Source organism: Alligator mississippiensis, chromosome 1 (assembly GCF_030867095.1).
Source record: "Alligator mississippiensis isolate rAllMis1 chromosome 1, rAllMis1, whole genome shotgun sequence".
Lineage (NCBI taxonomy): Eukaryota > Metazoa > Chordata > Crocodylia > Alligatoridae > Alligator > Alligator mississippiensis.
The window spans coordinates 152,758,296-153,313,646 of record NC_081824.1 but is presented as its reverse complement, the minus strand read 5'-3'; the positions used below and the strand labels follow the sequence as shown (position 1 = coordinate 153,313,646).

At 43.7% G+C, this 555,351-nt stretch overlaps 7 protein-coding genes and 4 long non-coding RNA genes across 29 annotated transcripts; 6 read left to right on the top strand and 5 right to left on the bottom strand.

Annotated features, from left to right (window-relative positions):
* The first annotated feature begins 7,647 nt into the window (after nucleotides 1-7,647).
* Nucleotides 7,648-28,136, top strand: GNG4 (G protein subunit gamma 4). The gene is made up of 3 exons (XM_006258178.4): nucleotides 7,648-7,908; nucleotides 19,150-19,255; nucleotides 27,349-28,136. Exons 2-3 carry the CDS (start codon nucleotides 19,160-19,162, stop codon nucleotides 27,475-27,477), a joined length of 225 nt encoding a protein of 74 aa, XP_006258240.1. The 5' UTR covers nucleotides 7,648-7,908; nucleotides 19,150-19,159; the 3' UTR covers nucleotides 27,478-28,136.
* Nucleotides 28,137-74,551: 46,415 nt separating this feature from the next.
* Nucleotides 74,552-129,242, top strand: B3GALNT2 (beta-1,3-N-acetylgalactosaminyltransferase 2). Of its 5 annotated transcripts, none has more exons than XM_059715611.1 (12): nucleotides 74,553-74,709; nucleotides 91,631-91,778; nucleotides 96,138-96,238; nucleotides 96,951-97,144; nucleotides 99,859-99,954; nucleotides 106,516-106,626; nucleotides 107,369-107,447; nucleotides 109,429-109,612; nucleotides 111,435-111,560; nucleotides 125,005-125,173; nucleotides 125,608-125,664; nucleotides 128,986-129,242. In XM_059715611.1, the coding sequence occupies exons 1-12, from the start codon at nucleotides 74,616-74,618 to the stop codon at nucleotides 129,034-129,036; spliced, it is 1,410 nt and encodes a 469-aa protein (XP_059571594.1). In that variant the 5' UTR covers nucleotides 74,553-74,615; the 3' UTR covers nucleotides 129,037-129,242. The 5 variants fall into 5 exon arrangements, with proteins under 5 accessions (XP_019335314.1, XP_059571594.1, XP_059571589.1 ...); XM_059715606.1 differs by lacking the exon at nucleotides 128,986-129,242 and adding an exon at nucleotides 127,398-128,275; XM_019479768.2 differs by having other exon boundaries at nucleotides 74,554-74,709; nucleotides 125,005-125,164.
* On the bottom strand, nucleotides 128,686-178,858 carry TBCE (tubulin folding cofactor E). 4 transcript variants are annotated; one of them, XM_059715599.1, is made up of 17 exons: nucleotides 178,760-178,858; nucleotides 177,136-177,273; nucleotides 175,861-175,945; nucleotides 161,492-161,684; nucleotides 158,889-158,973; nucleotides 158,166-158,265; nucleotides 149,083-149,185; nucleotides 142,514-142,590; nucleotides 142,147-142,242; nucleotides 141,393-141,457; nucleotides 141,235-141,299; nucleotides 136,374-136,523; nucleotides 135,000-135,153; nucleotides 132,150-132,218; nucleotides 131,195-131,254; nucleotides 129,249-129,340; nucleotides 128,686-128,981 (listed from the first exon to the last, which is right to left on the bottom strand). In XM_059715599.1, the coding sequence occupies exons 2-17, from the start codon at nucleotides 177,233-177,235 to the stop codon at nucleotides 128,889-128,891; spliced, it is 1,587 nt and encodes a 528-aa protein (XP_059571582.1). In that variant the 5' UTR covers nucleotides 177,236-177,273; nucleotides 178,760-178,858; the 3' UTR covers nucleotides 128,686-128,888. The 4 variants fall into 4 exon arrangements, 2 of the variants coding, with proteins under 2 accessions (XP_059571582.1, XP_059571587.1); XM_059715604.1 differs by lacking the exon at nucleotides 178,760-178,858 and adding an exon at nucleotides 178,394-178,472; XR_009455922.1 differs by lacking the exons at nucleotides 128,686-128,981; nucleotides 129,249-129,340 and having other exon boundaries at nucleotides 131,225-131,254; nucleotides 132,150-133,204.
* A 24,635-nt stretch (nucleotides 178,859-203,493) lies between these two features.
* GGPS1 (geranylgeranyl diphosphate synthase 1) lies at nucleotides 203,494-224,669 on the bottom strand. Of its 6 annotated transcripts, none has more exons than XM_059715582.1 (4): nucleotides 224,516-224,669; nucleotides 222,116-222,218; nucleotides 211,174-211,244; nucleotides 203,494-204,688 (listed from the first exon to the last, which is right to left on the bottom strand). In XM_059715582.1, exons 1-4 carry the CDS (start codon nucleotides 224,639-224,641, stop codon nucleotides 203,927-203,929), a joined length of 1,062 nt encoding a protein of 353 aa, XP_059571565.1. In that variant the 5' UTR covers nucleotides 224,642-224,669; the 3' UTR covers nucleotides 203,494-203,926. The 6 variants fall into 6 exon arrangements, with proteins under 6 accessions (XP_059571565.1, XP_006278961.1, XP_059571575.1 ...); XM_006278899.4 differs by having other exon boundaries at nucleotides 224,460-224,608; XM_059715592.1 differs by lacking the exons at nucleotides 222,116-222,218; nucleotides 224,516-224,669 and adding exons at nucleotides 209,111-209,401; nucleotides 212,428-212,524.
* Nucleotides 224,670-224,991: 322 nt separating this feature from the next.
* ARID4B (AT-rich interaction domain 4B) lies at nucleotides 224,992-378,144 on the top strand. 2 transcript variants are annotated; one of them, XM_014596785.3, is made up of 24 exons: nucleotides 224,992-225,166; nucleotides 225,493-225,546; nucleotides 281,618-281,728; nucleotides 288,766-288,831; nucleotides 290,850-290,940; nucleotides 296,406-296,485; nucleotides 299,554-299,645; nucleotides 302,411-302,549; nucleotides 307,412-307,491; nucleotides 309,912-309,985; nucleotides 311,268-311,413; nucleotides 322,330-322,402; nucleotides 324,114-324,208; nucleotides 326,517-326,614; nucleotides 331,952-332,219; nucleotides 334,069-334,241; nucleotides 346,951-347,208; nucleotides 357,675-357,759; nucleotides 358,613-358,805; nucleotides 363,325-364,539; nucleotides 368,837-368,950; nucleotides 371,360-371,575; nucleotides 373,886-374,032; nucleotides 376,378-378,144. In XM_014596785.3, exons 2-24 carry the CDS (start codon nucleotides 225,541-225,543, stop codon nucleotides 376,506-376,508), a joined length of 3,951 nt encoding a protein of 1,316 aa, XP_014452271.1. In that variant the 5' UTR covers nucleotides 224,992-225,166; nucleotides 225,493-225,540; the 3' UTR covers nucleotides 376,509-378,144. The 2 variants fall into 2 exon arrangements, with proteins under 2 accessions (XP_014452271.1, XP_014452272.1); XM_014596786.3 differs by lacking the exon at nucleotides 346,951-347,208.
* On the bottom strand, nucleotides 369,187-384,949 carry LOC132244475 (uncharacterized). Of its 2 annotated transcripts, none has more exons than XR_009455918.1 (2): nucleotides 378,750-384,949; nucleotides 369,187-369,848 (listed from the first exon to the last, which is right to left on the bottom strand). It is a non-coding gene; the product is annotated as an uncharacterized LOC132244475 (long non-coding RNA). The 2 variants fall into 2 exon arrangements; XR_009455919.1 differs by lacking the exon at nucleotides 378,750-384,949 and adding an exon at nucleotides 370,074-371,360.
* A 51-nt stretch (nucleotides 384,950-385,000) lies between these two features.
* Nucleotides 385,001-399,818, top strand: RBM34 (RNA binding motif protein 34). Of its 2 annotated transcripts, XM_014596837.3 has the most exons (11): nucleotides 385,001-385,122; nucleotides 385,656-385,821; nucleotides 389,268-389,407; nucleotides 392,410-392,632; nucleotides 393,442-393,501; nucleotides 394,082-394,125; nucleotides 395,481-395,564; nucleotides 395,823-395,886; nucleotides 395,981-396,023; nucleotides 397,710-397,828; nucleotides 399,438-399,818. In XM_014596837.3, exons 1-11 carry the CDS (start codon nucleotides 385,082-385,084, stop codon nucleotides 399,717-399,719), a joined length of 1,266 nt encoding a protein of 421 aa, XP_014452323.2. In that variant the 5' UTR covers nucleotides 385,001-385,081; the 3' UTR covers nucleotides 399,720-399,818. The 2 variants fall into 2 exon arrangements, with proteins under 2 accessions (XP_014452323.2, XP_014452324.2); XM_014596838.3 differs by lacking the exon at nucleotides 393,442-393,501.
* Nucleotides 399,819-401,943: 2,125 nt separating this feature from the next.
* TOMM20 (translocase of outer mitochondrial membrane 20) lies at nucleotides 401,944-418,574 on the top strand. The gene is made up of 5 exons (XM_006274771.4): nucleotides 401,944-402,143; nucleotides 411,790-411,836; nucleotides 414,731-414,812; nucleotides 416,797-416,939; nucleotides 418,135-418,574. Exons 1-5 carry the CDS (start codon nucleotides 402,020-402,022, stop codon nucleotides 418,177-418,179), a joined length of 441 nt encoding a protein of 146 aa, XP_006274833.1. The 5' UTR covers nucleotides 401,944-402,019; the 3' UTR covers nucleotides 418,180-418,574.
* A 7,017-nt stretch (nucleotides 418,575-425,591) lies between these two features.
* On the top strand, nucleotides 425,592-473,135 carry LOC106737818 (uncharacterized). Its single transcript, XR_001371964.3, has 3 exons — nucleotides 425,592-425,954; nucleotides 430,938-431,037; nucleotides 472,887-473,135. It is a non-coding gene; the product is annotated as an uncharacterized LOC106737818 (long non-coding RNA).
* Nucleotides 449,634-458,104, bottom strand: LOC109281241 (uncharacterized). 4 transcript variants are annotated; one of them, XR_002087833.2, is made up of 4 exons: nucleotides 457,786-458,104; nucleotides 457,578-457,700; nucleotides 450,989-451,175; nucleotides 449,634-450,341 (listed from the first exon to the last, which is right to left on the bottom strand). It is a non-coding gene; the product is annotated as an uncharacterized LOC109281241 (long non-coding RNA). The 4 variants fall into 4 exon arrangements; XR_002087834.2 differs by having other exon boundaries at nucleotides 457,637-457,700; XR_002087835.2 differs by having other exon boundaries at nucleotides 457,930-458,104.
* Nucleotides 473,136-495,223: 22,088 nt separating the features above from the next.
* On the bottom strand, nucleotides 495,224-508,578 carry LOC132244471 (uncharacterized). Its single transcript, XR_009455900.1, has 2 exons — nucleotides 508,242-508,578; nucleotides 495,224-500,081 (listed from the first exon to the last, which is right to left on the bottom strand). It is a non-coding gene; the product is annotated as an uncharacterized LOC132244471 (long non-coding RNA).
* Nucleotides 508,579-555,351: the final 46,773 nt, after the last annotated feature.

The window sequence follows — 555,351 nt, the reverse complement described above, 5'->3', positions numbered from 1 at the left end:
GGACTGGAAGGAGGAACCTGCATGCTGCTGCCACTGTCCTCAGCCAAACCTGGCTTCCCATATAGCCTCCCCACAGTCACTGGCTGGGGCAGGCCAAGAGTGGCTCTGACTCCCTACCAGGTCAGCTGGGGACAGTGGCAATGGTGTCAATTGGTGTCCCACACAGGGGCTCTATCCACACTTTGCATTTGAGGCATGGTTTACCATATTTCCCCAGAATAAATCCTGGATCTGCCCAGGGGCAGGAGAAAATTCTTTTTTCCAGCACCATATTTCATGGTGTACAGGTTGATGTGGTATATAAGTTAACTCCATTTTTCTGATCCAAAAAGTTAAGTGTTGTGTAGATCCAATGTATAGGTTGACCCAACTATTTGGATCAGAAATCTGGGGTCAACTGCTGGGCACCCAGGGGTGAACACATGCTGCAGTGCAGCTTACAGGGGATTGGGCAGGGGTCAGCTGGCATGGCCCCATCCCGTGCAAGCAGCACTGCCTGGGCTGCACCAGCCAAACACCAAGCTAAATGCAGCTTACGGGGGACAGGGCCTAGCTTGGCACTTGGCTGGCATGGCTCAGGCAGTGCTGCCCACAGGGCACAGGACTGGGCTCAGTGCCTGACCAAACTGTGTGTCCATGGTGAGGGCAGGACCTGCAGGCTGTGCTCAGGCTGGGCCCGGGCCCTGGCCCCATGGTCTCCAGTGACAGGGACGCTGTCAGTAGGTGAAGAAAGTTGGGTCAGGCCAGGGCAGTGCTGGGGTGGGGGTCAAAATTATTGACACGGTGTATAAGTTGAGGTAGAAATGTAAAGGTAAATATTTTGCCTCCAAACCTCAACTTCTATGCACCATGATATACAGTACATTCCAAAAATGTCCACCACATTTCCAAGTAAGCTTTTTTTCTTCTTTCTCGTCTGTAGAATAAAGAGTTGATAGGGTAATAGTGCTTGTTTAGCTCAATTGGTTAGAGCAAGGTGCTAATGACACTAAGGTTGTAGGTTAGATACCCCTGTTGGGCTAGATGATTTCTCAAGGTCTCTTACTTCTCTGTGAAATTTTTCCATTACTAAAACTTCCCAAAGTTTGTTAAACAAGTCAGTGATTTTAGGCGCATCACTTCTTTACCAGGCTTTTGCAATTGTAATTTTTACAAGTACTAGATGATGCGTGATCAATTCCTTATGACTCTTAAATGTTTCAAATTCCTCAGGAAGGTTCAATCAGAACATTAACAGGCTATCTGATAAGCTAGCATCCTTTTTTTTTTTTTCCCCCTCACCATGTCTCCACCCCTCTCCCAGAACAGTTTAATTCTGGGGGACATCCACTATATGTAGTAGAATCCTCCCAACTGTCTGCACTCCCTCCAACCTTTGCCTGTTCGTAGATTCATAGATTCATACATGTTAGGGCCAGAAGGAACCTCAAAAATCATCGAGTCCAACCCCCTGCATAGGCAGGAAAGAGTGCTGGGTTCAGATGACCTCAGTCAGATGCCCATCTAACCTCCTCTTGAAGACCCCCAGGCTAGGGGAGAGCATCACCTCCCTTGGGAGCCCATTCCAGATTTTGGCCACTCTAACTGTGAAGAAGTTCTTCCTGATGTCCAGTCTAAATCTGCTCTCTGCTAGCTTATGGCCATTATTTCTTGTGACCCCTAGGGATGCCTTGGTCAGTAGAGACAATTCTCTTCTGCACCCCCATGATGAATTTATAGGCAGCCACAAGGTCGCCTCTCAACCTTCTCTTGCAGAGGCTGAAGAGGTCCAGGTGCCCCAGTCTCTCCTTGTAGGGCTTGGCCTGAAAGCCCTTAACCATAAGAGTGGCCCTTCTCTGGACCCTCTCCAGGTTATCCACATCCCTCTTGAAGTGCGGCACCCAAAACTGGACACAGTATTCCAACTGTGGTCTGACCAGTGCCCGATAGAGGGGAAGTATCACCGCCTTGGTTCTGTTCGTCATGCATCTGCTGATGCACGATAAAGTGCAGTTAGCTTTGCTGATGACTTTGTCACACTGACAACTCATGTTCATCTTGGAGTCCACTAGGACTCCAAGATCCCTTTCCACTTCTGTGCTGCCAAGCACGTTATTTCCTAGGCAGTAGGTGTGCTGGACGTTTTTCCTCCCTAGGTGCAGCACTTTGCATTTCTCCTTGTTGAACTGCATTCTATTGTTTTCTGCCCATTTGTCCAACCTGTCCAGGTCTGCTTGTAGTTGTTCCCTGCCCTCCGGTGTGTCCACTTCTCCCCACAGTTTTGTATCATCCGCAAACTTGGACAGAGTACGCTTCAGTCCCTCGTCCAAGTCACTGATGAAGACACTGAAGAGTATTGGGCCAAGGACCGAGCCCTGCAGGACCCCACTGCCCACGCCCTTCCAGGTCGATACAAATCCATCCACCACCACTCTCTAGGTATGACCCTCTAGCCAACTTGCCACCCACCAAACTGTGTAATCATCCATGTCACAGCTTCTTAACTTGTTCAACAGTATGGGGCAGGATACCGTATCGAAGGCCTTCCTGAAGTCTAAGTAAACAATGTCTACCCCTACTCCTGCATCCAGGTGTTTTGTAACCTGGTCATAAAAAGAGACTAGTCAGGCATGATCTACCTGTTACGAATCCGTGCTGGTTTCCCCTCAGCGTAATTTTTCCTGCTGGGCTCTCACATATATGAGCCTTGGTAATCTTTTCAAAGACTTTGCCAAGGATGGAGGTGAGACTGACTGGCCTATAGTTGTCTGGATCCTCCTTCCTCCCCTTCTTGAAAATAGGGACCACATTGGCCCTTTTCCAGTCCTCCGGGACCTGGCCCGTGCACCATGAGTGCTCAAATATTCTTGCCAGTGGCTGTGCAGTGACATCAGCCAGTGCCTTCAGTACCCTCAGATGGAGCTCATCTGGGCCTGCCAACTTAAATGCATCCAGTCCTTCCAAGTGCCTCTGCATCATCTCAGGGTCAGTGCTTGGTAGTCTGGTGCCCTGCTGCTGCCTCTCTACAATCCCATTGTGAGACTTGTCTTGCCCCTTGTTTAGGAACACTGAGGCAAAGAACTCATTGAGGACCTCAGCCTTGTCCCCCCTGTCTGGCACCAATTGCTTTCGCCCATCCACTAGTGGTCCTATACCTATGCTGTTCCTGTCCCATAAATGTAATGGTAAGGTACCATTGGATTTTGAAAATAATTTCTATATGACTGTGCAGATTTGTGTGTGAGGACTGTTGTTCCAGATGGGTGTCCCATTCTTTAGCACTAATTTCTGATCCAATTTCATTAGCCCATTTTGTCATAAACAATGTTTTTGTGGGGGGGGGGGGTTCTATTTGGCTATTTAAAATTGTTGTGTTTATATAACACAGATAATAGGTGTGTTTCATAACTGTGACCAACACTTTCTCAAATTCTGCCAAAGTTCTACTGAGATTTACCTTCCTTTGGGAACATGTTGAAAAGTCTAAATTGCAGCTATTGGAAAAATGGGATTTTCCTGTTGCCTGCGGTACATTGTATGTCTCTAAAAGATCTAAATATATTTTCCTTGAAGAATTGTCCAAAAAGTATGATATCAATATGTTTCCAGATACTAAAGCTTCCTAATAAATTGTCAGAATTAAATTCATTATTAAAATGTAGAAGTGTTAAGGGTGATGGGCATGAGCTTAATTCTTATGTGTTATCCCAGGTTTTTATTGTAGTTCTCATAAACGGTTATTGGCCTGAAAGATTTCTTTAGCCATGTTAACATATTAAGTTTGACTGTTGGACAGTATGTTTTCTCTCTCTTTACCCAGTGCTTTACTGTGCATTGGTGTTATCCAGAACACCAGCTTTCTAAGATGGCTGGCATGATAGTAATATTTAATGTTTGGAAGCATCAGTCCCTGTCCCCCACTTTTTTTTTACTGAAGCCTTTGAAGGATTGAATTTTCTTAAGCTAGGCTTCTTATTTCCCCAAATGCATTGATTTATTATAATCTGCTAGGCATCTAAGAGATTTGCTAGCACTATAAGAGGCAGTTTGGAATAGAAAGTTAATTCTAGATAAAATATTCACTTAATTCCTGCAATTCTACCTAACAAAGACATTTCATATTTTAACCAATTTTCTAAGTCTCTTGATTCTTTCAGTCACATGAACATAATTAGAACTGTACAAGTCCTGCCATTTTTAGAACTGTTTATCCCTACACACTTTAATGAATCAGTTACCCATTTATATTTATAGCTATCCTTTAACTCTTCTGTGTATCTGGTCCTACACCAGTGTCTAGGAGTTCTGGCTTTTAATAGTTAATATAAAGTCCTGAAACTTTGCCATATTCTATTATTTCTTTTTGTAGCTCAGGCTGTGTTAATTGGTTTTTCTAATGAATAACTTACTATTGTCAGCATATAATGCTAATTTATGCTCCTCTTGTCCTATGTTTGTTCCCCGTATATTCGGATTACTTCCGACTTGACTGAGCCAAATGGTTCTATTACCAGAGCAAAAAGGAGGGATGACAATGGTCGTCCTTGATATAACTCCTAAAAAGATCACTTCTTCTTTGACATGTCCAGTTACTCTTACAGCTGCATATATAGAGTATATAGCAGATATCCAGTTTGGAAATGTTGGCTGTAGTCCAAAAGCATCTAAAGGGTTTTTTGTTTGTTTTTTTGTTTTGTTTTGTTTAAAGCTGCCAATTAACTCAGTCAAAGCTTTTTCAGCATCTGATGATAAAAATAGGTGGAGTTCATTAGGCAATTCTGCATGAAAAATCAGATTTAATACTCTGTGGATATTATTACTCAACTGCCTATTCATTATGGATGTTTTTGGTCTATATTAATATAGTTAGGAAGTATTTTTAAATCTGTTTGTTAAAACTGATGCAAAAATCTGTGTCTTGGTTTAATAAAGATATAGGTCTATATGAGGTACAAATAGCTAGATCTTCACTTCATTTTGGGATTACTATAATATATACTTCTCTCCAGGTATTAGGAGTCTGTTTGTCCTTCAATATATCATTAAAACTTCTGCTAATGGGTGCAGTGATTCTGCTCTTATAAAACATTTTAAAGAGAAGATGGTTTGTAGATAGCTGGGAAAATGGTGAACATTATTACATAGAGGTCATATGGGCTAGCTGCCAGGGGAAAGGAAATGTTCTCTGTTTTACTTTCCCTCACTCTCTTCTTTCATTACTTATTAAACTGAACTGAAATGGCAGAAAAATAGCCCTTTTCCAGTCTGGCTGCTGATTCTCCATTGAGATTGTGCCACCTAATTTTCTTAAGTGTATTTTCCAAGTATGATCCAGGGATGAATCTGGCCCTACAGCTGGAAAATACTTGCTTGCCTTACTGCTGGCATGGACTCCATCTTGCTCTCTTGCAGCAAACTAATGTAACTAAGGGCCATGTTGCATATTACATTTACTATGTTAAATGTACATAAACCATGAGCATTCATGCATTCAAGCAGTAAAAAACATGCTAAATCCATTTGTATCATAGCAGTTAATAACTTTATGCACAAGGAATGTCTCTAAATTGCATAAACCAGCACTCAACCACTGGCCCATGCACTAGGTACAGCTCCCAATGATGTCATCTAGTGCATGGAGCCCTGCGGGCCATGGCCCTGAATGATAGATTTGTTTGCTCTGCCTGCTCACGGGGCCCTATTCCAGCGCATAGGGCCTCAGATCCCACTTTTGACACACAGTGCCCGACCCAACTCAGGGCTCTCTCATCTGGCCTGTGGAGCCAAAACATTGAGAATCCCTGTATTAAGCTACTCTCTTTGGCTACTGTGAGACTTCCATGCAGGCAATATGAGTGGTTTGTGCTCCTACACTCAGCTGTGACATCAGGCAGGGATCCCTCTGCTGTATCAAGCCCACAGGTAGGACAAGGAAAGCAACACGGGTGAGAAGGAAGGATCCTGGATCTTTCATTTGTCAGGTTCCTCCAGGATCAAGCTGAAAGCCAGGAACCTGCAGCCCGAGAGCATCCTGAGGCAGGGCCCGACAATCATCTGATTGTTGGTCTCAGCCCTGGCACCTCACCACTACTGGGTCAAGATTCCAGTGTGGTACTGGGGCTGTGCCTGGAGATCTCAGTAAATGTTACTAGGTGACTACTCAGGTTTCATGTTAATACAGCCCAGAGTGAACACGTGCTATTATGTCTTAGGTGCCAGTTTGTGCCTTAGTTCAGCAGCAGGGAGGAAGCCAGGATCCACCAGAAAGAGGGGAAACACCTTTTCTCTCTTGCAGCTGAGAGGAAGGTGTGCACCGATGGGTTGATGTTGGATATCTGGAAAACCCTCTTCAAAAGCAGCAAGGCAGTGGAATAGACTGCCTAGGGAAGCTGTGGACTCGCCGTCACTGAAAGTGTTCAAGAAGAGGTTGGACAGCCGCTGGTTGTGGATGACAGGGGCATAGTTATGACTGTTCTGCCATGGATATTTCCTATGCTTCTGGGTTTTGCTGGCTGCTCCCTGGGGCTAGGAGGGGCAGCTACCTTCCTCCCCACCCTTCTGCTACGTGTCAGAGGTTACTACTACTACTCATCAGGGGTTTTCTTAAGCCTTCCCAGAGACACTGGGTGCTGGCTGCAGATGTGATAGGGGGCTGCCAATGCTCCTGCTGGGACTGAAACCCAGAGGTTCTTGAATAGGTCTTGTCCCTCTGCCTTATGGTTAGGCTGTACCTGGGTCAGGCAGGAATGTAACCTCATGGTCAGGTGGGTACAAACTAGGTGGATTGCCTTTCTTTGTGGAAGGGGACATGGCCCTCTAGCCTGACCTCTTGAGGGCATACTGATAACTTCTCATGGAGGCAGGACACTGGCTGCTGTGGTTCCTCTGCTTGACCTGTGGCGGAAGAAGGTACAGGTACTCCTCACTTAATGTCGTCCTGGTTAACGTTGTTTCGTTATTACGTCGCTGGTCTATTAGAGAACATACTTGTTTAAAGTCGCGCTATGTTTGGTTATAATGTTGTTTGGCTGTTACCTGCTAGTAGGTAACTACTGTGACGTAACTGGATTCGCTTAACGTCATTTCGCTTAAAGTCACATTTTTCAGGAAGGTAACTACCTTAAGCAAGAAGCAGCTGTACCAGGGCTGTAGTGTGACACAGTTAGTTCCCCCCCACTTCAGCTTAAATACCAAATGATCATACTGGAAGCGCAAAATGATTGTATGTGGTAAAAAACAAGGGCATGCTGAAAACCTGTGCATATCTGTCTTTTTTCTTATGCACTTAATATTGTTCAGTAGAGCTCCAGTTATGGCTCAGCGTTACTCCAGCAAGCGAGTGAGAAATGGGTCATCCAAGAGGACGCATCTCTTCCTTTCGAGGCCAGGGGTGACAGCAGCCCCCCAAAGTCGGTTAACACTCCTCGAGAGGGGGGGGGGAGGGGAGTTGTTGTTGTTTGTGCGTCTTGACCACTTTTCCTGTCAAACATGGGGCTTGAAATGATCGGACGAAGACGATCGTTATCACACGTCCGGCACCACTGTCCTTCCGGCACCACTGTCCCTCCCCGCCTTCCTCCCCCTCATGACATGGTAGGTCCGGACCCGCGGGAGCAAGGTGCGTGGGCGGTACTCGCCCCCCTAATTGAAGGACTCCGCCGGGCCTTTACGCACGCTCGCTGCCGCCCCACCCCGCCAGCGGCTGGAGGGCGGCGGTTGCCTCGGAGCCCCCAGCCCGTTGCAGGGAGGGGGGAGAGCCCCGCCCCGCTCCGCTCCGCTCCGCTCCGCTCACCCCGGGGGCGGGAGGCCGCGCGGCGCCGAGCCATGTGCCGCCGCCGCCGCCTCAGCCCGGCTGCTCGCGCTGGCTCCTGAGCCCGGGGCGCCCGCGCTGCCGCCGCCTGCCCGCAGCCCCTCCCCCCGCCTCGCCAGGTGAGGAACGGTCGCAGGGGGGGAGGGGCGTGCGTGGAACGCGGCTGCCGTTGAGGCCAACGGTTGCTCTGAGAGGGCGGGGCGGGCACCTTGCTGAGGGGAGACGGGGCCCGGGGTGGTTGGGGAGCGGGGCCGCCCCTGGGTGGTGGGGAGGATGCCCGTCCCTGTGCTGCCGGCTCAGCAGAGCCCTCGGCGGCTCATCTTGGGCACCTTGGAGTTTGGCAGCGTCCAGCTGGGCAGTTGCGGGTTGAGGGCAGGGGAAGGGCGGCTGTTTCTGCGCCACCCCGCGGGGCGCCTGGGGGGCTCGCAGGATGGATCCCGCCGCGGGAGACGAGGGCTGTGCGTTTGTCACCCTGTGGTATAATAGGTCAGCGAAGGACGGCCGGCCGGCCGGCCTTTCTCTTCTATGACCCCCCTCGTGGGTGCCTGCAATTTCAGTGCTTGAAATGAACCTTGCCTGCCTGTGTCCTTCGACCAGAAGGACTGCAACCTCCACCCTTGCTTTTAAATGAACGCAGGGCTGCCTGCTCCTGCTCCTTGGGAAGGAGCCGGGATTGAAAGAAAGGAATGATCCTGGTCCTTGGGAGTAATCCTAACCAGGGTTTGAATTGCATGTTGATTCTTGGTGGGGTTCAACACTAAATTAAATGGGTCGCTGATGAGCAAGCCCACCTGAGTGACTCCCCCAGGTTATGGTTTTCAAATCTTATGGGGGGGCTCAACACCCCCGAGCCCCCCTGTAATTCAGACCCTGATCCTAATGCATGTTGCTACGATGACTAGGGGAGGTTGCCTTCCCCTGCACGGGGGCATAGTCCTACGCATACTGTGTGGCCTGATGAACTGGCAGGAAGGGAAATACATTCTTTAAATTGCTAAAGGACAAAAAAGCATATTGAACTCTGTCAGTAAAGACGCTATAAACAGAGGCTGGGAAATACTGAAGAGGAAAGTAGTTAAGTGGCAGGTCAGAAGAAGGCCCTTGATTCCTGGGCTCTCCAGACTATCCCAAAGGATGGTTAGTAACTCTGTTGTAACCAATCTTAATTGCCGCAACAGGTGACTCAGATCTAATTGTATAGGTTACTTTCTTGCTGTCAAGCTTAAGATTGTTTTTGGAAGTAGAAGAAAATATTGCACTCTACTTCTCTTTTTAAGGTTAACTGAAAGCAAATGAAACTACAATGTGGAAGGCAAAGCCCCTGGAGGGGGTAAAGGGCTAAAGAATGTTTCCTTATCTATTCAGTCTTATCATGTACTCTCTCCGTTTTATTGAACAGGTATTTATAGAGCTCTGTAAATATACGTGGTGTCCCAAAAACTGCAGAGATAATTTTTATCCCCAAAACTGCAGAGATATCTAAGGAACTCCCCCTGACATCAGGGCAGAATTTGACATCTTGAAGCTCTTTTGATGCACTCTGACTCATCTAAAACCAAAATAAAAGAATACATTTGCTCCTCAGAAGCTTTTTTATGAGCCCCAGAGATTAGTAATTTTTGACAAGGATGAATTAGCAGCGTTTGGAAAATGGGAATGAATTCCTTGTGAGGCAGAAAAATAATCCCATGACTCCCTTCATTTAGATGGCAGAATGTTATGATGGAGCTCCCAGGAGCCCCCTCCAGCATTTCAAGAGGAATGCATTGGGGAACAGCTGCTCAGCATGGCACACTAGCCAACAAAATATTATTTTGACTGTAAAAGGCCATGTGTTTAATGCTTCTTATATCAAAAATGCATGTTGATTACATTAACGGAGCCATAGAGACCGAGATTAATGGGATCCACATACAGGAGATAGCGTAAACGTGGTGTGTTGGATAAGGGGCTGCTGCATAATGTAAGAACGCTGATATGCCGCTGACCTGATTAGAGAGGCAGTAAACATAAGATGGATGGTAACAATTTTTAGTATGGGTGTATTGCTCTAACTTAATAGTGGGCTGTTGGATAAACAAACAAGGAAGCAGCACAGTGAATCTCGGTGAGGAGACGCCAAAGTTTTGGAAAGCAATTACAAGAAAGTGAATAATTTTATTTACTTCTGGGGATACTATATCTTTCCTTAATCCTTACTTTGCCAGGCTGGAAGCGCAATGATCAAAAGAATATTGATTAAAGTGTTTCATAAAGGAAAGATAAGGATTACTTGTCAGGTCCTGAACTGAGATGGAACAGAAAGATGGGTACGAAAGAAGAATGTGAAAGCATTTATCTCCCCAGCTTCCAGAGAATGATGAGTCTCAGAGAGATACAGGCAGAAGTATAGAATGGTATATTTTTTCCTCTCTTGGGCTTTGCTTCTAAACAAAGCTGTGTAGTTTGTTTACTGCATGCTGCTCTCATAATGCCCAGTAGGAACAAAACTTAAGGGTTTGAGCCTAAGATAGACCAGTTTGAAATAAATCACAGTAGCAGGGGATTACAAACCCAAGGCCTGATCTGAGAATATGACAGATGATAGCTACAGGCCTGAAGGGTTGAGGAAGGATGTACTTGAGACCAGAGCAAGTAAGAAGTGCAGTTAGCTCAGTATCTGTGACATATGGAACTGTAGAAAACCTGCCAGTAAAGATCCTTGGTTAGAACAGCATTTATTCTTGGAGTTCAAAAAGCAATCAGATGCTTAATTGGATAACAAGGACATCCAGGAATGCAATAATAAATATTTTAAAAGGGAGAGTCTGGAAAAAATAAAATCTTAGAGGTCAGTTTTTATATGTTTATAATACTAACTGATAAGTATTAGGAAGAATTTTCCTAATGGGCAAACTACCTATTTAATTTTTTTTGCATCTTTTTGTGAAGGCTCTGGTTATAACTGCTATCAAATGTGCCAAAGTATACTTAACTAGACAGATCAGGAGAGCTGCTGTTCCACTGTACCATTTTCTTGCATTTAAAAAATGTTGCTTTAAAGAACAAAGAAGGATGTAGTATATGATATCAATGAGAGATTAGCTTTTAAATTAAAATGGGGTGGGGAAGCTTACAGGTGCAGAACAACATACAGTTTTAATTGACATGCCTTATGGGGAAGAAACCATAAAAAATGGGGATAAGAAATAGGGTAAAGACAAACACAAGCAAATACCTTTAGTAAGTAAAAGGTCACACAAAAGTAGTCTACCAGGCAACAATAAAAAGTACATCTGCTTTTATACTAATGCTAAAAGTCTAAGATCAAAGCTGGGGGAACTTGAATGCATAGCAGTAAATAATGATATTGACATAATAGGTATCTTGAAACATGGTGGAATGAGGAAAATGAATGGGATGCTGTAATACAAGAATACAAATTATATAGAAATGACGAGAGTAAGGTTGTGCTGGTGGAAGAATTAGGGGTGCACCAATAGAGATTTCTTGGGCTGATACAGATGGCTCATTTTTAACGAGCCATATTGGCCGATACCAATCTGATTGCTAATATGCAGCTCAGCAGCTTGGAGACCAGCGTCTGGCTGGTAAGTCTGTTGTGGAAAAAGGGGTGGAAGGAGGAAAGGGGTGTAGAGGGGGGTGCAGATTGAGGCCCCTGAGGTGAGAGAGGGAGTGGGGCTGGGGCTGAGATGGGGCAGGGTGTGGGACGGAGCCACGGTTCATCTTTGGGGGGTGCAGAGAAGAGGGGCGGCTCTCACCTCTGCATGCCTGCTGGGAGGGCATGGGGGGCATGTGCCGCCCCCCCCCCCCGGATTTGTCCGTGGGACAAGGGTGGGCTGCCACTGCAGCTTGGGGCCAGGGACGGGCTCTTCTTGATGGGGGTGGGGGTGGCCAGGCTGTGCTTGGGGTGGGTGGCAGTGGTGTTGGGGGGCAGGGTTATGGGGGGGCTGCAGCCACCCAAAAATTTGCCGTAGGCCCCACTCCCAGCACTGCCACCACCCGACCCAAGCCACCAGGAAGAGCTTAGCACAGCCCCTGCCCCAGCCTGCAGTGGCAGCCTGCCCTCGCCCTGTGCACAGATCCAGGGGGTACATGCCCTCTATACCCTCCTGGGGTGTGTACAGCAGCAGGAGTCAACCCCTCCCCGGCCCCCTGGATGAGCCATGGCTCCATCCTCTGCCACTCCCTGACTTGGCAGCCCCAGCCCCACTCCCTCTCTCACAGTGGGGGCCTTGATCTGCACCCCCCACACCCCTTCCCTCCGCCCACCCCTTCCCCCACAACAGGCTTACTAGCCGGACGCTGCTCTCCATGCTGCCAGGTTGTGTTCCTGACCCCATGTGTATTGCACTATGGCTACGCGCATGCGCGAGGCATTATCGGCCACATCAGCCAAAAAAAAACAATTGCTGGTACTGTTAATTTTCCTTATATAGGTGCCTATCTGATATGGGACCGATATATTGATGCACCTCCAGGAAGACTGGCACTCTGCATCAAAGTAGGATAGATTTTTCAACTGATAAGTGAGGTACCATAGAATCTTTGTGGATAGAAGTCCCAGGTTTCAATAGAAAAAAGTACGTCTAGAAATAAACTATTAATTCCCAGACCAGGACAGCAGCAGTGAGCTAGAAATGCTAAGGGAGTTAAGAGAGGCTGCTACAGCAGAAAACACGGTAATAGTGGGGACTTCAACTCTCCACAAAGACTGAGTCAATCTAACATCAGGCCGGGATACAGAGACCAAATTTTTGGATGTCATAGAAGACTGCTTCCTGGAGCAGTTAGTCTTGGAACCTACAAGAGGAAAGCCCGTTTTTGACCTAAATAACGCACAGGATTTGGTGCAAAAGGTAAGTGTTATGAGCCTCTCAGCCATAGTGACCACAATGCAGTTGGGTTTGATATCCATGTTGGAGGGAAGAGGAGAAAATCTACCACAGCAGCCTTTAACTTTAAAAAGGGAGACTATGTGAAAATGAAGAAGCTACTTAGAAGTTAAAGAGGCCCCTGAGGAGGTGAGGAACTTTAAAGTAGCATGGGAACTTATTAAGGACACTGTAGTGGAGGCACAGAGCAAATGCCTACTGCAAATCAAAAAAAAAGTGGAAAGTGGACCAAAAGAAAGCCAGTGTGGTCTAATGGCAGAGTTACAGCGGCAATAAGCAGAAAAAAGCCTTTCAAAAAATGGAATTCAAATTCTAATGAGGAAAACAAAGAAGAGCATAAACGTTCACAAACCAAATGTAGAGCTGTAATAAGACAAGCCAAGAGAGAATTTGAGGACAAACTTACTAAAGATACAAAAAGTAACAAATTTTTTTTAAGAACGTTAGAAGCCAAAGACCTGCCAGGGAATCATTTGGGCCTTTGGATGATCAGGATTTAAAAGGGACACTAAAGGATGACAAGACCATTGCTGAGAAACTAAATGCATTCTTTGCATCTGTCTTCACTGAGGAAGTTGTTAGGCAAATTCTATCACCAGGTCGTCTCCTCTCCAGGGACAAGTCAGTGGAGCTGACCCAGTTGAGGCTTCAGTAGATGAGATGATAGAGAGAATTGATAAACTAAACAGTAGCGAATCACCAGGATCTAATTGCATTCACCTTAGGGTCCTGAAGGAGCTCAGATTGCAAATTGCCAAACTCCTAATTGTAGTATGCAATCTATCTCTAAACACAGCCATGGTACCAGAGGACTTGAGGGTTGCCAAGGTGACTCCCATATTGAAAGAAGGGCTCCAGAGGGGACACAGAACTACAGGCTAGTGAGACTAACTTATGTTCCTGGAAAACTGGTAGAAACAATAATAAAAAAAGAATTGTTCAGCACACAGATGGGCAAAGTGGCTGATCTGGCCAGCAGCTGGACTCCATTTCCTAGCAGCCCGTGCCTGCATGGCTGGGGCCAATCTCCATGGAGACCCCAGCCACAGCTGAGTAGGAAAGCTCAAGGCTGGGGTTGCCATGGAGACCGGCTGCAGCCTCACTGGCAGTGTGTGCAGCAGAGCAGGGCAGGGTGCTGCTTTGGAGCTGCTGGGAACTTTTGCACGCTCTTGCTCAGAGCATGCAGGCTGTAGATCGTGGCTCTTCCCTGGCTCCGTAGCAAGCTGCTCCCATCGCAAGTTCGCAGCAGCTCTGGAGCAGCCCCTTGTCCTGCACCACTGCAGGCACTGCCAGCATGGTTGTGTCTGGTCTCCATGGCAACCCCATAGGAATACATGGACTGTCCATTCGTGGATTAGAAATTGGCTCCAGGATAGAAAGCAAAGAGTGGGTATAATTGGTCAGTTTTCAGGATGCAAAGAAGTAAACAGTGGGGTCCCCTAGGGATCTTTGTTGGGACCAGTGCTGTTAACATTCATAAATGATCTGGACAAGGGGGTTGAGTAGCAAGGTGTCCAGATTTGCCAATGACATAAAATTATTCAAAGTAGTAAAGACCATGGCAGACAGTGAGGAACTACAGAAGGTTCTGGCATGATTGAGTGAATGGGCAACTATATGGCAGATGAAATTTAGTGTAGATAAGTGCAAAATGATGCACCTGGGCAAAAATAGCCCAGACTATAACTGCGCTACATTAGGCTCTACATTAGCTGTTACCACACAAGAAAGAGATCTCGGAGTCATTTTGGACAGTTCACTAAAAATATTGGCTTGGTGCTCAGCAGCTGTCAAAAAGGCAAACAAGATGTTAGGGATTAAGAAGGGAATTGTAAACAAAACAGAAAGTATCGCTGTGCCCCTTTATAAACCCATGGTATGTCCACACAACTAGAATACTATGTCCAGTTCTGTTCCCTACGCCAGAAAAGGATATACAGGAAACCCTTGCTATTCACGAACTCCGGGTTTGCAGATTCAAATATTTGCAGGGTAGAGTAGACCAGGGAGGCGGGCAGAGAGCAAGCGCCAGGGATGTGGAGGGAGATGGCGGTGGCATCTTCTACCCCAGAAGCAGCTGCAATGTTGCTTGGGGGGAAGGGGTCGGTCCCCAGGTGCTGTGGGGGAACCCAGGGGAGGGAGGTGGCGGTGGTGGCATCTTCACCGCCGCCGCCATGGCGGCACTCAGAGCAGCTGTGGTGGCACTCGGGGGGGCAAGGAAGGGGTTGGTCTCCAGGCCCTTCAGGGGAGCAGGGGGCGGCTATGGGGCCTGATGGAGGGCCCCATCAGTATTCGCAGATTTCACCGTTTGTGGGGATCTCTGGAACGTATCCCCCGCGAGTGGCGATGTTCTCCTGTAGAAGAACTAGAGAACGTACAGAAAAGGGCTACAAGGATGATTAATGGTATGGTGGGGCTTCCATTCGAAGAGAATCTGAAGAGGCTAGGCCTATTCAGTTTAGAAAAGAGATGCTTGAACAGGATAAGATTTTACAAAATACTAGAAGATGGCAATGAGAAAGTAAATAGGGATTTATTATTTACTCTCACAATACAAGATCTAGGGATCACAAAATGAAATGAGTAGGTAATAAGTTTAAAACTAACAGAAGGAAGTTCTTTTTCACACAGCGTGTAATTAAAGTGTGAAAATCATTGCCACTAGATGTCATTGCCACTAGATGGAAACTGACTGTTTAGCCAGATTCAAATAGGGATTGAACAAATTCTTGGAAAAAAGGGGTATCGGTAGCTATTGAGCAAGGGAGGTAGGGATACAGCCTTTCAATTAGAACTTCCTAGACCTTAAACACTGGAGGCTGCAAGAGAGAGAGGAAAAATGGGGGAAAAAAACCCTGGTCATACCCAGTTCACTCTCTCAGCATCCACTCTCTGCTACTGTGACACCAGATGCTGCGCAAGATCAATGTATGGTCTGATCCAGTAAATGGCAATTCTTATATTCTCATGTTCTTATAATTTAGGGCCAGATATTTTTAAAGCAGTGTATTTTCTCACATACTTCATGTACTTTTCCACCAAGAATTCAGCTGCTGGAAACTGGGGTGCACATTATAATTGAAAAAGTGCAGTAACAACAGCTTCTGCTGCTTAAGCATCTGCCAAAGGAGAGCAAAAGTAAAGCTGCATGTGCTGCACTCAGGGCTTCCAAGCTGCTGACTGTGGACAGTTCGCCCACTTCCCCTTTCAAGCAAAGGCTCTCAGGGAAAGATTTTTTTTTTTCATGCTGCCTTTCAAAAACAAGATGCCTATTTTATTTGGGGGCTTGTTGTATGAGAGAGAATATGGTATTTACATGCCCAGAGGAGTTATCAAAAGTGCCTGTCTACTAACTTAGATTCATAAATACTTTTAAAATTCTGACCCTATAGGCTAGAAATGGTGACATGCTTTCAATTTATGGTCATGAGTGGGAGATCTGATGGTATGATGCAATGCTTATAACTGTCCTACTGTTGTGCTACATAGGTGAGTAGATTCGTGAAAAACTAGTCATAACCACTGTTTTCTTCTGGTGTGTCCCTACCTTTTAATTGTACTGTGTTTAAATGAATCCCATGCAATAAAGCTGGCTTTCTAATTTGCCTCTGGATTTAAGTGATATGGTCCCTTCAGTTTGCTTTGATCCTTTGGCTCTGTGTTGGATGATTTGCTACTAATGGAGAAAAGAACTGACTGTTGGCAACACAGTAAAACAAGGGCATGAATGACAATTTGCAGTACTTGTATAATAACACTTTACATTCTTATTTCTCAAAGACCTTTATCAGGGTACTCATACTTCTCTTCATTTTTGTAGATGGTGCACTTGAGACATAGACGTTAAGGGAATTGGCCAAGGAGCACGTCCAAAGAAAAGGGACTCCTAAATTGTGATCTAGCACGCTTCTTCAGTGCTGTACTGTCTTATAAATGGATAATTAAATCTGAAAGTGGTTAAGGAACCATATTAACAAAACTTTAGCTGATCAGAATATGCTCAGCAGGGGAAGCCTAGTCCTTACCTCAACTAGCCAACATGTTTTAAATACCTGTCTAGACTGTAGTGCACATGCATGTATGTGTGTGTGTTTAAGATCTTGTCTTCTCATGATGCAGTTTAAGACACTGCTTAGATACTGGTCTTTACTGTAAATGCAAGGTTACTCTTGACCATAAAGGTGAGCGTAGTGCACCTATATGCATTCTGTCATTATAGTTTGCATCACAGATCCCTTATCCTGCAGAGGAGAGGTAGTATGGTTCGTGCTATTTTTTTGTTCCTTTGCAATTAATGAGATAGAAGTAGTTAAAAGCCAGGTCACTCGCACTTTATGAAATCTGAATTTCCACATTCAGTTGACTTTATCTTTCTAATTACAACTGACTTTTGCTGAATTCCACAGGTATTGTATAAAGTGACAGATGTACATCTCATTTTGCTGGACTTGGGAGTTTGAGGTACAAAGTGAGCCAGTAGAAATCGCTTTTGGCTGTAGAGTTTTCTGTGTTGATGGCAGCCAGCATCGTATTATATTAGTTACTTTGATAGGCAGTTGCTGAAGTAGGAAAGCTCAATCAAGGCTTGCATAATTCAGATTTTTTTTTTTTTTACTGGAATGGTTATTTCCTGCCTTATACTTAATTTCTGATGTGTAACTTGTATTCAGCGTGGCAATGAATTAATTTGCTGTTTTGAATTTCAGAAGTTCATTCTTTAGTTATTTTAGTTCTCAGTCACATGACAGAGCCTTAAGTATACTTTTCAACGGTTTTATTGTGCTTTCAAGGTACTTGGCTCAGAATTTGGATCCAAAACCCTTTGGCTGCAACAATAGAAGCTTAAATGTGTGTGTTATACTGCAGCTCATCCTTTTTTTACCAGTGGCTGTCTTGCTGTATATTTTATTTCTAAGCTCCATGGGACAGGGATCTGGTTTGACTTACACCTGTGAAGTGTGCAGCTTTTGTCTTATGCAGGCATTTTTTCTGATTGAGACATCATCGCCATATTGGTGAATCTCACCACGTAGCACTTGTAGTGCATCTGTGTAGTCTTTCTATTAACATTGGTGGAAATTTGGTAGGGTCCCTAAAGTATGACTCATTATGCTGGATTGCTTGATGACGTGTTTAAATGGGGGATTTGAATAAGGGTATCCAATACACTTACGCTTAAGACCTTCAATCAACAGGTGATGTGGTAATGGATTGTTTCATTGCGGAACATGTATACTGGTGCTCCATGTACACTGAAATTTTAGCTGGGTGTCCCTGTGCCTATGCATTGCCACTACTGTTGCAGTGCTCCAGAACACCAGATGTCTATATGTACTGAAGCCTTGTTAACCAAGGGCTTCTCCTTCCCACAGTGCTGCTCTCTTAGCCTGGGAGGAGGAGCAGCAGCTTCAGGAGATCCCTTCAACTGCAGATTTTTTAGCATGAACACACTCTCTCTTATTCTTGACAGCCCTGAACTCTGCCACATCATATTCAACCCCTGGCTTCTCCAACAGTTACTTATAATACCCCTGGTGAATTATGTAGCAGTTCCTTATGGAGGCAGGGATAGACAAAAGGATTGTGCAGGAATATGTATTAAATCTATGCCAACCAGTTTATCTGGGGGGCTGTTGATAGTAAGAAGATTTGGGGGAAATGATATTCCCCTCTTAATAAAATTCCTGTTCAAGATCCACTTTTCTTTTGCTTCAGAAACAGTGCACCTTTTTTGTGTAGTAGTTTTACCTTATTAAAAAAAGTATGCTGCTGAGTTGCACAGAAGTAATAAGTTTCTGTAACATATACTCTAAGAATAAACAGGTTCTATTTGATTCTTGCTTTTTGAATACTTGAGGTCCACTCAAATTGCACGTTCCCAGCTTTTCTTTGCAACTATGTAAAGCTGATAAAATCAGGTTAATAAGGGGCTTTGCAAGCTGGGTCTTTAAGAAAAATAGTAAATATTTTGAAGATTAGAATAAAATGAGTGAAAACACAAGTTGCTAGTAAGTACACAATGGAGGAACAGGTTGTGGAGTAGAATTATGGTGGTCCAGATTGTGGGTAGAAATTTGGCATAGCAGGTAATATGAGCGAGGAATGCAGCTCTTGTGGAGAATGCAAGGTTGGTTAGGGAACTGTATGGGGAACACCACATCAGTAGCTACAGCTGACTGCATAGACATGGAAGTGATGCGCAAGTTTGGTTTTGTTTTGTTTTGTTTTTTAATGGGTCATTCCTATATCAAACAGGGTTTTGTGTTACTTTTTTGATAGCATATTCTACTGCTGCAAACCTTAAGCACAAGGTGGGATCCGAGCAAACATGGTTGTTAACTTTAAGAGTTTCTTTTGTATTAGAGTAAACTTATCTAATTCAATTAATCTGGGAGAGAATCATTAACTATAACTGCATATAACTGTTTAGAAAATTACTTTTCAAATGTGTTAACTCTGTTCTAGGAAACACAGAATGAAGGAGGTAGTATCTAACAGTACAACCAATATATCTCAAGCAAGAAAAGCTGTGGAGCAATTAAAAATGGAAGCATACATGGACAGGATAAAGGTAATGCTGACTAACTGTTGTTAGTTTGAAATAGCTCTTTACTTTGTGACTGCTGCAGGGGAAAAAACTCATAGTAAACTCATAGTATCTCTTGGGAGACCAGCAACTCTCCAGGACAATGTCTTCAAGATTATTTCATATCATATTGCAAAATAATGTTCAAGGAATGTTCACATGAAAAGAATCAAGTATTTATAAAATTACTTGCTTCGGACTTCTAGTAGGGAATTTTCAGGTATACTAGCTGCTCTTTTATGAGCACACCTAGCATCTGCAAAATAATCATTTCAGGTAAAATAGAAATACTTGTGGTATCTGTGGTACCTAACTTGCACATGTAATCCAGGTGAATTGAAATATTTAGTCAGATTTTCGCCTGCAATTAGATGTAAGTAGTTAAACTTGTGCACTGGAGCAGGTTACCTAGCCAGATTGTGGAATCTGTATCCTTGGAGGTTTTTAAGACCCAGCTAGACAAAGCCTTGGCTGAGATGATATAGTTGGTACTGGTCCTGCTTTGAGCAGTGGGGTGGACTCAGTGACACCCCTGAGGTCTCTTCCAGCCCTCCTTTTTTATGATTCTCTGGTTCTATGATTTAGGAAACTTGCACCTTGCAGATTTGCACAGCTTAAAATCAATGTAGTGGTGGTCCACAGTGCTACTGAAAATGAGACACAAAAGATGCAATAATCACTAGCTTTAATTTTTATTTTGTGTAATATGAACTTAAATGCATCTTTATTGAAAATAATCCACTAAGTAAATAGTTGTAAAGAGAACAGGTTATACTTATGTTCTGATTATGCTACACAATCTTGAGATGATCAATATATTATTTCCTCAAAATGGAATGCTCATTTTCCCTGCATTTTCAATGTAACATACACAAATATTTTTTAAGACACTAACATAAATACTTGATGCCCGGGTCCTACTTATAAAGTATTTTATTATATAAAGTTAATACCAAATAAAAAGATAGCACATCACCAGTAAAAATCTTGGCAAGAAACATGCCCTACACCACTTCACAGTGTTTGCTTTAGTCATAGAGACCCATACACCTTAACTCAAAGTGGGAATGAGGGTATTTCAGATACCGCTCCTTCCTCTTACCATCCACTCTGTACACTGTTAGGTACAGAGTATTGAGCTCAAGGCCCTGTGGTCTGACCCAGTATGGTATCTCTTATGTTCTCATGACACCCACTGTACTTCATCAAGCCTTACAAGGAGGTCCCTAAATGGGAACACTACAGCTGGTTTCTTGTTTTTCTGTGATGGAGGAATTTTTTTCCTGGATAGTTTTGGGAGTTTTAGGCCTCACAACAATGCTGCAGCCCTCTGGAGTGGATGTGAGGCTCTCGTTCTTGATGTGCAGTGAATTTAATGGAAAGCAATATGAGCAACTTAACTATTAGATGTAAGAAGTAATGCACTGTAATTACGTAAAGCAAGGACATAAGCTTTTCTGTAGTCAATTTAATCAAAAAACAGTTGAATATTTGTAGCTGAGGCAGGCCTAAGAACCAGATAGCTTAGAAACCAGTCATTTCTTAGGATCATAGAAAATTAGAGTTGGAAGGGACTTCAGGGGGGTTATCTAGTCCCACCCACTGCTCAAAGCAAAACCGTCCCCAACTATAGCATGCCAGCCACAGCTTTGTTTACCCAGGTCTTAAAAACCTCTAAAGATGGAGATTCCACAACTTCTCTGGGTAACCTGTTCCATTGCTTTTCTCCTGTCCTTGTGAGACAGTTTCTCCAAATATCTAAGCTAAACTTCCCTTGATGCATCTTGAGCCAGTTGCTCCTTGTTCTGTTACCTTCCACCACTGAGAACAGTCTAGCTCCATCTTCTCTGGAACCACCCTTCAGGTAGTTGGGGGATTTAATAGCAGCCTTCCTCAGTCTTATCTTCTCCAGACTAAATCAGCCTCTCCTCATCAGTCATATTCCCCAGGCCTCTAACTATTTTGTTGCCCTCCACTGGACTCTCTCCAATTTGTCCACATCCTTTCTGTAGTGGGGAGGCCCAAAACTGGACACAGTACTCTAGATGTGGCCTCATCCATGCCAAATAGAGGGGAAAAAATCACTTCTCTTGATCTGTTGGCAACTCCTATTAAAGCAACCCAGTGTGCTGTTAGCCTTCTTCACAACAAGGGCACGCTCCTCTCAAGATCATTTGGTACCCAGTGTAACATCAAGTAAAATGGGAATTTTTATCATATAAGGTACCAAAAGGCTAGTGATTCCAATATTTGATGACCGCTCTTCTGAGTTCGTAGAACAAAGATTACCTTCAAAGGGGAAAGTAAGATTTGGGCATGTTTTGCTCTTGGCTCAAAGACAGCCTCAAAAAGAGTGAATGGGTGTGGGTCATCCTATTGTCCTTCTTCCACAGATTTGTCAGCTCTTTTTTTTTTTGCCTTGAAAATTAATAGATACAGAAAACTGAGTCTTTCCTACCTTTACTGAAAGACTTCTGGAAGTCTGAAGATGCAGATTTTGAGAGCGTTCAGATTTTAACTGAAAAGCTTGTGTCCTTTCTCCCAAGTATTCCTGAGCTGTTCATAATGCACATTATTAAGGAAAAAGTCTGTAAAAATAATTTGACTAAACTGTTTGGGTAATTGATGTCAAACAATTACTAGTTATATAGACAAAGCCTGAATTTTTATAATGGAGGGGTGGAGGGGGAGAACTCCTCAAGCTGCCTTCATAAATCCTAAAAAACTCCCCAAAATATAAGCACCAGCTTCCATTGCAAGTCACCTTGTCTACTGCTGTCTCTCATATATGTTATAATCAGCAGTAAGTTTAGGCTGCTCTTTTTAGAGTTTCATGATATACAAGTAATGTTTGGAGCTGCCATTCCAGCAACTCTCTTTCCATCCTGGATTGCTGAATAAAATGGAATAAAAATACAAGTATATGAGTCTGCAGTGGGTGCAGCAAAGCATCCAACTGTTAAGATGTGGGAGAAACAATACCACTAGAAAATAAGGTTAGAGATGTCTGCTATTGCTAAATAGTGGTAAGTGGCTGGAGGACTATACCTGTTGATGGCTAATCTCAAGTAAGGTCAATAAATAAGAGGGAAAAATCTTAAACTGAATTGGATATGCTGTCTGATTACAGAGAATGCAAATCCCATAGCAGGAAATTGGGATGTATACATAAGTAATGGTTTCTGCACATGAGAAGCCAGTTCCAACCTAGAACAGGTACCAAACAAGAACCACTGCTAGACTTTCTCAAATAAGCTGCTTTCTTCCTAACCAGAAAGGTTATCAAAGTTGGGTGTATAAGAAAATGTTGATGCTGCATCTGGGTGCATCATAATAGTTCCCTGGATGGTGGTTAGAATAATAGAATCATAGAAAATGTGGGTTGGAAGGGACCTCAGGAGCTCATCTAGTCCAACCCCCTGCTCAAAGCAGGACCATTCCCAACTAGATCATCACAGCCAGGGCTTTGTCAAGCCAGAGCTTAAAAACCTCCCAGGATGGAGTTTTCACTACCTCTGTAGGTAACACGTTCCAGTGTTTCACCACCCTCCTAGTGAAAAAGTTTTTCCTAATATCCCATTTAAACCTCCGTTGCGGTTACTGAGCTCTAGTAATCTCACCTTCACTAGTAGAAAAATTCAGCAAAAAAAAAATAAAGCTCAATACTTGAGTAAAGTACTGTATCAGCTACTGTGCTGCCCTTTTTTCCAAAGGGCCCTAGAAAATATTCTTATCTGGCTTTGAATAATGTTGTGAGATAAGCTGTGGAGTTGCTGACAAATGTATGTGGATCTCTTCATTTTGGATGCAAAGGATAAGCAAAGTGGGTGTCATAGCAAGGATAGTAATTAGTCTAGTCATGACAAGACAGATGACATAGTAATTGCAGCATTTTTCCCTGTCATTGAAGCTTGTAATTATTAGTGCAGCTAACAGGATTATGTTCTAACTTAGGCTGTTTTAATCACCTCTGTTACTCTTAAAAAGTAATGGTAAAATTCCACAGTTCTCCTGAAGCTGCTAATTCTTTTCAGCCTCACAGCTATTTCATAACTTTGACAAATATTATTCTCATACTAAGGAGTAGGAGAGCAACATGTATTAAATGAGGGATTGGGCAAATATTTAAAAATTAAGCAACAGAGAGGTGGTATATTAAGTAAGCACACATTTTTTTGCTAGAATTTTTCAGTCAAACCCGTCTAATTATTTTAGCCACTTTTGCAGCTGATATAAATGAGCTCATGAGTCTACAGCCATGATTTTATTAGAAAGATGAAAGGCTGAGCATTTGGTAGATGTATTTGAGTATGTAATTATGCATAAATAAAAACGAAGAGATTTGCACAATTTGAAATTGCCCAGCAACAATCGGTTCTAAATTCTTTAAAGGTAAACAAGCAACTCTTAAAGTAGCTTAAGCTCTGTCTGTTACAAAGTTCTGCCAACATAACTATGTTTTCTAGGATGTGAAAAGGTATACCATGTAGACAAGGAAGCTCTGCCAGCCAAACTGCTGGTCTGGACTCACTTCTGCCAGTAGAGTTTCTTTGTTTCAAGAGTGTAGCACTAGCAACAGAAGAACTTGCTTATATATGATAACTTACACCAGGGGGCTCTGTGGCCTCATAGTGTTGATGGAACCTTAGTGTCCTTTGTCTAATTTCTCCTATTTTCCAAATGTGGTAACAATCAAAATGTGACTTCATATAGAAATAAGCCACAGCAGGATATGTATTAATAGGTTGCTGTAGCGCACCTCCTGCATGCCGATAGAAATGCATCATTAACCTAAAGAAGCTCTCTGTGGCATGACTGTAATGCTATTACAACCAGCTAATTTCTCTCTCTTAATAGTCAACTTCTGTTCTTTGCAACAGCTAGTTGGCATCAGCCAGTCTCAAGGCTTCAGAAAAAGCCATAATTCAGTATTACTGCCCCTGTAAACTTGGGGTAAAAGGATTTCCCTCACCTCCTATAGCAGGGATAGGCAATGTTTTGGGGCAAATGTGCCCAAAACACTCACAATCTTGACTTGTAAGAAGTAACTTGTCAGGTGTTGGCCCAATCCTTGTTGTGACAGCACAGCCCCAGCTCCTTCTCTGAGACACGCATGCCAAGCAAAATGCCTTTGCATACCACACTGGCATGCATGCTGGGGATTGCCTACCCCATCCTATAGGATAACAGATGGAGTGCCTGATTTACAACACTTAGCAAAAGGAAATAGTGGACTTATTCTTTGTTATTTATAAGGTAGAGTATGGACAGACAAACATATTATACTGAGTTAAAAGGTGGGAAGGGGAAAGGTACTATTCTACAATAAATGGCAGTTTACTCTGAATGAAAAAAATAAGGCAATTACTAAAATTTAGCTTCCCCTTACCATGGGATTTAGTGGACATGCAAAGTAGTCATCCATGGGTCAGTAAGTCCTTCTCACTTTACTTTGAATTATATCACTAACTAGTTGTTTCAATGCTTTAAATAAATTATATACTGTGGTGCTGAAGGGGGGTGGGGACAGCTCTGCTTCTGGAAGTGTTCCATTTGCATAGCAGTACACTGGGGAATAGGTTAGGTGTGGGGAATTGTATGATGCTTTGGCTTATTGAGGGACTCAAAATAATTTTTCATCTCTGACTGTTGTGACCCTTTGTATAGCTCTGCTTAGAGGGTATGGGCATGTGTACATTTGGAGCCATTTCAAAAGGGGAGCTGCTGATAAAAAGCCCGCAGCAGCTGTTACTTCTAACAGTTGCATATGGACAAGCTGGGAATGATACAAACAGAGCAAAACTGCTCCAACTTTACTCCTGGATGGAGTGGTGTTAAAGTTGGAACTGTTTTGCTACATATATATTTTTCTCCTTGACCATGCATGGATATTAGGATGTTAGCTGCTGTACAGCTCAGAGCAAGAGTCAGCCCCCCCGCATGCACACCTTTTGAAACGCCTCCAAATGTCTGATTGTCTGTACTCTGACATGCCTGTATAAAGAACTTAAACCAGCACTCTAGAAGATGGAGCTTCTCCCATTGTTCTGGGTGGTCTTGTTGATTCACGTAAGTATACATTGGTAGGAAAGTAGAACTACATTATTGTAACTTCTGTTTATCTTTCTCAAGGCATCATAGTAGAAAACATCTTTCTTTCATCCAATGTACATTTTATATTGTTCAGTTACATTAATTGTGTAATTTGATTATAGTAGGCAGGTTAACTCACTAAAGCCAGTAGTTGAGCAAAACTGAAAAAATAACTGGGAAATATACTTTTAGCATCTCTGGTTTTCTTTCTTTAAAGCTGGGTGTTTTGGGAACTTTGTCCTCTGAAGCACTGGTACTTGTCTTTAGGTCTCTCTTTTCCTCCAAATTTGCTCAACTTTAGTGTTGGCCTTGCTTCCTCTTTATTGTTTCAAATGTGTAACACTTGTGCCCAGTGACCTTTCACATGGGCAGTTGCTACAGAATAATTATCTGTGATACTAATACTAACTCCCACAGTGAGGGACTGCAGTCTAACTGGATTCCAACCAACTGCAAATGTCTTTGGAGGGAGAACAAGCCTTTTAGCAGACCATGTTTTAATTCAAGTCTGTTCATCTTCAAAACATCTGGGTGCTGTAGACCGCCAGGCGAGCTGCATGCATGTGTAGGCAACTCCACACCACTGCACTGTGCATACATGGGCACTTGTGCATCCTGCTGTACTGTGCAGACTGGTGTTCCCCGGCATGGTGTGATGTCCCTCCTTACCTTCTGCTCCCTGCAGGCTCTTCTGTGGCACTGTGCCATACAGGCACTCCAGGGTGATGGCTCTCCTGGCACCACAGGCCATGCCACACTGCCCTGCCCTGCCCCCTGGGGTAGGGGCATTCATCAGAAGCTGGGGGAGTGAGGGGGAGTCCCAAGACTCCAGCTGCTGCTGCTGCTGCTGCAGCTGAAGCAATGGGGGATAGTGGCAGCTAACTGGAGTCTGGGGACCACGTGTTAACCCCTCGCAGGCTGCTGGACATGCCTGCTTTAATTGGTACAGAATTGCAGAGAGTAACTTTTCTTTTTTGAAATGGATTGGAAAAGTCATATGGGGACTAATCCAAAGCCCGATGGATATATAAACGTATGCTAATGGAAGCTTTGCAGTGGGTTAAAGTTAAAGAAGATGCAACTTTATCTAAAAAAAAGTCAGAAATTAGACTCAGCTTCTCCTGTTCAATATAGTTGTGGAAACCCACTTAGCTCAGTGTGTAATTGAGGGGAATAGGGCATGTGGAATCCAAGCAAAAAATACTAGTTCCTCTCATTAAAAATGCTTTTTCCATGTTCTGTAAACTGTCCTATTATTAAAACAGTTTAAAAGAAAATACCTCCACCTGCATAACAAACATTCAGCAGGCTAACTAAACAAATATTCCAGGTGGTTTGGCACAAAATTGTTCCCTACTTCAAGTACCTGAAAAAAGAGGTAGGTCTCTTAAGGCAACTTGCCTTAAGATTCAGATTAATGTGATAATGCTTACAGCTTTTAATTATAATTATTGACTTCACAGAAGATTAAAAAAAACAAAACCCTGACATTGAGTGTTTTGAAGCTTGTAGTTTTCTTGTTGGACATGTGCCTAGAAGAAATGTTTTGCATCCAAGCATATAATGGCTGTTGTGGAAGCTCAAGATAATATGATTCTGGAGCAGTGTAACTATGGAGGCTGATGATAAGAGCTGAGGCACAAGGGCTCAAGGGATCTACATATTTGGAAGCCAAATCTCCTTCTAAGTAGGGCAGAACAGTTGCCTATGTTAATATGCATGCACTCCACTTTGCCCCTGAGGACAATTAATCAAGAATGATTCTTAAGCTCCTGTATTGGAATAAACGTAAAAAAAAAAAAAGATGAGGTGGCCTTTGAGAGCAGATTCAGATTCTTTGGTCTTCAGCACCTTAAAATGGATACACAGATTTGCTGCCACTTCAAGGGGGCTTCTGATATTTTATGCTGTATTGAAATATTTAAACAGTGCTGACCATTTCTGAATCACAAGTGTTACAATGGTTCTTTCTTCTCTCCTACTAGGTATCCAAGGCTGCAGCTGATTTATTGGCATACTGTGATGCTCATATTGGAGAAGATCCCCTTATTATGCCAGTGCCTGCATCTGAAAATCCCTTTAGGGAGAAGAAACTCTTTTGTACCATCCTTTGAATTTGTTTGCAATTAAAAATGCCCCTCGTGAAAATATAGTACTGATGGTGCATGCTTTTAGCATTAGGCTTCTCCTGAGTTCCCAATAATCAAACTGATGGTTGTGGTATTCTTAGAAGTAGAGTATGTTTTCATGATAAATGAGTCGATTACTTGCAAATTTTAGAGTAGTCTTTATTGTAGTGTCCAATGCACAAGCTTAACAATTTCAGATCTTAACAAAAATTCTTTTGGTTTCAATGAGAACCAAATACACTCATCAAATTGTAGATACCCTTTCTGCCAGCCATCTTTTTCTAAGACCAAAATGAGTCATAGAGACTCTTGAACTGTTTTTTTAAAGCAGTTGTTGAATTCTCATTTTCTTAAAAGTTTAACTTAATTCTTTTTTCATTTACCTTTACACATTTATATCTAAAGAAGACCTTTAAAATGATAAAACTGTTTAAAAATTTGCTAATTATTGATATAGGGCTTAGAATGATCAGTCTGATAAAGTAAATAGTGTTGATATATGTGAGTATTTAGTGAATACTGTAGTAAATATGATTAGAAAACAAACTTGGTGGAATAAAGCAACTCTGAATTCTTTTACTGAACAAAATAAAGAAGCACAAACCTAGTGCTTAACTATACTAATAAAACTTGTACAAAAACAATTGTTTTTTGTATTCTCTTTTAACTTGATTTAAACTCTCTTGAAATAAGAGTAAATATTACACTTGTTCATTTAGTCCATAGGTTCTGTAGGTAAGGAGCAAGACCATACCCTTATTAGCAAGGATCCAGGTTTTCCGTTTCCTGCAGAAAAACATGGAAAAATGCAGATTTTCCCTTGTAAAGGAGAAAAACGCAGATTCCCCCCTTTGATACAGGATACCACAGGCAAAGTTACAGCCTGCAAGAGCTGCTTGCAAAAGGGAGAGAAGCTCTAAGCCCTGCCTGGAGGGGTGGGAGTAGGGCCTGAGAATCTGAGTCAGCCAGGGCTGGCTCAAACTCACTTTCCATCCTGTGGCCTTTGCTGTAAGTACAGCTTTTGGGGGCAGAGGAAAGCTGTGGGCCCCCACTGGCAGGGCTGGGGAGAGGGGCCTGCAGCGAGAGCCAACAGGACAGAAAGGGAGCAGGACAGGTGTGTGTGGTGGCGCTTTCAAGACAGTGCGAGGGAACCCAAGCAGCATCCCCATGCTGGGATGCAGCCCTGCTGTGTGTAGGAATGGGCAGGCAGGGTCTCTTACTTAGCCTCTGGGTGCCCTTGGGACAGGGCTGGGGGCGCTGCTCAGCTGGAGCCAAGGCGCAAGGGTGAGCATCGCCTATGCTCTGCATTAGCAGCCTTTCCCAACTGTTCACCGTGCCAGATCCCACTGGCCTGTGGCTACGGCAGTTGCTGGCGGCTGTGCTGAAGCTAGCACTGGAGGTGATGGCTGGGGGCGTGCAGGGAGAGGAGGAGTGGTGCATCTGGCTCACATGCCACCCCACCCAGCCTGGGGCCCTGCCAGCCTCACTGGCCCTGGGAAAGCACAGCTCTTGCATCACCAGACAAGACATGACCTGCCGGTGGGAACCACAGCCACATGGGCAGTACTGCACTACACCCGGGCTTTGCACCGATGCCGGAACATGCAACCCCAACCTGGGAGGGGCTCCTGATCCTGGGAGCCACTTGGGGGTGGTGGGTGACAGAGTAGAGGTGGCAGCAGGTGGGGGTTGATAAGAGGTGGGGGTTGAGATGGCAGCAGGGTCTCTGTGTGTATGTAACAGGCTGGGGGTGGCAGGAAGGGTGTGTGTGAGACAGAGAGCGATTGCGGGGGAGAGGGGGCACTCCAGATAGAGCCAGAGTTGGGCCTGGAGCCCCCTTGCTCCCCGTAGAGCAATCTGTGCAGGGGGAGGCTGGCCTGGAGGAAAAGGGGCTTGACCAGCCCAGTCCCTGAGCCCCAGTTGGGTTTTCAGGAAGGGCATGGTCACCGCTAGAGCCTGGGCACAAGTGCAGGAGCAGAACAACAGGGTCTGGCACTGTTCAGAGCCACAAAGCAGGATGGGGATGGGGACAACAGCTGCAGCTGGACCTGTGTCCTGGTGCTGGAAGGGAGCAAGTGGGAGGTGGGCAGGGGCTGCAGTTCAGGAGTGAGGGGTGTCAGAACCCATTAACTGAATGCCTATGGCACAGTGGAGAATCCCCGAGCCCTCGTGATTGGCACAGTAAAAATTCCGCCACAGTAAAAAAGCCCGCCAAGTCCAATGGCCGCATCATTCAAACGAGCGCCACCCATTGGCCGGTTACAAATTATTCCTACTTGGCAACTAGCAATTGGCTTGCTGGCCGTATAAAAGTAAAAGCAGTTTCTGCCCAAGTTGGAGAACTCCGCATACATCCTGGAGTAAACTTGGCAGACTGATCACCCACCAATGACTCCCTGTCACTGACCTTCCCGACGTACCCCCTCCCCTGCATGCTCAATAAGCCGTCTATAAAACGTCTCGTCTCGTTCCAAGGGGCCCTCATTATGTTTGTAACTGCAACTTAAGCCAGTCTTCTGCCTACGCTGTGTACATCAGTAGTGTAAGTAAACAGCCTAATTGCAACCAATACGCGCCTGTGCCTAATTCCTCTCCACCCGTTGAAGTACCCACCTGACGTTCTGGGCTCCCGGGCACAGCCCAGCAGCAGCAGCACTTGGCCGCCACAAGGGGCACTGGCAGGGCTTGGGGGGCTGTGGCTTGGGAGTTAGGGCGTGACCGGCATGTCAGAGCTGCTCAGCACCCCAAAGCAATGGGGGGGAGGGGGACAGCCACAGTTGTACCTGTGTCCTGGTGCGGGGGGGGGGGGAGTGGGGAGTAGGCAGGAGCTATGGGTCAGGAGTGGGGGGCACCAACAGGGCTGGGGGGTCTGCGGCTTGGAGCTGAGGGGCACTGGCATATTGGGGCTGCTCAGTGCCACAAAGCGGGGGGGGCAGGCAGCTGATTTCCTATGATAAAAACCCCCCAAATCAAACACCAACATATATAGGTATTTAGAATTTATTTTATTATAATGATTGAGGCACAGGTAGGTTTCCAAATTGCTTTAAAACTGTAAATATATCAATAAAACTGTTCAACTAATACTATACATATAGTGGCATTTCATTTTAATAATGGGAAAACATGGATTTGGGGGGTTTTGATCAGATAATTTGGGGTTTTTTGGGGGGGGATTTGGGATTTTTAAACAGAGAAAACCAGGATCCCTGCTTATCAGTGTAGTAAATAATACAGACTGTAAAGTACTATCTAAAAATGTCTGTTCATACCCCTGACTTAGGGCAGCAGTTCCCAAACTGTGGGTCGTGACCCCAAATAAAATTGCAACAACAGTGGACGAGAGGGCTGTGGGTTGGGAGTGAGGGGCCACTCTGAGGAAATGGGGTCATGCTGAGGAAATGGGGCCATAAATGGGGTCATATTGAGGGAAAGTTTGGGAAGCACTGGCTTAGGGGTTATGTTGATGACTGTACCCTGCTTGCAAATTATCTGGCTATCATTGTGTACCAGCTGGTCACAGATCATAGAAAAGTACAGCTGGAAGGCACCTAGAGGCCATCTAGTCCAGCTTCCTGCTCAAGGTAGGATCATCCCTGACTAAACCATCGCAGCCAACTGTCCGTTTAACCTGCTCTTCACATCTCCAGGGATGGAGATTCCAGAATTTTTCCAGGTATCCTATTCCAATGCTTGATCACCGTTCTAGAAAGAAAAGTCTTCCTAATCGCCAACCTAAATTTCCTTTGCAGGAGTTTGATGCCATTGCTTAGTCCTGTCCCCTATAGCCACAAAGAAAAAGTATATCTCCATCCTCTTTGTAATCTCTCTTCAGGTAATTGGAAACTGTTATCAAATCTCTCCCTTCATCTTCTCTTCCCCAGACTAAACAGTCCTAGTTCTTTTAGCCTTTAGCCTGAGGTGTATCTCACACATAGCTCTCCCCACATCCACAGAACCTATCACCTTATCATTGAAGGAAATCAAGTTGTCTATGCTGGCTGTTCCTGATCACTTTGCCTCTAGGTGCTTCACAGTGGATTCCTGCTCCATGGTCTTTCCAGATATTGAGGTCAGGCTAACTGCCCTGTAGTTCCCTGCACCCTCCTTTATCTCTTTCTTTAAAATGTGCATATGTCTCCTTTTCTAGTCACCCAGGACATCCCTGGACCTCCAGGAGTTCTCAAAGAGTATTGCCAGCAGCTCTGAAATTACCTCAGCCAACTCCTTCAGTACTCTAGTCTAACGTGTATCCCATCTGGCCCTGCAGACTTGAAAGCATCTAACTTTTAATAAACCTAACTGATCTTTTCTTACTAAGAAGTGAGCATCACAAATCGTATCCTGCCAGCACACACACACATCATCCAAACTGAGGGAGCCTGGCATGATGAGTAACACCCAACCGCCCTAACAACACTGATTAAGTCCTCTCTGACAATGCTGGTGACTCCCCAGAGTCCCACAAATACAAATAAAATATTTTATCATGTTTTATCCACAGACAGTGCTTCTACACAGAAACAAATATTGTCATGTTCCTTGGTTTTGAACACCTGGTCTACATAACCTCTATCCCACACTCCACTCCACAAAGTATGCTGAAAATGGTAGAAGCAGATGTTTCTCTGAGTGCATTGAGGAATATGGCAGAAGACATACAGGTTTAGTTCTGAAATGGTCAGGCACTATCATGTTTTTAAAGGTGGAAGGCTTAATCCTGCTCTCATTAAGCTCAGTGGAAGCCTAATGTCCCTTTTGGCTAGTGTCTGAGAACTGTTGTGCATTTCAATGTGGCTAGGGACAGACATTTAAAAAGCCTGATCCTGAATTGATTCAATCTTTGAAGGGTTAGTCTAATCTGCCTAGGCTGAATCAGTTTGTACTGGACTGAGAAAATGCAGGCACATGCCTGCAGTGGCTCAGGCTAGAAGCTGGGGAGTGCTAGAGCAGCCCTCCCTTCCCTTCTACAGTACTAAGCTGGAGGGAGGGGGCGTGACCAGGCGCCAGCAGGACACTCTGATTTTGGAGAGGTTCCCCCCTCACCACACCCAGCTGGTCAGTGAGGGAGCCAACAGGTTTACACAACATTTATCACCCCATCAGCAAAACACAAGGATCTCTCATTAGTTCAAGCTCTTCTTAAACAACTTGTTCCAAGGAAGGAGGGACATTACCAATTACCTGTTGATTAGCTCCAAAGAGCCCTAAGCCACAGTCCTGTCTCCCTTTGTCCAGTCTCCCACAGCACGGACTGTAGCCAGCATGTGGTATGCTACCTAATGCTGAGAGGTGTTCCTGCTTAGCATGGAGTGGTGAGGGGAGGGTGGGGAACAGGAGGAAGCCAGGCAGATGCCTGCAGTCTTTGCTGGAGCTGCAGCCAGGGAGCAAAGGGGAGGGGCCAGCTCTGCTGCGGAGCAGAGAGCCCCACCCAGCCCAGAGAGCATGCTAGGATGCTGGGAGAGTCTGATTTAACTTACACCAGGAAGGAGTTTAGGACACACATTGCATAATCTGGTTTGACTCAAATCAGTTAAGTCTGATACTACATTCAACCAGGTTTATCTCAAACCAGTTTCAGCCATTTTCAAACTGGTTTATGTGCACTGAACACCTGTTCTGTTACAGATTTAAACCAGTTTCTGATCACTTAAATTGGTTTATGTGTAATGTCTGTCCCTAGCCTGTGTGTCTTCATGAGGTAGCCACCCTGAACAAACTAACTTTCAGTAAGAGTTGTACTTTGTACAGTGATCTCTTTAGGTCCCTGCCATCAGCTTAATCTGTATGATTCCATTATACTACATGCAGTCAGGCCCATGGGTAGGGGAGTATCTACTTAGAGAATTCTGGCAGGGCTTAGACATAACTCAGGGCTTCCAGCTGTTTAGCTCTCAGGAGCAAGTCCATCTGCAGAAATTTGGATGCCATGGGGATTTAGGCAGCAATATGGTTAGCAATAGTTGGAGAAGACTTGAAAAGTGTCCTAGTGTCTACATGTTGGAGTTAAGTGCCTACTGTGGCACTTGCTTGGGAGCAAGCAGCAGCTCTTTTGTTCTACCAACTACATGTGGACAAGGAAGGAACAATACAAATATAGCCAAACTGCTCCGACTGTAACCCTGAATGAAGCAATGTTTCATGCTTTTTCATGTTTCGGTGTTGAACAGTTTATCTTTAAGGAAACAGTGTGAGATGGATGAGACATTGGTAAGGTAATGTTCTGTGTTTGGCAGGGAGAGCTTTCCTGTTTTACGTGCTTGAATTCAGACTTCCCAGAGCACCAAGCTGTGTCCAGATATGAACGTCTTATTAATCTGTCATGCTGCCAGATTCTGAAAGCTGTACAGGCCAGTCTGTTCAATAAAGAAATTACACGATGTTTAAGTCACAGACCAAAGATGCACAGACATTTGCCTTCTATATTGACCGTGTAAATAAGCAGTAGTTTTTGTAACCCATGCAGAAGACCTCTGTAACATTTTAAAGTTTCTTTGTATCAGAAGCTGCTGTAGAGGTCTTTAATAAACTATTACTAAAACATTATGTGGTCAGACAAGTTATGTTTCATCTAAGAACTGCTGTAGTAGTCGGGTAGTATTTTAGACTACTGCATACTTTTATTCCAGTTAACTTCTTCTGCATTACGCTATGAACTAGCTCCTATTTAATGTTTATGTTAAAGGTTTCTAATACCAAATCTTTGCTACGAGAGCATCTATCACAGGAGCTGGCAACCCCCAGCACAGGAGTCAGAACATGGCATTTGGAGACATTTTGCTTGGCACACCAGCCCTCAGGGTGGATGGTGGGGGAGCTGCCAGGGGCCAATGCTTCTTGTGGCAGTGCAGCCCCAGCCCCTTCCCCGCTGCCTGCCTTGAGGCACGTGTGCATCTGCTGCCAACAACGAGCTGTGCTGGGGCTCCGTGGACCCCAGTGCAGCTGCTTGCAGCCTCCCTGCAACTTGCTGCAAGCAGCCCGGGCTCCGTGGTAGGCAGCAGGGGCCTGGCTAGAGCCCGGGCCACCCAGGTCTAGCAGGCAGCTAGGAGGGGGAGCCCTGGCTCAGCTCATTGCTGTTGGCAGGTACATGTGCACCTTGGAGCAGACAGCAGGGAAGGGGCCAGGGTTGTGCTGCTACAAGAAGGATTGGGCCCCTTCTGGCTCCCCTGCCATCTATCCCTTGTACTCCAACATCTTACAAGTAGACATTGTGGTTTTCTTGGCATTCTGCCCAAAAATGTTGTTGACCCCTGATCTATCACAATATGGAGTATTCAATACTCAGCCTTACTTCTGGGATGAAATGTAGGTTGTGGCTGATAAGGCAGATATATTTAGTGAAAGTGAAGCAAAAATAGCTTTCTGTGAATGTTAGAAAAATCACGCAGCAACAAAATGCTTAACAAGGTCCTTAAGGGAATCCTTCCTACATTTTAAATGATGTGATAACTTTAATAAGACTGGTCAGATCACCATAGCAACATTTTCATTTATCTGTCTATGTTTGTAGTTTTAACTGGAACAGGGAGAAAGAGGAATGTAAGCCATACAGCTGTACTCTCAAAGCTTTTGTGAGAGCTTGCATTTGTGGTTTATTATTAACGTTATCATCTGGAATTATAAAAGGATGTCAGTTTATTGCAATATTGCACACACCTTGCTTCAGTTTCAACGTATCCTTAACATCTAATGTTAAACTACATAGTACTATATAGTACCTTTGAACTTCCCTTGTTATAAAAGACGCGTTTATAATAATCAGATCTGTTCACTGATAAAATTATGTTAAGAGGAAAACATTGTTTTGTGCATGTTTGTCTTGTCCTTTGAAACCATCATGAAATTGGGTCTGATCTTTTTTGATTTTGTGATAATCTACCAGAATATTTGTAGCAATTCTTCTTCCTGAATAAGGATCAGTCCAAAACTCAGCCAGGTTAATTTTACATCTGCTGAGACTTTTTTTATAGTTACGGTAAGAAGGAGTAAGTACTTTATATGTTGTATTGCAGGATGTATTACACCTGGAGTGACTATATATAGTCTGTATCTGATTTTGTTTGAAAATGATATAACTATCTCCCATTCTCAACTATGTTTAGTATTTCACTTAAACTTCTTTGACTGTATGTATAGTCCAGACAAAGCACCTAATTCAGAAAGACCTGATCCAGTAGCAGCAGGGAAAAATAATAATAAATGTTTTTGGCAAATTATGACCATAGGGACAAAATATTAGCTTAATTCCCAATGTGTATATTTCTGACGATGCATTGGTTTGGTTTTGCTTTTTTAAAAAGTAAGTTAAAAAGTTACTTGCAGCTGTTGAAGGAAATGATGGCTTCTCACTGAAGGAAATTTTATCTGTTAAGCTACAAGCAGATCACTATCTCACATCTCAGTCTCAAGTAAGATCATACATATCTTTACTGAGCAACAGAAAGGCCCCGGCCTTAATTTTCTACCCCCCAGATAGCTTTAAGAAATTCTTGGACTGGTGGTGTCCAGTTTTAGAAAAAAAAATACACACACACAGATACACACAATTATTTTAGAAGCCATTTTTCCAAAGTATTGGAAAGAACATATAATAGTTCTATTTTTAAAAAATGGTGATAAGAGATCCTGCATCATATCGTCTTATTAGTCTTATGTAAGTTCCAGCCAAAACCTTTGGGAAACATGCATTTTTTTTTCATCTTCAGATGTGGATTTTTGAAATAATGTTTTGTAAGAGGAGAAGGCTATCCTTGCATAGTCCGATGCTTAATGCTGCATTATTTAGCATCTAAATAAGCAAAAAGACAAAATAATGTATATGTAGCCTTCGTAGAACTAAAGGAAGCTTTTGACTCTGTAGACAGGTTAAAATTATGGAAGAAATTGACAATAACATCAGTAGATAAAGCTCTCTTACAGTTAATCACTTGTATTAAAATTCAGCATCTTCAGTGTGTTATGGTATTGGCTTCCTGTAATTTCTCAATGAAGACAGAGGTATGACAAAGATGTTTGCTTGCTCCACTACTTTTTAATCTATTTTTTAATAGTTTAAAACATGTACTGGCATGGAATCAAGTCCATGCACTCATGAGATTGAATGATTCTATCCCTGACTTGCTTCATGCAGATGACACACTATTAATGTCACAATTCCAAATAGGCCTCCAAAGTTTATTAGATGCTTTTTAGCAATATTGCACCTCAAATAGCTTGGAAACCAACACTGCTAAATCCAAGGTACTGGTTTTTGGTAATGAAAGGAGAGAATGAGTTTGGTTTTTAAAGGAAAAAAAATTAGAGGTGGTGTTTTCACTTAAATCCCTTGGGATCTATTTTAATAAAAATCTGAGCTGAAATAAGCACATTGAAAATGTAGGGAGTAGAGCAAAATAAGCCTTGGGTAGAATTTTATTCTTTTACAATAAGAAGGATTGTCGTGGCAGCACTAAAGATCTATAGATCTAAGATAGCATCTGTTTTATTGCATGGAGCAGAACTATGGGGTGCTGACCCCATCGATCAATCAAAAATAGAAAAAATCTCTAATTGGGGCAGCTTTTATCTGTACCTAATTCTATAACTGGGGGGCTTATGCTCTCTGAAACAGGACTGATTTATGTGAGTACTTAAACTCTATTAAGAATTCAAAATTATTGTATGAAAATCAGATTATTTACACCTATCAGATACCCTAAGTAGTGCATTTTAGTAGACTCTTTTTTTCAAAATAAATCCTTGTTTGGATGGTTAAATAATATCTGTATTCTTCTCCAGACAAGTAGCCAGGGAAATATACTGAGAGTCACTGACCCAATATTTCCCCAATATTTAAAACAAGATATAAATTTAAGAATTAAAGAAGTCAGAGTACAATCAGATATACAGGCCATTGACTTTCTCAAAATTCCTTTTTATAAAGAACTCTTTTGGCCTAGAAACCTACCTATCAGCGGGTACATGACTACCAACAACAAGAGGTCATTACTAGACTGTGATTCACTCTAGTAAGATCTGTCATGGGCAGGTGGTGTCGGAACCCATGTTCAGGCAGAATATGTTCTTGCAGGAAGAATGAGAGAGATGACTCAAATCATTATTTGTGGTCTTGTTCATTCTTTGAAGAAGTATAAGGCAAATGGATCTCTCCAGTAGTGGAAATTTTTTAATACCATACTAATGAAGAAAAAACAATGTGGCTTCTCTCTAACAACTCGCAGCCTGTCCCTAGATATATACTCCTTGGGTAAAAGGAGCCAAAAATCATACAGAATTCTCTGTTTCATTTTATTGTCCACTGCTTCCCTTTATCTCAGTTTTGTATCATCATATACAAATGCAGTATTTTAATTTTGTTTAAACTGGTAGAATGTGCTAGCTTATCGTTAACTTTAGCAACAATTATAAATTATATGTGTGTGTGTGTGATTTGTATTATTCATGTATTTTTTTTAGCAAAAATTGTAAATAAACTGCTGCTTCTACTACTACTACTACTCAGGACCTGGTCAATTAATAATTCAAAATGATTATGATAAATTTGGATCCTCTGAGAACTATTATTCAAGGGTTAATAATAAAAAAATATTCTTGATCTCTCCAGAATGGAGTTAACTTTCCCTTTTATGCTATTCTGTGTGCCACAGAAGACCACAAACAGTCTCAGGAACAGTCCTTTTCTACATAAAATGTGTCAGTGTTACTACTGAACATTTTATTATTTTACCAAGTGTGAGATGATTTGGTTAAGCTGATTCTGAGATGTGGAATTTAGTTTCCTGTTTGGAAACTTTTCCCAACATGTGTTGTCATGTTTTGACCATATCTTGTCTCAAAAATGCCTTGCTTTGGAAGCTTCACAAGAAAACTTGTTTGCAGGTTCTTATGCTTTTATGTCTTCAAAAGGGAGCTTCCATATGTACTGGTATCTGTGCTACAAAAATTGCTCATTTCTCGTGTGTGTGAGGGATTTTCTGTATTGAAGCAGTGAATCTGTTTTCATTGCCTTGGCCATGATCCTGTTTCTTTTGATTTCAGTGGGTGCATCTACAAATGCCCCTGACTCTGCAATCCTGGCAGCCAGCGAGTCATTTTCAACCCTACTGTGCAGTAGCAGTTGTATCACAGTTAATGCCCACTGACGCTACATTGCCATAGCGATAAGATACGTCGCCATATTTCTTGCTACGATGACATAGCATCCTGTGTAGACGTGCCCAGTGAGAACGGGAGTTGGCTTCTTACTTGTGGTATTTCGTATGTGTTTTTTATCCATGCTGCTGTCAGTACTATCACTCTTACAGTTATTTCCCCTGCAGTCAGACCATAAAGGTGATGCATTCACCCACGGTTAATTGAGCAGACTTCTCCACGGTGAATTAAGGTTAAGGTACAAGCAAGCAGTAGCATTTGTGATGCTAGCTGTTTTTTGTCCCCTAGGCTCAGCTGCCTGCCTGACACTTGGTTTAAAGTGTCATCATTCCAGCACTGAGAACAATTTCACTTTGTGCTGCCATATGCCAGGATTCTCTTTCTTCTCTCCCTGAACCACGTACTAAATTGGCAGCAGACTGCTCTGTTAGTGCTAATAGGCAAGATTTTCAATTTAATCTTTATCACTTATTCATTATATACATAGGGGTACAGGAAGTTCTCTATTTAAATTGAGCTATTGTATAGATTAATGTTTTAGATTATAGGTTAAACACTGCTCCCTGTCATATCTGATTAATCTTAGATTCTTTATTGGTTCCATGAAAGTACCTGAGGAACTGATATGCTGATGTAACAGCAGAATTTGGAGGATTAATGGAAATGTGTCCATTTGCCTATGGGATTTACATAAAGAAATCAACCTAATATCTCTGATCCTCGACAGAGGCTAACAGCACTTTAGAAACAGTGATTTATGGAGGCACATGTTTAAAATACAGCAATTTAAAATAGCAATTGTTGATATTTTAAATTAATCTAATATCAAATTATAAGAACAAAAGATGTAATTTGATATGAAGCACTGTATAGCAGTATCATAGCATGTGAGGTTGAACCAAGGTGCAATCATTGCTAGCTAAAGACTTTTCCTATCCATTTAATTTCTCTTTTACAACTATATACCGTTAAAAATTCATATACATTCTCATACATGAAATACAAAGAGTATGATGCTCCTTTAGGGCTATTACAGAGGCTGTTTTGTTGTGCTGTGAGACTCCTGAAAAATTACATTTCTTTTGCAAGAAATATAGGCATTTTGTATTGAGAGTAATTAAGCATATACCAGTATAGTGGTTACAATGGCATACTAAAAATGGTAACACCAACACTATCAGAGTAAGTGCTGTGTAAAGTCATAAAAAACAGGTCTAAAGCTGACCTCAAGATACTAGCTATCGAATCCCCAACTTATGCCCATCTAAACCATTCCAGCTAGTCTATTTTGCATTTAAAATTTGCCAGTGCTGAAGGTTCCGCATTGGCAAATAAGTATATTTGCATAGCAAGTATAATTTTATCATTTAAATCTCTTTTGAAGAGAAGAACAGCTTTACACTAATATAGGGTATATCCCTTCCCAAATTCTCATCTACAAGAGGTATTAGGCTTTCAGGGTGGTCTATTACTGCCACCCACTGGATGATGCAATAAAATAGCAGATTTCCTAAAGAAAAAATAAATAATTACATAGGTAGTGCTAAAGTGATGTTGTAGCTATGCTGGTCCAGGAATTATGTGAGAGGTAAGGATTTTTTGGAGTGATATCTTTTATTAGACCAATGGCTGCATGTGCACTGGGAGCAGCCCTGCCAATAAGCTGTGCACACTGTGGCCAGTGGGCACGGGCAGGAGTGCAGCGCTGGCTGCCCCAGGTGGGGCTTGGCCCCATGTGGAGTGCTGTAGGGGCAGCCATGGACCACACTGCCTGGGTGAGCTCTCCTGCACGCATCCCCTGCCCCCTCCTGCCTCTCCTCACCCCTGGCCAGCTGCTGAGACCTAGCACCCAAGCAGCCCCTCACATGCCTGCCCCCCACATGGGGTAGGGGCATGTAGGAAGTGGATCCTGGCTTTGGCCAGGCCCTGGCCCTACATGTCTGCCTGCATAACCAGGGCTCTGCCCTGGCCGCAACCCCGACCCTGTGCTGTCCCCACCCCGTGATATTGGGGTTTCCATGGAAAATGGCAGGGAGCCATGCAGGCAGGGTGCACAGCTGGGCAGGTGGGGAGCTGCCTCTGGGGTCGGGCCAGGATTCTGGGATGGTGACAGCATAGGATCAAAGCCCAGGGCAGAGCTGCGATCCACTCCCTACATACCCCTGCAGAGGAATACAAACAGCAGATCTTGGTTCTGTCACAGCCCTACAACCCCACCCCATGATCCTGGCCCTGCCCTCCAATCCCACTCCTGAATACCACTCCCTGCCCACCTACAGCCCCATCCCACACAGGGATTTTTGGTGAGATTTTGCACATGAAAGGGAGATGCTGACCCAACCTGCAACAACTCATTAAAACTTCCTATGAGGCCCCCAGGCCTGAAATAATTGCCCACCCTTGGCGCTTGTACACATGACGAAAATTGCCCTTTTTTGTGATTTAACCACATCACAGTTTACACGTATGGGTTTTTTGTGTTTTAAATGACCTTTTTGTGATTCAAAATAAACCACATCTGGATGTATTTGCGTTTGCATGAACACAAATTAATATGATGCATCCATGGATCTGTCATGTGTACATGGTAATTCACTGAATGACAAGTAATGAGCCCCTTTGTCCACCAGAAGTCGCTTTTATTTGCAGATAGGAGAGAAAGAGAATACCTGCAATATTTAGGTAGTTGTGTGTAATGTGTATTTTCAGACACCAGGTGTAGCAGCCCAGCCAGCCCGACATGAATCACTGCTCTGCTCATCCGCATGGACACCCATGCTCCCCATCCCTACAATGCCCTGGCCGGGGTGACAACAGGCATCATCACCCCATAATCTGCTCCTGGTTCCATCCAGGAATGAAGAACCACTTGGCCACCTAAAGGGGGGAGCACTTTCATTTGCTTTCAGAGCAAATGGCACACTCACAGGACTGCAACCCATAGCCTCCATGCTTCATAATTTTTTTTCCCCTTGTGCTGCCATGTCAGTCACAATAGCATGGGCTTACCCCTTAGTCAGACACATGGGTGTTCCTGCAATGGCAGCAGGCAGCCCTTACTGACAACAGCACCATCACCCCATAATCTGCCCCTTGTTCCATCCAGGAATGAAAAACCACTTAACTGCCTAAAGCGGGCGCCCTGGAGTGCTTACATTTGCCCTCTCACAGGATTCCCCAGGTTAAACAGGCTCAGTCCAAAAGACTCCCTAGGTCCAAAGTGAGAGGCCCCCTGCCTCTCACTGACATTATCTCTGTCATACCCACAGCTGCCACAGCCCCAACAGTGCCCCTCACTGGTGACCTGCCACCACCGGGTGGTCCTGGACAGGGATTTACCAGGTTTTCCAGTTTTATAAGTCCTACAACCTTCTCTACTGATACCTCTGTCAACAGCTGTTGATTGGGCAGTGATGAGAACAAAGCCAGGGAGCCTGGTTTCATTACCTGCTAATGGCCCACATTAAAAGAAAAGAAAATAGAAAAAATTATTTACATAATTAATTGTAACTGATATATTAAGCATAATTTACATAAATTACCTAACCTCACAGCATTTACAAAGTAACGGTAATCAACAAGCAATACTCTTCAACACTTAAGCAATAATCAATAACTTTTATAACAACAACTTTTATTAAACAACTTTTATAATAACAAGCAATAACAATAGGCATTGAGGGCGTGCCCAGATGAGCGAGCACATGCCTGTTGCAGCATCTCATAGCAGTTTGAGACACCGCAAGAGGCACACTGGGGACAAAAAAATGTTCCCCATGCTGCATATTTGCAGTGCAGATTCTAATTTTGATATCTGGAATTCCTAGTATAAAATAAAAAAAGCAACTGGTATCTGGGCCCTCCGAAGAGATGCTCTGGCACCTGCCTCAGTGTGCTGGAGCAAATAGGAACATGGCAAGGCTGCAGCAGTGACCTGGACCCAGGCTCTTGTCCCCAGTAAGTAGGGATGGGGGGGCTGTGGGAGTGGGGAAGATTATGTGGTGGGTGTGTGGACTGTCCAGGTCACATGGTCCAGTCAGCTGGACTGCCCTTCTCTCCTGTGAAGGCCTCCTGCCACCTTGCCCAGACGACACTTGACCACAGACATGAGGTACCTGTCTTAGAATTTCGCACAACCACACCGCACAGGCACTGATGGTGCTGATGATCTTATCTATTCAGGCATCATTAACAGGCTTCCTATCTGATCTGCGTTTTTTCGGTGGCAGCATAACAAACGGAGCTGAAAATCAAAAAATGCAAGGAATTGAGCCTTTTTTGAGAGCTCAGTGTTCAGCGAATCATGTGAGCGGATAAGTGGTCAGGCAAAAATCACTGAAAAGGGCTTGCCAGGTGTGTTGCAGGCCCTGAGTGGCTGCAGACAATTGCTCAGCAGAGGTTCTCTGCTGTGCGTTGCCTTGCACCTCCCAGCACTGCCTAATTTGCTGAATCTTTAAAGCATTATCCAACACCAACCCAATCCCCCTCTTCACCTCACAGCTCAGCCTAATCGCAGGTGCCAGTTCAGTTGACAGTTGACTTAACAGTTCCCCAGGGCTTCTCATACCAGGTGTGGAGGACAATGTCCCCGGTCTCTCCTCTTTGGAGGAATCTTCAAGTGCCAGTACTAGTACCCCGCCACTGTCTTCCTCCCTTGAGGCAGCACAAGGTGGGCCTGGTGAGGTCTCAGGAGTAGAAGACAGCCCAGAGACCCCTGATCATCTCATTTCATGGCATTTGAGTACCTCCATTAGTGGATGGAGGTACTGATGATAATGCAACGCATTATGTATGGGGCTGCCCTGCTGCTGAGCTCTTGCAACTTCACGTCAGAAAGCAGTCCTCAGAATCTTGGCCTTCACCCTGCGCTGGGCCACTGTCTTGTGCCATGCTCGGCAAGTCTCCTGGCATAGGCAATATGTGTGTGGAGGGGCGGGGGGTCACATGCCCCCTGGAAATTGGCCACTGTTGATGCTGCTGCCAGCATCTGCGGGCAGCCACTGCTTGTCACCCTCCCCCTCACTGCCCTTGCTCAGCCTGCCCTCACTGCTGCTGTCACCGTGGCTGCCTGTGGGCGGTCCCCACTTGCTCTCAGCATGCCCCCAACTGAACACACCATCACCGCCACCTGCGGGTGGTTGCCGTGCCCCCCCAGCCTCAGAAGGCATGAGTTGTTCGTGTCTTCTGGACACATTAAGGTATATATGCAAGTTTGCACGTGGGCTGTTGCCAAACTGGGTTTAACAGATCAGGGTCCCCCATGACCTGCACCAGGCTCTTAGTTTCTGCATAGGACCAAGTTGTCTTAACCCTACATGCCCTGGTTTCTCTCTTCTCTTCTTGGTCTGCTTTCTTTTCTCTTCAGCATCAGACATCTTGGATCAATAAGGGGTACCTGTACACAGGCACCCGTGCCCTCAATTTATAGGTCTTCATGTGACCTGGTCAAGTAAAATTCACCCCCTCCCCTTTCAACTTTTGGTGCACAAAGTTTGAACAACAGACATGCTGAAGCCATGCTAGCAACTTTGTTTCTTATGGGCATACTTGCTTAGGATGGTTTTTTGCAACTTTTGGCACCCAAAATATTTGCAAGGTGTAGCAAATCAATGAGCCATGGGTAAGCCAACAAGAGTTGCCCACAGGGTCCTTTTCAGGCCATGACACAACAGAGGTCTTCCCACCAGTCACCCATGTGTCAGGACACTGGTCCCTGCTCTCAGTTTCTTACATACCTGGTGAGGAAATGAATGAATGAATGAATGAATGAATGAATGAATGAATGAATGAATGCTGACAGAAATCACCTACTGTTCATAAAGCAGGCCCGCTTAACACTCAAGCAGGCTCACAGAAAGCCACTTGTATATTTTACATAAAACTGCTGTGTAAATAAAGGACGCTGTGCTCTGTACAATGCAGATGTGCTCTGTGTAATGGCTCAAGTAGGGAACTGGCTATTTGACTAGTATTACATTCCCAAATCCTTTTTGGGCCGCACAACACCATGCCTCTGTGGCACCAGGGGACTCTCCTGTACATCCCCTGACCAGAGTCTTGCCTGTCACAGAGCATGGTTTGAGGGGAGAGGAGGGGAGGGGAAGGGAGGAGGTGCACATAGTCTGCCATGGATGAGAGCAGCCAGCATGCCCGCCAGGTCCATGCTGCTTCTTTGTCAACTCCAGGTGGATCATAATTAGCAAGGGAACCCTGAGTCCCGGCCCCCGTGTGCTCATGTGTTAATCTGACACTGGCATGGAATTAATAACTTCTCCAGTTTGAGTGGGCTCCCAAGTGTGGTTTAATTTGCCATTTATACTAGCATGGGGTTGTCTGATTCAGGCAGCCAGTGTCAAATCAGCCCCTCTCCCCCCCCCCCCCCCCCAAACTCTGTTTCACCACACCCCGATTTACTGAGGTACCCTCATTCCTGTGCAAACCCCCCCCCCCCCCCACATCCACTTGTGGAGAAGTACTCTCTGCTCTGTGTCATTGTCACTATGTGTCAGAAGCAGGCCAGGGAATGTTTGCTTATATCACCCAACACCCAAAACCAGTCCTTATCAACCCTTCCCATTAAAGCACATCGACATAGATGAAAAGTAATTTTTATTAGACCAGAGCACATGAACAACTGGTGCCTCCCAAGACTGGGGCAGCACCATTTATAGGTGGCAGCATTGGCAGCGAGTGGTGAGCAGGGACCACCCACAGATGCTGGTGGTGGTGTTGGCGGCAGGGGGCAGGGAGGGGGGAAGGGTAGCGAGTGGAAAGTGGGGACCGCCTGCAGATGCTGGTAGCGGTGTCAGTGGCGGCAAGTGGGGACCACCCACAGATGCCAGCAGCGGTGTCAGTGGCAAGGGGGAGAGAAGTGGCGAGCGGGGACTGCCTGCAGATGCTGACGGTGGTGTCTGCGGCGGGGGGGTGGGGTGGCAAGTGGTGAGCAGGGACCACCCACAGAAGCCAGTGGTGGCCAATCTCAGGGGGGCACATACCCTCCCCCCCATGTTCTCCCTACGCATTGCCTATGCCAGAGCAGCTAATTTCTTGGCAATGAAATAACACTGAATGCCCACTCCCTGATTTCCTCTATAAACAGCTGCATTACCAACTAAGAACCCCTCTTCTGTCATAGGCTTTTCTTTCCCAGCTGTGTACCCTCTGTCTGACCTGTCCCTTGTTCCCTGAAGCGTAGTGATGCTCTTTTGGCCCTGCTGGAATTGGTGTACCCTTTGCTCACAGACAATGTGGGTCTCTTTAAGTTGTCGCTGCATGGAGTAGCAGAACAGGCTCAGCAGTCTCACTCCTGGTAACCTCCTGGATAGAGGCAAGTTTAATGAATCTCTCATGCTTGCTCTCAGGGGGGAACTACTTATGAATCAGGGGCTTGCTCATGAGCTTAAGAATCTCTTCCCTAATCATTGCATGGGTCTTCTTGAGACCTGTATGGCACTATGAGGCCAGCTCAAGGAATTGTTTTGTGCTACCTATGGTATCCTTTCAGAATTCCCTAGTGCTGGCCGTGCTTTCTCTCTCCCTCTGTTTAGCCTCTCTAAGCACCTCCCAGACTATCCTGCCAGTCATCCATAGTGGTCACTCGTGATTGCGTGGCCTCCACCAAAGACTCCATCATGTTCTCTCTGGAGTATTGCTGCCTGCAGCAGAATTCACACATTCACTCTGCTCCAGTGTGAGATGGCATCTGCGGTTTGGGTGCACGTCCCCAGCTTCCATCGGGTGCAATAATTAGTAACAGGAATTGGAAAACAAAGTGTTCACGATCAAAGTTCTTGTCCCCAACTGCTAAACAAAAGGTTAATCCCTGCCTAAGCTACTTGTAGAAAACTCACAGCATGTCCACCCCAATGGAAGTGAAACATTGCATGCTACCATAATACCACAAATGGATATAATACCCATTCCCCAATACTTACAAGTCCCCAGCCACAGATTGTTTTGCATCTCCGGAACAAAAACAGATCTTTGGGTCTCAGGAACTTCTGCCATGTAACATGAGTCTGTGGGGGAATGCACAGTTCCATCCAATGCATTGTCCTCCTCCTCTGTGCTCAGCAATCAAGGTATCGGGGAGACTGGTTGCACGGTCAGGATAACTTCTTCTTGGCTGTTCCCATCCACCGGCTCCTATGAGCAGTCACCCCACACCTCTGACATGTTTCCTGTTGGAGCGTCAGGACAGTCTGTGATCTCTTGGCTAGGTGTGCCCTCCTGAACACCTGTTGTCCTGGATGAATGGAGACAAGCCTCACCTGCATTTTTGGCGAGAATGATAGATAGCTGGTCATAGAATGATGCATTTGTGCATGCTACCCCAGAACAAGAGTTCTCATCCTTGGCCCAATGAAAAGCACATTTCAGGGCCTTGATCTTGCTGTAGCACTGTGTCCAGTCCCGGTTGTGCTTGTGCATCTTCATTTCCTTGGCAATTGCTGTATAAACTGGATTATTTTGTCTACTTTGAGCTGCTCAGTAATTTTTTCCTCTGACCAAATATTGATCAAGTTTTTAGGTTCTTCACAGGTCCAGTTGGGGCCATGATTTATAGATGTATCTGGCTCCTGCTCCATAGCCTACATACTTGACTTTGTTGGCACTGAATTTAGGACTCAGATTCCTTGTTCTAGAGGGACCCAAAGCTCTCAGACCAGCCACAACCTTTTCATTCAATAATAGGCAAATTTATTGATACACAGTGATAACAGAAAAGAATAATACAAAAAATTCTATATATCTATCAATCCTAGGGCTGTCATCAGAGTTAAGATACATCTGGCCAGGATGCGAGCTTCATTCTGAAGTTCTCTCACAAATGTCAGATGTCAGCAGCCTGGAGGTTGGAGGCTGAGACCCACTCCCCCCACAGAGGGGTAGATGAGATGGGTTGGTGGTATGTCCTCTGTCCATGTGCCTTGGATTCCCATGTGCCTTGGGGGGTCACCTCTTGGGGACGGGGACCCTTTGTTGCTCTAAAGTCTCTGCTTTTGTATTCTTTTCCCTTTCTGATGACTTTTCATCTGTGGCTATCACTGATTGGTCTCTCTGTGGTCATCATACTGTCCATGTTCTGTCCTGTCAGCATATTCCTTTGTTTCATAGGCCCATCACATGCACACATCCTAATTTGGGTTTTCCCAATCTTTTTGTAATTTGGTCTGTTCCCCCAAAACCGGAACCTCAGGCCCCCACTTTCTTGGGCCTTGTGAGCTGTTGCCACCTTATCTCATGTTGTGGAACCCTGTGGCATTTGCCAACAATTTCCCAGGCTATGTGTCTATCCATTGGCCTTGTTGTGTTAGACACCCTGTCTGCCTTAAACATTGTGAGAACTGTGTGACTGTGTGACCAGGCCTTTAGAAATCAATTAACCCTTGCTGCCACCCTGGACTATTGTTCTAATGCATATACATAGTGCCTATAAGCCTATTCCTAAAAGTAAACCTCTAAATACCATTTCCTAGGCATCAGACTTGTTTTTCAGCGTTCACATCAACAATTTTTTTTGTGGCCAAAAGGAGTTGAGAGAGGGCTAGCTATCCAGAGTTGTGAGATGCTTTCAGGCAAAGTTTTAGAGCAGTTATATAGACATGTGTTTAAAGAACTTTTTCTGAAATTCCACGTATGCATACCTATGAAGGTGTGAACTGTGTCTTAATACCAGCTGTCAGCGGAATCTACTCAAGTGACCTTTCTGAATAAAACACTAGTGATATGCATCGCCTGGCCCAAATCGTCCCCCATTGTGCAGACGGATAGATCATAATGGCTCGCTGCCAATCACATCCAAGAGTCTTTGGCTGGCAGCTCTTCCTTCAGGCATACATTCCCTTCTCCCACTGTGCCACCTATAAGTTGCACAACTGTTCTGGGGTTCTATTTGGTATGAAGGGAAGGAAAAGCCAGGGTTCATCCATTCAGTGTTTGGCTAAGCGTCCCACTCTTTACTGATGAGCAATTGACAAATTTCAAGAGGAAGGGGGGGAGGGGTATCATCCAAACCCCAAAACCCCAAGTTTTGGGAAGAGTCTGGGTTACAGAAACCTGGTGTGTTCATCAATAGAAATGTAGCAGGAGTGTTAATGATGTCCTATTCCAAAATCAGGTGTGGGTCGATTTCGGACCATAGTGACTGCAAAATGACTTGATGGTTCTGATGCCTTGATGCCTGGCATAAGTATTGGTGTACTAATGAGAGCTATTGAAACGTAATGGTGGCCCCACACACCCACATTTCAACCTTGGCTTATTCTGGGGTGGGGTACATTGATGGAATGATACTTCTTGGTATGCCTAGAAGTATCACCTGGTAAACAGTCCAGTAAACACCAGTATCTGCACCCCTGGGCATATGACAGTTTTCTGGGGTCATCTTAAACCCTACAAGTTCTTGGCAGATAGGCAGGACATGGCCTGTCCGTGTCTCCCCGCTCCCCTCCACTCACTGCAGGCCAAAAACTCTGCTGAGCCTATGCCCAACCCATGGCTTCCTGAGCTGTGTAAGAATTGAATTGTAAATAGTAGGGCAGTTATAATGCTAATAGATTCTATTCAATATGACTAGCTATTCAGCCGACCCCCTTAGTGAACCATGGTGGTGCTGTGTGCTAAACAGCTACCCTGCTGTATGCTGCAAAACAACATGGCTTCAATGAACCCTGACAGAGTGAGCAAGGAGGACCAAATGCTGTTGGATACCATGGTGATGGCCTTGGATGCAATCAGTATTGTAGAGATGCGGCTACTGACCACAACGCAGGGTATGTTGAACCTTGTATGAAGTTGCAAAGACATGGCAGAACCTAATCACGGATCACTATACCAGGTAATATCCTGTGCGGTGGACTGGGCAAACTGAAAGGCAGCCACAGAACTGGCAGATGACAAGGCTGTATTGATCAACCTAAGGAGCAACGATTGCAGGGTCTGGGCCCACCCAAGCAGCTCTGACTGGTGGGAGCAAATCGTACTGTCAATTTGGGATGATCAACAATGGCTGGAGATATTCCAAATGACCAGGGAGACATTTGATCACATAGTCTCGATGCTGGGGGTGCAAATTGTGAGGCAGGAAACTGTCATACATCAGCCTATCATGCCAGACAAGAGGGTGGCTATTGTCATCCATGAAACTGGGCACCCCCACCAGCCTCCACTACATGGGAAACCAGTTTAGCGTGGCTTCCTGCACAGCTGGGCTGGAGATTCACAAGGTATGCCAGCTGCTGCAAGACATTGCGGTAAACAACTTTATATGCCTCAGTAACCCCATGGAATGAAAGTTATTGAAGGCTTCAGGGCCATGGGGTTCCCTAAGTGCATGGGTGCATTGGACAGCACCCACATCCCTGTGTTATCCCCATCGCAAGCAAGCTGGTTATTCACAAACAGGAAGAGATTTGCTTCAGTGATCCTGCAGGCTGTAGTGGATGACCAGGGCCATTTCATTAACATTTACACAGACTGGGCATGCAGTGTACGTGATGTGGTGTGTTTAGAAACTCGCTGCTGTCTGGTTTGATGGAGAAAGGACAATATGTGCCCAGAGTCCCTGATAGAGCGATTCATGGTGTTGCTGTCCCTCTGCTTATCATAGTGGATGCAGCTTACCCCTCTGGCCTTGGCTAATGAAGCCATATGGAAGACATGATACTGACCTGCAAAAGATGGCTTTCAGCTATCATCTGAGCAAATGCAGGATGGCTGTTGAATGTGCCTTTGGCTGCCTCAAAGCATAGCGGAGGTCACTGAACTACAGGCTCAATTTGGAGCCAGAAAACATAACAGCTTTCATAGTAGCAGCCTGCATGCTCCACAATATTTACAAAACCAGGGAAGAGGTTTTTAGCGAGTCTTGGACTGAGGAATCATGGGAGGCAGCAAGCAGATGGATACCTGGGCAGGCAGCACATGGCACCCCACACTATCTGCATGGAGACACTGGTTGGGTGGCCATTGTGTGGAATTGCCTGACCTCACATATTATGGCCACTGCCAATGGAGTCAGTTCTCTCTAGGCCAATGGTTATGTTCTCAATACCGACCGCTAAGTATTTGTTTGAATAAAAGTAAAATTTTCATTGCGACACAACACTTCTCTCTGTCTGTTAAGTACATTGTCTGTAGTGGTGGAGAGGAGGCTGTGGTGATGGTGGGGGAAGGGGTGGAGGGGTGGGCATGGCTGTCCCTGTGGGCAGCTGTGGCTACCTGTGGTTACTTGAACTATGAATAGCTGTCTGCCACTAGGACTGCACCAGGGAATGGAGGGAAAGGAGGGAGATGCTGCCCCAGCAGGGAAGGGGGTGGCATTGTCAGGCTGCCAGGTATGGCACTGGAACCCAAGCCCAGGGTGGGGGAGGGCCGCCTGCAAAACTTGGTGCTCAACACCTGGCCTGGCACAACACCCCTAGCCTAGTCTCCCTGGACCTAGGTGGGCCATGTGCTGTGCAAGGTTAATGAAAGCACTCTAGTGCAATTAGTTAGCTAGCAAAGCGTTTATTAATTCCATGCAGGAACCAGGGTCAGATTATGGGGTGGTGGTGCAGTTGTCAATAAGGGCAACCCTGGGGAGCCAGGGAGGGACCGCACAGCTCAGGGGGGCACCCATGCCAGGGCCATGTGGAGGGGGGTGCCTATGACCGTGAAGGAGTCCATGGCTTGGTGGGACTGCGTGCTAAAAGTCCAGAAACACCCGTAGCTCTGACTGTACTGTGAGCTAGTACATAATAAGTGCCCACCATGGCAAGAGTGGTTAATAGGTCCCAAAATTTCCCTTGCTGTTGAAAAATATGTCCTTAGCAAAAACTGAGGAGGTAAACTCTGTCCCTGTTGAGCGTGTTCTGCTCTAAGACTTTAACATACCACTGTATTGGGCTTCAATGGGTTCTCAATGTTTCATTGCTATCTGTAAAGCTGTCAGGCTTTTGCAACAACTGAGGACTCCATGCAATGTTGTACTCCACGCAATTAACATGCCAATGGTAGTTTAACCGCCCGCCCCTCACATAGGCACGGGCCAACTGTGCCCAGGGCCAGGGGCCCCTAGCTTGGCACAGATGAAACTGGCAGCCAGGCCAGTCTGGGCATGCATGATGTAGCGGGCCATGGCTGCCAGGTAGCGGGTGGGGGGACACAACTGTGCCAGAGCCCTGGGAACAGTCAGAGCCACTGGCGGTGGCAGGGAGCAGATCTGAGGATGGTGCGTGGCTAGGACTTGCCAGCGGCAGGACAGCCCCAGCAAAGCCAGGTCCCAGCCTGGCCCAGCAGTGATTCTGTGCATTCACCGGGCACCTCTATGGGGGGGGACTACAGGTAATTTTGGGGTGGCTATAGACCCCCCAAGGTCTCCCCCAGGCCTGCCCCTCCTGGCAGGGCATGCGGCAGGGCGCGGAGTTGTTCCACAGCTGGGCTGGGATCTTGTGGCAGTGACAGCATGGCCCAGGGCATGCAGGCTGCAGATCGCAGCTCTGCCCCAGCTCCAGACCATGCTGTCAGCATTGCAAGAAGCCAGGGCAGAGCCGCAATTCACTGCTCCATGCCCCTACCTGGGGTATGCAGGCTGCAGATTGTGGCTCTGCCCCAGCTCCGGACCATGCTGTCACTGCCGCAAGATCCCAACTCGGCTGCAGAGCAGCTCCACGTCCTGCCATGCGACCTGCCAGCGCATCTGGGGCCAGTCTCCGCAGAAACCCTGGCCCCATGCTATCAGGGTATGGCTGCTGCTGGGGTGCCCATGGAAACCAGCCCCAGCCATGCAGGCAGGGGCTGCTGGGAAGTGGAGTTTGGCTGCCAGCCCGATCCACCACTTTGCCCATCCCTGAACTATAACATTTTTTGTACAAGTCATCTACTACAAAATAGCCCAAAATAAGCGCCCTCCAAATAAAACAAGGCCCAAAACAACCAACCTGTAACTCTCAAAAAATTAAAATGTTTGCAGACGCTACAAGAAAGAACTGAGTGTCTGTGAGTTCAGGCAGAGCCTCCCCCTGCCTCAACCCAGCAATGACCCACAATGACCCAAGTGAACTGCAGTGTCTGGCTACAAAACCTGCAACAATTCAGGAGCTTATCTGTCTGCTGTGCCAACTTTTGCAAGCAATTACAGGGTTGGTTGGGGGGTGGAGGGAACTTCCCTTGGCCAGGCCATCCCAAGAATCTTTTTGGCCAGCTGTGGCTTGAATGCTCCCCCCAGAACCCCATTAAATCTCTGGCCACTTTTTTGCAATAGTGACTAGCAGGGTTCTGAGACCCCCATCATGAAACTACAGGGCTGCCACTTTATGAATAGTGGTTACACATTACCCGGCCCTGCCTGACACCCCTGGCTCCCCCCAGTGCTGCTCACAGGGCGAGGCAGCTGGCCAAAGGAGCCTGCTGAGGGCAGAGTATGGGCAATTAGCAACAAATCAACACAGTGGCTGGCGGGGGGGGGGGGGGCGGAATCTGGTAGAACCAGTAAATCTGCTAAAAAACTACAGATCAGATTTGGAAGCGGGGTGGGGGAGATGCCTGCACACTAACTGAAAAAAATAATAATTTAATATGACGCCTTTCACTTTGAACCAGAGGAGTCTTTGGGACCTAGCCTGCTTGGACCTGGGGAGTCCTGTGAGTGGGCGGTGGCATTTGCTCTGAAGGGCAAATGAAAGTGCTCTGGGGCCTCACATTAGGTGCCCAAGTAGTTAATTCCCTGATGGAGGCAGGGATGGTGCCGCTGTCAGTAACTGCATCCTGTGGGGAGCCATGGGCAGCAAGGCACAGGGGGGGCAGCCATGCAGGTTGTGGGGGGATGACAATGCAGGTGATGGTAGCTTGGTGCGGGGCTCCCTGTGGACAGCTATGGCTTCAGGGGGATGCATTTTGGGAGCGAGGGGATTACCCACTACTGTAATTGAATACCAAGAGATCAGCGGGGTGGATTGTTATGTGGCTCCCCATGCTGTAATTTACTGTGAATTGTACACTGAGCTTTATTCAATTTAAAAGCTGTCACTTGTATACAGTGATGTAACAAATTAAAAAACACCATGTCAATTTTAATAAACTTGTTTACTGTAGTGACAATTAAACCCCCACCATGTATAGTAGCGCCCCCTGTCTTCAGTGTTTGTCTGCTACCCCTAGGCATTTCCCTTCCCCTCCAATTTCATAACTCTCCTCTCCTCTCCTAACATTTGCTGTGCTTGTCTTTCTCCTCAGAGTTGTCTAACCTTATTTCAACCATGCGGTTGGTCCAATAAAAGATATCACTCCCCCAAAAAACCCCTTTGTCTCTTGCATAATGAAATAGATAGTTCCAGCTCAGAGAAACCTCCAGAATGAGTTTTAAACTAATCTACAGACCCTTCAGTTGAAACCCAGAGGGAGAGCACTTTAACTTACATGACTTAAGCTCTGTAAATCATGGAGTTGTGTCTGAAAGACAGTTCAGTTCCAACCTGCTAACCTTGGGAGAAAGGGAGTCAAATGTAGGAATGCATTAGGAGTCCAGACCTGAGACTTCAGTGCGTTCAGACATCTTGTGATGCAGAGTCTTAGTTTTGGTTGGTCTCTAGCACTGCGTCCTCCTTAGTCTGTATTAGCTTCACATCACATCTGTTGCAATTCAGACTTCCTTACCTGCAAAGCATATACCAGCTTGGCTGTCCTTTCCGTATCTGGCCACATTTCTGTCTTCCAGCTCCAACTGTTTCCTTTGCTGCTGCTTTTATTTGCTGCTTGAGTTCTAGGTCAGATATGTTCTTAAGTGATGCATAATAAGAACCTAGAGAAAACAGATCTCGAGCCACTTCTTTTGCCTAGAATGGTTTCACTAAAAGTACACCTAGTACAGACTCTTCTCTCCTTGAGAATATCTTGAAAAAGATCACCTGTTCCATAAACCCTACTATTTTTAATACGAAGGCCATGCATTTTCTTTTTACAGGATTAGACACCCTGCTGTATCTTTTAACTTTAGGCTTCTTAGGACAGAGATCTTGTCTTTGTATTGCATACTCTAAAGGCATATGCCACAAAAACTTTATTCAATGAAAGGATCATATTATTTTCTGTTAACTTTACAATTATATCAGTGACCCATAGTGGCATTTAGAAAGCTTTTAGAATGGCTTTGACTTTAAAAGGCTTTTAAATGTAAAATCTTCTTTATGACAAATATGGCTTATATGGCTTTTGGCTAAAACACCTTTCATAACCTTATTGGTCATTCATTTGTTCCTATGCTGATTTTTGACTAAGAGATTCTTTCTGTGGCCTATCAGCTGCTTTCTTATTTATCAGAAGACTGTGGGCCAAAGTCTCATCACTACTGAATTTATATATCTATCACAATATCTGTTTATATAAATATATATAAATATAAATGGAAATTATACCTACATTAAAGATTGAATAAAAATGCTCCAGAAGCTGTTTCCCTTGAAAAAGTTTTTACCTAGCTTTACAAAAGAGGTGGTAAGAAATGTACTGATGTTAACCTCTTTCGGGGGTTTCCTAACCCTTACAATACTCAGATTTTATAAATGATAGCTATTATGAGTTTTACCATTCACAGAGAACAAAACCTGTATTTTTGATTTGAGAAAAAACCACAAAAATATAAAGTATCCCTTTTTATACCCATGTACCACAGAATTAAGGTTGTTTCTTCTAATTTTAATTTAGTCCCCTCAGCTCTTCATTGAATTTGTCCCTTCCACTGGCCCTTAGTGTTAGTGTCCACGTCCAGCTAGTTCTAGCTTCTCCCTGATCATCACCCCCCTGATTCTCTTCCACTTTCCTTCCCCAGCCCTGCTCCATCCTTCTGCTACTTTAGCTATCATACTCTTTCCTCTGACAGTCCCAGTCAGTCCTTAACCCTAGCTCATTCTCAATCTCTCACTTTTTTTAGATCCCATTTCCACAACCATTCTGTCCCAATATATACTTTTCCCTCCACCCCCAACCCATCCAATTTTTGTCCTTTCTGCATTCAAAGCAGACAGCTTCCTTCTCTATACAGCCAGGGAACCAAAAACAGATGATTTTAGAGAGCCCAAGACAGGCTCTGTGCTCTCAATTTGAGTGCCTAGGCCCTGGCCTATAATAGCCAGGAACTGCAGTTACAAGGAAGCTCTATTATAACCTAGGGTTGGAGCATACTCAGTAGCTTTGTGGGATGGTGCAGACTTATAACCATGCCACCAGCTATCCTGCACAGCCGTAGTCAGTGATATCCCCTGTTGGTCCACAGCTCTTTATTGTTGAGTATTGACAGATGTCCAGACTAGCTACAGGATGTTCCCTTATGCACCACTCAGGGATCTGCCTGAAAGGAGCTGGTTGCTCAAAATGAGCTTCAGTGGTGAATCAATTTCTATTTGAAGTTGTCATGGATGTGAAAAGTGGGAATACACAAAGGGAACTGCCTGAGACTATGCTATTTGCTGATGACTTAATGACATGTTTGAAGACTACAGTGTCTTTAGCAAGCTGAACAAGGAGTGAATGTCAGTAAGACTAAAGCTGTGATAACCAAGAGAACTGGGCCACTATAAAGTATATTGCTGGAAGGGGGCTTTTAATAGAGATTGCTGATAATGGAATCTGCCTCACTGATTCCTAGCATCAATGCTTGGTGCAAATGATGGGAGATGACACCAGTTCTCCTTGATAAAACAAATGTGTATAAAATTGAAAAGTAAAGCATACAGACATATTATTTGCTTCATCCTCGTCTAAGAAATGGAGACTTCACCAGCAAGAAAAAAAATGAGTATAGTTGCTACCTGAAATGAGGATGTGAAATGAGAAAGCTGGTATGGTCAATGTTTGGACATTCTGTAATAGGAAAGAAAATGAGGAAATGCGTCTAATACGAGTCCAATTCACTCAGTCATATCTTCTACACCGGGCATTGGGAACACAACAAACTTAGCTACTGCATTGACCTTTCTAAAATCTATACACAGGTGTAGGGACCCGTCCTTTTTAGGGACGATTGCACGGGGACTTTGCCACTGGCTTCTTGATTCTCTAATAATCCCCTTATCTAGCATTTTTTGTAGTTCCTGCTTTATAGACCCGTGTAAATGTGGGGGGATCTGCTTCCAGGTCTCTCCAACCACGCAACCTGGGAGTATGGTGATCCTACATACTACCCCGTTTGCATGTCCAGGTCCCATGCAAAATACATTGTGGTATTCTTGTATTAAATCTTGTAATTGCCACTGTTGTGTAGTGTTGAGCTGCTTACCCGGCGTGGGTCCTCCTGCAAGGTCGGGCTCCTGGTCATACTAGGTCTTTTGTCTAGTCCGGGATTTTTAGAGGTTTTTCTTCACTATTTGTCAGGTGCTGCTTAACCTTTGTTGGAGGTCCATGACATGTCTAGGGATGTCTAGGGACCTGGGCCACTAGGGCTGGTTGCTGTTCCCAACCCTCTTTTACAATGTCCAGAAGGCCTCTGGGCTGATACCCATACACTAGTTCAAAAGGTGAACATCCAGTGGAGGCCTGAGAAGCCTCTCATGTAGTGAACATTAATGGTGTCAGCATTTGGTCCCACTGTCTTGGATCTCACTGAATGCACTTTTGAAGCATGACCTTCATAGTCCAATTGAACTACATGACCAGGCCATTGGTTTGGGGATGATATATGAAGGCTCAGGGATTTTATCAGTAAGGTATTACATACTCTGCACATCAACCCAGCTGTAAAATTGGTCCCCTGATCAGTAATAATCTCCTTAGGGATGCCCACCCTGGCTACCTACTTCAGCAGTTCATTGGCTATCCTAGGTACTGTTGCAGGGATAACTGGGATGACTTCAGGGAATCCAGCTGCATAATCCATGATTACCAATATATGTTGATAGCTCCTGCTGCTTTGGGGCATGTTGGTATATAAGCTGGTAACTTCCATGGTGGCTAAGAGGGCATCGCTAGGAAGGTGGTCTGTGTTTTTAAGTTTTCATGGAAAGTCTGTTGTGTCTTAGACAAAACTTGATTTTTGGGTGATAAGAGGTTTTAGGATGGATTCGATAAAACCTGATATTTTCTCAGTTAGGGTACCATGGTTGGTTATTATATTATATTATATTATATTATATTATATTATATTATATTATATTATATTATATTATATTATTGGGGTATTCTCCAGAGACTGCCTCCACCCAGTTCATGGCCCTTTTTCCTTTCCACAGCAATGTAAAAGGGCACAGAATACATCCATTAAGACACAGGACTGGGACTGAAGGATGCTCATTAAATTCCTGGCTCTGTCATATAGTTCTCAAGTAGCCCTGGGCAAATCCCTTAACCTCTCTGTTCCTTCATGTGTGGAAAAGGGAGAACAAATTTTCACCTATCTTTCAACAGTGTTATAAAGTATTAACAGCAGTAGAGGGAGCTACTAGCATGAAATAACCCTGTGTGTAGATCATTCCACATTGTAATTGGAAAGATGATGGTGTAGGGTGCTGTAAAAATTTTACTTAACCCAAGTTTGGGCTGACGAGGTAGTCTATAATGGATTCAAAGAACATCTGATTGGAGGAAATCTGTATTTCTTTCTCAGCTTGAATCCTGGATCTTTTAAAATAAAACAGACTTTTTGAAGAATAGCAGACCAAGGGTTTTTATCTAGAATGAAATGAATATTCATACTTCCACCTGTTTGACAGATGGGTTATGAAAAACAAATTAGAAGAAGTATAACTGGTTGAGACTACAGCACCAATTAGGTTTTCCTTAATACTGGATGTTGAAGTGGGAGGCTACATGCATTATTATTCTCCTTGTTACTGAATTTCTTCTCCCTGAATTATTTTAGAGGTATGCTATTGCACTGGTATTTTACTCCCTCAAAGGCAGTTATCCACGTTGCAACCCCTCTCCTGAGCATATTTAACACTAATTATCACCTTTAAAAGCATTCTCCAAAGACAGACCAAGAACTGAGTTGTTGCCTTACCACTAGGTATGTATTATGTGGCTGCTGTTGATTTTTAAATATTATTTGAAAGGACATCCTCCTTTACCCCCTGACATCAAAACTCTTATTGAATACAAAGCATAAGATCAGATAAGAAGTTTCAGATAGTAATCAGGGAAAAGGTAATTCATGGTCAGCACTAGAAATGGATAATTAGGTACCGTGAATTAAACCCAGAGGGTAACATCCCTGCATGCTTTGTATTGTTAGTGACCATTTTTTTTAAGTAAATTTTCTTTGAAACAGCCACTCAACTTAAGGTGCTTTGGCTATATAAGTGTGGAATCAGAAAAAATATATGCCTTAAACTTTGATTATTTTAGTTATAAGATGACATAACCGCTTTGTGTAGAATTGCTGGCTCGGTACAGTAGAACAGATAAGGGCAAGTGTTTGTTCTTTGTAACTCTTCTGCAAATGCTTCGCTCACCGCGGCCTTGAAGGTAGAAAAAAAAAAAAAAAAAAGTATGTACAAAGTAGATTTCCAGGTGCAAGAAGGAGGTTTGTGAACTAACCCTATCTCCCCCATAATTCCCATCCTGATAACAGCAAAGAAATAATGAAGTAATATTATAGCCGCTTTTCATGCTAATTTCACTATATGATCACGTGAGTTGTAAGCGACTGTTAAAAAGTATATAAGCCTCCTGATTTTGCTCTTGGGGGGGGACCCCTTCCAAGTGCTTGGGAAATCCATGTCACTTTGGAACTCCCCCTACAGCTGTAGTTTCTTTTGAATAAAAGCTTCTGCTGACCTGACCCAAAAGTACTCTGTGTGTGTTTCCACGACAATTCCTGGTGCCGTGACTCGGATCCAGAACACAGGCTGAGGAAGGAGGACCGCAGGCTACCCCCCCCCGAACCCTGAGGCGCCAAACTTGAGAGATAAGAGACCTAATTCAAAATCTCTATTGGGGTTTCGGAGGAGGACTGCCTGTAGGCTCCCAACTTGGCCGTGGTAACTGGATCTGAACCTTGTTAAAACAGGTCAGTCTGAACCTTACTGCCGGCTAAAATTTTCTGTCTGGTAAAGGATCCCATTTTGTGTCTGGTAACGTACGTTTTAAGGAGAAACTGTTTGAGGCACCTTCATCCAACAGCACATCGGGCTTGTAGTTAATTAACTAAGGCGGTGTGGGGTAGGAGGTCTGGCTGACTGAATAAATGTGCATGTGTGTGTGTATTTAGAAATATGAGCCACTGACCAGGACTGAGACTACGGTTGGGCTCAGCCGCCCCAATTCTGCCTGACAGGGCAGTTTTGAAAGCAAGGGGGCCCAACTGGAACCTCGTGACCCAGTGGACAGGGCTTATTGAATGAATGTGTGTGTGTATTTAGAAATATGAGCCACTGACCAGGACTGAGACTACGGTTGGGTTCAGCCGCCCCAATTCTGCCTGACAGGGCAGTTTTGAAAGCAAGGGGACCCAACTGGAACCTCGTGACCCAGTGGACAGGGCGTCTGAGTGATTTTGTCTTTTCCAAACCCCTCGTCCCAGTAGCTTCTGCCGAAAGCAGGAGTGAAAGGATCCCTCTAGTGTTTCCCTCCCCATTTCCATTTTATGAGCCGGTGTCGGGTCAGAAGCCTTTTGTCTGGGCAGTGAAAAACTGCGGGGCAAGGCACTGAGCGGCCCGGACATCCTAAATAAGCCTCTCCTACGTCTCCCTGTGTGACTGAAAATGGGAACAAGTCAGTCTAAACAGGTTCCTGTCCCCCCTAAGGGGACTCCGGCGTACTTTATGTACACACACTATTCTCCCGAGACTTGCAAGTACCTGGATAAGTGGAACTGGTATACTAGGGATGATCCTGTGAAACATTTTCCACAGGAAGGAACATTTGATCAGGATAAAATAGTGCACTTGAGAGGGGCGTTAGAGTCCCGTGGATCCAAAACACCACAAAACCAGTGGGACGCGTTCTTTTATTGGTATGATGAAATGTCCAAAAGGCGGACAGAATCTCAAACTAGGAGCCTAAAAGACTCTCAAGAAAAATTAAAACAGCAGTTAAAAGCTGTTCGGGAGAAATTGGCTGCTCCCCCAAATTACACGCTGGCCACCGCTCCAATGTATCCAGCATTGCCTGGGGCGCCCCCACCACCGGAGCCAGCAGAGGATATCCTTGACCTTTGTTCGAACCCCGCTCTCCTGGGACTCCCACATCAGCAACAACCGGTTCAACATCAGGCTGCAGCCCAGGCTAGTGACCCATTAGCTGAAGCTCCTTCAGTAAATCCATCCACGGAGCTTAATAGTCCGGACTCATCCACCATATCTGCCACTCAATCATCACCAGTGTGGCAATTTACTCCTGGGTCACAACCCACCACAGGTGTATTTAGAAGAATGGGAATAGGCATGGAAAGATCTCCCATCAATCTGAGATCCCGAACTGCACAAGTTTACCCCCTAAGACAAATGCCAGGCATTGGCAACGATGGACAAAATATAGTAACTGTGCATGCACCCTGGACTCCAGGTGATCTCTACAATTTAACTCAAAAGTTCCCAAAAATCAGGGAAGACCCAGAAAAATTTCAGGAAGAATTGCAGACTGTTATAAATTGTTATAATCCAACATGGGCTGACATTAATCAGCTCATGCGATCCATTTTGCCCAAGGAGACTATGCTACGTCTGTACGCTGCCTGTACTTGGCCAGATCAAAACCCAGGGATTGGCCAAGACTTTATTGACAAGAGAAATGCTTTGGTTCAGGCAGTTCTCACAATTTGCCCAAAAAAGGCAGACTGGACCAAAATAAATACCTGTAAACAAAACAAAAATGAACACCCCAGTGACTATTTAGAACGCCTCAAACAGGCATTTGAACGATACTCAGGAATGGATAACCCAGTCGGAAATGCTAAACAAGCAATAGTGGCAGCATTCGTCCAGGGACTTAACCCTAAAATTGCTGAGAAAATTCAAACAGTAATTATTGGCTGGGAAACTAAAGATTTGACCGAAGTCCTTGCTGCGGCTAACCATTTTCATAACAAATTGGAACGGTCTAAAGACAGTGCCGAGTTTAAGTTAATGGCCTTACAGATTTCTCAGTTGCAGGGTCCAGGTAGAGGAAGGGGACGAGGACGGGGAAGGGGAGGCCCGGGTAGATTCAGGGGAAGAGATAGATCCTTGAGCCCACAAAACCCAGGCTATGGGAACCAATGTCATTATTGCAAGCAAGAAGGACATTGGAAATCAGAATGCCCCAACCGCCCCGGCCAAGGACCCAGACCCCAGCCCCCACCTCCACTTCCTGTCAATTTTCCCAGTGTTGAATAGGACAGCCTGAGGGACAGTGACATCATTGCTCCTTTGCTTGCTACTGACCAATCTGGTCCGTTTGTTGAATGCCTTATTTCTGGTAAACCTGTCTCCTGTCTTGTCGACACCGGAGCGTCCCGCTCCACGCTAAAGGCTGCTGAGTTTCCTTTTCTACCTTATTCTCCTGAAACTGTAAATGCTGTCGGTATAGGCAGACAACCTATCCCACATCCCGTCTCTGAACCTGTCTCCATCTCTATTGGCCCTTTGTCTGAAAATCATGCCTTTCTTCTTAGCCCCTGTGCACCTGTCAACCTTCTTGGTAAGGACTTGCTGTGTAAACTGGGATGCGTGATTTATTGTAGCCCAGATGGTGTTTACCTTGAGGTACCGGAACATAGGGAAACCGAGCTTGTGGCTTTGCTAACCCAGGAGTACTCTGATTCTGACACTTCCTTCTTGCAAGAGGAACTGTTGGCACGAGTACCTCCACAGCTGTGGTCCACCCATGCGAATGAAGTGGGGCACATGCTGAGTGCTGAACCAGTGCATATCATCCTGAACCCTGCCAAGCCACTTCCTCGTGTCCCGCAGTACCCCATCTCAAAGGAAGCTGAGGAAGGGATCAAGCCTGTCGTTTCCTCACTCCTTGAGCAAGGGATTATTGTCCCAATACGCTCCCCTTGCAACACACCTATCCTACCTGTCAAAAAACCTGGTAAAGATACGTATCGCTTTGTGCAAGATCTTCGAGCTGTAAATGCCGCTGTGTTACCCGCTTTCCCCGTGGTCCCTAACCCTGCCACTATTCTTTCCTGTATCCCTTCAGATGCTACATATTTCACAGTAGTGGATCTTTGTTCTGCTTTTTTCTCTATCCCTGTTCATAAGGATAGCCAGTATCTGTTTGCATTTACTTATCAGGGATTTCAATATACCTGGACAAGACTCCCTCAGGGATATACAGAGTCCCCAACCCTGTTTTCCCAGATCCTAAAAAAAGATTTGGATCCTATCACGTTCAAAGGGGGGTCCACCCTTGTTCAGTACGTTGATGATCTATTGTTAGCCTCGCCCACTTTAGAGGCCTGTGAGCAAGATACTTTGACACTCCTCACAGCTTTAGCTCAGAAAGGCCACAAGGCCTCAAAATCTAAATTGCAGCTCTGCAAGTCTAAGGTACATTATTTAGGGCATGATATCTCAGCAGGAGAACGACACCTTTCCCCTAGTAGAGTTGAAGCTATCCTCAACATTCCCAAACCTATGACTAGAAAACAGATGAGGGGATTCTTAGGTGCAACGGGTTATTGTAGACAGTGGATCCTGGGTTATGCTGCTTTCGCAAAACTCTTGCAAGCATTCACTCATGATACCACCCCGGAACCCCTCCCTTGGACTCCTGAAGCCGAACAAGCATTTGTGGTCCTTAAGCAAGCCCTCACTCTTGCTCCTGCTCTTGGACTTCCTAATTATAAGAAACCCTTTACCTTGTTTTGTCATGAACGGGAAGGAATCGCTTTAGGAGTACTCACTCAGCTGCATGGTGAAAAGCATCGCCCAATTGCATATTACAGCTCTGCCCTTGATCCCGTAGCTGCGGGACTTCCTCCTTGCCTCCGTTCAGTTGCAGCTGCTGCCTTGTTGGTTGAAAAGGCAGATTCTCTAGTTTTGGGACACTCTTTAACCGTTGCAGTTCCACATGCTGTGATGGCCCTTCTGCTCAAGGGCAAAACTCAGCACATTTCCAATTCCCGTCTTACTAAATATGAGAAACTTCTACTGTCAGCTGCAAATGTAACCTTAAATCGCTGTTCAATTCTGAATCCTGCGTCACTTCTGCCTATTGCCTCTGATGGTGAGCCTCATGATTGCCTGTCTATCACAACTCAATTGTTAACCCCTCGAACTGACCTCAAGGACATTCCTATCCCGAACTCTGACCTTGTTTTGTTTGTTGATGGTTCCTGTCTTAGAAATGATGCAGGCAAATTAGTTGTGGGATATGCAGTATGCACTCAGTATGCTGTTTTGGAAGCCTATTCTTTACCCCAAGCTCGTTCTGCTCAAGTTGCTGAACGCATTGCTTTAACACGTGCTTGCATTCTTGCAAAAAATCAAACCACAACCATTTATACTGACTCTAAGTATGCTTTTGGTGTTGTTCATGATTTTGGACAAATCTGGAAACAAAGAGGGTTCCTCACTTCATCAGGGACCCAAATCAGTCATGGTTGTTAGGTAAAAGCGCTCTTAGAAGCTGTTCAATTGCCTCTTGCTATTGCTATTGTCAAATGTAAAGCTCATGAGAAACCCTTTGATGATGTCACACGAGGAAATGATCTGGCAGACCGTTCTGCCAGAAATGCGGCCCTTTCTGGCCCACAGGCTCCTAACTCTGTTTTTGTTTGTTTTTCAGCAGACCAGTCTCCTTTGGCTAGCCTTTCAAGTCTGGCCCTTCTTCAAAATCAGGCCCCAAAAAAGGAAATAAATGACTGGCTGCGTGCAGGATGTTCACTGCACCCCGACTCTCTCTGGCGCTCCCCGGACGGCCGCCTGGTGGCGCCTAGAGAGCTTTTGCCACATCTTGCTCGTTTAACCCACTCTGTGGCCCATACGAGCAAAGGAGGAATGATTGCTACAGTACAAAGAAATTGGTTTGCCCCAAATTTTCCTTCCATGGCACAACAGTACTGTAGCTCCTGTCCCATCTGCTTAGCTCACAACATTGGGCAACGGGTAAAAACGACACCCACAGCCCATCCCCCTCCATGGGGACCGTTTGTAAATCTGCAAATTGATTTTGTGCAGCTACCTAAGTGCTGTTCTTATGAATACATTCTTGTTATTATTGATGTGTTCTCTGGATGGGTGGAAGCCTACCCATGCGTACGTGCTGATTCCATCACTGTAGCAAAGAAATTGCTCAAAGAATTCATCCCTAGATTTGGATTGCCTCTCACAATAGATAGTGACCGTGGCACCCATTTCACAGGACAGATAGTAAAAAACATCTGCCAAGCACTCAACATACAGCAACACCTACACTGTAGTTATCATCCACAGTCAAGTGGTGCCGTAGAACGTAAAAACTCTGATTTAAAAACGCGCATTTCGAAGATTTGTGCTGAAACAGGCCTCAAATGGCCTGATGCACTGCCCATTGCTCTTATGCACATTAGAAACACTGTTAACAGAAAACATGGCCTAACCCCTTATGAAATACTCATGGCACGACCCATGAGGATGCCAGCTACACCACCTGTTGCCCCTCACCAAACAGACCTACAATTAACTGATGAAACTGTACTAAATTATTGCAAGGCATTAATGAAGTATGCCAGGTCTGTTCATTCACAGGTCCAAGAAGCCTTACCTCAACCACCGGATGTTCCCTGTCACAACCTCGAACCAGGGGATTGGATCTACGTAAAGGTCTATCAACGGAAAAACGCACTTCAACCCAGATGGAAAGGACCTTTCCAGGTACTTCTAACCACTAATTCTGCTGTTCGTTGCCAAGGTCACCAAACGTGGACTCACGCCTCGCACTGCAAGAAGGTATCACCTCCATTGGACCCCGAAGCAGCTGTATTCCAACCAAGGTTGGGATCTTTCCCTGAGGCCAAGGACAAAGACCCTCAGGACCTCACTCAGGCAAGTGAGGAGCATCAGGGTGCAAGTGCTAGTAACCTCTCCCCTGCACCCAACACCTCAGCCCAGCCGGATTCATCAGTTGAAGAACGAAGATATCATCTTCGGCCTCGAAGAAAGTGAATGCTCCCATTCGGAAGATCACCACCTCGATCAAGACCAAGAGCCGACATTATCAGTCCTTTAGGTAACTTGAGCCCAGAGGACGAAGAAAGATTTTGGCTGCCATCCTGGGTTTGGCTGGTAGTGTTCTTTTTCTTACTGGTGCTGGTTATGTTTGTTGTTAAGATTCTTTGTCCCTCCTGTATCTACAAATGGCACTGATATCCTTATATATCACACTTGGGTATCTCAGTATCACCCAAGGGGGGTGGGAGAAAAATTTGTATTTGCAGATCTCCCATGCGGTGGCTCAAGCTGGAAATAAAAGTGACTGCTGGATATGCTCTCACAGCCCAGCACACCTACACCAAGGAATCCCAATGATCGGAGTACCAATATCCCTCCAGCAATGGGGAACAATAAACGGCGGCTTCGTTAGACACTACTCGTTAGCTGCCCATCGGTCCGCTCCTAAAGAATGGAGGGCCGCCCCTGCTAACTGGATAATCTCCCCAAGAGTAGAGGCGCCTTTCTGTTACAGATCCAACAACACCGGAGCTTATAATAAAGCCACACCTGTAGGACACTACCCTCATTGCCTAACTACTCTAGATTATAGCCCTAGTAGCACCAGTGGAATCCTGTTGGGTAACGTACCCTCTCTCAATTGTACAGGATTCATGGTCTACAACTTTTCTAAGGAACCTCATGTTGCTCTCATTGCAAACAGATCAGAATTTTACATTCACTCCAATTTTACTTCTTGTAATATATCTCGGTCCAGCAGAATAACAGCTGAACGTGGACCGTCCTATACGATGCATATCAATCGAAAGTGCCGGATAGGGCACAACAACTGCCGAGATTTGAGTACCCTTTCTGCCCCAGGCCTTTACTGGCTCTGCGGAAACAGGGCTCATAAAATCTTGCCCTGGAATTGGGTGGGGGCATGCACTCTTGGACGTGTTATCCCTGGTTTCGAAATGCATAGTGCAATATATCTGGAACAAGTAAAAAATTTCAACCATCACATGAAAAGGGCGGTTAACCCCTTAGCTACCAGAAACACAGGGTTCCATCGATTTGTGAGAACCTTCATACCGTGGCTTGGAGTAAGAGAATTGGAACTAGCCATAATTAACATTTCAGCCACAATGGAAGCTATGGGAAATGCCACTGCGGATGCAATTCAGGCTCTGCAAAAAGAGATCTCCCAGATCTCACAAGTAACTATACAACACCGCATAGCCCTAGATTACCTATTGGTATCCCAGGGAGGAGTATGTGCCTTAGTAAACTCCACCTGTTGTGTCTATGTCAATCAGGACATGCGAATCGAAACTGACATTCGCAAAATCCGAAATCAGTTGAGGGTCCTACATCAAGTGGCCTCAGAAAATACTGACTGGGGTCTAGAAGAAATGTGGTCTTGGCTAACCTCCTGGCTCCCAGATTTCGGGGCCCTTGGCAAGAAAATCCTGTATGGAATATTGTTTGTCTTGATAGTTCTGATAATGTTCTATGTCTTAATGCAACTGATCCTCTGCTGCGTGAAAGCCAGCAGGGGAAGCTTTAGCAAGGCAAGAAAACCCACAGCAGAGTCTAGAATAATGGTGTTACAAAAGTGTGAGCAGATTGAAAGAAAACATGAAAGGCTGCATGATGAAATAGAGGGGCTCATGAGAATGGAAATTTAAGGCTAAAGTGAGACTAAATAGTCTCAAAGGGGGGGGCTGTGGAATCAGAAAAAATATATGCCTTAAACTTTGATTATTTTAGTTATAAGATGACATAACCGCTTTGTGTAGAATTGCTGGCTCGGTACAGTAAAACAGATAAGGGCAAGTGTTTGTTCTTTGTAACTCTTCTGCAAATGCTTCGCTCACCGCGGCCTTGAAGGTAGAAAAAAAAAAAAAAAAAAGTATGTACAAAGTAGATTTCCAGGTGCAAGAAGGAGGTTTGTGAACTAACCCTATCTCCCCCATAATTCCCATCCTGATAACAGCAAAGAAATAATGAAGTAATATTATAGCCGCTTTTCATGCTAATTTCACTATATGATCACGTGAGTTGTAAGCGACTGTTAAAAAGTATATAAGCCTCCTGATTTTGCTCTTGGGGGGGGACCCCTTCCAAGTGCTTGGGAAATCCATGTCACTTTGGAACTCCCCCTACAGCTGTAGTTTCTTTTGAATAAAAGCTTCTGCTGACCTGACCCAAAAGTACTCTGTGTGTGTTTCCACGACATAAGGGAAAAGAGAAGTAGAGTTATGTGTGTAAACAGGATTTCCAGAGGGTAGTTCATTCCCTAAGAAACTGCCTTGGCACAAACCACATCTCTCTTAGGATTTTGCACCTGTAACTAAAAAGCTAGTGCAGACCAGTGCTGTAGCTAGATATGGGGATTATGGGGAATCCTTGTTGGTGGTGGCAATCTCTTGATTTGAGGCTTATCTCTACCACCACAGCTTACTGTTGGGTCTTGAGGTGACTTGTGGTGGATAGACCATGGCCAAAGGTCATGAAAGATCCCTCAAGGCAGCAAGTGGGACTAGCTCTGGTGTGGCTTAGAGAACTGGCGGGTTATCAGCACTCTCCAAAAATGGGACACCGACAAACAGACACATCCTGGAATCTCTTGAGGCTGTCTTGACAACCTTTCATAGAAGCAGGAAGTTGGCTGTGGCAGTTCCCCTGCAGCAGGTTAGAGTGTCTTGTGTTGTGTCAGGGTTAATCTTATGCAGAGTTAGATCAGGAGTGGGTAATTATTTCATAGAATCATAGAAAATAAGCGTTGGAAGAGACCTCAGGAGGTCATCTAGTTCAACCCCCTGCTCAAAGCAGGGCCATCCCCAGGTAAATCATCCCAGCCAAAGCTTTGTCCAGCCGGGTCTTAAAAACCTCCAGGGATGGAGATTCCACAGCCTCTCTGGGTAACCTGTTCCAGTGTTTTACTACCCTCCGAGTGAGAAAATTTTGGCTAATATCTACCCTAACCTTCCCTTGCTACAACTTGAAACCATTGCTCCTTGTTTTGTCATCTGCCACCACTGAGAACAGTCTACCTCCATACTCTTTTGAACCACCCTCCAGGTAGTTGAAGGCTGCTATTAAATCCCCCCTCAATCTTCTCTTCTCTACACTAAATAAGCCCAGTTCCCTCAGCCTCTCCTCAGAAGTCATGTGCTCCAGCCCCCACACCATTTTTGTTGCCCTCTGCTGGACTCTCTCTAATTTGTCCACATTCTTTCTGTACTGGGGGGCCCAAAACTGGACCCATTACTCCAGATGTGGTCACACCAGTGCTGAATAGAGGGGAATAATCACTTCCCTTGTTCTACTGGCAACACTCCTACCAATGCAGTCCAGTATGCCATTAGCCTTCTTGGCAACAAGGGCACACTGTTGGCTCATATTCAGCTTATTGTCGACTGTAACCCCCAGGTCCTTTTCTGGAGAGCTGCTGCCCAGCCAGTCAGCCCCCAACCTGTGCTGGTGCATGGGATTGTTCTGTCCTAAGTGCAGGACTTTGCACTTGTCCTTGTTGAACCTCATGAGATTTCTTTTGGTCCAATCCTCCAATTTGTCCAGGTCACTTTGAATCCTAGCCCTACCCTTCAGTGTATCTACTACTCCCCGCACCTTGGTGTCACCTGCAAACTTGCTGAGGGTGCACTGTATGCCATCTATGTGACCCATGGACCACATAAGGACTTTTGCTAAGGTGTCATGGGCTGGGTAAGCCTCCTATGCCCCCCGCTGCCCACTATCACCCAGCAACTCACTAAAACTCCCTATGTGGGATGGGACTGTGGGCGGGTGGGGAGCAGTGTTAGGGAGCAGGACAGGCGGGCGAGGCTGGAATCACGGGGTGGGGTTGCGGGGCGCTAACAGTGCAGGGCTGGGGCCTGGAGCAGAGCTGAGATCTGCTGCCTGCACACCCCTGGGACAGGTGTGGGTTCTGCAGGCAGGGATGTGCAGAGAGCAGATCATGGCTGTGCCCTAATCCTGCACTGTCACAGTCCTGCAATCCCAGTATGTCCATGGAGGCTTGCTGGGAACTGTGTGGGCAGGGCATGAGGGTGGGCAGGGAACTGCATCTGGGCCTGGGGCAGGGATCTTGGAGTGGTGACAGTACAGGGCCAGGGTCAGGGATGGGGCAAAGCTATGATCCACTGCCCATGTGCCCCTGTCCACAGAAGTTGCACCTGTCACAGGGGTGTGTGGGCAGTGGCATGGACAACTGCTGAGCCGGGGGGCACTTGCTGCCCCTGACTGGACAGTCAGTGACCGGGGGGGATCCCCTGTGGCCGATCCCGCAGGCTGGGGGGGGTCCCTCCACTGCCAGCCCCAGCCCCTCTGCCCAGGTACCCCAGCCTGTTTGCCCTGCACCCACTGCCGGGGGGAGGGTCCATGTGGGCAGGATGCACAGCCGGGCAGCTGCAATGGGGTCGTGGGCCAGCAGGGAGTGGTGTCCAGGAGCAAAATGGGCAGGTGGGGCCAGGGGGGCCCTGGGATCTTGGGGCGGTGACAAGCGCAGACCTGGGGCACCAGGCAGAGCTACAATCCACTGCCCAGTGGCGACACGTAGGGGGTGCACGTACACCTCCTGAGAGTGCTGATGCACCCCCTGTCAGCCAGCGTTCCCAGGCAGGGGGGGCAGGCAAGAGCACTGGTGCCCCCCATGAGAGCGCCGGCCGGGAAGTGCGCCGGGAGAAGTGGGCCCCCCCACAGCCAATCCTGCTGATCCGGAAGTGCCAGCAGTGATCCGCACGCCCAGAAGTTCCAGCAGTGCACTGCAGCCAGTTGTGGGTCAGCTGGATCAGCCCCAGCAGCCAGAAGGAGCTGCCACCGCTAGGCTGCCAGGAAATTAAATCCAGTGCTGCCCCACTGCTGCCTGCTGTGTGCCAGGGGGTGGTCAGACTGGCCACATGCACCATGCCCAGCACTGCTCGCCACGCCTGGGCTGGGCAGGACTGGAGTGGGCTGGATTTGGCCTGTGGGCTGGATTTTGCCCACCTTTGGTTTAGATGATGGATTGTATAGGATAGTTTAGATAAGGATGATCCTGCCTCAGAAAGGGGATTGAACAAGGTACACTCTGGAGGTCCCTTCCAGCCCCACCTCTCTATGATTCTATGACCTGAATTTCTGTTTCCTCCATTCTTGTCTTTTTTTATTATTGAGTGACATGATGGGTTAAGGAAATATGCTGTCATCAGGCAGTTCAAAATTAAAACCAGCTTTTGGCCAGGGGAAGATCACCAGGGGACCTGGTAGCTGCCTACAAGCTCATCAAGGGGGATCAACAGCAAATAGGCAGAGCTCTTTTCTCCCCAGCACCACCTGGGGTGACAAGGAACAATGGTAATAAGCTGATGGAGAATAGGTTTAGGTTGGAGATCAGAAGGCAATATTTTACAGTTAGGGTGGCCAGAATCTGGAACCAACTTACCAGGGAGTCGGTCCTTGCCCCTACCTTGGGCATATTCAAGAGGAGGTTGGATGATCACCTGTCTGGGGTCTGGTGAACCCAGCATTCATTCCTGCCTATAGCAGGGGGTCAGGCTAGATGATCTGTTCAGGTCCCTCCTGACCCTAGCTACTATGATACTATGATGATATGATCTTCATCTTCTTTTTTCAGAATGAACAAGTGTGGCAGATGTGCTCTTATCTCCAAGGATCTTCTATCCTTGGAGGTTTTTAAGGCCTGGCTTAACAAAGCCCTGGCAGGAGTTATCTAGTTGGGGATAGTCCTACTTGAGCAGGGGGTTAGACTAGATCACCATTTCTCAACCCGTGGATCTGGACCCAAAAATGGGCAGCAAGAATATACGAAAGGGTCATGAACAAACTTAAAATGGATCAACAAACTTTAAAAATAGATTCTCCTTTAAAGGAGAAAAACATGGGAAACCAGGGCTTTTCCCTTGCAGGCTGGCAGTTTCAGCCTGCAAGGAGCTGCTTGGGGTCCCCCATGGTTCTCCACCCCCAGCCCTTACGCACTGGGGACTGGGGCCTGGGAACAAGAGGGCAGTGGGTTGGGAGTGAGGGGCACTGGTTCGGGACTAGCCATGGATGTTTACAAATGGGTACTGGAACAAAAAAGTTGAAAACCACTGAACTAGACCTCCTGAGGTCCCTTCCAACCCTCATTTTCTATGATTCTAAGATGCCTGAGTCAACAGATTTCAGCTTCAAATTCTTCCACCTGGGACCTCTTGAGCATAGTGACATTTCAGAGAGGGGGGACATTGGCTGCCCAGGTTCCCCTGCTTCACCTGTGGCAGGTTAGGGTGTACGGTCTGTGTTGTGTCAGGGTTGAAAGTAGTAGATGATGGGTGCCATGATTTAGATTACGGGTGTCATGTCAGGGTGGAGGTAGTCTTATGTAGAATTTAGATCAGGGTTGGCAATGTTTGTTGGCAGAGTGCCAAAAACACCTTTAACTTCAGCTTGAAAGAGGTTGGCATGCCGGGGCAGACAGTGGAGGAGCCATGAGGGCCCAATCCTTGTTGTGGTAGTGCAGCCCCAACCCTTCCCCACCATCTACCCTGAGGCATAAGCCAAGCAAAATGCCTTTGCCTGCCACACACTGGCATTGGGTCAGGGGTTGCCTATCCCTGGTTTAGATGATGGCATGTAGGCAGGATTTGAATTATGGGGAAGCTCCGGGGGGGGGGGGCTGAGCCATCCCATAAGAGACAAGCCCTCCTATAAGATTTGAAAATCATAACCTGAGGGGTCTCCGATTTTATTGGGGGCATCGTAATGGGTAGCCCAATCTTTTTTGTAGATCCCCACAAGGGTTAAAATGCAATTCAAACCCTGATTGTAGGGAATGGCTTGGAGAGGGCTAATCATTCTCAGGCAGGGGGTCGGACTAGATGCCCCTGGAGGTCCCTTCGAGCCCCACTCCTGTGTGACCGTATTGTGCTATGAATGTACAGGGTGGTTTGGCTCAGGCTGGTCCTATCTCAGGCAGGAGGTACCACCAGTCTGCAGTATGCTGGTACTGGGTTTTTGGTTGTAGCCATGTTGATCTAAGGATGTATGCAGGCAAGCTTCTTTGGGCAGATGTGATAGACCAACTGAGTAGTTGGAAGAAAGTTCTTGGCAAGCTTGTGGGTGCAATTGCCCTTCTTCTGACACAGGGAGACTCTGCTGTTCTGAGACTCCAAGGAATAGATTCATAGGTTGTAAGGGCCTGGAAGGGACCTCACAAGAACATCGGGCCCAGCCCCCTGCACCAGGCAGAAAAGACAGCTGGGGTCAGGTGACCCCAGCAAGGTGACTGTCCAGTCTCCTCCTGAAGATTTCCAGGGTAGGTGATTGCACCACCTCTGGAGGGAGCTTATTCCACAGCCTGGACTCCCTGACTGTGAAGAAGTTTTTCCTAATGTTAAGCCTAAACTACTCTTCCAGGAGTCTGTGGCCATTACTCCTGGTTTTTCCCAAGGGTGCCCTGGTGAACAGTTGGTCACTGAGCCCTTGATTTACTCCCTGATGTCGCGGTGAGAGAAGCTAAATGAGAAAAGCCAGAAGTGCAGTAGGATGTCAGTAAGAACATAAATAGGTAAAATTAGAAAGACAAAAGGTAGAGCAGGGAAGGGAGGATGGGGAAAAAAGCTGCAGGAGAGAAGCCAAAGGTGAGTACGGGAGATTCTACAGTAGTTGTATTTCAAGGTAGAAAAGAGGCTATCTGTGAAGAAGGAAATAGCTGGAAATGAGGAAGACAAAGGGCAAAAAGGTAGGGCATAGTATCATGGGCCACTGGTGCCTCCTGAGTTGGGGGGTGCACTTACCCCCCTCCCCCCCGGGCAAGTCAGCAACCGGGAAGGGGGCTCCCCTGTGGCTGATCATGCCAACTGACCCGGAAGTGCCAGCAGTGTGTCCAGAAGGGCCAGGGGCTTGCCTGTAAGTGCCAGCAGTGCTTCTCCTGGTGCCGCAACTCCCTAGCCAGCCCTCTTGGGGGGGCACCATTGCTCCCGCCTGCCCCCGTGCTCCCCCTACCTGTCGCCACTGCATAATCATATGCTGGTACTAACACTTACACGTAGGGGCAGGGCAAGAGAAACGCATCTTATCTGTAGGGATACTTGATCTACACAAGAGAGCAAGCTCGCAAAGAGACTCTCATTGGGCCCAGAGGGATTGTTTTCCAGCTTCTGCTTCCCCTGTGCGAAAATGAAGTTTATTTCCTACCGATGAGGACTTTTCCCCTCTCCAACTTTCCCTGAGCCTGATGAAGGGCGCATAAGCCTGGAAGCTTGCAGAAAAAGATATATATATATAATTGCAAATATATATAGATATATATATAGCTAAATAATTGCAAATATCTCTAGATAGATAGATAGATAGATAGATAGATAGATAGATCATTGCAAATATCTATCTATATATATCTAAATACTTGCAATTATATATGGATATAGGTATAGATATCTTTTTCTGCAAGCTCATGCGCCCTTCATCAGGCTCAGGGAAAGTTATTATATCTATATATAGAGAGAGAGATAAATATATATATATATATATATATATATATTTGCAATTTCTCCATTGCTCTAATCAAAGGTATCATTTAAGAACCAAGAGTCCTAGATTTGTGCATTTCTGTCGGGATACTAGGCATTTTTTTTTTTAAATAACTGAGTAGCAGAAATGATCGGAGGTTTCTTGTTTGGTCTTTGTCTAAATTCTGTCTTCTCTCTCTCTCTCTCTCTCTCTCTCTCTCTCGGTGCCTCAGCCGGCCGTGGAAGCCCCGCCGCAGTGCCCGAGGGGGCGTGGCCGCGGGGCATTGTGGGGCTTGTAGTGCGGGCGGCGGCGGCGCTGTCCCCGCCCGGGCGCGGGGCGGCACTGCAGCTCCCGGCCGGCGGCCGCCGCGAGCCCGGCCGGCGCCGCGGGGAGCGGAGTAGAGCGGAGCGGCGGCGGCGGCGGCCAATGCGCAATTGGCTGGTGCTGCTGTGCCCCTGCGCGCTGGGGGTCGCGCTGCACCTCTGGCTGCTGCTCGGCGGCCCCGCCAGGCGCCCCGCAGGTAGGGGCACGGGACGGACGGACCCGCGAGGCTCCCCGCAGCCGCGCCGCACAGTGGGCTGGGGGCGCCCTGGGGCGGGGGCCGTGCCGGCAGCCCGCGGGAGGGGGTGGGGTGCTCCCTGGGGGCGCTGCAGGGGGAGAGGCTGAGCAGCTGCCACCTTTGATTTCCTCCCCCCCCCCGCCCCTCTCTGCTTGCAGGAGGGCCAGCTGAGCCCTGCCTGAGATTGAGTCCAGCTTGCCCCCGTGTCCTGGCAGCCCAGCAGGAGCGGGGCTTCCTCTGCCTCTGGGTAGGGTGCTGACAACTTGTCTTACCTTGGCTGCGAAATGGGTTTGCTTGGAAAACCTGGTGTGAATGCGCTGCTATGGCACCGCCTTGTTCAGAGCTGCCGTTCCTGGCGCCCTGGTCCACACTGGGCTGGGTAGTGCTGCTGGGGGGGGGCGGGGTTGGGAAGGCATCAGTTGGGTTTTGGTTTTGTTTTTTACACACACAACTCAATACTGAACGTAGGTCTTAGATGGTTCCAAAGTTGCTGACTTCCTGAGGACGTAGTCCAGCAAGAAAAAGAGATTGCTTTTTGCATCCTGTACCTTGTATTTCTTGTGCTGACAGCCAAGTCCCAATGTCCTGGCAGCCGAGCAGGCGCAGGGCTTCCTTTTTCTATTAGTCCAGGTGCTGATGGCTTGTCTTACCCTGGCTGCGAAATGGGTTTGCGCGCTTGGAAAGCCTGGTGCGATTTGCTCCTCTCCTGGCACCACCTTGTTCCGAGCTGGCGTTCCCAGCACTCAGTGAGGTTGGGGCATCGCAGCCTGGTTGTGGTTCCAACAGCGGTCGTGAAGAGCCGCCCAGCAGGCTTGTTATCAGTCATCTATGCTGGGAAGAGGGTGCTGTTTTTACTGGACAGATCTGCCTGGAGCTTCCTGTTGAGCTGATAGCTTATTTAGTTATGACCGACCCTTTAAGAGGGAGTGAGTTGGAGCCTCTTCCCTCTTGAGTGTTGGCTGCAGGATTGTTCAGTGAATCCTACAGCCAGTTCCTGGCACCTCTGGGATGGTCGCAGTGCCAGTGGGGCTGCAGGGGCTGGGTTGCACAGGTGTCACATCCTGGGTGGCCAGGAGAGGTAAAAATGAAGCTTTATTTAGAAACATAGCACATTTGATCTGGGACCAGCAATAAACACAGACCCACCTTTATTACCAAGAGGATCAATTTTCTGCATTCCTCTGCTGACCACCATTGTCTGGAGAAAAAACGAGAATTTTTCCTGTACGTGGAAGGAAATGCTTTCCTGGGAGGATGAAGAATAGCTTAAGTGTGTAAAGATCATCTCTTTATACCTCTCTTATTTTATTGCTTGGTCTTTTATACTATAACTGAGTTGGGGCAGCACTGGGGCTAGCACCAATGCACCCCATCCCAGACAAGGAAGAGCAGGGCTGGATGAGGTGTCACTCTGGAGTCTGAGGGGCTTGGGAAGGCACAGGCTGTGTGTGTAAAATAAATAAATAAAAACAAAATAAACTCAATACTAAGCACAGGTATTAGATGATTCCGAAGTTGCTGAGTTCATGAGGAAGTAGTCCAGCAAGAAAAAGAGGTTGCATCCTGTACTTTGTATTTCTTGAGCTGGCAGGTGCATTCCTCAGAAAAGAAGTCAACACTTCTCTGTGAAGGGCAACCTTTCGGTTTGAGAAATGCCAGGTTAGGGGAAATGATACAGTCTTCATATCTGAAGATTCTTTTCCCTCATTCTAAAGATTTCTATTTCTACCCACCAGTTATTCCTCTTTCAAGGACAAATCCTGGTCCTTTTCAATGCAGTAGCAAAGCACTCATTTCAGCAGAGCCAGTATTTAGTCTGTAGTACTATAATGATAATAATTTTGGTGTTAAAATACATTGCCAGTTTGGAGTTCAATTCTGCAAGCACTTATTACTGGACTTTGTGATGCTCAGTGTGAGACTAGCTCCTTGTACTGTGCGTGGTAGTGTTAGGGTGATCAGGCCCTTCTTAATTAAACAGATGCCAAACAGTTTTTCCAGATTTTCTTTCTCTCACTCACACACCCCGCCCAACCCCTGTGACCTTGCAGTTTGATACATGTAGATCTTATTTAATTGTAACAAAAATAAATCTCCTGTATTAATGTTAAAAAACCCAAAACAGATCTTGCACAAGGTGGGATAATTTCCTAGAGATGAAAGCTGCCACCTTTGTGTCTTGATTCTTCAAAGGGGTAAGCACCCTTACTCAATGTCTTAAAAGGATCATACACCTTATTAGCCCTCAGAAAGTGCTGAGAAGCGTATGATATGAAGCGTATGCAGAAACATTCCTGCACTGGCAGAGAGAAGAAAGATGAGTTAAGAGGCCTCTCTTATCTCTGCCTATTGTACTATGATTTGCATTCTTCAAAGTTCTTTGTGATCATTAATAAATTAATATGCCACAGAGTAGGAAATGCACTTATTTTTAAAACACGTCTCAAAACTTGAATTATTAAGGTAGTCTGACAACACTATCTAATAAAGCCAGCTTCAATGCCGTTTATTGTTGAGTAATTCTTTTTTGTTTTATTTTATTTGCTGTGCCTGCCACTCTGTTATTTACCACCTGGGTTCTTTGGCAAGAACAAAAAGTAAATTGATCTCAAAATAGTTCTTTACAATAGCTGTGGCATAAAAATGTATTGTTGGTGCATATTTTGGCATTTCCTTAAGCTTTATGGCATCACGTAGTTGTACAATTATCCACCAGTGTGGATCAAAGGTGATATGAATAGCAGTCAGTCACAAGGTACAGAGCCAAGCTTACCCTTATATTAATCTGTGAAGGCAAATGGAATTATACACTTGACTTTTTCATTTGGATGGAGGTCTCTAGATTAATTGCCTTTTTTGGTCTGGATAGTTCTGAAAGAAAGCAGGAATAGCACAAATCTGAGAGCTGTGTTTGCTTAAAACAGGTTAATCTGAACTATCATTCGCATTGTATTTTATAATGGAATCATAACAGAAAGGTATTGATGCATTAATAAGCATTTTGGTTTTTGGAGGGGAGGGCTGTGGTGTGCATACAGTGAAAAGGGAATTAAGGTGAACAGAAACTTCTGTAAGAAGAAAATAGCTCAACCTTAAATTTGGCATGCTTACATTAAGATAGTAAAATGAGAATCAGAGAAACAGAAAACTAGAAAGGACCTTCTGCAAAATCAAATCTAGTATCCTTCTGCTGCCAGCTACCTTATCAGGGATCCTGGTTTTCGCTGGTAAAAAATTGTAAATTCTCTGATTAAAGCCCCCAAATCTGTGACTAAAATGAAAGGCCACTCATATATATATATCAGTTGAACACAATGTTTTCTTGATATATTTACAATTTAAAGCAATTTGGAGTGTCATAATCACTATAATAAAATAAATTCTAAATGCATATAAATCTTGGTATTTGATTTTGGAGTTTTTTATCATGGAAAATCAGAGCTCCCCATGGCCCCTTAGCTAACAGAACGCAGGTCCAGGCTCCTCATTCCCAGGGTCACAGCCCCCCGGCCCTGCTCATGCCCCTCACTTCCCACCCACAGCCCCCTGGCCCTACCGGTGCCCCTCATTCCCCACAGCTCCCAAGGCCCTGCTGCTGCCCCTCACTCCTGCCCCCCCAGCCCTATCAGAGGGGGCCCCCAGCTGCCAGGGCTATGGGGCCAGGGACGCAGGTCCACAGTCTCTTGCCCCCTGCAGCAGCACCCAAGCCCCAGCTGCTGTCATGGAGAGGAGCTTGACTCCCCTCCCTGCCCCCCCATTGCCTGCTGCCAGCCTGTGGTGGGTTCAGGCGGGGGTGGCTCCCTATTGCTGCACATACTCCTGGGGCGGTGCAGGGGACCTGTGCCCCCCACGTCTGTGCATAGGATGGATGTGGGCTGTGGGCTCAGGCTCCCTGCCCTGCTGGCCTCCCTGGAGCCTCTGCAGGCCAGTGGGTGCAATTTGGTGCAGCAGGGCAGAACAGGGCTGTGTGGAGAAGTACCTTACCGCTGGGAGGTTTGGGCTGCCCTGGAGAGGTGTCCCCTGCCCATGCAACAGCAGCGAGCTACACAGCCCTGCACCACTGTAGCTGTGCAGGCAGGGGATACTTTGCCGGTGCAGCGAGGAGCTTGCAGCAGCAAGGAGCTTCCCCACCCAGTCCCACTCTGCCCTGCCACACCAGGTTGCACCCACCAGGCTGAGGAGGCCCTGGGGGAGGACAGCAGGGCAGGGAGCCTGAGCCTGCAGCTGGCAGCCCCTGCCCCACACACAGATGGAGGCACATGCCCTCACATTCCTCTGGTGGGAGTGTATGCAGCTGTGGGGAGCTGGCCCCACCTCCCTGCCTCCTGGATGAGCTGCCAGGAACCTGCAGCCAAGCTGCAAGCCCCATGCACCGCCCAGCCGGGCAGCAGCCCCGGCCCTTCCCAACTCCCTTCCGTTCTCCCTATGGGGGCCTCAATCCCACCCCCTTCCCTGATTTGCTTGTAGGAGCTGCTCTCCAAGCTGCCTGGCAGCCATGTACATATTCATGCACATGGCGCCCCCTGCCAGACTGCCCTCCTTCTGCTCCCTCCCAGCCCCTTGCAGGCTGTAATTCTGCCAGCCCGCAGGGAGCTCTTTGCAAAACTGCAACACCCATAGGTTTCTCTGTTAAAGTGAGAATGTGTTTTCCTCAGGTAAAGGGGGAAATCCATATTTTACTCCATTTTTTAGTGGGAAATGGAAAACACAGATCCCTGCTTATCATGTAATCCTGTTCATCAGTTGATCAAACACTACCTTAAAGATGGTCTGATTTTGGCCCCAGCTCCTCTGACTGGAACATCATTGAACCCTACTGCTCTGATGGTTCAAAAACCTGCTAATTTCCAGGATAAATTTTATTCATGGTCAGCTTAAGATACTCACTTCTTGTGCCAGCATTGTCCTTTAGATCATCTCATTTGGTGGTTATCTTAGAGAGAAATCTTACAGACCAGGGGTTTTCAACCTTTTTTAACAAGTGTACCCCTTCTGTCTCAAAATTTTAGCTCATGTACCCTTTTATACTTTTTTCTTGTTTTTAAGGGGGGAGGGCAAATCAAGGCCCCATGATAAGGGATGGAGTTAGTCAGGGGCAGGTGCTGCTCAGCTAGGGCAGGGCGAGGTATGGGATGGAGCTGTGAACAGCTCATACAGGGGGGTGCAGCGGGGGTGGGGGGTGGGGGTCCTGCTGCTGCACCCATCCCAGGAGGTCATGGGGTGGGGGTGCCCCGGATCTGCGCACAGGACGAGGGCAGACTGCTGCCGCGGGGGAGGAGATGCAGATTGAGGCCCAGCAGTTGGGGAAGGAGTGGGGCAGGGGCAGGGGCTGCCCAGCTGGGGCAGAGAGCAGGACAGAGCCATGAATGGCTTGTCCAGGGGGCACAGGGGGTGGCAGTCCCTGCCACTGCATGCACCCCGGGGGGGCACGAGGGGCATGCACCCCCGGATCTACATGTTGGACAAGGTTGAGCTGGGGCCAGGGCTGCACCAGGCTGCTCTTGGGGCAGGTGGCAGCAGCACTAGGAGGGGGCTATGGGAGAGGCTGCAGCTACCCCAAAATTCACCATAGTCCTCCCCAGTGCAGCCTGGCCCAACACCCCTTCTGGGAACAGCTCAGTGCTTCCCTGGTCCCATCCCGCCATACCCTGCGTGCAGATCTGGGGGGCACACGCCCCCTGTGCCCTCCCAGGGTGCATGCAGTGGCAGGAGCTGCCACCCCCACACACCCCCTGAAAGAGCCACTCGTGGTTCTGCGCCCCAGCTGGGAAGCTTTTGCCACTGCTCCAGTCCCAGCTCCAGCCCCACTCCCTCCCTCATCACTGGGGCCTATGGGAGTGGGGCTATCGGGGGGGGGGGGGGGGGGCTGCAGCCACCCCAACATTTGCCATAGCCTTCCCAACCCCCCTCCCTGCACCACCTCTGCCTGCCCTGAGCACAGCACGGCCCAACCTCCCCCTGCCAGGAAGAGCCCAGCACCACCTCTCAGCCCGCAGGGACAGCCCACCCTCCCCACCACGCAGATCCTGGGCACATGGCGCCATGCTCAGAGCAGGCAGCAGCAGCTCTGGGAGGGTGGTTGGGGGTGCTACAGTGAATTTTTTTTCTGGTGCCTGCAGCCCACCCCCTGCCATATTCCCACTCCCAGTACTGCTGCTGCCCACCCCCCTGCTGAGAAAAGCCCAGCATGGTGTGGCCATGACCCCAGCCCAGCCCACCCCATGCGCAGATCCAGGGGCACACGTCCCACATGCCTTCCCAGGGTACGCATAGCCTCCCCCCGCCACATGGCTAAATCCCGCACCCCACCCTGGCAGGGCAGCCTCTTCCCCAGCCCCACTCCCTCCCCCCACAACAAACTTACCAGCCGCGCCTGGCTGCTCTCCATATGGCCAGGCTGTGTGCATGCACCTGGAGTTCTGCGTACCCCCTACAACTCTTTTAAGTATCCCTAGGGGTACGTGTACCCCCAGCTAACAACCACTGTTATAGACAAAAACCTTGATTAGCCTTCTCCCTCAAGGTTAGTTCTCTGTTCCCCTGAACATCCTAGTAGCACCTCTTTGCACTTGTTTCAGCTTCAACCTATCTTTCTGGAATAAAGAGCGACTCTGAGGTCGTCCCAGTGCCTATTACAAGGTCATTAACACTTCTCTATCTGTACTGAAAATACCCCAGTTGATAGATTTTTTTTAGGATTGCTTTTGCCTTTTTTATGACTGCATCATGTTGGCAGCTCATAGGCATCTTGTGGTCAACTAGTACACTCAGGTCTTTTTCTTTGTCAGTTATTGCCAACTGATGAGCTCCCAGCTTATATCAGAAATTGTTAGTTTCCAAATCCATGACATTGCACTTTGTACTATTGAATTGAATCTCATTTCTGCTACTCCATTCCTTATAATCATCCAGTTCTTCTCTGTATGGACGATGTTTCCCAACTTTGTATCATCAGCAAATTTCATCACACTCCCTTTCTTTTGTGCCAAAGTCATTATTAAATATTGTTATTAAGATCAGTTCTCAGACCAAGAACACTTTAGCATGTAGTGTTTTAACCATTTACCTTTTCTCCCAGAGTTCTGAACTTTGTGACTTCTCACTTTGCTCAAGTTTCATTAGTTCAGAGTATGCTGGTACTAATGCTTACACCTAGGGGCAAGGCAAGAGGAAGGTGTTTTATATGTAGGAATAATTTCTGCTAGTGAATGGTTAAAAATGACTATTATCTGAGGCTTCTTATTTGTTCTTTAAGTTTTATATAATCTTTTTTATTGAGTATATTGGACATTTTCTTCTTTAAAAAAAAGTTTATGAAAAATAAAATACAAACAACCTCCCCCCGCCCCCCCAAGCTCTTGCTTTAATCTGGCACTGTCTACCTGGTGATCCATGGACTGCATGTGGTCTGCAAAGGATTAATTTACAGCCCCCGAGTCCCCATCCAGCAGCCTCTCTCCCCATTGCTCCAGCTGCAGAAGCAGCTTGGGGTCTGCAGGTTCCCCCTCCAGTTTTCATTTCCTGCCTTCACCCCAGGGGATAGTTTGGTGCAATGCAGCGCAGCCCATGGGGCCCAGAAGGCTAAGGCTTGGGGATAGGGTGCCTGTGCTGTTGCAGCCCCCAGCTGCTTAGAAGTTGGACAGGCTTGCTTTAATCCTTATAGGGGGACTCCATGCTTTGTTTCTAATCATGAGTTTAATTGATGGTACCAGTCCAGGGGCAATACCTAGTAAAGTGGGAAGTTAGTTGTCTGTTGCAGGACTGTAGTTCGTGTTCTTGCTCAACAAGGAAATACACGCACATTACATTTTATATGGTACCTCTCTAAGGTGCCATGGTTACACTTTATTTTGGATATCAAATGTTCAAATAAATATTTGGGCCTTTATATATTTTAGAAATGTAGTGTTTTACTGCTGCATTATTATTTCAAACAGAATATAACACCCAATCAAACCCCCACATAAAGAAGAGTGCACGTGGCCTAGAATACTTGGGCACATGCTAACTTTAAGCATTGTCTTCAAGCTGATGGACCAGTCCCTATGCTTCAGGCTCATGTTAAACACTGCCATGATGGGCTGGCGCCATAGTGTGTATGGACTACTTTGCCTATGGCAGCAGAGAGTGAGCGCGAGTGCCACCTGTGCTGAATGGAAAGAATGGGCGTAGAAAAAGAAGTCGGCAATCAACCAATTGCTGAGGGTTTTAACAAGGCCACATTTGTCAGGCAAAATTTACCACCTTCATAAAACATGGTGTCTTTTTATTTTTTTACAAGGGTAATTTAAAACCGGAAATGTTATATTTCTTGGTCACAAAAAGGTTCCAACACTTGATGAATCTTTAAAATGTTCCCTGCTCCCCCAGGATTCCTTGTGTGCTTGCGAGACTGCAATCTTCATTTCACAAAACAGATCTATACAGGCAGCTACGGCACAAGGGTCCCTGCGCTGGCTGGGTAGTATACTTTTGAAGCCCTTTTTTTTTAGTCTTCTGCCTCAATCCAATAAGAGTATCAAATGGGGCAGAGTGTGTGTGTGTGAGTCTCTTGGCCACCTGTTCACTGGGAGTTGTGCTGATATTACCAGCTTTTTTTGGAACACGCTGGAAATGGTTACTCTTCAGAATTTAAGTTTTCATTTCCTAAATCACATCAGCTATTAGTAGATATTGTGTAAGTGACAAGAGGTCAAGATAGCCTACTGTTAAGGATGGGTTGAACTGCCAAGAGTAAGGATAAGCCAAAAATATCCTTGTCTGTGGACTTCACAAACAGGGTTTACTTTATTTTTTTGCATTTGAATTCCCTACCCCATGCACATTGCTGCTGGTACCTGTTGGTGCATATCAGGGCACAAAGGTCTCTGTAGGCTTGTATCATCAACAACACGGTTACCACTCGTTATAATATAATAAAAGCCTTACCACTTCCGTCTGTCTGTCCATAACGCTCTGGGCCAACTGCGCATGCGCGGCCCGGAGCCTTAGGACAGACAGGTGGGGGCCAAGGTGGGTAGGCCCAGGCTTTGCTCCCCACAGCGAAGTGTGGGGACTGGCTGTGCAGAGGCATGGCTTGCCGCTGCAGGGCCGTGGCTTGTGACAGTGGCGGGGGACGTGGCACATGGCTGTGTGATGTGGGAAGTGGCACGCTGCCACAGGGTGCCACAAGGGGAGCAGGCAAGGGGGCATGGGCAGCGCCTGCCAAATGCAGCATATGGCCACAAGGAGGGGTACGTCCCCCTGCCCACTCCCTCCTGTGGCCACATCCCTGTCCCCCCCTGCACGAGGAGCGCCTGCCCGGGCGCACAGCCACAGGGTGCTGCGTGGCAAGCTGGCACGAGAGCACACCCTGCATGGGGTAGGGGGGCCATGGCATGTGACCGCAGGGTGCTGCAAGGGCAGCGGGCAGGGAGCATGGGCACTGTCCGCTGAATGCAGCACGCAGCCGTGGGGCAGGGCGCATCTCCTGTGCACGCTCCCCACACAGCACCCTGCAGCCACGCACCATGCCCCTCCCCATGCCAGGAGCACCTGCCAGCTGCGGTGGGTGGGGTGCGCAGGTAGGTGGGGGGTGTGGCCGGGTGGATGTGTGGCTGGGTGGGGTGGGTGGCTGAGTGTAGTGTGTGTCTGAGGTGTGGTGAAGGTGTGCAGGGCAGACACAGAGCAGGGTGGAGGGGGGAGTTGCATGTGGCTGGATGTGGAGCGCGGGACAGTGGGTGGTGGTGCTCTGTCCCCACCGTCCGCCCATCATTCTTGACAGGCACTTTGCTAGTTATAGGATAGCTGTCTCTTCAGTGCTCTTTTTTCCCCTTTGCAGCTATAGGTGGTTGCTACTATTCCAAATATTCATAAATCACCCTTCTTTCTAAAAGGTTTTTCTTAGTAAAGCTGTAAAATACACCTAAAGTTTTATCTACGTCATGGATTCTTACCCAGCTGTGCAAGGGCCACTCTCAAGTCTAGATGCGGATGATCCAATGTAAAATGGGACTTAATTTGGTGCAACCTATCCTAGCTTCCAGCTGAGGAGAATTCCTCCAAAGTAATATACGTATTCTAGGAGTTTACCACGCTATAGTTACACCCATGCATAAATCCCTAATGCAGGCAAGTACTTTGCAAAATTACAGTAAATGAAAGCGATCAGAGAGAAAAGAGCTTTCTCTGCTTTTTCAGTTTTTCTTTTGCATGCTTGTCACTGCTTTGAGAATAATGAGCTTTTTTGTATAGTCCATTAGTTCCCCCCTATTGTTTGTTTGAGCGTTTCACACAGGTAACATGGGAGAGGAAAGCATTTGAAAAGTAGGGTTATGGGACTGCCAAGTCTCATAAATTGGCAGTTACTGTACCTGAAGCTACTTTTACACTTTTTTTGTTTTGAAGTTTACCTGAAGCTTCTTTTTAACTTTTTTTTTTTAAGTCAATTATTTTCAAGTTGATGGTGCTCCCAGCAACCTCTGTCTTGCTTACTCAGGTCTCAGGGGAATAAAAAATGTTTGATTTCATCTACTTATTTAAAAACAAGAATCAATGAGGCTCAGACTCTTGTTACTGGAATCTTTCATCCTCTTCCTCGTAATGATGTCAAGAAATCTGTAATTGGCTGCCCAAGTTTGACATTTTGGTTAGAATGGCGCATAGTCTCACAGTGAGACGTATTTTACTACTTCCATGTCTTAGCCTTTGTTGTTTCTTCATGCTGAACAATACAAGTAATATTAAGATCTGCCTGTGGTGAAGGTGGTTGTAATGTGGCTAAGGCGAACATGCTGCCTTCCAGCATGGGACCCCCTCTACTATGGCCTGGCACAGCTCAGCAGTGCATGGTTTTACGTGCAACTCTGAATGGCAACTTCGTAACAGACAGTGCTGCTACTTGCTTCCACCATAGTTGTTGCTATGAGTTAACGAGGTCAGGCAAAGTGGAAGTGTTTTGTGCCAAAAAGGTGCGGGATTGGAGTTACAGTACTAAGATATGAAGGGTTTTGTTGAGCCGGCTAAGGCTGCACAATGTCAAGAGTTCAGTCTTGGTGTCTAATGGCAATGTAGCCTGTGTTGGAAACATTCCCTTCTCCCCGAGTCCCATCCACTGTCAACATTCACTGTAATACCTTAGGATTTATTACAGAGCTTTACATCCTTTTTTAAAGCATTACATTAGTGGCATGAATATTCAGTGATTGGGAAGTGCAAGTATTTTCTCCATTTTGTGAATGGAAAAACAGAGAGAGCGAGAGAGAGGGCATGGCTCCGGGTGACTCAAATGGCACAGCTAAGATTAGAACCAGGAGGTCTGTTTGAGTCCTGCTGTTGAGCCAGGGTTACTTGCTCTTTGTGTTCACAATTTCCAGTTACTGAAAATATTAAAACAGGCAGCAGTGTGAGCAAGCCAAGGTTGGACGAACAGGTTACATATGAAAGTGATGATCAGACTGCAAACAATAACAGATACAACTTTAAATGCTATTTTGCATAGGTAGGGAATGAATGATCTGGCCTCTGAGTGCATGGAAATAGTCGTAAGTTGCTTCAGTAAAGTTTAATTCCATTGGTTAAAAATAAATAAATAAATAATGCATATTGTAAATACTTCAGAGGTCAATGTTAATTTGCTCTGATTTGCTGCCGCTGTAGAAATTCAGAACATAGTAGGCAAATCTCATGACTGGTTCATGATAGGTAAATACGTTTTCTCTCTAATTTTATCTCCTTTTCATAATATCGGTTTGAAGAAAAATGGTGGATCTCTTTTTCCTTGGAGCATAACAAATGCTTTCCTCTGACTTGCCAGTGGGAGGAAAAAGTTTTGCCTGGCACATAGTGAGCCTGCTTATCAGCTTGTGCAAAGTTGAACCTTTCCTTAAGAAAAAAAAAAAGTCACACACTCTTAGGACTAAGAAATAAGTCTTCTGAATATAAAGGCTGAATATATAATGCTGCTGTATTAAACCTGCCATCAGTCTGAAACCAAAGAGAAGAGAATTACTGCCCGAGTGCAGAGGGTCTGGACCCGATGATCTGTAAGGTCCCTTCCAGCCCCTAACATCCATGAAACTATGAAACTGCTAATCTCAGAGAAGCTTTCAAATGAACACTCCTTTGGTACGTTACCTCTCTGCTTAAGGCAGAGCTGTCCCACTTCTAAGCCTCCAGGGCCACAAGAGTGAGGGCCACGCTGGTCAAGTCACAGGCCACCAGGCTCTGTGGGCAACCCCCATAACACCCTATGCAAACATCCTTTCTCCCCCTCCCTGCAATGTATAGGCACGTGAACGTGTCCCCCCCAAACCCCGCTGCAATGCGCACCCATGCAGATATCCCCCTCCACAGCTAATTCCCCCCCCTCCCTCCCAATGCACCATGCAAGTGCAATCCCTGGTGCATGGCCTTCACCTCTTCCCTCCCCTGCCCCACGGCCCTGTACTCACTCTCAGCTCCCCAAGTTGCACCACACCACCCCTCCCCCTGGGGCATGGGCTAGAGGAGGGAAGGGAAGCCAGGCTCCTGTTCCAGGCCTAGCAATGGGAGAAGCAACAGCTGAGTAAGAGTTGTGGGGCATAACTCAACCTCTCACGGGCTATTAGTTGGACAGCTCTGGCTTAAGGGATTCTGCCCCCATGAGAAGGCTTCATGATTTTAATTTGGGTCAGTTTTAAAATTAATTTTTGGTAAACTAGTGCAAACGTTTACAAGTGTTTCTATTTTGGTTTTTGAGTGGCTTATTTTGCTTTAGCTCAAGTCAGTAAAGACTTGATCTATGCTAAGATGGTATTAGCCACTCTAAATACGTGGCTTTAATTCTTAAGCAACACATGGTTTTATACTGGTTTAAAATGGTGCAAGTCTGGGTAAGTAAGGCCTCGGGTTCTGTTCGGAGTATCAGTGTCAGTTCTCCTGTGGGATGATGACAGTGCTGCTTATTGGATAGCCTGGGTTTAGACTACAGAAGCTCTCTAAAGCATACTCAAATGGAGGAAAGCCATGTAAAAGAGAGAATGTGAAGGAGAAGAATTGTAGAAGCACAGGAACTACTTGTTTTCTAGTCCATCAAGTATGGGCCTGTTTCACAGATATCCTTTATTATGGAAAACAGATTGGTTCCAGTTATATAAGGGTCTCTGTGGATCTTTGGTAATCCGCATGAAGGAAATGCGGGTTATTTTCTGGATATAAAATAGTCTGACTTGAGCTGCAGTTTTTGTCCTGTAAAACTCTTACCTACAGCAAAGTATTTATACACAGTTAAATGCAAGAAACAAATCACATTCCTGAAGCTTCCCAGAATGTCAGTGCGTATTTCTTAAAAGAAGCAAAACAGCGTGAGTGGGAAACTTAGAGCTTTTTGAGGAAGAAGTGACATTTTAGTCAATGTAAAAATAAAATAGCCTCAGGGGTCTCATATCACCTCCAAAGTTCCTGGATTATGTAAACTTCTCTTAATTTAACTGTATGTACTAAGCTTCTGTTTATAGTATGCTACAATTGAAACTGTGCTGCCAAAAGTCAAGTTTAAACAGTTTGCAAATGTAAATTTGCTTCAGACATGTGTATCTCGTGCACCCTGACTCTAGAATGTCCTTTTCAAAGACACAATTGGCAACAACTTGGACTTTCTGAAAATTTGTTTTCCTTCTTTTCAACTTTGACCTCGTACTGACTCGTGGGCGACTGGTGCTTCCTGAATCTGGCGGGGCACCAGTGGAGCACAACCAAGGCGGGGGCTCCAGCGGCCAGCCAGTGACTGGGGGGTCCTCCAGCAGCTGGTCGTTGAGTGCACCAGTGGCACGGCAGCTGCGGGGAAGTGCCAGCACTTCCACATGTGGCATGGCGCCAGCGGAAGTGCTGGGACTTCCACTGCCGGCAGTTCCTCCAACAACATCCCACCTCCGGAGCCCATTTCAGGGGGGACACAAGCACTCTCCATGCCCCGCTACCAGCCAGAGTACTCACTCTCGGTGGGGCATATACCCCCGCCCCAAGACCCCTGTACGCATCGCCTGTGTACTGACTGTGTATGCAGTTATGGTGATGCTCATGCTTCCCTCTGAGTTTTTAAGGAGGACCCTGATACAGTGGACAGAAATTCAGAGTTTCTAGATCAAACCATTTTAAATGGAGCAGACAGTATAAACTTACAGATATTTTTTTGACTCCCCAAAACTAGATCCCAGTATGACTTTGTATTGTTTGCAGTGGTTGTGTTGGAGAGCTCTGGCATTTGTAGATATGTCATTTTAAACTTTTGGATTAGGGGTTGAACTAAGAAAGGTTGGAGGGAAGTGATCCCTACCATTCTAATTCTAACATAATAAAGGGCTTCGTCTGTCTGTCTGTAACACTCTTGGAGCACTCTGATTGGTTACTGAAACAACCAGAGTGCTCCAAGAGCATTCCGGTCAGGAGACGTGGTGGAGTGCCACCATGACAGCAGGCCAGCCCTGCTCCCTGGAGGTGGTGGCAGCGCAGGGTGCTGGCCAAGGAGGATGGAGGGGCAAGCTTCTCCCCTCCATGAGGCGGCGGCGGTGATACTCAGTCCCAGTGGAAACGCATAAGTGGTGAATGGGGGTGCATGTGCACCCCCTGAGAGCACTAATGCACCCCCTGACGGGCCTCAATCCCTGCTTAAGTGACGGGCCGGGGGGGGCCCTGCAAGCACTGGCCAGGGTGTGGTGGCCACTTCCTGAAGCCACCACCTGGTCGCTGACTGGTTGCTGGGGGGGGGGGGCACATGCCCCCCCGAGTAAGGTGGTACCAGTCGCTCATGCTCCATTCCACCCCAGCTGCCCCCCACATTATTCCTGGAGGGCAGTTGGCTACTTGTTAAATATAAACCCAACTCTTGGCTTTAGTATAACTGACAAACTAAACGGTGCAGGTCCATTAGATTGTTTGATTGTGGGATCCAAGTTGTGCATCTCAGGGTGCAAAAAGACATCCTAACCCCTTATCTCACTCCAATTGTCCAAAAATTGTTCTGCTACCCTTGCTAGTCACAGTTTATCACATCATGTCAGAGGACATCTGTTAATGTATTGCACGCCCTGGGAATTCCCCTGCAGAGGAATCCTTGGGCTGTGTATCTGCAAGTGAGGAGCAAGGAACCTCATAACCTCAAAGTGCTCAAATATTTTTCTTTACAAAAAAAAAAAGCTGATGAAGTTTTGTGTTTTTTGTTTTGTTTTTAAAAAGGAGAGGGGAGGGAAGGAAAGAAAAAAGCCCAACTCGGTCTGTGCAGGGGAGACCAGGCCGAGCACTGAGTGAGAGCCAATAGCCACTGGAGTCTGTGCCAGGCTGGGGTCGGTGAGTGCTACCCAGCAAGTGCACTTGGACTGAAAAAAAGGCAGGCTCAAATGTCACTGCACCAGAGTAGGATGAAGCAGGGCTGTCTGTCAATTGGCACTCCTTCTCCATCTCCAGATACTACAGTCTGGGAGGTGAGGGAAAGTGAGACTCTGCCATAAAGGAGCAAGGAGCTGGTGGCAGGAAGACACAGCCTGTGGCTCACCTATTCCTGCCCACCTTGGAGCCTGCCCAGGCTGGAGGGGACATAGGACACGCCACTGTAGGGCTGCTAATTTATTCTTTAACTCTGATGGAGGTGCTGAACAAGCATGTGGCTGCCTTCAACTGCTGTGGGCAGGGCAAAGACTGGGGATCTGCTGCCCTTCTGAATACATTCAGGCAACCATTACTAGAGGCTTTGCAGCCCCCACCTGGGTCAGCTGCAGCCTGGGGCATTGGATTCTTTCTCCTTAGTGGCTTGGCACACAAAGATGGACTCTACTTCTAAAAGCTTAGACAGGGCCATTGTTCTGCAGGATCAGGCCCCTGAAACAGTAAGAGAGGCAGGGTCCTGACCCTAGGAGACAACAGCAACATCTATAAATACTAGTGAAGCAGTTTAGCTGTGCTGATCCCACAACAAAGATGATGTCTGTTTATACCCTCAGCTTTCTCTTGAGTCAAAGTCTTGCTTTAAAGAGAAGTGTGATTTTTAACAACCTATACATTTAAGAAGCATTGTTAGCAAGTACTGAATTATGTATGCGCACTTATGGTGGAGCCTATTGCCAAAGATCTCTGTGCGTGCACACACACATGCACACCCCCCCCCCCAGTCAAAGTAAAAAAAAATGTATATATAGGGGAGCTAATGCTTGACAACCTTATTTCTCTGCTTTAACAACTTTGAAAGGGCAGAGACTAGGAAGAACTCAGGCAGGAAACAAAATGCTGAGGCAAATGAAGCCAGCAATAATGAAAAAGCCTGGACAGAGGTGCGGAGGCATCTGCTGTGTGATTGTAACCAGGCTCCGCTGGAGTGTCTTGGTTGAGCATTCTGGCTGTGAATGCATGATAGCAAGAGTGACCTAGCTCTGGTCACACAGGGAGATGATCACTGCATGAGATAGGTGTAGCCGGAGTCATTTCAGATTTTGCAGATTGGGCAAAACGGAAGGTACCATTTACACAGTGTTCAGCTTGAATTTCTGGTAGCTCATCCAAAATGTGGAGCACGACTGCATCATGCTGTCCTGGAGCAGCTTGTTCAGAAGGTAGGTAGCCACATAAATAATCAGTCAAAGGAGAGTTTCATTCTTGTGTTTGCTTTATGGGCCTCTGATCCTCAGTTAGGTTGCCAGCTGGCTATTTCCTTAGCTCTCTAGTAATAATTTCATAGCTCTGTAAGGCTGGTTGTGGCAAGCTGAAAATACCTTCCAGGTGTTAGGCATAGAACATGACACTAATTTCCTTCAAGTTTTTTAATGCCCAAGGCATTCAGTACACTTACCTTTGATGTGCTTTTGAATTACTGCTTGCAGCTCCAACTTCTGGGATTATGTTTGTACGGTAAATCATTGTTATTTTAAATTCCTAGGTCCGCTCCCTTTCTTTCCTCAGTGGAAGCTGAAACATTATGATGTTATCGTGGGTGTATTATCTGCTCGCCACAATCACGAGCTACGGAATGTTATAAGGAACACTTGGTTCAAGCACTTGAAGCTACGTCCAGCACTGAACCAGCGGTAATCTCTGCTATTTTACATTACTTCGGCTGTGTGAGAATCTAGCAGCCAAACAAATAAACATCATTTTCTTAACCTCTGCTATGAAAAAACAAGCCTTGCCTTAAGCTGATGAGCATCCTCTCTAATGGATGACAGGCTGTTTTCATTCCTGATACCTCTTTAAAACTAGAAAAATGTTATGCGAATGTGGGGCTGAAATGGATTTTTGATGGGAATTAACATTTTTAGTTATTTGTGTGCAAGAGTATTTTCTGATATTAAGAAATACTGACACCTGCTTGATGGAAGGATTCAAAGCTGATCTTATTTCACAGCATAGCAGTTATCATGCCTACAACTCTAGGTCATGTGCTTCCTTTTTGGTAGCAAGCTAACAGTATGCCTACATCAATGATTCTGAGCCAGGGTACCTTGATCAAGGGTGATTTAGGGTGCCACACAATGTTAGCACTGTTAGGTGTGCAGACATGGCTCACCACACATTTACAGGCTCGGCAGTGCTATGCTTGCTAGCACCACATCTGAACAAGACTTGGGTGTCATGATAGACAACAAAATGAACATGAGCCACCAATGCAATGCTGTAGCTGGCAGAGCTAATCAACCACTGGCATGCATCTGCCAAGGCATCTTGAGCAAGGCTAAGGATGTCATCCTCCCGCTCTGCTCAGCCTTGGTGAGATTGCAGCTGGAGTACTGCATCCAGTTCTGGGCACTGCACTTCAGGAAGGATGTGGAGAAGCTCAAGAGAGTCCAAAGGAGGGCAACGTGCATGGTTAGAGGCCTGGAGACCAGGTCATATGAAGAGAGGCTGATGGACTTGGGACTGTTCAGCCTGGGGAAGAGAAGACTCTGAGCGGACTGGGTGGCAGCCTACAAGTACATCAAGGGCATACATCAGGGCCTGGGGGAGCATCTGTTCACCAAGGCCCCCCAGGGGAGGACAAGAAATAATGGGCACGAGCTGATTGAGGATCGCTTCAGGCTAGACCTAAGGAAAAACTTTACAAGTCGAGTACTGAGGGTTTCGAACAGGCTCACCACAGAGGTGGTACTGTCACCTACCCTGGCAATCTTCAAAAAGTGTCTTGACACCCATCTTGCTGAGGTCATCTGGTCCCAGCAGTCTTTCCTGCCCAAGTGCAGAGGGGCTGAACCTGATGATCTGTAAGGTCCCTTCCAGCCCCTAACAACTATGAAAAAAGATAAACCCAGAGATTTCAAATAGGAATTCAGTGTATTAAAAACATTTTGACCTGTTGTGGCCTTGTGAGTTCTTTGCAACAGAAGAATTGCTCTACTGTTTTTCTATAGTAAAAAAGCAAGTGAAAACTAAGAGCTGGTATTTTTCAAGGGATGTCTTGAATATAAAAAGGTTGAGAACTGCTGACCTATATAAATCTTATATGAAGCATGGGCTTCAAGTTTAGTTTTTTTTCTTCTGTGTAAAAATGAAACTGGTGGTTCATCAGTAGGACTGTGTTTGAAGGTGTGCACAGCTAAAGAACCACACTGGTTCATACGGATGTGTGTGACCATTCTCATACACGACTTGGAGGGGTGAACATTAGATCATAAGTCTTGTAGTTATGTTGCAGCTATGAAGAGGTGATTACCCTTGGTACTCTGCCTTGTTAATGGACTGAGGCACTGTTAAATAATAGTGTGTGTTATTGAGTCGGGGAAGGAAGTTAGCAAAACTCAGTATCTAAAACCTGAACCTTGGCGATTGTATTAATTGTCCAGAAGTCAGGAAATAGAGGCTAAGTACAGACAGTGAAAAAGCCTGAGGCTGAATTGATTCAGTCTTTGCAGGTTAATCTAAGATGCAGAGATTAAGCTGAAACAGAAGTGAACAGACATTTACCTTTGCTTTAGAAAATGCAGCCACATGCCTGCAGTGGCTCAGGCCAGAAGCCCAGTGGGTGCTAGAGCACAGCTCTCTGGCATGTAGCCAGCATGGGCTGTGTGTTCGCTTCCTCTTCCTGCTGCCTCCAAAGTCTCTGGGATTTGCAGTCCAAAATTAGAGCAGCAGGACTCTGCAGGGTTGCTCATCACTTCCTCTTCCTGCTTCCATGTGTCTCTGGGATTTGTAGTCCACATTTGCAGCCAGCAGGAAATTTTAGCGAGAAAAGGGGTGTTTAACCCTCCTGTCTGACCCCAGCCAGGGTTGGCCTGGGGTGAGGAGGCAGCCCCCCCCCACCCCTTCTTTCCCTCTGCAGACTGAGCTGCATCCCCAGCTGGGCTTGCTCCCCACCCTTTGTCAGCCAGCCCTCACTGCTCCAGCTAGGAAGCAAAGGGGCAGGGCCAGCCTTGCTCTCTGTAGCAGTTAGCACAGCCCAGCCCAGGGCTGCAAAGCATGCAAGTTGCTGGGGGAGTGTGATTTAACTTGAACCAGGAAGGGGTCTGGGACAGAAGTTTCATAAACTGGTTTGACCCAAATCAGTTCAGTCTGATACTATATTCAACCAGGTTTATCTTAAACCAGTTTCAGCCATTTTGAAACGGTTTCATGTGCACTGAGCTTCTATTCTGTTACAGGTTTAAATCACTTACATCAGTCTATATGTAATTTCTGTCCCTAGCCAGAGAGTCATGGTTTGAGTTCATTGTAGGTATGCATAAATTCAATTACTTTCCTAACACAATGTTTCATTCTGTTTAGCACATAATACTTGAAGGCAATCTGGGTCACCTGAATTTCCCTTCTCTTTTGCTGCTGAACTCTCAATCTTAAAATCTCATTAAATTGGATTTCTTTTTTCCGTGTTAAATTGCTTGTTTATGAAAATTGGAATGTCTGAGTTGGAATGGATGGCCTGCTCGTTGCAGAACTTGTAGTTATGTCCTATGATTAAATAAAATGAGGAACAAAACAGCCACTTGCAGGAAATCCCTTTGTTCTATGTGATACAATAATTTTAAGCTTTATTTTAAAACTATCTGTAAAACCACATACAGTTCTGTTAAAGGAACAGCTCTTGGCTGTGCTTAACAATGTTGCTTTGCATTTCAGATTTGTAAATCTAACTCCCTAGAATAGAAAGAAATAAACTGATGGAACAGAATAGGGTGGTGTCTAAGAGCTTGAACATGCAACACATTTGTAGACAAGAAATGAATAACTAATTCAAGCACTATGCTGGTATAGTTACATATGCCTTGAATTCAGGGTAAAATTACCCCACAAGAAATCTGTCCTCTTCCAGGTGGGGTAGCCATTTGCTGTAGGCCAAGGGTGTTTCACCCATGACTCATGGACCTGGTCTGGCCTGCAGAGCCATGCCATGTAGCCTGCAAGGCTTCCCTTAGGTCCAAAAACTTGGTAGAGTAGTGGCATCATTAATTGCTGGTCCCCTGCTCCCAAATTTTCAGACCCAAGGGAACCTCTGCAGGCCAGATACCATGAGACCTGGGGGGTAGATCAGGTGTGCAGGGTTGAGGTAGCTCAGTGCTGGCCTGATCCAGGTGTATGGGGCTAGCACAGCATAGGGCCCTGATCCGGGGTCAGGTCAAGACAGTGTGGGGCTTGATCTGGTCATGCAGGGCCCAATCCCATGCAGTGACCCTGTGTGGGTTTTTACTTGGGGACCATCCCTGCCCCACTCACCTGGCCTGTGGGGCCAAAAGATTGAGCACAATTATTCTAGGAAAATAGGCTGTTATATGCTCCCCCACCACTTATGGTCAAGGTGCTGTAATAGGACCTACTAGAAGCAACCTATTCCTAGAGCACAGGTTCTCAACCTTATTAGACTCAAGGTAGCATCTTAAGTCTTAACAAGGACTCTTAGAAAATGCTAGCTTTTAGCTTTCATTTTTTGACTAAAGAAAAATAATAGAGCAATTCATTGGTTACAAAGAACTCAGAAAGACCACACCAAGTCAGGGTGCGTTTGATACTATGGGTTCCTGTTTGAAATGTCTGGGTTTATCTTATGAATCATATTTGCACATCGAAGAGTGCTAACATTGTGTGGTGCCCTTGAAAGGATTTCAAGGTACCCCAGGGTGCCATGGTACCCTGGTTGAGAACCACTGTCCTAGACAGCTGCTAGTCTGTCTGCTTGGGATCCTGGTGAAAATTACATGTGTATACAACTGATGGAAGTTGAACTGATATATACGTGTCATATGCCCAGGCCCTCGATGAATTATGTTTTTTTGGATTCAATAAGTTCAGTTATAAGTAACACTTATTCTTCTGTCAAATGCCAAATTGACAAATTTCCATTAAAGGGTTTATTTTAAAGGACTCGGAAACCCTAAAGTGTGGAAGGACAAGTCTCTGTATTGAAATTGTCTTACTGAAGATAAAAATAAATAACTGGTGCTAATGGAAGCCAATTGTTTTAGTGTCCTTGTGAAGTTTATAATAGGTGCACATGGCTGTGATGTGCCTGTAGAAGACCGAGAAGATCCTTATTCCTGCAAACTTCTGAATATTAGCAACCCAGGTATGGAGGTTCTTCTTTTAAAATATTATATCAAATAGACTCCTCTTTATTGGGACACCCTGACAGCTTAGTGGTGGTCACAGTAATGGGCCAAAATCTTGCAACCGCTCTCTATTAGTTATGGAGTTTACTGTCTAGATATATCATATGTAGATATCAATGGGGGAGACTTACAAAGGAAAGACTGTTGACTTTTAGAGTATGTATGCGTGGCACAATGTTGTGCCATGCAAAAACACCTGAATTAGCTCTGATACCAGAAGCTGTGTAGTCACTTCAGTTTCTCAGCAAGGCATATAAGCCTTGGCAGAACATTGGGCTAACGCAGCTATGCTGCTTCTGGTATTTGAGCTAGCTCATTTGGAGCAACCTGGCACTATATTGTGCCATTCAGACACAATCTTAGTCTTCCAAGGGTAGAGATTCCCAAAGAAAAAGCATTCCCAGTACAGTGAAGCGCAGTGTTAATACCTAATGTGTTTCTTCTCCTCTGTCCAAGCAATGACTTACAGTCACTGGTAACTAGCTGACTATTAAGCAACTTACAAACTTCTCTTTGTGGCAGTCAGTCATCTTTCCTTTGGAGTTTGATTATGTTTGTGCATATGCCAGCCGGGCCAGTTAATCAGCTATTCCATGCCTTGTCTATAATAAGTTAAAAAATGATAAAATCTGTTCACACTGATTGTGTCCTTTTTTTTTGTAAATATAGTTTTGAATCAAGAAATTGAAGCATTCACTCTACCTGAGGATACTACCTCTTTGCTGTCTGAAGACAGAACTGTTAGCGTCAGTTTCAGAGTCCTTTACCCAATTGTAATTACCAGTCTGGGGGTATTCTATGAAGCTGATGGTGTAGGATTCCAGAGGAATATCACTGTCAAACTGTACCAGGCAGAACAGGAGGTACAGTATTATAAATATCTTACTAAAATATATCAAAGCATACTTTCTGTTATGGATGGAGTACCTGCAGAATATTACATATATGGTAATGACCTAATAAATTCATGATTTCACATCTTGTATGCTAATAAAAGCATTTCCTTTTTGATTGCACTCTTGCAACTGTCAGCTGAGTAATTGAACATTTTTCATGTTTCCCATTTTTTATCTGGTGCATGTGAAAACCTGTGGAATTTACATACTAGTCCAGCGATTCCCAAACTCTGACAGATTGCGTGCCACCAGTTTAAAATGATACCACCAGCAAATTTTTCAGTTCAACATTGAGTACCACCAGCAAATTTTTCCTCATATAAAGTAATTATAATAAATCTGTTAACGCAGCACTGACAGGTTGTCTGTGTACCACTGGCAGTACGTGTACCACAGATTAGAAACTGCTGGTCCACTATCAAATTTTCTCTATAACAGACATTTTTAGGTATGTGATGTGTGAGTTAATAGAAATACTTATTGATTACATATTTTCTCTAATTCCAAAATAAACCATTTTTTTTATCTTTAACTTAAGAAGATTGAAAAATATTATATGTATTTAAACAAGCATACAAAGAACACTCCTTTACTATCTAAGGCTGCTTGCAGATGTTAAAAGCAAAAAAACCCAAATCTTCGCTTTACCAGAAAAAGCAGTGTCTGTATAGATCAGATACTTCAGTGGGACTTTTTGGCACTTTTAGCTAAAGCTGAGTCAGCCAGCTATTAGATAAAGGTGCCAAAAAAGCCCCACAAAAGCATGTGAGCCAGGTCTAACTAATACAATACCTCTTCTGGCCATGTGCTGGGCTCAGCATGGGAGTGTGCCGAATTTAAAGTAAAGCGCCATTTTGGTTTTGGTTTTTTAATGTCTACAAGCAGCATAAGAGTATGGAACCACAGTAAAACTATTGATTCATGTTTCATATATCTTTCCAGCCTCCGTCAGGGCATCTGAAAGTTATTATTGTTCATTTTATTAGTTAGTATGCAGTCAACAAAATAAACTTTATTCAGTTTTCCAGATGTGTTACAGACTCAAACTTTAAGCTGGTAATATAAAGATTTGCTAAACTCTGTTTACTTTATCATGTAACTTTTAAGATTAATTGATCAGATTACCCAGGTTTTTGTGTAAACAGCACAATTCATCTATCTTAAATTTTTTAGGTCCTGGACAAAATTTTGGTTTTGTTTTGTTGGGGTTTGTTTGGAGAAAAATTAGAAAACTGAAAACCACTGGGGGGGGGGGGGGAGGGAGAGAGAGAGGGGGTTGGGGTTGTTTGTTTTTCACATCCATCAACTTATCCAGTTGGCTCCAAATATTCATCATGAAAATGTTCATCTAACAAAGGACTTCACAATGCATTTCCAGTGAATGGGTTTATTTTAATCAAATTTAGTGATGGTTGTGTGTTAACATTAGGCATGCAATAGTACATGACTAAACTTTATGTAGCCTTTCTATTACAATGTGCCTTTCCTATGAGGAGCATGTACGAACTCTTGTTATACCTTATGCTATAAAAAGGAGTATGCAATGATGCTGGAAATGAAAGCCCTTTTCTGACAGCATATTGGTTAGATGTTTAAGTTTTACCATGCTACACTTGAGTTATGCTGATATCAGGAGTGGCCTTGTGTTGATGCATTTGTGTGCAGTTTCATAGTTTGATGTGTCCAGTTCTTCAGGCAGTGAGAAGCTGGTCATGCAATAATGGTATGGTACAGATCTCTGAGAACAGGGAACACACTGTGTTTTTCATGGCAACCTAGTCTCATAAATAATTCCATAAACCTGGTTCTATTATGTTCCTGGACAAGGTTGCTCCAGCTAAAATTCAAATGGCTAGTTTGCATGTGTTTGAGATGAGGAATAGGGAGCTGGGAGCAAAAAGGGGTAAGAAAGACGATAAGGAATACCTTCATAACATCACCTCATCCTGTGGGGACTGAAAAGAAGTTGGTGAATGGAGAGAGGGAGGCAATAAAATTACATATCCTGAGGGACAGTCTAGAAAGATAAGGTTCTTTGGGTAAATGTGGTATCTTTTCTTAGATGGGAAAAATTGTTCTTTGCAAGCTTTTGGGCACATGCCCTTCAGGCATAGGAAGAGTCCAACTCAAGATAAACTAGCTTTCTAGCTAAAGTAAAATGGAAGATAATGAAATACTACAGGAGAGAATGCCTTGTTTAGTGGGGTGGGCATGAACAATGGTGTCTTGATTTCAAAGTCTCCAGTTATTATTTGAAAGCTGTTCATTGGTTCAGATCCTAGTAACTAACTGTCCTTCATTACCAACTGGTAAGAATTAGTAGTCTGAGAAGGTGCATCATGTAGATCAAGAATGAGAAGCTGGAAGTATGGAACAGGGTAGCTGATACTGCTGTTGTTTCTTCTTTCTGGGTTATTGCCTCTCATGACCATTCACTAGGGGAGAAGTACTAGTGAATTCACTAGGGGAAAAGTACTTTGCAGTCGTATGGGCTATTTGTAAGCAAAAAACATCCAATACAGTTGTTTAAAACAGTACTAAAAGTTGCTTTAAGAGGCTTTTTGTTTCCACTGTCAACTGGTTAGGATAATGCAAGTTTTCATAGTTTTTGCAGCTGTTGAATATAAGATTTTAAGCTTCTTATATATTTGTTCTTTCTTTCTTTTTCTTTTTGCTTACAGGAGGCTCTCTTCAGTGCTCGCTTTAGTCCTCCTAGCTGTGGAGTGCAAGTGAACAGAGTGTGGTACAAACCAGTAGAGCAGTTCATTTTGCCAGAGGTATGTGCAGTATTTAGGCCACTCAGAGTAGTTATAAGTCAGCATGGGAAGTTGATTTGTAAGACTGGTATTTCCATTTTTATTCTATTTATATTTCTCAACAATTAGTATGTAGTGATTAGTGATACCAACATGCCAACGTTAGCAGTTCTAGGTGCTAACATTTGGCACCTCTTTGCAGCTGGTGCTCTAACAATGTTCATTTGCTCTTTTCTGCCTTATGCGGTCCTCTAAAATAATTTTTCACTAGTATGTTAGTAGCATTTCAGTGAGAATTGTCTCTTAACCTTGGGCTATTGATGTCCCTCAGGCTTTTAAGAAAGTGTTTCCCATAAAATGGGACATGCCCCTTTTTTTTTTTTAGAGATGAGTGCGGAAGACTTCTAGAGGCACAGACAGATCTCTCAGTTCTCCAGTCTCCTGCTTTCATGGTGGGGGTGGGGAAGAGTCACGTTTTAGTTATAACTGCAAAATGTGTAGTGGGTGTAAGTGATGCAGAAGCATCTGTCTGAGCTTGCAGAGAGCTGGAATCAGTAGCTCTGAAATGTAGACCTATTGTTTCAACAGATATGAACCCAAATACTGATGATACTTTAAATTTTGGTGTCAGCTATTTCACTGCTCGTTGGAACATGTGGGAAAATAGAGGCATCGTATTAAAGTGTGTGTGTGCGTGCATATGTACACATGAAAACCTAGGTAGGGGTGCATAAAGATTGTGTATGCCTTTCGCAACACATCTGCCAAGGTCAGGAGGAATAATGATCTGTGTAATTTTCCTGAAGCGGGAGCACAGCTTTCAGAAATTTGGGAAATCCAGCTGGCAGGGGAGGCATGGGGTTTTTAAAGTTGTTGCTGATCCTGAGTATTTTTGTTTAAGCTGTAAAGCTTGGGTCCAAAGTTTTGTTATCCCATTAATGATGTCTTGTAGGCATTGAGTTTAGGTTGTTTTGTAAGGATATGTTTGTAGTGGAAGGAAGTTGTTAAATAAAGCAAAAGAAAGGATAGGCAGACAAAGACAATAGAATGGGCATTACTACAGTGAGGCTACCATCTTACAGTCACTGCTCACGTTACACACCGACTTTAAACAGGAGTGCTGGCTCAGGAAAGCTGCCAGCTGTCGGGAGTATTCACTGTGTTCTAATCTTATAAATATTTTAGATGTTAAGTGGGTTTTCATTCATTTATATGCTGCCTCCTACTATTGTCAGACCAGTGTTGTGATACATACACTACATCAGTGCTTCCCTAACTTTTCCTCATCATGACCCCATTGATGGCCCCATTTCCTCAGCATAGCCTCTCACTCCCAACCCCACTCCTGTGACCCCCATCTCCTGATGTTACAACCCCATTTGGGGTCACGACCCACAATTTGGGAACCGCTGCACTACATCATATAGAAACCATATTTCTCACTCTGGATCAGGATGATTTTAGGTCATGGGAGAAATAGTTAAATGGTTTCTATGAAAGGGAAGAAAACTGAGACAAGTATGAATTTGGGGCCAGTTTAAACCCTGACATTATTCCAATGGCTTCACAAGATTGAATACACTGGGAGCCAGTTACCTGTAAGAGGAGGAAGCACTTGATCGGTTGTTTTATCTCCTTAAAAAATTTTGTTTAATATTCCACCAGAGTAGCATGTTGGCAGCATAGCTTGTCAAGTAAGCAAATATCTTGCAGCATTTTCTATGTGATTTACTGGTGCTTAAATTTCTTAAGGGAAGGAAATGTAAATTATTGTGATGTGCAGAATATACTGTATTTTTATTTTAGAATGCTGTTTGGCCAACAGTTTAGTGATAGGGGATTGGTTTCTGCAGGGCTCAGATGTTATTAATGTAAATCTTTGAAGACTTTTTCAAGATACCAAAATCCAAGACTGTTATAATATATTTCCTCTTAGCATCTCTAAACACTAATGCATCTCCACGCTTGGATATAAATTATTGCATTCTTATTAAAAAGAAAGATCTGAAAAATTTCTCTTTTCTAACTCCTTTTTGCTATGGGGGCCTGCTCTGTTGTTCCTCCTGTGCCACATGTGTTGTAAATCTACACAGTGATGTGATGTTAGGGGCCTAAAGTTGGGATTCAGACAGTGCTGAGAAGGAAGATGCTTAAATCAGCCAGTAGGAGCTAAGGGTATGTCTCTATCTTGGATTTAGGCACCTATGAGAAATTGGGATTTACAGCCCCAAACTCCTGCCAGCCCAGAGGTGCCTGAGTGACTCACTCTTTTCTTTAACCATAGGAGGGGGAGGAGGTGATGGTGGTAGTGTCCATCTTACATACAATACCCAGGGGGCACTTATTTAGTAAATGGGAGACCAAGGTTTTAGGCTCTCCTTAGCCTGAGGTAATAGAAAGCTTATCTCCCATCTCCTGTGAATGCCCTAACCACCAGGCAGCAGGTTAGTCAGAGTGGGGTACTGTGTCCACGGTCTGAATTATGGGGAAGCTCAAGGGGGTTGAGCCCCCCCATAAAAGACAAGAGCCCTCCTGTAAGGTTTGAAAACCATAACCTGGGGGGTCTCTGATTTTATTAGGGTATTGTGATGAGCAGCCCAATTTTTTTTGCAGAGCTCCCCAAGAGGCAAAATGTAATTCGAACCCTGACTGTGTCCATCTCTCCTGTTGAAGCTGGGACAAAGAAATGCAGGATTGACAGAGGAGAGAGAGAACAGCCTCGGGACGAGGGAGGGAGCCCTGGCTTCCAGTCTGTTCTCAGGACTGCTCGTGCATATTATCCAGCAGCCCTTTAATGTACCATGCAAGAGAAGGGCCCAGTATCCAGGGCTCCCCTTTCCCGGGGGAATCCCTTCATCGCAGAGCTCCAGGGAGATCGTCCTCCATGCTGGGATCTCGCATTCCTTTCTACAGCTTCACAGGATGGAGAATGTCCCTGCTCCAGGCTTTCTACCAGCCTCCCAGACAGGGCACCTGTCTGAGAGGTGAGAGATGTGGTTTGTGCCCCTTCAGGCTAAGGAAGGCATTGAGCTCAGGTCTGACTTCCTGGCAGCTGCTCTAACTTGTGTTGTGTAAAAGAGGGGCTCCTCCTCGGCTAAGTGTGTTGTTTTTTAATGAAAGCGACTGGATGCTGTACTTCATACTGCACTCGGTGCTCTCTGCCTGTTAAGCACACTCTGAGTCTAGGAAGATGAAGACCCACAGGGAACTTAGGCACAGGGACCCACAGTTTGCAAACAGACGTTGGTAGGACTTAGGCACCTGGGCACTCAGCTTGACTGGTCTGGCACCAGTTGTGGGTTCTCTCAGCAGCACAGCTTTAGGCACCTAAGTAAGCTTTCTGGTGAAAACTTTAGTGCCTCTGGCCTCTCAGTTGCTTAAGAGATGAGGGTGGCTTTTGGGGGATGGACGAAGGTGCCTGATTTTTTTTTCTTGGATGCAAGTGTAGGTGTGTACGTTCCATTTTGGATTTGGCTCATTGTCCTCTGTGGCATTTAGGATATTGGAGCAGGCAGCCTCATCTGGAAGAGATTCATAGCACACATTTCAATATGCAGTCATGTTGAGGTGGATAGATTTTTGTAGTGAAGTGTTTAATTGCTATTAGCTGGTTACAAGGCTTCATATATTTCCTACGCTTCGTTCTTTAGAGATTGAAAGTACTAAAGAACCTCCATCTTTCAGCTAAGGTGCTACTTTTCCCCCCATCATCCTAAGAGGGATGGAGGGAAATAAAACATAAGAGCAAGCATCTGGCAGGCCAGGTTGTCCAAGGCCGAGTCAATCACGCAGTTTCAGATGTTAGTCAAAGTACCAGGAGAGCACAGCCAGCAAACACCGGGGCTAAGGGGCTCTTATGGACAAGTTTTAAAGAAGCATTTGTTTTGACACAGAGCTCCAAACCACTCATGTAGAAGTAGGACTCTGTGCCATATGTACACTTTGTTACTAATGAGAAGTAAAACAACAAAAGACACAGCACTGTTTTACATTAGGAAAGGAGTTTGACAAGGCTGCATTCTGTCAATACACCTGTTCAGTCTTCATTGTGAATGCCAGGGCTCTCCAGTTGCAAGAAGGGTGGAATTTAAATAAGGAGAAAATAGATTATGTGGTCTCAGGTGTGCTGCTAATGATCTTCTTTCAGCATTTCTAGGCCTGAAGTTTCCATTAGGAGCTTAGAAACAGAGTAGCTAAAGGCTAAAGCCATTAGTAAATTTGCTTACAAATCTCTCACCTTATAAAGCAATAATATTTTGCACTACCAAAACACCTTGCTTTCAACGATCTTGAATACTAATTGATTTAGCCTTTCAACATGTTTTTGAAGTAGACCTGGAAAGTGTTATCTTATTCCCTTTTATGCAGGCGGAAAAGGAGTCTCAAACCTGCAAAAAATGTGAAAATAGGAAAAAGCAGCTACTAAAATACCTTGTAAATACATCACCAAGGGAAGAAGAGATGCTATCTGATTTTTCACAGTGGAGGATGTTGGGAAGTCATGCCATTAATTATTTACAAAAAGGCTTAGCAATGAGCCATTTGTCTTTTCAGTTAAGAAATAAAGGCAAGCAGAGTGAAGGTATTAAGCATAAAAGTTGACTTTGTCAGAGGACTAACTGGGTCTGTTCCTGAGTGAATCTAGGATTTTGAAAAGGTAGGTGTAGGTGGTGTGTGATACATAATCATCACATATAAGACAACACAGTTTTCTCCAGTTAAAAATGAAGTAGCGAATTTACTACTATGCTATTTCATTTAAGATCAAAGCAAAAACTAATGCAGTTTTGTTGGAATGTGCATTAATTTGCTATATCATATTTTGTGAATAAAAAACAAAAGTTAGTGTTTTAGCTAGAGATAAAAACAGCTTGCAGAGCTGTGAAATAGGAGCTAGGTTACCAGGAGCAGCTAACAGACATCAGTCAGTATTGCAGAAGAAAGGCTAGCTTGATTAGTGAAATATCAAGACCATTAAAAAGGAGAGGGGGTCATTAACACGTGTGGAATGAAGAGTTTAGAAGGAATCAGGTAGATTGTAATGATCTATTAACTCAATTGACTCCCTCCCTGTTGCCTGAATAGAAATGCTGCTGCCACTGCCAGAAAGTTGATTTTAAATTTTGGGTGGTGCAGGAATCAAAAGCAGTGGGGGGCAACCCCACCACTGCACCCCCTCCCCCTAGATCTGGCCCTGTATTCATTACTAAATTGGAATTAAAAACCAAGAGATGAGGGACTTTTGCAGTGTGTATCCATGATTGCATATTGAGCATGCCACAGTGATGAAAAATGACCAGTTGGTGGATGATATTGAGAAGTCTGATGAAGCTACGGGAAGCTGAACTGTTTTGGAACTCAGTCAATGAAGAGTATCTATGGAGAAAAGGACAGTGCAAAGCAGGAACTGAAGAGTGGCATACAGGCAGGCTGGCAAACCATTCTGATCACTGATGAGTTGTCAGCAATCATGGATAATTGTAAATAACGAGAAAGTTTTGCTTGCATGCACACAACAGCCACCTGCTGTTGTGGTCACTGTACCAACATTTTCAGTTTCAGGTTGGGAGGCATCGATCTAAACCTCGACCATATCTTGCTGAAAAGAAAATTATTTAATGTTTGTGAAACTTTTGATGGATCTATTGTATGTTTTTTTTCTGGTGGGGACAGGCTTATTTTAAAAATGAGACAACTTAAAATTAAATTATAATTTAATAATTATAATTAAAATTATCCTTCATCCCTTTTTGCCTCTTTCTCACCATCTGAGAGGTTTCACCAGGAAATTATTGTAGCATTTACATATCTATAGGTGTCCATATATGCAGCATTCAGTGGATCAGCGAAGAAGCTAACTGAAATGGGTTTTTTTTAAATAATTTTTTAAAACCCCTCTTAAGATCATACATGCCCAAGAGATGACTTTAAAGTGATAATTAAAAGCCTGAGGGTGGGTTGGGGGAAAGGAAGGGAGTGAAGAAAATCCTTATATCTTTTACTTGCCTGCCAGGATAGGCCTGGGTCCTGTGATGGTCCTGCAACAGCTGGTGACAACTGTGCCAGGGCAGCAAAGGCGGTTCCATTTCTTCCTCTGAGTTCAGCAGAGAACTCAGATAAGGGCTTTTGCAGATGATGAAAAGCATCACTGATTTTCAGATTTCTTTTAATGTATTCTGTAATGTAAGTTTTTACAGTTAATTAAAAAAAAAATCAGTTTACTTCTTTTTTAAATACAGTTCAGTTTTTTAAACATCTGGAAAACAAACTTTCTTTGTAGGTTTCTATTAAATTTTAATATGTCTCCTAATGTGGAGAAATATGATGTTTGGCTAAAAAGCTTAACTGTTTCGTATGCTTCATCCTTTTATTTCTGATTTGTTTTGTTGCCATCAAGGCTAAGAAAGATACCTTTGTTGTGTTACAAAACCAACATTTATATCAAGCTGGATCTCTCAAAATTAGAAATATTGTTTTGCCCTTAAATCTTTGTGCATGACTATGAGATGATACTACCCTGCATGTACATGTAAGCATATGTTTGTCTTGGTAATGGTGAACTGCAGTATGCTTTTTTCACAGAGTTTTGAAGGCACTATTGTATGGGAAAGCCAAGACTTGCAGGGCCTTGTTTCTAGAAACCTTCACAAAGTGATGGTGAATGACGGAGGGGGTGTGCTCAGAGTCACTGCGGTGCGTTAGTCTCACTTTCCTATCCTTCCTGCATTTTTCTATAAACTTCAGTATATGAGATGATTTACGTTTGACTTCCTTAATTGGTTTAAATTTAAACTTGTACTACCAGGGGATCACATGGGTCCTTTGGTGTACAAAAATAATGGTGCCACTAAAGGTCTTTTTTCATTCTTGATGGGAATTAAGTTGGCTTGTTCCCTCTGGGTGCATTTAAACTAATGGGTCAAAATTCACTGTTTGTGAAGCTCTGTTGAAGTCAGTGAAGTCAGGTTTTTACTGTGGTATATTCTGGCTTAGTTACTGAAATCCTGGCATAATCATTTCTTTCTGTGTCAGCATTTTAGATCACAAGCATGGAGAGCTTTTATGCTTTAGTCAGGGTTGTTTTACCTTTTCTTTTTTATTTCAAAGCTAGCTTTCCAGTCTCATCTGGAGTAATGGAACAAAAAGAATTAGCAACTCTGAAAACTGCAGCATCAATTTTTTGACATCCAGGTGCTTTTAATTTTTATGGAAACTGAGCATCTCAAATTGTTTAGGCATTTATGAAAATTTCGACCTAAAATTAGAATGATAAGATCATACTATTTCATATGTGCACATGCTGAAAAATGAGATACTGAAAATAGTTTTATTTTTATTCTTAGTTATCACAAAGGTATATACTTTTAAACAAATCACTAAGAAACGCACATCAGGAGTGAACATTGAACTTTTTTTTTAAATCACTCTCCATCAGGCAGGGGAAGGTTCATTGCCACATGAATTTACAGAAGGTGTGGAGGGAATATCAGGAGGCTTTATCTACACTATTCAAGGTAAGTAGAAAGATGCAGTAGGACAGCCTCTATTGTTATACAATAGGACATTTAAATGACTGCCTTGAAACTGTCCAATATTACTTTGATGGGCTAAAAAGTTCTACTTTTAGGATAATCAGTCTATTCCTCTAGAGAATAAAATGTGGTGATGTTCTCACAGCCTTTCTGCTTGCTTCTTATTCCCTGGCCCAGCTGATGTTGTCATTTCACTGTCTTTTCATCACTACAAGCAACCTTTTTATTTTTGATCCAGGCTCATTTCCCTGACTTTGTCCTTGATCCTTGTTATCAGGCCCATGTTTTAAAAAAGAAAAAAGTTCATAATGGTTGTCTTAAGCCCCCTGTACACATTACAGGTATTGCTTGAGACTAGCACCTTCTGTCATGCACGTGTGCCGTGGCAGGAGGCATGATTGTGTGAATTGCACATTAGATCCCCTCGTGTCTTTACCTGATGTGGAGAGGGGGCCTTAAAAAAGTCAGCTTTTTGCCAGTAATTAATGTGGTATATCTGGCACCACAGTGGTACCTATTGATGAGTGCTGACTTCTTAATGGTGATAAACCTGACTGACCTAAAACGCTCTTACCTGTCCCAGCAGCACAGTTACCCTTTCTTCCCATTTGAGAAGATTGAATATAGAGCCTCTGGGAGCCCTTTCAAACTCTGTGTGGTCTTTGGGCCATTAGTACTGAAGTTGACAGATACAGTGGCCCATGGATAGTGCTACAATGCAAAAAAGTTCACGTTTTTCAAAAGATCAGGACAGGTTTCTGCTTCAGAATGAAAAGAAGTGGAAGTTATTTAACCTGTTTTCAAAATGATACCTGAGGGTGAGTCCACCAGCTTATTTGTAGAACTTCTCAGGCACCTAGAAGAAACATAGGGCAAGCACAAGGCTTTGCTCATACTAATAAGTATCTGTCTACACTGCAGATCTTTGCTATGCATAACAAAGTTGTAAACACAGCAACAGCTGTGTTACAGCATAATTCCTATGCTGTGGTGAGGTAGGACTAGGAGATAAGATTGAGCAGTCCCATCTCCCAGACATCTGTGCAGGAGCAGGTTCAAAAATGCATTGAATATACCCAGGGAATGTCTGTCCAGTTTCCTTAATGCAGAGCTGGCTGACATGGGAGTATCTGGGGGCTGCAAAGTCTGCAGGCTGCACCAGCGTGGACCAGGTCTTCCCTGAGACCACGTCCGCCCCGTGTGAATGCTTCCTTCCCCATGCTGCACCAAACCACATTGTACACAGGTGCTCCCACTGCACAGTGCTGCACACACAGGCCCCTGGCTCCCCAAGGTGCAGGATGTACTGCTATGCCCTGCACTGCCCTGAGGGCAGAGTCAAGAAACAGGGCGGGGGAGCCTGAAGCCCTCCACTGCCCAGGGGCCACATATTAACCCCTCATGCATCCTGTGCCCCATGGGTCACACATTGGACAACGCTGCCTTAATGCATTTACGCGGCAATGTCAGGTCAGTGTGATTGTGCTGTGACAATATGCTGAGCTTCAGTAGAGTGGTTTAAGACAACATAGCTACGTTTAGTACAGCTGTCAGTCTTGGTTTGTATTAGACGTTCATGCAGTTTGGATTAACTGAAGTTCACTAGAGCAGCCTTCCCATTTTTTGAGGATAAAAGGAAGAGAATAAAATATCAGACAACTACTTCTGTTAAACAAGAGTTAGTATTTTGGAAGTGTTTCCATGAAGCAAAGTAGTGTTCTGCAAGACGAACACGTACAGTCTTCAAATAATCCTGTAATAATTCTAATTTTAATCATTTAATTGTTAAAACTTGTGCCTGTTTTTTAACTACTTGCAGAATTTCCTAATTTATCTTGATGTTTACTGGCAAATTGAATCTATAAATATGAGGATGGTGGTATAAGAAAAATTACACAATTGCATGGGGAAAGTAGTAATAGGGACATAATTTTGTCTGCATAATTTCTCCTCCCTCCTTCAGAAGGTGATGCTCTCTTAAAAAACCTTCATACTCGCCCTGAAAGGTTTGAAAGCCACTTGAAAAACCTGGAAGAAGAGGATGCCTTGTTGAAAGAAGAAAGCAGAATCTATGATGATATTGTATTTGTAGACGTGGTTGACACATACAGAAATGTTCCAGCCAAACTGCTGAACTTCTACAGGTGGTAGGTTGGAAACAAACATAACTAAAGCACTCCCTAAGGATATATTTCTGGTGCAGGGTAGTCCATGCTGTTACAGAGTATGTAGCCTGCAGTGATTTCTTTTTTTTAAGTTTTAATTATTTTTCTCACTGCAAAGGAAAGAAAACTGTTTGGTGATGAAAATCGACAATGCTGCCACAAAGGCCATAGTCTCTGCCTTAATAAAAACAAACGTACAGAACAGACTGCTCTACAAATCAGTCCGCTCTACTATCTCAAACCTGTGTTAAATCATATTCTGTTTTGATTGTTGTTAGTTTTCTTCATAAGATTGGCCTCAGCCCTACCTGAAGTCATTGCTCATTTAAATTGCTAGTCTTCAGATAAGTCTAACGATGGCATTATACCACAGATTTATCTGAAGACTAGCAATTTAAATGTCAGTGTTAGATGCTGGTTGACAACAGGAGGCCTGGCCCAAAGCCCATTGAAGTCAAAAGAAAAGTGGGAGTTGAGTTTTTGAATAGGTCCAAAAGGTCCAACATTGGCAGGGCTTATGAGCTCTCTATTTTAACTGCAATGCAGATTTCATCTGAAAGAAAGTGCTCAGTGTCTCACAGGCTCCATCTCCGCTCTAGAGGGTTTCAGAAGGCCTTCCACATTGTTCAGAGCACTAGTTATAACCATAGCACCCACTTGCTACCACAGCCTGTGGGTCACCTGTTGGGGTGTACAGAAAATGTCAGAACTGTGCCTACAACACCTGGAGTGTCAAGAATATGGGCTCATATTAGCTGTAAAGACTTTGGGCCTGCTTCCTTATTCTTATTTCTGTAGGTGTGGAGAAACTATTGGAGCTAATTCAATGATATGTTTTGAGCCTGTGTGCATTCTTCCTTTGTTTTAAATTATAACTTTAAAGACTACCAGTATCATTCCAACACCTCATAGAAGTTGTTTGAGGGGGACAGGAAGTGCATGAATGATTAACTGAAGTAGTCAGCCAGTGTTCAAAAGGGTTACAAAAAAGTTTTCAAAATAAGTTAAAGTACAGATTTTCCTAGTGTCTGTATTGTCTGGTTGCACATTAGCAGAAATGTATCTCCTTTTCAGTTTCTGGAATAATGGTTAAAAGGAAAATATTTTTCTCTTTAGGGAATGTGACTATATAGAATGTTCTTAAAAATATGAACAAAAGCGTGAACAAGTCCTTTAGGGATAACTCGGGGAATAATCTCATTCTAGTTCTTAGAGTTTCTCCTTTCCTGCCAGTTTTTCCATCTATAAAATAATAGCAGTACCTCCCAGAGGTGTTGGGGATTACTCATTTTAATGTGTGGAAACTGCCTTACAGAGAATAAGCACCAAATTATTGCTACAGATCATTCCTTGGACACTTTCCCAGTTGTATCACACTTGAACCAACTATAGTGTGCAGAAAACTAGTTAGGCCACTCACCCTTTACATAGCCTGTGGCCTGAACAGCTGTGGTGCAGTCATCAGCAGGAGCTTGCATCTTTCTGAGGTCAGTACTATTTCAGACAGATTCATTGTAAATCAATCCTGCCATCTGTCCTGGATTGCAAAATTCCTTCCTCAGGTTTCTTGCAGAAATAAACCCATGCCATGAGACGATGTCATAGTGGTTATGCGTTCCTCCTTTAGAACCAGCAGTCAGTCCTCACTATGAGCCTATAGCATAACCATTTAAAAAGACAGGGAAGAATGGCTTACCTCTCTAGAGGGTCCCTACCATTTAGATTGCATATAGGTTTTGCTACAGAATTTTAATGTAGTTTTGAATTGCTTTCCACTAAATCACTATTTTTGTCTTGGCAACAGGACAGTAGAATCAACAAGTTTTGATTTGTTGTTGAAGACAGATGATGACTGCTACATTGATTTGGAAGCTGTGTTTAACAGGATAATGCACAAAAAATTGGACAGGCCAAATATTTGGTGGGGAAAGTAAGTCTCAAACTCCTCCTTTTGATGGTTTATATGGGTAATTTTTCAGTGTATGTTGCTTTTAAAATTCAGTTCAGAACACTTTCATGGAGTCTACCTTATGTCCACGGAAGCCAATTAAAAAAACTATATAACATCAATAAGAACAGGATTCTGCTCATTTGGGTTGCAGAATCTACTCCTTTTTATAACTGTTTTATAATGTGCTCTTATGATAGCTAGAACTTTTTCAGATGCTGATACATGGCTTCAAATGTGGTGGATGGCTTGATGTAGCACACTTCTCTGTGCCACATAGGAGTCAATAGACATATATCTGGGTGAAAATATGGTGCAGCTAAAACTGCAAGTGTGTGTCAGTATTTGAATATTAGCTTTTTAAGGCCTATATGACTTTTCTGGGTGATATTTTTTTAGAAGTGAAATGTGTAGGAGGGAACGAAATCGACCTTATGATCTGTTTTGTGTGTTCTGAAGATTCTGAATGACAGTGGTTAATACTGTTGTTTGCTTTGCTACAGGTTTGTATTAGCAGCAGAAACCCCCAACTGTCCTCTGCCCACGGGCTACAGCCTCCAGCTTCCCACAACTGAGAGTTTACAATGCAGCTCTGAATACTGTCAGTGCAAAAATATAGTGAATGTTGAAAATAGGGTTAGCTGTCAGACACCTACCTTAGCAGTGAAGATAGTTAACCATTAACACAGTTTGCCAACACAGGTGGTGGATTCTCGGTCACTTGACTTTTTAAGTCAAGATTGGACGTCTTCTCAAAAGTGTGCTTTAGCTCATCCAAAAGTAAGAGCCTTGATTCAATAATTACTATGGCTCAGAACAGACATTGCATTTGTCCCTAGACAAGTTGTGCCTGTGCTTGTTCTGAATCAGAAATATCTCAGGACTGGTTTGTGTACACCTTTCTAATCAGCAGGGATCCAGGTTTTGCGTTCACCATGGAAAAACACAGTAAAACCCAGATTTTCTCATTTTAAGGAAAAAACCTGGGAAACAGCAGGTTTCCCATTGCAGGCTGGCAGAGTTCCAGCCTGCAAAAGACGGGGGAGAGTGGGAAAAGGGCTATCAGCGGAGGGCACCATGTGCACATGTACACATGGCTGGGGGTTGGGGCTCCACAAGTAAGGGAGGGAGAGAGTTGAGCAGGGCTGGGGCTGCTGTCCAGCCCGGACAGCACATGGGGCTTGGGGCCCAGGGCTGGAACGTACGACTGCAGGACCCAGGTGGGGAGCATGACAGAGGTGTGGGCGGCTTGTCTAGGGGGTGGGAGGGCTGGCTTCCCATTGCTGTGTGCGCTCCTGGGGAGGGCATTTGTCCCCAGATTTGTGTGTGGAACAGAGTGGATGCCCACTGTGGGCTTGGGGCTCCCTGCCCTGCTGCTCTGCCCACAGGGCGTCCGTGGCCCAGCAGGTGGGACCCAGCATGGCAGGGCAGAGTGGGGCAGGAAAGCTTGGGGCCACCACTGGAAGCCCTATGCTGTCAAAGCGAGGCACCTCCTGCACATCCGGCAGCAACACCAAGTTGTAACGCTCGTGGCTGCCAGGCAGACAGGCAGGCAGGGGTGCCTTGCCATGGTGGTGCATGGCTTGCAGTGGTGGCATCAAGTTTCTCTGCCCTGCCACACTGGATCTCACTTGCTGGGCTGCAGAGGCCCCAGGGGAGGGCAGCAGGGCAGGGAGCCCTGAGCCCGTGGTGGGCAACCCACATTCCCCCTCCACATCACCACCACCACCCCCGATGGGCTCTGGTCTGCCTGTGCCACCTGTGAGGGAAGGAGAGCTGGGCTCCACTCCACCTTAGCAGCCATTACCTCCTGTGGGGAGCAGCCGGGGCTTGGGCGTTGCTGCAAGGGGCAGGGGGCTATGAACCCGAGTCCCTGGCCCCATAGCCCTGGCAGTTGGGAGACACCTCTGACAGGGCTGGGGTCGGGGGCTGTGGGTAGGGTGTGAGGGGCATCAGCAGGGGTGGGGGGCTGTGGCTTGTGAATTGAGGGGCAATGGCATGGGCAGGGCACCAGCATATTAGGGCTGCTCAGTGCTACAAAGCAGTGGGGGTGGGGTGATGGCAGCTGCTGGACCCGCATCCTGGTGAGCAAAGGGGCAGGGGAGATCTCATTTTCCGTGATAAAACCAAAGTTAAACACCAAAATATATAGGTACTTAGAATTTATTTTAGTATAGTGATTGAGGCACCGGTACACTTCAAAATTGCTTTAAATTGTAAATGTATCAATAAAATATTGTGTTCAACTGATACCGATATAGATAGATATAGTGGCATTTAATTTTAATCATGGAAAAAGATGGATTTTTGGGGGGGAGGGGTTTAAATCAGAGAATTTGCTATTTTGTATCTGAGAAAACCAGCATTCCTGCTAATCAGGATTTAGTGAGTGGCTGAATGCACTCCTACTTTTCTACCATTGATTCAGTCAAGCAAACCCAGTACAACCATTCAGATGCACTTTGCAAAGTCACTGGATAAAACGTTAGGACTTCTTACCCTGTGAACCTTTTTGGGGTTTATCCTAGAACAATGAACATGGAGCATCTGAACGATTGTACTTTGTCCTGAGATAAAATGGTTTATTCTGGGACAAATGCCACGTCTGGTTGTAGCTTTTGTGAAATTCTGTGGAGGTGTTACACAGAAGGTCGGATGAGATAACTGGGACAGTTCCTTCTGACTTTAAAATCTATGGCTGCAGCGCTAGATTGTATTGTATGCAGCTTAATATTTTAATTCCATTTTTGAAAAGTGTTCTTAAAAAACAAAAAAACCCCCTGAAACCAAAAATAACCCAAAACTTTAAACTACTTCAGAGTGCCTCCACCCCTGTCAGGGAAACCACTGGTCCCAATTCAGAATTTAGATCCACCTTGCAGGAGCTTTGCTTATAAATCTGTCCTGTTAAAAACTGCAAATTCACAGCTGCATTCAGGTGGTTTCTCCAGACCCCAGGGATGCATTTGGTCATATGACTTTAACGGGTGGCTGCCCTTTGGGATTGATTTTGATCCCACATAAATGAAAAACAACTCACTGAAGTCCAGGGAGTTATTGGGAACTGGTGAGAGGTCAGAACCGAGCTCTTTATTCTGATCGAAGATTAAAAACAAACAGGAAGCTTGGGAAATGTGTGCTTGTAGTGCCCAGCTCTGCCCAGGGGAGGTCTGCTTTACAAACTGAAGGAGGTTTTCCTTACTCTTCCTTTTCAAGTAACTGGCAGGTTTTAGGCCTTTCCCAGGCTTTTAGCAATACTCAACTTGGCATTCTCATTACTGTTTACAGCAGACTGTTTAAAGTGACCTTGGCCTTGAGTTGGGCAGGACAGAGGTTTAAAAGAGTTGCATGGCGGAGTTGCTAAGTCTTTTGTAGCCTGGGAAAACAAGAATTCCACAAGTCCAGTCCTAATGATTGTCTCTCTTGATGTCAGCTAAGGCCAGAGACAACCCCTGTTCCCTTATTTTAGTCACCTGGGCTTCTTGCCATGTCTAAATGCGATCAAAAACAAGACAGTGCTCACAGTTACGAACAGCATTTATTTTATTGCTAAAGAAGAAGGAAAAGGGGGGTTAAATGGGGAACGTGCAATGGAGATCAGAACCTTGAGTACACGTCCTCCTCTGGTAGGATCGCTTGTACCTAGGTGAGGCGAGACCAACATTCATGTATCATAGGTGAGCAAAGTAATTTTGATTCAGGGTCAGCAAATCCCATTTAATCCTGAATAGGCTATAATGGTTTGTAAATGGATAAAGCTGAGCGATCTCAATAAAATCTGATGCAACAGAAAGGAAGAAAGAAGTATTTAAATTGGTTGCATGCAAATCTTCAAGAAGAAAACCGGAGAAGGGAAAATAATGGATATGAGGAATTTTAAATTCAGATTAAACTGTGCTGTCTCACTGTTCATCCTGGTTAACAGATCTGCCCTATCCCACAATAAGTTGTCCAAAGAAATGGCATTTAACCAAAGAAGCTATTTTTGCCTTGCAAAGGCATTTCCATATCCTATTAAAGTCACTTCAGAAACTATTTAAATCTCACCCTTTGGCAATGCTTTTGTAACCTCCCATCTGTTGAGACTGTTGATGTATGGGAGCAACTGTGTTACAGAAATGGGGCTGTATTGAAAAGGGACTGCTTTTTGTTTCCATGTTGTGAGTCCTTTGTTCTTTGCCTTGCTGGTGTCATTTGCTTGCCTGTTGACATGCTAGCATGAAAGCCTGATGAGGTGAAAATGAGCAGATTGAGATGAGTTATATAAGAGTGAGTGAAAGAGCATGTAAAAGTATAAGCAAAAAAGTATGCATCTTAGTTTGGAGGAATTTATGCTCTTCTTTTGCCATAGTCTCACTGAAAGTAAAAAGTGCATCCCTTTCCAGGGCTGAATTCAGATACCAGTCGCTGTCACTGGCTCAACACCTTGAGGTGATGGTCTTGGTAGCAGCCTCAGTCATAAATCCCATCTGCTAATGGATATGCCAAGCTTATGTTTGGATCTTCAACTTAAGTTGATTCCACAAGAGAGTCTTTAGACATCCTGGGAGAGATGGTTCTTACACTCAAGTTTAGTAAGGAGTTGCTTAAGCATTTCCAGATACCTAATGAGTTTTCCAATTAATATACTCTTTTGTATTTAAATAGCTTCATACATTAATAACCAACTAAAACAAATGACCTTGCTATAGATTGCATAAAACATCTTACTACTCCTATAAAATGGCATATGGCAGCAGATACAAAACTTTGTAGATAATACACACTTCTTTTGAGAGAATAAGTATTTGAGGACAAGAAAAGTTATGCACATTGATAATGTAAGTTAGAATTAACAAGTATGTCCTGTGAAACGTTTCCAAGCCATGAATGTTTTCCTTGAAGAATGAAAACTTCATAGTGTTTATAAAAGAAACTGGTTTCAGTAAGGTTTTAGATCCAAAGGGTTTTTCCATTTGTAATGGGGAAGGGGTAACAAGGTCAGCTTCTGTTACTTAGTTTATAACTCTGAAAACACATCCTGGCAGAGATGAATCTGGTAGGGTTTGCACCCTGGGCAGCTGCAGGCTGCAGCCAGTGTCCAGGACTCGGGGAATGGAGCCATGGGGGCTCTAGGGTCCTGACAGCTACGGGGGAAGGTGTCTCCCAGCCAAAGAGTTAAGCTTTTCATTTGCCTTCTTATCCACAGGCACTGCTGAATGCCATGTTGAACAAAAATGTCAAACATTTAATTCAGTGACTGGGGGCATGTATGGGGACAACACCTTCTTGCCTTCACTTCCTGACTCTTTTCTGTGCACCAGGCCTGTTGCTGCTGGAGTAGCAGTGTATAGCTGTGTCTGTTCTGGTGCCCCCTGCCTGCTCCCCTAATCAGTGCCCAGGATTCGTGCCCCCCTTGCCCACCTCTAATTATGCTGCTATCCTGAGCACAACTGCTCTTTAGAATACCCTTTTCTAGGTTGTTTTGTACAACTGGCTGTTTCTAAAACACAAATAGCCTAAGACATTGTTTTCCCCTCTAGGGATAAAAGTCATGTCTGTACCAAAATGGTGTTGGGCACAAGGCTGAGGTGTCCCGTTGTTTAAGAAGGTACTTTTGATTGGTTCCTCTTGTTTGGATGGTTTTCAACCACTGTTTCCTGTGTGTTTATAATTGGCAGTTGAAACCTACTGTCAAATATTCGATACAAGGTGCAGTAACAACACTTACAGCATCCTTCAAAACACAGTGTAAAGGAAAATACAGAACGTCAAAACAAAACAGAACTTACAAGCTGTGTAAGTGTTGGTAAACTTGAACATGCGTGGCGGCTACAAATGCGGTTTCTGGCTGAAACAGTATCATTCCCTGTCATAGGCCTGATGCTTGTCAATTGACAGAAAGTTAAAAAATTCCATAACGGGTTCAAACATTTAATGTTATTATACAGGTAGCTGAAACTATAGCTGTGGGGTCTCCTTTTTCAGGCAGGGCGAGTATGAAAACACTTTACCGTATGATTCATTATAGGTGATGGCCCAATTGTAATCATCTACAATTATATTTGTGTTGATTTATTTTTTCCATCAGTATGTTGAGGTCTCTTCTCCAAGGGTTGGTACCTCCAAGGGTTGGTACATTCAGATTTTCACTGAGAACATTCATTGCCAGTGGTAGAGATACTAGAGATCCAGCAAGAATTACATTGCTGTCCTGACTTCATGTTGCCTTCTGCCTTTAATTATTTGCAGTGGTGTAACTGCAGACCCAGGTTTTGCTTAGCAAAGTATGTGTGTGTGTGTGTGGATGTAAATGTATGCACTGCGACTCAAACTAACTAGCCTAAAGTGGAAAAGACTTATTTGCTTGCAGCTGAGCATCTTTTGGGTGAACGTCAGTGCTTGTTAGACAGAGTAATACTGATGGTTAGCATCAGCCATTATGTGGGTATGCCCTGTGATAGTTTTATGCTTGCCTCTACCAAGCCATCAGCTCTACCCTACTAGGATCTGCTGCATCCAAACTGATCTGCAAGTATTTAATGGCTCTAAAATAACTGTTGGGCTATTAGGAAGTTTACTGAGGCTGTTGAACTTACTTCATGATGGACTTAAATTGTGTGCCTTCTTGTGAAAGGGGGAAAAACTGCTTTGTTGGCACACACATGCCACCACACGGGTGTCTGTCAAAGAAAGCAGAAGAGCACAGAACAAAGTAATCCCTGAACTAACCAGACAGCCTGCCTCATCTTCCAGACAGAAGTCGGAGGAAGAGCTGTGCCTGGTATCATGCAAGGGAATCATAAAGCACAGAATCCTTTTGCACAAAACGCTCAGCCTCCTGCCTCAGATGAGCATGTCTGTTCAAAGAAATACTTAGCTATTCCCTAGCCCTCTTCTGCCGCAGCTTGCAAAATATTCTCTGGAGCAGAGCAAATACCACAAATCGCATGTACAGGGAATTGTATACATCACTTTTTAAAACTAAGAAAGGAAAACACTAGAGCTGTGCTACCCTGTTCCAGAGGCCGTGTTTTAAATGGCAGACCTTTGGGCTGAAGGTGGCAGACTCTGAGGGAGGGATCCTGGGGAGCAGCACATAGCATGGGAGAAAACCCTGAATGCCGCCTGTCTAGGAGCCCTGTAATGGGGGCTGATCAGGGCTCCCAACTCTGCCGGGCTTCCCCTGGAACAGTAACCTTAGGACACGGCAGGTAGCAGGCTTCCACAATAAAATATCCTGGGAAGTGGGGCAGGGGAGAGAGTGCAGGGAGCTTTGGGTCTCTGTAGACTTGGAGACCTGTGTTTATTTTTAATGTAACATCAGTGCTGGGAGCGGGACTAGAAACTCGGTTGGGATCCAAGGCCTGAGGACAGGACTGGTTAGTGTCTTTGAGTTGAAGACTTCACTGGTTTGGTTTAAGGCTTTGCCACCAGATTGAGGAAGAAAGTCTGGGGCCCTGGAGAAAGAAGACTCTGGGGGAGGGAGGGAGAGGCTCTGCTTGTCTTGCTACACATACCTGCTGCCTATCAATTCCTGAATTTCTCTCTGGTCACCCCATAGGCAGTAAGTCTGTGGCAGGTTTGCGGGTTTGAAACCAGATGATTTCTGACCTGGTGCTCTGAGAGCTTGAGACTTGCTGCTGTGGCAATTCAAAGGCAAGATGGCCATCTCCAGAATGACCAGGACCCTCAACTTAGTTTAATTTCTGAATGGTCATTAGCAGGGATCCAGGTTTTCCAGTTCCCATGAGGAAAACAGAGAAAACCGTGGATTTTACCTTTTACCAGAGGCAAACGCGGATTTCTCATTTTACTGGAAAAATCTGTGGATTTTGCGCTTTTGCAAAGAGCTCACTGGGGGCTGGCAGAGTTCCAGCCTGCGAGGGGCTGGGAGGGAGCGGGAGGAGAGAGTCAGGCAGGAGGCACCATATGCACATGGCTGCCAGGCGGCCTGGAGAGCAGCTCCCGCAGGTAAGTCTGGGTGGGGGGATTGAGGTCCCCATAGGGAGGGAGGGAGGGAGTTGGGCAGGGGAGGGGCTGGGGTTGCTGCCCAGCCGGGCAGTACCTGGGGCTTGGGGCATGGCCACAACATACGGTCACAGGGCCCTGGTGGGGAGTGGAACAGGACCGCGGGTGGCTCATCCAGGGGGCAGGGGGTGGGGACAGCTCCCTGCAGCTACACACACTCCTGGAGGCCAGGGGGGACCCGCACCTCCTAGAGCTATGCGTGGAGCAGGGCAGGCTGCCTGCTGTGGGCTTGGTTGTGGGGGGGGCTGCTCCCTGCAACTGCGTGCGTTCCTGGGGGGCAGGGGTACCTGCGCTTCCCAGATCTCTGCATGGGTCTAGGGCTGCCCACTTCAGGCTCAGGCTTCCACCCTGCTGCCCTCTCCCAGGACCTCCACAGCCTGGCAGGGTAACACATGCCTGCCAGCATGTGGACTGTACTGGACTGCAACAGATCCAGCCATTTCCTGATGCCCTCCTTCAGCTGCCTCACCAGTGCCTGCACATCTGGTGACAGCAGCCTGCCCCAGCCAGGAACATTGATGCCCTGGAACTTCTTCATTTGGTTCTCCAGTTCCCTCACTATGGGGATCACCTGGCTGAGGAGGGCATTGCCAGCGCTGAGGTCTCAGTGACCTCAAGGAAGGGCTTGAGGACCACCAAGATCTGGGAGATGGTATCCCACTGAGCTCTGTTAAGGGGGCTGCTGATCCCATTCTCCCCAAGCAAGGCCATCTCATGGATGGCCTTCTGTTGTTCAACCAGCCTCTCTAGCATCAGGTTTGTGGAGTTCCGAGTCTCCACATCCTGCATGGTTTTGTGCTGCAGGATGCTCAGCTCTGCCTGTTTCTCCTGCAGCATCTTGCCTGTCTTGATGCTGCAGTGGAAGTAGCCTGCCACCTTCCTGCATTTTGAAATCAACTGGGTGGTAGTGATGGTGACATCACTGGCAGCCCTATTCCCCTCCAAGGCATCCCTGACTATGAGGTGGAACTTGTGTGCTACACGGCAGATGCCAACAAAGTTGGCATCCCAGACCGCCTTGACCATATTGGCCCCATTGTCAGTGACCATGAACCCGTAGGTGAGCTTGGCTTGCCCAGTGAGCCACCCCTACACCATGCGGTTCATGGCCACCATGATCTCCCTTGCTGTGTGGGACTCATCTATCACCTCCGCTTGAAGAAGAGTCCACCGATGGCCTGACTGATTGCACCAGTGCTCTGTGAGAAAGAGGTAGGTGTGATCTCAACCCCGGCTGCTCCAGACGTCCAAGGTGAAGTGCAAGGCTACCTGCAGCCCTGCCTTGCGCAGCTCCTCCTTCAAGTACTCCATGCATGCCTCATGCAGGGAGGGCACCACCATGCTGCTACAGGTGGTGCATGTGGGCACTTAGTAGGATAGGGCTATGAGCTGACTGAACCCTGGCCACTCAGCAAAGGAGAAGGGCTGGCCATGCACAGCAAGCATCTCCCCAATGCTCTGGGTAACCTCACTCTCCCTTGCAACACATGTCCCTCTGCAGCTTTCCCCCACCACTCCAGGGTGGCCTGCCTCTTCTTTGTGTGGACATGGGCTTGGGAGCAAGAGGGGGACTCTCCTTTGGGCACACACCCACTGGTGCCAGGCTGAGGAGGAAGAAGGCCAAGGAGGTGCTGCCTCCTGAGATGCAGCAGCATCACTGTGGTGCTGAAGTGTTTCACCTTCTTGCCCTGGCTGATCTGCCTTCAGCAGTGCTGGCAGATAACATACTTGGGATCATCTGCCACCTCAGAATGATCCCACACTACACTATCTCCCTGCCTCTTGGTTGAGGGTGGGGATCCTGCCTTACTCCCCTCAACAGGCTGAGGCACAACAAGAGGAGGAGCTGACACAGTTGAGTCACTTGCCTCCACCTCAACCCCCTCTGAGGTGCTGTTTTCCAGAGAAGGAAACCTGGGTCAAGAGGAATTTTGAGGGGCATGGAGCACAAACTCTGATTCCTCCTCAGTCCCTAGAATTTCTTTTGCTACAGCGCTCAGGTCCTCTGCTTCCATATCCAGCTCCTCCTCTGGCACTGGGAGGCTCATGCTGGGAGATGAAATTGGGGTGGAGGAGACTGTCATTCTGCTGGTGGTGGCTATTTCTGGTGTTAGGGGAGGAGGTGCAGGAATAGGCGCTGCTCCCACCTCCTTGGTCCCACTGGCAGCAGAAGACTCATGGCTGCCAGGAAAGAGGGTGCGCCTATGTTTGGGAGGGGAACTTGCAGTTCTAGCTCTCCCCCTACCCCTTTTAGCCCCTCTCCCTCCCAGCATGCTTCATATTAATCCTTTCTGTGCTGGAAAACGTGTCTGTGTACATGTGCTGCTGTAATATCTCTTCTTCTCTGATTACTGTATGGATTCATAGATTGTTAGGGGCTGGAAGGGACCTTCTAGATCATCGAGTCCAGTCCCCCTGCACTAGGCAGGAAAAGACAACTAGGGTCAAGTGACCTCAGCAAAGTGACTGTCCACTCTTCTCTTGAAAACCACCAGGGTAGATGACTGCACCACCACTGCAGGGAGTTTATTCCACAGTCTGGACTCCCTGACTGAAGGAGTTTTTCCTGGAATTGAACCTGAAGTGGCCTTCCGGGAGTTTGTATCCATTGCTTCTGGTCTTCCCCAGGGGTGCCTGGTGAACAGCTGTTCACTGAGTTCTTGATGTACTCCCCTAGTGTAGCGGTAAGCCGCTACCAAGTCCCCGCTCAGCCTTCTCTTCTGTAGGCTGAAGTGGCCCAAGTCCATCAGCCTCTCCTCGTATGGCTTGTCTTGCAAGTCCCTGATCATATGGCCCTTCTCTGGACCCTCTCAAGTTGTTCCATGGCCTTGCTGAAGTGCAGTGGCCAGAACTGGACACAGTACTCCAGCTGTGGTCTCACCAGTGCAGAGTACAATGGGAGTATCACTTCCTTAGTTTTACACGAGATGCAATGGTTAGTGTATGCCAGTGTGTTGTTTGCCCTGCTAACTACAGCACCACACTGCCGGCTCATGTTCATGCGATGGTCGATCACTACCCCTACATCCCTTTCGGCTGTGGTGCAAGTGAAATTGTTGCCATTGAGCCTGTAGGTATGTTGGGGATTGTTTGCCCCCAGATGGAGCACCTTACACTTCTGAGTGTTGAACTTTATCTGGTTCTGGTCCACCCCACTCTTGAACCTGTCCAGGTCTGCCTGTATCTCCAGCCTATCTTCTGGCATGGCCACGCTCCCCCATAACTTGGGGTAATCTGCAAACTTGGCCAGCGAGCTTTTCACCCCCACATCCAAATCATTGATAAAGATGTTGAAAAGCACCAGTCCTGAGGGACACCACTGACCACTTCTCACCAGCATGACACATGAGAACTCTCTGGGTCCTCCCATGCAGCCAGTTTTCCACCCACTGAACTGTTGAGCAGTTAAGCCCACAATCTTCCAATTTTTCCACAAGGATATGGTGGGATACTAAATCAAAAGCCTTTTGGAAGTCTAGGTATATAATGTCGACCTTCTCTCCCATGGTGAGAGACCTGTTCATAGAAGGAGATGAGATTGGTAAGACAGGACCTACCCGCGATGAAGCCATGCTGGCTGTCATTCAGAATTTTACCCTCAATGAGTGTATTGCACATAGATTCTTTAATGAGTTTTTCCAGGATTTTCCCTGAGATGGAGGCTAGGCTGACTGGCCTATAGTTGCCCGGGTCCTTCCTCTTCCCCTTCTTGAAGATGGGCACAATGTTGGCCCTCTTCCAGTCCTCAGGGATCTCCCCTGTGTGCCACAATTTTTGAAAGAGTTTTGCCGGGGGTTTCACAATGACCTCAGCCAGCTCCATCAGCACTCTCCAGTGAAGTCCATCTGGTCCTGCTGACTTATAAATGTCTAGCTTTTCTCGTTGGTTTTGCACCAAGTCAGCATCCACATTGGGAAGGCTATCATTCCCACCATGCCCTTTGTGATCCTTATCTCACTTGTCTTTCCCCTTGGTCCGGTGAAATACCATAAGACTGTGTCTGACTTCTTCCGTGTTGTGTTTAGTTTACTGTATGTGTGTGTAATTAATAATAGTAATATCTCCTCTTTGTGTATGTGTGTGTGTGCGTGCACGCGTGCTTTCCTGCACAGTGATGGATCACACTGCCAGGGAAAACACAGCTTTCTTTTTAAAAAGTGTGAGGGATAAAAAAACCAAGAACAAATAAGAGGTTTTGTGGGGAAGGAATAAGTTGAAAAAAAATGGATTGGATAGGGATAAGTAGAGAGATTCTAGTTAGTAAGCTGTATCCAATCCTTTCCAAAAACAAACTAGCAGGAGACTAACTAGGAAGCCAAGCCAGTCTAATACCTTTCAGACACTGTTGCTCAGGCAAAAACAGCTCACAAAAGGGACAGAAAGGCTGCAGACAGAGGCTTATATGCTGTTTTTGTGTCCTTCCCCCAGAGCAGTGATTAGAAGGGGACTCAGGGAAAGATCACGGTCACTGGTCAGCTACAGATGTTAGTCTTTCCCCACCTTGCTCCCCCTCCCTCTTCTCAGTTTGTTCCCCTGAAAGACTGCCTTCCGAATCTTTTTCCGAATCGATTTGGGGCGGGGTCCTCCCGATTCAATTTGGATTCGGTGATTCAGCCTCTGAATCGAATTGGCGACCAAAGCTTCGCATACCCCTACCCACCAGGCTGCGGGGGGGGGGGGGGGGGGCATGAGCAGGGCTGGGGGGTGGGCTGTGGAAGGGAAATGAGGGGCAACATAGGGCTAGGGGGCCTGTGAGGGGGCCTTTAATTTTAATCACAGATTTTGGGTTTATCGGAGAATTTGAGATTTTTTATCAGAGAAAACCAGGATCCTGGGTCATTAGTTCCCTCTTTTCTAGGGATAACGGAATAAATAGCATCCCTTGCTTGCTTGCTACATTTTAAGAGAGTATCAGTTGATACTGGTGAAGCTGATACCAGCACAGCACATTTAACATCCCACTACCTGCCTGTTTGCTGGAAGTACCTGTCATCTATTTACAACATATAGGAGAGGCAGGGATCTGAGCAGGGAAGGCAGCAGGGTGTGTTGTCGTGCAGACTGTACGTATGTACATTTGTGGTTTTATAAACCAAAGCTAGCAGCAGTGCAGATGGTCTGTAAATTAGCTGGCTGGTAAAGTTTTTGGGTTTTGTGCTGAAAAATGTCTGCATCTGGAGGAAACAGGATGTAATTTCCAATTTCAAGACAGAGTCAAAGTGCTCAGTGGTTTGTGCTTGGCCTCAACAGACCTCAAGTCTTTGTGTAATAGGACTATTTGAATTATAAAACAGATTTTCCAGGCTTTTAAATCAATGCTTATTATTTAGCAGTGCAGAAGTACAGCAAGCCAAGTTGCATGGATGCTGAAGTGACATTACTTAAAAGAAGTTCACATCATTATTTTGATCTTAAGTTTCAGGCTGAATTGGGCAGTTGACCGAACTGGGAAGTGGCAAGAATTGGAGTATCCAAGTCCAGCTTATCCAGCCTTTGCTTGTGGGTCTGGTTATGTTATCTCCAAAGACATTGTTCAGTGGCTGGCAAGTAACTCTGAAAGGCTAAAGACCTACCAGGTACTAGAGGTGTGTTTTTGGAGGGGTTATTGGGCAGCTGTTGGGTTGCTCGAGTGCTCTAAGCTGCTGCTTGGAGTCTTTGCTCCAGGGGTTAGATTCTTCCCCTCCAGGTACTAGGATGGTTGTGGGTAATGCATGGCTTATTAGAGGAGAGATGCATGATTTGGGACTGAGAGCTCCTATTCTAATCATGGCCCTTGGAATATGGTCTCAGAAATCACTAAACCTGTCTGCCTCAGTTCCCAATTAGTAAAATGCCATATGCTTATTAACTACCTCAGAAGTGCTTGGATGATTAATTTTACCATTGCCAAAAGCAGGATTTCATGTTATATTGCATGCGCATGGCAGATATCATTTAGTTCCGAATTTCGTAGTGCATGCATTTTCTGAAGCTAATTTTTGCTGTTTATTGTTTGCATTCTGCAAATGGGTCATTTTAGGGTGAAGATGTGAGCATGGGCATTTGGATGGCAGCAATAGGGCCTAAGCGATATCAGGTGAGTAAGTCTATGGGCATTCTCTACTGGTTTCCATGGTGCTACTTGGATAGGGCAGGAAGGCTGAGCATTACAGCACTGGGATTGTTTTCTTGTGATGCAAGCTGCACGTTTGCTCAGCATCAAGAGGGCTGGACAGTGAGCGCATACACTACAGCAGGGGTCGGCAACTTACGGCTCGCAGGCCAGATCCAGTGTCCGGAGCCCTTGAATCTGGCCTGGAACAAGGGAGGGTATGGCAACATTTGGTGTCAGAGGAGTTTCTCTCCGAGCTGGTTCATTCTGGCCTGCCTCTGGAAAACTGTTGCCAACTGCTAGACTAGGCTACAGCCTGGAGGGTATGGCTGTCTTCTGGGCAATGCAGTGCTTCGCACTATTCTAAGGCACTGGCCCCCAATGTGTACGTGAAGGGCATTTGGAGAATTGGGCCCCTCAAAGGAGATGAGCAAAGGGATCTAATTTTAGATCCTGATCAGGCTTAGGGAGGAGGGTTCTGGGCCTGTGAAGAAACAGACCTCCCTCAAGGAACTGAGAGAACCTGAAAAGCAAACAAGTGCATCTGGGGAGCCTGGGCAGCAACCGATTCTAATTGCATCGCAGTGTTGTATTAAGGCACTTCATTTCCACTGAATGTCGCCTTCGGCCCCTAAAGCTGCCTCTGCCTCTAGGCCTTTGTCTCTACAGCAAACCATTTCCTAACCCCCAGGAACAAACAAACCTGCACATGGTCTTTGGCAAATGCTCTGAGGCAATTATCCTCACGAATGCATGCTGGGCTTTTCACTTTCAACCACAGCTGGCTCCTCTGCAAGTATTCATTAGTAGTTTTCCACATCTGACCTGTGCTACAAAGGGGCTGCCTGCATTCCAGCATGGCATGGAGATAAATGAGCAGGCTGAGATATGGGAGCAGTGTATCCACGGTGACATGCTGCCAGTACCACAGCATCTCATTTGAAGCTGGCTTCTGTGACATTCATGGAGACGTTCTCCCCATGCAGAGAACATTAAGCTTTTACCCATAAGCTACAGTCAGGTTCAGAAGCTTTCTATGGAGGTTAGGGTGAAAAATTCAAGGGCAGCTTGTTTTCATGGGGAAATTCACTAAAAACTGGTGGGAGGGGGAGCAACAGAATCCACCTAGATACGCAGAGCTAGCTGCATACTGGGCTTGGAACTATGGGCTGAGCTAGCCCGAGGGGAGGAATTAATAACCTGTCTAGCCCTACTTCATCCAGGAGCTAGGACTTTGTGCCAGCTCCAGTGGCTCTTCAGGCTGTAACCACAGAGTAGAGCTTGCTTGGCCTTCACAAACCCATTTTGCTCCCTCTGCTTCATTTCTGCTCACGGATGCTTCAAAGGGATTTGGAACAAAGCATGGTCTTACACCGCTGCTAAAAGCTTGCCTTTTGGCAGAACTTCTGCTGTAGCATTGTTAGAGCCTCTGGCCAGTAGGAATCTAGGCAAATATATGTTGAAGCCAAGTTAGAGGCCCACCAGCATGAGCAGACCTTTTTTTTTTGGTATGAATATTCCTCACCTCAAACATAGCAAAGGTCTAATGGGTAACGTGCACATACCCTCTGCTATACTGTTGGCCACCATCACCGACTCATGATCCTAGTAACAAGTGTGCAGTACACCATAAATACCTGATTCACTGTAGCAAGAGTGTTAATGTAGAAGGTGAAATCTTTTTTAAAATCTCTGATTGAACTCACTGTCTCTGACAGGACAGTCTCTGGTTGTGTGAGAAGACGTGCGAGTCTGGCATGCTGTCTTCCCCTCAGTATTCTCCACAAGAACTAACAGAGCTCTGGAGGGTGAAGGAACTGTGCGGAGATCCTTGTAGATGCGAGGAAAGATGACAGAGCGGAGGCCAGGCAGTGGCCATTTTTTAGGAGTTACCTAATCAGGAATATTTAAGGTGGTGAATGGTGGGAATTCCACCTGCAATGTATTTGCACATCCCTTTTGATAACTAATTGACTGATACCGTCCACATTAACATTTTCTAGGGTGGGTGTTGGTCTGAGAAAAACCAAAATGTTTAAGATAAGCAATTTCTTTTTTATTAAGTCAAAGAACTTCTTGCAATGAATAAATGATAAATGCACACAGCAGAATGCCAACTAGCTTATTTTTTAAATTAAAGCACTACTGACTTAACTCTGGGCTGGGATACTGTCTGAAGCCTGGATCTAAGTAAGGTCTGAGCCTATGTGTGCAGTCTTGCACTTGCTCAGTCTCCCTGAAGTCCAGGTTCTAGGCCAGTATATTTGTTTGCAGAATTAATGTAATTTGTTAATCAAGACAGCAGCGATGTGAGCTTGGAATAGCTGGGTTCAGGGTTTCTCTGGTGTGTTTTTATACTTAGTTTAATCATCTGGATGAGATGATGCCAGGTATCAAAGTTTGCTTATACCAAATCTTGAACTACTGCAAATATAGCCAGTTTCAAAAGGGAATTCTGATGGCTCTGTGAATAATTAAAGGGTACACACTTGAAAGTACAGCAGGTTCAAGCAGTTTACCAGTATAGACACTACCTTTTAACTTGTAAAGCCCTACAACATGCTAACAAGATATTTTTAATAAATTCTCAAATTCAGCAGTCTGGTCTAACGGCACTATCCATTTTTCTTACTGATTAAGTAGAATACAGGCTTATGTCTGTCAGCCTTTAATCTTAAATATTCTACAAAGCATTGGAGATGCTGTGTTTATGTCCTCTGCTTTTAAGGTCTTTAGAAGTGAAGGAGACAAAGTGATGTAAGTGGCCTTTTCCAGTACAACATTAGTTCTGTTAGCAGCTTGATGCTTGCACCTATTGTAAGTGAAAATACGATTCTGGATTCCATATTATTTTCTGTAATAAATGTACTGTTCTCTCCGCACCACTGCAACACGAACTTAGGGGAAAACTCCTATTCCACAACCATTTAGGCTGCCAATTTAAGGAACCAGCAAAATTCTGCTCCTCTGATATGCTAAACAATTCACTGAAAAACCAAACCACAGTGAGTTGCTAATCTCATTTATTGAGATACTAGTAGCACAGAGGCCAGGAGTTTCTTTCAAAACGGTTCCATCCCTCTGCACAAAATCCATGTTTTTCCACACAAATACGTGCAGGCACAAGTTGTAGAGTGATTCTGTTCAGGTAATCCCTGGCTTCTCTTCTGAAGTTGCACAGTCCTTTTTTAGTCCATTACAAATTTATATTACCACCGTACTAACATGCAGTCTCCATTTTCTATCGAGTAAAATTGCAAGGACTTCAGGTCATTGTCTAGCTCAATTTCTTTACCTTCCATCTAGGATTTAAAAAAAAATGCAGACGTTCATCAGGCTCATTTGAAACGCACATAAGTGGGAGTTGGATCAGATGGCTGCAGTTAACAGGGATCTATGGTTTTATGGCAGTTGAACAGAGCCTTAAATTACAGTGAGAAGAATGCTGTGCTTTAAGTGAAATGAGTTTCTTCCTGTGGCCTTCTAGAATGCAGTGGTGACCTTTCACGAGTTGTATTATTCAGAAATAAGTTTGAATTCATGCACTGATTTACTGAATGTCAACTTACTTTCGAACTTTCATAGGATAGTTTCAGTTCTGAACCAGGAATTTTAAGCAGACGATACAGCAATCCTTTGACCTTCTGAACAGTCATAGAATCTGTTGAGGGGGGAAAAAAAGAAAGCCAAGTATTTAACCAGAACAACTGGCTGATGCTTTTATGCCCCTGCAACTTTACATTTTCCATTTATGCCAGCAGAGTAGTTAGTCCATAAAATGGTTCTGATTCAGTTCTAAAAGCAAAATCATGCATTTTGTGGTCTGGGGAGAACTGCTAGCACCAAGCTGCGGTCTATTTTATTTTTAGTAGATTAGATTGATAAGTAACATGTTGGAATGCTACTACCTAACCTCTCCTCACCTTAGATACCAAATTACAGATTTTTAGCCTCATTCTTTCCTGTTCATGTTTAGGATGGATGATTGACCTAAGTGACCTTCAGCACATATCACACACCTTCCCTACTAGCACCCCTCCTGGTTTGACATGGTATGGTATACCATCCTGGTATGTTTGGCCCCAGGGCTCAGCTTTCCCAGAACAAACAGACAAGTGTCTTTCTGGAACCATTTCTGTACGCAGTTTGCAGAATTCAGTTACTTTCATTAGTTCTAAACGTATTGCGAGTGGTTATGCACTTACATGATGAACCGATGCAGAGAGCGATGGGAGTGGATATTTTTATAATGGAACTTGAATGAGTAAATTTAGTTTGTAAAAGGGGTTCACTGTGTTTGGAATAGAGATACTGGATATTTTGGTTATTTTTTCATTTTTTTTGAAGCTTTACCTGAAGGCACAGCAATAGTGAGTTATTCCTGTAATGCCACATTGTACTTAGACAAATATTTTTCTATCAAACATTTTGTAAAAGCTGTATCTGATTTTATGCAACTTGTGATAATAAATGTGACATTTATTTTAGAATAAATGTTGAACATGTCTTTCCTCAGAGAGTGTCTCTCTCTGCACATTTCACCATCCAGACATGCTTCTTTTCCTGCTTGGGAAGCCCAGAGCTTCAAACGGTCAAAGCTCTGAGAGGAGTCAGTGACAGCTATGAAACCAAGAGGTTCTCCCAGCCACACCATACACTCGGGTAACTGCAGGCACAGAGTTCCCATCCTTTTGTATTTAATTTCTGCCTTAAGCTTTCATTCTGATTTCGGTACCAAGAAGCCCAATTCTGATAACCAAGTCATGATTTTTCCAAACTGAAGCTGGAATTTTGCTGATTGTGACCTATACTGAAGGCAAATTCTTTGCACTTACTGATCTGAGTCCTAACCCAGCAGGTGGGCTACTGCTGTTTCAGTACACAAACACTGCATCAACTATAACTTGGGAGTTAACAGCATGACTAGTCTTTGGGATTCCCTGGCCTGGACACCACCTTGCGGACCCCCCCACTGTACCAAGACTAAAAGGCAGTGTTTAGAATATGTGCAAACTTCATTTAAAACTTGTACTTTTAAAAATTTTCAACAGGAGAGAGGCTGCAACTACCTGCCCTTTTCTGTACTGCCCCCTCCAGTTTGCTCATAGCCTGCTCTGCAGAGGGCAGGCCTAGGAGTGAAGGAATTGAGTGACTGTTTGCCTATTCAGAAAGATGCCCACTAAGAGTTGGAATTAAGGCAGCACCATACTTTTTCACAGATCAATGAATAGCCACCACATGGTAACAGGGCTCAATACTGGCTTGAGGTGAAAAGCTCCAGACACCAGGCTCATATCCTACTTCCAAATTCCTCAACCAACATTCAGGTTGTTTAGAATAAAGGCACTGGTTCTGTCTTTTAAGGTGGGCAGTGTCTTCAGCTGGTCACCTGTGCTGGCCTCCCCGGAAGCAGCTGCCTCCAGCTATCCTCAGACCATTTACAGACTGCAGAAAAGAAAAGCAAGCACCACACCAGCAGCTGCTGAAACAAACTTGCTAACATCCCGGTTCTTACCTGGTAGTTTCTTCTCCACTGGTTTCTGATCAGGTTTATCAGGACACTTAATTGTCACAGCTTAAAAAAAAAAAAAAAGGAAGAGAAAAGGGTCCTGTTGACAAATTTGGCTGGATTTCAAACCTAAGTCTACCACAGCCCACTTCTGGCAATAGCTCTACAGCTCTAGACAGAAGCCCTGAATTGTGGCTGTGTCCAGACAGGTCAGCAGAATAGAGGGTTGGGTTTGGGTTTGGTTTTCCCCTCTCAATTTGGCTAAATCAACAGAATCTGAGCCCTAACTGGAATGTGGAGCTCCTTGTTTTAAGCAGTCTTGCTCTGAATGCATATGTTACAGAAAAGCAAAGAATCATCAGCCAAAACTACACCTTTCATCCTGCTCCTCTGGATTTTGTCTCCCCAGCCCATGGTAATGTGTCACAGCCAGCTCTCAAACGCTTTTGACCCTTTAAGCCCCCTCATGCCACCTCTTCCAGAAATGCTGTCATTGAAATAACCCAATCTACTACACTGTGGCTGTAAGGGCATACTACCTCATCTGCTCTTCCTTTTGTGGATCAATTGTGAGAATGTAGGACACCTTTCTCTGCTGCCTCCTGACAGGTTCCAGGAATTATCCGAAGTTTATCTGCATAATATCTCCAGATTATTCACCAAACTGTATAACTGGGACTTTACACATAAGGTTGAGGGATGACTGTGGACCTTATCCCACAAGACTTCCTGCCCTTCAGGTGTTACAGACACAAAAGTACCAATCTAATAACACTGTAAATATAGAAGGAAATTCTTATTTACTGGAATTGGGTCTGGGAACATTATTAGACTGAACAAACAGGAAGCCAGTACCATGCATAAACTGGCTTTAAAACTTTAGTACTCTAGAAACAATCTTTTTGTAGCAGCTGGATTTTAAATGCAAAAATGTATAATATATTAATTTCAAAACTCTTACTTAGCAACTGATTTTTCAAAGTGAAAGGCTGTTGTCTTTTCAGTTCCCCTTCTTCAGGAGCACCATACTCTGAAAAACAACACGCATGCACACACACCTCTTAGTCAAATGAGATAAAGCAGGAAAAGCAAAGAAAAAGTTCTGCAGATAAATGTTTCAGCTAAACTCTCTCTCCAGTGTCAGTGCAGAGAGAAATCACCCACTAATCTTTTATGGGATAACCTGGTCCCTGGGATCATCCCACTAGTACAGAACTCTACTGCCCCTCGCTGTTACGCTTCCCTTAGGGGCAAGGACTCCACTCATCAAAAGGTTCTGCGACACAGACTGTGCAAAACCCAACAATGCAACCTCCCACCTTGTCACTTGCTGGAGTCTGCAGCCCTAAGCGAGGGTCCCCTATGCAATGCAGCAATGGAATGAGGGGAAGATCGCTCCACCCCAGAATGCACGGTAGCCAGAAGTTGAAAATACTCCCCTGGCACATGGGACACGCAGGGTCCACTCCTTGTTTGACCAATTCAGAGCAGGAATTTGAAGCCAGCTCTCAGACGAGTGCCCTAAACCCACCAGAACACCAGATATACAGAGCAGGTCTCAGATTTGCTGATGTTTTAGTTTGTATAAATACAGATTTATTGGAGCGGGGACTCGATCCTGTCTCCCACACACCAGAGACTGCCCTATCCACCCACTTAGACACCCAGTGAACAAGGTCTGCAATTGGGACATGAATCTTGGTCTCCCATACCTCAGAAGCACGTGAAGCCACAAGCTCATCTTGAGCGGAAAGCACCAGCATATTCTAAACACGTCTACAGGACCAGGTCCCTTCTAGAGAATCCTGTTTCAGGGCTGCCAGGGCCCTGACCTGTGCAGTGATGGTACTGGACAGACAGCTCTGCACATGCCACATCTGGGCAAGGAGTTCATGGGTTCGGCAGCAGCGGAGCAGCAGTTTGAACATGTTAACAGTGGTCAAGTCCCTTTGAGGATCTAGACTTCCTGTTTCCTACAGTCCAGGAGCCCAGCTGCTGCTCCAGCAGAGCTAAGGGCTAAAAGATGAAGCAAGACAACACTGCAAACACTTTTCTTTCTCAATTCACAAAACCACATTCAAATATGTAAGCTTAATAAGATTTTTCATCACTGACTCTGGAAGCACACTCTTAAAACCCTGGGCATAGCCACTGCATCTTGGTTAGGCGCCAACATGGTACAGCAACCAGATACCAGAGCTGGATCCAGACGTGCAGGCCCATGTGGGCTCTGACAATGTGAACCTCTTTGCAGTGCCACAAACCATATGGGTCACATATTAACAAGTGTGCTATGCAGCTAATTTGCAGTATGGGGCCAAAATTTGCTACTGGGATTTCCCGATAGCAAAAAAAAAAATCCTGGAAAAAAACCCCCCAAAAAGCAGCACAACCCACAATGAAGTGGCAAGCACCGGGACAAATGCAGAGACAAAGGAGCAGGCAGCCCAAGGCCTGCTCTTCCATCTCTGTCTACTGCGGAGCCCCTGTGCTGAGGTATCTCATGCCCCAGCCAGCTGCAGCATGGCTGGCTAGGGCGCAGGGTGCCTCAAGACAAGGGAGCAGGCTGCCTCAGGCTGGTTGCTCCCCTGTCTCCATGTGCCACAGTGAGGGGGCTTCGCTACAGAACCCCCGCACTGAGGCACATTCTGCCCCAGCCAACCACGATAGTTAGCATGGCAGGGGGAGGGACATCCAAGCCCTTTTGTCAACTGAGAAACCTGGGTAAGAAGGCAGACATCTTCCACACCGGTGCCTGACTGTGCAGAGGCATGTTCAGAGCAGGCACTGTATCAACAAGGAACTGGAACAGGCAGGAAATGGGGCAACAATTTGGCTGAACAGCCCAGGGATACCAAGACCACCCACCCACACCCGTGAGGATGTGACCTCCACTTCATTTTACATGGCATTCAACTGCATTTACCCACCAGTGATTGGGGCCCAGGCTCCCACCTCCAGCCTTCTTTTGGCCAGAGCTTCTGGGAACAGTTACTAAACAGTCATGTAGACCAGGGCAACAATCTATGGCCCAGGGGTCAGATCTGGGCCATGGAACACTTGATCTAGCCCACAGCCATGCGGCTTCAGCAGCATTCAGCCATGGGAGGCTTTGGCTGCAGGTGCTTCTCTGTGCTGCTGCAGACACGAGCACCGGCTGTGGACGCTCTCCCTGTGCTGCTGCAAAGAGAAGTGCTGGCTGTGACTGGGTTCTAGCACCTGCCTTGGACCCAGAGTGGATCGTTCTGGCCCACAGCCAGACATGGTTGCCTATCCCTGATTTAGAAGATGCCTGGGAAACTCCCAAAAAAAAATATACCAGCAGGTTCTGTTAGGCAGCTGGCCTGAAACCTGTTCCTCAGTGGAAGAGATGCCTGAATGCTCAGACAGTATGTGACTCTTGTGGAAAGTGAGACCTTAAATGGGACAACGAAGGACAACTCCAAGACGCAGCTCTCTGGGAAAACACCCTATCAATTTCAAAAAGCAGGAGCAGAACAATGGGGGCAGAGGGCAGTTTTAGAACTGCACAGAGGCAATTGCCCCAGTGATACTGAAGGTAGGAATCACACATATGGGCCCATTTACTGTTCTGCAACGCTGTATTGCTGCTTTTTCTTCATGAGCTCTTATATTTTTTGACTTTGGGTTTTCTCTTCCTTTTGTCTTCAAAAATCCTAAGTTTAACAAAATAGAGGTGGCAACAAAATAGGCAACAAAGCAGGTCAGGGCCATTCCCTGCACACTGAGAAGAACATGGAGGCACAACACCACAATAGGAAAATCTCCATTTTGCCTCCACTGCACTTACTAAGGCAAAGTAACTGGTATCTGGGATGAGCAGCAAGGAACTCCTCATGGGGCCTGTTTTTGTCAGGGTCCTGATGCCCGCCAGCTGCAAGCCATTCATTTCCAAACATTTTGCGATAGTCAAGCTCTGCTCCCTTTCTTTCCTGAGGAAGGATCTGTAGCGACACAAGGATGAACACATAAAAAGTGTCACTAAATGTCATTAGCTATTCGCATGTTCAGCACTTTTTTGAAGCTTTCAAGAATGATGAACTTCCAAAACCAACGAATTCATACTCAGATGTCAATCGTTGATGTTGCCATCATTACAGCATGTAATAAGAACAAAAGATTAAGGCGTGAAAGCTCTCAGAGCACAACAATTTTTATTAACTATGAAACATTTCAGATCCTTTCATGTTACTAACATCCTCTTAACACAGAAAATGTTTGAGGAAGCACATCAAGGTTGCCAACTGCACGTGCACTGTGACAACTTGTGACCAGCAAAGGGCTAAACAAACAAAACTCACTCCTGACTTTTGAGGCATATAGAAACAAGCTTTCACGAGGTGAGTCCACACGTGCAATTAATAAGAAGCAATAAACTCTGGAATCTATTGCTATTTGCACATGCACCCAAGATCATAGCACATTGAGCCGCTTAGAGCAGCCCCAGCTGTCCAGGCACACTGGGGGTCAGCCTGCCAGGCCAGGGCTGCTCCCCCTGGGCATAATGTGCACCAGAGGGGCTAGTTGAGGCACGAGGTGCTTCATTGTGGAACTAGCCAGAAGGCAGGCCCTGCACTGAAGCACCCTCATGCCCCAACTAGCCAGGACAGCATCTACACATGCACTGCTGCAGGTTTTTTACTCCACAGCAGGATAGTACTTGTATTTACAAGTACTATCCTGCTGCACAATAAATTAGTTTACTCCAGCCGAATAGGGGCACATGTATAAATGCCAAGACATTTACTGTACAGTTAATTAGTCTATTGCCCAGGATGTCTTGGGTTGTTACTAAAAGGAAAATGTGGGTCATCTGCCCTGTTAGAGCAATGATCCCTGCTTAACAGAGGGGGGAAGTAATTCCCATTCAAATTGCTTCATACCAGTTTTGTTTAACCTGTCAATTAAAAACTCTGTGATCTGGGACCAAAAATCCCTTTGTAAAGTCAATGTAATTTAGACACCAAAAATTCATGCTCCATGACTTGCCCACCCAATGTCACAGAAAGCCAGTGGCAATGACACAAAGAGAGCCCAGGATGCCCAACTCCGTGTGGTGGCACCATCTGCATTTCCCCATCTGTGCTCATAGATGTACTGAGAAAGAAATCCAACGCGCCGTCAGCTCTTTTTCCTTCATATAAGTTGCTGAAGTATCACATACCTCAGATTTGTTTAAGAACTTCAGCTGACCTATTTTGGCAATAATTAGTTGTCTCAGTGTCTCAGGGCTCTTCTCTGGGCCCAAAGGGTTATTCCAACAGTGCAGTGACTCCAGACTTTGCAGTTTATCCAGTTCATTGACAAATGACCACTGGAACAGAAGTTGGAAAGAACTGTATTATTGATTTTTTTAAAAGAGCAATCTCTGAATCAACATGAAATTTCTATTTTGTTTCAGAACAACACATAATACTAGCTTCTGCCACCAGAACCACTAGAGAAATGACTACTTGGTTCTGCTACACAAAGAATATTATTTATGTAGGTATTTATTCATTTATTTTACTTGCAACACAGCCTACTAAATACCACTTTCACTGGGCTTGTTCAGTTAAGACAACATTTTTGAAGAAACTGAAAAAAATGAACCTGTGGAAAAGCAAAGAGATCAGGACGTCTTCAACAGGAAACAAGGAAGTGGGCATAGATTATGGAATAACGAGAAAGAGAGAGGTCCAGTGAAAAAAAAATGGGTAGGTCCAGGGACCATGCATCATTATGTACAACGTACTCCTCCCTGCCCAGCCTAGGGACTGAAAACTTATCCATTTAACTCACATAATCAAACATCAGGCCATGTTTGATTATGTGAGTTAAATAGATAAATTGGACAGAAGGCAGGGAAGGGTGGCACCTTAGAGACTAACTGGATGGGGTCTCAAATCACAAGAGGGACTGAATGGAGAAGTGTGGCTGGGACTAAAGCAAATGATGACTCCAGTTCTGGTACTTGGCACCTGTATTCACATTTAATTTCTCAGACAGGGATTCAATCCATTCTCTGAGAATGAACATACACCCGCTTGGCAATGATTCACTACATTCTACCAAATACCGGTAAGCCAACACACCCGCGCAGTCAACTCAGACTTGCTCAGTGAGTCACAATGGGACCCAAAGAGCAGTAGCGCATCTTTCTGTGCTCGGAGGCATTTCACCAATCCAACTTGCTGCTGATAGAACTGCATGCCGGGTTTGATCTCATGATGCTACTGCCATAAGGTTAGTCTACCCAGTCACTTCTGACACAATACAAGAAGAGCTATTCCTTTGAAAAGGAAGCAATTTAAACCAAAAAAACCCTGCGCCATATGACATAACTTTCTAACAGCCTCCTTTGGGCACCCTGTAAACATCAGTAGTACAGGTTCCATGGATGCATTTCCCAATGCAGAAAAGAGTATAGGATCAAAAACATAGTAGAGGATTCACAAATATAAAGAATACAGTATCATGGTTTACAGGGCTATTTTAAATGCTTGAAAATCCACCTTCCCTGGATCGCCTTGGAAGGGGGAGTGACATAGAGCAGTTAGTGTTTAAAACTAGGGAATGTTTGCAAACGGAGTTTTCCAGAGAGAGAGAGAGCCTTCCCACAAACACCTTAATGTTGACAGATTCTACCAAGATCTTTTGCACAGACCTTGGGTTCTGCTCCTAGTCAGTCTCCCTTGGGTGACTTCTTCCCTCAGCTCACGCATGGCATCCACTACCCAGGGAGGAAGCAGCATGGAAAGAGTTTGACTCTCAGGATACATCTGAACTTGATGTGTTCGGACCAAACAAGACTATACTATGCATGCAAACCAGCAGGCTTTCAAGTCTGGCAGGTTTCACATGAACAGTGTGGCTCAAGATTACCTGTGATGTGCAGAATTACAAAGCCTAATCTACAGCCAGTGTTAACTTGAGTCTAACCTTTGGCAGAAAGCTTGGCAGGGGGGCAGAGAGGTAAGTAGCAAGATGCCTACATTTCCAATATGTCTCTGACAACAGGGTGATTTCAGAGGAGAGCAGAAAATGCAGAACGTGCTCAGATTACTTCCAAAATAAATTACACATGCTGGAAGGGGAGGTGGGAGTAGGGAGGCAAGGGAATGGTGTTAAGTAGCAGCAGAGGGAAAAGGGGCTAGGATGACATATCAGGAGTGGTAGCAGGGCAAATGGTAGAGGAGAGGGGCAAAGGGCCTGTCAGACTCCCCCTGCATTAATGTGCTGAGATCTGGGGAGCCCCTGCCCTTCTGGGATCATACCTCACATGAGCAGGAAGCTTGGGGGGCGGGGGGTGTTGGCAGCCTGGTACAGAGACCAGTTGGTGGGCAGAGCTTGAATCAGCATACAGACCGGGCCAAGTAAACAGAGCAGCGTGCCATACTAAGGGAGCTGCTGCCTGAGAGCATGCTAGATGGCAAGTAGTAACTGTTTACACGTCAAAGGTTTCCAAAGTGCTAATGGCTCTGGGGAACCAGGCAAGAGGGAGGGGCCATCTATGGTGTGCGTATCCCCCCATTCCCACAAAAGTCTCCTCTCACTGAAAGTTGGAGCTGTGCTGAACAGGAACTGCCTTCAAATGACCTGAGCTGTATGCCAGGCCTGCCCCACAGGAAGCATTGCACCTGCTGAATTTTACCACCTCTTCACCCTTTTTCCAGCACCTCCCCTCCTTAGGCGCATGACATTGTACTGTCACTTACCCACAACCCACACTTAATCTCCCACCAAACAGCTGCCAATCCTCGTGGCAGGAAGCCCATGCCCCACTCTTGATGCAACCTACACATAGCAATGCTGGAAAGTGGCCTGCTGAATCTCACCAAGCACACAGCTTCACTGCACTTTGATGACAAATATGGAAATCAGGTGGAGGAGGATCATACCAGCCCCAGAAGAGCACACAGCACAGTACCGAGGTGCTCTCATCACAGTCACAGCTCTACGCAGCTACTCTTAGCCTGACTATCATTCAGTATGGCTCCACCTGACAGTGAATGTCCCTGTAATGCATAAAGACTATTCCCACTGACTACTGTCATCCCTAGAGATGCACAGGTATGATGATTACAGGGACATGTATTTTTACTCTTTATTCCTGGTTTCCCAAAGTTTGACTTTTGCTGGAAAGATCCTAGAGATCCTACCAGCTAGCTAACCTTATCTCCCCATTCACTAAGTTTGTTGTCACTGAATCAATAATGTAAAACCATTCTAAAACCCAGAATCATTTTTCACCACAATTCACTGAGGCAGAAAAACAGAGGATATCTACTAACTTCTCAGTTTGATTCCTGGCATTGAAATAGCAGAATCCTTGGGAGGATGTACTAGATTGGAAAAGCTAATCACCATAAACACATTGCAAGACGATTTATTTAAAAAATTCAAGAAAGCAATTCTGTTAAAGGTCCATTTTAAAATGTTCATAACATCAAAAAAGTGTCTAGATTATTTAAAAAATGACAGAACTGTCTCTTGCTTTCAATCCTTCACTTGTCAAATACCAGTTACAAACTGAGACATCAAAAGAAAGATCAATGGAAAAAAAAAAAAACTTATTTTTTAACACTTCACCAATTACAGGTACAGCGGTAAAAAGAAATGTTAACAGGCTTACCAAATCCACAACTGTCCCTTAATCTTAATTCTAATTTGAATGAGAATATTAATTCCCCATCTGGCAATATTTGCTCTGGTGACAAGATCTGGATAAATTAAACAGTCCTACAACTGGAAAATGAAAGCAATTAAGGTGCCTCAAATTATAAAATCCCCAAAATAGCTTTTATGTCCTTAACTGTTGCTATGATTAAAGGAAATTCAGGGAAAGAAATATTCTACTTCTAAACAAATTAACACCAATCAAGAAAATAATCCATGATTTAAAATCAAGCCTAGAGCTCATAATAATATATAAAATGCAATTAGGAAAATTGATGAGCAAATCTCAAAAAACAGGTCTAATAAAAACAAAGTTCTGAATGGTAAGAATTTTATTACAATTGATGAATTGACAGAGTCTCTGACCAACAAAAAACTTCTTCTAGTTCTGTTAAACACAACTCCATTAGAGATAAAAACAAAAGGTTGAGAGCAAAATATTTAATTATTTAATCCACAGAGAATCTGATGATTTTTAGCCAAAAGATTTAACGTTTCTCTTTTGGATACTAGAAACCAGTGTTACTTATGTATCCATGCTGCAGTCCTTAAGAAAATAAACTAGATTAACTCCTAAACCCAACTCATGGGGCACATCCAGGAGAGCATGGTCATGCAGTATGTGGCACTGCAAACATGTTTGAAGTGACACATACCGCACGTCCGGTGTTCTCTGTGCTGCAAGGGCACACTACTCAAGCGTGCGCTGCACTGGTTTTTGTTCTTGCGGGTTTTATTGACCCCTGGATATCCAGGGGTCAAAAAAACCCATGAGGGAGGGAGAGGGGGAACAGCGAGCAGCGCTCTTGGGCACCAAGCACCGCTGAAAAGAGGAGCCGGGTGACTCGGAGCCACACTCTGCTGCCAGCCAGGCTCCATGCAGCAGAATCGCCGTGGCTGCAGTCCTGGAAGGCCCCTAGAGCCCCAGGTAAGGCTGCTGGGGCCAGCACAATGCTGGCCCCAGTTACGCCTACCGCCTCTGGGGTAACTTGCCATGTGCCAAAGTGTTCATGGCATGGGCATTCCCTGGGGACAAGGTGCACGGGTACAAGGTGCACCACTGATAGTTGTCCCCGGAGAACCAAACATCCATGCACGTCTGGATGCACCAATGGGAGAGTTATGTTGGGTACCTGGTAATAATCTGGGCAGCAATTTGTCCACTTAGGGTAGAAATTAAAGAAGATACTCTACCTCTCCGAAGTAAAAAATACAATAGATAGTTGAGGACATTAACTCTTACCAACAATTGTCTAGTCATGTATATATTTAACCAAGTAAAACCAAAAAGTATATTTGCCATTCCTTATTAAACAACAACAAAAAAGAGAAAAAAAGAAAAAGAAAGGCATTATAATCTTACTTACCTGTGATATTTTGTTGTTATCTACTACAAGATGTTTCAACGAAGGAAACATTTTTGTCTTGCACCCTAGGAAAAAGGGAATAAATTTACAAGATAATGACAACAATTTAAAGTCTTCTAAAATATGGAAATGTAACACACAATGTTTACTTTACATACCAAATTCAGCATCAGGAAAGCGTACAGAAGAAATTCCAGTGTCTGAAAGTATTAGTTTTTCTAATCTGAAATGTAGATGTTAAAGTATGTTTGTTAAACATTTTAGTAAAAATACTGTCTTTTTTATATGCAATGATTTCTTGTCAACCCTTTTACTGCATACGCTGTGATTTTGGAAGAGTACCAGTACCAGCAGGTAGGTTGGTTATCAGTTTAGTTACCAGTTTACTAATTATCAGTATTATTAATCTGGCTCCATATTTTTAATGGATGCAAAGCTAAATGCTGCTTAAAAGAAAGCAATTTTTTTTCCTCAATCGAATGCTCAAAGGCAGAGTAGCATTTCATGCCATCTCAAAGTTGTAACCACTACACATTCAGCTGAACCACCTCTTATAGAAAGTGATGTCTCCAAGATATATCTCTGTCCTTGGAAGGGTCTGAACAATTCTGAATTATGATGGGTGGGATGGGAGAACAAAAATAAAATAAATTACAAAAATCAAATGAAATTGGCAGTAGAAACATGCCTTCATTTTGTTTGAATATTAAACGTTATAAAAGCGTGGAAATAAGGGTGTTTTTTTTCTTTTGTGGTGCACAACTGAAATATTTAACATAATCCGGAGGGTGGGGGTCCAACCTTGTTTTTTATTAAGTCAATATTATCATACTTCAGTCCACGAAGTATACATGAACTAATACATTTATGGAACATAAAAAAGAATTTGCAGTGAAGTTCTCTAACAGATACCTGGGGAGATGTGCTATTAGATGCAGCTGATTTCCATCAATTAACTGGTTGCTTGAAAGGTCTAGCAATTTCAGGGTCTGTAGAACATTAGTGGGCCTGCAGAATTAAAAACCATAACTACATTTTAGAGTTGTTTTAAAATACTTGCACTCATTTACACTTATATAACTGAAATAACTATTTGCACAGGTAAGTGTCTCCACTCAAATAACATATCAAAGGTGTATTATACAAGATTACCATGGCAATGGTAATTCAAGCACTGCTGGAATTGAGTTTAGTATTTTTTCCAGACACATCATATCCTTATGTACATAGTATAACAGTCATAAAAAGCTGACTTTAGCATTTAAGCTGAACCTCATACCTTTCTAAAACTGTAATATCATTAGATGCAAGGTACAATTCTTCAAGTGCTGGCCACCCTGGAGCACACAGAAGAACCTAATAGGAAAACTTCATTTAGTATAAAATAAAGGTAATAGCATTTGTATTCGAATGTGTGCTTCAAATAAGCATAAGACACATTCAAAACAAACTAGCTCTTACAAATAAGCAATCTGCAAGACTTCCTAATTCAATGGCTCTCCCATCTTAACAGTGATGACAGTATGATTTTGGATCTGTTGACTGTGGATGGAAGAAGTCAGCAGCACTTTGCACAGCCAGAAAACCCAACATTACTGAACTATACTGGGTCTGTACTTTAAAACTGAGTGTTCCTATTCTAATTTTAAAATAATGTAGTAATGCTACCCCTCTCTTGCTTTGAGAGTCACCGCTTTTTACCTGAAATTTCACGTCCGATTCAAAGAATGCACAAGTTGGTAAAGACCACTAAGATTAACTTGCTTCTAAGGGTGTAAACAGAAGCTACATATTTCCACAAGAGGAAGCCTTTTGTTTCAAGATCCTACAGAGAACCAATCCTTTGTCCCACTTTATATACAAGGGAAGTATGCAAGATAAAATGTGCTAACACTCCTACCATAATGCTGTATAATTTAAAAGTGGTTTAATTGCCAGTCATTTGAGGGACAAACCTATCAGGCTGTGTTCTCCCTGGCATTGAACAGCAATGCAGCTGGGAAGGGCTGTGTGCGTAAAGGGCTTTGCAGCTCCTCTTTTGTCCCAGGTTTTGAGTTGGATCAATCCAAATTGCCTCATATGAGACATCTGTTTACAGACCAATACATTGGATTTTAAAGGTGTTGCATATAGCCACGTTGGTCTAAGGACACGGGCAGCCAGGTTCTTTGGGTAAATATGATTTCTTTTATTAAACTAACTAATAGTTAAATTGTTGGAAAAATTGTTCTTTGCAAGCTTTTGGGTGCACACTCTTCTTCAGATATAGGGAGAGTCTGCTGGTGGTGTGCGCGCTCTCCTGGGTGGACTAGAGGCCAATGAAAGCTTTCTGCAGTTTTGTATATAACCCTCTTAAACTGATAGCCCCCAAGCCACTGGTTTTCAAACTTCCTAAAGTCAAAAAACACTTTCAAATCACTTCTGCTGTGGAACCCCTATCCTTGGCTCCACAAGCCATGTGAGCTAACAAAGCCAGGGGACTTAGCCTGGCAATAGTGGTGCACCGCCTCCTGGCCCCCTCTACCATAACCCCCAACTTCTTTGTGGAACCCCTGATGCTCTACCACGGACCCTTGAGGCTCTGCAGAACAGTCTGAAAACCAGTGCCATTGACATTTAACATGCATTTTACCCCATAGTGCTAGACAGGCTCCCATGCAGGACTATTCAGGTTATTCAGGCCCCAAATATAACTCACGACTGTACTATAAATACACATCTGCACTCTGCACATCACACCATCTACCAGCTCAAAGAGCAGCTTTCCCTCAGGTGCCCAAACTACAGGAAGAAATGCCACTATATCTCACCTATTTTTGCCTCCAGGGTACAACACTGTCTCGTTCCCTTTGAGAAACTAAACTGTCTCAGTTACCTTTCAGACTACATATCACTGATGATGAGTCACATACTTGTAACCCTATTCCGATTCTCATCCAACCATAACAGATGAAATAAGACAAAAATATGGAGTGAGCATTAGGGTTGTTTGTAGAATCATAACTGTGAATCACCTGACTTTCAAATGCACCAGTGATGCTTGCATTTCACTGGCTATAAACTATTTTACATTTTTTCTGGCTGGAGATTATATGTTGTACTTTAATCAAATGTCCGTAGGAAACTAAGGCAGTGCTTGGACACAATTTGGTTTCAGTGATCTGTTAATACAAATCTCATATGTATTTAGACCCCCGAGTGGTGTATTTAATGGGCCAATAAAACACAACCTTCGGTGCACTGAAACTGCCATAATATGGATATTTCAAGGTTCCTTTATTTAGAAAAGCTGTTTTATAAAAAGTGTATCCTTCTACTATGAAAAACAGTTCAAAATGTAGGTATGAGAAAAACAGAAAAAATTACAAACAATTCTATTCCTTGTGTTCTTATGGTGTATAGATGGTTACGCTGTATGTTATTTTGAATAACTTTTCACCTTTCAAGTACTTTTCACATTAAATAAAAATATTTCCAGCATTTTCATATCCCTCTTCACATTCTCCAGGAGCCCAGTTGCAAACTAAGATTTTTTGGCTACCTGGGTCATAGGCTTTTTTTTTTTTTTTTTTGCTTTCTATTCCAAAATAGGTTGCATTTTCACAATTATTCCTAATGCAGCTTTTGCAGTAACATCTTCAAGGTGCTTCATCACAAAGCACTGCTGAAATGGCAGCCAGGTCCACTTTCAATTCGTCTTTCTCCCCTTGTCAGACTACCCAGCTCATCCAACCCCCACAGGTAGAAAAGCCATTTTCAAGTGCAAGCTTGTATTGAACTGTTGTTTACAACGGGAGTGCCTTATTTTACTAACCTGACTGTATAAAGAAGCATTCAGACCTTAAAATACCTTTTCCACCCAAGGAGAGCTGGTGAGCTAGAGCTGAGCCTCACAGGAAAAGCAAAACAATTCTAAACTGCTCTTGCTAACCTGGGGGTTCTCTTTAAAAGTCAGTCACCCAGAAATAACTTTTGTCTGTATGAGAAAATCTTTGCTAAAAGTCCCCATCACTGCTACCACTAGCAGAGAGGAAAGCTGCTGATAGCTGCCAGTGTTTTAAGCACCATGAGGTATAGACTTGCTCCGAGAAGGTTTATAAGTATGTAGTTAAAACCACCTAGGGTCTTTATCTATTCTAGTACTAATCCTACTGGTAGTGAGAGAGATGCATCTGCATCCAGCTGATTGCTTATTGGCTAGTGTAGAAATAAACACTGAACAAAACCACAAAAACCACACTCACTCTTCCATTCTTGCTGCTGTACACAATACACTGCAGATATCACTTAACAAAAGGGCAATTACAATTGGTTAAGTTGAAAGGAATGGATCAGATTGGAGCACGCCTGGTGACATTCCTCAGAACTGATCTTGGGATCATCCTGTTTAACATTTTCATGAGTGACCCTGGTACAGAAACTAAATATGCATTTATGAAATTTGCAAATGCTAGTCAGTGAGGCGCTGACAATAGAGAGGAGGGTCTGATTATCAGGCAGGGCAAATTAGATTGCCTTCTGGAAGGAAGTGACAGAAATGGCGAGAAGTTTAATAGTATAAAGTGCAAACTCAAATATTTAGGAAGTAATGACAAGGCCGTCTGCTATATTACACGGGCTCACAGACTGGAGTCAATGGAGGAAGAGGGAACTGGCTCTCCTGGTCTATTGTTGTATAGACATGAGCCATAAGTACATGCAGCCAACAGACAGACTACTGAAATCCTCAAACATATTAGTTTGGGTATTTTTAATAAAGATTGGAAAATACTAGTGCTACTATAAGAAGAAATTGGTAACACTCAATCTGGAATATTATGTGCAGTCCTCACCTATATTTGAAAAAGATTAATTCAGATCTGAGCAGGTCCAGAGAAGGGCCACTAGGGTAATTAGGGAAACACAACTTATGAAAAAAAAGCAAGAGAGCTTATCTTGTTAAGCAAAAGCAAAATGAAGGCTGAGAGGAAATGTAACTGCTCCTTATATAAATATCTGTGGGGTGAATAGCATGAAAGCAAGTTAAACAACAATACCAGGATAGGACTGAATGGATATAAACTGGTCACAAACAAATCTAGATGGATAATAGAAGCAGACTTTGAAGCATTAAAGATATCAGGTCCTAAAATAACCCTCCAAAAATAAGGGTAAGGAAGCTGATTTGCTTCAAGATGAAGCTCAACAAGGTTTACAGAAGAGACAGTAGAGTAGGAAAAATATGTTCTTGGAACAATAATTTGGGCATATTATACAAGGATTTCCATATCTGGTACTGCCCATGAAGGGACCAAAAAAGAAACTTAATCTCTATGTGGGATGATTTTAATCTGAAAATCTAGAATTTCTGATAGTCCTTTGTAGGGGCTAGGGGTTTGCTCTCTTCTAAAGCACTGGACATTGGCCACAACGAGATGTAGGAATTTGACTGTGATGCACTGGTGTTCCGAAGGTACTAACACATTCTCAGGTACTTATATGCTAAGGCTGGTTCTTACCAAATATTCATTACCAAGTTTGGAGTCATGAAATAATTTTTCTCTGAGTCAGACTAGCAAGGATGGTGGAGGTTTTATTTGCCTTCATCTGCAGTGCAGGGGAGGGTCTTTTTTTTTAGGAACCTCCTAACATTTGAACTTAATTTCCTGCTGTTGCTGTGGCAAGGTGCTGCAGGTGTCCTTGTTCTCCTGGTTCTTTATCTGTGCTGTGGTGTAGGGTTTTTTATTTAGCACTTTGTGGATGTGGTACATGAGAGAGATGGCAGTAGTGTTCTTATGCACATTTCTGGATATGGGTCATCTATAAAGGGGACAGGACTTAATGGCCTAGAAGGCTCCTTTCAGTCCTACTTCTTAAATGAAGTGGAAGTGAAACTTTAAAGGTTTGTGCAAACAGCATGAAGTGTAGATGACAAAAGGCGGGTAAGGTGCTGAACAATCCAAATAAGGGGTGGACAGTGGGGGACTTTCAGGTTTGTAAGTCCCCCACTAAGTAACACTGGACAGAAAATGGGAGACTTTTATGCCATGTATATATGAGGAAAATGTAAGCAAGGTGTGAAGGAAGACTTATTAGTGAGGGAGAACACTCAGATGTTCAAGTCACTTTGCTATGTCAGAGTTTCAAACAAGCAGGAGTCACCACAGAAGTGACTGGACATTTACCAGCTCCTTTATAAACAAAGATATATTAAATGCCTACTGTGAAAGTGAACTATACTTCATAGGGAATGAAATGATCAAAGCATCTCAAGCAGTCACATAAAAGTGGCTTTGAACAATCAATGTACAAACAGCATTTTTTATTTTGCTTTTAAAGCTCATCTTTATTAAAAAGATGCACCAGTGCAAATAAAACTTTAAAAAGAATCAATGCACTTTGCCACAAACTGCTAATGGAGGCACCATTAAATACAGGTTAAACCTGACTACAATTGAAAAAGTTATCCCTTGAAAAAATAACCTTTGAAAAAATTATCAAGGATCACATTTGTAGGAGTCCAGCAGGTAAAATAAATGTTAAAGGGCAACCAGCACGGGTTCATAGCAGGTAAATCCAGCCAGACTAACTTTGTTTCTTTCTATGACCAGGTTACTAAATGCTTAGATGCAAGAGTCAAGGTAGATGTCATCTACTTGTACTTTAAGAAGGCCTTTGACACAGTATCCCATCCTATTCTTATAAGCAAATTGAATGGCTGTGCCATAGATGATTACACAGTCATGTGGGTGGCAAATTGACTTAAGGGGCGTACCCAGACAGTGGTGGTGGACAGGTCGGTATCGACCTCAAAAGATGTGGGCAGGCCGCAGCTGTTGTATTAATTCCAATTCTGTGCACCATAATTCAAGAAGGATGTGGACAACCTTGACAGGGTCCAGAGGAGGGCTACTAGTATGGTTAGAGGCCTGCAGAGAAGGCCCTATGAGGAAAGGCTGAGGGACCTGGACCTTTTCAGCCTCTGCAAGAAAAGGCTGAAGGGGGATCTTGTGGCAGTATACAAAATCACCAGGGCGGGTAGCAGGGAATAGGAGATGCTCTGTTTACCAGAGCACCCCTTGGAATAACCAGGAACAACAAGCTGATGGGGAGATTTAGGTTGGACATCAGGAAGAAATTCTTCATGGCTAGTATGACTCCAGAATACGGAATGGGCTTCCAAGGGAAGTGGTGCTCTCCCCTACTTTAGGGGTCTTCAAGAGGAAACTGGACAAGTACCTGGCTGAGGTCACATAACCCCAGCACTTTTTCCTGCCACTGGCAGGGGGTTGGACTTGATGCTCCACTGAGGTACCTTCCAACGCTAGCATCTATGAATCTATGAATTGGCTTCAGTTAATTTGGCAAGTTGCCTGTGTAAGTGAAGATTAACTGTGTTTATGTCAGGGGTTTGAGCTACAGTTAAAGTGGCACAACTTTTATAACAGACCAGACTTTGTTTTGGAAGACTGTGTGGTCTAACACAGCGTTTCTCAACCTGTGGGTCCCTACCCAAAAGTGGGTCACAAGAATATATGAAAGGGTTGTGAACAAACTTAAAAAATGCATCAACAAACTTTAAAAATGGATTCTCCTTTAAAGTAAAAAAACATGGGAAACTGACTGTGGATTTTCCCTTTCAGCCATGCCCCATACACTCCCTCCCTGCCCCCCACCCTACACACTGGGGGCTGGGAGTAAGGGACACTGGGTCTGGACTGGCCACTGATGTGTACAAATGGGTCCTGGTACAAAAAGGATGAGAACAACTTGTCTAGTGTACTAATCTTCACTATGCTAATTTACTGAAGAAACCAAATGACTTAGGAAGTAATTTCTGTTTATTTGTAGAAGTCAAATATTTATTACCTCCACCCATGTTACTCCAGTTCGATTAAGTGCCAGAACTCTCAGCTTGTCAAACATACCAGATCCAGGGGTTTCAGCAGATGGAAATTTCATTTTGTTTTCACTGTACCAAAAGACCAAACAGATTCTTAGCATAAAACAAATCAAACTAAAATATTCGGTCAATTCACCAATTGAGAATAACATACTTGGGGGGGGGGGGGGGGGGGACGGACACTTGGAATTAAATGAAATTAAAATTAAGTCAAGACTATAGTTATTTAAAACAGTCCATATTGTTTATAAAAAATGTTGGTAGTTTGAGTTCAGACTATGTCCTTGACCATTTTATTTTCCTCCTCCGCACATTTGTTGTTCCTTCAAGTTCATGACAAGGTGAGTGGCATTTTTTAAAATTCTGGAGAGAAGAATTGTTGGTTTTGCTAAAAGAAATAAATGTGACGCGTAAGATTTCACACCCATTATCAACCCTGTCTGTAGTTAAAAACAAGTTATCTACATAAATGATCAAATCACCAATAAAATATTAGGATTTCAAAGGATTCCATATCATCATAACAAAGAGGTAACATTAGAAAGCAAAACCTTATACAATTAAACAGCTTAATCCTTACACTAATTCTAGGTTCCATTTCCCCAACATCTTTTGCATTCCCTCCTTTAAGGCTTGTCTGTATAAGGACATTTTCTGCATAGCTATTCCAGTAAACTTCCTAATGCAGACACAATCTCTTGGAGATCTGATGGCAGGCTGCCTCAGTTGCTTTCTCCTCCCTATGCTTCTATCCCATCCGTCCCCACCCCCTTCCCAAATTGTTTATACTGAAATGTTACAATCATTTAGAAAAAGCTGTAAATTAGAAAACGAACAAATTTATGACAAAAAGGGCCAACCAAATGGAAAAAGCCATTCATGCTATCCCTGTTTAAAGTTATTAAGGCTTACGTTTGTCACGGGATATATGTGAGTTTCAACAAATGGTAACATGCCAGGCATTAAAGAAATTTGTCTCAGGGTAAAAATGAGGGGTCTTCCAATGAAAATGATAGATCTGTGACAAAGAGGTTACTCTTTAAAGAGGAACTTCTTTGTCCTGCCAAAAAAATATTAACATCTAGCCAGGTAGAAAGACTCCCACAATCCCACTGCGCTCCGTTCTTCTTCTCCCCCTCCAAGGGGAGGTAGGGAAAACAGATGGCTCCATGCCAGCTTGCTAAGAAGCAAGTCATCAGGGAGGTAGGCAAGCTGCCCTGTCTGTCACTAGCAGTTGTGCCCAGGCAGGAAAACCAGTGTCACTGTCCTGTCAGGTTGCTCTCTCAGCACACCCACCAGCCCAGGGGTGGAGTGCCATTCAGCAGTGTCCTGGCTCCCAGGGTTAATGTGTGCCCTTTGAAGATCCCAGCATTCCTGGGCTGTGGGTGCACGCTTTGAAGGTCCCTGTATGCCTGCTACCCAAGAACAGGACCGCTGATTACCAGAAGTCATTTACATGTCAACTAATGCCACTTCCAACCCAACCCATGCTGCAGCAGACAACAGGCAGTGGCAGTCCAGGATCCTGAGCTGTGGGAGTACTGGGGTTGTGTGCATGCTGTTTTAAGGTCCTAGGACTGTCCATGACCACCACCCAAGTTCTGATGAGCCCTCTGAAGGTCTGAGAGCTCCTAGGGGTAGGCACACACAGCCTGGATACCAAGAGCTGCAGACATGCTCTTTGAAGGTCCTGGCACCATGGGCTGCCAACATACTCTCTGAAGGTCCCAGGTGGGCAGAGAGTAGGGAAAGGTAATAACAGCTGCACTGGCACGAGCCTCATTAGTAGCTGCCTGTATTAAGAGCTAAGCTCTGTTAAAGCAGCCTCTCATTGAAAAATGTTGCTGATCCCTGCGATAGATGCATAGGTAACTAGCTGCCTGTCCTAGGGGTAGGAAATCTTTTTCAGCTACACACTAGAAAGACCCATCCCAGGTCAGAAGTGAGTGCGCTAGGACCTGTCCATCAGCTTGTCCCTACAATGGCAAGAGGAAACACCTGTACTGAAGCCCTCAGCTACCAAATGCTGCTAAAGGCCCATCTCTGCAGACTAGATTGAACAGTTCTGCAGGCTGGATCTGGCCCACAGGCTAACAGTTGCCAACCCCTGGCCTAATCCATTACCTTGCTTCTGCATCCACCAATGCTAGCTAAGACCATTAGCTGAATATTTAAATGAGTACAATCAGTTTTACTGTTGACATTTACACTCATCTTCACCCTTCAGAGTGAATGCTCCACTCAAGTAAACAGAGAAGCTCACATCTCTGAGTTATTGTTTCAGGTTGTGGGAAGCACAAGGACAATGCTGTATCAGTTTGCTTCTAGTAGGTTTTCTTGGCAAGCATATGCTAAACTTTTTTTCTTAGCAAAAGAAAGCTAAGATGTCATAGCGTAAAGTCTATAGCAAATATATTGGCCATGTAGCTGTAAAAAAAACAAGCCCTGCCAAGAACTGTTCTCTTGACAACTGTACTAAAGTGGGAGTATCTACACATGCTATTAATTCAAAGTAGGCTTACTAAGTCGTTTGACCCCAGTACTCTTTCCTGCCATGGCAGGGGGTCAGACTTGATGATCTACTCAGGTCCCTTCTGACCCTACAAACTATGAAACAGTAAAAATACTGTGCAGTAAGCCTACCCAGGAACATATCTACATGTGCTCCCTCTTGGGAAGGGACTTGCTCCTGCCCTGCTTTGCCCCCCTGCATCAGACAGGGGGAGCTCCAGGCTCCCCCTGGGTGCTAGCCTGGGGGCTAGCAGGGAGCACAGGGCTGGTCCCCATGCGCACGGGGCCAGGAGACCTCTGTCAGCTCCAGTGGCAGCTGTCCCCTGGTCCCATACACATCATGGGGACAAGCCCTGGGCCCAGCAGAGCTTCCCTGCGCAGCCTGGAGCTGGCCAGAAACTGTCCCATTCTGGGGCAGGTCCCAGCCAGCTTCATGGTGGGCAGCCCAGAGCTGGCTGGGACCTGCCCCAAAATGGAACAGTTCCCAGCCAGCTCCAGGTTGTGCAGGGAAGCAGGGAGTTCCTGTAGGGAGCCGGCAGCTGAGCAGTGCCAGAACAGGGTGGAGGTGGGGGACATGGGAGTCTACTACAGACCTCCCAACCAAGGGGAAGAGCCTGACTGAGTATTCTGGGGTCAGCTTGCAGAGGCACTTAAGGCAAGGGATATAGTTGTCATGGGTGATCTAAATTACCCAGACATCTGCTGGGAGGAGCAGACAGCCAGGTCAGACCGCTCATGGAGGTTCCTGGCTGAGATACAGGACCTCCACTTAACCCAGGAGGTACAGAGTCCTACCAGGGGGAATGCCCTGCTGGACCTGGTCCTGGCCACAGGCAACAACCTGGTAAGAGGGCACCAGGTCCTCGACCACCTGGGCAATAGCAATCATCGATTAGCTGGATGGTGAATTCCAGCAAGGGTGCCAAGGGCCTGCGCCAAGGCAGCAGCCCTAGACTTTAAGAGGGCCAACTTCAACGAGTTGAGATTAGTGGGAGAGGCGCTGGGGTTCTCAAGAGTAGGGGAACTCAGTGCCCAAGATGAGTGGTCGTTCCTTAAGGAGACGATACTCAGAGCCCAAGGGGTGACAATCCCAACAAGAAGCAAGGGGGACAAGAGTGCCTAAAAGCCCCCCTGGCTCACCAAGGGCATTTATGAATGCCTGATTGCCAAAAAGGAGGCGTAAACCCGGTGGAAGGGAGAGGTTATCACCAAAGAGGAGTATACCTCCACTGCTCGGGTCTGTAGGGGGGCTGTTAGAAAAACTAAGGCAGATACGGAGCTAGGGCTAGTGTCAAGGATCAAAGATAATAAAAAGTCCTTTTTTAAATATATAGAGAGAATGAAGAAGGCACCGGGTAATGTAGGGCCCCTGCAGGATAAGCTTGGCAATCTGGTGGTTGCATCAGAGGAGGAAGCAGACCTCTTTAACAAATTCTTCGCCTCCATTTTCCTATGCAGGGACCAGGACTCCCTGACCAGGATTCCAGATGGACTTGGGAGAAACATCGTCAGACCTAAGGTCAGGGAGGACCGGGTTAGAGAGTTTCTGGAGGGGCTGGATGTGTTCAAATCAGCAGATCCAGATGCTCTCCACCCCAGTGTGTTGAGGGAATTGGCAGGGGTTATTGCGGGGCCCCTGGCACGGCTTTACGAGCACTCGTGGTGCTCTGGCCAGGTGCCAGATGACTGGAAGAAAGCCAACGTGGTCCCCAACTTCAAAAAAAGGGAAGAGGGAGGACCCAGGCAACTATAGGCCCATTAGTCTTACTTCAATCCTGGGGAAACTCTTTGAAAAGATCATCAAGGAACACATCTGTGATGGGCCAGCAGCAGAGATAATGCTCAAGGGCAACCAGCACAGTTTCATTAGGGGCAGGTCCTGGCAGACCAACCTGATTGCCTTCTACGATCAGGTCACAAAGGCACGGGACGCAGGTGTCGCGGTGGATGTAGTCTTTCTGGACTTCAGCAAGGCCTTTGACACCGTCTTCCACCCCATTCTCATCAAAAAACTAGATGACTGTGGCACTGATGCCTACACAGTCAGATGGATTGCAAATTGGCTGAAGGGTCATACTCAGAGGGTAGTGGTGGACGGGTCTTTTTTGACCTGGAGGGAAGTGGGCAGTGGAGTCCCCCAGGGCTCGGTCCTTTGGCCCGCACTGTTCAATTTCTTTATTAGTGACTTGGACAACGGGGTAAAAAGCAGCCTGTTTAAATTTGATGATGATACCAAGATTTGAGGTGAGGTGGGCACGCTAGTAGGGAAGGACAGATTACAGCAGGACTTGGACAGGTTACAGGGGTGGGCTAACGAAAATAGAATGGGTTTCAATACTGATAAATGCAGGGTGCTGCACTTGGGCAGTGGGAACCAGCAGCACACTTATAAGCTGGGAAACTCCCTTCTCGAGAGCACGGTGGCAGAAAGAGATCTTGGAGTCATTATTGACTCCAAGATGAACATGGGCCGACAATGTGAGGTCACGGTCAGTAGGGCTAACCGTATTTTGTCGTGCATCCACAGATGCATCTCTAGCAGGGCAAAGGAGGTGATCCTCCCCCTCTATGCAACACTGGTCAGGCCGCAGCTGGAGTAGTGTGTTCAGTTCTGGGCGCCACACTTCAGGAGGGATGTGGACAGCATTGAGAGGGTCCAGAGGAGGGCCACCCGCATGATCTGGGGACAGCAGGGCAGACCCTATGAAGAGAGGCTACAGGACCTGAACCTGTTCAGCCTTCGCAAAAGGCGGCAGAGGAGGGACCTGGTGGCCGTCTATAAACTCACCAAGGGGGACCAGCAGGGTTTGGGAGAGACCCTGTTCCCCCTAGCGCCCCCCGAGGTAACAAGGAATAACAGCCACAAATTGTTAGAGAGTAGGTTTAGACTAGACATCCAAAGGTACTACTTCACAGTTAGGGCGGCTAGGATCTGGAACCAACTTCCAAGGGAAGTGGTGATGGCTCCTACCCTGGGGATGTTTAAGGGGAGGCTTGATGTCTACCTGACTGGGGTCATTTGAGCCCAGTTTTCTCTCCTGCCCAGGGCAGGGGGTCCGACTTGATGATCTACAATTTTCCTTCCGACACTACTTCTATGAATCTATGGAGGAGGGTTCAGAGAGCTACGCCATCCTGGTGCTGCTTGGCTCCCACGTCCTGGGGGAGCTGGGAGCTAAGTAGTGCCAGGACAGGGGGAATTCCGAGTCCCCTGTGGTCTCCTAGTATAAGGGTTGACTGGGAGCAAATTTCCTCCCGCCCAGTGTCTACATATGCAATGGTATCTACCGCACAGACAGTTTACTACCTGTATTCATGGGCAGTAACTAACTACCCAATAGATTAATTTACTGTGCAGTAAATGTGCATATGTGTAGTCAGTGACACTTTACTGTACAGTAGATAAGTCTATTAAGTCTAGACATAAGAAAAAACTTATTCTCTGCCAGGGTTGCCAGAATCTGAAACACACTCCCCAACAGAGGTGGTGCAGTCACCATCCTTGGACGTGTTCAACATGAGGCTGGACAGGCACCTTTTTGAGCTTGTCTGAGCCCAATAACTTCCTGCCCACAGCAGGGGACTGGACTTAATGATCTTACAGGTCCTTTCCAGTTCTATGATTCTACTGCACAGTAAAGTGTCTCATGTAGACACATCCAGTGATAAGTGCAGTCTCAGGCCTCCTCCCTCAGTACATTTGCAACTGCCTAAAAATTACTACTGATTTATAAAAAGTGTACTTTTCCAAGGTTCCAGCTGCCTCTGACAGTCATGAAAACAAAATTAGACTATCCCCAAAGCAACAAAGTCACCTTTGTCCCACATATCTCTGATTGCTCTCAAATCTCTCAAACCTATTAGATAGGCCTAATGACAAAAGCAAAGGACAGATCTCAATTACAAGGGAGGCAAAATAATCATAAATACAGATCACCTTAGTATCATAGGAATATAGGTCTGGAAGGGACCTCATGAGATAATCTAGTCGAGGGGTGTTTTAACCTCTGGCCCACAAGCCAAATGAGGCCTGGGAAGGCATTGCATCTGACCTGTGGGGCTCCCATGGATTGGGAAATCTGGCAGTGGGACAGCAGTGGCCACCCTTCCTTGCTGCCAAATTCCCATATCCCCGCCACCACCACAGCCAAATCTGGGGTAGGCCATGCCCCCTTCTCTCTGTGCCACTGGGCTAAGGTCAAAGCTGGGCCATGCTCCCTTTCTGGACCATGTCCCCTCCCCTGAGGCAGGGCTGTATTGAGCCAGGCTGCCCCCTGCCCTCTCTGTGTGCCTGGATGGGGCCCTGCCACACCTGCCCTAGATGCCAGATAAGGGCCACTGGACACATCTGGCCTTTGGATGGACCGGCACTGCCCATCTGGCTTGCCAAAAAAAATGGTTGAGCATCACTGATCTAGCCCAATTCCTGCTCAAGGCAGGATGATCCCTGACTAAACCATCCCAGTCAAATGTATCTAACCTGCTCTTGCAAATTTCCAGGCATGGAGACTCCACATCTTCTCTATGTAGCCTGTTTCAGTGCTTGACTAGCTCATAGTCAAAAAGTTCCTCCTCATTTTCAACCTAAATTTCCTTTGCTGCAGGTTAAGGTCACTGCTTCTAGTCCTGTCCCCTATAACCAGAGACCCATCTCTACCCTCTCTGTAATTGCCCTTTGAGTATGCAAGAACTTTTATCAAATTCCCCTTCAGTCTTCTTCTTCAGACTAAGTAATCCTAGTTCTTTCAGCCTGTCCTCAAAAATCATATTTTCCAGGCCTCAAATCTGTAAAGAACAATTATAGATTATTAATTTTTCTGCCTAAATATTTCTGATTAGGCTCCCATCTTTCCCCTTGCAAAATTACATCCAAAGACAGCTAGTTATGAGAAAACTTCAGGATCACACTCTGGCCATGTCTACATGAAAGGTTATGATGCCTGACAGTAACACCCTAAAGGGCGCAACACAGTTTTGAGCTGGCAACCAGATAATTCCAGAAGCAGTCAATATAGGGAGACATGGGCAGATTAATTAGTTTAGGGACAGATTATTTCACCTCATTATTCACCAGTGTTAAATACCCCACCTCAAATGCCACATGGACACAGAAACCCTACTTCCAGTTTAGGAGGCACAAAGCAGCACAGCTTGCTTGAGGGCACCACTGTTGGGCACTGCAAGTCTACAATATAGAATGACCCTGGATGAATTTGCCCCCATTATATCTTCTTCTAAATCCATTGGGGTGGGGGAACCCTCCACACATTTGGGAACATCTGTGCTAATCTGTGAATTTCTTCCCCATCTCCTGGCAATACTGCTCCATTTAAAGCCACCTTTTTCCCTTGGGGGGCAGGGGGGAGAGAAGGGGCAGGGGCATTATTTGTAGAGCAGGAACTCACTGACACAAATATTATCAGAGAGACTTTTCCTGTTACTCACTGTGGTCCAACATTCTAGCCAGAATTGTTTCAGGGCAGGTGGGCTGGGCCTCAAAGTATATTTCAGTTTGGTACTAAACAGACATTCTTAATAAAACGTATTTTTCTAGATAAAAATCAGATGCCTGAAAAAAGCTGATTTTGGGATAGACATGAAAAACCAACAAACAAACAAACAAAAAACCCCCGGGAGATTAAATCCCAAAGTAAAAAGCAATCAGCATAAGCACAAAAAAAAAAATCCCAGAAAACCAAACTTAGACTAAAGCTTTCCTACAAGAGAATCTTTAAAACTTATCTGAACGAAAACGCAAGAAAAAACAGGTTTGAAAAACACCAGATAATTAATAGTTAGCTCAAGTTCACAACAACCAAGTGAGCCCTCAGTACTTGAACAAGGCATGAAGGTGTCACCCTGGAAGCAGCAAAGCAGTTTAACATTCTTTGTTATAAAATTCTACAGAGCACATCTTACTATCGCAACTTGAATTTTTAAAACTCTGGTTCCTAACCCAACACACTTTAAACAGTATGTCCTCCTTTTTTATTTAAACTGTTTTATTTTTATAAACTTTCTTTAAAAGGATTCAATTTCCCTGTTGACATTTACAAGAACTTTTTAGACAGTCTACTTCCTCCAATCTGCTTGGAAACTCTGGAACTAGCTAGGTGCAAAGTACTGTCAAATATGTGAAGTAGACTAAAACAATAAAGGCATATTTGTACTTTTCAACTGTAGCAGTCTTGTGAAATAATAATCACTTTTCTAATAGAATCATGATTTGTCAAGTTGTACAGTATTTTCTTCAAGCTTTGAAACAAACTGGAATTTAGGACTACCCCCATATTTCTGGTTTTGGCAAAACGATGCACAAAACCTCCTTGGGGATCTAGTCCTTCCTCAGTATTCAATACTTCTGGAAGATATGGCAAGAACAGAAAAAAATAAGAGCCAATTTATAAGAAGTAGCCAGGCACTTAACTCCCATTATTTTTAAAATGAAATTTAGATCCTTAAATCAAGCTTTCATTTAAGTATCAAGTCATATATCCCTAACAAAAGAAGCAGAAATAAAAAATACATATCGTCATACCTGAGATGCAGTATTTCCAGATTCTGTACCTGACTAGCGATATCTATCACTGTTTCCCATGATGACAACAGATTTTTTGATAAGTCTATACTCTTGATATCTGAGAATTCACATTAAGAAAATATATCAGAAATATATCAGAGACCGGAGCTATACCTTTAGATAAAGATAAAGCAAGCTATATCTTTAGCTATAAACTTACTTTTGTACGAGTATACAATTTAGATGTCCTAAAACAGTATAATTTCTACTATGTATTTTAGTAACATATAACTACAATACACAGGAGCTTGAATACCTTATTCATTACACACTCACAGCTTCTTGTGCCTACAAAGCTCTTCTCCAGCAATTACATTAAAGATTATATGGCTTTGTCCTATGCCAGATTATTTTTAAAAATTCCCATAATTTCTACCACAACTGCACCTTCTGAAGTCTTGAGTCAATGACAATAGTTAATTAAATTAGCATAGTTCCCTACCCCCTCTTTTCTACCCAGTAACCCTATTCCAAATATATTCTAGGATTTTAAACAGTAAAAAGAATGAAGATTGAATTACACCCCTATATACAATGCAAAGTAATTAAACTAATCTGAAAATAACCGTTTGATAATAGAATATAATTGCTTAATTTCTATAAAGTAAGTATGGAATGCTAAAAACATGTTTTATTTTAGTAAGTGGTAGTACATAATACAGCACCTTTAGAAAAGGATACTAGGACATGTTCTGTTAATTTCCTCCTTCTGACCTACATGGCTCACTGCACATTCTCTCACTGAGATGTTTTCCAATTTGTTCAGCTGACTATATGAAAAAGTGTCAAATTATAAACAAAGAGAAAAATGGCAGATGAATTAGAAGCACATTGATATTAAGCCTAAACATGATACATTTTTTTAAATCTTTTTTGGGGTTGCTATTATGAAAACTATTTATAGCCAGATAGTTGTATCATCTTCAACTGATCACAGAAACACTCTTTTGACCAGGGTAAAAGGCAGAAACACTGGAAAAACAATGCTGGACAAGTAGCAAAGAAAATGACTCCATCCATCTGGAATCAAATTCAAGTATGAAAAATGCAGTTACCCAGTTTGGAAACTGGTCAGCGCACCAGCATTAACATTACAAGTTTTGCAAAAGATCAGTTACAAGAATGTTAATCAATTGTTTTATGCCTCTGACAAAAATGGCATTTTCAACTGATCAGCAGCCTCTGAGGCACACAGAGCAGTAAAAATTGGTTGAACGTCAACTCAGAGAGGAAGAGTGCCATCTACTGAATTGTCACTACCAAGATGCTGCAGGTGCCCCACAGGGATCACAGTGTACAGGCAGTTTGTTCCTTATCATCAAAAACTAGTTCACCTTCTCCTCCTCCTCCGCCCCATACACAGCAAGGAGTGACGGAAGCTACTTAGAACAGGTGAAGACAGCCCCTTGCCATTTGGTACTCTGGCTTTCTGCCTCTCCCTTTTTTATTTAGAGAGTATAGCATGGAGTACTAACATTTAAAAAAAATATACCCTGTACAACATTAATAAAATATTAATATCGATTTATGTATGATAATTGTTAATTTATTCTAATTCTCGCTCTTCTCTTATCCAAGCCCTCAAATGCCTGTCATCACCTCCTGTTGTGTGAAGTCAAATTTAAGTTTGGAGCAACTAGACACTGGGATCATGTCTTGCATATCTGTATGCCAACAGTAGTGCTATATTAGCATCTCCCAACCAAGCACAGTACTGCTGATTTTCTGAAATCCTAGAAAATTAAATCTCAAGGTAACATGCTAATATGAGCCAGAAACCTCAACAACTAATGGACATCCTTCATCTGATGGAAGATAGCTGACTTATGTTAATAAGTATTACATATACATGTGAAAGGATCACTAAAAACAGGAAGAGTTGCAAATTTATATATCAAAAGTTCATAAAGGAACCTTATGGCCCCATTTTTTTTCAAAAATAAACCACTGTAGTACTAAATATAACATTTAGTCTTGTCAGCCTGCATAAATTACTGGTAAGGAATGCAAAATATATGCATGTGATAAAGATGCTACCAGCCAAAGAGCTTCATTGTCCTTTACAGGTCAAGTGCCTTTCCTTTGCCCTTCGGATGAATGTTAAATGTTAAGAACATAAAATATATGACACTCGTAGACCCAGAGGGACAGCCTTCCATCTTCACATTCTCATTTCATGGTCTTGCTTAATGTGGGCTCAACCCTACAGGCAAAAGATTAACCCCACCCCTAAAAAAAGTTTAATTGAAAACAAAAAGTAAAGATAATTTACATTCATATAATTTTGTAAAAATAAGGTGACCCAAAAATCTTGATATCAGGCCCACGTTATCCAATCCTTTGAATATTTAAAACAGAATTCAAAACTATTTTATCAAATATAGTGCTAAGAATATATATCAGTAATTTAGGGTAACATTACAAAGATGTCATATTTATCCTCAAAGAAATTATTATAAGCCCAGGTAAGTTATACATTAAGCATAACCTAAAAGAAACTCAAACACATTAAGATATGGAAATGCACAAAGCAACCTTATTTGTTCTGGCAGATTAACTTCCCATACATTAAATACTCACTGGAATCTTGCGCGTGAGCAATATATTTGAATTATATTTAGGATTAATAGCCTTTCCTTCCTTATTGTCCTTATTTCTCTTTTAGCAGAAACCTTAATTTTGTCCTGTAGTGATCATTCATATCATTGTAGGCCCAGACTGGATTAAATTTTCTTAAATACATTTTTCCTTTCATTCAGTCAATAGCATTACTAGATCAAAGTTAAAGTGATTTGTCCATATAAAAACACTAGGAAATGGCAACCATTTGGAAAGAGGACAATTTTTTGTGGAGTTCTCCGTAACAGAGCATTGTATCCTTTAGTTTCTGCTTAAAAATAAAGTTACCATTTAAGAATGATAGAAAAATGGCCATTAATCCTAAAAATGATTCAAATGTAGTCAATGCAAAATGTTTTAGTTAGTTCTAACTATATAAGAAAGTTGAATTATTGTAATCTGTTACTGGGATCTATAGGAACTAAGAAGGCCTCACACTAGATGCTACAATTTAAGGACCCATTTTTAAGTTTACTTTCTAAAAAAGGCTGCGTATAAACTCTCAGAATAAAACAACCCCCACAATATTTCCTTAAGTACTGTATTCTGGGAAAGATGAATTGTTCTCATCTATAAGAGGTTGACTCCCCAATTAAAGACAAAACTCAACTCAGCATTAATGCCTTTCTCCCAACAAACTTCAGAGTTACAAGTATATATTACACTTGCCTTTGTTCCTCTAAAACTGAGTCAAAGCCAACAAGTTCCACAGTCTTCTTTCCAAGGACTAACTCATTGTCTTTCCCACATGCCACATCTTGTTCATCATTCAATCCATAGCGGTTCTTCACTGCAGTAAGAAAACCCACACCAAAATTTACCTTGTCTGGACGGATAAAGGACCCCCCTGTAGGATGCCTGGAAGAGAAAGGGCGGAAACATAAAAACAATTGTCAGTCTATGATTATACTGGTAGTTTCCTGTCCTGAAAGTTGAGCAATTTGTATTTTTATTTTAAATAAGAAAAAACATGGGATTATTCCTGATGTGGCAGAATACAGTTATTCAGTTTCACCACAGACATGTAAACAAAGCATACATAATCTCTGGAGTGCTTCAGTACAGCACGGTATTACTGACAACACTTGAACTGCTACAATGAAATAGAGACCATGCAAGAATGAAGGCCTAGAATCCCAAAGATACTTCAGGCAAGTCCATACCACTACCTTACCATGTCAGGTGGTTGCTGTACAGAAACCTTCTGCACTGGCTCTTGAACCAGAAGTATTACAGTGCCTTAGCATGGAATAGCAAGATGACAAACAATGCCTTTCCATAAAGCTAATTAGCCCCAGAACAGTACTAAATGAACATGGCTACACTATTTCTGGTTTGGGAAGCAGCATGTACAAAACAGTGTGGCATTTTTCAACATGACAAAGAGATACAGACATGCCTGTAAGCACCCAAATCCACCATTTCAACACCACTATCCAGCTGCTATGTAATCCTGTAAACCCCCGAGGCAGCTAATGTATTCTTGCACACAACTGTGGTTTTTAAAAGGCAGAATGAAGAAAAAAGGTTTTTTTTCAAAAGTTATGACTGCAGAGAGCACAAACAGAGCCTAATCTGACTCACTTGCTTAACTAAAAGCCTAGCTGAGACTGAATACTGGAGTCCCTGGTTGGACCTATACATTTTGAAAAGAGCTAAAGAGCTGTGAAACAGAAAAAATAATCCAGAACCTAGCAGACAGCAAAACTGCGCTAAGAAAGGTTATAGGCAGACAAGGTTTTTTGGGTGAATCTGATATCCTTTATTAGACCAACTTAAAATGAAAGTTGAAACTAAGAAAGGTTAGTTTGATTAGCAAAATATCAAGACCATTAAAAAGGAAAGACAGTTGTTAACACCTCTGAAGTGAATCAACCGACTTCCTCAGCTTCCTGAACAGTAATACCAGAAGGCGCATTTTACTGTAGAGTTGACTGATTAGCTCCCCAGTAAAGCATCACCATCTACATGTGCACCAGTATTAGGTCACAGTAAATCAATTAACTCTGCTATAAGATAGTACTGGCGGGGACAGTACTATCTTACAACAGACTACTTAACACCACTGAAATGCATGTGACAGGGGCTGGCTGGGGCACAAGGGTGCCAAAATGTGGGAAATGCCTGCCACCTAGCCCCACACTTCAGCACCCTTGTGTCCCAGCCAGCCCCTTGGCTGCCTGATTCTGCTATCAGAGCCTGGGGCTGACCCCTGTGCCGCCCTTGCCAGCACCCAGAGGTGCTACACTGTGGAACACAGATCAAAACAGGGTGTTTCTATTCTGAGCAGAAAATCAGTTTCCTCATTTAATAAATGGACCCCAATTTTGGAGGGGCTGACTTTGAGAGGAAAGAGTGTGTACTGTATGTGGAAAAATACAGCAAGTTCCTAGCAGTGGGAGCACTGACAACACCCAAGAAGCTGTGGGGAGCCATAGCCAAAGTCCTGGGGGCCCTTAAATTAAATTTTCAGGGGATAAGTCGTGTGTCCCACTCCCCATCTCACCTGCATTGCCCAATTCTCACTTCAAAACAACACAGCACTGTCTTTGTCTATACCAGTTGTTCTCAAACCCTGGATAGACTTGAGGCTCCTCTTGGAAAGTGTCAGCTCTTAATTTTCACTTATTTTTTACTGCAGGAAAATAATAAAGCAATTCTTGTTAAAAAAAAATCAAAAAAAAAAATCAGAAAACACACAGCCAGTCAGAACAGTTTTAACGCTATGGATTCCTATTTGAAATCACTGGATTTATCACATGAATCATGTTTGCACACCTAACAGTGCTAACACTGCATGTCAGTCTGCGGCACACTTAAACAGATTTCACAGCACCCTGGTTGAGAATCACTGGTCTATACAAAAAGCCTGAGTGTCAAGACATGAACTATACCCCGCCCCCGGCCCAACTCCAAAACAACGTGCGTCATTAAATGTCAGCGTTCGTAATATTTTCACTATCGATAATTTCAGTGGAAACATCCAGCTCATGTACTTATCCCCCAATCTGCTTACCCTACACCCTCCTGTGTGCCAAAATCCCAACTAGCCTCTCTCTACCACTTCACATAACCTCCAGATTCTCTATGAAAATCTCTATAATATGAATATATTTTAATCCAAAAATCTGCAGGATGCTTAAATTTCAGAGTGGGGACAACATACAATAAATTCAATATCAGAACAGTCACAGGGACAGCTACACAGATTATTAAATTCCATCTTGAATACATCAAAATCTGCAACAAAACCTCTAGGTTTTTTTTATTTACCTGACACTACAGCAGAACATGCAGCCTGCAGCCACCAAAATTAGGGGTCTTACTAAAGAATTTAAACCCAACTGGTCAGACCTTGACACAGGATTGCCCCTCCACCCCTGTCCAGGCAAACCGCCACTGGGATCTGGGGCCAGGAAGGGGGGTTAAACACCCCTTCCCTGCTTAAATTTACTACTGGCTATGACGATGGATTACAAATCCCAGAGGCACCCGGAAGCAGGAAGAGGAAGTGATGAGCAAACCTGCAGAGTCCGGCTGCTGTAATTCTGAACTGCAAATCCCAGAGACCTCAGGGGCAGCAGGAAGAGGAAGCAAACTCACAGCCATTGCTGGCTATGTGCCAGAGAGCCGTGTTCTAGTTCTCCCTCCCCTCGGCTTCTGGCCTAAGATTCGGATTTCCAGAATCAAAAATAAATGTGTATCCAGTTGTTTTTCAGTTTAATCTCTGCAATTTAGACTGACCTGTAAAGACTGAATCGATTCAGCTTTGGGCACAAAACAAAGGACCTAAATCCCTTTAAACTTTTCTGGAGTATTATCTCCTACAACACCTATACATTTGTTCAGCAAACATGATCCAACAGGAAGGATGGAAAGACAAATGGTGTGGGTGGAGGAAAACCACCACAGATAGAGTATGAGGAAGATAATGAAGGGGCAGAAAAGCCAGGAACACTGCATAAGTTGAAAACATAACGCAACTGCATTATAATGAACCCTCATGGGACTGGGATAAAAGTTCATTTAAAGATGGTATTTGCTATAATGGGGTTAAATCAATTTGCTGCATCATTATAATGAAAAAAGTGGTTCCTAGCGTTGGGATTGTTAAAAGCAGAGTTTTGTTATAAACAGGAACATTACAATTGTTTTAAGTGTGGTACTGTCAATCCAAGGAATGTAAATTGGCCACAAGAGTCCGGAGAAACAGTAATAAGTAGGTGTGGAGGCAGGCAGGACAGGGAGCAAAAGTAAGCAACAACAGCAAGGGAAATACAGCACCGCGTTAGGTAAGAGGAAACAGAAGAGGGCAAATGGCAGGTGCATTATCATTGAAGGGATGGGAGGGAAGGAAGATAGCTCACAGACAGGTGGAGAACACAGTGGGAACTAAATGAGCAGTTAGGAGACCAACTGAAGGCAGTCAGAGAATGGAAATTTTGTTTGGTGGGAAGGTACCTGGAAGAAAGTTATAAGGCCTTGTTTTCATAATAGAATGTGAAGGTGAATGGGGTTAATTAGCCAATCAGAAAACAGCAAAAAAACCCTATAAGAATTGCAGACAGTATCTCTCAGTGAAACTGTACCAGGTGTGCTAGCGATTACACTGTGCATTCTGACATAAAGATCTTGAGAAACTGTGGACCTACTGTTAGCAGAAGTAATAGTTTAGGCACTAGGTGTCCACATTTTAAGGTGCAAATTATTAATCTGTCCTACAGTCAATTTAGTGCTGGCAGCTGTTTTGGGTCAGTTTTATTCACAAATGTTCTAAGTAATTATCCAAGCACTGATACACACTGTGAGATACCTACGTAAGAACACTGTATTCTTGGGGGGTTTTAAACTACTTGCAATAGGTTAAGAAATACAAATGAATTGCAGTGCATAATGGTTACAGTAGATGCAGCTAGGCACTCTAAAATAACACATACAGTCCACTTTTTACATAGCCATTTTAAATGTTAAATTTAATCTTTCAACAGTACTGTATATACAACCCCCCAAATATTTAAAACCACTTCACTATCTAAAACTGCTTTTCTACATCATACTTTCTTACTTGAGGCTCTGACAGTGTGCAAACATCCCATGATGTTTTAAACCAGAGGTGTCAAAGATACAGCCTATGGATCAGTTTCAACCCACAGTCCCCCAGTGCTGCCCCTGATTCTGAAGTGACCCATGCAGTGCATGCCAGACTGGCCTTATGTGCAGGACCTACAATGCATTCCACACGGAGCTCGTGCTTCAGGATTCACACTACACACAACACCTGCCCCCACCAGTCCAGGACTGTGCCACACACAGCACCTGGTCTGGAATATGCACCGCACACAGTGCTCCCCCCACCAGTCCAGGATGTACACATGGTGCTCACTCCAGCTAGTCCAGGCCCCTGACCAGCTGGAGCATGCGCCACATGCAGCATTGGGTCATGGACCAGCTGAAGTATACACCATGTGTAGTATGGGTGCCAGAACAGCAAGGGGAATGAGGGGAAGTGGGGGGAACTGCATGTGGTTGGATCCCAGAGGGTCAGATGAGAGTGACAGCCCTGTTTTAGACTTTCCCATAAGAAAGAAGGAAGCCACCCTTGGCTATGCTACTACTGTCTCATCTCCCTTTCCTAACTGAGCTCATTGAGCAATGTTTGCAATTGGTGCATCTCCAATTCTCTCTTACATGATCTCCACTATAGCATACTTCCTGCTCACGTAAATCTGTAATAGTGGTCGATCACATTCTTTAACCCTTGTCCTCCCCAGCTTCTGTAACTCCTTCCACATTGTTATCTAACTCTCTGTCACCTTATGATACAGGATACGGAGCTGGCTGGACCTGTGGTCTGACCCAAGATAGCATCTCTTTAATTGCTCTTTCACTGTGTCCTCCTCATCCCCGCTCCCCACCCCCTGCACTCTCCAGCCTTCCATCCCTTATCTTTGGGTGATCCAATCTGCAAACACAAATTCAACTTTCATCTATGCAGATTGTTCAGATCTACCTCAACTCCAGCCCTGTCTTTTTCACCAAAACTAAAGCCTTGGCCTCGCTAACATCTCAGGAATGTCTAGCCATCAACTCAAGCTTGCGCAATACAATTAAGCTGTAGCTCTCAACCTCCACCCTCTCCCAGACATTCCTCCTTATCGCTTTCTTCCTTATTGGAAATAATACCCCATTCTTACTACTCAGGTCTTTAACCTGTTCTTCATCTTCAACTCATCACTCTAGGTCTCATATCCAGGATACGGTTAAATCTTGCTGATTCTTTCAGCATAACCAAAAAAACAACTTCTCATAACCAACCACATAGCTAAAATTCTTACTCAGGCCCCCATCATCTCACATCCTCGTTATTATAGTAGCCTCTTCTCTGGCCTTCAGCAATGCAGCTTTGCCCCAGCCAACCAATTCAGAATGCGGGTACATTTTTGGTAGCCTGAACCCCACCCCTGTGGTGTATCTGAGTCTGGGGCACCGGAATGGAGGCAGGAGGACTTGAGGCTCCAGCCACGTGGAACAGAGCAGAGGCAGGACCACTGTAGAACCGTTATTACACTCAAGGCTAACTCTTTCCTGGCCTCTGAGCTGCTACAAAAATGGTGAGTGAGACTCTCTCACTCCCTCAGTGACAGCTGCAGGGCCAGGGAAGTGTTAACCTGGCTCTTGGCAATGACGCCTGTTACAACCTCTGCAGATGGCATCCTGTCCTGCCTGCTCCATTCACAGGGTCCAAAGCTCAAGCCCCCTGCCTACAGTCTAGGGCCTCCCTTCATTAAGTGCCCAGGACTCCCATGCCAGACACAGCATCAGCCTGTGCCACCTGTGATATGCCTACCATTGTCTCCCCATTTTGCCCCTTGCACAGGGGAGATGTGCCATATAAACAACCAGAAACATAATGTGTCATTCTTAAAAGTTCCATCAAAACTCTGCCATGGCGGGGGGAGGGGTGTGTGTGTGTGTAAAAAGACACAAGGGTCATACCACTGATGTACTAAGGTTGCGCCTTTCATGCAGACTAATGCTGTCATGCTATTTCCCTGTCCTCCCACATCTCTTTGTATAGTCTTGTGCTCAGACTGCCCCCTTCAAGACATTTGAGCAAGGGCTCATCTTTTGTTGCATTTGTATATTTCTTAGTATACATATGGTCTTGCTCTGTAATCCGAGCTCTAAAATGTTACGGTAATATAAGTAATTTTAAAACAAATTACTGCTATACTTTTTCAAAGCTGATTTATCTGAGAAACTCTTTGAAGCAACTGCAATGATTAACAGAAATGCAAAGCAAAAGATCAGAGCACAGCAGAACCCAACTGACCCAAGATCAATTATACTTCCCCTCAGCTTTCCACTTTGAACTATGTTGCTTAATGCATCTTGCATTAAGCCTTAGGCCCAGCCAGGTACATGATGGGGGTGCAGATACTCTCCCCAGGGCTTAGGAAGCCAAACTGTCATAGAAGCTGGAGCCATGGAGCTGAGGATGGCAACCCAAGTAAAGGACAACAAGAAATTGTTTTTTAGATATATAGGGAGTAAAAGGAAGGCCCAGGGAGGAATAGGACCCCTGCTAAATGGGCAGAAGCAATTGGTGACAGATAGTGGGGGACAAGGCTGAACTCCTCAACAAGTTCTTTGCCTCAGTGTTCCTAAGCGAGAGGCACGACAAGTCTCTCACTGGGGTTGTAGAGAGACAGCAGCAAGGCGCCAGACTTCCATGCGTAGATCCTGAGGTGGTGCAGAATCACTTGGAAGAACTGGATGCCTTTAAGTCGGCAGGCCCGGATGGGCTCCATCCGAGGGTGCTGAAGGCACTGGCCGACGTCATTGCAGAGCCACTGGCGGGAATATTCGAATGCTCGTGGCGCACGGGCCAAGTCCCGGAGGACTGGAAAAGGGCTAACGTGGTCCCCATTTTCAAAAAGGGGAGGAAGGAGGACCCGGGCAACTATAGGCCGGTCAGTCTCACCTCCATCCTTGGTAAAGTATTTGAAAAAATTATCAAGGCTCACATTTGTGAGAGCCCGGCAGGACAAATTATGCTGAGGGGAAACCAGCATTGGTTTGTGGCGGGCAGATCGTGCCTGACCAACCTAGTCTCTTTCTATGACCAGGTTACGAAACGCCTGGACACAGGAGGAGGGGTGGATGTCGTATACTTGGACTTCAGGAAGGCCTTCGATACGGTATCCCACCCCATACTGGTGAACAAATTAAGAGGCTGTGATGTGGATGACTGCACAGTCCGGTGGGTGGCGAATTGGCTAGAGGGTCGCACCCAAAGAGTCGTGGTAGATGGGTCGGTCTCGACCTGGAAGGGTGTGGGCAGTGGGGTCCCGCAGGGTTCGGTCCTTGGACCGATACTCTTTAATGTCTTCATCAGCGACTTGGACGTGGGAGTGAAATGTACTCTGTCCAAGTTTGCAGATGACACAAAGCTATGGGGAGAAGTGGACACGCCGGAGGGCAGGGAACAGCTGCAGGCAGACCTGGATAGGCTGGACAAGTGGGCAGAAAACAACAGGATGCAGTTCAACAAGGAGAAATGCAAAGTGCTGCACCTAGGGAGGAAAAATGTCCAGCACACCTACAGCCTAGGGAATGACCTGCTGGGTGGCACAGAGGTGGAAAGGGATCTTGGAGTCCTAGTGGACTCCAAGTTGAACATGAGCCGGCAGTGTGACGAAGCCATCAGAAAAGCCAATGGCACTTTATCGTGCATCAGCAGATGCATGACAAATAGGTCCAGGGAGGTGATACTTCCCCTCTATAGGGCGCTGGTCAGACCGCAGTTGGAGTACTGCGTGCAATTCTGGGCGCCACACTTCAAGAAGGATGCGGATAACCTGGAGAGGGTACAGCGAAGGGCAACTCGTATGGTCAAGGGCCTGCAGACCAAGCCCTACGAGGAGAGACTAGAGAAACTGGACCTTTTCAGCCTCCGCAAGAGAAGGTTGAGAGGCGGCCTTGTAGCTGCCTATAAGTTCATCACGGGGGCACAGAAGGGAATTGGTGAGGATTTATTCACCAAGGCGCCCCCGGGGGTTACAAGAAACAATGGCCACAAGCTAGCAGAGAGCAGATTTAGACTGGACATTAGGAAGAACTTCTTCACAGTTCGAGTGGCCAAGGTCTGGAACGGGCTCCCAAGGGAGGTGGTGCTCTCCCCTACCCTGGGGGTCTTCAAGAGGAGGTTAGACGAGTATCTAGCTGGGGTCATCTAGACCCAGCACTCTTTCCTGCTTATGCAGGGGGTCGGACTTGATGATCTATTGAGGTCCCTTCCGACCCTAACATCTATAAGAAGAAAAATAGACAAAGACTGTATGACTGATTCCTAACATCAGAACAAATTATTTAGATGATCAGACAATTGCAGTAATTTTACTCCTTTCTTTTTAAAGGTATTCTTATTAGATTATATTTAATAAAAGGAGCTTGGACAAACTCTATAAAAAAAGAAAAAACTTTATTTGATATAAGCAACAATGGGTAGACAGCTTTAAAAGGGAAATGTTTCATTGTTTAATTCATCCTAAATTTAATTTTGCTCACGGTTGGTATGTTATTGTAGCCATAATGGTCCAGGAAATATGCAAGAGGCAACATTTTTTTAGTAGCATCTTTTATTAGAACTACTAAGTAGTTGGGGGACGTGTTAGACAAGCTTTTGGGAACAACATGGAAAGACCTTTCTTCCCAGAGGAAAGGTGTTTTGTGCCCAAAAGCTTGTCTAACATCTTTCCCAACTATACAGCTGGTCTAATAAAATGTTATTACCAAAAAACCCCCAAAACAAAGAACCCCAAGCAAACCCTTTCTTCTCACAATTCCACCCAAGAAAGGAGAAAGAGAGTTAATCAAACGGCCACTAGAGCATCTATTGTTCTCTCTGCTTAATCTGGCTTTGCTGAACATACACAGTGTCAGTACACTTTGAAATGTACGTGATATTCTCAGGGATACAGCTTGTTGCCATGTTGGGGTAAAAAGCAGAGGCAGACAAAAGTCTTGGGCTAGAGGAGATATCTTTTGGAAGATATCATAATTAGCCATTTGGAAATGTAAACTTCATTGCTAAACAGGAAATAAGCAAAATTCAACTCGCTGCCTGACATCCGACACCTTCAGGGAAGAAACCTGTTGGAGCTTTGCCTCTGCCGAATCTGCATATTCAAAGAGCAACTTTTTCACAAAAGGATTTGAAACCCAGGGGAACCCTACCATCCTTTACCTCCCCTGTGCAAAATTAAGTTTCTTTTCTACCTGGGAGAACTTTTACAATCTTTGAACTCTCCTCTGCCTAAAGAAGGGTGTTTGGACCTGAAAGCTTGCAAAGAAAGACTGTTTTTTTGCTGTGAGAGTCTCTGACCCCCTCTTCCCTACTTTTCATTTTAATTGTTTTTTTTTTTAATCTTTTTCGAAAAGTCAGCATAATACATGATCCAGGTTATAATACAAGCAGGTTAGGAGGATGGCTGCCTAAAAGGGGAGAGTGCAGAATGGAGCAGGGAACACCTAACTCAGCCATCCCTTGCTCCCCCTTCAGCTCCAACCCTGGCAGCAAGTAGGAAGCACACTGTCAGTCAGTGAAGGGCATGGTGGGGAATGTAGTTTGGTCACACAGCAGAAGCAGTAGAACTCAGGGCTTCTAGTAGAGATGTTGCCCTATATTTTTGGTGCCAGAAAAGGGGCGGGTAGAGGAGGCTTGCCCACTCAACATGAGTGCCTGCAGCAAAAAAAGGTGACATCTTCCATCAGTAGGCCCAAATTCCACTGCTGCTCCTGCATACTACCTGTTGCCAAAGCTACCAGAGCCCTACAAAAAGGTACAGAGGGAAGAAAGACAGGGGGACTGTCCTGGGTACAGTCCTGGCCAGTTACAACTCAGATCCAGACAAACCACTGTGGCTGAGACATGCAACTTTAGGATCTGCTTGTACATTTGCATTACTAGGCAGAGTAATCTTACAGATGAGTAGAATCCCAGTAAACTACTAGAGTATGGATAATTCACACCAGAAGGTTTGCTAGACTGGACAAAGTAAACGCATTAAAATACCTTGCCCTTTGGCCATAGTTTGGAACAGCTTTTTAAAATAAAACCTTCTCACAAGTTTTCTTCAACAGAAGCATGCAGAAACCACTCCCACCTTTTGACTACCTTTATCTATGGCAAAGATCTACCTTTATTTATAAAGGGCTTCAGTATTTTATGCACAACCTTTATCTACCTTTATCTTTGCTAAGTAGTGTACTCCCTTTAAGTACATAGACCAGGACTGATAAAAGGCTAAGACTATTTGTTAACCTCAACTCCCTGTAATGCTCATTAAACTACAACAACAACCCAAGCTTTTCATACCTCATTAAAGCTCTGCAACTTTTTTCAGAGGATCTTCTGCCTTTTGTGGCAGCCTGAAAACTGACAGGCTAATCAGTTCAAGGCTAAGTTAGGAATCTTGAAATTGCTGGCTCATAGTCATTTTCAGCAGCTATGCAGTTACAAGACATAACATTAGGTTACAAAGTAGATAGTAGGGCCCAAAGATGCTGTGCACTTCAGTGTTTTATGCACTACAAATATGCAGATAACTAACATTTTGTTATAATACTTAATAAACTGGAACTGACATTGTGTTATGGAGCTGCCCAATATGCCAATAAAATGAGTACACACCCACCTTCTTTGCTCACTCACACACACTTTAATCCTCTCTCCTCAGTGGCAGTATAAGCTCAGACTTGGGCACTGAGGATCTCTACATCTTTTTGCTTCAACTGAATTTAAAGCCTTTGACAAACCCTTACTTCTAAGAAATTTAGGAGGGACTGCAATCCTGGGATTCTGAATGGAATTTTTTGGCTAACTGGAGTCATTATATTTAATTTTCCTTTTCTGCTGAGAATATCTTCATCTTCCTTAAACCTAATTTTATTATTACTATTATTAGATGTAGGACATAAAACTATCCATCCCTCAAAGCCATCTCTCATTCCTTCTCCATTCCCCTCTTAAAGAATAGGCTTAGCTTTATCATCTAATTTTCTGATAATTAAGCCTCTAGGGCTTCCCCCCTGTATGAGTCCAGAGTGCTAGCGCATGCAGACAGAATTCTGATTTACATTGTCAAACAGAATCCACCCTCATTCACTTCAACCCCTTTTGCTAAGTAGGGGGTTATTTTGAAATCCTTCTAGGGGCTGTAACTTGTTTAATCATTCACATAAAAAAAAAGAAAATAATGGGTAAACTCTTCAATAGCAATCATCTGAGGCTGAATTGTTGTTCCTCATTAGTAAGTAAGGATTTTTTGTGATAGCTTTTACTGAACTGAGTGTAGTTGGAAGAACTGTTGGATAAGTTTTCAGGCACGAAGTGCCCCTTCCTGGGTCTAAACTGGGTGTTTCCTCATCAAGAATTCTGAGCAGGCATGGGGGGGATACTAGCTGGCAGCAGGGGGTGGGGGGCGCCCCAGAGGGGCAGGTCACAGGTGGTGCAGCCAGGGGGACAGGTGCCGGATGGGCAGGCCCTGCAAAGCAGAGGACAGGGGTAGGCATTGGGCAGGACAGGGGGCAAGTGGCTGAGGGGACATGAAGCTGAGGGCAAAGTGTGTCAAGTGTCAGGCTGCTCAACTACCCCACTGCCTGCTCCCCCCACTTCTTCCCTCACCACCTGTCCTCCTGCCACTGCTTTCCCTGCTGCAGCAGAGGGGGTACAAATTTAAGACAACCCTCCAATAATAGATTCTATACTTGGAAACTTATAAGTTATAAATTGTTCATTTATATTGGGGAATCATCTTAAATTCAGAGTCTTCTCAGATTTGCATAAATACAGTAATTGTAAAGAAAGATAGGTAGTTTCTAGCCATAGGTAGTATTTAGATCATCCTTCAGAAGACTTTTCTATTTAATTTCTATTTTTATCACTTGCCTGAAGTAGTAATTCCAAATGACAGACAAAAGCAAGAAAAATTCTGAGAAAATGAACACAGAAAATAGAGAAAAAAAAAAAACACTCCTTCCACTAGTTCTAAATATTTGGTGCAAGCTATGTACCCATGTAGTTTTAAAAAAAACTTTTGGTACTGACTACTTTTAAAGCACTAAATTGCTGTAAAAAAATTAATACTGACAATAAGTTAACTGCCCTGTAGTAGTTGTTGGAGACTGTAAGACACAAACACATACAAAAGGATGTAGAAACAAGATCGCTTGGTCCCCTCTCATCATTCTGTTATCTGAATTTCTCTGAAATACTTCAGTCTGCTGGGAATGGGTAAATCCTGGATTTCATGGTGAAGGAAAATTTTATGTCAAAATCTACTGTTTTTACTATCATCACAGAAATAAGACTAGCCACACATAAGTACAATGCAATATGATATGGGTAACACTGTGATTTTAAAATTTTTTACAAACTACTTTATCCCTAAAAAGATCCTCTGAAATAATTTTCCTTTTTAAAACAAAGACTTTCAAAATCAAAACACACAAAAGTTAAAGTCTGCATAAAATCCTTATCTTGTCTTACTACATATCATTTATTTCTAGTTAAGTTTTTATTCCCTATATCTTGTGACCCAAATACTCCACATAAAACGCGAGTAAGCTAACATTATTAGGACAGCCCTGGCTTTTATGATTCTTGTCTGGGGAGTGTTTAAAATTTACTTTAATATCTACATTGATGTAACAATAAAGTACAGAATTTCAAACATACAATAAACCTCAGAAAAACATTACACTAACTATCACCAAGCTTCAATACCTTACAAAAGACTTAAATATATCCCATGATCATCCATTAAATGTACCAAAGAGACCAAACATCTTCCCTCAAAACAAGAGAACCCCACAAAACTCAACGGTACTTGCCTTAAGGGGTGTTTGAATAATTGTTGCTTGAATTCAAGAGATACATACACAGAACTGGTAACTAACAACCAGCTTCACACAATTCTGCAGCATTACAAAGTGGGCAGGACATGTTAGCTTCTCCACTAAACTCAATTTCCCAAACACCCTTCTCTCTATCTAGAACAGTGTTTCTTAACCTGTGGGTCACAACCCAAAAGTGGGTCGCAAGAATATATGAAAGGGTTGCGAACAAATATTAACAATGTATCAACAAACTTAAAAAATGGATTCTCCTTCAAAAGGAAAAAAAAATGTGGGAAACTGTGGCTTTTCCTTTGCAAGCTAGCAGTTCCTGCCTGCAAGGGGTTGCTTGGGGCCCCCCTCCCCCACTGGGAAGCTTGAGATCTGGGGATGGGGGGACAGCAGGTCAGGAGTGAGGGGCACTGGGTCAGGGCTGGCCATTGATGTTTACAAATGGGTCCTGGTACAAGAAAGGTTGAGAACCACTGATCTACAACACAGAGCCATCAATGGCATCCAGCAGTCAAACCTCACAGATGCAATACAACTTCCAAACAGGCTCTTTAAAATTAGATATTTGGGTTTAGCTCCTACAACTGGATCAACCTGGAAACCTGCTTCTCAGTACAGCCAGTGGTAAAAGCTAGAGTTTAGGGCAGTGATTCTCAACCAAGTGCCATGGCATCCTTGGGTAGTGAAATCCTTTTAAGGGTGTTATGGGGTGCCACGCAATTATTAGCAGTTATGTGTGCAAACACTTTCACATAATTCACAGGCTACACCCAGGGTTTTCAAATAGAAATCCGTAATGACAAAAACATTTCTTAGCTGTTGTGGTCTGAGTTCTTTGCAGAAAAAATAATTACTCTATTATTTTTCCCTAGTCAGAAAATGAGTGAAATCCAAGAGCTCACACTTCACATGGAGTGTTTCAAGTCTGAGGCTGAGAACCACTGGTTTAGGGTCTGACCAAATATGCACTGGCTTACATGACCATTGGAATAGTTCCTAAATACTCAAGGGCAGACTTCAACGAACACAGTATGAACTGGCAATAGCTACGGTATGTATTGGTTCTCTCCCCACCCATTTTTATAGCCTTGGTCACGTACAACTTGCACAAGAATCAACTTACCTGCATTTAAAATACCGTATTCCTTCATGATTACCATCATGCTTTCCTCTTTGGGGATTATCCCACTCTACTCCAATCCAAAGCCCTTTAAATAATAATAATAATATAATGATTCACAAATATATTAAACATTTTTATCTATTAGATTTGTTAACTATGGGGAGGATGAGGTGTCTTTAAAGCTGATTTCTAATGCAAATCCTTACTTAAAAAGCTACTGACAACTCTAACATTTGCAAAATGATTTGGCCTACAGCTGACATAGTTCCTGACAGCAATAAAAAACATTTCTATAAAGTGTTTTTCCCCCATTTTTTCAGTTTTGTTTAAATAAAAGCTACAGCTTGCACGAGACTGTTTATGTGAAAGTGCTATACAAAAACATTAGACAGGTTCTGAAGAGGGAAAACAGAAGGGAACCTAAGCTGTCCAAAAATCCTACAAAAGACTTCAGGCTGCAGTCTCTCCCTAAAAAGGTAACTGCAAATGGGAAACTGTGCCAATGCACAGAGAATTCTCAAACCTCCCAGATGCTATAAATGTTACACACCTAATATCTTCTACCAGGCTTGAGAGAGAAAGTCTCTGTCCCAAGAGTATGTTTAGCTTAGGGTGTTATTACTTCATAATTAGAAAACATCCTCAAAATCATTGTCAAAATAGGATTATTTTTTAGATCATGAGCCCTGATTTGATTTGAGGCTGTAAGGGCTCTGGTGACATCATTTTGTTGTCTGTGTAGGTCACAAGAACTCCAAGATGAATGAAGTTTTAATTCGTATAGTAGGAATGTATTATTCACTCTGGTTCACTTCTTGTCCTTTCCCCTAGTCCTTCCCATCCCGTGAGATGGTCACAAGTACCTTCCAAAAGAATAATGAGTTTGTCTCAAGGCTTTCCTGTGCTAGGACAGCCTGAGGTGCTGTGCAACCCGTGATGTGTCTCCATTCTGAAACGTGTATTGAAGCCAAGGGAAAGCCTCTTCGACATTCAATTTCAGATCAGACTATCTTCAGGATTTAAAGTCCTTTGGACAATTTTGTAACCAGGTGCTATACTTGCAACTATTGGCATTTAAAAAAAAAATCTCAATGCAGGTTCAGGTCACTGGGACAACTTACATTGTTAACTAATAAACAAAAGTTGTATAGGCAGCAAAACAGTACTCTGATCAAGAGCCAAAAATATGACATAAGAAAGCCTAGTGTAAGAAAGCCAAAGTCAAACTTTTTGTTTACAAACCCTTTACCATTAACAATCTTTTTCTTTCTCTACCTTTGGTAGGTGGCACACTGCCCACATACTGCACAGTTGCATATTCCGTATCACACACAATTCTTCGGCCGAGAGCATCTGAAGGCAAAATGCTGGACATCGCAAGGAAGATGGAGTCAAAGGCACTTTTCTAAAGGACTGGGGAACAAGGAAACTACATTCTTAACTGATATTCACAGGGTTTTGTTACATTTATAGCTCTGGCTTTACCTTATTGTTGCCCAAAGTTTTCTTTTACAAGCAGGAATATTTCTTGTCAGCGTTATACTCTTCGCTTTGACATACACTCATTCATCCCTAACATAAGAACATAAAAAATGCTATACTGGGCCAATTCAGTAATCTACCTGACCCAGTATCCTGTCTCTAACAGTTCGTGCCTGTCTCCAGGCAGAGTTTCACAGGGCTGTGTACACCAGTTTCTTGAACTTGTTCAAGGGCCAGCAGGCATTGGCCTGTGTCCTCTGCTCAGTGTCCCTATGTGGAGCACTCATTATGAACCCCTGATGCCCATTCCCATCCTTGTTTTCACTTTACTTGCCCCAAGTATTCAGTTGTTATACCCTTAATAGCCCCTTCTTGAAGGGGCTAGCAGTTTCAGTGTGGACCAAGGTTCACAATCCCCTATATGTAACAAACAGGCCTTTTTCTGAGTCGGCACATATCTCTATGCAGTTTCACTGGTCAGTGTCCACAAGCTCTGGATTCATTCACAGGCCAGTGGATGCTTGCTGGCATGCTCTACATCTCCCATTAGAATATCACCCTTTGAACTGCACTCCCATACTCATTTTCTTTTTTGTTGTAGTCCAGAATCTCATTAGGCCCCCCTAAGTGGGGCTTCTCTTGGTGGCCTAGGCCAGTGGTTCTCAAACTTCCAGAGGCAAAAGGAATAATCATAGTATTCCTTTACTCATAGTAAAGGTGATCTCTTTTATTATTATGATTTAATAGATCTAGTTGGTCTAGTAAAAGAGATCACCTCTACCACAAGTTCAAAAAAATGTACGGTCATTTTTGAGATAACTGATGCAGGAGCACACACAAAACACAAGCCACCCTCAGGGAGTCTTAACAAACGTTTAGGTTGGCTGTCAGTGCTCTCTTAAGACTGCTTGCCTCAAAATAAAGAAATGCGTCAACGTTGATGCCGCAATGCTCACTCGCTCGCTAGGGCCTTACAGTGAGCGATACCAAGTAAAGAAGACTTAGTTGCATACTTATTTGAACACTATTTTTCCATATTTTTCCCACGTACCAGTTTTGCAGCAAATACCATCATTTTGAGTTTCCCACATGATCATCTCATATTCGAGACATGGCAGCACAGGGAGGGGGACTGGGGAAACTGGGGGGGGGGGGGCGGCCCTATTCACCACCACCACCGCTCCCCTGCTGACAAACCCCCCCCCCCACCCTGCGGGCTCCATATCTGCGGCTGGAGGCTGAGCGCCCCCGAGGGGAGCTAGGTCCTGTCCGTGTCCCTGCCCCACCCGGCACCCGTACCCCACCCCGCACGCGCCGCCTGGGAGCAACCGCTGCAGCAAGGCCGTTAACGGCCGTCAGGGCTGGAGAGGGGAGGGGACAGACCACCACACCACACCATACCCCGCCCCGCTACTACCTGCCCCGCCGGCAAGTGCTGCGGCCCGATCCCTTCCGCCACAGAGCCCTAGGCTCCGCCCTCCCGCCTCCGGCGCGTTCTCATTGGCCCACCGAGCGCAAGACCCGGCCCCACGCTCCCTGCCATTGGCTACCGCAGCGGAATGCCTGAGGCCTGGTCTTTGAGACGCGCGCTACGCAAACCGCCCCGGGGCCGCGGTGGCTCCTGGGTAAACCCGGGGGGGCGGGATATGAGGGAGGGCTTGGCCGCGTCCCCTGTGCGCAAGCGCGAAGGGGAGGGAGACTTGTTTCTCTGGGCGGAACTACACTTCCCAGAACGCCCCGCGGGTGGTGGTGGGAGCCTGGCCCGCTCTGCTGGCTGTGGTCGTAGCGTGGGGAGGGAAGGGGCGGGACCAGGGAGCTGTGTTGGAAGCAGGGTAGAGGGCGGAGCTGGGCAGCCCGGACGCAGGCTGGGGGGAGGGCTCTGGGAGTCCTGGCACGGTCCTGTATGCAGCAGGGGCTGCGCTGAGCCGGCAAGGGGTCGCGGGACTGTGAGGCCTTTGGCTTGTGGTGCCACGTGGGGATCCAGACTCCGTGCCGTGCCGTGCCAGCCTGACGCAGGGTGGGGAGAAGCAGCCAGCCCTGTTCATAGGCTCGTAGGAGCATAGGGCTTGGTGAAGACCAGGTATCCTGGTTTTCTCTGATTTAAAAAAAATCCCCAATTTTCGGATTAAAAAAAATAACCGAAAATCCATATTTTTCCATAATTAAAATGAAATGCCACATATATATATGGTGGTGTTTCATTTTAATCATGGAAAAATATGGATTTTCAATTACTTTTTTAAATCTGAAAATTGGGGGTTAGGGTATTAACCAGGGGTGGCCAGCAGGCTCCATTTCACAGCAGTCCCTGCATGTGTCACTGTGGCCGGTTTACATGGAGACCCCAGCCACAGCGCTGTGACAGCACAGGGCCAGGGTTTCCGTGGAGCCCAGCCCCAGCAGTGTTGGCAGGGCACGCAGCTGGGCCAGGATCTTGTGGCAGTGACAGCATGGGCAGAGCTGCCACCTGCTGCCCACAGGCCTCAGGTACGGGTGTGCAGGCAGCGGATTACAGCTCTGTCACGGCTCCAGACCATGGTGTCACCACTACAAGACGATGCCCTGCCAGTGCTGCTGGGGCCGGTCTCCATGAAAACCCCGCATCCAGCTGTCAGGGTGCTGCTGCTACTGGGGTCTCCATGGAAACCAGCCATGGGGCAGGGGCTGCTGCAAAATGGTCCTGCTGCCAGCCAGATCTGCCATTTTGCCCACCACTGGTATAAACTGACCAATAAGGTCAAGTGGCAGCAGTGTGTTTCAGACAGCTGTGGTCCATCTGTGTCAGAAAAGTCACATTGCTAAGCTGATAAGTAGTGTGTGTAGCTGCCATGGTTAATATTTCAGCCCCCGCCAGGGTTAGAAACATTGTATGAACCAAGATCAAGCCTAACATTTCTGTTGTGGTGGCCATATTGGGCTGCAGGATGGCTACCACAATTTTACAGTTTTGTTCATTATTAGATACCCAAAAGGTTTGCAAAATTGCTACATCAACTCTGTTCTGCTTCAGATTACCTCGACATGGAAACTCCCTATGGAGACTGTCGACAACAGATTCAACCTTATAGACCTTAAGCAAACATCGCTGAGTACAACCTGGAATTTACAAGATGCATCGTATGTCTTAAAGTAGGTTCATGGTGTACCATTAGCCAACATACACCTGCTGGAATTACACAAGTAAAGGAGGCACTCATTCAACGTAGAACAATTGCTGAATTTGACACTTTTGTGGCAGTATTCTTGATAGGCTAAACCATCCCAGTCAAGTGTCTGTCCAACGTGCCCTTAAAAATTTCCAAGTGTAGCAAGAAACCTTGCCTGCCCTCCCCACTCCCAAATGTGAAGCTCCTCCATATGTCAAAAGCCCCTTTTGCAGTATTTGCCCCTTTTTGGGGATGCTTTCTCTTTTCTACCTTTTCTTCCTTCCTCTCTTTCTTTTGTTATATTATTTTTATATAATGTGTACTTATAGTAAAAATAGAACTTGTAGATGCTTTTACAAATGTACTTTAAGTTTAAAAGTAAGTTGTACCATGTAACAATGCTAGCAAGGGCAGGATGGAGGGGGTCCCTAAATGAATCATGGTTGATTGTGTAACACAGTAGCTAGTCTGGATAAACAAGTTAATGAGCAGCAATTGACACCTACAAAACTACAGACCAAAAAGAGGAAATAATCAATACAGAGCCAGGAACTCCCTGAAACTTCACTGTTAAAGGTGGGAAGACCGGCTTTGAACTAATCAATGCTGGAAACAGACCCTTGGGGCTGAAATACCCCCTGGTCAACCACTTCCAGAGTTCTGTTTATCACTGTAGTGAATCAAAATTCATCAACAGACTCCTGAGACTGCACATACGTGTGGACATGACCCCTGGGGCTGACAGCTGCCATCCAGCAGCTACCAAGAGGGATGTCTCTCGAGGTCAACAACCCCTGAATTGGGTAAGCCTGAGAACTGGGGAGTTACCAAAGTCTGCCCGAGAGAGATAAAAGGCTGCAGCAAAGAATGACCCCCCAATGGCGCCCTCTTTGACCTGACCAGCACCCTGCCTGTCCAGCCAGAAGGACCAGCCGGCGACCCCCTTCTGAAGCAATAATGCATTGAAAGAAGCCTCAACTGGCCATCGACAATGGACTCCAGTGCTTGGGGATAGGTATATATTGACACTGGTGCTTAGTATTCATAGCTAGCTACTGTGAATGTGTGTGTGTTTGAGGGGATCAGCACCAAGGTTTATGGTCTGACTTTTGCATCCATCCAATAAACTAGAATTTTAAGATGATCCTGTGAGTTGGTGCTTTGTAGCCAACACAGGGACAGAGATTCTACAATTTCTCTAGGTGCCTGTTCATACAATCAGCAACATTCTGTCTGGTTAATGTTCTCCCTGCTATGGGCCGTGAAGTTCTCTGAGTTAGCTGAAGTCTGGTTGATGGCAGGGGAGAGCTTAGCCATTTAAACCAGGGGGGGTCACTGGGTTCAAAGCCTTGACTGGACTCAAAGTGTCCCCGCTGCTGTTGGTGAGCTCTCCATTCAAGGATGCTCTCTGCCACAGCTTGTGGACAGGTCTTGAGGTGACTTAAGAGCCCAATCCTTGAGCCAAAGAGCTGTCTGCAGAAGCTGCAGGTCCCACGGAGGAGAGCAGGCCACAGGTGGGGATGCCTCTCTTTTTCCATCCTCCACTCTCTCTTCTCTACTTGCAGGATGAAGCACTTTTCCTCAAAACAGGCTTCTGCTTTGTTGGGGTTGTGGCACTGTTGGAGTTGGTCGGCAGCCAACAACTCCCAACTCTTGATGTTGGTGTCTGTTCTTTTGAGGTGTGCTTTCAATGGATCCTTGTAGCGGTTCCTCTGACCACTGCGAGATCTCAGGCCTTTACTAGGCTGGGAGCAGAGCACTTATTTGGGGAGTCACGAGTCAGGTATCTGCACACAATGTCCAGTCCACTAAAGTTGGTGCCTCCACCCACTTCATAACTTCTGTAAAGAGTGGCACCCTATTTCAACACCTAATATGTATATATTACAGTGCTTAGTTCCTTGCAGAGGGGTTGGGCGGTGGCGGTAGATGATCATTCAGGCAGGACAAGCCTGAGCTTGGATTTAGCAACTTATCTCCTTACACTTCACGGTACCCTTCAAAGGATCTGGTGACACCCCAGAGTGCCCTTGCACCCTGGTTGAGAACCTCTGTTATAGACGGAGTCTATATATACACAGTCAGTACATCTATATCTATAGCACAAGCTTGCATGGGTCGCAGGTCACTTCATCAGGTGCTGTAATACATAGGTTAACAACTAATAACTGAGAGGTCTCAAGTGTAATCTTATGGACTCACAATGATCAATTGCATTTCTAGGGTTTGGTTTTGACCCTAGACATTTTCAAACCATGGAAGAAAAGTATGTATGTTTGTGCTGATTGAACACAATAACTGGGGAGTGGTAAATCAGAACTAAGAACAATTGTCAATTAGAACAATTGACAATGATATCGAACCTGATCCTGCCTTGAGCAGGAGACTGCTCTCAATAACCTCATGAGGTCTCTTCCGGCCCTACTTTCCTATGATTCTATGATCTAAATTGCTTGGTATGCTAGCAGAAGCACATAATATGCATTTCAAGTCAGCCAAATGTAAAACACATGTTTGGGTACAAAAACTACAGGAAGACAAGGGATTCTACCCAGGTAGTCAGTGACTCTGAAAAGGATTTATGGATTATAGTAGATAATCAGCTGAGCATGAATTCTCAGTGGGATTTTTTGGCCAAAGGGGCTTATGTGCTCCTTGGGTATGTAAATAGTAATGTATCAAATAGGACTAGGGCAGTTTTATTACTTCTCTTTCTAGCAGTGGTGTGACCTCTCTTGGAATACTGTATCCCATGCTGGAAACCATCATTTGAAAAGGATATGGGCTGGTTGAAGCAGGGCTCTCAAAAGAGCCACAAAAGTAATGAGAGGATTAGAAAGCATGCCTTATAGTGAGAGGCAAAAGGAGCTCTGTATGTTTATCTTTAAAAAAGAACAAATTACAAACAGGCGATTTGATCCTTTTTTAAGAATATGTATGAGGTACGCCTTGTACAGACCCAGATGCCAACTGTGCCTGCTTATTAACACTGACCACATCATCACTGGACCAAGCTAAACAGATTATAAAATCTGGGATTCATTCAACTCTCCTCTATCAATGTCATGTATGCCATCACTTACTTACAGTGTCCCTCTGCTGTTTGCATTGGACAGACAAAGTGATCCCTACCTGAAGGAATGAATGAGCACTGATTTGACATCAGTTCTAGAAAGACACAAAAGCCTGTGGTGGAACACTTTAACCTCCCTGGACACTTCATCATTGACCTCAGAGTGGCTGTTCTTAAACAACATAAAAAAAAACTTGAAAGCTAACTGCGGCACAAGAAATCATCCAGTGACTGGTTCATGCTAAGTATGGTTTCAACAGGGACTCTGGATTCCTATCCCATTATCTAGACTAGGGCTTACAGCCCCTGTGTTTCTCAGAAGGCTAACTGCTTCGTTTATCCCTTTTGATCTCTTCAACCCACCTTTACTGAGTGCTCATTCCTTTCCTGCCCTTTTCCCCTCCCACTTTATTGAAATTACTTTATTCCTTTCTGTTTAGTACCTCTCTTTTCTTCAAGTCCTTCCAGAGCCATAGCTTATGAGAGCTCATGCCTCTGAAGGAGTTAGTCATCAGGAACACAAGGTGAGCTCCACCTCTGGCCTGCGGGTCAAATGTGGCCTGTGGAGCTTTGGAATCTGGCCTGTTGACCTTCCTACAGCTCAGGAAATTTGATGTCGGGGGAGCAGAGGCAGCACTGCCACTCCCTCCAGCTGCCAAAATCCCAAACCACAACCCTCCTCCCACATGATGAGATTGGGGCTGGGCCAAACTCCCTTCCCTCTGCATGGCCAGGGTGGGGCTGAGCCATGTCCCTTCTCACTGTGCAGCTGGTTCAGGGCTGGCCTATGCCCCCTTCTTCCCCACTCCCACAACAGGTTCAACCCCTTTCCTCTGCCTGGCCAGGCCAGGGCTGGGCCATGCCTCCTTCTCCTGCACAGCTGGTTCAAAGCCAGGCCGTGCTCCCTTATCCTGCCTGGCCAGGTTGGGACTGGAACACACCCCCTTCCTTGTGTGGGATTGGACTACACTCCCCCACCACCACAGGGCTGGATTGGGATCAGGACTAGGTCATGCCTCTTCCCCCCTGCAGGGCTGGGTTGGGACTGGACCAAGCCCTCTTCCCCCATGTGACTAGATTGAGGCTGGGCTGCTCTGCAACCCACTTTGCATGGTGGGTTGGGGTCCTGCTGCACCCACGTCTGGTGCCAGATTGGGTCTACTGGCCAGATCCAGCCCACAGATGGACCAAGCACTGCCCTTCCAGCCAAACAAGAAAACAATGTTGAGCACCACTGTATTACACCATGCTCAGCAGGAATAAAGGAAGGAGGTAATTTAATACTACAGTTTTGTTTTATTCCTATTACCTTTTATTGACTATCCTCTATTGGTGACATGTAGGGGGTGCACGAGTGTACCTGTGCGCCCCCTGAGCTTGGTGGTGCAAAAAGGGCTACCGACACTGCCAGCAGTGCCTGCGGGCGGTTGCCACTTACCAAATGCTACCCCCCCCACCCCCCGACACTGCCAGCAGCGTCTGCAGGCAGTCCCTGAATGCCGTTGCTGACACTGCCAGCAGCGTCTGCAAGTGGTTGTCGACTGCTGGTCAGCACTCATCACCCTGTCCCCCACCATCAACACTGCTGCGGCCGCCTGTGGGAGCTCCCCACTCGCTGCTGCCACGCCCCCATTGCTGACAATGCTGCCTGCAGGCAGCCGCTGTGCCCCCCCAGCCTCCAAGGACATGCAGGGTTCATGCTAACCCCTTAAACATGTTCCCATAGAAGAATTATTAATATCCCTTGCTCTGGTCTTTTGAGACTATTATGTCTGGGGTGACATTAATATAAGAATAGATGAGAACACAAGTATATCCTTGGCCTGGTCAGGCCAACGGTCCATCTAGCCTAGTATTCTGTCTCTGACAGTGGCAGAAGTGGATGCTTTAAAACAGTGGGGGCCCACCTTTTTGACAGGTGTGCCACAAACTGGCCCCACACTCTCCCCACGTGCCACTCCAATTCCTCCAATTCCATAGAATCATAATATCATAGGGCTGGAAGGGACCCTGAAGGGTCACTGAGTCCAGCCCACTGCATGAGCAGGAAAGACATCTGGGGTCAGGTGACCATCCAGTCTAGGTGACCGTCCAGTCTTCTCTTGAAGACCTCTAGGGTAGATGATTGCACCCTCTTGGGGGATCTTGTTCCATAGTCTGGACGCCCTAGCTGTGAAGAAGTTTTTCCTAATGTTCAGCCTGAAACTATCTTCCAGGAGCCTGTGGCTGTTGTTTCTAGTTTCCCTCCAGGGAGCCCTGGTGAACAGTTGTTCACTGAGCCCCTGATGTACACCTCTGATATAGTGGTAAGCTGCAATCAGGTCCCCTCTCAGCCTTCTTTTCTTTAGGATGAAGTGTCTGATTCCCCTGCCCAATCAGCTGCTCTGCTTTCTGCTCCCTGCCCTATCTACCTTGTGGGCTTGTCCCCTCCCTGGTCTGCTGCATGCCACCCACAGAGGCTTTCTGTGCCACTTATGGCATAGATTCATAGATGTTAGGGTCGGAAGGGACCTCAATAGATCATTGAGTCTGACCCCCTGCATAAGCAGGGAAGAGTGCTGGGTCTAGATGACCCCAGCTAGATGCTCATCTAACCTCCTCTTGAAGACCCCCAGGGTAGGGGAGAGCACCACCTCCCTTGGGAGCCTGTTTCAGACCCTGGCCACTCGAACTGTGAAGAAGTTCTTCCTAATGTCCAATCTAAATCTGCTCTCTGCTAGCTTGTGGCCATTATTTCTCGTAACCCCCGGGGGCGCCTTGGTGAATAAATACTCACCAATTCCCTTCTGTGCCCCCATGATGAACTTATAGGCAGCCACAAGGTCGCCTCTCAACCTTCTCTTGCGGAGGCTGAAAAGATCCAGTTTCTCTAGTCTCTCCTCATAGGGCTTGGTCTGCAGGCCCTTAACCATATGAGTGGCCCTTCTCTGGACCCTCTCCAGGTTATCTGCATCCCTCTTGAATTGTGGCGCCCAGAATTGCACACAGTACTCCAACTGCGGTCTGACCAGTGCCCGATAGAGGGGAAGTATCACCTCCTTGGACCTATTTGTCATGCATCTGCTGATGCACGATAAAGTGCCATTGGCTTTTTTGATGGCTTCATCACACTGCCTGCATGCTGGCTGCAGGCTGGCCACCCCTGCTTTAAAGGGAGAGCATTGAACAGGGTATATCTAGAGTGGTCTATACGCTGTCCTACCCTCCCTGGTATAAACCAATTTTGGTTTAGAGCTGCCAGAGGAAACATCTCTGACTGCTCTGTGTAATAGCTATTAATAGATCTATCATCTATGGATTTGTCTTGTTTGTTTTTTAACCCGGCTGTACTAGCTGCCTCTAAAAACTCTTGTGGCAATGAGTTCCATAAGTGAACTATACACTATGTAAAACTATGTATACTTTATCTTATTAGTTTTAAATCTGTCTCCTACTTATTTCAGTGGATGCCCCCAAGTTCTAGTATTCTGGAACTAGGTGAATAACAGTTCCCTATTTACTTTGTCCACACCTTTCATGATTTTATAGACCCCTGTGATATCCCTCTGTAGGAGGGACCCAGCCAGACCCTGCACTTACTGGGGTGATGGCCACCGGGATGCCCTGCAGTCCATGAGACCCCGAGTCATCCCAACAGTGAGCCCACAGGCAGACAGTGTGCTTCCCATGCATCTGCTCCACAGGCGGGGTGGACAAGATGTACTCCCCACGTGCCCACCCTCCAGGCAAAGCTGAGAGCTGGAAGCTGGGCTCCACCTGAGCTTGGAGTCCAGCCAGGAAGGAGACCAAGCAGCCAGCATGTCTGGTGCTGCCTAGAGCCTGGAGGCCACAGCTGCAGGTATGATGAGTCCCACAGGAGCTCTCAGCATTTGGTGGCAGCCACAGGGCATGTGGGGCCATACAGGGGTCTAGGTTGGTCCAGGCCAACCCAGAACTTCCCTTACACAACAGCACTGACCCCAGAGAAGGGCAGGTGCCGGCATAGGCACCAGCCCATGCTGCTTCCCTTTACCAGAGCTGAAGATGTCTTACCAGAAACCAGCTTGACCCTAGCTCTCACAGCAGGAACCTGACCACCCTGAGGATGCTGGATCCCAGGTACCTGCAAGGGCCTCGCAGGGGTTTATGGTAACCGTGGCCTCAAAGTACCCACAGGGTTTGGCCCAACACAGGACCTGCCCTGTGAATTAAGCTTGTGACTGGGGGGTGAACCCTGAAGAGCCTCATCTGTCTGAAGACAAAGCAGATGCTCTCTGCAAGGCCAAAGTGATGCCTGTAAGGAGAGACAGACATGATTATTTACATTGTATTGATTATTAATTACGTGGCCCATGTAATTGGCTGTAGACCCTTACCAGAGTCACAAGGTAGCCAGCTCATGTCATTCCCAGGCCGCTTGTTTTTTTTTTCTCCCATCAGAACTTTACTCCCAGCATGTAAAGATAGGCACCTAGGAAGGCCAGGTGCCTATCCTGATCATCATTGGAATACCCAAGTGGAAAGGGATGAGGTGTTGGGGAGGCAGAGCCCCAAAGAAGACTCCCAGAAACTGAGACCTGTGCCCATCTTAATGAACCCCATTAAGTCAGGTACCACTTTCTGATATCCTTTACATTAACATCAAGTCATGGCAGGTGGGATATAGAAATAAAGGGGTGAAAAACCCATTGAGAGTGTAGTACCTGAACCCCACCCCAGTGTGGGCCTTCAGCCCAGGTCCTACTCTAATGGTAGCTTATTATATTTTATGCTTTAAAGTTGCACCTGCTTATAGAGTGGTGAATTAGTATTGTTTATATTTAGCCTTATTTAATCATTGCTTAAGTTTTGTATAGCCTTATTAACTTTTTCTTTGGTTTATCAGCTGGCCTTGACTTGTTTTTGTAGAGTTCATAGTGCTCATTATATTATATTATATTATATTATATTATATTATATTATATTATATTATATTATATTATATCTTTTTTTTCCACTGTGAAAAGTTTTTCTAACATAACAATGACCTTATTACCAGCTCAAATTAACTGAACTTGGCACTAAGTAGCTGAATCAGAGGAATTAAATAATAGAATATGATAATGAAAGGTGATAAGGGAGACCAATGGACAATGCCCAAATAAAGACACCGGAAAAAGGTCAAATTGAAAGGTGTGGTTGTGATGAGTCTGTTGAACAAAGGAATATGTTGACTGAATAAAAGGTGGACAGTATGCTGACTGCAGAGAGACCAATTCAAAAGTAAAGAGTCATTGAAGGCCTGAAGTTAAAGAAAAGCATAAAGGGGGCAGCCAGAAAGTTAGGTGTTGTCATCATAATCATAAATTCAGCTTTCAACACCTGTCTGAACTGTTGCAGCTAACAATGCATCCTGTGCTTTCAGGAATTTAGTGGCCATCTTTTCTGTTGAGCAAAGTTACATCTGGGATTGGGTGAGATTATTGTACTGAATGTTTTTCTCTCTCTGAATATAGAAACTGCTTACTAATAAAGTTGGACTTTGATTTTAAGATAATGAGTTGTCTGCATTCATATTTCACATTCCATTTAAAGGTTAACTGTGCTTTAGTGAGCCCTTAGCACTATCTGGGAAACAGTGGTGCTAATGCCACTATACCCTCTCAGCCTTTTGGAAAAGGACTCTTCCAAACTGAAGAGTCCTAACCTTCTCCTAACTGTTTTTAGTCTCTCTCTTGGTATGACAACTGCTCTATACCCCTGCTCATCTTGGTTGCTGTGTTCTATACCTTTTCTAATTCTACTACATCCTTTCTGAGATGCGGAAACCAGAACTGCACTCAGTATTCAAGATGTGTAGGTACACCGCAGATTTCTTTAGTGGCATGACAATATTCTTCATTTTGTTTTCAATTCCATTCTTAATGATGCCCAACATTTTATTAGCTTTTTGGTCACTACTGTACATTGAGCCAGGGAGTTCAAGGTAGTCTGAATAGTGTGTGGGATCTTTAGCAGTCACCTAAGTTGTATTTTTAGCAACCAGTCTATTTACTCAGAAATGGGTCTAGCTAAAACAGCAGCTAGACTGATGCCCTATTGCCATGCTTCAGGATACATAAAATACAGTAGGAACTGCCATATATGCAGAGATGTATCCTGAAATGTATAATGCATAATTTTATAGCTATATGCACAGTGAAGAAAGATGTCTAAAGATTATAATACTGCTTCCAGGAATCCATGCTGCCTTTTCTACTAGGAGCAGCAAGTCTCTTTGATATAACATAGAAGATAGAAACAATGAAACAATATTAGACTATGAACTGAAATTCGAAACTGTGGACTGGCCTTTCAGGAACATAAACATTGTGTCAATCTCATTAACAAGATGTTTTAACATTGCTGGACTTCTCTTAAATTTCATTTCATAATTCCTTAACATTTCTTCTCAGAATATATTTAAGTAACAATTAATACATATGTATGTCAGCCCTTTCCCAAAATATGATCACAGCCATCTTACAGCTGAATCTTGAGGAGAAATGACATCTTGTAATTTTCTCTGACTTTACTGAGTTTCAAGTGTTGAGAACTTCTCTCAAATGGGGGTTACATACCAAGTCATGGATACTTGTGCTGTGTTTTGTCCAGTTCCAGCACTTTTAGAGAGTTGAAAGCACATGCCAATTACTACATCTGTGATCGATAGATGAGGAAGATTTATTGCCCAAAGCAGGGTTGCTCAATTCCTGGCCTGCAGACTAGATCTGGCCCAGAGAGCCATGTCATCTGGCTGGTGGGACACCCCAAGACCCAGAAAGCTGGTAGCAGGGGTGTGGTGGCAGCATTAACTGCTGCTCCCCCGCTGCCAAATGTCCAGACCCATGGGGAGCACTGTAGGCCAGGTAACATGGCCCTGTGTGCCAGATTGTGACAATGCACATCCTGATCCAGATGTGCAGGGCTGGGCTGGTGTGCTGGAGCACACCCATGGACCAACCCCATATGCTAACCCCATGTGGGATCCAGCCTGTGTGCCTACCCTGTATCATGCATCTGGTCTGCAGGGCCAGAAGGTTGATGCCAATGGCCTAAAGGGGGAAAGGCCAAATCATATTTTAATAGCATTTGTCTTCCCAATTTCTTGTTACTCCTCTTTTATCTCCTCCTGTGTTGTCTCAAACAAGAAACATTAAAACATTTTGTTTCTGATTCAGGCATCCATTTAAAAAATTAAAAATTCAGGCCCTAACATTTTCATATACTCAATGAACAATGCCCATAAGCTAGTTCCTGACAGTTATTTTTCAGGTAGATGATGAAACTTGAAGACATGAAAAAACAGGAATAAAGGGTATGTTTCTTCTAAACAAAAATAATTAAAGTTTTCACAATTCTTTTGTGTAGCATCCATCTACCACAGTGACTCATGAAGTACTATTAAGACATAGGTCTCACAGTTTAACAATTCCTTTTGCCTTTAGGTGGGCTTTATTTCTCTGTTAACAAAAGAGAACCATCACTTTTGCCCCATAGCAATTTTAAGAGCCCTGTCACTTCCTTCTCTCACGCAGAACATCACAATTCTACTGTAAAAGAAAAAATAATTATCACATTTTTGTCCACTAGAACAACTGAAGCACAACAATTAGCAGTATGCAGCTAAAAGCTATTGCTGCGTGCCCAATAGACAGTATTGGAAACTGAAAATGTACAGAAAGTTATGAAATGGTCATTCTGCTCCCAACTATATTAGGGAATTGATAGTACACCCGTTCATCTTCTATTTTTAAACTTTCAGAACCAACTGTGTGGTTGGCCCTACATAAAAATAAAAATACAAATACTTTCAACATAGCCTAAAAAGATACAAAGGGCAATATGTCAGATAACTCAAAACAGAATGCCTCAGAGGATTATTAGATATGCCAATATTTCACCATATATATTATAATAGGGGTGGGCAAAATATAGCCCATGGGCCACATCCAGCCTTCTAGGCACTTTCATTTGGCCTGCAGTGCCCACCAACGAATTGTGCCCTGCCCAGCCCTTCCACGCATGAAGGCGGGGAGCAAAGTGCCTACATATACACCCCGTCCCCACATACCCTATTGCACCTCACTCCCACCCTCATGAGCAGAAGGGCCCATCCCAGCCAGCAGCAGCTTCTGGATGGGCTGTTGCTGCCACTGCTGCAGCCTCCAGGAGACCTGCTTGGCTTCCCCGACATCCTGCTCACTCCAGGCAGTAAGTAGGGAAGCAGCAGAGACTGGGTGGGGAAGCAGTGGCAGGGGGCAGCTGCAGCTGGGGCTGGTGGCAGCGTAAATTCTGTGCCCAGGGAGGCGACGGAAGTGCAGAGCGCAGATATGCAACGTGTGGGTGTGAGGAAGGGAGCGAGCGCAGGCCTTGCCTTGCTGCAGGCAGAGCAGCAGCAGGCAGGGGTGCTCAGGACACTTGTGCCCTGCACAGGCACTGACACCTGGTGGCACATGGCTCTGGCCAGCACTGCACATGTGGGCAAAGAGCGCAGCCTGCCCAGCCTGCCTCTATCACATGCATGGCATGCCTGCAGCTCCCACAATTGCGCAGCACTGGGGGAAGTCCTATGCTGGAGCCAGCTGCCTTCCCCAGCACCTGCTGCGCAGGTCCCAAGACTCCACTGGAATTGGAGGGAGCCCCGTCCCTGGGCTTCCTCTGGTGCCATGCGAGTGTGAGAGCTGCAGGTGCACCACACCGAACCCTTGCGATAGAAGCCAGGCAGGCAGGGTGCGCTTTTTGCCTCCATGTGCAGTGCTGGCTGGAGCTGCATGTTGCCAGGCTCCAGTGCCTGCATGGGGCACGAGCACCTCAAACACCCACCTGCTGCTGCTGCCTGCAGTAGGGGCTGCGCACTATGTGAAGGAGTGTGTATGTGGGGAGATCCCTACACACCCCCACCCTCCTTCATACCCCACAAACTTCACACATCCATAACCCCCAATGTATACACACCCCAACAAACCCTATTTCCCCCCCACACCCCCTACAACCCTCCCACACACCCATACCCCACCATATACCCCCCTTGCCTCACCATACACCTCCCCAACCATGCACCACACATACTATATAACAGTGAGACTTTATTTTTTAGTTATTATGCAATCCCTTCACTGTATGCAAACACAAATCATGACAAATATTTTTTGTAACAAAATTAAAATATGTTATAGTAGGTTTTTTACTTTTAGTATACAATTTTTTTTTTCTGGTTCTAGGATGGGAACCCTCCCCTCCCAAAAGGAGTATTTCTGGGGGTGAGGGGAGGGACTTCCGGTGGCAAAGGTCAGGGGTTAGGGTGTGGGACTTCTGGTCCTAATATGGCAACCAGGGGGCAGTGCAACTATCCAGGGGTGGAGCTACCCATGAGGCCCTAGACAGCTCACCAAAACTTATTAAACGGCCCTCCACCTGAAATAACTGCCCACTCCACAGTAAGTGCTTTAAAGGTGTTTCAGACTAACCTGGATTAAAGGAGGCAAAAGGACTACTAGATTGTCTGGGCGCATCGCCATGGGCAGGAATGTGCATTTCCCCAGGGACAATACATGTGCCACTGCTGCTTTTCCTAGGAAAAGGCCTATGTATGCATGTTCTGGCATGTAGCATGTTGCCCCAGGTGGGGTAGGGGATGCTGGGTCCAGCACCAGGCCTGCCCCAGCAGACTTACCTGGGTTTCTGAGGGTTTCTGGGGGCTGCAGTTGTGGCAGTCCAGCAGCACGGAGCCTTGCTGGCAGCTGGAGTCTGGCTCTGGCCAGACAGGCTCAGGTTTCCGGCAGCACATCCTGCTGCCATGTGTGCCACCCCACTTTTTTAAGGAATGGGATTTTCTGACACCAGGATCCCACAGTGCCAAAAAAACCCTTTGCACTGCAAATTAGCAGTATGGGGAACTCCTGCATGTGTAGCGCTACAAACGAGTCCATGGCACTGCATACTGCATATCTGCACTTGTTTGGATGTGCCCTCTAGGGTTAAAAAAGCTGCCAGGTGTACCAAGAGTTCCCATAGGTGTGCTGTACAAAAACAGATAAGACAGACATGAAAATGTGGACCATGTGATGCCAGAGAGATTTTTGTTTCCTAAAGGAGTTCCTAGATAGGTGTTTGGTGTTGAGGGGTGCCAGTGCCAAGCTGAGATGGAGCCTAGCACTCCAGGACTACAACATTCAGGTAATTCACTTTAAGAACAATGAAAGTGTAAATGCCAATGCTTTGTCATGAAAAGGGGGGCTGGAACTTCCCTGGGTACTGTGAGCAGTGAGCCAGCTCAGTTAAGTTTTTAAAGGAGCAGGGGATGTGACAAAGGAGACTAGGCAAATTGGACTCTAGCTTGCAGTTCTGGTGGGGAACACTTTGGGAGACTCAGTGTGGGTGGCTTTACTGTAAATAATGTTTGTAAATGGTTCCCTAAGTAGGACATCTAAATGCCTCTTTCATGCCCGGGGCAGATGGCAGTCTAGGGCTGACTGCAGGCTACAGAGACTGCTTTGTTTTGTCACAAGTGTGGCTGACTGGGTTGGAGGACAATGAGTAAAGCTCTGCGAGAATTGTGGGGAGAGGAGGTCCCAGGGTGGGTTGTCCTAGGGAGGACAGAATAAAGTCTGAGTGAGGACAAAGGGATTAGGGGTGGCACAGTGAGGACTGGTGGTTTTGAAGCTACATCTGGAGTACTGTGTCCAGGTTTGGGTCCCCCACTACAGAAAGGATGTAGACAAAGTGGAGAGAGTTCAGTGCAGGGCAACAAAAATGGTTAGGAGATAGGGGCACATGATGTATGAGAGGCTGAGGGAGCTGGGTTTATTTTGTTTGGAGAAGAGAAGGCTGAGGGGGATTTAACAGCAGCCTTTAACCACCTGAAGAGGGGTTACAAAGAGGATGGAGCTGGACTGTTCTCGGTGGTGGCAGATGACAGAACAAGGAGCAACGGTCTCAGATTGCAGCAAGTGTTACGTCTCAGCTCTGTGTTCTTGGGCAACCCTGGCACAGGATGCAGTCTGTCTGACTCACAAAGGACTCACCCCCCCCCCCCCCTCCCCTCCTCTACATAAACGAAACTGATTAAGATGCAGCGAGAGGCACCTAAGACCCTCACCAGATAAGGGTGATAAGAGTGAAACAACTGCCCTAGGTCTCATTTGCATCCGAGATGGAACCAGATGACCATTCATTTACATGAGAAATGGAAAACAGAAAGCCTGAAGCAGAGACTGCAGTGAATTCTGGGACCAGAGAAGCAGGGGAGCACTGCATGATGGGGAATCTGTGCTTCCAATGTTAATCAACCCATGTTCACACACACCCAGCTCAGTATTTATCAGACCAGTTCTAATCTGGATTTGCTAAGGACTCCCCCCCCCCCGACACACACACACAGCTCTAAGTTTAATAGGCATCTCGGGCCGTACATTCCCCGGTCCCACTATGGGAGGCCTATTTAAACTTGATTGACTAAAACTCAGTTGCCGGGTTAGGGAATGCTGAGGCAAGAGACCGAGTCAGAGGGGGTATGGGCAACATTGGAACAATGGTTAAGGGTTCATCACAGCATCCAGCCTGCTGGAGCCCTAATCCCATGTGTTGTCATATCTTTCCCGAGACGACTGGTGGAAGTCCTCTCCACAAAAGGTTATGAGCACCCCAATAATTGCTTTAAGTCTGTTAAAAGACTATAGTAAGATCTAGAAAAGTCATGCTAAGCTGAGGCTTGTGCACAACAAGTAAAAGTCCAAAATCCTGATGCTGTAAGCTATCTATTGTTCCTGAAGAAACCATGAGATATCCCATCAGTATATCTGCCATCCATAGGAATCTCAAGCTGGCTCCCAAGTATTTGGGTTACTCCCTAATCTTAAGTGTTTCCTGATTATCAATCAGTTTCCTGAGATGGTCCAAACCAGATAACCCCTTGTCAATAGAAAAGACAATGATTTACACTACTGAGGGTGCTTCGAAGCAGCTGAACTGAGGGTATAAAAATCTTTAAGTGTGTGTGCTGCAGAGAAAGAAAAAAAAAAGGAGGAGGAGGAGGAAAGGAGAAGGAGAGGAAAAGGAAAGAAGAAAACTTCTGTGCTGACACCATCCCCTGTTGTTCTTGGGACGCTGGAAGAACAGATCGTCTCTCTCTTCAAGGATTGTGCTACGGACTGTGCCTGTCAGCTTTGCAGCCTGAGTACCGTGGACTAGGTGAGATCCCAGCGCTCGCTCTCTCTCTCTTCTCTCCAGGCATAAACTTCTGAACCTGAACTGTATCAGTTAAGCTTGAGCTAAGTTTCCCCAAATACTTAGTGAAACCAGGGTAGTATTGTCATTGTTTGTGTTTGTTTTTCTTTTGCATGTCTATTACTACTAGTACTATTATATATTTCATATGCTTAGCAATAAATAACTTCTACAGTCAAACTGGTAGTAATTGGGTATATTTTTCCTTCTCTGCTTCTCTTTCCTCCCGTGCTCTGCAGCAATGCTTCTTTTACCTATGTTAAAGATCCCTGTGAAGCCCAAATTATTGTGGGGTCTGCTCATCAAGAGGCCAAAGATTGGGACGTGCTGAGTTTGAAACACATAAGGGGATCAGCTTGTACAGGCTGATTGACCCAGTTTGACTCAGACGTGCCCTTATGAACTGAATGCTGGCCCATGAGGGTGTCAGCTGGACACCCAGCCGGATTCAAAGGGATTCTGTTTACCTGTGCGCTTGTGTTTGACTGCATTTTATTGTTGCTCTTATGAACTGATTCTTGGCATATGAGGGTGTCAGCCTGTCCATGCTGATCAGCCCGGCCAGGTCAGGCGTGTCACATTAATTTGTGTGTGTTTGTGTGTATGACTGATTTGGGTGACTGGAGGAACCCACTCCCATTGAGATTGAGTCCTGCAAGATAGCTCCACTGGGGTGAGGGCTTGCAGAAGGGAGAAATACAGCTCCATATAGTAACACAAGCAGCACATTGACAGAATCACCAAGATCCTAGAAACTATCCCTAATAAATGAGCACACCCCCAAGGTAATGGACAAATTTGGTAACACAAGGGAAGTTTAGGTTGGATGCTAGGAAAAATTCTCACTAGGAGGGTGGTGAAGCACTGGAACAGGTTACCCAGAGAGGTGGTGGAATCTCCCTCCTTTGATGTTTTTAAGACCTGGCTAGACCTTGGGCAGGATAATCTAATTGGGGGTGGTCCTGCTTCAAGCAAGGAGTTGGATTAGATCCCACCTCTGAGGTCCCCTCCAACTCTAATTTTCTATGATTTTATGTTGTATTGCTTGGGATTTCAGCACTCTGACCCCTGACCTTTAAAAGAAGAAAAGACTCCCTTCATCCCAGGAGCTGACCAAAAAGGAGGAGCTCCAAAAGGTGGAAACCAGAAACTGAGAAGAGCAAGGGTTTCAAAGCCAGAGGTTTGCCCCTTTCAGGGCGTCCACTCAGAAAAATGAGACTGAATAAAGCTGTTTCTTGTGGGAGTGCTGAGGAAGAGATCTCCCCTTCCCCCCTGAAAGAGGCACTTTGATCCTTTCATGACAGGCAATGGCAGCCGCAGGATACCAGAGCTCCTACCCAAAGTCATGGCTGAGGATTCAGCATATAAACAACTCTCTAAGGAGAGGCTAATTGAGCTGTCAGGAGCGAGATTTAACATTTGCAAGGGCCAACAAGGCCCAGCAAATCATGCTCCGGGAGCAGAGCTTTCAAATTCAGAACCTGAACTGATTCCAGACTCAACAGCAGGACAGATGCCTGATATGCCAGGACAGGAGAAAAGTTTTAGTGATGACTTTTTGCCATCTTGTACCATCTACACTTTTCCCAGAGCCTGATGAAGGGATTTTGATCCTGAAAGCTTGCAGAAAAGGACAATTTTCTTGCCATTTTCCAGTTGCTCTAATAAAAAGTATAATTCTGGAACCAAGAGTTCTAGTTTTTTGTATGTCTTAGTGATGATGAGTTACTTCACAGAGTTACTTCATAGTGGCTCCATGCATTCATGCAGGAAAAAATGCCCTTCTTTGATGAAGTTATCAATTGTGTCTAACCACAAATTAAATTTGTCTGAGGAGTAAAAAAAAATACCATCTCAGAATACTGATTAATGCCCCCTCCAAAAACAAAACAAAAAACAACCAACCAAACAAACATAAAAACCAAACGAAACCAAAAACAAAGCAGTCTTCATCCTCACAAAATGAAGATCTTGGGGATAATCAGCCCAAACAACTCACATTGTTACATACATTGAGACTTCAAGGAGAATTGACACATTAGGAAGTTCAAATATGGATCTGTCACCTTGTGCTTGACTGGCATTTGGAGGATTGCTGGCTAAATTCTCCCCAAGGTCAGCGACTAAAGACTATCTGCACAAGACTTGTTAAAATTTGCCAGTGCTTTCCAATTAATAGTGTGCATTTTACACTAGACACTTTACAAGGGTAGAAAGCCTACAAAAGCACTGTTGATGGTATGGGAGTGATTGTAGAGATTATCTACAATCTGATGATACTGCAGCAGTCTCAGTGAAAGTCCAGGTGGTCTAAAAACAGAGTTGGATCTACGCAAGGACAGAACTGAGAAAAAAATGCTTTAAAAACTATGGAATCTCTCTCTTAGATAATATAATAATGGATCCGTACATCAAGATTTTCAGCAGAGGTCAGAACAAGCAGGAACATCTGATCTGTGACTTATAGATCATAGAGAAAAGTTCTTTCTTTCCCTTCTTGCATTTTAAGTAATTAATGAAAGAGACTATTCATCTGTTGTACAATATTAATGACAAATTGTAAGCAGAAGTCACAGAAATTGGGCTAGTAAAAGTCAGAATTTAAATTTTTAGACATTAACTCTAATAGTGGGGCTAACTGAAACCTGGTGGGACTCTACCCATGAGTGGTATACATTGAGGGCTATAAGCTGTACAGAAAGGACAGAGTGGGGAGGAGAGGGGGAGGGGTTGCACTCTATGTCAAGGAGAGTTATACATCAACCCTTATCAAAATGGATTCGAAGGAGGAGAAAGTAGAAGGATTGTGGGTTAGGATACATGGAGGACAAGGGGAAAGAGATTTGGTGGTAGGGGTCTGTTACAGACCCCCACACCAAGGGGAAGAACTAGATTCAGAACTCCTGAGGCAGCTCTCAGAGACCATAAAGGCTAGGGAGGTGGTAGTCATGGGGGACCTAAACTACCCTGACATCTGCTGGGAGATACAGGACCTCCACCTGACGCGGGAGGTACATGGTCCCACTAGGGGGAATGCCTTACTAGACCTGGTGTTGGCAAGAGGGGATGACACGGTAGGGGACCTACAGATCAGTGGTCACCTGGGGGATAGTGATCACCAAATAATAGAATTTGTCATAAGGCGTAGAGTGGGTAAGGTAACTAGTAGGGTGGAAGTGCTAGACTTTAGGAAGGCTGACTTCAGCAAACTCAGGCGTTTAGTCTATGACACACTGCAGAGTAAGAGATTTAGCAAGATGGGAGCCCAGGAAGGGTGGCTTGTCCCCTCAGGAAACTATCCTTCGGGCACAGAGGGAGACGGTCCCAATATGGCGGAAAGCGGGGAAAGGGGCCAAGAGGCTTCCCTGGCTGACCAGAGAAACCCAGAGCAGCCTAAGGGCAAAAAGGGGGGCATATAAGCAGTGGAAACAGGGAGGGATTACTAAAGAGGAGTATACCTCCTCAGCTTGCAGTTGTAGGGAGGCAGTTAGAAAGGCCAAAGCTACCATGGAGATGAGGATGGCATCCCAAGTTAAGGATAACAAAAAATTGTTTTTCAGCTATATAGGGAGTAAAAGAAAGGCCCAGGGTGGAATAGGACTGCTACTGAATGGGCAAAAGCAATTGGTGCCAGACAGGGGGGACAAGGCTGAACTCCTCAATGAGTTCTTTGCCTCAGTGTTCCTAAACGAGGGGCACGACAAGTCTCACAATGGGATTGTAGAGAGGCAGCAGCAGGGCGCCAGACTACCAAGCGTTGACCCTGAGATGGTGCAGAGTCACTTGGAAGGACTGGATGCATTTAAGTCGGCAGGCCTGGATGAGCTCCATCTGAGGGTACTGAAGGCAATGGCTGATGTCATTGCACAGCCACTGGCAAGAATATTTGAGTGCTCGTGGTGCATAGGCCAGGTCCCGGAGGACTGGAAAAGGGTCAATGTGGTCCCTATTTTCAAGAAGGGGAGGAAGGAGGATCCAGGCAACTATAGGCCAGTCAGTCTCACCTCCATCCTTGGCAAAGTCTTTGAAAAGATTATTAAGGCTCATATATGTGAGAGCCCAGCAGGAAAAATTATGCTGAGGGGAAACCAGCATGGGTTCATAGCAGGTAGATTGTGCCTGACTAATCTAGTTTCTTTTTACGACCAGGTTACAAAACACCTGGACGCAGGAGCAGGGGTTGACATCATCTACTTAGATTTCAGGAAGGCCTTCGATACGGTATCCCACTCCATACTGGTGAACAACTGGTGACTTGGATGATTACACAGCCCAGTGGGTGGCTAATTGGCTAGAGGGTCATACCCAGAGAGTGGTGGTGGATGGATCTGTATCGACCTGGAAGGGCATGGGCAGTGGGGTCCCGCAGGGCTCGGTCCTTGGACCGATACTCTTCAATGTCTTCATCAGTGACTTGGACGAGGGAGTGAAGTGTACACTGTCCAAGTTTGCGGATGATACAAAACTGTGGGGAGAAGTGGACACACCGGAGGGCAGGGAACAACTACAGGCAGACCTGGACAGGTTGGACAAATGGGCAGAAAACAATAGAATGCAGTTTAACAAGGAGAAATGTGAAGTGCTGCACCTAGGGAGAAAAATGAAAAGCTAACTACACTTTATCATGCATCAGCAGGTGCATGACATAGAACCAAGGAGATGATAGTGCCCCTCTATGGGGCGCTGGTCAGACCACAGTTGGAATACTGTGTCCAGTTTTGGGTGCCACACTTCAAGAGGGATGTGGATAACCTGGAGAGGGTCCAGAGAAGGGCCACTCGTATGGTTAAGGGCTTGCAGGCCAAGCCTATGAGGAGAGACTGGGGCACCTGGACCTCTTCAGCCTCTGCAAGAGAAGGTTGAGAGGCAACCTTGTGGTTGCCTATAAATTCATCATGGGAGCACAGAAGGGAATTGGTGAGGCTCTACTCACCAAGGCACCCCTGGGGGTCACAAGAAATAATGGCCATAGGCTAGCAGAGAGCAGATTTAGATTGGACATTAGGAGGAACTTCTTCACAGTTAGAGTGGCCAAAATCTGAAATGGGCTCCCAAGGGAGGTGGTGCTCTCTCCTACCCTGGGGGTCTTTAAGAGGAGGTTAGATGGGCATCTGGCTGGGGTCATCTGAACCCAGCACTTTTTCCTGCACGTTGCCCCAAGTGGGGTAGGGGAGACTGGGGCTGGTAACTGTCCTGGCCCCAGCATAATTACCTGTGGGCCTCCAGGAACTGCAGCCTCAGCAGGAAGCCTGGCTGGCAGCTACAGTATGGCTCTGGCCAATCAGATTCATTTTGGGCAGTGCAGGTTGCCACCATGTGTGCCATCCCACTTCTTTTTTTTTCCCCCTAGGATCTCCCAATGTCAAAACCCCACCCCCCACACTGCAAATTAGCAGCACAGGGAATGCCTGCCTGTGTAGTGGGTAGTACCATAGATGGGTCTGTGATACCGCATGCTGCACGTCCGCATTCATCTGGACGCACCCTTGGAGTCTTGTTTAATTGTGGAATTGCAAAATGTTTTCTTTAATTCTAGACCCTGTATAATAATTCACTTAATCTAGCTAGAAGTTTACTCACAGGGCACATCCAGTTGAGTGCAGACATTTATTTCCCTGGGGACAAGAAGTTACTTGTTCCTGGGGAATAACCTTGCCATGCATGCTCTGGTGCGCAGGTTACCTCAGGTGGGGGTAGGGGAGGATGGGGCCAGCAACTGTGCTGTCCCCAACAGCTTTACCTCAGTTCCTGAGGGGTCTCGGGGAGCTGCAGCCATGGCAGGAAGGCTGGCTGGCAGCTGAAGTGTGGCTCTGGCTGGCCAGACTTAGCAGGCTATGAATTTGGGCAGTGCATGTTGCTGTCACATGCACTGCCCCACTTTTTTTGAGCCCAGGATCTCCTCAATTGTTTTTCCCCCATTAAAAATGGAACCATTTCACTGAAACATTTTTTGCAAAAGGCAGTATAACCAAACAAGCAAACAAACCCATACAAACAAACTTGGAAGGATTTCAGGAATGCTGAAACATTAAAAAAACCAAAAAAACCCAAAAGGTAAAATAGCAGTTTCCTGTCAAAAGATATTAAAAATGTTTGTAATTTTGAAATGGAAAGTGTGAAAAAAGAAAATTAAATCCACATTTTTAAAACATAAGAATTGGCATTTACTGGGTCAGACTATAGGTCCATCTTATACAGCATCCTGTATCACACTGTCAGAGAAGGACAGTGAACTGGGTATGACAACAGTTTTTTTCTACTGTTTCTCTCTCACTTCCAGTCTTCAGCATTTAAAGTCCAGAACACTCAGATTTAAAGGTTGTATCCCCAACTCTCATGCTCAATAGCTACCGATGCCCCTTTCCTCCAGTAATTTGTCCAATCTGTTTGAATCTGGGTAAGCTATCAGCTTCAACATCTGGGGGCAACATGTTCCACACTTGAATTAATGTGAAAAAGAACTTCCTTTTGTTAGTTTTAACCTTATTACCTACTAGTAATGAGTGGGTAATGTTTAAAACTTATTTTATGTTAACTCATTTTATGACCCCTAGTTCTTGTATTGTGAGAGATAACAAATAAATCCCTATTTATTTTCTCCTTACCATTTAGTATTTTGTAAACCCTTATCATGTCTCCCCTCAAATGTCTTTCTTTCAAGCTGAATAGGCCTAGCCCAGGGGCAGGCAATTATTTCAGGTGGAGGGCCACTTACCAAGTTTTGGCAAGTTGTCGAGGGCCACATAGGTAGCCCTGCCCCTTGACAGGTGTCCTGCACCCTGGTTGCCATCTTGGGACTGGATTTCCCACCCCCTAGCCCCCAGCCTTTGCCACCAGAAGTCCCTCCCCTTGCCACTGGAAATACTCCTTTCAGCAAGGGGAAGGACTTCTTGGAACCAGAAAAATACCAAATTATATTCTAAAATTTGAACATCTATGACATTCATTAGTTTTGGTTTAAAAAAATATTTTTGTCCAGATTTACATGCATTTGTGTAGTGTACACAGAGGTAATCACACAACAGCTTAGATGCACATGCTTACTGCCCAGTAAACTACACTACTCTGCAATAAAGCATCTTGTATAGAGGCACCCACCAGGTCTTGGTGATTTGCTTGTTTGGTTATAAATTTCCTTTACAGCCTCACCTATTGAAACCTCAATGTCAAATTGTGCTGATCTGGTTGACCTAATACATGATTTTTAGAAGCTTCTTTTGCAGGAATTTTCCTTTTGTTTTGGTCTGACAATAACAGCAGCTTTGAAATCATGAGGTTTTTTTCCTGAAATCAGGTACCTAGTCCCCACAAAGGTTTACAGCTCTTGCTTCTTTATGTCTCTGCTTAGTGCTTTTTTTGTTTAGTTTTGTTTGTTTCCTTCTTTAGAAAGTAAGTCCCCTTTGTATGTGAAACATCCACAGCCACCCAGGAAGTGAAGAATTGTAGGACTGTGTATATATACTTTGTTGGTACACTCCTGGTCAAGTTACAATCTGTAAATCTTAAAAGAATACCTTCACAGTTATTTGATAAAACTGGTTTGTCTGTTCCTTCCATGTTCTGTGTAACAAAAATCTATGGATACCATATAAAAAAAAAAAAAGAGTATTGTCAAATCTGTGTTATTGTGAGTGTTAAGGAATCTTTTATAAAATTCTACCCAGTCTCACCGTTTAAAAAGATAAAATAAAATAATGCATAGGCAACTTAAGGAAGATGATTCAGTTTAATATAGCAGTATAGCCAGAAACCCACATTGTCAGACTTCATCTAACAGTTACCAGAAGTCAATTAAATTTATGGCTAAAATAAACACCCCTGCTCCCTCACCACCACCCTGACTGTATAGGGGAGATAATATTGTTAATGTTGGGTTTTACCGGATCTATGCAACTTTATTTCTGTATGAGATAGTTCATAAATAGTTCCAATTAAGTGACAGTGATCATTTGCACTTCATTCCAATACCCTCAAAGCAACCTTGAACTGTGTTCAATATAATCATAGGAAGCAAAATATAAATAAATGTGAAATAAGCATTTCCACACTTCTGACATTATTTTAGTAATGTCTTTTTTTAAAATTCCATTTTAAAATAATTTCCCTTCAGCCCCAAAGCAAGAGTTAAATAAATTATGGGTCAATTTTTGTCATCTCTGAACATTTTGCTTAAGTGTTCAACTAGAGCTACAAGCTCAGGGTTCCCTCCAAGTAACTCAATTTGTCTATATGCTTCAGCTTCAAGTTCTTTCAGAGTTTGCCGTGTGTACTCAAAGGAACCCACAGTCTCAAGGTATTGTACACAATAGGTTTTAATGTCTACATTTTCTGTCCTTTGACGCAAAATATTCTGCACCTGAGTGCTTTCAGGCCTGGACCAAATAGCATGAATAGTTGGAAATGAGAACTTGCCCTCAGTTAAGTCTTCACAAAAACTCTTGTTTTCACTATATTCTTTTGACCGTAAATTAGCATAGTCATCTCTTATTTGGAAGAGGAGGCCAAGAGTATTCAGGAGTGGTTTTAAGTCTTTGTTATAGTTGGAGAACAACTGCATAAGGCCCACAGCTAGTCCAAAAAGACCACCTGTCTTTTGTAGTACCATGGCTTTATACTCTTCCTCTGTGGGACAGGTATAATTATCTCTCCAATAAATATCCAAGCCTTGGCCCTGATGAAGTTCCAGTAACTGACGGGTAAATACTTTTACTGCATCTGGGTGATCAAGTGTTAAAACCTTCTCTAGGCCAAGGAAATATACATAATTAGCACAATTTATTACAGCTGGAACTCCATAGATGCTGTGGGCCACTGGAAAGCCTCGCCGTAGCTTTGAGTTATCTTCAATATCATCTATAAGCAGGCTGGCATTGTGCAACATCTCTGTCACTTCAATGATAACCTAATACAAAAAGAGAAACAAAATAATTAATTCTTGTGATGGAAAATGGGTTTTAAATTTGCAGAATATCCTGCGCATATCTCCACCATGCATCTCTGGCAGTATACTTAATATTTTTTAAAGTTTAGAGGGAACCCAGTGCAGACTTAAAAAAAAAAAAAAGACTTTTTGTTGTATATAACACAGTCCAAGACCAACCGTTGATGGTTGAATATTGTAAAATGCCAAATTCTACTGGGATTGTCATGTGGATACTAAAGTCTCTATTCTAGTCCTGAACAGTCACATAACAAACCTGACACAACATTATAAGTCAGAGTGATGGCATAGAGTGGAGAAGGGAAGTAGATTTCAAGGCAAAAAAACCCAACCAAACAAACAACCAGCAAAAACCCCAAAACAAAACAACCCCCCCCAACCCCCCCCCCCACAAACAAACAACCCCAAACAAACATGTTTTGGGAGTACTGAAAGTCTCTGGTCCAAGTTGATTCTCTTTGATATCATAGAGATTAGGGCTGGAAGGGACCTGGACTCAATGATCTTGCAAGGTCCCTTCCAGCCCTAATATCTATGAAATCTATGACAGGGAGACAAATCAGCCAACGGTTCAGTCAGTTTTACTCTAATGTGTACACCAAGAATCTGAACATTACTAGTGAGGAAATGGATAGTTTTTTGGACTTTGTACCCATACAACAAATTTCAGAGTTGGAGAAGAAAATTTTAGAGGCTCCTTTGCTGTTAGCTGAAATAACTTTGGCCTTAAAGGGCATGAACGATAATAAAACTCCAAGCAGGGCTGGACTTCTATGGCATTTTATATGTATATTCCCAAGAGAGGCGTATAACTGATACTTTGTTATGGTTGGATATACTTTTTAGTCTATACACAAGTAACTTTCCTGTACATTCCCCTAATTCCCAGTGATCTTGGTATAATCTTTATAAACTGCACCTAAATCCGTGACAGCTACAACTCGTGTGTTAATCTGCACTTCTCTTGCCTTAGTTCTTAACAGCTTCATTTTCTAACATGAGAGCAATTCTTCAAAAGGTGTTTATGTTAATGGCTAAAAGCTGATAAGATAGTTATCCACAATTTTCTCACTTCCCCCTACCCCCTCTATTATTAACACCCACTATTTGGAGCTAGTTTTAACTGCCATCTCTGAATGTAAAAGCTACTGAAGTAATAGTTGAGGGTAAAAACATAAACGGGTAAGATTAGGCAATATGAATCTATGACAGGTTAAAATTAGTTCAAAGGCCTCTACAAAAATCAGTTCTTGGAGTTTCCAATGTTGTTCTTAAGACAGACATACATGGCAAGGTTATCATCCCCCTTCCCTCCAACTTTTCTGTTCATCTTTAAAACTGTGAGCTCTTTATAGCAAGGACCATTTTTTTGGAGCATCTGGGAAGTTCTTAGCACATCACAGAATTAATGAACAACTTCTTATCCAAAGATCTCTAGCCACCAATATATTTTTGCCATCTGACAGTTTTGTAAAGTGGATTGTTACTTTACAAGCAGGTAAGCTGAAATATTTGCCATGCTGTTAACATTTCTAAGGTCTGCACTGCATCTTACCCATTTGTCAAATACTAAACCACACTGCTTAAGTAATAAAACCACAGGTTAGCCAACCCTGCTGTAGACAATATCTATCCAAGAAACAGGTACATTCTGTGTAAGATTTCTTAGATTCTTTTTTTGAACTGCAAATAAAGGGCATGAAGTGTTGTGGTTAAACAATGTCCAAGCAAAGCTGTTTGTACAAACTGAAATATTCATTTGCTTCACTATAAATGCATTAGTTGTCTGGTCGAGGGAAAAAAAAACAACAACAAAAAACCCACCAAGTACAGTTCTATCACTGGCTTTTTTTTATCACCTACTTTTGGACTATATTCTTTAGTTTTCCCATCAGAGATCTTCCCCTCCCCCACTTCTTAATTCTCTTGTTGGTATACAACAAACTTTGATAACTTTAGTCATGTAGACAACTTAGTAATGTATACAAAACAATTTTGACTCAAGTAACTCTTGGTCAAGAATACTGCAAGATAGTGTCTTGCCCACAGCAGATCTATACAATTGGACTCAAATTAATTAAAAAAAATCTACAACAGCTACTTTTCCAATAAGCAGAGAGCCATCAGTTTTCAATAAACAAACATAAAGGCACATTTGGAATGCTGTATTACACACAAAAACAGAAAAATGTATGCAATTTTTGCATTTGAAAATAAATGGCATAACTTTTTATATGTTATTAACTATGAAGTTATGCCAGGTAACTGGACCTTCATGCTAGGTTTTAAAAAACACATTAAAGAGGAAGTGTTCTGGCTTCTTCCCAAGTGGTTCTTCTGAAAAGCAGCAAGGATTTAATTGTTGAACTAGCACCTGGGAGTCCCCATCATAAAGCAGGACCAAGCATCAGCAAAGAAGGTCCCTGCCCAATTTTAGTGTTGTTTATTGAACATCAATTCTGCTTTACATTAGATAAGACCTGCACAGGAAAAAAAGAGTTTGCATTTCATACAAGAGTTAAATTCAAACTGTGCGCATGACAATGACAGAACTTTTTAACATTATTAAACACTAAAGCCAGTTACAGTAATAGTATTTTGATCCCAAAAGATGCTGTGCAAAAAGTAATTTTGTTCCAAAAGTACTAACATTACACAGGGTTCGAATTATACTTTGACTGGGGGGGAAAGTGTTGGGGGTTAAAAAAAAAAAAAAAGATTGGGCTACCTATCACAATGCCCTAATAAAATCAAAGTTGTGTCCCCCCACCCTGTTATGATTTTGAAGTCTTATAAGGGGGCTTAGCACCCCTGAGCTCCCCCATAATTCAAACCCCGACATTACGTAAACATCTTGAAATGACATCACTGGTCATCTTTAGTTACAAAGAGTCTCTTAATGTGCTACTTGGAAATCCAGCAAAAACATTTCATGCTTGTAAGGCGTCATGAACTTCTTGCATTCCCTGCACAATCCTACTGTTCTGCATTTTAACTGTCAACTTATTTTCCTTTTGCCTTTTCAGTTTCACTCATCTGCTATATAAGCTTCAGAAAGTTCAACCAAAAGCCCGATTAAGATTGTCAAGAAGTCATTAATGATTGACATAACCATTTAATTCAGTGAGATATTTTAAAAATCTGGGTCATCTCCCTTGATTAGCGAAACGAAATGTTATTCAAACGGACTACAAACTAGTTCAAAACAAAGTAAAGAAGCAGAGAAAAAGGCAAAAAGGTACGTGGCCAGGGAGATACGGTTCAGAGTCAGAGAAACCAATTTAGACAGTGTGAGTGGTAGATGAGGCACTTTTGTGAGTTTGTGAACCATAGGGCATAAAGCAGGGGTATCAAACATATAGCCCATGGGCTGGAACTGACCTGTGCGTCTTGGACAGACCCTGCATGCCAGACCCAGTGTCATGGGTACTGCATGCAGCACTGGTGGGGGGTGTGGGGGGGGTGGAGAAAGTTGGTCCAGACCACTGCCTGTAGCATCCACACCAGACTGGATCTGAGTGATGCCTCCAGGCCAGTCTGGATTGGGGCACCACGTGCAGCACATACCTTATGCCACAAGCACAAGCCTCACTCTGGGGCTTACTCTGCATGTGACACAGAGGGTTGACATGGGGTGCAAGCTGCACATAGCATCTTGCTGGCTTGGCCCTGCATGCTGGCTCCAGCATGAATGGATGGCCTGAGGTCTGATCCTTGGAGTCAATGCGCAGGGCCAAGCCAGCAGGATGCTACATGCTGCCCACACCCCAGATCTTCTATGCTGCATACAATGCCCATGGTAGAAGGTCCAGCCTGCACACCACTGGACTGGACTGGGTGCATGTGCTGCATGCTGCAGCACAGGGGGCCCACATGGGACGAGTTTGACACTCGTGATACAGAGGAAGTGGTTTACAGTGGAAGCTAGAATAATACTACAGAGGTTTGTGTGTCTGGTTTTGATTTAAATGGAACAGATTTCAACTGGATCTTGACAAAAACATGTAGCCAGGAAAACCAGATAGATTTGGTAGATGTAATATTTTCATACCTCAGAAACAAAAAGATAATTTTTTCAAAGTCTGGAGTCAGACACCTAGTGTTTGGGGAAACCCCTAAAGAAAAGATATGGCAGTGGTTTGTAAAGAGGGTAGAAGAAATCACACTCACAGATTAATTTAGTACACAAGCAGTAGCGACAAAGTCACTGTAAAATGACTTTGAGACATGAGATGCAAGTGAAGAAGGCATCACTAAACAAGCATAATGCTTTAGCCACGTACAGAAAATGAAAGGAAGTGGAATGTTTAATGCTTATTTTTCAAGGAGAAATGACAGTTAGTCAGCTGCCTGGTAAAGGAACCTGAAATGAAGCCAACTTACTTTAGCAGGACATGTAATTTGATTATCATCAGTGACTCAGAAGCAACAGAAGTAGTTAGCCACATTAGTCTGAAGTCCCGCAGAAGTCAGAAGTGTATAGTATAAGCTACAGCACATCATCTGATGAAGTCAGCTTAGGCTGATGAAAGTTCATGCTATACTTCTCCAATTTAGTTAGCCTGTAAGTACATATCTATCCTGGCTTCTGCCTTAACAGTGATAGCCACGTAATGGTAAAATCTCAGAAGATGACAGACTGCAGTGATTGAGAAGTTAGCACCATGGGAAATCCTACAGAAAAAAGGAAGAGAAGATATGCACTACAGATGAACCAAAGCAGAATATGATACACACAGGTTCTCACACACCTTTTTCCCACAAGCTCACTTCATCAGCTGATCTAAAAGAGGTGCAAGTCTAACCTGCATTCTGCTCGACTTCAGACTAACATGGCTAACTACCTCTCTCATCTTACAGAAGCTAGAGATGCTCAATAGGAAGACTGGAATGCTGCAGACAACCCTGTCTTCCAAGGTTTTCTGCTATTGTGGGATTTCAACTGAAGTACAGTAGTTGCTCCATAGTGAATTGTAAAACTATCATCTTATTCCGTGTAGTATTTTCAAACCTACTTTGACTTCAAAACCCAAAAGTGATTGCCTGAAAATTCTACACATTGCGCCACAGCACTAAATCCCTGAAAAATTTGGGACAAGTTGCCCAGGGAAACGTGGTATACCTGAAACACATTGTTCCGGTTTCTTAATTGCTGCTGAATCAGAAATCAGATTTGAAACTGAAGCATACTCAATAAGGAATGCGAGATACATGCATGCTATTCATATTATGTAGGTATTACAGCAACATTTTAGGATATTATCAAAATGAAGTCACGTGCACAGAAGTACATACACAAGTTTGCATGTTGTGCACAAAAATATTGTTTGGAGCTTAATGCATGCTTTTCAAAACAGAGCCCCTACCATAGGGGCTTATGAAGGGTGGACAGAAGCAGCTTACAGGGACTGAAAGAGTTAACAGGGGCCCAGAATGAGCAAACGAGGTAAAGTCAGATGGACAAGTAACGGAGACTAGAAGGAAAGGCTGCCCAGGAAAGAACAGAGCAAAAATGCAGCTTGCATAACTTAACTGAAAGCCTTTTACTGTCTAGGATACCTGTGGAACAACCATTAAGCAAGCTGAACATTCGAAAAACAGATGTTCTCAGGCCCAAGACAGCCTCTATAAAATCTGAATGGAAGTTGAGAATTGTTCAACCCTAACACCCTATTCTTTAAAAGCAGTGTTTCCTCAAATTGTAGGGAATGCCCCCTTGGGTGTGCTAGAAAAAAGTTTTGGGGGAGGGAGTGACCACAAGCAAAACAGTATCCAACAAATCCACTGTCCATGACTGTAAATCACATAAAGGTGCACATGTGAAAAAGTGCTGAATAAAGTTTGGTGGCTAAAATGTGCAAGTGGTTGATTTAATGCAGTGGGATATAAACCTCAAAAAAGTTTGGCAAATGCTGCTTTAAAGGATATTGCTACAAGACAGACAGAAAAATGAGCAAATAGTCACTGAGAACTCCATACAGCTGCTGGCTTGCTATTTTTACAAGAAATAAATCAAACAATAACTGGTATTCTAATCCATCCAGCTTGTGATATTTAGACACTTAGCTAGTTTCTCAGACAAAAGGGAGAATCAACATGAATTCACTAAAAGTATGACAGTGAGAGCTTCTTAAATGCAATTTTGAAAAAAAACAAACCAAAAAACACAATTTGTCGTAATGTATTTTTTTATTTACTTCAAACTATTTTGAGCAAGAACAAACAGATTTTCTCCTTTGTGAACTCCAAATTCAAGACCTCAAATCCTAAAAGAATGTTTTTCAATAACCTTGCTTTTTTAGCATCTTTAACTGTGAAATGCAAGTCAGAAATACCTTTCAGGCCATCCAAGTGAACACTTTTTGTACTGTTAAATTAAAAAATAAACAAACAAAATACCACCCCAAAAAAATCCAAACAACTTAAAAAAAAAATAAAACTAATACCTGTATTTTGTCTTCTGGAACATTCAGCCAGTGATTAAAGGCCTGTGACAGTTTGGTTCTCACTTGCTTACCTACAGTAAAAGATAAATATTGAAGGAATTTTTAAGACTAAAAGTGAATTATTGAAAACCCAATCCTTCGCCTATTTTTAAGCATTACTATAAGAGCCAGTTAACAAATCTATCAGTAACATGCTCCTAATTTCCCTGAAATTTTACTTAAAGGACTAGTTAAACAGCACAAATGCTATGGGATACAGGAAAAAGTGCACTTCTCCAATAAAAGCAAGTAGGTAGTACAGAGAGGATCAGACAAGGTGATCAAGGTTATGGAGCAGTGGACACACCAAGAGAGATTAAAAAGACTAGGACTCTTCAGTATGGAAAAAAAGAGAAGGGGATATAACAGATGTGTATGAAATCATGAAGGTTGTGAACAAATTGAACAGGAAACTGTTATTCACCAAGTACCAGAAAACTAGAAGCAAGCCACTAAAATTAGCAGGAAACAAGATTTAAAACTAACATGATAAAGTACTTTTTATGTAGCACTTGGTTAATCTGTAGGACTCATTACCGCTGGAGGGTGCAGAGGCAGACAAGTACAGCTAGGTTCAACAAGGGACTAGGTAAATTCCAGACAATAGATCTGTGGCACATTGCCACTGTCTGGTCTTGTAGTTTCTGCCTCAGAATCTTTTCCTTTCCTGCTTCTAGTGGGAACTAAGAATTACCCCTAATTTGGAGAGAAATTGCTATCAAACATATGGCTAATGGTTTAAATCCAGCCAGCTGGGCTAATGGCAGGCCACCAAAAATTGGAGGGCAAGGCCTGCCACAAAATTCAGGGTACTTGGACTCTGGTAGACGTGGTAATTGGCATCAGGAAGTCAAGTGACGGCTGATACAGCCCTGGTTGCTTCGCGCATTGCCATAGGCCTGGTTCGTTGCCCCCACTATGCTGGAGCCACTGCTGGTGTATGCCCAGTGCCAGAGCTAGAGCTGCCGCTGTGGCATGGGTTATACAGTGTCTCCAGCAGCTTCAGCTCTGGCAATGGGCATGCAGTGGGGGCTATGCTGAATGCTAGAGCTGCGGCTACGTACAGCAGGGCTGGATCCAGCTTGCAAGGAGCCAGAGGATTCTTGTGGGCCAGATCTGGCCAGAGATGCAAGACAAGTTTGACACCCCTGCTCTTAACCAACGATGGTGGATGCCAGGGAGAATATGACAGGGGACAGACCACTTCAGCTATACCTCGTTCAACTCTCTCCCTCTAAAGCAGGGGTGGGCAAAATGCGGCCAGGGGGCTGGATGCGGCCTGTCCGGCCATTCTATCTGGCCCGCGGGGCCCCTAAAAAAAAAAAAAATTTAGAAAATTAATATTTATATGCCCCTGGCTGCCTATCATGGGTGGCCCTCGATGGCTTGCCAAAACTCAGTAAGTGGCCCTCCGCCCAAAATAATTGTCTGCCCCTGCTCTAAAGCATCCATTCCTGCCACTGTTGGAGAGAGGATACTAGGCTAGATGGACCACTGGTTTGACCCTGTATGGTACTACTTATGTTTTTATCTTGTTCATTTATCAGTGACTTCCACACCAAACATTTCACTATGATACCTAGAAACAACACCATCCAGTTACAGCATGCTAGATATACAGTTTTGCCAATTTAATTAATTGCTTATCACTGTGGATTAGGATCAGAATTTAAGTTAGTAGCTTCTATATCTGTCTGCCAGCCACAGAAAGATGGCTGACAAACTGAAATTCAGCGTAAGGACTTCAGGCGTGTCCAGATGAGTGGGAACATTTGTTTCCCTGGGGACAAGTAGCAGCAGCACACCTTGTAACGGCAGGTTACCTCAGGCGGGATAGGGGAGGCTGGGGCCAGCGTAGTTGCTTCAAGTAAAAAGCAGGGTGCTGCCTCAGCAGCCTTACCTGAGGTCCTGGGGGAGGCACAGCTGAGGCGCTCCTGCAGCAGAGAGCCTGGCTGTCAGGGATTGTGGCTCCGGCCGGCCAGGCTCTGGTTTTGCCTAGTATGTTAGCTGCCCTGGTTTTTTTCGGGGTGGGTTTTTTTTAACCATGGGATCTTCTGGGGTCAAAAAAACCATCCTGCACTGCAATGTAATGGGGAATGCCTGCATGTGAGGTATGTGGCACTGCAGATGGGTCTGCAGTGCCACATACTGCATGTCCATGCTTGTCTAGATGCCCCTTTGGGGGTATATAGCAAACTAAAAAAAGTTTCGGTTGGTCTTAAAATGAACAGATGATTAGTAAATAAGAAGATCTATAACAGGTGAAAGATCAAACTTCTCTTTTAGATGAACCAAGCCAATCAAGAATTCCAACTATGAGTTTTAGATTAAAGCAAGTCACTGAATATAAATTAGTTTGATGCAAAGGATTATGCATATGTCTACAAGTCAAATGCTTTAAATATCTATTTTAATGAATAAAAGTTTACATGATATGCTAATGATTTGAGGAAAATTTAATTAAATTCCTGGGAACAACATTAAGGATAATCTGTTCATTAGCCACCCATTACAGCAATTTATGGAGAATACAATGACCTTCTGACAGGAACACACTGACATTTTAGATCATGAATTCCTACTTGCATAAGACAATTTGTCAATCGTGTTTAACTCAAACTTCTGAATATACAATACTCCCTGAAACTTCTGTGAAAGCAACACTTGATAAGCCCTGAAGTTGAATAACTCACATGATGACCGGTTATCAGCTTTTTCTAAGTGTGCTACTTGACAAGTATTAGAATAAAAAGGGACAACTGAAAGATGGTCAGCTTCACCAAGTGACCAGATTTGTTTTAGGTATGACAACCTATTCTTGGACATCCTAGGACTGTTGTGAAGTTTAACTGTTTCCTTTGGTTTTATGAAGTTTATTTTCTGCCACTGTGTAAAAAAAAACAAACTCTACATGTAAGAAAGAACCCAAACACAGGGCTCTGGGAGTTTTGGTATGATGGTCAAAGTCCCTTGAATGACCCGACAGGTCAGCCACTAATTTCTTAAAGCCCAAGATACTTAAAAACAGCTGAAGCTCTTTTCCTCCCATAGATGAAGGGTAGGATGAAGTTTACTATCCCAGCTAACCTGCCAAGCCAGCTCCTGCATACTGTAGAGTAGTAGTACAACCAGTACTTGCTCTTCTCCCAGCTTGACTGCTTCAGTTCTCCAATTCCTTAGAGGAGTTGGTTTTCACACTTTTATCAACCTACCCTAGATCACATTGGAGGGGACTATAGTAGGTTGTCACTGAGCTTTTCAATAGGGACCAGACACAGTTCAATAGTTACAAATAATGCCTCCTTTGTTTAAGTTAGATCTAGCAAAATAATTAAAAAGCTATTATTGGGCATATTTACATAGTTTTAGTACAATAAAACCCCCCCACACCTCCTTGTATTTTAAAATTCTAATTTCCATATGAAAGCATCTTGGCTCAAATTGCAAATCTGCTTCCCTCCAAAGAAAAAAAAGGCAAGCATCATTTACCATTTCTACCATTTTCTTAAATAAATACAAACAAACAATACATTTAAATTTATATAATCACTTAAACTTTTATAGCTATATAGTGTCCCTATCTAGCTGAAATGCCAACTTAAATGTGTAAAGGGTACATTTAATTACATAGAAACAAGTTTTAATGTTTGCAACAAATGAGATTGAACCTCTCTAGGAAAAACTTCAATTAAGACATGTAAAATGAGATTAAAATATAATAAAGAGAAATCAATATTTTAAATTGTTCTAACCAAGGGAATGACATGGTAGCATCCAAGGCAGTGCAATCAACTGGGAACATTAAAAAAACCAAACAAGATGCATCAAATGTGCAAATTAAAATATTGAAGTGATTCTCCACAATAAAGGATTGGCTTGCACTACAGTAGAAAATGCACATTTTCAAATGCTAATGTAACTTTCAAACAGCGGCTAAAGTTATATTAAGGAGATTCCAATTATAGCAAGCCTAATACCTGCAATAGGCAATTAAAAAAAAAAAAAAAAAAAAAGAGACCTCCCACAAGCAAGCACAGTGTTTTAAGTATGTTTGAGTTTCCTAATGAAAAGTTTTTGAGTAAGCAGCTTTTATTTCCTAGTAGATTTTCTTGAAGCAAATTATACTAAAAGCACCTGCTGAAAAAGCAACACCAAGCCTGCAGTTTAAAGAAATTCAGTATAACCTGCAGCTTGTACAATTACTCAGAAGTGTAGTGGCATTTTGATACTTCTGTGGGAAGGACTACTCAAAAGGGAACATTGCACCCAAGTGGAATTTTTACTGCAGTGCTGCAAGACATGTTGTATCACTCAAATAACAGCAACACTGCTTACTGGAACATACAGACAGAGCATCTGCTTCCATGTCCAAGAAAGCTATTTCTGGCACGTGTAAGCTTATTTTCTAAAGCACGTGTGATCAGATCGTTCCATGCTAAATAGAAATTGTGGCATCATTGTGCAGTACAAAAAAGGAAAAGAACCTTCTCCCTTCAAAAAAAAAAAAAAAAAAAAAAAAAAAAAAAAAATCCCTTTGCCCTTGTGTTCAAGGCAAACAATTAACTACATTGATATCATGTAAAAATATCTGGTATTTTAAAAAACGTATGAACAATTACTTGAGTTGTTATGAATGGTCTACTAAAACTAGCAAGGATAATGAGTACAGTTGACCGGGCTCCAAACTCAGAGATGTCTCATTAACTATAATGCAGGGATGTCAAACTCATTCAGCCCCATGGGTCAGAAGAGTGTTGCTAGGCTTGTCTGCAGACTGGTTCAGGACTGACTCCTTGTGCCACGTGCAATGCCAGGAGGTCCAGGGCACGGGCTGTATGCAGCACCCTGCCAGACCAGCCCTGCAAGCTAGAACAGGCCTCTGGCTGTTCATGTGCTGGAGCCAGTGCACAGGGCTGGTCCAGCATGTCCAGGGTGTGGGCTGTATATACTGCTACCTCATGCTGTGTGCAGTGCCAGTGCCAGACCATGGTGCAGGACAGATCAGCTGTAGACACTACTGCATACAGCACAGGGGGCCAGCATAGGGTGTGTACTGCATATAATAACCTGCCAGGTTGGCCCTGCATGCTGGTTCTGCTCAATACGGACTGGTCCTGGAGCCAGCATGCAGAGCCAGTCCAACAAGGGGTGTTGCATGGAGCAATACCCCCTATGACAGCCCCTTGTGTGCATACAGTGTGTGCTGCACTGGGTCCAACCCTGTGCTTCATGCAATGTATGGGGTCAGGGTTGGTGCATGGGGTTGGTTCAAAGACTGATGGGGCTAGATGATACAGCTCAGTGGGCCAGAATTAGCCTGCAGGACATGTCTGCTATAATGCATATTAAGAAAGAAAACTCTTAAAATAGCATAAGCAAAACAATAATAAATGCAAGTAACATCTGTGTGCACAAAGTACCAAACAGTCCATAAACTGGCTTGGCCAGACACTAGGCCAACAGTTCTCTACCTCAACTGCCCCAAGTAAGGCAATATTTATGTAGTATTAAGAGAGAACAGAAAAGGAAATGACAAAGTGGTTCTGTTGGGGAAAAGCCCCAGAATTAACAACTACTTTAAAGAGAAACCACCCCCCCCCCCCCCCCCCCCAGAAGTAAGATAATATGAGACCGGATCAGAAAGACTTACAGGAAGAAAGAGGCAAGATCCAGTGATAGGGAAACGAATTTGAACTTTACTAGGCATAGTGCCCCTGATAATGTACAAGACAGGACTGCTGGAGAGAGTGTGACTTATAAGACAACAAGCCAGGGACTAGTGACAGAGAATTTATCAAAGCTAGTATTTGGAAGTGATCCTGCACTTTGGAGTACTTATGATAGTTCCAAGATCGTTATTTTTTTTAATTGCTAAAGGGTTTAGCTGCACATCAATAAGAACGTACCAAATTACTCTGCTTCAGCATCTCCTCTGTTGTCCCTTGAGTGGCTGTTTTTAGACGACAATATTTAAAAAATGAATTTGATTGGGAAGTTGCAGGACCAGAAATCACCCACAGACTGGACTGTATCTTTAAGCATAGTCTAAACCAGGGGTCGGCAACATTTTTGGACACTCACAACTTCGACTTGTAAGATGTTGGTGTGCTGGGGCGACTGGCAGGTGGGGCTGTGAGGGGCCTGATCCTTGTTGCGGCAGCACAGCCCCAGCCCCTTCCCCATCTGCCCCGAGGTGCGTATGCCAAGCAAAATGCCTTTGCATTCTGACACCCATGCCGGTGGTTGCCTACCCGGGTTTAAACTGAGACTATGGCTTCTGATCCTGTTGCCTGGATTAGCTTTTATAAGCCCTATGTTCCCTAATGGGTAAAACTGCTTTGTTTTCTACCCACTTCAACCCTCTCTGTAATGCTCCCTGTTTTTTTCCTCCCCCTTCCCTACCCTTTGTATTCTAACCCCTTTCTGCTAAGTGGCAATGCTTCCTGTATGAAGCAATGCTTCCTGCAGTCCCTTCACAGCTCCTGATGAAATAAGCCCTCTGCTTATGAAAGCTTACGCTATAAATCTCCGATTTAGTCAGTCTGTAAAGGTGCAAATCAGCAAACCTTGCAATTGGCTAACTTATATTCACCATGACACTGATGCTTATAAAAAGATGCCAATTAACTGTTTTGGAGTCCTGTTTGCCCTTAGGTCACTGAACATCCCTGTCACTTATAGGCATGCTGCTCAACTTGCTGGCACTTGACCCTCAAGACTTCGATCTTGAAAAGTTAGTCAGAAAGTTACACCATGCAAATTTTTTGTTTAGGATGAACCAGATAAATCTTCAATTAACTCCTGAAAGAGTTAAGGAACACTGACTGAAGGTCACTGTGTCTTAATGTCTACACTGCCTGAGGATTCTTCTGATACTACCCATCACAAAATGAAGAAGAGTATGCATTCTCAAAAGTTGGCTAAGAAAAAAAAAAAGAGCTTGGATCAAGAATGAAGAGACATCTCAATGCCTTGCCTCGAACGGCAGTGGAATCAGAAGTGAAATGGCAACTGGACTATAATGACAGCATACAAGCTTTTTCCACACTTAAAAGCTTGAAACACAAAACACAGAAATTCAATCACCATCCCTCCATCCAACTTTCTCTAGAATACTCCAGCACCAGCATCTCCTTTTTAGACACAATGATCAGTATCCAGAATGATAAAATACAGACCATGTTATACAAGAAACCCACAGACCAACATACATATCTGCACAGAACCAGCAATCACCCTAAACACACCAAAAAAGCTGTGATATACAGCCAAGCCCTCCAATACCACCGTATTTGTACTGAAGAGAACACCTGGGATTGCCACCTCATCAATCTTAAAAAGGCTTTCACCCAAAAAGGACACTCCTCCAGAGAGAGAGATCGCATGTTTGAAAGAGCCACCTGGATACCACATGAAGAACTGCTGCAGTACAGAAGAAAACCCCCCACAAATCATACACCGCTGGTTATGACATATCACCCCTCCCTTGCAATTGTTTAAGGATTTTCTGTACAAGTTCAACCCATACTAGAAAGAGACCCTATTCTTAAAAAGATCTTCCCAGAGCCACCCGTCCTAGCCTTCAAACAAGCACTGAACCTCACTAACCTCATCACCAGGAGCAAACTTCTTCAAGCCCAGAACACACCAAAAGGATCCAGGCCGTGCCATGACAAGAAATGCAAAGCCTGCCAACACATCTCCACCATCCCCACTATTACTACACCCCACAACAGAGCCATCAGCATTCCTGGATCTTACAGCTGCACCTCCAGAAATGAAATACACCTCATCTAATGCACCAAATGCCCTGATGGAAAATACGTAGGAAAGACTAAACAACAACTACGCACCAGAATGAATGCACACCGGAAATCTATCAAAGACAGAAATACCCAACTACCTGTGGGGGCACATTTCTCATAAGAAAATCACTCTCTCTCCAATCTCTCAGTCCTGATCCTCAAAGGAAACTTACAAAACACTTCCCAGAGAAGAGCCTATGAACTCCACTTCATCAACCTCCTGGATACTAAAAATCACGGACTAAATATAGACATTGGATTTATGACACATTATAACCTGCCTGACATCTGACTCCCCAGGTATCTCTCCACTGTCATCCCCCTTCTCTCCAGGTTCTCTCTCCACTTTCATCCCCCTTCCCCCCCCCCCCCCCACCTGTCTCTCACCCATTGACGACTCCTCAATCTACACCTTTCACTGACTACCTGTCTTGTATGCATACCAGCCCAGCCGCTGGCTTCTTTACTTTTCATTCCATCCAGGAAGAGCACACACCAACTGCTGAAACTTCCTTAGCCTGACGAAGAGTTTCTGAACCCAAAAGCTTGCTTAATAATTATTTTCCAACTATCTGGGTTGGTCTAATAAAAGATATCAGATTCACCCAAGGAACCTTGTCTGCCTATGAAGCACAAAAGTTCTTCCAAGTGGGCCTATCTGTAGACATTGTTGTTCTGTCCAGCCCTTATTTTCAGTAAGCAGCACTGTCCTCCTGCTTGGTGGTTTTCACCAACAGCCAAACAAACTGAACGCAAATTCTAGCTATAAAACCCCAAACATCAGTTTTGCCACTACTTCTCCATATGTGATTAGAAGGGATCTGGTTTTCTCCGTTTAAAAATCACAAATTCTCCAATAAAAAAAGATTGCAAATTTCCCAATTAAAAAACCCCAAATCTGTAATTAAAATGAAATGCCACTATCTAGATAGTAAAAGCCCTGTTATCTGGGACGAGCGGGGAATGGGGGGTGCCAATAACCTAAAAATGCCGCTTACCTGAGGCACAGGGGTTTCCGACTGGACATGAAGCGGGGGGGGGGGGGGGGGGAGGGTGGTGGCAGCCACATGCAGAGCAGCGCCAGCGCAGGGGGGTAGGTGGTGGTGGCAGCTGCCGCGGGCAAGCCCTCCCTCACCGGAATTCTATTTAATAGAAATGCTGGTTAGTAACGTGCCAGATAACAGGGCTTTACTGTACCTATAAGTTTTCATGTTTGACTTTGGGTTTTTATCATGGAAAAAAAAATCAGAGCCAACTGTGCCTCTTTCGCTCACCAGGACGCAGGTCCAGGCCCTTTACTCCCCAGCCATAGCCTCCCCCCTGCCCTGCCGGCACCCCTCACCCCCCAGCCACAGCCCCCCTATCCCCCAGCTGCTAGGTCTACAGGGCCAGGGACCCAAGTCCCCGCAGCAATGCCTGAGCCCCAGCTGCCACCTGCAGAAATCAGCAGCTGCTATGGCAGAACAGAGTGTGGAGCCCAGGTTCCTCCTCCTCTGTGAGCGGCACAGCTGGAACAGAGCCCATGGGGGGGGGGGGGGGGGGGGAGTGTGGATTGCCCTCTGCAGGCTCAGGGCCTGCCCTGCTGCCCCCCCAACCCCGGGCCTCCATGATCCAGTGGAAACCCAGCAGGATAGAGCAAGCCAGGCAGGGAAGCTTGCTGCTGCAAGCTCTGCACCACTGTGGCGAGGCCCCTCCTGCCCACCCAGCAGCAGAGAGGGTCACAGTTCCATGCCACTGCCCCCACTGCTGCTGAGTAGGCAGGGGGGGCTCTGCCAGGGTGGTGTGGGGCCTTCAGCAGTAAGGAGCTTCCCCACCCAGCCCTGCTCTACCCTGCTGCACTGCGTCCCACCTGCTGGGCTGGAGGCCCCCAGGCACAGGGCAGCAGGATGGGCAGCTCGCACCCACTCCTTCACATACACAGATCTGGGGGCCTGTGTCCCGCATGTCCTTCCCGGGTGTGCATGTAGTGGTGGGGAGTCAGTCAGCCCTACAGTCAGACGAGCCACCCAGGGTTCTGTCCTGCTCCCTGCCCGGGCCCTGTAGCTGTGCATTCGGGCCCCAGGCCTCAAGCCCCACACACTGCCCAGCTGGGCAGTAGCTCCAGCCCCGGTCCTGCCCAACTCCCTCCCTATGGGGGCCTCAATTCCTGCCCCACCTCCACAGACTTTACCTTCCTGAGCTGCTTTCCAGGCTGCCTGGTGACCATGCGCGTGTGTGAGTGTGCACATGGCGCCCCGTGCCTGCCCTACTCCTGTTCCTTCCAGCCCCTTACAGGCCACAACTTTGCTAGCCTGCAGCAAGCACTTTTCAAAAAAAGTGGAAAATCTGCATTTTTTTCCATTTTTACATGGCAGATGGAAAACCCAATCCCTAGTGATTAGTCACCATTGTGTTTGTCCGCATTTTCTTGTTTTATACTGTTCTGCACAGTGCCAAACCCACCAGAACTCCTTACCTGTATAAACAAAGCTATGTACAATGGTATTTATTTGTGCTGTTTTCCCCCCAGAGATTGGCTTTATTCTACATGAACTATTACCATATTTCAGAGGAATACTTCCTATGAATATGCTATCACCTGGCCTGAAGCCGACACACAAGCCTTGGCTGACCCTCTGGAAATATTCGGTGAGCTAGGTACAGTTGAATTTGACCACAAAAAATATTCTTGTGCATGACTAAGCAACTCTAGTTGAAGAGAGCAATAGAGAGATCAAAAGTTCCAGCAGAAGATACAGGTCAAGCTCTGAACAGACTATTTCTGTTCAAGAGCTAGACCAGGTCTTCAGTGCTTGCACTTCCTTTCACCAGAGATGTAGTAGATAGCAATAGTCTCTTTTGAATGCAGTATTGAGGGAGAGGAAGAACATTTGCATTAAGTGGACAGATCAGAAAAACAAGGTACCAGCCCAAGAAATGCTATGCACAGTAAGGTTATGACACAGAAAATGCCGTGGCTTTCAATTAAAGAAAATCTACTCAGAACTCAATGCAACTCGAGACTGGATAGACATGTAAAATTATGTGAATTGATATGCATTTAAGTCTATGATAACAAATTTGTTAAATAGAACAGAACAGCAACAAAAAAGACTTGCCTGGTAGTTGAAGTAAGTACTTGTAAGGCTCTAAAAGAAGTCTTTTAGATGTTTGTTCCGCCTGCTCCATTTCGGTGTTAAAAAAGAAAAACAGTGCTTCACCCTGTTAAAAGGTTAAGAGTTATTGTTACAAATTCAGATTAGAGAAATTAAAGAGAGAGACAAAAAAAAAAAAAAAAAAATCAAAGTGAGAGTCAAATCATTAGCACCTGTTTAGAAAGAAGGAGAAAAAATAAGCAGGCTTCAGATACTCAGACCACATGTAAATGTTCCTTTAAAGGCAGCATTTTCAATTATCACCAGCTTTGCAATACAAAAGACTAATGGCTTTGGCATTATTAATAAAGACATAAGGAAGTCTCAAACTTTTAAAAACTGAAACCTACTTTTGAAAAGTCAAAGTTATTTTAAATTAAGGCTTATTTTTTGAGTCTACTTTAGCTTCTGTGACTTTGAAGTACCAACATTATAAATATCTCAGATAACATTAAAAGACAGCAACATGTGTGTCAAGCACCTATTTTTCATCTGGGAATTTTTTCCTGAAGTTTTTCTACTGGACAAAAGATCAGTGTCCCTTCCCACCCCCTCCTTTTTAAGAGACATTTTTTAAATAAAAAGGGAAATTATAGGGGCTTCTTGAGCTTTTTGCTTCAGTTTTTATTCTTTTCCATTTCTCTCTTTGTGCCATGTCCTGTCCTTTTAGGTTTAGCAATTTTGCTTTTTTCCCCCCTTTCTCTTCTATATCATACTCTTGGATGCGTGTGTCAGGTTCTCTTGCTGTCATTTCAGACTCAGCTTCCCTGGATAGTTCATTCTAGGACTTGTTTCCCTCAGTTCATGCCCTCCTCTCCATTTCCAGGCTGTAAGCATTTCTGTGATTTTCAGACTCCTTTCTAGAATTCATTTTCCCTCTTCTTACCTCTAACCTTTGTTGCTGCACTGCAGATAGAGCAGGTCAAAACTCACCACTTGCTTCTGTCATGGCAAGACTGGACCTGCAGTGGTGGCACGAAGTTCCGTGCCACTCCAACAGCAGTTCTTACCTGCTGGCAAGCACCTTGCAAGAAGCCATTTCCTCTGCCCTAGTAAATGCTGTCTAGTTGCTACCTTACCAGTAAAGCAGGATTATTTCTAGAGTACATTAAGAAACATCAGTACCATATATGTTTTGAGAACAGGCACATCCAGGAGACCAGTTAAAAGAAGTCTACATTGTAGAGTAGATTTAAATTCATCTTTAAGTGATTTGATAATTGAAAACTGTTTATTGCAACTGTTATTAAACTACTGTAAGTTAATATTAAAACAAGCATTAAACAACTGGAAGTTAGTTAATATCAAAAGTAGTGTTAACTCCTTAAAACCCTCCCCGCAAAAAACACAACACAAAACATATGACAGCAAGTGGGAATGGGGGAGAGAGAGAAAGAGAGAGCGTGACACCAGGGCTTGGCAAGGTTTTCCAGGCACAAAGGAGGTCTCATGCTTAGGCTAAGCTGTGGAAGAGCACGGGAGAAGTGCCTGCCTGTCCAGTTACATATAACACAGGCAATGTCAGGAGTGCCAAAGCCCCCACTCTGCAGAATGGATCCAGTAGTTGGCGACTTGCAGGCCATGGACTGCCGAACCTGGGTGCATACGGTCTTGCGCTGCCAAAATGGAATTTCGTGGGACTTTGAGAAATAAGGTACCGATCAAAGACAAGGAAGGCTACCGCAATCTCCCCCCAAAATAAGGATACAAATAGATTTAAAAAAAATAAAGTCAGAACAAAGATAACATTGGAAAAGGGACCACCGTGCTGGGACACCCTTTCGCAGCCGTTAGGCCACCTGAACCCCACAAAGAGGGCAAGCTAACGCAAGTGAAACCGGGAGGTTTCACCTGGTGGTTCAGAGCCCGAGAAGCCCCCTGACAACATCCCCCTCTAGAAGTAGGTGCCTCTTCCTTCTCGGGGCCAAGTTGGCAAGCGCTCCCCACAGCAAGCGACACCACAAGGCTGCCAGTCCTTACTCAAGGAGGGGGGATGGGGGGGTGGGTTGAAGGGCGCTCCAGCTTGCTAGCATTTGGCAAAGAGGTCTGGCCAGAGCTCCGGCCAGAGCTCCATAAACATTTCCCCAGCCTGGCCCCATTGCCACCCCCCTTTCCCCAGCCTGGCCCCTCACTCCCAACCCGCCACCCCCACGATGGGGATCCGCTGATGCTGGAACTCCACTGGGGGTCACGACCCAGTTTGGGAACTGCTGCTTGACGGCGACGCGGGCCTGACGAGTGAGATAGCAGGGGCGGGAGAGCCGCCATCTATGTCCCAGCCGGCCACCAGGCACCAACCAACACCTACCGCGCGCCCGGCCACTCCGTGCAGAACGAGACTAGCCCCCAAGTACCGCCCCGCACCCGGCGCCGCCGGACTTCAACGCGAGGAGAGGTGCCGAACCCCGGCTCCGCGGGGGGCGGAGGAGTAGGGAAGGGAAACCAGGCTCCACCCCCTTCCGCCTTCACCGCAGCAGCTGCCGCCACCATCGCCCGTTGGGGGAAAATGCGCCACCAGAGCCGCAGCGCGCAGGCGCAGGCGCGGGGCCCGCCCCCACTCCGAGCGGCGGGGCCTCGCGCGGTGCACCCTGGGCGGTGTAGTCCGTCCGCCCCGGCCCCGGCGCTCGGAGCGGCGGGGGAAGAACCGCAGCTCCCGCGAGCCTCCGCGGCACCGAGTCGGTGTTTCCATAGAACTGGGGGAAAACTGACGTCAACCTTTCCGAAGCGGCGACCAATGGCGGCGGAGGGGAGGCGGGCCCTGGCGGAGCGCGGGCCAATTGGCGGGGCGAGAGGGCGGGGCCCGCTCCGCCCGTCAGGCAGGCAGTTGGGGAGAGGGGGGAGGGGCGCTCGAGGCTTGCAGCGGAGCGTCGCGGAGTAGGCAGCGTCGTTGCGTCCGGCCGGGAGCATCGGCCCGTGTGTCGCAGAGAGCCAGCGGGGCCGGAGCCTAGGGGCGGCTGCGCTCCCTGTGCTTCCGCCCGGGCCAGGGGAGCTGCGGGCGGCCGGCGCCGAACAAAGGTAACCGGGGGGCCGGGAGCGGCCGGGGGTGGGGGAGGGGCGGGGGTTGTTTTTCTTCTCATCACCGGACTGCGGCGGGAGTTGTCCCCCCTCCCCTTTCCCGCTGCCCCTTGCGGGGAGCAATGCTGGGGCCGCCCCCCGTGCCCGGCGGGGGAGCGGGGCTCGGCTCGGCGGCGGCGGGTTGTTGTTGTGGCAAGTTTCTCCTCTGACAGAAATGGCGTCAGCGGGCAAGGGGGGCGCCGGGCGCGCGGGTGGGCCCCCTCCCCGCGCAGCAGCTGCCCGGTGCGGTGTGGCGGCGGCTTGAGCGCTTTTGTTTTGCGTTGCAGGTCCGACCTGGGCCGCGCTCGGGGGTTTTACCGCAGCCTGAGCTCATCATGAAGGTAACGCGGGGGCCGGGGGGAGGTGGGGGAGGCGGCATCCGCGTCCCCTGGTGTCCGCCCGGGCCGGGGACAATGCGGGTCCTGGCGGGAGGGGAGCGAGGACATGGCGGCCTGGGTTGCGCTGCGGAGGGAGGCGGTGGCGGCCGCAGCATCGCAGGCCCCGCTGTGGGGGGGGGCGGTGGATGAATGCCCCGCGTCCCGCTGTATGAGCCGCCCCGATTGGGGGCGGGGGGCGCGGGATACTCCGCAGTGGGGCCGGGCTGGGAGGCGCAGCAGCCGGATCATTTTTCAGGCAGCTTTTTTAGTTTCCTTTTCAGACCATTTGCCAGGCACTTTTTCTCCTTCTCCTGGCATTTGTTAGACCCTCGGTCCTCAGGCTGGCCAGGCTTCAAGGGCTGCTTAACCTCTGTCCGGATCTGGTTTTTGGTAATGAATCTGGCTTCTGAGTCCTAGTTTAACAAGTGCGATTTAGCAGGGTTTCCCCTTCTTCCTCCCCTGAGCCTCGGTGATGGCAGGGCCTCCTTTGAAAGGCTGTTATTGGCCTTGCTGTGTGGCTTAGAACATGCAATCAGGATCATGCCCCTATTGTGCTGCAATGGATCTGGCTTCCCAGCTTTCTAAAAAGCTGTCGAACGCACTTGCTGCATAACTGCAGGAAAAAGAGCCGTGGCAGACCGCTTGGCATTCACGCGCAACATATCAGCTTTGTTATTCAGCCCTGAGCGCAGTCGCCTGCTTCTAAAGAGTCATGTCCTTTCTGGGTTCTGGACAGCTCTTGTCTGTGCAGAAGCAAAATGAGTGCGGTGACATTGTGTTTGTGAAGTGCTGGAAATGGTAGACGGCATATACAGCTTCAATAACTAGGTTTAGTTAGTGATGCTAAGCACAGCAGTTAGTCTTGTCTGATTAGTTAAAGGTTCAGCACATTTCTCCTGGTGACTAATGAAAAAAGAACCTTCAAATGTACACTTGGAACTGTGCTTTCCTATGTTGTTTGGGTTTTTTTTGTGTGTGTATATTTTTTTTAACTAAGCTGAACTGATAAGTTCTGAGGTCTTGCACCAAAATGCTTATTGGATAAATTGGTTGCTTTAAGTAAGAAAAGCAATAGTCAGACTTCTGCAGTGTGATATGCAAGTTCCCAAACTGTGGTCTGTGGAGTGTTGGATCAGAACACAATGCTTGTTCGAATTGGGTTACTGAAATGGATTGAGACAAATGGAGAATTAAATTTAGAGCAGGAGGAGACAATATAGTGAGGTCTTTTTCTCAGAAGAAAAATAATTTATTTTAAAGATAGCTATATATACACACCTACTTTTTTAATGTTACTTTTTCCACATAAATGCTGCAGTTACCTTAGAGATTGGTGCTCAGATAGAGTGGTTATTGGAGTCATGTAAATGTGTAGATCTGCAATTGCTGGAGTTAAGGAAATCTAATTCTGAGTTGGAGGGTAAAGTGTGCTCTATAGTAGAGTGAGAAACCTCTCTTCTACCTCAGCTGAATACAGAGCAGATTATTACAACTTAAATATCTCTCTGTTTTATACATCCATAAAGTCTGTTTATAGATCCATATTTTTTTTTAAAACCTGCATGTTTCCTTACCCTTTAGTAAGATTTATACTACTATTGTTAAAGGAGGTTTCATTTTTTTTTTATCAAGATGGATGCTGCTAATGTTATTGAATACTGAATTTGACTCATTTGAAAATACACTCTGATTTGTTTCTGCTGATTCCTAAACTTCTAGATGTTTGGGATGAACAAAAAAACGGAGCCTAGTTTCTCTGGAAAATTTAAATTCAGACTTAAATTTGTGATTTAATCTGGGAGCTGCTAGTTGCACTGAAATTTTTTACATTTCCAGCATGAAAATGTTAAAAGCTTAAATCTTAAAAAGGATTTAAGATTTTACATCATCCACTGAATGATGCAAAATTATAAACAGCCATACAAGACACAGCTTTTAAGTTTGTAAGATTGCAGTGGGAGGGAAGTAAAAGAAGAGAATTTTCAGGTAAACAATTTTGTCTGTCTGCCCATTTCACTGTAACTGGATGGCTGATAAAAGAGAAGATATGACTTTTACATGACTTTTTTTTGTTTGTAAACAACCAGAAGTGTGTGATTCTGGGCACCTTATTATTTAAAGTATCAAGCACCAAGAGCTTATAATGAGTCCTATAATGTGGTACCTATTGCAGGGCTGGGGGCTTAAGTTGTCATTTTATACCTTAGTAGTTCTTCCTTTGGGTGCAGGGATAGTGTGTTGTACCGATTGGTGGATTAGAGGGAGGATGTGAGGTGTTCCAGGTTTTGTTCTGAGCTGTGCCATTGATTATTTATGTGACTCTTTTGAACATGTCCATTACATTTGCTGTACCTCGTTTTTCTCATCTGTGAAAAGAAGAAGGTTGGATTTTTACACTTCTGTGTAAAGGACTCTGAGAACTATGGATGAAAAATGCCAGGTAGTTCTGTATTTACTAGCATCTAAGATGACCCTGAATTTAAGATGACACCCCCAATAATTAGATCCTATACACAGAAAATTTATAAATTTGTTATACTTTTCCAGGTATACAATCTAATTAATTTTGAGGGTTGTCTTAAATCTTCCACCTTTTCCTCCTCACTCCCCCCCCCCCGCCCCCCCCTGCCTGCTGCTACAGAAAGCAGTGGCTGGAGTGTGGGGCTTCAGGTGGCTCCCTTGCCCTCTGCCCTCCCCTTCTTTCACCTGCAGCCTTTCTGTCTGCCCACCACCTGTACCCCTCTGCCTCCATCTCCCCACAATTTCTGCCCCTTCCGCCCACCTACTCCCCATAATCTCTGCCCATTCCCCCTGCCTCTTACTGTCAGATGCTGCTTAGGCTCTTGTCCCTGCTGGATCACAGAGCATGGCACATGGAAATGCAGCCCTTGCCGGGCCATGCAGCAGCAGTAGTGGCGCTGCTGATTGGCTGGGCAGGGGATGGGTATTGTGCCTGGGAGGGAATCCAGCCCAAGCCAGGTTGCTTCTGATAGTAAGGGGGTGGAGGGCAGAGGGGGCAGGGTGAGAGGCAGAAGCTGCAGAGGGCAAGTGGATGGGGGAGGGGGTAGAAGGACAGGAGTCTGACTCTGATCCTAATCTAGGCTCAAGGCCAAAGTCAGAGCCATTGCAGTGTGTCGTCCACCCCCCCAACCCCGCTCCTGGCACCCCCCCTTTGTACTTGGATCTAGAATGAGTGTCGCGTGTTGTGTGTCTTCCCCCCCCCCCCCATATGCTGATTAGGATGGGTAACCTCATTTTAGATTTGAGTAAATATGGTATCAATAATAATACAAACTAAATGTCACTAACAGTCTCAGTTACATTTTGGGGCTGTGTGATAGAACAATGATGGTTCTGTCTCCTGACAGTTTGCCACCTTTGCATTCACTGGTATTGTTGATTTCTCCTCAGTCTCTCCTTTGATTCCTATCCATCCATCAGCTCAGCAGCAAAGACAAGCTGAATGAAGTCTTGTGGCAGATTTCTGTGTTGTATCGCTTTCATGGCTTCACTTGTCTTTATCCCTGTTTTTCTTCTGTTATCAATCTATCTCAATCCAAAGGAATTAATTCCTTTGTATAATCTAATAACACTTTAATCTAATGAAGGTGAACTGCAAAGATGAAAGAACGCTGCAGTCTTGTTAATCATAAATGTTGGAACAGCATGTATGTGACATTGGATGCTCCACCAGATGGTAAACCAAGCTTTTCTCTTTTGTAACGACTCTCATACTGGCCTATGCTAGAGAAGGTAGAGTAGAGTGTGAGTTGTTATGATGTCTCCTATGTTATAGCTGGATTTTCTCTTTTACATTGTATGACTTGCACAAGACGTGCAGAGAAAGCTTGCTTCAGAAGCTTACAGAATCTTGGTTTGCCAGTAGGTAAATGTTTACAGAGTAATTGTGTAACATCAAACTAAGTTTAGGTTTCAGCAGCTAGATTTATATAATGTTACTGTTGAAAAACAAAATACAGTTCTTTTTATTTTATACATTTAAAAAAAAAGTTAATGAAGCAACTTTAGAAAGAGACCGACAAACCTTTTAAACAGAAGGTAAGAGCCACATATGCTTCACTGAAACCTTAAACTCTAGTTAAATGCTTCTAACTTGTAAATACACATCAAAGGATTTGTCTTGAACTTTTATTTATGTAAAACACTCAAATAAGATCTCCCACTCTTGCTTATAAGACCGTTTGGCTGCTGATTAGTTGTACAGTAATACAAACTAAAAAGATATGCTGTTAACTAACCCTCTGGTTAGATCTTGGCTACAAGAAAAGTTGAAGATGCCTATTTAACTGTTTGTTTTTAGTTGACCTTTAAAATAGTAAGTTTTAGCTTGGTATTGCCTGGTTGTGGATATAGTTATGCTGTAGAGTGTTCATGTAAAACTAACAAAGCTATTTGAGAGGGAAAGATTGTATTTTAAAAAATACTGTTTCTGAATTTATATACTTGGACAAGATTATTTTCCAGTACCCTACCTAGCTCCTACAGAAATCATTAGTGCATACTTCCTGCTATAGCTTCTTCTAAAGTTACCCTGCTACTCCAGTCTACTCTTGCTGTTTACACAGTGAACTAAAATGAAATGCCAGCTAAATATTTTAGTAACTCACTTTCATCCTCCAAAAAACCTTCTCTTGCTCTTAAGCACATCATTCAGGCTGGAAACTGGTTATGGAATTTAGTGACCTTTCACTTTCTAGTCAACTCCTGAGGCTTCAGCAGAAATGTATGGGTGATAGAGGAATACTGCCAGCAAGGGAATTTTCAGGCAAAAGGTTTGGAAAATAGTTAAGACTTAGGTGTTTTACACAAAAACCGGTTGTTGCAGTATGATAAACCCATTTCTTAAAAGTAATTCTTTCCTTATGCTCCTAAGTAGTTGCTTTTCAATTTCCTCATGCTTACAGAATTCTGTAGATAGAAAAGCAAATACCACTTGGATTAACAATTACAAATTGTACTCAAATAATCAAAACTTTTTGAAAATGACTTTGCATAGTTGATCTTTCAGTTGCAATGTACTATATAACTGATGTATAACATGAAAGTGTCAAACTCAAATCCTGGTCTTTGATATTTGATCATTCAGTAGGAACAGTGATAACAGGAACTATGAGTTAACCAAGTTAAATAGTCATGAAAACAAGGCCTACTTTGACTGGGAAAGTTAAATGGGGAGTGTATATCTTTAGCTTCGATCTTGGTTTGGATCAAAACTTTTACACATAGGGCACTTTGTGTATAGGTGATGCAATTTAAGGTAGCAATAGAAGTTGCAGCACTAAATATGCAAATCTTCAATAAAACATTTTGCACTGACTGTTCCATTAACTTTAAAATCTGGAACTGTAACTGAAGGTGTGTATGTTGTGGATGACTGTGCAAAATGGCACACCTACTCTGTTTATGTTTTTTTTTTAAGGTATCAGTCTGCACTGTAACTTAAAAGCCGTCAAGGAGAAAACATTAGTTTTCTTAGATCCTGTGCTGATGGGCACCATAAAATACATATAACAACTATTTTATGAGTGAGTTCAAGTTCTAAACTACAACAAGCTATTGTATTTTTGGAGGGATGGACCTTAAAGTTCTTCCACAAATTCTTGCTAGTTGTTTTTGTTAACAGCTTAAATGCCTAAAATTGTGTAGCTGGCTGCACTTTGAAAATGTACAGCTTTTGAGACCCTTCGTTATATAATTAAGCATTAAATATTTTTAAGAGAATAAAGAATTTAAAATGTGCATGGTAACTCAGAGGATCATAGAACCTTTCAGTCTCTAGGTCTATTTTCCATTCTGGACCTAAAGGAAATGGTTTAACCCCTCCTGAGAAAAGAAATATAGTGGTCTCTGTGGTGCTCGGTCTTTCATAATAGGCAAGTTTAGCTGTTTTTTGTTGAAGTGCCAATAGAAAAAACAAAGGGAAGGCAGAGGAGAAACATTGACTATTATCTGCAGCAGTAGCAAGTTCATAAACTCTAACTTATCAATATCCTTCAGAGCCTTGACCTAGGGAGGCTCATCCTTAAGGCCAGAGTAGCTCCAGGGCCATGTTTATTCATGAGGATGAGCCTCTCTGGGTCAAGGCTGTGAGAGATATTGATAAGTTAGAGTTTATGAACTTGCACTACTAATGCTGTAGATAGTAGTCAGTGTTTCTCTTCTGCTCTTCCCTTTGTTTTTTCTGTGTTGGCCAATTTGCCTAGTAGGTGTGTTCGCACTGTCCTCTGGGTACCACCTCCTCAGTACCTGGAACGTTTTTGTAAAGCAGTGTTTTCCAGGGAACTTGGAAATCTTTTCTGAGCTAAGGGAAAGTGTATAGCGCTATCATTCCAGGAGATCTTATTGAGTCCACAGTAACTAAAGAGTTTAGAAACATTATATTAAAGGTTCTTGTGCTGGGACTTGCAACCTACCTGCCGTGTCCATGTTGTTTAATGTGGAGAGTTGGGGTGACTAGATGTGGAGGATGTTAAGGGGCTTGCAATATAGAAAGAGTTGAGAGACACTGTACTACTGTAACTTGCAAGGAACATTATTTTCCTTGATAAATGCAGTTTTCACTGGTGGTATATCCTGTAAGTACTTCTGGTGTCTATTCTTAGCAAAGAGCAGAATGTACAGTGGTCTCTCCATTTTCTGCAAGAAATTTTTCAACTGGCGCTTTGGGAAAACTATTATGAGGCAAACGGTAAACTGAAGTGTAGTGTTCCAGCAGTACCTGTAGAAACCTGTGCACAAGGTGATCAATTCAGATTTTGATGCAACTGTGCTTGCTTATAGAATGCTGTTTTGGGGTCCTTACTATATCTCATCCCCAGGTCTGTGTGGGAGCGATAGTTGTTGAGAAGTGATAAGCAGCCATTGCTGCTCAACTTCAGGAAAAAGAGAGAGATTTTTCTGTTTTTCTTTGGTGAGCTAGCTGAAACATTGTAGTAGTGCTCAGCTATGAGGATCCATTCCCCTCACTATGAGGGCAGCAGTTACCCTGTGGACTCCAGTTAACAGGAATCATTACAAGTCAGTTGAGCACAAGTTTGTGTATGTGTAGTCCCATGATATGTGCTGTTACTGTTGAGGGTTGTGTGTACTATGGCGTGCATGTGGTGGGGGAGGAGGGGAAGCATGTATGGGGAACCTACAAATGGTTCGTGAGCCACTGATAGAACCCACATGGTCATTGTATATATCAGGGGTGGGCAAAATGTGTCCCGCGGACCACATGCAGCCTGCCAGGCCATTCTATCTGGCCTGCAGGGCCCCTAAAATATTTAGAAAATTAATATTTATCTGCCCCTGGATGCCTGTCATGCAGCCTGCGATGGCTTGCCAAAACTCAGTAAGCAGCCCTCTGCCCAAAATAATTGCCTGCCCCTGGTATATATTGTATATATTCTCTACTTTCAGTGAGCTCAGAAGCACACTGGCAAGATAAGGTAATTATCAAAGGCAACTCAAGCTAGTAGTGATCTGAGACACAGCTGTGAGGCAAGCATGCTAGCACCTCAGATTTCTTGTGTGTGGACAAGACTACACAGTCTTGAGCTAATTGATGAAAGAAGCCATTGTCTCTATAAAGCATGAGTCTATGCTGTGCTATTTTTTGCCATTAATTAATTAATCACTGTGTCCCTTCCCTCACAAATTCAACACTAACTTCTTAAACTATATAGTGGTAACTTGAACCAGAAGTTACAACAGAGGTCATTTCTTTAGGGCTTGACATTAATTACTATTTAGAAACAGTATGTGTTTGAAAGCATTATCTGAGTTACTGTGCCCTAGGACTTCAAGCAGTGTTGGCAACAACTAAATGGTGTCAGTATATACCTTGAAGATGGAAAAAAATTGAACACAGATATTTGGTTTGTTTAGCATGACTGTAGAGCTCAGCAGGTGGAGGGAGGCTTTCAAGAATAGAAAGTATAAATTAAGTGTATCCATTTTTTTTAAAGTACTTTATGGGAAGCCCAGCATAAGAATGTTATTCCTTTGTAAAAACTGTGAACAGTTATTACCATACATGAAAAAAACTGCCTTTGTGGAGAATAAAAAATGTTCGCTTATTAGAGGAGGTGCCGATATCATCAGTTTCTGCAGAACTTAAGCTTTCATTTAAAATATCTTTAAAAGGTTAGAAATGTGATAACTCTCCAGGTGATTAATAGCATTCTTAATTTGCAGACAGCATTGGAGTTGTGTGTATATTTTCTATGTCTTTAATACAGGGAAATTAACAAAATACCAGTCACTGTTGTTGTTCTTAATCAGAACCTAGCTGACAGCAGTAAAATTGCCAAGAGTCACGTTTTTTCACTCTGCTGTTGCTTGTGAGACCTAGTATCGGCAGCAATCAGGCTTTTAAACTGCTTGAGGGTCAAGAGGACCCCAAACCGGATGGGTAATTAGTGGAGAGTTCTCTGTCTAGAGTCATGAGGCGCAGTAGAAGTGAGAGAACAATTTCTTCCTCCTAGCAGCTGGGGGGAAAAGGTGTGTGAAGTCCTACGTTTTACCATTAGAAGCTTTGTATAAGAGATTGGGTGTCCTTCAGACACTGAATTGGATTCCAGGGAGAGCACTGTCTTTCCCAACCTCTGAACTTTCTCACAGAGGTGTGTTGCTCAATTGTCTTGTTCTTCTTCCTTAAACACCTTTCTTAGCCCTACTTCTGATTTTTGTAAGTGCCTGGTATATTTTCATTGATTGCATCTTGGCTTGTGGTAGGATGATAATAAGGGTTCACTTTAGCAAGAGTCAGAAATCAAGCCCATATAAATTTCCACCTGTTGATAAATCATAGAAGTGTGAGTTTCTTCCAGCATAACCCTAGCGAACTGTATAGAATAAAGCAAGTGCATTGGCTCTAAAAAGGGGGAGCAATATGATAATCATTTCTTTCAGATTTGAACAATCATCTTCTATTCTTTAATTACCAAGAGATTGAAAGGGCTAAATCTTTTGTTTCCCAATTTAGGATGTTCTTTTTTCTATCTGAGACTGCTTTCAGAATAAATTTAGTTTAGTAAACAAAAAAACTGTTAAGGAATGGATAATGGTGGAGCATTCACAGTAGTTTAGGGCTGGAAGGGACCTTGTTAGATCATCGGGTCCAGCTGCCCGCTTTGGAGAGGAAGGGCTTGCTGGGGTCAAATAACACCAGGAAGATGTACGTCCAGTCTCCTTTTGAAGATCTCCAGGGTACCTGTATATAGCTAAACAATATATTGTGAGTAGTATACATAAGAGATATTATTTCGGTTGTTTTTTAAATGTGATACTTGAGTACACTGGAATTTTACTGTTATACTAACAAGAATAGTAAAAAGTTGCGGTATTACTGAACTTGGTATAGTTTGCATTAACATCCCGTAATTCAGCTGCTTCTATTGAAGCATATACATTGCTTTTAAATCTGTTTTGAAGCACTGCTTCCTGTAATATAGACAAATGTGTTTCTATTTTAACTTTAATGTCAGCATAGCAACCAATCAGAAGTTGGCTTTCTTTTTTCAAACAATCCTTAATCTTAATTTTGCTCTGAGAATATTTAGATAACCTCATTCTTTATCATTCCACATACCTCATAACTTCTCATTTTAACTTCATCATGATACACATGCTAGAAAGGAGGACAAGTTGCAAAACACTTTAACATAAGTGATCTTGTTGTATAATTAAAACAAAAAAAACCCCACAATAGTAATATGGTATGCTTTAATACACTGGCTGGAACAAAAAAGCTGCTCGCAGCCCGCGCAGCAGTGAGCGCCGGCCACAAAAAGTCCTTTTTCAAGTATAGTGGGAGCAAGAAGAGGGCACCAGGCAATGTAGGGCCCCTGCAAGACGCAAATGGTAATGTTGTGAAAAGCTGATATTTTTAACAGTTTCTTTGTCTCTGTTTTCTTGAACAGGGACCGGGATATCCCACCTACCAAAGATAGGGACAATTTTGGAGATAGCTCTATCAAGCCTTCAGTCAGCGCAGATGTAGTTGGGGATCTTCTGGAAAAGCTAGACATTTTTAAATCTGCAGGCCCAGATGCCCTCCACCCAAGGGTGTTGAGGGAGCTGGCAGGGGTCATTGCGGAGCCCTTGGCCCAGCTGTATGAGCATTTGTGGTCATCTGGCCAGGTGTCGGGGGGATTGGAAACTGGCTAATGTGGTCCCTATTTTCAAGAAGGGGAGGAAGGAGGACCCAAGTAACTATAGGCCTGTAAGCCTCACCTCAGTGCTCGAGAAGATCTTGGAGAGAACCATCAAGGAGCACATCTGTGGGGGGCCTGCAGGGGAGATCATGCTCAGGGGCAATCAGCATGGGTTCATCAAAGGCAGGTCCTGCCAGACCAACCCGATTGCCTTTTATGACCAAGTAAGTAAATCCTTGGATGATGGTGTCGCTGTGGACATAGTCTTTCTAGACTTTAAGAAGGCCTTTGACACTGTCTCTCATCCCATCCTCATCAATAAATTAAGTGACTGCGTCATTGATGCCTGCACAGTTGGATGGGTAAAAAATTGGCTGATGGGGCGCACCCGGAGAGTAGTGGCGGACGGGTTGTACTCAACCTGGCGAGATGCGAGCAGTGGGGTCCTCCAGATCTCAGTCCTTGGGCCCGCACTGTTTAACATCTTCATCAGCAACTTGGACGAGGGGGTGGAAAGCACACTGTCCAAGTTTGCTGATGACACTAAGATGTGGGGTGAGGTGGACATACTTGAAGGGAGAGAGAGGCTGCAACTAGATTTAGACCGACTACAAAAGAGGGCAGATGAGAATAGGATGGGGTTCAATGTAGATAAATGCAAGGTGCAGCACCTTGGGAGAAGGAATCCACAGCATACATACAGGCCTGGGGAGTTCCCTTCTTGAAAGCCCAGAGGCAGAAAGGGATCTTGGAGTCATTATTGACTCCAAGATGAACATGAGCTGTCAATGCCAGACTGCAGCCAGCAAGGCCAGCCATACCTTGTCATGCATCCAAAGGTGCATCTCAAGCCGGTCCAGAGAAGTGATACTCCCCCTCTATGCAACTTTTGGTCAGGCCGCAGTTGGAGTACTGCATCCAGTACTGGGTGCTGCACTTCAAAAGGGATGTGGCCAGCCTGGAGAGAGGGTTCAGAGGAGGGCCATCCACTTGGTGAGAGGGCAGCTGGACAGGCCCTATGAGGAGAGACTGAAGGACTTGAACCTGTTCAGCCTCAGCAAGAGGAGGCTGAGGGGGAACCTGGTGGCTGTCTACAAACTCATCAGGGGACATCAACAGCACCTGGGGTGACAAGGAACAGTGGTAATAAGCTGATGGACAGTAGGTTTAGGTTAGAGATCAGGAGGCAATATTTTACAATTAGGGTGGCCAAAATCTGGAACCAACTTCCCAGGGAAGTGGTCCTTGCCCCTACCTTGGGCAAATTCAAGAGGAGGTTGGATGATCACCTGTCTGGGGTCTGGTGAACCCAGCATTCATTCCTGCCTGTGGCAGGGGGTCAGGCTAGATAATCTGTTCAGGTTCCTCCTGACCCTAGCTATTGTGAAACTATAAAAGGAAACTGTGGGAGGAAAATAGTAAAATTAACACTTACGCCTAGTTGTGTATGCAGGAGTGTTGTAGTATGCCCTTGCAGTTTTTATAATGATCACTGTCATACATTTACACATGATGAGTTACTTAAGTCAGATCATTGTGCTGTTGCAGTCTCTTTAGTAGCATAATCAAATTTGTAAGAAAAAAGCAAACCAGCGTTTAGGGGACTTTATCTGTAAGTGTCGAGCAAACAAGAGACTCTTACTTAAAATTGGATTCTTTTTACTCAAAGGCCATGGCTTTGTTATTGGGTTTTAATAGTTAGGATCTTGTAGGCCATCTAAATAAATGTGCTGTTATTACTTGGGCTTTGCCAATGCGTACAAATTGATATTTGAAGACAATAGGACTTTTCAGGTATATGGAACTGCTCATCCGTTTTAGGCATAAAAAGGTTGTGAGGACTGTTTTAAACTGCTCTATGGAATTATTTTCTAGAAAGTATTAGTACATAATAGCTGGTGCCCGTCTACAGTAATTCAGTGATCCTTTGTTGAAGGATAACCTTTTTGGATAGCTTATGGGGGACTGATAGTCTTACAATTTTTTGTTAACTTTTTGTTATTTAGCAGCTCAACTGGATTTCTGTGTTCAGAGTATTTTACCCTGTGTACAAATCTCAGGCATGTTTCATGAAAGGATTTAAAGTCTGATTAAACAGAGTAGATATTTATGCATATACTCACTGATTTCATGTAAACCAGTTTTTTTATAGCAGGCAAGTATGTAATGAATGAGGTGTTTTCAGTACAGTGTATTAAATTCTCTTTTGATGGCGATATTATACCAAATTAATTGGTACTAGAGAAGCAAATAGATACATAGCCCTAAAGAATTTTCTGATCTTGCTGTGCATGAGTGGCATTTCATCCAGGTAATGATGCAACCAATAGGTAGTTGGGCTTAAATAGAATTAATACTGCTGTCGATTTAGGAAATATAAATATAACTTTTAAATATAGGAATGATTTAAGTCTACCAGAAAATTATTTCAGTAAGAAATAATTTGTTTTAAAACTAGAGAACAATCTTTTGCATGTGAATTCATACCCCACCGAGATGCACATTTTTTTACTAGAAAAACTTGTTGCCACAACAATAATCAAATAATCTTAACTGTTGTCTAAGCATAACTCTGTTTATCAGAGTTTCTGTTTTCTCCTATAAATACAGTTAGTGACACTTAATCAGACCAATTTAGAGATATTGGCTATTTAATTGGCACCTGCCCAAACACCCCAGATAGGTTTTGATGTCTTTATAGAAATGATGGGAAGTGGTGACTGTGCTGAATTTCATTATTCCTAATTCAGTACATATCTAGCTTCTGTATCATAATGATGGACTTTCTGGACTTTGACTTTCTGTTCTAGCTAGACATTTTTACTAAAATTGGAAAGAGAAGAATGTGCTGAAGTATTTGAAGCTTCTCTATAAATGGGATTGGTGATCTCTGGAAATATTACAAGGAAACCTCAGTACCACATAAAATTCAATCTGTTTCTTCATTTTCCTACTCATTTTTATCTTATTATGTAGAAGGTCCACATACTGAAATATTTTAACTGTAAGGTTCAGAAATTAGTATGTGGAACGTATGAATTTCTCAGTAAGGTCAGTGGTCCATCTAGCTTGATGTTCTGATTCTTGGTAGTGTTAGACATGATGCTTCCAGAGAAAGCAGTGTCTTTGATAATGCATTCAATTGGCCAGGTGTATGTTTAAGAAGGAAGTTTAGGAACTTGGGTTACTGGTTCGTAAGAGAATGTTGTACTGTTCTCTTAGCTATCTTAGGTCTTCCAGGAGTGTCTGGTAGAACTCTTGATGAAACAGGCTTTCTGTGATGGAAACAGTTGAATTTGACAATTCTCTTCATACAGCAATTCTAACAAGAAAAATTATAGCAATGTTTTTCATTTATAACAATCTTAAGTGTTACAGTGAACAGAAAACTAAGAAATGTCAAGTAAATGTGGTTTTTATGTTGACTTGAGCACCTTAACTCTTTTCTCCCTTCCTTGAAATCAGTGCAACATTTTTACTACTTTAAACTTCCCTCAAAGCCTGGATAAATTCCCTTGTTAAAGAGTAGGTTGTTTGATCCTTGAAAACTGTTTTTTTTTTTCCTTAATGGAGTTCCTTAACTCTTTAGTCAAGGACCAAAATACTTAATTTTGGTCAAAACTGTTCAGCTTCTAGGATAGGAGGCTTTAAGAACTTGAAAGAAATAATTGAGAAGCTTCAGCATGCTTGAAATTGGTGAACAGTTACCAGTGACTCCTAGGTATGTTTTTAAAAACTTTTTATTCTCTGTGTACGAGTGAAAAGAAGTCTGAGGATTTCTCGAATCATGGAGTGGATATTTCCTTAAACACCCAGTCCCTGGAAATGGCTGGCACTCAGCAGAGGCCAGGCCAGCTGAAGATGATTTCAGTTTCCTGTGCAGTAGGTCTGTATCACATGGCTTGGGGTCTCATGTTTTGGGCACAGTCTGTTGATTAATTTCTCTCTTCACACCTGCCCTCAGTCAGTGGATTATTTAAATTTGTTTGTGTATGCAGCTCTCTCTGTCTGTCTGTCTGTCTGTCTCTTTATTGACAAGGAGTATCTGCATTGTAGGACCCATTGGGAGAGTTAGAAGCTTTGACAACTGATCAATGGATAGTTGGTGCATTTAGCAGCCAGAAAGGCACCTGATACAGTTTGGTTTTAGTATTCAGTGAGAAGTAAAAGCTTCTGGTGTTGTGTTGGCAGTACATATTTTTTCTGTGACTCCCTTTTTAGAGCAGAAGTGCCTTTACATTTGAGGAATAGACTTAAATTCTTGCTGCTCACACCTTTGCCAGGAGCTACATGTCCTACTTCAGCAAATGCATTCTTTGCAACAGCTACCACTATATCCATTGGTGGCCTAAGTCTAATTAGGAGTGATGATTTCAGATACCTATAGGCATTCGACTCAGAGAATCATTTACAAGTATACAATCATTCATTCAGTTTCTGTCAGAGGGGGCATGTTTCATCTGGGAGAAGATCTTCCAGGTAACAATCTGGGAGATCTCCCTTGTGATAAAAAAAAATCTCCTGCAAGATCAGAGGTTTGTACAGTCCCTTCCTGGACCAGTCTGGGAGTGGAGGGAAACAATGGACAGTGTTCCCTGCATCTTCCCCAAACCAGGGACTGCCTGGTCTGGGGAACAGGCCCAGGGCTTTGCCCCCTGTTCCCTCTGCTTCTGGTGGAGGGGCTGCAGGTGCTATCCTTGAAATGCCAGGTGAAGGAGATACTCCACGTGCATAGCATATGCAGAGCCCTGTGCCTGCAGCTCCACGTAAGTGCCAGCTTAGAAATCAAATAATAGAAAACAAAGAAAAGCTCGTGTCCACAGCCCAGCCAGGATCTCTGGGAGGAGTGGAGCAGCCTGCTCTTTATCCCTTCCCAAGATCAGTCACTGGTCTGTGGAAGGTACAGAGAGCTAGGGAAAGGAGGCAGCTGCAGTTTGAACACCTGTACTGCTCCCTCTCCCAGAATGCTTTTCTAGCAGGGAATTTTCTCAAAAATTTCCTCCACAAGAAATGAGTGTCTGTTCATGGCCTCTCATTTACTAAGCAGTAAAATAATTAAAAACTGCTATTAGATTTCAGCATTAAATAGTACAGCTCCATTGAGTTGAACAGGATCATTTCCCATCTGGCTTGGAGATAGTTGTATTGATCACTTTCAGTTCATTTTTTTGCAGCTTCTTTTTGCAACCCTTAAATAGACAATATTTAAGAAGACATGTTTTAAACTAAGAAGAAAGTTTTGCCAGTCCATTGAGTACTGGTTTCCTCACACGGAGATGGATGAGGAAAGTGGACTGCTGGTAACATCTGCACTATGATCTTGTTAGCTTTAGCAAGGTGAACTTGGTCACTAATGTATAATTTACAGGAGATAACATTAGGTTGTGATAAGGATTCATATGTAAATAAGTTAGTTAGATTTCTGCAATTTAGACATAGTGTTGTTTCCTTCTATGTGCTGGCTTTATAGAGGAACTCTTTGTTTAAAAAATAAATAAAAGCATAAGCACTGAAAGTTAAGATTACAGACTTCTGAAGGATGCTTTGTCAAAGCTGAGTCAAACCCTATTCTTTTTGTTTAGATCATTAAGCTGCGTAATTTTACACATGCTTTTCTCTAAGAAACACAGTGCTGTTGTTTCTTTCCATTAAATTAATCTGAGCAAAACAGGGATGCATGGCATTTAAACAGCCTCACGCTGTTGAAAGCCTCACTTAAGATCTTAACAGTAGGATTTGAGAGAGTTCAGTCCTCTCATCTTGGTTTCTAGTGTATGTTTGTCTATTCATAGTTGATTTGCTGAATGATAATATCTTCTGGATTGATTAGTATCTGAAACACTAGGAGGCTTATTGAGAAATAAAGTATGGAAAGTATAGGCTATTCTAGTCTTTAACTAGGGCAATAATATTCTATACTGAGCTTGTCCACAAGCTGTAGTATGGACAGAAATTATACACTTTATTTTGCAGCTTTGGCTACATTGGAAACAATTTACTTTATTGTAGGCTCCAAACTAATGTGGACAGTAACTTAGTTTCTGTTGGTATTATAGTGTCCATTCCCAGCATCTGACAGTGTAGGTTGTTTCTTATGAAAGCTCATGCCTCTCTGAATCAGTTAATTTCTAAGGCAGTGATTTGCAACTGGGGTGCTGCAACATCTTTCCAAAGGTGCTGTGGTGCTTGGCCCTTGTGCTGTCACTTAGCTGTTAGCCCTTGTGCCAAGAGATGAGCGATAGCTCCTCCCCCTGGGTTCCTTAGCTTCCTCCAGGGAAGCAGCTCCTATAGTTGCTTCCCAACCCCTGCAGCACCCATGCTTCCAGCAGTGTGCTTTGCCTCATGCACAGGCAGGGGAGTGAATGTGGGGCTGCAGTTTTCAGCCTGATTCATCCCCTCTTCTCCTCCCATGCACCCGGGGCCCATGCGCTCAAGTCTCCAGTGTACAAGTCACTGAAGTAGCAGACATGGTGGTGGGGGCTGTGCTTGCTCCTCAGGTACAAACCAGGGATAGGGAATGGGGCAACTGGTGGAAAAAGCAGGGCACAGTGGAGTAAGGCACTACCCTCACCTGTCTACTCTAGATCCTAGTTCAGTGGTTCTCACGTGGAGCTAAATTCCAAAAAGATGTGGATTGGTGCCCTGCAGCTCAAAAGGTTGAGAACCACTAGGGTAACACCTTGTCCTGTTTTCTTCCTGATTCTGTTATAGTGTGTCAGTCCTAATTTATATATAAGTCCTAATTTATGGCATGTTGGCTACTTTCATTCTAAACCATTCCTGTGAGAGTACAAAACAAGTTGAAGAGATTTTTGCCAAATGTTTTCAGCACAGTTGGCTAAGAGAGACTTTAATGGGGATCTAGGAAGAATCTCCTCCCCTCTTTTCATTACCAGAATTGGCTACATGTTGGGGAAGCCCATGTCCCAAGGGTATATCACATATGAAGTAGAATTAAAGCCCCTAGGAGTTGCCTAATAAGTGTTAAACATGCATGGAACATGGGCTTGTAGCACTGTTGCAGATTTAAAAATGGAAGAGAAACATGTGAAAGTCAGATACTCGGTGTTCTAGAATCTTTCCTAAAGTTCCATAAAGGAAATGTCCAACACTTAACATATTGAAATGTGAACTGTTTTAGCTTTCTGGGGGTGTGATTGACAGTAGATTACACTGTCTCAGGTTTTTTTTTTTTCCCAGCATTCCATGGAGAGCTTTGCTTTCTTTAGCTCCATGAGAAATAAAATGTAGATCTTGGCATTATTTATGACTAGAGAAATGATTGATTGAAATTCATTTGAAACTTTGAGGAATTGGTCTTTTGAAAGAAAAGTATACAGGAAATGATCAGAGTTTTGTATCTCTTTGGGTTAAGACTGTACTAGGGTGAATATGTGCATCTAATAAAACTTAGTGCTGAAGCAGTGCTTATATTGTTTTATGGTTACTTGCCCAGCCAGACACTGATCTGAAAGGTGGAAAATGAAGGCCAGGCTCTTCTCCCTAACTGTTAAGAGTGGAATATGTTTCTGAGATTTCTTTTTGTAGTTTTGTCTCTAGGCGCCATTTGGTTGCTTCATATATGGGTAGCTTTGTATTGTATTGCAGGGAGCTTTAAACTAGGTTGGGTACCAGAAGGAGTCTAACTGTAGCAACCTGAAGCTCGATGTGAGCTCTTACCCTGCTTGGCTAGATTGGATTATCTGCATGTTATACAGTGGTCTGTAGTGTAGACATACAGTCTGTCAGCCATTGGCTGTAGGTCTGTTCATAATCTATACCCATCTCTATCTAGGCGGAACTGTATTTTTCCTTTTTAGACGTAGCTGGCTGGTATGAATGGTGTGGTGGTGTGTAGAAGAACTTCAGTTACTCTATTCCTCTCTATTCTTCTTTGGAGCCTCCTGGATCTACTTGTACTTTTCTTCAGCAGGAGAAATTGAATTTCAGTGAAATTAGGATGATAGTTGCACTATTATCTGGAGGGTTTTGAGTGGCATAAGTGAAAATGACAAGAATACTTTTAAATCAGCTGTGCTGCTCAGATGCATAACAGGCAGGGTTGGCATCCTGGGAAAACTCTGGGGAGGGTTTGGGAAGAGTACTGGAGGGGCACAGGTTCTGAGAGTGAGGGGTTGGAGTAGGTGGGGGAGAGTGCCACAAGGGCTCAGCTTCCAAGTTGCGCAGGTATCTTAACTATGCTAGGAACTCAAACAGTCCTAGGTTGCTGCTTCAGCTACCACTGCAGCCTGCCTGCCTTGGGCACTGCTCTTACAGTAACAGCATAGCATCTGTGTATCTGGCTGTTGCCACAAGAGCAGTGCTGTAGGTCTGTCTTCGCTGCCAGAACATGGACTCCGTGAGGATGGGGGTGATTCTGGTTCCCCTCCTAAATTGGTGTCCCTCCAGGGTTGGTGCCCCACTCACCCACCTGTCAGTTACATTACTAGCGCTGCTACTTGGAAAATCACGTTTCTTCCTATAGACTCAGGAAGATCATGGTGCATCAGTGTGGAGGTGTGAGGTCAGCATTTATATTTGGTAACTGGAAGCGCTAAGCTTTCATTAACCTTTACAATTATTTGGAAATCACTGCCTTCCTGACCCTTTTCTTGTCTAGGAAAATATTGCAAGCAAACTCTTGGATGTCTTTGCTAAAGTTCTGTTTTATTATAGCCCTAAATCTCCAGAAGTTATTTTCCCTTTGTCCAATACAATTATTTGTGTTATCCATAATTTGCATCAGTGATAGTCGCATTAAACCTTTTCCAGTTTTTATGTATAATGTGTGGATGTGTTTGGATTTCTTATTATTACTTTTCTCCTTCCCTTGCTAGGAAGGGAGACCTGCCAAATCATTTGATCATTGCGGGGCTAGGGGGGAAGTTATAAGATGATCTTAAAATAGCCCATCCTACCTATCTTTATTTATTCTGCATTTTGTTTGTATTGTAGGCAGTCTTGATCTAGGACAGGGGTAGGCAACTTTTTTTGGCTGGAGTTCCAAAAAAACCACAATGTCTACCTTGGAAGGTGCCAGACTGCCAGCATGCCAGAAAAACAAAATGAGGGCAGGGGGCTACATGGCAGAATGCACTGCATATTAGTATAGTTAATAATCATAAATGTTGCCTTTTTTTTTTTTACAGTAAATACCAGATTTTCTAAAAATTGTAAAGCTGGTGACAATAAAACTTTTGTTACTACCTTTGATTTTGTGTATTTGTATGTGTGGGTCCCCTCACAACAGCCGCCTAGCCCTGCTTATACCCCTTGCTCCGTGCCCCGCAGCCCTGCTGGAAGGGGCCCCCAGCTGCTAGGGCTATGGGGCCAGGGACCCAGGTCTGCAGCTTCCTGCTCCTAACAGAAGGTAGTGTCTGCTGCAGCAGGAGCTGCTTGCTGCGGGCTTGAGCGGGATGTGGGGCTGACTCCCGGTGGCAGCATGCACTCCCAGGGGTAGGGGGGACCTGTATCTCCCAGGTCTGTGTGAGGCATAGGGGCATGGTGGGTGCACTTTTTGGGCTTGTGCTCACTACCATGCTGTCCTCTCCTGCTGCTTTTGTAGAGCAGTGTGTGGAACCTGGTGTGGCAGGGCACAACGGGGAGGCATGTGAAAGCTGCCTGCCACTCCGAGCTCCCTGCTGCCCTGGCCACACTTCCCCTGCAGGTGGTGGCAGCAGTGAGGGGCACAACCCTGCACTGCTACCTGTGCTGCCCCTGTGCACACAGGGCAGTTGTGACCAGGGCAGCACAGAGCTTGCAGCAGCAGGCAGCTGCCTAGAGCCCAGGTTGGCAGTGGTGTGCCAAGCAAAATGGCCTTGTGCCATGCTCGGCATGCATGCCAGGGGTTGCCGACCCCTGATCTAGGATGATGGATAGCTGTAGAAATGGGTGGTGCCCCCTAAAACCTTGTAATGTCATGTTGCCATGTAATGTAAACATTTTTGGGGCTAAGTTCAGTTATTAATAGCTGCAGTACTATCAACGTTGCAATATAAGTGCATTGGATAAACTATAATAATAATAATAGGCTTATTCTATCACTCCGGGGTACTGATTGGTTGTCTCGGCAACCAGTCACAATGCTTACTGAAACAACCAGAGTGCTCTGGACAGACAGAAAAAGTGTGTTGTTATTATAGATCCTGAGGCATTTCAAGCAGATATGAAGGCAAGTTGGAGCTAGAATGAAGCACTGGGTTCCCCTGCCACAGAGCTGGGAGGCTCTGCTGAAGGCAGAGGAGGAAAAGAAAACACGGTGAGGGGCCCAATCTTTTTTTCCTTCTAACCCCCTGCTGTGCGCACCCCCCCCTCCCCTCCCCTCCCCGAGCCTGCCTGCCTCTCCTGCGGCCAGGGGATGAGCTGCTAGCAGGCCCTTAAGCTTCCCTCTGCAGTGGTGGTGCCCCCTGGGACTGCCTGGGTGGGTTGCCAGCAGGTGGGTCCTGCCTGGGGGGTGCCGCCACCAGGGAGGGAAGCACCAGGGTCACCTGCAGTTCAGGGGCTGCACAACTTACTGGCAGCTCAGTCCCTGGCCGTGGGAGATGCAGGCAGGCTCCGGGGGGGGGGGAGGAATCAGTCCCGTTACCGCTTTTCCCCCCACTTCTGTGGTGGAGTCTGCTTGCACAAGCTTCCACTGGGTTGCCCGGTGCTTTCATTTGCAGTGAGTGGTGTTGTCCCTTGGGGCCCCCCAGGCGGGGCATTAGCAGCGCTGGTGCAGCCCCAGCTTGCAGGCAGCACCCACTAAATCCAATGGTGCACAGGGTGCTAGAAGCCTGGGTGTGCTCAGGGAAACTTGGGGGTGGTGGGCTTCCAGCACCCTGTCCACCAATCCTGCTGCCTGGAACCACCCAGGAATGGGCTGGTTGACCTGGAAAGATGGCAGGAGGGCAGCTGGGTGTGCTGGCATCTGGAAAAGGTGGTGAGGGATGGTGCCTGGGGCACTTAAAGCCCGCCAAGCCCAAGCTTCCCTGAGCACGCCTGTGCATCGGTCCTGCTGCCTTCTTTAGATAGGGCCATTGTATGCATGAGGAATATCACTGTAATTTGTTACATAGCAAACTAAAATACATGGGATGCGTTTTAGTTCACTATGTAAAAAAGTCATTTAAATCGAAATACGCTGCCGAACCTGTGCACTGTTACAAAATGTAATTGTAACATCCTGCGGAACGTGTATGCTGTTACGCAATTAAATCATTAAAAAGGGCAATTAAACCACTAAAAGGGGCACTTTCCTCATGTTTACAAGGGCCCTCTTATTCTGTGACTGCAAGCAAGTCCTATAAATCCTGTATTTAAAAATTTAATTGCAAATGTTTTGCAGGTTTCGGCTAGCTTTTAATAATATAGTGAATTTGAAGCTTTCCTTGCTTCCTTCTCCATAGGAAATGTGTTGGAGAGAAGAAAGTTGCATCTGCTAAGGAAACTAGTAAGAAAAGATAATCAAGTTTCAAAGACTGCATTAGAATAGAACAAATATATTCTTAGTTATTTATGAGTAATTTAGAGGGTTTGGACAAATTAAAATATCAAAGGAAAACTCTTTCAGCATAAACTCAATCACCAACTCTTTTGAGATCCAGAGTCTTTCCATCAAAAGGCTATTAATAAAGTTTGAAATATTTTTGTAACCATTTGTTAATCCTTAAATATAAGTACTTGTAATTATGGTGATATTTCTGTTCTGAGTTGTAGGATTATGGCATAGGCACACAGTTTTCTAGTGTCGTGGATATTTTTCTCCATTATATTGTTCGGAGGAGCTGGGTCAGGAATCTTTTTGGCTCATACAAGTGTTCTACCAAGCAGTAGAACATTCTCTCACCTGCTATATTTGGGACTGAGGTCTCAATAGGATGTAGAAAAATGCATAGTTCGGGTGGAAGGATGGTGGGTGATAAAGTCTTTGTTTTGGGATGGGAGAAGTAAGGGAATAAGATGGTTCTGAATTTACAGGAGGAGTGGTATGTGGACATAACAGGTGCATAAGAAAGTCAACACTTTTAACTTCTACTTTTCTTTTAAGTCATCTAAAGTCAGACTAATAATACTATTGAAGAGTTACAATAATATTGATCAGTCTCTGAATTTTCCATTAGTGTAAATAATCTTGCAAAATGGAAGCCTTAGACTGAAAACTGATATTACAAAAGTAAAATCAGTCTAGACTGATGACTAATCCATAATCTGATTAAAGTGTTATTGTAAGGCTTTGATCCTTTGCTAGTCAGGTACAGTAGTTCTTTTCTCACTGTGTTGTCATAGTATTGTAGCTGTAACCATATATTATTCAAGATTGCTAATGTAGCAATATGTAATACAAAGTGTTTTCTTTAACTTGTTAATTAAATATTAGAGTTTGTTAAAAATTGAAATAAAACTTTCACTAACTGTGATTTAGATTTTTAATTTGGATTTAAGTGGAGCCAGTCGAATGACAAAGCTGAAAAGGTAGCATCATGGGGGATGCTTTATAAATAAGTCTATATGAGTGAATAACCGTCACCTGCTCATACTTCTGGAAAGCTAAGACTTCCTGCATTTCCTGTAGAGAATGCTCCTAGGATTCAAGATATCAAACACCTTTGGAAACATTTGTCAGGGATGGTTCAAACAGGGATGATTCTGCCTTAAGCCATGGGTTGGACTAGATGACCTCCTGAGATCCCTTCCTGTCCTACTTTTCTATGATTCTGACCCAGTACAGGGTCACAGGAGTGCAGAGCCCAGGCAGGCAGGGGCATGGGGTCTGCCTGGCTCTGTTGTGCGGGGCTCGCATGCAGTTCCTAGGTTCTCTGCTCAAGCTGGGCACCTCTGGGAGGAGCCCCCTGCAATAGAGCCAGTGGCCTGGCCCCCCACACTGCTATCCACAGGTCATGGAGAATGGCAGGGAAGGGAACTCTGTGCTGTGGAGCCAAGCTGTCTCCATCTTGCTGCCCCAGCTGAGCCCCATGATCTGCACCATGGGCTTTATTGCGCGGGGCTCCCCCTGGTGCTGCGGTGTGTGAGCCCTGCATGATGGAGCTGGCCTGGGGCTCGCTGGGACTGTGTGCTGTGGGGGGCTCTGCTTGCTTCTGCCAGTGGCTGCAGGGGATGTGTGCAATGGGGGGACACCCCGCAGCCACCCTCCCCTTCCACACACCTCATTATCCCCCCACACATCCCTACAAACACCCCCCCAAACCCTCCCACCCACACCCCACATACACACAGCCCCCTAGAAACACCATACCCCCCCACCCACATCCTCTACACCTACCCATACCATCCCACACACACACCGACAACCTCCCCCATAATCCACATACACACCAGCCCCCCAAGCCCCATACTCCTCCACCCCCCCAACACTATATACAAATAAGACTTCATTTTGAGCTATTATGCAATCACTTCTATATACATGAGGCAAACACGCACAAATTGGGATGAATTTTTTTTCAAATAAAATTAAAATTGTAGATGTTTGATTTTTAGTGTGTGTGTGTATATATATATATGTGTGTGTGTGTGTGTGTGTGTGTGTGTGTGTGTATATATGTGTATATATATATATAATTTTTTTTTTTTTCCAGTTCTAAGATGGCAAACCCCCTTCCCAAAAAAGAGCACTTCTGGTGGCAATAGTCAGGGTTTAGGGGATGGGACTTTTGGTCCCAAGATGGCGACCAGGGGCTGCAGCACCTTGTCAAGGGGTGGGGCTACCCTTTTGGCCCTTGACAGCTCACCAAACTTATTAAACAAACCTCTGGCTGAAATAATTGCTTACCCCTGTTTTAGAAAGTACTAAGGGAAAATACCTTATTAAAGTTGAATTTTAATATACTGGATAAATTTAGAGAATGCAAAATATATCTTGATATACTGGATAAATTTAGAGAATGCAAACTATATCTTGGTAGCCATAAATTCTCAGGAATTTAGAGCTGTGACTGTGAGACATGGAGCCATATTTGCTCTGTATATCTGGGGTGGGGGGGAGTGGTAGAACTCAGTCTTCAAAATGAAAGCAGCAAACAGATTGTTGCTGAGCAAAGTGTAGTATCTTTTCAATCAGTATTATGAATAAAAGCTACTGCTTGTCAGTCTGATACTGCACTGCACACATGTCTAGTGGGTGGAGGAATAAAATTTGACGCATGTTACCACATATCAAATAAGTGATAAAGCCTGCAGTCCTTTTGCTAGGAAAGTGTAGAATGGTTGGAATGCTTAATATTTTGGAATTCCTGGTTGGTGAGCAGACAGTCTAGTTTATAAGATCTTGTAGTAGAAATAGTTCTTCAGAAGCTTGTAATGTTTTGCAGGTACCACAGGTTTGTAGTTTAAGTAGATTTAGTACCGATCCAACATTTTAAGAGCAAATTCATAGATGAGGATTAGAAAAGTACCCTTTATTCTTACTGAATCAGAACTACTTCCTAGAACATTACTTCATGATGGTTGCATCTAGTTCAGTAATATGTGGTTTAACAGGTCCTTTAGAAAGATTCTTCATTTAAAATTACAGGTAACAGCAATTGTATTCTATTTCTTGGAAATCCCTTCTAATAGCCAAGTGCCATGATTTAAATCTTACTTTCCGTTTTGAATGTATAAAATTCTAGCCATTGTTCCTTGTTAGTTTTTATCTGCTAAGCTTGGAATCCAGAACTCTGTCTTAAGTGGGTGGGCTCCTTATATAGAGCACAGTCAGTATTGGGTACCTCACACATGTAAGGGAGAGCTACTCAAAGTAGCATGTTCATTTAGTTGTCTAAAGCTAGCCAATATGAAGTGTTGAGGACTTGTATAAACTACATAAGCAGCCTTAGGGAAAAGACTGGAATGGAATTCTGTTCATCTGTGGAAAAGGGCTCTCCTTGCTCCCAGATTAATTCCCTAACTATTGTGCCAGTTGAGGTGAATTCTTTTTGGTCCAATAAATCCTTCAGTCTTTTCTCTTAAGTGGTCCAGCTTCAGCCTGTAGTTTGGTGGTTAGGGCATTCCCCTGGGAGGTAGGAAGTATGGGTTGAATCCCTCAGACAAAGGAGGGAATTGAAACAGGGCTTTCTCCCCTGGGTGAGTGCTCTAAATACTAAGCCATACTCTTAGGCACATCTACCTTTGCATTTTAGGTAGTTTCCAGACCTGTTCATGTAAAACTTGTTTTCAGAGCATACGTACAGGGTTAAGCATCTCATGGGACTTCAGCAAAAGAACATCTAACTTCTAGATCCTGATCAGATTTCAACGTAAGCTAGGTGATGAGCTACTCAGTTTTGTCAAAACTGCAGCACTTCTGTTCATGTGCAGAGATACAATTTTGTTACCATTAACTGTAGTGCCCGTGGAGTTTCAGGGCCAGCAAAGAAGCTTGGAGAGGATTGCAACTTCAGACTTAAATGTTTGAATTTCACTGAAGTTCTGCTGAAGATCTAGCCCAGGGGTGTCAAACTTATCTGGCACCACAGGCTGTACAATGGTCTCTGGGCTGGTCTACATGATGGATCCGGCCATGTTGAAGCCAGTGGGTAGGACTAGTGTGGTGGGGTGCTGTGTGCAATGTGTTCCCCATGTTGGCCCCCTGTGCTACAGGCAGTGCACATTGGCTTCTTTCCAGGGCTTGTGCTGCAAGCAGTATTTAAGCTGAACCCAGTGCTGCAAGTGGTGTTTTTGGCCCAGGGGCCAGTCCAGGGCAAGTGGTGCATGCTGCTCCCCTTTAGACTGGACCTGAGTGCTGGCTCTGGGGCTGGTCAGGATGAGGCCCCACACTGCGCACTGAATCTGTTGTGCAGGTCAGTCCAGCAGGGTGCCTCATGCATCAAGCCTTCCCATGTCAGCCTCCTGGGCCGTGAGCACTGATTGTGGCAATGCATCCAGCCCTCGTGCCCTCTGCAGTGCAAGCCCTAGGACAGGGCTGGTATGTGGTTTATGTAGTGCGTTGGCTGGACCCAGTGCTGTGGACACTGCATGTGGCATGGGGAGTTGGCACAGGGCACGCATTGCATGTGGCACCTAGCTGGACAGCCCTGGACACTGGTTCCAGTGTAGCCCAGTCTGTACCAGCCCCAGAGCCAGTGCACAGAGTTGATCTTGCACAGGCACCACAGGCCGCTTGCTTCCCAGACTGACCCCCTTATGCTATGAGCAGCATCTGTGGCACTGATTCCAGCCCATGCCAGCCCAGACTTGCTCCAGATCCTGTGGCTTCATGGGTCTTGTGTTTGACACCCCTGATCCAGGCTTTGTCTAGTTTTGATAAGCAAAATTGATTATGTTCCGTCTGTCTCGACCGCAAGAAATGTTTTTGAAACTCACTTTTGTGGCTTTCTTTTGAATGATGTCTAGTTCTTGGATGTGTATTTTAAAATAACGCCTCGTCTCACCTTTAAAATAACCGATTTTAACCACGATTGAAATTAGAAGGCAGGAAAATTTAATTGTACTTTTAGTTATGTTCCTAAAGAAAGGTCAATTCTCACTGGTTGGTAAATATTAGTACTTGGTGTTTTAGAATTAAATGTTGTCTTTACTTTTTGCTCTTTTGGGGAATAAGTAGCTGTGTATCTTAACATACATCTACTCAGGTTCTTGATTTACATTTTTGCTTTAGAAAAATATTTCTTCTTTGTTAAGTAATTGTCCATGGCTTGTTAAGCTGCAGTTGGATAAAAATTGGAATTTAGGTATACAAACAGATTTTTAAAGTGTTTTAAAATAAAGCAACTGTGTGTCTGTAATCTTACCAAATACGTTTTGATTTTAAAAGTCAAAACGTGTTATCTGTAAGTAATGAATTCTTGGTCATTGTGGGTGCCTGTAGATGTCAGGATGCTGCTCCTGTGCACTGTAATTATATTGCGTCACAGCTGACTCAGTCAAGTTTGCTGGAGTGTGCTAATTAGTGCACTCCACCAGCCACCACGTTTCATGTACTCAGCATCCCCTCACTTCAAAACGGTGGTGGGGGTGCTTTTAAAGCTTGTTGAACAAGCTTTATTTAAAGCGCCCGTGCAGCCTTTTTGAAGTGGGGGAAGTTGAATACTCAAGGCACCATGGGTGCTTTAGAGCGATTTTTGGAGCATCTGTAAAGACGCCCCATGTCCTTTGAGATTTTAGAACTATTAGATCTTATCTTCTCATGCTCATACCCGTGGATTGGAAGAGGGAAACAAACTTTACTGCCTTTCAACTCCCGATTTGTTTTCCAAACAAAATGGATGTCATTGGATAAAACCAGTTGAATAAGCTGAAATTAAGAAAATATTTTTTATGAATCTGCAGATGAGGCTACAGATTCCAAAAGCTGCTTTAGTGCTCCATCCATGACGTCTATCAGTCAATAGATTAACTTCCTTTAAAATGTTGGCAGCAAATTTATACTCTTTGCATATCAATCCTTTATTGATGAATAGACTACAATAAGTTTAGGCCTTAATAAAGATTGCCAGTAATTTTAAATGCATTTATTTTAGAAAGAAAAAATATTAAAAGTATTTTAATTTTTAATCTGTTTTTGACAACTGACAGAATTTGTCTGTCTTTGTTGTTAATTTGCCATCTCAGTTCTCTCTGAAAATAATTTGTCATTTTCTTGTGGATCATGAAAAAAATACCAGTTTTTCACAGATGAGATATGGGTTGTTCTAGGATAGTGACACTCAAATGTTTTGGCCCTCTGAGTTGCATTGGACCTGCACACTGGGATCGGGCCCTGTGTCACCCCGTGCGCCTGGGTCAGACCCTAGTGCCCAGTACTGCCTCTGCCTGGCTGGAATCAGGGTCTCATGTTGCCTCTGCCTAGCCCACATGCTGGGATCAGGGCTCCATGCTGCCCTCACCCTGCCAAGCATCCCTGTTATAGGACCATTAGTAGAAACACTTTTAGTATGTTTTGAGATCTTAATGTTTGACTCGTATCCTATTGAATTGGTATAGTGACAACTTTTTTTTTAAGTGAGGCATCCTGTTGCCTAGTGTGTGTGTGTGTGGTTGTTTATCTAATCGACCCGATTTAATCTTGGCAAAAATTATCCATTTATTTAGCAAAAGTTGTTTTCCATTAAGGCTTGTTAGTATGTGTCAGTTATATTCTTAGCCTTTTAAATAGTCTTATATCAGTTGTTATTCCATTATTTTCTTCTAGATCAGTATAAGCGAGTTAACTTAAGGAGTTTCCTGGTTTATCCTGTTGTCCTAATTTAAACATTGGCACAACTGTTTTTTCCAGTTCTTTGAAACTTTCCCGGTTTTCAAACAAACAGCATTCCCAATTCAGAGCCATTTTCAGCTTCTAAAATGGGGACAAATTATCCAGATCTACCTATTAAAAAGCCCTTGCTGTATAGCAGCCCTATTACAGGTTTCTCTCGCTTTATGCTGTACGTGCATCCTGGAAAACGGCACATAACTTAAATTTGCATAAAGGGAACTTTACAACGTAACAAATGGGGGGATATGTTCCAAGATCTCGACTGTACTGACCCCCAGACCCGTTTCTACCAGACAATTTTGCTACCCCCAGACCCATTTCTACAAGACAGTTTTGGTACTCATCAACAACAGACAGTACACACAAGCACAGAGTGGTGGTGAATGTTACCATAATGAGGATGGCAACTACAGAAACGCGTGTCACAGACAACAAGCGAAGAGATGGATCTACACAGGAGACTATATTTTGGTGCGCGTCACTCCCAAATGTGCATTGCACAATGCACCACCCAAAGCAGCTGACTGCAGGCTTCCACCACACTCATCACATAAGAGTAAATTTACCTTGCACATAATGAATTTTTGGTATAAAGAGACATCGCATAAGAGAGAATTTGCACATATAGAACCAACATAAAGTGAGGCAAACCTGTAGTCATAATTGGGGAAAATAATGTATGTTGTTAGGGAGATTTTATTTTGCTTAGTTCTTGATACAGAACAGAAATATTTATTTATTCATTTTATTCTGCCTTTTCTTCATTATTGATAGCTCTGCCATTTCTCTTTCATTCTGATCCTGCACCTATTGTTAGATTCCTTTTATTTCTGACTCTAAAAAGAATCTCTAGTTATACTCACTTTAGAGCGTTCAGATTCCCACACTGGAAGTGTTAGCTTTTGTTTCAGAGCTACTTGCTAGCTGAAATAAATTAGGTTATTCAAATATCTATGGCTCAAAAAGAAGCCTTTCTTATTGATAAGATCGTTCAAAACAGAACCTAGATAAATTTCAAGTTAATTGCTTGCCTTATTCTTTTGCAACAGTTCATCCTTAAATATGTAACCCATTATTGTGCTGACTTCACTTAGTTAAATGCATCCCTGGCAAATACAAAAAAATCTAACCAAAATTAACAAAGATGCAATAGTTTCAGCACTTGAAAACTGTATATAAAATGCTAAATTAGTCAAGTTTTTTTTTTTTAAACCTTAAAATAATTGTCAGTTGGTTGCTATAGCAGTGATTGTGATTTCAAACTGGATTATGGATTTGAGGCGGGGAGATGAACAGCAGGAGCAGCAATTCAAAATATCCTTCCTTAAAGAGTCCGTAGCAGTACAGAACAAGGGGAAAGGACCCATAGAAGGGATTATACAGGAATAGGATTATTTCTAAATACAGCCATCAGCAGCTCTTAAGTGTTCGATTTAATAAAATATTTAGTCTTCTGTGGTGTTACATGATACTGACTGCACAGATGCACTCTACCCCAAGGATCTCGAAGCACTTTGTAGTGGTCATTGAAGTTGAGACATGCAGGTGGGTAAGGTATTTATTGACCTCATTTCCCAGGTCTGAAAGGTGATGCATACTGGGTGAGCTTTGTAGCTGCACAAGAAGTCTTGTGCAGAGCCTGGAAGAGAATCAGTGTAATTCGTTTTTTGGTTCTTTGTTTTGATGAAACAGTGTTTCCTTTAACTTGTCCTTCTACCCACCACAAATGTTTATGTCAAAATATTCAAAAGAGCAAAATGAGAAAGTTAGCTTGAATAATATGAGACATCAAAGCACATAAGAGATTCTTGGATCTGTATGCCTGATTTTGTTCATTTATGCTGACCTGGACAAATTGATTTCAAATTTGTTGTTTAAATCGCCAGTTCTAATCACTATTTAAATTACTGAGCAGGAAATCTTGATTTAAATACATTTAAATTTTGTTTTGTATTTAATTTTGTTTTTCTACAGAGACACTTAGGCTCGTTTGTTGGTTATAATCCTGGATCCTAGTTTTCTCTGATTTAAAAATTGCAGAGTCTCTGATTAAAAACTCAAAATCCATGATAAAAATTAAAGGCCCCCCCCACAGCCCTCTCCCCGGTGCTGCTAGTGTCCCTCACTCCCCTCCACAGCTGCCTCAGCCCTCCCGATGCCCCTCATTCCTCCATAGCAGCCCCCCCCGGCACACATGCATGGACACTGGCATCCTCCCCAGCAGGCAAGTGTGTGGAGGAAAGTAAAGGTGCTGGGGGGGCCAGATCAAGAAGTGGGGGCATGCCCCTGTGCCCTTTCCAGGAGCTGGGGTGAGGGCAGGGGTGCCCCTCTGCAGGCCGCACATGTGTCGGCTAGCCTGATGGGGGGGGGGGGAGGGGTTCGCACGTGGCATCCACCATTGTAACTCTGCCATTGTGCCCTGCGCTGCCTTCCCATGGCTGGCTCCTTGGCTTTGTGAGCAAGTGGCATGCATCCCGTGTGGGCCGCATGCGTCCCACCTGGCTGGCTGTGGGGGAGCTTGCATGTGGCCACTGCTGCTGCACTGTTGCATGTGTTACGTAGCTGGCTGCATGGCTCCGGCGGTGAAGGGTGGTGGTGGTGGCAGCTGAGTGCTGGTTGGGGCGGGGGCCTTGCACGCGCCAGCCACCACCACTACTGCTTTCCTGTGAAGCCGTATGCGCACAGACGTGGCCTATTCACTGGCCCAGCTCTGAAGGCAAGTGGCAGTGGCGGTGTGAAGTGGTGGCAGCCAGTGTGTCCAAAACCCTTCGGCTGGGCGGAATGCAGCTGCCGCCACCACCATCCCGTGCCATTGCTGCCTCTTATCAAAAGAGCCATGCCTGCAGGGTGGGGGCTTGCACGTGGCAGCTGCGGCCACCATAACACCGTTGCTGTCTTCTTGCGGCTGGACACAGCTCCACGTGCATACCTCTGCGGTGACAGCGGCAATACGGGGACATTTTGCAGGCAAGTGGCAGTGGTGGTGGCTGCTGTGCGCCAGCCTGCTACCATCCCTTGCCGCTGCTGTGGTGCCATGCCTGTGGAGCTGTGCCCAATAAGAAATGCAGTAGTGGCCGCTGCATATGAACCACTACCTTCCCCCCACCCCCCCCATGTCCTACCCCACAGCCCAGAAGTACCACTTACCTCCAAGGTCCAGGGGTGAAAGGTGAGCCTGAGCCCAGCCTTGGCTGACTCAGATGCTCAGGCCCCGCCCTTCCCCTTCTCCCTCCTTCTCCAGGCAGGGCTGGGAGTTTTCTGCCCTTTCTGAAATCGGCTCTTGCATCTTGCAAGAACTCTTTCCAAAAGCGGAGAATCCACGAGTTTCTCTGCTAAAAGAGAAAATCCGCATTTTCTCTGATAAAAACAGGGAATCCGTGGTTTTCTCAGTTTTTCTGTGGGAAACAGAAAACCTGGAACCCTGGTTATAATTATTTAAAAAAAAATGTTGATTTACAGCTAAATATAGTCTTTACGCTAAAATTGGTTCTCTTTGCTAACAAGAGTATGCCATCTACATACATCTAAGCAATTGTATTGCTAACATTTACCCAGATTTATTTTTTGTATTATTATTATTATTATTGTATTAGAAAGTAGTTATTCTTATTTACTAGATTAGTATAATTTTTTCTCTTGTATATCCAGCACAGTTATTGTAGCTTTTACTAATAAAAACAATTCTAAATGCTGATCTTTTGCATTTTAATTGAATTCCATTGCAATTCAACTTGATAGAAATAGCAAATGCAGAGTTAATCAAAACATGATTTGCGTTTTAAACCGACTTGTTATACAATGGAGACATTATCTGTGATTAGTGAATTTAACTTGTTTCTGGTCATGAGAACTTTCAGAATTTTAGAAATAATAACTCAACCTCATGCCTCGTTTTATTTGTAGTTAGGAAGAGAAAAACAAGTTTTTCTGTCATTTCAGCTATTGGGCATTTTCTGAATTTTAAATAAACTAGTCATTGAACTAAACTAGTTGGTAAACTGAAATGAAGAAAATCTGTGCATGGGTAGAAGAGGCTCCATTTAGCATTTCAAGGTTCTTAGGCCAATGGCTTCCATCAGTTCAGTTGTTTGACTGGTTTTAAAACTTTATCAGAAAATATGTATAGCATTATTTTTTTTCTAATTAACTCATTTTAATAGATTATAATAAGTTTGGGCTTTAGCATAAGTTGCCAGTTTCAGATTCTAAATAGTTTTGTTAAAATCATTTTTTATTTTCTCTCATTCTTGATTTTATTTATTCTCATAATGATATCCCTAATCTTGTTTTGATTTTTTGATAACCTTGAAGCAACCTTTAGCGTGATTTAAAAATTTGTGCAAGTTTACAAAACTAAATCTTTAAAAGGTTTTTAAAAAAATGGTGGTTGTGTGCTATCATAAACAGAAATTTGTAGTGTGCTAAGCCATCTTTTACTGGTGCATGTGTAGCAGCCATTTCACGTTGTGCAGTTGCTTCCCTTCAGCCATTTTTCAGTTAAAATTTCCAGCAAAATTCACCGTGGTTTTCTTCATAGAGTTCTCATTTCTGCCAGTGCGAGATTGGACAGCGGACAAATGCAGCAGCTTTACTTAAAGGGACAGTGTCAGTTTGAAGAATTTTTTTCTTTTCCCTGTTGAGAAAGTTCCCTACACATGGGAAACTATACAGTTTGTTTGACTAAACATAACATATTAGACAAAGTTAAACAAATTAATCTTTTCTAATAATAGGTGTTTGCAGAAAAATTGCTGCTGTTACAACTATGATATGTAACTTGGTGGCCTTCTTGAAATCATACTGGAGAGCTTTATGATGACTGAATTTCCCCATAACAGTTAATTGAGCTGCAGACAGAGATGTCTGCAATAGATTATTCAAAGTAGTTTTGTTGACTGAGACCCAAGATTCTGCAGTTAGCTGCTCTCTGCTTTTCCTGAGAGCTCACTCATGAAGTTCACTGCAATTTGGTACTCTCACTAACTTATTGATGGAAAAACTGAAAGAAAAAACAATCATTTCCTCACAAGTAGTTCTCTCTCATAATTCTTGAAAGTAGTTCTTTAACCTTTGTCAGTTTATAATATTGGAGATAAAAGATATTAGTGAGAATTTTGCCCCATTGTCAGAGTAGGAAGATAAAAGTAAATGTCAGGGAACTAGCAAAATAGTAGTTTTGATAGTTATGAGGAAAGCTTAGCCAGATTGGCCTCAGTCTGTGGATAAGAGATTTGGAAGAGAAATTAGAATGAGTTATAGCAAAATGTAAAAATATTTAAATATTGGAGTTCTGAGAGATACAAATAGGAAAGGCAAGTCTTTCTTAGAGTGATATCTTTTACTGGACCAACTGTATAGTTGGGATAGACTTGGACAAACATGCAAAAAGACTGCAACACTCTCTTCTTCAGGTCACCATGCACTTGGTCTAGTCACATTTTGGTTATCCCCCAAAGAAATCCTTGCCTCTTGCATAATTCCTGGACCATCATGGTTAAAATATCACTAACACTACAAATGAAAAAGTAATTGTTACTTGTAACATTTGATCAGGCAGCAATATCTTTTAGAAATATTGACCATTACTGAGGTAAAAGAGTAGATTCTGAGCATTAAGATGGGAATGGTTGGATTATTTGGTTTTACAAGCGTCATTTTTCAAAGCTTGAACTTTCACTTTTATGCATCCATGAGTGTAGTTGCTACTTCTGCAGTATGGATTTAAGTCTAAAAACCGCCCATCTCTGAATCAAGAAACTAAATAGCTCACACTTACATACTGACTTGTTTTGGAGTCTCATCTGAATATCTTGTGCAGTCTTTTGTGTAAAATAAATAAATAAATAAATAAATAAATAAGCAAATAACCAGTGGGAGATGCATCCTGTTAAGATGACAGGCTTCTTTTTCCTAATTAGTCATTCACTTTGGGTAGTCAAAATAACTGATTTGTTTGGGTGGCGGTTGTTGCATGAGACAATGGGGGAGGCTCCAACAGTTAATTTTTGTCCCCTCTGCAATGCTTGACACCTTGTCTTGCTGCATTTTTCAGTCAGTTATTGTCTAGTGTTCTGTTGTGGTTTAAATATTCATGGACTGAGAAGCCAAAGAAGGTAAGTAGTGTAGCATGTGCCAGCTCGGGTGCTTCATGTGGACAGCATGTAGATCAGAGAAGGCTAAGAGCCCTCCCTCCCACTGCCTCGTCCCCCCCCCCCCCCCTTTAAGATAATGTAAAGGGGTTTTTTAAGGAGGAAATTCTAGGGTTTTTTTTCCTGCACTGACTTAAAAAAAAAAAAAATTGGGCAGGCCCTTTTGGCTCCGGACAGAAGTTGCACAAAACCAGTATAAGTGATCCAAAACCAGTTCAAATTTGTAGCACAACAGAAGTACAGCTCACATCAACTGCTTTCAAAATGGCCAAAACCAGTTTAAGACTTAACTGATTTAGGTTAAACTGGTGTATTGAAGTTCTGTCCCAGATCCCCTCCTGATTCAAGTCAACTTGCAGTCCCCCAGCATCCCAGGATGCTTGGCACCTCCCACAAAAACTCCCCCTTGCAGGGTGGGTGGGTTAGCCTTGACCCAAGCTGTCTGCTCCAGCTGAGCAGGGAGCTGTGGTCTAGTGCCTGCCCCTGCTGCCCCCCCTCCCCCAAGCTTCTGGCCTGAGCCACTGTAGGTATGTGGCTGCATTTTTGGAATCAAAAGTAAATGTCTGTTCACTTGTTTATCAGTTCATCCTATACAGTTTAGACTAACCTGTGAAGACTGAATTAAATCAGCCTTGGGATTTTTGACTGTCTGTACTTAGCCTTTCTGTTTTTAGTCAAGCAATCAGGCTGGGAATCTTGATGTAAAAGGGAATTGGGGTGTGAATGTTTAACATACTTTTCTTTAAAAAGTTAAAGAAAAGCAAGGTCTTTTGGAAGTCATCTCCTATCGGACCAACCATATATAGACTAACACAGATAACTGTTTTTTGCTATTCACGAATGTATACAGTTGGATGATACTGTTGTGGCTTAGTAAAAAATAAAAAAATAAATAAAAATCCCTAAATAAATCCTGCTTCTCACATTTCATAGGCCACCAGGGTTACAACACCACTCCACCCCTACTTTAGAAAACTAGTTACTGAAGACTAAACCGGTATTAAACAGCAGTGTCTCTTTTAAATACTGTAACCAAAAATCCTTTTTACTGTTAGCTCAAGTTGTAATCTTTTGGCATCTGGAAAACCATTTCATTTGGTTCTTGAGTTGTCCTAATCTTCCAAGCTAAATGATACCTGAATTTCTGATACTAGAAAAGAATGCCTCAAACCCAGAGTCTCAGACATCCTTTTATAAGAGGCAAAAGAGACAGAGCCCAATTCTTACCCTTTACATATTACTAGTGCAATCTTTTCTCCTGAGTCTCTGTGTTTGTGCATTGAATATTTAATCTTGTTTACATGTGGCTTCCTTGGAACACCCTGTGGTGTGTAGCAGTGCCACAGAATAAATCTGTTGGGCCTGAATAGCACAGATTAGGATATAAAAATTATAGGTTGCATATAGTTATGTCAAAACTTTGGGAATATATCTGGATAAAAAGCTGCATACAGATATAATATTTTTTGTTTTGAGAAGCAACAGTTGGATTTTATGCAGGGGTTCAGGTGCAGCAATATAGCACAATTGAGAGAAGGTATAGGGATGATCTCATCCCACATCGCTAGATGTATGCATCTTTTTTGTTCTAACTAGGAGAACTGACCTCATTAACAGTCTCGAAGGAAATTACATAAGAGCACTGTTGCAGTGCTGTTCTTCAGATACTATTTAAGTGCTTCTCTTTGTTTTGAAGTATTCCAGCTTGTTTGAAAGATGGAAACTGCAGTAGTGGGTTAGATGCCAACCTTCAGAAGAGGTTGATTTATTTTATAATGGGCATTTATTGATCCTACCAAGTGTAATCTGTTTGAAGGCTGAAGTTGAGTAATATCAGAAGGATCCACCAAATTGGTGGGAATTACTGATTGGTTACCTAGAAATTGCTCTTATTTAAGTGACACACAGATTTTTAGAAACAGTTGATGGTAAAAATTCAAGAATATTGATGTTGATTACAAAATTCTCTGGCTTTGGCTGTTAACTTGGGTTGTATATGCTATTGAATATGTTTGCACAGTCTCTTTAAGAGTTAAATCTACTATGATAATCTACAGGACATGTGATGTTATTATGTACCTTGCTGGCAAAGCCAGTCCTGCAGCAAAAAATCACCCTGTCATGTATGAATTCATAGAGTAGATGCCTTGCTGATTTCAATCTGCAGTGCCTTTTTTATTTATTATTTATTTACTCCATTTGTATACCGCCCTTCCCAAAAAGGCTCGCATCAATCTTTCTGTACCTAAATTTTTTGATTATTAGCATTAAAGTTTATTTGGCTGAAACTAAACTTGAAATTTAGTTTTACAGTCCTTTATCAGGGATAATGAGTAATGAGAAGAAATCTACATATATACCAACCATTGTTAATTTAAATCTTACGCACCTCTGCCAGTACCAGAGCCTATAGGATAATGCACATTAGGAATCCCTGAGGACTTCTGCATTCTCTAGTCCTCTATGCCATACACAGCAAAAGAAGAATAAATTCATTATTGTTGGTCCTGCTGCTTTCACAGACCGAGCAGACGGCATGTTGAAAACACAGCTCCAGCAGACCCTTGATCTTCTCTTCTGTAAGTTAGCCTCAAGCCAGCCATGCAGTTGTGAGAACCTTTGCTTGCTTGCAGCTTTACCCATCAATCTCCTTAAGAGGACAAATTTAGTTTAACTGCAAACTGCATTAAATCTAATGCAGCCTTTGGATTTCTCACTGAGCCCAGACGCATAGTGTGGATATTTTCTGCTGCAGCAACAATACTCTGCTTTCTGTCAGTGAGCTAGAAACTTCTGGCAGCTTCCAGTTTCAGGCTCCTCCTATCAGGCAGCTTTTAAAGTGGCAACACTTCAGTGCATACGTCAGTTATCATAACACATAACACAGTTAGTGGCAATTGCATAGCTATTTAATGCCGTGCAGTAACACTTTATGGAATTGGTTTCTTTAACTTGATTGTTTGTGGTGACCTCTAACTTTTTTTTAAGCCCAGTATTTCTTAAGTGCTGAGAATAATAAAAATGGCTCTGCTTGAATATCTTTGCAGTCTTTATTAGACATGCTGTTACTTATTGCAGCAATTGTAGCATCTTTCTTTCAGCGTGTCTTTTCTAAACGTTATTTTCATCTGGAAGTGCAAAATTGGAAACGTCCGCTAAATTATAATATAATTCTTGTCGTGGAAACACACACAGAGTACTTTTTTGGGTCAGGTCAGCAGAAGCTTTTATTCAAAAGAAACTACAGCTGTAGGGGGAGTTCCAAAGTGACATGGATTTCCCAAGCACTTGGAAGGGGTCCCCCCCCAAAAGCAAAATCAGGAGGCTTATATACTTTTTAACAGTCGCTTACAACTCACGTGATCATATAGTGAAATTAGCATGAAAAGCAGCTATAATATTACTTCATTATTTCTTTGCTGTTATCAGGATGGGAATTATGGGGGAGATAGGGTTAGTTCACAAACCTCCTTCTTGCACCTGGAAATCTACTTTGTACATACTTTTTTTTTTTCTACCTTCAAGGCCGCGGTGAGCGAAGCAGTTGCAGAAGAGTTACAAAGAACAAACACTTGCCCTTATCTGTTCTACTGTACAGAGCCAGCAATTCTACACAAAGCGGTTATGTCATCTTATAACTAAAATAATCAAAGTTTAAGGCATATATTTTTTCTGATTCCACAGCCCCCCCCCCTTTGAGACTATTTAGTCTCACTTTAGCCTTAAATTTCCATTCTCATGAGCCCCTCTATTTCATCATGCAGCCTTTCATGTTTTCTTTCAATCTGCTCACACTTTTGTAACACCATTATTCTAGACTCTGCTGTGGGTTTTCTTGCCTTGCTAAAGCTTCCCCTGCTGGCTTTCACGCAGCAGAGGATCAGTTGCATTAAGACATAGAACATTATCAGAACTATCAAGACAAACAATATTCCATACAGGATTTTCTTGCCAAGGGCCCCGAAATCTGGGAGCCAGGAGGTTAGCCAAGACCACATTTCTTCTAGACCCCAGTCAGTATTTTCTGAGGCCACTTGATGTAGGACCCTTAACTGATTTCGGATTTTGCGAATGTCAGTTTCGATTCGCATGTCCTGATTGACATAGACACAACAGGTGGAGTTTACTAAGGCACATACTCCTCCCTGGGATACCAATAGGTAATCTAGGGCTATGCGGTGTTGTATAGTTACTTGTGAGATCTGGGAGATCTCTTTTTGCAGAGCCTGAATTGCATCCGCAGTGGCATTTCCCATAGCTTCCATTGTGGCTGAAATGTTAATTATGGCTAGTTCCAATTTTCTTACTCCAAGCCACGGTATGAAGGTTCTCAAATCGATGGAACCCTGTGTTTCTGGTAGCTAAGGGGTTAACCGCCCTTTTCATGTGATGGTTGAAATTTTTTACTTGTTCCAGATATATTGCACTATGCATTTCGAAACCAGGGATAACACGTCCAAGAGTGCATGCCCCCACCCAATTCCAGGGCAAGATTTTATGAGCCCTGTTTCCGCAGAGCCAGTAAAGGCCTGGGGCAGAAAGGGTACTCAAATCTCGACAGTTGTTGTGCCCTATCCGGCACTTTTGATTGATATGCATCGTATAGGACGGTCCACGTTCAGCTGTTATCCTGCTGGACCGAGATATATTACAAGAAGTAAAATTGGAGTGAATGTAAAATTCTGATCTGTTTGCAATGAGAGCAACATGAGGTTCCTTAGAAAAGTTGTAGACCATGAATCCTGTACAATTGAGAGAGGGTACGTTACCCAACAGGATTCCACTGGTGCTACTAGGGCTATAATCTAGAGTAGTTAGGCAATGAGGGTAGTGTCCTACAGGTGTGGCTTTATTATAAGCTCCGGTGTTGTTGGATCTGTAACAGAAAGGCGCCTCTACTCTTGGGGAGATTATCCAGTTAGCAGGGGCGGCCCTCCATTCTTTAGGAGCGGACCGATGGGCAGCTAACGAGTAGTGTCTAACGAAGCCACCGTTTATTGTTCCCCATTGCTGGAGGGATATTGGTACTCCGATCATTGGGATTCCTTGGTGTAGGTGTGCTGGGCTGTGAGAGCATATCCAGCAGTCACTTTTATTTCCAGCTTGAGCCACCGCATGGGAGATCTGCAAATACAAATTTTTCTCCCACCCCCCTTGGGTGATACTGAGATACCCAAGTGTGATATATAAGGATATCAGTGCCATTTGTAGATACAGGAGGGACAAAGAATCTTAACAACAAACATAACCAGCACCAGTAAGAAAAAGAACACTACCAGCCAAACCCAGGATGGCAGCCAAAATCTTTCTTCGTCCTCTGGGCTCAAGTTACCTAAAGGACTGATAATGTCGGCTCTTGGTCTTGATCGAGGTGGTGATCTTCCGAATGGGAGCATTCACTTTCTTCGAGGCCGAAGATGATATCTTCGTTCTTCAACTGATGAATCCGGCTGGGCTGAGGTGTTGGGTGCAGGGGAGAGGTTACTAGCACTTGCACCCTGATGCTCCTCACTTGCCTGAGTGAGGTCCTGAGGGTCTTTGTCCTTGGCCTCAGGGAAAGATCCCAACCTTGGTTGGAATACAGCTGCTTCGGGGTCCAATGGAGGTGATACCTTCTTGCAGTGCGAGGCGTGAGTCCACGTTTGGTGACCTTGGCAACGAACAGCAGAATTAGTGGTTAGAAGTACCTGGAAAGGTCCTTTCCATCTGGGTTGAAGTGTGTTTTTCTGTTGATAGACCTTTACGTAGATCCAATCCCCTGGTTCGAGGTTGTGACAAGGAACATCCGGTGGTTGAGGTAAGGCTTCTTGGACCTGTGAATGAACAGACCTGGCATACTTCGTTAATGCCTTGCAATAATTTAGTACAGTTTCATCAGTTAATTGTAGGTCTGTTTGGTGAGGGGCAACAGGTGGTGTAGCTGGCATCCTCATGGGTCGTGCCATGAGTATTTCATAAGGGGTTAGGCCATGTTTTCTGTTAACAGTGTTTCTAATGTGCATAAGAGCAATGGGCAGTGCATCAGGCCATTTGAGGCCTGTTTCAGCACAAATCTTCGAAATGCGCGTTTTTAAATCAGAGTTTTTACGTTCTACGGCACCACTTGACTGTGGATGATAACTACAGTGTAGGTGTTGCTGTAGGTTGAGTGCTTGGCAGATGTTTTTTACTATCTGTCCTGTGAAATGGGTGCCACGGTCACTATCTATTGTGAGGGGCAATCCAAATCTAGAAATGAATTCTTTGAGCAATTTCTTTGCTACAGTGATGGAATCAGCACGTACGCATAGGTAGGCTTCCACCCATCCAGAGAACACATCAATAATAACAAGAATGTATTCATAAGAACAGCACTTAAGTAGCTGCACAAAATCAATTTGCAGATTTACAAACGGTCCCCGTGGAGGGGGATGGGCTGCGGGTGTTGTTTTTACCCGTTGCCCAATGTTGTGAGCTAAGCAGATGGGACAGGAGCTACAGTACTGTTGTGCCATGGAAGGAAAATTTGGGGCAAACCAATTTCTTTGTACTGTAGCAATCATTCCTCCTTTGCTCGTATGGGCCACAGAGTGGGTTAAACGAGCAAGATGTGGCAAAAGCTCTCTAGGCGCCACCAGGCGGCCGTCCGGGGAGCGCCAGAGAGAGTCGGGGTGCAGTGAACATCCTGCACGCAGCCAGTCATTTATTTCCTTTTTTGGGGCCTGATTTTGAAGAAGGGCCAGACTTGAAAGGCTAGCCAAAGGAGACTGGTCTGCTGAAAAACAAACAAAAACAGAGTTAGGAGCCTGTGGGCCAGAAAGGGCCGCATTTCTGGCAGAACGGTCTGCCAGATCATTTCCTTGTGTGACATCATCAAAGGGTTTCTCATGAGCTTTACATTTGACAATAGCAATAGCAAGAGGCAATTGAACAGCTTCTAAGAGCGCTTTTACATAACAGCCATGACTGATTTGGGTCCCTGATGAAGTGAGGAACCCTCTTTGTTTCCAGATTTGTCCAAAATCATGAACAACACCAAAAGCATACTTAGAGTCAGTATAAATGGTTGTGGTTTGATTTTTTGCAAGAATGCAAGTACGTGTTAAAGCAATGAGTTCAGCAACTTGAGCAGAACGAGCTTGGGGTAAAGAATAGGCTTCCAAAACAGCATACTGAGTGCATACTGCATATCCCGCAACTAATTTGCCTGCATCATTTCTAAGACAGGAACCATCAACAAACAAAACAAGGTCAGAGTTCGGGATAGGAATGTCCTTGAGGTCAGTTCGAGGGGTTAACAATTGAGTTGTGATAGACAGGCAATCATGAGGCTCACCATCAGAGGCAATAGGCAGAAGTGACGCAGGATTCAGAATTGAACAGCGATTTAAGGTTACATTTGCAGCTGACAGTAGAAGTTTCTCATATTTAGTAAGACGGGAAATGGAAATGTGCTGAGTTTTGCCCTTGAGCAGAAGGGCCATCACAGCATGTGGAACTGCAACGGTTAAAGAGTGTCCAATAACTAGAGAATCTGCCTTTTCAACCAACAAGGCAGCAGCTGCAACTGAACGGAGGCAAGGAGGAAGTCCCGCAGCTACGGGATCAAGGGCAGAGCTGTAATATGCAATTGGGCGATGCTTTTCACCATGCAGCTGAGTGAGTACTCCTAAAGCGATTCCTTCCCGTTCATGACAAAACAAGGTAAAGGGTTTCTTATAATTAGGAAGTCCAAGAGCAGGAGCAAGAGTGAGGGCTTGCTTAAGGACCACAAATGCTTGTTCGGCTTCAGGAGTCCAAGGGAGGGGTTCCGGGGTGGTATCATGAGTGAATGCTTGCAAGGGTTTTGCGAAAGCAGCATAACCCAGGATCCACTGCCTACAATAACCCGTTGCACCTAAGAATCCCCTCATCTGTTTTCTAGTCATAGGTTTGGGAATGTTGAGGATAGCTTCAACTCTACTAGGGGAAAGGTGTCGTTCTCCTGCTGAGATATCATGCCCTAAATAATGTACCTTAGACTTGCAGAGCTGCAATTTAGATTTTGAGGCCTTGTGGCCTTTCTGAGCTAAAGCTGTGAGGAGTGTCAAAGTATCTTGCTCACAGGCCTCTAAAGTGGGTGAGGCTAACAATAGATCAACTGAACAAGGGTGGACCCCCCTTTGAACGTGATAGGATCCAAATCTTTTTTTAGGATCTGGGAAAACAGGGTTGGGGACTCTGTATATCCCTGAGGGAGTCTTGTCCAGGTATATTGAAATTCCTGATAAGTAAATGCAAACAGATACTGGCTATCCTTATGAACGGGGATAGAGAAAAAAGCAGAACAAAGATCCACTACTGTGAAATATGTAGCATCTGAAGGGATACAGGAAAGAATAGTGGCAGGGTTAGGGACCACGGGGAAAGCGGGTAACACAGCGACATTTACAGCTCGAAGATCTTGCACAAAACGATACGTATCTTTACCAGGTTTTTTGACAGGTAGAATAGGTGTGTTGCAAGGGGAGCGTATTGGGACAATAATCCCTTGCTCAAGGAGTGAGGAAACGACAGGCTTGATCCCTTCCTCAGCTTCGTTTGAGATGGGGTACTGTGGGACACGAGGAAGTGGCTTGGCAGGGTTCAGGATGATACGCACTGGTTCAGCACTCAGCATGTGCCCCACTTCATTCGCATGGGTGGACCACAGCTGTGGAGGTACTCGTGCCAACAGTTCCTCTTGCAAGAAGGAAGTGTCAGAATCAGAGTACTCCTGGGTTAGCAAAGCCACAAGCTCGGTTTCCCTATGTTCCGGTACCTCAAGGTAAATACCATCTGGGCTACAATAAATCACGCATCCCAGTTTACACAGCAAATCCTTACCAAGAAGGTTGACAGGGGCTAAGAAGAAAGGCATGATTTTCAGACAAAGGGCCAATAGAGATGGAGACAGGTTCAGAGACGGGATGTGGGATAGGTTGTCCGCCTATACCGACAGCATTTACAGTTTCAGGAGAATAAGGTAGAAAAGGAAACTCAGCAGCCTTTAGCGTGGAGCGGGACGCTCCGGTGTTGACAAGACAGGAGACAGGTTTACCAGAAATAAGGCATTCAACAAACGGACCAGATTGGTCAGTAGCAAGCAAAGGAGCAATGATGTCACTGTCCCTCAGGCTGTCCTATTCAACACTGGGAAAATTGACAGGAAGTGGAGGTGGGGGCTGGGGTCTGGGTCCTTGGCCGGGGTGGTTGGGGCATTCTGATTTCCAATGTCCTTCTTGCTTGCAATAATGACATTGGTTCCCATAGCCTGGGTTTTGTGGGCTCAAGGATCTATCTCTTCCCCTGAATCTACCTGGGCCTCCCCTTCCCCGTCCTCGTCCCCTTCCTCTACCTGGACCCTGCAACTGAGAAATCTGTAAGGCCATTAACTTAAACTCGGCACTGTCTTTAGACCGTTCCAATTTGTTATGAAAATGGTTAGCCGCAGCAAGGACTTCAGTCAAATCTTTAGTTTCCCAGCCAATAATTACTGTTTGAATTTTCTCAGCAATTTTAGGGTTAAGTCCCTGGACGAATGCTGCCACTATTGCTTGTTTAGCATTTCCGACTGGGTTATCCATTCCTGAGTATCGTTCAAATGCCTGTTTGAGGCGTTCTAAATAGTCACTGGGGTGTTCATTTTTGTTTTGTTTACAGGTATTTATTTTGGTCCAGTCTGCCTTTTTTGGACAAATTGTGAGAACTGCCTGAACCAAAGCATTTCTCTTGTCAATAAAGTCTTGGCCAATCCCTGGGTTTTGATCTGGCCAAGTACAGGCAGCGTACAGACGTAGCATAGTCTCCTTGGGCAAAATGGATCGCATGAGCTGATTAATGTCAGCCCATGTTGGATTATAACAATTTATAACAGTCTGCAATTCTTCCTGAAATTTTTCTGGGTCTTCCCTGATTTTTGGGAACTTTTGAGTTAAATTGTAGAGATCACCTGGAGTCCAGGGTGCATGCACAGTTATTATATTTTGTCCATCGGTGCCAGTGCCTGGCATTTGTCTTAGGGGGTAAACTTGTGCAGTTCGGGATCTCAGATTGATGGGAGATCTTTCCATGCCTATTCCCATTCTTCTAAATACACCTGTGGTGGGTTGTGACCCAGGAGTAAATTGCCACACTGGTGATGATTGAGTGGCAGATATGGTGGATGAGTCCGGACTATTAAGCTCCGTGGATGGATTTACTGAAGGAGCTTCAGCTAATGGGTCACTAGCCTGGGCTGCAGCCTGATGTTGAACCGGTTGTTGCTGATGTGGGAGTCCCAGGAGAGCGGGGTTCGAACAAAGGTCAAGGATATCCTCTGCTGGCTCCGGTGGTGGGGGCGCCCCGGGCAATGCTGGATACATCGGAGCGGTGGCCAGCGTGTAATTTGGGGGAGCAGCCAATTTTTCCCGAACAGCTTTTAACTGCTGTTTTAATTTTTCTTGAGAGTCTTTTAGGCTCCTAGTTTGAGATTCTGTCCGCCTTTTGGACATTTCATCATACCAATAAAAGAACGCGTCCCACTGGTTTTGTGGTGTTTTGGATCCACGGGACTCTAACGCCCCTCTCAAGTGCACTATTTTATCCTGATCAAATGTTCCTTCCTGTGGAAAATGTTTCACAGGATCATCCCTAGTATACCAGTTCCACTTATCCAGGTACTTGCAAGTCTTGGGAGAATAGCGTATGTACATAAAGTACGCCGGAGTCCCCTTAGGGGGGACAGGAACCTGTTTAGACTGACTTGTTCCCATTTTCAGTCACACAGGGAGACGTAGGAGAGGCTTATTTAGGATGTCCGGGCCGCTCAGTGCCTTGCCCCGCAGTTTTTCACTGCCCAGACAAAAGGCTTCTGACCCGACACCGGCTCATAAAATGGAAATGGGGAGGGAAACACTAGAGGGATCCTTTCACTCCTGCTTTCGGCAGAAGCTACTGGGACGAGTGGTTTGGAAAAGACAAAATCACTCAGACGCCCTGTCCACTGGGTCACGAGGTTCCAGTTGGGTCCCCTTGCTTTCAAAACTGCCCTGTCAGGCAGAATTGGGGCGGCTGAGCCCAACCGTAGTCTCAGTCCTGGTCAGTGGCTCATATTTCTAAATACACACACACATGCACATTTATTCAGTCAGCCAGACCTCCTACCCCACACCGCCTTAGTTAATTAACTACAAGCCCGATGTGCTGTTGGATGAAGGTGCCTCAAACAGTTTCTCCCTAAAACGTACGTTACCAGACACAAAATGGGATCCTTTACCAGACAGAAAATTTTAGCCGGCACTAAGGTTCAGACTGACCTGTTTTAACAAGGTTCAGATCCAGTTACCACGGCCAAGTTGGGAGCCTACAGGCAGTCCTCCTCCGAAACCCCAATAGAGATTTTGAATTAGGTCTCTTACCTCTCAAGTTTGGCGCCTCAGGGTTCGGGGGGGGGGGGGGGGGGTAGCCTGCGGTCCTCCTTCCTCAGCCTGTGTTCTGGATCCGAGTCACAGCACCAGGAATTGTCGTGGAAACACACACAGAGTACTTTTGGGTCAGGTCAGCAGAAGCTTTTATTCAAAAGAAACTACAGCTGTAGGGGGAGTTCCAAAGTGACATGGATTTCCCAAGCACTTGGAAGGGGTCCCCCCCCAAAAGCAAAATCAGGAGGCTTATATACTTTTTAACAGTCGCTTACAACTCACGTGATCATATAGTGAAATTAGCATGAAAAGCGGCTATAATATTACTTCATTATTTCTTTGCTGTTATCAGGATGGGAATTATGGGGGAGATAGGGTTAGTTCACAAACTTCCTTCTTGCACCTGAAAATCTACTTTGTACATACTTTTTTTTTTTTCTACCTTCAAGGCCGCGGTGAGCGAAGCATTTGCAGAAGAGTTACAAAGAACAAACACTTGCCCTTATCTGTTCTACTGTACCGAGCCAGCAATTCTACACAAAGCGGTTATGTCATCTTATAACTAAAATAATCAAAGTTTAAGGCATATATTTTTTCTGATTCCACATTCTTCTAGCAGGAGTTGTGGTTTGGGGCCTTTGTACAGTAGCCCCTTGCATTTTGTGCTGCCTCCTGGAAATCATAATTAATGCAACAGGTATACTTCCACAGGCTTCCTAGACCTGCTCCTAGGATACTTGGGGTAGAAATTTTATGGGTCTTAGATTCTTCCTGGAAAATAAGTTGTGGATGTTTATAGCAGACTGTGTGGTAACGTGGATCAACCTCACCCTGTGAACTTGAGAGTTGGGGAGAGGGAAGCTGAGCATCATTGCAGTTTGACCTCAGCCTCTGCTCCCTTTCATGTCTGTCTTATCATCAGAGGAACTTTTGTTTGGAGGAAGTGAGTGAACGTTCTGGGAATAGACGCTTCTCTGACGTTTCCTCAGCATGTAGAGAGATTTGGGGGTAAGGTTCCTCATTTAATGCTAATGTAGTGTTTATTAATCTGTTTTGTAATCCTGTGTTCCTTCAATAGGGTTATTTTACACAGAAAGGGAAACCCATGCCAGGTGTAGTCTTTGCCTGTTATTTGTCTCTAGTCTTTGAAAAAATTTGCTTACATGTGCCAATTTAGAATGTGCAAAATGTAGCTTTTCATACAGCACTTCATATGCATAAATATGTGCATTCACTTTATCTTGTACCAGTGTCTATAAAATAGAGGTTTCAGATATATCTTACTACTGAGTTTACTCCTCAATCCTTAAGAAACTGGAAGTTTCTGTGCTTTGCGGAAAATGATTTTTCAAGATTGTTAATCAGATAGTCAGCTAAGAAGCATGCCAAACAAATACTTTTTTTATAGTTAGCTAAAATGGAGTGGTTTTCTCATTGAGAGAGAAGGCTGGGATAATTCTCATTGTGTCTTATCTGTGCCACAACTGCAGAAACAATTCCTTTTGACGGGAGACCCCAGCAGTCTTTCCTGTCCAGAGCAGGTGGGGCTGGACCTAATGATCTCACGAGGTCCCTTCCATCCCTGAACTTCTATGAATCTGTGAAAGTAAAGTTATATAAAAGAGAGGCTCAAAATATGGAGAGAGAGTGCAGAAGTGCTTGGGACACCTGTTTGAAATAACAAATAGCTTTTAAGCAATGGTCCTGAGAGACTAGTCAGTAGGAAGCAGTTTAAATTGTGTTGATTTAGTGAGAGTGGTGAGCATTTAACAAAAAGGGTGGTTGCACCAAAGTTCAGGTCAAACATTATTAAGTGCTGTTTATGGGTCAGTATCTAAGATTGGTTTGAGTTTTTAAGATTCATCCATTTGTCCCAGCTGTGGTTTACAGATCTGTTTCACTAGTTTTAATGACCAGTCTTTTGGAGTAGGATGAGTCAGGTTGTATGTAACAGTGCATTTAAATCACACTTCATGTCTGTAAGGCATTTAAAAACTCTGGTTAATTCTGTAAGTTTGTGTTTATGTATAAACATGTTTAATTAATGTAATTCTCAGTTATGTTAAAACTAAGTTAAGATTGAGAATACAGCTCCGTGTAATGTAGAGTAGAGGCAGATTTCTGGGGTGTTGCATCACTCCCAAAATCAAGTGTTGCCATTGAAGAAAATCCAGAAGCAAACGTGAGAAGCTTAACTTTGAATTTCTTAGGGCTATAACATTTAGTTTTGGGATAATGACAAGGTCCCTAAATGTATGTTTGCCTTAAATTACTGAGCAATTCTCATCTTTAATTTCATTTTAACAGATTGTCTGGTAATTCTGAAGAATCTAAATTAAGCAAGAAGAGAGGAAAAGCTAACCATAGTATGCCAAAATCAAGTGGGCAAATACTTGTTAATACTTAGAACATTTATTAAGCGAGCCAAACATAAAGGAAGAAATATAAGCAGATTTTGAGACAAGTGTATTTTATCTTTTGTTGTGTTCTCCTGGCATTGAAAGTAACTTACTGTTGGGGAACTGTTGGTTCATTTGAAGTGAGTGAAAACCACAAAATTGTAATTACAATTATGTGTGTTAAGGCCTGAGATTGTGGCAGTTGTTGGAATGATTATTCTTCCACTTTGTGCTTCCCTGTGGGTCAGATACTACTTGTTGAAGTCAACAAGGAGTTTTGTCATCTTTTATTTAAAAATCCAACTTTCTGAATTAGTCAGTGACTTAAATCTGTTGGAAAGTTCCAGTCTGAAGTAGCTTTGAAAAAAGGCATGTAACTTGATTGAGGTACAACTGATAAGTGAGTAAAAGTCTTTTTGGTGGCAGATACTGTGTTCTGAATGTAGGGCTATTTTGAGTGCATCACATGAAAATGATAAATGATTACATTTAATATAAGGTCATAGTTGTTACATGGTGACTAATGCAGAGACTGGATCTTGCATGACTCCAAGATGAACATGATCTGCCAATGTGGGGCCACGGTCAGGAAGGCTAACTGCATCTTGTCATGCATCCACAGATGTATCACGAGCAGGTCCAAGGAGGTGATCCTCCTCCTCTATGCGACATTGGTCAGGCCGCAGTTGGAGTACTGCGTCCAGTTCTGGACACCACACTTCAGGAGGGATGTGGACAGCATCGAGAGAGTCCAGAGGAGGGCCACTCACATGATCAGGGGGCAGCGGGGTAGGTCCTACGAGGAGAGGCTACAGGACCTGAACCTGTTCATCCTCCACAAGAGAAGGCTGAGAGGGGATCTGGTGGTCACCTACAAACTTGCCAAGGGGGACCAGCAGGCAATGGGAGAGTCCCTGTTCGCCTGAGCACTACCGGGAATAATAAGGAACAATGGCCATAAAGTGGCTGAGAGTAGATTCAGGCTAGACATCAGGAGGCACTACTTCACTGTCAGGGCGGCCAGGAGCTGGAACCAACTTCCAAGGGAAGTGGTGGTTGCTCCTACCCTGGTGGTCCTCAGAAGGAGGCTAGACAATCACCTAGTCAGGGTCATTTGACCCCAGCATTCTTTCCTGCCCATGGCAGGGGATCGGACTTGATGATTTGCTCAGGTCCCTTCCGACCCTACCAACTATGAAACTATGTTACAAGTTCATATAACCTGGGGTGGCTGTTAGTACATTAGCAAACTGTTAATACATATAACATAAATGTCTAGATCAGGGGCTAATAACCTTCTAAAGCTGTGGGCTAGAACAACCTAGCTCCAGTCTGTTGTGGTTTGGGTGGCTTTGGTAGCACACCAGCAGTGAGGGAGAGTTTCCTGTGCCCCCTGGGAGTGCCACCCATGCCCTAGCCACTTTTTCCTAGCCCCCTGCTCCCTGGCTGGGATGCAAGTGCAGCCTCCAACTGGAGGGGAGCTGTGCCTAAGCCAGGAAGCTGGGTTTTCCCTAGCCCTGGCGGTATGGTGGGTGCGGCTGGATGCTGCCTGGTCCTGGTTCAGTTCCCTGCTATTTGGAAGCTGTGTCTGTGCTGCAGCTGGAGAATAGGGGAAGAGGAAGCCAGAAAGAACAGATGACAGCAGCATAGGCACAGTTTCTAGCTGCCTGGCACTGGTGCAGCTCCATTCAGCTGGAAGCTGCGCTCACACCCAAGCTGGGGAGCAGGGGCTGGGAGAAACAGTACCAGAGCGGGTGCAGCTCTCAGCTGCTGAACCCAAGCATGGATGCAGGCTAAAGCAGTCTTCCTGCCCCATAGGTCAGATCCAGTGGCCCCATGGGCCGGTTCTGGCCTGTGGGCTGTATGTTGCTGATGCCTAGTCTAGACCAGAGGTGTCAAACTTTCCCTGTGCTGTAGGCTGGATCCAGATTGTGGGGCTACTTGTGGGCCAGATCCAACCTGGGCAGCTCCAGTTCAGACCCACGGCGTGCAGTGGCAGCAGCAACAACAACAGCTCCAGCAGTGTTGGAGTTTGAGTGACCCAGTCAGTAATTCAGCCAAAATACCTTTATTAAATGCAAAGTCCAATAGCAGTTGTACAGTCGCTTTAAATGAGCGCTCTAAAATACTATATCAGAAGACTAACTATGCATTGGATAGTGGTGTTAGAATAAGTAACACACAGTAATTAGTTATAAGAATTTGATCAGAATGTTTACAACTCAGGTCACGAGGGAGATTCTAGCTGTCCCATGCTGGCTGGCTGGCTCCTGAAGATCAGCTCATTCCTGCAAGTAATCCATCTTCCTGTCTCTTTCTCAGCCCTCTAGATTTCTCATTACATCAGCTTCTTTTTGAATTCTAGAAACTGGTCAGAACTGGCCTGACCTTCCACACAAACTTATCTTGTCATTCCCGATGTACAAAAACGTCTTGATTTCTTTGTTCATTTTCTGTGGGTCTCCCTAGATCTCCTGGAGCCAACTTCCTTGGCCTACCAATCTTCTTCCTGTCGTTCACCCACCTTTTTTCCTGCATTAGCACATCTATGTCTTCTAACACTTTGACCTGTAGCCTTTGACATTTTGATGTCTGTCTGTCTGTCTGTCTGTCTGTCTGTCTGTCTGTCTGTCTGTCTGTCTCTGTGAATTTCTGGAATTGTCATGCTTGCACCCAATCTAATAAAATATCTCAACACCTATTTCATAATTCCTACTTCTATTCTGTGGTGGAAACTCTAGCTCTGGCAGAGGGCATGGGGCTGAGGAGCTGGGACCATGGCATTAATGATGGGTGAAGTGGCCAGAAGGTAACTGGGGGATGCATCAGCCTTCTGCCTCCGATTATCATGCCCACCAGAGCCCAAGGGTCCTGCATCCTGCTCCCTCTGTTTACACCCAGCAACTTGTGGTGCTTATACCCCTGTAGCCATTTAGTAATTCCAATGAATTGAGAAGAGAATCTGGGCTAGGAACTCAAGTTATTGATGTAATATTTATAGATAGTAGCATTTAGAAACCATCTTTCTTTAGATGGATAGCCTTTCCTAGAACAGGATTTTCTTACTTTTTAAAAACAAAACAATCTGAAAGGTGACTTAAATCTCTAGTGCTGAGAACTTATATTTTAAACTCTGTCAGTGATTGCAGAGTTAGGTGAATTCATTTGACAATAACTTTTCAGCTGCGATAATGATATTTTATGCGTGTATTTAAGTAGTGAACTTTCTCACAATCAGAGATGAGGGCTTTGGCATTTAGTTTTTTCATACCTTCAGATTTTCCTATTAAAATCTGAAATCTGTTGAAAGAGATATTTAGTATTTCCTAAACATTAAAGGGGAGTTATTCTTGTATTTGGGACTTTTAATAACTTTGTAAGAGTTCCCATTTCACCTCTGCTCCCTGTAGTCATTTTTTGTTATATGTAAACTATCAAACTGACCTGCTGAGAACACTCCCTAAGCAACAGGTCTAATACTTTTTCACCCAGCTCCCCCCTATCTATGGGGAACTAATAAAAGAAGGGGCCTTATAACATACCTCATGAGCTATTAAAATGGAGTTATAAGATCATTGAGAGAATTTCCATTGGAGCCTTCATGTATGAAGGCAGGGTAAATGTGCACCTTCACAGACTAACTAAATAAGATAAGGTAAAGTCTCTGTTATCCAGCATGAGTGGGGAATGGGGGATGCCAGTTATCTAAAAATCCCGGTTATCTGAGAGTTACACTCAAGGAAGACAGTGCCATACTTGTAGTGCAAATTTTCAAAGAATTAGTGTATAGTACATTACAGTATATCATACTGTATAAAGAGTAAAATAGTGTACGGATAAAAATGCCATAATAGTCAGCCACCTCAAACGCCAGGGCAGCCTGGCTGCAGGCTGCTGCAGCAGTGGGGGGAGGGGCATGAATGCTCAGGTTTCCTCAGAGTGGTGCAGCAGACAGCAAAGTAACACAGCGCCATGTGTATCCTGCCAATGAAATTCTGGTTAATTATGTATTCTGGTTAGTTAAATACCAGATAACAGAGATTTTACTGTATATACATAGAGCACAAGCTTTTGTGAATCCCAAATCTTGGGCTCTCTCTATATCTTTTTTTAGTTGGTCTATAAAGGTGAAGATCTACCCTGCCTTCTGACTGTCTTCAGACTAACGTGGGTAACTGCCTCTGTCTTCATGTATATCCTCTCAGCAATCTCTTCTTTAATCTCAGTTATAACTTCTATTAGTCTAAACACGTCTGCTTGGTGGTGCTTTTTTGGATAAAAGCATTGTAAACTTTGTTTTTCCTCAGTACGTAAATATAGAGGTTCCCTGGGGTATGGATGCTAATATTCAGTTTAGCTCACAATTTGGTACAATTACATGCTGTGGCATTTTGGAAGAAACTTCATCAGCTAAGAACAAAGTGGCAAACTTACAGAAAGAGTAAACACATTTTTTTGTTACTTCCAGCCTGCTGTAGCAGTCTCATGCCCTCCCAAAACATTAAATTCAGAAATGTGTTTTGCTGAATAACAAAGTGGAGAATTTGGGGTGTGTGAGCATGCACCTTAACTCTGCCTTTTGGAACTAGCAATAACTAATGGGAATTATCTGCCCGCACTCCAGATATATTCATTGTATTTGCTGTAGTGAATGATGGAAGGATTAATTGGAGTAGCTTGACAGAGCTGGTCTTGTGATACAACAGTGTCAAAGTGGGGGTTGGCTCTGGAATTCTGTGAGTCTCTTTCCCTGTCTCCTACGGCCATGATCAAAGAAAGAGATGCGTGTGTAACTTGAGGGAGTCATTATAGGACAGTGTCAGTAGAGGAGGGCACAGGGGCTTGACACTAGCTAGATGGGAGATGAGCACAGTCTGGGGATTTAATCGTGAATGGGTAAGTGCAAGTATGTTAGCTGGGGGAAGGGAATATGTGAAGTGTAGCAGATATGGTATTTCTCTGGAGTAGGCCAAGTGTCTGACTGCAGGGCAGGTGTATAGAGGTCCTGTTCAGTACAGGTCAGAAGCAGATGGAGTGTTAGTTGTGTTGCATGCAGGGAAAAGGGGCCCAGACCTCACTATAAGAGCAGAGACTCTGCAGTTCCTGCAACATGCATGGGTTTGAGGAGAGGGCACAGCCCCCTTTCTCTTCCTGTGCTGCTCCCCCCCCTCCCCCCCCCCCCCCCCCGGGGGACTCCCACATGGAGCAGGGAGAGAGAAGATTTATAAAAATTGCAATAGACTGAGCTCATGAGGTTTTGCTGTACACAGATTCTTTTCCTGAAATAACGCACAGATAGGGGTAGACTGTAGCAGGGTCTTTGGTTGTAGTCATGTTGGTCTATGGCAGTGGTCACCAAACAGTGGATCTTGATCCACCGGTAGATCTCAGAGCCTCTTGTAGTTGACCCAAGGCTAGGGTGGGGGGCTGAGTGCCTGCATGCATGCACGTGTGCTCCCCAGCCCAGTAGGTCAGTCTGTGGGGGGAGGGAAGGGGTGGGGGTTAGATCAAGGCCTCTGCAGTGAGGGACAGTGCTGCAGAGGCAGGACCAGGGGTAAGCTGAATGGAGCCCCAGCTGGGTGGGACTTACCTGATGGGGAAGTGTGCCCCCAAATAATTTTTTCTCCCTCTGCCTTGACCTGTTGTCCCCCCCCCCTCCGCCTTTGCCTCACAGACTTACCTGCTGGGGGGGGCAGTAACTCAGAGTAGGTCTTGGGTTGCTTTTAAATACCAAAGGTGATCTCCTACTTAAAAAGGCTGGAGAATGGTCTAAGGACATAAAGAAGCAACGTTCTTTGTGTAGATGTGATATCTTTTATTAGACCAACTGAGTAGATGGAACAAAGTTTTTCGCAAGCTTTCAGGCACAAGTACCCTTTTTCAGGCATAGGGAGTCTCTGTTGTTCTGAGATCTCCAAGGAATGAAAGAAGCTGAAAGTGTGACAGGAGGTCAGTGAGAATGTAAATAGGTGGAAATAAGGAAAACCTGTACTCTTCAATATCTTTATCAGTGACTTGGATGTGGGTGTGAAGTGTACTCTATCCATGTTTGCAGACGATACTAAATTGTGGGGTGAAGTGCACACTCCGGAGGGTAGGGAATGATTGCAGGCATACCTGGACAGGTTAGAAAAGTGGGCAGTACACAATGGGATGCAGTACAACAAGGACAAATGCAGTGCTGCGCCTAGGGCGCAAAAATATCCAGCACACCTACTGGCTGGGAAGTGACCCTCTCAGCAGCACAGAAGCGTAAAGGGACTCCATAGTCATAGTGGACTCCAAGATGAACATGAGTTGTCAGTGGGGCGAAATCATCAGCAAAGCTAATCGCACTTTATGTGAAGTTAAACGCAAAGCTAATTGCACTAATCACAGATGCATGACAAATAAAATCAAGGTGATACTTCCCCTTTATGCAGCATTGGTCAGATCACAGTTGGTGTACAGCATCCAGTTTTGGGCACTGTACTTAAAGAAAGATGTTGATAGACTTGAGAGGGTCCAAAAGAGGGCCACTCATATGCTTAGGGGCTTAAAAGACAGGCCCTGTGAGGAGAGATGGAGGGACCTGGACCTCTTCAACCTCCGCAAGAGAAGGCTGAGGTGATCTTGTGGCCCCCTACAAATTCATTAGGGGGATGCAGCAAGGGATCAGAGATGCTCTGTTCACCAGGGCGCCTCTTGGGGTAACAAGGAACGATGGTCACAAACTGACAGAGAGCAGATTTAAGCTGGACATCAGGAAAAACTTCTTCATGGTAAGGGTGGTCAGAATTTGGAATGGGCTTCCAAGGGAGGTGGTGCTCTCTCCTACCTTGGGGGTCTTTAAGAGAAGGCTGGATAGGCATCTGGCTGGGGTCATCTGACCCCAGCACTCTTTCCTGCCTAGGCAGGGGGTCAGACTCGATGATCTGTTGAGGTTTTTTCCAACCCTAGCATCTAGGAATGGGTAGAGAAGGGTGGGAAGGAGGGGGGAAAAATAGGTGAAGGATTGCCAGTGGTGAGCAGGGGAGACTGCTGTAGTGATGAGTTCTCCAAGGTAGAAAAGAGGCAGCCTGAAAAAGTAAGTAGCTGTAGTAGGGTGCTTTTTTGCTTGCAAGTGATTTAAAGTTTTTGGACTGAGTACCAACTCTTCTGAATACCATTTTCAGTTTCATTTCTCCAGGGGCCTTGCACTAGCTAGCTCAAATGTCAAGCAGTTGAGACTATTTGGAGCACAATCAGAGCTATGGTTTGATCCTCATCTGTGTTTAAGAATCAGTGTTAGAATCTGTGAATTTTAAGGAATGCTGCATTGTTTTATGGGGGAAACCTGAATTTTGTTCAAAATGTCCCCGAGTGTCAGCCCAAATTTCAGGGTAATCTTGAGTGAGAATGCTGATTTATAAGCACTTAGTAAACCTTCACTATAGCAGAGCTTAGTACTCTTCTATACTTTTAAGTGATATAAAAGTTCTGGGCACTTACAGATAAGCTTTGCACTGACTGTTTTTACTGTCAGCCTTACGTTTACACAAGTAGACACGTAAGGCTTTGTTTTGTTAATTCCTGTTGATATCAGATCCATATGTTGTCAGATAATATTAATTCAGGCTGTTCAGCAACATTTCATATACAGCTATTTCAGTCTGTTTCAGATGTGTTGTCAACTGTCCTGCATTTTTTTTTTAACACCTGTCACGGAAGTGGTTGAGGGATTAAAGGTTATTTGCATTCCATTCTTTTACAGACCATTGATGAGCCTCCGTATTTGACAGTGGGCACTGATGTAAGTGCTAAATATAGAGGAGCCTTCTGTGAAGCAAAGATCAAGACAGCAAAAAGACTAGTCAAAGTCAAGGTATGTGGTTTTCCTCTTACCTTTTCAGGAAGAATTGTGTCTTGATGATATACATCTTCATTCTAGTCATGGGATACTTAAGAGGTTTGGTCAGGGCTAGTTCTTGACTTCCCCTCCAAATGCTGCCAGTCATTAAAGGAAGCTTTAGCATTTCCTGTTTTCCCTAAGCACCCTGGTTTCTGATCTTCATCTAGTCTTGTTAATAAGTCACATGCCTGCTGTCAGCACGTGTGGCATTTTGTGTTGGCTTGAAATTAATAGACTTAATAGACTAAGATTATGGTAAAACAATGCACACTGAACATTTATTTTTGTAATTCATTTTAAAGCTTCTAAAAGTAGATTACGCCAATTTTGTTTTAGCTAAGGAGCATAACATTTTACTATCCAGTAGTGACTGCTAATGTGAAACCTTCACTTTTTGTAATAAAACGTCTAGCAAACTGTTACATCCTGTAGTTGGGTGAGCTAGAACCCCATTTTGATCCTTATGTCCATCGGTTGATGTCTGAAGCAAGCAATATTATGCAGATGCAGTACAACTGGAAGATGAGCAAACCTATTGCAAATTTGGTGGAATAAAATTGCTGGAACTAGAAAGGACAACTCACAGGCTTGTTTTACCAATTAGATAATCAATCTTTAGTTGGTTTAAATTTGCTTTTGTTGGATAATAGTTATCTTAAGAGTGTCTAATCTCTGAGCAGGCACCATTTTTATTTCCACTAGCCTAATAGAGAAATCTAGTAGGGCAGAGCTCAAGAGCACTTACAGAAAAGCTCAGTGTTGTAATATTATAATGTGTTAAATTGCCGCAGAGCAACAATCTGCTGCAAGTTCAAAAATGATAAACCTCTAAAACATATATGTGATGAGTGACTATCACCTGAGCCCTGCATTAAGTGAGTTACTACTATACAATCATGTAAAGAGTTTCTGGAACCTGCATTCCAGGCCAGTTTTGCCTGTAGCAAATGTAAGAGGAATAATACCCAGCCTCAGAAGACCTGGTAGAAGGGTCTGATCTCCATTCCACACCTGCAGTCAGGTTGTTAGTAAGATTGCCATCTTCTCATTGTATTTATTTAATTAGTCTTAAATATAACAAGCAAGCTTCCATGTTTTCATTCCATTAGTCTTAATTTTTTAACTGTCTGTTGGGTTTATTCCTTTAACAGCACCATTGAGTTTAAGCTATTAAAGATGACGAGTCAAGTATAAGAACTGTAATGCTTGTAAAACTACTAAATAGAAATCTTTTAAAGGGCCATTTGCATTTGAGATCTTCCCCCTTAAGTGGTAGCATTGTGCAGATTCATTAATTGCAACTCAACCACTGCAGCATTGTGCTACTGCATACATATCTAAGTGAAATGGAACAGAATTAATCATAAACAGACTCTAATAATCTGTGAACCCCCACAACCATGAATCCAAGTTCCTGAAGATAGGATCAGTCCTTACTACCTATTGGTGCATTATCTAGGACAGTAAGATTTCAGACTCTTGTTAGGTCCCCAAAGTGTTACTGCAATACAAAAAATAATTCACTGTTGTCTTTCTAAATCAGTGGTGCTCAACCTTTTGGCTCTGTAGGCTGGTGGAGTGGTGTGAGGTTGGTCTGCAGGCTGGATCGGGTGGGCCCAGCCTTGTACACTGAATCCAGCTGTAGAGTGACCCACGTGCCAGTCCAATCCGATACTCGGGGCCTTGTCATCTGGCTTACAAGGCTACCTATTGGTCTGAAAATTTGGGGAAGAAGAGTGGTTTCAGTGTTAATTGCTGCTGCTATGGATTCACCCCACAGGCCAGCAGTTGAGCACCGCTGTTCAAAATAAACTCATTTAAAGTTTAACAAACAAGAATTTTAACATGGAAGTGGCCCTTGAATTTTTCATAAACACTTGTTATTCGCAGCCCCTTCTGGCACAAAGTTTTCCAGCATTGTTTATATACCTTTTCACTACCAGTTATGCTATCCCTGGATTTTTGGTAGTTTACTAGTTACATATGTTCTGCTTGTTTATAGCCTCTATTTCAGTCCCACATATTGTACATACCCAAGTCATCTTTGGATTAGTAATTCTGCCTTCCTTAGCAAGGAAGTCAATTATCTTTAGAGAATCAATTTTAGCTTGGAGATTCCATTTACATTTCATAAAATTATCTGTCTGGTATAAGACATGTAGGAGGATGGCAACAGACTTTTCAGGGCTGGAGATTAGTTACTGTATGTTTCTTCCCCGGCCTCCACAATTTTTAACTTACTGATATATTTCTAGAGGCAATGGTACTGCCATTATTTAAGTTTCCTATCCTAGTTTGCATTAAAAAAAGAGAGAATTCTACAGCAAAGAACCATGCGTTTTTTTTCATCTTCTAGGTAACTTAATGCAGCAAAAGCCACGTTATCTGGCACTGTACAAACCAGCATGCTTTATTAACCGGCATGTCAGTCAACGTGGCAAAAGCTAAACTGGAAGTGCCCACCGTGGCATTTCCAGTTTTGCCGAGCTCCCATTGGCCAGGGCAAAGTAGTCTGTGTTGCTCAGCCCCCATGGCCTGGGGCATAGCAGCCTGTCCCCAGTGTGACCGGGGCCTCCTCCCCTGTCCCCCGGCGCACTGGACATGGCGGGAGAGGCGGTGGCCTGAACAGGCAAAGATACCTGTTTGGGCCTCTCGGGGTAACTGGCATATTTGGTTATCTGGCACCCCCCATTCCCCATGGGTGCTGGATAACAAAGCTTTTGCTGTAAATTGAATTAAGCATTAGTACAAAAGTAACATTCAGTATTTGTTGTTGGTAAAATGCCTTTAATGTTTTTGGAACAATACATAACTATACTCTTTCACTAAATCTTAAACATTTACAAGATTTTGTATAAAAAATGAACCTACTTTATTAATGTTACTGTGGAAGACTATTAAAATATGGTATAGCTTAGGCTTTTGGAAGATAGTGGAGGTGGTGCAGGTTTGACTAAAAAGCAGAGGCTCTTGTAACCAGGGTGATAATGATGATTCATTATCCCTTTTTCTTTTGCACAGTCATAATTTACAGTTGGCAGGCACTTGTCTCTTTCTCCCCCACCCCCTTTTCACTCCTTGTATTCAAAACTGTGTGTGAAATATTTCTACTGAAGTGATTTTCATTAAAATAGTGTGCTCTTAGAGTGCTTGGCCACACATATTCCGCTCTTGGGGAGTACACACCCCAGAAGCTAGAGAACAGAACCTTTTGACTCGCTGCATCTGTGGATCATGTCTCCACCCTAAATTATCTCCCTTCCCCGATTCAGGGGCTCATAGCAAAGAACAAAGTCACCCAACTCTCACGTCCTTCTTATGTCCTTGGTGCTGCATGATGGAAGCTATCGTATGTCTACGCTGCAGTCATGCAGAAGTGACCTCAGTCTAGAGATACCTAAGCCAGCTTTAAACTTGGTTTGGTACTAGTAGCAATCTGGCTGCAGCAGCCCAGAGCTCAGCATAAGTTAGTTTACCCTGCTGAGATGTAAATTAACACATGCTGAGTTTAAAGCTAACTTGGTTATCTCTGCTACATTGCAGTTTCGTCTGTGTGACTATCTGTCTCTTATGCTTCTATACAAAAAATGTATCTTTCTGTTGCAGGTTAGGTAATCCATATGCTCAAGAGTAATTTTCAGTTTCAGCTGGGAACATTTTTATCAGTTTTCTTTTCACCTAGTACCATCTATTAAACTTCCTAGCTGAATAATCCCTCCCAACTCCATTTTAAATATTGTTAGGGGAGAGAGTTATTCCCACCCCCAACCCCCTTTGACAGACTGACACTTGGTTATCTTCTTGGAGATTTGCACTTGGCATTTTATTTTGTCTTAAGTTTTCAGAATGGTCTTTAAAAGCAACTTATACTCATTTAAAACTTTATTTAGATACATTTGAGAGATTCTTTGGGCTCAGGAAGGCAGGATCTATCTGGCTTTAAACAGTGTCAGCTCTTACTACTGCCTTACTTTCTAAGTTTCATGATTTACTGAGTCATTCTGCTGCTTATTCCTTCCTTACTTTTTAGGAAGGAGGTGGTCGTAGCACTGTCCCTTAGTAGTGGAGATATAGACAGGGCTCCATCTACCAAAAGAGAGCAGTTAAACTATGGTACCCATAAAGAATCTGTTATTAGACCTGTGTTTAGTAAATAAATCATCCTACATCTGACAGGTGCAGAACCTGCAGTGCTGCCCTATGGACTTCCCATACCCACTATAAGCATTTTCTTCCCTAGCCCCAGGGTTGCTGATATAGATCAATTTGGCACAGTCTACTCTGGTGCTGTTCAAATCTGCTTCAGCCCCTGATGCCAAGTAAGTTGGCTCCTCTGCAAGAACAACATTTGTTCTGTACTCAAATATTAGCAAGGGTGGGTTACCTTCCTGTTCTCCTAAAATGCCACTGTGATTCTAGGACAGTCAGTGCAGAGAGAGAATATAGAGATCATCTTTATACTTGTACTGTTCCACACTGATCCGTAGGTGCGAGTATTATGATCCTAATTCTTAGTGCTACAGTGTATCTTGAAGTATATTTTAAGCCAAGAAAACTCCACTCTGTTATCAAGAGCCACATCATCATTACCACAGGGATAGCTTGTGCAAATCTTTTACCGCCCTCCCAATTTGTATAAGCTTCAGAAGAGGAGTGGCAGCAATCCTCCGATTTGGTTCCAGTACTTATTTTCACTAGATGACTATTATCTTCTGTAGGACCTTCCAGGGCTGACTTTGCAGGATGGCAGAGCACTTGGAAATGCATGTTGAGATATTTGGGAATCTTTTTTTGAACTTTTTGGACATCTTCAGTAGTCTTTGCCTAGGACTTGTAATGCCTGTTAGTGAAAGGCTTTTAGTATCAGTTAACTAACTTTGGGAAATACCATCATCAATTCTGTGAATTTCTTAAAAGTTTTATAGATGCCAAGTTTCATACATGGGTTTTGAAGATTTCTATTTGCATTCTAAAAGAAATGTCCCTATTAGTGAAAAATGTAAGATAGCTACTTGGAAAAAAATACTTACTTTTACTAAGCATTCTTTAGGAGAAATTTCTCAATCTGATGCCTGATTTGGCAGTTATGTACAATAGTCCTCATTTAGCAAAGGTCACAGCACCCATTCCTTTTCATCAGGTACATACTTACAACCTCAGAAAAAGAGTACATAGAGAAAAACACTGACAGTTCATTGTGTAGGAACTGCAGTTCTTAGTGATGTTACTTCTCTCTAGTCTGTGAACCACCTTCCTTCTCTGTTGCTGCTGAGTCCGATAACACCTGGATTTTGTGTTGGCAAAGGAAGTGAGTGTTGGCCTCCCTTCTGCAACCCTCGTCCTTGGCACTGGGGGGTGGGGAAGGGCATGCAAGGGACAGACACAACTCTGCAGACACTAATGTCCAAAAAATTGATCTTGAATGGTTATGCACCACAAGTCAAGTGCCTGTAGGGACGTCTCAGATTCCATTTACTGTGCAGATAAGTAACTTCTTCTTAGAACATAAAGACTGGGCTTCAGAGCTGGAGCCCAGTAAAGATGGATGAATGTAGTTCACCCTTTTCAAAGGTGTTTTTCAGCTAGTTATGCTCTCACCAACACTGTGCTCTTACTAACACTGTGCTCTCTTGTTTTAAGTAATTTTCTTAATTATAAAGGCTAATAACTTTAAAAATTAAGTCTCTGAAAATAAGTGACATATTCTTGTTGCAGTTAGCATCCTCTTGATCACTCACTTAATTGTTAAGAAAGAATTAATGAAAATGTATCACAGTACATGTTACGTGTACAAATAATTCTGAACATATATGCTGTTATCTTCCTTTACTTACCCCATTGTAAGTAGAAACTGGCAATCCAAAGTTCCTCTAGTCAAAACATGACTTTTCAAATATACGAAGATGTAAACATTGGCATAGGGAGATAACTGCTGTATTGGTTACTGTAGTCCTTTAAACAACCTAGGCAGGTTGTGTTGGGGTACATGAGATTGCCCTGTCACTCGCATGCAGGCAAACATAAAATCACACTCCCTAGAGTTTCTTCAAAACGTTATAAAAGAGTTTGAATTAAAATTAGTCATTATCCAGGCTGCTTCAGCAGAATAGTGCCAGTGTTGCCCAAGGTAAAAAGTCAGAATTCAAGGTCATTTTGAGTGACGTGTGATGCATTTCAATTTCTGTACTTTGTAAAATGTTCAGTCTTAAGCCCTTCTGGATGAGTTAAATGAGTAAGATTTAGGCCTTAACTCTAGCTTAACTAAGATTTTTCTCCCCCCAGCAATGCATGAATATGTGAATTCATATGTAGATTTAAATTTTCTCCACGAAATCATAATGAAACTTGCTTTTAAAGAGAGAGTGACAGCACAATCAGGAAACATAATGTCTTATTATAGCAAACTTCTAGATTAGTAACTGAAAGACAACAGAGTTTTGTTCAATTTTTGTCTTTGACAGCGTTCTGCCCATAGCCACTTTTATCACTTGTCCTGCCTGCAGTTTGTTTGCTCTGTGTTTTGCATGGAACTTTCTATCCAGTGCATGGAACTTTTCACCCAGTGATAGAAAAACGCTTAAAAAGGAAATGTGGTTATAGAAGCATCTCCTGGGGTTAGATGCATTTTAAGTCACACGATTTAAGTAATAAAGTAAAAGTCTGTTTAAAGACAAGATGTTCCGAGTTTAAATAAGTTGCCTATTTCCTTTTATTATGTGGGGTAACCATATCCTGCTGTCCAGATAATTAAGAAGTAAAAAATAGTTCAAAATATTTTGCTGTCTGTCACTGGATTTGAAGGGCATCATTCGTAGAGTATTTTTTAAAAATAATTTTATTACCATTTCCAAGAAATTGTCTGTCAATATTTGTAAAACATCTGCAAGCAATAGCTTCAGCAAGTTAAACAGATACAGGGTACTGGTGGCCTGCAAGCTTAGAATTAGGGACTGTTGATACCACACATGTTTATGCTGCTGGATTATATCAAATTGAATTATATTTTCTAGGTAACTTTTAGACATGATTCTTCAACGGTGGAAGTACAGGATGATCATATAAAGGGCCCATTAAAGGTAATAAATTCATTTTGATTTTGGTAGGAATTTAAAAATCATTCTTTATCAAGAAATGCTGATTTGTGCCTATATAAAGTTAGATGTCTTTTTTGGGAATACTAATTAGCCAAACTAAAAAATTAATAGGGATGAAAAGTTGAATTCCCACAGCATACCTCTACTGGTTGGTTATAGGACCTTACACAACTGAAAGTGTGTGTGTGTGAGTGTAATTTTGTGAATTGTGACATATCACTAGTGCAATACATGCTAAGACATGGAAAGGGAGCTGGAAATTCATGTCTGGTTTGGGTGTTTAGACCAGCTCTGTATTTTAAAGCGACAGTGGCAAGTTAAGTCAAATGGTGTAGAGGTAATTTGGTGCATCTCCTCCAAGTCTGAGCAGCAGTCAGTGTGTTAAAAGGAGAGGATATTCTCCTATCCAGAGGGAATATTTTAATATTTCTCCTTTTCTGTCAGGATAGAAGCAAACCTATCTTCAGTGTTTAGTCATATATCTATTTTGACTGGTTGAACAACTCTTTGTGCCTTCTTATAAGAAGTAGTGTATTTGTCACGATAATACACCTTGCCAATTCTTGTCTTAGGTGTGCATCTTTATTAAATTATTTGTGCTGTATGCCTAGAATAGTCTCAAAGGCAGCTTCCTAATGCAGGCTTGAAAAAGGTCTCATCTCTAAGGAAGTTTCACACATGTCAATGTCTACATTTTTTAAGGATATATCTATGTTGCAGACATTGGTGGGACAGCAGTTTTAAATTAGCCTGAGCTCCATACTTTTCTCAGCTATACTACTGTGGTACCTGAGCTAGCATGTTTAATGTTAGCTTGGGCATCTCTATGCTACACTACACTCTGCAGTATGCGCTATGTCCTCAGCTAACCTCATGGTTTTAGATTAATTTAATAGAGAATTGACTAAAATTTCATAAGTCAAGTTTAAACCTGTTCTTGTGTTCACACAGACATTTGCTCTCATTTTAAGCTAAACCTTTCCTAAGCTTATCATTAACTGTTATGTGTGAGTGCTGTAAGTGTGACCACTCAATCTAAGCTTTGGCAAAATATAGCAACTTGTTACAATACAAGTATACTTTTTGAGAATCTTTCAGCTTTCTTTGATATTTCAGTGTAAACTGGCTTATGCGAACCTTAGGTTTTCAAATACCAGTTCAAATAATAGCCTAGGGTTCCTATGGAAGCCTTTGGTGACAACTTTTCTTTAAGAAGGTCCTGCTGGCTCAGATTTTCTAATTAGGTGTAGTCTATAGGGTTGAAAGGAGAAGGCTTTCTTCCCCACGGTGTCTACAACTTCCTCCCTGTGCGTTAAATAAAGATCATGAAAGAAAGGGGAACAAAAGGGAAAAATAAGAAAGGAAGGGCAGCAAGAGGAATAGAGGGGCAATATTGAAGAATACTACAAAGCAACAATGCTTAATATTATTTTAGTTTGATTGCTTTTGCAAAGACTAAAGGAGAGAGAGATCTTAAATAGCACCCTGCAGCTCTTCATCTCCATGTTGCTACCTCATTCTGAAAGTGAAAGGGAGGGATGCAAGCACATAGTTACATGCCTGTTGGACATTTTGGTCTTGAATCGAAGAAGTTTGGCTGGTGTTGGTTTTAGCTCTTACTTTGGAAAACTCAGCTGGATGATTTGAGCTGGCAAGCTCTTGTACAAGAAAATAACATCACTCAGATCAGTTCTTGTTCCCCACCTGCTGGTTGGAAAGAAACAACTCAGTTTGCTGGATGGATTTAGAAGAATCAAAGGAACCACATTTAAGAGGAAAACACAGAGTTTCAAGCAGAGGTAGAAAGTACAGCATATTTAACAGTAAAAGTTTAGAAATCATTGCTCTTAAATACAAAGTTGTATATAATTCTAAGCAAGACATCTAGAATGTTATTGTTTCATTTTCTAAGTAAGATTTGCTGACTTCTGAAAATGCTTTACTCATCTAATACAGATAAGTTATCTTTTTGAAAGTTCTCAGGAGCTTTTATATTTTAGGTAGGAACTGTTGTAGAAGTAAAGAATCCGGATGGAACTTACCAGGAAGCTGTCATCAACAAACTAACAGATGCAAGTTGGTACACTGTAGGTAAGGAAAATAATTGTGCATCTTCTTAGATCCGAAAATACAAGTCAGAAAAATGTCATGTGTCACAGGTCACTTGTCCAACTTTTTGCAACGTTTGATCAGTTCTGAATTTGGTGGGGAACTTCCTTTGGGACTGCAAATGTGTTTAAATAAAAATGGAAATCGATCACGTAGGTATTCTTGCTAAGAAGTACTTTATAAAAACAGAAGCTGTTCTTAATGCAACCAAAGCATACTTTGTCTGTGGCAACAGCTATTTTTAATGGAGTTCCTTGCACTGTGCATTTCTGTTGACATGATTTGATTACTAGCATACTTTCCTAGGCACACTCTTACTTTACGACCAGTCTCATTTGAAGTTGATGGAAATACTGTGTAAAGTGTAACAAGGGTTTTTTTTCAGGATTGGGACCATAAAAAAACAACACTGCAGTGTTCAGCAAGAACACGTTGCCATGCTTGAATAACTCTTGAGTAGTAAGAGCAAATAGAACTACTAAGAGTTTAATTTTTGATGTTTTGCCATAAAATAATTAAGAGTTAATTTCTTTAACTAAGTTTCCTACTAAGATATTAAATAGTTGCACCAACAAGATTTTTCAGATCTTTTTCATGATTTGGTGTGTGGGTACACCAAATACCCAAGTTTTAGATGTGATGCACTATTTGAACACTGCTGGTTTAGAATACTTATTAGATACTTTACTTCTGAATAGCTGGAATATCTAATGGATAAAATTTGAAGTTGACAATAAGGTGAAATAAGTTTTCATTTAAAGTGCAACAGTTGCAGAATTCACTTTCCCTACCTTTTTAAAACTAGTTAACCATCTTAATAGCTCCTGTAAACAAGCAACTAAAAGTTGATTTTTTTCCAATATATTGTTTTCCTTTAAGTTTTGAAACATTTCTTTGGATGATTTAGTTAAGGTACCTTAGCAAAGTTCGCTTGGGCTCAATACTGACACATTTAATTTTTCAGGGTTGTCTCCTCAGGACGCCAGTCTTTCTTTGACAAATGTCAGCCCATCCTAAAAGAGCCAGTGATTCATGTATGTGTAGTGGGTAATTGTGAAGCTGCTACAAGAAGTAAATGGGCTACTGTTGCCGCCAGAGTTGGGGGTGGGGAGGTGTGACCCCCCCCAGTGATTGGGGGGAAGCCTCCATGGCCGATTGGAGGTGCCAGTGACGCTTCACCTGATGCCCCCACTCTCTGGCTGGCACCTGCAGGTGTGGCACCGGCACTTCTGCCTGCCCATCGCCCAAGCAGGGACTGCTGCCTGTCAGGGGGTGCATATGCACTCCCTATGTGTCACCACTGAAGAAATGTATCATTTCTCAAGAACAAATAACACTGCTTGGCCTGAATCTAAGATGTGGGAGAGTAGAAAGCAGCAGTTAAAAGAATATTGATTCTTCCTCCACCCCCCCCCCCCCCCCAAACTGCAAAATCGCACATTTCATTGAGTTAGAAGGGAAGAGTTATTGCCCTTTCCTGGCAGACTTTTGGAAGTAAGGTCTATTCTTGATTGGTAGCTTCCCCTTTCACATCCACTTAACTTATTATGGCGATTTTGTGTTGCAACAGTCTTGTTCTTGGCTATTTTAAGTGAAGCATGTTTTAGACTCTGTAGTCTCAAGTTTTTACACCAGCAGACTAATTAGCTTGTGTGCTGGAATGGGCATGTAAAAATCAAAGTGATTTCAAGCCTTGCAAGGATGCATAAAAAAAAATTATCAGTTGTGACCTTTGAGAGGCTCTAAGGGTTGCTGGTGGTAAACTGATTGTTGATCAGGCAGGTTAGGACTCCCTGTAGGGAGTGCTATGGGAATTCTGACCTAAATGGTAGTTTTACATTTTGAAAATGAATGCAGCCTGTGAAATAGATATGCAGTTCCAGGTAGGTTTTATAGCATATGTAATTTCTCTTCTTGAAGATGAGAAAGTATGGTGAGGAGCATGAACAGACCAGAAGCTAGAATAGAACAAAGTGAGCATTGCAGGGAAATGGAGACAAGAGGAAGTAATATTACAGAATAGCTGCTGAATGTCACAGGGTAAAGGGTTACAGTGAAGTTATAGTGTGTGAATATGTAAATAAAGAGGTCTACTGGAGAATTCTGAAAAGGCTGAAATCTGGATGGAATTCAAGTAGCGTGTGATGTGGCTAATGCATGAAGTAAGCAGTTCAGCAGAGCGAGTAAAGTATGAGTAAGTTCAGACTAAATTGTGAAGACAGCTGGCTCACAGATTTGTACTTGGAAATTCAACATTGTGTAGGCAACTGACAAATTCAGCCTGAGAAAGAGGTGGCTATACTACAGAAAAAAAAACCGGTCACTTTACATGTAGCTTCCTTACTCAGCCAGTTTGTCTAGCTTTACATCAGCACCATTAAGAAATATGTGCATCATCATCATTTAATTAGAAGTGACCCCAGCCACAAAACCCTCTAATCATCTAAAAACTTGACTTGGCCAAGCAGACAACACTGAAGAAGTTTTACAGCAAATTGTTGTGTGAGAGAAACTAATTCAGTGTGGCATTGTGGCTCATAATATTTCAAGAATTGCCTATTTTGAGGCCCCTCGAAGTGTATGATCTACAGTGCTAAGTAGTAGGGCCAGTTTAAAGACATGTAGGGCTAAGGCCTTGTCTACTAACAGATTTCGAATAACAATATTGGTTTTGGGTGTGTGTTCATGCTGAAACAGTTAAATCAGTACAACCCCTATAATAGAGGCATAGTTGTATCAGTATAATAAAGGTACCTTTTGCTGTTCTAGTCTATTCCTCTTCCCTCCAGGAACAGTTATACCAGCATAAGGCACTTTTTTACTGATAACTGTATACAACGTGAACACTAATTATTGTATACAACAAGGATATATAGTTAACAATACACTTTGTTTGGTGGCAAAGCGTAAGTCATCTGCTCGCAACATTTCTGAACTTTATATATGTATGCATACCTGGTTTCTTTGATATCTGGAGCTTTACTTGGAAACGTTACTTCCAAACCTGCAGTTGGGCAAGCTTGCCTTTTCTCTAACAAATTTGGAATGGTTTATTTATAGTTAAATGACTTGTCCTGAAACAGTGACATCTTGGTTTTCCTTGTAGCTTCCATTTTCAGGATCCCTCTTTTAAATGGAATACACTATCATAACTTTGCCCAGTAGAGGACAGGATAGGCTGCCCCATTCATTCATTCTGAAGATCATCTGTTGGGGTACAGTAGAGAACATACATGTCTGTCAGAACTGTTTGCTCTCCATAGGTCACACAAAGTTGTCTTTAACCAAATATAAAGAAGCTCCTCCTTTGATGACTTTGTTTTGTTATTGCTTAGCAAAAGGAAAAATATCCTTTTTTGTTAAGGTGCTGTCAGGCAGGGAGGAGATGACAAACAAACTTAAGAAAAATTAGCACAGTGTGCACCCGGTTACTCTCCAGAGTAAATAGCATGGGTACCTACCAAGCTTTGATTGCTTTCTTTTATAGTTAGCTTGCTGTCCTGAAGAGGGAAGACCATTTTTAACCCCTGATTACATAAAGAGATTCAGCTGTGCTGATTAACTCTTTCCGACTTAAGAACGTGCTTGCTTTCAACTTCAGTCAGCCAGTGGGGGAAACCTACCCAAGTTGACTAGTTGGGGTGTATCATCAAAAGCCACACATCCCCTGCAGCAATAATTGGCCTCAGTCTCCTAGTTTCTTGAAACCCTTCACACAATACAGAAACGCACACTGTAATAATTGTCATACTGTATCACCATTTAGTTTACTGCTTCCTTTAAGTGATGAAACTGGACTGGGGAGGTAAGTCCAGAGGTGCTGTTCTCTAGCCTGTCCCAGATAGTATTGGATTTTTCATCCAGGAAAAAAATTCAGGAGACTAGGTAGAGACTATTTCCTGTCATGTAAATATAAGACCAGTGGGTTTTTGTTTTTTTTTTCAAGCTTTCGTATTTTCTGTGAATTACTTTGATTAGTGATTAAGTCTAGGATGTAGCTTAACATCCAACATGCTAATTATTAGTGATTTTACAGCTAAGATACCTTAGGCTTGGATCTTTCAATGAATTCTTTACAAGTAGGCTCCCTTTGACTTTGGATTGCTTTCTTGGTCCCAATTCACCAAAGTGTATATATGTATATATCTAACCAATCTTTATATAGAACTATTGATATATCTTGCATGGAAGAAATTGTAAAGGCAGTTGAGAGTGAAATAGACAAAGATTGGTTAGAGCTGTTTCTTAACAGAGCAGAGGAGCTGGTGAGAGGTGGAAAAGATGAGGTAAAAGGGTTTCTTGAAACTTTCCTTTTTTAGATGGACTCTCTTCCGTGTTGGCTTATGGCCAAAGATTACTCTTTAAAATACAGTTTTCTCTAAGGAGGAAAGCAAAAATTACTGTCACTGGTAGCACAGACTAACATGAAATCGAATTCCTGTTTCTCTTAAGTAGCTGCAGGATAAAAATATTTTGAGAGTTGAACTTTGACATTTAAATCACCCTCATTAAAAAGTGCTTCAAGGGGATTTAATAAAAATGTAGTTTTCATATAAATGAGTTATTATCAGTTGAAAATCCTGCTCTACACATGTGCAGTACATTTCTAACTTTAAGCACACACCTGTCAGTTGAACAGTTGGAGACAGCTAGAAGATGCGTGCATGAGTAGCTGACTTGGTTATGCCCCCAGTTTCTTAGCTTGCAGATAGGTTCCAACTGACCTGATTCAATTTCTGGGGATAATAGAGCCTACTATAATGTAAGCCTAAAAGTCAGAACTCCCCAAATTCTTTCCCCTTCTTATCTTCCACTTGCTGCTCTTAACTACCTGTTTGGTGGTACTTGCTTGTTTAACAGAATCTCACACCATTTCTGTTGGGTGACAGGCAGATACTGATGTCATATTATAGACCTGGCAGATGACATTAGCAGAGATTTAAAGCCAAAACTTTCAGAGGCACTCACTGGGTTTTTGGTTTTTTAAGTTTTGGGGTGGTTGTTTTTTTTGCATAAAAAACATGCCTGATTTTCAAAGGTGCTAAGAGTCTCCAGTAGAGATGTGTTCCTACATAGTAAGTATAGACCTGAAGATAGTCTGAATTCTGCTTTAGTAACAACGGATATTTAAAAACTGAGACAAATGTCACAATTTTTTTACTTCTGTCTGATTAATGGGAGAATGCTCTCCCATGAGTTGGACATGATTAAGTGATAGATTAGATTATATAAAAAGGACTTTAAATAGTCTTGAAAAAATGGAGTAACTACTTTGAACTGAAGTTATTGGATTAAATAGTTCATTAGGAAAACACTACTATAACTTTCCTGTAAAATATTTCTCTAAAGGTTTTTGTCCTAATATGTTTCATCCTGAGTGATTATTAACTAATCATGGGTTTTTATTTGTTCATTTGTTTTTTTTTGTTTTGTCCCCTTGGTAACAGTATTTGATGATGGGGATGAGAAGACTCTTAGACGCTCTTCCCTTTGTCTGAAAGGAGAGAGGCATTTTGCTGAAAGTGAAGTAAGTATTTGGCATCAAACTGAATGCATTGTAAAATACACAACTCTGTCTTAAAAAAAAGAATTAAGAACAATTTCTCTCTTCTGAATTACATCTGTTTTATTAGAACCTCAGCGTTTAGGAGGTCAGATAGTGATACTGCCAGGTAGTGACCATGCAAACGTAATCCACTAAATCCAGTTTATTCCTTTTTTTTTTTTTTTTACACCAAGGACTAAGTTTTGAGAATGTGACTTCGCCAAACTTATGGAAATTACCTGAACTTTCTAGTGAAATGGACATAACATATATTTTTCACATGATAATATTCCATTCTGTGAATTAGTTTAATTTTACTGTAGACTGTTTACTTAAAATTATCTGAAAAATTGGATTAAAAAAAAAGAAAATGTAATGTTTTTAGCTTCTCACACAATTACATTGTTTGAGAAATTGATGCAAATGACCATGTCTAATTTGTAAATATTGTTGTACTAGCTAACGAGCTTGACATATTTATACAGCTCCATGTTTGCTGGAAGTACGTTGGACTCTGTATAAGTGCATAGCTGTGAGATGGAAAAAAGGCTGTGCACTTACCCAGAGAATGCACTTAACCAAACCTAATGTAAATGAGTGTGGGGGTCAACCTTTTCAGTAGGCAGGCCACAAATGAACCCTGCACTTCACTAAGATTCCCTTCCTCTGTCTAATCTGCTCTGCTTTCTGCCCTATTTGTTTCCTGTCCTCCATGATCTGCAGTATGCACAGAGGCTGTCTGTACTGTTTGTGGCGCTCAGGGCAAGTTGGCCACCCCTTACGTAAACAGTGCTTAAGAAGTAAATAAGGCTCTCAGAGGTAGTGTTGGCTTTCCTCATTTTCAAGGTTTCAGTTGTCTCTTTCAGGGTTGCTGTAAGAAGCCTTGAAAAGGAAGAAAGTGAGCACCTGTGAAACTACTCAACCCCTGTTCTGAATATTTCTAATAGGCCTTTGAGAGTTGCTTCCTCTTCACTGTTTCTGGAGCAGTTACAGGGAATAGGCTCCATAGAAGGGAGTTAGTTACAGTTTGTAATGTAATTGTACTCTAGTTAGCTGATACTAGCTGTACACAGGGAGGTTGAAAAATGGCATACACTTAACCAACGTGCAGATAATTGGAGTCTGTTAGTTTCAGCAACAGGCAACAAATTTGGAGTGGCACTGTATTCTGCGGTTCAGTGAATTATATGCATACTGTATAAGTGTATAACGGGGACATGCTGTACTTGGTAGGCCGTTGTTACCTGATATTTAAATATTTTTTTCCAGAAAAGTCTTTTCATATTAGTTTGAAGTTTTAATCTGAATATTTTATACCTATAAAATATATGTCTTTGCAACAATTTTCTAATCAGTTGAAATCTCAGGTCTGACTTCTATTTTGGCTTATTATATAAAACTGTCTGGATTGATGAACAAGCGGATAGACAATTGTTTGCAAGCATGCTAATGTATTACAGGTTTTTGAGGAGGGCTCTGCTCAGTAAGAAACTTCTATATATGTTTTACTCCAAGTTAACATGTTGCCCATTTGTTATAAAAAAAATGTATCTTGTATTGCAACTGAGGTGCTTAGATGCCCTCTGGTGTGAGTATCTGTAAGTCGAGACCAAAAATTCCACATGTCAATGCTGAAAGCTAGGCTTCTAGATGTTTGTATATGGATTTAAGTAGAAGTTGTCTAACTTCAAGATACTGAATAACTGTTACTCCCCTGGATGTTTTAGTGTTTAAGGAATCTAGCAGTTCTGAAAGTCTTGTTGCTTATATTTAAATACATTAACATTGTTTAAAGAACATTGATTTGAAAATTTTGGCCAACACTGTGGCTCTCCCTTCCTGTTGGCTGGACAAGAATGTTTATCCATTTAGATTATTCCATCTGAGCAATTGGCATTTTCCCATAAGTCACTTTATATATGATTCCTCACGTCCAGTTGCCAATGGGGTACTTAATCTGCCATTCCACAAATTTGGTTCATGATGGACATTCCATATGTAGTTACCAAAAGATGATATCCTGTATCTGGTTTCTTTATTAGGTAGAACTGTCCTGTTGCTGTTGTCCTATTTATTATTGTGTGTCACTGTAATTTCCATTGCAGTCACCCATAAATGGGTACTTACTTTCTAGTTAAAAAACCAAACCAAACCAGTTTCTTTGGTTGTACCGATTGTGGTTTCACCCACATGCAGGAGTATGTTTATATGAATTTCACATTTTTTAAATCATGAAGCATTGATATTGGTGAGAGTTTCAGTTGTACTTTCACATCTTTGTTGGTATTTGTTTGCTTGTATTTAAACAACAGTAAAAGTTTGCCTAGGAAAAGTATTGGTGCCCTAAAAGCCAAATGCATTTAAAATTGTGAATGATTACCTGTAGCAACCTCTCCAGAAGACTGCGTATTCCAGAGACTTGCTGTAGGAGATTCTGGTAGTCTTGGATCATTTCTTTCAGCCCCAGAGAAGATCTAAATTGAGAGATTTCATCCTTCCCACATGATACCTGCTTTTCTAAATAGAACTGTTCCAAAATCATCCTCCTCTTTCCAAGAACATAAGCAGTATTTTGTCAGTAGCTGATAAGAATGTTAACATCTTCATTTAGTTCTGAGGTCCCTGGTGGGTTGCCTTGCTATTTTCAGTTTTACTGGATGAGAGGGACCTTTGTTCCCTGAAGTGTATAATTGGCATGTAGGTCTGAGGGTATTTCAGAGGCAGAATGTTCATCCTCTAGCAGTGGTAAAGGAGTATGTCATATCACTCTGTCAGTATTTCTACCAGATTTTTAGTTCCTCTTTACTGGCAAGCAGCTTACTGGTAGGGCCTTGGAGATGATTGTGGTTTGGAGGTTAGTTGTTGTAAAATTATTTTTTATAAGATTTGTCTGTTTTAAAACAGTTCTGGCTCTGCTCATCAGACCATTATCAAGATTTTCCAGTTGCCAGATATGTTCTGCAAAGTCCACGCAAACAAAGATTTGGTGTAAACTCTTGGAAAAGAACTGGTATGTGTAATTTTAATGAATTTAATGTTTTTGTCAACAGACTCTAGATCAGCTCCCACTCACCAACCCTGAACATTTTGGTACTCCTGTCATAGGAAAGAAAACAAATAGAGGAAGGAGATCTAATCATATGTAAGTGAAATGTCTGTTACATCACTTGCTTCAGCTCTGTATTTATTTCCCCTTTTATATTGTTGTCTTAATTCCAGCAGTTCTAGTATATTTTGCGTTTCTGAATATTATTAAAATGCTCAGTTAGTAGTATGAAAGTGACATTATTCTAAACTTTTAAGTGAAAGTCAGGAAATAAGTTTCCTAGTATTGTTGTGCAAGAATTGCAATGAGTACAGAAGTGTTTTTTTTTCCAGCTTCAGTATTCACTGTGCATAGGAATTTTTAGAAAGAAAGAAAAGAGCATACTAAATACAGATCATTCAATTGACTTCCCTGTAGTAGGATACCAGCACCATTTTTGAATACCATTGTTATAAATATGTTGGTGTCTAACTGTGGTTGGAAAAATGTTTAAAACAGGTGTGACATGGGCTTTCATCAGCTCACATGAGATCTTTAGATTCTTTTCATAATTCTATTTGGAACTTCGTCTTGCTGAAGTCAGTGCACTGTATTTGTAATAAAATTCAACATTGAAGAATGAACTGCAGCTACAAACTGCAGATATGATGGCTAGACTTCCCATAGATCCGAAGTGCTTGAAGGTCATGATCTGCAGAAAGTCTGTATGAAATACTGCACTGAATACGTCCCTTTTTCATTTGGGTGAGCACAAGTTGTTAGCACAGTTATGGGAAGGGTAATGTGGTTGCACTTTCCACTTAGCATTGATTGTACTTGTTGGATTGGTTCTACGATATAAGGTTCAGTATTTTGTGCTGTGTAAATACATTTGGCAGTTTCAGTACTGACTGAAGAAATTCCAACATTGAGAAGGCTATCGTTTGTACTTCAGCCTTCCTCTTCAACAATGTTCTTACTTCAGGGAAAAGAAAAGGAAAATCTCTGCAGATTTCAAACTACACAATTGACTATATGGTTCTACTATAAATCATGCTCCTTGGGAGTAGAGCAAAACATCCTGTACCACAAGAGGAAAAGTAAAACCAAGTAGTATGGAGATTGATTTTTTTTAATTTAGAATTTTGAAGAGTCTTACCATTCTGTTTAGCCACCTTACCATTTTTAAACGGTAAATATGCTAATTCCTGACCTCTTCAGGAATAAATTTAGTAATTAAGGCTGTATTTCATGAGAATACAGTAGAAGTCGCATTCATTCAGACAAGTATGCAAGAGTGCATTAAAGTAGGAATGTTTTCCCTGTGCCCTAAATTTTTTGGGGTGGTAAATATACTTTTCCTATCCATTTTTCTCCCACTGCAATCTCCCCTTCTCCTTTGTATTTTTATGAGCTTGCAGCTTGGTTTATGTATTTGCACTGGTATCGCAGACGACGGTCCAGATAGATAGTTCTTTGAATACAATTTAAGTTCAGAGTCAGCCTAATTTCACTTGAACCCAAACCACTGCTCTGCATCCTGAGTATGTGTGGGATAATGGATTGTTTTCCCTTTTACCTGCTGACATGTAGCAGAGTCACTGATGCACTTTCCTTAGTTTCTCTGGCTAGAACTTTGTTTTTCCCAGATTTTTCTCTGGGACATACAACATAGTCACAGCAGAGATAGCTTCCTCTGATTTTCTTCTTGTCATCAACACTGCCAGAACTGAAATCATGAAAAGACAGATTGCACACACATTCTGAGGGTGAGTTGGGCTGTCATGATTTTTTCCCCTAACCCAGTGTTACTTTTCTTCCTGAATGCTGACTAGTCTGACTAAAAAAGGTGGGATTGAGGCTTCTTTTTCTTTTTTTCTTTTTCTTTTTCTTTTTCTAGAAGTTTCCCAAATCTCAGAAATTACCTGAAATATTTTCTTTAAAAATTGATTTATGCAGGTGCATTCAGAATTTTTCCTATGACCTTCATGTCACAAGTAAATTATCCATTGGGATTCTGTACCTATAAACAAGCACATTTTTTATATATGTACTAGAATTCTGTTGATTCACAAGGGTTTAGATTCTTTCTAAACTCCTGGAGCTAAATTAATCCCTAGTGTTGCCTCTGTTGCCTACCTTGGCACTATACAAATGATGAATTGGAGTCATTAACTTCGAAAAATCTAACATGCGCTGAATATCCTCCTTGTTTTCAGAGGGCAAGCTCTATTATCATTAGCTAAATTTGTTGATTAGAAGAGTACTGTTTGCGGAAAATAGGAAAATTGGACAGTTATTAAAGGTTAAATAGCAGATTCATTTTACAGTTTTGCTATGTCCTGTGAAACTTAGTAATAAAGTACTCAGGATACTATCTGAGAGCTTCATAAGAAATTTAAGGTAGCTTCACTTTACCTCTGTGAACTAGGAAAGTATTATTATCCTAAATTTACAAGTGAAAAACTGGGACCCTGAGTGAAAAAGCAGTTTGTCCACTGTCATATAGGAAGTCTGGCAGAACTGTGATCTTCTGAATCTCAGACCAGTCTGTGACTAAATCAGGTTGATTTTGAAGTTTTCCTTCTTTGTAGAGGGTAGTGGTTTGAGAGAAGAATAAAGAGCTTTAAAGTGATAAGATTCATTATGTTCTATGACTTTTAGCTGTTATGCTGCAGTGATGAAGATTCAGGTGAGACTGAATTCTTTGGAGTTTTTTTGGAGCCTTTTCTGTTTTTTTTTTAATTCTATAAAAAATCTCTAGAATTTAACCATTTCAGATGTTTGTTATCCTTTCCATACATTTGTTTTAGAATATTCTCTTTGAATGCTCTTTAATTAACAATTAAATGTTAAGTATCTCTTCTCCTTTCCCCGTTTAGCCCTGAGGAAGAATCTTCATCCTCTTCCAGTGATGAAGATGAAGATGATAGGAAACAAACTGATGAACTGTTAGGAAAAGTTGTGTGTGTAGATTCCTACAGTGTAGATAAAAAGAAGGCTCTCTGGTTTCCAGCCTTGGTGAGTATTTCACTTCTATGTTGTAAATCATTTAAACTGATCTTTTATAAACATTGAAAGCAAAGATCTTGTAGAGATCTTGTCAAGCTTGAGTCACTGGCAGCCACTACAGAGTTGAGCCTAGTATGTTTCTTCGAATTAAATAGTATCATAATGGTCAAGAGAAACTTTTTATATAAAGAAAAGTTTGTTTATTAAAAAGCAGTTCCAAACATGACTGTAATTTTCCAACCAGTTGTCTTAATTTCAGCAGAATAACTTGTGTTAATTAGGGCTCATTGCTTATTAGCTAATACCAGTGTTTTTTAACTTGATTGTAATTATTTTGCTTCAATCCCAAAAATCCTTAAGGGCAATAGTATAAGAAATGAGATGGGAGGGAAATGAATAATCAAAAAACATCTTAGTTCTCTTATTCAAATGTATAAATACTTGAAACTGAGATCAGATATTTACCTGCTTTTTGGTGGTAAAAAACAACCAGTAAATAGGATCATTAATAATTTCTTTTGAGACGCTGAAGTAGGTTTCTTGAATTAAGCAAACAGGGGATCTGTATGAATTGAATAAGTGTCTTCCATAATATTTCTGGATAAATGTAGAGATATTTCAGTGTTATTTTTAAGGAAATTAGCTAATTAAGTAGCAACAAATTATTTAAATACCCATTTTTGTGCACACCTAAAAAAATAGTCTGGCTGAAGTCTTTTTCTTTCTTTCCAGCAAGAAGGCCTCTGTTCTCCTTCTTTTGAAAAGCTGCTGTACTGCATCATCAGCCCAGTTAAGTCTCCAGTGACTGCAGTAGCTATTATACTCTGCTCTCATTCTGAGAACTTTTTACCTCTCGCCTTGTGTGGCTTGCAGTGCGGTTCAGTGGCTTTCCAAGGGGAATGCAGAACTTCCTGTTTAGAAGTGGGAGTTGGCTGCTTTTATAACATGAAAAAGGGAAGAATACATAGCAGTGAGTGCTCTGTCAGTGAGTGGTAGCTTTAGAACTTTAAAATGACAGGTAAGAAATAAAATATGTTCCTTGACTGAAAGTTGTAGTTAGTTTCTGTGAGAGATCAGCAGCCTACTGGTCAGTACCTTGCATGGCAGTTAGTTGTGTCATGTTTGAACTACCTGTGACCCTTTAGTTGGTCAGGGCTTCTTGAAAAGCACCTAGCCGATTCCTTTGGCAGCCTCTTGTCAGGAATGAGTTTGTCTGATGATTGAAAGTAATATTCAAGGCTTCTAGAAATTAAGACCTTTGAGACTGACAAGCTTATTGATGAGTTTTTCTCAGGTACTTGGTGATGGTAGGAGACATGGTTCTTTTGTCTTTCTCTTGGAAGTTGAAATAGTTTTGTTCTTTTTATTGAAATAAACAAAATAATTTATAATTCTTTGGCCTGAAGATTAAACATCTAAGATGTCTAGCAGTATTCTTCAATCGCCATCTCTCTCATAGATATTGGGGCAAGGGAGAAGCTTTCAATATTACTAATGCATACTTCATAGTTCAGCAGGGCTTTATAATTTAAGAATAAAACTTCCTTGTCACAGTTCCCTAAAACCAGACATTTTTTAATCTTCTAGGTCAGCTTTTCTCAACCCGCAGATTGCAAGAATATGTGAAAGGGTCATGAACAAACGTTAAAAATGGATTCTCCTTTTAAAGGAGAAAAATATGGGAAACCATGGTTTTTCCCTTGTGGGTGGCACAGCTCCCCCTTCTCCCAAACACTGGGGGAAGGGGGCAGTGGGTCAGGAGTGAGGGGCACTGGGTTGGGACTGGCCACTGATGTTTACAGATGTGTTCTGGTACAAAAAGGCTGAGAACCACTGATCTAGGTGATTAGTCTGAGAAAATAAATAACATTAGACAAACAATAACATGGTGTTTTCTCTGTTTACCAAACAGTCTGGGCCCAGGCAGAAATCTTTGATAAAATAAGCTCTGTTCTGTTTCACTGGGCAAAATGAAAACTTTTGTGCAACACCCTTGGTTCACGCAGGCTATTTTCAAAGTTTTCTGCCACTTTAGCCTAGTTTTCTGCCACTTTAGGCAGAGATTCGTTTACCAAAAACTCTGTTGCTCTGAGATGACACCATATGCTACCCTTTCAAATTTTAAGGGTCTGTCTGTAATGCATCTGGATTGTTCTTAAACCAGTTTCTACAATGGCACCTGTGCCAGTTGGTATCTGGAGAAACATATATAGATGTCGGGGAGGGTTGACAGAAAGAATCCCTTTGTATTAAGGTACAGAGGGGGAAAACATAAGTCTTGGAGGAAATGCTGAAGGTGGTCCAAATTTGACAGCTGTAGGATGTCCAGATTAGATGAGTTTTAAGTGATATTTGGTTATGTGGGAAAGATTCAGGTTCTTTGGAATTAGTCTGACATAATGAAAAGATCATTCTTGCCCTTGGATATAGAGCTTACATTTTACATGTGCTGTACTACTGTGTGACCTTTCCTAAGGTAAGAATGTAAGAAAGTAGAACATCAAACGCATGAAATTATATGACACAATAGCAGAGCAATTAAGCCCAGTACATTTACTTAAGCTCTTTTTTAAAATGTTTATGGGTTCTCTCCCTTCCCTTCTCCCCCTTCCAAAAGATCATCTCCTATTAAAATACCAAGTTAGCTGTACATGATGAATTGTATTAGTCAGAATGACCATTTTGCATGCTTGTGAGCAAATTAAATCATACTCCCTCATGTAACATGCTAAACAATGTGAATTCCAGCATATCTTTACCCATATACTCAGCTTGATATCATAATGTGTTGTCTGGACACAAAGCTTAAATGCATTTTGTTTCTATAATGCTATGCTATGCATATTCAGGGCACTATGTAAACCTTAACTCTCAAAACAATCCTTGTCCAATTAGGAGATTCGGCCATAGACTAAACCGGCAGCTGATAAGTCTGTTGGGGTTGGGGGAGGAGAGGGATTGGGGCTGGGACAAGCTTCCCAGCCGGGGCAGGGGACGTGTTACTTGGGGAAGGGGGCAACGGGGTGGGGTGCGGGATGCGGGCGCAGCAGTGCTGGGAGCTGGGGCTCTGCCCTGCTGCCATCCAGGGTGAGCAGCGCCTGCACCATGTCCCCCCTGTATCCACTGGGCAAGCAGCAGCAGAGCAGAGCCCCTGTGGCTCCCTACCTCGGGGCAGAGATAGGCACAGCTGGAGGAGCCACAGGAGAAGTCCCCATGGCTGCACTGCCTGGCCCCATCCCCCGCCAGGCCCAGCCTAGTCTGGGCACTTCATTAAAAAAAAAAAAGCCCGCACTCACAGCTGCAGCAGCGACATTTAGGGCCTCTGGGCGCTCATGTCAGAGCCCCCCTGTGTAGCGGGGGGCAGTAGGGATTGCCCTCCCCACCTGTCACTTGTGTGGGAGCTGCCCCATGGCATGAGTGCAGCTCAGCTCAGCAGGGTGCCACGTGCTATCTGGGAGCTGGGGCAGATCCACCTGTCAGCTGGAGCTCCTGGTTCAATTCTCCAGCTTGCTGATCATTCCCCCAGCTCTTCCTGCGGGGTGCAGCTCCCAGATCTGCACATGGGGTTTCAGCAGGCTGCTGCTGGCTGGGGAAGTGGCCCAGAGCTGCCACCATCACCAGCTGGCAGCAGCAGCCTGCTGTTGTCCTGCATCATCCGGGGGCCCAGGAAACTGGAAGAATATTCAGGGACCTGAACATTTCCCCGGACCCCAGCTCAATTTCATGCTGTAACATGCTGTACATCAGACTGTTGGAGTCTAGTGCAGCTGGTGCAGAATTTAGTGATCCCCTTGTTAAACATTGTGTTTCTTTCTAAACTAATACATTAAACTCATGCTCTTTGTCCTGGGTTGGCTACCTGTTTGTTACCAAATTGATTTCTGGGTTTGCGTTTTAACCAGTTAAATCCAAAGTGGCCTTAGATCTGTCTGCTTTAGAGATTGATTTCCCCTCTACACTTTTCTAGGGTGGTTGCTCTTTGGTATGAGAGAGGTGGTGATTAACAGGGCCAGATACACTTGGTAATTCTTCCCCCCTTACCAGACCCATACAGGCCAAAGTTTGTCTGCTTTGAGGGTGCTTTGTGAGGGTCAGCCTTTGCATATAAAGAAACATGGATTGAGGAGAACTAGTTGTTATGCTTGAATAGAAGGGTCAGCAGCCTATGGCCTGCAGGTTGGATCCGGCCTGCAAAGGGGTTGGATCTTGTCAGCATTTTACTAAGGACGTGCCAGTTCCCCAGCCATTTGATCCAGGATCTGGTGCACCAGTGGCCTCCATCTTCTCCAGCCTGCTGCTAGAGTCTACATGGAGAGCTGCTGTTCCTTTCTGCAGCCTCTGCTCACCGTTGCTAGGTTTGGCCAGAGGGGAATGAGGTCAATGTGCTGGCTGAGTTGTAAGCTGAGGCCCATGTTTGCAAAAGGTTGCTGAGCCCTGCTATTAAGACTAGTGGCTAATTAATTTCTGTTATATTTATGTTTTCACTGGGGTTTTTATTTAGTGTATGTCTAAAAGTTTGTCATAGATGCTCAGTGTATTAGTTTTTAGGGAAAAAACCCCCCAATGAATAAACATATTGGTAAGAAGAACCTATCTTATGCTTAGATTCCACTATAAAAATATCTCACTACGGTTCTCATCCTTTTAATATTTATGCACATGAAACACTTATCTCCTTGAGAAATTATTTGTAGGAGTGGTCCCTAAAGGTAAAATCCTGAGAGCTGTTCAGCAATCTTAGCTTTCACTGAAGTCATTTGGATTTAAGGAAGGTCAGCACCTAGCTTGATTAACCTCTTAAGCCATTCCTAAAGTTGTTATAAATGTTCTATACATTTTTTTTTTACATTGTTTTTGTAATCTTTTTGCAGGTGGTTTGTCCAGATTGTAGTGACGATATTGCAGTGAAAAAGGACAATATTTTAGTCCGTTCCTTTAAGGATGGCAAATTGTGAGTAGAAACATACAAATTCTCAGTTTAAAAAAATACTCACCCCTACAAAATAAGGGGTTTAGCAGATAAAGCATTTTTCATTATTACACCAGCCTTACTCAATACTTTTCTAAGGTTTAGAAAATTTGAAAATAGATCATATATATAGTACCCTTATTCTCAGTTGTCATGGGGTGTCCTATGGCATCCATCTGGATTGTTGTCATTTTAAATTACCTTGTTATCAGTTGGCTATATGGTATTGCAGACAAGAACTGTGCTGCTGTGTGGCTTTGGAAAACAGTTTTAGAGTCTTGCTGCTTTGGTTAAAAGACAGAGCCTTGTTTTAGAGAAGGTTTTGTAGTTCCAGAGACACTAGGAAAGAAGTGAGAAGCGGCTGTGAAAATAAGTAATTTTTGAAAAATTTTAAATTGAACTTGCTTTTTGGAAAGTTTCAAAGGGCACACGTATTTGTCCATCTGGCCCTTTAAACTATTTCAGAGGTGTTTGAAACTAGGGGTGCACTGATAAAGATTTTCTAGGCCAATATCAATGGCTTAGTATTAACCAGCCATATTGGCCCATACCATCCAATAGCCAACTTACAGGAATGCAACACTACAGCTTTGAGAGCAGCGTCCAGCCAGTAAATCTGTGGGGGGAGGGGTGCAGATTGGGGCCTCCGCGATGAGAGAGAGAGTGGAGCAGGAGCAGGCACTGCCCAGATAGGGCAGTGAATGTGTGGGAGCAGGATGGAGCCACAGGTGGCTTGTTTGGGGGGCACGGGGGAGGGGGTGGGTGACTCTCCATCACTGCACATACCCCTGGGGAAGGCATGGGAGGCTTGTGCACCATGGATTTGTGCATGGAGTGAGGGTGGGCTGCGGGCTTGGGGCCAGGGGCTGCTCTGGCCTCTCTTCGGTGGTGGGGGCTGGGCTGGGGCTGCACTCAGGGTGGGTGGCAGTGGTGCTGGGAGGGGTGACCCAGATGAGCCGCCTACGGCTCTGTCCTACTCCCACACATTCACCGCCCTGATTGGGCAGCGCCTGCCTCTGCCCTGGCCCCTGCTCCACTCCCTCCCTCACCATGGGGGCCTTGATCTGCGCCCCCACCCCCACACCTTTTCCCTCCCCCTTATCTCTTCCCCCCCACAGCTTTACTGGCAGGAGGCTGCTTCCAAGCTGCCTGGCTGCAGTCTTGGCCATGTGTATGCTGCAGCTGCGTGTGCGTATGCTGCATTTATCATTGATATTATCAGCTACACTGGCCAAAAAAAGCTGATTGCTAATAATGTTAGTTTTCCTTTACCGGTGCCGATCTGGTATGTGGCCAATATATTAGTGCACCTCTACTTGAAACACTTCAGTCGTTACCTCTGTTTGTACTCAAAGACCAGGTCTATAACAACCTGTTTCTTATTTGAGGCAGTAAGTTGTGTCACTTCCTGCAATAGTATAGAACAGGATTGTATATGACCATTTTTCTTATCAGACGGTAACTTAATATTGATTAGCAAAGAGGAAGAGAGTAAAGAAAAAATAGAAAATTAGATAGTGTCTGGCTTTCAAAAGCATTATGAACTCTTAGCTGCATATCAGAAAGGGAGAAGCTCTGCCAATAGTAGTGGATTCATTTTCTTCCTCTTATGGCAGATTTCAGTTTTGATTAAAAATACTGTGGATATTTCTGCTTCTTGATTCAGCTTGGCAGAGTTTCTTCACAGAGGGATGTTGAAATCTGGAACAGTTTCATCATAGTTTAGTTTCCTCCTTAACTCTAGAATATGAATTCAGAGATTGCTTCACAATAACTGATTGAAACACATTGTTACATGTTTCTTAAGTGTAAAAGCACAATGTAGCATTGGTTGGTATTCGGTCTCTGGATACAACCACAATACAACTAACTAATAAAATGTATTGTTTCTAATTCTGCAGTCTTTTCTACTGAGAATATTTGGTGGTTTTTTTATTATTGGTTTCCTTGATGTCAGGTTTTTGTTAACTCACTAAATTAACATGTGTTTCTGTAATTTTCCAAAATAATACTATTATTTATAAACATACCAATCAGTAAGAATATATTTTCCTTAATATGCTAATGGGTAGATATTCATGGTTCACCCAAACTATGCAAGATGGTAGACTTTTTTCACTCTGTTTATTAATAATTCACGAAGTATACATTTTATTTAACTATTAGTAACATTTGCTGAGCAAGGTATTGTCTCAGTGAAATATACTTTCCTTATCAATCAATGGTGGCTTATTTATGTAATCATTCAAGTTTATTTCAGATTATACATATTTATGTTGACTAGCTGTTGTGTATTCTTTGACATCATCTTCCCATAATAAAATTTTATCTTTCAAAAACATGTTCTTAAAGTATCCTTTTAAAAACCTTTGCTTTATCAATGCTTTCTTAAAATTCTCTAGTGTTTCTGTCCCAAGAAAAGATGTTCGGGAAATCAGTGAGACTTCACCAAAGCCAGATGCTGTGTTAAAACAAGGTAAGAATAATCTTGGAATAAGAAAAAGCATTTATGTTTGGGAATAGGATGCATGTATGTGGCCAGGGGTGGGGGAGGGGTGTTTAATTATTATTAGTTAGTGGTATGTATTGCCCAGACATATAAGAATGCATGTTTGGCATCCTGCAAGAGTGCCAAGATACTATTTTTTCACAATGACATTTAGAACTGGAAGATGTCTGGAAGTTGTGAAGTACACTCTTTTAAAAAAATCCATTATGTGTTGCTTTTTAAACGTGAGAGCACCAGACAAAGCAACTTGTAATGAATTGCACCTACTTAATATATTTCACCAGAAGATTGTCTCCTTGCAGTGGACCTGCATAAACCTGCTTGTAACATGGGTAAACTTGTGATAGCCCTGAAAAATTTGCATTCTCACATTTAGCGTTGTAGACTCCTCAACAAGCTACATAATGTGGGCAAGCAGGCTGTACAAAGAAACACACTTATTTATGACCTTTTCTTCACCCAGTTCCTACCTGTTGTTCTTGTCAGCTCTAAGGTCCTGGACAGCCATAACATTTGAAGCACTACAAAGAGTGAGTGTACAGACCTTTGTGGCTGAAAAAAACACTTAAATACTCTTAAGTGCTTCAAAAATTAATAGGAAACGAAGAATACCTTGCAAAAATAGCAGTAGTTGTTGCTGCTGGCCCAGTCCCTGCTGCACTGCCATCAATGCGACCACTGCTACTGCCCTTTGCCCACAGCACTCAAGTGCCCAGCTAGATTTCTGAGCACTGCTGCATGTTATAACAATGATTTTGAGATTCTCTGGTAGAGGCACATTTGAGGGGGCCTGCATCTGTATGGCACTGAAGTACTCTGAATTTGAAGCGCTCCAAATTGGAGCAGAATTTGTAGTGCTTCAAATGTATATCCGTCTATGGCCTATATTAAATATTTTTTAGGACAGGGACTGTCTTTAAATTACGTATTCATATATTGTCCAGTACAAGAAGCCCCTGATTTATACTACAAATAATGCCTTGTTGCACAAATGATAATGGTTGTAAAGAGTTTGCTATGGAATGTCTGTGGCAGAGGCCACAGACTTTACTTGTCTGAACACCTGCATAGAGGGGCAAGAAAAGAGTGTCTGTCGAGGGACATTGCTGAAATTCTGTAAATTTGAGGATGGAGTGGTGGGTTCTTGCTCTTGCCTTTCCTTCCCCCAAATTATTTTACTTTGGTTTTATAAAACAATGGGACAAGCTGATCCTCCATTCAGTTCTAATAAATGCTGGTTTCTTTGCAGCTTTTGATCAAGCCCTTGAATTCCGTAAGAACAGAACTGTTCCTGGTAATTGGAAAACAGAGTTGAAGGAGGAAAGCTCCAGCAGTGAAGCTGAAGAGGAGGAAGAAGATGAAAAAGAGAAAGAAGATAACAGCAGTGAAGAAGAGGTAAGTTAATGAGGCATATCTGTCCAGTTCACCTCATTCCATGTACTGAGGTTTGATTTATATTTCTGATTAGGACTTGACAGCACAAGTTTTAGCACATCCCTTGTATCTTAAATATGCATCTCTCTAGGATCAAGGTCTTGTGTGCTGACTCTCTATGTAGAAATCTGATTAATAGCTGCAAATAGACTAAGCAAACTATTTGTTAACACTTGCAGTCAAGGGGCTGGGCTAGTGAGGACCAAAATAGGTAAAAGTTCAAAGCTGAAGGCAGAACCTAGGATCAAAGTCTTGCTCTTACTGATTCTCAAGAAAACAGTATATCTCATCTGAGGCATCTTGTTGGATCTAGGCAGGGTGAAGTAAGCAGGGGAAGAGATGGGGATTGAGAGACTTGTGCATCATATTGACACTTGAAAGAAGATGAGAATGTCCCCTTGGCTATGATGTGTTCTTGTCTATGGCATACCTTCTAATTGGAGGACTGGGAAAGCCAGTGTAGTTAGAAAAATATACATGTGAATTATACCTGATGCTGGAAATAAAATGTTATGTTTAATTTGTTAGAAAGAGATCTATTATAATTTCAGCTGTAAGGCAGTTTAACACTAGTCATTATCTTTACTAATTGTCATACAACTGTGAACACATCTGCAATTTATTTTTTCCCTGCCCTAGCATGACTGGGTTTAGTATTTATTTCTTATCTCACATTGTGAGTAATTTCTGTAAAATTTAGACAACTGCCCCATCACTGAAGTAAATAACTTCGTCCTCTGAATATATACTTCCTGACTGAAATTTTTATTCACCTCTGAGAAACAGTTAGAGGAAATGAGTTGGTTTGTGGTGTAAGAAATGCTCAGACTCCTGAAGCAAATGTATATTTTATAATGTAAACAGCTGAATTTTGTAGTCTGTTCAAAGCTGGAGTGGGCTTCTCTTGCATAAATTATTTCAGCATAGGAGGGTAAAAGATTCAACACTTCCCTACTGCAGTGGTCTAGAACACCAAGCCAGCTTGCCATCTGAACCTTAGTTTAACTCCTGGACCATAATGCATACATTGGTACTGTACCCTTTTTCCCGGGTGGGACTTGCAGATGTGGGGGTCACGTTTCTTCATGTACAAACATTTATCTGCATTTTCATGGTATCAAATGAATGTTGAAAAAGGGTAGGCAAAGAAAGATGCAAGTTGGTCTAATGGCATGAACAGAAGACCACACAGGCAAATATCTCCCTGTAAAGAAAGCCTTGCTGGGTTTGTTTGACCCCAGGACTTTTTCCTGCCATGGGAAGGGGTCAGACTTGATGATCTGCTCAGGTCCCTTCTGACCCTACCAACTATGAAACCATGAAACTGCTGTAGGTTGATACTGCATGCTGTGTAGGATGTAGGGAGTCACCGTACCTGGCTTATTTTAAGATCACTCTCCTTAGACTGCTGAAAACTGTTGACTTCATTAACGTTTTGCACAGTTTCAGTGAAGTCAGTTTGAGGGCACTACATGCATTAACATTAACACAGTAAATAAAATGTTTCTTGTCTTTTTGGATATGTATTTTTTACTACAGCTGAAAAGCTGTTGTGAGTTTTCTTGCATTTTTTGTTCTTTAAGATGGGTAATTGTGCACACTTTTACCTTCACCTCATAGCCCTGAAGAGACAGGTGCTCTAGGAGAGGATTTTCAAGCCCAGGAAAGTTCAGGATGCATCAGCCTTTTCATAGGAGTTCTACTTGAGCTTTAGCTTCTGTACACATTTTCACTAGAGCATCACTGGCAGAGACTGTCCAGAGGATAAACTGAAGCAGCACTGTTTTTGAGTTGGATTTAGCTAGCATGTTTCTGGCTTTACCCCTACCACTATTGAGCTTAAGCCTACTTGCACCAGACTTCCTTGAAGAGGGGACATTGGAGGCACTGTGGATGGATTCCTGCTATCTGTACCCAAAGACTGATTTCTGCTAGTTCAGTGTAGCGGTTTTTTGTTAGCGCAACTAGTTCTTTGTTGCATCCCTGCAACATTGACTGCAATGCAGCAGCCTCGTGTTCCCTTCCCTGGCTGGAGTTGTAGAGAAGACATTGACCTGTTCCAAATGACTGCTGTTCTTGTTAGCCCTTTGCCCATCCTCCCTGGATGGAGCTTTTTGGAAATTGAAGATCATGATGTTGTGGCCAGATGGTTTACAACCTTTCCCTTGGTTAGGCTCTTTGGGAGGCTACAGGTGCCTGAGATGAAAACTGTCATCTGTCTGTGCTCACTGCCTTCATTCCATGGTTTTCCATCCTGCTGTTCTGCCATACTCTTAGATCTGTTAACTGCAGATGGTGTCTGTTATGTTTTGTCTAAGGCATTCTTAAATAAATGACTTCAGCTGCAAATGTGGGAAAGAGTGCTGTCAGACTGGCACATTCAGAATATATTGTAAACATGAAGTAAACCTATACCTGCATTGCCATTAGTAGATTCAACAGAAAGTAACTTCAGATTCACGCATGCAGATTTTACACGTTCACATATCTTGCATCTTGTTCCCCTTCCCCCCCTTCCCTTTGAAATGATAGTGGTGTAAGGTACAGATTGCAGTTCTCTCAGGTGACTTTCTTTTCCTTTATGGGTAATGTTGATCACCTTGATCACATCCCTGAGAACATGGTGCACTGATTATTATGTCAGGTTCATGTTTACATTTCCTTCTTGTTTAGTGGCTACCACTAGATTAAACAGTCCTGAGAAGGTGGCATTCCTTCATCCATGTTGGATTCAGCTGTATCTGTCCAGATGTAGGTAGCTCAACATTATGAAGTCCTGGCCTGGTCAGCATTGTGATTACCTGGTGTAGTATTACTGATTGTCACTGTATGTTGCAAAGCTAATGGCTCAACAATAGGTGAAGCTCCAACTCTTGCTGCTATACTTTGTTCAGCAGTCATGCTTATATCTTTTAATTGGTTGATGTGGCGGTGCCAAACAATATTGGACACCACTTGCACTGTGTAGGGTAAAAGACTTGTTTGTACACTCGCAGCCACAGGCTGCCATTTCTTAAATCCCTGGTAATCACAGGAAACTATATTTTGGCCTACATGCATCTGCCAGGGGGGTGCCTGTTCTCCTTATCCTGGCTTGATTTATTTGGCAATTTCCAACATGTTGCTGAAAATCTGTTTATTTTAATAAGTCCAGCTGTGACCTGAGATTCCAACCCATAAATAGCATTGCTAGCATGAAATGTATACTGCGTTTCTGGTATGCTGGCACAGGGGTTTTCAACCTTTTTTTTTTTAAGCAGGGTATCCCTTCTGGTGAGTACCCCTTCTGGATGTGGGGTCAGGGCTTCACCTGGGCTGTGTTTTCTGGCTGGACTTGCCCATACCTCCTAGTCAAAGGGCTCTGGGAGCTGCGAGTTGGCTCCCAGAAGCAGCCATCAGAGCTGCTGTGTTAATGGTTAATCATTTAACCAATATAATTAGAGGAGCTTAAATTAATATTTTTAAAAATAATATTAACATCCCTAGTGCAAATTTTGCAGCTTAAAGTCCTCACACATCATTACTGCACCACTTTTTTTTTAAGCAATTGGCACCATGGCTGTGCCTCCCTCACTCCAGGCTACTTTTGTAAGTGTTTTCTCTTTCTCAGTGGTCCAATTCCCCATCTACCTTGGCGCACAGGCTGTAAGGAACTGGCCAAGCTTTGTAAAAAGTTCATTTTCATTTATCGTTATCCTAGTTTCCATGTGGAAATGCCTGCCTTGAATACTTTGAGGCCTAGTTTAATAACCCTTCTAATTGTTGTTTAATTGTTTCTGCAGGGACCTTTGAAAGTGCCTGTAGCATCTTTGCACGATTCCAAACCAGGTGAATCTCTTACCCAGCAGTGGGCAAAATGGTGGATCCGGCCAGCAGCCAGACACCATCTCCCAGGAGCCCCTGTCTGCGTTGCTGCAGCTGGTTTCCACAGAGACCCTAGGAGTGGTGGCACTAACAGTGTGAGACCAGGGTTTCCATGGAGACTGGGCCCAGCAGCGCTGGCAGGATACACAGCTGGGCAGGGAGCTGCTTTGCAGCTGGGGCTGGGATCTTGCAGTGATGACAGGATGGTCTGGAGCTGGGGCAGAGCCGTGATCCGCTGCCCACGTGCCCCTGCCCAAGGCAAGCACGCACTGGACTTCAGCTCTGTTCTGGTGTGGGATAGTGCTGTCGCCACCGCAAGAGCCCGGCTCTGGAGCAGCTCCCTGCCCAGCTACACATCCTGCCAGCGCTGCTGGGGCTGGTCTCCATGGAAACCCTAGCCCTGTGCTGTCATAGCCCTGCCACTGCTGTTGTTCATGGAAACTGGATGCAGTGACATGGGCAGGGGCTGCTGGGAAAGGGAGTCTGTGGGCCCTATACAGCCCATGGCCAGACTTTGTTCACCCCTGTCTTAACCATACATGACTCCACAGAGGGTCCCCCTTTTTAAATGATGGACAACTCTTTAAAAAGCACTGCTTATTGTTGTATTCTGATGGCACTAACATTGCCTCCTTTGGCATAATCTTCTGTCCTTTATACATTTTTAACAACACCAGGATCTCCTTTAACTTCATAGTTTTTAAGTTTTTTTTAATATTCAGAATATGAGATAACAGATGTTGCAGTCTGTATCCATTTTAAGGGTTTTCCCACCAACTGGGGGTGTCAGCCAGATGGATGATTTATCACCCTTGTTCACATGACGGGCCCAGACTAGCTACTCCATTCTCACTGTCCGTCTTACTACTGTCCCTGTTTGTTACATGTACCTTTTCCCTTCTTTATACCTTACTGCAGTCTCTCTTTTTTACTTCTTAGCATAGCACACAGCCTGGATATATCCTTTTTACTACAGTTTCAGCAGTAGCATTCCTTATGCCACCTATTAGTTAGTTGTGAGACCGTTTTCTACACAGGAAGTTGCTACCTGCCCTGGCTCTTTCTTTGTATATTTAATAATTCATTTGTTCCTGTTTCCATAGGCACTCCTCCATGCAGTTCTGTGGCATCCTTTGCTGCAGTTTCCATAGCTTTTCCAATCTGAACAGCATGTTTAAAGGTGAGGTCTTCCTATGTGAAGAGCTTCCTTTTGTATGGCTTCATTAAGTAGCCCACACACACATCTGTCTCTGGGGGCTTCATTAAGTCTATCTTTAAAATGACAATTTCCTGTCAATTTCTGTAACTGTTGCAAAAGAGGAAACAGTTTACCTTCAAGTTGATTTCTCTTAAGGAACCCTGACTTTTCTGCAGTAACCAATGTTTTAGGCACAAGATGCTCTTGGGCAATTTTTACTAATTCCTTAAAGGTTGTGTTTGCTGTCTCTTCTGGGGTGAGTGAGCAGGTTGTGAAGCAAACTATGTTTTTCCTCCCATTAAACTTGGTAATACAGCTACATGTTTCCATGAGGGAATCTTATTTGCTTTAAAAAAAACAAACTGTTCCAGCTGCTATATATACATAGGCCAGTCCTCCAGGGTGCTTTCACAAGCCCCAATTGTTCCAATATAAGCAGCCATTTTGGGTTCCAACAGATTTCAAGTGCTCGCAGTTGAAATAAAATAAATACTTCAGGTTGATTTAATGAGTGCCACGCTCATGGGATCCCATCCTTGTTGCCAGTTGTGTTTGTCTAAGGCATTCATAAAGAAATGACTCCAGCCACAAATGTGGGAAAAAGTGCTGCCAGATTGGCAGGCACAGAATATATTGTAAAAATGAAGTAAAAATATACATATATTAGCATTAGCAGATGCAACAAAGTAACTTTAGATTCACATATGCAGATTCAATACATTCATCTCTCTCACAGTGTCGTTGTCTTTTTTTGCTGGACTAGTCAACCAGGCACACAATACGATGTGCTTCTCTCCTGGGAGGGGTACTATGAGTGAGCAAGAAGTGAGTTTTGAAGTCTTAGTATTTTTAGTAGTTTGGCCCTTGGACATTTTTTGGCAGAAAGAAGCAGCTACCGTGGCTCCTTCTGCCAGCCTTGTCATCTTTGATATGGTATGATCTGCTGTCCCTTGGTCTGTGCAAGCTACCTCTATGTATGCCATAGTGAACAGCCTTTGATTCTGTGGTCCCCAGTCTTAGAGGGATTTGCTGTGACAGTTCTTAGCTTTGTTTCTGTAGTGTCTCTAGCCTTCACTTCGTAATATTCAGTCCAGGAGATACTAGAGTAACATGCTTTTTTGACTCATGCAGTCTGATCCTGTCTTTCCCCTTCTGTGTGCGAGTCTTCCCCTCCCTTCCTCCTTCCACTTCCATTGCTGTATATAATCTCTGTGAGTTCCCAGCCATGGGAAGTTTCTCAGACAACAATATGAGAATACTTTGGGGACTTGAGAGATGTTTGGATGGGCATGTTAGTCCAGCTCCCCTGAGGCCGGGGCAGGCAAAGTCCGGCCAGCAGTGGACTCTTATTTCCCAGCAGCCCCTGCCCATGTGGCTGGGGCCGGTCTCTATGGATACCCCAGCCACAGCTGCACTGTGCAAGACTGGGGTTGCCATGGAGACTTGCCCCATCCATGCTGGCAGGGCAGGGGCCTGCTCTGGAGCTGCTGGGATCTTGCAACAGTGCAGCTTGGTCCAGGGCCAGGGGAGAGCCACGATCTGCAGCCTGCATGCTCGGGGCAGGGGTGTGCAGGCAAAGGATCATGGCTCTGCCCCGGCTTGGTCCCACTCTGTCACTGCTGCGAGGAGCCAGAGCTGCAATCTGCTGCCTGCAATGTCCCTGCCTGGAGCATGCAGGCTGCAGATAGCAGCTCTGCCCTGGCTGCTTGCAACAGTGACATCGTGGTCCTGAGCTGGGGCAGAGCCGTGAACCACTGCCTGCCATGTGGGCAGGGGCTGCTGGGAAATGGAATCTGGCTGCTGGCCAGATCTGCCATTTTGCCCACCCCTGCCCTAGGCCATGAAGAATTCTCACTTGTTCCGTTACAGCCAGTCACGTGGCTTCTAACTGTAGACTGGGGAAAAGGCTTTTCCCTCGCCATCATTTTGGGTGGACTACTGTGGTGACAGACATTGTAGAAACAGATGAAATATTTGTTTCCTTCTTGCACTTTTCATGAGGGCTGCTTCCTTTCCAGTCCCCAAAGAGGCAACTCTGTCAGCCAGTGTCTGCTCCCTCACTAGTGTGCGGATAGGTCTAGCTAGTTCTATAGGTCTAAGTCTAGATCTAGCGTCAGCCGAATATAGAGAGGCAGACTAGGCTTCCTGTTAGATTATGATAAAATATCTATTGTATATTCATTAACATTGAATTGTTTGCTTCCTTTGCTTAGAAGTAAACCATTGTACTACCTTTTTTAACCTGCCTGTTGCTTGCTGTCAGGTACATTGGTGACCTCAGGGTGAGTAACACTGACATTATCTAGCCCAGCAGTAGGCTGAAAAGCCAGAATATTAAAGGTTATACATAGCTTGGACCTCAGACTAATAGCACCATGGCCTGATTCTTTGAGTGTTTCAGAAAATTAGCTTATCTTTGCTGGGTTGTCCCCCCACTGTCTGTTCATGGAGTTTATGCTGGATTTTCACAGACTCTGAAATGGTACAGCTCATCTACTATGGATAGATTTTGGCATGTCAGATCTCAATACCCCATTCCTTTAGCACAGTATCCTAAAATGTAATAGAAAAAATTAAGTGCAACAAAGGGTATCTACTTGCATCTCTGTATATTGTAGCATCTGGTGCAATAAATAACCTGTGCTTCAGGAGTAATATGTCAGGATAATGCCTATGGCACTTAATTCAGCATTTTCACCACTAGTGTTTTAGGCTCCTTTAGCCTAAAAGGAATGTGGATACATACTGCATCTTGAACCTCTGAATTTACCGGGAATTATTTGCTCAGTGCTTTCCTTCCCTGTTAGCTTGCAATTGTGTGTGGCTACCCTCTTTTGGCAACAGTTATTATAAACAAACCTGCTATATCTCTTCTTTCCTTTTTCTCCTGATCAGAAATGCTAGGAAGAGCCCTTGTAGGGTACCTCCTGCCTTTCTGAGGAAAAGCTGCAAATTTTAATGAAATATGGGCCCCTTCCCTTAGAATTATTCCTATTTCTCTTTCTCGCTCTCCCCCCCCCCGACATAGCAGCAAAATATCCCTTGCTTATTTTACATATTCTTGAGATGGTATTAGCCATCTCACTGACATTAATCAAGTCCCTTGATGCCAGCATGGATCTCTAGTTATCAGCGATCGCATTCGTTACTTGGGATGGGTTTCTTTTTCCTCCTTTGTGTATTAAATTTAAATTGAAAGCTGATCTCTTCAGCTATGCAGTCTTTCCATCACTAGATTTTTTTTTTCACGTAAACTTTATCAGTAATTAGTTATTTATGGGGAAACTGTTCCAGCACACCTTCCTAACTTTCTCTGCTTGTTCTGGTGCATCCATTTAGTGGATTTATTGTAGGTTGTGGAAGTAGCAGTGCACAATAACAATAACCACAGTGTTTTGCTGTTAAAATTGTTTACTGTAGATTTCCTCTGTTCCTGTTTTCATCCTTCTACCTGTGTTGAGACAGTTTAAGGAGCCATCCTTTTTTATTTATGTTATTCTTAATATATTTTTGTCAACACAGAGGTCTCTTGTGTCTCTGTACTAGACCTGATGGATAATACTTTTGTCTTTTGCTTCTGGGTAGGTGAAGTTTTCATAACTAATTTAAGGAATTGCTTGTAGTAGGATGGGAGAGGTGAAAGCTAGTATGGCAACAACAGTTTTTCTTTGTTTGTTGAAATGGTTATGTCGGTTATAGAAACTGTGAAGTTGATTAGAGCTAAAAGGAATACCAAGGTAGTAAAGCTGACTCTTGGTTTACATATCTCTCTGGGGAGGAAAAAACCCTTCCTCACAGCATTAGAACTGCAAGGAAATATGAGAAACAAATAGTTATCAAAATGTTTTGCACTTCTGTTTATGTGAGAAGTAAGGTGATTTTCATGTGTAGGACATATTTATAGATATTGATTATGGCACATGGGATCACCAGGGAATGCTTAACTGTTTGGGAGGAACTGTTGTACTAAACCCAGGGCTGTCCCTAGGGGGAGCAAATTGAGGTAACCACCCTGGGGCCTGCACTTTGCGGGGGGGCCCAGCCACTTACTACCCCTCTGCTGGTGGTGGCGGCAGCTGCTTCTTTGAGTCCGGGGCTCATGAGATCAGGGTGGGGCCCCACATGGGCTGACTTGCCCTGAGCCCCACACCCTGCTTGGGTCACCTCTGACTAAACCACAGTGTTTTCCTTTTAATCTCCAAGTAAATTTACTATAGGTGTTGTTCTGGATGTAAAACTTCAAACAGTCTTTTATTTTTAAGTCCCTGTTCTGGGTTTTCTCTTGTATTCAGTTGGTACCAGAATACCACTCCTTTGGCAATGTTTTTGTAATGTCTTTGGGCTCTGTATACTGTGAATAGTTATGGAGCCACTGACACAAAGATGCAGGCACAATCGTATTTGCCAGTTCATTTTGGAAAGTGACTTACAAAAATCCTTGCCTCTGGATGAATTAAGTGATATCTTTTATTGGACCAACTGTGTAGGTGGGAGGAATCTAGACAAGGTTTTAAGTATGAAATAATACCCTTCATCACATCCTCATACAGTCATGAAGGAGTAGCCATGTCTAATGACAGGACAACTGAATTTCAGAATCTAGTATACTCTCTTGGGCAGGAATGGGGAAAATATGGTCTGCAGGCCACATCTGGCTTGCCAAATGATTTTACCTGGGCCCACGGCTACTCCTCTGCAGGAGAATTATATCCATCCCATGGCTGCTCTGGCTTTTGGTGTTTCTCGCCCTTCTCCCCTCTCCATGCCAGCCAGCTGCAGCAGCAGCAGCCTTTCCCCTCCCTGTCCCACCCCCCCAGTCCGCAGTATAAGCTCCAAAGCAGGGGGAACTGAGCTCCTGGCCAGGCTTTTGCCCGGTGAGGGTGTCTGCACACCATTCGGACCCTGTGCCTAGTGAAATCAAAGCTTAGATAAGGTTCTCTGTGCTGGCAGGGGAGGAGGTGCAGAGGGAAGAGGCCCAGGAGCTGCAGGTTATCCAGGCACTGCTGGACTGGGGCCTTGTTAGGGTCACAGGTACAGGCACTGGTGCTATTCTGTGTTCCTGTGCTCCACTTTGGGCTGTGATGGGTGGGTGCAGCTGGAGTGGATGCTGCCTGACTCTGAGTCCCTGGCATGAGGCTGTGTTGGGCAGGAGCTGCACCAACTGTACCCACGTGGCCCAAGCTGGCACATAGGAATACAGCATGGCACTGGCCTGGCCACATGCTGGGGACTTGGGGTGGGGAAAGGGGTATGAGGAGAAGGGAGAAAGAAAGGTTAGGTTTCCCTAGCCTTTGTTCTCTGCCCAGGGGTGGGCAATAATTTGGGCCAGAGGGCCATGTAGGGAGTTATGGTGAACTGTTGGGGGTGGGGGAGCAGAGGTTGCTGACCTGGCTGACAACAGTTCACCCAAATTCTCTGTGGCCCTCTGGCCCAAATAATTGCTCACCCCTGCTCTTGGGAGAGCAATACCGGTTTGTCCTAAGCCAATTCCTGCCCAACTTGACACATTTAAGATATAGTCTTAATTTTTTATCACCATTATCATGAAACTCCATTATTTCTAAGCGGTCTTTAATTTTTAATTTTTTTTATTTATTCATTTTTACAAGTAGCAGATTAGCTTCTCTTGCTCCTAGATTGCTTAACATTTTGGACTATAAACTCTTCATATAGTGTGTTGTCAATATTTACAGTAACCTGAACTTTTTAATGTATACTGAATTCATTGTAATACTTTTCCAAATGAAAGTGCGTTAATTAAAAATGCTAAACGAGACCAGTGATACATTTTCTTTTCTTGTATTATTTAAAATAGGAAGAAATAGAGCCTTTTCCAGAGGAAAGAGAGAACTTTCTACAGCAGTTATACAAGTTTATGGAAGACAGAGGTGGGTGTTTTATCTTTGATTATGCAGCAGATTAAAGGTAGATGTACTGCCCACACTGTACTAAAGCTTTGAGACTATGACCCAGTCTTCCTATGCAGTTCATTTTCAGGAACTCACAGAATTGTATCCATTTCTTGTTCTCCTAAAACCCGGGAGGTGGCAGCCTCTCGCTTTCTCCTTCCCCCAGTGTTCAAGCATTCATGGCTGCTAATGCAGACAGATTTCTGCTTTCAACAACAGGTTGATGTGCTTCTTGTATATCCCCCTGTATATATCTGTATTAAAACTTAGTTCTGTTCTTAATTATAATGCACAGATTACATTTTTAACAAGTTATTTTGAGAGATTAATTTTAAGATTGCTTATATTATTTGGATGGTTTTGTTCATCCTGTATTTATCTAGTGCCTTTTTAATACCACCTGCATGCTTGTATATTAATAAGGCATACTGAAATGTCTTTAAAACAAAAGCTGTTTAATGTCAGATCTTTGAGAGATTTGTATATTGCAAGAAAATTGTTTTAAAAAGGAAAATATTTCCTTTTTTAATTGCATGGTAAGACCTGAGTTCAGAGACCTGTTTCATATATAGAGGATGCCATTAATGCCTACAAACTTGCATAAGGAATTGTAGCTCTGAAGTACTTGTTTTATATGATATTGATAAGGCTGTAATAGGTCTTGTGTATATAAGGTATTCATTAATGTATGTGTCTATATAATCTGATGTTTTAAATGGTTCAAACTGAAGAAAATGACTACTGTATTCAACAGGTTGCAAAATTGTTATTTCTGTAGAGAAACTACTTCCATATGCGTGTTTGTATCTACTTGTAAATATTATTTCTGATATTAATGTGTTTTGAGTAGAGTAGGATATTTAAAGTTGTATATAGGTTGACTGTGCTGTTTATTACGTTATTGTATAGATAGAAAAACAACAAAAGACATAGTATGGGTATAATATGGTCAGAGTTAGTGCTTGTAGTAATACAGTTGATAGTGTGAAATCCGGGATCTGGGTATTCCATTCACCACAGAAAAACATGGATTTTCTCCTTGGAGGGAGGAAACCATGGGAAACGATGGGCTTCCCTTTGCAGGCTGGCAGCCTTCCAGCCATATAGCTCACTGCTGCCCCTGAAGGACCCCTTCTCCCACCGCTCCCTTCCCCTGCTGGTGTCCTGTGAGTCCATGTGGGGCTGGGGGTCTCCTCCAGTAGGGTTGTGGGGAGAAGGGGCCTGTGGATCGGGAGTGAGGGGCAATAGCATAGGCAGGGGCCAGGGCACTGGAATATCAGGTGGGAGGGGGTCACAGGCACAGCTGGACCTGCTTCCTGGTGAGCAAAGGGAGCATGGAGAAGTCTCATTTTTCATGATAAAAAAAACCCAACAAAATCAAATAACGAATTATAAAGGTATTTAGAATTTATTTTATTATAATGTTTGAGGCACTGTAGGCTTCCAAACTGCTTTAAAGTTGTAAATGTGTTGACAAAACATTACATTCAACTGATAGCTCTATATAGAGTGGAGTTTCATTTTGATTGCGGAAAAGATTTTGGGGATTTTCATCAGAGAATTTGCAATTTTTTTTTTTAAAGCAGAGAAAACCAGTATCCTTGGAAATAATTAAGGTGTACATTGCTGGTTTTCTGCTCAGCTCAAAAGATACGTTTCAAACTATATTAATAATTGTATTCTTTTACAGGCACTCCCATTAATAAACGACCTGTACTGGGATACAGAAATTTGAATCTCTTTAAATTATTCAGACTTGTACACAAGCTTGGAGGGTTTGATAATGTAAGTATTAAAATTAAGATGGAAAGTAGTCCAGACCCATGAAGTCTGTGCAAAAATATATCTATTTAAAAAAAATAGATAAAATTAATAGTATATATGACTATACATGATTGCTACAGAGGTATAGGTTGTAGCCGTGTTGGTCTAGGGACATAGGCAGACAAGGTTCCTTGGGTGAATCTGATATCTTTTATTAGACCAACCCAAAAGGTTGGAGAATAGTCATTAAGCAAGCTTTTGGGTTCAAAAACCCTTCATCAGGCTAAGGAAGTTTCAGCAGTTGGTGTGTGCTCTTCCTGGATGGGATGAAAAATAAAGAAGCCAGCGGCTGGGCTGGTATGCATACAAGACAGGTAGTCAGTGAAAATGTAGATTGAGGAGTCAATGGGTGAGAGACGGGGGGGGGGGGGGGGGGGGGGGGGGGGAAGGAGGAGGAAGGGGGATGAAAGTGGAGAGATACCTGGGGAGTCGGATGTCAGGCAGGTTATAATGTGTCATAAATCCAATGTCTATATTTAGTCCATGATTTTTAGTATCCAGGAGGTTGATGAATTGGAGTTCATAGGCTCGTCTCTGGAAAGTGTTGTTTTGTAAGTTTCCTTTCTAGTTTCTAAAGGAAACTTACAAAACAATTCATCAACCTCCTGGATACTAAAAATCATGGACTAAATATAGACATTGGATTTATGACACATTATAACCTGCCTGACATCCGACTCCCCAGGTATCTCTCCACTTTCACCCCCCTTCCTCCTCCTCCCCCCCCCCCTTGTCTCTCACCCATTGACTCCTCAATCTACATTTTCACTGACTACCTGTCTTGTATGCATACCAGCCCAGCTGCTGGCTTCTTTACTTTTCATCCCATCCAGGAAGAGCACACACCAACTACTGAAACTTCCTTAGCCTGACGAAGGGTTTTTGAACCCAAAAGCTTGCTTAATGACTATTCTCCAACCATTTGGGTTGGTCTAATAAAAGATATCAGATTCACCCAAGGAACCTTGTGTACATGATTGCTAGGCCTTCAACAATTGAGAGAGAAAGAGAAAAGTAATTGTACATATGACTCTGTGCATGATCGCTAGGTATTCAAAAATTAATATTACCATAGCATAGGAAACCCACCGGTACTAAAAATGAACCATTCAAATAGGAGCCGGGAACAAATGACATAGTCTAATTTCTTTGTGCATATTCACACAGTATGTCTTAGCATACTGTATAAATAGGCATACAGCAGGGGAGGGCAGTTATTTTGGGTGGAGGGCCTCTTACTGAGTTTTAACAAGCCATCAAGGGCCACATGACAAGCAGTGTGGGGCAGATAAATATTAATTTTCTAATTTTTTTAGGAGCCTCACAGGCCGGATAGAATGGCCTGGCAGGCTGCATCCGGCCTGCGGGCCACATTTTGCCTACTTCTGGCATATACAGTATGTCTAATTACTGCTTCATAAAATCAGTCAGCTTGCTTATTTTTCTGTGAAGAAAATTCTAATACTTGGTACAGCATGGCTCAGAAAATGAGAAAATAGTAAAGACTTCTAAATCATTTTATAATAAGACTGCAAAGGCAAGTAAACTAAGTTGACGTTTCTGATGCACTTCATCCCTCTGTGGTTTGGGTAATATTTAGAAGACTGCTAGCTGGAGTTTCAAGTGATCTTGGTGCGCTTACTAGGGTGGAGACTTGGAATTCTAGGAGAAACAGGCTCTGTTTACTGTGTTCACTCCTTCCTATAAATTTAACTCGCCAGTTGGCATGTGTGTTTACTTAAGTGGATGCAATGTCACTTCTGATGGGAAAGGGTCATATGCACAAAAAACAATATGTGCTTCAATACCTATCATGGGGAGTTGAAATAGAGCATATCATACAGGCTACAAAACTTCAGTACAATAGAACACAATAAGGATGTAATGGAAGATCTGTTAGAGGAGGACTTAAAACATTGTCATCATGACTGCTATGAATTATCCTCTTTTCAAATTAAAACTCTTCTCTCCGACTAAAAAATAGTTTAAATAATGTTTCGTAAAGCTGTCGTGGCTGACTTTTGCATTTGAGTGCCAGACTATGGGTTATGGAAATACAAAATTACAGGAATTTTAGCCTGACCTATATAATGGTTCTAGTGCGATTTGAAATTTGCTTTACAGCAGAACAGTAATTTGTACGCATTTGTAAGGATAAATCTGAAGAAACTGTCAATAGTTTTCTTCATTGTAAAGATTGTTGACTTAAATCAGTCTTCTGTGTTTTATTGTATTAATATACATATTTGCATTTTGTTTTTTATAACAGATTGAAAGTGGAGCTGTGTGGAAGCAAGTGTATCAAGATCTTGGAATCCCTGTGTTGAACTCAGCTGCTGGATATAATGTTAAATGTGCTTACAAGAAGTAAGTGTGACAATCCCTAAACATTTTAGGTGTAAAGTGGAGGGCAGCCTAGGCTACTGCAGGACTGTCCAACTTAATAAGAGGCCAAGGGTTGCACGGCCATTAGGCTGAATGCCCACAGGCACACCAGGGCAGGCTATGGACTGCTCAGTGGGCACCCCCACTCCTTCAGCTGCACTGTATGGCCCTGGTCTAGCAGATAACTGAATGGGATAGGAGTTTGGAGATGTACATCCAGCTTATTGGATAACTTTGGTTAAGTTCATTCTTCCTGTATCTTGGTTTCCTTATTTATGAAATGGGATTAATGGTACATGTTTTTGCCAGGAGCTTTGAGATCTATAGATGAAAATATTATATAGTAGAGGTAGGTGATACTGTAATGACAATTGTGGCTATTGTGTGTACTGTTGTGAGGTGCATATGTAGAGAATTCAATGGAAATATCCTTTCCTGGGAAGAACAGTTAAATTGTTATTTTGGAAAGAATGCAGCTGTTCATCTCGTGAGGGTTATATGTTCCATTATATAAGTATATCTCAACAGTTGAATATTAATGTTTTTCCAGCATCATAAGCAAAATCTTTTCCGTGATTTCAGGGGGGAGAAGGGTGCAGAGGTTAGTTTCCCAGGTGGTAGTGGTAGTTGTTTTGGTGGATTGGGGTTTTTTTATATATTTTGAGAGCATAGTTGCTAACCTTTAAAAAGAACTATTTGAAGGTAAAATGGGAACCTAAACTAATGTATAAAAACGTATATTGTCATCTGTTCTAAAGCACTGTTTGTCAAGTGCTGTTCGTGGTCCACAGAATGAAGCATTTTGGAAACCAAGTAATAAGGGGGTTTGGATTGCCTGGGTGGGAAGTAGTCCATGTGTGAAATTTTGTACTTTATTAATTGATTTGAAGGACTAACATTTTTTAAGAGTAGCTATGCAGTTCCATAGAAAATTCCTTTGTCAACTGCTATGGTCAGATGGCTATCATATATGTATATTGTTAATATTCATATTTCTAAATGAGCAATTTGACATTATAAATAGTAAAAATAAACCATGCTTGTTTAGGCAGTGTTTTTAGTAGGTAGTAACTTTGTGTTAACCTAATATTTATAATTAAATTGTGAGAGGTTTTGCCAGCTGTTTTGGAAGACCATTGCATTTTAAAGGTAAAATAAAATGGCAAAAGGATATAGGAATGAGGAAGTATTAATTAATGTCTACAAGAACATAAGAAGCAGCCAGGGTTTTAGGTTGTAGCCGTGTTGGTCTAAGGACATAGGCAGACAAGGTTCCTTGGGAGAATTTGATATCTTTTATTAGACCAACCCAAATAGTTGGAGAATAGTTATTAAGCAAGCTTTTGGGTTCAAAAACCCTTCGTCAGGCTAAGGAAGTTTCAGCAGTTGGTGTGTGCTCTTCCTGGATGGGATGAAAAGTAAACAAGCCAGGGGCTGGGCTGGGCTGGGCTGGGGAGTCAGTTGCCAGGCAGATTGTAATGTATCAAAAATCCAATGTCTATGTTTAGTCCATGATCTCTAGTGTCCAGGAGGTTGATAAAATGGAGCTCATAGGCTCGTCTCTGGGAAGTGTTGTGTAAATTTCCCTTGAGGATCAGGACTGAGAGATTGGAGAGAGAGTGGCCCTCCTGTGAGAAATGTGCCCCCACCGGTAATTGGGTATTTCTGTCTTTGATGGACTTCCGGTGTGCGTTCATTCTGGTGCGCAGTTGTTGTTTCGTCTCTCCTACATATTTTCCATCAGGACATTTGGTGCATTGGATGAGGTATATTACATTTCTGGAGGTGCAGCTGTAAGATCCTGGGATGCTGATGGCTCTGTTGTGGGGTGTAGTAATTGTGGGGGTGGTGGAGATGTGTTGGCAGGTTTTGCATTTCTTGTCATGGCACGGTCTGGATCCTTTTGGTGTGTTCTGGGCTTGAGGAAGTTTGCTTCTGATGATGAGGTTGGCGAGGTTCGGTGCTTGTTTGGAAGGCTAGGATGGGTGGCTCTGGGAAGATCTTTTTAAGAATAGGGTCTCTTTCTAGTATGGGTTGCAATTGTTTGAGGATTTTCCATACAGGTTCAAGGGGGGGACGATACATCATAACCAGCGGTACGCGATTTGTGGGGGTTTTTCTTCTGTACTGCAGCAGTTCTTCATGTGGTATCCAGGTGGCTCTTTCAAACGTGCGATCTCTCTCTCTGGAGGAGTGTCCTTTTTGCGTGAAAGCCTTTTTAAGATTGGTGAGGTGGCAATCCCAGGTGTTCTCTTCAGTACAAATATGGTGGTATCTGAGGGCTTGGCTGTATATCATAGCTTTTTTGGTGTGTTTAGGGTGATTGTTAGTTCTGTGCAGATAGGTATGTTGGTCTGTGGGTTTCTTCTATACTGTGGTCTGTCTGTATTTTATCATTCTGGATACTGATCATTGTGTCTAAAAAGGAGATGTTGGTGCTGGAGTATTCTAAAGAAAGTCTGATGGAGGGATGGTGACTGTTGAATTTCTGATGGAACTCGATCAGAGATTGCAGGTTCTCAGTCCAAATGATGATGATGATGTCATCGATGTATCTTAAGTATAGCAAGGGTTTGATGGTGCAGTTCTTGAGGAAGTCTTCTTCCAGGTGGCTCATAAAAAGGTTGGCATACTTCATCACCAGAAGCAAACTTCCTCAAGCCGAGAACACACCAAAAGGATCCAGACCGTGCCATGACAAGAAACGCAAAACCTGCCAACACATCTCCACCACCCCCACAATTACTACACCCCACAACAGAGCCATCAGCATCCCAGGATCTTACAGCTGCACCTCCAGAAATGTAATATACCTCATCCAATGCACCAAATGCCCTGATGGAAAATATGTAGGAGAGACGAAACAACAACTGCAAAATCCATCAAAGACAGAAATACCCAATTACCGGTGGGGGCACATTTCTCACAGGAGGGCCACTCTCTCTCCAATCTCTGTCCTGATCCTCAAGGGAAATTTACACAACACTTCCCAGAGACGAGCCTATGAGCTCCATTTTATCAACCTCCTGGACACTAGAGATCATGGACTAAACATAGACATTGGATTTTTGATACATTACAATCTGCCTGGCAACTGACTCCCCAGCCCAGCCCAGCCCAGCCCCTGGCTTGTTTACTTTTCATCCCATCCAGGAAGAGCACACACCAACTGCTGAAACTTCCTTAGCCTGACGAAGGGTTTTTGAACCCGAAAGCTTGCTTAATAAATATTCTCCGACTATCTGGGTTGGTCTAATAAAAGATATCAAATTCTCCCAAGGAACCTTGTCTGCCTAAGAAGCAGCCAGGCATTTCACTTGTTTGTTGTTGCTATATATGTATAAATGTAGTTTGTCTGGAACAGGGAATTCTCTGAGCCTAGAAAAATAATTTTTGGTAATGTTTAGGTATGGTATCATCACTGGTAATTTCGAAGAGCTTTAACAAGTTGGTCCAGAATTCTGTTGTATTGCGGCAATCATTGATAATGAGAAGTGAGTTGTTTAAATGCCATGCAGATATATTATTTCACAGATGAGGCTAGAGGAACATTTCAGCAAAGCAATAAAATGCTTAATACAATTTTGTAGAAAAGTTGCACTCTCACTCATATTCTTTTTCATATATAAAAAATCTGTGGCATGTCTGTTTGAAATCAAGCCACTATCAGTTGACAGATTTTTTTGGCCATGGATTATAACATGCATTATGACATCTGTTTTGTGTCTCAGCTAATAATTGGAATCAAGCAGGCTACTTTCTGAGAAACTCAGAAAATACTAGTTGTAATTACAAACTTAATTTCAAATTGATTTGACAGTTAATTCAGGCTCACAAATGCTTTTTGACTTTGATATTACTAGAGTAAGCAAATTGGATACAGTTTTCCTTTTTCCTGTGTCCTTTTATAGAATAATGTTTGAATACATTTTACCTTTTGCCCGTGTTTTTCTCTGAGAAATATATTTTAGATTTTTATTATTTTTCTAATGCTGATTATAAAGTCTCTTTCATGATTTTAAATACAGTAGAAATGGGAGCCATATAAAATAATGGTCACATTCAGACCAGATTGAAAAAAAAATGCATTTTCATTAACCAGTTCTCATATATTCTGTTTGTTAGGAAATAAAGTCTAAGGCAATATCATGGGTTCCTTTGCCCAGTGTGGAGGGTGGCTGGATAATCCTTCTTTCCCATCTAAACCATATGGACACTTGTACATGTGACGAAAATTGCCTGTTTTTCTGGTTTAATTTTCACGCTGTACACGTACAGGGATTTTTAGTGATTTAAATGAGTTTGTTATGGTGCAAACTAAACCACATCTGCATGTAGTTTAGTTTGCAGTGTAGCTATTTGTAACATTGCAGCCTTTTTGACAGCTCATCTCCATCATGGGAGAGGTGGGCTGAAGGCAGAAGCCGCGAGGGGACTGATCCATCTTTTTTTTCTTTTTCCTTGCAGAGCCTGCCTTGCCTCTCCTGCAACTGGCGGGGGGGGCAAGCTGCTGGTGGGACAAGCAGCAGCCCCTGAGCTGTGGAGGGTTGCAGGCCTTCCCTCTGCAGTGGCAGCACCCCTGGGCTGTCCAGGCAGGCTGCTAGTGGGTGGGTGCTGCCCTAGCTTGGGCTTGGGGAACAGTTGGTTTGGGCTGGGTGCTACCTCCAAGCTGGGGCAGTACCTGCCCACTAGCCACCTGCCTGGGTGGCCCAGGCGGGTGCTGCTGCTATGGACGGAAGGACCAGGGCCCCCCACAGCTCAGGGCCCGCCAGCAGCTTGCCCCCCGGCTGTGGGAGACGTGGGCAGGCTCCACGAAAATAAAAGGATCGGGGCTCATTGCAGTTACAGTGATGGAAGCCCCTAAAATGAAATGGTGAGTTTTTAATCATCACAATTAGAAACCTACCATTTCAATTTAGGGGACTAAACCCTGGTACGTGTACAAGCACCCTATGATGCTAACATCCTTGAAACTCCCTAAGTTCCTCAATGTCAAGGGGAAACTCAATGTAAGGAGCCTTAATAAGGTGCAGACACCTACAAATTGGTGGAGAGCAGACTTTGAAATAGTGAGCATTAGTGAAGTGCAAGGAGCTGAGAGCAGTCTGTTCCAGCCTGAAGTAGTAAGCCACATTATGTCAGTTTTAAGAAGTGTCTTTAGTGTTGAAATCAGTTGTATCAAATGGCGACCAGACTTGCAAGTGTCTTCAGTACCTCATGCTGTTCATTTTTTTTGTATGGAAGGTTATAAGGACTTCATTGTGTAAATATGTTTGTAAATTAATTTTACATCATAGAAAGTAATTTCTCCTCCTTCAGATATCTCTATGGCTTCGAGGAGTACTGTACATCCGCTAATATTGAATTTCAAATGGCATTGCCAGAGAAAGTGGCAAACAAGTCCTGCAAAGACTGTGAAAAGGAAAAAGAACTGAAAATGCATGAAGAGCCTGAACAGGATGTAAAAGAAGTAAAAGTGGATAAGGAAGATTGTAAGGAAGAGGAAGTAGTGATAATTCAACAAGAAGCAGCAAAAACAGCTGATAATGATAGTGAAAGTAAAGAGAACGATAAACCAACCTTTCTGGTAAAATATTTTAATCTTTCATATTATGCCCTATTGCTAAATGAAGGAAGTTGTTTGTGTGGTAATAAGCAGTAATGCATTAAGTGAGATTTGTCTTGAGCAGTTTGGTGGGGATTAAACTTAATTTAGTACCTATTTTAAAAGAACATATGATGCAACCAGATCCATCTCAGGATGACTATTATAGAAAGTCTAGAAAGCAAAATGCCCACAACCTCCACCAAAACAGTTTCTACCTCCCAGCTGTGAGGGCCTTACAGGTCAAATTCAAACCAAACAGTGTACTGCATGCTCTTAGTAGCCTACAGTAAAATAACTTAAATTTTGTGAACCTGGCTTCAGATTTAGGCTTCAGTTCTGCAGTGTAGTGCTCTTTGGTGCATTTCCATCTCCCAGCAATATGAGCAGGGCTCCGCAAAGGTTCACGGTTCTTCCTTGTGTAGTACATGTACATCAAGGTACAGGAGGCAAGTGTCTGTACCCTTTCAAAGTCTGATTTGAGATCTTCGGGGTTTTGTATAAGTAAAATGATTTGTCTGAGTGGAATCCTATAAAGGTCAAGGCTTACAGCTTAGATCAGTAGCTCTCAACTTTTTCAGTCATGGCACCCCTTCACCACTCTTGGATGTGGCAGCTCCCCAGTTGAGGTAGCACCAACAGTGGTTCTTAACTTACCTCAGTGCTTCTCACCTGGGTAATTCTACCTTCAGGTAAAAATGGCCTTGCATGCCTGCTGCACAGTTAGCCCAGCAAGGGCTGGGGCATGTCTGCATGCTTCTGCTGCCTTTGGGTTTTGATCAGCCTCAAGCAGGCTTGAGATGCCTTGTGCTATGTAGCCTTTCCAGGTCTTGCTTCTCCTGGAAACAGGTGTGCTGGTGGATCTGTCCTGCACAGTTGTTTCTGGGAGGGGCCAGACTAGAAAGGGCTACAGCTGAACCAGCTCTATCTGCTCTAAGCTGACCACAGCCCTAATGCAGCAGGAGTCCGCACGGGCAGTTTTACATGGCTGCTGTTGCAGCACTCTAGTTGAGAACTACTGGTTTAAATCCTTACCTCACTGGCTTAAATACCTGAAAAATATGGTACCAGGAGTACTGTCTCACAGCTTATATGAAGTCTTATTGCTTTGAAGTTTTATTACCCTAAAGTCTTTTAAAGACATGGAGACTTTGAGGAGAATAAAAATGTTTTGGAGAATGAAAATTGACTAATCCATTTTACTTCAGTTAGGTTAATTCTTAATCAGTGTGTACTTGACAATGTCACCATTTGGGACTCTGTAGAAATTATTGTGTTATGTAAAAAATGTTGCCATTGGAATTGAAAGAAATGTCATGAAATCCAGACTTTTCTAAGCATTTTAAGTTTGTTTAAAAATAAGTTGGAATCAAATTTGGGTTAAAAATTAACGAGGTAACTTCATTTAAAAAAAAATATAGTTAAACATTTCATGCTAGATTTTGTAGCTTTGACTCGTGACATTTCTTCAGGACAGGGCTGTCCAGCTTCTGGGCAGCTGGGGGCCACATGCTGTGCAGGCACGAGCCTTGCTTGTAGCTGTGCAGAGATTACCTCCTGGTTCCCCCCTACTGCATAGGCTGCCCAGCCCATTACCCCACTGCATGCGTAAGGTGGGTAGGCTGGTTCTCCCCCTCTCCTGGCCATATGTGCTGTGTGGGTTACCTAGCCCAGCTCCCCCATTTCTTATAGCTGTGCATGCTGCGTGGACTGCTTGGTGCCAACACTCCCCGCTTCCCCCCCCCCCCCCCCCCCCCCCCCAATACGCACACTTTTTGCCTTTTCTTGAATGTTGATTTCATAAGTTAATTGCATTTTTATATTTTCCTAGGGAAACAAAAAAACCTTGCAAGAACCTGTGTATGCTGAACCTGACCAAGAAAAGGAATTTAATTTAACCAAAACAGAAGTTGAAGCCAACTTGGAAGACAAAGAAGAGGAAAAGATTAAAGAAGCAGAAATCCTTAGCATAAACATAGAGGCTGATGAAAAAGAAAAATCAGGGTAAGATTCTTTTTTGTAGCAAGTTAAGGAACCTAGGTCACTTTTGCATGTTTGTTTAAAGCATGTTTTCTTGAAACTTGAACTTCCAATCAGTTATCAATGTGTTAAATTAGACCTTGTCCCTGTAAAGTTTTGCGTACCTGTTTGTTTACATCCTGTGAATGGTCCAATTAAAATCAGTGGAGCTGCTCATGTTGTTTAACATTTAAGTAAGTGTGTAAGTCTTTCCAGAATCAGGGCCTAAATATTTACAAACCCCATGAGAAAGGGAAAACACAGAATTGTGTTATTTGATTAAAAAATAATTTTGTCATCCTGGTGGCTGAGCTGTTTACGTAGTCAGATACATGGTGGAGTTCTGGTTGTCACCTCTTGTCCTTGTGCTTTAGAGTGTTACAGGAGGGAGTATTATACCTCTGACTAGCAGTTCTGTAGCTGAATAAGTGATGATACTGACAGATAAGATCAGAAGGGACTCCTACTCAGTCCTCAAGATAATCCCTTCAAGGAAATGAAATTGGGGTAATAGGGATGTGGGGCAGATGAATCAGGGTTTTATGCATGCATTTATTCTGAGTGAGAGGGGTTTTTTTGTTCATGTTTCAAAAGAGCAACTGGCATGTAGCTGGTAGAGTAGGGGTCGTCAATTACAGCCCTCAGGCCAGATCTGGCATGCACAAAGTTTGGATCTGGCTTCTGGCAGCATGCGGTAGCAGGGGTCACAGAGGGGACACCTCTAGGATCCTTCTACCTGCTATTTGTCCAGCACATTCCTTTGCTGTGCTCCACCTCTTGTCTTTGCAGCCCCAGGTGGCAAACCTGCCCAATTTTGTCTACCCTCGCTGCAGAATTTGGCTCTTAGCGTGACTGCTGGTCTTGGGAATTTGGCAGTTGGTAGTGATCACTGATCAGAAACGTTGACTGCTGTGGAGGAGAGGCAGAGGTTGGTGTGGTTCAGAGAGCAGGGATTCCTGGGGCAATCCCTGAGGATCAACAGCAGTTGCTATCATGTTGCAAGCTGCATCTTCCTGTTTAAAAAAGTTGTAGTCTCTGTGCTGGAGGAAAAATGGAATGAAAACTCCTTACTAGATCCCCATGACTAACTGCCCTTGTCCTTACGGTATAAGTGCCTGCAAAGTGCTCTCAAGTGCTACTTGACCCTTAATTCTCTTGGGCATTTTACTAACCCCTGTTAAAGTTCAATGCCTATGCCAGTCCCAAATGTAATTACCTTAGTAGGTGATACTATTCAATTGCGATTTGAATATAATAGACCTGGTATTTATGGTAGTGGTCTTTAAGAATAAGAATAATTTATTACAGGTAAACCCTAATTTTATGAAGGTCTCTGGTTTCTCTACTTTAAAAATCCTTAAAATCTGCCTGAATTACTTCTTGTTTTGATACAAATTTCTAATAACTTCAGGAATTCAGAATTTAAAAACTTTGCTTTGCTTGGTAGAGGCAGCATTTTTTCATATATTTTGTTTTTTGTTTTGTAAGTTTTATTTTGCATCAATGTTTCTGTTATCTCTTCTGAAAATATAAGTTATGCCATACATGTACACTGTAAGTTTTGAACTACACGAGGTTTTATTTTCAATTTTTTTCATATTCTAAAAACAGCAAATATCAAATCTTGGTTGATATTCAAGAACGTCTCATGAGATGGAGGGAATTCTTTGAACAACTGGGAGAACTGTAATTTTCTAATTTGTCTTGAGTGTATTTTTTTGTGTGAAATATATACTCAACACACAAAAGGGGGGGAGTTGTTTTCTTTTTTCTGCAGAAGTATGATAGGCAGCATTCATTTTGCATAGCTATCTGCACTCTTTATCCTGATCTACATCTGTCTGTTGTTTCTGATATTGTGCAATTTATTTTTTTTCAATTTTTGTTTTTCAAAAACAACAAAGCCAAAGAGGCTGCCAGAAATGTTTTTCCTTCTTCCTTTCCCTTACTTCCCCAAATTATGCCTGTGGCTTCCTCAACTGTATTTACACTTGTATGAGGTACAGGAATGGTAGTCCAAGGCCAGTGATGGTTTTAGCTTAGTGTCTGTCACCTAGGTGTGGGATGGGAAGGGTACTTTAGTTTCTCTTCTAACTGCAGGGAGTAATGCTGTGTCAAATATAGGAGAAAACACTATCTTACCTACTGGTATATGAGATGCCATAAAGCTTTGATACCCTGATGTAGGGAGAGTAAAAAGTATAGTGCTTGAGAGAAGATCTTTGTCTGCTGAGATTATTTTTGGAGACATTTTATGGCATGAAAATTTATAGAAGCAGCTTTGACAAATCATTAATTAAGCAGTACTGCTGAAGTAGTGACACTATAAAGCTCTCCTTTTTTGAGCCTTCGTTGTTTGTTTATACTATTGACAGATTTTCTTAGATGATTTGAGGAAGGTCCAGTTCAAAAGTAAGGTAACTTCAAATCATAGCTATGGGCACAAATCCTGCCTTTGATCCCTTTAAAGGTGAGAACTGCCCCAAAAATGACACAATCTGGGTGGTTCTACTGCTGATGTGAGCAAGGTGGAAGTATCTGGAATGCTGCAAAATTGTATTTTATTGAGACTCAGTGTATTATAGCATGGAAGGGTTTCCTGAGGCCAGAGAACAGGTGTGGTTTAGCCCATATGAAATTGATGATGCGTTGTCTAGATGTTACTTTATTGCTGACTAATTCACCAGACAGAGCAACAAACTGATTATTAGAACATTTAAGGATAATTTTATGAATAATTTGCTCAATTAAACTGTAAAATGACAATCTACTTTCTCTGTTTGAAAATCTAGTTTTATGATGGAAAAGAATATAGTCAAAAGTTATGCTGCTTCATGCAGGAATTAATTTGGACTGTCTCTAAAATCTCAGTCTGGAAACGGAAAAGACCTATTCTCAAATAACAGGGTGCAGTTTGAAGACTTGATCCTTTAATTTGTGACTGGATAATGTTGTACCAGATTATTTCCTCTGCAGGAAAAAAAAAAAGCCTACCTTAAGGACAGGAAACTATTAGTTTCTCCTTGCATAGTTTCTACCGTGTTCCATTTTTGGGTAGGCAGGATTTCAGTCCAAGTTTGCAAATCTTAGGATATCTGCAGGTAGTAAGGGTCACTTTTGCTGGAAGTCCACGACTCATCTCTTTGTGTTCTTGATCCAATCCTTTCAAACAATATTCCTGTTGACCTCCCAGTAGTCTTCTCTGTACTGGGTTCAGCGTTATAGTGTAGGTAAGAGGGTGAGTATGATGTGTATAGCATGCTAATACCGCCCCCCCCCCCCCCCCTCAAGTCCTTCTTACTTGTGCAGGCTACTCAAAAGGGTCATGGATAAATAAGAGCTAGTAAAGCAACAGAGGAGCCTAACATCTTTCCTCTGTGTACACATAGTATGTATGGGTAATAGGTTATGTGTTTGAGAGGTTATTTTTAAGTTGATTGTAAAGTGGACAAGCTCTTAGCTTTAAAGATAATGCAAAATGCCTATTTTAGTTATCCCACTAAGGACACTTTTTTTCTTCCTTGTAGTGCCTTGTTCCTTTACCGTTTCAAACTTCCATGACACACAGCTTTAGAAAATCATCTTTCTCCAAAGATTAGGATTCCCACTTGTTTCAACATTGTGAAATCCTGCACCTTCAAGGCATAAATTTACTGCCAACTGGAGTTGAGAAAAAGACGTCAGGTTTCCTCCTCCTCCCCGTTTCCTCCCCCCCATGCAGTGTATTATTACATAATTGTCTTTCTCTGTAGCATTTGGCATTGACCATAATGTGGAGGGATGCCATGCTCAGAAAGTACTACTGAAACAATAGGGTCCAGTGTTCTCTTTTGGGGGTGAGGGGAGGGGTGGGAGATAATGAAACTGAAAAGCAGGAAATTTAAAGCTAACAAGAAGTTTTGTTCCCCCTTCTCCAGCTAACAATTAGCTTATTGAACTTAATCCTTCAAGACTGAGGCTGAGAGTTTAGCTGGATTTTAAAAAGAGGACTGGATATTTAAATAGTTAACAAAACCAAACAAGACTTTTGGAACAAATATAAGACCTTATGTTTCAGGGTAAAAGTCAGTTTCTAACCAGTGTTAGGAAGAAAAGTTTTTCTGGTCAGGTTATTCCATATCTGCCAGCTGTAGGGATTTCTCTCCTTTTCCTCTGAGGCATTTGAAATGGGTCACTATTGGAAAAAAGATACTTAAGTAGCATGACCACTGGTCTGAGTTTGTACTGGAAGTCCCTGTATTTGTAAGAATTAATTTAGAGTATATATTATACCTCTTTCCCTGGATCTTATATCACTGTTACTCTAGACTTGAAGTGGCCCAATGAGATTTCTATTGAGTCCTCCCTAATACTTCTAGTCCATAGTGAAGAAAGCTTGTAGTGGTGGGATGTAGGATGGTTTATTCCTGCATTTCCCTCTTCCTGGTCTAAGTATGCTGCCTCAGCCACCTAATGCAAACATATTGAACCCTTGGACTGTTGCTTTTTAGGCTTATTTTTATCTACCACTAAAATGTGAGAGATCTGGACTGGTTCATAGTCAGTATTCTCTGCTTGATAATATGTGCAGGTTGCTTCTTACTTCAATTGAGTTGAAATTGTTGGGATTTTTCCTTGAATAGTATCTGCTATTTTCTTGCTGAAATTTACTTGTTAAAGGAACATATGATCAAATACTGAACCAGAATGTTTTAAGATTCTTACAGTTTTGAACTCTCCTGATCCTAATACTTCCATGCTTGGCACTTGACCATACATTTTCTTGGGACCTGGAATTAGCAAATTGTGCCAATGCTGGAGGAAGAATTCTGGACAGTAGGTTTGAATCTCTTTTGGCTTTAAGAAAAGTTACCTTAACCTAGCTTTTCCCTTTACTTTTTTCTGAATGCAGAGAAGGGCTAGGGCTAATAAGTCAATAAGCAGAAGTAAAAAAGTGAGTTAAGGAGATTGTTGTTTTCATTTAATAAGGGTCGCATTAACAGTTAAGCTCCATACATGAAACTGAGCAGTAAAAGGCCAGACAGAAAGATAGTAGGCAAATCTCGTATGCCCTACTTCCTCCTGTATGTGTCCCTGTTTGCACAAGCATGGAGTGTTGGGTGTACATCAGGGCACTTCAGTACATCTGCCATGTGGTAGGGATAGTTTTTTAGAGCAGCTGAAGCCGGCATCTCCATTTCCTCTACAGGTATAATGTTTTCTTCTAATCTTTTTATTTGTCAGAAGGGTCTGTAGATCAGAAATGACAAACAGGGACATTTTAAATGTTACAGGAAGGGGTGAATGTTGGCATATAGTCTGGCTTTTGGATCCGCTAAAACAGTATATATGGAAGTTGTCTTTTGCAGTAGAATAAATTTATTTATTTGAATGGGAAAACGAGTCTTGTTCACTGAACAGTTGGTTTGGACACCTGTTGAGATTTTATGGTGTTGCTATAAAGGCAGAGAAATTAACTTGTGTCAGATATATTGGCATATCCTTATTTACAGGGATCCTAGTTTTCTCTGTTTAAAAATCTAAAATTGTCTGCTTTAAAAAAAACAAACAAAATTGCTAATTCTGATTTAAAAAACCCAAAACCTGCAATTAAAATGAATTGCCACTATATGTAGGTATCAGTTGAACACAATGTTTCATTGAGATATTTACAATTTTAAAGCAGTTTGGAAGCCTACACATGCCTTAATAACTCTAATAAAATAAATTTTAAGTACCTATAAATTTTAGCATTTGATTTTGGGCTTTTTATCATGGAAAATCAGAGCTCCCTCTGCCCTTTTTGCTCCCCAGGATGCAGGTCCAGGCCCCTCACTCCCAAGCCACAGCTTCCCCACCCAGCTTTGCTCTGGCCTGCTGTGCTGGGTCTCACCCGCTGGGCTATGGAGGCCCTGGGGAGAATGCAGCAGGGCGGGGAGCCTGAGCCAGCAGCAGGCAGCCTGCCTCCACCCTGTGCACAAATCTAGGGGGCACATGCTCCCCCCAGGAGTGGTTGCAGCAGTGCGGAGCCAGCTCCACCCCTCTCTGCCTCTCAGATGAGCCACCTGCAGCTCCGTCCCCCTCCTTAATGGGGCCCTGCAGCCATGCATTCCAGCCCCACACACCGCCTGGGCTGGGCAGCAGCCCCGGGTCTGCCCAGCTCTCTCCCTCCTTCCTTCCTTTTGGGGGCCTCAGTCCTTCCCCCTTCCCTACCCTCTCCCCCTTTCCAGACTTACCTGCAGGAGCTGCTCTTCAGGCTGCCTGGTGGCCGTGTGCATGTGTGAGAGAGCACATGCACGTGGCACCCCTGCCTGACTGCCCTCTTCTCACTCCCCCCAGCCCCTCACAAGCTGGAACTCTGCCAGCCTGCAGAGAGCTCTTTGCAAAAGTAGAAAATCTGCATGTTTCTCTGTTAAAATGAAAAATCCATGATTTTCTCAGTTAAAAGGGAAAATGTGCAGGGTTCTCCATTTTCTCATGGGAAATGGAAAACCTGGATCTCTGTTTATAAAGGACATATTTGTACTTGCCTCTTTGGCAAGTAAGTTGTGTTTTGGTGTACATGTTGTTTCTGAATGTATCCAAAGGGAATGCTTGCATAGTAGTGTCTTCAGACAGGATCTGCAATCAAATGTTGCCTTTATTTAACATTAAATTCACTCACTACTTGGTTGATGGCTTTTGGCATGACAATTAACTATTAATCCTATAGAACAGGCTCACTATGTTCAGGTGCACTGAGTTTCATTTGTTACCTTTACTAATGTGTCTCATCTTGATTTAGGAAGGAGCACATCTGAGGTAGAATAGCTCAGGCTTCACGTTAGCCACTGCTGAGATTCTGGGATGATCTATATCTAATGTTATGACGTGGGGGGTAGTCACACATTCACTTGCAGTGGTTGCAGATGATTAGAGTGTTGTGATGTATTAAAGGTTTTAGTACGTTAAATAATCTTTACCTGAAAGGAAGCAGCTTTGCAACATCAGGATGTCACTTAATGGGTGTATCTACACATGTGCTTTACTGTGAAATTGACTGATTACTTTCACAGTAAAGCATCACAATCTACACGTACACCAGTATTAGGATGTAGTACTATCTTATGGCAGTGTACTTAACTGTGCTGAAATGCATGTGTGGACAGTGACCAGGTGAGGGCCAGACTCCTGGCTGCTGCCTAGCCACGCAGCTCTGCAGGTTCTGTACCCTCATGCCCTGGCCAGCCCCTCTGCAACCTGACACCACCACCCAGAGCCAGGGACCTCTTCTCCCTGCCGCCTGCCCCCCCATGCCTCCTGCTGACCCCCACACCTGGGTGTGCTCTGCCCTGGCTCAAATTTCTGTTGTCCTGGGCATATATATAGACACTGCCCCCAGGAGCAGTTCACTCTGGCAGTAAGTGCTCTGGAGTTTATTTCTTCACCTTAGTTGCACGTGTAGATGCACCCAATTTGTACTAAACTGCTCAAACATGCATTTGCATACATTTTAACACTGCATTTAGTGTTAATAATGCACCCTTGGACTTCTGATGTCTGGAAACTGGAATAGTCATTAGGTGGTAGAAATTTCCTGCTGCTGCTGATTCAATCTGAATTTGAACTTCTGACCTATGAGTGAAACACTGCATAGCCATTTGCCCCTGAACCACTTCTTGCCCATTTAAGGACTTGTTTCATAATGTTTTCGGAATGTGCAGTGTTTAACTGGGTGCATGATTGGGAACAGTAGTATGGGGTCTTCTTATTTTCCCCCTTTGCTTGCATCTGGGACCCTGCTCCCTTCAAGAGCAGCAGCAAGGTTCATCTATGTGAGTGAGTTGGGAATTCTCTGTTCTTTTCTCCTGCCACACGGAGGCTTCTGCTGTCAATTGATAATGCTGATTCCTTTCTGCTCCCAAGAAATAGTGGGTCTGGAATGAATGTCTCATGGGGTGGAGACTTTTTTTTGCAGACAAAGGTAGATGTCGATATACCAGTTAAATGGAAGTCTTGCCAGACTTTTGTGTCCCTAAGGGCCAGAAATATACTTTTTATTTAATATATTTTACTTAAAACAAAACAAACAAAAAAAACACCACTGAGATTGTTGTCCTCATGTAGTTCTAGGACTTGGGACCCTAGAAATGTGTACAGTGCTTGCATAGTAATCCAGGCCAGGAGGAAATAAAACCAGGAGATAAGGAAGGGACCCGATATGGGAAACTGAATTAAAAATAATTGTCTTTAGAGGAAAGGAGAGAGGGGAAAAAGTAAAAATAGAAGCTAATTGCTTAACTTTAAGTGGCAATTATACTAGAGTTTCTGTTAATGGTAATGGTTCAATTAATTGTAATAATTTAATTGAACAAATAGCTGATAAAACCTTGCTTCAGTTGTTTTAAAATCTTCCCTTTAAAATAAAGATTTTTTTTTTCTTACCCCTGTCTGCTGTAAAGTGTATGTAGAGAAACTTTTCACCTCCATGATAAATGAAATGCTGTCTTGTAATTGTTACGTTTCCTAACACAGGATTACAGATTGAAATCCAGGTTGTGTACCAGAGTAAGGGGAGCACTGCCCCTTACTGTTTTATGCCATGCATGTCATAGGTAGGAGCTCATGGAACAGTTGCTTCCTTGGGGAACTTCCTGTGCAATGTTGGGGGTGGCTGTGGTGAACATGTCCATATTCTCAATGGCCCATCTTGTCTAGCTGTGTTGGGGCACTGTGGGACACCTTACGAGGACTGGGCCTAGTGCAGGGTGCGTCCCCTTGTGCATAATGGGAGTTTGTGCAGCAGGTTCAAATTATGAGTTTCAAGCTGCATCCTAACCTGTACCTGAGGCTTATGGCAAAGGCTTATGACTGAAGCTATATATTGGAAAGAAGTATTGGGGTAAGACTGAGGTAATGCACATGGTTTGGTAGAAGTAATTGGGAAAATTGCCATAGGTCATTCCACAACCTTCATCATCATTTATAGGATCCCCCCCACCCTTTTTAACACTGGCATACAACCTATGAGTCATGCTGATGTTCTGGACTTCACTTCTGGATAGCCAGATAGAAAATTAGGTCCTTGCTAATTCTACTCTCTGTTGGCTGTATTACAGACCTTGATACAATGATCCTTGCCTTGGTCACTTCAGGTTTGGATTATTGTAATATTCTGCTCTTCCCACACATGAAAACTATTTTAAAACCTTATTAGTGTACAATGAGATCATACTTGCATAATTGTGTGTTAAGCAACAGGCACATTCCACCCGTTGATTTGTACTGGCTTCCTTTTTGTCATTGTCATCATCGTTGTTGTCATCATCAATGTAATTCAAGATATAGGTTTTAGTTTTATAAGCCCTTAACTTGTTTGGGACCAGAGGGATAAATGTGTGCGCGTGTGTGTATTAATAGATTTTCTTTATTATTTAAATGCTCCCTTATATAATTTTACATAGTGCATAACACAAGGGATCCTGACTTGGGTGGCAAGTAGGCACTACCGTAATATAGAATTGTTAAAGCCTAGACAACAAGTAAGGACTTTTACCTTTATTTGTTGGTTTGGAATTAGAAGGTTCTACAGATGTGAGGTAACAAGTATCACCTTACTGCTGTAGAAGGAAGCCAGTTAAGATGTTCTGTTTCTTAAGGCTGAAGCTTTCCTTGCATGGAGGCCTACTGTTTCCTTTGCTGGTTTTATAATTAATAATGCAACCCAATCCTTCTGTCCAGCGCCCTAGTACTTCATTGGTTGGTGGAACACAGTTATGGTAGTGCCCTATTGTCTACCTTTATAGCACAAATGCACCCTGCTTTTTATCTCATTTGTTTTGCTTAAGAAAAGGAGAGGCCTTTCAAGTACCTGAAGCTTTGTGATTTAATGCTGTTTTTTAGGTGGGGGGGGGGGGGGGGTTATGTTTTTAAGTTGATTATTATTGTCTGTTGCCAGAATGCTTGCTTGTTTTCCTTTTTCATTATTTTGACTAAACAGCAGTACAAGAACATCGGTATTCATATCCATACATACGTGATCGAACTGAGATTTCTACAATGCACACTGGATTGCCGCAGCCACAGTTGCTCTAAGAACTTCTGCTTTGCATCATTCAATGCCTTTCTCTACATCAGCATGGCTGGGTTTGAGGTCTTGAAAGAGGATATTATGGCCTTTGTAAAAGATTCTCTCCTCCCTTGCAACTCCTGGAACATGCTTTTCCTTTCACTGAGATTGTACAGGGATATTACCTTGCAGTTTTCTACTCCCAAAATAGAAATACTCTTGGCTTTGGTTTAGTTTTCTAGAATTTCCAATCTGTGATCATTGACCAGGCCACTTCTCACTGCATCTTTTTTAACTGCAACCATCTTTGCTGCCATCTTCTTACACTTCCTGGCATTTCCCTCCACCTGTTACAGACTGCTCTTCACATTGCCTACTTCACCGTCCAAGTTACTCAACTTTACAATGAGGATTTCAGACCTCTCCTCCAGGGAAGTCCCAGTAGACTGTTCTAGAGTCTATGTAGAAAATCCATTGATGTTCCAAGAAAACTACTTCTACGTGATGTGTGGTAGCAGAAGAGACCCCAAACTAGTCCAGGCTTCGTGGTTGCTTCACAGTCGGCTGCACCATAATTGAACAGACTTCGGCAAAGTTGTGCTTCTTTTCAGGCATGCTTTTTTTCTTTTAGACATCATTAAGGATTCTGCTGTCAGGTTTAAAAAAAAATATTCTCTCCAATTAAGTTTGGAGGTTTTTTCCTTAAAATTGCCAGAAAAATCTTCAGAACAGTGAGAGCACTCAGGTATGCCTTGCTCTTGCAACAGCCTAACTCCACCTTCTGTACCATGTGATGGTTTTATTCTCATTGCTCTTTTTCTATTGTAATGTAGGAGTACTGACAGTGGAGCTCTTGGGGAGCACTTACATTACTGAAAGTTAAATTTGAGACAGGTCTGGGCTCCTGTTGTCAAGCGATATGGGCCGCCTACTGATCCCAGTGAATTTTCTGGAAGTCTTATCACTGATTTCTTTGGGTTAAGGATTTGGTTACATGGAAGAGAGTAGAGGCAAAAAGAGCTTTATGGAGTTAGCTGTGCCTTTGTATTCTAGTTTTAATTCCTTTGTTGGTTTTTAATTATGTTAACAAAGTAGATGGCTTGAAATTTCTGTTAATTATATCATTAATTAGATACTTGTGTCCTTAAAGGATATAAATGTTTGTTAAAGAGAGTCCCCTGTATTCTTAATCTGTGTAATATTGCATTTGATAGACTTATCTTGTGGTGTTTGAAAACCAACTACATTGGCATTGGGGGTTCTCATATTTTTCTGGTGGTATAGGCATGTACATGTAGCTAGCTGCCTCCATTCCTGGTGTAATTCCATTAGATTCTCTAGTTGTACTAGAGATGAATTGGCCTGCTGTTTGCAAGTCTCTTGGCAGCTAATTAAATAATTGTGATTTGATTTCTACTCAATGTATTTGGCTCATTAACTGTAAAATGTTGTTTGATCCTTTCCAAGAGAGGAAGTGGCTACGCTAAATGAATATTTTCTGTTGCATAGTTGTCTGGAAAAAGTAGGTGTTTGATATAGACTCTTGTGATTGTATTGCATTTTAAAAATCAAGGTGGAATCAAAGGCTGGTAGTAGTAGCAATCTCCTTCTCTCCAGTTTTCACACCTTCTGGTTCTCAGGTTTTAAATGTTTAGAGTTCTTAATAATGAAAAGCTGACTACAGGCAGCATGGGAGTGTTTTTGGTTGTACGCAGGTAATCTGGATAGTCTAATGTCTAAGAAAACATGAATGACCTCAAAATTAAAATCCAGATTTTTTTTTAAAATAGCCTTTGTAATTTTGCACGTATCTTCAGAAAATTAAGACCAATTCTCAGAGGTCCTAAACACCCCACACCAGCCATTGACTGAAATTGTTAGAAATTATGGGTTCTTAATGCCTCTGCAAATTTGCCTGAGTTCTTAAAAATGCACCTAAAGTCATAAATCCTACGTTAGAAAGTTCAGGCGTCAGTGTTTGCGTTTATGCATTTATAAGTCTTGGATTTGAGTGATTGATTTTTTTATTTAAGGTCTTTAGCATAACTGGGAAGGAACAGCGGAACTATGAATCCAATCCTTTTAAATGTTCCTATATAACATCCATGGCATAAAACTTTCTTTAAATCTGTTTCTTCAAAATATACTTGCATTGGAATCGTGAGGCAATTGGTTTTAATGGAGCACCAAGCTTTATCTGGTAGCAAGTCTCAGGCTAGCTGTTTGTAAAATTTGTATCTTAAAAAATTAATGTTAAGAATGCTTCACTCTGTTTTAGGAGATTAATGTGAGATTTAAAAAATAAGTATGTTAGCTAAAGGGACTGCATTAAAGGATTCTAGAAAATCTTAGTTTTGAATGATAAAAGATTAGAACATTAAACAGGCTAATAATCTTCATAGCATAGAGTACAATTGCAATTCTTACATGAATGATTTTTTTCCCCTCTATCCCAAGTCATGCTTTTAATCTTACTGTCACTGGATTCTCTGTGTTTTGCTATATCCTATTTAGCTGGTAATACTTGCAAAAAGCTATTTCACATATATGGAGCCTGCTGTTTCCAGTCTCTAATGCATCCACAATATTTATCAGTATATGTGGTTTGGAAGTGAAAAGCATATGAAGTATCATTTATTAACTCTACAATTTTTTAAACCTTTCAAGAGATGACACAAATAAGGAAGAAGATGAAGATGAAGAAGAAGCAGAGGAGGAGGAGGAGGAGGAGGAAGAGGAAGAAGAGGAAGAAGACAACAATAACAATGAGGAGGAAGAGTTTGAATGCTATCCACCAGGCATGAAAGTCCAAGTGCGGTATGGACGAGGGAAAAATCAGAAAATGTATGAAGCTAGTATTAAAGATTCCGATATCGAAGGTGGAGAAGTCCTTTACTTGGTACACTACTGTGGATGGAATGTGAGGTAACTTGAGCTTTTAGCTAGTGATTTACTTTCTCTAAATTTACTTCTAAAATACACTTGTGTATTTTAAAAATTAATTGAATATAGAATTTTGCATCTCCTAAAGTTTCAGTACTGGTGGTTTTGAAGGTCATTGTAATGAATTAAATTTAGATTTTTTTTTTTTCACGTACAGATGTAGCCTGTTAGTGACTTGCAGCTTGGAAAAAACCTTCTTGTATATAGCTTCAGGAGAACCTCTTTCCTTCCTTCACTTCCTTTTAAACCTCACCAGGCAACAAAAGAAATTAGCCCACTTCATTGATAAATTCTTTCCCTGGCTCTCAAGCCAGTTGTACCAGATACTGTGTTTGAGTAATTGTAGACAGACACTCTTTAGAGTGAAGTACTGAACACAATGAAGTTTCATGACATTTACCAAAAAAAGGAGATGAAACACCAATTTTCATTCAGGAAAAAAACCAGTGATTTCTTATTGGAGAACCTTGCTTTAAAAGAACACTTTCCTCTGGTGCTAGATGTATCAGTTACTCTGTGCACCCAGGATTCTTAATTGCACATCGGAGGGCAGTAATTAATTATACTTCACTTGTCCAGATCTAGTTTTTCTTATTGCTTCTGGCTTCTTAACAAGGCTTTTATTAACTTGTTATATTATCTTTGTTTTGTGTGCTTAGCGTGGTATTAGTGGAAAAATATTAAGGCTTTAATTTGTTTTTTTAGTAAAACAGTTAGAAGAAACTGACAGAATAAACAAAAGTTTCTTGAAATCTTTTAAGCCAGTTATCAAGACTCCTGCTTTGTTGTAGTTTCAACAGACCCCCTCTGTGTGCTAAGGGTTCTCAGCTGTCATCTTTTTAAACTTCTTGTACATCTTGTAGATGCTTAAAATCAAAGGGGTTGAGGAAAATCAAAATACTCTTGTGAGCCTTTCATAGTCTTCACGCATCATTTGGACTCTGATTGATTGCTATTATTATCTCTGACCAAGAAAATAAGACAGAGGTCACTTGAGATCTCATCCCGTTCTGGCAAAATCAGCATGCAAGGGTCACAGCTGTAAAAGCCATGTCGCTTCTCTCCTTTCCTTGATGCCTCCAGTTTGCATCTGATTCCACTGAATTCCTCACCAAAACGACCAGTATCCTGAGGAACAAGTCATAATTGAGGATTCTGATTTTTAATTTTTAGCAGTCTTTGTTAAACCTGTGTTGGTCTACTGGAATGTCTTGGTAATCTCTTACATAAAATATATCTTCAGACTACATTAGGTAGGTCAGAGAAACAAGGCTGTGGGATCCAGTTCTTAGTTACCAGTATGTTGGGGTGAAGAAATGATGCTCACATTCAGGTTTGGATAGGATTTGGAAGATGACTAGCATTTCAGCCATGGAGGACTCGTTTTCTGTGGTCCCCTTTGGGAATTGGTATGTTCGCCTTTGACAGGTATTGAATTTACTTCAAAAGTGTTTTGCAGTTTTTAAACTCCTTTTAAGTTGTCCTCTTGGGTTTGAATTCAGATGATCTTAAGATTTTCTTCATGAAAAAATTCTCTGCCTCTTCAAAGTAAATGTTATCAAACGTGCTATAGGTTAAAAGTTGGAGGTTTTATTTAAGCAGCACTACTTTTTATATCTTCATCTTGTAGATCCCAGTACCTTTGTTGTTCAAAGGAAGAGTTATGATTGTGTGCTATGAACTCTGGATTTCAAACAAGTGCATAGATTGCTATAAAATGTATTCTTCCTGTAACTAGGAGGTATTTGATAAGGAGAACACTTTCAGTTAACTGTTGTGCCTTTTTAGAGGAATGGGAAAGTTGCTGCTGTCAGCAGGTCTTCATTTGATGTTGTTTGGCCTTAGTTATCAGAAGGTAATGGTGGTCATTTTTGGTGCTTTAATAATTGTTCTAATCCCATAAGATTCCTATTTAACTATTGGAATATATAAGGATCCTGTTGCACATGCCCAGTTTGTTAAATTCAGATGAGATATTTGGAAAAGTTGGATTTGGCAGTATCAGAGCAGATGGGTCTGTTGCATTTTGTGGCTACAAGCAGCACCTGTCATAATTGATATGCTTTCATTTTGGATAGCAGCTAAGCATCTTGGAATTACAGGGGTGTTAAGACATAGAAGTCTTTAACTTGTACATACAACTTGATAGTTGATTTTGAGTCAATTTCAGCTTTGAAAGCTAGCAGGTTTATGTGGCTTTTCTTAGTAGATCATTGCCCCAGGAAAGGTTTTCTTTCCTTGTGTGCATGTTATTGGGGTTTTTACATTCATTTCTGATTGTTAGCCAGTTTGTAGCTACAAGAAACAATTAAAAACCTAAGGTCATGTAGTATAGATCTTTGTGGGCTTGGAATCAAGGGCCCTCTTAGTTGTCATTTTCCCCCTAAGTTGTTTTTTTTTTTTTTTTTTCCCCATCTGCTTCATTTACTATAGTATATTACCTTTTCCTTGTACCTCGTCCTTAATAAAGAATTCTTCAACCTGCAGTTTGTTTGGAAGAGCTTCTCTCAAGAGAAGCTCTTTTAATGCCCAGTACATTGATAGTATATTGGAGTTCTCTTGTCCAATACATTAATAGTGCTTTTAATCGACTGTTGGCGTATTTGGCATGAGAGTAAAATAGTGTTTGAATATTCCAAATATTCAGTATTCCACTATACTTTTTCAATTCTTCAGAGCCATCCAGTGATACTAACCATTGTAAAACATGGTAATACAGGAAAGTTGACTCAAACTTTAAAACAGAAGTACTGTATTCAACAGCATTTTCTAGCTGCCCTTTGTGTGGGAAGGCAATCACTGTTATATGTTTTATGAATCAGTATAATGGTGCTTAAGAAATGGGTTGCTTTGAACAATAACCTTAATAGGAATCAGTTCTCTTCAGTGTTAGAGGATAGGACTGTGCGAAGCTTCAGTTGATGATTTGATTTGGCAGAGATTTGGCCCGATTCGGTGGCTGACTGAATCTGAATCAAATCAAAAGACCATTTAATCTTTCTGAATTGAATCAGAACCCTCCAAATCAATTCAGAGAGATTCAGAAAGATGACTATTTTTTTCGCTGAGCTGGGGAGCACAGTGGGCTCTCCCCAGTATGCTTGGTGGCAGACCCAAAAGCGGATCACAAGTACTTCCAGGTTTGCCGCTGAGTGCACTGGGGGGGGCCCCCTGTGCTCCTATGGGACGCTCCATCCGCCCCAGCATCTCAGCATTCACAAGCCACCTGGTACCTTGACATATGTAAAAAACCAAACAAAACAACAACAAAAAAAATTTAAAGCTGTGTCTGTGTCTGAATCGCTGATTCTCTGAATCTGCATCGAATCTTCAGATTTGGATTCAGCTGAATTGAATCGGGACAGTGATCCGAATCAACGAATCGAATCACTGTCCCTGATTTGGGCCGAAGCCGAATCTGAATTGCATATGGCCCATTTCGCATACCCGTAGTAGAGGGACTAGTACAAATACCAGATGTGTGTTCTCTCATTAGAACAAACTCCTACGTAGCTCAGATCCAATATTAACTTGGCATTTCAAAGAACGGACAATGCAATTATCCTTCTTGCTGTTGGGTTGCCCAGAAAATTTAAGTTTACATCTCATTAGTATCAACTGTTTTTCTTTTTGGTGTTAGACTGGGTCAGTAAAGCTAATCCCAAGAGACTTGGTGCTTTGTCAGTTTTGAATGCGTAGGACTAGATTCTAATGACATCTGTGATTAGATTGAGAGCTGGTAGTTTAACTGTTCTTTTAAATTCATGCCTTGCAGCTGTGAAAACCTAGGGGCATGTATCTGTTCTTTCAGAAAGCAGCAGTGATAAGGAAGAAATGTTTTCTGTATTGAATTGAGTTGAAAGCAGAGAAAGGTGATGGTATTAAACTAGTGAAATCACTGACATTGAGATTCTTCTTCTCAATTACAAAATGGCAAATCTGTTACCATGCTGTTTTGAGAACAGCAAGCATTTGTCAGAGAGGACTTCTCATTAGATGCATCTGAAATTACCTTCCTTGTTTTGCTTAAGAAAATAATTGCAGACCTGTCTGCTCTAGAATTACTGGATTCCCTTGTTTGCAAGATTACTTGCTGAATTATGCAGTTTCCCTGGAACCAAGACTTCAAGCTGCTGCTTACAAAAGCTTATGCTATGAATGTTTGATTTAGTTGGTCTATAAGGTGCAAAACTATCCTGTGTTCTTTTTAGGGCTTATCCATGCCAGTTCCTCCTTTTGTAACATTTTCACTTTTTTCTTGACAGCTTTATATGGATGAAATATGTTGAAAAGTGAATTGTAAAGCATTTAAAATATTAGGTAATCCTGCAATATACCCAGAATGTCCCAAGTAGCAAGTGACAAAGGGTGTATTTGGCATAAATTCTAAATTAACTGTCTTTCCATTGTAGGTTATTCAGACTCTCGCTGGCTGGCTGCCTTATGGTGTGAAACCGCAAAATACATCACACTTATGTCACAGTTACTCAAAAATTATACACTATGTCTTTTTCTTTTGGAAATCTGGATGGGGAAATAATGGTTACTATTTAAATGACTGTCAGGCACTACCACTATAGTTTTTCATGCTTTGGAGTAGCCCACTAGCACAAACCAGATTTAAAATATTCAGATTTGAGGTGCCCTTGGAGAAAAGTTGCAACTGTTCTGAGAGAGGCCTGCTTGTGGCACTGCATGAGACCCTCAGAACTTGGCTAACATACAGGTCTTTGTTTACTATTTCAGGATTTACTTGATTTACTTATCAATCCCTTGCAGCTTTTAGTACTCCTAATATGAGAGCTCCTCTAAGTAAACTGTGCATGCCTGTCAGTCAGGGGTATTGACTAAACTGATATTGAGGTGTGTCTGTTTTATTCACGTTATACAGACACATCCAGGGCATGAAAAATCCACCTGCCCAGCAGGAGCAGGACTCTTTGTTAGGTGAGTGCCATCGACTTCTGCAGAGATTGAGCTGTGATTTAACAACAGAAAATCCTTAATATTTCTAATCTCGATGACTGTGAATCTTCCAAACATGAACTGAATGTAGTGATGTTTTCCTAAGCCTGTAGAGAGAGTTCTAGTGCTGAAATCACTACTTCAATGGGGAGAGAAGTTCAACTGTTGGTGCTGTGGCAACACCAAGGGATGCCTGGTCTGTTGGACTAGAAAGCACAAGGCATGAGACCAGCCACTTATGCACAGTGTTTGGGCTTTATTGACATCGCACTCGCCCAGGAATGGGTCTGTTTCCCTCCCCACCCCCAGAGTACATGTACTCACAGAACCTTTTCCCTGTGTGGAAAGAAGGGCCCCCTGCATGTGTCAACCTCATGAGGTCATGTTGACACAAGACTGAATAGAAATCTTTTTGCTTGGGTAGCTGGCAGTGGACCCAACTTTGCTGGACCCCAATCAGGCAGAGTACAAATATAAAATGTTGGGGGCAGGGGGAAACCATGATACTGCTGTTGGTTTGGTTAGATTATTTGTTTTATGTCTTCAGTGCTCTTCTGATGTTGCTTTTTGATGTAACTAATTTATTTTTGATGCCATTGTGTTACTATAGAAAAGTGTAGAGTAGGAATCAAATTGTTTAATAGGGCCCTAGCCTGAAACAGTTAAAAATTGTTGGCCCAGAGTCATTAGGAGAAATTTTGCCCACAGGAGATTAGCAGCCACTGAACTGAGTGCATCCTCAGATGCGTGTTAATATTTCAAAAAATGTCAAGGTGTGCAGATCGGGTTTAAATATGCATACATCTGGTGCGATGTTCTTTTTGCTTTGTATAGACAAGCAGCCAGTTATTATAAAGCAGAAGGAAAACGGCAGGAATCTTCAAAACCCTTCTGACTTGGAATAAATAATTTCCAAATATAGGTTATTCTTTTTAAACAAATAGAGTGCTTGTTTCAGAGCAGTTTCCCAAGGTGCCCTTAAAAAGGTGATCTAATCAGATGACAAAAATATATATTTCCTGGATGCTTCTCTTTAGTGCAGGCAACTGATCTCTTTTGTAAGAGGTGAAACTGCTTGTTCTTTCTTTTTCTGATCATTTCTGCTGGCTAAGACAGTTGAGAAAAGTCCCTTTGTGTGGGCAATATAAATACTACGCTGAAAGGTTTTTCTGGCACTTTTTAGGTTATATTGGTTTGCCAAGGTCAGTTGTCTTTCTCAGATGGGTTGATAACATGGTATCCTTGCTAGTTATATGAAGATTAAAGGCCCCAGGGAAGGGGAAAGATGTCTTTCCTGCCTTGTCTCTGGAGTCCTTCTGGGCCTGGTGTACCTTTGCTGTAGTGTAGACTCCAACTTTTTCTGAAGTTTTGGTCTTTGGGCTCCTGGTCTTGTCATGTGGTCTATACTAGCAGCACAGCAGCATGGATGAATGCTGAAGGATCAACAAAGAACATCTCTAGAACAGTGTGAATGCTTTGTTTCCATCCTGTGACCTTGGTGCTCATTTGTCTTTCCTGCCTTTCATTCAAAACACTCTTTCTGGTGTCATTCAACCAGAATACTACAGAAATTTCAGTCCTTCTTGGCCAAGCTTGCATTCTTCATTTTGAGAATAAAGGGACTCTTTTTCCATCATAGATTTCTCCCTAAAGTATTTCCAGTGTCATGTGAAATGTAGCTTCTCCCTGCCTCCTTTCACCATTGTGTACCAAGGCATTTTATAAAAACACTAGTCTTGCTTTCTTTTGGGAATAGGGCCAAAAAACCCTGTCAAAAGCAATATATGCCTTTAGATAATACAATGTACAGAAAATTGTGATAGCTATGATAAATTGCCATAGTGGGCAATTTAGATCAAATGCCACCATGATTTCAGTAGAATAATGGAAGTGTGTTCCCTCCATCTCTAGAAGTTAGTTTGCTTGTTGTGAGTCTTGTAGTTGCACAAAATATTTTACTCAACATCTCCATTGCTGACGAGTCATTGCTTCAAAATTCTCTGAAGAGTGAAGATTTGTATAGAAAATCCTATGCTGAAATGAAAGTAAATTGGCCAAGACCTGAGATATTCCTGTTGGGTTACTTCCTGCACGTACTTGTTTTCAAATGCCTGCTATTTAGAACAGAGGGACTGTATTATACACTCATGTGAGCTGAGGGAGCTAATAAACAGCAAATTTGATTTAAAAAAAATTTTTTTTTCAATTTTTTTTGTAATGCTCATGTCTATGAGGTGCAGCACTGATTAATTGTGTGAATTCCACTTGTTTCGTTGAAATTAAGATTTTCGTACTAAAATTGCATGTTTCTTTTATTCTAAAACTGAAAAATCTTTTCCTTTCACATTCTCAACTCTTGTTCTTTTCTTAGGTGAACAAATTCTTTGAAGTCCAATTAATTATAATATGGAAAAGATTCAGCGTTATCATTTTGCACTCTAGAGTTGCAGCATTTTTAAAGTTTAGGACTCTCTGCATCTGTAGATTCTCAGATGTCCTTTTGGATTGTCTCCTAAATTCTTCCTTTTCTGTTAAAGATTTAAGCAAGTTCATAACTCTGGAATGTGTGTTATTAAAAGTAATGTAGAAAGTAACATTTTTCACTGATATTAACTTCAGAGGTTGATATTTTTAAGCCACCTTGGAGATTTGGCTGTGCTGTTTCCATTTTGAGAGGACAGGAAATTGAGTGTCTGTATAGCCTAAGTGACTAAAAATAGCCCAAATGTCTAAACAAAGCTGTTGCTATCACTTACCAAAAATCAGTGTTCAGGTCCTTGACATTCGAAGCTCAGCATTCTGCTATGGGAGATTCTACAGTATCTGAGATGTAGTGTCATGTGAGGATTGCAAGACTATCAAGGGATGAAGTAGTAACTTTAGGATTTGAATGCAACTAGCTTAAAACAGTGTTTCCTGACCTTTTCCAGCCCATGGCACACTTACATTAATAAAATTTTTCTGTGACACACCTGTTAAGGTATTCCCCATCCTCATACCTATTGTAGCTCATTGCCATGGCAGAATTCCACGGCATACCTGTTCATTTCTGATGGCAGACTTTTGTGCCACTGCACACTGGTTGGGAAACACTGACGTAAAAAGTATTTTCAATCATTTGAGGCATGTGCAGTATTTAGACTTGGGTAATGTCTGTGGAAGATTATTTTTGTTGCTGAAAGCAGGTAGAATCAATGAAATAAGTCTTCCAGCAGCATATAGTACTGTGATCAATTATTTAAAGGAAAGTTTTAGAACAATTAATTTTCACTGTGAATATGTTCAATTCTAGTGTAAGATCCATTTGGGATTTGTTTGTTTTCATCTTGTTAATGCAAGCTTAATTTGAAAAAAAACATTATTTTAAACCACAGCAATAACAAATTTGCTATTAGCAAGTGTATCACTGACTTATTTAGAAATCATTTAATTGCAATCATATCCATGATAGTATGATCATGCACAGTATATTACAGTCTGCAAAGGGAGAAAACTCAAGATTTCTGTATGTTTCTTTAGCAAACAAATGCCCCCATGTTATTACAGAGAAAATAAATTTGGGGTGTCTTTGTGTTCCAGGAACTATTGTCAGGCTAAAGCATCATTCTCCCTTTTTCTTGTTCTATTTTTTTGGGATGTTGTTGTTTTTATTCGTATGGGGAATATGCATGAGCAAAGCATGGTATTTAGCCTCTGGCATGCTGTGGGGGTAGGTAGTATGTGCGTGGGGGAAGAGATTCTTATGCCTTCGTGAGTGGTAGTTGGGAGAGATGGGGCTAAAATTAGTGGGGGAGGGTTTGTTTGTGGGGCTGTGGGTAGGGAAACAGTGGTTGTGGGGAGGAGGGAAATTGGATTTTTCTGTTTTGGAGTGTTGTTTGGGGAATCCTGTCTGGGTTACTTGCTTATTGTAAGCTGCTCTGAGCCTTTCAGATAGGGTCAGATATGCATCTAATATATAAATTGAGAAATTTTGATGTAGTTTATAAGCGAAAAAGAGTTGGAAGTTCTGATTTAGTACCCTAAAAGATACTGGTCAGTATTGCAGAATTACTATAGTTAGATGTATTTGTTAGTCATTGTTAAGAATAGGCTGGGAGTCTGATAACAGAGGTATGTCAAAATAAAGGTGTGACATCAGATCTGTGTGGGAAAGCCTACATGGCTTTGAGTGCAGTACATCTAGTGCTGATGTTTGTTTGCATTTTCTCCTCTTACATCATCATTAGTCACAATTCACACTCGCACTATCTTTCTCTCTTTAATTAATGCATTTCTTATGCAGGCACTTCTTGTGTACACATCTTAAGCAGGCAAAGGGATTATAAATCTGCTTCACTGGGCATGTTTACACATGTGCTTACACCGTCTTAAATTTACTGTGCAGTTACTGGGAATAGGCTGGAGTTTACATGTGCAGGCATTAAAGTGCATTAACTAAAGTTCCAAGTCTGTCCATACACACAGTGTTACTGCCAGTAAGGCATCTGTCTACATGTGAGTTATTACGCAGTAAATAATCAGACATAAATTCGATACCTGCATGATGCAGGTATCAAATTTATGCTTAAATTGATGTAAGTTGCCATATTTACTGCACAGCACAGGCATGTACATATAGACGTGTGCCTGTAGTGCACAGTACTTTTGGTTACTGTGCAGTAAATGCACACGTGTAGATATGCCCACTGAATCTTAATTTGATTCTCTTAGGTTTTTTTTAAGTGTTGTTAGTTTTCTGTTTTGAGCACAGTTCCACAGCAAATGCTCTAAATGAGAAATATATATACTAACAACACTTAAAAAAAAAACCCCTAACAGCGAGTCATATTAAGATATATATTTCTCATTTAGCGCATATATAGATATCTGTATATCAGTTTAATTTATCTTGCATTTTGAATGTCATGTGCCCAACTAAGGAGCTGGGATAGTTGTAAAATGTTGGTACTATTTATAGGGCATTTAACTGCTCACACCTTTTCTGATCTAAACTAAATAACTTATAATGCAAGAGGGGCATCAAGAGAGCTTTATAGGATATTACCGACTTCATTGAAAATCAGCCAAAAGGAGTCATCTCTTTGTCAAGCAGTCAGGTTTCATATAATTGTTTTTTGTTAGTAAAGCTATTCAGAACACAGGCTGAATTCACCTTATAAATGTGAATGGAAGTATGGGACTCAGATCTGTTTTCCCATGAGTGTGCGAGTTTTCCATTGTGGTTTTATGCAAATTGTATGCATAGAAGGAAAGGAGAACGTTGATTTTAAGTCTGCTACCAAAACATGAGGAGGATTTTGCCCTTAAGAAGTAGATATCTGAGATTTTGCTATACTGTAGATTATGACAATGTATTAATTGCCTATAAGCAGTTTCTTTTTCGTACTGGTACTTCCTTTCCTCTTTGGAATTTTTTTAATGATACCTTGAATGTTTACTTAAAATATGTACATTTGTTTAACAATATTTGCTTTCACATTTAGATATGATGAATGGATAAAGGCAGACAAGATAGTGAGACCTGCTGATAAAAATGTGCCAAAAATCAAGCATCGGAAGAAAATAAAGGTAGATTTTTTTCCTTTCAGATTAATTTGCTGCTATATTTATTTTATATGGCCTGGGTTTTATTGTTTTTCCTTGTAAATAGACTTGCAGATGCATGACTAAATTGGTTTCTGCTCATCTTTTTAGAAGTATACAGTATTTTTAAGCATGGCTTTTGTACTTTCATTAAAAAAAAAAAAAAGATCTTGTCCCTCATTTTTCTTCTGGGCTAAGGGTGGCGCATGAATAGGAAGTAAATCAAACAGTACAGTTTCATCATTAGTAGTGGTAGAACAATTCTAGGAAACACTATTTTTGAGCTCCCTCTTCTGGATTTGAAGAACAAACCTTTGTCAGCTCTGGTGTCTTTAGGTCCTTTGGATGGGAGGATATAAAGTAAACTTTTTTTTCCTTCCACATACAGATACTACTAGTTCCTATGTTCAGAGAAGTGCAGCACTGGATATTTCTGCACTCTTCTGAACACAGGGTCTAGTAGTATCACATGCCTGTGGTTGAGGCTGATTTCACATTGCCTCTTTCCCTTCCACATCAGTAGAATGTATGTAGGTACCTTCTAATCCCAGGTCTGGCACAAGAGTCGCACCTTCTGTAGGCAGTGTCATTTTACAGGGTTTAGCATAGGTTAGCCCTTGGAATGCAAACAGCATTCCACCTTTGGATTATAGTTACATTTTTTGTACCCATGTTTGGGAACAGGCCTAAATACAGCAGTAGTATAGCTTGTAGAAGAACAATGTAATATCTTCTATTTGTAGGTTTTATGTTCAAATGACTGTCAACATTGCTAATTTGTATTTCATATTAAATTGTTAAGATTAGAAGCTTAATGCTTTTTTCCTCCTTAACCTAGAATAAAATTGACAAAGACAAGGAAGAGAAATATTCTCCTAAAAACTGTAAGTTGCGACGCATGTCAAAACCACCCTTTCACACCAGCACATCACCTGAGACTGGGTCCAAACTTGATAGTAACGAAGCCAAAAATTCTGAACAAGCTCCAGTTAAATCCATAGAAATTACTTCTATCCTTAATGGGCTGCAAGGTATTGTACATACTTTCTAATTCACTCATTTTATCAGTGTCAACAAGTGACAGTTCAAAGCATCTGAAGCCAAACTTAAGTTGAGAATTATTTAAAAAAAAAGAATGTTTGTAAATTTACTTTTTTAGGATGTTTTTGTTACTACTACTACTACTTGAGTCCTCTTTGTGCAAGTGTCTGTTTATTTACGAATGTTTTATATACATTTAACGCTTAAATAATTTGAAAGACAATTAGCAGGATTCTGATACTGCAAATATCAAGATAATGAAATCTGATTCTGAGAATTTTTTTTATTTATAAAGTATAAACCCCTTTTTCTGTGTTTTCATACCTGTTTAACTAAAGTGTCAGGATTCTTTGAGAATTCCATATCCCAGTCCTTCATTTAAGGTGTTGAGAGCTTCTATTATGCATTTTGGCAGTGTCTAAGACTACTTTCAACTGAAAAATAAGGGGAAGATGTAATGTTTTTCATACTTCAGTGGAGAAAACAATAAAGCATAAAACTAAAAATAACCCCTCTATCCCCAAACTTTTTAGTCCTTCTTAATATAAAGAAAGTCATCCTTCTCTGTGCACCACTAATCTGGTAGTCCACCAGGGCAATCCAAATAAAGCCAAGACCCTGAAATTCAGTCTCATAACCTTGAGAACAGACGGTACAGAAAGGTTTGTTTGGGGTTTTTAAAAATATTTTAAAACCAAAATACTAGGTAACAAGGACTTTTCCTCAGGTGAAAAATTGATAGACACATTTTCCAGGTACTGAGGGATTAATAGTCCTCTCCTGGCTACTGTGGAAAAATACAGTGTAGCTTCCCTGTTGTTGGATTGCTTTTCTCTGCTGCAACTGCCACAAAAGCAGAAAGCGTTTTTTATGTGCCCTGTGACGACTACTCTGATTTTGAAATGACCATGGGGCATTAACAGGTACACCAGAATGTGCAGATCTGTGCCAATGCCTAATTGTCTCTTAGTCACTTTTTAGATAATGAAGAACTCAAGTTCCAGCCTTTCTGGAACTTTACAATCTTAACTAGTGGCCGTGCCTCATAACTTCAATTCCTGCCATCTATGCTGGCTGCTAGGGTTGTGTGAAACAGCACCATCTCGTTTTGACTTCTGTTTCGAAGGGACAGTGTTTTGTTTTATCATTTCGTTTTGAAGCACTGTTCTGTTTCATTTCGTCAAAACTGTTTCGACAGTTTTCGACGTTTCGCCAATAGGCTATAATGAGGAATCATCTAAATGCCTCTAACTGTAGTTTCTTGCCTGATTCGGGTGAAAATTGCAGGGATAGTAGCCCCTTCTGAGGACATGAATCCTGCCAAGTTTCAAGGAGATAGGTGTAGGGGTTTCTGGGAAACTGCACCTCAAACTGCAAAAAGCAAGACTCATGTCACTTGCTGGCAGCAGCAGCCTCCTGTCATCCTGCTTGCAGATCTGGGGTCCGTGCCTCTGGGAAGGCTGTGGGGCTGTGCCGGACTCCTTCTGGGGGTACAGGCCCCCGGATCTGTGTTCAGGATGACAGGAGGTTGCTGCTGCTGCCTGGGACTGGTGCTGGGTGCAGCTTGCACCCAGCACCAGGAACACTAATGCTGCCCCGAGGCAGCTGCAGCAGTCTCCTGTCATCCTGAGCACAGATCTGGAGATCTGCACCCATAGGAGGAGTCCGGCAGTGCTGGGAGGGCAGGCTGAGTTCCATGGGGCTGGTGGAGCTATTCAGAGCACAGCCCTGGCTCTCCACACCTCCCGCTGCTGGGCTGCACTCCAAGTGGCTCTGCCAGCCCCATAGAACTCAGCCTGGCAGCGGGAGGCAGAGGGAGAGCCAGTGGTGGAGCTGCTCAAAGTGTAGCTGTGGCCAGTGGCTCTCCCCCACCTCTCGCCACCAGGCTCAGCTTGGTGGGGCTGCCGGAGCCACCCAAAGTGCAGCCCAGTGGCAGGAGGCTGGGGAGAGCCAGGGCTGCGCTCCAATGGCTCCACCAGCCCCACGGAGTTGAGCCTGGTAGCGGGAGACAGGGGAGAGCCACTGGCCAGGGCTGCGCTCGGATTGGCTTCACCACTGGTTCTCCTGCCGCCGAGCTGAGCTCTTTAGGACTGTTGGAGCCACTCTGAGTGCAGCCCTAGCTCTCCCTCACCTCCCGCCATAGGGCTGCTTTGAAACTCGAAATGTTTCGAGTGCCCTCATTTCATTTCAAAGCTGTTTTGAAGCCTTTTATTTCGTTTCTATTTTGCTGCTTTGAGCTTGAAATGTATCAAAACAGCTTTGAAATGAAACACTCATTGAAATTTTGCACAGCCCTACTGCCTGCCATTAGTTTCCTTTATTCTGTTTTTTTCACTTTGAATACAACTGAAAGTATCTTCAGCTTGTTTCTAATAAAGTGCAATGCATGTTCTACTTGTTATCTTTATTGCTATTTAATATTTAAACAAAATATGCATGCTTTCTTCCCTGTTTCTATTGCTACCATATTTTTCTCTTACTCTTCCTGATCACCATTAGTTTATTGCTAGTAACTCTCATCCTGTTTTCCTGTACTGACTGTGACATTCATGACCCCCTTCTCTCTTGGCTCCCTCAATGTCTGCTTTTCAGTCATCACATCAGATTCAAACTCTCTTTATATCTTTCTTCAAATGTAGATGGACACTTGCCTTACCTGCTTGTTTGCTTAATTCTTTCAGATCCCTACTTCTGGAGAGCAGTCCTGCTCCCATGAAATGTAATTAGACTTATTATTTCCAGCAGGAGAGAGAGGCATTTGATGCTTGTGTCCTTCATAGTCCTTTTTTCTCTTGCTCCCTCCATCTCTTTCCTTGTCCTACTCCTGAATTTTCCATTTTTTTTTGTTACACTTGGAAGTTACATACTTTCTGTTCCAAGTGTCCTCTTTCCCTTCCTGAAGCTTACTTTCTTCTTTGTTAAGATTTTTCAAGAAAAGTCCCCTCTCTAGTGATCCCCTCGCATTATCCTTGTTTATGTGCTATTGTCCTTCTCGGATCTTGCTGCTTTTTAGACTGCCAGGCCTGATTAGACAAGAGACTATCTTAGTACATGGTTACTGAAGCATTGCCAGTATTGTAAATCTAAGCTGGGGTGACAAGGGCAGCAGCATCAGCAGAACTAGTAGCCAGGGTTGCTGCCCCAGGTATCCAGCAGTTCTTGCTGCCTCAAGTATCCAGCTGTCCTAGACTTAAGCAATATTCAAATGTGTTCTAGTGTGTCAATCTTCAAATCCACCAAGCTTGCCCCTTCCAGCATTAACAAAAGTGACTTGGAGTCGTTTGGAGCAGTGTTGTGTAGTTCTATATATCGAACCAAAAAAAGCGCCCAAAAGACTTAAAAATTTGACAGTGGCTATTTACTATTTTGCAAATTCATTACATACAGTATGGTCATCAGACTGATTTCAGCCACGTTAATATGCATCGTCTTAGAAATGGAGATGAAATCCTGGTTCCGTTTGAAGTCGGTGGGATTTTTCCAGTGACTTCAGTGAGGTCTTGATTTTTATCCTTTATTTGTAAACATAACATTTCATGAACTTTTGAACTAAGGTTAATTTAATCATTTTTAACTACAACCATCGAGCTGAGTTAAGATGGCTTTTGTGAAACTTGCTGTGCATAGACAGCATGAGAATGCAAACAGTTTTCAGGCATTTTTAAGTTTTTATATCCGAGTTTCAGATAGTGATCCTGAGTTGATGGTATCAGCAGTGTTCAAAGATGATAAGCTTACTTTAGATGTATGGGTCTCCTTCATTTGGCAAAAAACACTTTAGTGTGTCCTTCCTACTGTTCTGTATTTTGAGCTTTGAAGGCAGGCCAGAATTTTGTTGTAAATTGTAACTTCAAGGCATCAGATGTTTCACATCATCTAGAAGTCTAATATTAAATGTTTCTTCTGCCACATTCATTTGCGTTGTACAAAGGATGAATATGCATATGCAGTAATATGGCAGTTATATTTAGATTTGATTGTGCTGCTGCATGTTTTCTCTGCTGCTCCAAATATTTTTGGAAATCACTTGGAGAAGTTTCTTGAAGATGCTTTATTACAGTGGGGGCCGACATTTTTGTCAAGCATGCCACAAATTAGCCCTGTGCCCTTCCTGCTCATCTTCCCCTTCCCAGTCTGCTCTGCTTTGTGCTCCCAGCCCCGTGCTCCTTGCTTAATCTGATGCTCAACTTCATGTTTCCTTCCTTGTGTTGCCTGTCTGATCTGCCACTTTTCTCTGTTGTCGCTCCCCAGTCTGATCATGCCATACAGAGGCTGACCATGCCACTTGGGGTGCAGGTTGGCCATTCCTGCTTAGTTTATAAAGCCCATATAATAAACCACCATTTCTGCTAATCCATCTATTACAACTTTTTATTTTTTGGTAAAAATCTTATTTTATTAATTTTTTAATTATTATTTCCATTCTCTTTATGGGCCTATGAAAACCTAGGATTTTAGTAGCAGTCTCTTGACTTTGTTTGTATATATTTACTTATTTTTTTTAAATAGCTTCTGAGAGTTCTGCTGATGATAGTGAGCAGGAAGATGACCAAAGTGCCCAGAATGTACATAAAGATGGCAAGGCAGAATCTCAAGATGAGACTGTGAGCCAGGACAAAAATGAACTCTCTTCTAAAGAAGAGCAGAGCAGCTCATCCCTCCCAGAAGAAGCAAAAGTCCTTGCAGATGTAGCATTGTCCAAAACAGCATCTAAATCGCCAGAAAGATTACGAAAAGAGCTGGAAGAGTTATCTGATGATACAGATTATGATGGAGAAGATGAAGGCACAAAGAAGAGAAAGGAGGCCAAAAAGGAGACGGTAGATAAAACAACGAAGCCACAGACAAAACGTGGCAAACGAAGGTACTGTGTCCCAGAAGAATGTCTAAAGACTGGGTCACCTAATAGAAAAGATGAAAAGTCTAAAAGCAAAGACTCCCTTGGTTTAGAAAATAGTAGCAACAGTTCCTCGGACGAAGAAGAGGAGGACAAATCTAAACTAAAAGTCACTCCAACTAAAAAATACAATGGGTTAGAGGAGAAAAGGAAGTCTTTACGGACAAGTGGTTTTTACTCAGGGTTTTCTGAAGTGGCAGAGAAAAGAATAAAACTTCTAAATAACTCGGATGAAAGACTTCAGAACACCAGGGCAAAGGACCGAAAAGATGTGTGGTCAAGTATTCAGGGACAGTGGCCTAAGAAAACCTTAAAGGAACTCTTTTCAGACTCCGACACGGAAGCTGCAGCCTCACCCCCACATGCTTCCCCTGAGGAGGCTGCAGCAGAAGAGCAACTGCAGACTCTGACGGAAGAAGATGCTTCTTTGCCCAGCTCTGAGCTTGAAAAACCTTTACCAGCTAACATAGACCTTAAACCAGCTGAGGAGAAACCACCTGAAATGGGTGACAAGAAGGTTGATTTTCCAAGCAGTGGCAGTAATTCAGTGCTAAATACTCCTCCTACAACACCCGAATCACCTTCATCTGTAACTGTAACGGAATCCAACAGACACCAATCCAGTGTATCAGTCTCTGAGACATTGCCACCAAATCAAGAAGAGATCCGAAGCATCAAGAGTGAAACTGATAGCACGATAGAGGTGGATAGTGTGGCTGGGGAGCTTCAGGACCTTCAGTCTGAAGGAAATATTTCTCCAACAGGTTTTGACGCCAGTGTCAGCTCCAGCAGTAGTAATCAGCCAGAACCAGAGCATGCTGAAAAAGGTGAGGAGGAAAACCCAAACAGACTGTCATGGCTTATTACTGCCAACATGTTTTTGTTCAGTTCTTACTCCATTATTTGAAGATTAATTTGATGTTCTTAGTGGAAACAGTAGCCCGCTGTACCCTTTAAAATATATGGAAATAGTGCAGTAATAAGGTCTGTAATCAATATGCAAGTAGATGATGATCCTCCTGGAAGTATTTCTTTTCTTCTATTAAGAAATCTAATATTTTAAATGTAAAGTAAGACTTATTATAGAGAGAGTGTCAGAAGTCCATATAACACATAGAGTATAGTATGGAAGGTGTCTGTGTCACATTTTAAAATACTACATTTTTAAAAATCCAAATACAGTTTCTCAATGTTCTTGTTTACTGCATGTTGGAAGTTTGGAGCATATCCAGTCACTGTTTTCTTAGGCAGCAGTCTCAAACTAGTTTTCAAGATCTGGGTAAATTGTGAATTTTGTAAAGGAATCTGCATCTCTTACCCACTTAGTCAACATACTGCAGCATCATTTATTATGTTTATGACTTAAAGCAGTCCAGTTTTGACCAGAGTCGTTGTTAGAATAAGTTTTCAAGTGTTTCTTGTAGGCTTCAACTTTTAGAATTCAGAGGCCTTTGTGGAAGTAATTCAAAATTCAGAACCCTTTTAAATGCTGAAAATAGGGAAAGAGCTTACAGTCTGGATTTTTTTTTTTAATTGGCAACTCAAAAATGAGTTTTTTCACTTTTTCAGATACTGCATCTTTGCAGTTTGAAAGTCCCTAATTAGGACCAACTGTGGATGAGAAAAAGGCCCATCCTGCCAACATTTGTGCATATGAATTTTAATGATACTATCTTGAAGTGCAAGTGTTTGCAAAATTGTGCCCTAGCCCTATTTTGTGGAATCCATTGGCTACATTGTTCCCCATTGGTAAAATGCAAGATGCCCATGCTGGAAAAAATATTAAGCACCCAGGGCTTATCTACACAAGACATTTACTGCGGAGGTAGTTAGTTCAGGTGCAACTGTATTTAATCTTCTTAAATAGTTTTTTATTTTACATGGCTGCCTTTAAAAGTCAATTGCGTAGAAATTGGCATTTAAAGGTTGTATGTGTTTTTATAAAAATCAAAATAAATAATTTTGCAATTAAATTATGTTACATTTTCTCCATACACAATGGTAACTGTTGTAAGCATGTTAATATGCCTAAAAATAGTAATCCAAAGAAAAAAAATTATGTTCAGTTGTTACTCCATTTTTTGAAGATTAATTTGATGTTCTTAGTGGAAACAGTAGCCTACTGTACCCTTTAAAATATATGGACTTTACCCACAGCATGGGTAAAATCCCTGCTGCCGAATGCCGCCAAGGACCCTCTATCCAGATGTGTGAACAGGATTCTGAAATAAGTTTAGTGACTTGTTCATCTTAGCACTTTGTAGCTACCTTTGAGAGCAAAGCAGCTAACAGAAAGTTTGCTCATTTAGAATTATGAGAATTAAAACCTAAAGATGTAGTATGCATGTTAGTTCTGTTCTCATTACACTTCTTACAAGAGAACAAATAAAATATTCTTTTTAAAGAGAGGGGAAAAAACAAAAATTTTAATTGATATTTTTGAGCCAGTGATAAAGTAAGTCTATAATTCTATTTTTCTCCAGCTCAAGAAAGGTCAGTTGTAAACTTGTTACCAGCTCCTGTCGTGTGTAAAAGAAAATGACTACTGTTTGAAAGCATAAAAGATTTCTTCTTTTAAGTTATGTTTTGTAATGTTGGTCTCTCAGGACCAATTTTGGATACTCTTTTCTAATTTTTGTCAGCATTCTTCCCCATTGGTAAAATGCAAGATGCCCATGCTGGAAAAAATATGAAGCACCCAGGGCACATCTACACAAGACGTTTGCTACTGAGCTGACTAATTATCTGTGCAGTAAAACGTCAATGTCTATGCGTGTGCCGCTATTAGGTTGGAGTAAGCTAATTTATTCCACCACGTGATAATATTTTGTATATACAAGTACTAACCTGCAGTGTAGTACTTTACTCTGCAGCACCGTACATGCAGATGGGGACTGGGCTGGCTGGGGCACGAGGGTGCTTTGGTGTGGGGGCTGTCTGCTGGCTAGCCCCACGCTGGAGTATCCTTATACCCCAGCCAGCCCCTCTGCAGCACATCGAGCTGAGTTGAAGCAGGCTGGCAGGCTGGTGTCCTGGGCCCCCTGCCAATTGGGGCTGTCCTGACCTGGTTCAGCATGCTGCGGTCCCAGGTGCACATTCAAACAGCATGCCCGGGAGTAATAAACTCTGGTGCAATGTGCACCATAGTTCGTTGCTTCATATTAATAAGCACATGTGGACGTGTCCCCAGTTTCTTAATTTAAATGACTTTGTTACAGGAGTGCATATTGTCTGTAAATCAGGAAGTTACAAAATTTTGAATTATTTTCTTTTCTGACCTTCCCCTTCCAATTCAAGTTTTGCTCTTGAAGCCACAAGTGCCAGCAGAATTTTTTTTTAACTCTAAGAAGCAGAAAGATGGAGAGAGGAAAAATTACTGGTATTTAAGAATTTCATTTCCACAGAGAAAATTTCAAGCTGATTTAATATGTTATGGTTTTACTTATTTTATTTTCCCTTCTGACTTTGAGGGTGTTTCCCATTGAGCATGCACATGTAGTTTGTGGTGCTACAAAGCAGTTTGAGGCACTGCAGACTGCACGCAGCGCATGTGCACCTGTTCACTGCGCTGCTAATTTGCAGTGCAGCAGTTTTTTGTGTTTTTGTGTTTGTTTTATTTTTTAAACCGGGAGATCCCAGTGTAAAAAAAAAACAAAACAAAAACCAAAAAATGCCACTAAAAAAAGGTGATGCAGCACATGTGACATTGTGCACTGCCAGAAAGGGAGCCTGGTTGGCCAGTGCTGTGCTCTGGCTGCTGGCCAGGCTTTGAGAGGCTGGCTTGGTGCTGCTGCTGCCCTGGGAGGCCCCCAGGAAAGGCTGCTGGGGCCAGCACAGGTACTGGCTTTGGCTTCCCTTACCCAACCTGGATCATTTTGCTGCATGCTGGAGCACACATGCAGGGACATGCCTGGAGACAAATAGCAGTGGTACAAATATGTGCCACTGTTGTTTGTCCCATGGGAAATATGTGCTCCTGCACATGCACGCTTGTTGGGACCTGTCCTGAATAGTAAATTATGATCTAGGTGCTGCTGTTTGACTATAGTAGAGCAAGTATGCTACTACACCTTGTTCTTGAGATAGTGAGATCTTACTTCATTGCTGCTTCACCAGCTTGGGGGATTCCTAAATTAGTCTTTTTTTACACTTTTTTTTCTTTTAAAACATAGGTGGAATTTGGTTTGTTTTTATATATTTTTTTATAAATATGCTTCCTGATAACATCACTAGTTCTATTTGTTTCACCATTTCCAAGGCTCGTAAACTGTAGCATAACCAGTAGTAGGCAAGGAGAGGCACAGGCCTGGTACTGACCAAGTAGAAGCAGCAAAACTGAAGCAGGCAGTGCCCAAGACTTGCCAGCTGTGACATCTGGTAGTGTGGAGCAGGAGGGAAGTGGCTTGGAGTCAGCAAGTGGGGGTTTGAAGTGCTGGAGCAGGGGAGGGTGAGAACCTGCAGCCGGGTGGTTAATGCTGCTGCCAGATTTGGCATTTTATATTGTTGCTCAGCATGGCTTTTGGCAGCATCCTCTAGCCCTCCTGTGTGAACCTTCTTGCTGCTAGATTCTGGCCACATTCTCCAACTCCATGAAGCATAGCCACAGCTGCTTGAGCCCCCCGACCTCTGTTTCTGCTTCCCTGCCAGATATGCCTCTGCTGCCCTGGGCACCAAACGTACTGTTTACTTCTCTGCTAGTAAAGGTTTTCTTATTAATAACATCATGAGAGAGGGGTAGAGTTCTTCTGAAACTTTCACTTTGAGTGGATCTTGATTGATTTATCTGAATAAATAGCTTAATTTGCTGTATTTGAATACCAGAAATTTCCGTGGTTTACTTGAAATTTGGCTGACTCACATACTGCTTGTCAATATGTAACCTATAATCATTTTTATCAGCAAATTTTATCTGCTTCCCAGCCACCCACCCACCCCCTGTACTAGTTTTCACTACAAGTAGAAAATTAAATCCCATTAATTATAGCTGAGAATAACAAGTCACATGATTGTCTATAAACTTAGGTCTCAAAGAAATCACTTGGTTCCACAGTATAGACTGAAGTACTTTCATTGGTAAAATGTACATCTCGCACTTCAAATATTTATGCTTCTTTTTGATTGTAGTTTGTACAGGCCAGAAAAGACTTAAAGATTCTCAGGGAGGAGGCGGTTCCTCGAAAAAGCAGAAAAGGAGCCACAAAACATCAGTTGTGAACAACAAAAAGAAGAGCAAAACTAGTAAGTATAGCAGCTTCACTCAAATTGGAAGGTACAGAATTGTTGATTCCTGTTTGAATGATTGGGGGGGGGGGGGCATTTATATAACACAAGACTATGATCATCAGGAAACTTGCACTAGTGTTGAAGTCATGAAACTGTTTAATCTGAGTGTAGGATCTTGTGCTTTCGCTGATCCTGATCCTGTGGTTAACTAAGTGCTTTAAACTCACTGAAATCAGGAGAATTGAGAGTACTTGACAGCTCACAAGATTTCTCTCTTTAATAACAAAAGAACAGGGAAATAGTTTGGGGGAGTGGGGCAAAATCCGTACATTTTACGAAGGAGAAAAAAGTGAACTTCATAAACTACACAAGGTCAGGTTTGACATACAGTAGAGGGGTATTATCATTTGCATAGCACCGTTTTATACCTGAGCCTGTATTCATCATAAATATTTTCTGCATAGTGGAAAAGTTAGTAAGCAGGTGCATGCAAATCTGTACATGGTTTCAAAGGAACTGGAAAATGTAAAAACCATTGATGAAATTCTGTGCAAGTAACATTTTTTATAACTTATTCCATAAGGATGTAAGAAGTAGTTCAAGTAGATATTGCTGTAGTGCAGCGGTCAGCAAAATCTTGTGGCGGCAGGCTGGAATGACCAGCTCGGGTCCTAGGCGAGCTGACACTAGAACCTGATTGCTGCTGCTGCTGCTTCTTCCTGCTGCCATTTCTCCTTGCCTCCTGGCTGCGACGCACCACGGGAAAGCTCCCAGCCACCTGGCCGCAGCGTGGCGTGGCGCAGCACGGGTAAAGTTCCTGCCGCTGAATGCTGCCAAGGGCCCTCTGCCACTGAAGCCCCAGTTCCACGAGCCAGATCCAGTGGCTCCGTGGGCCATAGGTTGCCGACCCCTGCTGTAGAGAGAGAGAGAGAGAGAGAGAGAGGGAAACAAGATCAAATTGGTTTAGCAAAGGCCATTCCCTTCCAGCCAGCATTCTCTGGAACCAGAACTGTGCAGAGAGCAAGTGCACAGGCGTATTGTCTACTCTCTTTGCTCGTGTGGTCAAGAAATAGCAGGGAGAATCCAACAGCTAAAGGTGGTCTAGTAGTGCTAGGGGAACAGTGGTGTTAGCTTGTACCTTGTCTTTTCCTGTGACCTCCTTTCTGTCATCTTTCCAATTTGTTAATTCTGGTCCAAGATAACCCCACTGAAAGAGTTTTAAAGAACAAAATAAATACACAGAACAAAAATGATGTTCACAGTCCTTATGTTTTCTCCTTGCTTGCTTGTTCTGTCCCTTTTCTCTACCCTTTATCTATGTGGTCTGTGTAGACTAGCATGTAAGCTCTTTGGGATAGAGCGTTTCTCTTAGTGTTTATCTGTAAAGTGTGTCACATAACATGGCTTTGTTCTTGATTGTTCTCTTAGTACTATTGGAATAATTAACAGATGGTATCTGTACAGATCTCTAGAGAATCTCTTGAATTCCTGGCTGTTTTTTATTGTGTGTGATTCATCTTCAGTTTCGTTATTTTCTAGCTTTTATGTATTACCCCTTTTTATGAAGTAAACCACATGAAGAAAAGAGGAAACAAAATTGGAAGTCCTTCACAAGTAGTTACTGTTAATATGTTGACCGCTTTCTTACTTAAATTGTACAATAGATGGGTCATCTGTATTGTCCTCCAATAGAGACAATGTCTGTACAAATGCAGGTATTTAGTGCATGGTGTTTACTGGGCAGTAAAATTCACTCTCTCTACACAAGGTCTAGATAGTTATGCAGGAATCTCAGCACAAGTAGTTTGATTTGTATTTCTCTCACAAGCGCATGCAATTGCAAACCTTCTGCTTCAGGGCAGGTCATGAGGTTACAAATCAGACCCCTTTGACCACTCTGTACCTACATGTAGGATTTTGGTGCCTGTGGGCCCATATAGTAGCAGCTTCTCTTCCCTCACCTCAATGCTAGGGCACATCAATGCACTGGGCACCCATGGAAGGTTTCATACGGTATGGGAAGGACGCTGACTTTTGTTTGTCACCACTCACTCTGTGATCTCACACTGGGCTTTAGTGATAGAGGGCTGGGTGCTGACCTTCAGCACCATGGATGAATTTTACCTTTCTAGATCAGGGGTCGACAACCTTTTATCAATGGTGGGCCACATTAAAGGAGCTTGATCCCAAGCTGGGCTGCTGAATGCCACCAGTTTCTCCCCACCTCCAGGTCGGATAAAAACTTTGTGGGCTGTATCCAGCTCAGGGGCCATCTGGTACTGAACCCTGTTTTAGACTAACTGAAAGAGGTAACACCATGTTTGTATGTTATCAAGTAATATGTATAAAAGAAACAAGCACTTGAGGAGCTTCGGAGCCGCTTTGGTTTGATGAATTAAATAATTCACGCTTGTGTTTCTTCAGCAAACAGCAGCGACAGTGAAGATCTTTCTGCTGGTGAAAGCATGACCAAACCTCAGCCAGCAAAATCTGTTTCTACTGGAATGAAATCTCACCATACCAAATCACCTGCCAGAACACAATCTCCTGGAAAAGGTGGGAAAAATGGAGAGAAGGAGTCTGATCTCAAGGAACAAAACAGTCGCTTACCTAAAGTTTACAAATGGAGTTTTCAAATGTGTAAGTGCTTTCTTTTAGATTACATCTCATTTTCTCTTATAATAAGCAGTAAGAAATAAGACTGGCATTTTTTGGGGGGGGGAATTCCCTGAAAGCTGTGTGTTTTCTTAACTTTTTTTCAGATAAAACTAAGTTTCATTGTTTGTTATGTACTGTGGTCACAGGGCAGAAAGCCACTTGTATATCTTCATATACCCCTTAAGTTTTTACTGAGGGTTTAGATTTTTAGCTTTCTGTTTAGGGTTTTTAATACCGGTTTGAATTTCTCTCTTAAATCAATGGTAACACAACAAGAAAGTATTTTTTTTTCTTTTTCTATTCTGTTCATTCAGGTGTTTTCCTGATTTCATTTAAGGAAGGTGGCCATTATAGGTGCTTGCAAACAAAAAAAAACCTGGCGCTTTACTTTAAGCTTGGCACATAGATTCATAGATTGTTAGCGGCTGGAAGGGACCTTGCAGATCATTGGGTCCAGCCCTCCTGCTCTAGGCAGGAAGACAACTGGGGTTAGGTGACCCCAGCAAGGTGACTGTCTAGTGTCCTCTTGAAAACCTCCAGAGTAGGTGACTGCACCACCTCCGGAGGGAGTTTATTCCACAATCTGGACACCCTAACTGTGAAGGAGCTTTCCCTGGTATTAAACCTGAAGCAGCTTTCCAGGAGTTTGTATCAATTGGTCCTGGTCTTCCCCGGGGGTGCCCTAGTGAACAGTTGTTCACCAAGTTCCTGATGCACTCCTCTGATATAGTGGTAAGCTGCTATCGAGTCCCCTCTCAACCTTCTCTTCTTTAGGCTTAAAAGGCCCAGGTCCCTCAGCCTATCCTTTGTATGGCTTGCCTTGCGCATTCCTGCGCTGAGCCCTGTACATGCCCAAAAAAGGCAGTGCATTACTTCAACCCAGCTCACCCAATGTCTGTAAAGATTGGGTGCTTTTGTGGGACTTTTTTGGTGCTTTTATCTAATAGATGATCAAATCATCTTTATCTAAACTGCTAAAAAGCCCCACTGAAGCACCTGATCTTTACAGACACTGCAGGCCTGGGCTGAAGTAATGTGCTGTTGCTTCTGGTAAAGCATGCTTTTTCTTTTTTTTTTTTCCAATGTCTGCAAGCAGCTTCTGTGATTAGCTTTTTCTTTCTGTCATTAAAGGTACATTTATTTTGCCTTATCCATAATTTGATATTCACTTATAACCCTGTTCTAAGGTCCCCCAAGGGTTTGGGCACAGTAGAGCTTTGCTTCATCCTGCCATGCTCCTACCTGGATTGCATCACCACATTTTCTCCTTCAACTTAAGCTGGGTGGTACAGAATGTGGTGGAGCCACTGCTGCTAAATTTCTGTCAGCAGGGAGTACACCAGCAAATTAGGGACTTACCATCTGTTATCTTAAGGAACCAAGAATTTGATCTAAAATTGCTGGGATCCATCCCTGAATGAGTCTTGAGCGAAGTCCCAGAACAAAAGAGAATTACCAAAAGTGAGAGGAGAGAATCCGCACACAGCAATGTCACCTTGCTTTCTTTGTTTAGTCCTGTTTAGCTTCTGTTTCTTAATTGGAGAGTAGCATATGTTTTTCTGCTCTCCCTTTTTAATACTGTAGGGATGTGGATCCATTCTTAATCTGAACCCTGGCCATTGCACCCACTCTGCTTGGGCCCCATTCACTAACCCACTCAAATGAGCTCTCCAGACTGTAATTGGCCAGCTGTAGGTTTGACTGAGGCTGGCAGAGGGGAAATCTTAGTTGGCTTACAACTATCAGACCCAGGTCCTGTGCTATACACACCCCACCAGCCTCCCAGTGTGGAATGTCAGGCGAAGGAGAAACTTACTCTTATCATCAACTAGTTTTGGCCCATATATCAGTGATTTAAATGAATAAATACTGTAAACTGTTGGATCCAGGACAGCCTACACTACAGAACTGTGAGGCTGTGACTAGCTGATTCCCTGTTGGCCTTGCATTTTGGCCAAGCTTGGTTGGGAGTTAAGCCCATAGTCTTATAGTTGTTTTGGGCCCTTTATGCCCATCTAAGAACTGGGTCTGTGGTGATTGATTACTCCCGAGGACAAAAATTGCTTATTGAGCTTCATGAGTTTTTATCTGTCTCTCTTCCACTGTTATTATTTGAAGAACAAAGTCTACGCTGAAACATACAAATGAATTGTTGCATTTTTGGATTTCTCTATTTTCTTCCATCACTGTTGGAACCGAAACACCACCCACCTACTTAAAACTTCTCAAAGTTTCTATTAAAGACTTTCTAGTTTTATTTAAATAATTTAACTATGGTCATTTAACTTGCAGCTGACCTGGAAAACATGACAAGTGCAGAACGCATAACAATTCTTCAAGAAAAATTGCAGGAAATCAGGAAACACTACCTGTCCTTAAAATCTGAGGTAGCTTCCATTGACCGAAGAAGAAAGCGCTTAAAGAAAAAGGAACGGGAAAGTAAGTTTTGGGGGCTGAAACCTGTCCTTGGTCGTAGCCATGCAGTAGGGGCTACCCATTGTAACTGAGGATGGATTTTAGTTCATCTGTCTCGTAGAAACTTTAAGGCTTTATCCTGTTTTTTAAAAAATCAAATTAGAATTCCAAAGAATGGGGCTTTTTTCTTTATTTGGGTAGTTTTTTGTAAAACTGTTTGTTGCGTTTGTTTCCCTCAACAATGGGATACCCTGGAAGAGCACAGCATAAAATGCATGAGGAATCCAATAGTTGGTCAAATAAAAGATATCACTTCTGCCATGAGTTTTGATTCCTTTGACCTCTAGACCAATACAGCTACAACCTGGATACCTGGCATAACATTCATGTGATTTTTATTTATTTATTTTTTTGTTAATCTAGTGATAGGAATGCTGACCGTGTAATTCGGTACCTGGGTGCTATTGTGTTTAACACTAATAATAGTCTTTCTGTATTTTTAAAAACCACTATCAGAATAAACACATATATTTGAAAATTCAAAGAATAAATTTTTGGTCTTATGCCCCAGTCCAGTAACTTGGGCAGGTACTTAATTTTTAACATTAACCAGGTGAGACTATTCATGTACTTTTCCCAAGTGGAAACATTCTTAGCTATAAGACATTACCATTTTAAAACTTTCCATCTTCATTTATTTTCCACTGACTTTTGTGCACATTGTTTGGATAATGAAAAACCAATGAGTTCCCTCTTTCGGTTAACTTCACTTAAGGTTCTCATTGGTAGCACAAGATTGCTGTGCTTCTGTTATAAAAAGTCTTAAGGAATATATAATTTTGTACAAAAGTTTCACTTAAATTCATATAAAATAATAATTACAATAGTACTATATTTAATAAAAAACTAAATATTTGTTCTTATAACATGGCAGTGTCACTACTTTTTTTTGTACTAACTCCAGTGTAGCCATCGCATGCATTTGGTGTTCTGGTTGGCCTTCATATAATAGTTTGGAATGCTTTTTTAGAAATTCTACAAAAATTCAGATGACAATCTTCAGTGACCCTACAAAGTGCACTTAGGACATCCATCAATTGTTAATGCAGTATAAGAAAATAATTCAATTTTTTGGCTTTATAGGCAGGATCTACCTTTTTAAAAGGCTTATTAAGCCAGTTTTCTGTTATAAAAAGTATGTGAAAGATCATGGGTTATATCTAGCTAAATTGTCTTATAGTAAATTATGTTACTTTTACTTTAAAATTGTTTTTTTCCTAGCTGACTGAAAAAAAACCCCTGATGCTAACTACCAGATCTCATCTTTCTTATTAGCATAGGCATTACACCTCATTAATAATCTTCAAAGGGAGACATGCCATCAAGCGAAATCACTCTTCTATGAAATGTTTACCTACTATTGTTTTAAGTAATAGCTAAGCTACCTATTGCTGAAAATACTGGGTGCATGTACATGTGCGCTTTACTGTGGAGTAGACTAATTAGCTCCACAGTAAAGCATCTCTGTCTACATGTGTGCCCATTAGGATACACTAAATTAATTCCGCTGTAGGATAGATACTATTCTACAGCAGAGCAGTTGCATGCACCAAAACACATGTGACCAGAGCTGGCTGGGGCATGAGGGTGCCTGCCAGCTAGCTCCGCACTGTCACACCTTTGTGTCCCAGCCAGCCCCTGTGCAGCATGTAGAGCCAGAGCAGCCCTGGGCTGGCAGGCTAAATCCCTAGGTCCCCTACCAGCCTGGGGCTGCTCTGCCCTGGCCCAGTGTGCTGCAGTCCTGGGTGTGTGTGTAAATGCTGCGCCCAGAAGAAATAAACTCTGGTGAGAACTCCATCAGAGTATATTGCTACGTGCAAATTGCATGTATAGATGCACCCACTGAGTAGAACATTGTTGCTGTTTTTTCATTTGTTTACTTTGTACTTTTGACAGCATCTTGAGTATTTAAGAGGAATAGAATGAAATGGGCCAGGCATGCTTAGTTTCCCAATTTGTCCAGATGGTTCACATGGCAACAAAAAAACTAATTAAAAAAGAATGAACTGGTAACAGTTGCTGGAGTGAGTGGATAAAATTAACCCCCAAACCACTGGCTTGTGACTGCTTCTCTACACTCTTGTTGACACAAACATAATTGCAAAGATGCAAAAACTGGCATGTGGACTTGGGGCAGATAAGTTTCTAGCTGATTTACTACTTTAATGGAGTAGATTTCAAGCTGATGGTGCTTCTCTAAGGTTTTAAAATGCTTTGAGGGTCTTTGAAGTGTTCTAATGTACATGCAAAATGTTTTATTTGATTTGTGTACGTTTATTTAACTCTTTGTTCATGTTTTCCTCTCATAGGTGCTGCTACTACATCATCATCTTCTTCCTCACCTTCCTCTAGTTCCATTACGGCTGCAGTTATGTTAACTTTAGCAGAACCATCTATGTCAAGTTCTTCACAAAACGGAATGTCAGTTGAGTGCAGGTGACAGCAGGACTTGCCAAAGCACTTTGCACTTAATGGCTGCTGAGGGCCACTTTTTTATACTGCACGGTGGCACAACATTCAGACAAGCACTATTTTGTATTTAAAAATTGTTTCTTGACAAGCTGACTTTGCACTTAAGTGCACTTTTATGAAGAAAAAGTACAACAAACTGCTTTTCCTCAAGCAATAATTGTTTCCAACTTGTCTGGGAATTGTAAGTCTAGTGACTCAAAGGCCTTCCACTGTGGCAAATGGGGGCTGCTCACTGCCTGTAGAGACAGTACAGTAAGCATACAGTTGTTGGGTGGGCCTAAGGAATGCATTATGGCTTACTGTATGTGTATTCCCTGGTATTTTGTTAAAGCTGGAACATTTGATATTTTTCCATTTATTTATGACAAATATTGAACCTATTTTCATTTGTACAAGCTAATTGTTTTTTAACTGCTAAGTCACCTTATCGTGGCTTTAATTGTAGAAGTCAAGCACATGTATTAAATTCAAAACCTGCAGTTTAGTAGGATGTTTGACATCAGTCCTGATAACCAAATATGAGATTTTCTTTAAAAAGACTGACTAATGTTTACAGGTTTGAATTAGGCAAAATAGGTTACTCTGGGTTTTAATAACCCATTAATTGGAATGGAACTACTACTGTACTTTGCCATTTTTCTATGAATCAGTATTTTTTTTTAATTTTGATAAAATACATTATGAAAAAGGAAGAAAATGGCTAACAAACTGTATTAAATCTTAAACAATGTATAAAGATTGTATTTAGCCAGTTTAAAGTGTATATTTATTCATAATGGATTATAACAGTTATATTTTTGTGTTTTCTTGTAAATGTTTCTTTTCCCTTTAAAGCAACAAATATTTCATTTGTAAGGCTTATTTTATTATGAGCTGCAACTGAGAGGACTTCAGGAAGGAGTACGGTGCGTTAATGTAATTTGTGGTTGCTGATGTGAACACTGCCACAAAAAGATAGTTGTTTTTAATATAAATAGCTAACTGAGTGGTAGACGTTAATTTTTAAAAAAAATGCCTTGTACAAAATTCCAAAACCAACTCCAACTGTTGTCACTTGTATTGATTTTATGTTGTATGAATCCCAAGCTCTCTCCTGTTAATTATACACCTTTGTAAGACATTTGTATATTGCGGAAGTGTTCATTCAAGCTATTTAATACCTGGCACTGTTAATACACAGTACTTTATTGTACAGATTGTTTTACTGTTTTAATTGTAGTTCTGTGTACTTCTTTTGGCTGGGGGAAATGGGGGCTGGCATGTTTTTTCTTTGTTTTCTGGCAATACAACATGTAAGAATTTCAAAGCATTTTGTTTGTAGATGCTAGAGTGTCAGAATCCTTTACATTTGACTTTTCTAAGAAAAGCATTTTCAGTCTTCGTAGTGTGTGCTTAAGGTAACTGATTTTATTGAAAATGGTTTCAAAGTATTCAGATTTGTACAGGACTGTAAAAATTTGTTGACAAACACGGAAGGAGAAGCTTATAGAGAAAAGCTATAAAATATATATTAGGTTCTGCAGAAAATGGCGAATTATGTAATATATTGTACAAATGTAAGCAAAGGCCTCTGAAATAAAATGCCATAGTTTGTGAATCCCTGATTTTGTTTCTAACAGTTTAATTAAATTAACCTTAGTTTGTTCATTTAAATGACACCCAGTTTGTAGAATCAGCCAGGAGATTTTGAATACATTGTAATATGTATACAAGGGATAATTTTAAAATATGTTGAGTCAAATTTTCTTTTGATTTGACCCAAATTTGTCCTCTATTTCATGTAAGTCTGCTATGCCATTATAGTGAATTTGGTCCATTGGCATCCATAAGGTTTCACAGTTTTAACTGAAGACTAAATTTTGATCTGCTTGAAAATGTGAAAGAAAAGTTGCTTAAAGTATTTGCTGACCTCTAATATCTATTGGCCAAGTTCAGATCCGGTGAAACTGGACCACCAGTGGAATTACTGGAGCTGCACTGCTTACACCAGTCCTGAATTTGGTCCCCAGGTAAACAGTTAATTCACCCAACCAAAATATTGTTCCATATCAGTTTGAATATCTATCCAAATTGATAGATGTTCAAAAACCCTGTTAGAAAAGAAGCATTTAATCAGTGATTTAATACATCTTGAGTATCTGTTAATAACATTGTGCTGTCGTAGTTTAGTTAAATTGCACAGATTAAATTGAAACAGAAGCAAACAGACCTTTGATTCATGAAATGCAGCCACATGTCTGCAGTGGCTCAGACCAGAAGCTGGAGGGTGCTTGGCTCTCTGACAGTGTGTTCACTTCCTTCTCCTGCTGCCCCCGAGGTCTCTGGGATTTGCAGTCCATAATTACAGCAGCGGGACTCTGCAGAGTTGCTCATCATTTCCTCTTCCTGATTCCAGGTGCCTCTGGGATTTGTAGTCCACAGTTGCAGCCAGCAGTAAGTTTGAGCAGGGGAAGGGGTGTTTAACTCCTCTCCTTGGCCTCAAACCCCAGCTGGGGTTTTCGGGGGAGGGGTAGTAGCCCCTCTCTGCCCCCATAGACTGGGCTGCATCCCCAGCTGGGCTTGCCCCCCCCCCCCCCTTTGTCAGCCAGCTCTCACTGTTCCAGCTAGGGAGCACAGAGGCAGCCAACCTAGGGCTGCAAAGCAAGCCAGGGGACTGATTTAACTTGGACCAGCAAGAGGTCTGGGACAGAAGTTTCATAACCGGTTTGAGCCAAATCAGTTAAGTCTGATACTACATTCAACCAGGTTTATTTTAAACCAGTTTCAGCCATTTTGAAACTTGTTTATGTGCGCTGAGCTTCTGTTCCATTACAGGTTTTAACCAGTTTCTAATCACTTAACCCAGTTGGTGTAACTTCTGTCCCTAGCCTTAGGGTTCAGTTTTGCCTTCAATTAACACATGTAACTAGCATTGATCTAATTGGGGAGAACTGAAGGAAAAGTGAACTTCTGGAGTATACTTCTGCATCTGCCCCTTTGGCCAAATCCTGCTGTCTTCAATCAGTCTTTAATCTAAATAGACCCTCCCATTTGCTTTAATGTTAGCCTTTGCCACAGTAAGCAGGGCAAGTGGTGATCCTTTTGAGAGAGTGCATGCTTGGGTTTTTGTGTGAGAGCAAGTGCAGATGATAACCCAGTGGTTCTCAGCTGGGGAGTGTGGTGGGAATGGCCAGCTAAAACTGCCCTGTGTGCACTCCTGCTGCATTATGGCTCTGCCAGCCCTAAAGAAGCTGGCTGATGCAGCAGCCTTTCCCAGTCCTGTTCTCCCCAGAAAACAGAAGCGTGTGGGACTGTTTCACCCACATGTCTCTTCCAGGAGGAGGGTATGGGGGGCTCAGGCTGGGAAGGGGCTACACAGCATAAGGCAGCTCCTACTTAAGCCACTTTAGGCTTATCAGAGGCCTTAATGTGGTAGGGGTGTTTGCATGTGCCATAGCCTTTGTTAGGCTGGTTGTGCAGCAGTCACAAGGTACTTTTACCTGGGGGCAACAGAACCCTTTGAGAAGCAGTGAGGAAGTTGAGGTAACACCAGCAGTGGTTCTCAGCCTGCAGTTGCCACCACATTCAAAAGAGGTAGACAGGTGGGTGCCCTGAACAGGTTAAGAGCCTCTGTGATAAGGTAAGTTTTTAATAATGTCTCACTAGCTGCTTTCCAAACCAGCCTTCTAAGGTAAATAAGACTTCTCAGGGGGTGGGAGGAAGGGAGTTGGGAAGCTTTCTTGTTGATATGGATTTTCCTTTTCACTTCTTGAAAGTGGAGAAAAGCCTATTAGAAGTCATATGTTTGAAAGTGGTGGGATATGGCCGTTAAGTAAAGACAGTCAAAAAGCCTGAGGCTGAGTTGATTCAGTCTTTACAGGTTAGTCAAAACTGCATAGATTAAATTTGAAACAAGTGAACAGACATTTACCTTTGATTCAGGAAATGCAGCTACGTGCCTGCAGTGGCTCAGGGCAAAAGCCAGGGAGCACTAGAGTATGGCTTTCTGGCATGTAGCCAGCATCAGCTGTGAGTTGGCTTCCTCTTCCTGCTGCCCCCAGGTCTCTGGGATTTGCAGTCTGCAATCACAGCAGCAGGAATCTGTAGGGTTGCTCATCACTTGCTCTTCCTGCTTCCAGGTGCCTTCAGGATTTGTAGTCCACAGTCACAGCCCAGTAAGTTTGAGTGGGGGAAGAGGTGTTTAATCCCCTTCCCTGGCTCCAGACCCCAGCTAGGGTTCCCTTGCAGTCTGGGCTACATCCCCACCTGGGCTTGCCAGCCCTTTGTCAGCCAGCCCTCAATGCTCCAGCTAGGGAGCACAAAAGCAAAGTCGGCCCTGTTCTCTGGAGCAGACAGCACAGCACAGGGCTGCAAAGCATGCTGGGGGACTGATATAACTTAAACCAGGAAGGGGGCTGGAACAGAAGTTAAGTTTGATACTACATTCAGCTAGGTTTATTTTAAACCAGCTTCAGCCATTTTAAAACTGGTTTATGTGCACTGAAGTTTCTGTTCTTTTACAGGTTTAAACCAGTTTCTGGACTTAATCAGTCCATATGTAACTTGTGTCCCTAGCCATTAAGAGTTTGAATAGCATTGCAGGAAGCCATGCCATCTAATGCAGACATCAGCAAGGAGAGTCTAAGTAAGAATGTTCCATTTTTTCACAGCAAAACCAGGACTGTCAGAAATAGGGCCCTTGGAGCCATATCATCCAGCCCAGGGAATTCCTAGAGGTGCTGGAAATTTGTGGTGGGGTCTGCTACTGAAATCCAGGGTACAGAGCCTCACAGGTGACTTCTTGGCAAGTAACAGCTGCATCAATCCTTGTGGCTCCCTAATGCTGCTCACCCCACTACCAAATGTGCATTTGGATCTGGCCTGGGATGTGATGGGGGAGAGGAGGTAAAAAAGGTTTAATTACCTGCTTTAAAGTAGTGAATTCTGCGTTTTTGACAGCATAACAAATCTGTGTAAATTATACTCATTTTGCAAGCTGATTAGAAGCCAAGTCATGGCTTCTAATTGTGAGTGTGCAAAGCTGAACATGCCTGACGTAGTTTACAAAACTTTGTTGCATCTGAATTTGACTCTCACTTCCCTTAGAAAGCTGGATGCTAAAGAGTGGTGGGCTAAGCTCCCATTCCTGGGGATCAAAAGAAGCAGAGCACAATGTTTTTTCATTTTCAATATTTTTATTTTGAGCATTGACTGGCATTTGAATTTAAATTTTCACTTAAAAACCCATGGTAGAAAGTAAAGCCTTGAATATTTGTACCTAAGAAATCTTTTTGCTGTGAGAAATGGCTGGGCTATTTTATCTCTTTGGACATGTAAAGGAAAGCCTTCTAAGAGTATAATTTGGGGGGGGAGAGGGGATGCAAGAGACTGAGGATATAGTGAGCTGTACTAATTTTTAGCTCCTTAAAAAAGGGAGCGAGAGCTTCTGTTTGAGAGCTTGCATCAGGTATTACAACATATGATCCTAAAGCAATGCAATGAGTTAAGTTGCCCTAATTTTGACCCTGAATGAAAAACAGTGGTAAAGTTGAACAGGTTTCACTAGAGATCCCTACAAATCATGTAGATGTAGCAGTTGTATCATAGCTTGTATCAATCAATATCTTTTTATAGTGATACAGTTGTCAAGTCTGTTTGTATGCAAATTATTGTCTGAATTTCCTGTTGTTCTAGTGCCCAGCATCTCTTTGAAAAGTGAGACTTCTATTTTTTAAGATAAAAGTGTAATATTGTAACACTGCATTGGCTATGCGAATAAGAACTAAAACTGTTCTGGTTTCAAAATGAATTGTTATACAAGCAGATTATACTGGTGATCTACTGAGCTCTTACTGGAAGTTTACACACACACAACTAGAGCCATGATTTTCAAAAGCAAGTAATTGTATTTTGTATCTAACAGAATTGGATTTCTGCATGTCCAAACTAACATCTTAAATGGGGGGGGAGAGGGTGATATCCAGCCTCAGGAAGTCAAGCCCAACCCTATAGGGTGTGTTGCCTTGGATGCCCAGCATTATTATTTTGGAAGACTTAAACTAAGAAGAATATATAAACCTGTGCTGCAGAGTTAACTGGTTGACTAGCAATAAGTTCAGTAGAACTAGGGTCAGTTTGAGATTGCTTCTGCAGATGTCAAAACAGCTTAGGCATGCAGGTCCTTAGAAGCAGTTCAAATGGGTTTGGTGCCAGCAGACCCAAAAGGCATTTACTGCCCAGAATCAGGTGCCTCCATTTTGCAAAGTTCCTTTGGCATCTCTGGGTGGCTTTCTGAGCATGCTCAGAAGTTACCTGTTTGGGGTGTGTAGGCATCTACCCACTGCACAGGCTCTGATGTAGGCCAGGTGATACTTCAACTTTGCCTAAGTTCCTGGAGAAGCATGGTCCACCAGGAGTGCTCCAAACATGTCTAATTTACATCAACAGCTTTAAGTGAAGACTATTCAGAAATGAGTGCTGGTGGTAGAACTACCCATGTTTGCCTAAAAGAGTCTTTCCCAAACTTTTAATACCTGGGGAACATGTTTTTTCCAAATTAAAATTTGGCTTCACTTGTTGGGCCATAGGCTGGGTCTGGTCTGTGGACCTAATGCTGCTGGGGTGAAGGGGAGGGGGAGGGCAGCCCAACCGGGGACTGATTCAGCTAATTTTTTACGGCATGCTTCTGCCACTCATGATGTGCCAGTGTGCTGCAACAAGTTCTTTGGAAATTGCTGGCCTAAAATCTGAGTGGTTTGAGCAGTTGGCCAGGACATAGCAGTTGGCCTGGAGTATATGGGGGCTCTTCTGCCTGAGGGGATTTGAAACCACACCTCCCACTTCCCAGGCAAGTGTACTAGTGCCCCAGACTACAAAACAGGTGAGGGTACAGGCAACCACTATCTCTTCCTGTTGAAACTGTGGGGCCAAGACAACATCCCTCTGAAACGTAATGGCTACAGCTCCCCCTGGGAAGTAGGGAGGAGACTTGATTCCAGTCCTTGCTTCTAGGGCTAATGACGTTAATGCAAATGCACAAAGAGTTCTGGTAACTGGCTTTCCAGAACCCAGGTTATCTCCTTCCTGAGGGAAGGCAGTAGTCAGATGTCTACAGAGCCATGCTCCCTTTTGCCTGCTGTCCTTCAGGCCAAGTATTTCTTGGACTCTGGTTGGATAGTGGCTTCAGTGAGAGGGGTGCTTTCACTGGCCCCATCTTAAATCCTGCTGGCTAGTACTCTCTCCTGGAAAATGGGAACTGGGGCTTTGAACTACCTCAGGCTGAAGAGGGCCTGGATTCCAGTTATCCCTCTTGCTGAGCATGTGCTCCAACCACTAGGTTAACTGGATGAGAGGTAGGGGCATCATCACCACTTCCCTTCCTCCTTGAGCACCTGCCCTGATTGCACTCCTGAGTACTTCTGAACTGCAGTTGCACAGAGGTGTCGAACGTGCAGTGTGAGTTGGGGGTTACAGCTTCTGTGTGGTGATGTTTTGGAGCTACGAGCTGGCTCCAAAAGCCTTTGGGTTTTCTGACTTGTTTCACCACTCTTCCCAGGCTCTGTACAGTACATCTCGCTGGCCTCACCACCATGATAGCTGCCTCCTAGCAGCAGCTCCAAGCCCCGTTCCCCATGGGTGGCAGCACTGGGTTTGGGGGGTGGGGAAGGTGGGTCTCAACAGGCCTGGGGCTCATGAATTTGTTTGCCTATGGCCCCCTAAAGGGTTAATCCAGCCCTGCTGGCACTTAAACCTATATGGCTCCCTTAGGCCTGGATAGGGCAGGGGTTGGCAGCCCTTGGGGGTGGTGGGACCAAAGGGTCACTGGCTCCAGGGTAGGCCTGGGCTTCCAACCCAGCCTGCAGGTGACTTTCCACTCCTGCCTGGCTGCAACAGGGCCACAAACTATTCCTGAGCCAGGTTAACATCACTAACCCTTGACCCAAGGGCCTAAAGCTGGTCAAATCCCACAGGCCTCCTGTGGAGACACCTGAATTTGAGGTCTTTCAGCACCTACCAGTCCCTAGCCCGCAGGGCCTCCGCAGCAGTTCGGCTGATGCCCAAGGCTGAGGCAGCCCCGGCTAGGGTGTTTGTCGTCTTGGCCTGGGGGCTGCCAGCTTTTGCCTGTGTTTTGCACAGCAGAAAATGCCCAGAGCTGTTCCCAGAGCACCGAGTTGGGCAGCGCTGGCACAGCGGCTTCCTGCAGGGAGCTGGGGCGGAGGTGGTGATGCGCTGGACCAGAGCTTCAAAATGAGTTGTTACACCAGCGGGTTGTATCAGCGCCCTCTGTGCTCTTCGCAGACCACGCAACTGGAACCACGAGTGCCAAAAGCGAGCCATAGCGTTGGGTACCCAATCAAGTGGGGTTTCTGCGTGGCCAACGTGACCTGTTAAATTTGAAGGGGGAGGGGCCGCCCCGCCCCTGGAGGTGGGGCGCGCGGGGCGATCCCTTTCCGCACGCGTTTAAGAGCGCCGGGGGAACGAGGGAGTTTTTTGTGAGCGCCGGAAGTGACGCATGCTGGAAGAGCTGCTCCGTGCCGAACGTCTTGCGACCCAGGCGCCGGCATGAAGGCGACACGCGCGGGGAAGGCCTCACGGGGAGCAGGGTGAGCCTCGGCCCCCCCCCCCCCCCCCCCCGGGCCCTGTGCCCGCGGGTGCGTAGGCTTTGAGGTGGGGCCCGGGGCGGGGAGGGCCAGGCGGGGGCTGGTGTTTGAGCCTACCGAGGCCGGGAGGAGACACGCTTTCTGCACTGGGGCGAAGCCTCCGCTTCGAGACAGGAGCGGTGGAAGGGGGGGGGGGTATTGTTTGCGCCTACGAGGGCCGGGGGGGGGACACGGTTCTTGCGCTAAGTCTCCCGAACAGCTTCAGAAGCTAGGAGGACGGGCTGTGTTGTAGGCGTCTGATGTCAAGGCACTGGCCAGGGTTTTGAAGTTTACTGGCTGCGGAGAGCGCAGGACCCTGCCTGTTGTCCCCAATGGGTTTCAGTGCTTTCACAGCAGGACTTGGCCAACTGCGCCCATCTTCTTGTGCTCCTAAAGGCCTGGCCGACAAAGTGCAAAACATTCCTACGAAACTAGAAATTCTCCGCTGTGTCAAGTGGCAGCAGACCACAAATTTCTTCTGTCTCCTCCTCTTCTAGCAAGGAGGGCAAGAGACCGGAAGCCCCTGCATCCCCAGAAGACTATGTGGTGGGGCAAGTGGCCAACAGTTTGCTTCCAAAGAAGCCTGCAGCTGATGGAGCAGAGCCCCTCTCACGTCTCTTTGCTGCCCCAGAAATAAAGCCAGTGTTTGTTGCTGTGCCAAGAGTAAGTCAGTGCTCTGACAGCGCTTCGTTGTGAACGGACGGATACAGGGAGTTGCTCTGGTTTTAGCCTCTAGGTCAGATGGATTCTGTCGAAAACTTAGAGGCACACTGGGTGCAAACTACCTGTTTTCAAGTGGCTGAGTCCTGTGCTCCTGGTCTGCTGAGGAATGTGAACAGTAAAAGCCACATCTTACAAAATGAATTCACCTGGGAGCCCAAAGGAGGGAATGGCTGCTTCCTGTGAGGGGAGCAAGGCATACATGGGTTGTGAGGTGAAACACGGGGCTCTCATGTAACTTTACCTCATTCATGTTTTGTTCCCCCCCTTAAACCTAATGGAATACCGCACACAAAAAAGAGATCATATATACTTCATATATAACACCTAAAGCAAGGATTTCTGTTGGTGATCTCTTTTAGATCCCCTGCATGGTTGGGATGAAGTTAGACTAGCTTTTGAATACAAGGCATTCTTCATCAGGGGACCTGATGAAGCTTGTCTAACTTGTATTGAACTATCTGCATGGTTAGGATAAAAATATCTTCCACAAAAATCCTCATCTCTTGCGTAAATCCCAGACTATCACAGGTACATTGCTCCAACACTGTATAACAGCAAAGAAACTCCTCATGATCTTTATCAGCTTGCTTACTGGTAAATACTCCTGGCTTTCATGCATGTGGCTAACATTGGGCATATCTACATGTGTGCTTTAATGCGCATTAGCCTATTTAAATGTGCATTAAAGTGTCACAAAAAAACCTTGTGCTTTCATTAATGCACCTTTTTTAGTACCTCACAATGTAGGTACTAAATTGAATGCACATTAGCAAAAGCACGTTAATGAATGTGTAGACACGCCCACTATCTCCTATATTTATAGTTACTAGACTAATAGAAGACTTGCGTTCAATCTTATGCCTATGAGCCTACTGTGTCATGTGAGAGTGATTCTCAGCCAGGGTCCTTGAGATTCTTTCAAGGGTGCTGCCATGCACAATTAGCACTGTTCGGTGTACAAACACAATTTGCAAGACAAACTCAGAAATTTCAAATAGGAATCCATAGTATTACAAACATTCTGACCTGTTGTGGGCTTCCTGCAAGAAAAAAATTGCTGCTTATTTTTCTGTTGTCAAAAAATGAGTGAAAACTAGAGCTGGCATCTTCAAGGGGTGCCTTGAGTTTAGGTAAGGGTGACTTGAATCTAAAAAAGTTGAGAATCACTGCAATTGGGTATATCTATACGTGTGTGCCATTTATGGCTGTTTTGTATGCTGTCCTTTTTCCTCACTTTTTTATTGTTCAAACTGTTAGCATGCTTGTGTTTTGTGGTATCATTCTACTTCCTCAGTAATGACTTATAGACTACTATAGAACTTGGATGATTTTCTTCATTTCAGTTCTATAGAAGAGAGATATAATGAGAAAAAGAGAATTTTAAATTTGCTGCTTATCAAATACAGACCTGTAAGGCATTGTAGTTGAGTTGTAGAACTTAGGCAGACTACCTTTCTGCTTGTCACCTGATCATCGGATGATGGCGGGGCAAGGAAATGGATACTTCTAACATCATCCGGGCACGGTATCTTGTTTCATGTAAGGTGCTTGCAGACTGATTGTTCTTTTAAAAATGTTATGTGTTGAATCAAATAAAGGTTCAAAATTACATTGGAGAAACTCAGTAGACTTTAGATGTTACTATTAGAGCTTTCTAAAGTAAATCATGTCTTGTTTTCTTGAACTGTCTGTTGGCTACATATTCTCTGTGTTTAGCTGAAAAGTGGCAGTTAAGTTGTCAGGGTAAGTTTGCTTGTAATACTGCTTTCAAAACAAAGTTGTTTAAAAAAAAAAAAGAAAAAAAGCTTTCAATTTTGGAGGAAGAGGAATTTCTTGTGAAGTTTTGTAAGAGGAATAAATATTAAGCCCATATAAAAAAATCAGAGCAGTTTGCAACATTTAACTAATCAAAGGAAGTACACTACACTTCCTCTTTATAGTAAGGGTTGCCAAAATATGGAATGGGCTTCCGAGGGAGGCGGTGCTTTCCCCTACCTTGGAGGTGTTCAAGAAGAGATTAGACAGGCATCTGGCTGGGGTTACTTAACCCCAGCACTCTTTCCTGCCTGGAGCAGAGGGTTGGACCCGATGATCTACCAGGTCCCTTCCGACCTACAATGCAGTAAATTACAGTGGTTCTAAGTATTTCTTTCCAAAACTGCACCCAAAGTATACACTAATTGTTTTGGGTGTGACAAGCTAAATTAGTATGGTCTCGGTGTTAGTTTTGTCTTCATTTGTGATATTGTGGTCTTTTCCCTTTAAAACAACCACTCTGTGACCAATGTTCAGATGCACAATCTATTGACACTCTTATGTTTACCAGTATTATTATTTTTTTTGTGTGGTCATGTGTAAAGTGAGGGAAATCAGTTAACATTAAAAAGGCTTTTTAGAAAACAAGCAGGTGTACCATAATGATAAGCCCTAAATATCGTGACGCGTGTTATGATTGTCATTTCTTTGCAGACTTGCAGAGCAAAGAGGCTTTTGCAATATTGTTGACTTCATCAATGCTATTTAAAGAGTTTTGTGACAGACTTAAGTCAACATGGCTCTTTTTTTCCCTCCTCTTGCTACCAGCTGGTATAGGATGAAAGGCTTCAGTAATCTCTTACTCATACCTAACCATTCCATAAATAACCCTGATAAATGCCCTAAAATTTATCTACGTGCCTGTAAGATTCAATCCAAGGAAAAACATCTCGCATCACATTCTTATCCAGTGAGCACATCATCTTCGTAAAAGCAACATTTCCAGTAATGTGGAGGGTGGGAAATAGTTGCCAAACCCGACTTGCTATTGGAACAGTTTAATCATCTACTTCTCTGCTATCCTAAATGGGCATCTTAGGAAGCAGTCCAGCAAACCCTTACAATTGGCTTCCAATGCACCCCGTTCGAATTATTTTGATCTGCACCTTTTCCTTGCTGTTAAAGAAAAATGAAGCCTTTTCCTAGGCAGGAGAAAGTAACAAAAAGACTTCTGATATTTTGGAAACCAAAATATCCTTATTCATTGGAAAAATTCTAACAGCATGTGAAAAAATAAATTAATATCCCTTAGAAGAGGGTAAAATGTCCTGACGTTACAGCTGTGTAATCTGAAATAGCTTTAAATCTTTTACGAGCTGACTCAACAGCTGCATGGTCTTTTAAAACCCTGGGTTGTATTGTTCTTGGGTGCTCCCAGATGGAGGTAGTCACATTTTATGGGTGATGAAAGCTGATTGATTCTTTTTATATGGGCTTACCTTAGGAAAAATTGGAATGACCTCTCCATGCTTATCTAAAATAAGGAAGTTATGTAATGGTTTTCCTGTTTTGTAGTACAGGTTAAAGTAAATGTGTGTCTTTGTAAACACTCAGAACTTTTTTTTTTTAAGGAAAATAAGAAACGGAAGCATGCAGAAGTGGAAAGGGCAACAGAAGATCAGAGTTCATTTACTAAGCAAGAATCCCATGTAAAACTCAAAAAAAACAAAAAAAAGGAACTTTCTATAGCAGAGAAAAAGGTGGCAAACAGGTAACTAAAACATTTTTAAATTAAGACCTGAAACCCAGCCATGATACATAGATTAAAACCTGATGGGTGTAGCTAAGTCAGAGGACAAAATACTTACCTTTCCTGTTTTTACTGTACATTTTCCTTTTCTGATTTTAAGGAGACTGCTGTTGCAGGGGTACTGTCACACATTATGCCCTAAAAGGCAGTCAAATTCATAAATCCTCTGAGGGGAGATACCTTACACCCTTTGCTATCTGAAATGTTAACTTCCTACTTGAATCCTCCATCAGAGACATGTACTGAAGAGTTATCTGCCATGAGGTGTTGTGCCTAAGGCTACAGTTAGCTTTATGCAAGGGAGAGGCCTAAAACCTAAGGAATAATGTGCTAGCAAAGGGAGCAGGCTGCTGTTCTTCTCTTAGCATGCCTGCCTCACATTAATGGGCATGTTCTCCTGTCAGAATAGTCCTTAGTTACAGTAGCATAACAATGCGTGGGGCATGAATACTGGGTACTGCCTGGGGCGAGGGGAGGAGGGTGCCTCATTCTTTCATTTTTCCCCTCCTCCCCCCCCTTTCTGCTCTGGCATTGATGAGGGCAGATAAGTGACAGCAGTACATAGCTAGATGTTCAGTGCTGCTGGGGAAGAGGTCACCTTGTTTTAATGCCAAAACAGGTGGGGGAGTGGGGGCAGCACATGTCAGCAGCAAAAAAACAAAGTGTGGGGTTGGATGTCTCCCCCAGCAGTGAACCTTCAGCTGCTCCATTGTATAACCTTCAGCTGCTCCATTGTATAGGCTGCAGTACTAGCCAGTTTTGCCTCTGCTCGGTTATTTTTTCTTTTCCCTTAAATGTAAGTGAGAGCTAGGTGCTACCTTTCCAGTGAGAAAATCATCTTTGTATTATCCTGTTCAGTACAAACTTTGCTTAATTCTTGCACCCTGAAGATAAGATTACCACTACATCTGGTCTATGACACTGCAATATAGTATGTCTTTTATCTGTAACTTCTACTCTCATTTATGCAGTTTGTTGCATAATCCATAGATTTCAGAGCCTGCTTCACTACTTGGTTGTGTTTTGCATAATACATTTGGTATATGTTATCCATTTGGATAGAACAACATCTGTTAATCCACTGACAGTCATTAAAAAGAGGGCATGATGGGATCTGAAGCATGATTCCAGCAATCACGCTTCCTGCCACGCCACATGCGCAGGAGGCGTGATTGTGGAATTGAGCATCAGATTGCATCACACCATATTGCTGGTGCAGAGGGAACCCAGGATCACGATCTTTGGTCCTATGGCTGGGAGCCCTGTCTGCTGACAAAACTACAAAGTGCGTGAGTGCATGGTGCTCCCCTGCAGCTGGGAGCTCCATCAGTGACTGGAGCTTCAGTCATGGGTGGGGCACCCTGAGCTTCTGTGCCTGGCATCTGTCAGCTGATTGGAACTCCCAGTCAGGAGAGGTTGTTGTGCTCCCCTGGCTGGGAGCCCTGATAAAGTTGATCGGTGCTCCCAGTCTCTGGAGTGTGCTCTGGGGGCTGGGAGCATTGGCCACATGTTCAGCTAAAAGCACGATAAGAACCAGCAACAAAGTTATTACACATGTTGTGTAATTTTGTCATGTATTCCTGGTTTTATTATGCTATTAATTGAATGAACATGTGTTCAGGTCACTACTTAAGACATAGTTTCATAGTTGGTAGGGTCGGAAGGAACCTGAGCAGATCATCAAGTCCAATCCCCTGCTGTGGCAGGAAAGAGTACTGGGGTCAAATGAGCAAGGTGTTCATCCAACTTCCTTTTAAATACCCCCAGGGTAGGAGCCAGCACCACTTCTCTTGGAAGTTGGTTCCAGATCCTAGCCGCCCTGACAGTGAAGTAGAGTCTCCTGATGTCTAGTCTGAATCTACTCTCTGCCAGCTTGTGACCGTTATTTCTTGTCACTCGTGGTAGTGCTTGGGGGAACAGGGACTCCCCCAGTGCCTGCTGGTTCCCTCTGACTAATTTGTAAACGGCCACTAGATCCCCTCTTGGCCTTCTCTTGTTGAGGCTGAACAGGTTCAGGTCCCTTAGCCTCTCCTTGTAGGGCTTGCTCTGCTGATCCCTGATCATGCGAGTGGCCCTCCTCTGGACCCTTTCCATGTTGTCCACATCCCTCCTGAAGTGCGGCGTCCAACTGCAGCCTGACCAGCGTCGCATAGAGGGGGAGGATCATCTCCTCAGACCTGCTTTGAGATGCATCTGTGGATTCATGACAAGGTATGGTTGGCCTTCCTGACCACGTCCCCACATTGGCGGCCCATATTCATTTTGGCATCAATAATGACACCAAGATCCTTTTCTGCCTCTGCACTGATGAGAAGGGAGTTCCCCAGGCTGTAGGTCTGCTGCTGGTTCTTCCTTCCTAGGTGCAGTACCTTGCACTTGTCAGTGTTGAAACCCATCCTGTTCTCATCCGCCCACCCCTGTAACCTGTCCAGGTCTGATTGGAGCCTATTGCTCTCTTCTAGCATGCCCACTTCTCCCCACATCTTAGTGTCATCTGCAAATTTGAACAGGGTGCTTTTTACCCCCTGTTTAACTGGTTAATTATATCTTAAGTGTAATGTGTCAGGGACCTTAGATCTTGTCTCTACTTTTGAGGGATAGTCTGTTTTGAGTAACTTGAAGGTTATCTTACCTTAGGAAAATGAAGTTTGCTTTTTTTAGTTCCAGTATGTGTCAAACATGAGGATGACCAATATAAATATTGTTCTTACATAGGACAACTAAGTAGATGGCATTGAACAGTAGTAATAAACACATGATCAGTTGAGCAGTAAGTGGTCATGTTGTGCATTGCTAGTCGAATGATTTTGCTAAATGTATACAACCTTCTTTATTCACCACTCAACTTGTTTTTTCTTGGTACTAAACTGGCATGCTTTTTTAGTTAAACTAGAATCATTTTGCAGTTTAGGAAAAGCTTTGCTTTTTCAGTCATCCAGTTTCATTTCTTACTTTTGCTATAGAGAGTGTGCACTGGAACAAGCAGATGAAGAGGAAGAGAAACAGATTAATCGCAAAAAGAAGCTGAAAAACCAAAATCCTGATGCCGTCATAAAAAGCCTTGATAGTCCAGAAAAGGAAGCTGGTGTAAAACAACATAAGAAAAAACAAGTCAGTCAAGCAGAGATGTTAAAAAACAAAAGAACTGTGTTCGTTGGGAATTTACCCATCCACTGTACTACACAGGTAAGTGAAGAGTGTTCAGTAAATTATAGGAACCACAATAGGTCTTGGCTTAAAGGAGCCCTCAGTTTGAGGGAACAGGCAGCACAGCATCAAACAGGGTAAGAAGCAGAAAGGAGAGGAGCACATTGGGCAGAGGAGGAGGATTGGAGTGACACTTGAGCGGGGAGTGATAATTTGTGGCATGCCTGCCAAAAAGGTTGCTGCCCCCCCGATGTATCATTTACAGGGCATATTAGCAGAAACTGATTTTTAAAACAGTTATTCATTTTCAAAAAGATTTTTAAGTTGACATTATCCCTTGAATTGTGGGGGAAAAGATGTCGATATTTTCGCGCTAATTTCTAAGCGCTGAATTCTCTCTTTGGATGCCTGGGCATAGTTCCCATTGATGTCCTGGAGAGGTCAGTGTGCAGGTTTCTGAGGGTATAATATAATCCATAATCATGCAAGGCAACAGCCCAAAGTATCTGATACTATGAATATGTAGAAGAGAGGAGTTGTAATATTCTAATTTATCAAATAGCTTAAGCCAGTTCAACAAGGTAATTGAATGCATTAGGAACCACTGATTTTTAGGTAGACTTGGATAATACAAACTTGTGATTTATCTGTCAAGGGACGAAATGGTTGTCTTCTGGATCTTAAATATTTCCTTTCCTGAAAAGAGCTAAGAGAAAAATATCTGAATTTTCCTGTATAGAGTTGTTACATACCCAGTGCAAATTTAGTCTTTTCCTACATACAGTGCATAGTAATTTATATGAGCTACAATAAAGGATTGAAATACATGTAACTTGTCTTTTGTTCAGATGCTGACGTCAGTTTTTAAAGAGTATGGACAAATAGAGTCAGTTCGCTTCCGCTCTTTGGTATGCTGTTCCCTTTTGTTGTCCTCTTGCTTGCCTGTAGCATTTGCATATCTATCTTTTTTTAGTCCACTACCTGTATTTCTTGAGTTAAAGCCTTGCTTTTCTAAATACTTCTGAGAATAGCACGTGGTTCCTATGAGAGTGTACTTTCTACATGCATTGTTTTCCCATAATAACAGTTGATTGCACTGTAGGCACATTTGCTTTGGAAGACAAATATCTCATAAATTGTAGTGCTTGTTTTTCTTAAGAGATTATTTCACTGTTTACTAATACCATAGCAGAGAGAGAGAGAGAGAATTTCATTGTAATTCAGTGTGGAGTATAAATTAATTGAAGATTGCCATGCTAGAATGCAAGACACATAGCAACCTAAACCAACCAAATCTCATTCTTAATAATTTTAAAGGTCTTTCATATACCTTCTCCCAATTGTCATTATAAAAGTTTGTTTTCTAGACTCTCTGTATTACCCCAGATAAGAATGAAACCCATCCTGTTTCCTCCCCACTTTACAAGAACAAATATTTGAAATAATCTAATAAGCTTACTAAGGCCTCTGAATTTTTTTCTGTTGAAGGTTCCAGCAGAGGATACTTTATCCAAAAAGCTAGCAGCTATAAAGTAAGTTGTACTTGTGAGCTCCATATTTTATTACTGAAGGAAAAATCTTTTTAAGCTTTATTTTAATACTTGTCAGACTCGCTTCGTTGTTGTTCCTTTACCTTTTAAAAAAATATAGCGTTCAGCTGTGTATATAAAATAGGCATTTTGGGCACCTATACACATGCAGCACATCAGAGCAGAGTTGATTCATTGCCATGCTCCAGCAGACTTCAGCATCACATGTATCAGTGTTTCCATGATGCAAAATGCTGGTGGGGCACCTTAACTAAAGCTTATTCAATGAGCTTTAACTAAAGCACCCCCGCCACCATTTTCAGCACAGGGATGCTGATACACATGACGTTTCAGACACTTTAATTACAGCGGCTCTCAGAGCCACTCTAAAGCACCCCTCCTCCCCCTTCCTGGAGCACAGCTATAAACACCCTTTGTGACTTCTGTGGCAGCACACTTACTTCCTACTAATTTGGTTTATTTTCCACTTGGTACTTACACAGTTCTTCTCTCCATCGAAAACAACCTGCAAAGTGCCAAGAATCTTTAACTACTGATTTCTTTGGGAGTTGGAGATAGGCCCATAAATTATAGAACCAAGGCCTAAAAGACAGCTGTAAGAGGGATTGATGTCTTTTGGCTTGAATCATCATTATTAAGGCCTGGTTTAAATTGCGGGCCCAATTTACTAATACTGTGGCCTGATTGTGGTGGGGGCTGCCATTTTTGCACCCAGATTGGGGGGCTGTTTGCTCTGATGTCTGCTGCAGGCTGGGGAAAGCATTCTCTAGCCAGCCCTAAAAGCCTAGCAGGCCAGGGGAGGGGTGAAGGGGTTGCAAAAGGAACAGGGGGAGGAGAGAGCTTGGGGATGGATAGGGGAGGGGCTGTTTTTTCCTTCAGGCAGAAAACCTGGAGTGTGGCGGGCTTGGGGGCACTTGGGGCTGCCTTGGCAGAAGGCTCTGACACTGGTAGGCGAGGGGCTGTTTGCTTCTTCCTGCATGAGTTCTCTCCTCCCCGCCCTCAATCCGTGGCACCTCAGTTTTCTTACCCGAGGAGCAAACGGCCCCTCCTCTCCCCTCCCCTTTCCCCAGCCTGTAGCAGCCATCAGAGCATTTCATTGCAAATCACATTTTTTGTGAAAATTAGTTAATTCCAATATTTTTCATGAAAAATGTGAAATTGCGATTTAAAACAGGCCCTAGTCATTATGATCATAATCCAAGGCTATAACTGCATTTGAAAGAATTGGTGTCATTACTATGTACATACCACCTTGGGGGCTCTGAGGTGTTTAAAAAAAAAAAAAAAGTTCATATGTGTAAGTATGATTTCAGTTAACTTTCTTTCTTTCTCTTCAGACGTAAGCTTCATCCTAACATGAAGTATGTTAATGCTTATGTGGTCTTCAAAGAAGAATGTGCTGCCAACAAAGCTCTAACAAAGTATGTCTCACTTTGTTACTCATCATCACAAAATGTAATGCCACTGCTGGGTTTATAAACTGTCAGATGAGAAGTTTGAACTGCCTAGTCTTTTCTGCTTGCCTTATGCTAAATAAATTTTTCCTAGCTTTTTCTTTAAACAGTACATTATTAGAGAAGCAGCTTTCAAACTCAGTGACCAAATGTGTGTTGCTAATTTGTTGGTCAATTCTGTTCACATTCTAATGCCTTTCCTGTTTTTCTTTATGGCTAAAATAGAAATGGAACACAGATTGCTGAAGGATTCCACATGAGAGTTGACCTTGCATCAGCAGCCAATTCTGTAAGTAAGATGCATGATTGAGTGAGTTTTTTCATTTTGTTTGCTATAAGCCAATAACTAACTGGGATGTGTGTTTTGTTTTGTTTTTCTTTAGCATGACAATAAACGGTCTATATTCTTGGGAAATCTCTCATATGGTGAGTTTAGATTGAATGCCATGTCCATTTTGTGCTGTAATTTTATTTTTTCAGCAAATGTGAAATAATGATGCCCTTAATGATAGTAATACTATTTTACCTGGTAGTTAAGATTTAAGGAAGTGAGTATCACTACTTAGATATTTTAAAAAAGAATAAATGAAACCAGTTAACTTATTCTAAAATGTAATTGAGATATCTATTTTAGTTTATACAGCATAATTTATTAATTTTAAATTCTAGCTTTTGCATTAATTTTGTAACATAACACTAGAGCAGGGGCAGGCAATTATTTTGGGCAGAGGGCCACTTACTGAGGCTTTGCAAGCCATCATGGGCCACATGACAGGCAGCCCAGGGCAGATAAATATTAATTTTCTAACTTTTTTTTAAAGGCCCCGTGGGCCAGATAGAATGGCCTGGCAGGCTGCATCTGGCCCTCGGGCTGCATTTTGCCCACCCCTGCACTAGAGTTTCTTGGGTCTAAACCTCCTGGTCCTATAAACATACTGACTATGAGAAAATCCCATAAACTTTGCCAACGTCATAAGATTCTGCATTCCTTATTTGAGTGAAACTATTCAGTCAAAAGCTATTTTACTTGTAAGGGGTACCAGATAATTTATAAACTCTCATAGAAAATTAGGGTTGGAAGGGATCTCGGGAGGTCATCTAGTCCAACCCCCTGCTTAAAGCAGGGCCGTTCCCAACTAGATCATCCCAGCCAAGGGATCGTTTGATGCGGAGTTTCAAAAATACATTCTGGAATAAGTAGAAACTATTCAGATGTAGCAAAAAATGTTAATTTTTTCACTCTATTAAAACCAGAGTAAAATTATTTAAAAGACTAACATCTGAACCCAGAGTTTGAATAATTGGGTTTTATCTTGCTTCTAAATGCTTCTTAATTGGTAGTTGTCAAAGTACTCATTCTGTTTTTTTTAATACATGAGTATTGTCCTGGCACATATGCATTTGAACTGACTAAAATGGTCCCCTTTAAAATATTGTAGGGTTTTGGTTAGTCCTTAGGGCCCCTCTACATGTGCAGTTAAAAGCATGATGGGATCTGATGTGCAATCCATATAGTCACAGTGGCAGAGAGCATGTTTGCGATATCCAGCATCAGACCCTATCATGCTTTATTGCCAGCATAGGGGGAGCCCAGGGTCACTATCCTGGAATCCCCCTGCACCAGCGAATAGCAAACGCCCACAGATGCAAGTGCTGAATCTGGCAGGACTCTTGGTCCTTGCTGTGCCCTATAGCTGCTGGGGATGAGAGTCTCACAGCAGTGGGATTCTTGGCCCTGACAGCCACGGAGCACAGCCAGGGCTGAGAATCCGACCAGCTGTGGGACTCAGTCCTGTCAACCATGGGGTGGCCCTGCAAATGGAAGATTACAACAGCTGTAGTCTCTCAGCTGTGGGGGCATAGGCTATATGTACAAATTAAAGCTGGGTAAAAACCATCTATAAACTTATTACACATTTTCCAGCAATAACTTTATAGCTGGCTGGACCTTTTTAAGGTGCCATAGTTAATTTGCACTTGTAGCCAGTCTAAATTAATTGCACAATTAGTTGGGTAATTGCAGAATAGATGTAACAAGTAGAGGGGCCCCTAGGCTACCTTGATTTCATTGTTATAACTTCACAGTGACTGTGTTATTGCATTTGTTTGCAGACCTTGAAGATGATGCTGTGCGAGAGCACTTTTCTGAATGCGGAAATGTAGTGGCAGTGCGAATTGTGCGAGACAGAAACACCGGCATAGGCAAAGGCTTTGGCTATGTTCTTTTTGAGGTAGGTAAGGATAATGTGTCTTGGAAGGCCACTAGTTCTCCAAGAATTGGGATCTGTTTTAATTATGTATTAGGCTTGTACAGCATTTTAAATGGTAGTGTCCTCTGCACTCTACAAACAGGTAAGATGACAAGTCCTTCCTCTGAGGAGTTCAGAGTGAACACAGAACAAATCAGTAAGGGCTGTTCACAACAGTAGTTGCAGACTGCTGCAGAGTGAATTTTAAGGAGACATTTGAAGGAGGAAAAGGTTTAGCACACAGAAAGGGAAGACTCTTGTTTTTACAGGTATTATAGCCTATATAATATCTATAAATATAATACAGCCTATAGGGTGACCATATTTCTTGAGTCTCAAAACAAAATATGTGCAGCTGTCTCTGGTCTCAGCTGAACAGGCAAGCAGTGGGACTCTTCATTGGGGTTGAGGGTTACAGGCATTCCAGGCCCCTGGCTGGAGAGCGTTACACAGGTGCCTCAAAGGTGAGCTTTGTAGTCGGGGGGTACTGGAGGGGAGCCCAACGATTGACAGCCTGCTCTCTCCCTCACTGGGGAGGGGGGCAGGCTGTCAGTGAGTAGCCGACAGCTGCTGAAAAGCAGAGGCTGCCAAGAAGAGCTGCCCTCTTTGGCCTTCAGAGATGGCAGGGGTAAGAACTGCCCTCCTCGTCTCCAGACAGTTCCTTGAACAGTTCTGAGGAGTCCAGAGACAGCATTGCCACTTGAGTCCTGGTACTGTTCAGGTGGCAAGTGAGGCTGTTCCCAGGATTCCTGTAGAATGGTGAAAGCTCTGGTTGCTGCTTCCTGCCCTGCAAGAACCAGGGCTCATGGCCAGAATGCTGTGGCTTGCCTGTGTTTTATCCACAGAGGCGATGCGGTTTCCTGTGGCTATCTGGGCTCTTTGAGTGCTTGCCTTGGCAGCCCTGTCTCCTGGCCAGAACAGCAGGCAGCCGAACCAGTTAAAAGAGTTGGAGCTCTGCTAGCTCTGCAGTTGGGATACAGCCCCTCCTGCCCCATTCTCCCAGTCACTGGCGGAACAGGGCAGGGAACATCCCCTGAGTGCCTGGTGCACACCCACCCCCTGCCTGGCCCCTCGTTCTGGGCCTGGGTAAGGGGCAGCAGTACTGGGTGCCCTGACAATACACCATGGGGCAGGTTTCCAGGGAGTCAGCCCCTCTCCCTCCCTTTGACTGGTTGGGGAAAGGGAGAGCAGGGAACTGGGAGATACTGGGGGGTCTTAATGACTCATATGGCGGTGGACAGGTATTACATATGACGCTAGAAAACTTTGTGGAGATGTGCATTTATCCTTTGACAGAGCTAGCAGTTTGTAACAGAATCACTACTTTGTTTCTGCCACACACTGATCGAATACCTGTATGCTTGCTTTTTGTCAGAAAAGGGCTTATTCCCCAATACAAATGTAACTCCTGTCTATTGACTAAGTCTGCTAGTATTTCTGAATGCAGTAGAGAGATGATATTTAATAAGTGTGTCGCTTTCAGTGGCATCTAATATTTCTAGGAGAAATGTATATAAAAATACCAATTGTTGTAAGTAGTGAACGTCCAGGTGTTTGTTAACCATCAACCCTAATGTGTTTGGTTATATAGAATACAGATGCTGTACATCTTGCCCTGAAACTGAACAACTCTGAACTGAAAGGAAGAAAACTAAGAGTGAAGCGCTGTGCTGAGAAGGAAAAAGTACAACAGAAAAATTCAGACAGTGTAAGGAACTTTCCTGATCTTAAGCACAAATCAGGTGCCACATTAAAAAATGCAAAAAGCTATTCCAACAATTCATTTGCTGGTGAAAAAGCCAGCCCAATACAGAAGAACAAAAGAAAGAGACCAAAGAGCGTGACTAAAAGAAAAACTGGGAAACACAAATAGCTGTGGCATCTTGGTATGTTGGAACGTGCAATTTTTAAAAAAATGTTTAATAGAACCCCAAGAGCTGTTTCTTGCATATAAAGTTGTGTCACCACATCAGTGCCATTTTGTCTCCTTGGTTTTTTTGACTTCTTATGTTGCATCTGCTGCAGCCTTTTGGAAATATGACTTTCTAGGGGCATACCTGCTTTCATACCTTTTGCTGAAGCTGTATGGTAAGTTTAGGTTCCAGAAGCTCTTTTCTAAAAAGGAACTTTCTAGAAGTTAATGATGTTCTTTTTGGTTGGGATGTCCATCTGAAATGACTCATCCAACAGTAATTCTTTTTTCCTGTTTATAATTAAAATTAGCAGTTTGCTTAATGTCCCTAGATTTACATAGCTTGTAAAGCAAAGCTTTATCTAACCTCTACCCCCTCCTCTCTCTTCTCGTTTCTCCTTTTTCATCTTTCTCCCTTTCTCTTTTCTCCCTCCCTTTCTCTCTTCTTCTCCCCCCACCCCTGATATAGTCATCTTCGCTTGTGAAGAAAGAATGAACAAAGCAAAGCTTTATCAGGTAGCCCAGGTGCTCGCTTTCTGCAACAAGGTGTCTAAAAGTAAGCCTTGCTCTGATATTTTCTTATTAGTTGACCTCTGTTGGGTTGAGAGAGGAGTGTCTTCCTCAATCAAGCCATCCAGTGCTCAGTCCTGACAATGCCATTGACTTCCAAATCAGTTGTCCAAGTGTTTAGGATACTTTTCATTCTCTAGTAAAGGAGTCATTGCAGATATGATGCCGACAACAACTAATATTTATCTTGCCTACTATCTGGCTGGCCTTTCACTATTCAGTTTCACTTCTGGAGTTTAATTGTCAGTGCAACCCTCATTTAAGTGAAAATGTTCCCCTTAGCTCACTTGCCGACTTTCTACTTTTATTACTTCCAGCCCTTCTCTGCACTTGGAGAATATTTCCCTTATGGCTGCATATTTCCAGTTTCTAGTTCTGCAAACAGGCCAGTGCATCTGACCTGCAATTATGTTTCCTCTTGCAAGTGCTGCATATTAGAGTGGACAATAAGCTGAATATGAGCCAACAGTGTGTCCTAATTGCCAAGAAAGCTAACGGCATACTGGGCTGCATCAGTAGGAGCATTGCCAGTAGATCCAGGGAAGTGATTCTTCCCCTCTATTCTGCACTGGTGAGGCCACATCTGGAGTAATTTGTCTGGTTTTGGGCCCCCCACTACAGACAGGATGTGGATAAATTGGAGAGTCCAGTGGAGGGCAACAAGAATGGTGTGGGGGCTGGGGGACATGAGTTCTGAGAAGAGGCTGAGGGAACTGGGTTTATTTAGTCTAGAGAAGGGACTGAGGGGAGATTTAATAGCAGCCTTCAAATAGCTGAAGGAGGGGGTTGAAAGAGGATGGAGCTGGACTGTTCTCAGTGGTGGCAGATGAGACTGTTGCTCCTTGTTGTGGCAAGTTGCAGCAAGGGAAGTTTAGGTTAGATATTAAGAAAAACTCTCTCACAAGGAGGGTGGTAAAACACTGGGAGAGGTTACCCAGGGAGGTAGTGAAATCTCTGTCCTTGGAAGTTTTCAAGACCTGGCTAGATAAAGCCTTGGCTGGGATGATCTAGCCGGGGATGGCCCTGCTTTGAGCTGGGGGTTGGCCTAGACTAGATGACCTTGTGAGGTCCCTTCCAGCCCTCATCTTTGATGACTCAGATTTTACATTTTACACTAAAGTGCTACATATTTTAAAAAGAAACGGGTAGAGGGGATATTCCTCTTAATGGGCTGGTCACTACCGAGCCCAGGACGGGATAGAGTTGAGCTATGGGATGTGAACCGTGAGCTGTACAGGCTGGGGAGGCAGAGGAAGTACTTGGCTTTAACCCCTGGTGTGAGGGGACAGGGAAGGGGCCAAGGGCTGGGGTCGCACAGGAGCAAAGCCCGGAGAGGCCGGGCAAGTGCAGCTCCCTATGTCTAACAATTATTTTCTCCGAAAAAAAAACTCCCTGAGCCAAACCGGGACGCCCCGCCCCGCCTTTGCACCCCAGGAGGTGCACTTTCTACCACGCTCGCCCCGGCCGCGCACGCACAGTGGCAAATGGCGGCACCGGCGGCCCGAGCGCGGCCCTGGCGCATGCGCGGAGGGCAGGCCCGCAGGCACTGGCCCGGGCAGCTCTGCTTCGCGGCGCTGTTCGATGACGCAAGGCGGAAGCGCGGGTCCTCGCTCTCTCCCTGTCGCTCCGCCCGCTCCAAGGTGCCTGTGCGGCTCGAGGCGGGCGCGGCCGCTCCTAGGCTGCAAGGCAGCATGATGGTAGGCAAGACCAGCGCCATCGCCGCGGGGCTCTGCGGGGCGCTCTTCATCGGCTACTGCATCTACTTCGATCGCAAGCGGCGGAGCGACCCCGACTTCAAGAACCGGCTGCGGGAGCGTGAGTGTCCACCCGCCCCCACCTGGTCTCGCGCTGCCGCAGCCTTTGGCGCAGCACGTGGCCGCCACCCCCCTACCCCTTCGGCATTCCTAACCCCCCTGGCGGCCCCGCCCGCGCCGCCAGGGTAAGAGGCGATGCTTCAGAGACCGCAGGCCTGGCCTGGCCCCTCCTGCACGGCACGGCATGGCACGGCGCGACGCGACGCGACGCGCCTGCGACAGCCCCTCCCCCCGGGAAGGGCTCAGGGAGCTGGGACACTTTTTTTTTTCCAGGAGAAAATTTTGGTTTCGGTTGAGAGAAAAGTCAATGTCAGGTTTGCAAACTGCACATGCAGGCGAAGTATGCAGAGGGACTTTAAGCACCTGGCATAGTTTTCCATCTACCATCTCTAGCGTTTAGGCATTTCTAGTATAAGCTCACTGGGTCCCATGTAGAGCAGCGGGGTGGGGCGGGACCTCCAGAGCAGAGCTTCTCAACCTGGGGGTTGTGATGCAAAAGGGTGGGCGAGCAGACTTCAAAAATGGATCTGCAAACTTTAAAAATGGATTTGCTTTTAAAGGGAACAAATGTGGGAAACCACGGCTTTTCCCTTGCAGGCTGGTTGAGCTCCAGGCCACAAGGGGCTGCTTGGGGCCCCATGACCACCCCCCCCCCCATGGACACACACTTGGGTGGTTGGGCCTAGCGGTTGGGGGGCAGTGTGTTGGAAGTGATGGGTGCTGGGAGGAGACTGGCCATTAATGTTTCCAAATGGGTCCTGGTTTAAAAAAAAAAAGTTGTGGACCACTGCTCCAGAGGGCATTGAGGTCTCTACCCCCTGCCTGGGACAGTCTGAACTGCCCTGTACCAGTCCGTCACCCAGGCTCCACCTTACAGGTCTGGGGATACAGAGTTTTCGGCGCTTTGCCAGCATTGGTAGCTGCCTGTGCCTGTGTCTCTGAGGTGGCCATCAGAGGACTGAAATGGAGAAATTCACGTCCTCCTTTTTAACAGCGGGTAAAAAAGAGCGAGGGGAGGACACATCGGAAACATGGCAAGACCGTTGTGGTTAGAAATGATGAAATGTAGGATGTTGGTATGAGAAACTCTGGCTTCATCGTAGAAATCTCTGGGTTTGTGGTGCAGATCCTTATTGTGCCCCTGAAAGGAGCTTGAGGCAGCCTGGGTGCCATCCACTCTCACAACCAGCTGCACCCCCCCAGTGAAAATTGCTGTTTGAAGCTAGCACTTCTCAGCTGTGTTAGACTCAAGGTGCCTCTCAGAAAATGCCTGCTCTCAGCTTTAACTCGTTTTTTGACTATGGAAAAATACTGGAGCAGTTGGCCCATTGTAAAGCCCACAGGAAGCCCATAGCAGGGCAGAGTGTTTCTGACACTCTGGGTTCCTAATTGAAATTTCAGGGTTTATCTTGTGAATTGTGTTTGCACATCTACTCGTGCTGTTGTGACATAGCACCCTGCAGCACTCCTGAAAGGATCTCAAGGCACCACATGGTGCCACAAATCCCAAGTGAGAAATGCTGCTTTAAGCACTGTGACTGAGCCACATTTCCAAAGGAAACTCTGAACATGGCTATGAGTCCTCAAACCAGCCCTTAGGTGTCTTTTGGTGAGAGACCGAACCCCAGTGTGGAATCCAGCACATGTAATGTTCCCTTGATTGCCAAGAGAAGCCAGATACATACCTTGAGGCATAGAAGTAACTTACATTTATTTTTCTTTTTTTCTCACTATGAAAAAAAATGTAGTCAGCAATCTAGTTCTTAACTATTTCACAGTGTTGTCTAATGCTACTTTCCTGATTATCACAGTTCATATATGACACGTCAGTCTGCCTGGATTATTTTGAGGTTTGTAAAGCAAATATAGGTATGAATATACAAAGCTGTCAAATCTGTTCTGTATTTTGGCATTTTTCCGCAGGGATGCTGCTTCATTGTATTCCTTACAGCAGATGCCATGTAATTGGCATTCTGTAATGGAAGGTGCATCAGTCAGTTATAGCCTGCCTGCCTTCATTTTGGAATGAATCAAATTCAAGCTACTACAGACTAAAAAGTCAACATCCAGAGGTCTTAAAAATGGATATTTATTTAATAGCATTCAGAATCATAGAAGTTCGGGATATTGCAGTGTTACATGGTTTTCATTTTCTTGGCTTTCCATTTTGGCCTTATTGAAATGAGCATCGGCTCTAATGCAAAAAGAGAATTTCTTCCCTTTACTTCAGGGTCTTCCTCAACCTCGTTGTATATATGCTTAGATGCTACATCCTTATCCCTGTCCTCAGTCTTGTTTGTGGCTGTGCGTTACAGTATTTCTGTAGTAATACAACATATTCCATGTTGTAGATTACAATTTTTTTATTACTGGATGTAGATAAAGAACCCACAACTTTGATTTCTGTGAAGAAAAAAAATTGCTTTTGGGAATAAATCCAGCAGGGTGCTAATAATGACTGTCAGACAGATTAAACAGGGTTTTTTTTGAGAGAAAACAGTTGGAAAGAATATACCAAGACATTCAGAAACAGCAGTTGGGTAAGACAGCTGAATAAATTGTTATCAGATCTTCAGTCTTGTTTTAGAAGTTTGGTTCTGATAATAGTAACTGTCTTAGTGTTTAGAGATTCTCCAGTGAAATTTGTTTTGGTAAATGTAAACCACTGATCCCTTCTAAAAAGGGAGAGAAATTCCATTGTGCTTGAAGTTGAAGCATTTGATGGGTCAATGTCATTTGAAGGACTTCAGGTTATATGCAAAGCACTGATATAAGGTGTCTTCTCTGAAACGTTAGACATAAGATTCAGATGCCAGTCATAGCAATGCTCTCACCATTTGGAGGTGCATTGATACATGAGAAATAGCAAACATACTTCTGAGTAGACATTTTATAAGCAATAGGGCTTCAAAATTAATACAATCTATAGATAACAATATGATATTTTATGATTTTTTTTTTATGACGCAGTCTGAGCAACACTTATCCAGCAGCTCTTTGCAGAAAATGTTGTCAAAAGCTTGTACTGCATGTGCAGATGTGCGTTTCCTGCAGTCTTGGATAATGTGCCACCTCTCATTGTGGGGCCAAGCATGGTGGTTTTTCTTTCCTTCCTATAAACAGAAGTGTGCTTGCCACATTTTGCCTAGGGCTATGTATGGTGTGGGTCTTGGTTTAATACTGATTGCCTGCATGGCTCCTGAGCCAGTTGGTATTGTGTGTTACTGCAATGGAGGAAGTACAAGGACCATTTGTAACTGGACTCTCCTGAGGTAGATGAATGGCAGCGACTGGTCCAGTACCAGCTGGTTGGGTGGGAAGACCAAGAATGCACTGGCCAACATAGGTGTGCTACATCTCCTTTTCCCTCTAATGTGTTAAGATGAAAATTGGGGGACTCAGAAGGTTAAAGTGAAAATAAATGTCTCCCACTGCAAAAATGCATTCTTTTCTATGCATCCTGATATTAAAAAGTACTGACTACTGTTCAGTTTGAAAGCAAAAGCCTCTTAGAATTCATTTAAATTGACCTCAGACTGAATGTTGGAATGTCATGTATACTCTTGGTTTCAAATAATTTAGCAAGACTAAAATAGCTTTGTTGGGCATTTGCTTTGGTATTTCTTGTCCCAAGTATTGGGAAGCATAGATGCATATTGTGTGCTACTTTCAGGATCGCTAATCTTTGAACTCTTTTGAGTATTTTAAGTTGTTCATGCTTAGTCTTTACAGTTTTTTAAAAAGATATTTTTTTATTTGATTTATATGCTATCCAGAGGCAGAATACTTACAAACAGGAGAATGACAAAACAACTTAAATAGAAACTAGAACACCAATATAAGATGGAGACCTAAACCAGTGTTTCCCAAACTCTTGATACCTGGAGCATACTTTTTTCTGGATTAAAATTGGCAGTAGACTTCACTCTGACACTTGAAAAGGTGTGCATAGGGGTGTGTGGGGGAGATGTGTGCAAAACCTTTAGCAAACTGCATTCCCCTGCCAGAGGAAATCATGCCAGCGCTCAGATGTAATGTTAAAAAAACAAACAAACCCTTAAAACTACAACTTTTCTGAATGTTATGGGACCCCAGTTGATAGCCACCAAAAGATCTAAATTCAGAAAAGATACGGAGGTGGGGGCCTTGAGGCTAAAAGTTCAGAATTGCCTATTTATCTGGTGCCACTTATGAACCACGGGGTTAGGAGCTCACGTTGCTGTACCCTGCTCTTTCTACTGTCTCCTTCCTCCCACCCCTAGTCTGTCTCTCAACAGGCAAGGGCAGTTTCTGCTGCTCAGGCTGGTCCTGTGGCTCCAAGAGCATGGGAGAAGTGGAGGAGCTGAGCTGGGGTGCAAAGTGCCCAGTGTGTGTGTTCATCCACCTGTCCAGCTGCAGTAGAGTGGCTGCTGGGAGCATATGTGTGGGGAGAGGGGTGCAGCACAAGGGCTTTCTTGGGGCAGCAGGTGGCTCTGGAGTAGCTGGGGCAGGTCTAAGGTGCTAACTGGGGAAAAGCATTTACCTTCTTACATGGGGGATCTCACAGCAGCACACTAGCATGCTCATTGCAGTCTTGGGGAATCACTGCCCTAAACAGTATCTCTGCCTGGGTTTGTTTACTAGCCACTTGCCCAAATAGTGCTTCTGAAAGATATCCAGGCTTGGGCTCTGGTGGTCCTTAATGGGGAGTGAGTTCCAGAGCTGAGGAGTGATAGCTGAGAATAACTTCCCATGACAAGTGGTGGTTGCAGGAGGTTGCTCACAGCTGACCTTAGGGGTTGCAGTGGGGCATAAGGGAAAAGGGAGTCCCTTAAGTATGTAGGGCCCATACTGTTTAGGGTCTTATAAGTCAAAACCAGCACCATGAATTTCTCCTGGAAGGCTATTGGGAGTCAATGCAGGCTTTACAGTACTGGAGTTATGTGCTCCTGGCAACCCACTTCAATCAGAAAGTGGACTACTGTGTTCTGCACCAGCTGCTGCTTTCACACGGTCTTCAAGGGTAGTCTTACATAAGAGTACTACATTGTAATAATCTAGCTTTGAGATTTGGAAGGCGTGGATGGTGGTGGCCAGATCTGAATCTGAAAGAAAGGGTTGTAGCCTTCTTACCAGATGGAGTTGGTGAAAGGTGCTCTTAGCCACTGCTGCCACCTGAAGATCCATCTGCAGCAGAGAATGCAGAAGCCACCCCAAGGCCATGAACGTGAATGACAAGGGAGGCTGAACTCCATCAGTGATAGGTGTCTTAATCCCCCTAGTCACGTGGTTTGCCCATCACCATCATCTCTGTCTTGTTTGGATTCAGTTTCAATTAGTTCACCCACATCCACTCTCCAACTGCAGCCAGGCAACAGAAAAAGACTGAAACTGGTGTGGATCAGATGGGAATGAGGTAGGACTGGGTGTCATCAGCATACTGATGATCCCTTACTCCAGATCTCTGCAGTCTCACCTAGCAACCTTATGTACACATGGAACAGGAAGAGTGGCAAGATGGAGTCCTGAGGAACTCCATAGGAAAGATCTCGAGGAGTGATGAGCACATACCTATCATCTCCCTCTGAGGTTTCCCTGCTAGGAAAGAGCGGAACCAATTTAGAATGGTCCTGTGAATACCCACAAGGTTATGTAAATGCTTTAGCAGCACCTCTCAGTCAACTGGATCAAAGACTGCTAAAAGATCTATTAAAATCAGCAGGACACAGTTTCCCTGTTGATCTCCAGGGAAAGATCATTGACCAAGACCACAAACACAGTCTCTATGCCAGGGGTGGGCAAAATGCGGCCTGGGGGCTGGGTGCAGCCCGCCAGGCCATTCTATCCGACCCAGGGGATACCTAAAAAAAAAAAAAAAAAAGTAGAAAATTAATATTTATCTGCCCTGGGCTGCCTGCCCCTGCTCTATGCTGTGGCTTTGGTTTGTTGATTTATAAAACAACTGTTGTGTGAAAGTACAGTCACTATGATCTTTTAGGTAGATGAATTTGGGGTTTCTATTATTGACCAAAAATTCTTCAGTGAAATGTATAATTCTCTGTAGTATAAAACAAAACAAAAACCCCAAAGAATCCATCTCTTTTTAGAATGAGTGAAAGTTTTGATTTCCCTTTAAGTTTGTATGGAATAGTTACTAGGTTTTTCCAACCTATCAGGTTGTTTATATACATGCTCTGGGAAGTGTGTGTGTGGGGGGGAGCATTTTAATTAGAGCAGCTCCAGGAGCTGCTATTAATTAACACCTGCAACATCACATGGGTCAGCACTCCTGCACTGAAAAATGATGTCAGGGGTGTTTTAGCTAAAGCTTGTTGAATGAGCTTTAGTTAAAGCACCTCTGTTGCCATTTTTCAGCATGGGGATGCTGATGCATGTGATGCTAGAGTCTGCTGGAGCGCAGCAGGCTTGATTAATAGTCTGCTCCACGCTGTAATTACAGTGTGTCAGAGCAGCCGTGATGCATGTGTATAGGCACCCTTAGTTTTTAGTTACCATGCCCCTTGCTATCTAGGTACTAGTGGTTTGGTCTCTAATTGCTGGACCCAGTGAGTTTATACTATATAGATGTGTAAAAACAAAAACAACCCCCACCCCCCAAAAAAAAAACCAGAAACAAAACAAAACAAACCCACTATGGCTTGTGGATCTGAAACTATGTCAGATACATAGTTAAAACCTTTCTGCATCATTCTCTTGCAAGTGTAGTTTGGAAATCTGACAGTGGCTTCTTTTTAGCTTAAATCAAAATTTTCTCCTATAAAAGAAACAGTATCATTAGCTTGTGGGGCTCTTCATCCTTTGTAAGTGATGTGAATGAACAGCTCTTGGTCTAGGTTTATCTGAACACTAATTTTTGTTGTATAGTAACTGACACTGAGCTTGGTTGGCACATCCTGGAGTTACCTTGTGCAGTGTCTGTCTGGTGGTGCCTTTGGGGTATAGAGACTCCAAACATTTTCTAGCTTTTGCTTTGAAATAGCTTTCTTTGAAAATCAGGAATTAAAGGCCAACTACTTTTCTTGTAGTGTGGAGACCAAAACTAGATACAGTACTCCAGGTGAGGCTTCACCAGTGCTGAGTAGAGCAGCAGAATCTGCTCTTGATTTACAAAAACCCATGCCTGTTAATATAACCTAGGATGCTATTGGCTTTTCTTGGCAGCAAGAGCACACTGTTGGCATAATGTAGCCCCCAGGTTCTTTTCTGCAGTACTGCAGCCTAGCCAGTCATCTCTCAGGCTGTATTTGTGTGTGCAATGACACTTATTTGCATTTTTCTACCTTGGAGAACACAAGAACAGCAGCAGTTTCCCACTGCCTGAAGAAGGGTGTTGTTTGTGCCCAAAAGCTGGCAAAGAACTTTTTTTCCAACTGTGTAGTTGATCTAATAAAATATATCACGTCTACCCAAAGAAGCTTGCCTGCCTGTGTGCAATTACTATATTTTCATGAATTCAAGATGACTTCCCCCTCCCCCCACCTTCAGTGTTGGGGGTGCGGAGCCTGTCCTGGAGCTGAGTACAAGTTGTTGTGGGCAGGCAGATGTTGTGACTCAGGCCCTGACTGAGGGTTGGAGTCGCAGTTGGAACCACAGCAGTGGCCCCCACCTTGTTCTCTGCGCCTCTGCTTCACTTTGTTGCTGGTGCTTGCCCTCTGGTTCTAGCCCAGAGCCTGGAGTGCGTGTTTACCTCCAGCCCCTTCCTGGCCACATGATGGTGGTGGCGGCCCCAGGGCCACATGGTAGGGCTGAGGCTGGAGCTGAAGTTGCCACCACTGCTTCTGCATAGCCAGGCAGGGGCTGGGGGAGGGCAAGGCAGGTAAGTGCGAAGGGGGTTCAGGTGGGAGCAGGGGGGCAGGATAAGTGAATGGGGGGGTCAGGCTGGAATGAGCAGGGGATGGTGGTGCAGACAGTAGAGTGGCCAAGTGGTAAGGGTGGCAGGTGGTGAGGGGCAAGATATGGTTGGGGCACAGGCAGCAGAAGGGGGAAGTAGTGAGGATGGCAGGGGCCAGGTCACTTGACTCCCCTGCTGCTTGCCATGCTGCAGTGGTTGTTGGAAGGGGTTGAATTTAAGATGGCCCTCCAATAACTAGGTTATAAATGTTCTGTGTTTAGAAACAAATTTAAGACGAACACCCAATAATTAGATGTTGTCTTGGTTTCAGGTCAGTACAGTATTGCATTCCAAATGCAGGCCTTTTCACTTGTCCTTGTTGAATTTCGCCTGATTCATTTTAGACCATTTTTCCAGTTTGTCCAGGTCGTTCTGACAGCATTTGAACTTTCAAGATGCTTTCCATAGAAGACATAGCTTGTAGAGCTCTAATTTTCATACATTAGGTTGTCAGCTTGTTCAGATGTTCACAGATATCTTTACAGTGCAGACCACCTCCCATTCCTAACACATTTATAGCTATTAAAGCAGTTGCTTACATGTATGCTAATGTATTTTTAGCTTGCTTTCAGATGCTAAATTGTATTAAAGAGAGAGTCAGTGCTACATGACCAGTTTTTTTTCTTTGTCAACCCCAGTGTTCTGTGACCTGGGTTTTGAGAACAGCTGAGCCAGTACACTTAAGACTTGGTCTGTATTTTTAAAGTATTAGTGGTATAACTTTTAGGTGGGAATGGGTTGGTGGTAGTGGGGAGAATCTTAGTTAAAATGTTTATTCTAATAAAAGCCCTAGTGTAGACTTAATTTAGACTTGGGCAATAAAGGGAATAACTATCTAACAATCTAATACTAGTGTAAAACAGCTATATACCAATACAAGTGCATTAATGCTTGTGTGACTTGCTGTTTTTAAGTATGCCAGTATACCTGTAGTGTAGTACAGCTTTTTACTGCAGCTTTCTGCTGTGGTCCTGTGCTGGCTGATTGACCCTTAAATGTTGGTTCCTTTTCAACTGTTTTGGATAATTCACATATATATGTTTCAGAGGCAGCAAGATGGAGGGATAGAAAGGTGCTTCTTGCTCAAGCCTATTTTACCAGTTGCTAAACCTTAGATAAAATTGTTGGGGAAGTTCTGTTGCTGTTTTGTTCTTCAGCCTATAAGCGTCTTTGGACCTTTGTACTCTGCAGTTACCCAGCAGGCTGTATGTAGAACTTATGTGGCTCAAGGTCTTGACTTTCAAACCAGAATCTTCTAGTTGTGAAGGCTAGGCATTCACGTAAAGGAATCCCATACCCATAATGTAATAATAATCTGTGTGGTTGATTTTTCACTTTTTTTTTCCTCCTTGCCTTGATAGTACACAGGGCTAGACTTACTAATTGCTGTACACTTGGTATATAGTCAGTGAGAGAAGAACAGTATGCCCAGTATGAACACTCACTCCTTTGGTGGATAGCAAATAACATGAGAGAAAAAAACTGCATAGAATGCAATTCATACCAAGAGAGTAGCAGATTTCTCAGCTAAAGCATTTTTCACTTGTTACCTGTTTAGAGGGTTCAGTGGTAATTCTGGCAGGGAGTAGGTTATAATCCTTCATCAGCCATTTTCCTCCATCAACCATTTAGTAATTGTGATTACAAGTTCCTTATTCTGAAAATAACTTTGCCCTGTTTGTTGTTTTGAAGTAAAAGCTGAAAACATATTTTATAATTATAGATGAAAAACATATGATGTTTTTGTTCTCTACAGGAAGGAAGAAACAGAAGCTTGCCAAAGAGAGAGCAGGGCTTTCCAAGGTAATACTGTGTTAATTTATGCAGTACTATTTATAAAGATGTTGCATTTGTACCAGGTTTATTTGTAAGTGGGATCTGTTTAGAGGGTGCTATCCTTGTTGTGGTGGGAGAAACCTCCCTAAGGTTCGTTGTCTAGCTGTAATTTGATAGACAGACAATGTGGGTAAAGACAGACAGCTGTTCATTTGCTCGAGCAAAGACCATAATGCGAGCAAAAGGCAAAATGGCCCCCCCTAAAGGGTGAGGCGATCTTTTATACTTATTACAATAAGGCAAGACTTACAGGGTTAACAAAAAAGCAATATTTGGGCGGTGCTTTACAAATCTTTGTAACAGCATATTTCTATTAAGCTGAACTAGCACTTTTTTAAAAGCTAAAAGTTAAGTAACAGTAACATTATAATATGTTAGCAAAACCTTACACAGTAGTAGATACTTCTCAAGGACACAACCACTGCACCCAGAACAATGGCTTCCCTGTCTTATCTTACTTCTTGCTGTAGCTGATTTTTCAGCACACAGACACAGGTCCACTTTTTAACTTAGAAAATGCTTAATACAGTTAAAATGATTACTTGACACAAGCAAAAGCTTAGCTATCATTCTGCCTTGTGGTCAGCTGCATTGCTAGGCCACAGGTCATGCCTTGTATTCAGCTGTAAAGCTAATACTTCTTAATAATCCAAATTATTGTTAACCTAAGAGTATGCTATCAGAAAACTATTCTATTTCAGGGTAATAACAAACATGCTCACCACATTGTTCCTACTTCCAACGCATGCAACCTTCTTGCAACATGTACTGTTCGGTTTCTCAGCTTCTATAAATAGCCACATGTAGGGACTTTTGTATGACTGTTCCAGCTCTGGGAGGTGTGGCATAGTTGAACTCCTACTGAGTTCAGCATTAAGAAAACCTGCTTGGGATTATGTCCTTAAGGACTGTTAAGGTTTACAAATTGCTAAGAGGGTATAACTTGTGTGACTTGACTTCTGGATAAATAATGGGAGAGGCAAGGATTTCTTAGGGTGATACTTTTAATTGGACCAGCTATGTAGTTGGGATAAAGCTTGACAAGATTTCAAATATAAGATATTCTTTGTCAGGTCTTTCACTCGAAAGCTTGTCAGGCTTCATCCCATCTACATAGCTGGTCCAATAAAATATATGACTCTAAGAAATCCTTGCCTGTAGAATAATTTTTGGACCATTACGGCTACAGCATCACTCACACACGACCGAATAAATGATAGGTAACTTTCTATTCAAGTTTTGGATTTGATAACATCTTTTTTCTTATTACTGGTGAATCTCTCTAATGTACAATGTCAAAAATAAACCAGTGTTGCCCAAAATGTTTAGCCTTTCATAGACATTTCCAGCATACTCTTTTACAAATCATTGTAGTTTAAATTTCTTTATAACATCAACATTGCATTATTATGGTGGGACATGGAATAATGTGTTTAAGGCAGGGGTGGCCAACCTGTGGCACATGTCCCACAAATGGCACAGAAAGCCTTTGTATGTGACATGCAATGGATCAGGGAGGGAACAGAAATCGGAGCCCCCAGAACAAGCATGGAGCAGAAAGCAGAGCAACAGATCAGGCAGAGGAAGGGGGTATGGGTGGCACTCAAAGGGTGCAGGGCTTACCTTGTGGCAAAAAAGATTGGCCCCCAGTGATTTAAAGAATTGGTGTATGATTTTTAGGGCCTTGACAGATATTACATTTATCACCTTATTAACATGTTAATTGCACCCTCATTGTGCCATAAATTGCAACATGCCACATGTTCAGCAAATTTATAGCATCATAAAATGTGTAGAACATCTTTGTGTTTGGTTTCTATGGTGTTTTAAATTGACTGTCATCATGCTTGCTCTACTTCCTGCTTGTGAGGTGCAGGACAGGGCATTTAAGAATGCTGTGGGCAGGAAGCTGCTGTGCTGCTTCCACCATTGGCACGTTTGTAGCCTTGCCCTGTACCCCCTGTGCAGTGGATCAGACAGTGTGTAACCAGCAGTTCCAGGACACAGCCCATTCCCTGGGATGGAATAACGGACAGCCTGAGAACCCAGAGATGCACTATATATACCTCATCTGGATACTCAGCTGAGTGTTGGGATTGGGTCTAGGGTCTGGAATGTAGCTGTGGTCCTAATCCCACTGTGGGATTGGGCTTGGGGTGGCCCCAGCTCCAAAAAAACAAGCGTGTAGCCCAACTGTGGTATACATGTAGTGCAGACTCAGGACACTGGGAACCCAAGAGTGGGGATGCTACCCTGCCCTGGGCTTTTAAACATCATGTGTACAGCCCCTCTGGGCTGCATGCAAGCTTTTTAGTTCTAGGGTTATCCTGTGTCTGATTCTCGCCTCAGGATCCAGTATGGGGCAGCCCTGGGTCCTGTTTGGAGACTAGGGCCTATCACCAGCCTGATCCTTAGGTTTGGACTGGGGTCAGCTGTATCCCAGACCCAAGGGTCTGCCCCATGCCAAGTCCCCGTGTTCAACTGAGCGTTGGGATTGGTCATGGCATAGCCCCAGCATCCAAGATACAGCTGCCCATTGCGCAACCCACAGGATCAGGCTTCAGGCAGCCCTGGTGGCATGTGTGGCATGGCAGGAAGCATGATGTTTGGGATGGGGCATAAAAATCTTCTTCATATTCCAATCGCACCATTATTTTAACATCTGCCAAGGATCTTAGAAATATTCATATGACTTTAATGTAGCAGTACATTTTAGATGTTTAAAATTGTAGTACTTAATCCTTTTTTAATATGTTTCTGTAAAAATGAATAGCTTTTTATTTTTGTTTTAAATAGAACCGTTCTCTTTTGCTTATCAGCTTTGTTGTGGGCTGGCTTGCTAATTTTATTCCTTGTTACAGCTCCCTGATCTAAAAGATGCTGAAGCTGTGCAAAAATTCTTTCTTGAAGAAATCCAGCTTGGTGAGGAATTACTAGCACAAGGTAGGTATTGCAAAAATATTTAAAACAAAGAATTTTTTGGAAAAGGGAATTCCTCCAGGAAGAGTTTTATATGCTATTGTGTCCTGGCATAAGTATGTTAACTAAATGTTTTGGCCATCAGTATAGGTACAAAAAATCTTTGAGTGCAGCCCTAGCTAATTAGCCTCCCACTCATGACTGGAACTGGGTGCTTTTGTCACGTGTCCTGAGGTGGTCCAAAATTTAAATGCAGATGAGGTGCAGGGCTACCTGGTCCAGCTTCACCTCATGGAGAGTGGGGCCACACTAATCATATGCACTAGTGTGAGAGAGAGGGCTACAGAGGGATTCTAGGTTAACTGTTTGGGGCCCCTTTTGGTGACGTTTCCCAGGCTACCAGGCATTTAAGACTGGTGAAGAAACAGGAATAATTGAAAATAGGAAAGAAAGGTGCAGTTCAGCTGTGAGAGCGAAGAGGAAGTAAAAATGTATGCAGTGTAGTGGCTCACCATGACTTGGAAAAAGAGTCAGCGCTGAGGGGGGACTGTGCTTAATGGGCGCTACCACATATTTTATGCAGATAGGCTGCATTAATCGATTTTTGTGATTGGGCAAACATACTGATGGGAACCTATGTGGGCTATGTGTTTTGTAGTCATGCTCAGTGTTGGCTGAATTTAATCAACTTCAGATTTGGTTTCCACTGCTTGAGCACAGGCTGCTTCTGGCAGCAGTTTAATGATAAGCATTGTATTTAGCAAGATTTCCTTGCATGTGATTATAAGATGGAGGAGCTCTTTTACCACATGCAATGGGGGCATGAATAATATATAAAAATTACTTATCTTGTATTTGAGTAAATGTGGTATTTTTTCAAATATGCAACAACTATTTAAACAAATCTAGTTCAAAATAATTGAACATTCTCTTCTTTTTTTATATATAATTTGCTGTAACAGATTTCTCTTGCAGTTTGGTCTATACTGCAGTTAGAGGTTAACAGATATTTACAGTCTTTTCTATGAAGGGTAGAACCAACACAATTTGGGAATTAAGCAGTTATAACTAACTTTCTGCACAGTATTGAATAGTTTGGGTAAACCTCAAGCCACTATAAAATAAAGTCCCATCTAATAATGAAAAAAACTGCTGTCATATAAGAATCTACTCTTGGTCTGAAAACCGTGGAAGAATTGGCTTTCCTTTTAAAACTCAGCTTCCAAATTGTGAAAGTAACTGTTTAATGTTTTGGGGTGTTGGTTGTAGCCGTGTTGGTGTAAGGACATAGGCAGACAAGGTTCTTTGAATAGATGTGATATCTGTTATTAGACCAACTGAATAGTTGGAAAATTTGTTCTTGGCAAGCTTTTGGGAACAAAAAGAAGGGTGTTTGTCCCTGAAAGCTTGCAAAGAACATTTTTTCCAACTATCTAGTTGACCTAATAAAAGATATCACATGTCCCCAAAGAACCTTGATTGTTTAATGTAACATTTAGAATAACCCTGAAACTGGCATCCAGCACTTTCTGCTGGGAAATGTAGTTGTGCAGTTCTACTCTGCAACAATAAATGGGACTCCTGCTGAGATAGTATCATTAAGATGTCAGCCTAGTTGAGGCAAAAATTCCTTTTGCTTAGTAGAAAAATCTTAAAGATAGCAGGCATTTCTAAAATCTGTATTCAGTTCTTTAAAACTCATTTCTATATTTAGTGTGTGTGCTTGTGTCAGTATATGTAAGGTGGGGTTAGGATGTTTGTTAGGCCAGTAGAAATTAGTGGGTGGATGCCTCCTATTCCAGTTATCTCTTGGAAATGAAAAATAGTTGTATCTGACCTGGTTAGACAGCTTTGGAGTTTGAAAGATTCAAATAAGAATGGGGAGTTAAAAAAGTGGCAATGTTTCTTCTTCAGCAACATTTGCAGTTTACTTCTACAAGGCAAACAAAGAAACATTCTGCACCAAAAGCACTTTTTTTTTTAAAAAAAGGAACCTTTTGTCATGTAGGTGAATACGAGAAGGGTGTCGACCACTTGACAAATGCCATTGCTGTGTGTGGACAACCACAGCAGTTATTACAAGTTTTACAGCAGACTCTTCCTCCACCAGTGTTCCAGATGCTTCTTACTAAGCTCCCAACAATTAGCCAGGTACGTATTGGGAAATGGAAGTAATTTGAACTGCGTTTCTCCAAGAGGAGTAGAAAGTGATTTTTTTTTTTTTTAAAGGGCTGTTTCTCTGGTTTCACTAGGAAGGCAAAAAATCATTGCTAATACAAAATAAGTGATTATTTTTCCCACTGAAACGTGCCGGGGATGTAAGTAAATATTTTTGTCAAGTGCCAGAAATAGTCCAGTGTCAAATATGCATTTGATTATTATATTACCAGGTAAGATTCCCTGAATGACTAGAACCTCATTTCCCCTTTCACCCAGAAAAGAGGTATTTTATTTTAAATACATGTTAACCTCTTAAAAATAAAGATTTATAACTCTTTGACCCTACGTAGCTATAAAACAGACTACATCAGGTGAACTGAAACATCAAAACTGAAAAGATGTCATTTCATGTTTTTGGATCTCAAGCTTAAAAAAGAGAGTGTCACAACTTTAGTGTCACAATTTTAGTCTCTTCATTTTTTAGTTTAAAACGAGTGCCAGAGGGTGGAAATTTACAAGCTGATTGCTCTTGAACAGATACTTCCAACTTGGGTGGATGAGTAGCTTAAATTGCAGTAGGGTATTTATTCCTTGTAGCTTTAGGTTCAAAATGCCCCTTCCTTTCAGAAGGAGTGTACTGTGTGGGAGGCTGCGTCTGGGGTAATAAATTAACCGAGCTCCTGTCTAGTTTGTATAGATAGTAGATTGGGGTTGCTCCAGCATCCTCCATGACACACTCCTTAACCAGTTGTATAGTAGTCCTTTATGCTACATAGTTGCCACGCTTCAAGCCAGGCATGGCTATATTTTAGTTGCGAAGTATGTTGGTAATCTGTAGATTTTGGAATGAAAGGCACCATAACAATGGGTAACATAAATTTTCTCTGAACAGGAGTAGCAAGTAATAATAATCTATTTCGTTGTACGGACAGAAGCGATTATTTGATTTCTAATAAGAGATGTTACTTATCTGGCACTAGCTTTGTAAAGTATTTTGTTTCTACAAAGGTGATTCCAAAAATCCCTGTGAAATAGATGCTAAACTTTTAATTTGTTTTGACAATCTTTTAATGTTCATATAACGATTCAGCTGTTTAATGCTGAATATAAAATTTCATTGTTTTATAACAGATTATCTGGTGACAATTTTATGTGAAGTGAATAAGACTTTTTCTTCTTTCTGCAGAGAATTGTAAGTGCACAGAGCTTAGCTGAAGATGATGTTGAATGAGATCATGCCACACCAGAGGAAAATTAGTGATTTCATACCCCAGAAGATGAGCATCAGTGGGGGGATAAAGAGGGCAAACATCGTAGTTAATGGACTATGTACTACATTGAATCTACCAGAGTTAATCTTTAACTTTGGATAGGTGGGTCTGGCTGGATTTTATTTATTTATCCCAGTGAAAAGTGTATTTTGATAAAAAAAAAAAAAAAAAAAGAAGAAAATTCATTTTATAAATACACTGTGTTGAGTTATCAAAGTGTCACTAACTTCATTACTATTAAAATATGCAGATGTAATGTTGTACATAGAAAGGTATAAAACTACTACGTATTAAATACCCAATGCTCATTTTTGAAAAACAAAGTGAAGGCAATAAAGATTTATCTGCACCTGTATGTCCATATGGTGGTCCTTTAGATCTTGAAGCAGCTTACTCTGACACTTCAAAGCTATCTTTAAAGAATTGTCCTTATCATGTAAACTTGTTCTTAATAGTATGTTGGGTTTTCAAAATAGTTAACCATGCTTTTAAATAGCAGGTGGAAAATCTTTGTGGCCTATTGACAGAATAGACATGCAGTCAATAAAACAAAAGCCAGTCATGTACAGCAATAAAAGGAAGATGCAAAAAAGGAGGGTGATGGGAGATCAAGAGTGAAGGCTTAGAGACAAAGAAAATGAAGAATCCTGTTATTGCCAGAAACAATAAAAGCTGAATAGTTGCAAATAAAAACCAGAGCTGCCTGACTTAAATTCAGTTTATTGCAGCTGTAAGAATGGAAGGGTTTTTAAAAGCTGGAACCCACTGTGCAGGGAACGAGAATAACTAACAATTTAGGCCCATTGTTATGGCTTGGACGACAGAGTGGTCATTAACAACTGAAAACATGACAAATATTTTTTTAAATTCATGCAAGTAACCAAGAAAACAAATTAAGATAATGATGTCCACAGGCTAATTAGCTAAAAAACACCAAAAAAAATGCATAAAAATAGTTAATGAATTCTCAGTTCAAAGAAAAGACCATAAAAGTGGGTTAAAATAAATCACTGTGCTTTTCTTCATTTACAAATAGGAAACATACATGAAGTATAATCACACAAAAATAAGTGTACAGTATAAAAGCCCTTTGCAAGGCTGAAGTTTTCCATGGATAGGATGAGTGTAACATCTTGGAAATAATCCATTTTTCTAAAGTATCCTATTTTTTCCTTTTGTTGCCACGACCATACAAGTTACCAGAGGAAGCAATTGAAGATGAAAACTTGGATTTCGGTTAGCTTGGTGATGAGTGTTAATGTCAGGAGTAGCAGGAAAGAGTGCTGCTGGCAGTATTTCTCTTTAACCTAAACACCCCCCATCCCCCCCCAGCTGCTTTGAATGATAGTAAGCTTGAATGACAGTAAGGCAATGTAGGGCCCCTGCAAGACTCAAATGGTAACCTTGTGGCTATGCCAGATGAGAGAGCCGATTATTTTGAACAGTTTCTTTGCCTCTGTTTTCTTGAACAGGGACTGGGACGTCCCTCCTGCCAGAGGAAGGGACAATCTCGGGGATAGCTCTGACAGGCCTTGAGTCAGTGCAGAGGTAGTTAGGGACCTTCTGGAAGGGCTGGACATTTTTAAATCTGCAGGTCCAGATGCCCTCCACCCAAGGGTGTTGAGGGAGTTGGCAGGGGTCATTGCGGAGCCCTTGGCCCAAGCATTCATGGTCATCTGGCCAGGTGGTGGGGGATTGCAAACTAGCTAATGTGGTCCCCATTTTTAAGCAAGGGAGGAAGGAGGACCCAAGTAACTATGGGCCCGTAAGCCTCACCTCGGTCCTTGGTAAGATCTTGGAGAAAATCGTCAAGGAGCACATCTGTGGGGGGGCCCAGCAGGGGAGATCATGCTCAGGGGCAACCAGCATGGATGCATCAAAGGCAGGTCCTGCCTGACCACCCTGATTGCCTTTTATGACCAGGTAACTAAATCCTTGGGTGATGGTGTCACTGTGGACGTAGTCTTTCTAGACTTTTAAGAAGGCCTTTGACACTGTCTCTCACTCCATCCTCATCAATAAATTAAGTGACTGTGGCATTGATGCCTACACATTGGATGGGTAAAAAACTGGCTGATTCATAGATGCTAGGGCTGGAAGGAACCTCAATAGATCATCGAGTCCAACCCCCTGCATAGGCAGGAAAGAGTGCTGGGTTCAGATGACCCCAACTAGATGCTTATCTAACCTCCTCTTGAAGACCCCCAGGCTAGGGGAGAGCACCACCTCCCTTGGGAGCCCATTCCAGACCTCGGCCACTCTAATTGTGAAGAAGTTCTTCCTAATGTCTAGTCTAAATCTGCTCTTGATGGGGCGTGCCCAGAGAGTAGTGGTGGATGGGTCATACTCAACCTGGTGAGATGTGAGCAGTGGGGTCCCCCAGGGCTCAGTCCTCGGGCCCGCACTGTTTAACATCTTCATCAGCGTCTTGGACGAGGGGGTGGAAGCACCAAATTTGCTGTTGACAGTAAGATGTGGGGTGAGGTGGGCACACTTGAAGGGAGAGAGAGGCTGCAACTAGATTTAGACAGACTACAAAAGTGGGCAGATGAGAATAGGATGGGGTTCAACGTAGATAAATGCAGGGTGCTGCACCTTGGGAGAAGGAATCCACAGCATACATACAGGCTGGGGAGTTCCCTTCTTGAAAGCACAGAGGCGGAAAGGGATCTCGGAGTCATTATTGAAGGGAGATCCTGCTCCTGCCCTGTCCCCCTCCCTTCTTTTTTTCCTGCTGTGTGTTTCTGCTGTGTGGGTATGTTTAAGTCTCCCCAGAGGCATTGGGTGTTGGCTACAGCTAAGGCTGGGGACTTCAACTGGGGTGTGCTGATTCTCCTGCTAGGAGCAAAGCCAGAAGTTCCTCGCTAGAGAGTCTTGCCCTTACCTTCTGGGCCAGGCTGATCGCCATATTTGGGGCCAGGAAGGAATTTTACCCCATAGATTGGTTTGGACTGTGTAGGTTTTTACCTGTCTCTGGTGGGGTGTGTGGCCCTCTAACCAGGGCCTATTGAGTGTATATTGACAACATTTTATAGAAGCAAGACATTGGTTGCCATCATTCCCCTGCTTTTACTTGTGGCAGGTTAGGGTGTTAAGACTACCCTCAATCCTGACATAACATAGACCTATGCAGAGTTTAGATTATGGTTGTATGGGATGTTTGGATAGGGATGATTCTATCTCGGGCACGGGCTTGGACTAGCTGACCTCTGGAGGTCCTTTCCAGCCCTATTTCTCTATGACTCTTAAGATGTGGGTAGACTTACAGGATTTTTCAACCATGGTTCTCTACCAGAGGGAGTCGGCTTCAAGCACTAAAAGGTCAAGTTACTGGTTGAATTGTTACTGGTTAAGTCATTTGAGGTCACCTAGCACACCACTGCCAGAGTTGAGATGGTTACATGCTTTGCTGATGCCTGGTTTAGAATTACAACCCTCGCGCAGTTTTTCCCTTAAACACTTGCAGGCACCACTTTTCCCGATAACATTTCACATTCTTATAGTTGGGGCAAATACTGCCTTTAATTGCTGTGTGGTGGAGCAAAATGTCATCTTGAATGTGCAGGCAGACTGGAATAGCAATACCAAGACGCTAAATTCACACCTTTGGTTATACTGGGACTGTCCTGTATGAAAAAAGACTTTAGAAGGAATGTGTGTGTCCAACTGGGTGGTTCTTCCCTGGTTTCTTGAAGAATTTGATGGTAACTTCAGGGTTTGCCACCATACTTGTGTGCTGATGCAACCCCTATATAGAAGAAATGGACATCAGTTCCTATCTGTTTTACCTGCTTCTGGAAGTTTGCAGTGATAACCCAAATTGAGAAAGCTAGGTTTTAGTTATTTAAGATTGTATTGATTTTTTTAAAACTAGTTAAAGTAGTTTTTTTTACACTGGCATAATTGTCAGTGCCTCCTGTGAGCTTATGTGCCATAGTTAGAGGTGGGAATGTTGATGCTTTTAAAAATTTGCTTTCCCAAAATGTCTATTACCTACTGAAGCACCATGCATTTAACAGTTTAAAATAAAGCGTTGTCTAAAGTAGGCTTTTGCTGTTATTTCAGCATTGCGTGGCCACTAACAGTTCCTGTGGTGCACAGCTCGTGTATAGACAAAGAAAGCTGTAATTTGCACCCCATTTCAGGCATTAGCAAACTTAAATGTAATTCACCAACTGTAGCAAAAGAGGAAGACGGGGCTTCCTGTATAGAAAGGGCTCAGCTGTGCTTTCTACCATGTTATAAAAATGTGATTAAATGATTCAGGTTTTCCCCCTGTCTGTTACTTCCTTTACAGCTGTTACTGCAGCTAGTGGCACTGCCAGTCAAGTGCACCTATAAAGCATCATAGGTGGTGCCTTAATGTCACAAGGAAAGAGTTGCTCCTTTGTACTACTTCCAAGAATGAAGCCCTTATTCCCCATTTTCTGTTTCATGCTTGGACGGTAGCATACATATAACTTAGATCACTGCTAGGACTTCCCATACAGGAAAGGAAAGGCTATATTACTTATGTAAATGTCTGTCATCTCCAGTATTCCACTTCCTAAATAGCATTATGATTGGACAGACACCCAGCCGCTGGGAGCACTGCGTTCATGAATGCAGTGCCTTATTCGCGGATTTCGCCATTCACAGGGGATACGAGAATGTATCCCCCACGAATGGTGAGGGTCACCTGTACTTGTTTCATAAGGTTTTGGCCTAGTTTTCTTCATACAAGCCCTTGAAGTCCAGCTTCTGACCCACATGACAGAGCACCCAGGCAAAACCTTCCTCTATGGTTTTCAGCAATTGAGCCAAGACAACTTCTCTTTCCAAAGAGATGGCATTAGGTGTCTTAATCTTGGTCATGGTGGCTTTTGCAGGAAGTAGAATAGCATGGAAGGGGGTAAGAAGCCACAGAAAACAGTTGACTTTTCAGTCGTATCCACAACATGCCAATCTATAGAAAAGCAATGTCCTTCTCCATTTCACTGGAGCTAGCCAACAGGCACCAGTTACAAAATCAACAGGTCTTGGTGGGTGTGTCTACACTGCTGGCAAGCACCGTTGGCAGGCTGGCCCAGTGCCTGATCATCCACATTGCAAACTCCTCTGAGCTTGCCTCTCGCAAGCCGTTCTTTACAATTTGCCCATGCTCGAGACCACAAGAACATGAAGTCCATCAGCATCTGACTTTTGGCAACTCTAGCCCCTATTTCCTGTGTCCTACTGCCTGTAATCAGAGCCCAGATTGCAGTGCAGCCCTTCTAAGAATCAGCTGGCCTGCTATTTCTCTCTCCAGTGCTTGATGTGCAGTTGCAGTAGGGACACATAACCAGGGAAGGGCAGCTTGTGCAACTCAGACTAGTTATGGATTACTTTCATGGTGACCCTAAATAGCAGGATAGGCATTCCCTGGCTTCTAAAGGGATTTAGGCTTCTAAATCACCAAGGCTGTTTTAAACTACTTAAGGAACAAATTGCATTTCCCATGTCCTTTCCTGTGATATGGAATCTGGCTTTTGTGACAGATTTGAGAAACACGCAAGCATCATTTATATGATGTTTTTTGTAAACAGTAAATTATTTTTGTTGAATCTTCTCAGTCTCCTCACCCTGCCACAAAACACTTAGAACCATGAGGGTCTCCCTTCATGAGCTGCAGGCCTCTACCCTAGAGCTGAATAAGTTTCCATGACCTGTTTAGTAATGAGCCTTATATAAAGTCACAGAGTCATAGAGAAGTGGGGCTGGAAGGGACCTCCAGAGCCCCCCTGCCTGAGGCAGGATCATCCCTATCCAAACCATCCTATACAAACCATCATCTAAATTCTCTGTAAGACTACTATCAACCCTGACACGACGCAGACCTAACACTTTAACCTACCACAGGTAAAGTAGGGGAACCACGGTAGCCGATGTCCTGCTTCTATAAAATATCAATATATGCTCAAGACATCCTGGGTAGAGGGCCATGCCCCCCACTACAGAGAAAGGCAAAAGCTCCCAATCTGTACCCATCAGATCGTGGGGTCACATTCCTTCTTGTCCTCCAAATATGGCGATTAGCCTGACCCCAAGTGGGGAGGCAAGACCCTCTAGCCAGGAACCTCTTACTTTTCTCCCATTTTAACTCTTTTACTGTGGTCAAGTCCTTTGTGATGGACATCTCTCCCTTCATGCAGCCTTGCTCACAGGTGCCGTCATCTCTCCTACAGTATCTGTTCTGTCCCCTCCTCACTTTGCCTTTGCTGTCTTTCCTTCTGCCTTCTCTTTGGGCCGTCACTGAGTTATACCTTTCTGTTGTACTGTTGCTTTTCTGCACTCACCAGCTGGCCACATGCTTTTCTCAGGGTAGGGGTCGGAGGCAGGACCTGCTTGAGGGCTCAATACAGTTATTAGTTTCAGTGATAACTAGTTAACAGTTAATAACTAGTTATCACTCTTCAAGTCAGTGTTCGTTTCCATTTGCCTTGTACAGTGATCATTTTAGACTGGCACACCCCTCAGACAGAGTCCCCAGGCACTCTCACTGCTGGGCCGAGAAAAGATGCTGGGGCCAGCTGGGCTTTGTTGGAGCCCAAAGACCTGCTCACGTGAGCCTTTTCTACAATCAGCTGCAATAAACCTAACCATGAGGTCATGAAGGCTGTAAGTGGCTTTCAAACACGTAGGCCTCAGGGAGTGCAGAGGCAGAGAACAGATTTGAGGCCAAAGAGCTTCCAAAGAGGCAGCATTTGGTGTCCTAATACTCATCACTGTGGTTTTTGCAGGGAGTAGTAGAATAGTGTGGAAGGGGGTAAGAAGTTCAAGTGTTCTGTGCCATCTCCTGCCCTTGCTAGTGGTGAAATGCTGACTTACATCTGTCATCTTCCAGCTGACAGAGTATTGAGCCCTTAAGCAGGTCCAGCATATAACAGCAGAGGGCAGTCCTGTACACATGTAACCTTCAGGCTCCTCTTGCAAAATCCTAAATTTTCGAATCTGTGTGTGCTGTGATTTGGTCCAATGCAGCTTGCATCCTGGCACAACATTGGCCAATGCCACATGTGTTCTGTATGGCAGCATGGCCAAAGCAGCAGCAATGGCAGCTACACAACACCAAGGCTCCCTATTTTGGAGCAGTGTTAATTTCCATTTGCCTTATACAGTGGTCATTTTAGAGTGGCATTTACTTCCACCACATGCCAGACAGACCTGGTGTTATCTCACTGTTTGGTCACGTGAATTGTTGCCAAGAGCAATGCAAACTCCTGAAACTGAGATGATCAAAATCTTTATATATCTTTATAATAAAGAAATGAAACCCCCATCATGCCTAGCTGCCTCCCTTGTGACTCTTGTTGATTGTACAACAGTCTGGGTCTTTGTTATGCAATACAGAGGCCAGAGGTGTACAGAAGCTGTGGACTGAGTTTGCCTAACCAAGAGGGATTAGTAGCAGAATAACATTTTGCGTGCTTGTATCCTTTTCTGCAGTGATATTAACTTCACCTTCACCCATTTTTGCTAGTATTAAAGTTTGGTTGCTGGAACTAGTGACTCACTTTTATCTATCCTCAGGGGCTGTCTGTTGGCCTTTCAGCCCCGGTGATCATTATTTGTACTACGTAGGGCTGGGCATGGCAATTGGAGCACCCTGCTCCCACGTGCTTAGTCTGAAGTCCTGCTCCTGTAACTTGTCCTGCAAGACTGCATCCATGTGGATCCAGGAAATGGAAGATGAAACAATGACATAGCAAGGAGGAAGGTAAGGACAACAGCATTATGATCACTCAGAAAATAGGGTGATTGTTTCACTCGTTGCTGTTTGTTTTTTGTCTTTAAATTATGCATTGAAGCTCTGAGGTCTGATTCTTGTCTGCATTCCTCCAGTTATATCCCGAGGATCCTATGCATGTTTGTACTATGTTGTAGTCACGGTTAGCATTATCCATGACTCCAAATATTCAAAACCAATCATGAGACTGTATGTCTTTTTAAATAACAGATGCTGGGTTCTTTCATTTGTCCTCTGGTTCCTGAGTCTGTAGGGTGGACTCAGGTCCAATTTTCAAGATTTTTTTTTTTCACAACCATGAATGCTAGAGATGTGTTGAGAAATAAAACAAGAGAACCCTAAGACACAATCACAAGATCTGGCAAGGCTAGGTTAGTTACCTTGAGGTAAAACTGCAGGAACACAGACAACCTCTTCCTGTAACAGCATGAATGTGCAGCAATGCTTTGCAGTTTGATAGCTCTGGATATTCTATACAGATTTATTCATTTGATCCCAGAGCACAATTTGGAGTTGCTGAACCTGCTGCACTGAGAAATTGGGGCATTGTGAAGTGAGAAGGGGCTGTGTTTTCAAAAGCCCAAATAAGCTTTTTGAACTGCCCAACAGACTAACACAGCACAAGTCATGCCAGGTGGTGACTCCCTCAAGCACATCCTGCTGTTCTGACCAGCAGCAGTATAGCCATGTCTGCGCAGCACCAGAGGTGTGCACTAAGTGGTACTGTCACTCAGAAGTACTAATTTGCCCACCCAGATGTGTCTCCACTGCTCCCAGCCCTGGAATGGCACTCACTTACTTGTCTGTCACAGCAGCCTTGTGGTCCAGACCTTGTGGCTACTGTAACTCGTGAGTAAATCTGGGAATGGGATGGCAGAAATCTAACTCCCATGGATGGGAGAAAATGTCTTACTGTGAGAAACTTAAATATCCAATCTCTTCAGTTTATTGAAAACTTAGGCAGCATTTCTCCTCCAACTGTCTGAGACACATACTGTATTTGATGCCAGAGGGTTTATCAATTAGAGCAGGAGATCTTGAGCCCTGGTTCCTCGGTTGTATTCTTAGCTCTGCTCTTCTGATTTTAAAATGAGCAATACACAATATTGACACAGCACACGCTAACTGAACGAAGCTAGGTGACTGGTATGTCAACAAGTAGTTATCAGTGGAAAACTGCCACTGAATGGGGATGTTTCTAATGGGTTCTATAAGAGTTGGTACCAGTCCCAAGGCTGTTCAGTGACCTGGAAGTAAACATGTGATACAAGGGGTGATAGAGAGAACTATAATGAGGAGAACAAAGGAGTCATGCAGAATGATCCAGCATGTTTGGTGAGTCGGGCTTATCCAACTGAGGAAGGAAGGCCATGATTATAGAATGGGGTGATATATCTTGGAAAGTGTAACAGGGAGCCAGAGGCTCCTGCTACTTTAAGGGGATGCTGCAGCATGCTAAGCTTGCTGGGTGGGATCAGCAGCTGAGCAAAGGCTAGCTGGAAGGAAGCAAGCAGGCCAGTATCGGCTGGTATAGGAGCTACTCCTGGGGGAGAGATTATCCCCTTGAGGCAGCAGTTGGGCAAAGGCCAGCTGCTAGAAGATGAGCAGCTAAAACGCAGGCATAGGCAGCCCAGACCTGCAAGCAACTGGGCTAATCCGCAGCAAGGAGAAGCAGGCTGGTCATCAGGCCCAGAATGGAAACCCCTGTGGGTGGCTGGACAGCTGCCCAACAGGAAGAGGTGAGGCTTTAGAGGCACACAAGATCAGTGCCTGAGCTCTCTTGGTGGTCAATCTGGCCCTGCAGGCAGCAGGTAGAGGAGCTCCCAAGAGAGAAGACCTGCAAGAGGCAGTCTGGCAGGCACCCAAGCCCCTGCTCCCCCAAGAAAGCCTGAATGAGAGGGCTCCAAAAGAGGCATGGCTCGTGGGAACATTGAGCCAGAGCAGGGAAGGCTTTTAGTTCATAACGCAGCTTGCTTAGGTTTAGATTGTGTTTATGTTTGGATTAAGGGAGGACCAGGTTGGGGCTCTGAGGAAGGTCTGGAGGCCACGGAAGGTTTGGAGGCCACTGTTAGGGAGCCTAGCTTGGGGTCAGAAACCCAGAGGGCTGTGACCTGGTGTACAGCAAGGCTGGAAGAGCCCAGGCCAACAGAGGCCATCTAGCCTGGTGTCAAGAACCAAAGGGGCTGAGGCTGGTGCAAGCTGAGACTGGGAGAGCCAAGGCTGGTGGGAGCAGCCTGGTCTGGGGTCAGGGACCCAGAGGGCTGCAGGCTGGGACAAAGGCACCATAGCCATATAGAGCCAGAAAGCAGGAGGCTAAGGCCACAGCAAGAAGACTGAAGCCAGAGCAGGCTTTAAGCCAAGGGGAGCTAAGGAGATGAGCTGAAGCCTAGGACAGGTTGAAGCCAGATTGGGGCCAGGAGCCCAGGAAGAAGAGAGCCTTGTTAGGATCAGGGGTGTGGCAAGCTGGAAGAACTAGATAATTAACACATGGGGCCACCAGGGTCAGTGGACAATCTAAAGTACCATCTGTGAGGCATGGGCATAGCTATAGGTTCAGAAGGAAGCCACAAAGAGCTCTTAGGCCACCTGGGGTCTGGTGGGAGGGTCCTGACTTAAGGCTTGAAGGGTAGGACTGGGGTCAACTGGGCATGTGAGGGGCCCACTGGCCAAAAACAGGCTAGGGCTCACTCTGGGACCTCAGGGAAGTCTCTCTTTTTACAGTAGAAATAATTCCATCAAGGCATGGCAGGAAGAAGAAAGGGAGGGTACCCTGGGGGGGCCAGAGTGGGCAGAAGCTGCACAGACACCAGGGAGCATCATGGCTGCCCCTGGGCCCTGCTGTAGAAAGCCATGTCTCTAAAAAGGATTTTGGGCTTAGCCTGGATGAGCATCTCTCACAATGTGTCCTCTATGGGGTACTTGCTCAGGATTGCTGGGGCTGTGTCTTGTTTCTGAGAATACCTCTTGAAGCCAGCCCAAGCTTGACTTTGAGAGCAAATGGGGAGCTCAGGCCCCTTCCCCAGTCCCAGCCATAGCCTTTCAGTCTCTCACCTTCCCTTGTTCTCCTTGGACCTGACTTGTGAGTGAGAATCAATTCAGTTCCTGAAAGAGGGATTTCACCTCCTTTTGGGATTACCCAGTGCAACCTACAGCTGGAAACAGCACAGCAGAAAGTCTCTTCAGTAAAGGCATTTATTGGAGCAAAGGCCGTCCAGCCAGAGGTTCACTGTCCCTTCCACTGTCCCTTCCACAAGGATTCCACAGCAATCCTTCCATTCTGCAGAGTTATGAGCACTCCCAGATATCCTCCACTTGTTTCAGTCTGTTGACTTTTCTGGCCAGGAGCTGCCAGTCTGCTTGTTCCCAGCCTGCTCTCCCACTGTCATGCGTATCTCCTCTGGACTCTTCTTGGGCATCTCAACTCTGTTGATAGGTCAATGAAGCCATTCAAGGCTTTGTTGATGCTAAACGTCCATCTCATTTCCTGCAGGCAGCCAGCCCAGGCACTTAACTTTCATTCTCTATGCACATGCTAATGAGCAGGGATCCAGGTTTTCTGGTTTTCATGGAAAATGGACAAAACAGTGGAGTTCACCATTTACTCAAGAAAAACGGATTTTCCATTTTAATGGAGAAATGTGTGGATTTTGCACTTTTTCAAAGAGCTTTCTGCAGGCTGGCAGAGTTCTAGCCTGCAAGGGACTTGGGGGAGTAGAAGGAGGGTGGTCAGGCAGGTGGCACCATGTGTGTGTATATGCACATGGCCACCAGGCAGCTTGGAGAGCAGCTGTCGTAGGTAGGTTGAGGCAGTGGAGGGGGGGTGGGATTGAGGCCTCCATAGAGAGGCAGGGATTTGGTCAGGGCTGGGAATGCTGCTCAGCTCGGCAGTGCATGGGGCTTGGGGCCCAGGCACTGCTGCGGGGGGGCAGGGGCCTTTGGACCCGGGTCCCTGGACCTGTAGCCCTGGCAGCTGGGGGCCCCCTCCGGCAGGTCTGTGGTGGGGGAAGGGCACTGGCAGGGCTGGGGGAGGAGGGGGCTGTGTGTGGGAGGGTGGGGAGTGAGGGGCACCAGTAGGGCTGGGGGGCTGTGGCTGTGGAGTGAGGGGCCTGGACCTGCATTCTGTGAGCTGAGGCGGCAGGGGGAGCTCTGATTTTCCATGATAAAAAACCCAAAATCAAATACCAAAATTTATAGGTATTTAGAATTTATTTTATTTTAGTGTTTGAGGCACTGGTAGGCTTCAAAATTGCTTTAGAATTGTAAATGTATCAATAAAACATTGTGTTCAACTGACATACATATACATATATAGTGGTGTTTCACTTTAATCATGGATTTTGGGGTTTTTGTCAAATAATTTGTGATTTTTTTTTTATCAGAATTTTTTTTTTTACCACGATGCCTGCTAATGAGGTAAGCTGAATCGCATAATATGATTCATAATAATATGAACACAGTCAATATAGAAATATCTCAGTAAAACCCATAGTACATCACAGCATCCATGTGTGATGCTCTGGCAGAAAAGGCCAATGTGGTCCTTGGTTGTGTGAAGGTGGGAGAAGGCAGGGGTAACATGTAGGGGGTGCACATGCACCCCCCGAGTGTGGTGGTGCACCCCCTGCAAAAAGGTGCCGCCAACACTGTGAGGTGATCGCCGACCTGCGGGTGGTCGCTGACCCCTGGTCTGTGCCTGCCACCCCCCTTCCCCACTGCTGATAGTGCCAGTGGCATCTGTGGGAGCTCTCCGCTCACCACTGGCACTGTGCTCCTGCTGCCGCCACCACTGTGCTTCTGCCACTGCCATCATAGCCGTGCCCCACCACAGCCGCTGGGGGCATGCACCGTTCATGGGAGAAGGGAATAAAAGTGAGGAGGTGAGTTTGCATCTTTGTGCAGTGTTAGTGAAACATACTGGGACACTGCATACAGTTCTGTTATCTATATTTTCAGACAAATGCTGAGAAATTGTGAGAGATGCAGAAAAGAGCCACAAAATAATGAAGGGCTGGAGAAAATGCTCAACAGTGGGAGATTTAAATTGCTCAATCTGGTGAGTTTACATTTTCAAAAAGATTAAGTGGTGACTTGATTACAGAATAGAAATACTTTAATGGGGAGGGGGCAGAGAATTACTAGGCATTAAGGGGATTCTTTAACTCAGCAGAGTGTCATGGTAAGAACCAATGGCTAGAAGCTGAAACCAGAGAAATTCAAAATAAGGAATTTGACAGTTTTTCAACAGTGAGAGGACTGACCCTGGGAACAAATTACCATGGGGAATGGTTAGTTTGCTTATTGATATCTTCAGATATAGACTGGATGTCTTGCTGGAAGATCTATTTTAGCCAAAGACAAGTTACGGGGCTCAGTACAGGACTATCAGGGTGAAAGTTAATGACCCCTGCTATATAGGAGGTCAGGCTAGGTGACTTAATTGTCCTTTCTGGCCTTAAACATGAACTGGCTCTCTGTGTGAGCTTGGGTATGCCACTGTGTACTTTGGTTTCTCCTTCTATAAGTGGGTATCATAAGATTCCACAGGGGCTAGTTTTTAAACAGGTTGTATAATGTGCATTGAGATCTTTGGACAGAAGCTGCTCTATAAGGAGAATTTAGTATTATCATGCTAGTCCTTGCCCCTTGCTCTCTGTCATAAAAAAACAGGCAAGAAAAGCAATTGGCTTCCCTATATAGTCACTTTTGTCCCTTCAGTTTTGTTGCTTCCAACTGTTTATTTGTTATGAGACTCTCCACCAGTCAGAATTGCTGGTCTCTTTGCTCTGTTCCCCCTAGAATTTTTCATCAGGCCTGATAATATCTTTCATTACACTGTATAGTGAGAATCCTTTTGCAGATCAATGTTTACCACCTCAGGCAGCACATTTTCAATAAAATCAGTGACAGCAGCTCTTGCTTGGACCTTATTAATCTTTCTGTGTTTGCTATGCCCCTGGTTCTTTAACAGCTGAAGGTATCTTTCGTGATTTCAAGTAAAGCTTTATTAAAAAGTGTTCGGGTCCTTCAGAATTGTCACTGGCTCTGTTCTTTCATTTTGCCCATCTTTCCATTTTCTAAGCTTGCCTTTCAAATTTTTCCTCATGGCTTTCCTGCTGAGATTCATAGCATCTGCATTTAGGTGAATGCCCAAACTTTGCTGTTCTCTGACACATCGAGGAATCTAGTAGTGCCCAAAAATGACCTATTTGTGGTCACTGTCCTACTGCAAGGCCTGCATACCAGAGAGGGCTGTGGGGTAAAGAAATTGTTGTGGTCATTTTCAGTTTCACTGCAGGGAATTTAGCTACTTCTTACCCTCTTCTGGGAGAACCAGGATAACTTTGTTTCTGTCTAATACTGTCACCTTTCAGTAGGCCATGAAGAATGAGTGTGGTCATTGCATTTCTCAATGGACAGTTTCCCATATAACAAAAACATCCCCCCCCTTTCCATCAGTAACAGCAGGATATATATCCTTCTTGGCAATCTCAGGGAAGATGCTAAAAGTTGATGGCTCCACTCCTCAGTTCCCCCAAAGACTCTTTATATCAGGCTTTAGGCACCCAGGGGTGTTCCTATTTTCTAGATAGACAGAGATGTCAATGGCCAGTGTCTTTCACCTAGCATCTTTTAATGAGCAGAAGAATTTACCTGTATGAAGGATGTTTTTTAAAATTATTACATGGAGATCATTAAAAAAAAAAGATTGCTTCCCCATGCCCTTCTTGAGTAGTTCTCCCCAGCCCTCATGCTCTCTCGTTGTCCTCTGAAAGGCTTTACACTGAAAGATTTCTAGTCTTTCCAAAGTGCAATGTGATGTGTCATTATAGGTATATGTAATGGAGTATGCTTTAAGGAGACAGCATTGCAGAATCAGAGCAGACACATGGCTGACTTTGCAATGCATTAGATCTGACACAATGTGGAACAAAGCACTAGCATCAGATTCATACCTGTCTCCTCAGAATATGGTAGTATTTTCTCTTCCTGCCAAATGATCATTTTGCTGTAATCATCACGTGATAATCCCAGAACCTAATGGAGCTATAGTAGCTTCTTGTGCACCCATAATGAATGTGAAAATCGGTCTTTCATGGGTGCGACATTAAATTTCCTCTATGAATGTGCCTCAGCTTTGCTCTTCTTGATAGGTATTCAAGAGTCTTTTTCTTTAATTTATTCTTCCTTAGAGGCAAAGTGGTTTCTCAATGGACAAGGTGGTTATAAAATCCTGACAGGAAACACAGCAATGTTTTTGGGAAGAGTGACTGCTAACCATAAGGAAGAGCTCAGTCCCAGCTCATGTGTAGAGTTTGCAGTCAGAGTTGCATTGGTCTCCAAGACCCATTGCCACTAGATGGCAATGCGGCTCTCTCAGACATGGGACCCCTTTCTCCTGTAAAATGCTCTTTTTTTTCTGTATTTATCTCCACCAAACTGATGATTCCACCCACCACCCTGTCAGGAGAACAGAACAAAATCATTTCATAGAACATTACAGCTGTGGTGCTTTTTCTTTTTCTTTTTTTTTTCTACTCTTTTTTTTTTTTTTTTGCATTTCTTTGTCCTGCAGCAGGGTGCAGAGGTTTAGAAACCTTTCTTAATCGCTCTGCCTCTAAAAACAGAGAAAACACTGCCTCTTGGGAGCAATTAGCTGTGAGAAAAGCTTTTCTCAAACAATTGCCAGGAAATATTGTCTTGACCGATATTCCTGATGTAATGCTGTCATTCTCGGCACTGTTATTCTAAGACATTTGACTGCAAAAAAGCAGCAGGGTACAGAGCTGTAATGTGCAATCTGCAGTTTACCTCCTACCTTACCTTTTTATATCCATTTGCTTTCAGGTCCCCCGTTCCCCCCCACCAAATAGCTAGGGGGAGCTATCAAGAATTATCAGCAACTGTATTAGTGAATCAGGCAAGGATTAAACCTATGCTTGAATTTAAAGTTGTGCCTCCACTCTTCAGATCCCTAATGAAAACTTTATGGCCAGGAGGTCCAAATAGATAGTCATCGTGGAACTTTATTGCTGTAAAGCTAGCAATCCCAGAATATATGAGTCTGGAGCTGGTGCAGCCTGCCCTTGCCTGGGAGTTGGCGCCTGATCCTGCAGGCCCTTCTCCTCCTGGAGAACTATCTAGCTATTGACTTAAAAGGGTGTAAGCGGTTGCAGTGAGGCAGTAAATTACCACTAATAAGAGCCAGGTTAAGCAATGGCTGGAAACTACTGACACACATGTGCATGTACACATCCACACACACAAAACAATATTTGTTTTCATTGCAAGACACAAATTTTGTGTCTCTCTGTGAGTATTGCTTAAAGTCATGGAGGTATAAGAAATAAGCCACGCTCTCTGGGACAAGGTGTTAACTGAAGCACCTTTTGGAAGACAGACAGCAGTGTAATCCTTTCATTCAACCCTGTCTGCAGCTGCTTTTTATAAACTTGGCATAAATATGTACTCAGTGAGGCCAGGCCTACGTATCTGGAAAATATTTTCCACAATCTAAAAAAACAGAAGATTGGAAAAAGAGCCCAGAAATTGTGCATAACATGGAATGGCCTTGCTTGTGGTTTTTTTCCATGATTTCCTCAGCTCATTTTTCTGCTGCCAATTTTAGAAGCCCATAAGTCATACTTGTTAAGCTTTCTCAGTTAAAATGTAACTCTCAGAACAAAAGTCGTTATGATATGTTGCAGCCAAATAATTGTTGCAGAGCCTCTGACTTGAGAAAAGCTACCTTGCCTTGGCCAACTTGCCTATCTGTAAGTCCTCCCAGCCCAGGGCAGAGAGTGCCAGCGGGCACATTAACAACCCAAAGCCCAGTCATGCAGCCTTTGCAGATGAAGTGCCGTTGTTGACTTCATTGAGAGCTCTTCCTCAGATCTGCTAACATAGCCAAAGCCTCAGTGTGTGCAGTGGTGCATGCTGTCATTTTAGGAGTGCAGCCCCATCTCTCAAAAATGCCTCAAGCAGAAAGAGAAGCAGCAGAGGGGATGCCAGGAGGCTGAATAGGACCCAATGGGGCCTTAGCAGCCAAGCTCTTAGAAGCAGCTGTAAGTAGGCACTGTTGCCTGCAGGGTGAAGTAGCATGGGAGTGAGAGGAAGATGAGTTACCAAGAGGAAAAGTTGAATTTGCTGGAGGGTTTGAATAAAGGGCATCTTTCCTGAGATGCAGTTTCAAACACTGAATCACCATGGAAGCATTTGAAAGCCAGAAGCAATATTTTGGTCAGTTTGCCCCTCTTTTATAGGGCGAGTCTGCCTACCCTGCTCCCCGAATGGACTTGTCTCACAGCTCCTACAGCCCAATCTCTTTCCTCCCTCAGAGCAACTCCCCAGGAGGTGTCAGAGATGGAGTTACTCTAAATTTACCCTCGGGTAACTGAGAGCAGGACTTGGCTCCCTGTCTGTCATCGCTGCCAAGAGTCCGGAGGCAGCCGGTATTGTCCTGAGGTTAGCGCGCGGCTCCGGGGCGGACTGTCCTAGTCAGCGTTCCTGAACTTTGGCACCTGCTTTCTCAGGCGTTTTTTTTTTTTTCTTGGAAAGGAAATGCTGGTCTCTAGCCACCAGGGGCCACTGCATTGTGCAGGGAAAAAGCTGCCAACTGTCCACTTTCCAGAACCATCTCGGCTTCAGCCGATCCCTTTGCTGCAGGGGGCCGAGCAAAAGCTGGGAGGGGAGCAGGGAGTCGCCGGATGCCTCCTGGCCAGCGCAACTTTGCACCCCCAGCGCCACCCTGCAGTCTCAGTTGTGCCCCGTGGCACTATTTTTTTCCCCTAAATGTTGGCAGCTACGGACCTGAATCTGCTCTGGCTTTTCCTGGCATCCGTCAGGAGCAACCCAGGCAGTGCAGCCACTCCAGTATAAAACAGATTTGAGAGCTCCCCGAGTGCCCCTTGTTCTGTCCGAGAGAAGCATCATTTTGAAACCTGCGTGGTCTTGCTGGACAGGGAGGGAACAAACCAAATGGAAATCAGCTGGGTTATCAGAATATTTTCTGACAGAAATGGCAGTTTCAAAAGCTAGCTCCCCTGACTGCCATTTCTTAGTGCCATGACGTCCCAGGTGGCAACGGTGACTAAGGTAACCTTGGCTGGGCAGGGCCGCTCACCCACCATGCTAAGGCTAGCAGGCAGCTGGAGACACTTGTGGAGACAGTGTTTTCTCAGACACATTTGCTCTCCTTGTGTACATATATGGAAAGGTCAGGTGTTTGGCACCCAGATAGTCTGTCCTGACTCAACGAGGTAGCAAAATTACCTGGCAAAAAAAAAAAAAGGATAAAAGAAGAAAAGGTTTTGTTCTTGTCCCACGTGAATGCGGCTCTGACACACCACTCGAGGCATGCTTTGCTGGTGTAACAATCTTGTAATTAATAATGATGTCTGTTCATTCAAGCCATCTGTTCTTCACGTTAATGGAGGGAGGTGCCGTGGGCGGGGGGCTTAGTTGAATTCTGGTGGATTGTCACCTGTAAGTTAATGTGACAGATTTCTTCTTTAATCAAATCTCTCTGTATGAACTGGAATCCAAGGCTCAGTTGGGCTCCTAAACTCTAGCTTTGTTGCAGAAAGAGATTCTTTCATATTGATTGTTGCTTTGTATGCAGTTCAGGCTCTGACTTGTAGAAAATCTGGGCCAGAAGAGATATCATTAGGTATTTATGGGGGTTTGGTTGGCTCAGCAGTCAGTTTTTCCATTGTCATGCCGTGACAGTAGTGTATTACATACACCCTCAGGAGACATCCTTCTGCTTCCACAATAATAAAGGACTTTTTTTTTCTTTTTCTGACTCATCTTCAATTTAAAAAACCCAGTAAATATAATTAGTAACAGGCAGACATACTGTACACAGCCCTCACAGCCTACTGGGATTGTTTTCATTAAGCGACATGCTGGTTTCTCACTTAAATGTCCTGAAGGTTTCCTCTGATTGAATTCATGGATTCTGTTTAGATGTTTTAACACAGCCTGGTGTTTGGGACCGGTACTATAGGCAGAGGAGCCATTTTTATTTTGAACTGAGATAGTGGCTAGGTTAAAAAGTCAGGGATTGTCTTCCGCATGTCTTCTTATGCAGACTCGCACGCCTGAGCGCTCCTTCCCTCTGGCATCAGGAAGGCAGCTCCCAGCTCAGTTCTCCTCAGTTGCCTGCAGTCCCGCAGAGCTCTGTAGCCCTTCTCCTCTGTTTTAACTATACGCTGCTTTTTTTGTACTACCCCAGTTTGCAAGCCTCAGAGCTACTTTACCTTACTGCAGTTCATAATGGACCCAAGGGGTCATATGAGTGATAGATGAAATGAATGCTGGCCGCAGCCCCACTAGGGTGGCCATAATAGCGGACAGTCCGGTTGTCACCTGTCCTCTATTGATACGAAACCCCGGCGCCCTTTTTCTCTGGAAGAGAAAAATAGAGGACATAAAGGCGTTGGGTTTCGTATCAATAGAGGTCAGAGTAGCAGAAAACCGGACTGTCCTCTATGATGGCCACCCTAAACGCCACCCTGACAATCCCGCGCTGCTACTGAGGTGGAGCGAAACATGGGCGATGCAGAGCTGACTCTGCTCTTTGTCACCTGGGGATTCCCTGATGCCTCCTGAGTCATTCACCCTCTAGAAGAAGGCTGCGTCATGCCCTCCTCCCCAGCTCTGTGCCACGGCAGCAACCCAAGGAGGCTGTAACATGGGCCAGATCTGGCCTTTTGGTTCCAGATTTCAGGGAAGAAAGCCGAGCCCAGTATTTAAATGCCTACAAAAGGGACAGCTCCTGCATCTTTATTGATGTGTTTAAATTCATGAGTCAGAGTGGGTAGTACTGGTATGTTTGCAGTAACCTGCTCTTCTCAGAAGGTGCCTTTTATGTTTTGCTCTCCTTAGTAGTGTGTGAAATTCTTGATCCACCCTCATGTGTGGGCCTTGCTTGAATATCCCCAGGTAACCAGGTGTACTTACCGCAAGCTGAGGTGTAGGCTGGGTCTCAACCTCCCTCTTGCAAAAAAGGAAAGTCTCACTGAGTTGGACTCAAGTGGGAGGAGTAGAGAGCGAGCTTTCAACTGAAAGCACCAAGGCGCTGGCAACAAGCCACAGGGCTGTACCAGGTGCTATACCAAGGAAAATGTGATGATGTGGGTGTGGTGGTGGTTCAGTATCTGTAACGAGTATCCCAAGGTGCACTTGTGCAGAGTTTACTAATAACACCATTAGGCATGTTAAGCAAGTAAGTAGCAACTCCCAAGACACCACAAATGGAGGGACATTTTTAAAAGCCTGATAGGTGGCATGAAAAGGTGAATAAGCTGTGTGGTGAGGACTGCAGGGGCCAAAAAGACGGGGGGCTAAAACCAAGATAGTAGGGACAAATTCTCCTGGAAAGGTGGTAAGGTAGTTTTTGAATGTGCATTGACCTCTGTGTAATCTCATTATGGTGCACAGAGTAGGCCTCAATATATACTCTCACTTTGAGTATAATCTCTAGACCACGGGTGGGCAAAATGGGGGATCCAGCTAGTGGCTGGACTCCATTTCCCAGCGCATTGCTGCAGCCAGTTTCCATGGAGACCCCAGCAGTGGCAGGTCTGTGACAGTGTGAGGGGCCCAGCAGCACTGGAAGGGCACATGGCTGGATGGGAGCTGCTGTGAGGCCCGGGCTGGGATCTTGCAGTGGTGACAGTATGGTCTGGAGCGGGGACAGAGCCGCAATCCCCTGCCTGGGGCATGCAGACAGCAGATTGCAGCTCTGCCTTGGCCACCACTGCCAGATACCGGCCCAGGAGGAGCTCCCTGCCTAGCCACTCACCCTGCCACCATTGCTGGGGCTGGTCTCCATGGAAACCCTGGCCCCATGCTGTCCTAGCCCCCTGCTGCTGGGGTCTCCATGGAAACCAGCCTCAGCACTGCAGGCAGGGGATGCTGGGAAATGGAATCCGCTGCAAGTCAAATCTGGCCCATGGGCCAGACTTTGCTTGCCCCTGCTCTAGATACTGGATGCCGGATCTTGGAGAAAGTTCAGATCATCTCTAATTCACAGACCAGAAGACATCACTATTTCTGAAAATGAGGGATCTGCTTCTTGGAGGTGTGAGGGACAAACATGAGGGGATACTGAGGGAATATAAAGAGATTCAGGCCTTAAATGCACATGGCTGAGTTAGGATGGGACATGAGGGTTTAGAGAAAAATGGTTCAATTTTCCTGAAGCAAGGCTTAATTAGCTTTCAAAATTTTGGAAAATGTTCCACTGAAAAGTTAAGAAGTGTCTCTCTTTCTTGTAACAGGGGTGTAGGTTGTAGCCGTGCTGGTCTAAGGACATAGGCAGACAAGGTTCTTTGGGTGAATCTGATATCTTTTATTAGACCAACTTAAATAGTTGGAAAACAATTATTAAGCAAGCTTTTGGGTTCAGAAACCCTTCATCAGGCTGAAGAAGTTTCAGCAGTTGGTGTGTGCTCTTCCTGGATGGAATGAAACGTAAAGAAGCCAGCGGCTGGGCTGGTATGCATACAAGACAGGTAGTCAGTGAAAATGTAGATTGAGGAGTCAATGGTGAGACACAGGCGGGGGGGGGGGGAAGGAGGGGTGGGGACAGACGGGCGATGAATAGCGGAGAGATACCTGGGGAGTCAGATGTCAGGCAGGTTATAATGTGACATAAATCCAAAGTCTGTATTTAGTCCATGATTTTTAGTGTCCAGGAGGCTGATGAAGTGGAGCTCATAGGCTCGTCTCTGGGAAGTGTTGTATACGTTTCCTTTGAGGATCAGGACTGAGAGATTGGAGAGAGGGCGGTTTTCTTGTCAGAAATGTGCCCCCACAGGTAGTTGGGTATTTCTGTCTTTGATGGATTTCCGGTGTGCGTTCATTCTGGTGCGCAGTTGTTGTTTGGTCTCTCCTATGTATTTTCCATCAGGGCATTTGGTGCATTGGATGAGATATATAACATTTCTGGAGGTGCAGCTGTAAGATCCAGGAATGCTGATGGTTCTGTTGTGGGGTGTAGCAATAGTGGGGGTGGTGGAGATGTGTTGGCAGGCTTTGCATTTCTTGTCATGGCACAGTCTGGATCCTTTTGGTGTGTTCTCGGCTTGAGGAAGTTTGCTCCTGGTGACAAGTTTGGCGAGGTTTGGTGCTTGTTTGAAGGCTAGGATGGGTGGCTCTGGGAAGATCTTTTTAAGAATAGGGTTTCTTTCTAGTATGAGTTGCAATTGTTTGAGGATTTTCTGTACAGGTTCAAGGGAGGGGTGATATGTCATAACCAGTGGTGTGCGATTTGTGTGTGTGGGGGGGGTTCTGTACTGCAGCGGTTCTTCATGTGGTATCCGGGTGGCTCTTTCAAACGTGCAATCTCTCTCTCTGGAGGAGTGTCCTTGTTGGGTGAAAGCCTTTTTAAGATTGGTGAGGTGGCAATCCCGGGTGTTCTCTTCAGTGCAAATTCCGTGGTATCTGAGGGCTTGGCTGTATATCACAGTTTTTTTGATGTGTTTAGGGTGATTGCTGGTTCTGTGCAGATATGTATGTTGGTCTGTGGGTTTCTTGTATAATGTGGTCTGTATTTTATCATTCTGGATATTGATCATCATGTCTAAAAAGGAGATGTTGATGCTGGAGTATTCTAGAGAAAGTTGGATGGAGGGATGGTGATTGTTGAATTTCTGATGGAACTGAATCAGAGATTGTAGGTTTTTAGTCCAAATGATGAAGATGTCATTGATATATCTTAAGTATAACAAGGGTTTGATGGTGCAGTTCTTGAGGAAGTCTTCTTCCAGGTGGCTCTTTTCATGAGTTGGTCTAATAAAAGATATCAGATTCACCCAAAGAACCTTGTTTGTCTCTTTCTTGTAGTAGTATATATAGCTCGACTTAATGAGTTATGTGATAGGCAGATGAATAATTCCACCCCTAGGATTATCCAAGTTTCCTGCATTGGTAACTGGTCCCAAAATGTACCACTGTCCTGTGTTGCAATCTCAATAGAGGCTGAGCAATTTTACATGGAAACATTCCTACAATTTAGTTTAACTTGAACCCATTGTCAGACCTGGCAGCACAATTAATTTTCTATGGGATGGAGAGAACCCTTCTAATTCTCATGGCAAATGATGGATGCTCTCTATGTTCTAATAATTCCTTAGGTAGATGGATTGCCCAGCTGAAAATCAGGTGTCAGGCAGTGCTTGACCTCATGTCACCACAGCTGTGTTTTTGGACTGTGACTGGATGGCTCGGGCAATTAATCAGTGACATATGTTGAAACCTGTTCTAAATTGCCCCCAAAGGATCTAGAAAAATCATCTGTTCAGTGGACCTTGTAAAACAAATTTATCCTGGAACTTTTAGATAGACTGTAAAATTATTATGGCCCAAAAGAAGATATGGCCTTCATGCAGGATTCATTGCAGAGTGCTTCTGGTACCATTTTGAATCATGTTTATGAAGAGGTTTGTAAAGTGAGCTGATGACCTGCCTAGTTCCCTTTGGAGAGACTTCCAGGTTAAGAGGACTCCTCCACAACTGTGTGGAATCTTAGCAGTTAGCAACCTTAGCAGAACAGCCTGGGATAGAATAGACCATGAAAGCTGGCCTTCTCTTTCATTTGTGGAGGTGACCACTCCAGGTCAGGGCTGAGACAAAGGGATGTGGGGAAGTTTGCTGCGCTGCTGCTCCAGTTGGGCCTGTTCTGTTGGGAAGGAAAGACATTGGGTTTCAGGGCTGCCCACCTAATCCCTTCTTCACACAATAGGTTCACATGAAAAAGAACTGGGACAAGACCATTTTCTAAAACTTGATGCAGTGGTCTTTTTTTGTAGAAAAAGAGCTAGATATTGTCAGTAATTATAGGTACCGTCTAGGCTAGATTCCATATTTACCAGTGTAAATATGGAATAACGCCACCAGGGTCCTTGAAGCCTGTTTTAACTTGGTGTAAGGGAAAGTGGAATCAGGCTCAGGGAATTCTGTTCTGGAAATATAAATCATTTTGTTTTCTCGGGGGTTCTGCAGGGAACAGATTACCCCTTGTGCATCAAGAATGGGGGGAGGGAGGGAGGTATTGCTGATGCTTTAGCACACTGGTGAAATCTTCTCATGTGCCATGAATATCTGCCACTCGTTCCATTTCTCACATGTTCACAACCATTTTGGCAAATTGCTTGTGTCGACACACACCCAAAATGCAGTTGCTATAAACTTTTAGTGTCTAGAGATCAGCTTCCATGTTATTAAAATGTACAAAGTACCCTTCAGACAGAAGAAATGGGATCAGTAAGAGGAAACTGTGCTTCATTTAGACAACGTGTATTACAGCATTGTGCTTGGCTAGGTTCTGCAATTTGCTCTCTGCAGGCCTATAGTACATCATGGCTTTCAGTGTTCAGCCCAGTGTGGCATCAATAACTTCATTCTTCCAGGAAGGTCAGAGTCACATTTACTCTGTTCCTCCTCCTCCCTTTCTCTCCGATATCACACTAGTAGGAGAACAGGACCATTTAGAAGCAAAATGACTTGAGTGCAGAGCCTAATCTTACTGAGAAACCAGGATCTTTACCATGCCTCTCCCTCCAACAGCAAACCTAGTAATAAAAGGGCAGCTGAGCATCTACCCAAATCAACGTTTTGTGTAGTTCAGAGACCCTGATATTTTGAAGTGTCCAGCCTGTCCTGAAAAACTTCAGGTGCTCCCAATCAATGACAGCTGCAAGCACCCAGTACCCCACAGGACTGAGTCCCCAGATGGCTTTTTCCCTTTGGCCCTACGGTCTTCTTTTGGTTGTTGGGACATTGTCATTGCCCGCACTGCAAACAAGGTGTGAGGTGACTGCATATTTATACTCACCCAAGGAGGGCAGATTAGAATGAATGAATAAATGGATGAATGAATGAGCTATAAAAAGCATGGGTACAGACTTAATTGTGTTCAGTTAAGGGCTGCATGGATATCACTGGGTCAGTCCCATGGCACTTGTACACTTTTCGTAGTAGGGTGTGGGGTCGAATTCATTGTTCCTGGATACTACACCATTTTCAGGGACTGTTTTCTGGTGAGGAATCCTGAGTAATATATGCCAGTGTTTTTAACAGCCCATCTATGCACCAGTCACAAATGAGATTTTGTATGCAGTTAGAGGGGCCTTACCTGGTTATGAGTAAGATGGCACAGTTTGTGCTCACACAGAAGAACTTCAGTCATTACAGCCATGCTGGCAAGTCCACATGGGTCATGGGTCTGTTGGTTCATTCTGGGAAGATTTCAACAGCTACCTCCTGGGGCCTTAGCAGTAGGTAGTGTGCCTGGAGGTGGTGTGCAGAGTGGCAGCCTGTGGAGCAATATGCTCTGGGAAGCTCTGCCACACAAGCAGTTGGACAACTGGCCAAACCAGTTACACAGGCAGCAAGAAACTAGTTTACGGAACCAGTCATGGGAAGACATCTCTGTGCCAGCCTAGGCCTCTGGCAGGGGTGAAGCAACCTTATCTTCTGCAGCTACCAAGAGAGGATTAGCCACGTGCTGTGCAGACATCAGTCATTTATTGAGCCAGTTGTGCCAGCTGCGTTACAAACTGAATTACAAATCATCACATGGGCAAGGCTTAGGTTCACACATTTAAGCCCTGTTGTCACAAGGTTGCTAGTGTCTTTAGCTGGGGCTGGTATACAAACATCTGCTACACTGGAGCATCATATTTTAACCATGATGACTATGCAGCTGTATTATATCGTGGGTGTATTTTAACAAGCTACTTCCTGTCTTTGCAGAGGAAGGACGGTGGCCCTCATTCTGCTTTACCTGTGGCAAGTTAAATGGTATATTGATGTCTTATGGGCATTATGCCTGGTAGCTGTGTGTGAGGGTTGTTCCCAAAGTTTTTAAGAACAGGCTAGACAAGCAGTTGTTTAGGATGGTTTAGTCAGGGATGATTCTGCTTGAACAAAGGAATGGACTAGATGACCTCTGAGGTCCTTTCCTGCCCTGTTTTTCTATGATTTTAAAAGGTCCTTTGGAATTTTTCCTTGGAATTGAGCTGGATTAAGTTCTGCTATAACAGTTCAGAAGTTCAGCTCTGGCCTCTGCAGGGGCAGCTAAACGCTAAGTAACTTCATTGATGCCAAAGGAGTTTCTCCATGTTTGCACCAGGGGAAAGAAGATTGGAGTCTGGCTTTAGGGATGCTGTGGGCTCATTAACACAATTAAGTCCCATGGCATATGGATAGTGTCCTGAAAAGAGGGCTTGTCTTCCCAGTGTTGTTATCTTGCGGTATAGCTCAAATCAATCATGACTCCCATTCAAACACCAAATCTCTGGCTTGAGGTAAGTGGTGCCTTAAACTCAAGCTAGCCAGCTTGTCTGGAGAAGGAGTGGGTGCTGAAGCTTCAGTACTGTTGACACTCAAGTAATAATACAAAGATGAATGCAGCAATGTGAATTTCCACAGCTGGTTGGATGCTAATTCGGATGCTCTTTATAGCTGAGAGGTTGTCTTGCATTGTGACTTCTCTCACCTGCCAGCTGGTGGAGTAATTCAAGTTAAGGTTGTGTTGGAGTAATGTTGTAGCCATGATGGTCCAGGAATTGAGAGAGAGGTGAGAACTGTTACAGGTGATCTGTTTTGGTCCAAGAAAAGATAGGACCCACAAAACTCCTTGTCCCTTGCTTAATTTCAAGTTTATGAATCTGAGTCAATTGTTGCAGTGGAGACAATCATGGAGAAGCAGATATATTAAACTGCCTCATTGCTCAAACCAGATTGGGTGGCGTTCATTAGCTCCAGTATTGACAATAAACATATGGATAACACTTCTCATCATTTCTAATAGTGAGAGGAAGAGGGCCTAGTAGCAAGCTAGTATCAGGGAAAAAGTTTGATATAAATTCATATTTTATTTATTATTGGATATTATTTGGGTGTGTGTATACTGCACTGAGATGTAAATGAGGAGACTCAGCCCTTTCACTGGACAGCTCAGTCCTTTATGACATCTGACTGTACAAATTTATTGCACTTATCTGAATGCCATCTTTTATGTTGAGGAGGTTACATTAGAAAACCCTACTGCACAAAACAGTTCTGTGCAAAGGAAGGGTCTGATTTCAGGAGAATGTTCTTTCTGAATGGAACTGGTGGTTGGTCACTAAAACTAGGTGCCGCTTTTAAAGATTCCTACTTGCAGCAGTCATCCAGGGAGTAACAGATCTTTCCTATGAGTGTGAATGAATTTCCCCTTTGTTTGCATTGACCTTTGGGTTTATAAATCAGACTGGAAGCACCTGAGAAATTACTTCCAAAGGCAGGAAGTAATTTTGCACGAAGTGCTACTTGGCTTGTAGGAGTGTCAGGTGGAACCAGTTATAACTTGACTGACTTGGCACTATGATGTCTAATAAAACATGCTCTGCCTTTCCAAGCTGGAAATTACACTTTGGCAGATATGTCTCCACCAGGAAGCTCACTGTTCCACCTGTGTGAGCTTCTTCAGGTATGATCAAATGTCATTGTACTGAGAGATTCCACAAAGCATATGTCTGAACTTATTATTAGATCTTAATGAGTTTTAATTCACTCATAGCTGTTATATCAGAGAGCAGTGGCAATTATGGAAGTGCTAAACAACTGTATTATTTAATAATGAAAGAGGAGGATCTTCAGTGGATCTTCTCCCATTCTGACCTGGACAAGAGCAGGGCCCCCACCCAAACACAGGGAAGGCCTGTGAACTCCTCACCCTCCTTTAACAGAAACCAGCCCCCTTTCCTAGCCCCTTTGCTTTAAGGTTGTCATCAGGTTCTCTCCTATTCAGCATTGACTCTGGAGCTCACAGAAAGTCAGGAGAGAGAAGAGCATGTCCCAACTCCACCCTCTTTGCCAGGAGTTAGAACATGTGCTCAAGAGGGACGCAATCCCTGTTCTCACAGAGGAGAGGAAAGCTGTCTTGGGTTTTAGAACAGCATATTTTAAAATGCTAATAGATGAGGCAGGCATGTAGATCCATGGAAAGCTCTGTGGGGCAAGGGCAATATTCAGCCTTGAAAACATTTCACCAGTTGTGGAAGTTGTTGTGACATAAGGAAGCACCATTCTCTTTACACAGAAGGATTTTCTTGAGGGAAAACAGCAATTGGGTATAGACAACAACCACCTGCCATGTGGACCTCAGACTACACCTCTTCCTGGAAGTGTCAGTGTAGCATATGGAGACAGGTAGGGGCTGTTATGACAGAACTGCATCAGACTATCTCCCCAGATTCTTGTGAAATACATAATTGAACATACCACTGTTGTGTGTTAAATGGACTGTGAGAGACTGCGCAAGAATCTCTGCTCATTTGATCATACTGGCCCATGTGAAGTGAAACATGTGCAGGGATGAGTCATACTGAAATGATGACTTGATCCAGACAGGAGTCTTCGCTAGAAGCCTAGGCTGGGACAGACCGTGGAAAGGAGTAATTACAAGATGATTCACAGCCAGTGCACATCCCCAGTAGGGCATAGCTGTTTACAGTGATTACCATAAGGAAGTGATACTTGGGCTTCTAGCTGCCATACTCTTCTGGCACATCTCATTAGCTGTCACTGAGATCTTGGGAATCTTGTTCTCCTTCTGGCAATGTCTGCATTTAGAAGAATTGGTAAAACCTTTATCAGAAGGCAGTCACCACCCCTGCTGTGCTAATATAATGTCTCTACATTTGGAAGCTTTTCCTGGTGACATAAGATTTTGCAATGAGGACATGTTGACAAAAGATGCATTGGACTGTGCATAGGAATGTTAGTGTGCCTCTGGCTCACCATCCAACATTGTACCTTATGGGATGTTTTTGATTATATGATCTGAGAACTGCACTCGGGGAATTTGGGGAGCTCAAGACCAAGGTTCCACAATTCCCTTTCTTCTGGCCTATAATACTTGTGCCATTTAAAAAAAAAATCCACAGATACTTGTACCACTTTTCACACCTAACATCACAAACATGGAACTTTGCATGTCAACAGTGTTTTTGTGCCTTTTGGGGCATGTCATTCCACTCTCTGTCTTTGCTCCCTTTCTTTTAATTATTTCCACCTTTTTCTGTATCTCTGTCTCTTCTCGAGGTTGCTTTTGTTAGATACACAGATGAGCTTCATCAAAATGGTCTGAGTGCACCAGGGTCCTGATGGTAAGTACTTTACAAAGTGCTGATCTAACTTTGGAGAGACAGAAGGGAAGTCCTGAACAGCTGAGAAATACCCATCCTCCTGATCCTGGAACCAACAGTGTTAGCAGCAATTTGCTGGAGGCTCTGGTAAGATCTGGGATATGGAAAGTTTACTTTTATTGGCAGAGGCACACATGCATGTTGGGGCTAAGCATGAACATTATTGCCTTGCATTTTCCCCTGAAGCCTACTTGAGCAACACATTAGTTAACAAGTTAGTCATTGTCTGTAGCTCCTAAGCCTTGTATTTTGTCAATGACAATGTTGCAAATCTGCTGTACAGTGATCCACACATTTTATATATATGGCGTAATGGCTAAATTCCAAGTAGGGGGAATTAAATCTATCTATCTATTGTTTTCCCTTCCAGTTCTGGCTGGGTTCAGCATTCTTATCTGATTTATATCTTAACCTGTAATGTTTTGTGCTATCTAACCTAATCTGTCTATGTAGGATAGCTGGGTAAACTATCTGTAGAGACTAATTTAGCTGAGGAATTTAGCCCTTATTCTCTTAGCAAATTACCTCCAAGCAGTCTTTCACTTTCACATATGTTTCTTATTTATTAATATTTAACAAGCACTTTATGCAAATTCATGTTAGCCTATAGGTCCTTCAACATTCTTGCCTTTCACTACAGGGGTGTAGGTTGTAGCCGTGTTGGTCTAAGGACACAGGCAGACAAGGTGCTTTGGGTGAAACTGATATCTTTTATTAGACCAACTTAAATAGCTGGAAAAAAATTTCTTAGCAAGCTTTTGGGTTTAAAAACCCTTTGTCAGGCTGAGGAAGCCTCTGTGGTTTACTATTCATTCCATCCAGGAAGAGCACGCACCACCTGCAGAGGCTTCCTCTGCCTGACGAAGGGTTTTAAAACCCAAAAGCTTGCTAAGAAATTTTTTTCCAGCTATTTAAGTCGGTCTAATAAAAGATATCCATTTCACCCAAAGAACCTTGTTTGCCTTTAACTATGTCTTTGAGTATTCACCATCACTTATTTACAGTGTGGATTTAGTTCTTTAACTAAGATGATATGATTTTTGCTCCCTAAACAGATGACTAAAACATATAAATAGGGAGGAAGTGATTTGAAAAGGTGACAAGAAAGGTTTCAGTGCAGACACATCCACACAATCTGAGAAATCCGTTTCACAAGCTTTCTTGCAGGTAAGAAAAGTCACTAATAAAAATGCTCATGGGAGAAAAAGAACCCCAGCTCCTGTTAAATCTATCGGTTTTCTTCTATGTAAGCCACTGTTTTGCAGTCTTCACCTAGCTCTCAATCTAATCATTGGAGTGAAGGAATTGTCAAACTGGAACAGACCCAAGGCCCATCTACTTCCATATCACTTCACTGAATGTAACCACAAGAAATTCCATTCTTGTCCACTGAGGAAATTTCTTCCTAACTCCTAATGGAGTTGGAGGGGGAATGATTCCTAGCACTGGACACAAGATGAGATAGAAGGGTATGTGGCAGTAAGGCAGTTTATAGTGTTGGTAAGCTGCTGATTTTTCCATACCTTTTCCTGAAAGGAAAACATTCTGTATTGTCTAGACTATGATTATAGTATGTATTCCCTTTGAGATGGGATCGTATTGCAGTCTAGTCACTGTTGGTCTATGCAACTTAAAAGGGCTCTCCAACATGAAATGTCTGCAGCTGTTCTGAGATGTATTCTTACGTGTTAAAAAGGGATTGACGGGATATTTTTGGTTGAGACCATAGCAAATAAAATATAAAACAAAGTATTATCTCTTCTTTTTTTCATTTCTATCAGATGAAAATAAAATGACTGAATGATCGACTAATAGAGTCTGCTCCAATGTGTTCTAATCAAAACACATCAGGCATCCTACTGGCTATGTCTCTACTGCAGAAGTAGGATGCCCAGTTGCACCACTGAGGAGAAAGGTGCTGCCCATTTGCTTCGCTTTCTAGGGTTACCTATACACGTGCTCTGATGTGTTTTGATTAGAACACATTGGAGCAGACTCTATTAGTCGAGTCCCCAGGAACATTCAATCAGAACGCTGCAGCGTCTTGTGTACTCAGTCTCCCTCATGTCAAAATGGTGGCAGGGGTGCTTTAACTAAAGCTTGTCAGACAAGCTTTAGTTAAAGTGCCCCCACCACCATTTTGAAAGGTGGGATGCTGAATACATGAGACGCTGTGGCATTTTAATTGGAGCGACTCCCAAGAGTCACTCTAAGTCAGCCCATCATCAAGGATAGATGATGGGTCTGGAACGAGAATCCAAGATCCTTGTGGTCTTTAAGAAAGAGGATCCAAACACCACTGCTAACTCTTCTTTCTCTGTAGTCCAAAATCAGTTCCTCAATCCAGGTTTTGAGCTTTAGTCAAATTCCAGTCTGAATCTGCAAGAGGTATAGGATCCTGTCTGCATGAGGTCCATATTGTAATGGGGAGAGTGCAACACATACCATGTTCTCAAGGGCTGATTATTTTATTTCAGTTGCATTAAAGTAAAACAGAAGTAAAATACAATCATAGGAAACTTTTTATTTTTTCCATAGGCAAAACTCTAGTCATATACTCAGCATTTGAATATAATGTTGGTTTCTTACAAGGCAGATTTCTCTACCATAGTAAAATTAGGCTGCAGGGGTAGAATTTATGGATGCATTTTTTTTCTCTCTCTTTCTTTTAATTTTCTTCATAAATCTTTAATAATTTTCTAAGGAAAGGAGGCAGAAAGAGTCTCAAAGCTAAAAGAAAAAAATATTTGTGCTGCTAGAGTTAAAACTGGAAAAAATGTGCCAGCTTAGTGGATGATAGTTCTCCCCTTTTAATACCTTTCATGACACATCAGTGTGTATGTGTTTCTCAAAGGAGCTGTACATCTCAGAAGTAGTCTATGAACTACGTGTTTCAGTGGTTGCCATGGCAGTAGGCTGAGTGTGAGTTAGAAAGCACGATTACCCAGAGTTGGCCTAAATAGCATAGAAAAAAAAAGGCCAAGGACTCTCCGTTATCATTGCTAATATAGAACCTCCAGCGTACTGTGCCAGAAAGACGCAACAGTGCTTCAACAAAAAAGCCCACAGAAGGATGCTGCACACCAGTCTCAGGGCAGGGTTTTATTCATTAACTGTTGGAGTGCCTGGAATGCAGACAGCCCCGGGATCCCCTCTCCTGCAATGAATAAAAGTTGTAATGTGGTTAGCTAGTTGCATGCTACTTAGCTTCTAGAAGCATCTACCCCTTCTGACACTAGCCCAATGGTTGTTGATTCTGGTCCCAGTGAGTAGAGCTGCCCTAGCATGGTCCCAAATTTGGGACAAAGCTGTCATTTTGGGGACACAGACCTCCAAATATGGGATCATCACAGAAAATTCTGCCTAGTCTGTTGCTTTACTCTGGTACACATTCTAAGACTCAGGCCAGTCTCATTCATGTTTGCTGGTAATGTCAAGGGATGGAGAATCCCACAGGCCTGGTGCAATGTCAAGTTTTTCCTTTAAAAAGACCACAGCCCAGAGCTATTGGACTGTCTGTGGCTGATGACAAGTCTGTTTTGGTCAGCCAGAGGAGGTGTGAAAGCAACCACAAGGTCTGACAATGAACCTCCCAGAAGAAAAAAGTGAGACTGTGAGGCCATCATTCCACAGATCTGCTTGGCTGCTGCTTTTGTTTTGCAACAATCTCTTCCTTTTCTTGCACCTCTTAAATTGGTGTCATCTAGGTTAGAGGGGTGGGGCTGTCTCATTGTAGTCAACACAGTGATACATTTCTTGGCAGCAGCAGCAGTGTTTCTCTTTTTAAGCAATAATCATACATACCTTTCATTTATATAGCACCTTTCATCTCAGAGGATCCCAAAGCACTTTCCCAGCTTAATCAAAGATGATATCCGTGTCAACACTATTGTCTCCATATGGAAGGCTGGAACTGGTTGCCCATTAAAGTCTGATCTTATGGGAGGACATCCCCCAACAGCTTCCTCAATACAGTTGAGCTTCTTGACACCTGAAAAGTATAGTGCACGTTACCTCATTGGACAAGACTGTCTTCCCATGGGGTTTAGTCCAACCTCATTTTGTGGAGATACAAGTGTTTGGAAAAAGGGAAGCTTTTTCTTCCTGCTCTTAGGAGATACAGTTTTTCTAGAATGGTACAGCTCTTCTAAACAGTCTAGTCTGCAAACTCCACATTGGTTTGATTCATTATCCCTTTATGAGAGCTAAGGGCCAGATCCAAAAAAGCACTTACATCAGAAAAGAGGCCACTCCCTTAAGAGACTGGAGGTGACTGGGAGTCTGGGATTCCAGCTATCAACATTTTATGTATTTTATCTAATGTTTCTTTAATGCAAAATGCGTAAGCAGTTTTGGGAGCAGGTACCAAAACCCAGGGCTCCTTCCTCACAGAGGTGAATACCCATATCCTTCTTCTTTCTCCTTCTGGCCCCATGCACAATACTTTATTGTACAATAGCTTAGCTTCCAAAGCCCAGCTCATCCCAGCCTCTTGCCTGATGGTTAGTACACTTTCCAGAGAGGTGGGAGATATGAGTTTGAATCCCCTCAGGCTAAGGAAGGCTGGCAACCCAGGTGTTCCACTCTTGAGCTAGAAGGCTATTGTACATAAGGTGGATGGTAGCTGGGCTGCTACCAGCAGTGTTGTCATTCCCAAAGGAGTGATTTGGGGGTTTTGGGTTGTGAGACCCAGTGTCCTAGAAATGCCTGACTCAGGGCTGCTAGAAGTACCTAAGACCAGAGGACAGACAGGATTCCAGGCATATCCCTGTCCTTAGTGTTCCTCCTGGCTGGCCTAGGCATCTCCCACTTGGCATGCTGGCTCTTGTGAATCCCATTTTCCCTTTTCACTGAACAGGAAACTTAGGGACCGAACTTGGGTTTGTGAATTACACTACTGGAGGGAGCACCAAGAAGTTATGCATGGCAACGCACCAGGTTACCCCATCTAAGCTCCTGCTTGTGTAGACCTGGGCTTATGTGTTTTGAAGAGTTCTTGGGCTAGCTTGTCAGACCTCAGGCCCTTATAACTTTTGTGTCTTGCAAAATGAGTATTTTCCTTGCACACCACTCTCAGGGGTTCAATAGTTGAATGTTTGTAAATATTAGTAATGCTGAGAATTAATTAATCTGAACATTGAGATCTCAAGCTGACATGGGTAGTATAAACACCCAAATGGAACATGTTAATAAAGTGTTCTGTTATTTAATACCTGTTATTGCTTATTCATGGGCTTTTCAGTGGCAGACATTACACTATATCTAAGGATCTCTGATACAATATTGAAAGTATCCTCACATCACTCCTGTGATGTAGTGACTATATTATTATCCCCATTTTATGGATGAGGAAATGGGCTAAAGAATGGTTTCAGTCACTTGTCTAAGGACATAAAGAAAGTCTGTTGTAGGGTCAGGTACAGAAGCCACATCTCCTGACTCCTGCCTTCATCAGGAGAACATCACTTATCAATGCAGTGCTTAGAGCACCTCCGATGAGGGATGTGATGTCATTCCTCTTTCAAGTATAGGTCTAAGTTTCCTGGGTGAATGCTAGCAAACAATCCATCATGGGAAACAAGTTCAGAAACAACCTTGGTTCCAAAAACTCCCAACCTGGCAGTGCTTCCTCCTTTCCCACAGTAATTGTGTTCAAAGGGAAACCCTTTCCTGGGCCAGTATCTCATCTACTGTTCTGTCAATAGCATTTTGGTTTGGTTTGCAGAAATGCACTAATATTCCTTTCCATTAAAGTACGACCTGTTCCTGCGCCAGTGTTGGAATTATGTATGTTGATGGAGGATGCGCAGCTTGTTATGAATCAGCACTTAGTGTTTACATTGGTCACTTTGTGTAAGTGCCGACATTAGCATTTCTAAAAGCCTTCATTCATTATTGATTAAAGGTTTGGACCTGTGAATAAAAGCTTGATGAGCTTTCTCTCTTTCTCTCTCTGTTGTATCAACACAGACTACAAATGTCAGGGAGATGATTTTGCTGCATAAGTTATATAGAAAGGAGGATAACTTGTTTTAAAGAAATGCTGTCAAGATAAACATAATTTACTTTAAAAATCCATATCCGTCTGCCTGGTAACATCACAGATTATTAAAAGAGCCGTAAAATTTAAAATCTTATTTATTGTTAATTTATTTTTATGGGTTTTTTTATTTAGGTTGATAGAAAAGTGAAAAAAGAGTGCCTCTATTGGACTGAAACTGGAAACCAAAGAATACAACAATATAGCCCCAAACAAATTTTCATCCTCTGACAAAAATTCACCACCAAACAGTAACCAGTTAAAACACTGAGCATTGAAAACATGTACTTTGAAAAATGTCCTGAAGTCTCCCCTCTCTTTGTCACATACATTTGCTGCCATTTGTCTAAAACTAGATGCCTTGGTTGATTATCACAATCATTTAAATAGTTCTTAGTGGGGAGGGAAAGGAGTTCCTTTGAGAGAGGGAAAATATATTTGGTCTTTTCTGAATGTCTTATCTTCGAAGAGGATAGTTCCTTGAGGAAGTTCATCAGATGATGCTCAAGCTCTTGTGTAGATATTGCATTACACAGTAAACTTACAAAAATAATTTAGCTGTATATATACTCTATGTCTAGGTCCTAAGCAATTCAGGGAAAACACTGTGTTTTCCTTTATATTTATATAGTGCTAAACCCAATGTGATCTCAGTCCTGCTTGGGATACTGATGACTGCTACCCCAGTACCAATAATAATTTTTTAATGAAACCTCACATTTGGGACCCAACCTATGTGACAGGAAGAAGTCTTTGTGAGAACTGTCATTCAGGCATCATCTGCCAAACAGCAGGGAGGAAAGAGAAAGTGACAATGAAATACAGAGATCAAGGTCTATCTTGCCTCTTTCTGTGGGAAATTGTGCGAGAGGAGCCAGTCACATAAAGGAAATTATGTGAGGTCCTCTTAGTGGAGTTTTTTTCTTTTAATTCTGGGGGGGGTGGTGCAGAGTGGGTCTACTACTGAAGAAGCAGTTCAGATGAAGGCTATGCTTTTCCAGAGGCCTTGATTTCAATGTTGGGCTTTACTGCTCAGTGTGAACGGAGGGATTTAGGAGCCATCACAATGGAAAAAAAGTACAAATTGCTAAGTGGGGGAGGGACAGGTGATGCCTATAAGTTCGGTGCAAACATGACAGGTTTTGCACTGAGAAAAGATGTAGTCAGGAACTGCCTTTATTTCTAAAAATAGGATGTGGATTACAGGGCACTGCCACTGATGTATTTCATCATTCAGCAGAGCTGCCTAGGTTTTTTGCCTGCTTGTTTGTTTTAATGCTGGAGGACCCTAATGGTGGGGAATACAGGTAGCAGCACTGATGCAGCATAAACAATGTCCTAATACTGATATGTGTGACTCATTTTAGCCAGAGGCTTGCAACTAGGAAGCTGGATAAATGATATGAAAACAAATCTGCATTTTTGGTCAGTGCCAGGAATAGCCTGGGAAATAATTAATAGAGGAAGAAATGCCCCCTCCCCTCCTTCAAATCAGAAGTATTGTTTTGCTCCCCCGTGCTAGTGCCCTGCCTGAGCTCCAGTAGTAATGACTAATGAATATGGTACAATACAATCATAAAATGGACACTGTGGCTGGGACTGGATGACTTGGGGGATCAGTAACAAGTCAAAGAGCCTTTTACATGTAAGTGACAGTGTTTGGTGTCTGGCCAATGGCACTAGCTACTGAAAGGTGTTAGCTGTTTGAATTTTGGTCTAGCTTCTGCTGAATCATGTGCACATCACAGACACTATGCATACAGCAGAGGCAAGTACATGGACACACCGAATCATTCTCTCCCCCGTAGGTGACTATCCTTTTGGGTTGGGGTTGAGGTATGTTGGCCAGGCAGTGCAGGGAGGTTTGTACAACTTGCTGCTGAGCATGTTCTAGCTCTTTCTCTCTCTCCCCAATTCACAGGGGACTGTAAGTCTCATATAGCCCCAGCCAGAGAGTTTTGGCTCTTTTCTTAAAGCTGTAGCACCTCATACTTCCACATAATAGGTGTCCATATCACAAACACAGTCTCTGGAGGTCCCTGGTTTAACCCCTAGTTGGTTAGCGAGGATTGTGATCATCACACTTGGACTGACCCTGCTTGTGCTGCACCTACTCTGCTAATATATAGAAGAGCTCGGGCTGCTATCTGTAGAGTTCTGACTAGCACTGGATTCACACTCATGCAGTAAGTAAATAACACAGTTGTGATTGTGATGCATAATGCATGTGACATTAGCTGGAACAGAAATAATCAGTGGTGCAACCCATTCACATTACAAGTGTATGTAATGCTTGTCTGTGTTGTAATTTAATTCACTTCCCCTTAGAGCTTTCTTAGGGTGCCAGACCAGAATATCAATTGACTGGGGATAAATCCAACCCTTCCCTTTCCAGCCATAGTGCATTGGATTTACAGCTGGGATTGTAACTGAAGTGTTAGCAGGCTTTTTATGTGCTCTCCTTTTGGCCCTTAGGCTGCCCTGGATTTCTGTGGTCAGCCAGGGAAGCCTCCTGGCCCCTTTCCCTCTTTTGCCTCACTTGGGGATCATCTTGCTTTGTGCCCGAAGGATCGTTTCCTTAAGGCACAGCCACCCTTCTTGGGCTCCCATCACTTCAAAATGCATGCATAACAAGGAAGACCTGTTGGTGGGATGCTGCTAATAACAGGGATATGATTTTATGGAAAGTTTGTTTCTAATTTTGCAGGCTTGGCTGCTTTGGACCAGGATCACATCATACAGGAGTTTATTCAATGTAAATCTGACCTGTGAACTTTACCAGAACTATTACTGCAAACTCCCCTCAGCCAACCAGAGGAAAAGAATAAACTTGGTTGTACTCAGTCCCCACTGTGGCGGATTATGTATGGGCCAGTGCCACAACCCAGTACCTACCTCTCTTCCCTTCTTCCCCCTCCCTCCCAGCATTTGAGGAAATTTGGGACTCGGTCGAGATGTGAATTTCATGGCTGGCACCTATCTTTACAATGGGCGACAACTAAACCCAGATTTAAATTCACCTGTGAACTCAGGACTGGGTGTTTCTAGGAATGGAAATCAACCACATGACAACAGCCTGTTGCTCAAGTTTTTTAATTTTGTGGCTACCTTTTAATCAAGTCAAGCCACTTGGCTTTCCCCCTGCGCACACATTGTTCCTCTAGTTTTTTCCTCATGGTCAGGAAGTTCGGGGCTTGCCTGTAGTCATCCCCCAGGCTTTCTAAGGTAGTGCCCCATGCCCTGGCTGGAAGGGATGCCACAGGGCAGTGGGATGACTTGTTGCTTCCAAATTAACCTGTCCACCAAAGCGCACTGCCAAGGCAGTTTAGAGGGCAGATGTCCTCCAAATGCTTCCAGATTACTTGTTTCTTTGGAGTCTTATAAAACTAGAAAAAATTATTTTTTTTGGGGACCACAGGGTTTTGCAAGCCATTTTACAGTAGGCTTTTTCCACTCCTCAGAGCAAGAAAATTAAGTTTCTCAGGTAGGTTTCTCCCTGTTCATTTCCTTTTGTATACAAATTTCATATATATCCGGGCAAATTCAGCTCAGATAAATAACTAGAGTAACCAGTAAGTAGATGCAATGCATCCAGGAAATCTTGCTTTTTACACCCCCGCCCGTCTTTCATCTGCTCTGGCTGAGACACAAAGGGGGCAACTCAGCTGGCCAAGGTCATCCACTTGATGAAAGCAGAGGGGCAGGGGCTAGCATGGGTTAGAAGCTATCTTTCTCTTTACATACACTTATCTAGTTTTGCACCTTCTTACATTTCTTCACCCTTCTACTGCATCCCCCCTTCAAAAAAAACCCCCAAATGTGTGGGAGACTGGCTGCCGCAGTGATTTCCTTCTGAACAATACCTGCTGTGCGTGCTGCAGCGGCTCTCTTGGTTCCCATGCTTAGAGCAGTTTGAGTTTCCTGCTGCCTCAGCAGCAAGACTTTCAGTGTTTTTTATGTATTCTTCTTTGGGAGCCAAGTGGAGGAGTGCAGTTTGCCTATGAATAGCGAGCCGGCTGGGCAAGCGGCAGGAAGCGCGCCTGCTAAACCGTGTGAACTTCTAAGGGGTGCAGGAGGGGGGAGGGGGTGTTGGCTGGGCTTCACAAGGCATTTGCTGCAGCTTTTTATTTTACCTACCTTGTTATCTATAAAATAACAAAGTGCTTGAGGAATCTCCCCTTTCCCCCCACATAGTAAAAATATATTGCAGAGTGTAGGGTAGAAAAGAAGGGAGTTTTAAACTGGAGATAATATGATGAGGGGCTGGCAGCAGGGCTACGGGTAGAAGAGTGAGAAATTTAGATTGTAATGAATTATGTGAAAATACACGTTCCCTCCATGACTCTTACCCACCTTGCTTGGCTTCCCTTGTGCTATATATACCCTCCAGGCCTGTAGGTCAAGTAACTTACCACTGGACTGGTTAAGGACTCAATCATACCATTGTTGGGGGCTAGGTTCAGCCCTCTGAATTTCCTAGGCAAAATTAAAAACAGAAAAATGAAGAACTCAGAAATCCTTTTTCCCTCTCTCCCCTCCCCTTCTCTCCCTGCTTGCCAACCTCTTCCAAGTTCTTTCCGACAGATGTCAGGAAAAATAAATCGAGCCCCATCTGCCTGGAATCGGGCACTGCGTTATTATGTAAGCAAGGTTTGGCTAAACAGCATCCCCTGAACAGCCTTGGTGAAAGCTGCCTTCAGCGTACCAGCTGCAAACATCACCAGGCGATGACGAGGCACTGCTTGGCAGATCCCGTGTTGCTCTCTGCAGCTCTCTTTGATAATGCAAAGAAGCTCCTCAGCTCTGCAGAGCTGATTACTCCGGCGTGAAAGAGGCGTCTTTGGAAAAGGAGCTAGGGCGAAGGAAGAAGTGGTCTGACAGTCTACCCACAGAATGGCTACCTTCCTCTTGCTTGTGTCTAAAATATAGGTGCTCTGCCACTGCTTTGAAAATGAGGTGGCAGAGGTTGGTACATGCTTCTCAATGGAAGAAGGGTGTTTGTACCAGAAAGCTTGCAAAAAATAACTTTTCCAACTACTGAGTTGGTCTAATAAAAGGTATCACAAGTACTCAAAGAACCTTGTCTGTCAAATGGTTAAAGGCACTTCATTTCATGACAGGCACTTGCCTGACGCATGTAAGACTCTGAAGTCAGTTTTTCCTAAGGGGACCGTAGACCCGGGGAGGGGAGAGGGAGAGAGAGAGCTCATGGCTTTAAAAGGGCGTATTTGGGCTGGAGATTTAGCTCCACACAGCAAGAGCAGATGAGTGTCTGCAGAAGAAGAGATTTGGGAGGAGGGTGTGACCCAGGACTAGTAGCTTGTGGGGAGGATCTATTTTTATGGTGATTGCGTGACAAAGGGAGAACTGGTGGGAGGTGTGGATGTTCATCAAAGAGTGACAGACACAGAGAAGGAGTGTTATGTGTCACCGTTAGTCATGCTGTAGTATAATTAAAAAGGAACAAAAGCATCCTGGTCTACTGTAAAAAAGAAAGAAAGAAAGAAACAAACAAAAACAAAACCAAAAAAAAGCAATGAGACATTTTCTCTGTTTAGTAACAGATACCTTGGGGTTTTGTGAGGTGCCCATTACTCTCCTCTCTAACTCTTCCCTGCTAAATTACATCTATATAACAATGTTCTTACATGAGTAACCAGGGTCCTAGTACTAGAAGCTGCAGTCACCAACCAGGGCCCTATTTTGCTCGTCAGAATGCAAAGGAGAACTAAGAGGTTCCTGTCCCCGAAGATTTTTTTGGTATGTTTCTCCTGAAATAGTTCAAACATCTCCAGGAATAAGATTCAGGGGAAGTAAGTTCTTTGGGTGATATCTTTTATTGAACCAACTGCATGGTTGGCATAGACTTAGACAAGCTTTTGAATGTAATGCACTCTTCTTCAGGTAAGAGGAAATGTTGTTTCCTCCAGATAAGGGGAAATGTTGTCTGAAGCCACTGAAGAGAACCAGGGGCTTCAGAACCCCAACATACATGCATAAAATAAAATGTAGTCCCTGCCAAAGAGAATTTACAATCTAAAGTCTTCTGTCCATCTTCTTCCTTTTATTATAGCAGGCTCTGCTTGAGTTAAATATTATAGAAGGCAGTGGTTGTGCTTCCTTTCATTAAGATTGTCCATTATTTCCCATTATATGACACAGTTTATTACTGCTTATAACTTTTGCTAAACTTTACCCATTGCTGCTCATTCAGGTGGAAATGATCCATGCTGGGACACTCTCTGGCTGAGTCCTTTTGGAAAATTTCAGTAAACCAACCTAGCTGTTTGCAAGAATGAGATACGCAACAATGGGCACATGTCATTTTGCCCATGTTAACATACAGTCTTAAATGGTTTTGTTAAGAAACTCTAACACCTCCTGGCTTTAGAGCAAAAACTTGAAATTTGGCAGGTGGCTGGAACATCTCTCTTGCTGTTCACCATAAAAAAAACATATTCAGATTGAGCCAAGATATAATAAGCTTTTGGAAGGAAAAAAATAAAAGAAAAAAAGCTCTGTTTGCATGTGCTAAATGGAGACTTTTTAGATTTAGGCCACTGAGAGACATTAATTCAAAGGTACAATAGGATCTGATCCCAAAATTGTGTTTCCTGCAATGAACAGTGGCATGGTCAGAAGTACAATTGTTGGGACTGAGGATCAGATCCCAATCATGTTCTGCTTGCCAGTGTAGTGCAGGGAGGGCTGAGGATCATGACCCCAATCCCACTAAGTTGAAAGCTGAGTGCCCAACAATTAGCTGATTGTTGGGTGGCTCTGGGACTACTCTGGGTCTCGAACTAGCCCCCTGCAGTTCCTGGAGCTGGTTGGCAATCAGTTGATCATTGTCCGAATGAGGACTATGCCAGGGCTCAAACTAGCCCCAGCGAGGGCCTGAATCTGCTGCTGATCAGCTGCTTGTACACCAACCCCAGTGCAGTTCTAACCCTGCCACATATGCAGTTTAAGTTGTGATGGAAACCACCCCCAGAAATACTACACATAACTTATTTTTGTGGCTGGTTTCCTTTTCTGTGGTGCCATTAATTTCCTGACCGCATAGTTGGGTTACTACTTAAGATGTGATTGACAGACTAATCATGTCTTAAGTGTAATGTCTGACAAGGGTCAATAAAGCTGAATCCTTTGAAGGCTCCAACTGCATAGGGCTGCAGGAGCTGGCCTATACTTTCCTTGCAATTGTTCCTTCAACCCATCAGAAGCCAGGTGGTGCCAGGATCCAGAACTAAGAGCATGGAGACTGTTACTCCTTTGCCCTTTGCATTGGCTCTAGGCAGCATGCAGAAGGACCTACCTGGATTGGAATAAAAAGTGGAAGACAACCTGGCGTAGAGGCATATAGTTGGAAGGAGTAGGGCCTGGGATGAGAAGAGGGACTGAGAACTAGTAGGGACACTGAGGTCTGATGAGGGGTTTAGGTGGAGAGACTGGGGCCCAGACTGAGTCAGGGACAGGCTGGAGGGGGGAAGAAAAAGGAATTGGGGTTGTGGGGTGTGGAGGCAGAAAGTTTTTGCCTGTGAGAAACCACTTCCTTATAGAACCTGCAATAACCCCCAAGATTTCTAAGTCTTAGCTTTTCTGTGGTGTGAACAAATGTGTACAAACCCCACTAGCAAAGTGTGTGGCTCATCTCCCATGCAGAGGGTGCTAACCTACTACTCCTATTCATGAACGCTGTGTGCCACTGGAGGCTGGGGGGTGGGGTGGCACAGTGAGGTCCTGCAGGCAGCAGTGGTGGCACTGTCAGTGGTGGCAAGCAAGGAGCTCCCGCAGGTGGCCACAGCATTGGCAGAGGCAGGGGGAGGAGGACGGGACAGGTAATGAGGGCCTACTGGTGGTCAGTGACCACCCGCAGATGCCATCAGCAGTGGCAACGGCGGCCAGTGGTGATCGCGGACTGCCCACAGATGCCACTGGCAGTGTCGACGGAGGGGGTGGGGTGGGGTGTGGCAACTGCCCATAAGTGCCGCCAGCACCTTTTTGCAGGGGGTGCACCCCCCATGCGTTGCCAATGCTGCTATTAGTTACTTAGCTTTCAAAGTATCAGAGGGTGTTTATACATGTGTTCCTGTTGTGTGTGGCAAGGGGTATGTTTTAATTAGAGTGGCTCTGAGGGTGCTTATACACATTCTCTGGCAGTTTGTGTGTGTGTGTGTGTGTGTGTGTGTGTGTGTAGGAAGAGCCGCTTTAAATAAAACACCCAGAGGGTCTCGGGTGGCGGTGTCCCCGCACTGAAAAATGGTAGCTAGGGTGCTTTAACTAAAGCTCATTTGACGAGCTTTAGTTAAAGGGTGCCCACCACCATTTTTCAGTGTGGGGATGCTGATACACAAGATGCTGGAGTCTGCTGGAACACGGTAATTACCACACTCCAGCAGACTCGATTAATCAAGACTTTGATTACTCACGTCTGCTCTGATGCGCTGTAATTACAGCATGTTGGAGCAGCCTTGCTGCACGTGTATAGGCACCCAGAAGTTTGCACTAGGGAGCTAATGTTTCCAAGCCTGCTGATGAACCATATGGCTGTTAGTGTGATGTCACATGATGAAATTTCTGTTTTCACAGCTTGCTTTTTGAAAACCTAGGAAAAACCTACACAGAGGCCCAGAGCAAAAGTAAAGCACTGAAAAACTAGGAAAATGCCAGAATTAAGGTTGCCAACATAAGCTTAATTCATCCCTTTAGGGCATAAGCATTATGATACAGTCTTTAATTACATGAGCAGAGGACCTTTGCCTCATTCAAGGCTTGGGATGTGTAGTGCTCTAGGAATGAATCAGGTTGCATAGCAAAGGTCTCTGTCCATTGTTCCCCTGCCACATTTGTTGCAGAAGTTGGAAGATATGTTGGGCACTGAAGCACAGTCACCCTGCTCTAAATTCCATGACACTCCAGCATCTGGTCACCCCGAATGCAGGTAAATACTTTCTCAGCTCCTCCATTCCTGCTCTGGCATGTGGCCAGCATCTTCAGAGAATTAGCTGCTAAACTCAAACGAGCCTTGTGTGCAAGCTGCGTTTTTTCTGTGGTTCTCCCTTGATCAACACTGGGCCAGGTTTTTTAGGGATGGCAAAAGGCACATTGCAGACACTGGCATTTCTTTTTCTAAGTGTCAAGCCCCTGCTCCAAAGCATGGAGGTGTGCACTAACCATCTGTAAGATTTTTTTAACAAGACAAAACAACATTTCCTCTTACCTGTAGATGATTGTATTACATTTGAAAGCTTGTTTGAGTTATGTCAGCCATGCAGTTGATCCAATAAAAGATATCACCCAAAAAACTTATTTCCCCTAAATCTTATTCCTAGAGATGTTTGAACTGTTTCAGAAGAAACATACACCAAAAAAGAAAAAAAAAACGAAAAAGGAAAAACAGCCTGAAGCTCATATCCAGCATGGTTAAAGTTTGTTAAAGATATAGGCAATGGCATGCATAATGTTAAATAGGAAGTAGTAAGCAGCCTTACCTATTGACAGTGCTACCAGCTCTGGATATAATTAATATGCCCCTTCCAGACAAAATTACAAAATTGAATAGTGTGAATGCCTCTGCAAAAAATGTGTGTGCCCTCTACATGTCTTTGTGTCAATACCTACCTTTGTACTGGCTGACTGGAACAGTAAATATCTCCTTGCAGATGCACGTAGGAACATATGTAGGCATCATGGGTGGGATTGCTACTTTGTGGACATCTCTGCTGCTTTTGGAAGCTGGACATGGTGTATTATGGTCTGTTGTTAACTTGAATACTGAGAAGAAAACACTGAGAGAAACATTTAACAATACTAACATATGAAGGAAAATACTTGGTTTTATTTTCAACTGTTATTTTATTTAACGTTTAAAGAACAGAAATTAATATAATTAACCAATGAGAGGAGAGTATGCTAGTATATGAATATTTATGTGCTATATATAGAATAAATAATAAGCACCACACCACTGTGAATTATACAGTTCTATAAGTCCATTGACAACTAAGTTGATGTCAAAAACTGCAAGAGGAACACAGTAATGTCAGAGACTGAACTGGAATTATAGGCATACAGCGTACTTTAAGATAATAAGAAAAATAATTTTAGACTATAGTGATCTGAGATGGAGCATCTGCAACCCCCCCCCAAAAAAAAAACCAAAAAAAAACCCAAACCCAACACCAAACAAACCCCAAACCAAACAAACAAAAAACCTTTTCAAGAAAACTAGCCTCTGTGGAAGCAGCTGATATCAAAGGAGGAACCCTTGGATACCCATCCCCTGATATCTGGCTCTTCAGTCAACCTATTCTCATGGTTTAATACATTTCCAATCACTTCATCCTCCAGATGTTTGCTCTTTGGAAGATGCTGTGAACGCCTCTTTGCTGCTTCTGTGGTGCTGCTTCAGCATCATTCATGAAAGTATATTTGCAAGTGCTTTTAGTTTGAAATAACCCAAATTATAGTTCTTCTACCATATTTCTTGGCACACTTTAATAGCTTATACTGCCAGCCTGCATTTGCTGGCTGAGCAAACTGGTTTCCCATCCTTTTACAGATCCTTGATTATACCTGCTTAGATTTCTGTTCTTACTGTTTTTCACTTTTTAAATACCTGTCAATTACTATTATCTTTCTCCTGGGCTAGGGACAGAAATTACACATAAACTGGTATAAGTGATTGGAAATTGGTTAAAATCTGTAACAACAGAAGTTCAGTGCACATAAACCACTTTCAAAATGGACAAAACTGGTTTAAGATAAACCTGAATGGATATAGTTTCAGACTTGACTGATTCAGGTTAAATTAGTTTATTGAATTTCTGTCCCTGATCCCCTTCAAATTCAAGCTGTTTGCTTTAGCAGAGCAGGGAGGCATGCTCTAGTGTCCCCCAGCTTTTGACCTGAGCCACTGCAGACATGTGACTGCATTTCCGGAATCAAAAGCGAAGGTCTGTTCACTTGCTTATCAGCTCCATCTCCACAGTTTAGGCCAACTTGCAAAGACTGAATAAATTCATCTTCGGGTTTTTTGACTGTCTGTACTTAGCCTTAGTGATTCGTTACCCAAGCTGTAGTACTGAGTTATTGTATCTTTCCCTTAGTTCTTTGTTGCTTTTTTATAAACTCTTTCCAGTTGGTCAAAATCTTTCTGGTGTTGACATGCTTTTATGGTAATTGCATTCAGTGTTCTATGGGTAATCTCAGCTGTGGGCTTGAGAGGGAAGGACCCTCTGCTTGCTGGTGTTCAATACAATGCCTCCTTTCTCTCTGTAGTTCAAATCAGATTGGCACTTTCTTACTGCCATATTATGTTTTAAATTCATGATTTGCTATCCACTCTCATCCCTGTGTTAGGTCTTTTTCAGCTTTACCCACTTCCAAGTACTTCCTTTCCACTGAACGATCAGCCATACTTGATAATTTCTCTCTGAATATTTTTCCTTGCATTTTTTCCATATTCTACACTGGGATTTTCAGTTTTTTTATGCAGGGCTTCCAAAAGCCTCATGACCCTAATCCCACTATTCTTTGGGCTACATCCCATGATTTCTTGGGGGGAGTCCTTTGGGATCACGATATGGAAAGGGTAGGAATGGGAGTAGGGTAGGGATGCGGTTCCCACTGAGTTTGGGTTAAGTGTTCAGGTTTTTCTTCATTCCCCATTCAGGGAAGAGACTCTGAATTAATGTGAGGACCTGAGAGAGCTGTGAGAGTGGCCAAAGCCATGAGGTCAAGGTAGCTGGCAACTTCCCATTTTACAGGGGTGCTTCCTTAGGGCTGAGTGCAGAGGGGAGGGAAGAGAAAGGAGCTGCTGTGAAACTGGAGCAGATGAAGAACATTCCTAGAAATACTTTTCAGCATCCTGGTTCTATAACTTGGGAATCTGTTTCTTCTGATTTATCCCATATTTCAATGTTACTGTAGAATGATGCTTGACAAGCATCACATGGGTTTTGTTTATTTAGAGAGGAGAAGAAGAGGGAGAGGGAGATAAAATGGAAATCAGGATTATTCTGAAAGGGAGCGGGGAGAGAATTTCTTTTTACATAGTTTTCCCCTGGGCTATTCTGGTGGCCACAAACTGTTCTGAAGCACTCCACCTACTCCTGGCCAGAGGCTTCCGGCAGGCTGTTTGTGTGGTGGTAAAACTTGCTGAGTTATTCCATGTGGACCGGATATCTGTGCTCTGTAGACAGTGTGTCATTTTTATATGCTATGTGTAATACAAGAAAGAAGCTAGTTTTATGCTAGTCCACAGCTGACATATAAAACCAGCCTGTTAAACATTTGCTTTTATTGAGCATTCAAGTTTCTGTTCTAGATGGGATATTCTTGATGACTTCTTTTTTAAAGGGTGGAAATAGTTTGCTTTCTGGGCCAAACCCAACATGTTGGATATGTAAAGAAGCCATGTGGTTTATCTATGTTGGTCTCCAATACTGTCATATTAGAAGTGTAGGGGATTTGAGGCTCTTTTGAGAGCCCACATGGCAGGAACCAGAAGTCCCACTCTATTCTCCTGCTGCCAGTTTTCTCTTTTTGAGGACTGAATCCTCACACTCCCTTTTCCAGCTCTGTTTTGAGTTGGTCAAGTTGAATTAAATGTAGTGTTTGAAAGGCTCCGAGAGCCTTCATTTTTCAATTAAGCACCATGGAGGGATCAAATGAGAACTTCTCTTTAATTAAAAAAATATGTAAAGAGCAATGTGTACACATCAATTACTATTGGTCATCATGAGGGCTTATTTATAGCACACATGAGTTGTCATTCAGATCTATTCTGTGGAACTGGCATCATGCAGCCTTCCTATACCCTCAGCCATCCGCCTGCTCCCATGTTCCTGGTAGCAGGATCAATCTCAACTGTAAGATATCCCCCTTGGCTTTTCAGTGCAGCACCCTCTTGGGAAGGGATGGGCCAGAATCCCCTAACCAGAAAGTGTTTATGTATGTCTTTCCATTAAAAAATAAATCCATTTTTTTAGAAGCATTTCAAACAGAACAGAGAACTTATCACAACTGTTTGAGACAAAAATTCTCTTAGGAAAATCATTATTACAGAAGCTAGTGGGCAATTTGCTGATAAGATGATATGGTGCCTTTGATAATCCCTATCTTGTTGCATTACACACCAAGAGGTTTTAGAATACATAGTAGGCCCCAGGCAGACATTACATTTATTTCATGACAATGTGTTAATCATTCAGTAAATTGTAACATGATGCATGTCCAACAAATGTATTGTGCCAAAATATGGCAATGCTTCCATGGATTCCCTTTGACCTGACAGTTTCAAAAGCTTTGCCCTGCAGCTCATATGGGCATGGATGAAATTCTGCTAGGACATGGGGAGCCCTGCTTTTGGGATTGGGCAGGGGGCAGCTTCTGGCTTGGGGCATGGCCACCTCCTGGCTGATTCTGAGGATCAGGTAGTACAGGACTTGGGGCTGCTCCTTGTCTGATCTTGGGAATTAAGTACTGGGCAGCTGTATACTAGATTTTTGGGATTGGGCATAAAATCCCTCAGATCTTGATCGTGGAATTATATTAATGTCTTCCATTGGCCCTAGCTTTATAATTAACCTCTTGGTTACACTTTCCCTACCTTCCTAGAAATGCACTGACCAAGACATATGATATCAACTGATTTATGAAAAACATCCTCTTTTAGCTTTGTTCTCCATACTCTGCATATGGTAAGACTTGTATATTCCTGGATTATTCTGAGCACACAAATAAAAAAACCCCAAAATGCTGCTGCTGCTGGGCAGAATAAAACAAGCAGGAGCAATTTTATAAGGTATCTTCATGGAATCATCGAAAAGTAGGGCAGGGACCTCAGAGGATCATCTATTAATTTAGTTCATGTATACTTCCAATCAACCATCTCTAAGGCAAAGATTATAAATCTTGCCAATATAAACTGGGAGGATGGAAGGGTTGAACCCCCCCATTTAATTTCTTCATGTAGTGGAATTTATTGTCCAGTGTTAACTTTGAAGCGGTTATGGTGTCATGCTTTTAGATAGGGGGGGAAAAAACATGTTTCCATGACTGTCTTCAAGTCTAGCTGCTGCATCATGGCTGAAAACCCTGCCACCATATCAAAGTAAATATTTGGGCAGATTTTGCAGCCCATACTGGATTCCAAACTATGGTGAATTAATTTAAAGCTAGCTCAAGTATGTCTACATCCCACTTCAGTCACAACAGTGACTGCAATGTAGCTGTATCTAAAGGTGTGTGTGTGTGTGTGTGTGTATACACACACATATATCCACAGGTGAGTGTGTATGTCTGATTTGACTATTATGGCCAATAAAAGTCTTCTGAGATTTGATCTACTAAACAGGAATTATTCTAGTGATATTTCTTAGTAGATCTCAGATTTCATTGGTTTTCCAGAGAAATACAGAGAAAGAAATGTGAACACATACCATGTAGGTAGCAATCTAATATAACCCATATCCATAGGTGAGTGTATGTATACATATATGTACTCTATCTATATCTATATCTATGTGTGTATGTGTGTACATACTCACCCATATCCATAGGATCCATACCCACGGATATGGGTTATATTAGATTGCTACCTACATGGTATGTGTTCACATTTCTTTCTCTGAATTTCTCTCTAAACCAGTGAGATCTGAGACCTATTAAGAAATATCAGTAGAACAATTCCCATTTTACTAGATCAAATCTCAGAAGATTTTATTGGCAGCAATATTCAAATCAGATATAAAACCAATAAAAGTAAATGAAAGACTCTTGAGCAGGAGTGCTACACTCATTTTCTTAGGCATTGATGGCTAGAGGGTCTCTTTATAAGAATAAAGACTTTTGTTGAAAATGCTAAAATACCATCAGGCAAAAATAGATCATGTTATTTTTAACAGTGAATAGATAAAACTTATGTTTTCTGATTTAAACTGCCTACCTGAAATCTAATACCTTCCTACCAAAGGGTCTAAGTGGCACACAAGGATTTAGGCCCCATGGTGGTGCCTGGCTGCTCTACTGGAATCCATAACTCTGGGTGAGATGTCTGGTTATCCTATATAGTACATGGGCAGAGTCAGGTCCCTTAGAAAGGGATTCATAACAGCAGCATGTTGAGTAAAGGGCTGCTTAATCTAGCCAAGGAGAAATGCAGAGGGCTGGGACACGTCTTCCATCTAACTCCTCTCCCTGGCTTAGACAGACCCACCTCAGTTCAGCAGGGAGGTATCTCCTTTCACTTGGGATTCAGATTTTCACATGCTTAATGTTCAGAATCCTCTTTTTAATACTCTCAAGAAAACCTGTGTGCTTTCCAATTCAAAATCATGTAAGTCTCTGCTCAGCAGAAATGTAAATGTTTTGGTAAAGAGGGTTCTTAACAAGTTTGATTCATTTAATCAGCTTGATTAATGGCAGGGCCTTTAATCAGGCAGGACTTACAGTAAATTGATGTTTTAAGTAATTTTATAAAGAACAATGGGACAGACAGGATCCTGCCATCTCAGCTGAATGGTGGGTGCCCTCCATTGTGCAGAAGTCATATTTCTTACTGAGGTTGGTGCCTCCCTGTGCCACAGTGTACACATTTTGGATCTCAGTTGTCCATTTGGTACTGAGCAAACAGTTTAGGCATGGCAGAACATTTAGGCACCATTAAGAGGAGCAAGGGTCTTAGCTCAAGGCTTTGTGATGAGCCTGACATTTATCCCCTGTATTCCCATCTCCCAGATTATTAACTTAATCTCTTCTCTTTAGACTTCCTCTGAAAGCCCTTTGGCATCAGAGTTTGTATTTCACTTGTGCTTATAGGAAAGAAAGAAGGTTCTTCCTAGAGTATTAGGGCCATGTTACACTGTCGCAGGGCATCTCAGTGCCTGCGCCTAGAGAGGAGAAACTTCCAGGGAGAGAGCCCTGGCAGAGCCTAATGAGCGCAGCTGCGGGTTGCCAGGGTAGCAAGCACAGCTGCGGGTTGCCGGAGCAACCAAGCAGAGCCAGCTGCCTGTAGGGGGCAGGGCCTGGCCCTTATAAAGCCCAGGGCTGAGGCCAGGCTAGCAGTTCCCTGCCAGCAGCCAGAGAGGCAGGAGCTCCCTTGGCTGAGAGATGGGTAGCAGCCTGATGGCCAGTACAGCTCATGAGCGCTCTGAAGGTTGGAGTAATGGTGCTAAGTTATAGCCAGGCGGCTTACTTTGTAGTGGCTAGGTGCCATAGGTTTTAGCTGTAGCCAGGAGGCTTGCAGTATGTTTTGTGGTTGTTTATTACACTGGAGACTTGGGTGAGGCTGTAGGGGTTGGAGGAGGCCTCATAGGGACCCCAGAGAGTGTGGGGTGCCCTAGTGCCAAGAGGGCGCAATGTCCTTATATGGGAACCCCAGTGGTATGGGGACTCTGGTGCCAGTGAGGGCGCAGTGCCAGTGCAGGCGCAGCTTATAGTAAGGAGCGCAACCAGTGGGTTGCGGGCGGGGAACAAAGACCCCGGGTTGTGTGCGGGGTACGTAGACCCCAGCCCCAGAGTGGGGCAGCGTTGAGAAGCCCAAGGTGGGCATGGCGAGCCCCAAGGAGGGGGAGCGCCATATTGGACTATTGAGAAGCCCAAGGTGGGCATGGCAAGCCCCAAGGAAGGGGAACGCCACATTGGACTACTGAGAAGCCCTAGTGTGGGCACAGCGAGCCCCAAAGAGGGGGAGCGCCATGTTAAGAAGCCCAGGGCGGGCACAGCAGACACCAGCAAGGGCATCACTTGTGGGGTGCATAGACCCCAGCCCCAAGGAGGGGCGATTACTGAGGAACCCAAGAGGGGCGTAGTAGACCCGGGTGAAGGCTAGCACTGCAGAAAAACCCAGGACAAGGGCAAGGTGCTGCGGTTGTCCCCGGCAAAAGGGGATAGCAGCGCGGTGAGCCCGTACCAGAGAGGGTAATAGTGTGGTGGGCCCAAAAGACCCGTGGCTTGATTAGGAAGTCCCAGAGTGGACAAGAATCCCAGTGAGGGACATTGTGTTAGAGAGCGCCCAGAAAGGGGCACCAGTGTAGACACATACGGGGAAGGCCCAAGAGTGGGCTAGATTAGAGAAGAAGGGCCCGAGAAGCGGGCGTGCAGACACACCAACGTCTATTACATCAGCGAGGCTTGGGGCGTGGTATTAGGGGTGGTAGGAGCCACGCGCAGCCCATAAGGCTAGGGTGCCTGGGGAGCACCCATTACACCGGGAGACCCCCAGGGGGTCCAGGAACACATGGGGACAGAGGTCCCAGTTAACCGTGCCCAGGGAGTCATAGGCAGCCTCCCAACCATACACAAACATCAAAGACGTGGCGGGCGAGAATAAGAGGGTGCCTTGGGCCAGCCTTGACATGGAGCGAGGGACCTTGAGGAGATCACGGCCCTCCTGAAAGACCCTGCCGTGACATACACTTTATGCTGAAAGCTGCACAAATGCTAATCGGCTTAGTGTTGACTGGCTTACTGCAACAGTCAGACCTTAAGGCAAAAAACTGCTTTGACTGCCCCTCACCTGCACAGCTGACTTGCCACTAGAGGGTTGGTGAGCAGGGGCAGGACTAGGAGCTAGGGGCAGGACCAGCTCACAGCTCCTGCCAGGCAGAGCGAGTGCCGCAGCCCTGGAGTGCCTAGCAGCCACAGTCCCTCCTGCTACCACCCGCACCGGCTCCCTGTGCAGAGCAGCTTGTGTTCCCTATCCAAACAACCACTTCGAACAGTTGTGAGTTTGCCCCCAGCAGCTCCAGAGTGCCTGGTGGAATGAGCTGGTCTGGGGTGCTCCTGCTCCTACCAGCTCTGCTACTGGTGGGCAGAGTGAGCCAGTCTGGGGCACCACCACTCAAACTGGCTCGCTCTGCCTGGTGTGGGCAGAGCTTGTCGAAGTGGTAGCAGGGGGCACCAGGGCTGTTGGACATTCTGGGGCTGTGATGCTTGCTATACTCAACATGTCCGGGGCCAAGGCACCATGCCGGGCTGTGCTGCACCCCGGCATCCCCCCTCACCCTGACTCAGGAGGGAGCCACTGCATCCTGGGATGCTGGAGGACTTCAGTTTGGGTGGAATAGCTGTCTGGAGTGGCCACACCTTAATAGAACAGCAAAATTAGGCAGATTAGAGATGATCCTGCTGTGAAGTGGTGTATCTTCAAGATGAATAATGAGTGTTTTAAGACACTTACAGGTGTTAACGTGCAGCCAGTCCAGGAGTTAAGAGCTCCAAAAGCCTCGTAAGATTACAATGTCACAAAGCCCTTACATTCCCTTCGTGATCAGCCAGAGTCTCCCCACACTCTTCCATAGCCATCTGCTTCCTTCCCTGGATTTTCAAATGCTATTTCTATATTAGAGAGGAAAAGGATTGATTCCAAAGCCTCAGCTTGGATCTGTGGTGTGGCTGGCCTTCTCTTTCCTGGCTGACATGCCATACTGATAGCTGACAGATGAACGCACACAAGCACCAAAGAAGTCTGTTTTTATACTATTTCCAACCCAGCGTCACAGATCTGAGATTTAAAAATGGGTTTTGGATGCAAAATTAAACATCTGGGTGCTTAACTGAATGCTACCTTCAAACCTGTGGAGAATTTATTGTCCATGCCCTTTCCCAATTTTTCTTGGGCAATGCAATCATTGACTGCTCCTTTATGATGTTCTTCTGTGCCTTTCTTTCAAGATTTCTGAGGAAAGTAGTAGTAGAGAAAAGAATTAAAGCAATCTCACTCTATCTTCTGAAGTGTACAATCCACTCAGAATGCCAGAGCACTTGTGCTTATTAACCTGTGTTGCCAACAGGTTCAGTCACTGCTCAATGATCATTGCTCTTGTAGTGAGAATTTGGAGAACTCAGCCCTCTCTCCCCATGCTAATGCTCTGCAGTGCATCTTCATTTCAAATCCCAAACCAAAATGGATGGGTTTGATTATTCAGGGCATGCAGCCCTTTAGGATGCCTGGGGTTTTAATTCTACCCAACCCTAAAGCCAAACCCTCTGGTAAAATTGGTTTAACACATAATGAGCTGGTTTCATCCTTTCCCTCCATCTTCCTAGACGAGCTCTACTCATTGTCTGTAGGCCTCATCATCCCCTTTTGCCTAATCAGTCCTTTGTGGGAGGGAGCGTGCCTCTTGTAATCCTAAATTTCCCTTTCAGTTATTGTTTTTTGGAACAGCTTGCTGGCTCTCTTCCTGAACTTCAGGTCTTCAGGAATGCTGTCAGATAGGTCCATAAGCTCCTCTGGTCCAGAAAAAGGGTTACAGAGGTACAGATGTCCTCCTTGTTCGCTTGTTCAGCAGGATGCCATGTGTCCCACTGCTGCTTTATCACTGTGGGAGATGTCTTTAGCATGTACTCCTCAGAATATGCTCTGTGGAGCTGTGGCAGGCTGGTGGGAAGAGGGAAAGCTTGTGCAAAGTCCTCAAAACATGGTGCTTCTGCTTTATGTAGAGGCTTGAAAACTATGCCACGGTGCAATGAAATATAAACGTCTGAGACCTGTGGCTTATTTGTGAAACAGAAGGGAATTTGAGCTGCTGCACAATCTCTGTTTTTTTTCCCCAACTGCTTTTTTCCTGAATTGCAGTGAATCATGCAGAAATGGTATATTAACAAAAACAACAACAACAATAACAACTGTTTTCTTTTCACCTTCTGCAGGGTTTGGTAAAATCATCTGCTGAACAAGACCCCACCTCAGCTTCTCCAACACAAGAACCAAAATTTGGGCCTTTTTTTAATCTTTTCGTACAGATTAAATACTCCAGTGTAGCATCGTGTCCAAGTACACATTTTAATAGATGCCTAACTCAGAAAGAAATTTACAGATAAAACCTAGGATGTTTGAAATGGCCAATCCTTTTCAACCATAGCTGTTTTTAATAAAGATTATGCTTTTATATAGCTGAATTATTTTGTCTAAATTTGTCTTTTTTTTTAAAGAACATTAAAAAAAAAAAGAACAACACTTCAAATGTTCTTGGATTGGATACGGGACATTGTGCAATTTCTGTGATACAAGGTGGAAAAATTTTCCCTTCACTTTATTAATAGACTAAATATCAAAAAGTTCTCTTAGCTTAAATAGTTTTGCAGAGCATGAATTTATTCAAGTTTTTCTTTTGCACCAAGAGAAGACTTAGGAGTAAGATAGATGCATAACAATAAATTAAATATAATTTTAAAAATAAAAATAACAGAGACAGAAACTCATTTCTTTTTTTTGCAATCTTTCATTTAAACCATTCACTTTTGGAAGGCTTAGTATTATGCCTTTCTGAATTGCCATAACTCTGGAAGACAGCGAACTTCTTAATTCCATAAGTAGTACCATGGCCTACTCCAGACTGACAGTCTAAGAGCTTTTTCTTAGCCCACTGAGTACAGTACAGATGTATTCTGTAGCCATTGCTCTGTGGATTTGGGATTGGCGAGGAAGCGAAGCCACATCTTTCTGTGATGTCAAAAGCACCGGTGATGTGGTCGATCAGTGTTCAGGATATATGATGGATTCAAACTGCTTTGAAAAAGTAATCATCATATCACTGATTACTGGATCTAAAGGGAAATCAGTTACATGCTCCTGATTACCTCCTTGGAAAAGTAACAGATGACTGATTACTTTTAAATTGCTCTTGCATTGTACATGTTAGTTGCACACTGAAACTGCTTCTGTACTGGAGGCTGTTGCATCACTCATCCTACTTTCAACAGGAGCAGCAGGGCTGCTGAGAGAAAAAACTGAAAGTGAACCATGTTGTGTTTCAGCCTGAATATCAGTCAAGTTCTCGGCATCTAGATGGGAGACCTTCAAGGAAAACTCCAGGTGTTGAAGGAAGTGGTGTGGATGACTCAATAAGGCCACAGACAGAACTGATAATTTTCATCCAATTTGGCCATAGAAAGCAGTCTATAGCCACGACCAGATGCAAGTGCACGGCTACATACCGCTTAAAAATGTCCTATGAGACAAAAATCTGAACCCTTATTGCATGAGGGTTGAGATGAAGATGGATCAGAATAGAGCATCTTCTGTAACTTGTGTCTGCGCTGCCTGCCAGCCTGTCACTCTTTTCAGAATGGGAGTGGGGAAAGGGAATGGAAGGAGTTTGGTCTGGGGTTTTTCAGCCCCCACTGGAGGGTGGGGTGGGTGTACTGGAGCCCTCCTGAGGTGGGGAGGGGGAGTGCTGGTTGGGGAACCCCTAGAATGAGCTCCCTCTGCTTCCTTTCCCCTCCCATTCTGAAAACAGCACAGACTGGTAGGGAGGAGGGCCCATTGCTTGGGGAAAGTGGCTGCAGGTTGAAGCCAGCAGCTAGATTCCTCTCCCACTGGAACCAACAATGAATTTCTGTTTGGTCTGGGGGATCATTATAACTCAGAACACTTCCTGTAAAGCATTCTTGGTTACACCAGGGAGCTGCACTTCTGTCTGTGCCTTAAATGTCACACTTCCCTCCAAGCCAGTCTTGAAGCAGTGACCCCGAATGACCCTGTGGAGGTGATGAGTCATAGGAGATGGCATTGTCTTACACATGCAACTGAAAACTAGAGCTACATGAGATTTTTCTAAACTTCATCAAACTTTATGTAACAAACGCTTGTTGTCTGTGTTGGTTTTTTTTAAGCAACTCTATACTTTAAACCAAAGGTTCCTCCAACAGAAGTCTTGTAAGATTCCAGTAGTGTTCTGGCTCCTTTGCTTTCCTTTAATTTTTCAAAATACTTTATTAAGTAACTGCATTGTGGCTGACCAATATTTCCCTTGTTGTTTCAACCAGTAAGGTTTCCCTCCACACTTTCTACATGAGCAATGCTGTGCACCATTCAGCAGCTGCTGTGTGTAAGCAGACAGTGATTCAGCCAACAGGACAGAAAAGCCCCTTCTGAATGCCTGTGTTTCTCCACTCATTTCTTCTTCAGGGTGCTCACACTACACTATTTAAAACACTAGATGAATGACTTACTCTGGCCAAGATCACACTAGTACCTACTCCCCAGGCACTGGTCATTACTTCCAGGCTTTTTAGTCACTTGATTTGGTATCATTATTATGCCCAACCCACTTGTTCTTCACTTTTTCTAGCAGCCACTCTCCTGGAGTGTCCTGCCTTGCTCTTTTGGAATCTGATTGTGTGCTTGCTCTGCCTCAGCATCTCCCCCTTTGCAGAGGGCAGAGTGCCTGAGCTGGAGTTACACCTCTGTTTGCCTTGTGCCGCTGCCTCATCCCACAGGTGGCTGTGTTTTGGTGCCAGATGAATTATCCTGATGCGCACTGTGTGTTCTCTGTTCCCCTCTGGTGTATAAATTAACTAAGGGGAACACATTAGTCACAGAACTCTGTGGTATGAGTTATGGTTAGGCACAGCTTCTCCCCCAGTCCATGCTGCTGGCATGGACGCAGTGTAGGCAGGGGTGTGCACAGGAAAACCTGTGGATGCTGGAGATTTGTGGGAAACCCTGCCCAGCCCCTTGGATTCCCAGCCAGCAGCAATTAGGGGCCTCTGCGCTTGTCGCCAGCCTCCACCCCAGCACTGGAAGCAAGACAGCTTTGTAGTCATGTTGTATTGGCTGCCCTGTTCACAGCTGTTCTGTCTTCTCTCAGATCAGCAAGAAGACGACCAGCACTATTTCAAGCACCATTAGCCATGCCCACCCTTACTGAAAGCCATTTAGCTTCTGAATAGATTGAACAGATTTTATAGACATTAGGACTGGAAGGGACCTTGTGAGATCATCAGGTCCAGCCCCCTGCCCCAGGGGTAGAAAGTCAGCTGGGGTCAGATCACCCCAGCAAGTTAAGCATCCAAGTGTTTCTTAAAGGTATCCAGAGTAGGTGCTTGCACCACTTCTGGGGGGAGTCTATTCCAGACTCTGGAGACTTGGACGGTAAAGAAGTTTTTCCTAATGTCCAGTCTAAAATGGTCTTCCAGCAGTTTGTGACAGTTAGACCTTGTCTTCACTTGGGGTGCCCTGATGCACAGACGTTCTCCCAGTTCCTGGTGCACATCCCTTATATACTTACAGTTTGCCACCAAGTCCCCCCTAAGCCTTTGCTTCTCCGGGTTGAAGAGTCCCATGCCTCCCAGCTTCTCCTCATAATGCCTGTTCTCTTGACCTCTAATCATGTGAATCACTCTCCTCTGGACTCTTTCAAGCTTCTCCACATTCTTTCTGAAGTGTGGAGCCCAGAATTGGACGCAGTACTCCAGCTGCAGCCTCACCAAGACTGAGTAAAGCAGGAGAATGACTTCTTGGGGCTTCTTGAGATGCATCAGTAGATGCAAGCCAGAGTTTTATTTGCTTTGCCAGCTACAGCATTGCACTGGTAGCTCATGTTTATCTTGTGGTCAATCATGACCCCCAAGGCTGCTTGTACATGCCATGGGGTTTTACTTCGGTTTAATTTTCCCTAATTGAAGCAATTTAAACTGAAGTAAACCCTCGTGGCATGTACACAAGGGTCAGGTCCGATCCTTATCTGCCTCTCCAGTATGGGGGGAGGCAGGGGCGAGCTGTCGGCAAGCCAAGTGGTCCCTGAGCTGGGGGTGGGGACCAGGGGGTAGTGCTTCTCTTTGTGGTGGTGGCGGTGGTGGTACCTCCCAGATGGCATCTGCCCACAGGCACCCGGCCCAGGCAGTTCTGGGAGGCACCACAGCTGTGGAGGTAAGCTCCAGCCCCCCAGCAGCTGTGGAGGGAAGCACCAGGCCCCTGCACAGCTCAGGCAGGCAGGCAGACTCTGGGGAGAAAAAAAAAAGATCAGGCTTGCCGCTTTTTTTTTTCCTTCAGTGGAGCCTTCCTGCATGGGCTGCTGCTGGGCTACCTGCACAGATTGCCTGTGCAGCCCCTGGGCTGCACGGGGCCCGGTGCTTCCCTCCGTGGCTACTAAGGTAGCAAACTAAAACATCTCTGACATGTTTTATTTTGTTATGTCGCAAAGTCATTTAATGTGGAATATGCCGCCAACAGTATAAACAGCAGCGCCATTAACACCCAATACCTTGCCGACAGTGTAAACAGCAATGCCATTAAAGCGGTGCAAAAGCGCAGTTAAGCTGCTTTAAAGGCCAATTTTGTGGTGTGTACAAAGGCTCCAAGTCTCTTTTGGTCATGGTGCTAGTGAGCCATAGCACTGCTGAGCCTATAAGTATAATGTGTTTTTTTTTCTCTTGAGGTGGAGCACCTTGCAGTTCTCCATGTTGAATATCATCAGGCTTTTATCCTCCCACCTGTAAGCCTGTCCAGGTTGGCCTGAATTGCCAGCCTATCCTCTAGAGTGACCGCACTTCCTTATAATTTGGTGTCATCCACAAACTTTGCCAGTCCATTTCTGATACCTGAATCCAGATCATTTATGAGAAATGGAATGGAAACTTGCTGCTCAGAGAATCTGTTTCTTGGCTTCTTCCACTAACCAACTCCCCTTTTCTGCTGTGTATGGGAAAGGGAAGAGAAAATAGTCATATCCACAGCCATCTCTCTCCACAAAGTCTGTGACTTTTGTGGCTGTGTCCCACAGGGACTGTGTACCTGGGATGTCCTGTATCAATGAGCCTGTATCTAACCTGGTTGGAGGTCTGCAGTCAGATTGGAAGGAAAGTCTTACAACAATAACAGTAGGAACCCTGCACAAGTGCTTCTGACTTCTGCCCAGGTCCAGGAGCTGTAGTAGAAGGATTATCTTGCAGTTAAAATTGGGATCCGGGAGCAAAATGGAGATCCAGCTGTACCACAGAGTTCCTGTGCAGTCTTGGGGAAGTCATTTAGGCTGAGATCCAAAAAAGCTAGGTGGAGTTAGGGGACTAAACTCTGCCTTAGTGGATGTGTGTACACATGGCACTTTAATGTGCATTAGCCTAAATTAATGCACATTAAGGACTGTGTTTCTACATGTGCGTGCCCTTAATGCGCATTAAAATGACAAATTTAGGCTATTTGCAGCTCATTAATGAACATGTGGACACGTTAAAGCTCATTAACACTGTGTGTGTGGACTGATTTAAGACTAATTTTAATCCCAACTCAGTCCACACACAGAGCGTTAATGTGCTTTAACGCCTGCATGTGTAGACACCTGCCTAAACCCACTTAATGCACATTAAGCTAATGCACATTAAATTTAGATGCACTTAAATGCATGTGTAGACACGCTCAGTGTCTTTGTTCCTTAGAATTGTCCTGTAAGTTGGGGGCAGGAAGTCTTCTGGGTCTTAAAGGTAGGAGTAACATAAACTTGTTAACATCTGTGAGTCACGCAGATACTGTGACAATGAGAGCCACAGCAATGTCTACATAGAGCATGGTGAGAAGCGATACACTTATGAATGCCCTCTGAGGTTTCTACAGGACACCTGTGGTATGGGGGGGTGGGGGGGGTGGAACTGGAAATGCAGAGAAAAGGCACAGGGTTTAGGGAAATTAGTCTTCTGGAAGCAAATTCAGGGCACAGACTCTTTCTGCCTTTGTTTCAGATGGGGGCACTGTAACACCCAAGGAGGGAAAACTGGTAGTTTGCTAAACACTTGTTGGAATGAATGCTGTGAACCAGCACATGGGGCAATTCTGTAGCGTTTTCCCCCCACCTTATACTGTTTTTTAAACACTTACACTTCTATAGATACAAAGAGACCTTCTAAAGAATAATATCTGAGAGGACACTTAAAATATCAGTGGGTTATTTAGTTACAAGCTTGTGATGAATTTAGGTCTGGACTACCTGTTTTATAAAGCTTCATATATAGACTGAGATGCCAACTATGCAGAACTTCTCAAATATTTTACTGGAATACTTGAGCAATGGGTTTGCTTCCTAGTAGCTCATGGTGAGGGGGAGAATGTTTAAAGTTTTGATCTGCCTTTCCTTTGAAACTTCAAAGGTCCTATCATCTCTGTTGGTTCTTTTAAATAGACCCAAATGGTTTACTATGACCATGAGACTTCAGCCCTACAAATACAGGAATAATTAGCTTTGGAAAGCAGTTGGCTTTAAAAGTCAGCTTCTGATGAGAATTCTTCCTAATCTACTTTGGAGAGGAAACTGTGTCGGATAGTCTTAGTGCCTTTCAGAACAGCGTCTTAGACCACAGCAATACAATTTCAAAAGTGTTGTATTAATAGGATTACATTTGTACTGTTTTCAAGTGGTAATTACAGTCATTGTCATGGGAAGGCGATAGCAGAGTTTTTATGCCTGCTACTTCTGTGAAAGACAGTAGCACACTGTGCCACTCTGACCTTTAGAGGGGACTCTATTTTGATTAGCTGGTCAATCCAGCTCTTTCTTACTGGTGAGGCTGCATAGAGGGCAGAAGAGAAATGTCCAGCCAGTCAAATGATGGACCTCTCTGAAAAGGTCAAAGTGGTACAGTTCATTGCTGCCTGTGACAGAATGTAGGAGGGAGGATTAAAAACCTCATTCTTGGGAAGACAGTGTGGAGGTCAGAACACAAGGCTCGTCATGATGCTATTCCCGTGGCCTCTGTTGTTGATGTGATCTGATCACTCTCTGCAGAGTGGAATCTTACAGTCTGGACAGAAATGCAAGCACACCATGCTGTTCATTCTAGGTTTGGCACATTGTGGTTTCCTGCTTCATCAGACAGCCGTTACACATGATGATTCAGTGCCTTTGAAAAGGGCAGTAGTCTTCTCACAGGGAAGTGAAGAGAACCCAGCTGCGGCCAAGTAAAGATGGGTGAGGAAACTCTACAGGGATTCCAGTTTGCATTACAATACATGTTAAAAGCATGTATAACTGCTATTTATGCCTATGTGTTTAGTATGACACCAAAAAGGTACAGCAGAGAGTGGCATTGGGGACCCAGTGGGCATCATCCTTCCTACTGAATTAGTATTTAAACTGAGCCACATTACACACTGAGGAGCACTGTGCTGTTGAAAGTACTCTGTCCCAGCCCTGGTGGTTATTAAGACCACTTTTTTCCTTAAGGTTGCAGGAAGGCTGCACTGTGTTCCTAGCTGAATTATATATTCCTCCTGCTTCTTCAGCTGGAAAAGGGACCTTTAACTTCATCCTATTAACTCTTGTTCAGTTTTCCAGTATACTTAAATAACTGCTGCTTCACTACAGGAAACAGCGCTTCAGTTTCTGATGAAGCGATTCCTGCATCTGGTCCATGTATGTGTCTTAGGGCTCTTTCATGTTAGAAGGTGTTGCTATTCAGTTCTGTAAAACTACTAATAAGTGTAATGTTATTTATCGAAACTGCAGAAGATTCAAGAAGGGAAAGTGACTCTTATAGCAAAGATGGAAATTCAAACTTCATGTTTCTGCATTTTAGAAGAGCAGGCTGGCTGCACATGAATTCACCCCTCATTTTTGCAGCAAACACAGCTGCATTTAAAAGATTCAGGGACAGGATGTCATGGTCCCTTTATGTTTGGAGTTGATGCAAAACTTGGAAAATAATAAACACAAGCTTACCAGAGCAGAGTATGGCCGTTATTGCTATGCACACTGTAATTCAGGAACTAACAGATGTCCAAACTTCATGCCTAGCCTGAAAGAGATATAAGAAGGGAACTAGTTCAGGGTTTGTGCACAGCTGCACAGATCAGATGACTCTGTCAGCTGAATTTGCCTCCTAACTGGCTCTGATTTATCATAGCAGGAACACTGACCTTTATTTGGTCACAAAAATACTATCTTGGAAATCTCTTTGAAGGCTGAGTAAAGGCTGACAGCAATGATAATGATAATAATTCACTGATGTATTTGTAACAAGTAGAAGAACATAATGATTATATGCTGAGATACACAAACCTTTAGTTCTGTAATTTTACTTGCCTCTCACTGTAGTTAGATAGAGTCAGCAAAAGATGTGCACAAAGTACATCTGAAGAGGGCTTGGATTGCTCAGAGACTAGCTAGTAGGCTACAATTTTTTTTCACTCCAATTCAGCCATATGCAGTTTCCCTTAAAAGCCTGTTCACCCTGGATAGCTGAACTCTGCCCTTCTTTGCAAGGTTTGTGACCTAGCTTAGCCCAGGCCCTGACCGACTCAAACTCCTGACCAACGAATGGCTCTTCCGTGGCCTAGGAGAAATGCACTGGCAGTTTCAATCTGGTTTCCAGTGGGCCAGCACCGACATCATAAAACCACTCTGTACTTGGCAATCTCAGCAAAAGCTGAGGAAACTGAGCTATTTTCTCATCTTTGTAACCTCTTTACGTAGAACTTAAAACCCAAGCTTAAGTACTGTTTACATTTGGTTGTGGTCAGGTTGTATTTTAAGATAGTTTTGTTGGTCCGTGTGACTAGGATTAAATCATGTTTCATAACTTAATTGTAACAGCACCAAAATAATTTTTTTGACCTGGCTGTTAAAAGGTTTAACTTCATCTAACATGGCTGGGCAAACCATATCACGACCCATTCTGGCCACAGCTGCACTTTAAATCCTGTGCTCAATCATAATTCTTTAAAAAGTACAGAGAGTGCCAACAAGATGATCTCTTCACTTAGTCTTTCATGTGATGAGGTGGTAAAATAACACAAATATGGCTTCAAACTGTCACACACCTGTTATCTAAGGGTGCATCTACACAAAACGTTACTGCACAGTTGACTAACTGCGCAGTAAATGTCTCAGTATCTACATGCGCGCCCTTATTAGGGTGCACAAAACTAATATACTCTAAAGCAAGGTGGTACATGTAAATACAAGTACTAACTTTTAAATACAAATACTACCCTGCTGTGGATTTTTTTTGTGCACAGTAGTGCACGTGTCGATGCTGCCCCGGCTGGCAGGGCACAGGGTGCCTCAGTGCGGGGCTAGCTGGCAGGCAACCCCCATGCTGAAGCACTCTCGTACCCTAGCCAGATGATCTGCAGCATGTAGAGCTCACTCGGAGCAGCCTGGGCTGGCAGGGATCCAGGGGCTGCCTGCTGACTAGCACCACACTGAAGCACCCTCAGGCCTTAGCCAGTCCCTCCACAGCACACGGAGGATAGTCAAAGCAGCCCTAGGGTAGGCTGACCTCCCTTCCCTGCCACCCCAGATCCCCTGCTAGTTTGGGCTGCTCTGACTGGGCTCCATGTGCTGCAAACAAATAAACTACAGTGCAGTATGCCCCGGAGTTTATTCGTGCACATTAATTGTACATGTAGACGCACTGTAAAGCTGTCAGTCTAGAATGGAATTAGTTTAAAACCAGGAGAGGAATCATTTAAAAGGTGAAAGTAATGCAGAGCAGACTGTGTATTTCATAAACAACTTTCCTTGCTTTGAGATTTACAGGATTCTTTTTGGGGGCAAAAGGAAAGTACCAGCAACTTCTTACAGTTTAGGCGGATGGGAATATGGTCTAGTGGCTAGCGCTCATGACTGGAAGCTTTGAGATGCTGAGTGCTGCGCTAGTGTTACAAACTGCTTGCTTTGCAGCTATGGACAATTCTTAACCACTAGGCCTCAGTTTCTCTAAGAAATTGCAGATAAAGGCAGAGCAGGATCTTGAAAGACAATTTTCAAAGCAGTCTCAATCAATCTGTCCTCACATCCATCCTCACTTGGACTCAGTCCATCAGTACCTTTCAATTTTTGTGCAGATTTTTCTGCAAAAATTCATATTAGTTCCATTTAAGCTTTTAAAATAAATTCTAGTATTACATTTTAGTAAAAGGGCCCTGGATTGGGAGTCTCTTCCCAGCTTTCATTCTCGGTATGATTCTCAAAATTTCAATTTTATTAGTTCAATTAAACAATCGCTAAAGAACAGTGCTGCTAAATTTCCTAGATAATAACAAGCATTTGCATGATCTTTCACTTTCAGACATTACCTTTGTCCTTCCATATCTCCATCTACCTTTTATTGACCTTCCTTGCTTTATTAAGTAAAATAACCGTATATACTAGTTTTATTATGGCAGTCCTGGTTTTTCATATGATATCTTGCTGCCCATGGGAATTCAGAACACCTTCTTTATCTTTTCATCTTTCAAAATGTATGAAATTTGGAGTTCCTAAAATATATTAGCTCAAGACATAATCCTATGGTGAACAGAATTTGCTCATTTTACTAGGTAATGCCTTGTGGAGTGTTTTCATGAGGTGAACGGAGTGAGGAGAAAAGTCAGATGAGTGTGGGCCTGATCAAAGCTATGTCGTTGTTCAAAGTGAATATTAACACAACTTGCTCTGTGTTTCATGATGAAAGCTGAATTACTGGAAGAATTCTCCACTTCCAGAAGTATGCATGTGTCTCTGTTGAGTCAGATGCTGGCATTAGCAACACTAGCACATGCTTAAAAAAAAATGTACTTTTGTCTTTTGTGCAAGTGTTTTGCAACCCTAAAAACTTCAAGCGAACTATTTTCTGGGTTTGTTTTTTTTTAGCTTGGAAAATCAGGTCACCATAGTGTCATGTTTTACTTGGACTTCAAACTTCCTGGGGCAGGGACTTGTCAGTTTTCCAAGTGCCACACATATCTCTGGGGCTGTGCACATCCCTGCTAGTTGGCGTGCAGCTGATTGCATGGGCAAAGTCCTGCAAACACACACATGAAGTCTACGTTTTGAAAATTCAGCTGTAAACCCTAACACAATTTACAGCTCAACTTCACTTGGTTCGATTTGGAGCATAAAGCTGACAGCCGGCATACACTGAATCCTGTCCACTGTCTTAGGGAAGTACTGTGGGATTGGGAAAATACAGTCATAGATACCAGGAAGCCAGTGCTGTTGTGGGGAGGGTCAGAGTCAGATACGCTATTTCAAGCAAAATCTGAGATGAGGATGTGCTTGTAGCCACAGGAAGAGTGTGCTCTTAGTCACAGCAGTTAATCATGCACAATGAAGAGAAATATGTACGGTTAGTCCCAACGTTCTGTTTCCAACAGATTTTTTTTTCCTCCTTTGAAATGACTTGCGTATATTTTTGTGCAACCAGTTTACTCTATGGCAGAATCTGTCCAGTTGCTTTATTAATAGAAATATGGAGGTTCTCTAAGCAGATGAGACATAATTCTGTCACAAAGCTAACCTCCATGTGCCTCTCTCAGAGAAAAAGAGAAAAATGCTCTACTGACGTCAATGAAGAAGACCACACTGTATTGGATAACATTACTATGTACTTCAACCACCCACTCCCTCTAATTTACTAGAAACTAAGCAAGCTGTTTTGAAACCCATAGCTTCCAGCATATTTGCACTACTCTCCCTCAAACCAAAGGCTATTAATTGTCAGGGGCTTGAAAGCTACCTGATTCCTTGTTCAAAGGACAGAGGGGATTTCCATGAGTAATAATTCAGTCAATGCCTGTGCAATGCACTGTAGGCTAGAGTAAATTGATCCAGCTGCTTGCAAGACTAGATGGAAATGTGCCCAAGGGGCGGTGGGGGGGCAGGAACACATCAACAGATGGAGTTGGATTGTGTTGTCATCACTGTTGGGTTTCGTCTGCTGAGCATGCTCCAGCTTGATTGCCACCATTACCAAGGAGATAGATCTCAGCCTTCCTGTCTGTGCTGACTTGCAGTGTGAGGCAAATTCTCCAGCACATGTTGCAACGCCTTCTCTTGTAATAAAAAGGATAATTTTAGACGAGCCACAACTGCTTGTTTTTCTGCCTCCCTCCCTCCCCCCCTCCCTCCCCCTGAAATGTCCTCACAATGATGACCAGTATTCTGAGCATTTATTTTGCTCTGCAGAAATCCTCCCAAGTGACAGAGTCTACAAAAGACTCAGAGAGCCCAGCTATCTTTACAAGTAATCAAAATTGGCAGGGTTAACCTGTAACCTGAGGCTATGAAAATACAAATTCCACCATCCAGATGGCAGAGTTCAAAGTACCACTTGCTTCCTGGCTGAAGTTGCAGAAGTTAATTTTTATCCTCTCTGAAAAGTAATAAGCAGCAGCAGCATTGCAATAGTGTGTGTTGATTGGTATTTTTTGGTTTTAATCAACTTCTTGTTTACCATTTGTATTTTGCTACGGTATTTAAAAATACTTTCTATTAATCTCTATGCATGTTTAAATCCTACAGATTTTTTTGTTATATTACTGGGATATTCAGATGATAAACTGTGATTATACAATCAACTGCTTACCTAGCACTGACTAGGAAAAGGATAACCAATCTCCTGTCCAGCAGAAACAATGCAATCAATTTGTTGTCTCACTTTAACTATTCCACAGGAAAAAGGATATCAGATTTGAGGAGACAGAATTTGGGGTTCTGCAAGTAGTTTCTCGAAAGGCCGGGAGGGAGCCAGTGATTAGTACTGTGACATACAGCCATCTGCCAGTTCAAATTCAGCCAACGGGACCAGTAGCCACTAGAGGCTCCCACCATTTTTGTCAACTATGTGAAATAAATTGGAAATCTCAATATAGTTTCTAGGGGGAAGAGGCCCTCATCTCAGAATAACAGCATAAGTTTCTAGCTGCTTGGAAATTTGAGGACGGAACAGGCAAGGAGACTGAATTGCTTGTCACCCTAGCGTTGGGATCTCTCCAGTCCATAGCGGTGGCTTTTTCAAAGGTAATGTGTAGTTGCTATCAGGGGACGCGTCCACACATGTGCCTGACTGTGCAGTTGTTATGGCTCAGTCATTTAGCACTTGCTTTAGCACTAAAGTGTTAGATGACTGTGCGTCACAGTATGTACCCGCTGATGCTATATCGCTGTAGCCATGACCTACACCATTGTAGCTCATGGCTATAGGGACACAGCGTCTCATGTAGACACACCCTGTGCTGTGCAAAATTAATTCTTCTCTATGTGCCTCATTCACAGGGCTGACAGCAGCTTCTTAAAGTGGGGGAGTGTTATTTTACAGATGGGGTGCATCTACATGTGTGTCCCACTGTGCAGTAGCTGCCAGTACTGTGCAGTTCCAGTGGCACATGGGTCATTTCCTACCCTATTGCACAGTAGCCCATTGCTACTGTGCATCAGCAGTGGCATCATGGTTAGCGCCTGCCGAAACTACGCTGCCATAGCGATGAGCTACATCCCTGTAGCTCATTGCTCCGGCAACACAGCATCTTGTGTACATGCGCCCACAGGGAAGCAGAGGCAGGGGTACAGGAAATGTATTGTTCAGCATCACACAGCAGGTCCAAGCCAGAGGTGGTAGCAGAACTCAGCTCTTCCGATTTTCAAATCTTTGATGTAGTATCGTCAATAGCCTACAAGACGTGCTCTACGGAACTGCTAGGTTGACTTAATCTGAACTGGCCTTTTATTTTATTTGAATTCATTTTGACAAAAACAAAGTAATTAGGAATTTCAGAATGAGGACATTGCCACAGCTACAGTGTTCCAGTGCTAGTAAGTTTATCTGAAATGGGGGGGGCGGAGAAAGAAAACCCAAAATATGCTAATCTTAAAACAATTCTCATTTTAGAGCACATGTTTTTCCTCATGAGCTAAGTGTTAATTGTGACAAGAAAAGCTGTAAAGTGTGAGGTTTAGATAAGTGTCTGCTATATTCATTATTACCCTGTGGATTCTGTGAAGTGTATCTAAACAGTAAATGCTTTAGCTAACAGATTACAGAAGCAGGAGCTGGAGAATAAAGTTCACTGGTTGTTTTTGTGATGGTTTGTCCTCAAAGACCAGGCCATTAATGAAAACAGAACTTGAACTGTTGGCAGCACTTCTGAGTAGGCTGCAGGTACACTTTAGAGAGCAGCACTGGAAGTTCCAACCAGTGAGTTTATGATTAATTTTGCAGGCATTTCTTGTGCAATATGAAATGGCTAGTGGCCAGCTCAGAAGCTAAGCCAGGAGATGACTATCAAATGAAGCTGTTACGTTTGGCAGATCTTTCCATAGCTGCTGTACAAAACAGGCATATTGAAGCTAATTTGTGGATTTACCGGATCCGTTCGACAGCGCATTCTTTTATCATGATCTTCTCTATTTCCTTTTTTTGTGGAAAAAATGAGTTTTGACTTGTACACTGCACATATTGTAGGCCTAGAGCCTTCTTGTGGGCAGTGCAGTGCCTGCCTTATAACTTACCAGAGTCTCTTTCTGGTAATTCTTTCTGTCGTGACCCTATAAGGAACTGTCTATACTTTATTTTGCTTTCTGAAAACAAAACTGCACTTCTCATGAAAAAACATATGGCTCAGCTTAGACAAAGGTGACAAGGAGGGTAAAGTGGCAGTAATAAGAAAGCATACTGCAGACACAAGCAGATTGCATTTGAAATTTTTGTCTTGTGTGGTTTACCCTAAGTTAAGGTCAGTCAGTAAACTGTGTTTGGACTCTGTCTGGCATGAATGCTTCCACGATAAAGCTTAATGTGTAACCAGGGTTTTTTTCTTCTGTGTCAGCAGTTGGCAAGAAGATACTGTAAATAAGGATCCCTGTGAGTAAATAGATATGTGTGGAAAGGGAGGGGGGCACTAGAGTAAGCAGTTTTGAAATTTGTGCCAGTGTTGTTTCAAGTGATAAGGTTATTTGAGTAACCTGAAAACCATACGGATGCACAGGTTTCAAAAACAGGAAAGCGTCTTGTTTAAAAACCTTCTAAGGCAACATGAGGGCTTAAAAAAAGAAACTGGCTTTGTGGTTAAGTGATTGTACTTCCTTATTGATATAATGACTGAGATGATGCAAAGCCTCATGGGATTGCAGTGTTGTTAACCACAACCCTAACAGTTATGATGACAAAGTTCTGAAACAGGCCATGGGGCTTTCTGGAGAGATGAGAAATCTAAAAGTTTCCCTTTTCATTTCCTCTTGTGTGAGTTTGATTTTTTTTTTCTCTTTTTTTTCTCTTTTTCAATAATGCTTAAAAAAAAAAAAGTTGGCTGACACCTTCTGGGGAAGTTATGTTTGAAATCGCCAAAAAACCCCAAACACAACTCCTCCAGATAGAAATGCCGATCAAGGTTTTCACGTGCTTAGCAACTTGCATGCCTCCATCCTTGTGTTCCCAGCTAGAGGCCTGACAAGAGGGGACTGATATTGAGGTGGTCGGGTAGAGTCTCATCACTTTCTTAAAATCATGTCTTTTCAGGTATTTCAAGCTGGGCACTGAAAAGCCTGTCACTTTTGGATATCTTGGCTGCCAAGATATCCAAAAGGGCAGCCATACACTTTCTGTCTAACCTTTGTTGTTTAAGCAAAATAGCAAATGAGAATTGACAGTTAAATCTCCATGGAAGAGAGATGTTTGTGTGTGCCATGTCTGCGTGTCCTTTGGAGCAGTCTTTGTGGAAATGAATACATAATGACCCAGCTTCTGTAGGGAGCAGTTTTAAGCAGGAAGGACTTGGGCTTGTATGGTCCATCAGAAGAGTATTTTGAGGGCAGGATTCTGCGGGAATTTCAGTGGCTCGTCAGTTCATTTAAAGAACAGAAAATATTTGTAAAACTTTAGGAAATTAACTAGAGCTGGGGCAGTTTTTATGGCCAGAAACTCAGGCTCAAGCCAACTGGCCAGACTTCTGCCAACTCATTGCCTTAGTTTTTTAGGCCAGCAGTAAAAAGAGAGCATGAAAAAAAATATCCCAGCCACTTGCCCATTAGACTTAATTGCACCTTTTTGTAAGCCTCATAAATCCTGTCCTAAATCACATCACTGAGCCACAGGGAAACTGAAACTTGGCCAAGGGATGGAGATGGGAAAGCTGCTAAAACTATGAGGGTTATATTCAGGGACAAGTTTGCTGCATTGTGTTGGTTCTTACTGGGATAGAGTGTGTGTGTGTGTGACTTAATTGTCAGAGACTAATAGGGCTAGGGATAGAAGTTACACGTAAACCAGTTTAAGTGATCAGGAACCAGTTCAAACCTGTAACAGAACAGAAGTTCATAGATTCATAGATTCATAGATTGTAGAGTCGGAAGGGACCACAATGGATCATCGTGTCCGACCCCCTGCCCCTGGCAGGAAAGAGGACTGAGGTCAGATGACCCCAGCCAGGTGACTGTCTAGCCTCCTCTTGAAGACCTCCAAGCTAGGTGATAGCACCACCTCTCTTGGAAGCCCATTCCAGATCCTGGCCACCCTTACTGTGAAAAATGTCTTCCTAATATCTAACTTAAATCCACTCTCAACTAGTTTACACCAGTTATTCCTAGTCACTCCCTGGGGCACCTTAGTAAACAGCGCTTCCCCTATTCCCCATTGACCTCCCCTAATAAATTTACAGGCGGCCACAAGATCTCCCCTCAGCCATCTCTTGTGAAGGCTGATGAGATTCAGCTCTCTCAACCTCCCCCCATAGGGTTTATCACGAAGGCCCTCCTCTGGACCCTCTCGAGATTCCCCGCATCCCTCTTGAAGTGTGGTGCCCAAAACCGGGGACAGTACTCCAACTGCGACCTGACCAGTGCTGCATAGAGGGGGAGCATCACCTCCTTTGATCTATTAGTCATGCACCTGCTAATGCATGACAAGGTGCGATTGGCCTTGTTGATGGCTTTGTTACACTGGACTCCAAGATCCCTCTCTGCCTCCAAGCTGCTATAGGTGTGCTGGGGGTTCCTCCTTCCCAGGTGGAGTACCTTACATTTATCTTTATTAAATTGCATCCTATTTCTCTCTGCCCATTGATCCAACCTGTGCAGGTCAGCCTGAATCTGCTCCCTGCCCTCCGGTGTACTAACTTTGCTCCATAACTTGGTATCATCAGCGAACTTGGAGAGGCTGTTCTCCACGCCCTCGTCCAAATCGCTGATGAAGATATTAAATAATATCGGTCCGAGGACTGAACCCTGTGGAACCCCACTGCCCACCTCCCTCCAGGCTGAGAAGGAAACATCCACCACCACTGCACCACTCTGTGGGTGCAGTCCCTAGTCAGTTGGCTACCCACCTGACCATGTAGGTGTCCACTCCACAGTCTGCTAGCTTCCCAATGAGGATAGGGTGCGAAACCGTGTCGAAGGCCTTCCTAAAGTCCAAGAAGATGACATCAGCCTCGGCTCCCGCGTCCAGGCAGTGTGTGACCTGGTCATACAAGGCTACAAGGTTTGTCAGGCAGGATCTACCTGTGACAAACCTGTGCCGGTTTCCCCTCAGCATCATTTCCCCTGCTGGGCCTGCACAAATGTGTTCTTTGATTATTTTCTCTAGCATTTTCCCAGGAATAGAAGTAAGACTGACTGGTCTAAAGTTACCTGGCTCAGCCCTTCTCCTACAGGTGGGGGCACAATAGGGAGGATTTGTAGGGTCCAGTTATTAAAACAGAGGGCACAATCCCTGGAATGGAACTGTCCCAGGTGAAGTTGTGGGTGAAGTTACCAGGATGGAACTACTCTGATATATTTACCGAGACAGTTATGCCATTATAAATCTAATAGGAAGTTGTAATAGCACCCAAGCTAGGGTTTCTACTGATTTAAATAAAATCTAGTTCAAACTATGCAGATTTAAGATGGAGAGCAGATCAGGCCATAGTTAGCTGTCTTAGTGGCTCAGAGTGGTTCAGTGTACATAAACCAGTTTCAAAATGGCCCCAAATGGTTTAAGATAAACCTGGGTGAATGTAGTATCAGACTTCCCAGTCTTTCCTGCCCATGCGCCAGGGGGATGGGGGGACCCAATGATCTGTAAGGTCCCTTCCAGCCCCTAACAACTATGAACTATGAAACTTAACTGATTTGGGCCAAACCAGTTTATGGGACTTCTGCCCCAGACCCTTTCCTGGTTTAAGTTAAATCAGAGTCTCCCAGCATCCTAGCATGCTTTTCAGCCCTGGGCTGTACTCTCTGCTCCAATGGAGCAGGGCTGGCCCCAACCTCAGCTGCCAGCAGGGACTTTTCCATCTCCAGCAGCCAGGAGCAGGGTGGATTCCCCTGCCTCATCCCCTCCTCTGTTGGAGAATCAATCCAGCTCCCAGCTGGGGCGGTGGAGTAAAGTCCCCACTGCCAGCTTCCCCCCTCCGCTGGGCATAGGGTGAGCATTTTCCGCTACCCCACTCCCTTTTCAGCTGCCCCACACAACCTGCTGGGCTCTAGGCTGCACTCACCAGGGAGCCCTGTGCTGCAGGACAGTCTGGGGCAGGAGAGCTACAGCCCAGGATGCAAGCCCTCTCCCTCCTCTAGTGTCAGCTGTGCTGCAACCCTGCCACAGCCTGGCGGGAGGAGTGGGCCGGGAGCCGCAGAGGCTGTGCCAAGCAGGGCTGATGTGCAGTAGGGGTTGGTTCTGGTCATGCAGGCAGGGAGGACTTGCCCAACACCTGCAAGAAGCTCAGGGCAGGCCTAGCTCCTCAGCAGGGGCAGGGACGAGGTGCCAGGCTACAGCTCTGCTCAGGAGGTATTGGGCAGCCCTGATGCTCTGACCCCCACAGGCCGGCTCCAGTAAAGCAGCGGCACCGGGGTTGTGCTTGCTGCACCACTCCGGGGATGCAGCAGGGTCTGCGATGGGGATAGGAGAGGGAGGGGGAGGAGGCTGCCATTTTTCTTCTCCACTCCTTTCTCAGCTGGCCTGCTGGCCAGGGAGAACGTCACGGGGTTGATCCACCCAGCTTCTGGCTGAAGGGAAGCCTGTAGTCCCCACCTGAGCTGGGAGTTGGGGTGATTACCTGGCCATGCCCCCTCTCCAGCTGGCAGGCTGGCTGAGGAAGAAGTGTGTGTGTGTGGGGGAAATGCCCCCTGCTGTGGGCTTCCCATCCCTGTGTTGGGCACAGCCTAGCTGGAGCCAAAAGGGGCATAGGCAGCGACTGGCCTGCTGCCAGTGGTGACATGGAGGGGGCTCACAAGGGTGCACGTGCACCCCCTGAGAGCGCTGGTGCACCCCTTGACAGCCAGCGTTCCCCGCTTAGGTGACAGGTGGGGGAGGCAGGTGGGAGCACTGGTGCCCCCCTGAGAGCACCAGCCGGGGAGTGGGGGTGCCAGGAGAAGTGCTGCTGGCACTTCCAGGTCAGTGTGATTGGCCACAGGGAAACCCCGCCGCCGGGTCCCTGATTGGCCGCTGGGGGGGCAAGTGAACCCCCTGACTCAGGAGGCATCAGTTGTCCATGCCTGCAGCAGCCCACACCAATCCCCTGGTGCTGCCGTGAGCAGGCAGTAGGTAACAGGTCCCTAACCTCTGCCCGCCACAATAGTTTGTTCTGCCACTGCCACTGGGAGGAGCAGGGGGCAGGGAGCTGTGCTTCTGCCAGCCTGGAATCCGTGGCACAAGGGGCTGGAGGCAGGAGGCAGCAGGCATTTACCCCTGCCTCCTAGGCCCGCCCCAGCCCAGGCCACGGTACTGCAATGGGTGGCAGCCGTGAGTTTGCTCCCCCACTCCCTGTAGCCAGGTCACCCCCTCTACCCTCCCCCCGCCCACCCCTCCCTGAAGCTAGCTGCATGCTCCTTAGAGGGACTCGGCCCAGGGCACGTGTTGGTGCCCCCGCCACTGCTGCCTGTAATGGGGGGATTAACCCCCACTTCCCCTTAGGCTACTGGCATCTGGCCACCGTAGCCCTGGGTGCACACCCCTGGGTGCACAAGTGGCACCTGTCAGTGCCCATGCCTCCCCTGACCCTGCAATGGGAGGATTAAACCCCCGCTTTCCCTCAGGCTACTGGGATCTGGCGCTGACCCTGCTCCTGCCACCAGCCAGTGTGTGAGCAGGGGTGTAGGGCTGGGGACCCCTTACAAGGGCTGCTTTCCCTCTCCCCATCCAGGCATACTTTGGCTGGGGTCCCTGCAGGCCAGGGTGGGGGTTTAAACCCCTCCCAGTCACACTTAGGCCTGTCCAGGCCTGGCCATTCCCCCTCCGTCAGCTTAGTTTCCCTCCAGCTGAGGGCTTGGTCTAGCACCCCCTGGCTTGCTCTAGCATTCCCCGGCTTTGGGCCTGAGCCACTGCAGGCATGTGCCTGCATTTCTGGAGTCAAAAGTGAATGTCTGTCCATTTGCAAATTGGTTCAATCTACACAGGTTAGAGTAACTCGGGAAGATTGAATCAATTCAGGCTCTAGCTTTTTGAATAAATGTCCCTAGCCTGAAAGGTGGGAGGGGTGCCTGGATCTGAGCAGCAGAAGCCAGGAAGAGTGATGCTTTTTCCCTTTTGAACATCAGAGCAGCAGAGAGAGGAAGATGCAAATATAGGCAAAGCATACATGAGCCCCTCCCTCCCTAAAGGCCTTTAAAGTGCTTTTCCTGTTGAGCCTCAGAGAAGATGAGGGAGAGCAGAAAGGGAGGAGCGTGGATTCGGCACCAAAAAAGAGCTCTTTTAAGTGGGTTTTTTTCCTTGAGCATCAGAGAGAATGAGAGAGGAGGAGGAAAAAAATGGGCCTTTTTGAGTGTCCTTTTGAGGTTGTTTCCTCTCCCCTCCTCCTACTCCCCATCATCATTTTGAGTAAAACTTTTATATCTGTTACCAGACAGGCAGAAAAGAGAGGCTGAATGCTCAGGAATGCTCAGGAAGAGAGCCTCCTTCCTGCTGCTCCACAGTTCACTCAGCTCCTTTCCTCATTCCAGCTTGAATCTTGCCTTACTATATGCACCCTATTTGCCCAAAGACATGGTACCACAAAGCGGGTTGTGGTAGGTGGGTATTATTGATCAGCACACAGATTCCCCAGAAGTAGTGGCTTGTACGTTTACAGGGCCAAGAGGACACATGCAGGAGGTTCAGAGAGTCATACTCGGAAAGAAAGAGACAGTGCAAACAGCATATGCAGTACACTCTCGTTGCGAGAAATGCTGTGGAAATTCCTTAGACAGACTGGCTTTTGGGTTGTTAAGATCATCAATAAGACTCCATCTGGGAGACTTTCAACAAGCATATGCACGTTTCACACATGGAGCCCAGTTTTGCTTTCAGGAATACTAGTATAAATCTAATACCATTTGTTAACTTCACCTGGTAAATGAATAGACTTCTTCTGGGCTGACACCAGTGTAACTGAGAGCACTTTCTGGCCCCATGGAATGGCCAGCAGTGTTCCAGGAAATAATGCAAGCTTGTTTTTTCATTGGAGACTTATGCACACACATTAACTCACTATGACCCTGAGGCAATGTGGCAGGCTTGCCCCAAATATGCTTTACAGCTGCCCCCTTTTTGTGACTTCAGGGCACAGATAACACTGAACAATAGTAGATTTTAACTAGTACTGAAATCAAACAAGCAACAGTTATCATGTATAGATAACACCTGCAATAAACCAATAGTAGTGGGTTTGTTTTCTTTTTTACAGTAAAATATATGTAAATGCTTAAGTAAATAACCTCTTGTTAAATTGCTTATAGGATTGCAAAGTTCAATTACTCTAAGCTTTGTGTTGGACAGTTTTCGGTAGGGTAGTCAGTATTATTCAAATATTGTTGCAATGAAAGAATTACCTGTGTTTTCCTTTGTTCACATCAATGCATCTAGATTCACCCTTTCATTGTGTCCAGCCTGCAAATGCACGCACATTTTTATGTCACGTTTGTTCAGGCAATTGATACAAATGAACTTGCAACTAGAAAACTGTTATTTCCATGTAGTTGTAGCGATGGCATGTAATGTTGGCATGCAACATGCCTTTCTTGTTTGAAAATTAGGCCCCCCGGTTTATTGTTTACATTTTTTCTAGAAAGCTAAGAAAACGCACAAAGCATGTTCCTTTCTGTGATCTAAAACCACTGAAATGTATTCGCTTATGAAGTCCATCTGTTCTCCCTGGCATTTGGGGTGGGGGAAGAACTGAGTATAAAGACAGTGTGTCTACTGCATTCTTTGTTGCAAAGACTATTGGGTAATTATGAGACCCATTACAACTACTTATATATAAAACTACTTGTATCTATAACTACTTATATATAAAAATTGTTGGGTTGCCTAGAGCCTCTATGGCTAATGCTCCTGGTTTGACATACTTTTATATAAATATACGGACACATTATAAATGGATATGGCTTTAAAAACTACAGGAAAGAAAAATAAAGGTTACATCATGTTGGTAGGAGCCAACTACTTTGTTTTCTAAAATGTTCTACATAGGACACAGATGAGTTTTTGACTCATTCAGCATCTGAGCATCCAAAAAGTCTTGTGGTTGTTCCAACATTCTTTCAACAGCATCCCAAATGGCATTAAAAGACAGCTACAGTACTTTATTATCTTGCATATCTTTTCTCTTAAACATGTTCATGTTTGCAAGGGAAACTTAGAGAGGAATATTTTTATAGAAAGTCATTGCCATAAAGGGAAACGTCATTCACTGTTAAACATTTCTATTCTGATTTTTTTGCAGTCTCAACGAGGGTGATACTGGTTGGTTTTACTATGTTGTCCTAGTCCACCTGCTTTTGTGTGTGTGTGTGTGTGTGTTGTTTATATAAGTTAACCGTAGGCTTTAGTTAATCCTTCAGCTCAAGTGGTAAAGACTTGTGCTTTTGGATTTGAAGCTCCCTGTTTCAAACCTTGGATAACCCAGGGCTGGGTTCTCATGCTGCAATGAAAGTTGGCTAAAATCAACCCCATAAATTCTGAGGAAGTTCACATTCAAACATCTGTTGGTGGTGATCATGGTATAGCTGGTCCTTCACCAGTACAGGAGGTTGGACTACATGATCTCTTGAGGTCCCTTCCAGTCCTCCATTTCTGTGATTCAGATCCAAAACTGACATCTCACAGCCATCTGTTCTGCTCTGTATATGCAGGCTAGTGCTTTCATTTCAGTGCATCACATACGCTAACAATATGCAGTTTTTAATGGAAAAATGAAAAATCAAAGAAGGCTTTTTAAGAAACCTTTAATCTATGTGCTCAGATTATTCCAAATGTCAAATCTTTTTCCAGGACTGGAGGGATTGTACTGAAATGTGAAGACTGACCTCCCCAGCACAGTTACACTTCCAAAACACTGCAGTTCTCTTCACAGCTGCCAGCAAGAGGCTGCCAAACCTCTGGCTACAGGCAGCAGGAGACAGTGAAGCTGAGCACAGCATCACAGGGTGGGCCGTACAGAAGGGCTGTGTTCAAATGTCTTTTGCAGGGTGTTGAGGAGGTGTTTGCAGAAGCTTTACTCTCTCCATTCTACTATTGTGCTTCGTGTTACTGCCATTCTCCTGCTCCTTGCCAAGGAGATTAGGTCCATTTCAAAGAAGCTGCCTCTTTTAGCAGGTCAAATCAGTGATCTGAGCAATCTTCCAGCTGCAATTCAGTCATTCATGCTAGGTCCCTATGTCAAAAAATGATGAATGAGAGTTTTGTATTTTATGGAATGTAAAGGGCTGGGAGGTTGGGTTCTATTGCCCCCCGAGACTTTTGCTGGTACAGCCACAGAAAGAGTCACAGACCATGCCTATGCCATAAACTTACCATGCCTGGCAGCAGCAACTTCAAGCAACCTGTGCTACCTTGGCAAGGTGGCCTCCTAAACCAGAGATAGTATAGCCATATCTGTGTGGGCAGGCTACTTGGCTTGGAGATGGGTTAGTTGGCTCCATCATTTCACAGTGCCTGAAGTGCTGCCCAGATGCAGCTACACTGCTTTTGATTTAAGAGGCAACCTATCCAGAGCAATGTGACGTGTGCAGGTACTGTTGTCAAGCCTGGTAAATTTACCGTGCAGACAAGACCATTATGTTGCTGGTAGCTGTGCAGCATAGGGGAGAAACGGAGAGTTATTCCATGGTTGAAAAGTTATAGTTAGGTTATAGCAGGTTTGTAGGGGCCATAAGTGGAAGGGAAGTGAACTGAATGCTGATAAAGCCATTGGGGTAACAGTTCTGGATCTGTTGTCACTTTAAGCTTCATGGTCCTCACCACTCCTTCAACAACCTGCCTCAGTTCTAACCTTGAGGCATTGTCTCTAGGCGTGAGAATGGAGCTCTGTACCTGGTCCTTTATTGAGTGTTGCCTACAAATGGTAGGGGTTGGATGAGGACCATCAAAGGCATTGTTACCATCTTTAATAACGGGGTTTGTCCAGGGCTCTTATTGAAGGGAATGAACCAGTGGAATCCTGAAAAAAGCTCAGTGTGTTAATTTAATTCTTGGTTCCACAAGCAGGGTGTCTCTGCTTGGCTCAAGGCAGCCCAGACCAAATCAAATGGTGCCTTGAGGATTTTTGACATTTTGCCTCCTTCCTTTAAACTCATCCTCCTTTCCTTCTTGCTGTGCTGAGCATTAGATCTCTAATGAGTGTTTTCCAGCTGTGAAAAGCCTACTACAGTTCCTTGTGGCTTGGTGGTGGGAGATAGACTGCATAATCAGTCTGAGTACTCACTGCGACTGTGTTGGGAAATATACAACTATAGAGTGGATTCTTGGCTACTGGACTGGATTCTTGGATACTGGGCATTGATGCAGCTTCAGTGAATTCACGTCAACTTTCATTCACTGAAAATCTGGCCCTGTGAAGTGTCATCTGAGGGGATGTTTATGGAATGGAGAGGAGAATCCATTGATTGTTTAGAGGTGGCTCTGTGCCACAGGGTCTGAATCTGAAATTTCTCAAAGTTTGCAGGTGGTCAAATCCAGAGTTTGGTTCACATCCACCTCTGGTTAAATCCATGGCGGTATCTGCTGGATTTATCACTGCCATTACCATCAGTCTCTGACCAGCTTGACTGTGAAAATTGCCTTCCTATTGCAGGTTTGTCAGCTTCCCCCTTCCCCAGTGGTTAGAGTAGTGCTGACACCGAAATGCCAGTCCAAAGCAGCCTGTACTCTGAGAAAAAAGCTGAACTTGAGTTTTTCTTGTGACAGCATCACGTGATTTGCACTATTCATTCGCAAGCCCGTCCGCAATGTGTATGTCTGTTGTTTCTAGCTTTTATGACATAGACATCAGTCCTGCAAAGTTTTATATGTATGCTTAGCTCTATTGTAAGGAAAAACTCCCATGACTGAAATAAAGCTTGATCAGTGTGTAAAATCAAATATATTTATCAATCTTTGTAGGATCACAGCCTTTGGCTACATCTATGCTGCGATACCTATGCCAGTACAGGAATACTAGTGTATTATACTAGATGAGGGGTTCTAGTATGGATACAGCTATACCAGCAAAACCACACTTTGTACTAGTAGAGTAAAACCAGCTCCCAGAAGCAAAACAAGCCATAAAAGTAAAAGCACTATGTTGCTGGTATAGGCCCTATGCTGGGGGTTTCTGTCCGTGAAGGGATCACAGCTCTTCACACTTCTGACTGACAGAAATACACTGAAGAAGTCTGTAATATAGAGACAGACTGCCTTTCATCTTGTGTCTGTACAGTACCTTCCACAGCAGGGCTCTGCTCCTGACTGGGAGAGCCACTAGGCACTACTTCATTATGAATGATAATTACTTGTTTTTTGGGTAAGGAAGGCCTTTCTTATTTTTCTACAACTCTGCTCTCTGCAGCTATTGGCATAGTAGAGTTTAGGGCAGATTGATAGAGGAAAAGCATATTCTGTCTGGAGTGCCTCCTGGGGTCTTCACTTTTGTTCTCTGAGTCTAAAATAACTCAGTTATTTGCCCTGTGTGGGAAACAGTATGATACAGAGCCAGTGGAAAACAGAGTGTTACAGAGCATCTTGAATAACCTGGCAAATTCCTTTTTAATGTGTTACCTAAATTATTCCCTTTTTCCGGGGAGAAAAAAGTTCCAGAGACAGGTTTGCATTTGAAAAAAATGAACTGGAAACATTCCTTCATGAAGAAATTAGACTCTGGAAGAATTCATTTTCTCTTCAGTGCAGTGAAACCTCAGGAGGCTGAATGCCCATGATGCTCCTCCAGTAAAAAACCCCAAAAACTGCATTGGGAAAAATAATTAGAAAAGCAGTTCAGCCATATAAGGAAAGATATATCAACACTGACCTTAGAAGAGAGTTGGCTATGTAAGTGTTCATGCTAGGCAAGAAGATTACTGGGTGCAAACTTGGCCTCCTTCCTTAGGTTCATAAACCCTGACATGCCTGCTTTGATATGAGAAGTGGGAGGCCTCATTATTTCTTGTTAAAGTCGCCCATTTAAGTGGCTAGCCTTTTTCCGATGTGGTTGTTTTTATAGCTCTCGCATCTGTAGGTGGATGAATTGTTCCCTCCCTCATTTGGCTTTATTTTATACATATGGAATGTTTTGATTGGGATTATCCTTTCTTTGTGTTTGTTTGCTTTAGAAAAGTGGTGAGACTTAACCTAGGATTGTAGGGATGGAACCAAAGTCAGCAGACATACCTTTGACCTATGAAGCAGACACTTTAGATCATGTTTCCAATGCTGGAGCCAGATTTCCAAAAGCTCATCATCAGGTTGGATGTTGAGCTCTTGAGAAAATCTGGCCACCAGTGTCACAAATGAGAACTGATGGAGCAGAGGGTTTCTGGAAATACTGCCCTTCTTTAGGTGCCTGAATAGGGTCTGTGCTTTTTTTCTAACACCTGGCCCTAGGGGTGAATGCTGAGGGCTTGAAAATATGATCCTTCTTCCTCTAAGCTGCACAGTCTCTAGCTCAAATATTCGAGAATTCAAGATAGCATGCTGGTCCCCAGTGGACTCCTTTTTTTTTCGTTTGGAGAAGAACCAACACACAGTGAGAACAACATTAAAAAGACCTTGAGGGCCACGAAGTTAAAATATTTTGCCAATTTTATGCCAGTATATTATACTCCTGCGGAAACACCTGCTATTCGTTCACAAAGCACTTGCTAGAAATCTCTGTATAGCTAGTATGTTCACACGTTGTTAGCTGGGTTTTATTTCCAGCAGCTCCTACAATTTCCAAACCTTCTCTTATAATGAAGAGCTTGAAGGTCTACTGAAGCAGCTAGTCAGATCAGCACTGATTCACTCTACTTGTGGCTGCTGCTATATGGAGAAAGAGAGGAAACATGAGCTGTGATCACCAGAGGATCCTCTGGGACAGGAATGTCCGGTGGGGTTGCCAACCCTCCAGGGTTGCCCTGGAGTCTCCAGGAATTAGATATAAATCTTCAAGAGACGGCTGAGAGTCACCTGGGAGGGGAGATAAATGATAGGGCATTCATTAAAACAAATATTAAACGTTGAATTCGATTTATACAGTAGTCCAGTGGTAATAGTAATATGCATTTGCCTTCCTGGTGTAAAGTCTATACACGACAATCTGTAACTGATATATGCAAACACGCAAGCACGTACGCATTGTGTGGTGGGCACACTGACGATCCAGAAACCTCCCAGGATAGATTCAAACTGAGTTAGCAACCCTAATGTCCAGGGAAGCAAAAGGATACGTTGGGGGAGAAGGGGAAGGGAAGACCAGGTGGCTGAGCGGCATGTCCAGGGGAAGAGGGAGTTAAGTGGCTGAGAAACACATATTGGGAGAGAGAAGGGGAACACAAAGCAGGGAAGCCAGTGAAGTGGGCCAGGGAGAGGCAAACAGAACACAAGAGAGCAGAGGAAATAGCAAAGGGTTAAAGGTGAAAACAGTTTTATTGTTTCCCCAGAAAAACATAACCCACTTGCTGCATTATATACAGCTACATCTACAGAAATCCTTTTCACGTTCTTACATAATTAGTGGCTATGGAATTTTATGCAATTGCAAATAAGACCTGACCTGTGTGCTCATGATTTTGGTAAAAAATGATCCATGACAAAGTCAAGCTACAGTAATTACATTCTGCCCCCTAAAAAACACCTGGATTTCATTTATTGTCATAAAATGGGATCACATTATTCTTACCATTGCAGCCACTGGGACAATTCACATGAGGAAAGTGAATATGACTGCATATGTGCATTTCACTCTAGAGATAATCACATTTCACTGGTGGATGAAATCACCACTGTACAGTGTATAAAGTGCTCTGGGGGCCTTTGGGAAGAGAGATGCTGAATAAATATAGCTTATTCCCTATATAGACATGCAAAATTGCAGCGAGTCAGACTGAATGTATGTAACTTTTGGCTGGCTTGGTGACTTCCATTAAATGCAGAGGTTTTAGGAAATAATGGAATAGAACTAAGTATCGGAAAATGTTGTGACAGAAAATGAAAAGGCAGTTTGGGCCCATTTAATTCCAGCCAAAGAAATCTCCAGAGAAGTTATGCTGAGCTGGATAAAAAAATTACAGTAATTCAGGGCAAGGAGTAGAAGTATTGCCTCTTGTTTAAGCAAGGAATTTGTGATGGAAGAAGATTAAGAACCAGGGATCTAATCTCTGTCTGAAGCAGTGGTTTTATCCCTTTCCTTCTCTCCAAAAAAAGCAAATGCTCTTGTGCCAATGCGGTATCTGCTTATGTGTCACAGGTGATCCTCCTTCAGTATATCCCACATGCTGGTTTTTTACTCCCGATAGACTGGAGGGGGCATTAACTAGATTGGAAATTCTAAGGGACAATTAAAAATGTGCTTTAATTTTCCCTCCTCTAGCTTCTAGGTTTCCTGCAGCTCAGTTGTTTGGCTGTGGTGGGGCATCATTGCACTGATTTCTAAATTGTGTAGCATCATGAATTTCCTTGGCAGTAACATACAAGCCCAAGGAGATATCAAGAAAGAAATACTATCACAAACTGGTAAGACTGCAGCTGCACTGACCATGTTCAATAAGGCTTGGAGGTTGATTGTCTACAACTGAAAACTAACCCCTGAATTTGTAACTCAAATGTTAAATTCACCTTTGTATATGCTTATGAAAACTTGTAATCCATCAAGCGTAGGTATTTAAATGTTTTCAAAAGTAATGCCTTGGGAATACAGTAAGTACCATATGTCAAGGCAGATCAGAGTTCAACAACCCTCCTATTTCCAAAGTCATCCAGAAAAAAAAGGGAAATTGGGCATGTGTTAAAAATGAAGCTACAGCATCTGCCATCATGGCAATGTGGCACTGGGCAGTTAGAGGAATATGCAAAGTGAAAACATTACTTCATGATTCGGTACTTAGAGAGTCAAAGTTTAGAAGATATAACGTAGAGCACACAACCAAGAACAGGTCAGGATAGACAAGCTGCTAGAGTCTTGTTTGTGCTTCCAGGCATGTTTGATGGCATGGGAAGGATTCTGAGTCAGATGCTCCATGTTTTGGAGGTTAGAAATATTTGATCTAAAAATGACTAAATGAATGCTCTCAAAGCTTCTCCTGTTACTCCAGGAAGAATGTCCAGATTGTGTTGTTATACAGTTTTTAAAGGTTAAAGGTACACACTATGGGCATGTTCCTGAGAAATGCTCAGCACTTTTTGTTCATATAAAAAGAATGGGAGTTGTGGGCGCTCAATATCTTTCATGATCGAGCATGAAGAATTCTATTATTTGCATTTTATGCTGTATTTTGCTCATGAAGAGCCCTCTTCATCAATGCTTATAAAATATATAGAGAGGAGGGTTTTTATGACACAGACTTCTATAGTCAAGTATCCATTCCTATAATCTATGTGATTTTAGAAGTGAAATCAGTCAAATCCTATTATTTCTATAGAAGTGTATTTGTTTATTCCTACTAAATTCTCCAGGACTTTCATTGATTTATTTGGAGGCATTATGGAGGCTTTACATCTTCCTCTGATGCAGTCGGGAAGATGGCTTGTATAAAGGGCTATAGGATGTGATGGCCATGAAGACTGCTAGATACAACATCAGAAGTCTCAACTTCTGGTGAAAGAGCCAAAGTTGTTATTTGGACTAAATATCTGCCCCTTTCTTGGAAGGGTGGTTGAGAATCAGAACCAGACCCATCTGGGAGATTTAAGAGGAATGAACAAGCTTTCCCCCTTCCTGTATTGTGAAATGCCAGGGCTGTTTAAAATTAATAGCAACCAATGTTAAAGAGGAAAGGAAATGAAAGAAACATTTCTTCTCTCTGAAACAACCCTGTTTTCCTGTCTCTTCCACAAGAACACAGACATTTGTCGACTTTGGCACCAGAAAACTTTTTTTTTCAAGTTTTCAAGCACCAGAAGTTCTTTTGTCCTTTTAAATGTAGACCTGCTGGAATGTACAGGCTGTAAAATGGACCAAAATTAATTGAACTTTACAAGCAGTTCATTTTGTTTTGTGCAAAGTACTTCTGATTCCTGCTTTATGCAGGAGTGAGAGGTTATCAACACAAGAAAGCACATAAAATATCAAATGTGCTCTTGGAAAATACCAACTACTACGTAAAAGGCATTTCCTCTTAAATATTGAATCTTGTAATGGGGGCAGAGGACTGTGCATCAAGAAGGTGTTCTATTCCCACTTTTCCTAAATTCTTTGAGTGACTCTGGACAAGTCACTAAAGATTTCATTTAATTTGGGGAGACTGGTTTGAGATGACTTGAGTTACCAGACAGAAGGCAGGGTAGAGATGCAGCTTATAATATAGACTACCTGAATCATTTTACACATCTCTAATTCAATTAGTCTATAAGGTGCAACTCTACCTGCCTGACTCACATGGCTAACTACCTCTCTCTGCTCATGGATAATTTACGAGAGATACTGATCATACTTATTGATTTTGAATGACAGGGATTACAGCCAATTAGGGTCTTTGCAGCTTAAATTGATTGCTTGGGCATGGAGATGTCCAGAAATTTTGGAGATTCCCTTGAACTGTCCTTCAGTTTTTCCTACTTGTGAAATGGAAATAATACCTCTCCTGCTGAAGAGATGTGAAGTTTTACGCCATTAATACTTTTTGTGCCCATAAAATACTTTGAAATGCTCAGATGACAATCTCTATGGAAGTACAAAGTATTTTTTTAATTTTATTAAACATCTGGTATTCAAGGGACCTGGAGCCTGAAAAATATTGTTGAGAAGCTGTTGAAAAATACAGCGAACAAGTGGGGGGCATCCATTCATAGTGGTTAAGGGAGCTGGCTACAAATTTCCTGAGATAATTCCATGGGGAATTCATAGTTTTTGACAAATGTTGATCTACATAAGAATTGGAATACGTATTTTGACAATGTTAAGAGGTTCCTTTTCAACCTTCTTGGAATGAGACAGTCTGAGTTTTTGTTCACAAATTATGTTTTGAGTGGAGAAGTATAGTATAGTATAGTATAGTATAGTATAGTATAGTATAGTATAGTGTATATCTGGTTTTTATTGAAAAGAAATATATTGGCCTGAAACCAAATATTCTGAAGACTTTATTGTTTTGGAAATATCAAAAACCCATTTTTTGCGTTTTAGTGCTGTGCTTTAGCCACCTCCCTTTTTAAAGGTGTATGTAGTTGCAGAGCCTTCACTTGAACCACTTAGTGAAGGCTGACCTACTATAAACATAATATCTACTATTAGATCTACTATCTACTAATATCAGCCTACTGTAAAGAAACCAGCATCCATTTCCAGATCCTGGAACCACCATATTAAGGAAGTGACTTGAAGCTTACTTAAAGGGCAGAATAGCTGTCCCTCTAATTTTCCCATTCAGTCCCATTGGCTACTAGTCTCCAAACTGGCTAAAGGTAGCATGACTAGTATTCTGAGTTATTTTCTCCAGGTTCAAGCACTACTGCAATAGCGTAATGTTCTCTGACTCTGAATGTTTGGGCATTGCTTTCATCTGAGGTGGAGTGGAGTGGAGTGGGGCTGGCGATGTGGGGAGAGGAACGGGAGCCACTCATTCATTCATGCTTGCATTAAAGTGAGTGCAGAGAAATTGGTCTCCAGTTCCTCAGTGTCATTTGCTGCTGCTCTGTGGGGGCTGTGATGGGCTGCTCTTTCCCTGATTAAAGGCTCTCCTTAAGATTTCTCTTAGATGCTCTGCTTTCCTTACACCACTTGGTTTCCATTTGGTAGCTTCATGTGAGGGGGGAGGTGTGTACTGGCAGCTGGAATACCTGGACAAAATATGGTCTTAACTCTGGTGGAGACAAGCTGGTGGTAGGTGATTTCTCAGCTCTCTTTGGTGGTTATGAGGTTATCCAGTAGGGGTGTGCAAAGCGGGCCCTATTCAATTCGGATTTGGCCCGAATCAGGGACAGGGATTCAATTAGTTGATTTGGATCACTGTCCCTGATTCAATTTGGCCAAATCCAAATCTGAAGATTTGATGCGGATTTGGAGAATCAGTGATTCAAACATAGACACAGCTTTAAATGTTTTTTCTACATACCTTGAGGTACCAGCATGGCTTGAGAATGTTGCAATGCTGGGGCGGATGTAGCGTCCCACAGGAGTGTGGGGAGGCCCTCCATGTGTGCAGCAGTGAACCTAGAAGTGGACTGCAGGTACTTCCAGTCCACTTCCAGGTCTGCCGGTGAGCATGCTGGGGGAACCTGGGTGTCTCCCCAGACCCAGGAGGCACCAGTTGCTGAGCTGGAAGGGCACAGGGGGGCCCCCAGCGCTCTCTCTGATGGACACAGAAGTGGACCAGAAGTGCTTCTGGTACACTTCCGGGTCTGCTGACAAACGCGCTGGGGAGCCCCCCGCGCTCCTGTGGGACACTCCATGTGCCCCAGCATCGCAGCATTTGTGACCCACCTGGTACCTTGAGGTATGTAGAAAAAACATTTAAAGCCGTGTCTGTGTCCAAATCTTTCCAAATTTCCTGAATTGGTTTGGAGGGTTCTGATTCGATTCAGAGAGATTAAAGGGTCCTCTTGTTCAATTTAGATTTGGAGATTTGGCCACTGAATCGAGCCGAATCTCCACTGAATTGAATCATGGACCGAAGCTTTGCACAGCCCTATCACCCAGTGTCCTGGAATCTTTCATATGCATTAGGCACCAAGTTTCCTGTTCAGTGCCTGGGTACATTTCCAGTTCTCACAGCTGTAGGCTAGTGCTTGAGATAGTTTGAGTGGAAAGTGTTCAGATGTATTTGTTTGGACATCTTTCATTTCCATATACGAATAGGTTTAGAGAATATTGTGGGTGCCTTGCCTTTCCTTGCTGTCACTTCCTTGCTGAGGTCTCCATTGGCTAATTTACTCCAGCCTAGATCAAGGATTGCTTCTAGTTTCTTGATCTTTTTGCTTTCAAGTGTGACATCACTCTTTGACCTGTTTCAAAGACAATCATTTGGCATAACTGATTTTGAGCATGCAATTTGCTGTGAGCCCTACAAAACCAACCAGAACATCATATTAGTGTGTTTCTTCTTTATTTCTGGCCTGGTGTGTATAGGTACACCCATTTTTGACAGCCGTAAGTAACAGGGAGGGAAGGAGGATGAGATAAAGTGGAACCTAAATTCTCCTGACTCACTGCCGGAAAAATATGTTGGGAACGTGAAGTTCCCAGAGGGTCACAACACAACATAAAGCATCGCGTTTTATACACAACGTACAGTACATTTACTCAGTGCTCATTGCTTTTCCTGAATAAACCAAACACACAAGTCTCCTCAAAGCGTGCATTCAATTGGGAGCATTTTGGCAATGTGTGACTTTCCAGGAGGAGGCTGGGGGAGTTGTGTATACATTAACTGGAACAGCCTCAGAGTAATGTACACACAACTTCCTTGCACCTCGGCAGAAAACTTGCAACCACCCTGTTTCCTGACACGTTCATGACCCAGCACCAAGCTCTCCTACATACTTGTTAGTACTTCTACCTTCGGAGCACTTATAGATGTTATCTGACTTTTCCTTACAGCACATCTGTGGGACAAATTATCTTTAATTTGGAGAGTGGGAAACTGGTGGAGAGTTTAAGAGCCTCACTCATTGTCACAGAAGAAACCGGTGCCAGGTCTGAGCTATGAATTGGGAGAGTCAGCACCTCACATGCTCAGACCACACTTCTCACACGTGTATCTTGGTTAACCTATTTAGGTACTGCAAATTGGCTCATAAGTTGTTTTGTTTTCTTCCCACATAACCTCCTCTCAGCCATTTTCAGGTATAGGTTGCCTGGTGTTGCAGTGCCATTTTTGGATTGGTTCAACCAGACCAAACGATAACCTGCACACAGTGATGTCTGCAAGGAGCCATAAATGGACGTAGCTAACCCTTAACCACAAAGTATGTTAGCCAGAAACATAGATATGCAAACCCACGCACTGCCAAATATCACAAAGTGTAAAAAGCCAATTGTGCTGCTTGTTCAGAGGACACAGAGGTGCCTACATCATTAGAATTTTATTTTTTGTCTCTTCCTGGAACTGAGCTGAGTCCCAAAGGACATTATGCTAAACTGGTAAACCAAAGAAAGCACTGCCTCCTTGCCTTGTGACACTGCTGTTCATGTTACAGTGAGTTGTCATAAAAATAACTGCCATTAAAATCAAAACCTTTCTCAAAGTACCTGACTGGTTTGGGGGTTTTGATGGAGATTCCTAGCAGGTTAGTTTCCTTTAGCATCCTCAGTGCAGAATTCTTCCCCCACATCCTCAGGGAAGAGCAGACCCCTGAGGGGTCCCCATATGAGACTGTGCCGGGCTTGCAAAGAGGCACACACTGGCATGGGGGTCACCCCTGCGGCTCTGAGAGGAGAACATAGCCCTTGTATGCTTTCCATTTCATGCTGCTGCAAATTTTTTAAAATATTTTTTTTTAAGAAAGGAAAGTTTGAGCTGGTCTATCCACAGACCTTCACGGGTTTGCAATTAGCAGCGTGGACAGCAGGTCTGTGTATGCTGTATGCTTACAGCATGTGGTTCCTTTTGAAACAAGTTAGTGTGTTAATTTTAAAACGAGTACAAACATGCAAAATGTAAGGAGATCCTGATGGGCTGATTTAGCGTGGGTATTTTATATCCACACAAGTGTGTGTAAAATATGTTTATATATATACTCCCCCTTCCCTCCCCCCCACAGCTGCAATGCCAATACTAGGAACAATGAAAAGCATTAAATGGTGACTAACCTACACTTCCTCCCTTGAGTGCTAAGCTGTAGCAACCAGAAATCATTAAACTAGGATTGGGAAAATGACTTTTGGCTTTGCTAGAGCCTTCATGTCAGTGTTGTTCTGCAATCTCTGTGTTGAATGGAAACGGTTTCCTTTCCACAAACTCTAAACTTACAGACTAGGTTTCCTGCTTTCCTGTTAGTGCCTCCACCTACCCAGACAGTTCTGACACTTTTGACTTACTGATCAGCTATTTTCTACCACAACTCTTCTAGAAATGTTTTACGTTATTGTAACAGCTGACTAAGCAATAAACATGCAGTGCAAGTGAAAGAAACAAATGTGGGGCTTTCTGTTTAGCTAACTAACACAGTTCTTGCAAAGTTTCAGATATTTACCTTTACAACCAATCTGTTAGATGGATGGGCTGGCATTCAGCTGTGATACAATGCTGGGGAAGGATGAACTCTGTTCCACCTCCTCTCCGCCTCCTGCAAAAAGTAAAACTGCATTTTTAAGGGTCCATATGCACTACCTAAAGGAGACTGCAAAGGATATTTATGCATAAAAACAGCCTCAGGAATATATGTTGAATGTGCTCCTTGGGAAATGTTGAAAGCAGTTGTCCTATACAAAACTGAATAAATAAACAAGAGCAATTTTTATAGGAAAGCTCTGTGGCCCACAAATATGTAGCTAAAGCAGGATTTTCCAGGATGTCAGATCAGAATGTTCCTGCAGCAAAGCATTCTGGGATGTCAGCAGCAAACCTGGAACCAGGCCAGTAGATTTTTGGGATGTATCAAGACAGATATTTTTAAACACATTTTTCTGCTGCATTCACTCTGCAGCCTGCTCATTGGGGCCCTTCAGAGCAACGTCTACGGTGGTTTCGGTTTTCATGTTCCTTTTTTGCAGATTGTCTCTCATGTATATCAAACAAATAAATCAAGCCTGTCTTCGGTTAGTGTTGGGAGTATCTTGAAAGATTCTGGAAACTTGAAAGGTTCTGGTGTCTCGGTTCTAATCCTTAGCCAAACGTTACTCCGACTTATTTGAGTCTTTTGTTTTATTTAGATCTTAGTGGCAAAAACAGCTGTAGACTTTCAACTTGAGAGTAAAATATCTATTGCAATCTTCCAAACCCAAGTTTCTATGATTCTACTGTAAACAGGATCTGGCTGACCTGGTGGAAAAAACAGAATGGGTTTCTTAGCAGGTGGGGAAATCAGTCTATACAAGTAACAAGTTCCAGTGGGCACTATGGAGTGGCCATTATGAAAATCCCATAAGTGCCTTTATGGTCAGATGCAGCCATCAGGAACCTGGCAGGGTTGGGTTGTATCCCTGTCTCAGACTCAACAACTGCCTATTTAGGATGAGGCACTGTTGTGTTGGGAGAAGATAGGTCCTCCTCTTCCAGTCCGAAATAAGGAATTTGAGGCGTTAAAAGTTACTTCTTGTACTTTAAGTAAAGCAGTGGTGTGTTCAGAAATGCGGCACAGTCTCTTTGTCCTCATGTGTGTCTGTGCTTACACTTGCCTATAGCTGCAGAAGAATTCAGATATAAACCAGGAGGTTTACACCTTTGGTGGGATTCTGGAAGGGGTGTGTTTAAGGTAAAGGGGGACTCTAAGGAGCTGGTACTGGCACTTGGAAAGAGGTGTTTGGATTGTGGGTTCCAGTTGTCAGAAACAGGTACGAGAGAGAAAGTTTGCACTAGGGCTTGGGACAGACATTACACATAAACCAATTTAAGTTATCAGAAACTGGCTTATACCTGTAACAGAACAGAAGCTCAGTGCACATAAACCAGTTTGAAAATGGCTGAAACCAGTTTGAGATAAACCTGGTTGAATGTCATATCAGACGTAACTCATTTGGGTGAAACCAGCTTATGCAATTTCTGTCCCAGCCCCCTTCCTGGTTTAAATTAAACCAGACTCCCCCAGCATCCCAGCATGCTCTCTGGGCTGGGTGGGGCTCTCTGCTCCACAGCAGAGCTTGCCCCTCCCCTCTGCTCCCTGGCTGGAGCTCGGCAGAGATTGCAGGCATCTGCTTGGCTTCCCCCACTCCCCTCCCCATCTCCTCTGCCTTACACAGACACCTCTCAGCATTAGCTAGCAGACCACATGCTGGCTACGGTCTGTGCTGTGGCAGACGGGACAAAGGCAGAATCAACAGGTAGCTGGTAATGTCCCTCTGTTGTTTTCTTAATGGGGTGATAAACACCGAGTTAGGGGTGATAAACACTGTATTAAAAATTCCCCACTGGGCTGGTCAGAAGTGGGGGGCAGGGAACCACTCCCTAATCAGAGCATCCTGCCAGGGCCTGGCCACACCCCCCTCAGCTCAGCATTGTGGAAGGGAAGGGAGGGCTGCTTTAGTGCCCCCTGGCTTCTAGCCTGAGCCACTGCAGGCATGTGCCTGTATTTCTGGGATGTCTGCTCAGTTACAAACTGATTCAGCCTAGCCAGGTTAGACTAACCTGCAAAGATTTAATCAATTCAGGCTCAGGCTTTTTGAATATCTGTCCCTAACCCTAGAGAGCAAGCCTAGAATACTCCCAGAGGAACGCTGGTGCCTGGACTGTGTTCAGACTCTAAGGGCATGTGTAGATGAAACAGGATCCCTAAATTAAAGCAATGGGTTTTAAAAAACACCACATCAATTTAGGGCTGATTAAACTCCCATGTTGCGTACACACCCCTCCCTGGCGGGGAGGGTAAGCTGCCGGCGGGTGGAGCGGTCCCTGGGCTGCGGGGGAGGGGGGTGCTAGTGCTTCCCTCTGCAGCAGCAGTGGCCCTCCCACAGGCGGCACCCACCTGCAGGCACCCAGCTCAGGCGGTCCTGGGGGGCAGCACAGCCGCAGAGGGAAGCACCAGGTCCCCGCACAGCTCAGGCAGGCAGGCAGGCTCCAGGGGGAAAAAAAAATCAGGCTCGCCGCTTTTCTTGGTGGAGCCTGTTTTCCCAGGCTGCTGCCAGGCTGCCCGCACTGCAGAGCCCCTGAGCTGCACAGAGCCCAGTGCTTCACTCCGCGGCTGTAGGGGCAGCAAACTAAAACTCCTTCAAGGAGTTTTAGTTTGCTGTGTCCCAAGTCATTTAAGGTGCATTATGCCACTGAATTTCCTACAGCAGCTGGAATAAATGTGCAATACACTGCTGAGGCATGCAAACACCAACACCATTAAAGCGGTGCAAAAGCATTTAGCCCGCTTTAAAGTGTTGTGCGCACATGCCTCCGTTTTGTCTACAAATGGCCTAAAGGGTTAAAACACCTGGTGATCCAACTGCTGGATTTATTGGCAGCAGTCTGGTGAAGGGCCAGGAGGAAGGCATGCTCAGCCAGCTTCTGTCACAATCCAGGTAACACATTCCCTCGTATCAGTAGCATCTTTGCTACTGTGTATGAACCCACTGCATGCCCCAGAGCTTCTCTGATTTGGAGGTCTCACATCCGAATGGTTCTGCAACACCTGTGAGTAATGTAGCAGCAAGAGTCAAGTGTTCATTTCTTTTCAAATGTTCTTATCCTTCCCTTTTAGCCTTTCTCTGTTTTATTTCCTGGTACTATTTACAATGAATGCATAGGTACGATCATCCCCAGCAAGTGGAAACAGGCAGCAGGCACCTGGAGAGAAGAATCTTGGCACTGGGAGAAAGACTAAAGTGAAAACAAAATGTCTAAATTCCCAGGTTTGAAAAACAACAGACGATGTCATGCAGTTAGCAGGCTGTGCTGCAAAAGGGCAAAGGGAACAGTGTGATGGAACCAGAAGGCTTTCCCCACATCTACTGATTTACTGTTTTCAATGAATTTTGGAGATAATGAAAGGTGCCATATTGATAGCTCTAAATGAGTGATTCCCAAAGAGTGTTCCTTGGTATGCTCGTGTGCAGTGAGAGTGATGGAAGTGTGTTGTGAGATCCCCATGTGAAGAGATAAACGCTTTTCCCCCATCCAGTAGGCTGCCCTTGCCCCAACTACTCTAGGCAGAACTGTGGCTGCTGCTCTGAGGGCTTCTGCCACTGCTGCTACCTTCCTTTGCCCTTGTCTGCCCCAGACAGCTCCCCCATGCTCCCAGCAGCATGTGAGGCATATGGACACATAGATGGAGTCATAATTTGCAACCTGGCTCCTGCCCTACAATCCAGCTATGCTCTCAGGGCTGTCAGAAAGGGTCATGGAGGTGGTTGCTGGGTGTGAGACCCTGCAGGAGTAGCCTCAGCAGTGGGTGCAGTTCTTGCTCCCTTAGATACAGACCAGGGGTCTGGAGAAGGTTGGGGGGCAGGCAGTGGAAAGAGCAGGGCACAGAAGGGTGAGGTTGTCCCTGACATCCTTAAGTGAGACTGGCTAGATCAGTGATCCTCAGCTTTTTTAGTCTCAGTTTCCTGTCCTGATCTTTTCTGAACTGAGATCTAGGTCAGTGATTTTCACTGGGGTGTTGCAAAATTTAGAGAAGTTACAGAGTTATTTTTTTAACAGTGCGTCTCAGACTGGTATGATTTACACTGGCAAGGAAGTGGAATAGGTTATATGTTTTGAAACACACAGGGCGCATCTACGCATTCATTAATGCACCTTTGCTACTGTGCATTAAGTGTAGTACCTCTAATATGAGGTACCACAAAAAGGCTCATTAGCCTGCACTAATGCACAGTAGCAAAGGTGAATGGTTTTTCTGACGTTTAATGCACAGTAGACTAATTCTACTGCTCATTAGCGCATTAGTGTGGTGTTTGCCATGTGTGCTAATGCACAGTAGAATAGTCCACTGTGCCTAAGGCATCTCATGTAGACATGTCCGCACACACACACATATGCACACACACATGTGCATGTGCGCGCACACACAGCTACACACACACACACACACACACCCCCCCTTGGGTGTAAGAGTGAAGTGCTACCAATTTTAATTCAGAAAATAAGTGTGTCCCAGGTATCAAAAGTTTGAGAAACACTGCTCTAAATGGTGCAGTCCTCTGTATATTTACAAAACAAGGACAGTGTGGGCAACACCACTCCAAGCTCCCTGAGCACCCAGACTCTTCTTTCATCAAGAATGGCAGCAGAGCCCCCACCTTCTTGGCAGCATCAAGAATGCCAAGGGAGGCAGGAATGACAGGAAGGGGGAATTCCCTGTTCCCAACACCAGAACTAGTGCATGTCTCTGGCTGGCTGTTTTGAACCTGCCCAGCTCTGTTCATCCAAATGCAGAGACCTTTCTTGGGATGGTGCCTTTCAAAAGCAGTAGACTCATAGACTCATAGATACTAGGGTCAGAAGGGACCTCATCAGATCATTGAGTCTGACCCCCTGCCCTGGGCAGGAAAGAGTGCTGGGGTCAGATGATCCCAGCCAGATGCCTATCCAGCCTTCTCTTAAAACCCCAAGGTAGGGGAGAGCACCACCTCCCTTGGAAGCCCATTCCAAATTCTGGCCACCGTTACTGTGAAGTTCTTCCTGATGTCCAGCCTAAATCTGATCTCTGTCAGTTTGTGACCATTGTTCCTTGTTACCCCAATAGGTGCCCTGGTGAACAGAGCATCTCCGATTCCTTGCTACCCCCCACAATGAATTTGTAGGTGGCCACGAGATCACCTCTCAGCCTTCTCTTGCAGAGGTTGAAGAGATCCAGGTCCCTTAGTCTCTCCTCATAGGGCCTGGCCTGCAAACCCTTAACCATACGAGTGGCTCTCCTTAGATCTTGCAATTAATATTCCAGTGAGTTCTTTTGTGGTCTCTTTGCACTCAGGCAGATATCATGGTGGTGCTTACCCTCACAAAACATTACTAAAGGAGGGCAAAAGTTCGATGTTTAATAACAGTTGAATTTCTGAAATAACCATGTGACTCCAGGAGCTGGTGCCTTTTTTATGGGGCCTATAGTGTCTATGTTGTGATCCAGTCTGGCTAAGGGTCCCAGATATGATAATGGATTTATATTGCAGACATCTGTTCCATAAGTACTGGACTGGGCTACCATATCATTTCACAGAAACCACTGATCAGAAATTAGATTATAATAACTCCATGTTGCTACTTCTCCCAATTGGGCATTGAGCTGGAGACTGAAAGGTAAAAGGGTCTGTATTCTATGACTAATCTAAGATCCATCTGTTCCCCAGGTTTAGCTATTACTGCTTTAAAAACAAATGTATTAATGGGTGCTGACAGACATGTAGGTCCCTGCTAAAACTCATGGTGCGTCACATAAAGTGCCATGAGTTAGAGCAACACCCCCCTCCCCCCCGACCCAAAAGACCTTTGCCGGTTGGGTTGGGTGGGGGAGGGGAGGGGAATAGAGCTCCACTTTGGAGGGGAGCCTGCCTGCAGCCTCTCTCCCCAGCCCCTCCTGCTCAAGTTCTGGTGCTGTCTGCAGGAAGGGAGGGAGGGGGATGGAGCTGCAGGCTGGGGTTTGCCTGACCTGAGCTGGAGGGGGAGGGGACTGGGGGGTTCATGAGGCAGGGGGACTCCAATCCACACCTCCCCCCTCCAGCTCAGGTCAAGCAAATCCCAGCCCACAGCTACCGCCTTCTCCCTCCCCATCCCTTCTCCCCACTCCCTTCCTGCACCAGGGGTAGGGCTGCACTGACAGACTGACCCTAGGGAACACCCATAAGACACCCATGGAGTCTCTAAGGCACTCCACTTTGGAGCACATTCATTTGATACCTCATTAGACGAGGGTTAATTTGCCACACAATTGACCACTTTCAAAGCACTCTGCAATCATGCATATGTGTCACAGCACAGCTGTAGAGCACTTTCAGGGGGGTTGACGGTGTGAAAAATGTGCCCCTTGAGTCTTGGGTTGATAGGAAGGCATAGACCAGAGATAACTAGTTTATTCTGATGCCAAACTACATGTATCTAAATAACTTGCCAACCTGGGGGTCTTTTAACTCTGACATTTGTTGGTGCTCAGCAAGTTCTCTTGGATTAAATATATTTGGTGACTGTTGCATCTTCTTCCCCATTGTGTGTTTGTGCATGTCTTCAACATTTTCTGGTGGTAGGGGATTTCAGGGTGGGGTTTCCCGAACTGACTGTTGTACTTATGAAGGTTGTCAAGAAGACAGCTCTGGGAAATGAAATCCTCTGCTCATTAGAACAAGTGACAAAATGAAAATTTCCTTTCATTGCTCCAGCATCCAAAGTGATGAGATGGTAGTTCAGTCTCCAGAGTTCATTCAGTCCTTGGCCTTTCTGTTGAGGTCTTTGATAAGCTTGCCAGTCATGCCAGTACTTTTCATGATTTGCATTGAAAACATCCTTATTTCAAACAGGAATATTTGCTATGACACCTCAGCCATCACTGACCGGAACTAATTTCTCATAATGACAGATAGGTCAGAGGCTTTGTAATTCAATACAAATCATATCAGCCATCCGGACCCTTATCTTTGGTTTTTCTGAGAGAAGTCAGAAAAATGAGATCACTGGAAGGGTATTAATGTTCTGTGTCCGCAGTGGAAGGGTAAGAGGACAAAGTATACAGTATATTAAAAAAATAAACAAAGTGAGCCATATCCTGTTCAGTGATAGCTCTCAGACCCCACAGATTTAGCTGTGTGAGTGCAGCAGTGCTTTTTCTGACTTCTGTGCAGGAGATTTGAACAGGCAGTCACTGTAGGTATATCAGAACCTACATGGAATAGGATTAGCCTGCAATGCTGCATGCCTTTGCTTGCCTACCACAGAGGACAAAATCCTGGAGGCTAAAATGGATTTTTCAAACTAACACACTTGGCTAGCAGGAGGAAAGTAGATTAGGGTGGTGCAGCTCTCGTTCATTCCTATGTGAACATCTTTCCCATTGCTGTGTTCAGATCCTAGATGCTCCCTCTCTCCAGCCCCTATTCACAGTTTCCAAATCTCTATGCATGTGTGACAGAATTGTAGGTATGTTTGAGGAAGATCTCCACAAATGTATCTCAATACATATTTATTGTTTTGATGCCTTATGGCGGTGGGTGGCCTCCATCCATTTCACAGGGGTGAGGATGTGTCAAGGGACCCTTCTAATGGTGCCTTTGTTGGAAAGACTGGTTATTTTTTATCTCTGTCTCCTTGGAGATCTGAATATTTAAGAAGAATTGCTGGTCTTTCCTTCCACAGGTTGGAGAAAGAAGAAAGCCCGCTGGAGGATGGGGGGACTAACACCACTGCTGACCCACTAAGCAACCCTTGCAAAGCCAGCAGGTCAAGGCACTTAAGGAAGCCTACCCCTGCCCCAGCCCTGAAACAAGCTGTGGGCAAGGCAAGGGCCCCTAAAGGAACACTTGCCTGCTTGTACACAAATGCCAGGAGCTTGGGGAATAAGCAGGAGGAACTTGTCCTTCTGCTTAACACAAATAATTATGATGTCATAGGGATAGCAGAGACCTGGTGGGACTCCACCCATGACTGGACCACAGGTATAGACAGCTATACCCTGTACAGGAGAGATCGAGTGGACGAAAGGGGTGGGGGTTTAGCTATGTCAAGGAAAGCTATGCATCCCTGCAAGCCGACATTGGCACCTAGGGTGGACGACTGGAGACTCTCTGGGTGAAAATCCATGGGGAACACAGCACAGGGGATACAATGGTGGGAGTCTACTACAGACCTCCCACCCAGGATCAAGAGCTTGACCAGGAGTTCTCCAGGGAATTGAATGAAGCTGCATGCTCCCAGTGCATGGTTGTCATGGGAGACTTCAACTACCCTGACATCTCATGGGAAGAGCGCTCGGCCAAATCAGAATGGTCACAAAGCTTTCTTTTATGTGTGGATGAGCTCTACTTGGTGCAAGAAGTCGAAGGGCTGACAGGAAGTAAAGTACTGTTTGACCTGGTACTGGCTATGGGGGACGACTTAATCAGTGACCTAACGATTGAAGAGAAACTGGGTGACAGTGATCACGAGCTGATCACCTTCACCATCCACCGTAAAGCTGGCAAGTCAGTCAGCAATACAGAAGTCCTCGAATTCAGGAGGGCTGACTTTGACAAGCTCAGGAGGCTTGTAGGTGAGGCCCAAAGGGACCATGACCCAATGGGGAGGGGAGTTCAGGATGAATGGTTGCTCCTCAAGGGAGAGATCCTGGATGCACAAGCTAAGTCTATTCCGTCTCAGAGGAAAGGGAGCAAAAGGGTACACCAGCCCGCCTTGCTCTCCAGGGACCTAGTGGATCTCCTGCGTCTAAAAAGAAAGACCTAGAAAGGATGGAGGACTGGATCCACCTCCAAGGAGAAATATTCTGCACTGGTCCGGGCCTGCAGGGAGCAAACCAGGAAAGCCAAGGCTGCGATGGAACTCCAACTAGCTACAAGTATCAAGGACAATAAAAAGTCCTTTTTTAGATGTGTGGGGAGCTGGAGGAAAAGCAAGGGCAACATTGGACCCCTGCTAAACCAGATGGGGTAACTGACAACTGATGCCCAGGAAAAAGCCAACTTGCTTAATGGGTACTTTGCATTGGTTTTTCACCAGTCCTAAGCGATGCCCCTGCCCATTACAGGACAGGAACACCTGGGTGAGGATGATTCCTTACCCTCCATCAATGCTGACTTTGTGAAGGAACACCTTGAGAGGCTGGACACCTTCAAGTCAGCCGGCCCTGACAGCTTACACCCCAGGGTAGTCAAAGAGCCAGCAAGCATCATAGCTCAGCCCCTGGCATGGATCTTCGAGAACTCCTGGTGCTCTGGTGAAGTGCTCAAGGACTGGAAGAAGGCCAATGTGGTGCCTATCTTCAAGAAGGGGAGGAAAGTGGATCCGGCAAACTACAAACCCATCAGCCTGACCTCTATTCTGGTGAAGGTCTTAGAAAAGATTATCAAAGCAGCCATTCTTAACAGACTGGCCAATGGCAGCATCCTGAGGGATAGCCAGCATGGGTTTGTTGCAGGTACGTCTTGCTTCACCAATCTTACTTCCTTTTATGAACAGGTGACCTATCACCTGGACAAGGGAGAGGAGATTGATGTTGTATATCTTGACTTTAAAAAAGTGTTCGATCTGGTATCCCATGATCACCTCTTGGCAAAACTGGCCAACTGCAGCCTCGGCTTCACCACGATCTGCTGGCTGGGGAATTGGCTTCGTGGTCGGATCCAGAGGGTGGTGGTTGACAGAAGTCAATCGTTGTGGTGCCCTGTGACCAGTGGGGTCCCTCAAGGCTCTGTCCTTGGCCCAACACTATTCAACATCTTCATTAATGATGTGGACATTGGTATCAGAAGCGGACTGGCCAAATTTGCCGATGACACCAAACTCTGGGGTAAAGCATCCACACCTGAGGAATGGAGGGCAATCCAGGCTGACCTTGATAGGCTCAGGAAATGGGTAGATGAGAACCTGATGGTGTTTAACACTGAAAAATGCAAGGTTCTCCACCTTGGGAAGAAAAACCCACAGCATGCTTATAGGTTCGGCACGAACGAAAAGGACTTGGGGGTTATGACTGACCACAAGATGAACATGAGCCTTCAATGTGATGCTGCAGCTAGTAAAGCGAGCAAAATGCTGGCTTGCCTCCATAGATGCTTCTCGAGCAAAACCCAGGACGTCATTCTTCTGGCCTTGGTGAGGCTGCAGCTGGAGTACTGTGTCCAGTTTTGGGCTCTGCAATTCAAAAAGGATGTGGAGAAGCTTGAGAGAGTCCAGAGGAGAGAGACACACATCAGAGGTCAGGAAAACATACCTTATGATGAGAGGCTGAGAGCCATGGGACTCTTCAGTCTGGAAAAGCGCAGGCTCAGGGGTGATCTGGTGGCTGCCTATAAGTTTATCAGGGGTGTTCACCAGGATCTGGGGGAATGTCTGTTCACCAGAGCGCCCTGGGGATGTCAAAGTCAAACGGTCACAAGCTCCTTCAGGACCATTAAAGTCGGACATAAGGAAGAACTTCTTTACTGTCTGAACCCTGAAGGTCTGGAATAGACTGCCGCCAGATGTGGTTCAAGCACCTACTTTGAACACCTTCAAGAGAAATTTGGATGTTTATCTTGCTGGGGTCCTATGATCCCTGCTGACTTCCTGCCCCAGGGGCAGGGGGCTAGACTCGATGATATTCCGTGGTCCCTTCCAGCCCTAATGTCTATGAAATCTATGAAGCTTTGAAGCTCAAGAGGCTAATTACATAGTCTGTGCCATGCTGACTACTCCACATTATGGAACATTTATTTGATGCCGTTCATTACATGATGCTTCACCTGCATTCCCATGTTCTTAGCAGTCTAAATAAGACATAGGACAGCATTTCAAAAGATGAGAGTGCAGGGTTTGGAAACAAGGAGAGCTTGTTTGAAGAGTTGAAGGTTTAGGAGGAGAAAGATGCCTGATATTGAAAAAAAGGAGTCCATTTTAGAATTGAGGGGGCAGCATGAAACTGAGTGTGGGAAGAAGGTATGCAGAGAAGTGAAGTGAAAAGTCTGGAAAGAGATTAGGGAGTAAGGGACGAGGTAGAGAGAAAGGGAAAATAATCAGGTGGTAAAAAGATTATGTGGGACCTTGTGGGTCAGGTGGAGGAGCTTGGATAAGAATATGTAAGAGAAAAGGAGTTGTAAGTAGGTCAACAAGTGTGGTATTTAAAAGCTGAGTAGAGGTTCACCAGGCACCCTGAGCACAGCAATCTCATGCACCTGCAAGAGACAAAAGATTGTATCCAACAGCACTCAGTAAACAAGTGACACCCTGAGTAACTGAAGGAAGACAACACCAGAAGTGTTAACCATCAAACTTCTAGGTCCTTGCAGGAAAAGCTGATTTCCTGCCACTTAAGTAGAAGTGAGTTTTCTCTCTTCTCAAGAGAAGGCTTATCCACAACACTCCTGGGTGCCTTAAAGCTTATCTATTTCCCTGGACTGTGGATGGGATTACTTTTTAACTCATACTAAATAACCTAAACCAGTTTCCTCCATGTACTTGGAGGCTTGGCCCTCTGAGATATATTCTGAAGGACACTGAAGGGAATGAACAGGCAAATCATAGATCGGTTGTCTCTGTCTTCCACATAATCTAGAAATGTGGAAGGTGAAATACAGAAAGGTGATTTCCTGTGAAGTCTTGACAGCTCTTAGATATTTATAAGATATGATTCTATGTGGAAGATACTCCTGTGATAGTGTCAGTGCCTGCTTTGCGTGGTTGCAGTGGCTTTTTGGGGAAGCCCAGACCAAACCAATAGGTGCCAGTTGTCATACTCTACTATTGGTGGCCACGTCAAGCGCTAAGGCTTTCCTGAGGGAAGACAATTTAGCCTGTTGTGTTAACAGTAACTCAAATGGTCTGGGACTTCGTTACCTCTTCCTTTCAAGCTGCACTGCATACTTGTGATGTGGCAACATGCTTGAGTTGGAGTCCTTCCCTTACAAAAGGGAAAGTTGAAATCCCCTGCTCCCTTGGTCTTTTATAACCTGGATCCATTACCTTTCAGGCCATGCTTCAAAGTCCATTTTTCCCCAGGACTCTGGAGAGAAGGTTGCTTTGGGCATTGGTTGGGGAGGAATCTTATCCACTTTATCTGAAGCTTTAATTGACATCTCAGACATTGTGGGAGTAAAGTAGTTGGGATATAAAGCAGTTGTTGCTTGTTTGCTGATGACATTGTAATATCTGGGGCTGTGCAGATGCCCAGAACATAGGATGGGCCCTGTTAGAAATGGTAGTAATCGTTTATAAACTGAAATACACACACACATGCATGCATGTTTCCCATAGTATTTGTTTCTGCTACAGAACTCTGTCCTCCCCTCATGGAGGAACACACTTCAGAAAGCATCCAAGACCCTGAAGAACAATGAGGGATGGTGGTGAAGAAGAGTAGAAAACAGCTGCTCAAAATAACAACTAGACTAAAGAGGAGATGAAAGGCATTTGCGCAGAGCAGCTATGGGGAGCATAGGATTGTGGAGTGGGTGGAAGTGTCCCAATGAAAGAACAGAATGATGCTGGGATGTCTAGAATCACAAAAGGGAAAGAAGACATAAAGGTTTAATAGAACAGACTCAGGAAAAAAAGAGGCTTAAAAGAGAAGGAAATTGTGGCTAATTTAAAGCTGCCTAGGAGAAGCAGGTGGGAGGAAGGCCTTGAACATTTACTGTAGTCTGATTTAAAGCAAGGAAATGGAAAAACACGGGCTGGATGCAAAGAAAGAGGGAGCCTTTTTCTTTCCTCAAAGTGAACAATAGCAATTCTTATGCCAAGCACTAGCGTTGTTCTCAGAAAATGGAGAGCTCTTGAAGTAAAAATTACAGCGATGCCTCAGCCAGAGGCCCCTTCCATTGTAATAAGGTATTTGACCCCTTTCATTTAACTTTTGCTTGCTTATATATTCAAGGAAAGAATTAAGAGATTTAGGAGAGGAGCATTCCTTCAACTGAGTGTGGTAGTAATATTAGGTAACTTGTATTAGGGACAAATAGCAGTAAAAGGAGCTTTATCAGCCTTTTCCTGCTGTTAGTTACGTTGGCCCATATTCCTGTTGACTTTGTTGGGTGTGCTCTTAATGTAACAGGGAATGGCATTTGGCCACTTCTCTACAATGCATGACACTCATTTAATGCAAGCTTTACATGACAGAGGTGATGATTCCATTATGCAAGACACATGTGATTGTGGTATTGTGGCCTCTTGAAAGGCTTCCCAGCTCCAAGTGTTTGACACTTTATCCGAAGAGGTAAAAGGACATCCAGAAAAAATAAGTGAGAGCAGCCAATGCAATCAACTTCAATATATGCTCCTCTCTTTCCAAAAATGAGCATCTCTCCAAAACAATCAAAGCTGCCCAGTTAAATAACACTTATTCAGTACAGAGGAAGTATGGCATGATGGGATTATATGGAGATTCCAACTAAAACACTCACAATTGTTTGGTTCAGAACAATGAACTAAACTGAAGAAAATATATATGTGGAATATGAAGATTACCTTATGTACATTATACTATAGGAACACCGAAGAGGAGTTGAATATTTCATGAGTGAAGTCATTGTGCTGCTATATGACAGTGTAAGCGGAGGGGAGCACTGTGCGTGCATGCTGTGAATACTGAGTAGTAATCAAGCTGCTCTGTTTCAGACATAGGGCCAAGTTCTGCAATCTGCCAAGGCCATTTCGGGCCACGTAAGCAGTGCAAAGTGACCTTAAAACAGACACAAGCTAGACGTGAGTCAGTCAATCAAATTGCACTGGTCTAACTAAGGGGGGAGTTTTGATTTCATTTACAAGAAGAATAACATTAATCTCCTTTCTTCACCTCCTTTCCCCTCTTATTCAGTGAGTGCATCTACATGTGCCCCTGACTGCACACTTGGTACTGTGCAGTAATATAGTACTTTAGCAAGTACTAAATGATTGTGCAGTACCTGCTGGAACTGCGCAGTCCTGGCAGTGCATGGGTCATTTTTGCAGTAGCAACTGCACAATAGCGGCGGTGTCATGGTTAGTGCCTGCTGAAACTATGTCATTGTAGAAACAAGCTATGTCACCATAGCTCATTGCTATGGCGATGTAGCATCTCGTGTAGATGCACCCAGCATAATACAAACTGTAGTTATTGTTACTGAACAAATGCTCACTTGTCCTTGAAATATCATGGGACCGTGCTTCACCAGCAGCACTGGGTAGATTTTTAGCACTATTTATAAAAGACTCTAAAGTATAGACCAGGGGCGGGCAATTATTTTGGGCGGAGGGCCACTTACTGAGTTTTGCAAGCCATTGAGGGCTGCATGACAGGCAACCAGGGGCAGATAAATATTAATTTTCTAAATTCTTAGGGGCCCGTGGACCAGATAGACTGTCCTGGCAGGCCACATCCGACCCACGAGCCTCATTTTGCCCACCCCTGGTATAGACCATGGGGATGGACTGGACATGTGTTCTCAGCATTCAGCAGCCCAGTTTGGACACTGGGTCAGCCTAAAAATGACAGAGGTATGTAAATGATTTTTTGCTTCAGATTGTAGGAAGGGAGGCAGTGAAGGAGTTTTGGTGGCTGTACAGTCAGATTATATTCTCTACTACCATGATGCAAATTTAATTGGAGTCATATGGTCAACCACTACTGCATGTATGCCATCCACACGTCAATGGAGTTGCACTGGATGCCACTGCAGCAGATTTATGCCTTTTTCAATGGAACAGAATTTGTCCTATAAACTTTATATCTACAATACATACTGGGTGGTGGGTGGGGATGACTTTGGTTTAGACTGATCTTTTATGTCAGAATAAAGATGTTACAGAACTGTAAACTCATGGGCTAGGGAGAGAAATTACACATAAACTGGTATAAGCGATTGGAAACTGGTTCAAATGTGTAACAGAACAGAAGGTCAGTGCACACAAACCTGTTTCAAAATGTCTGAAACCAATTTAAGATAAACCTGGATGGATGTAGTATCAGACTTAACAGATTTAGATTAAATTGGCTTATTTAACTCCTGCTGTACTAGATCCCCTCCAGATTCAAGTTAATGCACATTCCCCTAGCATCCTAAGATGCTTTGCACCTTCCCTACAAACCTCCCCTTCCCCCTTGCAGAGTGGGCGAGCTAGCCTTGGCCCAAGCTATTTGCTTCAGCCGAGGAGGGAGGCATGTTCTAGCACCCCATGGCTTCTGGCCTGGGTCACTGCAGACATGTGGCTGCATTTCCAAAATTAAAAGTGAATGTCTGTTCACTTGCTTATCAGTTTAATCTCTGCAGTTTAGATTAACCTGCAAAGACTGAATCAATTCAGCCTCAGGCTTTTTGACTATCTGTACTTAGCTCTAAAGATTTGTCCATGCTTTTCCTCAGAGCACTGTTTGACAAATCTAAATTCTTTAAGATTTTCTGGATCCATTTATAAATAAGACATATCAGAGACTTATCCAATCCTCAGTCTAGAAAACGCTCTATATTCTGAATTCTTTTTCTCTGCATTTTTACCAAGGGTAACAACATGGAAACAGATCTTTGCTCGTTACAGGCCAAAAGCCTGAAATTCTTACTCTGGTAAACTTGCCCTGAAGTCAAAAGGAGTTTCATAGAATCATAGAAATGAGGATTGGAAGGGACCTCCGGAGGTAATTTAGTCCAACCCCTGCTCAAAGCAGGACTATCCCCCAACTAAATGATTCCAGCCAGGGATTTGTAGAGTCAGACCTTAGAAAACCTCCAAGGATGGAGATTCTACCACCTCTCTAGGTAGCCCATTCCTAGTGAGAAAGTTTTTCCTATTATCTAATCTAAACTTCCCTTGCTGCCTCAGTAAAGAAGAGTTTGAGGACTCCAAAAACGACTCCAAAAATTATATTTATTGTTTATTCCCTAAGTGAAGCCCTAATCTTTATTTGTGACTTCATAACCATTTCCAAAGCAGCTATAATGATGTAACACCCAAGGGATTCTGTCTTCAGGTGAGAAATAAACAGCAGGGGCAGATGAGCTCTTTAATAAACAAAGTTCCTGTTTCCATGCAAATGTCCTTAGTAATAAGGAGCGAGAAATACAGAAATTTATGGTATAGAAGCAAGACTGTTTGGAAACAGACTTTTTATTAGTTTTCCAAGAGGCGCCAGCTGCTCTTTAATGTTTTCATTTCAGGGTTTTATGTATGAAAGCACTAGCTTGTGTAAACAGAAAGGCTGAGAAAGTTACAGGGACTGTTGTTAACGATGGGTGAACCTGGAAGGCTGAGAAATTTGCCTCAGAAAAGATTTGAAGTATTGATGTTTATTCAGAACAACCTAACATTTTAGGCTCCTGGCTATTCTCCCTAATATCCTGTTTGCTGGGAACGTCTATCAGCCCCCTCCACAATTTTTTCTGTAGGCCCAGGAAGTCTTCATCTTCATCTCCCCCATAGACCTAGGAAGTGTTCTCTTTCTACAGTGACGTTGCTTTGCCTAACTTTGCTCATCCAGGAAAGATTTCCTGAAGTCTACCGTTTTGACAGTACTTCTCTTCCTGAGGCAGTACCTCTGTCAGGGAGTAGTTCACAGCTCTTCGCTCCCAAGGACAACTTCCAGTTTGGGTTGAAGTCACACCTTCACACCTCTCTCACCCCAGCTACTTTCCCCTATATAGAAAGAGCAGGGATAGAGTTCTCTATAATATAGTGGTACAAGCACCAGCAAGAAGAAACTACTGGTCTGTCAGGTCTCAACATCTCTGGCAGTCTTTGTTAAGCCCTATTGTTGATGAATTACATAGCAGTAAGTACCCAGGGGTCTGCCAAGTTCAGCTTGGCTGCCCAACAAACTCTGGTATTCATTCAGATTATGTATGTGTACAGTATGTCTGGCTTAAACGGTGTTATTGCTTGCTGCAGTTGTAGCCTACCCACAGGTTGGCCACCTCTTGAATAAAGTTCAAAGCTTGTGTATTCCAGAGAACAATTCCAGTTTCAAAGATGGATTGACTAGTTGGGATCTCTTATATATTCAAGGAAAGAATTAAGAGATTTAGGAGAGGAGCATTCCTTCAACTGAATGAAGCTATGATCGTATCATTCTGCCAGACCGGTCTTTACCTAGATGTTCTTTTTTCTTGTTTCTTTATTTTATGTTCTGTGAGCCTGGAGTCATACAACATGATCTTATTTCCACTGTCATGACAAAATGCTCTTTTGCTTCAACAAGGGCAAGATCAGGCCAATGGGATCTTTGGTTCGAAGGTCACTGATTATTTACCCTTACTAATTTACTGAGTTACCCTTACTATCAAAGCACACGAGTCTACTTTTCTTTTCTTCATTGTACAAGGTTCTTGAGGCTTTCCTATGACAAGAATGGCTCTTGCCCTTTTAGCTACCCCAGTGGGCACCCTCTGGACCTTCCTTTCTCCTTACGTCTTTTGCAGTCTTGTGCCAGAAACTGAACACACGTGCTGAAATCTTGACTTTTCCTTCCATCTCCTACATCACTTTGTTTTTTTTTTCTCTGAGTTAGACCTGGTTCCATAGTGTGACCCCTGATTCTCTTTATGTCCAACTGATGAAACTAGTCTCATCTCCATCTTCCTCCTCCTTCACAGCATTTTTCATGCTGTTCCTCAACGCACAGAAGGGCCTGTAATATTTTTTTATAATTAGTCAAAAATAAGCAACTGAAGGTTCATATTGCTCAGACTTGCCCCCCTCCTCATGCCATGCCCTCAATTCTGTTTATCTCAGCTCTTTGGGAGTTGTCCTTGGGCCTGGTTTGCTCAGAGTAGGACTTGTGGAGCAAATTGATACTAGTGACTTTATCTTATCTTTATGTACTCCTTCCTCATAAACTGTGGAACTGGGCATGGCTGGTTCATCTCCCAGAATAAATTAGGGCAATAACAGGGTTGCTCTTTAGGATAAAAAAAGAGAAGCTTTATTTATTAATGTCCCCTTGTAATGGAATTGATTTTCTTTGCATGGGTAGTGTCAGCAGTTTTGAAACTGGTCTGCATAGACTGTTCTCAACATTTTCATGTTTGCCTTTTATCTTTTTAAACTTATTACTGTCAAATAAAGGGCTTCCAGAAATTTACACAGAAGGTGCTAGGTAAGTGTAAATGACTAAGAGGTAGGTTCAGTGGTGAGATTTTATAATGTGTCAGGGAGGATTGAGCCTTCTATTGCTGTGAAACTGCCAGAGAGATCCTGTATTATTTACTGGAAAAGGGCTTGATCCGTCTCCCTCTCAAGTCAATAGGAAAAACTGTTTGACATCATAGGTTTAAAGTACTTCTCATGACCACTATGGCACAATAGCTCATCAGCTCTAAAGTAATGCTTTGGAAACATCTCCCAATGTATAGTTCACACCATTGTCATCTCATAAGATTTTCAACAAATTCTTCTTCTCCCCTCCAGATTTGCTTTGAAGGCACAAAGCAAATCTCCTCTTCTTTTCTGCTATAAAAAAGGACTAACGGTTTTGTGCGCTTCCATTTTTAGATGCCCCTCTTGAGACACCTTAAAAGGGTCACATTTTTGTATGTTTAATGTTCTACACCCAAAACTGATGCACTTCTGAAAAGCCTAGCTTATGTTCCTTTGATAAGTTACCTGCCTAGACTTTTCAATACAAACTGCAGACAAAAGAGTTCCGTCATAAGGACAAGAAACTCAGCTTGTGTGTATCAATGCAGCTCAAACTACACAGAATTTAAGCTTAGAACTACCACTCTGACCAGGCCTTATTAGACTTATGTTCTAAGTGTTTTATGGTGGTGCTCATAGGTACTCCGATATTTCAGTTCTTTGATGTTATAGATATTTTGGGGGGGGGGGGGGTTTGGCAATAAGCCCTTCTATAGGAAGAATGTATTGGCATCACCTTTGCAAAAATAGTCACACAAACTAAGCCAGTGCACACATGTATGATCTCATGACTGCATATACAAAGCACACATTTGTATACACACGATTTATCAAGCAAGTACTTATAAGCAGTGGTCTTTTTGGCTTGCAGTTATCCATTTTGCATGCACATTTTCATGCAAGCAATTCTCTGTTCGCTCATGTAGAAGGATATTTTGCATCTTGCCTGTTTAGTTTTGAAACTCGAGTGTTGATGACAGCTAAAATAATGAGAACACCTCCAGGCCTATTAATAAAACCTTGAAATTGACTCGTCCTTTCTGAGAACTTATGTCCTCTCTTCTCCCATTCAAAACTGTATTTTTAAGTCATTGTAGGAGGGTAGTTGACAATGACTGGTATACAAACTCTAGCTGCCAGCTTTTGAAGGTTCTTAGAAGCCTGTAATGAGTAATCTGTATGTTTCTGACAGGTCTCTAAGGAGGGGGCTGAAGTTTTACTTGAGATAGGTTGCCAAAATAAGTGTCAATTCATGAGAAACCAACTGCCAAAAAAATTATCACACCAAGCACTGGAAAAAATGGAGAACACTATGAGAGTGCATCCTTCCACAGGTACTAGAGATTGCATACTGGGTACAGCGCTCTAGGAGGTGAATGTGCGTAGTTTTACCTTTGGTAGGAAAGGAGGATCTGAATCTATATTCTGCATGACTATTTGTATATTATTTCTCTTGTCCAAGGCCAGCTGCTATATATAAGCATAGTTCTCTAGTGTTACTTCTATATGTTTGTTGTATAATGAAGGCAACTAAAAAGTTGACTGAAACCAAAAACTCCTAGATAAGCCACCAAAATAGGGGAAGTTTTGGTCACTACTAGCCTGGATGACACATTCTTCTGAACGTTGAAAACTTATTTTTTCCAATACCAGTGTCCTTAGCCATCCATTGTTTCTTTTTGCCACAAAAGGAAGGCTGCTGAGCATTCATCAGGTGCCCCATTTAAAGCAGACAGGAGAGTACCATGCCAGTGTATTGGTACTGTGAATGAAAGGATGTTATGTACGTGTGCGTGATACTGCCATTGTCCTTCACTATAATTGGTACCAGCTTTGAGCCATAGAAAGAAGTTCTACAAATACAAATGGAGCAGACCCTTGCCTAAACATAGGGCAAGAAGAGAAACTTTAGGCAGGAAAGCAAGCACAATAATGCATTTAGCACCTGATCAGCACTCAGTGAGGTTAATGGAAAGAAGTAAATTAATTTCACCGGACTTTGCATCAAACTCCTAGGATGCCTTTCTAAACTAATTATTGCAACTCTTCCAGTATTGGTGTCATTCAAATACATATTCTGCTACTTTCACAATGCCTGTAATCATTGCCTTTGATATCAGAGTGGCATCATTTGTGACACTGGCTGCCTGGTGAGGGAGTGTAACACGGAGATGCTGAAGTCTGTTTCAAAAGTGTTTTTAAAGTCTGAAGACCAGTGTCACTCTTGGAACACTCAAGCAGATCTGAAGCTTCAGGCCATGGACAGATTATGTGTAAGGGACAGGAAGGAATTCTTTTTTCCCATAAGTCTTGTGATACATACAGTCAGTTTAGTTGTTTCCTTTCTTCCTATAAAACAGGGGTGCTCCACCTCTGGCTTGCAGGCCAGATCCACCCCCCGCACCTTGTCATCGGCCAACAGGGCTCCTCAGTGGTTCTTGGTGAGCCCCACAGGCCATGGCACTGCATGCTAGATCTGGTGTGCAGGGCAGCATGGGGCACCAATTCCCACACCTGGGCCTGGGTGGAGGCAGCATAGCACCCTGGAGATCCAACTGCAGTACACAGACCCCAGAGGAAACATTTTGGTTTCCCAGGGCCCCCTGCCCCCATTTGTGGGTCTGGGAGAAGGCAGTGCAGAGTCCAGGGGACCACTACCAGCGCAAGGGCTAGATGGGAACAGTGTAGTCTGGACATGGGTGTGCAGGGGTGATCCTGCAGTACTGGATCTGATCTGGCTCACAGATCAGCCCCATGCCACTTTGCCCCACAGGGACAAAAAATTAAGCACAAATAGTTTAGAAGAGTATTTAGATTATTTATGGCAATGGCTGGACCAGTATAGGATACCATACTAGGTGAACCATAGTGTAACACTAGGTAAACCACACTTATAAAATTATGTTGCCGATTGTCAGGCTTATATGAGAACAGGTCAGTGTCTGGCTTTCCATCTGCTGAGACTGCAATACTATCTGGTAAACATTTCCTCTAGGGAAAATATTCCCTGAGTTTGATAGTGATGGAAGGCAGCTTGCAGTCCATGCAGTACATGACAAAGATGTATCTCTAGGATGTGAGCTTTTAGAATACCATAACATGAGAATAAATCTATTCCTTGTGGAAGACCAACCCTGCAGCGCCAGGCAAAGCTGTGTTATTGGTGAAATTCATCCATTTTATGTATGTGCACCAAATCACCAAAATTTTTATGCTAGTTTGTTCTTTGATCCAAACAGTCCTTCTCTAGACTTTGAAAGATTTCACATTGTGACACGTATTTCACAAATCTGAAAAGCATGAATCAGAACAGCATGATGTGCCTGCAGTAGATTAATAGATTCATAGATGTTAGGGTTGGAAGGGACCTCAATAGATCATCAAGTCTGACCCCCTGCATAGGCAGGAAAGAGTGCTGGGTTCAGAGGACCCCATCTAGATGCTTATCTAACCTCCTCTTGAAGACCCCCAGGGTAGGGGAGAGCACCACCTCCCTTGGGAGCCCATTCCAGACCTTGGCCACTCTAACTGTGAAGAAGTTTTTCCTAATGTCTAGTCTAAATCTGCTCTCTGCTAGCTTGTGGCCATTATTTCTTGTAACCCTCAGGGGAGCCTTGGTGAATAAAACCTCACCAATTCCCTTCTGTGCCCCCATGATGAACTTATAGGCAGCCACAAGGTTGCCTCTCAACCTTCCCTTGCGGAGGCTGAAGAGGTCCAGGTGCCCTAGACTCTCCTCGTAGGGCTTGGCCTGTGTAACAGGCATTGCTTCCGAGCCAAGTTGCGGCCCGCTCACCTGTTCCTGCGGCAACCGCCTGCCTTCTCACCTGCCACGTCTTGATGTTAATTAATTAATTAGCGGGAGGCTGCCCATTATAATGCCCCGATGCTGGGGGGGCGCTCTGCGGCTCCAACCTCCCCTAATACCGCAGCCCAAGCCTCACAGATGTAATTGCTGTCATCTCTCTTCTGCCCCCTTTTGGAGACTCACTATGCTGCCCCCTTTTTGGGGCTCCCTATGCCCACACTTGGGCTCAGTCGCCCCTCTCTGGGGCCGGGGTCTACACCCTATAAACTGCGCCCTCACTGGCGTCTGGCTGTGCCCCGCTTGGGCTTACAAAATGGCCCCCGTCCTGGGAGCTCGCCCCGCCCACACTGGGGCTTCAGAAATGCCCTTCCCTAGGGCTGGGGTCTATACACCCCATATGCTGCGCCCTCCTGGGCGCCGGGGTCCCCGCACACTACTGCGGGTCCCTATAAGTAGGTTGCGCCCTCACTGGCGCTGGGGTCCTCACTTTATCGTGAGCCCCCCTATGAGGCCTCCTCCAGCCCCTAATAGCCTCACCCAAGCCACCGGTTCAATGAACAAAACAAAGCACAAGCCCTTAGGCTGAAACATAACTATAAGTCGCCTGGCTACAACCACACTGCTCCAACATCTTGGAGCTGACTCTCAAGCAGTACCTGCGATTGCTTCTCGCATCTCTCCCCCAGGAGCTCCTGCCTCTCTGGCTGTTGGCAGGGAACTCCCAGCCTGGCCTCAGCCCTGGGCTTTTATAAGGGCCAGGCCCTGCCCCCTTCTGGCCAGCTGACTCCCATTAGTTGCCCCAGCAACCTGCAGCTGTGCCCTTTATGTTCGGCCAGGGCTCTCTCCCTGGCAGTTTTCACTCCTTAGGAGCCAGGCACTGACATGCCCTGCGACACACCTCCCCCCCCAAGATCTGACTCACCGAGGTAGATCTTCACTCCATTCGAATTCGGTTAGATTCGGCGTCTCTTCTTGGCCTTTCTTCTGGCACCCGGTGTTTTCTGAACAAGTGGCGGAGGTTTTAAGGCGCCTCCTCCTCGCCTTTTCCCCAGGGCGCACCGTGTGGGATTTCTCGGGAGTTACCCCGCCGCGGGCAGTCCCCCCACACTAGCCATCCCTGGTAGGGTGCTAACTAGGCCTATCCTTCAGCTAGGAGTCCATTTCTTTGCCCCTGGCTATTCACAAAAAGGGTCGACCCCCCCTTTTTTTTTTCCTTGGTCACGGTTTTCCTGTTCTTCTCGGCCCTCCTTCCTCCTCATACTGCCTCGAGAGGAAATCCGCACTTACATTCTGATTGCCCGTGTGATGTTTTATTTCAAAATAATAGGGTTGCAAACTCAGGGCCCATCGCATCAACCTGGCGTTGTCCGTTTTCATGTTCTGTAACCAGCAGAGGGGTGCATGGTCTGTAAGCAGCGTGAATTGTCTTCCCAGCAAGTAGTAGCGGAATGTCTCCACGGCCCACTTGATATCCAAACATTCTTTCTGTATCGTGGCATAACTCCACTCCGGGGGATGCAATCTCCTACTTATATAGGCTATGGGGTGCTCTTCCTCCCCTTCCAGCTGGATCAATACTGCTCCAATCGCCGCTTCGGACGCATCGGTCTGTACCAAAAAGGGTCTATTAAAATCTGGGGTATATAACAGAGGTTGCAGGCATAACGCTTCTTTCAGTGTTTGGAAGGCCCTCTCCGCCTCTGGCATCCATCTTACTTTGGCTGGTGCCTTCGCTTTAGTCATCTCTGTCAACGGCACCACTAGATCTGCGAAGTGGGGTACGAACCTTCTATAATAATTGGCTAGCCCCAGGAAGGCCCTCACTTGTTTTTTAGATTGGGGCGCTTGATACCTCTGTAAAGCCGCCACTTTGTTTAATAGTGGTCTCACTTTCCTGCTTCCTACTAGGAAGCCCAGATACTGTGTTTCTTTCTTCCCTATGGTACATTTTGTCGGGTTGGCTGTCAGCCCGACCCGTCTCAGGTCACGTATCACTGCCCTGAGTGCTTGGAGGTGGTCTGCCCACTCTTCCGTATAGATGATAATATCATCTATATAGGCTGCAGCATAATCCCTATGTGGGGCCAAAACTCTGTCCATCAACCGTTGGAATGTGGCTGCAGCTCCATGGAGTCCAAACGGCATGCGTTGGAACTGGAAGAGCCCCCATGGTGTTGCGAAGGCTGTCTTCACTTGGTCCTCCGGGGCCAGTGGCACCTGCCAATAGCCCTTTGTCAGGTCTAGAGTGGAGATATAGCGGGCCTGCCCGATGTTCTCTACCAGTTCGTCTACTCTCGGCATGGGGTAGGCATCAAACTTCGCCACCGCATTTACTTTCCGGAAATCTACGCATAGCCGAATCTTCCTGTCCGGTTTGGGTACTACGACAATGGGGCTCCGCCAGTCACTGTGGGACCTGCATATGACGCCCTTCTCCAACATCATTTCAATCTCAGCTTTTATCTGACTCTGTAGCCTCTGGGGAATCCGTCTCCAGCTCTCCCTGATCACCTGGCCTGGAGGAGTTTTTATCCGGTGTACCACACCCCGAGCTTCCCCGGGCGCTTCCTGGAACACGTCTGCGAACTCCCTGATTAGCTCAGCAGCCTGTTCCCTCTGGTCCTTTGATAATCTCGACGCGAGCTCTACGTCGCCTGGTCCGCTCTCCTCTGTCAAGGAGGGTCCTAGATCTAGCTCCTCGGGCTGAGCGGCTAAATACATACACTCCCGCTCTTCCCACTTCTTCAGCAGGTTGACATGATATATCTGCTTCTTCTTTTGTCTATCGGCCTGATATACCTCGTAGTCCACGGACCCCACTCTGTGTGTGACTTCATAGGGTCCCTGCCATCGGGCGAGCAACTTACTCTCTCTATCCGGTAACAGAACTAATACGCAGTCTCCTTCCTGAAACCTCCTTTCCCGGGCGCCTCGGTTATAGTACCCTGCCTGACGTTGCTGGGCCTTTCTGAGATTGCCCACGACTTCACTGCGAGCAGCCTCCAATCGCTCTCGCAGTTGTACCACGTATTGTATCAAGTTCTGATCTTTGTTCTGGTGGTCCTCCCAACCTTCTTTGATCAAATCAAGTATCCCCCGGGGCTGTCGGCCATACAACAGTTCAAAGGGTGAAAACCCTGTCGAGGCTTGGGGGGCCTCCCTTACTGCGAACAGCAAAGGGGGTATCATTTTGTCCCAGTCTTGTGGTCTCTCGGTCACAAACTTCTTTAGCATCTGTTTCAACGTCTGATTGAACTGTTCCACCAACCCGTCTGTTTGGGGGTGATAGACCATCGTCTTCAGATGCTTAATCCCCAGGGCTTTACTCACGCCTTCAAAAACGCGGGAAGTAAAATTCGTCCCCTGGTCCGTTAACAATTCTTTGGGGAGTCCTACCCGCGAGAATATTTTCAATAGTTCGCTTGCCACCTTGGGAGCGGATATTGTCCTCATCGGCACTGCCTCTGGGTACCTGGTCGCATAATCCAGTATCACTAAAATATACTGGTTCCCAGTACTACTTCAGAGAAGTGGCCCCACAATGTCCACAGCTACCCGTTCGAACGGAACCTCCATCAAAGGCATGGGGATTAAAGGGGCCTTTGGGGGGCGCCTTGGGTCGGCTTTTTGACACAACGGACAAGAGGCGCAATATCTCGCCACTTCTCTCAGCAGTCCGGGCCAAAAGAATCTTGCCCTAATGCGTGCTTCAGTTTTGTCCCGGCCCAAATGTCCCCCCATAGGTAGTTCATGGGCCACCTTCATAACGGCCCGTCGATATCGCCGCAGTACCAGGAGTTGCATGACCTCTTCCTCTCCAGGCTTGCCTCGCTCAATGCGATAAAGAAGACTGTTCCGTACCTCGAACCTCGGTGATACCCTCATCAGTTCGGGCCGTAGCACCTTGTCGTCTCGTCGCGCTAGGTGTTCATGCAATGCATGGCGAAAATCTGCCTCGCGACTCTGCTCCAGTGGAAGTGCTCATCCTCCCACAGAGCAGCGACATCCACCTCTCGTTCAGCCGCTTCTTCAGGGTGTCCTGTCTCCATGGCGAACCCCTCAACCGTCTTCTGCGACCTTGCCCTAACTATCTCCCCTAACAAGTCAGGCCAGTCGCAACCCAGTACCGCTGGGTAGGGTAACTGCTCCACAATCCCTACTAGCATCTGCCGGTCTCTATTACCTACCCGAAGCTTGACCCTTATCCTGTCGATCTTACAGGAGTCCCTGCAATAGCATTGCACCTGTACACAATCGACTATCTCCCTTCCTCCTGCCGGTAGCACCTTGCTCTGCACCAGGGTCTGCAACGAGCCCGAATCTAGCATAGCCTGGACCGTTCTGCCCTCTATCGTTACTTCTGCTGTAACCGCAGGTGGCTCATCTCCCTCCTCAGGGTCACACTTGGCTACATAGCCACACATCCCTACCGGGATCGGTGGCCGGGTGGGGTTGCGTTCCATCATTTCTACTAACAGAGCCTGTCGCCTAGCGATTTCCCGCAGGCCTTGAATTGCTTGCTGAAGCGACACCACAACCTGTGGTGGAAACTCTGGGTCTAGGTCAGGCCTCTGTTCCCCTCTCTCTCTCTTTCCGGGCCGAAGGATTCTTTCCCTGATACGGCTAAACCAGTGTCCAATGCTGCGCACTGCCATACGAAACCTTCCCGGCCAATGCACCATTGTAATAGGCATCGCTTCCAAGCCAAGTTGCGGCCCGCTCACCTGTTCCTGCGGCAACCGCCCGCCTTCTCGCCTGCCACGTCTTGATGTTAATTAATTAATTAGCGGGAGGCTGCCCATTATAATGCCCCAATGCTGGGGGGGCGCTCTGCGGCTCCAACCTCCCCTAATACCGCAGCCCAAGCCTCGCAGATGTAATTGCTGTCATCTCTCTTCTGCCCCCTTCGGAGACTCACTATGCTGCCCCCCTTTTTGGGGCTCCCTATGCCCACACTTGGGCTCAATCGCCCCTCTCTGGGGCCGGGGTCTACGCCCCTATAAACTGCGCCCTCACTGGTGTCTGGCTGTGCCCCGCTTGGGCTTACAAAATGGCCCCCGTCCTGGGAGCTCGCCCCGCCCACGCTGGGGCTTCAGAAATGCCCTTCCCTAGGGCTGGGGTCTATACACCCCGTATGCTGCGCCCTCCTGGGCGCCGGGGTCCCCACACACTACTGCGGGTCCCTATAAGTAGGTTGCGCCCTCACTGGCACCGGGGTCCTCACTTTATCATGAGCCCCCCTATGAGGCCTCCTCCAGCCCCTAATAGCCTCACCCAAGCCACCGGTTCAATGAACAAAACAAAGCACAAGCCCCTAGGCTGAAACATAACTATAAGCTGCCTGGTTACAACCACACTGCTCCAACATCTTGGAGCTGACTCTCAAGCAGTACCTGCGGTTGCTTCTCGCATCTCTCCCCCAGGAGCTCCTGCCTCTCTGGCTGTTGGCAGGGAACTCCCAGTCTGGCCTCAGCCCTGGGCTTTTATAAGGGCCAGGCCCTGCCCCCTTCTGGCCAGCTGACTCCCATTAGTTGCCCCAGCAACCTGCAGCTGTGCCCCTTATGTTCGGCCAGGGCTCTCTCCCTGGCAGTTTTCACTCCTTAGGAGCCAGGCACTGACGTGCCCTGCGACAGCCTGCAAGCCCTTAACCATACAAGTGGCCCTTCTCTGGACCCTCTCCAGGTTATCCACATCCCTCTTGAAGTGCGGTGCCCAAAACTGCACGCAGTACTCCAACTGTGGTCTGACCAGCTCCCGATAGAGGGGAAGTATCACCTCCTTGGTTCTGTTCGTCATGCATCTGCTGATGCACGATAAAGTGCCATTAGCTTTGCTGATGGCTTCGTCACACTGACGACTCATGTTCATCTTGGAGTCCACTAGGACTCCAAGATTCCTTTCCGCTTCCGCTCCACCAAGCAGGTCATTTCCTAGGCAGTAGGTATGCTGGACATTTTTCCTCCCCAGGTGCAGCACTTTGCATTTCTCCTTGTTGAATTGCACTCTGTTGTTTTGTGCCCATATGTCCAACCTGTCCAGGTCTGCTTGTAGTTGTTCCCTGCCCTCCAGCATGTCCACTTCTCCCCACAGTTTTGTGTCATCCGCAAACTTGGACAGAGTACACTTCACTCCCTCGTCCAAGTCGCTGATGAAGACATTGAAGAGTATCGGTCCAAGGATCGAGCCCTGCGGGACCCCACTACCCAGACCCTTCCAGGTCGATACCGACCCATCCACTACGACTCTCTGGGTGCGACCCTCTAGCCAATTTGCCACCCACTGGACTGTGTAGTCATCCAAGTCACAGCCTCTTAACTTGTTCACCAGTATGGGGTGGGATACCGTATCGAAGGCCTTCCTGAAGTCTAAGTAAACGACGTCAACCCCTACTCCTGCGTCCAGGCGTTTTGTAACCTGGTCATAAAAAGAGACTAGATTAGTCAGGCATGATCTACCTGCCACGAACCCGTGCTGGTTTCCCCTCAGCATAATTTGTCCTGCCAGGCTCTCGCAAATGTGAGCCTTGATAATTTTTTCAAAGACTTTGCGTAGGATGGAGGTGAGACTGACTGGCCCATAGTTGCCCGGGTCCTCCTTCCTCCCCTTCTTGAAAATGGGGACCACATTGGCCCTTTTCCAGTCCTCTGGGACCTGGCCCGTGCACCACAAGTGTTCAAATATTCCCGCCAGTGGCTGTGCAATGACGTCAGCCAGTGCCTTCAGTACCCTCGGATGGAGCTCATCCGGGCCTGCCGACTTAAACGCATCCAGTTCCTCCAAGTGCCTCTGCACCATCTCAGGGTCTACGCTTGGTAGTCTGGTGCCTTGCTGCTGCCTCTTTACAATCCCTGTGAGGGACTTGTCTTGCCCCTCACTTAGGAACACTGAGGCAAAGAACTCAGTGAGGAGTACAGCCTTGTCCCCCCTGTCTGGCACCAATTGTTTCTGCCCATTTAGCAGGGGTCCTATTCTACCCTGGGCCTTCCTTTTACTCCCTATATATCTAAAAAACAATTTCTTGTTATCCTTAACTTGGGATGCCATCCTCAGCTCCATGGTAGCTTTGGCCTGTCTAACTGCCTCCCTACAAGCACGAGCAGAGGAGGTATACTCCTCTTTTGTTATCTCTCCCTGTTTCCACTTTTTATACGCTCCCCTTTTAGCCCGTAGACTGCTCTGGATTTCTCTGGTTAGCCAGGGAAGCTTTCTGGCCCCTTTCCCTCTTTTTCCTTGCATCGGGATCGTCTCCCTCTGTGCCTGAAGGATCATTTCCTTAAGGCACAGCCTCCCTTCCTGGGCCCCCATCTCTTCAAAACTCCTACTCCTCAGTGCATCCTTGACTAATCACCTGAGTTCATTGAAATCAGCTTTCCTAAAGTCTAGCACTTTCACCCCACTAGTTACCTTACCCACTCGACGTCTTATGATGAATTCTATTATTTGGTGATCACTGTCCCGCAGGTGACCACCGATCTGTAGGTGCCCTACCATGTCATCCCCCATTGCCAATACCAGGTCCAGTAAGGCATTCCCCCTAGTGGGACCATGTACCTCCTGCATAGATTGTATATTAATAAAAGTACCAACAAGTCCAGTACCTTCAGGCTCTGGCTTGGGAGTCCAGACAGTTTATTTGTCTAAGATTAAAATGCTGCATGATCTTGGGTAACTCATTGAGGAGCTTCTGAAACAACGGTTTTGAACCAGGATGCCATGACATCCATTTGAGGGTGCCGCATAATATTAGCACTGTTAGGTATGCAAACACCTATACATGATACACAAGATAAACCTAGAGTTTTCAAATAGGAATCACCTAATGTCAAAACCAGTCTGAGCTGTTGTGGCTTTTCTGAGTCATTTGCAACAGAAAAATTGCTCTAATATTTTTCCATAGTCCAAAAATAAGTGAAAGCTAAGAGCTGGCATTTTCTGAGGGGGCCTCACATCTAAAAATGTTGATAATCGCTGTTCTAAACATTTTAACTGATGGGATGTGGGAACCCTGTTGGTTTTTCCTGTTGGCTTTCAATGGAATTTAGAGTTTTTAGCCAGTTGAAAAAATTTACTCTTCATCTGTCTGTATCTGTATTTGCCTCTGTAAAATGTGGATAATGATACTTTCCCTCCTGTGGAAATTGCTTTGAGATTTACAGAGGAAAAGTGCAATAGATATATGGCCCTGTTTCCTACCCCCTAACCGCTGTTGAGTTCCACATTACAAGGAACCTGTTTTTAAAGCCACAATAAAGTTTTAACTTGTTCAGCTCACATCTGAATAGGCCTGGAAGCTTATTTGGCTTAGCTCATCAGTACAGCAGTAGAAGTTTACCTACACTTTTCTCATCTCTCCTAAAATATCCTGTAAATGGTGTTGGATATTTTGAACAACCCAATATTTTGGTGCTAGGTGGTTCACAAATGTAGTAGATGTGCCTTGAAATACAATCCTCCCCACAAGGTAAGGCAATTGGCTTTTGAGTGCTGTGCATCTGAAGGAAATACGTCTGCAAGTCTTGGCAACCTGACACATTAAGCTCTCTGCACAATCTATTTGCCTTTCATGTAGTGGGTACAATGGGAGAAACACATGATACTACATATTAATACTGTCTGCACTTCAGTGGCACCTAAGGATTCCAGCCTGAGACTGGGGCTCCAACCCTGCTAGGTGCCAAACAGACACAAAGGGCTTGCCTATGCCACATCACTGTCTCGTCTCAAGAAGGATGGGGCTGAGCGTCTCACACATCTAACTATGCATACACTCTCTAGTCAGAACTTTGCTGCTATGGTTGCTCTGGATGTGTCCTCAGCGCCTGCTCTCAGGCATGCCGGAGGTCAAGGGTTTGAGAGGAAGTGCTGGGGACAAGTCCAGAGTAGCCTCAGCAGCAAAATTCCAGTGGTGGAGCACTCCAGTGGATACCAGAGAGAAATGGAAGGGAGGTGGGGCATGCTCAGCTGCTTTGGCATAGACAAGTCTGTCAAATATCTGAAGGACAATTATAAAGAGGATGGAGATGGCTTTTTCTCTGTGGCTGTAGGAGACAAGTCTAGGAGCAGTGGCCTCAAACTACAGCAGAGAAAATTTAGGTTGGACATTAGGAAGAACTAACTTGCTGACTATAGTTTCATAGTTGGTAGGGTCGGAAGGGACCTGAGATTATCTAGTCCGACCCCTTGCCATGGCAGGAAAGAGTACTGGGGTCAAATGACTCCGGCCAGATGTTTGTCAAGCCTCCTTTTAAAGACCCTTAGGGTAGGAGCCAGCACCACTTCTTTTGGAAGTTGGTTCCAGGTCCTAGCCACCCTGACAGTGAAATAGCGCTTCCTAATGTCTAGCCTGAAACTACCCTCCGCTAGCTTGTGTCCGTTGTTTCTTGTAACTCCTGGGAGTGCTTGGGGGAACAGGGACTCTCCCAATGCCTGCTGGTCCCCCTTGACTAGTTTGTAGACTGCCACTAGATCCCCTCTCAGCCTTCTCTTTTGGAGGCTGAACAGGTTCAGGTCCCCCAGCCTCTCCTCGTAGGTCCTGCCCTGCTGCCCCCTGATCATGCCGGTGGCCCTCCTTTGGACCCTCTCCATATTGGCCACAACCCTCCTGAAGTGTGGCGCCCAGAACTGGACACAGTACTCCAGCTGCAGCCTGACCAGTGTTGCATAGAGGGGGAGGATCACCTCTTTGGACCTGCTTGAGATGCATCTGTGGATGCACGACAAGGTATGGTTGGCCTTCCTGACTGCGTCCCCACACTGTTGGCCCATGTTCATTGTGCAATCAATGATGACTCCAAGATCCTTTTCTGTCTCAACACTGGCGAGAAGGGAGTTCCCCAGCCTGTAGGTATGCTGCTGGTTCTTCCTCCCCAGGTGCATTACTCTGCACTTGTCAGTGCTGAACCCCATCCTGTTCTCATCGGCCCACCCCGTAACCTGTCTAGAGCCGCTTGCAGCCTGTTCCTTCCTACTAGCGTACCCACTTCACCCCACATCTTAGTGTCATCTGCGAACTTGAACAGGGTGCTTTCTACCCCCTCACCCAAGTCACTGATGAAGATGTTGAATAGTGTGGGCCTGAGGACCGAGCCCTGGGGAACCCCACTGCCCACATCCCTCCAGGTCGAATAAGACCTGTCCACCACCACCCTCTGGGTGCGGCCCTCCAGCCAGTTAGTGACTCATCTGACCATGTAGGCATCAACACCACTGTCTCCTACTTTCTTACTCAGAATGGGGTGAGAGACCATGTCAAAGCCCTTCCTGAAGTCCAGAAAGACTATATCCACTGCGACACCTGCATCCAAGGACTTGGTGACCTGGTCATAGAAGGCCACCAGGTTGGTTTGACAAGACCTGCCCCTAATGAACCCATGCTGGTTGCCCCTGAGCATAACCTCCCCTGCTGGCCCTTCTTGGACATGTGCCAGGATAATTCTTTCAAAAGCTTCCCCAGGACCGAGGTAAGACTCATGGGCCTATAGTTTCCTGGGTTCTCCTTCCTCCCTTTTTTGAAGATGGGGACCACATTGGCCCTTTTCCAGTCCTCTGGCACATCACCTGAGCGCCATGAGTGCTCGTAGAGCTGTGCCAGGGGTCCCGCAATGACTCCTGCTAGTTCCTTCAGCACTCTGGGGTGGAGATCATCAGGACCTGCAGATTTAAATACATCTAGTCCCTCCAGAAGTTCCCTGACAAGGTCCTCATTAACCCTAGGCCTGGGTGTGCCACCCACAGGGCCCTCAGGGGGGCCAATGGGGGAGATATCCAGGTCCCTTCTCAGAAATACGGAGGCAAATAAATTGTTGAATATGTCAGCTTTACCGTCAGGTGAGATGACCAGATTTCCTAGTGTGTCCTGCAGAGGCTCCACGTTACTTGGCATCTTCTTTTGCCCTGCAATGTATTTCAAAAAGGACTTCTTGTTGTCCTTGATCTGGGTCGCTAGTCCCAGCTCCATTTCCGTCTTAGCCTTCCTGACCGCTCCCCTACATTCCCGAGCTACCGAGGTATAGCCCTCTCTTTTGATGGCCCCTCCCTTCCAATGGGTGTCCACCTCCTTTTTTGTTTGGAGACATTCCCGGATGCTTTTGGTGAGCCATGGGGGCCTTTGTGTCCTCTTGCCCCCTTTGATTTGTGTAGGGATTACTTCCCTTTGAGTTTAGAGGATCGTCTTCTTAAGGAGCGACCACTCCTCCTGGACACTCAACTCCCTCCAGCTCTGGGACCTCAGTGATTCCCCCACTAGTTTTCTTACCTCATTAAAGTCCGCCCTCCTAAAGTAGAGGGCTGCTGCCTTGCTGGAGGCTTTCGCCACCTTGCGCTGGATGGTGAATTCCAGCAGACGATGATCGCTATCGCCTAGGTGGTCGAGTACCCACAGACCCGGTACCAGGTCGTCGCCCATAGCCAGGACCAAATCCAACAAGGCATCTCCCCTAGTGGGGCTGTGTACCTCCTGGCTTAGATGGAGGTCCTGTATGTCAGTTAAGAACCTGCGTGAGCAGTCAGTGGGGTGGTTGAACACTGGAACAGGCTACCTAGAGAAATTGTGGAATCCCCATCTCTGGAAATTTTCAAGAAGTTGGATGGACACTTGACTGGAATGGTTTAGATAGGAATGACCCTCCCTTAAACAGCAGGCTGGACTAGGTGACCTCATGAGGTCCCTTCAGATGGACCCTAGTTGACCTCATGAGAAGCCCTAGTTTCTATGATCCTATAAGTGACATTTCCTAAGCCTCAATATTTTTTGTCATTCTCCCCTGGGCTCTTTCCAATACGTCCACATCTTCCTTGAAATATGGGACCCAAAACTGGACAGAGTACTTTAGGTGAGGCCTTACCAGTGCCACATGGAGCAGAAGAATCACTTCCTTTTGATTTGGAAGAAACATTCCTGTTAATATAACCTAGTAACGCTGTTGCCATTTTTACAACAAAAACACAGTATGATTTCATATTTAGCTGATGGTCTTCTGTAACCCACTGCTCCTTCTCTGCAGAGCTACAGCCTAGCAAGTCATTCCCAGTCTATATTTGTTCATGTAGCTATTTCATCCTAAGTTCAGGACTTTGCGCTTGTCCTTGTTGAATTTTATCAAATTGATTTCATACCATTTCTCCAGTTTATTCAGGTCATTCTGATCCTAGCCCTACCCTCCAGAGTGTCTGTAACTTCACCCAACTTGGTGTTACCTGCAAATTTGCGAAGCATGCTTTTGATTCCATTGTTCAAATCACTGATGAAGATGTTAAACAATAGACCATTTGAAGCAGTGCTTTCTGATTTTAGGAGACTTTATCCTGTTGCCAGTTTGGCAATTACCTCTTTCCATCCTAAGTGAGTCTAAAGTCATCTGCATGTGTTGATAATCAAAATAGTCTGTGGTCAAAATGGGGTTGTGTTGTCACTTAGCATAATACATCCCTCTACACATCTTGATACAGTGACTGATGAAAAGAGCTGGTGTTCCAAGTCAAACCAGGAGAAAAAGACAATGATTTGAGACCAAACATAGTAGCCTCGTATCACCTTCCTTTTCCAACTGCACTTCAACAAACCCAACAAAACTACGCTACTTTCTCTGAGATCAGTGCCAAACCACAGCCTCAGGAGAGTCCATGGAAGCTTTGCCGTTTCCATTAAAAGGAATGATTTGGCCCTTGGTGCTGTTTACTTGGAAAGAATCCAGAATTCTTCTCATCTTGTCAAAGTGGTTAGCATGGTCATAAATCATAATGGCTGTCCTTAAAATATTTTCACTGGGTTTGATCTTCTGTTGTGTTACACTGCTGTAATAGAAGGAGACTTTCCCCCTCCACATTCACTCTTTTCATTAGTCATTCTCTTTTCATGATAGAGTTGTGCCCAATCTTTCTCAGATGGTGCTTTTTTTAAAGGCTATTCAATTATTTTCTTTCCCCTCCCAGATGGAGTAGAATAAAGTGAAGAAACAATATTTCAAAGAAGAAAGACTTGGAAGTAGCTTATGTTTTCTGTGAGCCTATTACAGCTGTTAATTTGGGAAAACCTCAGTGGAAAGTAAGCAATATGGCAGCATTATTTTACATGAGAATTCAGAAATGGCCTTGTTCCAGACCTGGACTGATTTAGGTTCTTGGCTTCCATAGTCAAAGCTTCATGTAGTGTCATGCTTTTTTTCTAGATAATGTTGATGCAGCTGTGGAAGTCTGTGATGTTCATTTTTAATGGGGCATTGTTGTCATTCAATCCAACAAAAGCTTTGTACAATTGTAATGTTGTTTGTCTTTGCTTGTTAGACACTGGGGGCTGGAGAAGGGCTGAGACACTTTTTGCCAAGGAAAGGGGTGGGGGAAACAGGTCCTCCCTTCCTTCTTTAGATAAATTTGCTCAGACCAAAACCTCACATCCAAAGTCATGAACTTTGGGAAAGTTTGGAGTTGGATTTGAACTGTGTGGGTTGGACCCTTATACACCTCCAAGACACTCACACTCTTCTCTTTCTGTAGACGTTTTCCTGTCCAATACTTGTCATGCATAGTTGGTGCCACATCAAGATTTAAGTACTGTACTGAGTGAAGCTGCCTCTTTTTCTTGGATGGACATTTTGTTTGTGGAGAGTATACAGTACAGTGTTTAGTTGCCTGGATGGAACTGAACATTCAGAAAAACTCCAGCTATGTGACATCTATTACATTAGAGAGTAGTTTTCCAATAAAAGTGGTTGGCCATTTAAACTTTTGCTGGAAAGGACTTTTGAGAATTTACTGTAAAAAGAAATCCTTTACTTCCAGAGGGAAGGGTTAGATGACCTAATAGAGATCAAAAATGGGGAAAATATTGCTTCTAATAAATAGCAGCAAAACTGTTAATCTCAATGGTAGGTCTAAGAGAACTACTTCACATGTTGATTTGGTTAACATACATATTTCAGTGATGCCTATGAGCTTCAATTAGGTTGGAGCTGCTTTGCCAAACATATTACATGACTGTCTTGCTCCAGGACAGTCTTTCTTACAGTCCCTATTAAGTGTTTCTTTAGTTTCTTAAGGTATTCTTATCATCTAGAGTAACAGTCTTGAACACTTACCCAATCATCAAGCGGAAACTATACCTTTTGTATTGAAACACTTCCCCTGCCCCTCCTTCCCCCCACCTACCATTTTTGTGTATGTATTCCTTTCCTGATTTCTGGCTGGACTGAAATTTGGAGTGCTAAAGTACTGTGACAAAGGCTATACAGGAAATCTTGTGAAACAGCTGAGACTGCCAGCCCAATTTTGGAGATTAATTGGATTTAGAGGCCCAGAATCAGTTGTAGAACCAACAACTACAATAGTGATTTGAACCCTAAACAAATCCCCAATGAATATTTGCGGGGTTTACTCACCACTGGTGTGGATATTTTCCCTTTGCTAGTGGCACTACCCTATTGCTTGTATCTAGAGCTTTTCATCTGAGGCTGAGCACTTTTAAAATGTGGATAAGTTTCTCGGCCAGTTTACAGCTGGGGAAGCCAAGTTACAAAAAGGGTGAGCTCCAGTGGACGTGGTTTCATTTAAGTCACATTTAGTGGAACTGCACATATTTACATCAACTGAGCATCTGGTCTAAAGACATTAAGGGGTAGATCCCATTTCACTTTACATGCCCAAATGGCATTCACATTGCTGGAGGAGTGCCATTTTGGCATTTATGCACATTTATTCCTGATTCTACTTCACCCTCTGGCAAAACAGGATTGCCCTAGATGTCTCCATGAATACCTGCTAGAAACTGTTGGCTCCGGATTGAGGACCCAGAAGCCTTGTTCCATGGATTTCAGCCTGATGGTTAGAGTGAAATTAAGTGTTTGGATTGAAAAGGAAGCTAGAGATGGGCCACCCCATTTTGGAGACAGAGGCCACATCTAGATGAGACACTGACTGTGCAGTCCCTACTGCGCAGCCATTTAGTACTTGTATAAACAAGTACCAAATGATTGCACAGTAACCTGGGTCACTGCACGGTAGCACAGATGAATGCCTTTTTTGTGACACCACTGTGCGGTAGCCTAATACTATTGTGCAGTAGCATCGTGTCCCGGTTTTTGCCATGCGATGCTGTCGTACAGTAGTATTGGGCTACTGTGCAGTTAGTATCTCGTGTAGATGTGGCCAGAGAGATTAATTCACGAGGAGGATGAAAGGGTTCTAGGAGAAAATGTGATGTTGTATGAAGGCTTTTGAAATTTGCTAAACCCATGACAAGAGGGCAGTAATGGCAATACAATTTAACCACAACCTGCCTTGCTCATGGAGAGCCTTAGCTGAATATCATGTTCTACTTCCAGCAATAGAACCAAGGTGCCAAAATATTCAGTAGCTTTCCTAGGAACATCTGCAACTTCTTTAGCATATATTTTTACAGCTGGTCATAATTTTATTTTATTTTTTAATGGTACAAAATCCAGGATCCTGGAGGGGGAGAATATGCTTTCCTCATATCAGAATTTAAAAGTTACACTAGCAAATTTCTAGGGAATAGCATGTCAATTGAGAGAGAAAGTTGCCCAAGTCAACAGTGAAGGCATATACTTTCCATTATTATGATTGTAAATAGAGGTGGCCTGAGAAGGCTGTGTTATCCACATCTGCATCTAAGTTTAGATATGCTTTTGGAAAGGCCTTGGGTTTAGAGTTAACAATGACAAAACCATGTAAATTGTTCATGTAAGATTTTGGCTCCAAATAGTAGATCTTTTGATCATGCGATTCCTGTTATTCTGAAGGATGGAAATTTGACATGATCATGTACTGTAGAACAATTTCTTCCATGTTGAGTGGAATACAAGAATGATTTAACCCAGGACCAACCTCTAGAGGTAGGTCAGGATTTTGCAATTTGACTGGGAAAAAAAGCAAACTTACGTTCCAAGTCATCTGTAGTAATTCAGTTGTGTTGACAACTGAAGATTTGAGCTAGCTGAGAAATGACATTGTCTATGTCACTGTCTAAACTAAAGACATCCCAAACTTACTACATTCTGGTAAAAAAATTGGAGAGAATGGATGTTCTCTTATGTGTGAGAATCTAGTAATAGAGAGCTGTTTTAGACTTAGTTTTCAGAACATAGAATCAAATTCTATAGATGAAACCAAGTCAGGACATTGGAATCCAGGTTAGATATTAATCTGAATTTCTCTGTAATTCAGGGGAATGGGTGGGGTGGAATTGGATTAGTTCCCATTCAGATTAATTTCTAATTTGTGTATAGGTATCGCAAGTGGGATATCAATGTGCTTTGTTAAGGGCATGGGATCCAGTATTCTTCTAACTTACGCTGAGCAGGTCTACATGTGCCCTTGACCGTGCAGTTGTTACTGCACAGTCATTTAGTACTTGCTTTAACAAGTGACACTGTAATTGGTATGAGAACACACACACACACACACACACACACACACACACAAAAGCTCAATTCTCCTCTTAAGTATGTGTATATGAGGAGTATCTCCATCAATACTGAGGGAGTTGCATCATTTTAGGTTCAGCGGGCATGTCTACACGAGACACTATGTCACCAGAGTAATAAACTATGGCAGTGTAGCTTACCACTACAGTGATGTAGTGTCAGCAGGCATGAACTGTGATGTGATGCTACTGTGCAGTAGCAACAAACTTGTGCAGTCAGGTTGGAAATGGCCCATGCGCCACAGGGACTGTGCAGTAACAGCAGTTACTGCACAGTCATTTAATACTTGCTTTAGTCATTTAGTATTTGCCATTACTGCAGTCCCGGAGGTGCCAAGGTTGACGAGCTACTGCACAGTAGCGTAGATGATATGGTTTGTATTCTCTGACACTGTGTCACCATAGCTCATCGCTATGGTGACGTAGTGTCTCATGTAGACACACCCACTGAATCTAAAATGATGCAACTCCCTCAGTATTGACGGAGTTTCTCCTCATATACACATATTTAAGAGGAGAATTGAGCTTTGTGTGTGTGTGTTCTAATGCCAATTACAGTGCAGTATAATAGACCTTATCCAGCTGAAGTCAGAAAGAGTTTGCCATTAATATCTGCTGGAGCAGGCAGAGTCTCATTTTGCTGAGTATGTCATAATTCAATAAAGATCTTTAAAACTCCCCAGATTACCTCACTTGCTACAGTTAATATTTTGACCACAACTAAAACAGTGCTCAAGAAGGATTAATTCTGTGTTGTCTCAAGTGCCAAGGCATTGCTTCTATGAAGAGGAAGGGGGAAGGCAAATCACTGTCCCTCCTGTTAGAAATGGGCAAATGAGTGTCATAAAAAGTAACCATTTTTTAATATTTTATACAAAAGCTAAGGGATTGCTTATGCAGAAACATCCATGGAAGGCAGAGTGACTTAAAGATAGTGAACTTAAAGTGCATTAAGCTCTTGTGTGAATGCTATCATTCAGAAATAAAGTGGCCTTTCACCATTTAATCCTTTTTGGACATCCAGTCCTCTCCTTGAAAGAGAATCAGACTACAACAAATTCAGGATAATTTATTTCAGAATGAGAGTGTCTACAGAGAAGCTGAATGCACTTCAGCTCATACCCTTTACGCTAGCTCCTTTAGGTAATTCCTCTGAACTTTCCTGAGAGTGTGTAGACAAGCTGTTGATGATAAAACAGCAGACAATAGCAGAAAGGGATTAGTAGGCACAAGAAATTGTCAACTGGAGTATTCTTGTATAAATTGTTTGTGTGTCCTTCAAAAGTTTTTCCCTCTAGAAATATAGAGAGAAGTGTTTGGTCAGTTCAAATCCCATGTTCTTTGCTTTGTCTGCTAATTTTTTGCTATTTTTTCCCCTAATACCTCCTTCACAATGTGGATCACGTTCTATTATCTTACTATCCAATGTGGTTTAATGGAGACTCATATACAGGTCATTAACTGATTAGGACATACTGGAAGAAAAACAGGGGTGGATGCAGTTGAATAGTACTGTGTTAATATTCCACTTCACCTTGTTCAGTTGCCATTCAGTAGCTTTTGACTGTTACTTTGACTTTATTCCTCAATGGAATATGATCACATCAAGGTGTCAGTCTTATCTGTGATCCAATTTTCTATGCCTGCCCCTATGAAACAGATTGCTCAATGTACTTATATCCTTTCCAATATTCCTCCAAGGGAATGACTTAATCTATAATGCAACACGTCTGGTTGTGACTACAGTGGTCTGGGGGACTGAGTAAGAGCTTGGATCTAGCATTCAGTTATGTCACATCTGAGAATTCCTTGCTTGTATATTTTCAGGAAATTCAGAGAACTAAATACTGAAAGGAGAGTTTAAAAACTGTTTTATTCTTCAATTAGGGATGACCTCACAACACACAAATGGTAGAGCAACTGGTGGAGGATGCAATGCCAGTAAAGCAAGCTGAAATTTTAATACTTTATAGTAAAAACAGTAATATTTCTGATTAATTACTGTGGGGTTTTTTGAGGTTTCAGTATAAATAGCTGCTGATTATTTTTGAAGTGTATGATGATTATCTTAGTGCATAACCTCTCTTTAAACATCTATTTGGCAAAAAGAATAGGAAATACATCATGCAATATTCCATTTCTAGGGCCAAATCCTGTCATCTTTCAGTATTTCAAGCTGCTGTTCAGAGCAAGTTTTTCTTGAAAAAGTATGACAGGACATCATGCAGATGTGGTATAAGTGTTATTTATACAGCAGGGCCTTTTCAAATGAAGACATGCAAGTGGAATTTCCCACTGTTACCATTTTATGGGAGCAGCAGCACCCACAGATATTAAAGAGGAATACAAAGGTTTGGCATACTTAGGGATTGGAAGGATATTGAAAGATTCAGAATTTAAGTTTGATTATTTTCCTTAGATCAGATACTACCTCAGTGAAACTAAATTAGTTTTAAATAGAACTGTGTTGGGAAAAATTGGCATGACTGGTACAGCTGATGATATTTATCGTTGTTATGTTCTGGCTTGATGAGTATAGACTATAGCTTTTCTGATATAAATCACTGGCCATGCAGCTGAAGGGTAGAATGGAGACAGAGCAGATGCATTTGGAAACTCCTTTCTGTTTCAGTGGTGATTAGAAACATCATGAAGTATGGTAATCCTGGCCTGAAATAAGTCATTTTAAAAATGAACTCTTGGGCAGAGGGGTATGACATTCCAAAGAAAGCTCTAGCACTTCTCAGATCCTGCATTTTTCAATCCTCAAAATCTCTAGTGGACTTACAGCATCCCTCTAACTAGTGATTTTTCCTAGATAGTGTTTTTTGTTTAAACAGAGTTCATGGAGGCTGCAGGGTGTTTATTGTGGACCTTTTCTAAATAGGCTCTTACAACTGCACTCATCACTGTAGAATCTGGCACCAACCAGTAGTGCATTAACTGGCATGATTAACATGTGATGATTGTTTTCTGTTCTTTTATCCTCTCTCTTTGAAGAGGAGTGTGCACCATAGGTTATCTTGTTTTGGTAAGGACATTGCTGCGTATTTGTGTATTCATGTTAGGGAAAGCGAGGTCAAAGAAATGTGCCCTGTATAGGGACCTGGTGGTAGATATGCAATTTTCCCATCACGGGTGGTTGGCCAAGTCCTTCCAGAAAGGGCCCAAACTATTTTGTGGTATTCCCTGGGTCCTGGTCATCTCCTCAAGCAAGATGCAACAGTGGACAGTGTCAAATGTTATAGAGAGCTCTAGAAGGAGAGGAATGAATGTTTGCCTTCTCTCTACCAGTAGACCATCCATCAGTGCCACTAAGGCAGCTTCAGTACCATGGCCTGAATCCAGATTGTGTCGGGTATAAAATATAAGTTTCACTTGGATGAGATTGTAAATTTCCTTGTACTAGTGTCTCTCAGCTTGCTCAGGAATTTGATACTAGATGCTAGCTGGCCAGAACCAATATAGCCACTGGAGGGGGTTTAGTGTTGGCTTGTCTATTGGGCCTTTGAGGAGAGAAAGGAAGTTTGGCAGGGAGTGGCACCAGCTGCTTGTGACTCTCGGTCACAAGCTAGGAAGAGCATGGATCAGATTTACAAGTCTTGAGTTGAGACTCCTATATTGTATCCAAAACCTGCAGAGCAGGGAATGTACTGAACTCTGGGAATGCAGGGAAGGTGGGGGGTAGTAGATCTAAGTAGAGCAGACCCATGCTTTTTAAGAAAGCTTCCTGAATGTGTGCGATCTCCTTCAGCAAAGTAGGCTGAATGTTGTTTGCAGTGCTTTGTACTTAGGGTGGGATTTGGCAGCTTCAGCGGAGGCTGATAGGAAAGTTCCCGCAGCCTGCAGTCTAGCCTCAGTATAGCTTTGAAAAAGGCATTACATTTCACCCTGCATGTGTCAGCTTTTCCTTTCTACCACCAGTGCTCAAGTTTCTGCCCCTCTTTCTTGATCCTCTACAAGATGTCAGAAACCAAATTGATCTGGGAGAGTGAAGGAAAAATCTATTTGGGGGCTAGGGATTCAATGGCCAGGGATTGTGTACAAGGATGTTGATGATACACCAGCTCCTCTGTCTCTTGTCCTCTGGGTAGAGGGTTGTTGTCCCTTAATAGGCTTTGGAGTTTGCTGGAGTCTGTGACTATTCATGGTCAAGTCAGGATATTTTTATTACACTGAGGATGGAAAGTCTCTATATAGTAGAATAAAAAAATCCAACATAATCAGTGCCTTGCATCTGGGTGCTTTCTCCTACAAATACAAAACCAGTGAAGCTCAACCCCAATTAATAGGAATTTGGATATTTAACTCATCTATATACCACACTGGTAAAAGACTGAAAAGAACAATAAGAAGTAAGTCTTACACTGTACCCTGAGCTCACCATGCCCAGGTGGACTAGTAAAGAGAGGAGGCTCTAAAGGTGGAAACCTTTGTCTAACACAAATTTGCCACTGGCCCTTGCACTGCTCCTTGCCTATATAGAACATCAGGAAGTAATAGCAGAAACAATCTAGCAAAAGATCATAGTAGTTATGAAGAGGGTGGAGGATAAGCAATGATCCAGACCAACAGAGTCTTTGTAGCTTCTGCACTCACACCACAAAATAAAACTTTGCTTCTCAATAGTGCTTTGCACTTTCAGAAAGTTTGATGAACACTAACTCTCATTCCTCTCCTAGAAACAAAGCAATATTCTATGTAGAACCTGCATGTGTCAGGTGGGCAAGCACAGTAGTTCACTACAATGATGTAGTTCAGTTCCTCTCCATCCCAAGCAGGTCACCAGCTGAAAGAAAGTGTCAAAGATGATTTTGAAGTCCTCTACAGGCTTGGTCTTTGCTTAGTTTTCATGTTGGATGAGGCTCGGTTTCTTGCCTATTTTTTCTGCAGGACAAAATAATTGCAATGTACTGCCAGGACTCTATCATAGTGTTTTACTTCAGATGTGACCTTGTTGCTCCAATATAACATAGTGGGCATGTCTACATGTGCTATTAATGCACCTTAGGGATACTGCACAGTAAAATCAGGTGCAGTAAGCTTGTCCTGGGAATGTGTCTACATGTATACCTGTCAGGGGCAAATTTGCTCCCAACAGGAGCAGTTCCGTTCAGGGATGCCTCCACCTTGCTCTGCTTCTCTACGGCAGCCAGGAGGAGATCCAGGCTTCCCTGAATGCCAGCCCTGGGGCTGGCAGGGGCACAGCAGTCAGGCCTGGGTTCCTGGGGGCAGGGGAGCTGTCCTACTTGTCCTGCTGACAGGGACAGCTCCCTACTTCCTGCCCTGTGCAGATCAGGGTGCGGGGCTGGCAGGCAGCTGCCCAGGAGGCAGGACAGTTCCCCTACCCCCTGCTGCCTGGGATGACCAGGAAAAATTTGCTCCTGGTCAGCTATCTACATGTGTGCTACTGTGCAGTAGCTAATGCACAGTTAATGTAGTACCATACAGATACTAGCAAACTTACACGTTAGACTAATTTACTGCACAGTAATTGCTGTGCACGTGTAGATGATGACACTTTACTGTGTATTAGATTAGTCTTTTTAGGTCACCCCCTAAGAAAATTGAGACTGTCTAACAAATCTCAAGATGGCTGGTGAGCCTAACTAGAATCACAAATGCAATGCTTTACCATTGAGGAACACAAAACTCTAAAACACTTGTTTCAGAGGTGATACCTTTTATTAGACCAACTAGAAAATAGCAAAAAAAAAATCTTTCTTTGCAAGCTTTCAGGCACGCACACCCTTCTTCAGGCTGAGGGGAAAATAAACATGGTAACAGCTCCCTTATCTAGAAAATAAACTTCATTTTGCTCAGAGGAAGCTGGAGGTAGATGTATGTTCCTCTGGGTCCATGAGCCCCTTTGTGTGAGTTGGTCTTTGATGTTTGTTTTCCCTGGTGGTGTCAGATGGCAGAAAGGCAGGGAGGTATAGAAATCTTTCTTATTTGTTTAGCAATGAAGTTTATAATTCCAAAAAAAATGCTTTATCATTTGTTTTGGCATTTCACATAAATTTGTGTATTTTTTCTGTAGAGAAATGATGGATTTTCTTATGCTTCAATGCTCAGATATATGAGGGGAGTTGGTAGATCAGTGAGAGGCTGAGAAATATGGGAGGATGTTGTACTGAAGGACACCACAATTTGTGGTATCTAGAGGAGCAAGAGATATGAGCTTGAGGAAAGAAAGTTGAGGAGTGAGATAAAATCAATCACTGTTGTCAAATTGGCAAACCAAAACTGCTGCCAATCTAGAAGTGTCTGTGAAATGGTTAACACTGGACTCTATCTCTTGCTTCCTGTCTCTGAGAGAAGCTTTCAACCATCTTGAGGCATAACCTCTCCTTGAAAAAGACTGCTTTCTAGGCCATGACTCTCAAAAAATGTTTTGTCTGCATTCTATATTCCAAAAAGAGCATGCATGTCTTGTCTGGCAGTGTGTGGTGTGTGAGAAAATAAGGTATTCTCATTTTATAGATGGAGAAACTAAGGAGCTGAGCTATTAAATAACCTTTCAGGGGTTGTATAGCAGAGCAAGCAACAATGAATGGGTCTAACGCCCATTCTTATTCTCTTAGTGGATCACACTAGGAACCTTGAAAACTAAGGTTCCTATTGACAATGGTCCTCTGAAAGCAAAAGGGTTTTCATTTCTAAGAATAGGTTATGCTCTAATCATGACAAGTTCAGTTGGTAAAAAGTGCTTTTGGCTACAGCTGTTCCCTGGGCATCTAGAAGTTGCATAGGTTTAATAAGACTCCCAGATCAAAGATCTGTATTACAGAAGACTGCTGCGCTCAGTCATTGAGGGCGCTGTTATGATCTTTGTGTCCAGTCAGTCTAGATAGCAGAGTCCTAGGGAACATATAAACATCCATAGCTCGTAACACAGAACCTCAGACCAGAGGAGCAGAACAATCGCGTCTGGCCTTCAGCTGTGTCAAGCACCATGCTCTGTCCGCACTTATTAGCCATGTGAGCGCCTCCTTGTGGAAGGCTGGGAAGTCTGACCCTATATATTTGAAAGCTGCCTATATATTTGAAAAGCAATGCTCGCTGTAATAACTGAGCACAGCCAAATTCTTCTTATCCCAGAGACTAATTTTACTGCAGTCTGAACTGGCATGGGAATCTGCGAAGACTCTCCTTCTTCCTTCACAATGAGCCCATATTAAAGCAGGTGGATCTTTTAATCCACACTCTTCAACCAGACCCAAAGGCCTATATTTTTATTAATTTATTCAACCTTGGATCAAGACAAAGCATTTGTAGTGGGATCTGCAGTCTTCATTGACTTCATCCGTGCATTAAACATGGCTGCCTTGGAAAATTCTCTGAACAGCACTCAGCCAACAGACTGCATTATTATGAGACCTCTCCAGATTTATTTGCTGCCCATTGTGGAAAAGGCCTGTGTTTTCTTTAAGTGTGTGCATGCCTCCACTATGGCTTCTGGCAATTGAGGATTTTTTTTTTTTAAATGTAGCACAAATGATTACCCAGAGTCAACTGTCTCTGGCCTCCTGTCTGCAGAATCTCTTTTATGAAGTAAATGTTTATGCGTTCAGACTCCCTCTAGGCCTGTATAATCATTCTGCACATGGCTGAAGGATAAATCTGTTCTAGCAGTTAGCAAGAGAGTAAAATTCGTTCTCTGAAATCCTCAAGTAAACCACGAGAATTGGAGGGACACCAAACCAAAACATTCTTTTCATTTAGACTCTTAAAGCTGCTGGGAAACTGGATAGTTTGCAGAGAAATTGGCTTTTTTTCCCCTTCACTGATTTTTCCTTGAAGTCTGTCGTGGTGGAATGAGTGAATTATTTCCTGGGGCAGATGGATGTGTAACATCCAATACTTTATTCTTCGAGCTCGTAAAATAAGCAAATCAAAAGGAAAAGTGGAACATTTCTCAGAATGCCTGAGAATCAGGCAACACTGGAGATTTCATGTTTATTTTCTTGGCATGTGCTAGATATGTCTGTCTTGTTTTTCAGCTGCTGTAGGCACCGCCTGCCCCCTCCTTGTCCTAAAAAATAGATGAAGTAAATCTGTGATACAGGGCCTCGAGGGAAGCTCGGACGAAAGGGGTAGAATAGAAAACAGAATGAAGGGAAACCGTGATAGCTCCATGTGGAATGGAGATGGGAGATAAAAGAACCTCTGCACATCTGTATAGTATGGAGAAAACAGCCTGAGCTGCACAAATCTATTCTACAAGCAAGATCCAAATGCTCAAGGTTGAGAAATAGGATTTCGACAATGTTCAAATTCCTTCCCTTTTTCAAAGTTGACATTTGGCTCTAGGGTATATGGATGGTTACTTGTTTATGCCCAGCAGATAATAATGGAAAACCAGTAAGGCACTGCACTGCACTGAATGGTCTGACAAAGCCTATTGAAGGACTAGATGACTTTTAAAAATCACCTAGATCATCTTTACAGTATCATACATGTAAACCTAAAGAACAGGAATAGCCACATGTTTCTTGTTGTGTACTTTCTTCTGCTGAAAATGAATAGTGTGGACAAGCACAAGCCACAGGTTCACCTATCCTTACCATGATGACTGCATAGAGGTGCAGAATTTTGGCAGAGTAGATTTCATTTCATTGGTTTTTTTCCTCCATAACACAAGACTGATCTATTCCTTCAATCAAGTCTGGTATCCTGTAGAAGAAAATGCAGTCAAAGGGATGG

Coding starts and splice junctions, on each gene's coding strand:
- GNG4 (XM_006258178.4), top strand. CDS start 19,160: ATGAAGGAGGTAGTATCTAACAGTACAACCAATATATCTCAAGCAAGA. Junction 19,256..27,348: donor CATACATGGACAGGATAAAG/GTAATGCTGACT, acceptor CTCTCCTACTAG/GTATCCAAGGCTGCAGCTGA.
- B3GALNT2 (XM_059715606.1), top strand. CDS start 74,616: ATGCGCAATTGGCTGGTGCTGCTGTGCCCCTGCGCGCTGGGGGTCGCG. Junction 91,779..96,137: donor CGTCCAGCACTGAACCAGCG/GTAATCTCTGCT, acceptor CAATTGTTTTAG/TGTCCTTGTGAAGTTTATAA. Junction 125,174..125,607: donor AGACCTACCAGGTACTAGAG/GTGTGTTTTTGG, acceptor GGGTCATTTTAG/GGTGAAGATGTGAGCATGGG.
- TBCE (XM_059715599.1), bottom strand. CDS start 177,235: ATGTCCAGCATTTTGCCTTCAGATGCTCTCGGCCGAAGAATTGTGTGT. Junction 135,154..136,373: donor AGTTCTTAAACAAATCTGAG/GTATGTGATACT, acceptor GTGTCGCTACAG/ATCCTTCCTCAGGAAAGAAA. Junction 128,982..129,248: donor TATCCTATGAAAGTTCGAAA/GTAAGTTGACAT, acceptor TTTAAATCCTAG/ATGGAAGGTAAAGAAATTGA.
- GGPS1 (XM_059715582.1), bottom strand. CDS start 224,641: ATGGTGGCGGCAGCTGCTGCGGTGAAGGCGGAAGGGGGTGGAGCCTGG. Junction 211,245..222,115: donor GTACTTACTTCAACTACCAG/GCAAGTCTTTTT, acceptor CTTTTACTGTAG/GTAAGCAAGTGAGAACCAAA. Junction 204,689..211,173: donor TTCCAGAAGACAAAATACAG/GTATTAGTTTTA, acceptor TTTTTGTATTAG/GTTATCATTGAAGTGACAGA.
- ARID4B (XM_014596785.3), top strand. Junction 357,760..358,612: donor AGCATCGGAAGAAAATAAAG/GTAGATTTTTTT, acceptor TCCTTAACCTAG/AATAAAATTGACAAAGACAA. Junction 364,540..368,836: donor ACCAGAGCATGCTGAAAAAG/GTGAGGAGGAAA, acceptor TTTTGATTGTAG/TTTGTACAGGCCAGAAAAGA.
- RBM34 (XM_014596837.3), top strand. CDS start 385,082: ATGAAGGCGACACGCGCGGGGAAGGCCTCACGGGGAGCAGG. Junction 395,565..395,822: donor GCCAACAAAGCTCTAACAAA/GTATGTCTCACT, acceptor TGGCTAAAATAG/AAATGGAACACAGATTGCTG. Junction 395,887..395,980: donor TTGCATCAGCAGCCAATTCT/GTAAGTAAGATG, acceptor GTTTTTCTTTAG/CATGACAATAAACGGTCTAT.
- TOMM20 (XM_006274771.4), top strand. CDS start 402,020: ATGATGGTAGGCAAGACCAGCGCCATCGCCGCGGGGCTCTGCGGGGCG. Junction 402,144..411,789: donor CAAGAACCGGCTGCGGGAGC/GTGAGTGTCCAC, acceptor TGTTCTCTACAG/GAAGGAAGAAACAGAAGCTT. Junction 416,940..418,134: donor AGCTCCCAACAATTAGCCAG/GTACGTATTGGG, acceptor TTCTTTCTGCAG/AGAATTGTAAGTGCACAGAG.